Here is a 576,716-nt window from a genome sequence, read left to right as displayed (position 1 = left end):
GCCATAAAAAAGAATGAAATCTTGCCATTTACAACAACATGGATGGACCTAGAAGGTATTATGTCAAGTGAAATAATTCAGACAGAAAAAGACAGATATGACAAATACTGTATGACATTACTTCTATGTCGAATCAAAAAATAAAACAAAATAGTATAATATCACAAAAAGGAAACAGACGCACAGATATAGAGAACAAACTAATGGTTACCAGTGGAAAGAGGGAAGAGGGAAGGGGCAAGATAGGGGTAGAGGATTAAGAGGTACAAACTATTTTGTATAAAATAAATAAGCTACAAGGGTATATTGTACAACACAGGGAATATGGCCAACATTTCATAATACCTATAAATGGAGTATAACCTTTAAAAATTGTGAATCAGTATATTGAAAGCCTATATCTTACATAATTTTGTACATCAACTATATCTCAATAAAAATTGATGTGTGTATATAATTAATGGGTGAGGAGAATTTTATGATCTATAAAGTACTAACACAAGTTATACCATGCAACCATCTCTCCCTATTTATATCCCAGTGAGCTGCATATTATAACTCTGAATTTCAGGGAAGGCACTGAATCTCAGTGAGGTCAAACAATTTGACCCATGTCATACATCTAGGAGATGGAGGTGTTGTGGTTGGAGCCCTGGTCTTTGACACCAAACTGTGTACAATTTCCAACACATCTTGTAGCCACACGAATGCTAGTCACATGAACGACCCCAAAGGTGGGTATTTGAGAACACAAACTATCTGTGTGACTGGTGGCAACTTATTTACATTATCTGTGTTTGGTCTTCATGCCTATAAAATAATAGTAGCATCTACTTCACAAGTAGATCTTGAGGACTAGAGGAAACAATGTGTATAAAGAGCTAGAAAAATACTTGGCAGGGGCACGTAATAATTTCACAAAAGTTAGTTCTTGTAACTGTAGCAATATTTGTGATTTGAGTCTATAAGTCATTTGCATTAAAATATGCTTGATATAATACCATTTGCCGTAACAATGATGGACCTGGAGATTGTCATTCTAAGTGAAATAAGACAGAAACAGAAAGAAAAATACCATATGATATCACTCATATGTGGAATCTAAAAAAAAAAAAAAAAAGACGAACTTATTTACAAAACAGAAACAGACTCACAGACATAGAAAACAAACTTATGGTTAACAGGAGGGAAAGGGGTGGGAAGGGATAAATTGGGAGTTTGAGATTTGCAGATACTAATATATATAAAATAGATAAACAACAAGTTCATACTGTATAGCACAGGGAACTATATTCAATATCTTGTAGTAACTTATGGTGAAAAAGAATATGAAAATGAATATATGTACTTCCTATGTGACTGAAGTATTGTGCTGTATACCAGAAATTGACACAACATTACTTCAATAAAAATATATATAAAAAGTTAAAAAAACAGAAATATGCTTGATGAATGAACGATTTTTAGCTTTGTGTGGTTAGTGGGATGGTAGTTGTCCATGAACAAAATTTAGAAACCTTTAGAGCCATCTTACATTGCTCCAATATCCAAGGACATCAGCAGTGAACTCATTTTATTTTGATAGCATTTTACAAAAGGATCAGTCTGTGACGACTTGGGGAAGGAGGTTTCTTCCCCATGGATAGTTTGAGGAGCTGTGGTGCAGGGAAGCACATGCTCTCATCTCGGGAACCCCAAAGACTGAGGCCACCAAAGTCAAGAGGGAAGGGAGAAGTAGCAGTGGTGAGCCACGAGCCACATGACAGGCACTGGAGAGGCACGGGGGTCTGGTTTAAAGCAGGGGCACAAACTGAAACTGATGTCAGTCAAGGGGCCTGGGTCTAAAAAAAGTCCGTTTCATTTTGATATGAAAACTGCAGGGACATTTTTCTTGTTGTTCTCAAACTATATGGCCTTTCATTGTCTCAACTTTTGATAGAAATGTGTCATAGAGATGTTTCAATTTCCTTTCCATTCTGAAAGAATAGAATTTCTGGAGAAAGCTGGATTTTTGTATGAAATATGAAATTTGTATTCAAATATGAATATAGGCGAAACTTCATACACTCGCGCGCACACACGCACACACACACTTCTGGCCAGGAAAATCACGTTCAGCCCCTCAATCTGTAGAATGCCTGTTTGCTACACATGGCCTTAAATTTCTCAGTTGCCTTAAATTTCTCATTAGCACTGGAATGTTCCCTTAGAGTTAAAATGTCGATTTTCTTTTCTAGATCATTAATTGCCAAATCAATGTCAAGATCTGACTTTGAGAAAAGCTTCATTATCACTGGCTTTTGGTGTCTATTGACAGCTCTCTTGGCTTAGAGGTGCGTTTTCATCTCCTTTAGTTAAATATTAATGGAGGAAAGATGTCTCAGAGAAACCAACCCTTTTCTCCGTCATTCTTTAGTCTCAAGAATTTTTACCTGAATTGGAATATGTGGGTGTGTAGAATTCAGTAATGCCTCTACTGGATCCACCGTCCTTTAAGGTTAAGCTGAAAAAGGACTGAAGTTCTTTCTGTTGTTTTAGAATCTTTGTGAGGCTGACATTTGTTATTAAAGTAGCTTTGCAGTTTTCTTTATTACCGTGTAATATCATTATTTGTTATTACATGCTGCCACCTAGTGAAATAGGAGAAGGGCTGTGCTGGGGATTTCAGATTTTGTGCTTTTTGTATCTGAATTTTAGTAAGTATTGTGATTCCCAAATTATGTAACACTTTAGAGTGGAAGCATTGGTATAGACTAGACGTCCTAGAAAATGGGGTCCATATAGCATGTATGTTCCTAGTCTTTTTTTTTTTTTAACAGATAGACAGTTATTTGTTAGATTCTTGGAGGATTAAAATGAATTTCAAAAGCGTGTTCACGTGTTTTATCCTTATATATAGCTTGCTTTGTTTTGAAAATTGGCATGTTTCTTTTTTTAGAGAATTGGAAGTTCACAGAAGAGGAGAATTTCTGGGAAAACAAGTCATCGTTAGTTTGAGTGTTTGTTTAAAGAAAATTGTTCCTGCTCTGCCAGGCTCCACCCTAGTAAATATTTTTTTCATATGAATGCCTCTCCCATCACTCCCCTTCATGGTACCGTCTTGTTTCCGGTTCTGGGGATTTGTTTGCTTAATTTCTCAGCAAAGCATTTAACATTTGAAATTTCCAATACATTAAAATAGGTCACCTATTGCAGTAAGACTCAGATTCATAGCATTCCCTTTGCTAGAAATGACTTCAGACTTTAAAAAATGTACCTCCTGCTATTTATAGAAAAAACATACACCCAGCTGGGCCATGTGGTTTTTCTCTGATCTCAGAGCTTCTTCCTGGCAGAGCTGACAAGAGGCTCAAGTGTCTTGATGGCCATCGAGTGTCCTAGACACTCAGAAGTGCTCCTTGTCCTGGTAGAAGAGCTCGATAGGGCTGAGCTGGGATGGAGAGGAGGGGCCATTCAGTAGCCGGACAGGAGGATCTGGTCAGAAGAGGGAACCTCAGCTCTGGAGTGCATGGCATGGTCTGCAGCCAGGGAAGACGTGTTTATCAACAAACTGTCATTCACCCAGCCTGTGGGGCCTCACTCATCCCTGTCCAGGTCACACAGGGCAAGGAGAGATGAGACTGACGTTACTGGGAGTGTGTCTACCCTCCCTCAGAGGGATGCTCAGCTCCCGAGCTGGCAGCTTGCCTGAATGGAGGTGAGCCCACACGCCCCTCTGTGACTCCCTAAAGACACTTTTCTATCTGAGGAAGAAGGGAAAAAAGCTATTATAATAATATTATTATAGTATTGCTAGTTATTAACTACTACTAATTAATTATTAATTAGTCTAATTATTATTATTAATTATTAATATTAGCTTAATTTTATATTAAGAATTAGTACTATCTTTTTCAAAGGAGTAACATCAATGTTAGAGGTAAAGGAGGTCAGCACATAATCCACCAGGAAACTAGACCAGTTCTGAGCTCATCTGCAACTAACAGCACTGTTTTCAAAATATTTGAATAAACTTTGAAAGCATTTTAAGGAAGTATGGGTGTATTTCTACTAATGGTAAGAAAGCTTAACCATATCTTTCTCAGAATCTGCTAAATAAGGTAGGAAGTATTTTTTTAAAAAAAGATTAAGAAAATTTAAACCATACAACAAAATGGGCATTCTAGAACCACTTTGTTCTCATCAATTAAAGAATAAATTATATAAAGAGCCACAAAAAAGACTCAGCAAACACCTGGAAACAAATATACTATAGATCATGTTGCCCTATTAAACTACAATCAAACTAGCAATACTACAAAACAATCCCCATAGTTTTAAAAATTAAAAAAAAAACATAGTGGTCAATAAACAAAATATATCTTAAAAAGAAATTATGATAAAAGTTACAAAATACTTAGAACTGAATAACAATAGAAACACTACAAATAAAGATAATGGGGTTTAGTGATTGCAATACTTTAAATTTATGGAGTTAATACATTATTAGAGGAAAGAAAATGTAAAATTACAAAAAATTTATTGAATTCAAGAAGTTAGAAAAAGAATGAAAAAGTAAACTCAAAGCAAGAGAAACAGGCAGTACCAAAGAGCAGAAATAAATTAAATAGGAAGCAAGAAATGATAGACAGCAAACATTAAAATGAGTTCTTTGAAAAGACAAACAGAAAAACTTTCGGCAATGGTGATTGATATTAATATCTAAAGTAAATAATATTTATTATTAGGAATGAAAAAAAGAATCATAGTGACAGATTCAGAAGAGATTACAAATATTTAGAAGAGAATATTGTGAACAATTTTATGCCAGTAAATTTGGAAATAGTTGATTAAGCTTGTAGAAAAATGAAGAGTACCGAAAATGACTGAAGAAGACACAGAAAATCTGAAAAGTCCTCTGAATGTTGAAGAAATTTAATCACTGTTCAAAAATATATACACCCACTCACACTCTCCATCACTCACCTGGATCAGTTTTCAAGACTGTCAATCAGATCACGAAGGAGGTCTCTCCACTAGCTTATGCAAGCTGTTCCAGTGATTGAGGAAGACAGAAAGCTCCTAAGTTCCTTTTATGAAGCTGGTATTCCCTCAAAACAAAACACAGACAATAGGAGAAATAAAAATATAGGCCAACTTTCTTTAAGAATATATATTTTCGGAGGAAGGTATAACTCAAGTGATAGAGCACATGCTTAGCATGCGCAAGATCCTGGGTTCAAGCCCCAGTATCTCTAAAAATAAATAAGCCTAGTTACCTCCCCCCCAAAATAAAAAATAATTAAGTAATATAATAAAGAAATAAAAGATTAAAAAAAGAATATACATTTTCAAAACTTGAAATAAAGCATTAATGCATGTAATTCAGTATTGTATACATGCCAACAAATTTAGTAGTTAAGGAAGGAGAAAGTATAAAATGCTGGGAAATAAAAACCACTAATTTATACCAGCCTAAATTTAGCAACATTGCTGAAGATATGATCACTGAGACAGATTTCTTGTTACTATCTTCTCCTCCTTCTCCTCCTCTTAGGAAGCTTTTTATTCCTAAAGTTTATTAATCTTGAATTTGTCCTGTTCATCTTTTTACTGTCATAGGGGATGGATCTCCCGTTCATTCATTCATTCAGTCTTTCATTCAACAAAGTTTTCTCCTAAGTTCTAGGCAATGTGCTGGCTCTGAATAGCTTCCCGCATCCTCTCCAACAAGTGGAACCTCCCCGTTTTTTATGATTCAACTCAAATGTCAAATTTTACCAATACGAAGGAGATTAAAAGTGGGTAAGAGGCATTATTTTCCATCCATGAACTTCCCAGTAATGGGAGAGCAGCGAGGGACAAGTCAAATTTTAAAAATATTACAGTAAAAAAGGAAAGTAAAGGAGTCCTAATAAGAGAAATACACAATCCTTCAAGGCTGAGAGAATGTCGAAGATTTACTTTGAACATTTTTGCATTTTTTTTTGTATTATTTTAAAAACTCAAAAGGTACAGATTTTATGTACAAACCAAAAATAGACTCATGAACACAGAAAACAAACTGTGGTTACCAGGGGGGAAAGTGGTGGGGTACAGATTAGGAGTTTGGGATTAATGGATACACATTACTATATATAAAATAGATAAAGAGTCTACTGTGCAGCACAGGGAACTATATTCAATTTCTTGTAATGAGCTATAATGGAAAAGAATCCGAAAAAAAAATATATGTTATGTACAACTGAATCACTTTGCTGTACACCTGAAACTAACATTGTAAATTGACTACACTTCAATAAAAAATAAGAATTATTTAAGAAAACTCCTCAAACCCCAAAAGCAGAGAGCAAAAACCAAAACAACCAAACCAAACAGTGCCATGGGGATTTGGTGATTCAGAGAGGGGACAGATATGAGGCCTTTTTGGGCAGGATGCGATGGGAATGGGCAAGACCACCGCGGAAGCGTAGTCTGCTTACCTCTGAACATGGCGAGGTTTCTTTTCCACGGAGCTCCCTAAACATCTAATCATGTTCAATTTTGTGTGGCTAGTGTTTTAACTATGCATTTTATATCTGTGAATAGATTTAAAAAATTATGGGAGAAAAATAAGGGAGAAAGGGATCATGATTGTCACTTTGTTTCAACTTAGAAGCTGACTGAGTATAGCAGGACAGGCGGAAAATATCTGTGTCTCCTAGTCTCCCCCTGAAGACTTACAGATTTTTTATGGGACTCTACCTGAACTAATATTTATCCAGCTCCTGTTGGGTGAGAGGCAGTGTCCTGGGTGCCAGAGTAAAACAGCGAACTGGACCCATCGTCCCTGTCTTCAGAAGAAGAGAGGCCAGGCTGGAACCTTATGATACCTAAATTTCCTCCCATTCAAGCCCTGTGTTAACCTCCGCCCTGCCCCTAACCTGTTTTTATATCAGCATGTGGCCGAGGTGGTGGTTTCCCTCTGTTGAAATGGCCCTGCTCAGTAAGCATTTTAAGGAGAAAGGTCATTACGCCCACATCTGGCGGTGCTCAGAACTCGGACTGTCAGCTACCTGGCACCTTTGCAGGCAGGGGGTGAGGAGCTCGGTGCCAGAACTGTGGAGGAAGAAAGACCCACACCCACCGCCCCCCGCTGAAACCCACAGGGCGCAGCCTAGTAAGTGCTGCGGAAGTCTCCCTGGAGCCTTCCAACCCTGACGCCTCTTGCGAGTGGGCCTCCTCCACGACTGTCTGCCTCTGTTTCAGGGCCCGCTTCCCCTGCACCAGCGGAGATTTCCCTGCTGGGAGCTCATCACGAGACACCCTCCACGGCAGCCCTGTTTCTGAGCAGCCCTGCTTTGGCTGCGGGGCATCACCATCCCCTGTTCCCAAGCCTCTTCTCGCTCAGTGAGCTGCACTTGGAGCCCACGGCCCCTGCTGGTGTCAGAGACGACCTCTCTCTGAGGTTGTAGGGAACCAAATGAGCTTTCATCTAGTTGGGCTCAGGGTCTTTTCAGGGACTGCATCACTGGTGAGCCAGCAGCCCATGACCTAAGAGGATGGAACCACTTGTGTCCACTACTGGGCTTGGTGAGGAAGGGCAAGGTCAGCTTCTCCTCTCTGATTCAGACCTATTTTGAAATACACCTGTGCCTTGATGATATCCACCACCATCACAGCTCAACCAAGACATCTCTAGGCACCAGGAAGTCCTGAGTGCAAAGCACAGTGTGTGATGGAGTCTGGGACTGAGATTCATAGACTTTTTGATTGCCTGCTCTCCTCGGCAGCTGGGAGCTCAAGTATCTCACTCAAGAGTATGAATTGTCCCACTATCTTCAAATCCAGAGCTGTGTAGAGGGTTAAACTTTAAGAGTCTGCTGATGGACTCTCAAACACCCAGTGGATCCAGCTCCTGGGAACTGGTTCAAGTTAACGCGCATCAGAGAGGCTGCCTTTGGAGAACCTCTCAGAATGCTTTGGGCAGGGCCTGGGAGGCATCCCACCCCAGCCCTGGGGAAGGGCCAGGAGGCGGAGCAGCAGCAGAAGCGGGTACTGACCAAGGTTTTCTAGGAGAAGTGGGATGAGGCATGAGGCAGGAACCTCTCCTCAGACTGAGACTTCCTTGGAAGCCATCTAAGAGCCCAGCAGGGACCAGGGGGAGACTTGCGGTCCTGCACTGGGGAGTCTGCCATCAGACAAGCACTTACGTGTTCTGCAGGACTAGTTTCCCCGAGCCAGGAGGCCTGAGAGAGCAAAGATTCATGCAGTTTAATTTTTCGGCAGGGTGTGAGTGACCGCTGGGAGGAATGGTCAGGCATAGTCTGTACACGCTCATAGTTACTGACACACTCATAGTATCTGCAGCAAAGGCAATCAAACCTATCTATGCTTGGCAGGCTCTAAGTAAAGCTCTAAAGGAGGAATACTGGGGAAAAAAAAAACAAACCCAAACTGAATAAAGGCAATATCACGGGAGTATCTGTCGCCCCAGGGGGACTCCTTTGGATGCTATATAACTCCTTGTACACAGATGCCAAGTAAGTGTATTGAGTCATTATTTAAAAAAATCTCATTTGCCTACCCACATAAGCTGTTTTTCAGAAGTCTTAGTAATCACATTTTCCGTGCTTACAATGCTTGCTGGTGTCAGGCTCGGCTCTGTGCATTCCGCACGTATAACTCACTCATCCTCCCAGTCTTCCTGGAAGGAGTGTATTCCTGCTGTCTTCGTTTCACTTGTAAGCAGTTTGCCCAAGGTCATGCCGCCCTGAAGGGAGGAAGTGAGGTTCCAGCCCACGCACGTGATCTGGGTTTGGAGCTTGGCTCTTAACCGCTACCTCCGCTGCGGCTGGTGATGGCATCCACTCACAGGATATTTTCAAATTGAAACTGACCACAAACAATCTGAAGAAACAGCTCCAATTTACCAGATAACCATTACCTTCTCCCCACCCTCCCCCACAGTGAATGCCGTGCAGATCTGGCTTAGAATTCTTAGAGATGTGTATCCAACTAGGGGTCTTTTTTGGCTAGGATCATGTAAAGGAGAATTTGTTCAAGGGATGTTGTGTTGATCGGGGAAATAAAGGGAAGCTGGAGAATCTGACCTAAAAACAGGATGGGAGGAGCCACAAACACAAATCCTGTCCGCTGTGGGCGTATAAGCAGCAGGAATGCCTCAAAATTTTGGGAACTGCTGCTGGAATAATGGACTCCATTTACATGAGTCTTGGGGAAAGCAATCTGATTGTCCAAGCTCAGGTCACATGCCCTTCCAGTGGTTGCACAGACTGGAGAGAAAGGTTTTGATGGAAGGAGACTTTGGGTACTTCTGCCCTGAGCTAGAAAGTGCAGGACTTCAGTTGTGGGAAGAAGGGGCCTCTGTTTCCCCATAGCATGGCCTGGGCACGGGGGTGTGAAGGGGGCAGTGGACAGAGAGAGAAGGAGGCAAATTTGAAAGCGATTCTAATAGAACACGTGGGTGGTAAAGTAAGACTGAAACTTGGGTGATAGAAGAGAGATGGGTGAGAACAAAAAAGTATTTAAGAGGAAGACTTACCAGCAGTTTGCTTCCTCTTTGTCTTCCTTTATTCTTCAGGTTCTGAGCCATTGGCTCCTGCCCCAGGTATATTTGGGCAACTCTGAGAATGAAAGATTGTCTATTTCCATGTCTATCTTCTGGCCTGAAGACCCTCAAACATGGACCATTTTTCTCAAGTTCTAAATCTCATCTTAGTATGATTTTGTTCCCCAGTATTTTCAATCCCAAGTCATTTTACTTCTGATAGGGACTGCAGCAAGTACAGTTTATCTTTTTAGCAGAAATGTAATTTCAGACACAGACCATGCCCCTTGATTACAAGCAAAATCAAACCTAATATTAGCTTGGATTTATTTTACTGTTAATATTATTTACTTTCTGAAAACAGACTAACCCCAATTAGCATCGTGAATTGTCTGCCCTGTAATGACCGGCTATTCCATTCTATTACATTACTGAAATCATTTGCATAGTAATTATGGTTTAGCTATATTGGTAAGTGGAATTGTTTCCCTTCTAGTAATGTGGTGCGATGGTCTCTCATTAATCACATGGAAAACCTTGCCAGATGGCAGAATTAAGGAAGTACAGTAATACACTCCCACTGAACTCACGGTCATTTGAGGCTCGAAGCCAGTGTTTCAGTTTGCTCCATCATCTTCCCTCTAATGTGTTTTAGTTTCTCAACCACTCATGCAACGGATAAACAACCTGAGTTGCAAATGTGATTGGTCTCGGGAAATTTTATTTAAAAATTCAGTAATGCAAATTACCCATCTCGTCCTCTCCTCTCTGCATCTCTCCCTCCTCCAATATGATCAGTGAAGCCTGGGAGCAAATATCGCAGGCTATCAAGGCAATTGAGGCATATTTATCTGTGTGTGTGTGTGTGTGTGTGTGTGTGTGTGTGTGTGTGTGTGTGTGTGTGTGTGTGTATCATCTCCTCTAAGTAACCTAAATGCAGTGTAGGGAAATCTGAGCTTGCATAACAAAACAAAGCAAAACTGGGACTTCGCCCTCACCTTACAGAAAGATTCTTTTAAAAATGTCTGAATCCCAAGAGCCCAAGGTGCAATTAAAATATTGCTTAATCTCTAGAGTTTTAATTTTTTCGAAACATTAATTCAACAAAACAATCTACATTCATGTACACACACCACATGCATGCACACACAGACACAGATGCTCACGGATGCGTATACATCACCCGAACGTTACCCGAGGTGGGAAGGCGTAATGGAAAGAAAGCAGACACGGAGCCAGGAAGGGGTGGTCCGTCCTTGGCTATGATTTTGTGGAAGTCATTCTATCTATCTGACCACTAGTTTCCTCATCTGTGAAACAGCAATAATAACCTATCAGTATTAGTTGGGATAATACTCTGTCCTCATGTGGTCTTGCTTCTTGGAGAGAGAAATATCTTTGGTGTCTCCTCCTCTTCTTACAGAAAGTCAGTCTGTTGGATTAGGGCCCCATCCTTATGACTGCAAGTCCCTGTCTTTGAACAGAGTCCGATTGTGGGTTAGGGATTCAGCATACGAATTTGCCTATGTGTGTGTGTGTGTGTGTGTGTGTGTGTTGCAGAGCTGTGGGACACATTTCAGTCCATAACAAAAGGCCTAACTGGACTTCCAGGCATACTTCTTTCTTGTTCAAGCCAGTCGGAGTTACAGTCTACAGTTACTTGCAGCCAAAACCCTCCTAAGTGATAAAATTATCACATTAAAACACCTTTACCTGAAGAGTTCAAATTGGATGCAGATTTTTGTGTTTATGTATATTTTCAGAACTACCATCAGGTTATAAATGGACCTCTGATCTTGAAAAGAGTAAAAGTCACTGATGGACTGTCACAATCTGGGTGAACAGCCACTTAATCATCTATTTCTCTTTGATCCGTCCACATCGGGGCCTGTAATCTCCCTTCAGATCCAAGGAATGTAAACGAGTGAAGGTGGCAAATGTAAAGCAAAGGACAGTGATGATACTATTTGGGACCTGGAGAGCTCATGCTCCCTCTGCTTCCAAGGACAGAACCACGTCTCAAATCCGTTCAGTTGTCCCTCATGGAAGGCAAGAATCTGGATTATCATGCAAAATTCTCCAATTATTTTAAAATATTGTTTGGGCAAACAAAATGGTCATCATGTTAAACATAACCCTTGGGCTTCCACATTTCAACCACTGGTTTAAAATAGAGGAACTTTCAGACCAGGTAACAATAACTCCTTGAATAAAAGTCACAGAATGCGGCCTTATTAATGAATCATTGTAAAATCTCCTGTCTCAATTTCTTGTGCTCCAGCATCCAGCACAGTGTTTGACTTAGAGTGTATCCTCAAAAATATTTTCTTTTCTTTTCTTTTTATCTTTTTAGTCTTTTGAGGAATCTCCATACTGTTTCCCACAGTGGCTGCACCAAACCACATTCTCATCAACAGTGTAGGAGGGTTCCCTTTTCTCCACACCGTCTCCAGCATTTATTGTTTGTGGGCTTTTTAATGGTGGCCATTCTGATGGGAGTGAGGTGATACCTCATTGTAGTTTTTTTTCTTTTTTTAAAATTGAAGTATAATCAGTTTACAACATTGTGTCAATTTCTGGTGTACAGCGTAATGTGCCAGTCATACATATACATACATATATTTCTTTTCATATTCTTTTTCATTATAGGTTACTACAAGATATTGAATATAGTTCCCTGTGCTATACAGTAGAAACTTTTTGTTTATTTTATATATAATAGTTAGCATCTGCAAATCTCAGGCTCCCTCCCCCAAATATTTTCTAATGAGTGAATAAATTAGTGACTACCTTAAGTACTCAAGAGTCAAAGCATTGCTTGTATCCTTTGTCCCCTATGCTGTTTCTTATTTCTTTGCTTTTTAGGGAGCTCACAAAATAACAAAATAACAGTAACAGTATAACCCCTCATCTCTGTGGTACTTTACAGTTTACAGAGCACTTTTGGGTAGAGCGTTTCAGTCAGGAGAGGTCACTGCAAGAAAGACTGGCAGCATCTTGTAAGCACAAAGGGAAGAAGCATTAGGAAGAAGACTTTGCTGAGACCTGTGGGGTGGAGACGTGGCGAGATCCATTGTCCTTAATGACATCACTGAGCCACTGAGGGTACCGTTGCCCGCATCGTTGCCTGTCCGTGGACTCCCATGTATATATCCTTCTTATTTGAAGCAGTTGAGTTTGGGTCCTCCACTAATTACAGCTAAACACCTCTTAAGTGATACAACTATTGTGTCACGGAGATCTTACCTGGGGGGATCTTTACCTGGGTGATTTACTAGAGGTAAGGAATAGATGTTAAGCAAGGGAAAAGCTAGACTATCTCTTGGACAAAGTTAGCAAGAGGTAGAAACGTGACTGAAATTGTTTCTGACTCCAGCCTGAAGTTCTCTACACTACTAGAAGAGTGGACAAACATTATGTAAAGTTCAAAACAGTAAATATTTTAGGTTTCCAGGCCTTAGGTTTCCGCCACAGCTGCTCAACTCTGCAGCTGTAGTGACAGCATCAATGAACGACACACAAATGAACGCTGGGCTGTGATCCCGCGTGTATTGCAGGTGAAATGAGGATTCCAGTCCCAAGTCCCCTTGTTTCCTTGGCCTATTATTCAACAATAACTTTGAAAATGATATTTATTTACTGGGAAAACCATTAGCCTGGAAGGTAGGAATCTTAGCTTCTTTTCTTGGATTTCTGACAATCTGCCTGGTGATCTTGGACACGTCTTTTTGCCTCTCGAGACCTCAGTTTATTTACACACAAACTGAAGGAGTTGCAGAAGGAGACTGTAGAGGTCCTTTCTAATTCCCAATCCCTGTTTATTTATTTCTCTTCTTCACTAGAGAGTGAATTCATGGAGGGTGGATACCACACCTGCCTTGTTCATCATTTTATCCCAACACTGAGCAGCAGTGTTCAGTAGACCAGTGGGCACCCAATTAAATCTTACAGAACACGTAAATGAACTTCAATTCCAAGTCAGTTTGCTTCAGTGGCCATTTTTTCCTCCATCAAGTGGTCTCTAAATTCCTTTCATTCTTTGGTTCTGTGAGGCAGCTACAGAATAATAATGAAGTGAGTCCTAGAATTGGTGTCAGTATTGACTCTTTTCTGCTTGCAACTTGGATAATGACTCTGAGCCTCAGTTCCCTTATCTCCAAATTAATAAAATAATTTCCACTTCATAGATTTGTAATATTGAGTAAGTTTGACAATTTATGTGAAAATGCTTTTGTAAGCTCAAAAATATGATATGAGCTATGATTAGAATGATATTGAACATTGTAAAGTTCTTGGCATAAGCAGTGAGTTCTAGGTTTAATTTAATTTTATATCTATTAATAATAGGCATCTTGAATTATTACTGAGAGGTAATGATGGCAACAATCTTCCTTAGATAAAAAGTGGTTGCTTCTTCAGGCAAAATGTGAACACTTAAGACTATAAATAAATTATATCTTTTTATCCTCATAAAATATTAAGGAGAATCACTAATATTATTTTTAATTTAGAACAACTGAAAGACAATGAAAAATTCTATGCTGGGTTCTGGAAAATTAAAGAAAAAGAAAAATCATTTATGTTGGAACAAAAGAAGTAATAGTAGAAAATTAAACATTATGAAAGAGTATATTTTAAAAGCTGTCAGTGGGACAGGGTATAGTTCAAGCAGTAGAGTGCATGCATGAGGTCCTGGGTTCAATCCCCAGTACTACCATTAAAAATAAATAAACCTAATTACCTCCCCTAGCCGAATTAAAAAAAAAAAAAGCTGTTGGCCATAATTCAATTCAGTTGATTAGCAATGGCATTGGTGAGAGGTCACACTCTGCATAGCATGTCCTACTAAATTTTAAAAATCTACTAGAAGGGTCTGAGAAAAGATATGTAGGTATTATTAACAAATGAAAAGACAGAAGGAAAAATAGTGAATCTAAAAAATCTTTTAGAGAAGATTGTGAATTTCACAAAAGCAGAGAATAATGTCATTAAAGGGTAAAAAGAAGTTTTTGAATATAAGTGTATTACAAAGATATTTCTTTAAGTCAAAGGAGGTAGAAAATGTAAGTTGACTTACCAAGATGACTTTCAACACTGAGATGTCTTTATTACAAGGAAGAAATGACATATGCAAATTTTATTTACATGCCATTTCCAAATAGAGGGGGGCATCAAGGTTGGAAATACCCAGATTAATGAATAGCCTAGGTTATCTCTGAAAGGTCCATAAAATGAAATTTCTTATCTTGAATCTCATTTTCAGTGCTTTCCATTATATAACTGGAGACTCATGTTGACTAAAGGCCAATAATTCACACAACGGATACGTAAATTTGTTTCCCACAGTTTGCAGGGAACAGTTCTAGATGTGAGGCTACAGCAGCAAGCCGAATGGACGGGCCTTGCTTTCCCACAGCACCTCGTCTCAGGTGTTCATTCATTGGCCGATTCCCTGGGGAGCTTACTCTTTCCCAGGACTTGAAGTTCAAAGGAGGAAAAGTCGGCCACAGTCCCAGCCTTCTTCGTCCATACAGATGAGTGAGGATAGCGCAGCCATCGACTCTAGTCACTGCTTACGGGGCCAGGCAGCGTGCTCAACAGCTACGTTCTATACCAATTCTCACAGCACTCCGATGTTGATGTTAATATACGAATGAGGAAACTAAGGCTTAGAAATGGTAAAGCAAACTGCCCAAGGCCATATAGCTCACAAGTGGCAGTCCTGGGGTTCAAACCCAAGTCTCATTGATTCAAAGGCAACACTCTTACCTACTCTGCTGTTCCACTTCCTGTTGCTGGAACTATTTCTGGGAAACAAGATTGGAGAGCCATGGTGGCTGATGTAATTTTTTGGCTATGCTACCATTCACTAAATTGACAGGGAAGAAGAGAGAGGAAAGGCAAAGAATTTATCTTTGGGGTCTAACATTTACTGAACATCTGTTAGCTTCAAAGTGATTTACATACAGGATCTCATTTAATTCTTTCAATACCCTTATGAATCAGGCAATCTCGTTTTATAAGTATGGAATTCATTGTTTTGGATAGAATAAAAAATTTTTTTGCTTGTTTTTTTTTTCTTTTTTTAAGGGGGGGAAGTAATTAGGTTTATTTATTTTAATAGAGGTACTGGGGATTGACCCCAGGACCTTGTGCCATGCTAGCATGGGCTCTACTGCTGAGCTATACCTTGCCCCCTAGAAATGCTTTTAACTAAAAAATTCTGAAAAACTGCCTATGGTACATGAAACCAGTAGGGGTATGTTTTTCTCACATAAGTTTGGTATTGACTCAGGAGTTCAACAATGTCAGGGTTGGCATCTGTGCAATTCTCTTGGCCTTCTCCTCATGACTGCAAGATGGCTGCCACAGTTTCAGCCATCATAGCTGCACTCAAGGCAGGAGGAAGGAGAGAGAGGTATGCTAGGTTTGTTGTTGTTGCTGTTGTTGTTGCTGTTGTTTTTTAATTAGAAGAGTGGACTATTCCCTGGAGGCACCCTCCAACCCCAGAAGACTTTCATTTACATGCCAGAACATTCTCATGTGGCTATATCAAGCTGCAAGGGAAGTTAGAAAAGTGAACATTTAGCTTTCCATTCATGGCAATGGAAGATGGAAAAAGAGACAAGAGACGAAAATAAATACTGGATTGGCTAAAAAGAGTATCTGCCAGAGTGTACCAGAGAGGCTGAGTAACTTATACAATGTCACAGAGCCATTCAAACTCATACCTGCTGACTTCCAAAGGGTATGCTTTCACTAAGTCACTGATCCTGATTGGACTCTCCTAACAATCCATGGCAATGGCTTTACAGGGAAATTAATAGACAAGATGAATCCAATAGCCATTTGTCTCACAGCCGTGGAGTTGCAGTTATGAAGTTCTCCATGAGGGGCCACATGAGCAGGTGTAGGAACTGGCTTAGACACAAGAAGTCCCTGGAGTGGAGGTGTTCACCTCCCCAGGTGTTAACCCCTCATGAAGTTCTCCCTGTTTCGTAACTGGTTTTCCAAGCCAACATGAAGATTGTTAGAACTAGATAAGAGAGAAAGCTCATGTAGAAATTAATAGCTAACATTTATGGAGCTCTTAGGGTCACACGCTGTTATAAGACTTTTATATTTTGTCTTATTTAAACCTTGTAACAACCCTAAGGGATAGAAACTATTATTATTTCATTTTTATTTTTTTTTCTAGAAACGGAAAAAGAGACACAGACTGCCCTGAGTCAGACAGCTGTACGCGGTGGAGCTGAAATTCCAACCTACCATCTTAGCCATATGATTTAATTGCTCGGTGCTGCCCCCATGGCAGAGTGCCAGCGGGTCTGAGAAGCTGCACCTGTCATGGAGAATACCTCCTCCAGTTTCTCACCAGGCCCCAAACCTCCCTCAACAGCAGACAAATGCTGCCATGTCCCAGTAATAAGAATTAATTAAATGGATGTAGTTCTCAAAGCAACCCCTAGAAGTAGCTTTGGTTGGAGTATGATCATCTGAGTAAAATCAAGTCAGTTTTACAGGAGAACTCAGGTAGTAAGCACTGGAGGTGGAACTAAAACCCAGGCCACTTGATTCTGGCCTGAAGGACCCAGGGAGGGAGGCTGGAGATGCCAAAGGTAGACTTTGCCAGTTTCTAACTTGGGCTAGAAAGAGTATCAACAATCGCCTGGATGGGGTGTCCCACCCATTTCCCCCTTGCCCGGGCATGGCAGGCATTATTAATCGATGTGCTGGGACTCCAGCACTGTCACTGACACAGCGCTCCAGGCAACCACTACCATTTAAATGCTGTTCTGTGAAATCACACCTCGTTGCCATCCCTACTTTGAAAAGTCAAAAACATCACTGCAGGTTCTTGGTCAAGAAAAGAAGCATAATGAGAGAAATACAAGAATATCCTTAGAGTACTTGGGCATTTTACTAAACTAGCTAAGCTCAGTTTCCTTATTTATAAAACGAGAATAATAGTGCTTGCTCCAGAAGGCTGCTGAAGGATTTAAAGCCATGACCCCCGCCTAATATTTGGCGGGTGCCTGTTTCCTATCTTTATTGTCAGTTCTAGTTGCCTCCTCGCAAAATCTGTAAGTACCAATGTAAGGAAAAGACAGATCTGGTCTCTAATTTGGTTCCCAACAGAGAACCAAATACACTCATTCATTCATCATTCGTTATTGAGCGGCTCCAATGTCCAGGCACCCTGTTGGACGTGGGAAATACAATGCTGAACAGACAGTGGGGTTTGACGTCACCCTCTTGGGCTGATACCACCGTGTACCAGGGGACTGATAAGGGTTTTTCTTTACCCTCTGCTGCCAGTGACTAGGACCCAAGCTGAAGACAAAGAAGTACAGAGTATGCCCTGTTGTAAAGAGAGATCCAACCCTGGGATCTGATGGCTCCTGCCAGGAATTACGTAGAGGTGGACAAAGCCGGCTTTACCACTGTTAGTCATGCTTTACCCCTTCAGCTCGGTGCAGGGCTGTTGGTCTTGCAGGGAGGAGAAGGACCCTTGCGTCCCCCAGAACCCCATGCCGTGGATGCTTTTAGAAACTCACGTAGGGATCAGAGATGTCTGATTACCATCTTGCTCCCCCATCGGTCGCTTGCTGAAGGGCAGCAGAAACCCGGTGCTGCCGTAAGGGCGGAGTGGACTGTGGTGATGTGTCATGTGGACAGTGGTGACATGTCACGTCTCCTAGAGGCACACATGATCAAAGATCCCGTGAACTGCTTTTGCTTCTACATTCTTGAAGGCAAGAGGCTTGCTGGAGCCTTGTGTACCAGCAAGACAGGTACCTGGGAGGAAAAGAAGGAGACAAGCCCTTGCCCCCGTTTCCTCAGAGGGTGACCCGGAGGATGGAGAAGTGGTACTCATAGCCCTTCCGGCTCACTTGAGGGAAACAGAAGTTAGAGGGTGAGGCAGGTGCAGAGGGGCTCAGTGAGAGGACACCCACTCAGAAAGGGGGCTGGGCACCTCCCAGACACCACTGCCTCCAAAAGTATCTCTTCTCCTTGCTTCCCACTAACCCAGGGAGAGCAAGCCCAAAGAGAGGGAGAGAAAAGGGTTTTATGTTTCAGGACTGACCACCTTCAGGGCTCTGAGAAAAGAGTGGACCACGCCCCAGCCTTCCCTCCTCATCCCTACACCTCAGTTGGGTAGTGGTGAAGAGGATGTAGAGAGAAGACTGGTTTTAAATTGGGTTTAAGTCTGAAGTTTGAAACTGGTTTGGGATTTTAATAACAGAATGTGCTTAGAAAATTATGGAATCTGTCCAAGATTCCTTGGACATGTCTGTTCCTAAAAGAGTTCAAAAGACAATTTAATCAGTGTAACCGAAGGCAATGATTGTAGAAAAGTAGTTGCTTCAGGTTTCCTTGTTTCCTTCCCACCCAAAGGATGCTTCTGGTAACTGGTGTGTAATGAGTCATTGCAAAACCGAGTACCAGCTGTAGGTGGAGCTGTGCACCGTTTTCAGAACCGCATCATTTTGAGATGGGAGAAACCTGGAGCAGTTGATGCTGAATTTTTGCTTTTTTGGGATTATCTGCAACACTGTAAAAATATGGCTTCCAAGGCAACAGAATCTCGGCGAGTCCAATTCAGGAGGTCTGTGTGAGTTCCGGTGATGAAGATACAGCCGGTCTCAGGCTGTGTTTGAGAACTGCTGCCCTCAGGGGGCTTCCAGCTCACCTGACATGGCCATGGGGAGACCGGCCACCAATTCTGCCTGATGAGTTTACTTCCTATTCTCTTGCAGAAGCAGAATCTGTTAGTTACGTTTGTTCATGAGACCAAATGCCGTCCTCAAGAAGTTTATATGCTCCATTTTAAATGTCTATAAGTTGGGGCTGCCTCTTTTGATGACACCTTTGCTTTGGTGTTTGGAATAATCACAAAAGAAGACTCCAGGAGCTGAGGACAGCCAAGGAGTTTTGTTCTCCTTTTAGTTCTTTTTAAGTAAAACTTCAGAATCTGTACTTCTTCCTTTTCCTAGATGACTGCGTGGGGCAGTAGAGGAAATATCTTTATGTTTTCACATGGGTAGGGCTTTCTGAGCAAAGAAATCTAACACTTGGATGAAAGGACCAGTCTGGGAAGTTAAAGGATGATTGGAAAGCCCAGAGACCTCAGAAGGCTTCTTTCTCCATGTGTTTCATCTCAAAGGGGCATGATATCCTTGGTTATAAACTCCAGTTTGTCTTCTCTATCCCCTGGAGACACTTATTTAAATTCCAAAGGGTAAAAATCCAGGAGCTTTCCCCTTCTTTTGCCAAAGGGAATACATACACATTAAGGAGATGAGGCTTCCCTCCCTCTCTCTGGAGTGTTGGGGGAGATATGCTCATACGCTCCCTGATTCATATCGTCAAGGTTCCTTCCCTGTGGTTGAGCATCTCCCTTTGTATGTACTTGGGGTTGGGGGGGGGCTCTCACTGCCTCAGCACAGGAGGGAGAAGAATGAAGTGTGAGGAAGTGAATGCAGGTATTGCTGTAAGTAAATAATAATGATCACCTTGACCAGAAACTTTACATTTACATTCAGGATAATATAAAGAAATACAGGTATTAAAACCTTCTCAGCTGGGAGTCTGAAGAGTGAAATATTTTACTCACTGATAGGGGCAGACAGCAGATGGGTTGCCTAGACTTACAGCTGAGTCCCTTTGAACACAGTGGTGTCATGTCTGATGTAGGAATGAGGTGGCAGTGAGAAGACAACTTTTGACTCCGTTTTTTGTTTCCATCAGCAGAGCCCCTAATGATATCTAATCACTATCATCCTTTGCTTTTTGGGAGACATTTTGTGTTTACTTGGCACATACAGCATTCAGGGGTGTGCTGGTGAGTGTTTAAACACCAGCTCTCGGGTTGGGGGGAGTGTCTTAATTCCCCTCCGCTGATAACCATAAGTTTGTTCTCTATGTCTGTGAGTCTGTTTCTTTTTTACAGATAAGTTTATTTGTGTCTTTTCAGATTCCACATATAAGTGATATCCTGTGGTATTTTTCTTTCTCTTTCTGATTTACCTCACTTCGAGTGACAATCTCCAGGTCCATCCATGTTGCTGCAAATGGCATTATTTATTTATTTATTATGGCTGAGTAATATTCCAGTGTGTGTGTATATCTGTCTATCTATCTATCTATCTACATCTATATCTATATATATCTATCTCAAATCTTCTTTACACAGTCATCTGTTGATGCACATTTGGGTTGTTTTCATGTCTTGGCTATTGTAAATAGTGCTGTTGTGAACATTGGGGTGCATGTGTCTTTTTGAATTATATTTTCCAGATATTATATAAGTTACAGCTGTACAATACAGTGATTCATAATTTTAAGTCATACTCCATTTATAGTTATTATAAAATATTAGCTATAGTCCTTGTGTTATACAATATATCCTTATTGCTTATTTGATGCATAATAGTTTGTATTTCTAAATCCCCTATTTCTATCTTGCCCCTCCCCTGCTCCCCAGTGGTAACCACTAGTTTGTTCTCTTATCTCTCTGAGTCTGTAACCCCTTCATTTTTTGAAGTAAATTCCTTAAATCAAAAGAACACTTGCTTCTTCTTGTATTCTTTCAGATGTTTTCAGAATGTGTTCATTCTTTAAGTAGTCACTTAGACATTGAGGTCAAATCGTGTGCTTATAAAGCTTGTGTTACCATTAGATATATAAAACCACTTTGATTTCAAATCTTTTCATAGGTCATCTTGGTGAGCTACATAAATGTGAGAGAAAAATAAGAGCGAAATTTCTTGGAGATTTGGCTCCTTTAAGTTCTCAGAGAAACTAACAAAAACAGCATGCACCGTCATCTTCACTCCATGACAAGCAAACACTATTTCATGTCAGCTTTGGTGAGAACTTGGGCATTTCAACCCCTTGCTGGACAGAGAGGAAGACTGAGGCCCCGCGACCCACTCAAGGTGACTCAGTTAGCAGCAAAGGCAAGGCTCTGAGCATCGCGCCCCCGCCCCCGGGTGCCTGCATCCCGTGCAGCTGGTCACAGTGCATTAGAGCAGGAGGAGGAACCACAACAAAAAAGGAACCATCAACTGAAAAACGGCTGAAAAGCAAAACAAATGCATCTGTGGCCTTTTAGCAAGCATCCTTTTGTTTGCAACAATAATCGTGCCTGGAAAACCATCATTTATCAATGTCTTAACTTTTCCATGGCTGCTTAGTCTTTCTGGAGCAAAAATCTTTAAGATATGTTTTAAAACTTTGCTTTTAGCTTTAATTACCTAACCGTGTACCTCCATTGTTAGAACTGTGAAAGCTCTTTTTTTTTTTTTTTTTTTTTTTTTCCTTTTTAAAATCAGAAATAGCTGGTGAACTAATGGTTGGGCTGGGCTGTATATCGAAGTGTTTAGAGAACAACTCCAGGCAAAGGATGATTCTGACTAGATACCAAATTAACACGGACTGTGTCTCTCTCCCTTGAAAGCATCCTTTGAAGTGGGTGAAGCAATAGAGAAGGTCGGAGGGTGTGAATAAAACTGTGATCAAATCCTGGAGAAAAAACAGTGGCTGGGCCACAATGTGGAGGGAAAGAGACAGCTCGGAGTGGAGAGAGTAAGCCCCGGGGGTGGAGGACCCTCTCGTATTGGCTTCTCTCTTCTCTGTTTTCTGTCAGTGGAAACCAGGAACACGAGTTCAGCCCTGGCTGGGGACCACAGGGACTGTCACTCACAAGCAGTGGGGTGGGAAGCAAATGACTGCTGTGGACAAACCTCCTCTTCATTCCTCTCCAGATCAAGGCGGAGATGATTAGATTCTAAATTGTAGCACTCAGGACAGGGGTCCAGGAAGGTTCTTTGAAGGTTGAGGTGTGTCTCTTAAAATTCATATGTTGCAGTCCTAATCCTCAGTATCTCAAGATGGGACCTTATCTGGTCCCAAATGCAAATGCAATTAATTAAGATGAGGTGACACTGGAATAGAGTTCCAATCCATACTGGGCCCCTAACCAGTACGACTGGTGTCCTTATAAAGAGGGGATATTGGGCACAGGCAAACCCACACAGGGGGAGCACCATGCAAAAATTAAGGCAGAGATGGGTGGGAGGCTTCTACAAGCCAAGAAACATCAAATTGACCAGCACATCCCTAGAAGCCAGGGGAGAGGCATGGAACAGGTTCTTCCTCGTAGGTCTCAGAGGGAATCAACTTTGCCAACACTTGATCATGGACCTCTAGCCTCCAGAACTGTGAGACAATGAATTAATGTTGCTTAACCCACCAACTGTGGCCCTCTGTTAAGACAACCCTGGGAAATGAACACAGAGGCCAGCGTTGCCTGGTGTGGAGGCAAATGGGAGAGACTGAGAACAGCATTCGGAGGCACGGTCTCCTCTCCTCTTTAAACTCACTAGGAGGCAGCTAGTAGACTGGATTTTAGCTTCTCCTCCTGTACAGATTCCCTGGGGAGGATGATATGAGAATCCACATAGCAACTCAGAGTCACGAACTGTTAGAACTAATGGGAAAGTTCAGTAATGTCAGCAGAGACTATTCAGGTGATAATGTCCTTCTGCACCAGTGATCAAAACTAGAAAACATAATGGAAAAGCACATAACTTTCACAATAGCAATAAAGCTATACCATCTCTAAGAGTTTACTCAACAAAGAATGCACAAAAACTCTACAGAGAATAATTTAATTTTTTTAAAAAACACATACAAGCACTTGAAAATATGAGTGTACCATTATGTTCATGATTGGGATGCCTTAAACTTGAAATGGAGTCAAAACTCCTAAAATTAATTCAGAAATTAAATGCAATTTTAAAAATTTCAGCTTTATTTTTTGATAAGGTTGGCAGCCTCTCAGCTAATGTTATTTGCAGCTAATATTAAAAGCCCATGAGTAGCCAAGTCAATTTTTAAAAAAGGAGAGAAAATAAGGAGGAATTCCTTAGCAGGTATGAAGACCTACTACCTAACTGTAACAACAAAAACAGTGCTGGGGCAGGAATAGCCAGCTGCAGCAATGGAGCAAAACAACGCCTAGCAGCAGATGCACATGTATCTAGGAACGTGATGTATAACACAGATGAGACAAATCAGTGGTGAAAGGACAGGTTCTTAAGAAGCTGATATTAGGAAATGGATTAATATTATATAGAAAATAAAGTGGGATCCCTACCTCACACCATACACAAAGGGGGAACTTACAGATAATTTGAGACTTAAATGTGAAACATAAACTGGCAAGGTAGTGGAAAAATAGGAGAATTTTTGAATGGAATTAGTACCTCAGAAATACAAAGTGCTCGTGCAAATCAACAGGAAAAGGGCACAAATACCAACACGGTGGTCAAAGAGGAGGGGAATCAGATTGGGAAATTCAAGGGGCTTACAAGTATAGAAAAGAGTTCAGTCTCACTCATAATCATAGGAATGCCCAATTTAAATAGTAATGAAATATCACATTACACCTGTCAGGTGGATAAAAATCAGACTGTCAGAGAACATTAAGTCCAGCAAGGATGGCAAGGATGCGGGGGAACAGGAAGCTTCACCTTTCCACTGATGGGAGGGGATCAACTTTCTGAGAGTAATCTGACAAGTAATATGGCAGAACTCAGGAAGATACTTTTTAAGTTATAAAGCAAACAGATTTTTAATCAGAAATATAAACTTCTAAAAAGAATTTTTTTTTGCACAAAAATTATGCTGGAGGATAGCAACAGATTTCTATCAACAGTTGTGAGCACCTCAGTGAATGGCGGAGGTCCGGGTTTAATCTTCGCTGGCAATGTGTTTTGGAGTTAGACCCTCTACCTCCAATTTTCGTGTTCTTTTTACTGTACTATGGACAACTTGCAGGCACTGTTAAAATCATTAATATCGTGAGACTGAATCCAGCCACAGCAGATGACCCCTGCAAACTGTCAGCTCAGACTGAAAAGCTAGGCATACAGTGCTAAATAAAATATTGCTTTAAAAATTTCCTCTCATAAATATGATTAATATAATAATGACTTGTGAGGAAGGTATCTCAGTATTGATTGAGAAGATTCAAAGCTTGGATCTATTGGGGCAACATACTGATTCGTTTTTGTGTCTCTGGTACCCAGTTCCGTTTCTAAAATTAAGGGACTTTTTTTTTTTTTGTATTTTCTTTAAAAAATTATTTACTTATTTATTGGTAGGGGAGGTAATTAGGTTTATTTATTTATTTTTAGAGGCAGTACTGGGGATTGAACCCAGGACCTCCTCATGCTAAACATGTGCTCTACTGCTTGAACTATACTCTGTCCCCCATTTAGGGACTTCTTAATCAGTTTTATTGAAGGAAGGGACGAGCAACTTGTTTCCAAAAATCATAGGAAGACATTTTTAGGGGGAGACAGTGACTTCAACTCCTTTTTCTCATCTGAGGATCCTTTTAGTCAAGAAATGTATTTTGACCAACCATGTGTGGGAAAACGTACCAAGTGCATTACAGGCATCGCCTGGTTGAGTCCTCCCAAGGACGTGCAGAAGCTGTCAGATCCCTGTGGACAGAAGAACCCAGGCTTGGAAAGCTTAACTGCCTTGCTCATGGTCACACTGTAAGGTGTAGAGTAAGAAATTAAACCGAGTCTTCCAACTTCACAGATACTAGGGGAACAACTACAAATGAGCCCACCCTTCATCATTATGGAAGCTGTGAAGGTAAATGGGATGCGCTTTCTTTCCTCAAGAATTAACATCTACTCAGCCAGTTAAAAACTATGGAGAGTCTGACATATTTTAGGCAAAGAATAAATATTTTAGGTAAAGAATTTTAGGTAAAGAATATTTTAGGTAAAGAATTGGTGTACAAGGTCACAAAAGGGAAGGTTTAATTCTCTCTGATTAAGGGTTGGCTTCTCAGAGATGGGGGCAGAGGAGCCAGGCTTTGAAAGATGAACAGAATATGAACGTGCCCAGAGGCATTTTATGAGAGAGGATCAGCTTGTTGAAAGGCAGCTACAGAAAAGGGTGGGATGGAGGGGAGGGTATAGCTCGAGTGGTAGAGCGCATGCTTAGTATGCAAGAGGTCCTAAGTTCAATCTCCAGTATCTCCTGCAAAAATAAATAAATAAATAAACCTAATTACCTCCCCTCAAACCCCCTCCCCACCTTCCCCCTGCCTAAAATAAAAAAAGAAAAAAGGGTGGGGTATTTAAATCAAGAATAGTGGGGGTGGTTGGAAGTGAAGGACTGAATATAGAAAGGAATATGGGAAACGGAGAGGCATGTTCAGAGATGTGATAGTTAAATGTCTGAGATTCCATAACATCACTGAAGGAAATGCTTTGATACAAACATTCTAAACAAGGAGTCAAGGGCTTTGTGAACCCCCTGAAATTTTTGGCACAGTTGGGTAAGCACATGTGTGTGTATTTGTATGACAGAGAGTATGTGTATGAAGGGGAGGGTCATATGAGTGTCATTTTCTGGGAAGAAGGACCATAGTCCATGGCTGATCATTGGTTCTCTGTAGGTTACGTCATCTATGAAAAGGTGAAGAGCCACTGCACGTGTGGTGAGAAAGCAAAGACGAGACTTTAGGAGTTATGTGGATAAAGTGAAGACAGCTAGAAGGATATTGTCAGAGAGAAGGACTGTGGACATCTACTACTCCAGAGGGCCAAGAGGGAAAGCTTAAGGCATGGGATGACTGGTCAACCATGGCTGACACATTTGAGAGTCTACTGGGTGTGATCATCTGTGCTCTCCCGGGTTACTGGTGAGATCACTGCAGGCTCTAATGGATGCTTTAAGTGATTAGGAGTAGTCAAGCTAATGCAATCACAACTGGAAACTGAATCCTGTTTAAAAATGGCCCACAAGATGGCACTATGGGCCAATAAGAATATTCATCTGGCCTTCACAAGTGAAATATGTTTACCTTAGTCTCATTTGTCTTTATTCTTTGCTAATATACTGCAGCTTGATCCCCTGCATTATTTGCCCATTAAAAATACTGGCATTTGGAAATAATATCCCTAATTTTCACTATTCATGCTTACTCTTTATATAATCCTCAGTAGACTTTGGAAAACCTTCATTTGAATCTCAGTTCCAATACAGAAAGTTGGATCTAATCCCTAATTTACTAAAACCCCTCATAAGGCTGTGTGCAGTCACTGCTGGCATTTATCGGTCCTTGGGGAGCTGTGAGATTGGGAAAGATGGAGGGGAAATAAAAGTGAAAGGAGAGGAAAGGGCTCTAAGTTTGATCAGAAAAGCAAAGAACATAAGCTTCAGCCATGATGGATCTGGCTAGGGAATAAAGCAGCCAGGAAACCCACGGAGGGACAATGTTGCTTTCAAGGGAGAGAATCTCATTATCCTGGGGTCTATATTAGTTGGGACTTTCACGTGAAAATCTGCATTTTAAAAATTATCATTTTTGTGCAGAAAGAACAAATGGCTTGTATTAGGCACGAGGAAGAGGCATTAAAATATATCCTTTGGCCAAAGAAAACCGTAGTGCAACTTTACATTTATGCAGCACTTAACCCGCTGGCAAAGTGCTTTTATACCACCATCGTCTCGTTTGATTCTCAAAACCACCCAGGGGTGGGCCGTGTAACCAGCTCCACGTCTCACATCAGGATACTGAGATTCAGAGAGGGTCAGAGGCTTGCTCAAGGATGCACAGCCACTGACTAGAAGAGCTGGCATGAAAACCTAGGTCCTTGCTTTTTCAGTGTGTGCAATGGGGCTAATGACACCGACTGTTGCAGGGATCTGTTAAGCATAACCCAGTAATAAAGGTCCAGATGGAGAGTCAGTATGTGCTAGCTAGTTTCATTATTTAGAAAGAATAGGTTAAAATGCCTATTTCTAATGATATATATGCTAAGGGTCTTTGGTTGCAATGACAGAAACTAATTAACTATTAACCATCTGCTGAATTACCTCCCTTACCTCCCCCCACCCTACCACCCATTGTGCAAAAAGGGAACATACTGGGAGGACACAGAATAGATGCAGAATCAGAGGGAAAGCAGATGAGCCTGACTTTGGGAACTATGGGATGTAGGAACAATTGAGATTGACCCACCTTGGGCCACATATCTACTCTGGAGCTGGGGGAATGAGGGTCCTCGATTGACAGCCCCTGCCAGGGCAGGGTGAGTTATCTGAAGGGGAAATTGAGGTGCTGTTGCAGAAGAAGAAGAATTAAGTGTCCAGCAGAAAAAAACACTGGTTGTCACTGCACAGGGTATTTCTAGAATGAAGACCTGAAACATCACTTTATGTAAAGCTAAAGCTAATGACCTATATTTATTGAACGTCTATGTACCAAGTACTGTGATGTTTATTAACTCATTTAATTCTCTGACAACTCTATGAAGCAAATAATATTATTAGTCCCATTTTACAGGAAAAGACACTGAGGCACATTTGACCAGAGTGGCAGAGGTGAGTTTGAAACCCAGCTAGAGTTCATCACACCAGAAAACAACTGTCTTTAGCGGATTACTGTAAAAGTCAAAAGACTAAGTATTAGATGGAAACACGAAATTGGTGATATTTAATCATTTTTGGCCTAGAAGAATGACAGCTTCCTTTGACTCCACCTATTACACGTACCGCCTCCAGAACAGTGTCTGTAATATAGTCAGGGCCCTGGGGTATCTTTCATTATTATTAGATGATCCTGCCTGCAGGCAAGTGGGCTTTAAAAACTAAAATTGCACGAGGCCATTGTTATTTAAACTGGACTGGGTCGTGGTAAAAGCCCGGGAAGCTGTCCTTTGATTAGTGCTACGGTGAAGTTCCCCAAGGAGCAGGCTAGGCCTGGAGCTAGTGTTTTCCATTTATGATCTCTGTGTGTCCTTCCCGCTTGCTTCTCCTCTTTTTTCTCTGACTCAAGACTTGTGCGAATTCTTTGGGGATGAGAGGAGAGCAAGAAGTCTTTGTTTTATGGTAGCACAACAGCATGTGCAGAAGCCCTTGACTCATCCTTTGGGGCTCAAGCCCCTACCCGCCTTGCCCCATGCCCCCCGACTGCTTGCCCTCGCAGCTCTGCCTCTGGAACTACCCTGAAGAAATGGACCGCACCGACCCAGAGCTGGAAGGGTCTCTGGGAGCTGCTGAGCCCCACCTTTGAGCTTTTATCAACAAGGAGACGCAGGCAGCTAATCCAACAGTTGCAAAAAAGATGGGGGGGGTGGACCACCACTAGGGAGCATAGCTGCCCACCAGCCAAGAGCCCTGTGAGCCTCTGTTCAGATGGGACAGTTCTCTGCGGAGCCCAGAACACAGCTCCACAGTTCTCTGCGGAGCCCAGAACACAGCTCCACACACCACCTCTGGGAAAGAAAAGAAAAATAAGCCTGCAGCGCAATTCCATGCTGCTCCCTGAAACACAAGACTTGCTCCAATCTGCCTGAAGACGCAAGGCCACGCAAGACCCAAGGGTGACATTTTCTGGAAGGATATGCGAGGACCTCAGAAACTGATTTCCAAGAAGCATGTGGCTTCTGGACTGCTGACCCACTTCCGGGTTCAATCCTGGCTGCTGTGGCTCTGAGAATATCATCAGGGTACCTTTCCCGTTGCGCAGTCCCTGTTGGAACTTGCCTCGTCTTTAAAAGGCACAGATAGGCGCATTGCATAATGTAACCTGATGTTCTGACAACCCCACTTACACTCAGGCTAAATTTAAAGGTCACCATGGCAGGGAAATAGTGGCAAGGGAATGAAAGTGCCTTAAACATGAATTTCACAGGCATTTCCTCATTTGGAAAGTCTCACAGTATAAAGTAGAGGCAAAATTGCCTGAGAGTTTAACAAAATACCCAAGTGTAGAATCCATTTCTTGGGGACAAGGTAACTGTAACAAAAATTGTAAAATAGGTAGACACAAGCGTGAAGTGGCCAAAGAGTGTCTCAGATGCTCTCTGTAATATCAATAGTTCCCTCCCCGTCGACTTATCAAGTACCTACTGTGTGTCAGGAACCGGGCTGAGAATCAAATGGTACACAAGGCAACCCTAAACCCCACCTTCACAGAGCTCTCGGTGTGTCAGGGCAGAAAGACACAGAAACATGCAGTTACAATGACGGGAGATAAGGGTTAGGAAAGAGGACATACATTTGGGAAGGACACAGCAGGCGGGTCTGTAATAGCCTCTGAAGGCGTGGACGGAACCATCCTCCAATATCGTCATGCTTTACCTGAGACCTAAGTGATGAGCTGGAGAAAAGCACTTTAGGAGAAGGGACGGTGTAACACAGATGGAGGGAACAGCACATCTAGAAGCATGTCTAGAAGCTGTTGTGCTGTGATGGTTGGGTCGAGTCGTTGTGCAGAGAATGTATGGCAGATAGCCCATAGCAGGTACTTAATTATAAATGGTAACTGTTGTTACAATATTTGAATTCTTCTCCTTGTGTAGATGAGAACACTGATGTGAAATGGCTAAGGGAGAACAGAAAGTTCCTGTTTTCCGAGCGAGACAGGAGGGAAGGCGGCAGGGCACAGACATTAAAGGAATGACCCAGCAATTAGCACCAAGGTGGCAGAAGATTCAACTCCCAATAGACCCAAGATGGCAGGAGATTCAATTCTCAGCAGACCTTGAGCTCATTATACGCTTGTTATGATGTATTAGCATACAAAATGACACTCCCACAGGAGCCCGAACTTGAAAAATACAAGGGTAGACAAGAGAACATGAGAGTGGAGTAAGTACTTCTCAAGTTAGGGACACACAGCTCTGGTGTTAGCCGAGCTAATGGCATGAACTTGGCATTGAATAACATTACATGCCCTAACCTAAGGAGGAAGTCCTTTCCTTTTTTATCTTCAACTCTTTTACATTGCAATGAAGAAAACAGACTCTGGAGCCAGACTGTTCTATGATTGTATTAGTTATCTATTGCTGTGTAACAAATGAGTCCAAAACCTAGAGACTTAAGACACCAATGAGTTTAGTTTGTCTTAGGTCATGTGGGTCAGGACTTTGGGGTGGCGAAGCTAGGTGGTTCTAACTTGCAAAGGTGCATCTCATGAGATTACAGTTGAGAAGTCGGCCAAGGCTGTCGTCCTCTGAAGGCTTGACTGGGGTTGAAGGGTCCTCTTCCAAGATTGCTCACTCACACAGCTGGCAAGTTGGTGGGTTCAAATCCCAGCTCAATCATGTTTCTCACTTTGGGCATATCCAAAAAAGAAGCCATCATCACTGCAGAGACAAATAACTTGTAAAATCCAATCACTCTAAGCAAAGCTGAGACCTGGAGATATATATATTACATATAGAATAGAATTCAGAGACTGATGAATTTTTCAGAAATGGGAGTGTTTACACATGGGTTGATCTTTAGCTGCCAGTGCCTTTCACAACAGTGTGACACACTTCCCTGACTAGACAACTTTCAGCAGCATAGGTGCTGATGCAAAATAGTTATTTATTGATCAGAATGGGCTTAAAACCAGGTCTGGTGATTACCGATTGCTTTAGCCAAGTTCCCAGTGGTACAGGAAAATGCGGTGTGACAGGGTGGCCGTGTCTCAGGTCCCAGGCAAGTCCCTGGAATATGCACCACCAAGTCAGGGTCCTCGGCTTCATCCAGGAAAGAATTCAAGAGTGAGCCACAATAGAGTAAAGGCAGATTTATTCAGAGAGATGCACACTCCACAGACCGAGGGCCATGGCTGGCAAGTTGGTGCTGGCCATTGGCAAGAGGCGTCAGACCATTGCCATGTGAGATTCTCCATACAGCTGCTTGCCATGGAAGCTGGTTCTCCCACAGCAAGTGATTCAGGGGAGTCAGGCAGAAGCTACTGTATCTTTTATGATCTCACCTTGTATTTTGATGAGTTTGCGCTGCTATAACAAAATAGCATAAACTGGGTGAGTTTTTAAACAACAGAAATGTATTTTCATAGTCCTGGCATCTGAAAGTCCAAGATCAAAGTGCCAGCGTGGGTAGTGACTGGTAAGGACCCTCTTCCAAGTTGCAGTTGGCCATCTTCTAATTGTATCTCCCTATCACGGAAAGAGGGCAAGAGACGTCTCTGGACTGTCTTTTTTGAGAGCACTAATCTCATTCACTAATCTCATTCACTAATCTTATTCCACCTTCACGGAGACGCCCCAAGGCCCCATCTCCTAATGCCACCACAGTAGGGGAGAGAATTTCAACAATGAATTTTGGGGAAACACAAATATCGAGTCTGTTACACCGAAAGTCATTCACTACCACTTCTGCTGTATTCTTTGGTCATTCATATTAATGTTGATACAATAAGAAAGCTGACTACACAAAGGTGTGGATATGAGAGGCCAGGGTGATTGGGGGCCACTCTGGAGGCCACTGGAGTCTTCTGCTACTTATCAGCTGTGTAATGTTGGACATATTATCAAATTTCACTGTGTCTCAGTTTCCTCATTTGTAAAATGAGAATATTGATATTGCCTACCCCATACATACGTTTTTTTTGAGAATTAAATGAGTTAGTATTTACAAAGCCCATAGTACATTACTTAGAACACAGTACAGACTAAGAAATGTTCACGTAATACTTTTATACTTCTCTAATTCAGTATTACTCAAAAAGCCAGTCCACCATGAGATAAGGGGCCAACACAAGAATATAAATCAATTGCTTCCTTTATTGAGGGAATTGTGTTACTAAAAAAGGAAAAGTCATTTGTAGATTAACAAAAAAATTAATTAGAAAAAAGTCACTTAAACAAAATACTACATGTAGTGGTGTAGTTGAGTTGCCTTCAGGAACAATCTGTTAGGTGTAGACAGAAAAAGCAATTTGCAGACCAACAGCCAGTCACAAATCACTCTTTGAGTAGTGCTTTCTTAGCTCTTGGTAACATCCCCTTTTCACCACAAGATCGCAAGCAATGGCATTGTTTTTTTTCCCTTTCTTCTCTTTGCTTCTTAATTTCTTAAAATGTAGAGGGAGGTGGGTGAGAGTGGGGAATTTTTATAAAACTGACAATGTGGTAATGAAATGCAGAAGAATGGAGATGAAGAGGAGCATGTGTTTGACAGGTGAAGTCATGGAAAGTTACAAAAGGACACTTTCATCTGTTTAATGGCAAGTAGTTGTTTTCCTCCATTTACAGATGTGATACGGAATTTCTTTTAAAATAAATTTATGCCTTAGTTTGGGTTTCTTAAAAGCAGAGCTTGAGACAGACTTGCCTGTAGGTTATTCATCCGGAAAGTAATTCTAGGGAGCAGAAACTGGGGAGAAGATAGGGAGACAAATACAAGGATGAATTGTTGAACTGGCCACTGCTACAGGGGATCAGTGTTTTGCCTCACCAGGATCTTCTGAGAGCTTTTTGAAATTCTTCTCTCCCTGGGATGTAAAAGGGAAAAACATTTATCCATCAGCTTTCTTCCCCTATTAGTCAAAGATGGTCTCCAGGTCTTATTCTCTTTTACTTCTAAAGTTGCATATTGCAGGGAAGTGTTGTATGGGTTCCCCAAAGGAGTCAAGGACTGTGTCAGAAAAGCTCAAGGCTAGGAAACAAGAAGTATGTCAGGCAGATGTTGGCCAGGTGCTCTGTGATCAATCCCTTGGCAGAGCTAGTCAAAATCTGCTGCTTGGAGCTTTCACAGCAGTAGCGATAGCGAAATGCAGGCCCAGGAAGATTTCTGTGGATCACAAGAAATGTTCAGTAGAATGCATTAAAATAAAGAAACACATTTTGAAAATAAAATATATTAAGTAGGGACTTGAAGTTTCAGGCTCAAACCTGTAAAGAGCTTAGAAGTCATCACTCCCATCCTTATATGAAAAAGCTGGATAAACTGAAAGTCAGTGACCTTTCCCAGATCCATCAGAGAAGTAAGAATGGACACTCAGAGAAGGTTGGACTCAAAGAAGTGTGAAAGCAAAGAAGTGTGAATGCAGAGCAAATTGCCACCTCCAAGTGAACAGAGATGGAGATTTGCTTACCTTGAGAGAAGCTCATAGAGCCATGAACTAGTGGGAACATTCAAATGGTAATTTCAACAAACTGCCAGATATGGCACATGAACTAGTGTAAAGGTGAAAAACAACTGGGGCCCATCTGTCTCAGGCACCTCCCCCCCAAACTTCCATGAACTTTCCCTCCAGGAATCCCATCAGGTTCTCATGGTGGGCATCTGAGAAACCCCTCCTGTAGGTCTGGCAGCCACTGTGAAATAAGCCCAGAGCTATCTTCATGACAAAGTCCTATTCTCCTAGGATAGGACTTTGCTGAAGGAGGCTTGTTCCAGATGGAACAGGGGAATTCCTCCCACTCCAGCCTTTCGTCCCAGCTACAGGGAAAAATTCATTCTCATCAGGAAACAGGACTTAGAGATAATAGACTGGGAATGCTGTAGTCAGGGATGAGAGTAGGGAGCAGGGGGGAAACGGTTATTTCACTGAAGAAATGATGGGAAAGTCACAGTCCCAAGACCTAGGCTCACTAAAAGGCTGAGGTTTAATTGGAAGATATAATGCTCTTTCTCTCTCTCTGACATCTTATCACCATCCCAACAGGGCTCCAATATAACAATGGATTACAGGTTAATAAAATGGCAAATTTTCTCTGGAGAAGGGTACATAGGGAAGCCCAAAGTCAAAGAGGAGACAAAATGAATAACGCTAGAGGAGTTTGAAGCCTCAGGCATCTCCAGCTACAAGAGACATTAAATACAGCCCCAATGTTGGCCAGATTAACATATATCATTACAGTAATGCCTATTTACCTTAGTCCTTACTACCTGATATAATGTGTTCCACCTTCAAATAAGGTAAAAGTCATGCCAAAAACAAGAAAACACACTCTGAAGCCTTGAGAAACCCATCAGAACCAGATTCACATCAGATACTGGAATTAACCAAGAGGAACTTGAAAATAATTATTAGTAATATATTAAAGGAAAAAGTAGATAACACTGAAGAACAGATGGGTAATTTAAGCAAAGACATGGGATTTCTAAGAAAAAAGTCCAAAGGAGATGCTAGATAAAAACCCCACAGTAACAAAGAAGAGTGCCTTTGATGGGCTCATTAGTAGACTAGATGTGGCCCAGGAAAGAATCAATGAACTTGAAGGCAGGTCAATAAAAACTCCCAAAACTGAAATGCAAAAAGAGAAAAGAATGAAAAACCAAAATATATCAAAGAACAGTGGAACAATCTCAAGAGCATGACATCTGTGTAATGGAAAGACTAGAAAGAGAAGAAAGAGAACAGAGCAGGAGAAATATTTGAAGACATAGCAGACAAGAATTTTTCAAAATTAATGACAGACATCAAACTATAGATCCAGGAAGCTCAGAAAACACCAAGCAAGATAAATATCCAAAATCAACACCTAGGCATGTCATATTCAAATCACAGAAAACTACACAAAGAAAATATTGAAAGAAGTCAGAATAAACAGCTTACTTAGGGGAGGAATAAGGATAAGATTGCATCAGACTTCTTATCAGAAACTGTGCAAGAAAGAAGGAAGTGGAGAGAAATATTTAAAGTGTTGAAAGAAATACCCACCATCTGAGAATTTTATATACAGCAAAGTTATCTTCCAAAAGTGATAGAAAAATAAAAACTTTCTCAAACAAAAACCGAGGCATTCACATCAGCAGACTTGCAAGAAATGTTAAAAGATGTTCTTCAGGAAGGAGGGAAATTATAAAGATCAGAAACTTGGATCTATATAACGAAAGGAAGAGTGACAGAGAAGGAACAAATAAAGATAAAACAAAATCTTTAATTTTTCTTCTTCTTAATCAATCTAGAAGATAACTGTCTGCTTAATGCAGTAATAGGAACAATGTATTGGGGCAATGGTAGCATATGGATAAGGGAAATAAATGATAACAATGTCATAAGTGATGGGAAGGAGAAATTGTTAATATTTCACTAAGAGGCACTTACACTATCCATGAGGTGGTATAGTGCTGTGTGAAAGTGGACTTAGATTAATTGTAAATGTGTATCACAAACTCTGGCAATCACTGAGAGAACAGACAAAATGGAATCATACTCAAAATGGATCATAGACCTAAATGCCAAATGCAAAACTATAAAACTCCTAGAAGACAATATAGGAGGAAATCTAGGTGAACTTAGATTTGGCGATGACTTTTCAGATATAATACCAAAAGCAAATTCATGAAAAAAACTGATAACTTGGACTAGATTAAAATTTAAAACTTCCAAAAATAAATAAATAAATAAATAAAATTTAAAACTTTCTCTGTTAAAGACACTCTTAAGAGAATGAAAGGGTAAGTCATAGACTAGGTGAAAAATCTTTGCAAAACATATATCTAACAAGGAATTGGAAATCAAACTTTACAGAGAACTTTAAAAACTCAATAACCAACAATAAGAAAGCAAACAATTCAATTAAAACGACAGCAAAATTCCTGAAAGAAGATATACAAATAAGCATATGAAAAGATGCTCAACATCATATACCATTAGGGAATTACAAAGTAAAATGACAATGAGATATCACTGCATGCCTAGTAGAGTAGTTAAAAATGCAAAACACTGGCAACACCAAATGCTTGTAGAATGATGTCAGAGGCGAAACAGGAGCTCTTATTTGTTGCTGGTGGGGAAGGGCACAGCTACTTTGGAACAGTTTGCTAGTTTCTTTAAAAAACTAAACACATTCTTACCATATGACTCAGCAAATGTACTCCTTGGTGTTTACTTAAATGAGTTGAAAGGTTATATTCACACAAAAACTTGTACATGAGTTTTCTAGTGACTATATTCATAATTACCAAGACTTGAAAGCAATTAAGATGTACTTCAGTAGGTGAATGGATAAGTTACCTATGGTATATCCACACAATGAAATATTATACAGTGATTTTTTTATTGGGGTGTAGTCAGTTTACAATGTTGTGTCAATTTCTGATATAAAGCACAATTCTTCAGTCATACATGAATATACATATATTCATTTTCATATTCTTTTTCACTGTAAGCTATAAGATATTGAATATATTTCCCTGTGCTATATAGTATAAACTTGTTTATCCATGTTATACGTACCAGTCGGTATCTGCAAATCTCGAACTCCCAGTTTATCCCTTCCCACCTGCCTCCACCCTGGCAACCACAAGTCTGTATTCTATGTCAATATAGAGTGATTTTTAAATATCAGCTATCAAGCTACAAAAAGATATGGGGGAACCTTAAATACATGTTGCTAAGTGAAAGAGACTAATCTGAAAAGCTATGTATTATGTGATTCCAATATATGACATTCTGAAAAGAAGCAAAAACTATGGAAACAGCAAAAAAGACCAGTGGTTGCCAGGGGTTTGTTGGAGGAAGAGGGAAGGATGAAGAAGTGGTACACAAGTAATTTTTAAGGCAGTGAAACTATTCCGTGTGATACCACGATGTTGGATGCAAGTCATGGTATGTATGTTAAAACTCAGAAGGTACAACACAAAAAGTTAGCTGTAAGGTAAACTATGGACTATAGTCAATAATAATGTATCAATACTGGCTAATCAGTGTAACAAATATACCACAGTAACGCAAGATGCTGAGGGATGGAAGAAAGTATATGAGAACTCTGTAATTTTTGGCCAATCTTTCTGTGAAACCAAAACTATTCTAAAAATTAAAGTTTATTAATTAAAAATGTAATCACATGAAGTGCTCAATTAAAACTAAATAAGGCAAGAAAAAGAGAGAAAAGAAACCAAGAACAAATGCAATAAATAGAAAGCAGTAACAAACATGAGAGATACTCATCCAATCACACCAATAATCACTTTAAATGTGAATGGTCTCCATACATCAATTAAAGGATAGACATGGCATGATTGGCTATGTACCCTAAAGAAGCTACAAAAATCCCCAACAACTCTTGAACTAATAAACAAGTACAGCAAGGTCACGGGATGCAAGGTCAACATACAACAGTCAATGGCTTTCCTATATACTAACGATGAACAATTAAAATTTGAGAAGAAAATACTATTTGCAACTGCATAAGAATATAATCTTTAGATATAAATCTAACAAAATATATGCAGGATATGTATATGGAAAACTACAAAATACCGATAAGAGAAATAGAAGATCTGAATAAATGGAAAGATATTCTATGTTCCTAGTTTGAAAGACACAATATTGATTAGATGTCAGTTATTCCCAAGTTGATCTACAGATTCAATGCAATCCCACTCAAAATACCAGCAAGCTATTTTATAGATATCAACAACCTAACTCTATAAAACTTAGAATTTACATGGACAAGCAAAAGACCTAAAATAGCCAACACAATACTGAAGAACAAATTTGGAGGACACACAATACCAAATTCAAGACTTACATTAAAACTGATATAATCAGACTGCGTGGTATTGACAAAAGAATGGGCACATTAATCAATGAAACAGAATAGAGAACCCAGAAATAAATCCACAAAACATAGTCAACTAATTTTTGACAAAGGAGCAAAGACAATTAAACAGAGGACAGTTTTGTTTGATAAATGCTAATGGAACAATTAGACGTTCATATGCAAAAACATAAACCTAGACATAGATCTTACATATTACCAAAACTTAATTCAAGATATATCATTAACTTCAGTGTAAAATGCAAAACTATAAAGCTATAGAGGGAGATATAGGAAAAGTCCTTGTGACTTTGATTTGGCAATAAGTTTTTAGAGATAACGTCAAAAGCATGATTAATAAAAGAAAAAGTGGCAAAGATGGTCTTTATTAAAATCAATAAATTTTTCATTGAAAAAAACACTTTTAAAAGAATGAAAAGGTAATCCATATACTAGGAGGAAATATTTGCAAAACATAACTGATAAAGAACTTGTATCCAAAATGCATAAAGAACTCTTAAGCTCAACAATTAAAAAATAAACAACTCAATTGAAATATTGTCAGTATATCTGAGACACCTTACCAAAGAAGATAGGCAGAATGGAAAATAAGCATCCGAAGATACGTTCAGCATCATTGTGTGGTGGGCAGAAAGATGACTCTCCAGATACATCTGCGTTCTAATCTCCAGAACCTGTACGTTACCATTCATGGCAAAAGGGCTTACAGATATGATTAAGGTTAAGGACCTTGGGATGGTAGATTATCCTGACTTATTCTGGAGGATCCAATCTTATAAATCCTTAAAGCTTAGAAAGTTTCCTGCTGCACCCAAAATAGATGTGCTGACAGAAGAAGGCTCACAGTGATGCTTTTTGTTGGATTTGATAGTGGAAAAAGGGGGGCCATGAGCCAAGGAATATTGAGTATTCTCCAGATGCTGAAAGTTTAGGGAACAGATTATTCCCTAGAGCTGCTGACACCTTGATTCTAGCCCAGTAAGACCTGTGTTGAACTTCGAACCAATACTACAGAAATATAACAAATATGTGTTATTTAAATTCCCTAAGTTTGTGGTAATTTGAGATAGTAGCAATAGAAAACTAATACAATTTGTCATAAAGAGAAATGCAGATTGAAACTACAGTGAGGTACAGTTACACACCTACTGGAAGGACTAAAATCCAAAAAACTGTCAATGCCAATTGCTGGTTAGCATCTGAGCAGAAATTCTCTTCATGGATGGTTGGAATGCAAAATGGTGCAGCCACTTGGGAAGACAGTGGACACTTCTTACGAGGATGAAATATCTCACTATACGATCAGTGGTCACGTTCTGAGGTGTTTACCCAGCTGACTTGGAAATTGATGTCCACACAAAAACTTGTATATGAATGTTTATAGCAGCATTGTTCATAATTGCTAAAAACTGAAAGTTAACTGGTATTTCCTAAAATAGGTGAATAGATGAATTATCTAAAAGAAATTGTACATAAGTACTGTACGCTGGTTGATAACATTGTCTCCCACAGGGGTAAGTGCGAACAATTCTGATGCTGCTAACATGTATATCGGAAGTGAAGAATGAGGTAGGTGGATGGTGGATGGTGGGGGCCAGGCTTCTCGCTGTGGGAGTGGCAGGTTAGGGGCCGACTAGCTGGAAAGGCTAAGATGGTTCCTATGGTAATAAATTAGAATTGGAGACATCAGTATGAACTCATGTTTAGCTTAATATTGATATAGATGGTTATATATAGAAATGTTTATAGCTATCTGGGTATCTCAGGTTAGTATAGACATGTGACTATTTAGCCAGAGTCATGAAATTGACACTCAAATGGCTACAGTGGGGACTTCTTTTTACGAAGGTGTCTCTTTATCCCCAAGAAGCTCAAAATGGGGAGAAATAGAGGTGAGGGCAAAAAACTGTATTCAAGTAACAGGCACATGGGAATGCAGAGGTAGAGTGGAGATGGGCTAAGATCAGATCTAGTAGGTTGGGAAGTCATGGAGGAGCATGGAAGTGAATTTCAAAGAAAGGGAACAGCCTGAACAAAGATACAGAGGTGGACTTGTCATGGTTTACGACAAGAACATTGCTAACAGAAGTCTGGGAGCCACTTTGATTGGGTCCTTTCCTTTGCTGCCCACTTCCAATGCTGTTAATTGACCTTGAATTAGTCTTGCTTTCTGCTTCTCTTTGAAAATTGCTTTGATTTGGGCCATCATCCTCTCTCACTGGCAATACTAGTTGGGTTCCTGGTTCAGGTACTAAAACTGAAAGGGTCTTAAGTTCTTTGTGCCTTAGTTTCCTCATCTTTAAAATACAGATAATCCTACCTCACCTCATGGGGCTTTAGGGAGGATTAAATTAGTTAATATAAGAAAGAAGCTTAGGCTGGTGCCTGGCATGTGGCACTATATAAGTGTTAGCTAGTATATTATTCTTCCCTTTGTTTTCAATACTCAGCCAAGAATTAGTTATAGAGCAAAAAATTAAGTGTGGGGTCCACAGACATCTGGCAGGCGCCTGCTCCAAGTCCCCTCAGAAGCCCGGCTGCTGCCCTTTGATGATAACCAAGGACATTCCTTTCCTGATACATACCTGCCTTAGCTGGATAATGATCGTCTATATGGTGCCTGGAAGCCTGACCACAGGACCAGTCACGACCGCCTACCAGTGCACAACCCCCTTACCAAAATCCCTACCCCTACCTACCCCTTCACGACCGCCTTCTGTGCCCAGTGTCACATAAGCACAAGGAGTAAAAGGTTGCCCTCCCTTATAAATAAAGACCTCAGTAACCGACCCTCGGGCTCACACAGGCACCTCTCGTCCCTCGTGAGGCCCACTGATGTCAGAGGCCGCATATCTAATAAACTCCTTTCTATTTTCATCCTTTATCTTCGGTAAACTCTTTTACCACCCACGCACCGGCCCGCCAAATCCCACAACATTAAGATACAAAAGCAATATGCGTGCCTTGTCCTCGTTTCTTTCTGATTTGATAATACCCATGCAGTTCAACTGTGATGATGCCCATTTACACTGAGGCCAAATCGCTCATTCCCTGGGCTTTGAGTGCCCTGGCAGTGGATGCTGTGTGTGTATGTGGGACGTGTATGAAAGAAATAAAATGACTGAAAGGCCTATTATCAACCCCAAAGCGTTACCCTGGGGGTTTTCGTAGTCTGAGTAGGGAGCCGCAGGGCTATTGCAGTGACAAGACTGACATGAGGAGAGTCGTGACCCACCCCCTGGAGGAGCCCGGTCAGGAGAGCAGCCCAGCAGACGGCGGTGGCCACACGACCGGGCGTCAGTGAGCCTGCTCGGGTTATTCTGAGGCAGAGGGGTTTAGAGGTAGCAGAGTGGACTCAGGAATGCCAGTCGGATTCCCTCCTCTGTCACTTGCTTGTTTTGTGACTTTGGGCCGATTAAGCTCTGTGCCCCAGTTTCATCGTCTATAAAGTAGGGGTAGTTTAAGAGTACCTGCACTTTTAGGTCATTTAAATGTGTTAAGAGAATCGTCCTGGAACATGGGGAGGCCTTCCTAGGGTCAGAGAGGCCCCAGAAAGGTGAAAGTTCCTGTCCTGATCAACGTACGTAACCCTATTTCCATTCCCCATTCCTCACTGCTCCTGTGAGACCAGCCTGGGCCAGTGTCAGGGCTCGTCAGGGATGGCATCCCCACTGTGTCCCCAGTGATTAATCTCCTTGGGTATCTTTAGTGACACGCTGATCGTGGCCTTGGATCTGGCTCATTCCAGCGTTAGACCATCCAAATGATTAGAGAGGACCCTCCTATATGAATTGAAAGCTTTTTCCTGTTTCCTTCATCCACTATTGTTTTGCCCTCTGGTCAAAATGGACCTAATCCTCCCTATCTGACACTCCATCAAAGCACCTGGGATCAGGCCTTCGAGCCAGTCTGAGTCTTTCCTTTTCCAGCCTAACTCTGGAACAATAGTAGCCTATCAGGTCCCTGAGAGGCTGACTTAACATACCTGAAGTAAACCCAGTGTGGTTTCTCAAAGCCCGCACCTCAGAACCAGTGTGCCCCTGCAGTGCTCAGGGACCAGCCTGGCGAAGCAGGGATTGTGGGTGTTTGGGAAGAAGTTGACTTCAAAGGTGTTTCATTAGCAGGTTTGTTCGCCAAAGGGTCTGCATGGTCTGATTTCCTCCAAACCCCTCTGGAAGCCTCGTTTTCTGATGATCAGTGGTGAAATCCCCAGAACAGAATTGGTTGTGTGAAATTTCAGATTTTATGCAAGTTCACAGCTAGAATCAGTGCACAGTTACCGCTAAGAGTTTGATTTTGTCGCTATGAAAGCCCCGCGGATTAGGCCTTTCAGAAGAAAGGAAAAAGCCCCTTCTGAACTTTTAGCCTCCGTTGGATATTCCACGAGAGAACGGTCTTCATCCTGCCAGTGCATTTACAATGTAAACGTTTTCTTTTCAAGGTTAGGGTTTTTACAGCCCAAGGCCACTATTGAAACTGCGGGGGCAGAGCCGGAACAATTCTGCTGGCATTCTAAAAATAAGAAGCTTTATTTTCAAACTGCAGGATGTGGTTTAAAAGACAGAGTCTCAACAATTTGCTTTTTTGACGGCCACCCGTAGCCCTTTTCTGTCAAAGTGGCCTGGAGAAAGAGGCTGGTCCCACACAAAGGCCATACCGATTTCTGAGAGCTGCGTAAGATTAACTCTCTTGGACCCCGATAGGAATGTCTTCAACCCTCCCCTCCTCTTAGGGCCCAGGTGATGAACTGTTAGATTCATGGTGGCTGAATCCTAAGCAGGATCGGGCCTCCATCAGAGATACCAGCAGGGAGAAAATTCTGAAAGGAAATGGAAGCTGCAGTGATGACAGGATTGCAGCACTGGGGCCTTCGGGAAAAGCTTCTCTCTGCCGTTCTAGAGAGTGAGCCATGCACATGGGGCAGTCTGGGGTTCTTGGTCCTCTCCCTTCCTTCCTCCTTCCCAATTCTTAACCTCGGTGGGATGGAGAGAGTGTCTTTTAGCAGAAGAATGCATCCAAAGGATTCAATCAGAGGGCACAGTATTAGCACCCAGAAGACTCATCTGTCTTGAAGATGCTTTCTCAGAAGGCTCAGGAAGACCCTAGTAGGAGTCAGCCTGGCCCTCTCTGGATGGTGGTCTTCGCCTTGACCATACTGGACTCAGGCAGCGTGAAGCTAGGACTCTGAGGAATGAGTTTCTTAAAGAAGGGGAGAGAGAGGGAGATCAGAGAGCTGGAGAAGACAGTATCTGAGGCCTGAGTGTGGGTGGACGGAAACCTGCCCCAATGGGAATGGCAAGCACGTGCCGATCTCTCGGTTGGCTCACGGTCACTGATCAGGAAGACTGTGTACTTTTGGTTAATGGACCAGATCAGCAGACCTATCCAGACCTTGCTGGGCACAACAGCAATCTTTCACACACACACACACACACATATATATAATGAATAAATTGATTTATATCATTGTATGTTATTTATATATATTTACATATAATATTGTGGACATAAAACATCGCCTGCCATTTCAATAAACAAAGGATGTTGCAGCCATAAAGCCATCAGCCGCTGCAGCTGCCCAGCCATACATCCTGAGGGGACTCAGGATGGAGAAGAACAGGATAATTGTCCCAGATAGTTAAGATGCAGATCAAAGGAGTCGTTTCAGTCGGCACAGATTCTTGCATCCTCCCTTGCACAGAAAAGCACTGAAGTCACTAACTTGAGATGCCTGTTTTCGGGGATCAGCAGTCATCTTCCAATGTTTGACGACATGTTTTTTCCCAGCAAAAACTCCTGTTTACCCTGGCTCCTCCCTTACCTCTTTGGAACAGTCCCTCAGGGTGATCTGAGAGGCTGCCTTCCTGTGTTACGGTTCTCAGTAAGGCCACCAAGTAAAACATAGTTTCCAACTTTTAAGTTCTGCGTATTCAGTTGACAATATATTTTATATTATATGTTATACATTTATTTATATAGTTTATATATTTATATTTATTTATATATTTAAATATTATCTTACATTTAGATATTTACATTTTATATAAAATGTAACTGTATTATATTTATACATTTACATTTATTTATATGTTTAATATTTAGATATTTATATGTTTATATAAATTTATATATTTACATTTGTATGTTTAATATTTAGATAAGTTTGTATATTATATATATTTATATATTAAATTACATATTTATACATAATTTATAAGTATATAATATTTATATATTCATGTTTATATATTCATATAATATCATATATTCATATAATGAAACACATTTTTATAGGATGATTTTATTCCTAAGACCTCCCTTGAAATTCTTGATTTTGACAAGATTGAGGTAACCTAAATTTGCAGCCTTCCTAGCTGTCATTCTCTTTTCCATCAGTCTTTGGGATTTTTGAATGACAAAATTTTTTTTTTTAATTGAGTTATAGTAAGTTTACAATGTTGTGTCAATTTCCAGTGTAGAGCACAATTTTTCAGTTATACATGAACATACATATATTCATTGTTGCATTCTTTTTCGCTGTGAGCTACCACCAGATCCTGTATATATTTCCCTGTGCTATACAGTATAATCTTGTTTATCTATTCTACATATGCCTGTCAGTATCTACAAATTACGAACTCCCAGTCTGTCCCTTCCCACCTCCTTTCCCTCTGGCAACCACAAGTTTGTGTTCTATGTCTGAGTCTGTTTCTGTTTTGTATTTATATTCATGTTTTTTTTGGTATGATTTAGGATTTTTTTTTTAGTATGATTTAGGATTGCTTTTATGGTGCCTGAGAATTCTGACATCATGACATCCTGGTGTAAGAAGAGCTGGCTGGCCGGCACTCAGGAAGGTCACTTTACTCCCATGACCTAAGCTAGGTGGCCTTTAGAAAATGATTTTAATTTTCCTGAGCCTCCATTTTCATATCTGTATAATGGGAGGGTTGAGATGGCTCAATGGTAGTGACTATTTTTTTTTTTCAATATAAGATCTGAAACTCATTTTGTCTCTTCCCTTGAATCTCTTTCAGTTCAGGGATTCAACCTTGTAGGTGCCTACTCCTGTATGATTATTTCCCTAGCTCTTCCCACTTCTGGTACATTTTCATGCGGTAAATCTCCCAGCTCAAAAGTTACCTCTTCAGGGAGGACTTCTGGGAGAACTCGATCTAAGTCATCCGGTACCCTGAATTACCTTGTTTGTATATATAATGTTACTTTTTTTTTTTTTTTTCTGTTTCCCCATGAGGGCTGGGGTCTTGTGCGTCTTGTTCCCAGCTCCTAAGCCTGAAGAGCATCTGACACACAAGTGCTCAACACATATGTTCAAATAAATGGAGGGCTGTGGCAGAGGATGGCTTTGATATTTTCAGTTAGTCCTGAGACAATGTAGGTTTGAAATTGCTGTAATTTTTGTCTTTTAACATTAGCTTTAATTTCAGTAGAGGGTGGTATTTACAAGCTTGGACTTGAGTAAAATCTTGATTCTCATTCCAGTACTAATACTTACTGATATGTGTCATTAATTTGACCTCTTTGTTTCTCTTCCTGTCCAATCAGCCATCAACTATATTCAGTAGACATTACTAAAAGGCTTTGTGTGAAGACAGAATGAAATAATCCATTTGGACACAGGCAGATAGAAAGCACTAAGTATTTACCACCACCACCACCACCACCAGCACCACCATCACCACAACTGCATGAAGGCTGTTAGTATCACTGATAAAATGTTGCTACGTTAAAATTACGTATAACCAGAAGAGAGACAAGCCTAGCAGCCAAGGGCTTGAAGAAGAAAATACTTTAGAAGATTCTAAATTATTGTGGATATTTTTCTTTGAAAATATTCTGTATGATTCATGAATATGAAAGCAGCTTAGACAAGATAATCGACAAACAATTTCAATGGAATTAACATTCAGAGAAATAGTCCAATTCTACTTGTTATTGTCCTAAATTTATGTGAAAAGTGAGTATATATAGAAATTTGTAGCCATAGCCTGAAGTCTTTCCAGCAGTTCCTTTATATCTTTGAAATTAGATCAAAGTAAAAAAAAATAAATGAATAACTTGAACATTCATAAAATTAACCTCCTTCCGTGCATACCTCACTATGATAGATTTTAACATCTTTCTGTTCCAACTATAGAGATGAGAGATGTGAAGAGAGTGTGATGGCTTTTGTATTCTTGTCAATCTGGCACGAGGTCTCCTGGTTTCTGCCTGTGGGATCCCTGGAATCTGACATGGGAGCAAAGCTGTGTGACGTGTGAGCAGCGTATCCAGCTGCCTTCCAGCTGGAGTGGAGCCCTGGACACAGAGGACCCAGTGACCATCTCTGTTGGAGAAGTCATTGGAAGAGTCACTGCTGTGATTCCTTGTGTCAAATGATCAGTGATTCACGGTTCACCCCATCAGGGTTTGAGGGACAAGAAAGATGCTAGGATCACTCATGTACAAGTCTTATATTAATATATTGAAGACCAGGAGCAGCTATTTCCTTTGGTCTCTCAGAGAAAGTTCTGTGTTCTTAGAGACCTACTGTGCACAGCAAAGAACATAGCCAATCAGCAAATATTTCTTGCACACTTACTTGCCACGTGACATGCTATGATGACAAAAAAATCCCTTGTCATAACCTCTCTGAACTTAAAAGCACCCAGGAATGCCTTTCCTGGAGAGATTTTCCAATGATTAAATACGATTCTAAGCCAGGGCTTAGTGTAAGTGTTGGGTTTATCGAAACCATCTATCGTTCTTAAATGGTGTCACAAAGTTGTCACTTTTGACTTTTCATTTTTCAAATCAGCTCCCACAGGGGTTTGTTCACCTCTCAAAAAATTGGCTCCTGAAATGTAATCCCCTGGTGGCAGCTTTCTAGGGTCACATGGCTCAAGTATTACAGCAGAAATCACAGGCACGCTGCTCCGAGATAAGAGACTAGCATCTCGTGCTTTTTTTTTTTTAAATCCAAATGAGTTCTCTTTGGTGAAAGAGAAAAGCATGTGCAAATCGCAAGCAAACCTTACAAAGTTCGTATTTCAGAGCCAATCATTTCTTAAAGAAAATTTTTATTTTCCCAGGAAAAAGAAACCTGTAACATAAAAACGGTAACTTTTTCTTCTGCTACTTGGCGTGTATTATTAGTAGAAATTACAGTCTTTTTTTCTAGCAAGATCACGGGCTCTAAACAGCAATAACCCAGAGTTCTACAGCTTTGGCAATGGCTTATCCAACTTTGCGCCCTTCCTACAGAAAAGAAAAAAGGGCAAAAGCAGACGCTATACAACCTCAGAAGCACAGGACACTTTGGGAGAAACAGTTGCAATTCTTGCCCCAGACAAACAGCTGATTAAATGGTAGGAAAAAGACGCACTGTTTAGAACACCTTCACTTCTCCTGTGTGTCCCCTTAACTCTCACCCTGCTACCACACTCACAACACTTCCCACACCAGAAGTGTGGATTTTTTGTCTCCCACACCAAGCATTTCTGTGACACCAGCTGGGTGTCCTACAGTTTAACTCGATTCTGACGCCACCTAGAGACAGCGTCAGATGCCCCAGGTTAAGGGCTCAGTCCCAGAACACAGCCCAGATGCCAATCATCAGCCCAGGTTGTCACCTGTGCTTCTGACTATAAATCAAAACTCCTTGGGTTTGATTAATTTACTAGAGTGGCTCACAGGACTCAGGAAAACAGTTTGCCAGTTTACTATAAAAGGATATAAGGAAGGCTACAGATGAACACTCAGATGGAAGAGATGTGTAGGGCAAGGTACATGGGAAGAAGCACGAAGATTCATGCCCTCTCAGGCACATCACTCTCCCAGCACCTCCTCATGTTTGCCAACCCAGAAGCTCTCTGTGCCCCACACTACTGGGATTTTTATGGAGGCTTCTTCACGTAGGCATAATCAGTGATTGACTCCATTTCCAGGCCCTCTCTGAGGTCTCTGGAGACCAGGGGGCAGGGGTGGGGTGGGGCTGAAAATGACAAACTTCTTATCATGAAGTGGTCTTTCTGGTGACAGCTCGTATTCAGGAGCCGTCCAGGCGCCCACCCAGAGTTGCCTCATTAGAACAAAAGACATTCCAGTCATCCAAGAAATTCCAAGGGATTTAGTGATAAATTCCGAGAATTTATCCAATATTTATATGCCCATGCATGAGGAATGCTGTATATACAAGGTTATTCTTTGCATCATTGTAATTGCAGGAGATCAGAAGCAAGCTAAGTGTTTATCAGGAAGCAGAATTGAAAACCAGATGTTAAAACAAAGATGCTCCTGGTTCTCTTATCGCTTAGGAAATTGCAAAAGTTTTAGAAGGTCTGTGCCAGGAACCAGGGGCAGAGATCAATATATATATTTTCTACTATTTCACACCCACAATCTAAAGAAAAATGGGCAAAGGGTGTGGACAGATAGAAAAAAAGATAACAGTGGAAATAGAAAACATATGAAAAGTTTTTCCACTGACTCATAGAAACAGAAATGCAATGTAAAACCAGCCAGAATTGTCATTATTTACCTACTAAAATGGCAAAACCCCAAAATTTGGATATTATTGGAGTCACAGGAAAGGAGGTATTTTTATATGTACCTGACAGCAGTGCAAATTTGTACAACTCTACAGTGGGCGGTTTGGAAGCAGTTGTGAAACTTACAAATGCAAGCATCCTTTGACCTGGCACTTGTATGAATTTATCCAATATTTATACTCCTATGCATGAGGACTGCTGTACATACAAGTTTACTCTTTGCATCATTGTTTGTAATTGCAGGAGATCAGAAACAAGCTAAGTGTTCATCAGGATGGGACTGTTAAATAAACTTTTATTCATCTATGCAATGAAGAGGTCTTTCACATATGTTTCTAGGAAGATTGCTAAGATGTGTTAGATGAAAAAACAGAGTGTATAGTATGCTACCATTTGTGTAATAAAAGGGATAAAATGTATATGTTTGTATTGTATGTAGATAGATAGGTTTTTTTTTGTAAAAAATATGAATGAAATATCTATGGGATGAGGAACTTACTCCATAAGTAATGGGGAAGAAGGAGGAGAAATTATTCTGTTACCAGGCACAGTGTGGTATCATAGAAGGAAGTACAAGGGACCCAGAAGTAAGAATGTATCTTTCTAGGAGCTGGTAAAAGGAGGAGGTATATCTTGATCCATGAATGGCAGGTCTCCAGGGAATGACGCAAGAAAGGGGTCACTCCAGGTGGAAGAAATTTTCAAAGCCTTCAAAGAAGCTGATGTGACATTTGTTGCCCAATAAGAAAAGAATTTCAGGCCACAGTTTCAGGTGTCCTGGAAGGAAATGGCAAGAGATGGGTCAGATAAGGCTGATTCTAAGTCAAGGGAGCAAGATGGGTGAAGATGCTCGGGTGGGAAGGAGATAATGTGACTGACACCAGCTTCACCGTGACAGAACTTTTGCTGTGAACCATCAGAAATGCAATTGAAACAGCAAGAAAAAGATTTACACAAACCGAGTTAGCTTCACTACCCTCATCCTTTCTCAAAAGCCTGGATGAGAACAGCAGCTTGGTTCCCGGTCCTGCCGCACCCAGCACATCCTTCACCACGCTGATGGTGCAATTCCTAATGCCCAGATCAAGCTGTGTCCACCACTGGCTTGAAACCCTTTGAAGCTGCTCTCTGGCTCTCAGAATCAGGTTTGGACTCCTTATGTGGCCCATAAGACCTGTAATCAGTCCTGGCCTCATCTCTCCCCAGCCCTGTCTTCCTGAACTTGATCCTCCAACTTTCCTGTACCACTTGAGTCTGGCCCACAAGCCTGTGCAATTCCACGCCTCTCTGCTTTTCCTCTGCTGAGGACGCTCCGTCCTCCCTTCCTTCTAACCCGCCCAACATGTGAGACATAGCTCAGAGCTCATCTCTTTTGGGCAGCCTTTGGTCTTTTGCCTTCACCCGTTGCCACAGAGGGACCGCCTTGTATCATCTCTGCATCACCTGTGCTTAAAGGGGGAGGCTGTATCTCCTGTTAGGCACCTTGAGATATTCATTGAAATTAAGTAATTAACTATACAACATACAAAATATTTTATATTATATGTAACACCCAAACCTAGTCATAATATTGGCAGTGATGGCAACATACATTTGCAAGCTTTTCAGTGTTACAGAGAGCTTTGGCATATTTTTAAGCTCTATTCCTTACTTCATTCTTCATTATCAAAGAGCATCATTATTTACCGATGCTCCCACTTAAACAAAGAACTTGCTGCTTACTGGATTAGCTGAAATGTTCCACCCCTTTGATGAATTTGACCTATAATTTGATTATGTAAGAAAACATCTCAGCAGGGGCTCCCTGAAGAAACAGGAAAGAGCAGAGGAGATGAGAACAGAAACAGTTGATGGTAAGGAACTCAGCAGGGCTCAGGGAGGGGGCGGTGTTGTTAATAAAAAAAGAAGAAAGAAGATTTTCATCTAAAATGAGAAGAGAGAGGAGAAAAAAACAGCTGCATCTCAACAAGATACTATGATTTGCTTCCATTTATGGGCATAATGGGGAAAAAATCACTTGAACATTGGGGTTAAAATTGGGTTGAATTGAAAAGAAATCCAGCTGGATAAAAGTGGCAGATCTGAACTGAAATGTAAGGTATCCTTGAAATGACATTAGAAATGTGAGGAAAATGGCTGTACTTTCGGTTGGGTGATTGCTCTGTGACCCAGAGGAAACTGAGGTTTATAGTCATTGAAACTTCGCTGGTTTCCAGCCTATCAGAGTTCACAGAGACCTTGGTCTCACTCTGCACAAAGTAAGTGGAAGGCTGAGCTGGCACTCCGCGCCAATCTGTGGAAGTGGATGCCCGTGCTTCTGTGCTAGTATTTCTCAATCCCAGTTAGGCAGTGAATCGGTATAAGCTGAAGCCCCAATCTACCCGCACCACCACGCGGTCACTCAAAGTGTCTTTACTCGCTCAGCGAGTGGTACCACCATTCCTCATCCATCCAACACAGACACCTAGGCATCAGCCCTCGTCCCTCCTTTTCTCTCAACCTCCTTGTCCAGTCCATCAGCAAGTGCTGTCAATTTTACCTCCTAACTATGCCTCTAGTCTGATGCTTCTCTTGCTCTCCACTCCCAGACCACTAGTCCAAGCCTCCGACACATTTGTACATCCTAATTGGCCTCTCTGCTTCTCCTCATGTCTTTTCCATACCCAGTTTCCTAACAGCAGCCAGAAGGAGCTCTTAGAACGGAAGCTGGATCCTCAGTGGCAGGAGAACCAAGCCTCTTTCCTTGGCATAACCAGCCCTACATCATGAGGTTCATGCCTTCCACTCCAAACCCTCTCCTCTCTTCTCCCTCCCATCTAGTACCCAGTAGCCCCAGTGTTTGCTCAGGGTTCTCATCTGGCTGTGCAAGCTCTATCCCTCATTGGCCATTGGGGTCCCCAAGACTTCCTCACTGAACCTCACATGGGTTCCCAAAGCCCTGAGGTCCACTTACATACAATCCTGGGGTATCCAAACTTGACCTCCAATGTCCTGACCTCCCTAGACGCCCAGATGTGGTTATCTCTTCCTGAAACAGCTCTCTCTCCCCTTCCACCTTCTCTTTGCTGGACTGGTAAAGAGAGGCAAATCTAGAGGTCCCATTTCCTTCGTCCTTTCAGAGGTTTAGCAAGCAGCTGGCATAGGAGGTGTGTGTTCCTTTCTCTTCAACACCTGCTGTGGTGGTTCTGGTCCAGCTTTGCCTGTGGGATAATAATGCTGGGCGACTGTGTGCCCTGGGCAACTTCTCCATGTTTAAGCTTCACCCCCGGAAGCCCATGGCACATCTGACAAAGCATGGCACTCGTGTGTGCCTGATAACGGACCTCATCGCATTCTCATCACAAGAATATAAGCTCCATGAGGGCAGGGAGCCCGCGGGCACCTTCACCTCCATCTCCTCCCCACCTCCTCGCATGGCGGTCTGGAGCACCAGCTCTGGCACCCAGCAGCCTGTGCAGAATCTTAGCACTGAAACTGACCAGCTGTGTCAATCTGAGAAAGTTACTCAAATCTTTGTGTCCCCTTTCCTCCTCTGTAAAATTGGAAAAATAACAGGTTTGTGAGGAGTAAACAGGTTAATGCTCATCACTTAGGACAGTGCCAGGCACTTGGAAGTTCCCATGTAAGTCTGGATGGGCCTTTTTATGATAGATGTTCAATCAACATAGGTTAGAAGAATGAATGAGTGGACTATGTAGGTATCAGCTCAAACATCGCTTCTCCAGTGAGGCCTGCCCTGAAATCCCAGCTAAAGTGGGGTCTTCTCTATAAGGTCACGTTATCACAATTTGTTCTTTTCTCCTTGGTGTCTTACTCCCAGGGTCTCTCTCTCTGGCTGGACGTGAACACTCCAAAGGCCAGCCCCTCTTTGCTTCACTGGAGCCCCTTTCACGCAGGGCCCAGCACATTGTGTTGTCCAAGGTTAAGTGCTTAGTGAAAGAAATGCAGTGCAAAGTCCACTTGATTGTGTGTTTCAGAAATGCAGAATTTTGGAGGCCAAGGTTGGATACCCTGGCATTAGATGACACAGACCACAAGGCTTTGGCGAATCCAGGTACAGATGGATAAACGTTCTGGGGACTCACATACCGATGATTAATAGAACTGATACATTTGAATGTCCATGCATCCACTTTTCAAATCAGAACAGCATCATATGTGGCTAAGGTTATGGTTTTTGGAGTCAGAACTGGTTGCCAATCTTGGCTCTGCCACCTAGTGGCCATGTGAGCTAAGGCAAATGCCTCAGCACTTTGGAGCCTCAGCTTCTCTGTGTAATGGGAATGATGACTATTTATCTCACAGGGTTGTTGTAATAGTTAAATGAGAGAATGCATGTAACTTGTTTAGGATATATAGCATTGAATTCTTACTTCGACCTCAGCTTCCCTCTGGGTCTGCACTAAACTGAAGAGAAAGGAATAAAACAGAAAAAGAGACTGTAATAAACTATAATGGTAAAGAATCTGAAAAAGAACACGCACACACACACACACACACATAACTCAGTCACTTTGCTACAGACCTCTGAAACTAAGATAACATTGTAAATCAACTATATTTCAATTAAAAATGTGATTTTTCCTCATACATAACAAAAGATGCAAAAAAATGAAAAAAAAAAAAAAAAAAAGAGAGAGCGAGAGGAAGAAAGGCAGATGTGGGAGGGGAGGAAACAGTGTATGAGAACTAGCAGCAAGCTGCCAGAGTGCGTGGAGGGCAGATGACACACGGGGAAGAGGAAGCAGCACCCAGCTGCGCACAGAGCGGGATGAGGGTGCAGAGCAAAGCCTGCGTTTACTCCACGAACCCAGGAAAATCTAGGGACTTGGAAGCACCACGAACTGCTGAAGGCCAGAGGCGGGGACCGTGCCTGAACACACAGGAACTGAGTGAAAGTCTGACACTGAGCAGTAAGACCTTAGGCCTTCACCTTTTGTTCTTAGGAGACATCCCCACCCCTCTTCTCCAGGGGCCTGGAGGCTCAATCTCAGGCCGTGAGGATGCCCGTCAGAGAGGGGTGGAGTGGAGTGGAGGAGTGGGGCATTGGGTTGAAATAAGTGTCATTTAATGAAAATCTACAGACTGAATGTTGAGACACTGCAGCTTGCCTGCAGTCCCTTCTCCCTGACTTGCTTCCAGAACTTCAGCAGACAGGAATGTTCCAGTTTTCCCGCACTTCCACCAACACACACACATCACAAGATTCTTTGGAGAAACGGAATTGCTCAAGAGAAAACAGATATCTACACCGTGACCATGTAGTATCTCCCCAATGGAAAACTCAGTTTGCCTCTAATCTACTTGGGTGAGGCTCACCAGCACAGAGCTTCCACTGTGTCCCAGGGCCTCCTTCTCAAATATGAAGCATCTCTGGGTACTTGAAAAATTTGAGAAAGATGCCAGCATGAAAGACAGAGATAAAGGCAAAGGAACTCCAGAAGAATAACAGAGACAATGAAAGAACATTTAGACATTCTATTGTTGATATCTTTAGGGATATAAAGCAAGATACTGAATTCACAAAAAAGAATAGGATGACATAAAGGAGCAATGAGAAAAAAATAGCTCTTTGATTTTAAAAATGTAATAATTGCAATAAAAAATTAAATAGGAAGATTGGTAGAAATGCTAAGATAGTCTTTTAAAAACTGGAGCTAAAATCAAAGAATAGAAAGACACTATTGTTTAGACTGAGGGCCCCCCACCCCCACATCCACGTCACGGTGAATGAGGAGAGACCCACACAAGACACATTATTAAGAGATTTTTGACGACCAGTGAGAATGAGAAGAATCAAGGTTTTGAGATGAAAAACAAGTCAATACAAATAAATTAAGTTCAGAATGGCATTAGAAAATAGAATAGTGACGTAGTGTACAAGAGGACAGAGCAATGTCTTCAAAATTCTGAAAGAAAATTATTTTCAACATGTAATTCTCTATTAAGATATCTTCCAGTCATCCCTAGATGTAAACTAAAGCCATTCTCAGAAGGGAAGGGATTAAGAAATTTTATCTCCCATAGACGCATTCTTATGAAGGTATTGGAAGATGTATTTTAGCAAAAAGAGGAGTAAACCAAGAAATAGGCCAACGTGGGGTCCAGGGAACAGAGTCCAACAGAGAGTCAGGGACAGGAAGCTGCAGGTCACAGCAGTCCTGTCCTAGATGGTCATCTAGTCTGCCCTAAGTTTCCAGCCATGGCTCAGGGAGTAGGAAGCCAGGCAGGGTCCAGGAGACTCTAAGAGTTGAAGGAACAGAGCTGGGAGTCCTGGGAAGCCCAGGCAATCAAGGTTCTCTGGGTAGATTACCAAAGAGGAAAGCGCTGTGCACAGAGAGCTGTCGGGGAGTTACAGAGGGTCTCCCTTGAGTACCCAGTTGTGTAGCGACCAGTGCAGGCCTGTGAGGAAAGCCTTCCCGATCAGGGAGAGAACCACCCAAAACGGTCAGAGGCAATAGTGCCCAGAACTTACACGGAGGTGGGAATGGTGCCTGTTCCCAATAGCCAAAGCGGAAAACCTCATAATTCACAAGGCATTTGTGAATAACAGTTTTGCCACAATAGTGGGGAAAGCTAATCCTGTTTGTCACCCAATCAAAAACCTGTCAGGTATGCAAAGAAGCAAGAAAATGTGACCCACAATTAGGAGAGACGTCAATCAACTGAAACGGGTCCAGAAATAGCACAGCTGGTTGGATTAGTATATAAAACATTAAAAGTTATTACATCTGTATAGCATTTGTTTAAGAGGCCATAGAAAAGACTGAACCTGGTTAGGTACAGCCATAGAAGAGATTTTTAGAAAACCCAAATCAAAATTCTAGAGGTAAAAATTATAATGTCTGACATGAAAAACACCCCGGGTAGGACTGACAGTAGATTAGATATTGTATCAACTGTACTCAAGATTACCTTGATTATGTAATAGCAACAAGATAATTTTAAAATCCTGGAGGAAGCAGTTCTCCTATCTTCATTCTCATTTATAATCAACACTGGACTCTCCTATTGACAGTGCCTGTAAGTTAATTAAAAAATAACTTGGCATCGATGTTAAGAAACCTGGCACGTTCTTCATTAAAATAGACTCTTTTCAGGCCATAGGGATAAATGCTTCCTGTTTAATGATACTAAGTGGTTGGCTCATTAAATTGTCATGAATAAATCCCCCTTTCCAAACACAGGCACACCGTGTTTTTAACCTTTTGTGCTACAGACAAGAGAGTCCTAGTGGGAAGGACTCAGGATTTGGAGGCCTGATTTTCAATAACGTTCACCAAATACTTGTTGAGTGCATTCTGTGTTCCTGGCATGGTCTGAGGTTCTGGGGACCCACTGGTGAACAAGACATGGCACCCATCTCATGAAGGTCAAAATCTAATGGCAGGAGACAGACTGGAAAACTTGCTGTTCCGACACAGTGTGATAAGGATTTGATGGGACAGTAGAGGTGCTGCTGGGAGCACCCAGGAAGGCATCTGTTCAGGTTAGGAAGCCAGGGTCTCCTCTGGGATCCAAACAATGAACAGGGGTTGATCCAGTGAAGACGTAGAGGAAGATGATTCCTGGGAGAGGGGCCAAGCATAGGCTCACAGTCAAGAAAAGATAGGCATCTTTGGGAAACTACAAGAAATTCAGTGTGGTTAGAAAGTTTGAGGACTGGACTTGGTGAGAGATAAGCCTGGGGAGGTTCAGTTTACTTTCCTGGGGGACAAAAAAGGAATTGAGAATATAATCACATTTACTTTGTAAAATGCTGACTCAGGTTTAAGCGTCAGACTTGGAAGACAGGGCAAGGAGGAGGCTGCTGCCTGTGCGTAGATCACCTCCCTTCTCATCTCCTCAGGCATCTTGTTCTTTTTCTCCTTACGTTATCTCCTCCATCATCAGCCTCCCTTCTCTGTCTCCCTCTCATCAGCACCTAAATATTCCCCAGCCTCCGCCATCTTTCTGGCAGCCATCACTCCCTTTCCACTGCAATTTGCCTGAAGACCTGGCCACCTTCTCCCACACCACTTCTGACTTCCCCAGGGACTCTTCAGCCTTCTGAGGCCACCAGTGTCTTTCATGGGCTAAATCCAATGGATTTTTTTTTCCAAGTCTTTATATTACTTTCCATACTGCAGCAGCACTTAACATGGTTGAAACTTCTTGGCATATTCTTGAAATTCTTTCGTCCCTTTGCTGTTCCTTCTATTTCCTTTTGCCCACTCCTCTTCCTTTGCTAAAACATAAAAAAAAAAAATATTACTCAGGAGTTTGTGTTCAAGCCATTTTCTTCACTATTTAGAGGATTTAAAAAAATATTTGACTTTCTATTATTTACACAGTGAATGCATAAGTCTATCTCTTTAAAACCATCCATAATTTACAAATAGAGCCAAAGTGCCACTTAAATACTACCCTTGGTGCTTCTCTATCCTGCACAGGTGACTGGGGTTATTCCCTGATGAGATTCATTGCTAATTATCTTTTCTCAGCCTTTATACATACCCCTATGTACCCAACGAAAATTTCTATTTTGATATGTTTAGGTCATGCTAGTAAATATGGATTTATTTTATTATTTATGCTTTTTAAGACTGCAGATTAAACCAGACTCTTCTTCGATACCCGCCTGCCAGCCTGAGGCCCTTCCCTCACTCCGGAGGTCACCACTGTTTTGTCCTAGAAGAAATGGTTTTGGACCTTTACTTATAAATCCACAGTTTATAGTCTTGTTTTATGGAGTAAAAAAACTTAAGTAAACATATTTTTGCGACTTGTTTTTATAAATAAACAATGTGTCTTGAAACTCTTTCCTTGTTGGTACCGATGGGTCAGCCACACTCTCTTAACATACGAATTACCACAAACACAGTGGTTTAACACAACACACATGTGTTATCTTACAGTTCTAGACGTCAGACTCCAGAATGGGTTTCAACGGGCTAACATCAAGGTAACCGGCAGGGCTGCGTTCCGTCTGGAGATTACAGGTGAGAATCCGTCTCCTTCTCTTTTCCACCTTCTACCTGCTGAACTCCTTGGACTGTGGCCTCTTCCTCCACCTGCAAAGCCATCAGTGTAGTATCTTCAAACCTCTCACTGCCTCTAACCTGTCTGCTTTGCCCTTTCACATATAAGGACCCTTGTGTTTACATTGGGGCCACCTATACAATCCAGGATAATCTCCCATTTTGAGATCCTCAGTTGCATCACCTACAGAGTCCTTTTCCATGGCAGGTAGTATGTTCCCCGGTTGCAGGGACAAGGATACCGACATCCCTTGGGGTTAAGGAGGGGTGCGGGTGTCATTCTACTGCCTTCCCTTGTAGTCTGGGGCCCCTTCCTTCTTCCGTCTTTGTGCGCTCTCCCTGGTGACCTTCTTCACTCTTATGGTGACAGCACATTTCCACCTCCAATTCCAGCTGCAACTATCAGATAATTGGACATCTCTTTGATGTCCCACACGCTCTGGAAACCAAGTTGTTTCTCACCTTTAGATCTTTGCATGAGTTTTTCCTCTTGGCTTTAACACCCTTGTCTCCTGTCCTCAAGTAACACTATCTTCTTTGTCCTTCAAGACTCAAAGTGCGTGTACCCTTCTCCAGGAAGCTTTTTACATATTAGTGTTCATATATTCTAGAGCTACACCTCTTGCAATATCCATTCTGTATTGTAAATGCCTGGGTGTATGTGTCAACTTTCTGGGCTTAATTACTTATTGTAACCCCAGTGCTTGGACTGAGGCTGGTATACAGTAGACAGTCAAATGTTTGTTGAATAAATATCTAAGGTCAGCAAAAATAGCCAGCATCTACTTTTGAATCTGCCCTCAAAGATGCAGTTGCCTGTATGTTTCTAACACAAGAATGTCTAACATTTCGCCACTGGTATGTTTTGGGAAGAGGGTATTGCAAGTTTGACTTCATGCCAGCTCTCTGGGATGCAGGCTTGATTTTGCAACCCTCTCTTTCTGAAGTAAGTTAGGGAGAGGAAAATACAGGGACTTGCAGGACCTGTGCCTAGAGACAGCGAGGAGCAGCTCGTCTCTCATCCTGCAAGGGAAAGGAGGAGGGGAGGGTGCCAGGACCTTAGTGAGCGTAGCTGCGAGAAAGACATCTGGCAGGAGCTCAGGGCTCATACTATTCCTCATTGGTGTGTCTGTCCCTGCCTATCTCTTTGCAAATATTCTCTGTATTACCCTCCCCTTAACTTACCCAACTTGAATATGTTCTCTGTTTCCTGCCAATATGGACAGTGGTCACATCTGACCTGTAACCAGGTCCTCAGTATTTAGAATCATGCCTGCACCCCAGCTCTCAGTTCACATTTATAGGATGAATATTAAATATTCTGTGTTCTGTGATAAAATATTACAAAAGCTGTTCCCTTTTGTAATTCATGGAATGTTATAACTGGACCCGATTTTAGATGTTTTCAAGCCACGACCCATCATTTTATCTAAGAGGAATTTTAGTGTGGGTTGTGTCAATGCTGAGAGTGTGAAACAGTGGGTTGATGAAAGACTTTGGGGTCACACAGGCTTGGGTTTGGATCCTGGAGCCACCTTTTAGTGGCTTGGTGTCTTGGGCGCACTCAGTTTTGTCAACTGCAAAATGAAGACAATATTAACTATGCCACTGAGTTGTTGAGAAGATTAGATGAGTTGATGCATCTGAATTCCCTGGGATTGAATGTGGCACTTGGCACTGGTGGACAGTCATTATTACGAACCTGGTCCAGGGTGTGTGTTGTACTCCACCATTTGGCCAGCCAAACCGAGGAGAACAGGAGCTAGAAAGGCCTTGATGTGGCCCAGCTTCTGATGCGGACCTCCTTGCTGTTGGACTGTGCCGGGAGGTCAAGGAGCTCGTGCTGTTGGTTCTGAGTCTTGTTCTTTTCTAGACTCTGATTTGACATCTGTGGCTTTTCCTCTTTCATCTTGTCTTTACATTTGTCTTTGTAACTGTGAAACTCTTCAGTCAAACTCATCTCACAAAGGACAGAAAGGGAGGAAAGAAATGTGGTTCAAGGGAGCTTGATTTGTTCCCTGAACCTTTTAACCTAATTCCAGGTCTCTTGTGAGGGTTCTTCCCAGGGTTGTTCTCCATGAAACAAACGCCCTATTTAGTGAAGCCTGCAGCAAGCTCTCACGTTCAAGGATAGAGTTTGGGCCTGCAGTCCTTATCCAGCAAATCTCTTGATAAAGCAAACATTTCCTGAAGACCTATTTCCTTCCCAAGTATTTTGGAGCTTGCAAACTCAGATATAATGAATGGCACCATTAGAGTGAACAATCACTCAACAGCACAAGTTATTTTGATGGGCCTATCACTTGAAACTAAACTTCCACCATCTGTTCTACCCTTTAACTGCAAATGCAAAAAGAGCACCATTCCCAGTGGCGTCATAAAAAGTTAGATATAAGTGATTTAAATGCATGCTTTGGTTCTGTGTTCAGTGTAATACAGATCTGAAGGAAGGCTCATACTGGATTTATTTTTTTATGGCAAAATCAAAATTCAGAGTAGGAGAGTTTTTTTGTTCACAAAAAAGGTGGCTTTTTAGTTGGCATGGAAAATATTCCACCATGTTATTCATTCATTCATTCATTCATTCATTCGGTCTTTTTTTCCCACGAGTACTAAAGGGATGCCACCATGCGCCTGGCAGTGTGTTAGATGCTGGGGATACAGAGGTTAACAGTGACAATTGCAAGACCCCTGGCACCTCCAAAGGAAAATAAAACAGAGCTTTCTATATAAATAAACATAAAAGTAATGTAAAAACTCAAACATAAATTTTGTGTTCTGCTTCAGAATAGTAATGTGATGAAGGAGGAAGGAGTTTGAAGTTAGCCAGATCTTGGTTTTAAATTCCCAACTCCTCCACAATGTGACCTCTCACAGTCTATGTCCTTATTTGACATTTATTTCCTATCTGACTCTGTTTCCTCATCTGGAAAATGGGAACAATGTCTTCCTCATGAGTCTGCTGTGACAGAATGAGTTACGTATGCAAAACTGGTCTTCCAAGGAGTGGCTCATAGTGGGTGCTCTATGTTAATTCTCCTTCTAATTTCCACCCTGTGTTTTTTCTAGATTTTGGAAAATCACTTTTTAGACATAAAATGAGAGACTCATGGAACACTAGAATAGGAAAGGGTATAAGAAGTATTCTGCTTTGCATTCAATGTTCCTTATTTTATAGGCAACTTAACTCAGCCCTGGAGAGAACCAGTAACTAGCTCATAGGCACGCAGTTTGCAGTGATCTTAGAACATTCCATTGTGCATCTATTGATAAAAAATTGAGCACACACTCCCAGTATGCGTATATTTGAATTCATATACATGGACTATGATATTGACATATTATACACATTATGAGAAAATATATATAATAGAAATGAAGAATGAAGTAATGATGAGGTAAATAATATTTATCGGTTCACTAGTTGTGACAGCTTTACACTACACCTAAGGCGTGAATACTAGTCTCTCAGGGCACATTATCTACTTAGGTGAAGTTCATTATTACTATGAATTTTTAATTCCCCAGTTTAACACTTTAAAAAAAATTTTGAGGGCTTTTGACTAACTTCATTGTTTCTATCTTGTGATGGGGGAAGAATCAACTCTGTGATTTTCTAGTTTTTCTCTTCTACTCATACTATGCTCAATCTGCAATGTCTTTGCAGGAATATTTTTAGCCATTTCTCCATTTTATTATGATTGGTTTGGTTAAAACTCAACAATAAAATGCCCAAATCCACTTCCTCAGGTACATGTTAATATGCTGACAGGGAATGGGTGTGCCAGGAAGCTGCTGTTGTCTCCCGTCCATCACGAAACTTGTCCTTGAGGGTCTTCTCTGGACATTATGTGGCGTGTGGCCCTCTGACCTAAGAACCAAAGAAGGATGAGTGTTTCAATCTGTGTATCAAACACCAGTAAATGAACAATGAAATAATTGCCCTAATACCTTCTTCCTGTCCCCCAGTGGTAAATTTGCTCATTTCACTTTGGAAGTCATTAAATTCATAGAAGAGGAAGGATTAGATTCTGAGTCTACTGATTTCCTAATGATTTTCTTTTACAAAATACAAAGGAGCAAATAAAATTTTTATTATTATTATAGTGTAGCATATGTTCATCAAAGCGTACGTGCCGCAAGTGTGCACTTTGCTGAATTTTCCCACAGGGAATCCACATGACCAACGTGAAGATCAAGAACAAGACCTTCCCAGCACCCCAGGGTGCCCTAGGGCTTCCTCCTGTTCCCAAGTAACTCTTATTGTGCGTTCTAACTCCATGAATTAATTTTGTTTTAAATTTTAGCTATGGAGAATTATACAATATTAATTATTTTAAGACTGAATGTCTTCTGTTTGACATCATCTTTATGAGATTTATCTGTGTTGGTTGGTGTAACAGTAGTTTGTCCACCTTCTTTGCTATGCAGTCTTCACTGTATATATTATCATTTACTTATCATTCTGAAGTTGATGGATATTTGAGTTGTTTCCAGTGTATGCTTGGATGATGCTCCAGTGAGCACTCTTGTACATTTGGTGTGCATATGCCTGCATTTCTATTAGTTACACATTTAGAAGATGCATGAAGCAGTGGGATTGCTGAGTCACAGAGTAGACATATGCTGACCCTTAGTAGCTAGAGTATATATATACACACACTATTATTTCAATAATGCTATGTAATTAGCCTCATCAAAATGAACAACATACATCAATAAGCATTTATCACTCATACATCTGTGCATTGGCTGGGATGCTGCTGATCTAAGCTGGACTCAGTTGGACTTGACTTCAAGCTGGACACTGGGTTCAAATCTGCTCCATGTGTCTCCCATCCTTCTTGGACCAGATGGCTCCTTGAGGCACATTCTTCTTAAGGCTCAACCAACCTTCTTCTCAAGGTTGGAACCAAGATGGTATGCCTAACTGCAAAAGTACATTTCAAGTCTCTTCTTACATAATGTCCACTAGCATCCCATTGGATAATGCAAGTCACATGGCCAAACCCAAGGGATGGGGGAAATTCACTCCACCCATCATGAGGTCTTTGTTTGCATGTGGCTATATAATTTTATGATATAGAAATGAAGAATTTGAACCCATAATTCAATGGACTGTATAATCTTCCATAGGGTACCAATCCAACATACACTGCAAGCAATGATTTTTGAAAGTTCCCATTACTCCACATCCTCAACATTTGATACATTTTCAGTCTTTTTAATAGTAGTCATTCAATGTCATGGTTTCAATTTATATCTCCCTAATGGTTAATGAGGTTGAGTACCTTTTCATGTGTTTATTGGCTTTTTCTAAAGTGCTTGCTCAAGTCGTTTACCCATTAAAATGTTTAGATGGCCAGCCTTTTTCTTATTGATTCTTAAGATATACTTTGAAATGAGTCTTTTGTTGGTTATCTTTTTCTAGTCTGTATTTTATCTTTTCATTCTCTTAATTGGGTCTTTGTATGAACAAATACTTTTAATTTGAATACAGTCCAATTTATCAATCTTTCTCTTTATAGTTAATGCCTTGTATGTCCCACTTAAGAAACCTTTGCCTACCCTGAGTTCATGAAGACATTCTCCTGTGTTTTCTATTAAAAGCTTTATTGTTCTCCTTTTCATATTTAGAACTACAATCTATCTGAAATTGATTTTTATGTATTTTCTGATGTAACAGTTCAGATTCATTTGGATATCTAATTGACCCATACTATTTATTGAAAGACTGTCTTTTCCCTCTGCCTTGCCAGTCTCTTATTAAGTACCCATTATGCACTGTGCATTGCTGGATTCTATTCCATTCCATTGGCCTATTTGTCTACATAATGTCAATTCTCTGCTCTCTTAATTACTATAGCTTCTTAATATATCTTCATATCTGACATCATAAATCCTCCAGCTTTGTTCTTCTTCAAGATCGCTTTGACTTTTCTTGACCTTATTTTTCCATTAAAAATTTTTAAACCAGCTTGTCAATTTTTATAGCAATCCCCCTTGGATATTGATTAAAATGACAATGATTAACCTTTGGAGAATTAATCGTTACATTTTCTGATCTGTGAACATATTATATTCCTCCATTTTTTAGGTCTTTAAAATACTTTACCCAGTAGATATTTTGCAATCTGGATTAGCTGAATATTTCCCAAATTATCAAGTTCTGGTTCCTTTTTACTTAAAAGTTCTCCAAACTATCTCTTTCCTCTATTATTCCTTGTACTAGAGAAGCAAGAAGAAACTAGACCTTACTTCAACATTTTGGTTGAAATCTCCTCAGCTAAATATCCAAGTCCTTTGTTTATGAGTTTTTCTTTATATATAACTGCAGCATACAATTTAGCCACCCTTTCAACGACTATATAAAAAGGACCCCCTTTTTTCTGGTTTCCAGTAATTGATTCCTCATTTCTGCCTGTCCCTCAATGGCAGTACCTTTAACATCATATTTCTACCAATAGTCTGTTCATAATGATTTAGGTATTCTCTATTATTGTAACTGAGTCCAAATTCGTTCTGCTCGCTGCATGGTAGGGCAATAAATTGGGAGAAGAGGTGCTGGGGCAAGGAATAATGACTTTACTCAGAAAGCCAGCAGACTGAGAAGATGGCAAACTGATGTCCTGGAGAACTATCTTCCCCAAATCAGAATTCAGGCTCCTTTTGTACTAAAAAAGGGAGGGAGTGTAGTTAGTTGTTGCAAACTTCTTAGTGTGGGAATCCTTGGTTCTTGACACTGTCCACATAAGTCAGGTCATGACGTCCCTGTAGACCTCCAACAAATATTCTCTGTTCTGCAACTTTTTATGTCTATACGAATGGGAAGTGTTACACCCCTAAAGGTCAGAGCCTGGAGAATGCGCTATCCTGTATATTTCAGGTTCTAGGCAACATTCTTTTACAAAAGGTGCAGAACCAGCATGAATAAGCCCAGGAAATAGAGCACAGGGTAAAATCCAAAAGAACAGATCTAACAGATCTAAAAGAACAGATTTGTTCTTTTCTATTACATGATTTTGTACATTTTCTTTACCATGATCCTTACTGCCTCCTGAGTCTTCACTAGCAGAGTCATTAACATCAATATTTCTATTTTCAAGGCAACCCAGGCTTTTCCTATCATGCTCATCAAAAAGTTTCCAGCCTTTTCTCACCCAATTCTAAAGCCACTCTCACACTTTCAAATTTTGTTTCAATAGCACCATACTTCCAGATACCAAAATGTAAGTTAGTTTCCTATTGCTGCTGTAACAGCAACAATCTGCAACAAATTCAGTGGCTTAACACAATATAGATCTATTATTTTATAGTTACGGAGATTCCAAGTTTGAAATGGATCTCCTTGAGCTACCATCACAGCATTGGCAGGGCTCTGTTCCTTCTGAGTACTTGGAGGGAGAATCCATTTTCTTCCTTTCTTCCTTTCTTTTTTCTTCCTTCCTTCCTTCCTTCCTTCCTTCCTTCCTTCCTTCCTTCCTTCCTTCCTTCCTTCCTTCCTTTCCTTTTCTTTCTTTCTTTCTTTCTTTCTTTCTTTCTTTCTTTCTTTCTTTCTTTCTTTCTTTCTTTCTTTCTTTCTTTCTTTCTTTCTTTCTTTCCTTTCTCTCTTTCTCTCTTTCTCTCTCTCTTTCTTTCTTTCTTTTTTAACATTTTTTATTGATTTATAATCATTTTACAATGTTGTGTCAAATTCCAGTGTAGAGCACAATTTTTCAGTTATACATGAACATATATATATTCATCGTCACATTTTTTTCTCTGTGAGCTACCATAAGATCTTGTATATATTTCCCTGTGCTATACAGTATAATCTTGTTTATCTATTCTACAATTTTGAAATCCCAGTCTATCTCTTCCCACCCGCCACCCCCTTGGCAACCACAAATTTATATTCTATGTCTGTGAGTCTATTTCTGTTTTGTATTTATGCTTTGTTTTTGTTTTTGTTTTTATTTTTTAGATTCCACATATGAGCGATCTCATATGGTATTTTTCTTTCTCTTTCTGGCTTACTTCACTTAGAATGACATTCTCCAGGAGCATCCATGTTGCTGCAAATGGCATTATGTTGTCAGTTTTTATGGCTGAGTAATATTCCATTGTATAAATATACCATTTCTTTTTTATCCAGTCATCTGTTGATGGACATTTAGGCTATTTCCATGCCTTGGCTATTGTAAATAATGCTGCTATGAACATTGGGGTGCAGGTGTCATCCTGAAGTAGGATTCCTTCTGGATATATGCCCAGGGGCGGGATTCCTGGGTCATAAAGTAAGTCTATTCCTAGTCTTTTGAGGAATCTCCATATTGTTTTCCACAGTGGCTGCACCATACCAAACTGCATTCCCACCAGCAGTGTAGGAGGGTTCCCTTTTCTCCACAGCCTCTCCAGGTTTGTCATTTGTGGACTTTTGAATGATGGCCATTCTGACTGGTGTGAGGTGTTACCTCATTGTGGTTTTGATTTGCATTTCTCTGATAATTAGTGATATTGAGCATTTTTTCATGTGCCTATTCATCATTTGTATATCTTCCTTGGAGAATTGCTTGTTTAGGTCTTCTGCCCACTTTTGGATTGGGTTGTTTATTTTTTTCTTATTGAGTCATATGTGCTGCTTACATATTCTGGAGATCAAGGCTTTGTCGGTTTCATTTGAAAAATTTTTTCCCATTCCATAAGAATCCATTTTCTTGCCTTTTCCATTTTCTAGTGGTTCTCACATTGTTTGTTTCTTGGCTTCTTTCCTCCATCTTCAAAGCCCACAATGGCCAAGTCTTTCTCATATTACATCACTGTGACTCTTGCCTCCCTCTTCTAGATTTAAGGACCCTTATGATATAAACTAGGATAATCTCTTTAAGGACAACTGATTAGCAATCTTAATTTCCCCTTATCATGTACTATAACACATTCCAAGGATTAAGTTTCTGGGGATTGAGGCATGTACATCTTTGTAAGGGCCACTGTTCTGTCTACCCCATATTTGCTATAGGCTTCTTTGAATATCTTTTAACAAATAGATTTTTATGAATATTTTTAAATTAGGAAAGTATCTCTGAAATTTCATGGGACACAGTTGCATATCTATTTACTCGTTCATTTGTTTTGGGCACTCTGGTAAGAGTTATCAAAATAGAAACTCTCTGAGAGGAGTAGAGTCTTGTGGTTAAATTCACGGAGTCCAGAGCTTAACTGTCTGGGCTTGAATCCAGTACCTTGGCAGAAACACTATTTATGAGCACTCTGATTTGGGGATAATTATATATCCCTTCACTCCTCAGTTTCCTTATTTTAACAAGGGCTTATAATAGTTTCTGACATATATTAAATAACACATAAATGTTTGCTCGTATCATAATTTTTGTTTTCTGTCCTCAAGGAACTCATGGCTTGGTTGTGGATTCAGACAAGTAAACAAGCATGATTATTTCCATGATTGAGGCGAGTTTCAGATACAATGAGGCTTAATTAACTCTGGTTACAATGTAAATTCAATTTGTCTGGAAATAAACGAATCATTTTCTCCTCCTCTTCTCTAATCTGCCTTTCTCCTGTGATGCCTCCGGGACTGGTACCATGGTTCTCTATCTGTTCATGCTTCAAATCTAAGCGCAATCCTGCTCTTCTTCTTCCCTCATCCCTCGCATCGAATTGGTGATCCAGTCCTGTCAATTCTATCTCTTTAACATTTAACTTCCATCTTTACTTCTTACCATTTCTCTTTCTCTCTCCTCTTTCAGACTTTCATCACCATTAACTTTGACTTTTTTAACAGCCGACCTCTTGGGCTCCTCTTTCATCTCACTTATTTATTCTATTCTTCACAAAGCTTCTAGGGTGATATTTCTATAACACAAAATTGACCACCCCCCTTCTACCCTCTATTCAAAACATTTTTGTCCCCAGGATAAAATCTGAAAACTTGAGCATGACATATGCATCACTTAGCATGTTTTTGTCCACAGCAACATAAACTCTAACAAATATGTGAGTAATAAGTCCATAGTAAACATACAGAGGCTTACTTTTCTCTCATGATAAAAAATCTGCAAACAGGTGATACCTGGTATCAATTCAAAGGCTCAGTATTGCCATCAAGGACCCAGGGTCTTTCTATCTATCTACTCTGCCATCTTTAGCATTTTGGCTTTTAAGTCTCCTGCATGTCACTTCATGGTTATTAGATGCCTGCTGCAGCTCCAGGCATCACATCTATGTTCAAGACAGGAGGAAGGAGAAGGGACAAGAGACTCCTCTTTATATCTTATTGGCTAGAACTGGATTGCACGTCTACTTCTTGACCAATCACTGGAGAAAGGGAATGGTATTACCTGATTGGCTTAGAACAGTCATGATTTGTCCTCTGGGCTGAGAAGGGGAATGCCTTCCCTGAGATAAAGAACTCTTTGTATATTACCTGAATCAAAGTTCTATTAGCAGGAAAGAAGTGGCAACTGATGGTAAACAATGGGCAGTATCTGCTATAGCATCTACCCCTGATCTGGCCTGAGAGCCTGGTACAGAGTTGCTTTTTGACCATATTCAGCTGTCAGGGAAGTTTCACAGTGGACAGGATGCCTGAGCCAGGTCTTGAAGGATGAATCGGGTTGAGGAGAGAGGTCATGAAGAAGGCTATCACGCAAGAAGGAATAGCTTATATTTCTTAAATGGCCTTCCTTTAGGTGTTTCCTTAAAAGACTTTTCCTTATCTGATCCCCATGCCAACTTAGGTCACCCTGCTACATGACTACTTTCCTAATCACAACCTGTATCCCTTCTCCCCTCCCAGCATCCTCCCCACAATCCAATCTCAGCAAAGGGAACCCCCACTCATTCACGAGGTTGCTCAAGTTGAAAACAGTGCTCATTTAGACTTCCTTTCTGTCCCAAATGTCCTGTCCTGGCAGCACATCTTCTCAACTCCAGCTCCAAGGTACGTCCTCATTACCTCTTTCATATTGATTATGGTCTTGCTAGTCTGCTCTGATGGCATTTCTCTCTTGCACTTCTGTCATCACCTTCCAACTGGCCTCTCTTCTTCTCTTCCTTCTCTTCCTGCCCATTCCAGCTGCTATAACTAAAATGCCATAGACTGGGGGCCTGATACGCAACAGAAATTTATTTTTTCAGAGTTCTGGAAGCTGGAAAGTCCAAGATCCAGGTGCCAGTAGATTTGGCATCTGGTGAGGTCTCACTTTCTGGAAATAGATGATTTGCTTTTTCCTAGATCCTCACATGGCAGAAGGGGCAAGAGAACTCCTGGGGGTCTTTCATAAGGACACTCATCTTATCCATGGGCTCCACCTCCTAACACATCATGTTGGGGGTTAGGTCAACATGTGAATTTTGAGGGCACACATATAGCACTCCTCATTCTATTCTTCATCCAACTGCCAAAGTAACATTAAAAAAAAAAAATCAAACCTAAAACACCCACTTAAAATCTCCCATGATATTTAAAACAAAAACCCTTACCTTGGTTTCTAAACCCTTGTGCGTTCTGGCCCCTGTACACCTCTCAGAGCCTTTCTCCTATCCCTTGCTTGCAATACTCCGAATCTCTTTGCCTTCTTGTTATTCTATGCTGTATCCTCTGTCAGAAACACTGTGCAGTGTCTCACAGGACAGGGTCCTTCTGAAATATCACATCTTTTCTGTTGACCTAAAACAAATAGGCTGTCATATATTTGTTTTAGGTCAACAGAGCTCTCCAGCAATGATGGGTTTACTCAAGATCAGCAGAGAATTGCAGTTCAGGATCTGCATTGACAGTGGGCCACATGCAAGTCCCTGCAGGGCAAGGGAAGGAGGACTCTTTTATAAAGAGGAAAAAGAAGTGGGGAGGGCTAGAGTAAGCAAAGAGTCGTGGGTTTTCACTGGCTGAGTCCTAATAGGAAAGAAGTCTTTCCTTTTCCTGTTGGGCTCTATCCTCACAAACAGGGCGTGAGAGCTTCCTCTTCTAGTCTCCCAATGCAATTTAACTGTGATTTCTGTCTATTAATTTTTTTACACTCATTCAGATAATGTCACTGAATGAACTAATAAACAATGAAGGATTTGGAGTGAGACTTCTTGACTTAAAATCATCACTTATTAACAGAGGGAAGTTAGGCAAGTTACTTAACCTGCCTTTGCTTTAGTTTTCTTATTTATGAAGGGATGTGATAACAACAGGAGCTATCTTAATAACTTTAAACCTGTAAGTACTTAGGAGACAGCTGCATGTGTAATGATATGCAAACGTTAGTTATGATTATTGTCTTTTGTAGCTGAAACATCACCTCTTCAGAGAGACGTGCCTTCACCACTCATCTTAAAAATAGCCCCAAGTCACACTCCAGCATATCCGTCTGTTTTAATTCTGGGTAAACCCAGAGCATCATCTTGCTTGTTTGCTTCTACATTGTTTCCTCTTTCTAGAATGTGAACTTCCAGAGAGCAGAGGCTGTGTTCCTTCTGTTTCTGTAGCATTAGAATCAGACTCCAGTGCATAGCAGTCTTCAATGAATAAACGTGAATTTGTAATCATACATACACACACACACAGACACACACTCACACACAATTGCTGTTGGAATAAAATCCAGACTGCGTGCTTTCTCCTGTTAGGTGGACGTGATTCCTTTCTGTTCCTGTGGCCCCACCTCTAACCTTCCTCTTCTTGCCCCATGCAGCTCCTTCCTGTGATATTGTGATTTATAATACAAAATATGTATTTGGTCTTTGAACTATTTCTGGCACAGAGTTCCTAAAACCCTTGGTGAGGAGAGTGATAAAGGTACCTTTTGTTGTGTTAATGAGGTGACCTTCTGGAAAGTGCCTAAGAATGGGGGCTGGTTGCCAGTGGAGCCAGCCAAGTGATTAGACGGATGGAACATTCTGTCCCACCCCAATGGCCAGTGATTTGACCAATCATGTCTATGTAATGATGCTTCCATAAAACCTCAAAAGGACGGGGTTTGGAGAGTTTCTGGGTTGGTGAACCAGAACCCTTACATGTTTCACGGTGCCAGTCTCCAAACTTCACGAGGACAGAAACTCCTTTGTTTAGGACCTTGCCCTCTGCGTCTCTTCATCTAACTGTTGAATCACATCTTTTAATAGCCTTTGAAATAAACTTATACTCTTGTAAGTAAATGGGTTTCCTGAGGTCTGTGAGTCACTCTAGTAAAATAATGGAACCCAAGAAGGGGGTCATGGGAACCTCTGATTTATGGCCAGTTGGTCAGAAGCACAGGTGACAACCTGGACTTGCCATTGGCTTCTGAAGTTGGGAGGGGGACAGTCTTGTGAGACTGAGCCCTTAACCTGAGGGGTCCAGGTTGACAGGGTCAGGATTGAATTGAATTGTGGGACAGAGCTGGTGTTGCAGAATTGGTGGTGTGGGGAGAAACTCCCCTTACAGCTTGTAATTGGTGACCCGAATATTACTTCCTTGGAGTGAGTTTCTTCTCACAGAACTTTGAGCATCTTGCAGACGAGCCTCCTGAATGCCCCACCAATCCTCTTATTCCTGAACTTGCAGCCAGCATACAGTTTTGGTCTTTCTCTATGGCGCTCGCCCTTGTGTAGGGACACCTCCTTCCTGAATGCCCTTCTGTGCTTTCTGCCAGTTCACATGTCATATAGCTCCTGTCTCCTGCCCCTTGCCCTTCCCTCCCTTCTAGAACTTACTTCAAGGGGGTTTAGTGCCATGCAATTTGGTTACAAATTAAATATTAGGGGCATTGCAAATAATGTTAACATATTATTATGTTAACCACCCTCGCATTCTTGTCTCTTTTTGATCTTTATACACAAACTCTAGCTAACAAAGCACCGTTGACAGGATGCATGATTTCAATTCTTTTAAAATACAATTATTATTCTGTTTCTGGGCAAGACCTCCAACCTGGGAGGTAAATGACTAAATCACTGTGATTGAACATACCTATTGAGAGACAAAAATGACATAATACCATAATAAAGAATTATATTGGTTAATTGCAATTTTAATACAACTTATTGTTTGGGGGAAATACTTTATAAGTAGATGGAAATACAGAGAAAATGTGGCACCCTGAATAAATAAATATATCTCTTTGATGACACTCATGTGTAAATACAGATTTTTGTTTTTTTTTAAAAATAAAGTTCTGATTTTGAATATGCTTGGAATTTCATACCTGGTCCTAGATTAATAATGACATAGGAAATTTCTTTTGTATTTACCATATCACTGTGACACAGAGCTTTCTTATAATTTGGGGAATGTTTAGGGCCAAATTGGAACAGTATTAGCATTAACCCAGTTCTCTGGGGGGACAAAAAACTGGAATAAAATAATTAAGTACCTTTGCCTCCTAATGAACAGCATGCAACTGTATCCAGTTTCCCCTCTGCTTCCCTTTGATCTCTGTAAGCTTCCCCTTGGTCAAACCTCTTCTGTTTGAATTGCACTAATTTGTAACTCAGCATCTTCCATCTGGGGATACAGATTTGTGCAGGCCCCGTTCCACGCTGGGCTAAATTTGCCCAGCACCTGGCTGAACATATTGGTTTCGGCATATTTACCCAAATTGTTAGTAAAACATCAGAAACAGCCGGCTCCTGAGAATCAAATCGCAAGCAGCATCCCTGTCACTTACGCTAATACAGTTTAGACTTGAAATTCACAAGCAGAAGCACCCCACTTCCCTTCACATTAACGGCAGCCCCTGGAACCCCGGATTTGGCACTTGAAGCATCCACGGAGCGGGGAGAAATTAAGGAGGCAGTTCAGCTGGTTTCAGCCTCAGATTTGATACCTAGTCTGTGGATAATTTTTCGACTCTTCCTTTTTATCTCATTTTAACTTCTCCAAGTCCTTTGACTAGCGCTATGTGGAGACGCTATTGCCAGTCTCATTTCCTGTAGTCTTTTCATGTCCAGTCTTTTTAGCTCCCTCTGTTTGGTTGAGGGATTAGAGCTTCTTAGCCTTAGAGCCAGTTTTGGAATGCAGGTTGAGGGTCAACGGTCAGGACTGTTCCCCCCTTCCATTTTTGTCTTGAAGTATCCTTTTTGATTTACATGTCTGGAAACCGACAAAAGCCTTCTTATGGTTATTGTAGCTGGAAATGGCCTAGTTCCAGCCCAATTCTTTGCAGAAAAAAAAAAAAAAAAACCTTCCCTCTATTCCTGCCTTTTGCTGTAGAATTCATTATTGTAATGCCTTGTTTACTCACATTTCTATCCGGTGATAATGAGCTTTTCAGCCTCTAGGTTTTTAAGGTCCCTGGCCACAGAGGGAAGCCCAAGGAAAAGAGAAAAAAAGATGGGAGGGGTGGGAGATCTTGCCCTGGGACTAGCTTCTCTGCGTATATTCTGAACACTTATCATTAACCCTTTGTGTATTCCCCATCTTAAACAAAAATCAAAATTCAAGAATGAATGATTCTCCTGGCTCAGGGTCTGGCTGGTGTGTCAGAAGTACGGGTGACGTTAGTCATTTGTTGTCCCTTCTAAGGTGGCAAGTGGTCATGGGATGGGGAGAAGTTAGTGCTGCTCTGGAGGGAGATGTCCAGGCCGTCCTGCCTTCTAGGCAGAGACCCCACTCCCTATGGACCCAGCAGCCTTGGCAAATCAAACCTCATGTTCGAATACAGAAATGCTTTTCCAAGAAACTAAATGAAGTTGTGTCTGTGCCTGAGTCTGTGTATTTTATATATCATTGCTAGTCAGAGAGGTAATTTTTCATAGTATCCGATTTCATGCACCCACTTGCTCCTTATCATTTCTTCATGCATTTATTTATCAATCCTTGCGCCTAAGTGCCTACCGTTTTCCAGGCCCTGTGCTAGGTCCTGGCAACAGACCATCACAAAATGGTGACTGAGATCAATAAGAAAGCCAGAAAGAGGCTGGAGAGTGTCCTAGTACCAATCATAACCGGGAGATGTTTGCCACAATCCTGACTCGGGGAGAGAAAGGGGAGGGGGTAAAGAAGGTCACAGAATTCAGTAAAGTAATTAGGCAACAAAATATTTAGTTGAAAGAGGTAGTGGGCAGATTTTTGTTCAGTGAAAAGAGTTCAAAAAGGTGACCTTAAAAAAGAAATGAGTTATACACACTGTTATATATAAAACAGATGAACAGCAAGGACCTACTGTATAGCACAGGGAACTATATTCAATTTCTTGTAATAACCTATAATGGAAGATAATCTGAAAAAGAATATGTATCTATGTGTGTGTGTAAACTGAATCACTTTGCTGTACAGCTGAAACTAACACAACATTGTAAATCAACTATACTTCAATGAAAAAATAAAAAAAAAGAAAGGAATGGGCTCAGCCCGGGGTGGCAAAGTCGATCTCAGCACAAAGACTTGGTGTAGGAGGCCCCTGATTCCGCAGGCAGAACCTCAGAGGGGGGCTCTGGGTGTCATGGACGTGGATCCTTTTCCTTTTCTCTCCCCGTGGTATAAACCCACTTCCTGTGACGGGGGAGCCTGTCACTGGGACAGCTGATGACGGTGGGCAGAGCCTGCCTGCCGTTGCGGGAGCTGGAGGTCAGATGCTGGCTTTTCCTGGCTTCTCTCCCAGCTAGTGTTTTGGTTTGTGTCTTAGACTGAGGTAATCAAAAGCAAACACCTTCAACTTTGACTGGTGAGCGATTGATGTAAAGAACAGAGACCTGGAGAATCCATTCTGGCGGCCATCAGGACAGCTACTGACAGGCGCATCGGGCTTCGGAGGACCAGTGGCCACTGCACCCAGGGCTTCGTCAGGTGTCTGAGGAACAATGGTGACAATGTTGTTGTCCTTGGGAGGAAATATGATTTTAGGCATTTTTCTAGAACTGCAGCCTCAAAAGTCAGTTTCCCTCCGAAGTCAGTTTCCCAACCTTCCTTCAGCTCCAAAGAACCCAGTATCCTTTCAGTAGATGGTTTTTATTTAAACTTGGAGTGGTTTTCTGTTGCTTTGATCATCTATTGCTCAAATTTAATTCTCTTCAAAGACATGCCCAAATTCACATGAGCTTTTCCCAAGTCTTACTTTTAATCTTTTTATTTTTAATTTTCTTTCTTTTAAAATAAATGTTTTACGAATACATGTATGTATATACATGACTGGGACATTATGCTGTACACCAGAAATTGACACATTTTAACTGACAGTACTTCAATAAAAAATATTTTAGACAACCTTATTGTGGCATAATTTCTGTACAGTAATCCACATATTTTAGATGTATAGTTTGATGGATTTTTGACAGATGTACACACCTACGAAACCTTTTGTCTTGTAAAAACAACTACAGAAAACTTGCAAGACTATTGCTCTGAACACACTCTTCACCTTAGTTGCACCCACTGTTAACATTTTTGCCATGTTTTTGCTTTCTTTTTCTCTGCATGTTAATATGCACACGTTCTTATTCTTCTTTTTATGCTTCTTCTTATTTGTTAAATTGCTGAACCGATTGTGGTGATCTGACACCTCACCCCTGAATACTCCAGCATGACTCTCCTAAAAAGGGCGACATTCTCTTACAAAGTCACAGTGTAATGATCAAGCTCAGAAAACTTAAATTTAATACAAACTATTATCCAATATGTAGTCCAGATTCACATTTTGCTAATTGTCCCAGTGCTGCCTGAGGGCACTATTTTCCTCTCAAATCCAGGATTCAATCTGGAACCATGCATTACATTTAGATACCATGCCTGTTTGGTTTTCTTTCTTGTCTGTCTTTCTCTTTTTTTTTTAAACAACATTGACATTTTTGAAGGGCGCAGTCTGTTGTTTCGTAGAATGGTTCTTAATTTGTTTGTCTGATTGTTTCCTCATAATTTGATTCAGTTTATGTAATCCCAAATCTTTGACCACGCCCTTGAATTTGCAACTGTGGTCTCAGATCTCTGTAATTTCAGTAGCTATATTAGGTCTGAGACGATAATTCTATCACCTTTATTTGGATAACTGACTTTGCAGCCTTGGGAAGATATAAAATGTAAATGTATAGATGATGAAGAAATAAATTTAAGTTAAAAATTTATTAATTTTTAATAAATTTATTTAGATCTTTGTGTAATTTGTGATTATACAAGTGTATTAGGAAATTTTGTACCCATTATGCTGTTTGGATATACTTTGTAGGACGTCTGAAACATTTAACAGAATCTGACATTCTAAAGGATCTAGACTTGAAATTTAATTTAATTTTATCTAGTTATATTTGCTTAAGAGAATCTAAGTTACCATATTTATTCATTAGTTTTGGAGATATTAAAATGCTTAACCGTATCTGACTTACTCATTTTATAAATTCGTATGGATTAAAGTTAAGAGAGTTGTGAAGAGTTAGAAAGATTTTTGTTGTTAGGTTTATAAGCTTGTCTTGTTAGCTGTTTGAAGTGATTGGGAAAATAAAATATATTCAGTATATGATCATAGTTTGACATGTTTAAGGGAAATTAATTAATGAAATTTTAGACAGTATGGGAGATTTTAAGTTTATAAGTTCTTTTGTGACTTCCATTTGATATGTTTAAGAAAATTTGACAAACTTTAAAAATAATGTTCACAAAAAAAATGATGTTCACATGCTTAGGGAAAATTAATCAATGAAATTTATGAGTTAAATTAGTAGAAATCAAAGAACAAGCAAGAGTGTTCTTAATTTTCACATTAATTACTAAATTTATAGCAAATATGCTGTACTTGGAGATTGAATTTAAAGGCTAAAGGAAAGATATATTTGAAATGAAAAATGAAAAAAAAAAAGACTGTTGATTAAAACCCAAGCCATGGTAAGTATTTTTTTTCCTACATGCTAATTCTCCCTTAGATATTATAAAAAAAAATTGAAACATTAAAAAAAAATCAGAGATGGAAAAAAACCAATTGAATAATTAAACAAAAACAATTAAAACAATTAAAAAAACGGCCAGAAAATCATGGCACAAAATGCAAGGTACAATGGAAAATGCAGGCACAGAGGGCTAGAAAAGGCACCTCCTCTGGTCTCAGGGTAGAGTGGGGTCAGGGGACGCTCCACGGAAGGTGCTGTCAGAACTGAGTCTTACATGCGAACAAGAGATAGCCAGTCCAAGAGGAATGGGGTGGCCTTTCCAGCATGAGTGGAACACGGAGGGCTGATCATGCTGAGTTGCAGGGATGCAGCTGAGGTTGTGCAGGATCTAACCAGGGATTACACTGCACAAGACTCCAAGAGATGCCTTCAAATTATTCATTTAATATTCGCTTATTTATTGAGTGCCTACTGTGGCCACTGTCTGTTTCTCTTTGAGGTTAAAAAAAAAATCCAGCCCCCTCTGTGTTTTGGTGCTTATTACATTGCACACAAATGAGCAGGTTTATTGACATGTCTGCTTGATAAGACTGAGAGTGCCTTCAGGAATGGGCTATCAGTTTTTGTTTTTCTGCATCTACAGCATTTGGCATAGAGCCTAGAACATAGGAGGCACTGGATAAAGGCCTGTTAGATGAATGGCATAAATCACAAAGTAAATAAATAATAGCAAGTGAGCCAAGCATGAGAATTCAGTGTGATAAGGATTAAGCTCTTATTCAACACATATTATCTAAGTGCTCCTTGTGTGCTGTGCACTTTTTTCTAGAGACTTTAATACAACAGAGAACAAAACTGTCCAAAATCCCTGTGTCTTAGGCAAGATTCTCTTGAAGCAGAGCCTGAAATGGTTATTTTTGCTCAAGTGATTTATCTTGGAAGTGCTCACAGGGGAAAGGGAGTGAGGAAAGGAGGAGAGGGAGGGGAAAAAAGCCAAGCAAGAATGTGGTTTCAACTGAGACTAGTCTTAGATTGATCCTACAAAGAAACTCTAAAGCATGACTAATGTAACAGAGTTAGTCCCACCTTGGGACAAGGGGGGCTAGCCTTTTTTACCCCCAAGTTAATCAGTCATTGACTGAAGTCTGTCCCCAAGAAGGACATAGGAGAGTCCCATAGGACCAAGGTTATTGTACCTGCCCATTCATGGGACACGGTACTACCAAAGTGCCACTCTGGAGGATCACTTCCATGCCAAACTTAGTTTTCCCTAGTCTCATTGTGTTGCAGAAGTTTTATATCTTCATGAAGATGAGGGTGTAGTGCCCCTAGTGGTGTAGCAACTGTTTCCTGTGACTGCTGGTCTACTTCCGTGAGGATCCTCAAATGACCAAGTAGCACTCTTCTGGGTTTTTGGTGAATGCATCCCCTTCTCTGGAAACCAAGACTTTTATCCCTGTGGAGTCTGAAGTTACAGACAAAGGAAACACACATTTCCTAAGTGGCTCATCCTACTTTCATCCTTTAGTTCTCTCACCCATGCCTTCTACCTGTTGGCCACATATCACCATGTAACGGCCATTGGTTAAAGTGTATACCACATCATAAAGGATATCCCCCCATATTCTAAGGTGTCATCTTAAATCTGGCCCCTCAGCTGTCCTCAAAAGAGAGTTCCATCATTCTATCAGGCCAACAGCCTCTGGATTGTTTGCAATATGGTAGGACTAACAGATTCCTCAGTTACGTGCTCATTACCTTCTTGGAGATGTCCAGATGGTCAGGCTGCTTTTGGATGACATAATGACAGAAAATGGAAGTTAACATGGCCTTGCAGCAACACTGGGAATGTGTACTCTTATATGTCTCATGAGAATACAACCTACTTCTCATCTTCCTCTCTTATGAGTATGGAAAATCACACATTCATTAGATCAACAGCACATTCAATACATCTTAGATCATGCTAATCTCCTTCAGTAAAGACACGCCATCTGGGACAGCAGCCATGAATAAGACTATACTTGGTTAAGTTTGTGATAGTCCATGAATATCTATCATGAGCCATCTGGTTTTTGCACCAGTGAAGTTAATGGGATATGACAGTCTATTAAGGATTTGAGAGTGACACCAATATCTGCCATATATATTCTGGGATGAGATACTGTTTTTGATTTGCTATCTTGGAGGGAGAAATAACGTCACAGGCTTTTACTTGGCCTTTCTTACTATCATAGCTCTTATTCTCCAGGTCAGTTTGGGAGTTCTGCCAATTTGCTAAGGATGGCAATTTTGATTATACCTTCAGAAATCGGGGAAATAGCAATGGGTGAATCTCTGGATTCAACTAATCTGCTTTGAGATGGACCTGGGCCAGGAATTCATTTATTAGTGACCCCCACAGTCCCCACTATAACACGGGAAATAATGGCACTGTGGGTAGGGGTTCCTGGGTGTTACTATATATTCACACCCTGAATTCTACAACCCTTGAAAGATCTGGTTATTTGCCTGTCCTCAGTGTACAATTATCTGAGTAAATGGCCATAATCCTTTTGTTGCTGTTGTTTGCTCATTAAGGGGAAGGACTGGGAAAGCACCATCCTGTACACTTGCTGTGATGTTGCAGGTTTTCTTTTCTTTTCTTTTTTTTTTTTTTTTTTTTTTTTTTGTGGAGATCTGGTCTTTCCTTCAGTCAATGGGCTCTGGATCTGAGAACTCTTCGGTCTGTAAACTGGGCATACCTTTGGCTCCCATCCCAATCTCGATGTCTACTATGGCAAGTGGGTTCAGTTTGTTTCTGATTGTTAAGTGCTGCCACCTGGCCTCTTCAGTTTCGGGTTCTTATGATCCTCATTGCAATTAGGAAGTCCATTCTGAAGCAGTATCTGCCTTCATCTGTCCTGAACTACAGAGGAAAACTACCCGTTGGTTTTTCACCGCTTGTGACTATCTTACTATCTTATCTTACATTCTTTATCACCTTGGTAAACAGATCATCCTCTGAGCCAACCCAAGGAACATAATTGGTTGGTACATTTTCTGGTTTCATATAATAGACATATTCTAGCATCCTCACTTCTCTGAGGCTCATGAATCCTTCCCCCATGGTTTTCCATGCTTTATCTGGCATCCCTCCTTCATAGAAAGTGAGCCATGAATTTCCCCAAGCTCCTAAGAGTTGCTCCAGCTATGTGTAAGAACCATCACTTGGGGCCCTTGTCAGAATGGTAAATGTGATATTTCAGAGGAGTGTCCCATACTGACAAGCTCTCCATTATCCAGCTTTGTATCCTTCCACCTTGGTCTGGCATAATCTGGATCCACTCCCATCACTGGTCCTGGCAGTACATGTTAGCTTGATCCTGCAGCCCTTTTGGAATATGATCTCTTTATTCACTCTTTGTATCAGGTAATGTGCCTCTTTCCAGCTGTTCAGCAAAGGTAAGAGCCTTGGCCATTATAATGCTGGAATATGTCAGGAATGATCAACACCTAACACCAGTGCTGGGGTCCTTATCGCCATTCAGGCAACATGTGATCCAGTTTGGGAATCTCATCCTTCGACCACCTAGGACCACCCACGTTTGGTACCTACTGTCTTAGGCTTGGTTCCCTGGAAGCAGAGTGTTCTTTAGCAGAAGAGTACCCACCCAAACATGAGTATTCTCATACAAGTGATTTCTTGGGGAAAATACTTTCCAGAGAAGGAGAGGTAAGGGAAGCAGAATGGAGCAGGGAGAGAGCTGAGCAGAAACATGGGTAGTCTCAGCTGACAACTAGCTTCGGTCTGAGCTCACAGTGAAACTTTGGAAAACAGTTTACATCGCAAAGTAATCTGCACCTCAAGGCAGTGGGCTGGCTTTTTGGTACCTCATGTGAGTCAGTCACTGGCTGTCATCTACCTCTTGATAGAAAGGGCTGGTTTTTGTTGGCTGAGGAAAATCCTATGAAGGACATGGTACAGATGCCACAGGTAAGTAGGGAGCAGATGGAAGGGAGCAGAGTTAAAAGTTTTTTTTTTTTTTTTTTTGAAAATTAGGTGAACTACTGGCACATTTGTTGCTGGGAATGACCAAGCAGAGAGTGCAAATGGGAAGATAAGTGAGAGAGGAAAATTGCTGTAGCTGAGTGGTTAAGAGGTGGTAGGAGCCAGCTTAAAAATGAATGGATTAATCTAAGCTAGAAGCATGGCGTTTGATCCACAGTACCAACAGAGAGGGCGTATCTGCAGAGGCTACAGGAGGTGTGTCAGGCTCCCCAGGGATGCGTCCCAGGAGGTTACAAAGCAGACGCACGGACCCTGATAGGTACTTGTCAAAATGGGAAGAAGTCTTCTCGACAAAAGCTGCATTTGTCCTGCATCTTAAAGAGGAGTACAAGGCTTTGTTTAGACAGAGGAGAGATCAGAGTTTCTATTTTTGTGGTTCTCTCTTCTGAGGAATTTCTATTCCTTTCCAAATTAAAGCAGCTCCTCTGAAAAATATTCCACAAAAATCCTTCTGAATCCAGGGAAACAAAACAAATCAACATTTATTCAAGATCTACTGTGTGCCAATGTAGCAAGTCAAATCCACACCATTGGGTGCAGAATGCTGAGCTTCCCACTGGAATTCTCTCCTGGACATCACAGGAAACAAAAAGACACAGCTTTGCTTTATTACCTGAAGAGTTTTCACTAATCTGCCTACTCAGGAACAAAAGTTCCTTACAATTCTGTTAATTCAGTTATCAGGACCCCTTCCCAATACACACCCACAAAGTGCATTGGTCCCTGTGTACGCTATATGTTAACTGTGCATAGCTGCATTTTGTTCAGCTCATTGTATCTCCTTTACTGTGTCTTCCAGTGTCTGCCTTGGTGAGTGTGTGTGTCAAAGTCATGGCCAATATTCTGTAATGTCGGACTTTATGGCTTTACCCAGTCACCTGTGACATGCACATGATCAAAGTAACTGGGATGAAAACGTTGATGACGATGGTGGTGAGGTTGAGGGTCATCACGTGTGATCTCTGTGCCTGTAACGGTGGTTAGCACATAGGAGACCTTTAATTTGTTGGTTGGATGGATGGATAGAGGTGGAACACATGAATGAATGAGTAACATGAAACTAGATTCCTTAGATTCTATTACTCCTCACTTGGATATGTTCTAAATGTAGATGAACCAAAAACCTGTTATTCAGCTATTAACAAAGTTTATTGTCTTTCTTTACAGGTAATTATGCTGTCAAGGGCTGAGTTCATTGTTTCCTCTCAAGAGAGGGGTTGTGAGGCAGTGAAAAGAACGTGGCTTTAGAATTTGAAGCCTGGTGTTAAAATATAATTCGGTTACGTCCTAGCAGTGTTATCTTGGGCCAGTCACTTAACCTCCCTCAGGCTTTCTCTACATTTACAAAAAGTAGAATAATAACCCCTCGATTGTACAGGACTTGGGGAAGGATTACACTAGATGATGCATTAGAAGGCAGTTTGCGTGCCAGAAACAACACAGAAATTTGAGCTGCCATTCTTCTCTTTGATGCAGGCGATGCCAGCTCTTCTCTGTTTCTGAATTCATAGGAGCTTAGCTTTTCAGATATGTTATCTTTTTATTTCTGCCTAGAAAACGTGATGATCATGGGAATGCTGCTAATCCACAGGAAAATGAAGAGGATAATGAGAGCCCTTCACCTCTGCTGAACAGGACAGCTCACACGGTGTGTTCCCACACCCAATCTCATCCAGTCCTCACGGCAGGTCCAGGCAGTGGCTGTTCAAGTCCCCGTCATCACTGCTGGAACTGTGCCCCCAGCAGCAGTCTCCTTTGGTTGGAGGGAAGGAGCTGAGCAGATGCTGCAGCTAAATTCCCTGTGCAGGAAATGAAACAGAGGCTGGGATCCCAGCTGCTGGGGCTGGACGTCTGCTGCCTAACTCATTGCTGACTCTGACTGTGAAGGTGAATTTGATGCATCAACTTGCCTGGGTCGCAAGGTGCCCAGAGGTTTGGTCCATATCCTGGGCATGTCTGTGGAGGGATTTTTTAATTGATAGACTGAGTGAAGGAGATTGCCCTCCCTAGTGCGGGTGGGCCTCAACCAAGCCACTGAAGACCTGAGTAGAACAAAGAAATTGAGGAAGAGGGAAATCCACCCATGTCACTGCTTTGAGCTAGGACATTGACTCTTCTTGGGTCTGCAGCCTGTTGGCTTTGGACTGGAGCCTACTTCATCAACTCTCCTGGTTCTCAGGACTTCAGATTCAGATGGGAACTACACCATCAACGCTCCTGAATCTCCGATTTGCCAACTGCAGGTCTCAGGACTTCTCAGCCTCCATAATTGTGTGAGCCAGTTCCTTATAACAAATAATGCATACATGCATAGTATACGTGTGGAGATTCTATCTGTCTGTCTGTCTATCTATCTATCTATCTATCTCTCCATTCTGTTGATTCTGTTTCTCTGAAGAACCTTAGCAAATATGCCAATCAAGGGGCAAATCACATATGGGAAAAAAAGCTCTCGATAAAGAATGGAAGTACTTATGTAAATACGAAAGACTAGATATTAAGTAAAACTCCTCCCATGAGAGCACAGCTAAAAATGCTAGATAAAGTACTTTAAAGTATTTTATTAATAAATCTTACATTTTAGAACAGTTCTAGATTTACAAGAAAATTGCAAACCTGGTGTAGAGTTTCCACAGAACCTCACACCCAGTTTCTTTTATTATTATCATCATTTTACATTGGTAGAGTATATTTGTTATGATTAATTAAACAATATCGATACATTATTATTAATTAAAATCCATAAGTTTTTCAGATTTCCTTAATTTTTACTTAACGTCTTTTTTTTTCTGTTCCAAGTTTCCATACAGGATAGACATTACGTTCAAATGCCATGTTTTCTAGGGTTGTCTTGGCTGATTCTCAGACTGTCCTCATGTTTGATGTTGTCGATACTTCTGAAGATTACTGGCATATTCTGCAGAATGCCTCTCAGTTGGTATTTGTCTGTTGCTTTTCTCATGATTAGCCTAGAGTCAGAGGCTTTGGAAGAAAGAAGATAAAGGTAAATGGCATTTTTATCACATTATGTCAAGAGTATATACAACCAGAACGCCTTATCACTGCTGATGTCGGCCCTGATTACCTAGAAGGGGTGGTGTTTGTCAGAGTTTTCCACTGTGGAGTTACTTCCTTCACTCCCTCCTCTCCCCTTGCTCAGCTACTGTGCTGTGGCAGGAAGTCTTTACTTGTAATTCACATTTAAAAAGTGGGCAATTATGCTCCATCTCCTTAGGTCAGAGTATCTACATATACTATTTGGAATTTTTCTGCATAGAAGTTTTGCCTCTTCTCTCACACTTATTTATTTATATCAGTGAGGCTTATGATAATTTATTTTATGCCTTAGGTTATGATCCAGTATTACTTTATTCTGTTGCTCTTTTTTTCCCCCCCAGTTTGACCATCTGCGATTTTTTCACTTAGCTCTTATTTCCCTTTGACATGCCCCCATCATTGTCTGTGTCAGTACTTTCTTTCTTTCTGTCCTTGTAAGATGCTCCAGGCTCATCCAGTATATTCCCTGCTTCAGCACTAGAGTCAGCCATTTTTCCAAGAGACTCTGGTTCCTTTTGTTGAAGAATGGTATTAGAAACCAAGATCTGCACTAAGTGTGTTCATTACTACTGGAGGGTTGTTACTTTTAGGTCTCCACAGCTGACAAAACAGGGGAATATGTGTGCGTATATTAATTCATGCATATACAGATATCTATAAATATTTCTGTATGTTACCATCTGTATCTATATTCAGCCAAACGCGAGTTGATGCTGATGTCTTCAACTCTGATTCGTTATCACAGGAATCATTCTAGCCTTTTCCCTGGCTTGTCTGTAGTCTTCCACTTCAACAGTGAGAAAACTACCATTTTCCATCCATTTTACTTAATTGTTCATCTTTAGTATATAAGCATAGCAGTATCAGAATTGTTAATCAATACACTTGGGGTAAACAATTTTACCAACCAGTGTATGGTGCTGATTGTATGAGTATAATTTATTTTGCATTTAGTTTTACAGACTCTACTTATTTCTGGATTTGCTTAGGTAAGGACCTTTTCCTCCGACCCCTTCAAGTGAGGTTGTTTCATGCATTTCCAATGCATTTAGATTGTATTGTCACATTCTATATTCCATCTTGGGGTTCTACTGACCACTTAAGTAGTTATTTTTTTATTTGAATGCTTAAGATGCACTCTTTGCTCAGTAAAGTCCAATGGGTTTTGACAAATGCATAGTGTGATATATCCACAGTATCATACTATTTCAGACAGAATGGTTTTACCTCCCTGAAAAAATTCACCTGTTCACATCTCCATTCTCTCCTCTGAAGCTCTTGGCAACTACTGATTTTTTTTACTGTCTATAGTTTTGCCTTTTCTAGAGGATTATATAAATAGAATTATATAGTATGTAGTATTTGTATATTAGTTTCTTTCACTTAGTGATATACATTTAAGGTTAACCCATGTCTCTTCATGGCATTATTGCTCATTTTTATTGGTGAATAATATTCCCTTGTATAGCTGTACCACAGTTTCCTTAATCCTTTTATCTATTGAAGAATATCTTGATTGCTTCCAGTTTTTGGCAATTATGGATAAAGCTGCTATAAACATTTACATTCAGGTTTTGTGTGGACATAACTTTTCAAGTCTATTGTGTAAATATCTAGGAATGCAATTGCTAGATTTTGTTTATTTTGTAAAAAACCTGCCAAACTGTCTTCCAAGTGGCAGTATAATTTTACATCCCCACAAGCAAGGAAGGCAAATTGTTTGTTTTGAAACTTTTCCAGGAATTGGTATTGTCAGTATTTAAAAATTTAGTATTCTGGTAGGTGTGTGGTAGGATCTCATTGTTGTCTTAATTTGTAGTTCCCTTGTGACAAATTGTTTTAGTTCATTCAGGCTGCTATAACAAAAATACCATAGACTGGGTGGCTTAAAAAACAAACATTTGTTTCCCAGAGTTCTGTTGGCTGAGAAGTTTAAGATCAAGATGCTGTCAAATTCAGTGTCTGGTGAGGGTCTGCTTCCTGGTTCATAGGTCAATGTCTTCTCATTATGTCCTTAAATAGTGGAAGAGGCTAGGGAGCTCTCTGGGGTCTCTTTTACTCGGGCAGTAATCTCATTCATGTGGGCTCTATCTCCATGACCTAATCCCTTCCTGAAGGTCCCACTTTTAAATAGCATTGTCTTGGGGATTAGGTTTCAACATATGGATTTCAGGGGAAACAAGCATTCAGTTTACAACATACATGATTCAAGCAGCTTTTAATGTACTTATTTGTCATCTGTGTATCTTCTTTGATGAGTTGTCTGTTCAGATTTTTGCCCATTTTTCAGCTGAGCTTTTGCTTTGCTTATTGTTGAGTCTTAAAATACCTCTTTAAGTGCCAGATAAATTTGCAGGAAAGAAGGAAGTTCTTCAAAGTACTGACATGGCAAGAAAGTTTAAATTCATGTGTAAGCAAACACTGGAACCAGCATTTTTTTCCTGGAGATTTTTGCCAATGCCTGGAAGTCTAGAATTTGGTGTTAATGTGTAATGCAGTGGCAAATGGGAGAGAAGGGTGAGGGCCTAAACTGGGGGAGGTCAGAAGATTAGTATTGAACAGAAACTGCAAGGAATGAAAAAAAAATCCAACCAACTGAAAAATCAAAGCAGAAAACTTGCTCTGCAGAAGAAGTAGCAAAGAGATTGTTTTTCCAAGCCTATGGATATTTGGATGGATGATGAATGAATTGGTCGTCTGGGGGAGGTGGGTGGGTGGGGTGGAAATGAGCAGGGATAAAACAATGTGTACACTATCAATCTTAATTGTAACTCAGATTCACATGGGGATGGGTAAGAATTCACACCGTCTGGGTAGACATACTCATGAAAATCCCCAGTTAAAATACAATTTAATTCTCATTTATATTTCCTATCTTTTTATTTTCCTGTCTGCATTACCTGTAATTTCTTCATGTCTATCTTCCAGTTCACATATTCTCACTTTGGATTGGTAAGATCTTCATTAATCAAATGTCAAATACCAATTGTTTCTGGAAGAAAAGACTTTAAACTCAGACCTCAAATAATAATCAAACATAAAATTCCAGGGAGCATGAGTTCATACACACACACACACAGACACACACACACACACACCCAACAAAAGCACAAGGAAAAGAAGCTATCATGAACAAGTTAACAAATAGAAAAAAAAATGTGAGGTCAAATCCCAAACTGGAGTTTTCAGATATAGGATACTAAATGAACATATTCAAATGTTAAAAATCTAAAAGGATCAAAAATATGATAAAAGTACAAGAGACTACCACAACTGACCCATCACAATTGGAATAAAACATATGTGACATCAAGAAATTTAAAAAGTAAAAAAATAATATTAAAACTCAGTGGAAAGACTAATGTAGATTAGAGACATTAAAAGAGAGAATAAGTGATCTGGGAGATAGGTTTGAGGAAATTACATAGAATGCATCTCCACAGAGACAAGAGATGGGAAGTATGAATGAGAATAAAAGAACATGAATGAGTTAGGAAGTCAAACATAAGCCTAATGGAAGTTCCAGAAAGTTGACAGAGAAGAGGGAGAAGTCATATTAAAAAAATAATGTCTGAGCACATTTCTTACATTCTTACACTCATGATTCTTACAATCATTTTTTACATTCATGAGGCAGATAAATCCCAAACAAGATACATAAAGTGTAAGTCACATCTGGAAACACAGTGAATTGAACAGAAACTGCACGGAACGAAAAAAAAAGGTTAGTAAAGAAGTTTAGTAAAGAAGAATAGAAGAACTTAAACCATTAAGAGATAAAAGATTGAAATGTATGAAGAAACTAAAATTAGCCTGACAACTGATTTCTGAATAGTAACAAAGCTAGACTTATTATGGTAATCATTTCACAATATATGTAAGTCAAGTCATTATGTTATACACCTTAAACTTACACAGTGCTGCAGGTCAGTTTTATCTCAATAAAGCTGAAAAAAAAGAGTATCAAAGGAAGCTAGAAGACTGGGAAATTTTCTTCAGAACTGAGAGAAAATAACTCTCAAATAATAATTCTATATTAATATTATTAACATTATATATTAGGGGACTTGCGCTTCTGGATATGGAGACATTATAATAAAGCTGTAGTAATTAAGGTACTGTGACATTGATATGGAGATAGTTAGGCAGGTCAGCAGGATGAGCAGGGAGTCCAGCATCAGCTCTACACACATATATGGAAGCCTGTTAGATGACCTAGTTGGTCCTGAAGATCAGTGGAGAAAGGATGGAAAATTCTACAAATGGTGCAAAGACAATTCTTCATTTAAATGGAGATGGACAATTCTTTATTTAAATGAAAATGGATCTTCACTGTGTTTCAGACACAAAAAACAATTCTAGATGGATTGAGTACTTAATGTTAATGGCAAAATTTAAAATCTTTTCGAAGAATATATAGGCTAATGTCTTTATTATCTTGCAATAGGAAGAATTTTTTTTAAATTGAAGTATAGTCAGTTTGCAACATTGTGTCAATTTCTAACGTACAGTATGTTTCAGTCATACATGTATTCATTTTCATATTCTTTTTCATTAAAAGTTACTACGAGATGTTGAATAAAGTTCTCTGTGCTATACAGTTGAAACTTGTTGTTCATTTATTTTATGTATAGTGGTTAGTACCTGCAAATCTTGAACTCCCAATTTATCCCTTCCCAACCTCTTTCCTTCCAGTAACCATAAGTTTGTTTTTGTTTTGTCAAGTTCATTTGGGTTATTTGTTTATTTTTTTGGTTTCACATATAAGTGATATCATAGGGTATTTTTCTTTCTCTTTCTGGCTTACTTCACTTAGAATGACAATCTCCAGGTCCATTCATGTTGCTGCAAATGACATTATTTTATTCTTTTTTATGAGTAGTAGGGTGAATGTCTTAAGACACAAAAAGCATAAACCATAAAGGGAAATGTTGATAAATTCAACTAAGTTAAAATGGGCAACTTTTGTTGCTCAGAACACATTATACACAGAGTGAAAAGGTAATGCATAAACCTAGAGACCATATTTTTAACATATGTAATTGACAGAGTACTGTTGTGTACAATATGTTTAAAGAAAAACTCCTGAGAATCAACAAGAAAAAAGCTGAATGATTCCAGTGGATAAATGGAATAAAGACATGAGTAGGAATTTCACAAAAGGGTAAACGTAAATGGTCAATAAAGCAGGGAAAAGATACTCAATCTCCTTAGAAATGAAAGAAATGCTAATTAAAATAGGAAATAAAATTTTACAACTGTTAGATTGGCTAGCAAAAACCTTGAAAATGCCAATTGTTGGCAAGAATGTGGAGTAATGAGAACCCTTGTACCCTGCAGGTAGGAGCATACATCGGCATAAAACAGTTTGCGATGATCTAATAAAGTTGAAGATCCACACATCCTATGACCCTCAATTCTACTCCTGGATATTTGTTCTTTGGCACTGGTTCATGCTGTAGTGCAAATGTTTCCCAGGGCTTCATGAAGATTTTCCAGGGGGTCTGCAAACATAGTTTGTTTTAAGTGAATCAATTTTTAGACCTTCAATTTCTGTATTCATTCTTTTCTAAAATTTTGTCTGATAACACATTTTGGATAAGAACTTCTCGTTGGTTCTCCCTTTCCTAACTCCCCTTTCGCACTCATCCTTATTCTGTGGTTACAAAAGAAAATCTCTCACAGACCTTCTCTTCCTCTGTGCATCGCCCTGGAATATAAAAATCTTTGGGGAGCACCAAAAAGGCAATGCAAGATACGGTTTCCCTGAAGCTTCCTTCAGTCAAGATGCCTTTAACCTGTGGTAGGGCTTCGTGATTTTTGTGGTCTTGTGAATTTTTCTGTTAAGAGCAGATTATTGTGCTGGAAATGGAATCTTTTGGTTCAGCTCAGGATATTCTGAGTCCAGCAGGAGTGCTGACAATTTTCCTTACCTCTTGAAATCTCTGACTACCATCCAAATTGCATCACTGTTGTGAATATCGAAGGTGCCAGTCCCTTATTTCACCCAGGTAACACATCCAGAGCAAGGCTATATCTCTATCACCTGTCCAACCATCCATCCATCCATCCATCCATCCATCCATCCATCCATCCATTTATTATCTATGTTAGAGTCATAAGGCAAAAGTGAAATGTTTGTCAGGGCTTCATGGTAACACATTTATTTAATATGAGATAGGAAATCAGATCTTTATTTCTGATGCAAAGTCTGGCCTGGTTGATTGGTTAAAACTAAGGATTAGTTTTGCCTGTTCAGTTATATACTGGTTATTACCCATAAATTAAATTGGTTCTATCCTCATTTCTGAAGTTTAAATGAAAATATTTTAAAAGCACGTTAGGATAAAAACATTTTATCTAAAATATTACATCAGCAAAATTTGATGAGAATCAACAGTATTTCCTTTTCCTAACCCTGTCCAGGGTGTATAACCTGTATCAGGTTAAACAAAGGGATTATAAGTGAAAAAATTCCAGGTGTGATGAACAGTTATTTGATAAATCTTTTTGGACAAGACATAATGATAGAGCCTCTTTGTTATATTTCCCAGAAACTGAAAAAAATGAATACTTCAAATGACTGAAAAAAGTTTTTACAAGTCAAGTGGTCTGCAAGTCTTTACTTTCAACCAAATCAAAAAAGGTTCTAACCAAGTTGTCAGCTGAGGGATCATTAACAGTAATTTTTAAAGCTGTTAGATTACTAAGTGATTTTTTTGCATAAAATATAGAAAGAGTTCAAAGAATGGAATGACTTTTCTATAACATTCTTTCCATTTCCAGCTTTAATATCAATGGTGATATTTCTGCCTTGAAAATTTCTAGAATGTCCAGAGAAGCAGCAGCAACTCCAGGAATGTCTATAGGCTGAAGCCCGTTGTGTTAGCCTGGACGAGGGAGACTGGGCTGGGAGACAGCTGGAGACCCAGGCACTGCCTGCCATCTTCTGTGCCCACAGACAGGGTTGCCTGCTGTTTTCCATCCCCCTCCCCCCAGCCTCCTTCTCTCCTTGACGTCCTCTCTCTGTCCCACACCTGCAGAAGATAAAATCTCATTTGAGAATAGGAACTGGTGGAAGGAAGTGCCTGCCACTTATGGCTCTATGTTTGAATTTGCATTATCACAAGGTTTTACCATGTTTATAGCGTGACCAATATTCCAGTCTATGTAACGATTTAAGATGCTATTGAAAAATTTTAGATGTTTACTTAAAAATATTTGAGGGATTATTTAGCTTTTCAATAGTTTTTAGCAGATACTCAGGCCAAAAAACTTTATTATTTTTTTGAGGACTTTTGCCTTAGGAAAATTCTCGCATATACACAATAAGGCTCATATAGAAGCTTATTTTTTTTGTTCATAATAGCAAAATGCTAGAAACAATCAAATGCCCATTTACAGTAGAGTCAAAAAATAACATATGATGCATTTAAACAATGGAATACTATACAGCAATGAAATTTAACAAGTGAGAGTTATGTTTCTCAAAGCTGAGTGAAAAAAGCAAATACAAAATAATATATACAGTATGATTTCTTTTATCCAAAGTTCAAAACCAAGCAAAACTAAGCATTATATTGTTTGGGGTTTACCATGGCAAAATCATAAAGAAAAGCAAGTGACAGCATAAAATTTAGGATAAAGTTTCTCATGGTTAGCAGGGTAAGGCAATGCATTAGGCGTGCATGAGAACATCACAGATAGTATTCTATTTGTCAAACTCCAAGGTGGATACTGAGTTTTTATCCTGTTATTAAAATTATGAATATGTATTATATATATAAACTATCCTCTATTATGTAAATAATTAAATTATTACTAATAAAATATTATAAATAATTTTGTTAATTATAAACTTAATATTAAGATATTATATTCATACTATTATAAATTATAATATTTTAAAATGAAATGCAAGGGAAACACAGGTGTGTCTGAGGCTCAGATATTACTGTCAAGGGATAAAGGTGGAAGTTAAGATGAGCGAGAAGAAACTGGGAGCTCTTGTGGGTGGTGACCTATCCCTTTTCCTGTTGGGACTTTCTCTTGTCCATCCCCAACCCAGCCCACCTCCAGGAACCTCCAGGCAGCTGGGGAGTTGGCATCGGGAGGGTAGCAGTGTTCGTGTTCTGCATATCCTTTCTGTTTTGACACAAGACCCCCACTGGTAGCTGGGGCACAGAAGCGAAGTCATGGTTGGGGAGAGGGTCTGGAGGGAAGGAAGCAGCCCAGCAGCCTCCGGTCTCAGCGGGGACCTGAAGTGCTTATCAGGAGCTCAACTGGAAGTTCACAGGGGTGACTGGGTGTCAGTGGGTTTGCAGGGGCAAAAGGCCCACTCCAGACTTGTTGATTCCAGGACTATGAGAGCAAGAGCAATTCCAGACACCACTAGCCTGTGAGCCCAGGCTCCCCAGCACAACCTGCGACATTCAGAGTCTGCTCAGGACCTCGCCTTTCGAAGCAGGCTGACCCCTTCACTCTCTCTGTCCCCAGGTCCATTCTCAGAATACCTTGGACCCATTCCTTTTGCTTCCAAAATTCCTTTTGTTCTTGTCCCTTGCTCATCCTTAGTCGATATTTGGGCTTGGAACCGTGGGCTTTTTCTACTGTTATTGTTCCTTGAACTTGGTAAGTGATGTCTGAGTGAGACAGCTGGTTTAACCTTGGCTCTGCCTAAAGATGGGGCTCATTTACAGTCTCCCTCCGGGTCATTGGGAGCTCCACCTGGGAAATGAAGCTGGTACCAGCTCACTGTGGTGTCCTGAAGGGACCTTCCATGCTGGTTTGAAGGTCTTTGAGGAACTGGGATGGGCAATAAATGCCACAGTGTAGACTTCGTCTCCCGATGCCTTAAATATTTACTGTGAGGACAGCTGAAGGCTTTGATGGGACTAGAGCAAAGAACGTTGACAGGAGTTGTACTCAGTGAGAAGGGAGCGGGGCTGGAGGCCTTTATCCAGTCTTCTCCTGAGCGATTTTCATGAACATCATTCTTTCCAATAGGTCATGCAGATAGAGTACTAAACACTGACTATCCAGTCTTCCACTTGGAAAGTTACAATGCAGAGTGATTTTTTAAAGGCTCTGAGAAGTTGTGCAATAAAGATTTAATCCTGTGTTTGCCAAACATAAAGGATCATGAGAATTCATCATTCCTTGCTTCCCTCCCCCACTCCCTCCTTCCTTCCTTGATTTCTTCTAACATCCCAAAGGACTAGACTTGTCTAGAATGCAGCTTGGGAGACACAGCTCCGGCGATGGGGCTCAATCCACAATAGCAAGTGAAAACTGGGTCTCATGGCCACTGTGCACTGAGCAGCCAGCCGACCTTGACCGCCTGGTGCACTTGAGGAAGCACAAATCAACAAGTTCTGTGGCTTCACTGAAAAAAGCATGTTGGAAGGTCACCCGACAGATGTTTTGTATTATTAGTTGAGCTGGAAGAACTCATTACTACTAATGAGAATGAATTTATGTCATTTTATTGACATACATTTACCAGTAAAAATGTAGCTCTAAAGCATAGAGTGGTCCCGTTACACACGGTTCTAGAATCTTTCAATGCGTTTCCATGATAAATTATTTTACTTAATTGGCACCTTCTGTCATTCTAGTGACATTTTGCCTTCTGATTGTATAATCAGTTCTTCATTATTGATGGTCTACAACCGAATCATAAGACATTTCAAAACATTGTAAGGTGTTTAAATCATTTATATGTAATCTTCAAGCATATTCATTCCTTCTATAAACATCAGGAGCGTACTGAGATCACAGTTCCCTGCTAAGTCAGAGAATCAGACGATGGAACAGAATCAACTTCACTTTCTAAGGAAGTTTTAACAGTGTAAGCCTCCTTCATGCAAAGTGGTGCTATAGGGCCTTCCCACCCCTGGGGCATTTATTCAGTTATTATCGTCTCTTTTTTGCAAGTGAGGAATCTGAGACATAGCGACGTTAAACTCCCCTAGGGTCAGTTATGCTGTGAGATTCAACATGAGAGAAAAAAATCAAGATCTCAGGATAGACTGCACTTTAAGTAGGGAGGCTTTGCACTGGAATCAGCAAAGCTTAAAAGCACTGGTGACGCCCAAACAGGGGCTTAAACTAAACAAGGGCTGCCCAACCCTCCCTGCTGGCCAATTTCTGAGTCCGTGAGAACTCCCCCCTCAAGAGTGCTGTGGTTTCAGAATTTGATCATTCTGACCAAGTTCTTTTAGTAGCCAAATCTGATCTTTTGACAGGAAAGAGCAGTGGTTTTATATCTTTTTTTTTTTTAAGGCGGTACTTGAATGCTTTCTTCAGATGAAGTAGCATAGAGATGCCTAATACAGAAACAGCTCAGGGAGGGGGGTCCTCTGAGTTCCTCCTTTTCAGCCTCTCCTTGTCCTTGGTAGTGGTGGCTTCAGCATGTCTAGATAAAAGGAGATTAGGACCATTCATCTGATTGTAAAGGGGGGAGACCTCATCTTAATCTACAATTAAACAGCAAAGTTTTATTAGATATTTAGATTATTTATTAGATTAGCTTATTATTCTGATGAGCTGTTATAGGTTATATTATATTATATAAACAAAATTATATTTAATACATAAAATATTACAGGTTAGATTATTATTATAAACCTTCATTAGACATAGGTTGTGCAGGTTTGTTAGATGTAGCTTAGGTGTGGGATTTTATTAGACTGTAGGTTATTTGGGGACCCCTGTGTATGGGGTAGCTGGTTAGAACAGGAGTGATTAAGACTCCTTCCACCAAGCACCCACTGGGTGTCCCTTTGTCCTCGAGCCCCTTCAGACCCCTCCACCGCCTGCCAGGCAGTTCAGACAGTACTGGTTTGGGGTGATAGCCCAGCTCTTGGCACTTGAAGCTGAGCATCCTGTGACCTTGGCAAACCTCCCCCTCTCCCTGAACACGGACTCCCTGGGCCCAGGAGGATTCAGCATCTTGCCCCCAGTCTGTCCCCCAGGATTTTCTGGAGATGAATGAAATTGAATCCACAAAACCTTCTCTGTTCCTTGGGGAACAGGGAGATGTAAGGAGAAGAAGAGAAAAGATACCATTAAATTAAACTATCAGTAGCCTGGCCACACAGGGACAACATTCCTGGATCCAGCCTGTCCCGTTGGAGCTGTTGACTGACTTATTTACAAAAAGGCTCAGAGCCTTTCCCCGCGGCTCCCTATATCAAGAAAGAATTGGAAAGTGATTGACAGTTTTGTCTTCCTTCTGGCAGTCCTTGTGTTTTCCCCTACACTGCATACTCAGTGGAAATCTGTGGGACTGCATAAGAGGGCAGATGGCATGCAATCACGTGACCAGCAACTAAGCTCCCATCCTTGACACAGGCTTAGGCGGTGATCCAGCCTGAGACAAGGATTGCTGAGTTACTGTAAAGAGAAAGCCTCTTCCAAATGCTCAGACTCCCTGGCTCTCACCACAGGCGTAGGGGACTTGACTGTGAATACTTCTGGAATCCTCTCTGCCTTGTTCTTGATTAACCATTGAGATGGCGATGTACATTTCAGCAAAATGTGAACCTCATTCTGCTCCAAGCAGAGAGCAAACTGTAAGAACTAGGCGTTGTCCTAAAACATTGATAGATGGATTCACCCATTCATTTATTTTTGTATCAAGCATTGTGCAAAGTAATGAAGAGGCAGATTGAAAAAGAAAATCAGTACACTGGTTCCTCACCTGGGTGTTAGATACGTGTGGACCCCCGGATACTGTAGGCAAAAAGCAAGGGTATGCTTATGTCCATTTATCTTGAGAGAGGATGTGTAGCTTTGATCAGATTCCCCAAAGTTTAAGAGCAGCTCGTTCATGGGAAGGATCTGTTGCAAAGACTTTTGTGATAAAGTGTAGAATACATTAATTCAATCCAAGTCAGATGGAGTGGTGATGGAATGTGCAGGTGAAATATGAATTTCCAAAGGTGGAAACACAGATGGCCCAGGTGTTAGCAGCTGGACAAGAAAAGCAGTGAAGATTTCTCCTGGAGTGTGTTTACCTGATGCCTGATAATAGAAAGGTGAAAGCAACCCTTCTGGGAGATGAGAAGGAGGTTTTGCAGAACGCATGGAACCACGAGTAACTTCTGGGATCATTTTTCTTCGCTAGACCTTACTGATGGTTTTCAGATTCCGTATGTAAGTGAGGGGGCAGGTGGCGTGTGGCTGTATGGGGGTGACTCTGGGGAAGTGAATTGAGACCTGAGTTTGGGCAGCCTTTTTGGTCTGTAGAAGCAGTAACTTTCCCTAAGGACACAGGCAACCACTGGAGGATTTTAAGGGGTGTGGCATGATCTGATGGGTAAGGACAGCCCCCAGCGTCTGAAACTTAAGGACCAGTCCAGCTTTCTGATCTCAGACTCTGACCCCAGGTATCAGGCTCTGCTTTTTGTATGATGCTGGCTGGAGAGTTAAAAGGAAATCCTGTGTCCTTGGTGTGTCTCTTTCCCACCACGCATAGAGATTGTCAAGGGACAAGTGCTAGGGTAAAGACAGCTGCTAACTCACAGCCTTTTTCTTCAGACATTAACATGGCCAGCAGACTCCTGGAACTGCATTTTCTCACATGATTAGATAACAAATGTGTGATGCTTTGAGTCTTTATAAACACCTGCTTACAGACAACGAAGACATGGAAAACAGAGTTTCAAAATAAAGACCTGTTTTCAGAAATAATTTTGACATATTTTTGAGTTAGCCAGGTGTGATTTTCTGCAAAAATTTTCTGAGATCGTGGAACAAAACATTAAGGGACTCTTAGGAGTGGGGTGGGCGCCGTCCTGGAATGCATCAGACTTCAGAGGCCAAAGACAGTTGGGTTAACCCTCGGATTCCTGGGATTTATGATATTCTTAATCAGGAAGAAGGATCTGCAAGATTTCTTCCAATTCCAAATGAAGGCAAAATTTATGTGCGGTCGGGTGAATTGGCCATCTCTTTCTAGAAAAGGCCATTTCATTTTCAGCCTTCATTTAGAGTTGGGAGTGATTTATCCCCTCGGTTAAGTGCCACACAGTCGGTCTTGAACCAAGGTGCATGTGAGACGTTTATTGGGCTGTAGCATAAGCCAGATGGCATGCCTGCTCCCGGTGGGCCCCGCGGTCCTGTCTCCCCATCAAGCCACTGCCAGGCGGCACAGATTTGCACTCAAAGCAGTGCCAGTCCCACACCCAGAATAAGTGCAAAACAATGAAACCTCTACCAAAACCTCCGCAAGAATTCCAAAGAATCACAATCCCATTCTCAGGAAAACGTTTTGAAATCTAGAGTTTCCATCTTTGCCGTATAGATTTTGCTGGCATAGTCCACTCCAACCTCTGCTTCCCTCTGTGTTGCTCATAAAAGTCTTTCTAAATGGAGGCCCGGCAGATTCTCACTTTTTTGTCTCCTCCCCTTCAGGTCTTTATCATGTCAATCAAAATCATCCTCCTCCCTTCATTACCTGCATTGAGTCAGACCAAGAAAACCAGGAGTGAACTTCACCAAGTCTTCCTTCTTCAGCAACAGTATGTCGGGGTGGTCAGGAGGAGGTCTGAGTTCTCAGCCCAGGCTCGCTGCCTCTGTCCTGGTCACGAGAACAAGCTGAGAAGCCTGTGGGAGATGAGACTGTACGAAGCATCCTTGACCATCCAGGCCCCGGCTTACACAGCAGCTAACGACAGGCCATGAGCAAGTCCGGGGAAGATCTGCTGAGCCTGTTCCCAGTCAACAAAGCCATCCAGCTGTCCCACAGACCTGTGAGCTTCAATGCTAGTCTGTCATTTTAAGCCAGTGAGTTTTGTGGTGGATTTTTGTTACAAAGCAGTACTGAGGCGATAGCAGATGATGGCTGTCTACTGTCTTAAGTGCATTACAAATCAGGCTAAGTCTAACTTCAGTTTCATCCTCTTCCTAAGGCAATCTCTTTGCCCATGTCAGCCTACGTGATTTTCCTCTCAGCCGAATTTCTTCACCATAGAATTAGGGATCAGTCTCGGCGTTGTCCTGGGACTTCTCCTACTTTTCTCACGTACGTTAAGAGGCTCAGTATCGTAGACAGAACAATTTCCCCTCCTTCCCTCCTACGTTCTTTGGCTGGCCTGATAATAAAATTGACATAAGACAGATTAACAGGAGAAAAACAAATTTAATTTCATTCTTACAGGAGCCATATAAAACTATGTGACTCAAAAAAGTGACCAAAGCACTCTACCTTTTAGACAAAAAAACAGTAAATTCATAGAGAATTGACCAGACAAAGGGTTTTGGCCTTGAGGTAATAAATTAGTGAAGAAATAACAAGATTTGTTTGTTCAGCCTCCTCGGACCTAAATTCCCTATTTCTGCTGATAAGGATGCCTTCTGCCCTCCTGGTGCAGGAGAGTACCTTTCACAGGGGAGATTTATCTCCTGCTTTCAGAGGGACAAAGGAGGGTCAGCGTGTCCTTCTTGTACTGGCTGTTTCTCAGGTCACTTTAATTCAAAATAATCAATATTCCAAAGTGACACATTTTGGGGGGCATCTTCTGCTCCCTTTCCTCATGCTGCCTCGCCACCCTGCCCCCACCCAAATCGTGTCCCCTTGCAACGTCTCATGATGTAACACCATCATGACCCACAGGAGAAAAGAACTTTTTAACTGTCTCCATAATGTCAAGAATATCATTTGTTATACCTAACTCATGCGTTTTGCTCCGTGACAGCGTAAAGCTGTCAACATTTTTGTCCAGAGAGAAATAAAAAGCAAAGAAACCAGCTGAGTGCTATTCAAGTGGGTAGAAGCCCCCCAGGTTAGATGGTGCTAGTCTCTCCTGTCCCCAGCCTCTCGTCCCGTGTCTGGGAACTCTTCTTTAGGAGACGGCAAGCTTCCTGAGGTTAGCATCCTTTGTCTTCTTTTTGCATCTCTCTTAAGATCTCAGGGGGCACCAAGACGTAGGCCATTATAAATGATTGCTGACTGACTACTTGATGGATACCTTAAAAGGTGTAGCAATGTCCCCTCCTGCCCCCAGTGGATGGACATTTTTCAATTCTTGTTTGCTTTGTCCTCTTCCCCTCATTTCTCCTTGATTACTGCCAGGGAAGTTTCCTCCATCCCAACTCCAGGGAGCCTGTTTTATTTCTTAATTACTTTCCCTGCTGAGAACATTCCTGTCTTGCTGTATCTAACCCAAATTTCCCTTCTGTAGCTTCAGGCCATTGCTCCTTAGTCTAAATCCTCTGAAAGGAAGAATAATTCCCTTGATTAATTTATATTGTAATCTCGAAGCTGTTTATACATCACAATTTCTGCTTCCCCTGGAGTCTCTTTTTGCTAGATTAGAGGAATAAGATTTCTCTCTCTCCATTTCTTCTCCATACCTAAATTTTTGGTTTACAAACCTCTGAGGTCTTTCTAGGTGCTGTCTTGAGATATTTTTCTTTCCGGGCTGCTGTATAATAATTGCTCTCATTTATTGAATATTTACTCTAGGCGCGAGGCAGCAGGCTAAGTGTTTCCACACACATTATTTTGTTTGACTCTCACAGCAAGGCAAGGGCTGTTATTAACCTGAGTTAATCTATGAAGAACCTAAGCCGAGAGAGGCTCAGTCACGTCTGAAAGTTTACTCTCCTGGTTAACGGCAGAGCTGGGGCTTGAACTCCGGTCTTTTCACTCTGCGCGTGCTCTTAATCGCTGCTCTGTACTCTCTCCCGTACGGCCACAGCGCATGGTCTGTCTGGTGGTTCTCACCAGGCTGTCTGCGTGGCACGGTGGTCTCCTTTTCAGTTCCCTTGTTTTCACATGTTTTTTTAAAGAGTCCGTTGCGTGTGTTTGAAGATCAGTTTGAGCACATGTTGACTCTGTGAGCCTGAACAGGTTATTGTCTCATCTGTGAAACCGGAGAGTGATCGTGCTTACTCTGACGCTCAGAGGAGCTCATGTATGTGAAGGTTCAGCATAAACTCTAAGTTCCTATGCCCATCAGAGTAACTTGTCTGATCACTCTGAAGGGTTTCCTTCTATTACTGTTAAATGACTTATTTTTATTACTATTGTCATTAATTTTGAGAGTGAGAAACTGGAGCATTGGGAGCTTGATAAATCCAAAAGTATAAAAGTCGCTGAGGTTTTAGGGTACAGCATCCTAATCTGGACTCGGAATTCAGATCCGCCTTTGGCTTTCACCGCCGGCACGCGTATGAGCTTGAGCCAATCCCTGGTTGTCCCACGTCCACACGTTCACGTAGTGTTGCACCCCAATCTTCCCTTTTGGGGTAGGTTTCTCTGGTTCCCAAGGTTTCCCTACCCTTGAGGAGAGGTGAACTGGTCCTGAGCGAACCTCCAAGGTGAGGATTAGCCCTCGCTTGGAGGTGCCGTGTGCAGGGCTGCCTTCAGCCTCCCTCTTCCACTGGGAGGCTCCCTCTCTCCTGCCAGCCTTGGAGAATCGGATATTTTTGTTATTGATTTTTTTGTGTATTTTAAGAGAACCAGTGAGTTTCTTGAATGGCCTTCAGTTCTCTCATCTTCAAGGTAACAACAGTGTTACCCATTTCTCAGGCAGGATGCTGTGAAGTGGATGAGCATCGTTCTGGCTGTGAATCAGTAGCCAAGATACTTAACCCTCCTGAGCCTGTTTTCCTTCTCTGTAAAATAAGATCATTGGACCAGGTGAGAGATTAGAAGCAGAAATACCTGTGGCATCTGGACAAGTATTGTGACGATCGCAGCTGGCTGGGTGTGGGCTGAAGGCTTGGCAAGCTGGAGCTCACCTGGCCCAGGTAATGGAGAGCCGCCGCTCACCTCCCCGTTTGTGCTGTGCGGAAAGCACACACCAGGGCTGCCGGATTTCAGATTGTTCAAAAAAATAGTTAAGGATCTGATTTCTCGGTGACATTTCCTTTTATTTTTAAACGTGGGAAACAAATGACATTTTATAATAATTCTAAGCAAGGTGAAGCTTTGTAGACAAAACAAAAGACCTCGGAAGTTGAGCTGCCAGGTGAGTGGGCTACAGTGTCACTTTAGAAGGTGCCTGTGAATCGCCTGGGGATTTGCTGACAGTGTCTGATTCAGGATGTCTGGAACCTACAACCTAAGACTGGGGGTTGCTAACAAGCTTCCCGGTAATGGGATGCAGCTGGTCCAGAGCCACAGCTAAAGCAGCACGAAGGCTAGATGATCTCAGGAATAGGTTCCCTTCATCCTGAACAGTTAGTGATGCTGCTGAGATTCTTCATCCTCATTAGGCTCACCTCCACTGGACTCTCTCCCACCTTGACCGGCATCCCATTGCTCTGTCCCTCTGGGTTGGGCCCCTCCCACACAACATCCTGAATTCCCTTGGACTTTCAAATAATTATAGGCTCATTTGGTGATATAGGATGCTTGGTTTTGCTGGATATTGTAAAAGATACAACCTGATATAAGAGCATCCCAGATTTTTCGAGGATGCATGAATGGGAAGTATCGTAGGATGCTAAGAGCCCATGAAGGGAGCTGAGCTCACTAAATGGGAAACATGGAGATCTCTGTACAGAAAATGAGGGTCACAATTTCAAACGTAGGCTTTTGGTCTCTCCTGATAAAGTCCCCATAATAAGGGTTGTTCTGTTGATACAGGGTGGAAATGTATTCATTTAGCTGTTGGATAAATACTCTTTGTCTATGATATGCCAGGCAACAGTCTACATGCTGGGGCTGTATCAGTGAGCAGGACAAAAATTACTTGCTCTAATGGAGCTACCTTCCAATGAGAGAAACAGATAAGAAATCAGTGAACAAACAAATACATAATATGTCAGGCAGTCATAAGTGCTATGAAGCAAAGAATTAATCAGGGTTGGGGGGAAGAGTGGGAGTGATTTTAAACAGAGTGGTTGGAAAAAATGTCTCTGGGAAGTGATGTTTGAGCAGAGACGTGGATCATACGAAGGAGCAAGGCATGCAGAGTTCTAGGGGAGGAACATTCCATGCAGGGGGAACAGCTGGTGCTGGGGTCCTCACGTGGGAACAACCTAGGAGTGTCCAAGAAGCAGCAGAAGTCCAGTGCGGCCCGAGTGAAATTAGCAAGGGCAGAAGTGGCAGGAGGCGAAGTCAGCAAGGGAGGTGGGGCTGCCCGGAGCCTGGGAAGCTTCGGGAAGGCTGAGTTCTGTTCTAAGCATGATGGGAGATCACAAGATCACAGAAAGCTTATGAGCAGGGGGCTGATCTTTTGATTTGTGCTTTTGATGAGATTACAAAGTGCTGAGAATCTGCAAATCAGGTCATAGTCTGTTTTTATAAATAAAGTTTTATTGGAACACAACCATGCATTAAGTTACCTATCACCTCTGGCTGCTTTGGACTGCAAAGATAGAATTTAGTAGTTGCAACAGACTTGCTAGTCCATCCTCTACGTGGGCACCAGAGGGACCTGCCTATGAGGCAAATCTGACAACGCCAGGCTGGCCTCACTTGCAGCAGTGGTCCTCCATCACCCACAGGCCAAGTCCAAGCTCCTTCCCACGGTATCCAGGTCTTCCGTTCTCTGGCTCCAGCCGCACCTTCTTCTCTGTGCCTTATGATCGATGATCTAGGAATGCTGAACTTCATGCTGTTTTCCTTCTGTGTTTCTGTCTGACTCTTCCCTCTGTCTGAAATGCTCTCCTTCCCTGGCCCCTACCCTCATTAGTTTGTCTCCTCTTTATCCTTTAAGGCTGCGTGTGGGTGTCTCATCCTCAGAGAACATTCTCTGCCCTGTCCATGCAGCCCCTGCCCCCCGGGACATGCGGGGACCCCTCCTCAGGTTTCCTGGACTACTCTCTGTATATATTTACACTGCCTTCTGAGTTTCTGTTCATCTGTCTCCATCCATTAGCATGAAACCAACTCCAATTCACCTAAATAATGAGGAAATAGAACACAGACCCCTGCTGCTGGGAAGGCAGAGGCTGGCTAGGCTTCTGGGCTGGCCTGATCTGGAAGCTTCTGCTCAGTTTCTCTGTGCTTCTTTTGGCCCTGTAGTCCTCTAGGTGCTGGCTTCTTCTTTAAGTTGGACACGGGATGGTGGTAATGGTTTCAGTGCCTCCCATAGCTAGAAGGAGACAGCAAACTTTCCTTCTTAATTTCATTGATCTCTCTGGGGTCAGGTGTCTGCTTCTGAATCAGCCTTACTCACTGGGAGGGCCATGTGCAGATTGGCTCAGGCTACTCACTGGCAAGGCTAACGGGGTTCCTTAGAAGCCTTGTACCAAGTCCTCAAGCCAGGAATGAGGTCAGCCTGTTCTGGGGCCCAGGGGTGGCACAAGGCAGGTAACTGAACAATAGCAGGGATCTGTTAGGAAGGAGGAAGGGACTGGATGCTGAGCAGGCCATCTAGGATGCCCTGTGCTGTGTACCCACTGTTAGGTGAGTCTCCTTGGAGACAGTGATGCTGCCCTTTTTCATCTTTACGCCCCCAGTGCTGGGCCCAGTGCCTAACATAATGTAGACATCCAGGAAAAGTGTGATGAATGACTGAATTATGATGACATTAAATACAGTTTAATTAGAAAGAAGACAACTTCAGAGAAGAACCACACTTGGGCCAAATGCAGAAAATCAGTACTTATTTCATAACACCTTCTTTTCTACCTACAGAACCAGCCTTGCCCTTTGTTATTCCTGATCATTTGTGTTCTCTTAATTATAGAAATGTCATCATCAATGGTTAAAATTAAGTAAGGGCCTCTTGGACAAAGATTCAAACGATGACGAGAGTGCAGACTGACAGGCAGCGAAGGGAATGCATGAGGTGCCACGGTCCACGCCTTCTGCTGGGTCCTGCTGAGGGCCATCGCTCAGAGTAACTACTGAAGCCAGAAATTCACTGAGTTCAGATAATATCCAAGTGTTCTGAAGCTGTTGAGTGAATTATTCCTGGGAATCTTAATCAGAGTCCCTCAGGAGACAAAAACGTTTAGGCCAATATAAGTTTCAGCACTCAGCATCATGGCCTGGGCCAGCAGGAGGGTGGTGGAAGTCTCTCTCTGCTGGTCAGCAACCATCTGTGCAAGCAGTCCTTGGTCACAAGGGACGTGAAACCCACTGGAACCAGCCTAAGGTGCTCAAGCTGCTCTCAGGTCAAAGGAAGAGCTGAAATCCAGGCCTTGGGAAATAAGGCCAGATATGGGCACTTTGGGAATTAGACAAAAGGGTCTGAACTCCACCAAGATCCATGTCCTCTCCTCTTGCTCTTCGTCTCTCTGGTTTCGGGCACCATTCCCTCTCGTGGATGCCTGTACAAGACTGGCAGCGCTGTACCCACAGCTCTTCGCTTTGCTTCTTCTCTGGCTGACCTCCAGAGAGACAAAAACTCTCAGGTGATGCTCTGATTGGACCAAACTTGGGTAATATCCACACAGTCTGGACCTGTCAGTGGCCATGGGCTAAGGTCCAGTTGCTGGGCCAGCTTGGGCTGGAGACCTCCCCTCTGGCCAATTACTGTGTCCAGTGAGCTAAGTTTACGCACCTCCTTCTGCATCTGATGGCGGGGGTGGGGCGGGGGGGCTGGCATATGAGGAGGTGAGCACAGATCCTGGAGCTACTTTTTAGCTGAACAACCTTGGATAAGTTACCTCACCCCCGTGCCCAGATCTGTCACTTATGTGAAAATGGGGATGCTAGTAATAATACGGAGATTGTGATAAATAAATATATATATTTAATATATGTGTAAGGACTAAACACTGTGTGCATGCGTAATGTTAATTTTCACAATGTCACGATGTCAGTATTACTATTATTGGGGGTGATGGAGATAATTGGAGATAAAAATGGGGATAATAATGGTACGTATATCATGAGAACTAGATAGAGATGTATATAGAATAAGTGAAGTGAAAAATGCATGTGTCAGCACTAAACAATTTCTCTCTCCATGAGTATCCTTGTACATATATGTATATGTGTATAATATTCATCTGTTCTCCAGCATCCATGCTATTATCATCCTCATTGCTTAGAACCATGTCTGACATATACAAAATGTTACATTAGTGTGATGGTCTATTAGCCATGAACTGGAACTGGGGTAGGGCTGGGAGGAGCAGTTCTCCAAAAGAAGTCAGGGTCTTGGGTTAACCTTGCCTGTTTCTCCAAGAGGCAGTGTTCCAGATGGGTAGCCCTGCCCCTTGAGCTCAGTTGCCTGCTACTTGGGTTCCCTGGACACCACTGGATTTGAATGCAGGAGGACTCAATTCTGGGTCATCTGAATCACTCCCCTGGGGCACTTCAGTCCTTCTGACTAAGGCCAGGCTTGGCATGTGGGGCTGTACCTGTGCAGAAAGTCAAGAGTCCTGTCTCTTCTTCCCAGGTCATTGTCGTTGTCAGCCCAAGTATGAAACTCTAGGTTGAAAAGCAGCTCTTCATTTTCCAGAATCATGCATCAATGCATAATGTGACAAGCTTTCTTGCCTCCTGTCCTCTTGACCTTTCAGGCCAAGGTTAAGGACACCATAAAATATCTTGCTTTTTGTAGTTTGTTACACGTAGGAATCACTCTACTTGGGATAACTGTAGTTAGCATTAAGCCATAGTCATTCTTTACAAGCACTATGAACAGATTTGAAAGAACCAGTTTAACCAACAAGCACACAGTATAACACAATACCCTTGGTTGATAGAGGCATCGGACAGATCCCATCTCCGTTTTCCCAGAGTGAGTGGCCTTGCGAATGAGTTTCCTGGCTCCAAGGACTGAGTAATTGTCAAAAACATGTGGAACTGTGGCACCCAAAGTCTTCAGTGTTTTTCCCAACTCTTTGAATAAAATTTGCAGTCCTTATCAGAGCCTGTATGGTGACCTCTAGCCACATGTCGCTATTTAATTCAATTAGAATTAAAATTTTAAGCTGGGTTCCTCAGTGGCACTGGCCTCATTTAGATGCTGACTTGCCGCATCTGTATTGGACTGCGCAGATATAGAAGATTGCCGTCATCCCAGAAAGTTCCGTTGGATGGCCCCGATCTGCATGGCCTTGCCCTGACCACCTCACAGCATCACCTTGGGACACCTTCTTTCATTTCAGTCCATCTTTTCTCCAATGCACCTAACTCTTCCACGATCATTCATACTTCGCCCCTCTTTACCTCTGTAACTCATCAGGTGTCAAAGTACATACCACCTCTTTCAAGATTTCATCCACGAGCCCCACCTCCAATCTAAACTTGGTCCCTCTCAGTCCCTCTCATAGCAGCTTGTCTTTTCTTTCATAGCACTCAGATTTATGTAGGTTTTTAGGTGTTTTCATGGGTAATGCCTAACTTTCCCTTTAAGCTGTAGGCTCATGAGAGCAGCCATGTGTCAATACTTTAACCCCAGTGTCCAACACATAGGAGATGCTCAGTAAATGCTTGTTGAATGAATTCATGATGCAACGAGTTCGCGCATGCTATTTCCATGTGGCATCTTCTTCCTCTCCTTACCCTGTAGAGGGTCACCTTCGGATTCCTCTGGGGTTCGCTCTTCCAAGCCAGGCCACTGGGGCCTCGTGCTGTGCATGTCTGTGCCATACCCACCCCAGTGGGATGCATGGTTTCCCTGGGAAGCGGGAGCTCAATTGGCAGAGTGAACTAAACTTTCTCGTCCATGGTCTACTGCTTGTTTATTTCTCATAATAATAATTGGCAGGGTAAAATATTTTAATTCTCCTATAGCTACGTAATTAATATGTCTACATTAGAAATCAATTATCCTTGATAATTACCACGGGTGCTCCGGCTCGTAAGCTGAACACTAGTCTCGCTAACGAACTGAATGAGACATAATTTCTTGTTGTTCAAAGAGACGATCAACTCTAATCAGCAGTAAATTCAATCAAAACTTACTGACATCAATTGAGATCATATTAGAGTTTGTAAAAATAGGATCATTACGCTCATCTTGTAAGTTGCAGGCATTGTAACAACTCTGAAACGGGGGCCTATTTGAATGCACACTTATGTCGGCGGGCTCCGTGCTAGCAGATGTGGAAACATATAATCTGCATAAATAAATTAGGAGTCTTTTTTTCCCTTCATAGCTCTTTAGTTTTGTGGATTCAATTAATTTGATTTATTTTTTCAACTTTATTGAGCTCAGAATAGCAGGCCAATCAAGTGCGAGTAGTGGGGTACTGAGGCAGGACAGCCCAGGGGACATAGTTCTCGGTGTTACTTCTTTTTTTTAATCTCCCTTTATTCTTTAAAGGGAAATTTAATAGTGGTTAAGATGATGGATGCCACAGCTAGGCTGGCTGGGTCCCAGCTCCACATTCAGAGACTGTGTCTCGGCCACAGGTAGGGGTCGTGGGGGTGCTCTGTCCTCAGCCCCTTGAGTCCCTTCACAGGAGGTGCCCTGTGATGGCCCTGAGCCAATGACTGAGGGACACAGGCGTGCACAGGTCCGGCTCTCTTGTCTTGGGCTGGCACAAGTCTGAGATCGCTTGCACTCCAGGGTGTATGTGCAAGTTCAGGCAGATGCTGCTCCCCAGACTTCGCTGGATTTCTTAACTTTTGTTCGTCTTCCTCTCCTGCCCGTCCTATTTCCCCGCCCTGTCCCAGCTCTCTGAAAGGCCCCCTTCCGCAATCACTCGCACTGAATCCTCTCTGGCAACGTCTCTTGCTGGGGAGCCTGACTGAAGACAGTGAGTCCCTTCAGTGTCCGAGCTTCACTTTCCTCTCTGGTCTGGAGATGATAACAGGACTTTGCTCACGGGCTGGTGTGAGGTCATTTCATGGGAAGAACATAGGGCTGTGTCTGGCAGGCCCTACATGGAAGTTAGATATTAGCAGTATTCTGATGTTTCTGAAACAAAAATAGTGCCCTAAGACAATGTAGGATTTCCTGATGAGATCTGAGGGGACAGGCTCGTGTTTAAATTTTGATCTTGCTGTTGACTGTGAGTCCTTGAAAAGACTTCCCTTAACTTCTCTGGATCTCCATTTCCCGAGCCGCGACACCGTGGGCATACATGTGATATGTACACCTGATTCGGAAGTTGTGAGGATTTAAAGAGAGAACATTGGTTCTGTTAACTGTGGCGTGCCTGGCTGAGTAAGTGCTTAATAAATGGCAGTTTCCATGAATATACTCATTGTTGTCAACATGCCATGCAGACCAGCTCTCATGAGATTCAATTCAACTACCATTTATTAACAGCAATAATGGCTGGGAACCTTCACTGGCATCCTCATTGACTGTGATCCGCGTCGTGACCCTGTGAGTATTATCAGTGTGATGGGCATCACTGTGCCAATTTGGCAGATGGAGCAACCAGTACTCATTGTGAGTTAGTGATTCAGGAAAATTAAATGATTGATGTGAGGCAAAAATAGAACAAATGATCCACATTTCTGCTCTGTGTCCACTGTACTATGCCGTCCTGTGTTTGAAAGAACTGGGAGAGTTAATTGCAGAAGAGGGTGTGAGGACAGAGAAGCTGTTCCCAAATGTTTGATGGAGAGAGGTGATGTGGCTTAGTGCTGATGACTAGGCTGTGGGGCCAGGTGATCTGTGTTTGAATCCAGCTCCATCACTTACTGAGTGACAGGTCAGGTCTCTGTGTCCTCATCTGTAAAATGGGTTGTTGGGAGTATTAAATGGATGAACGTGTCTGAATTAGGGTCAACTTGGCCATTAGACATTATAGGCACCTGCCCGGGAGCCACAATGCTAAATTTTAGGGGCCCAGAAGAATATTTTTATTTCTTGTAAAACTAGAGGGGAAAAAATGAATTTTTAGGTGGAAGTAAGAATTTAATACATGATATTGATATATTCATGTTTATACTGATGCAGTCATAAAATGTAATTTTATATTATTATTACTATTATTATTTTTTATGAAGGAAGGGGCCTGTGAAGGCAAAGTATATAGTATTCTTGGGAGTTAGAATGCAGCCTCCTTAGGGAGTGTTTAGGCCAGAGCCTGGAATCATCCAGGGTCTGTATTAAGCATTTCCCACGTCTAGGGGGCTCTGCAGAGTCAACTCAGAGCCACTGGGATTACCGGAGGTTCAACACAGCCACACATTCTCCCCTCTTTTCCTCTTTCCACAAGAATCTTTCTGCTTTATACACAACAAGATACAGGATGTGTCATTGACCAGACCATCTCTTAGGAAGGATGTCAGGAAAGTTCATGGGTTAGAAAGGCAGTTCTCAAAGTGGGGCTGAACATGGGTGGGGCTGTTTTGGCTAAAATCATGAAGACCTCCACTGTGACTCAGGAGTCTGTGGGGAGGTGGGACAAAGAAATGGTAGAAAAAGCTGGTGGTTGGACCCAGTGGGATGGCAAATGCCGTGTTCTGTGGATGTGACCTCCGGCCACGACCACCCCGCCCAGGTCTTCAGTAAAACCACAGAACTTACCTTCTCCAGCTCCACCCCTGGGTGGGGCCACTCCGACACACTCAAGGCCAAAGGCACAACAGGGTCATGATGCGAAGGAGTGGAGCTTGGACCATAGAGATGACATTACAAATTCTTTAGTCCGTGGAATGCACTTGACTGTCTTGTTACTCAAAGTGGGTCTAGTGGCATCAGAGTTACTAGGACACCATCGCAGGTGCAGAATCTTGCACCTGTCACCCCCCCCCCCGGCCTGCTGCGCGTCAATGGGGCAGGTGCCCCGTATGAACAGTCTAGTTTGAGAAGCTCTGTTCTCTTTCATAGGCCTCTTGGCCCCAGATGTACAGTGACTTGGGACCACCCACTGGAGAGAGGTTTCTGCCCCCTCTCCTTCTGAGAGAAAGGAGCAGAAAAGGAAAAGAGGAAGGAGACCAACTTCTTGACTTGAACCCCCACTTTTGCTTTAAGTCAGTGTTTCAGCCTTGATCAAAATCATTTGAAGTCTAATTAAACCAGAAAGTCTAGGAGTGGGAATAGGGGCCAGTATGTTTTAATAAAGTTTATCCACGAGATTCTACCGTGAGGCCAGATTTGAAAACAACTAATCCAAGCCCTAAGCTAAAGGGGTCAAGGTCAAGGAATTTCAGTGTTCACTGCAGGTTCTTCAGCCCCCAGTGGAGACTCCCCTTACGGGGCGTTAGGACCAGATCTCTGGCTACAACGGAGGAATGATTTTGCCTGAAGTATCCTCTCTACATAGATAGTGGCCACCACAGTAGGTGGCTGGTGGAGGGGAGGGACCATGGCTGTGAGACAGGAGGGAAAGGGGCAGGGTGTAACCATTAAAAGAATGACACAGCAATTAACACCAAGATGGTGGAAGACTGAACTCCCAGTAGACCTTGAACTTCAATATACGCTCATCGTAATATAATAGCTTGCTAAATGGCGCTCCCACAGGTGCCATGACAGTTTCAAGGCTGACCATAAAAGGTCAAAATGTGTGTGATGACCCACTTCCTGGGAACCCCAGCCCCTTCCCCAACTGGTTGGAATAATTCTCCCACTTGTTAGCACATGAAGGTAAAGCCCATAAAAACTAACGACGCCACACCCAGTGGCTGATCTCATTTTCCTTGCCAGCCCCATACTCTGAGGCCGCTGCTCTCCCCTCTGAGTGAGGTGGCCCACGTTCTGTCTATGGAACGTGTACATCCTAGGCTGGTTCTTCTCTTGCCTTTTGAGATGGCCCACTGTCTATGGAGTGTGCACCTCTCTGTATAAACCTACCTTTGCTCAAGTGTGGCTCACCCTTGAATTCTTTCCTGTGCGAAGCCAGTGACCCTCACTTGGTGTGGTGTGTCCCAGGAACTTAACTGAGACCCGGGACACAGCCATCTTCTCGCATTCGATGTTCTTCCTGTATCAGCTGTTTTTCTGTCTTTGAGGACCACTTGCTCTGGGGCTGGTTCTGCTCTCATCTTTTATGGGATAAAAGCAGCAGGAAGAATGTGGAGCCAGTGGAGGGAAGACATCTGAGTGGGAAGTGTCGTGATGCTTTTAGTATCTGGGCAAAGTGAAGATTTCCTATGGAGGCCGGGAGGCAGGGCAGGACTAGATAGATGTCCGTGTCAGTGGCAAGTGAGCCTCTGTGAATATAATTCCTGGATCTGTTTCAATATCAAGCTTTCTGTTTTGTGGATGAAAAGAAAAAAAAAAATAAAACCAAGCTATGAGATGGGGTTTTAGGACCCATGCAACAAGTATCCGTTACTCTATAATTTTTGAAGCGGACAAAATGTCACACTTCTCAATTTGTGCAAACTGAATCAGCTCTGGCTCAGAGTCGCTGCACACCAAGGCCCGTGAGAAGCCGTGTAAGAGCCGCTGGACGGGGCTCGTGCTGGGTGTCGTGCGCACTGGAGCGCTGCGGGGCGGGAGGGCTTTAAGGCACCAGCCCGTCTGCTCACGCTCCTTCTGCTTCATGAGGCAGGGCTTGGGTAGGAAGCTGCTCCTTCCATGTCGTTTGGGGCATCTGTTCCCGGTGGACCTCCAGTACGCCTCAACTCGGACAACGCCATGCTTTGGGGACCCTCCTTTGGTCCCCTGGAGTCACTGTTCATGGTGTCTGGACTCCCCGTATGAGCCACCTCACGCCCCCAATCCTGCTGGTTCTGGAGTCATGTCTGAGCGTGGACCCCAGCCTCCACCCCTGGTGCATCCTCACACCCCATGTCCTCCCCTGTCCTGGGCACTCCAGGTCCCCAGTAATGAGACGCCGCTCCTCCCTTTCCCCTCAGAGCACAAAAGCCTTGGCCCAGAATGGTGGCCACCAGCCCCACGTGGCTGCTCTACTGGGCCCCTGAGATGCAGGCAGTCCAAACTGCGACGTGCAATCTCTAAGTGTAAGACAGACACCATATTTTGAAGGCTTGGTATCAAAGAACTGTAAACTATACCAATAATAATTTTAATGTTGGTCCCATGATGAAATAATATTTTAGATATATGGGGCTAAGTAAACAATTTTACCAGTTTCTTTTTACTCTTTAAAATGTTTATGAGAAAAGTTAAAATTCCTACATGGCCCACATTATTCCTAGTGGACGGTGCTGCTCCTTTCCCTTCTTCTTAGAACCAAAAGCCAGGCCTCAAGCACAAGTGGGCTGTTAACTCGGCCAGCCCACCCTTGTTCCTGCCCTGCCTTTCCCGGGAAGCCCAGTGCTTCATACACAGGCACCTGCTGCCCTGGCCTCCTGCGAGGGGTGGAGGAGGAGGATGGAGATCCTTTCATCTTTTTTTCTCCCATGTCAGGAAGGGAAAAGGGTTACTAACTCGTGAGCAAATGTCTTGGCCTCTTTGATTCTTAATCTTCTCTCTCATTTTACAGATGAGGCGGCTGCAGCCCAGAGAGGGCAAACGACCTACCTCAAGCCACACAGTATGTTACAGGAGGGCAGAAGCTCCAGGGCCCCTGTGCACACCAGTGTCTGTGGCCACCTCCCAAACGCAAGAGAAAGCAGCAGGCAGAGTTGGAGAGGAAACGGGGTGCCCCCTGGAAGGAGGGGGAACCACATGCCCTGACTTTTGAAGATGCTTCTGGAGTGACTGCGTTGATGGCCAGTGACGACCTTTCCCTTTCCCCATCTTGATTCTTCTGATTTACATTTTTGCTGGTCTCAACTTTCAATTCTTATTTCTATAGAAATGATTTTAGTCCTATTTTCTTATTTATTACTATTTTTGCTGCCGTTTGTTTTAAATCCCTTGTGAAATGAGGCAGGGTGCAAACAACCAAATAAAACACAAATCACAGTGATTCCTGTGTTGTCCTCTTTAGTGTTGCCTCATGGAGGGTCTCCCCGGGGAGAAGGCGGAGGCAGGGACTCCGTCGCTCACACAGCACCCAGCGGCGTATGGCCAGGGGGCTTGTGGGAGGATGGATGCATTTCACTTAACAAAATACAGACCAGCCTCCAGGTGAAAGGTCGTGAGAGAGCCCTTGGTAGATCTGGAGGGATGTTGAAAGACACAGGATCAGGTTCAAGTCCTGGCAAGATCCCGTTACAGCTTCGGTTTCCTCCCCACTTTCCCACTCCTCAGGGGCTCACTGTGCTTTTCTGCATGAGAAATTCTAGGAGAAAAGGATTGTATTTCTCGGTGGAGTTTCATGAAGACTTGGGTCTAACTTTACCCTTGTCCTTATCTGCAAGCAACAATAAAGGTTTTGCAGGCAGACCAGGATACCTTTTTAGACTGTAATAAAAATCCTTGAACATTCCAGCTTGCTTTGTGACGTCCTCAACATCACCACAGCACCGGAGCTGGAGGAAGAGTCCTGGAGCCCAGGACTTCATTGCTTACGGTTGCTGGAGGAGCGAAGCTGATACGCTTCTGATATGAAGAGTCTGATCACAGAGAGCTCATTTCCACTGTATCAGCGCTTCCTTTAAAGAGCACATCTTTAAACAGAATTTTTTAGGAAGAATGGATTAGATGGGTACTCCCTGGAAGGCAGATGAATTACTTTTATATGGGGACTCGGTTATTTCACCTTTTAGAAGGCCATAGCATCATGGTCACATGCGCCGTGTTTTCTGAGTGCCTGTTTTTTGTGCCGGGCACTGTGCTAGGCTATTGACATCCTTTATCTAATTGAGTCTTCATTGTACTCTGTGGATTCTGTGTTATTGTTCTCATTTTACAGATAAAGAAACTGAGGCTCAGGGAGGTGATGACTTCACTGTGGTCTCATGGCTAGAGGCGGGAGTGTAGGGTTCCAGACAAGGTCCGTCCATCTTCAAAGCCAGATTAGGACAAGGGAGTAGGGCCAGATACATGCTGATTCCTCTTCCAGTTCTGAAACCAGCACTGCTGATTCTAATATGATTTACAGAATCAAACCTGATGGACCACATTCCATTGACACACTCGCGCCTCAAAGTTCTCCATATTGTCATCAAATGGGCACACTTTTGCTAAAAACAGGCAGAGAGAACCAGAGAATGCATGAGAGACCAGAGAAGGCTGACTCCTGAGCTGCCTTCCCCAAGGGTGGAAAGTAGACAAATGTCCAGGGAAACACTAAGCTCCCCAAAGCCAATCACTAGTCCAGGTGGCCCTCATGGGACCGTGAGCCACCCTGCGGGATCTGTTGTCCCCAAACAGCTCCCCTCCCCCCAAATTACCTTTCAGTGCTGTAACCTGATCCCAAGGCTTTTTTACCTGGTAATCTCAGCCTTCAAGAACCAGCTCGGTCGTGCTTTCTTCTAGGATGTCTTTTTTGTCTCACTCTCTTTACCACCCTGGGAAGACTTCCTCATCCCAGTGCTGAGCTTCCGTAGCCTGCTCTTAATTTCTGGGCCCACCATGGACACACCCAGCAGAGCAATTTGCAGTTGTCAGGAAGCTCTTGCTCGAGGATTCAGAGCATCTATGGAAGGTCTGCATCTTCTGCCAAATGTGAGGGTCACTGGAAAAGCAGATAAACAAGCGACTTGCTTTCTTTCTCAATCCCCTTCTGCACGATGAGATGGGGCACTGTATTTCAAAATAACCAGTCTTATCTAAATTCAGAAAATGAAAGGTAAGTGTTACTTTGCTAATGATGTGAACCCGAGTTTAACAGCGTGGTGAATGGTATAGAGCGTGGGTGTCGGGCTAAGAGGAGAGGCCAAGGCTCTGAGACTGGGAGCTAAAGAGGGTGCAAGCAAAACCCCAAGTGACAGATAAGCGAGGTGCAAGGGAAACCCCAGTGGGGATCAGGCAACCACCCTACCACCCCACCCCCCCTTTTGGAAGAGTTCTTGCTGCCTTCTGAGTTGCTGGCATTTTGTGTGGTAGAGATGGAAAGCCAGCTAGAAAGAAAGATGTTTGAGAGGAGGGAGGGAATGAAGTGAAGAAAAGGGCTATGGAGGCTACAGAGAGCTGACCTTCAGGGTTTTAGACACAGATACAGGTGAAGTAGGGTAGGAGACACATGGAGAGGAGACAAAAGGGGGAAAAATACTGAAAGAAGCATGGGAAAAGACTGTGAACTTGATCATCTTTAAAGTTCTGTAAGAGCTGCACAGTTCCAAGTTAGCCTCGTTGCTTTTGCCGCCAGAAGGTGTTCACGTGTGACACCGAGACTAGGTGCACTGTGAGGGGTCACGGGTCTGTCTGTCACAGAAGGCGAAAGATGGTCCGTGAGTGTGAAGGAGGAGACGGCTGCCCTGGGGCTGAGGAGCGAGGCAGGATGAGGAAGCCCTAGGAACAGAGAAGCCAAGGGGTGGAGCCTGCCGCCGCCGCCAGCTTTTTGGGTTGGAGTGGGTCTTTTATGTACGGCTTGCTGGCTTGCTGAGATGAGATGTCAGCCAGCCGGGCCAGACCTCTCACCAGACTGGGAAGAGTGTAATATTTTGTGGGGCACTGGCCTTCAGGGAAGCAAGGATTGTGTCTGATATGATAGGTTTGGATGTGTAAGCCTTGCCTGGGGTCACTTTTGGAAGTCGGGGATGGAGAGGACAGGGTTGCCATACACAACAGTGCAAATCTAAGTGTGGGAAGGGGGAGGGTGAGAGGGGAAAAAAGCAGGAGAGAAGTCAGTGGGCCGCCTGGCAGGGGCGTGGAGAGCAGTGACAATTCTATGACGCTGAGACGGCCAAAGGATATTTACAAAAGAAAATTGTTCTAACGTTCACTTTAAAATTGTTTGTTTTTCCATGATGCAAACACATTCCCCAGCCCCCCCGGGCTCCCCTTCAGACACTCACTAAAATACACTACTCATGTGCACGCAGGTATCTTGTGTGAGCTTTCAGTCGTCAGCACTGTTGCAATGGAGCCCAGGTTTGAATCTCACTTCTGGATTAAGACGCAGAACACTGTTTCAGCAGAAGCAAGATCTTAGAAGCAGAGAAGCTCACAAGAATGGAATTGTCCCACACCACCCCATTTTTGGAAATAAGGGCAGAAATTTTGAGACTTTTATAGGCTATAAAAATAAACGTTCCAGTGTTATCAAGATTTCAAGGGTCTGGGAGACACCAGCAGACATTTCTGGTTACACGTTATCGGATAAGTCTTTCTTTGCTTCTTTTTTTCCTCCCTTTCTCCTTCCTTCCGTCTTTTCTTCACTCCCTCCCTCCTCTCTCCCTATCTCCCTTGTTACTTCTCTCATCTTAACACCCATAAACAAGAATCTACATGTAAAGCTATGGGTAGGCTGAGAAAAATTTTACAAAACCCCTTCCAGGGAGTTTTACCCACCAAGAGGAGGCGGAGTTTGGAAAAGCAGCAGCTAGGAAACTATTTATTGCTTTAATGAGACAAATCCGCCTGAATTTTCTGTTAATTTTGGGTAAGAAGCCACTATACAAGATACAATACCAGAGAAATTAGTATGTATATGAAATATACATAAATATTTTATCTTAATTTTGCAAAAACATTTCCCGTTGAGTAGCCTGTAGTCGGCAAAGCCTTTGAATGACACACCTTAGCTCACGATTACTCAGATAAATCTTCCAGCAAGCCTACCTGCCAGGAGTCATGCAGTGTCTTGTACTCTCATATAACCTGTCTTTATCCATCTCCCCCATCACATCCAGCTGTGTTAACCCCTGGGTGCCCATGGAGTGCTGCTGGTCTTGGAAATGCACCATTATCTTTATGGCCATGTTAGTATCTAATCTGGCTGTATATGTTTCAGGCTTTCCTCGCTGTACCTGAGTGATCTGGGCATCTACCAGAAGCTTCCCGATAAAATACTGCCTTCTCTGCGATAGTAGACTTCTAGTTTACTTTTTAACTAACTCACTTGAAATTTAATAGGAGGTTTTAAGGCCACATCTGATTGAAGCCTTGTAAGTTCTAGTTTTGCCAACACTCTGGGCCCATCACCGACCTTGGGGTTTTCTGGGGAGAGGACGCACCGACTTGCCAGCGTGCTGCGCCTTGTTGCTTTATTCACTCTATATATCAAAATGATACAAAACCAAAACCAGACTGGGGTAGCCAACTAATAAATTCATTGACACATCATAAGCTGAGAGTGTCTTAACCTGGAGGCAAATCTTGAGTTTGTAGGTAGAGTGTAGGAGCCGCGCTCCTAGCAGGGGAAAAGAAAGAAAACACAAACTCTTTCAGATATTAGCTTAATATAGTTTGGGATTTTTAAAAACTGGGGAAAAAGATCACTGGATCAAGCTCTTCAAACAGTGCAACCACCTTCCTAAACAGCATCTCACCTTGAGTAGGACGTAAAGAAGTCAAGTCAGACCAGCTCTCTGCTCAATCTTCTTTCCAGAACGGCGTTTGTTTTCTGAACGTTGTTGATTTCATAGCTCTGCCCTAAGGCCTCCTGGCTTCTGCTCAGATAATTCTTCCTGTTGTTCCCCTTCCGGATTCCACTTTGATTCCTTCCATGCTGGGAAGTCTTGCTTTTAAAGATACGAAGAAAACCTCTCTATTCTAATGCAGCCTTGACGTAAAAGAAGAGGAACAATTTGCAAGGGTCATGTAGTGAGTTGGGAGAGACAGATGCTCTCCTGCTGTGCTGGCGGGTATGTTCCCTGATGAAACTATTTTGCAAAGGAATTGTGGGAACCTTTGAACTTGGTTATTAATTGTATTTCCAGAAATCTATCTTAAAAATAATCATTTCAAAAGTAGAAGGAACTTTATGCATAAAGAGATTCACCATTGTGTTGTTTTCAGTGATGGTGAAAAAACGGGCACCAACCTAACTGTCCAACAGCTGGATAATGGTTATGTGAACATAACGCATCTACCAATAAGCATTGTGGAACTGTTAAAACTGACGTTTCTGCAAGTTTCAACTTTAATGTGACAAATCAGACACATGTATTGACATCATGTCTTCTCCAAATCTAACTCAAGTGACAATAAAGGGGTAAAAAAGCACAGAACCATGGAATCTAAGGTAAGAGAGACAACTAAAGCAGGCAGGAGATATCAATACATTTTTAAAAGCTGAAAAGATTTACTGTTGGTACCTGGGTTATGGACCTGCAGTGCCCGCGGGGGTGAAGTTAAGGAGAAAACAGATGCATGGTACAGAACCTGAAAAGGGGTTCTGGACACCAGGTAACACTGAAGGCAGGGTGTCTGAGAAGCTGAGAGTGGGATGTGTCATCGAAAAGTTTTCATGGAAGCAGTAAGAGCCTAGATCTTTTCTCTCCTGCCCTGCCTGGTAGAAAACAGGTTTACTTTTAGCAGAGGGTACTATGTGGGCTAAAAATGTGGATTGAATGGGAATCCATATATTTGACTCATCTATAGATGAATATTTTGAGAAGAAATTGAAGATGCTTCGAACACCCTTCCGCAAGATAGATTCATAAAAGTGAACTTTCAGGGTGTGCTCCTCTCTATGAATTAATCAGCCAAGGGGAAGCCAGGAATTCCAACAAATCAGCCCATGTTGCCAATGTCAGAGTTGGAAATAGTATTGCCCACTGTGGGCTCCAGAATCACAGACTTTGAGTCAGAAGAGCTCTTAGAGTCTCCTTCCTAGTCTGACCAATCTCAGGTGGGTTAGTTAGTAGCCCCATTTAGCACCAATCTGATTACTTTTTATGCACACAATATGTGTATATGTATACTCTGTCTGTATAAAACATTATTATACCATAAGTGTCTCCCACTGGAACTCTTTGGGGCAAGAATGGCCCCATCATCTGGAGAGTTAGCTCTAGTTGTCGAAGGACCTGTGGGTCTTTGGTAGCTTCACTCTGACATCCTCTTCTCTCATCTTCTCTAGACTTCAGGCATCTGGGTGTTTATGAAGACTCTTCTGGAGAATGGCTGTGATGAAGGGAAAGGCTTCTGTAATGGAGAGAAGGCTGAAGGTGAGCAAACCACAGCCTATGAAACAGACGGTCTAGATTCCCATCACGCTTCATGTGCACTGCCCTTTGTCACGTCCTGACCTGTCTTCTTAAAGGTTCCTGTTTAGCATCAGCCATGTGAGGGCATCAAGAAGAGGACTGAAGGGGGAGGGTACGGCTCAGTGGTAGAGTGTGTGCTTAGCAGGCATGAGGTCCTGGTTTCAATCCCCAGTGCCTCCATTAAAGTAAATAAATGAATGAATGAATGAATGAATAAATAAATAAATAAATAAGTAAACTTACTCCTCTATCCCCACCTCCAAAAGAAGAGAATTGAGTGAATTTAACCTAATACTTTGTTTACCAATGAGAAAAAGAAGGTATAAGATATAGAAAGATAATGTTCGTTCTCAGTCATTCAGCGCTGACAAGAGCAAAGTCTATTGTCTCTCTGCTCAATCCTCCAAATTGTGAAGCGTCTTATGATTTGAAATAAGTAGATCTTTACCAAGAAGCTCTGGTGCTTCTGAAACTAGAATCTGAGGACACTCTTTGACCCCAATTAATTCAATCATAGCTGATTTATTCAATCCAGTCTCACCATGGTTGGTACGATGGCCTATTTGACTGTACATGATTCACATCAAATACTAAGTCAGCCAGCAAAACCAGGGTATCAGTGTGGTAGTCTGTTCTCTTATGTACATGAATGTAAGTTTAATCTTGTGGACATAAACATGAGCAAAGACAATTTTCCTTTTGAAGTGGTGTTCTATCATCAGAGTTGCCCAGGACACCTCCAAGAAGTATCTGCTCTTAGAGCAGGGGTCAGGAGTCAGCAAACTATGACCCATGGGCCAAATTCAACCCATGGCCTATCTTTATAAATAAAGCTTTATTGGAGCACAAGCACTCTCATTCTTTTACCTGTGACTGCTTTCACAAATGGCAAAGTTGAGTAGTTGTGACAGAGACTAAAATATTTATCATCTGGCCCTTTGCAGAAGATGCTTACCATTCCTTGCATCAGAGCGTGCTTTTTTGTTTTAGGATCTGGGTGCACCTTGGATGCTGACTGATTTAAAAATCAGCTCTTCCTGAAGTCTTTTTTCAATTTTACCTCCCTGAATACAGAAACATTCCAGAGGCAAAAAATGTATCATGCACAGATGTTTCCAAATGGGATTGACTGGAATTACCTGGGGGACCTTTACAATAGAAATTTTCTAGGCCTATTCCCAGAGACTGTGAGCCAATAGATCTGGATAGGGCTTGGGAAACTTACTTTAATATAAGTGATTCTGGTGCACAGACAGGAGGAAGAAGCACATGGAAAACACCAGGAAAGCATGTGGAGGTTGGAGATGGAACGAGCAGGCTGTGAACAGTGACTTGGTCTTACTGTGTGACCTTGGGCAGATCACTCCATGAAACCTTGGTTATCTCATCTGTAAAATGGAAACAGCAATTCTTCCCGCACAGGGCTAGTTTGAGGACCAGATGAGATAATGGCTGTAAAATGCCTAGCACCATGCCTGCACATACTAGACACTGGGTTAATGTTCGCGTCCTTTCCTCCAGAGGAGAATCCAGTGTCTTGGAAAGCACACCAGGCAGATTTTCTTCATTTTGCCTTGAGCGTTACATTTCCATGTCTGTTTATGTTAATTTTGTTCTTGTCTAACTATTCCCCAATCCACAAGCCCTTCTCTGCATGTATTAAAGCTAGAGGTGACTTGTGCAAACTTGTTTCAGGGAGCACCCAGGGAGCTGAAAGGCCCTAAATGGCTTGTTAGCCACATGGCTGCCAATGATCTTGATTAAATGCTACTAAAACACAACTAAGCACAAGCTTTTCTACAACCTTTTTATTTTCACGAGAAACCTTGATATAAGATGATGGACCTTATGAATTCAGAAGACAAACCATTGGACAAACTGGGATGATGTCTAATTAGGCTCTCTTTCCTTAGAAATAGAAAGACTAGTTTTGCCTCCTGGCCTTGGCATCCAGGAACTGTCTTTGAGGAGCAGACACTGTTGATGTTTTGCCCACATGGCTTCTTGCCCCACCTGAGTAAACTGGCAGTCCTGGAAGACTTGCCACAGCACTGATACCTTCCTAGCTCAAGTAGCTGCATCTTTCATCTTCTCTACCTGATGATTTTCTCTGAATCTCAGGTGCTTGCTCCCAGAAGTCAGATACAACCTGGAGGTAAGGGACCAGTGAAGGTAAAGAGAGTGGATAATTAATTACCCAAGGGCTCTTACCGCCAGTGGGGCAATCTTGAGGGCTATTCTATATTGTTCTTCAGAGCTTCCCCACTGGGGTTTAGCCAGTTGCCCAAAGTGGTTATCTATATTCTAAAGCATCCCTGCTGGCTTTTTGCCCTTCCCTGTCGCAGTTTCCCCTCTTCCTCACTTGGGCTTCATGTGACTATCTCTCAGATAAACTGCCTATGCCTAAATCCTTGTCTCAGGTTCTACTTTCGTATGTAAAAGAGGCCTTCCTGTTCTCTCTAAAAGACAGTATATGAGAAATAGTGGTGGGCAATATTTGTTGAATGGTTACTATACATGCCATGAATTGTTGTTAAGTGCTTCATAAATACTAACTTATTTAATCCGCATAAGAAATTCCTAAAATAGGCACAATTAGAATCCTCATCTTGTAACAAAAGAAACTGAAGCATAAAAAGTCAAGTAATTTGCCTAAAATCACACAGGTTTGAACAGAAGGCAGAAATTTGAACTTGGCCAACTTAACAGCAAAGCCAGTGTCTTCACATTACTCCACAATGCTGCTCCACCAGTGCAGGTGGCAGTCCTTTGCATTGGTGGCCAGGATTTAACCATTGAATAATAGCTTGGCTTAAGGTATGGACTGTATTAAATGCTAATATCAGAAGGTCTAATGTATCATTCCAAAAGTGTTTATACTTTGTATAGAGAGATATGGCTATTGCTTCAGTTGCCTATGGGAGAGACCCCAAATGGAAGTTGGCTTAAAGAAACATCAAAGCTTAGTTCTCTCTCATGTAAAGTCCAAGGTGGTCAGGTAGCTCTGCTCTGCAAAGTTGTCAGGGTCCAGGCAGCTTCTCATTGTGCTGCCATCTGTAGGGCCCTGTCCTTCTCTTCATGGTCTCAGATGGCTCACCATGTATCCAGCTGCCAAGCATCATGAAGGAGGAGAGACTAAGGGGGAAGCATATGCATGCCTTTTAAGCACATGTCCCAGAAGATGCTTATATCACTTGCACTTACATCCACTGCCAGATATGAGTCACATTGCCACATCTAGCTACATAGAAGGCTGGGCATAGATGTCTTTATTGTAGTTGACTATGAGATCATCTAAAAATTCAATTACTGTGGAAGGAGAGATTAGTTTATCTTCATCACCTAACATGACACTTGTCAGAAATCTTCCTGATTCAAGCCCTCTACCCTTATGTTCCGTGGTGTGGTTTGAATATAAAGAGCACCCCTTGGGGTTTTCATCAAAAGTCAGTGTTACTGGGGCAATACTGGAACAGGGAAAAGGTCAGTTGTCTCTGTCTTAGGGTAAACACTAACTCTCTCTCTCATTCTTTGTTAATAATAGCCACCTGGGTTTTGAAACCCTAGGTTGTACTGTTTTTGTGATGTTGGACCAGTAACTGAATCTCTTTCAAACTACAGTTCTCGACTGGGGTAATTTTGCCCCTCAAGGAGACACTAGGCAATATCTGAGACATTCTTGGTTGACGCAACTTGGGGAGGGGGTACTACTGACATCTAGTGGGTAGAGGTCCGGGATCATGCTAAACATGCCACAATGCACAGGTTAGCACTGCGCTGTCAAGAATTATCTGGTCCAAAATGTCAGTAGTGCTGGGTTGATGAGCCCTGCTCTAAGCTTTAGGTTTTTCTTTTCTTTTCAGAAAACTGAGGAGACAGCAGTATCTGCTTCATGGAGCATGGATGAGGATTCAATGGATAGCTCTTGCAAAGGACTTAGCAGAATGCCTAGCCCACATTAGGTTCCAGACAACCTCGGTCCTCAGGGATTCTTAATCTTCTTCTCTGCCTGACTTCTCTAGACTTGTCTTCTTGCCACCTTTGATTCACAGTATGAATGTCTCTTGGGAAGGGAAATGAGGGAAATTACATTTTATCAAGGAACTATTAGCTGTCAAGATTTTAATATGTCACTTCATATAAAACTCTCCAAAACTGTGTGGGGTTGATATTCCTGTTCCTGATTTGCAAATGGGCCAATGCACTTAGGAATATCTCGCAACATCCTCATAGAAGCAGAGTTAATCAGTGAGAGGGTAGGGATTGTGCTTGAGTTCAAATTTGGCATCTCCCAGTCCTGTAAGTTGGAAAGAGAGAATCTGAGAGAGCTTGGAAGTAGAGAATTCTCAGAGGATATCTGAGGAGCTCAAATGGTCTGGAGAAAATCAGGAGAGACTGATGTAGGGAACAAGATGCAGACACAGGAGGACAGGGAGGCTCCAGTGCAGAGTCACATTCTCACCTCAGGCTGGACTTACAAAGGCAGCTATTACTTCAACTGTTCAGGAACCTCAGCCTTCTTGTCTTGTTCCCACAAAATGGTGGGCAGCCTCATCCTCTTTCTTCCTTGCTGGATCCTAGGGATTGGGGTCTGTTTTAGATTCCTAGGGCGATTGTAACAAATCACTACAAACTTGATGACTTAAAAGAAAAGAAATTTGTTCTGTCACAATTCTGGAGGCCAGGAGTCTGAAATCAAGGTGTCAGCCAGGCTGTGCTTCCTCAGTAGACTCTAGGAAGGAATCCTTCCTTGCCTCTTCTAGTTTTTGGTGGTGCCAGCAACACTTGACATCCCTTGGCTTGTGGCAGCATAACTCTGATCTGTGCTTCTGTCTTCACATGGCCTTCTTCCCCGTGTGTCTGGTCTCCCCATCTCGGTATCTCTGCATGGCCAGTCATTAGATTACAGCTCACCATAATCAAGTAGGATTGCATCTTAACTGAATTACTGCTGCAAAAACTCGATTTCCAAATAAGGTCACGTTCACAGATATTGGAGATTAGAACTCAAATATATCTTTGTTAGGGACACAATTCAACACACAACATGGTCTAAACAATATTTCCAATGGATGAACGCTAAGCCATTTTTTTCTTAAAATAAATTAAACCCTTTATAACTCAATGGCAACTTTGGATGTGCAAGAGAGCTCAAAGTCACTTCCAGTAACATGACAAATCTGGTCCTTTCTCAAGACAAGAGACCTCCACCATGCCACCCCACCAAATCTCCTTCCTGATATTACAGTGTTTCAGTACATGCGAAAACCACACAAAGACTCACCTTAGACTTTGAAAAGAATATTCGAGAGAAAATATAGTTTATTTATTCGTTTATTTTGCCTTTATTTATGCTCTATTTTTTAATTTAAAAAATTAAAATGAAAATACAGCTTAGGGTGAGAACTCTTTAATTTCTGGAGGTGATTTGAAAGTAGAAGCCCTATCTGGCTTCTGGTCTTTATACAGTGCATTTGAAAAGAAAGTCTTATTATACCAATCAAGGCGACATCCTTTTACAATGAACTCTGCATCATATTTCTCCTTCAAGACAAAGAAGAACATTTATGCAATTAAAATAGACTGATTGAAAAAAATCCGTGACAGGCATAAGCTTGGATTTCTACTCTGGGGTTGAAATGGCTGGGAGACACTAGAAAACTACAAAACTGAGCAAAAATTGTCTTGTTTTTTCCAGTGCATATCTTGAAGAAGAAAGAGGAGGTGGCTTTCCCAGCATTCAGCAGCCTGGCCCCCTCCTTTGCAGAGCCAGGGCTGCTCCCTCAGGCCCTAATCAACTCACTCAAACAGGCTGCAAAATAGATCTGACAGCCCATGAAAGGGAGTTTGGAGGCTGGGAGGGAAATACCAGGGAGGGCTAGGACTCCGGGAACATGGAATTCTGTATTTTCAAGAATATCACTGTGTTTGGACTGGGACGTGAGCAGGGCCCTCTGATATTTGCGCTACAAAGTAGCTGTGATAAAAACCCTACAGTGTGTGTGTGTATGTGTGCATGCGTGCGTGTGCGTATGCGTATGTAGGGGGGTGTCTTTTGAGTCCTGGGCTTGGAAACACTTAATCAAATCGGTGGGGAAGAAAGGTCTCTCCGGTTTAAGCCTAAATCCTATTGACGTGAAGAGCAAAGGCAATTAACATTTGTTGATGGGTAACTAAGTGTTGGACATGTTCTGTTTTTCTTTTAATCATTATCATAAGCCTTGTGGTTGGCATTGTTATCCCATTATATAGATTGGGACACAGAATTTTGAGAGCAAGAAGGATATTCAAAATATTTAAGAACAACCAGAAAAGGATGGGCAACGACCATTTAGAAGAGCCGGTCCCAGAAAGGGTTAGGATGGCTACAGCTGTGGTGGGGGTGCCCCCAGGAAGCTTGAGGCAGCTACTGTTTATAATAAATACAAAGTCTATCCATGACTACCAGAGCATACCAGGCAAGTTGGCTCTGTTGGGAAGGCATGTTGGCTTCCCCTAAGACATAAAGCTCATAGTGTATGACTTGGGATTTGAACCCAGCTCTCTTTACTCCAAAGATAACAGTCTTTCCAACGTGCCATACCCTGGTCTTCTCACTCCATCCTTTCTGAGGGGGAGGAGTCTGCAATCATGCCTGGGAGGAGGAATGCCAGCACACTCTCTTATAAGGGATAAGAGATGTCAAAGCCTTTCCTGTGAATATCTTTGTAAAGATGATAAAGAAGTTTTCCTACAACCTTGAGAGGTGGATATGAATCATGAAGGTTGGAGACAATATTTCAAAAAGGTGTCCAAAAGCACAGCTGGATCACTGCAAACAAATAATTCCAACGTTGATCACTTTCCCCAGAGCAAATGTCCCCTTGATGGTGTAGAAAATATCAAGACCTATGACCTAGGTGCTCTTTTGGGAAAAGGTCAGTGTCCTGATGCAATACTTTGAGAAAATACCATTTATAACTTTAATGGCTATGCTAAGCATATTTTGAAAACTTTAGTTAAAATGTGGGTTCCCCAACACAGAACATTGAGTTTGGAATTTTATAAATTACTAGTATCCTATGACTTTTTCTTTATGGGTTGATTCAGGTCACATTATACCTATATCACTTGTATACAATGAAACGCCATCAATTCCCTCAGTTGACAACCCAGTGAAACGGGTTGAATGAAAGAAAACATGTTGATGGAAATGACAGGAGAATAGCCTCTCCATTCAGTTGAAACAGAAGAGACACATAGAATCCTTTTATCTTCTTTTTTCAAGTGAGAGAAAAACCAATATTTCTCTTCAAATACAAACAGAAATTTACTCATTGGCTCAGGAAAAAATAAGCTAAGAGTGGACACATTTGCCTCTCCAGGGATCAGCTTAGTTCTTTAAAAATCTTCGAATTTAGGTTTCCTGCTGTTCCCTTACATGTTTTAATTGAACATATCTTGCTACCCTGTGCTTTCCTTATTGAGCTTGTACCACATCTCCCTTACTTCTTGCAGATTCAAACCTCTTCCATGATAATCAGAACTGTAGCATCGGAAGGCAATTCCCAAAGTGGTTCTGCACATCCTTGATGGTAAACCAGATAATCATAAGTGATAGTCCTGTGTTCATTTTAATGAGTATGGAAACCCAGAATTGGAGCACCAAGCTGTGATTACTTAGATATTATTGCTTAGGTCTAGGCTAAGCTTTAAGGTGCACATATTTCTGGTCAATTAAAATATGTCAAGAAAATGATGGTAAAGATAGGAAATGCATATAGCAAAAAGCATAAACTGTTTGGGAGCTAATTCTATCAAGGTCTGAAATGGCATTCCCTAACAGCGACTGTATTCTCAGCAGGTGGACATCCAGCTTCTGCTCATGAGGAAGAGAGGTACCCACGGGAGTGCAGTGTGTGTCAGTGGAGAGGCTGGGCATTAGAAGAGCGAGCATTGCTTTTCCTTATGTTTGATCAGCCTGATATGCTGTTCTCAAAGCAAGTTCAAGAGCCTGTTTCCCCTGCTTGTCCACGTAAAGCAAGACTCGGATCTGACCACTCAAATTTGTGGAAGAGCTGCTTGTACCCTGGAGAAGCAGAAGAACATACAAGGGCTCTAGAGCAAGCCTGGATGGGCCCGGGGTGTGTCCGAGTCTGGGGAGGAGGGTGTGGGGGCTGACCTTGGGGAGGCCAGTGCTTCCTGCACACAGGGGAAGAGGTAGCAAGGGGCACAGGAAGAAGAGAAGTGTTGAGCGAGCTGTCAATCAGCTTCCAGCTGCAGTACACAGTGTTCTGTTTATGAGTGTACTTGCCGTAGCTTTATCTAGACTGTGTCTTTGAAGAAAAGGAGAAGTATTTTTGTTAAAGAGTGAATTAACCTGAAATTTGGTATCCTCCCCATGTTGCTATTTGATACTAAATCATTTAGACTTTAAAAAATGTACAATGCAGATACACACTACTATGTATAAAATAGATAAAGAACAAAATTCTACTGTAGAGCACAGGGAACTCTATTTAATATCTTATAATAACCGATAATAAGAAAGAAGTTGAAAAAGAATATATGTATAACTAATGCAGCATCGTAAATCAACTATACTTCAATAAAAATAAATAAGCGAAAACAAAACAAAACAAAACATGCAGAGGACTGCTCTGCTTATTTTGGCTTGGCCGTGGAACTTGTCCTTAGTGCTCGAGAAATAACAGACAGGAGTGTGGAATGCATTTGTTCAAGCGGTCAGATCTGGGGCCCAGCAGATAGCTGATGCTAGAAGCTCTCCTCTCCCAAGGTTATGCGTTTGGGGGAAAAGAGTTGGATCAACGAACTCTTAAGCCTATCTCAATATTACCACCTCCACGACGTCTTTCCTAATGGCATCTTACCCTTCTCTCTGTTCTTTGCTCTCCTGCATCTCTCTATCTGGACAACTCTTCAGGTAAGCACACTGCTAACCGAGTTTTGGTCCAATCTACTTCATGCTTCTCATTGCACTCTGCACAAAGTCCGACTCATTGCTTTGGGAAGAATAGCAAATCAGAAAAAATGGAAATGGAATTGATGACAAGGGCAGAGATGGTACTCAACCAACAAGACAGGCCATGCGGTCACAGAAACTGGCCTGGAGATGAATATGTCCAGCTAGATCCCAGGTGACATTTAGGGAGCACTGGGTAGCCGATTACTGCTGGCTGAGTGTGTAGGGAAATCCCAAAGTGAATTTGGCTGTTCTAGATTTAAGGTTTGCCTGACTGCTGCAGGATCACGACTGAATGTGCTGATTATTCTGGGGCAAGTTAAAGGGGCTCCAAAGACACATCAAACTACCCCCTATGTTCAGATGTTGACATGCCCTTAATCATCTGAACTAGGATCATTGGTGACGACAGTTTTCACTCCTCTGTGGCTTTTGTAAAATCTAAAGGTTTTGTTTGCAAGATCGTAAATGTCTAAAGGAACCAGATGGAAGAGCAGGTGGTTACTTACACGTTGCTCGGACACTCAAGAAGCAGATGACAAGTTCCTTATCTGTTGTGGCCTGGGGGCATGGGGCAGGGGGACAATGCCTGGTGCCACGTTGAGTGCCACAGAGGAGTGGGAAAGCATGGTCGTTGCTGTCAACAGATGGGGTTTGAATCCTGCCTTTGTCATGTAATGTTTGTGTTACCTTGGGCAAGTTATTTAACCTTTCTAAGGTTCAGTGATTTTCCATTCAAAAATGGGTTTTATTTTATTTTTTTGTTTAAAAAAAATTTTTTTAAGTAACTATATATTCACAGCAATTGCAAAGATAGTATAAGGTCTCGTGTATTCTTACCTCGGTTCCCCCCAGTGGTTCTATCTTATGTAACTATAATACAGTATCAAACAAAGAAATTGACTTTGTACAGTGTGTGTGTATAAATCTGTGCCATTTTATCACATGTATAGATCTGTCGAAGCTACCACCACAATCAAGATACAGACCTATTCCATCACCACAAAGGTCTCTCTGGGGCTACCCCTTTGTAGTCACAACTCCCACGCTTACCCCCTTCATTCCTAACCTCTGGCTACTATTGATCCCTTGGAGAATGGATTTTAAAACCCCTGGCCCAATGCTTAACCAATAGCGACTGTTTTCATTATTATTTTCACTCTAGATCTCATTTAATCCTATGACAACTTTATGAGTGTGTTATCAATATCCCCATTTTATAGATGAGGAGACCAAGGCAATGGAGGCTTGGTGAGCATGAGTGAATTGCCTGTGGCCACAAAGAGGCTGAGATAGATTTTTGAATGCAGGTCTCCAGGCCAGTGACTGATTCCACTAATTCACACAGGTAACTATGACTATTACCAAATTATATCATACAATCGGCACAAACATGCTGGATGTGTTCATTTGAATGCTGTCAACTGCCATTTTCTTTCAAGAAGGTGGTGAGACTTGCAAATTGAGTTTAAGACGTAACTCTGCCCTCTTTAGTAGTGTGCTATACTGAGTCAAAATCCGATAAATACTTGGACATTTGCCTGGGAGCAGACATGTCACTTTTTCTCCCCAAGCTTCAATCTCTTGTCTGAAAAAGAAGACGGTGGGGAGGGTATAGCTCAAGTTGTGGGGAGGGTATAGCTCAAGTGGTAGAGCACATGGTAAGCTAAGCATGCTAGTGTTTAGCTTGCATGAGGTCATGGGTTCAATCCCCAGAACCTCCTCTAAAAAACTAGATAAACCTTATTACCCTCCCCTCCTCCTCCAAAATAAAATAATTAAATAATACAAAAAAAAAAAAAAAACAAAAAAACAACGGAATAGAAAAAAAAAAAAAGAAGATGGTTGAACTCTGAAGGGTGACCTCCTGGCTCCAACAGTCAATGGAACACAAAAGGCAGAGATGTTCCATTGGGGGAAATAAAAGCTGGTTTGGATCAGTAAAAATAAAGATGGGAAGAGGAGAACAACTGGAGTTTGACAGAAGAGGAGCCTTAAGTAGTCATGTGGGTGGGGAGGAAGAGGGGACCAGCATGGGCGGGGGAATCATGAGAGACCTGTGGTTGTCGAGGACTTTATCTAGAAGATTCTGCACAATTCTCGGAAAGCTTAAATGGTTTTTCAGTAAAGAGTGAAGTTATTTGACTCAGAAGTGTGGACAGGATACACACAAGTGTGTGTGTGTGTCTTTGTGAGAGTAGATGGGCAAAATTGATAAGAAGGAATGAGTCAGAAATTGAGCCTCTGGTCTCACTCCAACTGCTAGGAAACACATGAGTCCATTTTGGTTTGGGGATTCTAGAATATAAATGGAATTTGGATTGCCATCCGAGGGTGGGTGTGAGAACTTGTGAGGATTTAGTACATGATTTGCGTTTATGGGATCTGATCTGAGTAGTTTAAGCTGTAAAAGCAAGATATGAGTCAGTCTCATTTTCTGTGACTCTTCCAGCTGCCCCCAGAGGGAAGAAGCAAGGGCTGAGTACATCCATTCCAATAAATAAATAAATACACATTTTGCAATGGTTGCTTTCTGCCAAAATTTAATGTACCTCCCAAGTTGGGAAAATGACTTATATTCTTTCACCATCTTGCCTGCTCCATGCTTCCTCCCCAGCCCCTCTCCTCCTTCAAGGCTGAAGGCTTCCTAGTCAGCAGAGACACGCTTCCTGCATTATCAACATGTGTACTGCTCTCTAAATAACTCCCTATTCGCGATTGTGCTAAGTATCGCCTCCGAGGCTTCAGATAGAGACAATTTGTTTGTTTGTTTGTTTGTTTGTTTGTTTAAATGTTGATGGCCTCACAGATATTGTCGAATCCATGGGGTGCTGAGAAGGGAGGGTGAGGAAACTTCTCTGCCCGTCTGCAGAGAATTGGGGTTGGAGGCAGTGAGAAGCCCCGGAATTGCTAAAATCGTTCCACTGGAGTGGAAGAGGAGGGTGATCCTTTGTAAACCGTCCAAACACATTTCCATAAATGTTAAGTATTTGGATGAAAACAGGATCTTGGCTTCACTTTCTCTCCAAATGGCCAGGGAGAAGGGAACACTGGCTCATCGGATACAGAGGAGAGAAACCTGGCACGCAGCCTCCAATGAAGATTTTACGTGTTTGAGAAACGATGTTGGGAGGACATCCCGCAGGAAGCCGTCGATCAGTGAAACGCACATTTGCTCAAATAGCACTTTCCCAGCTGAGTCCTACCCTCTCCGTTCCAGACCTTCTCGGCTGGATCCTGCTCATTTGGCTGCTCCGTAGCCTTGTTGCGGACAGTTTCTAGAGGATTTCATTTTGAAGAGTTTCAAAGTAATTCTGCTAATGCAGGAGCGACTCCTCTTTTATGGAGCAGAAAACATTTGAAATCTGTCCTTTAGCATGGTTAAGAGCATCCGAGAAAAAACCGGCGTCTGTAATAGCTAAGTTAGTCTTTGCCAGACCCATTCTGAGAACTGGAAAAATGTTAACTCATTTAATCCTCACAACAAACAGTCCTTTGAGGATTGTGAATTTATTTTCTCCGTCTTTACAGATGACAAAATGATAAGCAATTTGCCCAAGGTCACATAACTGATACGTGATGGAGCCAGTGTTTCCTTCCAATCTGTCTGAACTCCAGAGCCCACACTTTTAAGCCCACTGCTATATGACGAATATTACCTACTCCTCAGGGTTCTTCTGAGGATGGAATGGAATGGCTGGTAAGGGTAAGCTATAACCATTTAATACAGCTATAGTCAATATCTTGTAGAAACCTATAATGGAGAAGAATCTGAAAAAAAAGTATGTATAACTGAATCAGTTTGCTGAATACCTGAAACTAACACAATATTGTAAATCAACAACACTTCAGTTACAAAAATCAAACATAGGAGAATTTCAAGTATTTGAGTGGGGCTTCTGTCAGTGCTTCTGATTAAAAAGTCACACTGCCAAAACTTGTGTTCTTTCCTTCCTTCCTTCCCCCCTTCCTTTCTTCCTTTTTCCCTTCTTTCCTTCCACATCGTAAAATGCTTCTCAGCGGGATCAAGTATGCAGTCACCTGTGGCAGCCCACGGAAGATGGCACATGGAAGGCAGGCAGGTGGGAGGATGGTGCTCTCTCCTTTCCTATTTCACTTCCTCTTCCCTCATTTCTACTCCCTGAGCTCACACTTCCAAATAAACTTCTCCCACATAAGCCATTGTCTCAGACTCTGCTTTCAGGAGAACCCAGGCTGAGATTCTCTTTCCCTCCCATCTTCCCTTCCTGATTCTTACCTTCTTTTCAGAGTGATACTGATTTATTTTCATGGATAAAGGAATATTTTCATTTTATTGGAGTCATCTAGTTGGAAGCCCAAGTTCGAATGCAGCAGATGTGGAGCGGGCACCCTGCTGGTGTTGCTTACTTTTGAATCCCAGAGCCCAATGGTCTGACACATGACTAGTGATCAATAAATGTTTATTTCCTTTTTTCAAAAGTGTGGGTTAACCCACATTGCCTAATCTTCCAGAAGGCTAAAGTGTAAAGTATATTTTTACATTAACAAAGTTCAAAAGTTATGTTTCCTTTTTTCTCTATTAATTTACATTTGCTGCTTTCCGGGTCTTACTTCACATGTGGAATTTCAATAGTTCAAGAAGACAGAAAATGGGGGAAGCATTTTATTATATATCAGTTTTGGCATGCCAGAACCTTTTTTTCCCCTTTCCTCTCAAATTACAATTTTGAGGATCACTGGTCCACTGATATTTCTGTCTCTTTAAATTCTTAATCCAGACCAGCAACTTAGAATGAACGTTTTTTGGGGAGAGACTGTTAGCTGGTGGACTAGCAGATGGTAAGTCATAAGCAGTTTGGCTGGCAAGGTTCTGACAAACATGTGCTGCAAAATAGAATCATCCCACGAGAAGATTAAGAGTGATAAATGAAAATAAAGGATGGAGATTTGAATAGGAAAAAAAAAGGCAACTCACTGGAGAATTAAAGACTAAAAATCTAGAATAAAAGGGTTTTGTGTTTCATATTATAGAAGTAGTTAGTAGTCTTATTTGTGAGTTGACTGATTTCTCATTTGTTGAGTACCTGCTACTTGATAGGTACTCCACCAAGGGCGCCTGTGAATATTACATCAGTTAATTTAATTGAGAGTTGTAGTCTTTGAAATTCTTAGGTGTACAAACATGTTGTCTTTCTTATTTCTAAAATAACCAAGCAGTGATTGTAAGGCATGTCCATCAACCTTTTAAACTGCCTTTTTATGTTTGAGGACTTTCCTACAGTATAGGTTCTCTTCTCCCCAAGATCAAGCCAAAAATTCACCTTCTCAGCTTTCCTTGCTGGAATGTGACTGAGGATCTGGATCAGATACAACTGTGTGAGATTCCAGTTCAGAAGCCAGCCAAGTGAAGATGCAGAGGCTGGGCAGGGTCTGTCCTGGTGAGACCAGTGACAGGAGTGTGCTGTGTGCAGAGGTGTCAGATGTAGCAGTTTTAATGGTGCCATCCAGCCCCAGAGATGTCATCACGGTATCTGAGCCCAGAAGTGGTGGCACTAGTGTCACCAGGACAGCAGCCCTTTGCTATAATGTGGAAGTTATTACTGGATAGGTAGTAGCCTCCAAGTGCTATTCTCTGGACCTTTTCCAAATTCCTAGAGCTTTTCTGATTAAACCAGTTAGAATAATACTATAACTGATTCAATATCATGCTCATATTTCTAATTTCATGATGGTGGTCTGAGAAAACCCTTCATGGACCAGAAGCTGTGGAAAATTTTTAGTAGAAGAGATAAGATGTGTCAGTCAGCTATTGCTGTATAACAAACCATCACAAAAACATCAATGACATACAGTAATAAACATTTACTTCTCACTCATGAGCCTGAGAGGAATCAGCTGGATAGTATTTTTTCAAGTGATGGGATGGGAGTTGGCTGGCATATAGCTGATCTAAGCTGGATTCAGTTTTTCTTGGCTGTGGGACACAGGTTTAATTTAGATCTTTCCTCCCATTTTCTCATTTTTCTGGGACCAGCAGGTATTCAGAGCATGTGTTTCTCATGGGGAAGGCAAAAATTTCAGCAAGCAAGATTAACCATGCAAGCAAGTCACTACTGGTATTAGGTTTGATGACATCTCATTGGCCAGGGAGAGTCACATGGCCAAGCCTAACATCAAAGGTTTGAGGGTGTGTATTCATACCATGGAGGCTGGGCATAAGGAAGTGAATTTTTGCTGAACAAGATGTAATACCAAAGGACATCATAGCTGTTAATGAAGGTTGATACCCAGCCCAGTTCACATAAGGGAGAGCTGAGTACTCAGTAAATATCTGAGCAGGGCCTAGATTATGAAGTAGACCACAAACCTGAAAATTGTAACAGTATTTAGATGAGGAAATAGAGTAAATCATCCAGAATAGGCAGAATAAAACTTTTAAAGCACATTCAATATTATTTGAAAGGTAAGGGAGAAGAATGCAATAATAAATCTAAAATGGATATCACATGGAAAGACCAAGCAGGTAACAGACATCACCAGAGATTTTAAAAATAAAAAAAATACATAACTGTTAGAATAGAAAACTCAATAAATGCACTCAACTGACGGACGGATACAGCAGAATAATGAATTGGTGAGTTTGAGTATAGTTTTTGCACAGAGTTAAGTTAATGTTGGATGAATGCATGCCTGAGGTGATCACAGGAGACCCTGATTAGATCATGTAGCCTAAAATTTCCAGGTGTTTGACATTTGTCAGAGTTCCAGTGTGACCAAATTTACTTAGTTATATATAAATATCTCAGATCTGTTCTACACCCTCACTTCTTAGTGCAAACCACCATTGTCTTTGACCAAGACTCCTACCATCACTTGTTTCCTGGTCTCCCCTCATCTACTCCTGCCCTGTCCTTATCTACGTAAAGCATACATCACTCTTTTTTTTAGAGTCCTTCAGTGGCTTCTTCTTGCACTCAGGATTAAGTCCCATATCAGGGACATTGTCTACAGGACTTTGTATGGACCCCCAGCCTCCTCTCTCACCACACTCCACATTGCTTGTTGCATGTCAATTACACTAGACTCTTCTTCCTTCCTCAGATCAATCAAAATTGTTCTAGACTTGGAAACTGCATAAGCTGCTCCTTCTGTTCAGTACACTCACGTCACTGCCATTCAATTTGCTTGGTAATTTCTTCCTTTCTCTCGAGGAATCAGTTTAACCTCATCTTAAATATGTTGGCTTAAACAGCATGCCCCAGCCTCCCCAGGCTAGACCAGCTTTCCTCCTTACATTCTCTTACGGTATCTGTTGCCTCTGCTTTGTGCTACTTAATCACAATCATAATTACATATTATGTGCTATGTTTTGTTAAATGTCTGTTTCTTTAATGTGACTACAGGATATTTAAAGGTTGGAATTGTGATATTTTTGTTCAGGGCTTTCACATGAACTCCCAACCCAGTATTGAGCAAGAAATATGAAGGAATGCAAGTTTAAGTAACAGGTATACAAGGGTTTACCCAACTGAATTGCGAACATATACCACTGGACTTTGTGAAATCAACTTTTGTGATCAATTGAGTAAATCCTACATAACCCTAAAAGGAAGAGCTGGTTCTAGTATTTGGCTTACCAAGAATAGGAAAATTAGGTTGTCTGTGACTTTAAGATTGGTTGTTAGTGATCAGTGTGTATCATATTAATGTTGATCTTTTCCAGTGACTTAAATGGACACTTCAGTGGTGTCACATACTCTCCAGGAAATACTCTTTCTTCACACTAATTATACCTTTATCATCCCTCTCTTCACAGCTTTCAACAAAATTTGGAGTATCACCAGGGATATGGTAGCAGATCTTTTTAGTTGCCTACTGAACATTCTATCCTCTTTCTTATTAATAGGATCCCAACTTTGTTCAGGTCTTTTAATTGCAGAATCAAAGACCTTATAAAAGGCAGCTCAAGCCCCAGTCCTAGGGTGTCTTGATTAGTCTTAACCAACTATGATAATTAATTATGGATGCATTTTTGCTAAAGAAAATTGAAAAATCTAGAAAAGTAGAAATCATGCTGATGTTTCACTGTGCAAATGCAAACACTCTGAATATTTTGTTGAAATTCCTTCCCCGTCTTTTTTCTGTGCATCAGTTGATTGTTTCCATTCATAGCATTCATAATTTTATATACTTTGTATCTTGTCTGTTTACTTATATTATAACCCTTTTTCTAAATAATTACATTGTTTTAATTTATTTTTAGTATCTGCATATTCCACTGAGAAGTAGTTTCTTAACTAACACAAAGGTGTAATGATTTGTATCAGTTCCTTAGGGTTGCAGTAACAAATTACCACAAACTGGGTGGCTTAAAACAAGAGAAATGCATGGTCTCACAGTTCTGGAGGCTCAAAGTCCAAAACCAAGGTGTCAGTTCTCTCTGAATGCTCTCAGGGAGAATCTGTTCCATGACTCTCTCCTGGCTTCTGGTTATGCCAGTGATACTTGGCATTCCTTGGCTTGTAGATGCGTTACTCCAATCTCTGCCTCTGTCTTCATGTGGGCTTCTGGTGTGTCTGTATCTCCTCTTCTCATAGGGATACGAGTCATATTGGATTAGGGCCCACTCTAATTCATTTTTAACTCTTCTTAACTTGATTGCATCTGCAAAGACCCTACTTTAAAACAGAGTACCATTCGCAGGTGTCAGAGGTACTCGAACATACTGTTTTGGGGAGATAGAATTCAGCCCCATTATACCATTCTTCTGAGGTCAAAGAGCTGTTACTACTTTTCACTATTATATATACAAAAGCATTTAAGATCTTCATTCATAGCGTGTTTTCCACATCCAGAATTATTTACTTAAGCTAGACGCTCAGAAGTGGAATTCCTCAGTCAAAGTATGCAAATGAACATTTAAAATTCTACAAATTGCTATGTTCCTTTTCCGAACTATCATTTAAATTGCCACACATAATTTATGAGGGTGTTTGTTTTAACCTCACTCTTGCCATTATATGGTTTTGAAAATAATTATTTTAAGGACGTATATAAAATGACTGATCAGCAAAAAATAGTATCTTATTATGTGCATTGAGGTTTGACATCTTCTTATATTTTATTTGCTATTTACCTTTCCCTTTTCGTGAATTTTCTCTTTCTTTCCTTCACTAACTTACCTATGGGAGTCTTCATGCTTTTCTTACCTGTTTTTCACATTTGTTGAATAATTTTTCGTAGTCATATCATCATATTTTTGGTTTTACCCCACAACATTTTTCATTGAAACATATTTGTCTACAAGAGTGATTTTCAAAATGTAAACACCAGGTATAATGCAAGCACAAATCCATCAGGTTGAATGCTGCCTGTGTACTGTACCAGGGTTTGTCTGTTCATCTTTCCTGTGGAATTATTTCATCACTCCTGAGAATAGAAAACTTTCTCCCTCCAAAACAAGGGAATTAAACTGAATCCTCTTTTAATTTGTATTTATATGTGTTATATTCTCTAATTACTCAGAAATATCTTTTGGTATGGGGAATGATGTAATAATTTACAGAGACTGTGTTCCAAAGTGTTAGCTGATTGGCTCCGATCTGTTTATTAAAAAATCCTAGCCTTTCTGGTAATTGACTTGTGATGAAGTACCTGTCATATAGTACAATATGATACATAATAGAATTACTTTTCTGAGTTTTTGTCCTTAATGCTGCTTTTACACCAGTGTCACATTATTTAAATTTTCATAGCTTTATAAAATACAGTGTACATCCCGTTTAAAAATTTCCTGACTATCCTGTTTATTTTTATAGGTTAACTTTAGAATCATTTTGTCAAAGTTGGGATTTTTATTAAAATTGTAGCAAGCCACTCAGCATCACCACGTGGACTGCCTCTCTCCTTATATGCGAGGTTTCTCTTACATCTCTCCTTCAAGTCTTGTAGCTTTCTTTATATAGGTCACACAGTTTCTATCAGAATTATTTATGATGTATCATTTTTGTTGCTACAGGAAATAGGATTTAAAAAATTATTTTATACATTATTTTTGGTAATCTTTATTAGCTTATTATGGATTCAAACTCCTAACTTTTATTAAATTTTGATAGTTTCTACCACATTCCTTTGGCTTTTCTAGATATATAAGTACATGAGCTGTAAAGAAAAATTTTTCTTTCTTTTCAATATTTATCTTTGTTTTAAATTTTTTCCTTTGGTCAGAATTTCTCAAATGTACAAATATAATGATAAGAAGCTTGCTTTTTTTGGTTCTTGATTTTGATATTTTACCTTTAAGTGACTATCAAGTATTACTGTGAAATATATATATATATTTTCATGGTAAGTAGCTTTTCTTTATATTACTACATGAATTTTTAAAATAGAAATTGGTCACAAATTTTATAAAATGCCTTTACACCATTTTTTTAAATGATAAACTTTGTTTCCTTTGACCTAATGCTGTTAACATACAGTAATAATAGCTTATTATTTACAAACTATTATTGAAATCCTATGTTATATCATGTACAGTCCTGGTGGACTTAAAAAAATAGAGTTGAATTATGCTTAATATTTCTTTTTATTAATTATTAACAGTGGGTCTGTTTATCATTAATTACTAATAGAACAGCAGCAACTGTTTATTTTTTGTCACATAGACCTTACCTTATATAAAAGAAAGAATTTTATGACTCAGTCTGGTAAAAAGAACTTGGGGGCTTCTCCAAGGTGAAGATGTTATTCTCTTACTTATTTATCAGTTTGGGCACTCATTTATCCATTTGTCGTAAATCTATAAATATTTTCTGAGCAGTTCCAGGGCTGGGCAGGAGTAGAATTTCCAAGCTCAGTCTCTGCTGCCAGGAAGACTCGAATTCACATCCTGGCTGTAATTTACTAGGATGTGAACTTGGGTAAGTTACCTAGCTCTGAGAAGCCTCAAGTTTCCTCATTTGCAAAACAGGCATAATAAATAGCACCTAGTTGAGGGTACTTATGAAAATAGTGCTTGTAAAGCTTTTAACAGTGTCTGCACATGCAATCCTCAGTACACGTTCTTAGGATGCTCTCATTACATCCTGGAGACAAAGATGAGGGGGTCTGGGCTCCAAGCTGGGCGGCAGAGGTTATGTGCTAACTGCTGATCACCTGGGCCTTCCCTGGCCTCCACTTTGCCAATTCGCATAATTAGAGTCTTTTTCGCTTCCTGTTCCTCAAATCTGTACATACACTCGCCATCGCCCACCCTTCTTATCCCCTATGTCAAGTTTGCTGGTTAAGAACTAGACCATTTTGAAGATTATCAGAGAAATCTAAGCCTGAGGGCCAGGTCACCTGCACCGTGATACCTGGTGATGTCTTGGTCCAGGTAGTTGACATGACTATACTTCCTTTCTGTTAAATGTAATGGCAGGGCAGTACCCTGAACACTTACTTCCAAGTGAAAGCTCTCACCTGGCTTTTTCAAGCATGTCAGTAGCCTCAGCTTCAGAAAAGACTCAGAATGCTCAGACGGCTGCACTTTCTCCAAAGCTGTCCTGATGTCCCCTTGCACAAGCTGAGTTTCAGGGGTCTTGGCCTTGACTGCCTTTAAACAAGTGCCCTCTGCATTGACCATGCTCCATCAGTACCGCCAAGGTTGGCTGGCTGTTATTTTCCTGGTGATTGAGATGATTTATCGCATTTTGCAAAAAGTGACTTATTGTTCTGACCTCCCCACCTTCGGAGAAGCTTAGCTAAGTTGTCTCATGTCCTTGCCCTCTGCTCCAACCTTTTATAATAAGTCCCATTTCAGAAAGGCCGCCCTCCCCCCTCCCCTCCCCGTGGGTGATCTGGATCTCTCAAGGCACTGAATGGTATCAGCCTGGGAAACAAGATGTTTGTTTCACGTATTGTGTCAGCTGGGATGTCACCAAGCAATGCATCTATTTATAATCTCTCAGTGCTCCTATTGGCAAATGGTGCTGAGAAGAAGCTGGGGGGATTTCAAAGGCTGGGGGGTGTTCCTCACCCCAGGTCTTCCTCCATCTCGCCCCCTCCTTCCCCTTTCTCCATGGGCTGTGCTGGGTGCCCCCAAGATTCCTAAGGCCAGTTAGCAGGTTAGAAACTGTCAAAGTAGATTGCCCTCACAATCACAGCATTTACTGTCACCATAACTTCTCATAATATGGAAGCTTTTACTGGCCCTCTCTGCGGCTTTGTTCAAAGCTTGCCGGCGACAAGGTCATTTATATATTGCAATCAGAATTCTTGAGCTGAATCATTTTTTAATTATGGCTTAGGTAGTGGGAGTTGTGCAGGTTGAGAAAGGAGGCCAGCTGGGACTTAGCATCTCTTTGATCACAAGGCTGAATGATTTGCTTTGATCACAGAGACAACAGTTCATAAAAGAGCCTGGTCTCTTCTTGATATTTGCAGGTAAACAGAAGGATCATTTGAAATGATTATACAATGAGCAATTCAGACCCCAGACAATGATCTCCTTTGAACCGGATTTAGGGGCTATTGATTAACATAGCACAGGGGACTGGGTGGATGAAAAAAGGTGGCTTTAGTCCCCAGGGAAGGTGCATCCAGAGGTCACTGGCTCAGTCCTCTGGGGTTAGACTTCCAGATCCTATGTGGACCCTTCTGTAAGGTAAATGGTGTTCAGACAAATAGGAATAGAAATAAAGAATGCTGGGAACCTGGAAAAAAGAAGAACTCCTCAAAAAGAAGGTGCTAATGGTAGAAAGCTTGCAGGCTTTGGAGTCAGGAGAGCCTGAGATAAAATTCTTGCCCCTCCATTTATTATATGAAGTTCTGGGGGCTAGTTGATTAAATCTTTCTACATCTAAGTATTTTCATCTGTACAAAGGGGACATAAATACTTCAATGGCTCTTTTCAGGGTTTAATTGTGTGGCTTTTGAGAAAGGAGACATGCTAGGTGCCAGACATTTGGGGAAAAAAGAAAATGCTTAGGTGTCCTAAGAAGGACTGGAAATCCTCCGGCTGTCCCCCTACACTACCCGGAGGGAGCTCTGTGATGTTTTCACAGCATGAAACTGTCACCATAATAGAATACTTGATTGTCCCGAAGAAATTGTTTTAAAGTGATATTTTGAATTGTATTCCGATAGGACTTGTTTGAACATTCATATGCAAGAATCCCATTGGTTTCAATTAAAGTGCTTGAGCCTTTGGTAGGTCCTAGGGGGTACTGCCACACAATGGAACCATCTAATTATTGATGGTCAGTTTTAGAAATATTGGCTGAGCAGGGATGATGCAGTGTTTGAAGTAGGGAGGAAAGGGGGTGGGAAGGGGTAAATTGAGAGTTTGAGATTTGCAGATACTAACTGTACAAAATAGATAAACAACAGGTTGCTACTGCAGAGCACAGGGAACCATATTCAATATCTTATAGTAACCTATAATGAAAAGGAATACATGTATGTATATATATGACTGAAACATGATGCCGTACACCAGAAACTGAAACAACACTGTACACTGACTACACTTCAATTAAAAAAACAAATAAATAACTTCTGTTGGTCGTGACTCTGGAGTGTGTGACTTGGTTAGTCCCCCTGGCATGACCTCTTATCCCTGACTGCAACATACGAGTAAGCCACAGAGGTCTGATGGTCATTGAGTCACAGAGGTCTGATAGTCATTGCAGAAAACATATTGGTCCTGAATAAATAAGCCAGTCACCCTGGACAACAAGGCAAAGGCCCAGTGTTCCCCTGCCTTGAGACGTCTCAGACACTTGGCTCCTGGGGACGAAACACCGTCTGAAGAGTGGTCCCTCAGACTGCCTTCCCCTCCCTCTCCTTGCAGCCCCTGCGGCTCTGTTTCCAGCTACCTGTGTTTCTGTGCCATGGCCAACTCTCTCTCATGGCCGGGTCACGGGAGCATGGGACAAGTGGTCACGTGTGGAGGGGAGACCTAAGAATTCCTGCTGCACCAGACCCAGAGGAGGCCAGGGGAGCGAGGTGTGGGACGGCCGAGTCTTTAAGGGTGCCAGGTCCGGCACACTGCTTCATGCCGCTCCAGCGGGCCATTCTGGACCCCCTGCTGCGGTAGCTGGGCTGCCATCACAAAGTACCACAGACGGGGGAGGGGCTCACACAGAGAGGTGCATTTGTTCACATTTCTGGAGGCTGGAAGCCTGAGATCCAGGGGGCTAGGGCTGGCTTCTTCTGAGTCTCTTTCCTCGACTTGCAGACGGCCGCCTTCTCGCCGTGCGCTTGCGGAGTCTTTCCTCTGCGTGTCTGCATAGCCGCGTTCAAATTTCCTCTTCTTACAAGGACACCAGTCATACAGGATTGGGCTCGCCTTAATGACTTCATTTTATCTTGGTCACCTCTTTAAAGGATCGGTCTTCAAATACAGCCACATTCTGAGGTGCTGACGGTTAGGACTTCAACATGTGAGTGTGAGGGGCCAGGTTCGGCCCCTCGTGCCTACTTTGTGTCAGGGGCTGTGTCAGCACCCAGGGTCTAATGTAGCGCAGACCCACTTACTGCCTCTGGGGCCTCGGTTTCAGCCAGCTGGTGAGAGAAGCTGCTGGAAGGCGGAGCGGAGTAATCTGACTTCTCCCCTCGGCTCCTTCTGGCCACGAGGACAATAGCTTTTGTCAAAACTACATCCTTGGCTTCTGAGACAAAGAACACCTTTAAATGCTGATGTTCCTATGGGTATATATTATCAACCCACTGCTTTTTTTCTCTGAATATCCTTCCTTGGGGTTTCAAGCACTGTACTACCCGGCTACTGAGAATGTGTCTGGAGACCAGCGGCACTGGCCCCACCCCCCCAGGTGACCTGCGTGCCCACGGAAGTACAGGAAGCGTGTTCTACGGCTGTCAGCCCCACTGCCTGCTGGCCACCCATTCCCCTCTTAGCTCCAGAGTCCAGCCTTACACCAGCTTCCCACTCGTGTGGGCAGCTGCCTGGGGACCATTTCCAAGATGTCCATGGGCTTGGCCAACTCAGTGCGCCCTACTTAACCCCTCATCCTCTCTCCCACTGCTGCCCACGTCCTGTGTGTCTCCTGTCCTGGATGGAGCCATGGTCCATCCATTGAATGCCCTGCAGACATTCGAATGCCTCTTGGTCTTATCCTTCTGTGTCTTATCAATCAAGTACTGCTGATTTTTTTTTTTCTTTTAGAATATTCCTTATCTCTGTCTCTCCTCTCCTTTTTTTTTTTTTTTTTTTACTGCACTTGCCCTGTTCTGGGCTTTCATCCCTCACACTCTGGATTAGTAAGAGGGACTTCCAGGAGATTTATCAGCATGTGGTTTTTTCTCCTTATACGTCTCTTGCTTCTGCCTGTAACCCCTCTCACCCCCTGGTTGCCTGGCAACGCTCACTTCTTCCTTAAGACTCAGCTCAGGAATCCTCTCTGGAACGCTTTCCTGACCTAGATACCCATCTCAGGGATCCTTTTTCCTGTTTCCTTAGTAACTCTGTGCCTCAGTATCCTCACTTGTGAAATGGATTGAATAGAAACGTTGTAAAGAATAAGTGAGTTAAGTTCATGGAGCAGTATCTGACACAGAAGTGTTTCTTAAGTGTTAACTGTTATTTTTGCAACCATTTCAACTTCCCGATGGGTGGTCTTGAAGTTCTCTTTCTCTTTATCTAGATAGGGTTTCTGAAAACATAGCCAGATGGTTCCCGGTGTCAGAGCCATCGATGGTGGGTGAATCTGAGGTGGTCACCGTGTGGGGACCCCAGCCCTGGACACGACACTCTGGGAGCAGGGGTTGTGTCTGAGGCATCTGTGCATCCCAGACTCGCCTCTGCTTGTGACCCTTAATAGCAGGTGCTCCTCAAACATTGGCCAGGCCAGGTGAGAGCTGGGAGTTTTGGGTGGAAGAGGAGGGAGACATCATTCTGTGCACAGTATTTGAAAAACACAATAGAAGCTACAAATGACCTTTTGGGTATTTCCTACGTGAGGAAGCTGAGGAGAGTGCTGTCAGCCTGGCCGATTTATGGTTTTGAATTTGTGCCCAGAAGCTGTTTGCAGAGAGATTATTTTTAGAAATGTGAAAATAAATATAATTAAATTAAAGAGAAGTGTCAAGCATTTTTCCCCCCATGTCTTTAGACTGTTCTCTGACCAATACAGCTTAGGTAATGACAACTCTTTGAAGAATGGTGCCGTATTTCTAATTAAACAATCAAGTCTCACCAATCATTACTTCAGCAAAGCTAAGGGTCAAAAGCCTAGAAGGTAAAAGAAAAGAGATCTTAAATAGACAGAAATGGCAATAAAATGGAAATATGTTCCCATGACTCTTTTCTGTGTCTTTTTAACTCTTCATGGTCTAAGTGTATGTCTAACCTCACATTAAACAACTTTTTAAAACTGAAGTATAATTGATTTCCAATGTTGTGTTAGTTTCTGCTGTACAGCTTAGTGATTCAGTTATACATACACACATATATATATTCTTTTTCATTATAGGTTATTATAAGATATTGAATGTAGCTCCCTGTGCTGTACAGTCAGGCCTTGTTGTTTATCTATTTTATATACAGTAGTATGTCTCTGTTGGTCCTAAACTCCTAATTTATCCCCCACCCCCCATCCCCTTTGGTGATCATAAATTTGTTTTCTATGTCTGTGGATCTCTTTCTGTTAAACAGTTTTTTGCCACTTGACATAAAGATCAGCCTGTGACACAGAAAAAAAGACACGCATGTTAGAATCAGGCAGAGCTGCCTGGGTTGGAATCCTGGCTTCTCAGCTGTGTGGCCTTAAGCCGATCTCTCAACCACTCAGTCTCAGTTTTCTCCTCTTTTGCACAGGGAGACTGAATCCCAAGTCCCTCGTTTGGCTTTGGAATTCCATTAGGTAATGGATATGTAATGAATGTGCTATTCTCCATCCTAATCAAGGTGTCAGGAATGTTTCTTGACATTTTTGTTTCTAAACCAAATCAAATCTGACTTAACCAGTATACACCAGAGTTGAATGAAAGAATATCTCACTTTGAAGTGAGAACACATGATGCTGAGCTCTGCTGAGTGTCCACTTCCTTAAACACACTGAGCTACAGAGCTGATTGCCTCGGCTCCCAAAGATCCGGGAATAAGGACAAGATCTCAAGCCAGCTTGAGGTTTGGCCACTCTTTGTTAGGACATGTGCATTGCACTTGAACATACATCAGCATGCAAATTGTGACTTCGTGTGTGCGTGTGCGTGTGCGTGTGCGTGTGTGTGTGTCATGTCTATCACTCACACGCTGCTTGCTTCCTAATCAGGAGGGCACATTCTGGTGGAGACAGACCGACACAAATGTCTGCCATCCATATCGGATCGATAACTTGGGCTTTGCTGAGTAACTCAGTGAATGTCTGAAATGGTTTTTTTTTAACTGGTGAAACTGATGAATTAACCCGAATGATGCGTATTAGAAATGGACTCGCAGTGGTGACATTAAAGACGTGTGGATTGGCCAGAACATCTTGGAGACAGTCTTTACCATTGTCTGAATCCTGCAAGGCCTCCAGCCTGGGCCCCTGGGCATGGTGCCCTCGGCTCTCACTCGCACACTCCCTTCCTGCACCACCTTCTTCGCATCTTCTTGCAGAGCTAGCCCGGAGCTTCCTCCTCAGGGAAGAATCCTGCTTGGGACTCTGCCGTGGTCCTGCACGTATGTGCATAGCTCACAACTGTGGAATCCTTACGACCTGCCCGCCTCAGTCGCGCAGCTCCCACCCTCACCTCCCACTGCTGGGCCAATGGATGCAGGGAGCTGCGGGCATCCTACCTTGAAAACCACACTGGGGTCCCCATGTGCTCTCCATGGGTCCCCTTAGCTGCTAATCAGTTTGGGGAATCTTTATCCTAATGGGGAGTCATGGAAGGACCAACTTCTGTGTTGGCCCAGACAATAGGGCTGAATTCTGCTTTGGCCTTGGGCCTGCCCATGTGCTCTGTCTGTGACCCCAGGACCCCTTTCTGACTCAGCCCCCCACGGCCCGTGACTATCCTTTCTTCCTCAGGGCCGAGTCCTTCCTCTTTCCTCACCCTACTCACTCGCTCACCTATTAACACAGTCCGAAGGAACTGCTTTAAAAATCAGTTTGCCTTAAGTTAGTTCAAAAAGGCCCAGTTAATACACTTGAAATAGATTTCAGTGGATAAATGTTTAACTCAGAAGCAGCTCCTTGTACCATTCATTCTGCCCACAGACTTTTTTTTTTAATGAAGGCTTATTAGGTAATAGATGCTGGGAATACAGCGGTGACTGAGATATCTCTTTTAGTCCTCAAAAAGCTGAGTGTGGTCGGGTGCACGGGTGAATAACCCATCAGCACCAGAACAACGTGCCAAGTGCAGGTGGAGGATGCTGTAGGGGGTGAGGAGGGGGCCCAGAGCCAGATGGGGCACCTCTAAATGGTACCACTAACAAGCTGCTTTGCAGAGATTCACTCAGGTAGGTTGCTCCCCCATAGGTTCTGTAAGCTGAAGGTGGGTCCCGATGTCCTGTTGCTTTATCTTCAAAACAAAGCGTAGTTCTGTGTGATGTCCTGAGTAAGTGGAACATGACATTGTTCCGGAAGCGCAGCCATGTCAGTTACATTCTGTGGGTAAGGAGAACATAATGTTATTTTTAACCCTAAAACTGAAATGAGTAGGAAGGACTATAAAATGAGACCACCTGGGAAGAATGAAGAACCATTACGAAGACATCCTGACAACTGAAAGCAAAAGCTTGAGGAGGCGTGTGGAAGCCAGTTTGGGGGGAGCTGCCAACACCGCCTAGAGCTTCAGAGAAGGGATGACTCAGAGGGACAGGCACCCGCAGGCACGTGCCTGCTGTCTTGGAGCAGGAGGAGGGCATCCAGGGGTTCCAGCCACACCTGGTGCCTTGCGTCCTGATGACGGTCTGCCACGGAGGTGCAGGCAGACATCCAAACATCGCAGGAGAGTGTTTTCTTTGAAGACAGGTTAGTCCCCCGCCTTCCCGAGGAAGGCTGTTTGCGCTCCAGAGTGCCTTTCCCTGGGCTGGGTGACTCACAGCTGCCAGGGATTTACACTGGTCTTTCTTCACATGCGAGAGTCTGATTTCCACATGTGCCTGTGGGAAGTTTCGTGTTTCAATTTGGAAGGCGTCATGGGCAGATCTTCAGAGGAGATGTCTGCTCCGGGTGAAGCTGCGTCTCGTTCACTTGGCAGGGGCGCTGCAGGGTGGGCTCGTAGTCACAGACAAACCGTACGTGGCTGGGAATCCCAATCTTTCTAGTTACCGGGTCCCCCCAACCTCACCCCTATAGTCAGGGGTGAGTCTGTAGGTGACAGACACAGGGCTGGCGGGAAGCACGTGAACTTCATGGACCTGGATATGATGCCGCTCTGTCCCTACCTGTCTATGTGGTTCTGGTCAAGTTCCTCAATCTCTCTGACCTTCTGTTTCTTTATCTATTATATACAAATAATTGTAACCTTCATAACATTCTGTGGTTCATAGTAAGGATTAAACATAAGACACGGAAGCCAAATGGTGCATGACAAGTACCAGAAAAATGTTAGTTTCCTTCCCTTCCTTCTTCCCCTGCTCCTACAAGGGTTCCCTGAAAGCACCAATGCAGTCAGACCAGAGTCTGCTTGTACGTGTATCAGGAATTTCACTGAATTGGAGAAAATAAATAGATTGAAGTTAACAAAATGGTTAAGAGCCATGAACTGGGGAGAATTTTTACTTTCCAGAGGATGGTTAGCGTATTGAGTGAACATCAATCTTCAAGGAAGGCTGGGGTCAGTGAGCTCTCCAGCAGACAGACACCACCATGCTCCCAGCCTGCCTTGCACCCTGCAGACGAGAGCGCCGCACCTGATCTTCATCACGCTTTTACACATTTCTCTCTCTATGTATATTTTCTATAAACCTCAAAGAAGCTTCCAGGATTAGATTGGGAGGAATTATTAGCTCCATTCTGCAGATGATGACACTGAGATGCAGCCTGTTTGGGTTCGAGAAGAGTGGCTGCAGAAAGTAGAATCCAGGTCCCAGTCAACTGCTGCCTCTGCAGTGGTCCCTACATGGTTGTGTGATGATGTGGTGTCCACGCTCTCTCCCTTGTCCTACTCCGCAATATGCAAGTGTTGTTCACGTATCCGTCTTCCTGTACCTGGCCTTGAGTTTAACAAGCTGGGTCCCACATCCCCACATCCAAAGCCATCATTGGGAAATTTGTGGGGCAAAGGGATGCTAAGCACAGCTGTGGAAGTAGAGGCTCTTGGAAGCACACAGGTGGGGTCCTTGGGGCTTCCTGCCACTAACAGTAGCCCTGACCAAGAGCCACGGGGTTGGCAAAAGATTTGTGTCTTGGTCTAGGGCAATGGTTCTTAAATTTGAATGTGTGTCAGGGTCACCTGTAAGGCTTATCAAAACAGATTTCTGGGCCTCCCATCCAGAATTTCTGATTTGATAAACCTGGGGTGGGACCTGAGGGTTTGCATTTCTAGGAAGTTCCTGGATGAGGCTGACACTGCCGGTCTGGGAACCACAGTGTGAAAACCGCTGGACTTCGGGAGTGGCTCTTCACGTTGGCTGCACGCTAGAGGAACTCAAACAGTTCCAAATCCCAGACTGCATCCTTGGCCAATGTAATCGGAATCTCTGGAGGTGGAACTGAGGTTCAGTAGTTTTAAAGCTCCCTAAGTGATTACAGAGTGCCGATAAATTTGAGAACTAACTCTAGGGAGGTTAGAAGGCCTGGGTTCAAGCTCCACGTGGGATTGAAGGGGGATGCTCAGTGGATCAAACCAGAGATTCTCCAAATGGAAGAGCGTGTTGTAACATGATATAAATGCTCATGAGCAGACATCAAACTTGCTGTCAACCTAGTCCCAAGGTTTACTCCCCTGTGAAATTTCAAAAATTCAATGTGCGTGTGGAATTTTTCTTTCGGTTCCAAGGAGGCAGGAATGATGATGTGTCACACAGCAGACTTGATGTTGCTCATTAGATGGGCCGGCTTTTGAGGTGACCCTTGGCTGGCACCTGGGGACCTGGCTTTGGAGTCTTCTCTCCATTAGTAACAGATAAGGCTGTTTTGGATGCCCAGGGTGCTGAAACCTGCTGTACCAACCTGCCTAGACTATTTGGGCAAACAATGTGGATGGTGAACACCTGCTTCCCTTCTGGGGGTGACCAGATGTCTAGGTGAACAGCCCACAATGACAGCCTTGGACGCTGAGTCTCACATGTGCCTCCTCAGCAGAAACGTGGTGCACGCGGTGCTGTATTTCACTGTTGTGGGAAGGAGCACTTGCTACATGACAGCCCCCCTGGGAGGGAGAACATATGAAGCCTGCATCTGGACTCCTGCAGATGCGCCCCTGATGAATGTGTCTCCCACCCTGACCTGGCTGCGTTTCCTCCCCTGTAAGAGCACAGACACAAGTACAACCACCTCTGAGGCTGGGAGTCCTTTTGGCCAGGTTACCAAACATATTTGTGGAATTTCCAAAAAGATGGTGAACACTTTCGTATGAAATTAGAGATGAATTTCTATGTGCAGCCTATACCAAGTAGGGAGTTTTATATGTAGCCCTGTATGTTACATTCTGTAATACAGAGAGATTCTGTGTCTGAAATAGAATGTAGACAATTAATAGAATCAGACAAAGGAAATTATATAATTTGGGATTCCTAAAGCCACAGCAAGAAGGACTAGGATGGAATCTGAAAGTACGTTGGGCTGATGACAGAGATTAACCTAATCTGTAGGAAGACTAGGTGATGGATAAATGGCCTTACTGAGCCCGTGAACTTGTACCTCCCACTGGGGGGCTGTGTCTACAGTGACTGAACCGAGAGCTCCTGAATCCTTCCAGCTGTCCTGTCCTGTTTCTCACAACACTTTCATCTGTGTGTGATGCAGAGGGTCTTCTGGGTCACCATCCACCACGACAGCTGGCCCTTGACTTTCTCTGCCAGCCTCTTAATGCCACCAACCAGGAACAACCCCCAGTCTGCACCCCACCCCAACCCAGTCCCTGTCAAGAGGGAGAAGGTCTGAAGAAGGGGTTGTGGCTAAAGGGACTTGAGAGGCCAAGGGTCGCTGGGCAAGACACTCTCTAAGGATCCTTATGACCCTAAAATTCTGAGCCCCTGGCATTCTGAGTCTTAGCCTCCTCATCTGTAAGATGGGCACAAAGCCTGCTGACTATCTTAAACGTCATGGACTCCAAACCAAGTCCAGATCTGCTTCCCGATCTTCTCTCGTGTATTCTTTCCTGCAGTGGTAATAAAATTGACAGCATTTCCTGACTGCTGTGTGCCAGACATCACACTAACCTCTTTGCTTGCAGCATCTCATTTAATCCTTGCAATAAGGCTAGGGCTGAATCCCGGTCTCATCATCTGATTTTATCCACTTTTAAAGCACCGAAGTCCCTGTTAAATCAGCACTGAGTATGTGGTAAAGTATTAAGTCTAACTGCCAGCCCTAGGACCGGAGGCCCAAGCCAAATGCTAGTGACTGAGATCATACCTCTGACATGGGGCAGCATTGAGGGCAGCAGTTTCTAATTGGACAGTCAAGCCTTTGCTGAGTGAAATCAGACTCTCCTCCAAATACTCTTGGAAATGATGGTTTCCATCTCCTTCCCAAAGTGCTGTGCCAACTGCAAAGTTTAAGAGTTTGATAGTCACATTGGCTTGGGCTTGAATCTTGTTGATTCCCCTGGAATTCAGGGAAATTATTTTGTTTCTCTGAGCCAATTTGCCCATTTAAACAATGGGGTATACACAATGGACATTTCTTGTTAAATATTTAAAATATTTACAACTGGTCCAACAAAGACATCAATCTATGGAGACAGATACCTTGCGGTACTGGGTAACTGGAGGAGGCAGTTCAGAGGGTCTGTGAACAAGCCTTTCTTCTCCATTTTTCAGTTTCCCCACAAATGGACTATGGCTGTGAATTTGGGTGGGGAGTGATTTGGAGGATGGAACAGGAAAAAGACGATGGACAGTTGGTGAGAGAAGCCCAGGAGACCCACGTGTTGAGAAGAGCTTTCCTTGAGTAACTAAGAGGGAGTTGCAGTTGAAATCAAAGAACCAGAGGGAGGTATGGAAACTAACTCTGCAGAGTGGCCACTCTGTGCCAGGCACTTGTTGGCAGGCACTGGTTAAACAGAGGGCAGTTCCTGGAGGTATGGCCTGAGAGTAAGCCAGGCTCCATCACTTACTAGCTATATGAGCTTGGGAAAATTGCTGAGCCTCTGTGTGCCTCACTTTCTCCATCTGTGAAATGGCAACAATAATAATATACACCCCATGTTGATGTTGTGAATAGTGCACACCATGTATCTGATGAAGTGAATTAATCTAGGTTAAGTGCTAGGAACCGTCTAGAAAAAAACTGAACACTCAATAAATGCTGGGTATTAAAACGATCATGAATATTATATTTGAACATTTTATTTCAAGTTATTAAACCATAAACTTTTATTATGGTTCTAATTTCATAAATTAGGAAATTGAGGTTCAGAGAGGTAAAGAAACCAGCCAAAGATAACACATATTAAAAGGTTTCATTCAAAGTCAGAATCTAAATGTTTTGGACTCTAAATTTAAATTTTTCCTAGTCCATACTTAGGGAAAGAGTGGTAGGCCACTACATGAATTGAGACAGGGAAAGACGAGGTTCTAATGATGTGTATGACAACCACTTCACGGACTTTAACCAAGTGTTATTAATTGGGGGAAACAAAACAAAACAAAACAACAAACCCAAGGCTCAGGGCAGCTTACTACCTCTTGCATAAGTGGGAGGAGGAGGAGGAGACAGGTAGAGGCATGCTAGAGGCAGCTTGTTAAACTTTCAGGAATTTTTCCAGCCAATTGGGCATCCCCATGGGAGCTTGAAATTGGCCATGTTAAGTATATTTACACCATAAAAACTGGCAAACATACTGAAAATATAAAAACTAATACAAAATGATTAGCTAGGATGAAGAGGAGAGGACGGAAGGGATAAGGGGTAAAAGCAAGACTTCTCTGGGTGGAACATTCTGGATAGTTTTGGCCTTCAAATCATGCAAATACACTGCTATTAAAATAAATCTCTTAAATTGAAAATAATAAACGAAAGAACCTAACCATATGTCAAGTCGGCAGCACAGGCACGAGAACAAATTTATTTCGTGGGCTTTAGAATACCATAATCCTTAATGGGAGCTATTCAAAGGATGAGAAGAGGTGAAAGAAATTTTAAACGTCCATAAATATTTTTATTGTTCATAGTAACTTCAGCCCTGATTCTCTGAAACTTTTTGTTTTATAATGTTGGTTAGAGCAAATGGATAATCATGTTAATGTTCTCAGAAGTTATCATTTTCAGTGTAAGACACAATTATAAAGTTAAAGAAAATGTTACTGGATTGAAATATCAATAAGAACACATGATTTTACACACACCACACACACACACACACACACACACACACACACACACACACACACACACTGTTTTCCCTAGTTCTATCCATACAAATGGCACCAAAGAGCACACTCTGGCATCCAGACTATGGCCTCTGATTCAATTATCCACTAAAAGAAACTGGAGATTCTCAGAAAAATCGGGAATTCTGGGTCTGGGGCTAAAATGAACTAGGAACATCTTGTGCCAAAAAGCAAAGAACCCTTCAAAGTTTAACAGCGTAACGTAAAAAAAGACACAAGAGTCAGCTTAAAATGTGTTATAAAATGTTATGAGAATTTGAACATAAAACAGTAATTATTCTAATAGATTAAAATATTTAATCAATAAAAATCCATGAGTCTGTAATGATAGTAAAGAAAAGATGAAGAAAAATCTCATTTGTTATCATTTGAGGCAGTTTTAAAAAATAACTGATTCCTCTGAAAATTGGTAATTATTGGACAGTATTAAACTCTCTACCTTTCCAATAGAACTTATGTTTTGGTGTTACCAAATAGCCCTGGTTGATGGCAGAAACCTCTATTTTATAAGAGAACATTATCTAACAAATAGGAAAGGAGTAATAAAATTAAAATATCTCATTTTACAAACCCTCTGGGAAACACTGATTGAAGGAAAGATTTTCTATTGGTAGTAAAATCGTTAGATGAATGTCTGATGGAGAACTGGGCATTTGATAGTGACAAAGAAATAGCTAACAGGTTACTTTCTGGATGTAAGTGAAAAATAACAACAGTACAATGAAATAGGTGGGAGTCAACCTTAGCCTCCCCAGTGATGAGTGTATTAGTTTGCCAGAGCTGCAACAACAAAGCATCGGAGACTAGATGGTTGACACATCAGTGATTTACTTTCTGGTGATTCTGGAGGCTCGAAGTACGATCAAGATATTAGGGGGATGAGTGTCTTCTGAGCCCTCTCTTCTCGTCTTCTCCCTATGTCTTCATGTGGTGTTCCCTCTGTCTGTGTCCTAATCTCCTTTTCTTTAAGGACATGAGTCATATGGGATTAGAGCTCACTCTAATGATCTCATTTTAACTCAATTACCTCTTTAAAGACCTCATCTCCAAATACAGTCATGTTGTGAGGAATTGGAGGTTAGAATTTCAACATATGGATTGGGAGTGGGAGGAGGAAGGACTATAACTCAGTCTGTAGCATATCTTGCAGATGGCTGCCTTCTCACTGGGTCCTCATATGGCAGAGAGCACAAGAAAGAGAGAGAGAGAGAGGGAGAGAGAGAGATAGCTAGCAAGAGAACTCTCTGGTGTTTGGTCCCCACCCTCATAACCTCATCTAAACCTAATTATCTCCCAAAGACCCCCGTTTCCAAATACCATCACATTGGGGCTAGGGATCCAGCTTATGAATTTAGGGTGGACACAATTCAGTCCGCAGCAATCTCTTTAAAGATAATTGATTATGGTGGTAGAAACATGAATCTACGCATTGAATAAAATTGTACAGAACTAAATACACACACACTTATGAGTACAAAGAAAACTGGGGAAATTTGAATAAGATTGGTTGTGTGTATAAATGTCTATATCCTGATTGTGATACTGTACTGTAGTTTTGCAGGATATCATCATTGGAGGAAACTGGACAAAGAATATATGGAATTTCTTTATTATTTCTTACAATATACAGTTATCTCAAAATAATGAGTTTAATTAAGAAAAGATAATTTACTGTTTAAACAAAAGTAGTAACAAAGTAATGTGTGATTCGTAACATTATGTAAAAGTAACACGTCTTAAAATAATGGCACCAAGGTAGAAGGGGAAACATAGCAGTGTATGACTGAGAATTTCTTATACAACACATGAAATTGTAAAATATCACTTGAGGGTAGACTGTGATAAGTTAAAGATATAAACCCTAAAGCAACCACTGTATTAACATAACAAAGAGGATTAATTTCTAAGCCAAAGAGGAGATACAATGGAATAGTAAAAATTCTTACTCCTAAAATGGATAAAAAGAAAGAGGAAAAATAGAGCAGACAAATAGAAAGAGAGGCACAGAGAAAACAGAACGGTCATAAATTTAGACCTGATCATATTAAGAATCATTTTAGCAGAGATGGTCAGATTGGATAAAAAAGTAAGAGCCATCAATATTCTTAGTACAATAAGCCCATTTAAATATAAAGCACAAATAGTTTGAAAGAAAAAAATGGGCAAATATCTAGAAAGGTAACATTATACAAGAGAAAGCTGCAATGTCTGTATCAACATCAGACGAAGCAGATTTTGGAGCAAAGAATATTCCTAGGGTTGAAGAAGCCATATGATAATGGTTAAGGCATAAATTCATCAGGAGAACATGACAATTTGAAATTTTTATGTCACTGATAACAAAACATCCAAATACACAAAGCATCAATGGATAGAGCTGCCAAAGATGAAGACAAGCAACAGTTACGGCTGGAGATTTAAACACTTCTCATTCAATGATTGATAGAACAAGCAGACAGAAAATCAATAAGGATATTGAAGATCTGAAGAACACACAGAGGTGGCAGAGGCAGGATTCAGCTCCAGAGCCCTTTCCCTTAGTCTACACCACGCTAGTCCATGATGTGGTGGCCATCAGGCTATTTCACTGTGTCACTGGTGGACTGGTTCCGTGGACCCATTCAGAATAGACACATGGATTCACCAAGCATTGAGAACAGTCTTGCCTGATTTTCAGAGATCATTCTTTCTTTCTTAGTAAGAAGGCTTGAGGGAGAGGCCTTTTATGCAGGAGCTTGAAGATCAGGTAAGATTTCCGATCTTACAGGAAAGTACTCCTGCAACAGGCACTGAAGTCAGTGTTCCCTAGGCTTGGTCAGACTCTGGATAAATTGTTCTCTTGGGTGAAACACCCTGATATCTAAAGAGTACCTGAGAAAGATTCACAAAGCAGGTTGGGCTGGTTTAAATGTGACCTAAGTAGCAATCTTCTTCCACCTTGCCTGCAGGTCAACATGCTTGGTGGAAGCCCTTCTGTTTCTGGTCCAACCTTTTGCTTCACTTTTTTGTGCTGTCAAGAATTTTCACCCTTAGATTTAAAAATGCAAATATCTCTCAGGTTGATATATTTGGGCTTCTGCCCACTTGACCTAATATAATGAATACTGCACTAGAAGTTCAAGTCTGCTGCTCGTTAATCGGTCCTTTTACTACCCCAGACCTCTGCTTCATTCCTTCTCACTTGGGTCCAAATGGTGGTTGTGAAAATTGAATGAGATGATGTGTTTTCTACTCAGCATCCACTCACCTGGCCCTTGCCAGGGTTAGCTTCCTACCTTCTTAATGAACAAAAGGAAAAATAGAATGAGACCCAAGACCAGGACAGACAGGAGAGAGAAGGAGCTGACAGTTGATGTGAAAGCCAATTTTCTTTATCTGGATGGTTTTTGGGAGGAAGAGTTCTGCACAGAGATCTATCAACTTAAAGTATACAGATTGTAAATGGCTTTGTCTCTCATTTTCTTTTCTCCTGCCCAAAGCTACCCCCATCAATAGAATCAGCCGAGAGAAGTTGTTTTAAGATGCAGCTACAAAGGCTGCCCTCAGTGACAATTTTCCAAAATAGTGCAGAATTCAGTCTAACTTTATTCTGGGTATTGGATGTTGGAGCAGAAAATTAGCGAAGTGGAACTTGGAAAATGTATCTCATCTCTGATAGCAGCTGAAGAGTTAATTCACTAAGTAAAGATTTAAAAATAACACTTGAGTTACTTCAGAGCCATTTTCCTAAAGAGGCTGGTGGAGCTACTGAAATAACCATTTTTAAAAGCTTTTCCAGTCCTTCAACCCCCCCAGAGATCATTTAAGGAGAAGAATAAAACTTTATGTGATGAAATGAGAATTGAGGAAAAGATGATAAGAAGAGTTAAATGACTGCTTCAAATCGAGTGTTTGCTAAATGTCTTCTAAATGTGTTGACAAAAGAGACGCCAGAAGACTGACTCCACAGAGCCATTCAGGAGCAGGGCTCCCGACGAGATCAGATTCCTGCAAAGTTTTGGAAACTGTGTTTTTAAATTAAAGGAGTGCAAGGGAAATCACTCTGCAGAGGAGCTGTTGCTGGTCATTTGATGACATGATAGTGACTCGTTCTTACCCTCTGGGTCCTGGTCTCTACAAGGGGAGCAGTAATAGTATTCATCTCAAAGGGTGATTATAAAGATTAAATGTGAAAATTGATTCACATGTCTTAGAACAGTGCCTGGTATACAGTAACTGCTCAATAAACTAGCTATTCTTAATTTATTAATGGCTTTTTCCCATTAAACCTGCTGCACCCACCATGTGCTGGACACAGTGGTAAGGTATAATGTTTATCAGTTAGGCTCATAGCTGCAAAAAACAAAAACAAATAACAAACAAAAAAACCCAACTGAGAATCTGTTCTAGCTAATTGAGGCAGAAAAGAAATTTGTCAAAGGATATTTGATAACTCCTAGAATCTTTTGGGAGGGCCAGCTATTGGCCAACATTGGCAGCCACAGCGCCTATTTTTTCCATAGGACTTCTCCAGCAGACCCTCTGCTGTGCTCATGTCAACTGGGAGAAGCTTCTTAGACTGCAACCAGTGCTGAAAGCCAAATGTCCATCTTGCTGAAATGCCTTCCACATGGCCCCACCTTCCTCAGAATACTGCATCTGAACTGAGATCTCCAGTGATTTCTGATTGGAGGAGACTTGGTCACATGCTTAGCTGCCCTTGCTGCAAGGGAATCTGGTAATATGAGTTTCTGTATTTTAACTTCTTCAAAAAGCTGTGACAAACATCCATTAGATCTAGTCTCTGACTTCCAAGAGCTCAGTCTTGTGTCTATGTCAGAGATATAAATACATTATTACAACATCAGGAGCACGGAAGGTTGTATTATTATCAAAAAATACTCCCTCACTCCCCAAGGTGATTAGTCTGCTTGATGTTAGACCTAGTCATTTGGGCTTACTTTTGTCTACGGAATTGTGGGAGGGAGTGATGGTTTGCCATATCTAAGCAGAGGTTTTAAGAAGTATTGTAAATTTTCTCTAACTTTTCTTTTGTGTTCTATTCCTTTACTGTGAGCACTTAATGGTCCTGATTGGGGTTAGCTCCTCAGCCTGGGTACTTAAATGAGAAAATACAAGGATCAGATCCGGACTCGATCACAACCTGGCAGAGCCACAGCATTTGACCCACTGCTGCTAAAATGCAACATGAGCAAGAAATAAATTTCTGTGTTTGCAAGCCTTTGAGATTTGGAGATTATTTGTTATGTAGCATTATTGTAGACAAAGCTGACTGATACAAGGAGATAAAGGAAGATAGAGGTACATACTAAGTGCTAGAGGAAACCCACAGCGGGGAATAAAAAACTGGAGACTCTAGGGAAAGCATAACAAAGGAGATGAAATTTGTGAAGAGTTTTGGAGGTATTTTGGATTTCTCCAGAAGAAAAGCTTAGGGAAGTTTATTTTTGGATGAAATATCTATCTATTGGCAAAGGTACAGAGAAGTGAAGTGATCAAGGCTATTTGGGGAAGTTGAATGGGTTCACTCCAACGTTTCCCAAATTGCAGTAATTTAAGTATCACCCACTATAGCTAGTGGCAACTGCTAGCACAATTTTATTTAGCATTTTTGTTTAAATCAATTTACTTTCTTTCTTTGCTACCTCCCTTAGTATCATTAAAAACAAAAATATGTATAAAATCTTAAGTTTGATTTACTAGTCATTTCTTCTAATTCATAGTAAAATAAATGCTTAACTATTAAAAGTTAAAAATATAGTTTTCCATATACTACCATTGATGTGTGCTATGTACTGTATCTGACACTGCTAGTAGCCTGTGAAATAGCCCTTCTCCCCTGCTTAATTACTAACGAACACCAATTTGTTTGAGGCAACACTGGGCCAACTAAAAATGCTCTTCTTTCCACAGTCCTTTGCAGACATTCCCTGGGTGCCCACATGACCAGTTTTGACCAATGAAATGTAAGTCCACTGGGTGGTAGTTTGGGGAAGCCTATTGTTTTCCTGATGAAAAAAGACAGATTAAGCCAGCAAGTGCCTTTTGCTTTCTATTACCCTTCTCCATTCCCCCTTCTTCTTTTTTTGGAGCATAAATTCAGTGCCTGGAACCATAGCAGCCACTGTGAGCCTATGAGGATGAGAGACATACGCTAAGGATTGCAGATCTGGAAGCTGGAAGGAGCCTGGTCTTCATTGCTTTTCTTTAGCAGCTAAGCTAAACCAGCTCTGTCTTCAATTAAGCTGTTATAGATGAGTGTTTGTCAGATGCAGCCAAACACAACCCAATTGATATATATGTTGTGGAAAACCTGGGCTAGAGCTGTTACAGGCTGAGAGGGCAGAGATGGTGGCAGACAAGGGCCACATCACTTAGCATCTTGCAAAGTGGGCAGACAAGTGGGTTTTATTCCACTGGTGGTAGAGTGGAACAGCCTGGAAGCCACAGCTTTTAGGGTTTGGTGCCCGCTTCCACTCCTCTGGGTTTCTAGTTTGACCACCGGGAATATGTTTAGCCCTTTTCTCACTGACATGGATCTCATACAAGAGCCAAATGATCTTATTTCTGGACCTGATTACATTAACCATGAGCTGAGAAAATCACAATAGTTCTGGACTTCATTTTGTTTCACTGTAAAATGCCACAGATGTCCATATAAATTCCTGAGGCTGCCGTATAAGAAAACAGCAAACTGAAGGGCTAAGGCAATGGAAATTCATTGTCTCACAGTCTGGAAGCTACAAGTCCGAGATCAAGGTATTGGCCAGGTTTCTTCCTTCCGAGAGCTGTGAGGGAGACATTGCTCCAGCCCTCTCTCCCAGCTTCTGGCAGCCCCAGGCCTTCCTTGGCTTGTAGGTGGTGTTCTCCCTGTGTCTTCACATCATCTTCCTTCTGTATGTGTCTGTCTCTGTGTCCAAATTTCCCCTTTTTGTAAGGACGCAGTCATATTGGATTGGAGTCCATCCTTGACCTCATCTTAACTGGATAATCTGCAAAAATGCTTTTTCCAAATGAAGTCACGTTTACAGGTACTAGGGTTCCGGTCTTCAACGTTCTTTTGGAGGACACAATTCAATCCATCAGAATGCCTTCTCTTAGAATTGTTCTATCACATGTCATGCATTGGTGTAGATTGGAAAACCAGGGGCTGTGGGAAGAATTGCAAGGCATGTGTGCTGGTACAAAAGTAGAAGGAAACACAACAGCTTAAAGAAGCAAAATAACAAAGGAGGAGCACTGGGCTATGAGCCAAGATGCTGTCACATACTAGCCTGTGTCTGGGTGAGCCACTTCCTTGCTTTCATCTCACTTTCCATGACCATATAATAAAATAAACAATCTCAACTGGTCCTTCTCTGCCTAGCTTTTTGATGTTGTTGGATGTTCTGAGCCCACCCTTGAAACTTGCATTGAAACATTTCCTGCCCCAGGGCTTTATGACCCTTAAGCCATGACCTTTCCCAGATGGGCTCTGTGTACCACATCTGAGTATTAAAGAGTGCAACGGTGGTAATGAAAGTAACAAGCTTATAACAATAATAAAGCCAATTAGACCACTCTTAGAAAGGTCTGAGATATTATTTATCTAGCTGATGAGAGGATTAGCTTGAGCTGAGTAGGTTTCTGTGGAGCACAGCAGTTGATTAACTTGGATGCTGGGGGATTTGGAGCAGCGTGAACTCTGTTGTGGGAAAAATTTTGAGTAAACAAGAGATGAAAACACAGGACAAGCAATTCCATCCATTATTCCCAGAAAGAGGCATCTTACTTCTTGTTCAGCTTCTTTAATTGCTTTATTAAAATTTTTTTCCCCAAAGTAAAATATTTTAAATATTGCCTGGATTTTAAATTGGTTAAGGAGGTCAGCACAGACTGACCCAGTGCAAATTTCCAAAGAGACAATCGCAAAGTATATTACACATAGACTCAACTGGCTGCACGGAACGGATTTTACTTCCAAGATGAGAGTTTCATTTTAGTCCATTTCACCCATGCTTGGAAAGGGAGAAGTTTTCCTATGAAATTAACTGAGCACCAGTTCTTATTCTGCCTTTGCTTTTCTAATTAAGGATTCAAGTTTGTGGCTGCCCTTTCAGCCAGGTTCACTCTGAACTGGCAGACTCGACTCTTTGGAAATAGAAGTTGGGATTTGGAGTTCAACGTCCTTGGTTCAAGTCCAGGTTCCACCACTTAGAAGTGTTTTGACTTTTGGTACTTCATCTCTGGGATTCAACTGTAAGATGTGGGCAATAAAATAAAATAGCAAGTTCAAGTTGACCTGTGGAGTAGGTGTCCAGTAAATTTTAGGTCCCCTTTCCTTTCCATTTATTGTGTCTTCCTCCCAGGATTCTGCTGCACCAGATACAACTTTGAACCTGCTACATCTATTTGGTCTCTCTCTCTCTCTCTCTATCTATCTATCTATCTACCTATCTATTATCTATCTATCTTTCTATCTATCTATCACCATCCATCTATCTGCTCATTCAGCCAGCCATCCTTCCATCCATGCATCCATCCATATTTTGACCATTTCTCCTTTCCTTATTCTACCACCCCAAAATTACTCTCTCTCTATTCTGTCCCCAAGGCCCCCTGGACATCTGAAATTTATCAGATAAACCTGTTCATGGAAAAGTTTATAGACTTAGACAATAAGACATTTTAAATCTGGAAAGATCTTGAGGATTTTAGTTCACATCTCTTAATTTACTTATGAAGAGGTGTTGAGTAACGTGGGTGATGCTTCATAGTTTAGTGGGAGCACCTCGTTAATTTGTATAGGTCCCCTTGTCCTTCAATATAGTGAAGCTAAACAGATAAAATATTTTCCCACACTTGTATTTTACCACGAGGGAAGATAATGATGATAATGATGGTGGTGGTAAAGATGATGCTAATAATATGCACTTTTTAGCTCTTATCTCATACTTAATACTATACATCATGTACTGTCTTCTCCACAAAACCCTTTGAGGCATAAATTGCAATTTTATAGATGAGGAAACTGAGACTTAGAGAGGCTAAGTAATTTGCCTAAGGCAACACAGCTGGTGAGTGGAGGAGCCAAGATTTGAGCACTGCTTCAATTCAAATTCATATTCTTAATCTCTACCTCCTGGTCAAATCAGGCCAGAAAGTGATGTTGCTGCTGCGAGTACCACTAATTGTTAATTGAGCATTGACTATATGCCAAGCACAGTGTCCTGTTGTGTGCATGCTCCAGCACATTTAATTCTCACACCACCCCAATGAGGTTGGCACCATTACTTTCCCCGATGTTTAGATGTGACTGCCAAGGCACAGAGAAGAAATTAAGGGACTCGTTCTACTGCTAGCAAGTGGTAGACCAGAACTCCAACCCAGGCACTCTGGTTTCAGAGTCTTCACTCGGAACTACTGCAGAGGGGTGACTTATTTTACAAAGGCCAGGAGTCTTGTAGGCTGGGCTGGGAGTGAGAAGCAAGGCTGTGGGGTAGTTCCCACAGGAAAGCGACATGCACCTGTCTGGCTAATGAGATAATGCGCGCACAGGTACTGTGTAAAGTCTAAAGCGTAACCATAGCTACCGTTCCTCATCTGCAGTCTCACTTATGGTGTGATCAGCCACCAGGCTGGTCATCAGTCAGGAAGTCCCTGGCTGTCCCTGGGATGCATAACCCAGCCTCTGAGAGCTCATTACCTGAACAGTCTGGAACTGGGACTGCAGGCCCAGATGCCCACCCAGAGGGCCCAGGGGAACAGTGTGACTGCATGAAGATGCTGGGGAAGGAACATAGCTATTAGTTCTTTCATTTGTTTTCCAACTTTTGGAAGAGAGAGTATTGGAAACATCGTTTTCTTCATAATTCTACCTATAGTGGAGTGATAAATAATACCCACTTGCAATTCAGCCTCAGAACTGGGGAGAGGTGGGACCTGGGGTGAAAGGACGAGTCCTGGACCCACCAGAAGGGCACCTGCTACTCAGCAATCATTGGTTCAAGTACCGGATTGGTCAGGATCTCTCAGGAAAATGGAAACACATCATCATTTTAATGTAGAGAATTATAAGAAAGGCTGAAACAGAGCCTAGGGGACTGAAAAAGCCAAAGGAGAACAATGCTGAGCTAGCAGCTGCAGGAGGCCTTCCCACTGTAGCCCTGGGACAGCGGGGTTCTTAGGGCCTCGGGCTGCAGCATCCAACATGATGGCCACTGGCTATAGTGGGCTGTTGAGCACTTGGAGTGTAGCCCACCTGAACTGTGAAATGCTCTACATGTGAAATACACACTGAATTTCAAAGACTTGGTACGTGGAAAAGGATATAAATCATCTCATTAACACTGCTTTTAATATTGATTATTGGGATAATACTTTGGATAAGCTGATATGAGGAAAACTGATGACTAACATTAATTTCTCCTGTTTCTTTTGATCATTTTAAAATTAGTGACTAGAAAAACTTTCAGTGACACGTGTGACTTGCATTTGTGGCTCTCATCATCCTTCGGTTGGGCAGCACACACCTGGAAGCTAGGAGCAGGGGCCCCATGGAGTTGGGACCCAGACCTCCAAGGGATACGGGCTGGCTGGTGCTTGAATCTCAGTGAGGGGTACAACTACCCTGGTTGTGGCGGGGTGGTGGGAAAAAACACAAGTTGGACCCATCTGCCCAGCCAGGGTTAAAAACTGTTGCTGAGGTGACAATGACAGGAAGAGGAAAGACCCAGGAAGGTATGTGTCCAGCCTTCTGGACTCTCTTTCTCTAACATCTGTTACTGGCAGAGCCTAACAGGGAACCAGCTGGCAAAAGACAAACGTTTGCAGAGTCCCAGTGCCAGCATCATGGACCAGACTGTGACAGGATGGGCTTGGAGTGGAGCGCTCTCGTTAATAACCAGCACACCTGGCATTGTAAGAACCTCTTATTTTTCAAGAGAAGCAAGAACTCTAGATTTATTTTAATGAAAAAATTTCCTAGTTCTAAATGCTGTTGACCAATGAAAGATTTTCCCAAACATAATGCATCCAAACAAAGTCTACCTCCAGGTCACATTGAGTTGGGCAATGATCTGGGGACCACGGTTTAGATGTCCTGAGACACTTGCCAGCTCTGACAGTCTGTGGTTCAGTGAGCATTTAACTGTGTGTAGTAAAAATAATCAAAGTTCCCTGGAGAGAGACCACTGTGGGTTGTGGTCCAGAAAGACTTCCTGGGGGAGTGGAGGGCTAGACTGAGGCCTTGGACAGCCTTTCTTGTGAAAAGCCCCTCCCACCATGTCCTTGGTTAATTATCTGTAGCTTTTTCATCTGCTTGTCCCTGTGGAACAGCAAACCCTGACCCCAGCATTGTTTGTACCAGAGGGTGAGATGTACCTGGCCCACGAGCTGAACTCTTGATCAGGGCCCAAACAAGAGGGTCCGCAGACAACTTTTCCCAGAATGCCTCAGAGCCTAGTAATGAGTTTCAGAAGGGGAAGCGGAGGCGGTGTTGGGGGGGCGGAGTGCATCTTGAAACGGCTTAGAAATTGTGGCTCTTCCCTATTGAGATTTTTGTGTTGTTCCTATCAATAAGGGTGAATCTCAAATATAGTAATGTTTCCATTTCCAACTGTTTGTTTACTGATAAGGGAGGAATAATAAATCTTTCAGAAATTAAAATGCTAATGCTCATCTTAAAAGTTTAATAAAGAAGACCCTCTAAGTGTGCTTCTGCAAATCTAATACAGAATGATAATTAGCATTTTAAAATTCTGAAAATTACAGCCTGGATGGCAGTGTTGTCCAGGCCAAGTCTTTCCCTAAGGGAAAACGATGCACAGGAGGGAATTGTTGCAGAGTTCCACTTTAGGATCCACTCACTCCTGGTTTGGGTTCCCGTATCTTGCAGGAGCCTAACTTTCCTGGTTGTTCAGTCCAGCCATCTCCCACTGAAGGCTCTGCAGCCCCTAAAGGCTTGGACCTTGTCACACTTCTGTGTGTGATTTAGTTTGTCTGCTTTGTCTGTCCAGCCAGCTGGCAGCTCCATTCGCGTCTGGTTGGGATAAGCTGATGGTAGACGCTGTAAAGATTCTGCATCCCCTTGACCATTCTCAGAAAAGTGCTTCTGAACATTTCTCTTTGGAATAAACTGCCAAGGCTCGTGATTTGGACGTGGAGGCCAGTCCATTGCCTGAGCTCCAACTACGGACAATGTGTGAACACATAAGCAAAAGGTGACTGACCCTACAGATTGGCTGTGGGCTCGCCAGCTGCCTCCTGGGTGACCTGGGGTGAACCCTAGCTAACAGGGTTCTCCATGCTGAATGGAGGCAATGTCAACCAGTGATTCCTAAGTTGGTAGAAATATAAATTCAAAATGAATAAGAGAAGGTACCTCATTCAAAATTTCTTTCTGAAGCAATGATGAGTTTCTTGTTTGGTTTCCTGTTGACTCTGTTGCAGACTCCAGTGTTAATCTTGCTAGAACTCAGTTGTATGGTTGACTCATTCTTTCATTCATGTGTTCATTAAAATGTCTAATGTGGACAATCACTTTGCTAGACCCTGAGCATGTGACCAACCATGAAATGGTCTTTACCACCACAGAGCACACACCCTACCAGACGGGGAGGGAGAGGTAGAGACAACTACAGAGGAGACTTACGTTCTGGGATGGAGGTGAGCGCTGAGTGATGTGGAAGCACAGAGAAAGGGCAACAAAACTGGTCTGGAGGTGTCAGGGAAGCTTCTGGACAAAGCGTGATGTAAACCAAGAACTAATCAATATATATTAGTTAGGGGTGTGAAGGCAGGACTCTATGATACTCCAAGTTTCTGGAAACCTCTATTTCCTAAGGTCTCTTGTGCATGATCTTGGGTCTCTAAGGAATTTTGCCCTTATGGACCAGTTCAGAGTTTGGAGCCTAGTGGCCTTAGGAAATAAATCCTTGACCTAGAGAAACCCTAGTTTTCCCACCCTACTTCCAGCCCATGTGTTAGATGTGAGCATCCCTGGGGAGTCACCTTGGAGAAGTCAGAGAAAGACAGTGGGTCACCTGGGCTCCTAACTGCCCTGTGTGCCTAAAAGTTCTGGGCAGGACCAGATCCTAGAGTAAAGAAAGGAAAGTGGCATGTCCCCAGAAGTTTAATGCTCTCTTTCCAAATTAACTTTGTCTTCACCAACAATGCACTTTGGTCCAAGATGAACCACAATCTCAATTCTATTCAATTCCTGCTCTTACATCAAGGCTTAATTCAAAACCCACATCTTCTCCAGGTAGAATAAATACCTCTTTCCTCTTGTATTTCCATAGCACACCTTCTCCATTCTCAAAAATCATAACCTTCACCTGCCTTCTGTTGAGGGGTAAGTGGGGGTGGCTTACAAATGCATCTGAAACCCTGAGAAGATAGAGCACTCCTGGAAGGCAAGACCTATTTTTTCCAAGGATTTTCACATAATAAGAATTTCAAAAATAATATTTGAAATGATGAGTTGGATTTGACTTAAAACACCGTCATCATCTTCTTGACAGATTATTTAGCTTAGGAGAGGTTTTCATGCCTCCTGGTATTTGGTTAGGAAGGGATCCACAGAGGAAGAAAATATTGGACATAATTTGAACTTTTAAGGGTTCAACACACTTTGTCCCCAAAACACCTGTTACAAAGAATCTAGATTTTGGAAAATTAAACTTTGTCCATTCTGGGACCTGTTTCCTGCTGTGATGCTATCACAAGGGCTACTTTCCTGTGTCGATGTCTTAGGAGACTTTCATAGGAAGAGAGCAAGGGCTCTTACAGTGGAGCCTGGAGAGGAGTCTGCACTCAGCAAATGGCAGTTTAGTTCTTACTCTTATCTCACAAATCTGAAGAACTGGAACCTCACAGGCGAACTCAAATGGCAGCTATGACATGGTTTTTGGATTCTCTCCTTTTCTATCCTTCCCCCAAAACATGACCTTCCAAACTTCACCATTAGTAGTTAATTCCTTTGTAACCGGTGCAGTCCTGTATTAAAAGACAGATTCCCACTTCTGTGGGGAGTAACCATCCAATCCTGTGAAGGAATCTCAAAATCATTTTGGTTGTTGTTATCAGCATGAGGGCATTGGTCTTGAAGGACATAGAAGGGGTGCACTGCTTTGAAAAGGCAGTTCAAGGGGGAGGGTATATCTTAGTGGTAGAGTGCATGCTTAGCATGCACTAGGTCCTGGGTTCAATCCCCAGTATCTCCATTAGTAAATAAACAAACTTTTGGTCAACAAATCTTCGACAAAGGAGGCAAGAATATACAATGGAATAAAGACAGTCTCTTCAGCAAATGCTCTTGGGAAAACTGGACAGCAGCATGCAAATCAATGAAGCTGAAACACTCCCTTACACCATACACAAAAATAAACTCAAAATGGATCAAAGACTTAAACATAAGACAAGATACAATAAACCTCCTAGAAGAAAATATAGGCAAAACATTATCTCACATACATCTCAAAAATGTTCTCCTAGGGCAGTCTACCGAAGCAATAGAAATAAAAGCAAGAATAAACAAATGGGACCTAATGAAATGTACAAGCTTCTGCACAGCAAAGGAAACCATAAGTAAAACAAATCGACAACCTACGGAATGGGAGAAAATTTTTACAAACAATGAAACCGACAAAGGCTTGATCTCCAGAATATATAAGCAGCTCATATGACTTCATAAGAAAAAAACAAACAACCCAATCCAAAAATGGGCAGAAGACCTAAACAAGCAATTCTCCAAGGAAGAAATACAAATGGTCAATAGGCACATGAAAAAATGCCCAATATCACTAATTATCAGAGAAATGCAAATCAAAACTATGATGAGGTATCACCTCACACCAGTCAGAATGGCCATCATTCAAAAGTCCACAAATGACAAACACTGGAGAGGCTGTGGAGAAAAGAGAACCCTCTTACACTGCTGATGGGAATGCAGTTTGGTTTGGTGCAGCCACTGTGGAAAACAGTATGGAGATTCCTCAAAAGACTAGGAATAGACTTACCATATGACCCAGGAATCCCACTCCTGGGCATATATCCAGAAGGAACCCTACTTCAAAAAGACAGCTGCACCCCAATGTTCATAGCAGCACTGTTTACAATAGCCAAGACATGGAAACAGCCTAAATGTCCATCAACAGATGACTGGATAAAGAAGTAGTGGTATATTTATACACTGGAATACTATTCAGCCATAAAAACCGACAACATAATGCCATTTGCAGCAACATAGATGTCCCTGGAGAATGTCATTCTAAGTGAAGTAAGCCAGAAAGAGAAAGAAAAATACCACATGAGATTGCTCATATGTGGAATCTAAAAACAAACAAACAAACAAACAAACAAAGCATAAATACAAAACAGAAATAGACTCACAGACATAGAATACAAACTTGTGGTTGCCAAGGGGGAGGGAGGTGGGAAGGGACAGACTGGGATTCAAAATTTGTGGATACTGACAGGCATATTCAGAATAGATAAACAAGATTATACTGTATAGCACAGGGAAATATATATAAGATCTTGTGGTAGCTCACAGTGAAAAAAAATGTGACAATGAATATATGTATGTTCATGTAAAACTGAAAAATTGTGCTCTACACTGGAAATTGACACAACATTGTAAAATGATTACAACTCTATAAAAAATGTTAAAAAAAAAAAAAGGTGAAACAGAAAAGAGAGACAGATACAAAAGGAAATCAATATTCAGCAATTAAGAAAACATTTGTCAGATAAAAATGACTTGGAATGATTATAATTAAAAGGATGGGAAATTATCAGTTACACATAAACAAAAGGGAATCAAGATACATTTTAATTTTTAGGCAAGTTAAAATGTGTGGTAAAGAATACTAAATTTTATATTGACAAAAGTACTTTGTGTTCCAAGAAACAAAGCATCAGAATACAAACAAAAGACTGTTAGAACTCAGGAATTTGACTAGAGCATAATGGTAATATATTACATTAGTTTTTCACAGATTAAATAAGAAGAAAATGAGAACATAGAAGAAAATTAAAAAATGTAATTAGAATGAAATAATGGCTACATATTTATTTTTAGACAAATTAATTAAGTATCACATTTTAATGTAATGTATACAAAAACATTCCAAATAACAGGTCCACAAAAAGGCATTCACCAAGGTAGTAATTGCACAGGTTGGATGCTTTGATCACAATATAATAATACAAAAATATTTAACAGAAATGTAGACAAATATTCCTTATCACTTAAAATTTTTGAAAATTCTCCTAAATAAGTATTAGGTCAAAGAAAAAATGTAATTATTATGTACATTCTATTTTGAAATAAGGAAATTGAAGCCATTGCTCATAAAACTAATGGATTTTTGTTTTCATCCTAGTCTCTTAATTTGACAACTTTGAATTTTCTCACTAATTCTAGTAGTTCTTCATTCCATTCTTTTGTGCTTTTTAAGGTACAGAATCAATTTTCTGGTAAATATTGATAAATTTTCTTTCCTCCTTTCTAATAGATGTATCTTTTGTTTTAATTACTTTGATTAATGCACTGGATAAAATTTAACCTATATTAAATAGTGACGGTGACAACAGGCATTTTTGTGTTACTCCTTGTTTCAGTGAACGTGTTTCTAGTGTGTTTCCTCATTTAATATGATGCAGTCAACTCTGTAATACATAAAGGAAACAGTCTTTTAAGATTTTCTGTTATTTTTTATTTAATCACTGATGGAAGTTAAATTTTAGCAAATGCCATTTTGTCAGCTAAAAAAATCATCAAGTGTACTTTTCTTTTTGTGCTGTTAGATATGTTTTGTTGATGTATTTCCTAACTTTGTTAGGTTACCCCTACTTGGTCATGCTATACTCTTGATATGCTGCTACATTGTATTTGTTATTATTTCATTTATGCTGAAGTTATCTGTGTTGAGTGGAACTGGGATACTGGTTTCCTTTTTTGTTCTGTTTTAGTCTTTTATGCTATCAGAATTATGCTACCTGTGTAGAATAAACTTGAAGGTGCCCTGTCCTTTCTGGGCTCAGTAATAGCTCATATAGTTTCAATGTAACCCTATGGCCCATGGTGCTTCTGAAAGCACTGCTATGATTTCTCTTCAGAATGTAGGTTTCTTTCAAGTTGATATAAAAATTAATTTCTGTTTGTGATTTTTAGTATTTTCTATCCTGTTTTTCTTATCTTTGTTTAACTGTGCTTTTGGGATTTATTAAATTGAAGCTTGACTTTTTAATTTTCACTCTTTGCAGTTACAATCTGAAACTAAGAATTTCTCTCTAGTTACAGTGTTTGAAGTTTCTTAAAATTTTTAAGAGGATTTACAAGAGGATTTACACTCTCACCATTATTCTTCCCGCCATTTTTAGCCAACATTTTAAAATTTGCATATATATTAAAATGAATATAATTGTTTGGAAATTAAATGAATCAATACAAGTAGAAGAAAATTCTTGGAAAGGCATCAGGCACATAATAAGAATACAACAAATTTAGCCATTATTAAAGTTTTGGCTAATCAAACAAGACAACACCTCAGTTCCAATGAAATTCAGCAGGATCCAACCCCAAAAGCTATTTTTAATGTGATTAGATCCAGTTATTTGTCAAAGCATATGTTTCCATGCGTGATAGACACTGTGCATATGGCCTATCATAGTGAAACAGAAAATAATACGTGTACTTAGTAGGAAAAATATAGAAGGATCATTTTTATACAACAGCTTTGCTGAGATATAATTCACATAGCATACAATACACCTATTTAAAGTATATGGGTTAATGGGTTTTAGTACATTCACGGACATTCACATAACTATGATCAGTTTTAGAACATTTTCATCACACTCCCCCAAAACCCCATGTCCGTCAGCAATCACTCTCCTTTTCCCCCAACCACCCTCCTACCAGCCACAGGCCATCACTAATCCACTTTCTATCTCTACAGACTTGCCCTTTCTAGACATTTCCTATAAATGATGGGGATTGCATTGAATCTATAGATCAACTTGGAAGGATTGCCCTGTTAACAATATTATCATTCTTTTGCTGGTGAAAATCCAGGACAATCAACTGCCAACATGTTTAACAGATCACTATAGGTACACTATAAATATAAAAATTAGCACCTTTCATATATGTAAAAAAAATAGAGAAATAGAATGAATAGAAGTGAAAATACATATAAATTACCTAGGAATAAACTTAATTTTTAAAGTACAAAATATTTATGGAAAAAACAATGAAACTCCTCTAAGACAGAGAAAAAGAACGCAGACCAATTGGAGGGAGTTCTTATATGCAAAGACTAGAGACAGAACTGAGTTTAAGTCCTGTATCTGCCTCTAATAAGCTATGTGATTTTTAGAAAGACATATAATTTCTCTGGGTCTCATTTCTCAAGTGAGTCCCATAATAGTACTTATCCCATAAGGCTATTTTGAAAATTAAGTGAGATAATACATATGTAAGACTTTTGGAACATAGATAGTATTCATTAAACCCCAAGTACTATTATGATTGTGTATCTACAAAGATGTAAGTTCATCTCAAATTAACATAACTATTCAATCAAAATCCCAAAATAACTTTTCGTGATAAACATCATTCTAAATTTCTTTAAGAAATACAATCAGGCACAATTGCTCAAAATTTTTTTGAGAAATAAGAGAAATTAGTGAGGAGAAATTTTTTCCTATTTAATTGCTTTATATTGCATCAATAATTCATAAAACATTATAATTATGACAATTGACAGATTGTTAAACCAGAATAGACAGCTTAGAAATAAGTTCTAGTATATTTAAGGATTTCATTAATGACATAAATGACATCACAAATCCATAGGCAGGGAAAAATTATTTGATGAATGATATTTACACCATTAGCTAACAATGGGAGAAGGACATAATTGTATATACTCAGCACTCCCAAGAGAAAAAAATTAAATTCCCAAATGGAACAAGAAGCCAAATGTGTAAAACAAAAGCATAAAATAAGAAGAAAATACAGCTGTATTGCCTGTCTAATCTGATACTATAGACTGACTTTCCAAGTATAAAAACAATAGAGAAAATTTTATGAAGACTATCATATGATTTTATATTCTAAAACTTTCAAACTTCTTCATAACATAAAAATCAAAAGGAAATCATAACTGGGAGAATTAAGTATCATAAATCTACTAGGCAAATAGTTACCATTGCTGTTGTAATAAAAGCATTTGAGACTTGGAGAGAGGATAAAACTCTAAGAGAAAAATAGGCAAAGAATATGATGAAGTTTATCAAACTATGAATCATTAATAAACATATGACAAATGTTCAACCTACTGGTAATCAAAGAAATATAAATTCTAACAACAGCCATCTATCTGTATCTTAGCTGTCAGGTGCAATCACCCCACTGGAATCAAACTCCCAGTTTTACAGCCTGAGGAACCCCAGTGGCCCCATCGCCACCACTTCCATGAGCCAAAACCCTCCCCATGTCACAGCACATTGCAGTCTTTCTGCATCTGTGTTGTTCTCTCTTACCCACACCTGCCTTGAGTTGTTTTCGGGTTTTGCAGTATGCATCCCCCTTTCTTCTAGTAAGGGTGGTCTATTTCTTTTACTTCATCTTAATTGGGTAAAATATTGGTAGGACTGCAAGTCAAGGTGTTCTGTTTGCTCACCGACAGCCAAGGATGTGGCTTGTGATCCAAGGAGATCATTCAGAATATTGCTCCCAGTGAATCGCATTGAGGGAGAAAGGAAATCTTCGACAGTGGTGGAGTCACGAAGAACACAAAACAAGAGAGTGGGCTATAACCTACCTTCGGCTGCCCCAGGTTGGGGGCCAAGGTCATGGTAGGACAGGCTTGGGGTGACCTCTAGCATAAACATGTGAATGACATCACAGTTCACTTGAAGTCCAACAGGACCCAATCCTAGGAGGTATTCAGTAAGTGACAAAGTCCAGTGCTCGTGAAAGTCGGTGCACCCTTAAATGATCAATGTATTATCTCTGGCCTTCCATGAGTTTTACATTCAAAGGCTCAAGAAAATCTTTCCTGGTGTGGCCTCTTCTTTTCCAACTCTATTCTGCACCTGGCTCATAATTTGTTGTAAGAATTCAGATTGTACCCACCACAATCTTTATTTCTGTTGTATTGTTCAGAGAGAAATGAATGATGGTCTATTTTGAGTATTAATCTTCAGTTGTTTCCATGGCTACCTGACTCTCTTGGAAATGAAGCAGAGGGGAATAAGGGATTCAGAAGCCAGAGAACCTATATTTGGTTCTTCATGGATGAAAGATCTGAGGCTCAGGGAGGTGAAGCTATGAACCCCACTAAGGTGGGCACGAATTGGTTAAACAGTAAAACTCCAGCTGCTGTGTTTGGGAAAGAGGGAAACGTGTTTAATCATTTTTACGGCCGATGGAATAGCACCTGCCTTTCTGCTTGAAGGAGGAATCCATGTTCAGATCACACTCCAATCCGAGGGTTGGAATCGAAACCCACTGCCAACCAGATGCCAAAGGAAGAAAGGCAGATGTAGACCCTCGCAGAAACAGGGATGGGCAGGGCCAGGTGAAACATAGGGCACCCCTTCCTGGGACAGTGCCCTTTCAGAAGTATTTTCCATTAAGTGCCTCTATACACTTTATTTTTGAACAACAGTATGCAGAATCCAAGATTTTGGCCTGCAAATCTCACATTATGTCAGGAATCAAGGGAAAGCACACACCCTGGCAACTGACCTAAGACAAAGTTGCAAGAGAGACAAACTGGTGAGAACCAGGAGAATCTGAGTAGAGAGAAACCGGAACCAGAACAAATAGAGACAACTTTTATTCACAACTGGCCTGATAATTTCACCAGTCCTTTACATTAAAAAAGTAGAAAAGTCATATCAAAATCTCTTTGCATTTAGTTTACATTTTGCTGTGTATTGTTACATTTAAGGTGGCCACCTTACCATTTTGGGTCTGAATAGCCTGATGGTTAAGGCCAAGAAAAACTTGGTGATTCTTGTATCTTGGAGTCTGAGGAGTCCCAGGCAGTAAAAGGAAGCGCTTTCCTGACCAAATTTTGAATCAGTTTAGAGTGGGATATGAGTTACATTATATGGACATCAACAGAATACCTTATTATGAACAATGCTGAGATGGAGAATGTGGCTTTTATCTGCAGGCAAGCAGCCTTCCTAGACTGAATCAGGGAGACATAGCCATACAGTCAGAGGTGGCCCTGCAGCCCTGAAGACCTCCTGGGAAGACCTGCTTCCCCACGTGACAGTAAGCTTAGCCGGGCCCCACGAGCCAGCAGAATGTGCACTTTCTCCACAAGAGCAAGAAGAGAGCGAAGAGCTGCATCTGGTTTTCATTCTTAAAGTCATCCTTCCAGTAAGATTCCTCACTGCCCAGGCGGGAGGGTTGAGGGAGTTGAAGGGCATCAAGCAAGTGGTTTTCCTTCCACAAGGAATGGGATGCATAAATCCATTACCCCCCCACTCCAAAGTTAGGATCCAAAGATTAATTATTTTTTAAACCCAGTATTTTTACAAAAGCCGATTTCCCTGGTCCTAAGACTTGCATTCTCAATACTGTAATCTGAACTGCCTTTTTTTTTAGTTCTTTTTTTTTTCTTTTTTAATATATAGTTTTTCTTTTTAATTTCTGGGGTTTTTTGGGGGGAGGTGGTAATTAGGTTTGTTTATTTTTTTTTCTTTTTTTTACATTTTTTTTTATTGAGTTATAGTCATTTTACATTGTTGTGTCAAATTCCAGTGTAGAGCACAATTTTTCAGTTATACGTGAACATACATATATTCATTGTCACATTTTTTTCACTATGAGCTACCACAAGATCTTATATATATTTCCCTGTGCTATACAGTATAATCTTGTTTATCTGTTCTGCATATGCTTGTCAGTATCCACAAATTTTGAAATCCCAGTCTGTCCCTTTCCACCCACCCTGCTCCCTTGGCAATCACGAGTTGTATTCTATGTCTATGAGTCTGTTTCTGTTTTGTATTTATGTTCTTTATTTTTTTCTTTTTTTTTTTTAAGATTCCACATATGAGCAATCTCATATGGTATTTTTCTTTCTCTTTCTGGCTTACTTCACTTAGAATGACATTCTCCAGGGACATCCATGTTGCTGCAAATGGCATTATGTTGTCGGTTTTTATGGCTGAATAGTATTCCAGTGTATAAATATACCACTACTTCTTTATCCAGTCATCTGTTGATGGACATTTAGGCTGTTTCCATGTCTTGGCTATTGTAAACAGTGCTGCTATGAACATTGGGGTGCAGCTGTCTTTCTGAAGTAGGGTTCCTTCTGGATATATGCCCAGGAGTGGGATTCCTGGGTCATATGGTAAGTCTATTCCTAGTCTTTTGAGGAATCTCCATACTGTTTTCCACAGTGGCTGCACCAAACCAAACTGCATTCCCATCAGCAGTGTAAGAGGTTCTCTTTTCTCCACAGCCTCTCCAGCGTTTGTCATTTGTGGACTTTTGAATGATGGCCATTCTGACTGGTGTGAGGTGATACCTCATCATAGTTTTGATTTGCATTTCTCTGATAATTAGTGATATTGAGCATTTTTTCATGTGCCTACTGATCATTTGTATTTTTTCCTTGGAGAATTGCTTGTTTAGGTCTTCTGCCCATTTTTGGGTGGGGTTGTTTGTTTTTTTCTTATGAAGTCATATGAGCTGCTTATATATTCTGGAGATCAAGCCTTTGTCGGTTTCATTGTTTGCAAAAATTTTCTCCCATTCCGTAGGTTGTCGATTTGTTTTACTTATGGTTTCCTTTGCTGTGCAGAAGCTTGTACATTTCATTAGGTCCCATTTGTTTATTCTTGCTTTTATTTCTATTGCTTCGGTAGACTGCCCTAGGAGAACATTTTTGAGATGTATGTGAGATAATGTTTTGCCTATATTTTCTTCTAGGAGGTTTATTGTATCTTGTCTTATGTTTAAGTCTTTGATCTATTTTGAGTTTATTTTTGTGTATGGTGTAAGGGAGTATTCTAGCTTCATTGATTTACATGCTGCTGTCCAGTTTTCCCAAGAGCATTTGCTGAAGAGACTGTCTTTATTCCATTGTATATTCTTGCCTCCTTTGTCAAAGATTAGTTGACCAAAAGTTTGTGGGTTCATTTCTGGGCTCTCTATTCTGTTCCATTGACCTATATGTCTGTTTTTGTACCAATACCATGCTGTCTTGATGACTGTAGCTCTATAGTATTGTCTGAAGTCTGGGAGAGTTATTCCTCCAGCCTCTTTCTTTCTCTTCAGTAATGCTTTGGCAATTCTAGGTCTTTTGTGGTTCCATATAAATTTTATTATGATTTGTTCTAGTTCTGTGAAATATGTCCTGGGTAATTGGATAGGGATTGCACTAAATCTGTAGATTACCTTGGGCAGTGTGACCATTTTTAACAATACTGATTCTTCCAATCAAGGAGCCTGGGATATCTTTCCATTTTTTAAAGTCTTCTTTAATTTCCTTCATCAATGGTTTATAGTTTCCCATGTATAAGTCTTTCACCTCCTTGGTTAGATTTATTCCTAGGTATTTTATTACTTTGGGTGCTATTTTAAAGGGGATTGTTTCTTTACTTTCTTTTTCTGTTGATTCATCATTAGTGTAAAGAAATGCAACTGATTTTTTGAATGTTAATCTTGTAACCTGCTACCTTGCTGAATTCTTTGATTAGTTCTGGTAGTTTTTGTGTGGACCTTTTAGGGTTTTCTATATATAGTATCATGTCATCTGCATATACTGACACTTTTACCTCTTCTTTTCCAATTTACATCCCTTTTATTTCTCTCTCTTGCCTGATTGCTGTGGCTAGGACTTCCAAGACTATGTTGAATAGGAGTGGTGAGAGTGGGCAGCCTTGTCTTGTCCCAGCTTTTGAGTTTTTCACCGTTGAGTACTATGCTGGCTGTAGGTTTGTCATATATAGCTTTTATCATGTTGAGATATGTTCCCTCTATACCCACTTTGGTAAGAGTTTTTAATCATAAATGGATGTTGAATTTTATCATATGCTTTTCTGCATCTATTGAGTCAGTCATGTGGTTTTGTCCTTTCTCTTGTTGATGTGATGTATTACATTGATTGATTTGAGTATGTTGAACCACCCTTGTGTCCCTGGGATGAACCCCACTTGATCATGATGTATATAATCTTTTTTATATGCTGTTGGATTCTATTTGCTAGTATTTTGGTGAGGATTTTTGCATCCTATGTTCATCAGTGATATTGGTCTGTAATTCTCTTTTTTGGTAGTGTCTTTGCCTAGTTTTGGTATCAGGGTGATGGTGGCTTCATAGAATGAGTTTGGAAGTATTCCCTCCTTTTCAATCTTCTGGAAGAGTTTGAGAACGACTGGTATGAGTTCTTCTTTGTATGTTTGGTATGTGTTTCACTTTTTAACAGGAGAGTTTAAACCAGTTAATCTTATTACTGTAGCTCTTATTTTGACCTTATTTCTATTATATTGTAGTTTCTAATTTTTATATGTTCTTGAGTCTTACTTTGTCTTTACTACAAAAAATATTAATACAAATTATTCTTAATGTTAATTGATGTCTTACCATGTGACAGATGTTTTACATATAATATTGACTTTAATTTCCAACACAACCTTTCAAGTAGGCACTATCTACATGTTCGTTTTACAGATAAGGCAACAGGAAATCAGAGGAGTTAAGGATCTTGCTAAGGTCACCCAACCAGTAGGTGTCAAAGTCAGAGTGTGTTCACCTGCATCTGACTCTCCAGAGTTCAGATGCTTCCCAAAAGTACATGTTCCATTCCAAATATGTCTACTAAAAAAATCATTTCAAGTTTTGGTGTTTAGAGAAGAGAGGTGGTTTTTCTAGCTCCCAATTTTAGTAATGTATTCTCTTTTCTTCTAGTGCTTTTGCTTTTTAGTTTAAGATCTTGAATTCTTCTGAAAATTTTATATGCAGGCTAAGGTAAAGATGTGAGACAATCATGTGAAAAATTATAGCCAATTGTTTAAATATTATTTAATTTCATCCTTTCCTCATGGATATACAATATCGTAAATGGGATATATGTTTCAGTGTGTTTCTGACACTTCCCCCTGGTTTGTCTGCCCCCGGGCCAGTGCCACACCATTTCACACTCTGCTTTGCTGTCTCTTGGGATCAGGTTCCACTCATGATTTTTCATTTCCAAAAAATGTCCTGGGCTGTGACTCCCAGGATTTGTTTTTTGATGGCAGTAACATCTGTTGTCCTGTTTTCAGGGCAGCAGCTAGAAGCTATTTTAAACTCGGAGTCATTTTAAATCAGAAGTTATCTTTGAACCTCTTTCCTAAGAATATGAAACAGTATTTCACCTGGATGTTTAAAATGGGGGGTCAACTTTATGCACATATTTGAAAGAAAGGAGAAAATGAAGGATTTCTGGACTCAGCGACTATCAAGATAAAACATGCTAATGTAGGCAATGTGCTCTCTTTTAGGAACTACTGTGTCCTGCCATGAAAAAATACAGTACAGCCTGGGGATTCTGTAACCTCCTTATCCAAGTTCTGCAGTGAGAGGTAAGCAACACTCTGATGCTCTTGGGTGCTAGTAGAAGGGCAGACCCTTAGATTGAGTTAAAGTGCCCACCCCAGAGATTCCTCTCCTCACTCCAGACAACAACTTTAATTATTTGTAAAGAATCTAACACGGTACCCTTGGCAAATACAAACTCCCAAAACCCTTCTGCAGAGGTAACTGGACAGAAGGACAAATTAGCCCCAGATGTTTTTCTTTCTTTCTTTCTTTTTTTAACTGAAGTATAGTCAGTTACAATGTGTCAATTTCTGGTGTACAGCATAATGTCCCAGTCAAACATGTATATACATATATTCGTTTTCATATTCTTTTTCATTAAAGTTTATTACAAGATATTGAATATAGTTCTCTGTAGTATACAGAAGAAATTTGTTTCTTTAATCTATTTTTATATGTAGTGGTTAATATTTGCACATCTCAAGTTCCTAATTGCCCTCTTGCCTTGAGCAAAACGAAGGGCGAGTCGTTAAGACAGGCTGGATTTACCTCCATTACACAGGGAGGCTTCCACTGGGCCAAATGAAATAATCCTTGTTCTGCCCACTGTTTGTTGCTGATGTCATTTGTCCTGAATACTTTCTAATTGGCCAAGTTCAATAGTGCTTGGTGGCTTTTTCAGGTGAGCCAGCAGCGTTCTCCTGTAACTGCAGGAGTGATGGTGTTGGAGGCAGGTGTGTAGCTGGCTTGCACAACCAGGACTCTGGTTCCTTGGGAATTTTGAGGGGCTTTCAAGGTCTCTGATGCTTGATTGTTTCTCTGAGTTAATTTTATATCTTGCACTTACCTTGGTCTTATTTAGCATAAAAGCTCAAAGCTATGGGAATAGCAAAAAAAAAAAAAAGCACAATCTGGGAGGTCAGTCACCCCTGGGACTGGATGTCAGCTCTCTCACTTATTAGCTGGAGGTCCTTGGGCATCTTCCTTAATGTTTCTTCACTTCAGTTTTCCTACCTGTAAAGTGATGACATTAGCACCTCCCTATGCCGAGTGGGTATGAGGATTGTAATCAACATGTGCAAAGTGCCTAGAAGGCAAATACGCACACTAAGTTGTAGCTGTACGATTATGAAGAAGTCTGTTTTGTTACATGGATGAATAGGTTGGCCTGGGCTCGAGGACTTTCCCAGGAAGAGGGATGTTCAGTGTGAAAACTGGGACAGATTCAGGAAAATGGGGTTAGTCACCCTGTAATAGGGAAACAATTGTGATGAATTCCATAGGATTCTGCCTTTGAAATGCTTGTGGTTTAGGGCGGAGATGGCCAGTCTGAGCCCCCTGCTCCTGCACAGTGGCAGGCATTGCTAACGGTTCACGCTCCTCTTCTCCCGGTGAGCTGCTCCTCACAAGCTTTCCCAGCACAAGGTCCCAGGTTGCCACAATCAACAAACTGTGTTTGATCCCTTAGATGGTGCCTAGGTTTTCCAAAATTCCCTCTTCCTACAAAATGTAAATTTCCTTTTTTTTTTTTTTTTTTGATCTCATTTTTGCTATAGCTAGGCCTCAGGAGTTAAATCCATTTCACACTCATTCGTGAATTTTTGCAGATTTCTCTAAGAGCATTAACACTTTCATTAAAACATGACAGAAGAATTTGCAAACCCCAGAAGACTGAATTTAACACTTTTAGCAATTAAGAATAAAAAGAGAGAGAATGACTTATTACTGGAAAAGGGCTCAAGACACAGATAGTCAGCTCTGGAAGAGATACAGACAAAAACTTCCTCCCAAACCTGTTTGCCTAACTCAGGAATAAATACAGTAATTTCTCCATATCCGCAGGTTCCACACCTGCAAATTCAACTAACGGTGTATCAAAAGCATTTGAAAAATAAATTCCAGAAAGTTCCAAAAGGCAAAACTTGAATTTGCCCACTGGCAACTATTATTTAGCATAGCATTTACATTGTATAAGACAGTATAAGGAATCTGGAAATGATTTAAAGTATAAAGGAGGATGTGCGAAGCTTATATGGAAATACTATGCCATTTAGTATAAGGGATGTGAGCATCCCAGGTGTGTGTATGGGAAGGTTGGAGGGTTGGGGGTGGGAGGGTAAAGGGGGGCACTGTCCTGGAACCAATCACCTGCTATGAGGGCTAACTGTGTTTTCTAGAGATTCGTTGAAGGTCATTAGAAAATAAAGAAACTTTTCTTTGTACACGATGGTAAAGTTCTGGAATGAAGAGGTATTGAAAATAAAACAGGGATGAGTGGGACCACAGCAACTGCTTCACCAGTTTTCTTAATTTATAGTTTTAATAACCTTCCAAGTGCCTTTTCTAGCTCAGTGGCTTCCAGTTTAAAAAACACCTTTATATAAACACCAGCAATGCTGATGCATTAGGTTTTGTTCAAAATGCAAACTCCTCAATGTCCTCAATGATCAGAGACACCATCTTGACACTAGTGATGGATCAAAGGAGGTGAAACCAGGGAGCCAATTCAGAGACCCAACCAGACACTCAGATGTGTGTACAAGCATCAGAGTGTCGTCCCCTCTGTTGTGAAGTCATTCCTGCCAACACGAAATCACAGCTTTTGCTGCCTCCCCAGGGATTTCCTGCAGCTCCCCACAGAGAGAACAGGCCTTGGAGTCATGTGCTGATTCAAACTTGACCTTGCTATTTTCTGTTTGTATCACCTGGGGCCACTTAGTCAACCTCTCTGAGCTTCAGATACAAAACTCCTGCATCTTTGGTTGTAGTGAAGGCCCAGTAAGATGCAGGGCACGACACAGTAGCACACAGTGAATGTGAGTTCCTTATCTATACGCTCCCAGAGCTTGTATTCCCAATGCTCTGTTGAGTATAGTCAGCCCCATAGGCTTGGGTAGCATTTTACGTACTTGTCTTCTATTTCAACTGTAAGCACCTTGAAGGTAGGACCAGATACAGGAATCCTCGTCAATGCTCAGCATGGTGCTGGGCACAGGGAAAATAGCCAACAGGTGAATTTCAATTTCATACACTCATCAGCTTTCAACCAGTTTATTCATGATTATGAAATTCTAACCGGATGTAAAAAGGGAGTTGACCAGCCATAAATAAATGGCTAAATGCATTATGGTATATTCCATTAGTGGGCCATTATATTGAAATTAAAATCATGTTTTTGAAGAATAGTTAATGAGGTAGCTCATGACACAACCTTATACAAAAAGGGCAGGTCCACAATTGTCTATTCTGTATATTATCAATATTGCAATGTATATGCTCCAAGAAGAAAGAAACTGGAAGGGTATGTATCAGAATATTAGCAATAGTTATATCAAAGTAGGGGACTTACTTTCTTTTCTTCTTGTTTCTGTTTGTTCAAATGATCTACAATGAGCATATATTGCCTAACAATCAGAAAAAAAAGCCTATTTTTTTTAATGGAAGATGGAGAGGGTAGCCTATGATAAAATGAATTTCCCAAGGATGCCGCCAATCCTGCTTTAGGGAAATTGACCTTGTTGGTCTTGCTCCCACTGTACTCCACCCCAAGTAGTTCCAGTATGGGTTGTGTTATCCTGTTGCATTAAATTCTCACCACAAGGTTAAAGAAAGAAGGAGAGAGAAGCAATTTCCAACACGGACTGGGCCACCTATTTATAAATCCCTTGTCAGATGCCCTTGAGATGGATTAAGCAGGTTAATTGACCATTAGTCTTCACATCTGTAAAATGGGCCCCTAATGCCAACTTCCAAACACAGCTTTAAGGAGTAGAGAGCATTGGTATAACTGATAAGAGTAGCCGACAGAAGCCCGGTTGGTAGCGCGAGTGAGCAAAATGGTTTGGGTATGGCAAGCTGGAGAGCATCCCAGCAGGGTGGCCATGACTTGGCGCCAGCCAACTGTTACCATCCAGGGATTCAGAAGTGTGATCCCATGGTTGTTAGATCAGATTTGCTAAGAGAAGCAAGCAACTTTAATTTTTATAGGAAGTGTATCAGTTTTTAAATGTTGGCAAATAATTAAAACTTTTCCAGACACCAGTTGACAGTGGCAGATTGGATTCCCAGTTGTTCATGCATGTCCGTGGCCATTGGAGCCTGCAGAGGTAGAGTGTGTCGCCCCACCCTACTGACGCCGGGGTGTCCTCATGACTTGCTTTGGCCAATGGATGCAACGTGAGCAGATGTTTGTGTGTGTGTGTGTGTGATCTGGCCTATCTCCTTTCACTTCCTCCAGAATCTTCCAAGAGAGGAGCATGCCTTGGGGATCCACTGTCCCAGAAAGGGACCTGTGGGGCAGACCTGAAATAAATAGAGTTGTCCTAGATGACTCACAGTCCCATGAGTGAGAACAATAAAATGCCTGTGGTCATAAGCTGCTGAGATTTGGAGATCATGACAAAGCAAAACCCAACTCATGCACCACCCTTGCGTTCCCAGTTTGAGATAACCCAGGTAAAGCCCCAGCAAGTGCCTGACACAGAGTGTGGACTTAATAAACTGTAGCCCTTAGGATTATTCTGGGCCTGACAAATCTCAAGAGGGTTCTGTAATAGAAGTTAGGCTTGAGCCAGGGTTTCATAAAATGTTTGTTTTGTGCTGATCTGACCTCTGAGAACCTTCACACACTCATCTCTGCTACCTCACACCCTCACATGTACCTACAGGGATAAACGTCACTTTACATTGTCCTGTAGAACTGCAGGCTGTTTGAAACTTCACAGAAAACTACGTGGTACGCAGTGATTTCATGATTTCTTGTTTAGGAGTTTTTAACTGTATCTATTCCACCAACATGTGTGATAGAGTTTAGATATTAAGGATCCAGACGGGAAACTAATCAGACCTCGAAGAGTCTAGTGGGACAGTGATGAGTATTTAACAATATTAACTTGTAAAGAACGCGCTAAGGTAGAAGCGAGAACCAAGTGCTCTTGGACCCCAGAGGGGACAGCAGACCCTGGCCAGAGATGGGGAGTCATCTCAGGGGAGGCGAGAATCAAACCGGCCCTTTAAGAATGAATAGCGTTGGCTACATAAGCAGGTGGGGGACAGCACTGTAAGAGGAAAAAGACACATGTGACATAAGCATTTGGTGTATTCAGAGGAGTCTCGGTAGATGGTGAATCAGGTACAGGCGGGAAGAGCTAAAGATACGAATGAGAGGTGAGCGACGACCAGGTTGTGAACCGCGTGGGATGTTGCGGATGTTTGTTTCCAAAGACGGTCACCATCAGTTCCTCCCCTCCTTGGAGGCACAGGCTACTTACCCATCAAGGGTGGAGTCTGTGCCTCCAGGCTTTGAATCTGGGCTGCCTTGATGGGTAGCATCGAGAAGTGCTGTGTTTCTGTTCTAGGCACTGGCAGTTATGTTTCTCCTCTCCTGGGATGCTGGCTCATGGAATCCAAGCATCATTTTGCGACAACCCCATAGAGGGGTGACGTGAAGACACTCCAGTCAACAGCTCTGCTTCAGCTCCTGCCTCATAGCCAGCCACGCGACTGCACCATCTTGAATGTCCAGCCCAGCCAAACCTCTGATGACTCCAGCCCCAGCCAGCATCTCTGCCCCTGAGTGCAGACCGCCTGGCAGAGACCAATGAGCTCTCAGCAGGGTGACAGATAATAATAAATTATCTCTTGAGCCTCTGAGTTTTGGGTTGATTTTCTATCCAGCAACAGAGAACTAGAACAGACGTCAAATACATTGTCCCAGGCATTGCCTGTAATGATTGCTATTCGTGTCTTTAAAGAATCAATGGAAGAAAACCTACAGTGGTGAGGGGGGTGGGGGATAAACGGGCAGTTCCCTTAGCAGTACACTCGTGGGGAAGCAACGAAGTAGCCGTTTTCCTGTATTTCCTTTGGCTTTGTTGCTATCACACTGCAACAAAGTTTCCTCAAAATGCCAATGTTCCAGGGATGCAATGTGATGCTCTGGAAAGAACTCAGGCTTTGTAGTCAAGGGAGGTGCAGAACCAAATCCCAGCTGTATCACCTGGGAGCTCTGAGATGGGGCAAGTCACTTAATGAGGCAGACTGTCTGGCCCTACTCGGACGCTCTTTCTGAGACTGGCACACCCCTGCCGAGATGCTGCCACTGTTGCCTCTTCTCTGCAGAACAGCTCTTGGCTGATGGGAGCCATGTTTCTTAAAGGTTACCAGCTCCCACACACCCTGGGGATGGCGCCAGGCAATGCCTGGCTGGGACAGGTGCACAGAAGTCTGGGAGCTTAGCTCAGCGGGGATAAGTCTACAGTAAGATCTGTGCTCTGAGCCTTCCCCTGCTCCATGAGCCAAGTTCAAGAAGCAGGCTACCTGAGTCCACAGCTTTTCTAGGTTTTCCCTCTTCCTTATCCTTACCCCTTTCACTCTGTTAAAGAATTTTTTTAAACTGAAGAACATTCCCTTAAAAAAATCTGTGCCCCCTGCCCCCGAATCCTGGTCTCAGTCTCCACTTCTGGAAATCTCAACCAAAGACATGTACCCTCACTTAGCTTCCCTTTTCAAGCCCCTCTTTTCCAGAACAGGCTGTGACGCTGTCTTACTATTGCCTGGAGCTTCATACACACGCAGTGAATACTAACAGATGGCCTCTCTCATCTTCCTCCCTGGTACAAAGTGGGAAAATATAATGAAAGTTTTTTAAACAGAAAGTCCTCAAGTGACTTTTCCATAATCTCTGTAGACAAATCTTTTAGAAAAATAGGTAAGCTGAGGCACTGATTTTTCTTTTTTTAATGGGGAGATTGATGCCTATTTGGTGGAGATGTGAGGATTGACTGAAATAATGTCTGTGGACCTTGAATAGAAATGTTTGGTGCAAAGGAAGCAGCCAGCGAGTGGAAGCCACTGCCTCTGCATTTGGCCAGCCCTGGGAACACAGGCCAGTCCTTCTTTTCCCATCCTCGTGTCCTTGGCCAGTGCAGGGCCCTCCCGGCGCAAAGAAGGCACTCCTGGGTCTGTGCAAGTAAACTGCGATGAGCAGAGGAAGAAGCCACACTTGTTAAAGATGGCACGATTGTCACAATTCCCCCCCATGTGGAGTCGGGGGCCTGGATCCCGGCTCCGGACTTTTCCTTGTGGGCAGATTTCTCCGCCAGCTCTCACAAGCATCCAGACTCACATGCTTTGGTTGTTAACACGGTTTATTATTGGCACACTTATCAGTGAAGCATACATAAAATACAGCTGCTTTATAACACACGGAGCCACTGTGTCTTTACATGTGTGGAGGAACATATTAATATGCAAATGGAAAAAATTAGTTCTTTCATAAAGTTTCACATAAATACACTGGAATTGCCCCCAAAGAAAAGTCCCATAAAAGAACCAGGTGAGGGCTTTACAAAATATTATACAGGAAATATACCATGAAAAGAAACAGTCAACTCAGATACAATAAAAAAAAACACACACACACAAAAGAGTTTCAGATTTATTAAACTGCCCACAAAAATAATGGATTACATGGCTTAGAAATAATTTGGATTAACAGCAATTTTACAAACTCATACATTCTCAAGGGGCCAAGTGTCTCTCTTTACATAAAAACCTGCCTTGGTGTTTCTGATAACAAAAAGACATTTCTTGTTTCAGCACTCGGGCTCGACTGAAACAATTCGGGCTCAAGGACCAATTGACATCAGCTCGGCCACAAATTACCCTGCTGGGCCCTCTTAGCTGTTACCCAATGAAAGAAAAGGTGAAGGAAAAAAACAAATAAAGGTACATTTAAATTACTTTCCAAAACGGATTTTTTTTCCTTTTCTTTTTTTACTGAAACAAGAAACTCTCAGATGCAAGTCAAAAAGCAGAAAATATTTTACAATATTAAAAAGTCATCGGTAGTTGGGTTCGGCATATAATGAGATCCTGAGCACTGAGGGTTTATGGACAATATGGCCTTCGTTGGATGCGGGAAAAGGAAATTAACAAACGTGGTTAAAATTGAGCCAGGAGAAGCGCTAGCGTTTGCTCTTGTTTTAATTACGATCAGTGCCAGTATCTGTGTTACCTGTGAAGGCCTCCAGGAAAGGGTCATGGAAGTTTATTTGGAATGATCCTCTCAGTTAAAAAAAAGAAAGGAAGAAAGAAAGAAGCTCAGATCATTGTGGTTTAGAAATCGGTATTTGCGTGGAAAAGTTTTAATTTCTCCTCCTTCCTCTCCTGTAAGTAAGGTTCTGAAATAGAGAGTGTAACCCACAGGGCTATTGACAGTGGATTCTGGTGCCGGTCAATCTTACTGGGAGGCCTGGGGCGGGGGGTTTTCTGATTTGGTCTCTTGAGTGGCGGGAGGTTTACTGTTCCATGGGCTGCTGTTCCCCAGGGCGGGTGAATTGGTGAAGTCTTCCTCGTCGTCCATGCCGTTGGCCGCATCATATTGCGTGTTTTCTAATCTAGTGATTAGCCTTTCGTCCTCGTCCCCAAACTCACCTCCCATCAGAGTTGGCTCTCCTACCACCATCACATCCTGTGAACAGCAGCTGACATTATTACAGGGAAACCTTGGGAGAGAGAAGCTCAGCTTAAAACACTAGTGGGAGGAGCTGGGGGCTCTAGGACAGACACGCTCGTGTACTGCACACCGGGGTCAAGTCTCAATGTCGGGGGGCCAAGACGCATATTTGCTTTCTACAGGAAATAAACATCGCCTCCTGACGTGTAACAACCACGCGAGTTTATGTCCTTAGTGCGCAGCCTGACACCGGAGAGCGAGCAATGCTAGCAATCTGCAGAAATAAAAAAATGGATTTTTCAAAATTAAAAAAATCCACGCTTTTAACTTGCTGACACTGGGGACTCTTGAGAGGGCTATGGAACCTTCTGCTGGGTGCTTTTCAATACCTCCAAAAATCCACCAGTTTTGTGTAGGGCCTCTAAGGGGCTTTGGAAACTAGCAGCCAACACAGGGATGATGCATTCCTGCAATAGTCACGCAACTTGTTCCAAATGGCATTTTCTCTGTCCCGAGGACGGTATGCATTTTAATTGAAGACAGATCTCTCTTTGCTCTACTCAGCCAGCCCCTTTTATGCAGCCAATATCCTTGACATTCTGCTACTTAATTATGGTAATTAATTTAGGTAAAGTTTTCGATAAAAACAATGTTCACACTGATTTGACAATTTGCATAGCTAATTAAGTCATTAGCAAAAACCTGCTGATTGCCAACAAGCCCTGAATTTACCATCTGTTATTCCATGGTTCCTGTCACCTATCCCCACACAGGCAACCCTGCCACCAATCTGGGCAGTAAAGAGAACCAGTCTGTCCAGCTGGTGCCATAAAGGGAAGATGAAGAGTGCTAATTATAATTATACTGATGAAGCGGGTAGTCATCGGAAACGGAAGCGTGCGAGAAGAACCCATCTAATCTCTCCTGTAAGTACAAACTGTCCTTCCGTGCGAACCAGGAGGCCACCTACTGTGGCCGGGGGCATCGTGGAGGCCACTGCTGGAGAGGCACCGGGACCAGGGAGAAGGACACGATGCTGGCCTCTCTGTTCAAAGTGGACCTTACGGGGTTGACGAGTGACCTAGCACGGGACAGGCCCCCTGTCAGGTGAATATTGATGGGTAGGCTCTGTGTAATCATCTGCTTGAGAGTGCCATGACCCAGGAGCCTACCCAGCTGCCGTCAGCCTCCGCCGAGGCTGGAAAGCCAGGCTGGACCAGACGCGTGTGGAGTTCTAAGTGTGCATTTCCCGAGAGGGTGGCTAATTTGATGAAACACCTAGACAACAGGGCAAGCATTCTTTTCACGGGCAAGAGAGGCTTTCTGGGGGCACTATGTTGGTGGTATATGCCTGTGGGCAAGCGAGGGTCCAGAGACCCCACCAGCTGAACAAATCCTTAATGACTACCTGGTTTGTTTTGGAATGGAACCTTGTTTGTTTGACTGATTGATTCCCCTTGAATTAGGGGAGAGAATCAATAGGTTTCACTCTGTGTTTTTGGACCAATCAGTCTAGGGAATCTGATGACAATGATTTTAAAGAGAAATGCCCCAGATGAAGTAAATGCCTAAAACATAACCTGGACAGACTCAGCAGTCTGGGTACTGGCAGGATATTCTGTTGTGTGCTTCCAAGAACGTACGTGTGACACAACAAAGAACCGGATGTGACACTGACCAGTGAGGAGACTTGGGAGGAGGACTCTTCAGGTGAGATGCAAACTGGACCCAGACTCTGAGTGGCGAGAATGCCAGTAGGATTTTATGTGGAACATGGCCTCTACCTGACCCGCTGGGGTGTTCAGGAGAGGAATGCACCATTTGTTAGAGGAAATTAGGAGACCGCGCTTATGATCAGGAACGAAGGCAAGTGGAAAGACCAGGGACCAGGTTAAGCTGGGCAGAGGACGACATGGGGGCTTATCTCATTCCACGACTTGTGTGTAGCCCTCTCTGAAGGGAGGGTAAAACACATGCATAAGGTGTCACAGGGCAGGAGAAGCACGTTAGGACCCACACATGGGTCTGCGTTAGTACTGTGAGCTCAGGATCATCGACAGAGGCTAGGAGAATGTGAGGAGGTAAGTATCACTGGGAAAAAGAAGCAGCCAACTTAAGCGTGATATTAGAGAAGTTCCCAACACTCCAGATGCCTTCACTGTATCAGAAAATAACAGTCATTCCAGAAAAGTACTAAGAAAATAGTGATTTGAATCACTTCAAATGGGGCTCATACAGGCTCATAGTATGTTTGCTGTATGTTTGTTCCAGGAACAGCTGGAAAAGATGTCCAGGCAGACATATCTTTGAGCATCCTAAATTCCAGGGAGATGCCACATTTGCCTTACTGATTATAAAAAATAGCCTTAGCTGAATACATTATCATGCACGTATGTGTGTGTACACAAGTGAGCACACGTGTGAGTGATTAATAGATGGTAGGTTATAAAAGAGACGTGTGCTACGGACTTCATACGCACATAGACACCTGAGGCCACTTACACAGTTGTGTACACGTCTCTACCTGGCTCTTCTAAACCTCTAGACTTGGGTAGGGGTTCTCCACTCAGGTGGGCTTGATTTGTTATCCTCACACAAAAGGAATGGAGAATAATACACATTCTGGGCTCCCTCTGACTAGGGAATGTTGGCACCATTTTCCCCCCACCCCCACATCTTTAAAATCCCCCCCAACATTCAACAGTGAGAGGTGCATTTCCTTCCCATCTGCTGTCTCGTGTGTCCCACAGGAGGCAATACTGGTCCATCTGAGAGTAACCCACATGGCCTCGACTCCCCACGAGGCAGACCTCTGCTCCTCGCCGGAGGCCGGGAGGCGCCACCAGCTCTTGCCCGTGTCACACCTTCTCACTAATCCCCCGTGCAAGGACCACCAACCTCTGAGGAGGACTGGAAGTGACTCCTTTCAGGGCCCCTCAATGCTTCTCCTTAAATTGGCCAGAAGGGGTCACTGCTGTTGAATGACACAGGTCTCCATCCCTCCCAGGGTTGAGGCTGCAGTTCGGGATGGCTCCTAGCCCCTGCTCATGGAGTGAGAAGCAGAATCCAAGGATTAAACCCTAGCCCTCACCAGACACACACGTTGCTGCCATGGCAGCTGGGCAGACCACAGCTGTGGTCGGGGTAGCACATCCAGTCTGTTTGTGCCTTTGAATGAGGCAGCTAAAGCCTGCAGACTGCAGTTTTATTTAAACTGGAAGGTGGTGTGGGTCATTCAGTAGATGGGGTTAAAAGATGTGGTCATTACAAGCCAGCCAGGCTTTATCATTTGACATCCATTTGGCCAGAGTGCACAGAGAAATTTACATATTTTCCTGGATGACTTCCCTGTTTCTCCCAGCCGTCTCTAAGTTTTACTTGATGAAAGCATCTTTAATTGCATGGTGCAGGGGCAGTGCTGAAATTCTACTCGCAGCTTTCTAATGGTGACTGATTCTCACCAAATCCAAAGGGTCTCAACTCATTAAAAACCCCCTTGACATAAGTATCTTCCACCAAAACGCAGTTGTTGGTTTGAAGAGCGTAATGAAGTAAGAAAAACTAGGTGCTCTTTAGAAAAATTGAAATGATTTTGACTAGGTATGTCAAAATACAGACAACTACGCTACTATTCTGCACCCATGGCAGACATCACCAATGGATGGCCCACCAAATCCAATCTAGGCCTCAGGATCCTTCTCAACACTGTGTCCTGTGAGCTGACACCAGGAGACTGAATGGGCAGGAGACAGGAACCTCTTATCATCCTTCTATTAGACAGTGAGCTCTTCAGTGACAGAGCCTGGGTCTTCTCTTGTTTGTTTTTCAGATGTTGGTATTACCAGTAGTGTGGAGCCCATAGTAGGAGCTCAGAAAACATTTGGTGAACTGATCCGAATTCTTGCAGCCACTGTGCCTTTAAGTAGCTATGTCAGAGTTCCAGAATTCTCTGGAATTTACTTTCATTTGTTAGTGAAAACTAACAAATGTTAGTTTCTAAAACTCCAGAATTAGATGAATAAAGAGGCTACTTGTGTGCACTTTCTGGGTTGATTTATTTACATCTGGCCATTCTTTCTATGCATTTTCTAATTTAGCCAGGAGTGGGTAAAATTTATTGGCAACTTAATTAAAAGGCTCTGCTTTTCTCCTTTGACTTTTTTCCCCCTGACTCTTCAGGGGTGACAGCCCAGTTCAAACAGCAGAGGCAACTCTGGTATTATTTAAGGACTACAATTCCTAGTGGTCTTAAAGCTAAAAGGGCGTCTCCCCTACAAGGTTGGCCATTGTCTCATGACCCTTTCTTTCTAATGCAATGGGAATGAAAATCATACCCTCTGTCTATGGAGGATGGGAGGAGAGGCCAGGTAATTCTCAGGTCCTGATGGGGTTGGTTTTAGTCAAAGAGAACTGACCAATGGAAACTGGGGGAGTGGTAGGGGACAGATTTGAAAGACACATTTAGAAGTCAGAGGAAAATCGCCCTGAAAGGAAGGTCCGCTCTCATGTGGAGTTGGAGCAAGATCAGAACCAGAAGGAGAGGGAGGAAGGGAGGCGAGGCGAAACTGCATTGGTTGAGGGAAGTCATAAGGAAGGGCGCACTTTTGAAGCCAGACTGTCTAGAGGGATCTATGAAACACCACAGAAATGTCAGGGCTGGAAGGACAAAGCCTGGGGAAGGGTGATGAGACAAGAGAAGCAGAGAAGGAGATCCCATAAGTCATGGTGGTGGAGAGAAGGGGTCAGAGATGCTTAAAGAAACATGAGAATTTAAAAGTGGAAAGTGGTCTAATACTGGGATGAGGAATTCGGAATCAGGAAAGAATTAGACAGAAGGAAGCAAACTGGGGAAGAAATCATAGGAGGGGAAGAAAATTCCTGCACAGTTTACACTCTGTGGGGATGCCCTCAGCTGTCAGCTTTGGAGTTCAAAGAAGCCCCCTTCTAAGTGGCCCATTTCGTTTGTTAAGACCCAGAAATGAATGAAAGAGGTCAAGAGGTCAAGAGAGTTGAGACCAAACCAGGAGCTCACCCTCCCCTTAAGCTAATGAAACAGGAAAGCAAAATCCACTGAGCTGCATTTTTAGTGGCCTTGAGTTAATTGCCTGAGTTTTAAACTAAAAGGGGACGCCCATTGGGGGAGAGGTGGGGGCAGTCAAATGACAGTCTGGAGCCTGAGTGCCGGGAGCTAGTTTCCAGTGGAGCACAGGGGCCCGTGATGGTGCCAAGAGCCCCTTTGATGCCACCAGGAACCCTGCTAAGTGATATTTTAATTAAGCCTTAAGTGACATATCTCCTGTCTGTGACTCTGACGGCTTTTTAATTCAGGTCCCACTGCAGCACAGAGTCTTTATATTCCTTTACAATTCCCAGTTTGCAGGGGAAGGTTTCCATGACAGAATTCTCCTTCTCCCTCCAAAGCCCGGCCCCCACTCTCCTCTCCCACCCTCGATCTGCCCGGAAGGTCTTTGTGGGCCTCTGGAACTGGGAGACAGGCAAAGGCGAGATTTCAGGCCTGAAAGGAAAGCGAGACTTACAGGTACCTGACTGGACAGACTCAGGTTGGCGGCCGGCGTCTTCTTCTTGCTGCCCGTGCTGTTGGCATTGGCCCCAGCGCTGCTGTTGGAAGTGCTGCTGGTGGAGTTTTTCCTTTTCCTCCGTTTAGTTGTCGGTTGCCTTGTGGGTTCTGCTGCAATATGGAAAATGGAAGGAGGATCAGTTCCAGGGCTACCATCGGAACACTGTCCCTCCAGTGACTCTGTTTTTGTAAATTAAAGAGCAGACTATTTACACTTTTCCTATTTCTTCTAACTTCCTGAAAAATAAAAGGAGAAGCCGATGATTTATTTTCAGCACAAAATGTGTGAAACTCTTTTCTTTAGTATCTTGATAAAATGATTTGTATTTCATTGCTCTTTCTGATTTCATCTATATGTCTGGAATCTATTAATATATCTTAGGGGTGAGTTACAACACTATCATAATTTGAATTTAAAATATTATTACCGGTATGAATTTGGGGAGGATTTTTTTTTCTCTGGTTTACTTTCTTTTTATAACAAAAGGAGGGCTCTGGGATCCCTTGGGAACCTCTAAGGAATGCAATAGTAACTTAGTTAAATTTGTGAACTAGCGAATAACTGTGACATCTGCTGGCTAAGTGTCACAGTGCAGCCCAGCTCTATTACGCCTTGAAATGCTGAGGTAAAAAGAAGAGGCATGTCCATTCTATCAGCCATCAATATGTAACTTAGGGATTCCTGAGCTCAGTAGAAATACCCATGGTTTGGACCCTGGTGTTTAAAGGATGCTATTAATTTCAAAATTCCTGGGGGAAAAATGTCTTTGTATGCTACAGCTAACATATTAATGAAAAGAAGCTAGATGTCTTCCAGAAAGGCCTGTTTAGAAATAAAGAAAAATATTTTGGACCTAAAGGATGGGGCAAAATCTTAATGGAAGCATAGGGACCCATGGAAATGTGTGGTAAGAAGAATTTTAATTAATTAATTAATTAATTAGCTTATTTATTTATTGTGTATTGGGAGCATTACTCAATGTTTTCATCTTAATGTTTTCTGTTATTTTATATTCATTGCAACTCTATTAATTAGGTACTATTATAATCTTTGTTTGGGGAAATGATAAATCTTCAGAAGCCTGTTAGAGGCAGTTACTAATTGAGTTGGAAATGGAATGTAAGAGCATCCTTTTCAGTAACCCTATTCTAGATCCAACTCTGACGGGGAGAAGGTAAGCCAGGGCCACACTGGAACTAAGTGAGGGGTCTTTGTAGCATTTTCTTAGCACACCAATGCTGCTTCTGATGCACAATGTGGAAGATCTCCTTTAAGGCGCATTTCAAAGATGACTTATTCCACCATGTCATTCCTGACTTTTAATGATGAATGAGATTATGTTTCTATTCATACCTTATTTTTTTCTTTCATAAATATTGTGTCTCTTATGTTTAAAGATTTTCACCAAAGGGCCTATCCAACAGGCTGGAGAAAAGTTGAGCTGTACATTCCAAAGTCAAGAAAACCCAGGTTTCCCCTGACAGGCATTGCCTTCCCTTGACTTGAATTGGAAATCTGCTGCTTTTAAAAAAAAGTATCTGTACTTTTTTCATGGAATTTGGGAAAAATATACTTAAATCATATGTTCTGGATGACTCCCACTGGCAGTAGGTAGCTGTGGTAATAAAGTCATGAACTGAAGACACAAAAACCTGCTGTAACATAGGCTTCCATTGATTAGCTTCAAGCTAACTTGGGCAAATTACTACTTTAAATCTCAGGCCTATTAAGAAAATGGGAATAACAAGAAATACCTCATGACATTATTGTGAGGATTCAATAAGAGAATTGAAGGTCCGTGAGGGCTGGGACTTGTGACTGTTTCATATGGAGTGGTGCCCATTGTGGCTAGAGGAGTGCCTGGCACCAAGTAGGGGTTCAATAAGTAATTGTTGAATAAATGAATGAATTAATCAATAGTATATGAATTCAATATGCATGTTTGGGAAATATAAGTGCTCAAAGCATTTAGTGGGTGGAATTGTTTTTCCCGTAGAGACGTATTGATATTGAAAGAAAAAATAAGGCCAATTTTAGCACATTTAATATATTTGAAAAATAATGTTCTAAATGTCTAAAATTCCCCTAAGGTGGGGATGCAAATATTCGGTGTAAAATAATGCTCATTTTTCTCAGCTTTCTAAATATGTACTTGGTTACATCTGCTCTTTTCATTGTATATAAAACCCCTGGCCAATTCCCAGAGGAAGGTGACCATTATGTTTTGTGATTCAGAAAGCTATGTGTCTCGTGTTAATAACTACTCTTTATAAAAATAATTTTTAGCGAATGGATACATTTTGCTTTTATGATCAGCAAGGCTCGACACATGCCTAGGAGTGAAAATGTATTAGCTAGAAAGACAATTAATGATGAATTGAAGCAGTAATTTTAGAATCCCAGCAGGAGACTATAGCATCTCAAACTGCATTCTAGGGAAGTGAGAAAAATGGAGTCTTTTATGTGTTCTTTTCATGATCAGCGTACCCTTTGATAATATATGTCTTAAAAAATAGAACGCTGTTTATTTTCCTTCCTTCTCTTTTCTCTGCTGCCTTCCTATTCTCCCCTTCTTTCTTCTTTCCTTCCTCCCTCCCTCTCTCCCTCCCTCCTTTTCTTTTCATGATTTCTATCATTCTTAAAAGAACACACAAAATCACAATTAGCCATGAGCAGCCACTGCTCTAGTCCAGTGGAATAACCACTAGCCTGGGAGACAGGAAACCTTGGTTCTGATTTTGGCTTTGCCAATATCTTCTTGGTAACACTAAATAAATCAATTTTCTTCTGTGGGTTTCAGGTCCTAATTTAGCAAGTGAGGAGACTGTGGAGGATGGTCACTACATTTAAGAAGGACACTCGCTATTCACAAATTCAATGTCTCTGGGTCCAACATCATGGTTAGAATATGACTCATAAACAGCCACTTTTCCTGCTACATTTATGATCACTTCCTTTTCACATAAGGTCATCCTCCGAAGAAGCCTCTGAAAAAGCACGTCGAACGAAAGTGAAGAGCGAGGTCGTACCTGGCGGTGCCACCATCCGCTGCCACTTCTGAAACAAGCAGGTCTTCAGGCAGTCTCGGGGACTGAGGTTGTAAGTTTTATGTCTGGACATCAGTTCCTGCATTGGCTCCAGGATTACACACAACTGCAAGGAGTTCAAAGACATTGGTGTTTCACTCCTTGATGATATTATTTGCAATAAATAATGTTAACAGTTGGAATCCATTAGGAAACTTAAAGGTAATTTTCTTCTCCCCTCCCACCCCCTGTTTTCATTTTCTCTATATATGTTTAGAGGAAAAGAAATATTACCAACACTTAATAATGTTCACTGAATTCACCATCATTTATAATATCATAGTCGAGTGTGATTTATACACACACATACATGCACACACATACATACCCACACATTCTGTACAGGCTGTCGGGTGGGTATATGTAGCTCTATCCTGAATTCAAACAATTCTCCCTGGTTAAAGGAGAAAAAGCTCTCTTCCATGGAGCACAGCATGCTCTGATTTCTACTCTGGTTTTTGCTGTTGTTCTGTTTGTATAACCACACACTGTGAGTTATAATGCTAGTTTATGTAGATTATGTGGCGTTGAAAGCCATCCTTTAAACTTTGGAGAACAAAGTGACAACTACAGGTACGTTTTTGATCCTAACTCTCATAAAGGGCCACGATGCATACTATTTTATTTTTATTCATGTTCTTGTTTGTATTTTACAGAAGATGAGGTTGTTGATAACATATGCTGAGTCTCATTCAGAGTGGGAGCCTGTACTGTGGTTCTGCACACGGCCGCCTTCTTCTCTCCTTTGGTTAGATCTTTCAGCTTTACTTTGGTCCAAGACATCTGACGACAAAGATTAATGAATGAAATAAGAAAGGATTCCTGTGGACTTTCCTGAATTCCTTCTTGGCTGGAAACCCATGAGAATACTGCTGCATTGAGGGGACTGTATCTAAGAGGGCAAGGACCGCAACTGGGAATGATGCATCCATCGCCCTTGCAATCACAGCAGTATGAAAGCTGGCAATTCCTTTCCCATTTGGAAAAACGTCATTTTATTATGAAAGGCAGGTGTGCAAGCCCCACCTTCATCAGCCCATCTTTTCTACTACCCCTTCCATTCTGTCATTTCTTACATGAGTCATTCCCTAGAGGTCACACTCCTTTTTTTTTTTTTTTTTCCAAATGCTGTGTTAGTTTCTGGTGTACAATCTAGTGATTCAGTTATACATACACATACATTCTTTTTTCATATTCTTTTTCATCATAGGTTATTACAAGATATCAAATATAGTTCCCTGTGCTATACAGTAAGACCTTGTTGTTTATCTATTTCACATGTAGTAGTTTGTACCTGCTGATCCCAGATTCCTAATTTATCCCTCCATCCTCCTTTCCCCTTTGGTAACCGTAAATTTGTTTTCTATGTCTGTTCATCTGTTTCTGTTTTGTACATAAGTTCATTTGTATCTTTTTTTAGATTCTGCATATAAGTGATAGTATATGACAATTGTCTTTCTCTGTCTGACTTAATTCATTTAGTATGATAATCTCCAGGTTCATCTATGTTGCTGCAAATGGCATTATGCCATTCTTTCTTATGGCTGAGTAGTAGTATTCCATAGTGTGTGTGTATATATATATATATGTATACACAGACACATACCACAGCTTCTGTATCCAGTCATCTGTCACACTCCTCTTTGTCCTCTGGGTTCCCTCTACTTGGAATTCTTCCCCCTACTCTTCCTGGCTAATGCACCACCTATTGATAATCTAAACTTTGCCAAAACCACTATCCCCATTTCAAGGCAAACTGTAATCTCCTTCCATCTGCAGCTTCTTTGGAAGAAGGGACAAAGATTTCAAAGCCTGAACAACACAAGCACAATGTGAGCCAAAGAGACAAAGCCACTCAACCCTGGTGCATAGAGCTGTCAAGTAATGAGACACGGGTTAGTTATGATGCATCTTCAGTCTTGTTTATCTCCTTGTTTACTTTGGAGTCATTTTTGAAACCTAAAATGTTAATAAGAAAAAACCTGTGAAAGAGGGAGGGTTACTAGGCAATTAAGTTCATATTCCAACCCTGCAAATGTGTATTCCTCTACTAAGAATTCCTCGCTGGAAATCAAAGTATGTGCCAACTACAGACAACCTCATCTTCCCCTGCCACTCACACCAAACAAAGTGAAGGATTCCACCAAACTCTCTACACATAGAGATAAGAATGGATTAACCATCAAAGAAGAACCACTGCTAGATTCAGCCAGGGTCAGAAGATGTTTGCATCTCTTATTAAGCTAGGACAGTAAGAAAAGCTTTCAGAGAAATTCTAAGGACTGGGAAAACTTTTTCTTTTAATTAAAAAACAATATCAAGGTTTGCAAACCATCTCCTTTTGGTCCATTCCCATTCTTGAGAAACTGACTTACAATGGATATAAAATACATGGATGGCATGGAACAAGCATGGATTCAGAAGCTGAGAGATCTACGTATAGATTTTAATTCTGTCACCATGAGCATATCCCCAAGTGAGCTGCTCAATCATGCTGGGTCTCGGTTTCATCTGTAGAACCATACCCATCTTGTATATTATTTGGAAAATTTGAGGTACTTTGTCTTGGCACATAAGTTCAACCAACAGTAGCTATCAGGATTATATATTAGCAACCACAGCACAGATCACAAAGCAAACCACATTTCTATTACTTTAAATCAGCGAGCATTTATTGAGTTTCCTCCTAAATGTCAAGCACTTTGCTTAGGTGTTGGGAACATAACTATGAGCGTAACACGGTCTCAGTCCTCAGCGAGTATTCAGCCCCTCTGACTTTAGCACATTAGGAAAACAACCTTGTGTTTACACTTCAAGCAGCTTAGAAAATCACATCTTACTGAAGCAAATATTTTCATTATATGACAAGTTAGATGGCAAGTATTTTTATTATATGACAAGTTAGACCTATTTGGACCTCGAAAGGGTTATCAGCACTGAACGTGCTAGGAAAATGGGAGAGTTGTGTTTATTGCAAGAATCCATGAGCTCATTATCTTTTTTTTTTTTCCCACCGCCTTTCCTCTCCGGGTTTTGGGCAACACTTTTTACCAGGTGCTAATCCTCAGGATTTATCCCTTCCCCCTGTAAAAATATCTTACCATCGCTATAACCCACCCCAAAGGAATTTGCATCTCTGAATACTAATCAGGTGTCCCCAAAGCCATTTCTCTTCCAGTGCAGGGGAACAGGGTGGAGAGGCAGCCCGCCCCTTATTCATATATGCAAATAAGCCTCCCTCTTGCTCTGCGACGTGGAGCAGAAGCCTTTGCCGGGCTGTGTGCTGTAGGTGGCAGAACTAACTCAGACAAGCGCCTGCCTTCTCGGGCAGCAAGCCAGTGCATCTTGGCAACAGCAAAGGCCTGGGGCCCTTATGAAATGAGATCAGGAAGACGGTTCGGGGAGTAGGTTCCCGCAGTCACTAGCCAAATCCTTCTGGAGCCAGGATTCCTGCTCTCCTTGAGGTCTCAGACCCCCTTGAGAATCTGGTGAAGGCTCTGCAGTTTGTCTTCCAAATTTTGTACAAGATATCTGGAGGGAGGTTTATGAACCCTCTTACAGGTGCATCCATTGACTCTAGGTAAAAGTCCCCTGTTGGTAATATACATGATCCAGGCAACAATATAGATGCCTTTGCCCCGACACTAGATACACACACATGCACGCGTGAACACACACGCATGCATACCCACACACACCCACACACCACTCCATCCTCAAGGGCATGTTAATGGCACTGAGCATAATAGCACAGGGCCCTGTGATTTTAAAGAATGATTTTATCTGCAAAGTTGTGACTGCTACAAAGTTCCCAGTGGACTAGTCCCTTTGCCAGAAAAGAAAGGCCACAGACAGTGATATCTGCAACCCCGCAGCAGCCTGTGTGCCAGGCTGCGAAGGAGTTTGGTCTCCACCCGCGCTGGTGCTGGAGATGGGAAAGAGTCTCAATCTAAAATGGAACCGGAGGACAAAGAAATGGAGACTCCTGCCCTGCCCTCAGAAGACGGGAACTTAAGAACCAAGAGACCGGATTCATGTAAGGACTTGATTCAGAGATGATGGAAGCTTACTTCCAGACCAATGAACGCCGCCAAGAATCCCTCCCCATCCTCAAGCCAATAAACTTGCTGCTGGGGCTCTGGCTGGACTTCTCCCTCTTTGCACTCCTTGTCCATAAATACAGCTCACCCCAAACCCTCAACAGACTTCTAGGAGCTGACTACAGCATTCGTTTCCCTAACTGCAGGCTCTCCACTATTCCTGAATAAACTCCATTTCTGGTCAATTGAGCTTACTTTGCCTTAGTTTACCTCTTTATTTAGGTTGCCTGAGGATACCAGGAGGAATCCCAGGGCACGGGCAGGGGGCAGGGGCCAGCAAGGCCTGAGACCTCTCTTTGAATACTCCCTAAATGTGTAGTCCCTGCCAGGTCCAGTTAGGATCCTGAAGAAAGTCCCTGCCTATCCCAGCAAGGCTCTCAGGATGCCTTTTATAGATTTCCTGAAAGTTTGAGACTGGAATTGCTTCTCTTAGGCTTCTGATTTCATTTTCTGCGATTCTGCTGCAGCACTGACCCTTTGGTGTGAAACCAAAACCTACAACCACCCCGTTAACTTGCTGTGTGAATGAAGGAGTAAGTGGAAGGATGGATGGATGAATGATTAACAGAGATCTTGGCCAGATTTATAGCAAGGAGTCATTTGCTAGTGGCAGACAGATTAGGCATTGTCCTCTGGGCTTAGAGGTGATGAATTTGTCCATTTGATAAATAACTGACTGCCTCCTCTGTGCAGAATGCTTTGCACACATGCACATGTATCTACCCAATTACTGCATGGCCTGGCTGGGCCAGGAGATCTTACCTCAGTCCCAGGACTCCTGCCTTTTCATAGCAACAAAGAGCCTAGCAAATCTAGATGGCATGCTGTTTGGCTTTGTTTTGTTTTCATCTGACACTTCTGGAGAAACTTGATTCTCCTTAGCTACACACTCACGCTGGTTCTTCTTGCTCACCTCCTGGCCTGAGCCTGGGGAGAGTGATGCCTGGCAGACTTGGCTCTGGCCTAAAAAGCTGATGCCTTGGGGCTGGCATCTGGCTAGCTCCCACAGCTGGGTCTTGACCACTGAGATTTTAATTCAGTCTTGTCCAGACGATGGATGACATCCTCTGAGCTTGAACCATCTATTCTTTGCATATAAGTTTGTCTAGGGTTCCTAGATCCATAGCAGATCAGGTTGCTCTTGCTTCAAAGACCTTCTCACGTATTGTCCAGAGTTGCTTCTTTGTTACAACGCTAGAGTTGAACAGCTATGACAGAGTCTATCTGACTCACAAACTCCCCAGATACTTACCATCTGGCCATTCACAGAAAGGTTGCTGACCTCGGTTCCAAACCAGTGCTGTTCAAAGAAGGTGGTCTTCACTGTTTGCTAAGTTTCCATGACAGGATAAGGAGCTTCAGGCAGAGAGAACTCAGTTCATTGCTTCCTTCCTTGAGAAAGTCTTGTGTCAAAAAATTAGTCAGATGAACTGAACAATGTGTTCAACAAGGTAGTTGATTTATATTCCTGAGCAAGCTCCTTATTTTGGTGTGGATCACTAAGAGTTTGCAGTCTGGCCCTGGTCTGCGAACCACGTTTGAGTCACACCGGGATGAGCCTTCAGGTCCTCCAAGGTCAGGCTCAGATCTCACATCCGTCTGTGAACATCCCCTCCCACAAGGAACTCTTGCGTCTCTAAGCGCTTACTCCCAACCTATGTACATCTCAGTGCTTCTGCTTGCATTGGGAATTTTCCTGCTTCAGCTCCTTACCTACAGCAAGCCCTGTTTTACTTTGCTCTGCCTTTTATTTAACATGGTATGAGGCATACTCAAATATTTGTTGAGTCAAAACTTAATAATCTCTGCAGAGCACCCAACCTATGTCTGTCCCTGGGGTGTGTACCTGACATATATTATATCATTAACCCGCACCGCCTCCTGTTACCTTTAACGGGTAAGAAAACTCAGACTCGAAGCCATTAAGTCACCCAGTGCTGATATCAAAAAGTGTGATTCTTATAATATACCCAAGGCTACATAGCCATTTGAAAGGCAGAGGAGAGGTTCACAGTCGGGTCTGCCTGGCTCCGGCCCTATGCTCTTCACTCCTCACTGCTCTGTTGTATACCTCTCTGAGTATGAATGACCTAAATCTCTGCTAAGAGACCAGGTTCAAAGGCTCTCACTATCTCTCATGTTGTTCCTTGCACATGGCATTGATCTACGCACAGACAGGTGCGTGATACAGAAAGGTGCAGACTTTAGAGCCAGATTCCTCTGGATTCAAACCCCCAAGTCTGCCGTTTACTAGCTGTGTGTTCTTGGCCAAGAATTTCAGCCTCTCTGAATCTTAATTTCCTCACCTTTAAAATGCAGATAATGATCCTTATCTCTGGAGGTTTGAAACAATATACATAACTCCTTAATGCAATGCCTGGACTGAGGTCAGTGCTCAAAAGATGGAAATTGGGATTATGATAAATACTGGTTGCACCAGTGGCCCATCTCCACTGAGCCAGCAGATCAGTGTGTGAAGTGACTGGTTGGCTCGTCTAGGAAGTAAATCACTCAGTCTCTCTGAGACTTAGGGAGCCACTAGGTATAATGTTTGAAGGATGGTAATCAGGTCAGTGGTACCTGGCCTTTTAGTAGCTAATGTCTCTGATAATAGTCCATTTGCAGAATTCAGTGATAAATACAAATCCACAAACCATAGTCCTTTTTCTTTTCTTTCCTCTCCGCTTTTTTTTCTTTTTCTTTTTACTCCTCTGGCTAAATCCAAGTTAGAAAGAGGATGGGGGATGATTCAGAAGCAAACTCTTATCTAAGGGGGAAGGGGTCTCTCCTAATTAAGAAACACATCATCAAAAGATTTTAATTTAAAACAATAGAAAAATATAACATACAGAATCTAAAAGGAAAACAAAACAAAACAAGCAGATAATCCCATGTAGAAACAGATAAGAATGAATAACAGGCATCCACATGAGTAAAACCCACTCTGCCTTAGAGGATGAAAAACAAGGGAGAGAGGAAACGCTTTCCCTTAGAAGCTATGCAATTCCAAAACATCAGATTATGACTTGAGTTTATTTCCTGATAGGATTAAAGGTAGACTGATTGTCAAATTCAAAACGTCCTCTCTTTTATCTGAAGATTCAACCAGGGGAGCCTTTGCCTTTTCTCAATTGTTTTGCAAATTGATTGCGTGGGGAAGTTATCACATCCGGCCCTGGAGACAGGCAGCTCGCTCCAAGTTCTGGGAGAGGAGAGTGTGCAGCAGCTGTCACTTGGGTCTTGGTGGGACCATCCTCTTCCAAAGCAAGAGTCACGCATGCGCATTTCAGCATCTATGACTTGCTTTCAATTTTAAGGCTGCCAGGAAGAGCGCGTGTGCAGGACCACTGAGGACGCTGGCTGCTCTTCTGACCTACCCTCAGGAGAGAAGCGCTGGGCTATCTTCCTGAGCTGCAGAGCAAGCTCACGGTTTCTGATGCACCAGTCAGGCCTCTGATGTTCATTCTCTTTCCTTCCCACCCACGGACTTGATTTCTCTGCGGTGCCGTTTGGTGCCAGTGCCCCTTCCACGTGCTCCTGTTAATTGTCTTCTTGCCCTTAGACCCCACCCTTCCTCCCAGCTCTGTGTTGCATGGGACAGACCCCTTGTGCACTATTTCCCAGTTATTTTGGCCAAGTGGCTATGGGTGAGGCTGGGCCAGTTGGAGGCACCAGGGGAGACTGGAGGAAGGTGGGTTATTTTGCTAGGGGTGCCATAGCAAAGTGCCACCAACTGGGTGGCAGAAAACAACAGAAACTTACTCTTGCTCAGCTCTGGAGACTAGAAATCTGAACTCAAGGTGTTGGCAGGGTCGCCCTCCTTCCGAACGCTCTAGGGAAGACTGCTTCCTTGCCTCTGCCAACTTCTGTTGGCTCTGGCTGTCTTTGCTGTTCTTTGGTTTGTGTCTGAATCACACGAACCTCTGCTTGCATTTTCACATGGTCTCTTCCTCTGGGTCTCTGAGTCCTCTCCTCTTCTTACAAGGACCTCAGTCATTGGATTTCCAAATAAGGTCACATCCTGAGGATCCAGGTGAACATGGATATGTGAGGGACATTATTCATCTTACTACAAGAGTAGAGAAAGAAGTAAGGGTATTTCTCATCCTCTCTGTGGTTCAGATGGCCTCTCCAACAGATGTCACCAAGGTCTACTCTAGTCCCAACATGGCCTCTCCAACAGCTGTCACCAAGGTCCACTATGGTCCCAGGTCCTGCCAGGTAGCCTAATAGTAACACCTCCTGCCATTCTCCCCCAGAGTGGCAGTTGCTAATCTTAGGGCTGCCTCATCTTCCCCCGGTGGCTTTTTTAGCTCCAACTCTTTTATAAATAATTTGCCATATTAAATTTCCTCTATTAAATTACCTGGTGTGAGTTTTGTTTTCCTGGATGGATTCTGATTGACATTCATGGTTTGTTAAAACATTAGGCAATATCTAAAAGGTGTGTGTGGGCATCGTATGTAGGCGTTAAGCATGCAAATTTGGCTTGGGTTCAAATTCCAGCTACTTCATAACTAGGTGACCTTGAGTGATTGATTACTCAAGCCCTTCATGTCTCAGTTTCTCCATCAGAAAAGTTAGGATAACAGTACCTAACTAATTAGGTTGTTAGGAGAAACAAGAAAATCCACTGAAACTATGTACTAGGTTTTAGTATGGGAAGTGCTCTATGCATGTTTATTATGATGAGCGTATAACCAAGAAGGGTAGGGGTGTGGGGCTTCGTGGAAGACATTCTGAAACTTGTCAGGACACACCTTTTAAAATTTTACAGATGGTGCCTGCCCAAGGTATATACACATATACATTCACACAGCTTAATAGTTAGATTTTGGTGATACAATGGATGTTTAAAATGTTTAGTCAACATTTATTTCCTGTAAATAAGTTGTCTTGACTACTGAGCCATTGCCACAAGTACCCTATTCATGTTTTCTACCAGCATCTCAAATTCTAGGGCATAGTAGCTGGAATGTTTCTAGAGGAGAAAGGAAACATCTGCCTGGAAATACCCCACAATCACTAATACTTAAGGACTGCTGTCTGTTACACAGAGGGTTACAAGCAAATTTCAGGTAATTAAAAAAAATTCTAAGTGACCACTTGCAGAGCTCACAGGTGAGTCACGCACTGAAAATGAAGGCCAGTGGCCCAGAATTACCCTAACTGGCCTCTGTCAGACACTGTCTGTTGTCTGCCACTGTATTAGTTAGGGTTCTCTAGACAATAGAACCAACAAGATGGATGGATGTAGGCGGGTAGGTATTTTAAGGAACTGGCTCTCATGATTAATGGTTAGCAAGTCTGAAATCCATAGTGTTTCTATAGGCTGGAAATGAGGCAGGAGTTAATGCTTCAGTCTTGAGCCAAAACTCCCTCTTCTCCAGGAAACCTCAGTTTTGTTCTTAAGACCTTCAACTGATTGGATGAGACTCACCCAACAGTCATCTATTTCACTTAAAGTCAACTTTGGGGTAGAGGATAACCACATCTCCAAAATACCTTCACAGCCAAACCTGGATCCGCCTTTGATTAAGTAGCTGGTACTATGGCTGCTGTGAACTGCAGTGTGGCCACTCCCTCCCCAATTCCTGTGGTGGATCCCTAACCCCCAGTGTGACTGTATTTGGAGACAGAGCTTCAGGAGGTAATTAAGGCTAAATGCAAGCATAACGGTGGGGTCCTAATCTGATAGACTGGTGGTCTTCTAAGAGGAGGAGGAGTCATCAGAGGCCTCTCTCTCTCTCTCTCCGTGTGCACGCACTCAGGAGAGGCCGTGTGAGAGCACAGCAAGGGGCCAGCCATCCGCAGGCAGGCAAGAGGCCCCACGCTGGACAGCAAGCCCTGCTGGACCTTGATCTCGGTCTTCCCGCCTGCAGAACTGTTAGGAAATAGACTTCTGTTGTTTAAACCGCCCAGTGCTCGGTGTTTTGTTAAGACAGCCTGGCCGACCAGGACAACGGCCTCCGTCGGTGGACGTAGAGAGCTACACAGCGCCCCCACCAGGCTGTGAAGACTGAGACCTGGGCTGGGTCGAATTGTTTTATTTTTTCAAAATATTCCCCAGTGCCAAGCAATGTGTCTAATATTTGTGGATTAAATGACTCCTTGAATCCGTGAATGTGATCGAATGAAAACCAAAAACCAACAGGTGATCAGACCTCAGAAAATGGGTCAGATCTGGACTCCTCAAGGCCTCAATTTTTGCCCCACAGAACAGCTGAGCGATGCCACTGATGTGGGCAAAGCATCCGTGTGAGCTGGGCCGTCCACAAGCACCGCTAGGCTGAACACGGGACGGCGGTGTGGTGAGCATGCTGGGGTTCCTTCAACCACGTTTCCCCAGCAGGAGGAAGAGAGCCTCATCGACATTTTGATGTGTTTTGTGACACAAACGTGCCAGATATCCCCCAAGGCAAACACGGGCTGCTCAGTGTCCAAGCAGTGGAGACGCCCCTGAGAGCCGACGAGAGCTGATCACAGAGCTGGGAGCGTTTACACTGGTCCCCGCTGTTTCTCACTGGAAACAGGTAGTTTTTGTAACATGTTGGTAATTTTTCCCTGGGAATTAAGAAATGGTGTAGTTGCCCGGAGGTAACATTTAAGCACTAGCATTTATGAATGGGGCCTTATAATCTCAGTATTGCGAGGAAGGGAATTTGGATGTGGTTCTTGGGAGCTGTCAGTGGCAGTTGCCAAGGAACATGGCTGTCTTGTTGGTGCAGTTAGAGTCCCTCCTGAACATTGCCTGCGTGCTGTCACCTTCCTCCTGCGCTGGTGTAAACACCCACAAGGCTATAAAAGACAGCATTTTGTTCTGGGGTTTGGGACAGCATCCCCCGGCCGCTCTCTGGGAGGATTTCTGGGCTACGGGGAGTGTGGGGATACAGACAGCTCCTTCTCAGTTCTGGGCACCCCGAGCGTGGCTGCCTTTGGAGTGCCTGCCTGCCTGCTGCCTGCCTGCCATCCTGGGAGCTTCTGCCAAGCGACAGCCCTGCCACTCCACTCGGGCACACAGGGAACAAGTGACTTCTCAGTAATGGAGAGCTCAGCTGCCTGCCTGCCCCCTGGACCCCTCCATCACCTGGGGAGCCTTACATCAGCAGCCACTTCCCCTCCCAGGAACAGAAGTGAGATTGGTGGAAAGAGGGACTCATGTTGACATGGCGATGCTGTATGAACACGGAATTGGTGGAAGCTGGAGTTCATTCATTCACTCACTCAGTCATTCAACACGTATTTATTGAATACACACTATGTGCCCTGTGTTTGTTCTAAGTGCTGGGGATGCTGTAAATAGAAATAAAGGAAGTCACTCCTCTTACAGAGCTACACTCTAGTGAAGGAGATAGATATATTTCAAAAGCACAAGATATATGTTAGTGATGACTACCAAGCGGAAAAAAGGGAGCAGGGAAAGGCTACGTGAAATGTTGGAGTTGGGGGGCGCTGAAAATTTGGGTGCTTTGGCTGCAGTCACTGTGTTGGAAGAATCATGGCTCTGCAGACATGTCCATGCCCTGATCCCTTGAATGTGTGAGTATGTCAGCTTACATGGCAAAGGGAATTAAAGTTGCTAATCAGCTGACCTTGAGATGGAGAGATTAGTCTGGATTATCCAGGCAGGTCCAATTGAATTACAAGGGTATTAAAAAGTGGAAGAGGGAGTCAGAAAGGAGAGTTAGAAAGATGGCAGCATGAGAGGAACTTGGCCTGGCTTTGAGAGCTTTGAAGATGGGAGGGGGTCCTGAGCCAGGGAACGTAGTGGCCGCCAAGAAGTTGGAAAAAGCAAGGAAACCCATTCTCCTCTAGAGCCCCTCTCTAGAAAGGAGCACAGTCCTGACAACACCTTGATTTCAGCACGGTGATAAACATATTAAGACTTCTGATCTACTGGAACTAATACATTTGTGGCATTTTAAGACACTAAATTGGTGGTAATTTGTTTTAGCAGCAATAGAAAACTAATACAGTCACCCAAAGCGATATCTAAGTAAAGCCCTCTGGTAAGGTTACCATATTTAACAAATAAAAATACAGGATGCCCAGGTACATTTGCATTTCAGAGAATAAATTATAATTTATTACAGTAATAAATAAATAACTCATCCATTAGTTATTTGGTATTTAAATTTAACTGTATTTTATCCAGCAATCCTAATCTCAGAAGAAGTTAGGAAGTGGGATATTTGGGGGGAAAACGTTCTGGGCAGAGGGAACAGCAAGGGCAAAGTCCTAGGGGCTTTGAGGAGCATGTAGGAGAGAAGCCTGGCTGGAGTGGAGACAATGAGGAGACCAGCGGGAAAGGATGAGTTCAGAGAGGTAGTGAGGGGCTGGATCATGCTGGCCTTTGGTTTGAGTGGGATGGGAAGACACTGGAGGGTGCAGGGTAGAGGAATAATGATTTTTGGGGTCTCCTGAGAATGAAGAGATGCTGATTTGTGCAACTTGGTGACAGGGTCTAATCTATTTTTTCACTGCCTGGACCTGGCGTGGAGGATTCAGGCACAAAGCGCTGGGAGGGCAGCAGGCCTGCTGGATAGAGCTCACTGCCGTGCATCCATCGTCAAAAACAGAAAGGTGCGGGGAGATGCGAGCTGGGAGATGAGAGGATTTTAAGAGAAAAAAGTTCATGAAGCAAAACCTGCAGGCTGCAAGGTGATCTATAAGTGACAGGGGAGAGGACAGATGCCTGGGGACCTCACAGCGGTAATGACATTATGTACAAAGCCAAATTTCATTTTGGAACTCAAGTGTCTGGGAACTCGGGGAAGAGCGTGTCCTGTCTACTGTCTCCTCCAGTTTATTCAGAGCAGCAGAGTCTTGACCAAGATCCAAGGATCCATCATATGTCAACTCTTCAAACACATTACAAAGTTTCCTCGAAAAGTTGCAGGAGGGAAGAAAACCATGATTATAAAACTCTATTAGCAGCCTGGTAATGAATCCCTCATCACTTCCAAATATGACAAGCATTCGGGGTTGCCTGGGCTCAGTGCCTTTTGTGGATTTTCTCACCCTCCCAGCACTGTTAACCATACAGGTACACAGAGGAGGAAAGGGAGACCAGAGAGAGTGCGTAACAGGTCCAAGGTCACACAGCTATGGGGGCCTCCTTAGCATCTCAGCCACCTTGAACTTAGCCCCCAGATCAGGTCTGCTACTCCCTTCTAATTTTTATGCCCATGCATGTGAACACAGCTTTGTCACCCTGCCTTATCATGAACTGAATGTACGTCTGCTTCCCTAGTGAAATCGGGGTCCTGTGTCAAGGAGAGTTGTCCACCTTTATATCATCAGAATTTGGCACGTAGTAGGCAAGAAGAAAAACAAGTTAATGTTGAACGAATAAATGAAATGCTGTCTCCGAGTCTCAAACGCAGACATTTCGGTGTAAAGAAACAGGTGAGGCCAGGCCACAGGGAGGGCAGGGCCCTGTTGCTCCTTTATCCTCAGCAAAATCAAGTTAGGCACTGAGGGTCCTGCCACTTTGCTGCTTTTTCTCTGGAGTTACAGGAAAATGTAAATATACATCGCTTCTAATTTCATTCTGCTTATTTTCCCACAGAGAGTATTAAAAGTCTCCAGAGAGATCACAGATTATGATTGTTTTCCGTGTGTTTTTCTTCATCTATCTACAGTTACTCACATTGGAAGCTTCCCTTCCTTATCTTCCTCCATGTATTTATCTCATGGTTTTCCTTTTGTTTTCTGTGCTTTGAGAGCATCGCTGGTCCTTGAGCCCTTGACAGAAGATCTGTATACAGTGATTGAAGACCTGCTCTTGTTCTAAGCCATGAAATTGATCCAATATACTGGGGCTTCAGCCTCCACCCTTTTTCGGTGTGTATGCGTGTGTATACAAGAGAGTTTAGGGTTGAGATTTGCCTGACCTTATCCTCTTCTGACACTGAATCACTAGATGTGAGGAAGAATGGGTTCCTGGGGCCCTCTGAGAAATGTGAGGAGCCTGGGAGGGGTGCATCTTCATTGGAGGTGGCAGATCCAAAAGGCAGAACTAGCCTGGGGGCCTTCTAGCAAAGATAGCCAAGAAAACACGACGGTAAGTTCACTCTAGGCAACTAAATTCAGGTGGAGTCTGAGATTCTCAAATTATTTATAAGTCACCAGACAGACTCCTAAAATCATAGAATTTTGAAATCTAAATTACTTTTGGACATCTTTACAGCAATGGGGCCTCAGGATGTAAGGGACTGCCTGGTCTCACACTGCTGAGCTGAGGTCTTCTCTCTCCTCACTCAGGGGCTGTTGTTTCTACCACATTGTGACACTTGGTAAGGTGTCCTCCTTCCCAAATGGGACATCTGCTCTCAGTTGGGTCTGGTCTTGGTCCTCTTAGCTGGCTCTCGGAAAATTTTCACAGCCTGTAACCCTCCCAGGGCATTCAGTACTTCCTGTTTTGTTGAGTGATGTGATGTAAGAAGGACTTGAAATGCATTGCTGGCTTTGAAGATAAAGAAAGGGGCCACAAAACATAAAATATAACCCTCCTCCAGAGGCTGGGAAAGGCAAGGACACTGATTCTCCCCTAGAACCTCCAGAAGCAATGGGCTCTGCTACACCTTGACCTTAGTCTGGTGAGACTGGTGTGGACTTCTGAGCCCCAGAATGACACATGCAAAGGGAAGAGCATGTGAGGACACAGGGGGAAAACAGACATCTCCGCATTGAGGAGACAGGCCTCCAATGGACCAACCCTGCTGATGCCTTGATCTTGAACTTCTAGCCTCCAGAAAGTCAATTTCTGTTGAGTAAGCTAAAAAAAAAAAAAATTGCAATCTATATGGGCAAATCTCAGTTCAGCCATTGATAGAAGGTAAGTTCCCAAGGGCACACTGCAGGTGGGGTCCAGCTCTCTGTCCCTCATGACCTGAGGTGGAACGTAGTGCCCCAAGTCCCAAAGAAGAGCCAGTTCATTCCTGGCTTCAAACACACAATTCCTTTGATATAAACATAGATGAAACGAGGGTCATCATACACCTCCATTCTTCTGGAATTTTTTGCATCATAAAAGCTTGTCTTGAAGGTCTAGAGAAACTTCCTAAAATTATAAGTTCCCACTTATACTCAAGGAGATGCTCTTGAAGTCTGTTCTTGAATTGTATTCGCTGGAGCCAACACAACAAATCCTAAAAATGCCACCTACTATTCTGGGGGGTTGGCACACAGCTAGCTGCTCTGTTGCCTTTTCTAAACTTCACAAGAGCCCAACAGGCCAACAGCCCTAGGACCTAAGTATCATGATGCTCATTTTACAGATGAGTGCGAGAGCTTCAAGTGACTCACCATCCGTAAGTCAACTCATTTTATCTTCACAAAGATGTTACAGATTAGGACTAGTAATTTTCATTTTCAGAGACGACCACCAGATTTTTAGAGACCTTTGGTGCCTTGCCCCTGTTCCACAGCTAGAAAGTCCTGGAACCAGGTTTGAGCAGAACTCCTTTTAAGCCTATACCCAGAGAGGATCTCAGCAAACAGCAGGTGCTCAGTAAACAGCTATTAAAGCAATGGATTCTTCCAAAGTTTACATTGTCCCCACTACCCTCTGCTATTGCAAAGCTCTCTCTTCCTTTGGCTCATAGTTTTGAAATCACGGCTGATGAAAAAGCATCCTGCCAAGTGCTCTTTCCCGGGGCCAGTGCTGGGCCTCCCGGTCCCTCTGTACCTCCCAACGGTATCTTTCGGAAGCAGCCGAGGAAATGACAACTTCCCAGCGCTCTGCCTGTCTTCGCTACCTTGTGTGAAGTTGCAGAACGACATTTCCTTCCTCTTAATATCTCCAAAAGGCAAACAACACATTATTCAGGAGTTCTGCGTCAAATCCTGACACCTGATGCGTCCGATAGGCAAGCCGTCCGCTTTTTCTATTTGTGCAGCTGAGAGAACTGATCGCTCCTACTGCTCTTGGTTCCCCTCATGAAACGCATCCCCTGTCGCTCTTCACCTGTGTCCCTGGCAGCTCCCTCAGGTTCACGTGGCTTCTCAAACACTATATGTCTTGTTCAAGTCCTTTGGGGTCCAAAATAAATCACCATGGTGTCACCCATTCTGCCGCAAGCCACGCTGGCACGGCGGAGTGGACAGACAGATATATTCAAACCAGGCATGTGGTTTAGGAAAACCTTATTACTGGCATTGTTTTCATTTAGGAAGCCTCTGTCCAAAAGCACCCCAAAGGGATGCAGTTTTACGTCATGGAGGAAATATGCCAACTGATTGTTTTTCCACGAACACTTTGCAGTTCCAACTGATGAAGGAAAGCAGAATCGGACCTAAGGTGAGCACGGCACAATTTTCATTTAGAAATCAAAGGTTCTAAAAAAAAAAAAAAGAAGGCTGTTTCTAAGATTTCATTTTAGCTTAGCACAATCCGCTTGTGCACTAAAAATAATAAACAATTTCCTCCCTTTTTATCCTCCTCTCCCCACTTTCCCTTTGAATTTTTTTCTTTTAATTTTCAGTATGCCCAAAATAAGGTTTTTCAGGAGCATAACAAATTACAGATTTCAGGCATCATAATATTTTTTCCAGGTACACACATACACACACACGCTTTCATATTTCTATACCATGGCTAAAGCACAAATGCAGTGTTTTTCACAGAACTGATGTTATTTTTAGACTAAATTGTGGGAACTCTGCAGCTTTAATAAATGGGCGAGAAGCACAGAACCACAGCACGTGGTAACACGCCAACGCAAAAGCTAGCTTGGCCTTTAGCCAATGCACTGTGCTTCGATGTTGCAGCAATGGAAGTAAGAACACCACTTACAAAAGAATGATTAATAAGCTGACAAACTTCCAGGCATTTATTTCCTATTCTTTAGTGCCAGCTGTATTAATACTAGCATATTTTCAACTTTATTAGCAATAAAGTCTCGCAGCCTGGGACGCTTTGGTGTGTTCATGGAGGGCTTCTTAAATCTGTGGCAAATTATTTGGAGAGGTGAATGTTTGATCATCATTGGTTTTTCTCTGTCACCCTGATAGACCATGTCTGTTTATTTGTCTCCACGACAGCTGGCATTGAATCACCATTACGTTTTCCCAAACTCAACACTGGGAGAAATCTTTCCTGACGGAGGGATTAGCATCTGGTGGTAACTGACCCATGCCAGTTAGTGTGACTTCCTGGGCCATGCTTGTTCAGGGAAGTTCTGTCCCTCCCCGGGGCATCTGCTCCTTCTGTGGGTCACTCTGATATTCTCCGAAGGTCAACCACTTCCTAGGGAGGGAGTTGGTCAGCTGTCTCCATTCCTGCCTCTGGGATAAAGTGATGATGTTAGTCATCTGGGAAGAGGGTGTAAAGTGAAGAATTATGGGATGGAACTACGGCGATCAACTTGTTTACCTGGGACAGCCCCAGATTTTAAAACCAGAAGCCCCACATCACAGGAAACTGCTCAGTTGGTTGCTCCTGATGGAAGAGACACCAAGTTGAGAGGTGGAAGCCAGGAAGGAGCCTGGGCTTCAGAGTCAGACCCAGGTTCAAAGCTCATCTGGGACCGATCAGCTACGTGACCATGGTGAGGCTTTAACCTCCTCAAGCCTCAGTGTTATCAAAACAGGGTGAAATGCCGAGTCTTAGGTCATTATGAGGTTTAAATAAGATAAGACATTTAAGTTGTAGAACACAGTCCCCTGCTCCATCCCCACCACCACACTCATTTCTGAAGTTACAAAATCGTCACGTGAGCAAAGATAAAAATAGTAAGAGTGACCTCACAAATCAGATGAGACAAGGCAAATTCTTGCAGGTGGAAGAATCTGCCCACACAGGAAATCATGGACTTTAAAGCCTGGGTCGGTGGGCTCCGAAGTGGTTTGCGATGGACTCTCAGAAGTGGGTTCTAAAGAAGTGTTGGCAAATGACACAAGCAAATCATATCCTTGATGGTTGTCCCTAAGGCTGCACATAGTCTTCCCAGGAAAGCAAGACTTCAACAGAGAAGTCCGTCTCCTTCACTGTCTCCTGGCTGGACAACGGTTCTTCTGTTAAAGACCGTGCCCTTCACTGAAATTCCATTTTGGGGTTACATAAAAACAACAATTACCGGGAAGTCAAAATTTTTAATTAAATGTATTCAAAGAGAGTACAGATTAATGCCTCTAAGCAAGAAAGTATTTAATGCTTACCGGCTGGCTCGTGCCTGCCGAAGCAAAAACCTCACTGCCAGCAAAGCTTTTAAGTATTGATATTTCCTGCATTAATAATAGTCTAAACCACATTCATAACAATATAATTAGCAACACAAGTCCTCTCCGACAGGACGGGAGGGCTCTGCATTATTAATTACACCAACAGAGCCTTCATGATGAGCACCGTGCTTTAATTTTAGCTTTCAAGGTAAATGATCTTAAACCCAGGGCAGCTTCGCAGAGAAGGATGCCCCACGTACAGCTCACGTTTCTCTGGTGATCACTAAGTAATAACGAACGCTCTGTCCACGGCGCCTTTGGGGATGACGTATGTTTCAAAGACCGAGCTTGAGTGAACTTGGCTGCACTCCCAAATTTTGTATGTGGCAAAATATGATTAATGTCTTAGTAGTGTTTATTCTGTCTCACTCTGCGTCTTTACACCCACGAGCCGTCGTGGGATGCTTGTATGTGGATGAGCCAGATGTCTTACTTAGGGTCTTAGAAATCACGCCTCACCCCAACGGGCTTGCCCCACAATCGACACTGACCTCCTTCAACATTCGTTCTCGCCTCTAGTCCTGGAAGCACTCAGACCAGGGAAATGCATGTTTTATCATCACTGGTTTGGCTAAAAGCCTGTGCTGGGCCCGAGGAAGGAAACAAAATATTGAAACAGAATTGTGCTGATTTATATTCCTCATGCAGCTTAAAAGCTCACTCATTTTTGTGCATTTTCACAAACACCAGGTCTTATCATTTAAAAAATAAGGTTGCCAATTGGAGGGATGCAAAATGATAGGAGATTTTGATTTTCATTTTTCAGCATGAAGAGCACCGCTCAGCTGAGATCCCAACAAGGAGCAGGATGTTAGACCCAGAACGGATAAGGACAGATTCAGATGATGCTTCTGGGGCCGGGGTGGGATTCCCCTTGCTCCCCACCTGTCCCAGCGCTGCCCCGTCTCCCTCATAGAGGCCTTCCCAATGCTGTCATTTACCTTGAGATCTCTCTGCTCAGAACACCCATAACCCACACTCCTCCACCACAATCTAGCAACTTACGGTTCTCTTATTCTTTATGTTAAATTAAAAAAAAAACAATCATTTTAAAAAGCCTGTTTTTCAAAGATCTATTTGATATTAGATGGACACTGGGCTAACTTTTGGAGATGCCGAAATAAATAAGACCTGCTCCCTAACCCAGAGGAGCTCTAAGCCCAGTGAGGAATACGGACAAGGGAAAATGAAATTATAATGCCGTGCAAAAAACAAAAACACAAATAAGATCTCTGTAGAAGTCATCAAGTGCTTATTCTATCCCCTCCACCCCTGCCTTACAACCTACGGGCATGTTGAGAAAACAGCAGCGCCCCTCCATTGTAACTTAATGATCTGATCCAGCATAAAGAGGAGCTTCTTGGCTGGGGTCTTACTAACTGCATGAAACCCCAGGGAGGCTTGACCCCCAGCGCTCTGGTCCTTCTTAACACTCAGGACGGGCGTGGCAGGGGTCTTTTGGCTCAGGGAAGGGAGTTGCTCTCTTTTTTGGTTGAGGGTCAGATAGGAGTCCCTGAAGAGGAGTGGGAGTAATGAACTTGCTTTTGAATGTGAAAAAGAATTTGCCAGGCAGAAAGGAGGGAAAGGCACATGCAGATGTATAGAAGCATCAGGCAGGGACGGTCTATTTGGGGAGTGTCTGATAACTACGGAGGGGCGGGGAGGATTGGCAGGAAATAAAGCTGGGAGCCCATAACATGTGTATTGTCAATATTTCCGATTGTACATTTTGCAGATATTAGTATTAGGTAAAAGAATAAAAAAATCCCAGGTGGAAGAAGTTTGGAGTAATATATTAAATGAATTAAAATTAAACAAATTTTCTTCTGGACTTCTCAAATGCCCAGGTGGCCTTCCATCCCTGCCCAGAGAAATTGGTACCTCTTTAAGATGCTTTTGCCTCGGGTGACACAAAAAAACCCTGCCACCTGGGCGAGAAGGAGCCAGCAGCATGAGGCATGGGATTCTGTGTTAACTCCAGATGGCTTATGTAATGCAGAGATGTGTTCTCACCTAACAGAAGTTATCCTGGAGATGTGTTCTCACTTAACAGGAAGTTATCCTAGGGTAGAGGGAATCCTGGTTACGCCATCCTCGGGAATCACGTGGTATGCACTGATGGCTCAGTCAGAGAATGGCTAGAGAAGGAGGCAGCTGATAACCTTCCTGAGGGTTTGAGGGGATGGGGAGTGAGGCCGAGAGGGGCGAGCACAGGTCAGAAGTCAGGCATGCCTAATTTTAATCCTACTCCCCATTTACATACTGTGTGGCATTAGGCCAGTTACTCAGACTCTCTGTGCTCAAAATAAAGCATTTTTCTCAGGGGTTGCTCTGAAAAGTAAACGAGCCCCAGGTCTGGTACTGAGCTGGCACTTAGCCAGGGCTCTGTCATCAATCACAATATTACTCACTTCAGGTTTTTTTTTTCCCCTGAAGTCATATTTATATTTTAGAAGTTTTTTAAAAAATTAATATATATTTTAAATATTTGTTTAGGTTTTTTAATTTTTTAAAGGTTATGCTCCATTTATAGTTATTATAAAATATTGGCTACAGTCCCCGTCTTGCACAATATATCCTTGTAGCTTCTTTTATACCTGACAGTTTGTACCTCTCACTCCCCTACCCCTGCATTGCCCCTCCCTCTAGTCTCTTCCCACTGATACCCACTAGTTGTATTTTTTAGATTCCACATGTAAGTGATATCTATACAGTATTTGTCTTTGTCTGACTTATTTCACTGTGCAGAATGCCCTCCAAGTCTATCCATGTTGCTGCAGATTTCATTCTTTCTTACGGCTGAGTAGTATTACATTGTATATATATACCATGTCTTCTTTATCCAGTCATCTGCTGATGGACACTGAGTTTGGTTCCATATCTTGGCCATTGTACATAATGGGGCTGTGAACATTGGGGTTTATGTATCTTTTTGAATTAGTGGTTTTTTTTTTTTTTTTTTTTTTTTTGATGTATATCCAGGAGTAGAATTGCTGGGTCATATGGTAGTTCTTTTTTTAGTTTTTTGAGAGAACTCTATACTGTTTTCCACAGTGGCTGCACCAATTAACATTCCTACCAACAGTGTATGAGGGTTTCCTTTTTTCCACATCCTCGCTAACATTTATTATTTATAATTTTAGAAAGTTTCTGTTTTTTTGATTGTCATATACATGTTTGCATGATTGTGTGTGTGTGTTTTGTTGATGTTGTTTGTTTGCTTGTTTGTGTGAGAGAGAGAGACTTTTTCCCTTTAGATTCTTAGAAACATCATCAGGTTGGTTTTTTTTTTTCCCCCTGAGTGACAATGCAAGAAAACTATGGGAGAATTTGACAGGGGAAATATGACTTACTTTTCATTAGGTAACAACCAGTTTCCCTTGATCTCCCTTCTTTTAGAAGGAAATGTGTAAATTACTTTAGTTTCTTCCTCCTGCATGAAGACCTAGGTATAGATATGCTGCCTCCTGGGAAGGGATAATTCAGGTCAAAACAATGATTGTGTGAAACATATTCCGAACAAAAACTCTTTAAATCCACAAGAGCCTGGTCTGTCTTCTCTTCTTTACTTCTTTACTGAGAGACCTTAGTCTGTGACTGACGGCGCTGGAGGTGTTGGGAATCGGGGTAACAGAGCGAGGTCAGTGCCGGCCCCTCCTACAGTTTTACGTGGTTACAGGTCACAGCAGTTTGCAAACGGCCCCTGTGGAGTATGGATTCTTGCTCCTAAAGTCCTCCTGACAATCCTGGGGAGGGGGAGGGTCAGCGAGGGCCCCCTCCTCCTACAGGCACTCAAACCAGGTGCCGATGTTGGGTGCAACGCCCAGAGCACAGCTGGTCAGGGCAGCAGTGGGATTAGCATCTGGGTCCTCTGCTGTCAGTCCCCAGCCGCTCCCAGTTTCTGAAGCCCCCGTTCCACTTAGTTGCCTGCGGTATAGGACCAGGAGGTCACTTATGACTTACAGGGGTCACCTCTAAGGATAAAGTGAGCCAAACTGTCAAGGGTAGAAACTCTCTTGAATTTATATCATGCCACTTGTTTCCTTTAAATGCCAGAGCTTGGGACAAGGGACTTGGGCACAAGTGATCTGGCATTTTGGTGACCGAGGAGCTGGGCTGTGAACACAGCTCAGAGGATTCCCACCCCCACCCCTGGACACGGCAGTGATGCTCAGGGTCTCTCTGTCCCTGCGAGTCACACCCAAACCTCGCACTCACTGGGCTCCTGTCCTGGGATTCCTTAGCTCCCTTCTTACTGCAGCAAAAGAGGAAAGCATGATCAGTCCCTGATAGGCCTGGACCACATTTCCAAACAGCAAACTCTCTTCTGCTTTCTCCTGGCATCAAGAAGGCATTAAGAATAAAGACTGACTTTGCGAGCCGGGCTGCTGAGTGTTGCATATGACCTGTGAAATGAAAAATTCCTGCTCTGGGCCCAGAGGCTTCCAATCCTGCTGCAAGGGTTGTTTATTTTTTCTATCCACTGTAAGGAAACCAGAAGAGTCCAGCAAGCAAAAACTATCACAATAGGAAAGACTCATCAGGGGACGAGGAGCGCTCTCCTGAAGCTTCATTCAACGTGCCCTTTCCCTTCCCACCACGCTCCCCTCATCCTGGTTCATCGATTCTGATGACTCTGGCATTTATCCCACTCACCTACAGCATCAAAAGAGGAGTTCCTAGAGCCAGCCAGAGCTCAAACCAGCTGTGGGACCTTAAGCATGAAATCTCCCTGAAGCCTCAGTTTTCTCATCTGAGAAATACCACCTTATGAGACTGAGCCCATCAGTCACCCACTCATTCACTTATTCCTTCACTCACCAAACATTTACTGAGCACCTGCCACGTGCCAGGCATTATTGTTAAGCCCTCTGTATGTATTTTTTATTTAATTATCATGACAACTCGGCGGAGGAAGTCTCTTTTGCTATCCTCACATTACAGACGAGAAAACAGAGGCAAAGATGGTTGAAGTAACTCATTCGGGGTCACACTAACAGTCAGCAGTTGAGCTGGGATTGGAATTCATGCTGTTTCAGTCCTGAGCCTGCCTTGGTGAATGACGCAGAAGCCTCCATCCCTGATCTGAAGGTGCCCACAGCCCAGTAGGGGAGACAGGCGTGACAATGACTAAGTGGTATGTGGGCATCATTTCACAAGAGAGCTGTGACAAAGAGAGGAACCCCAAGTTGTCTTAGGGTTGGGGGTCAAGGGAAGCTTTACAGATTGGGGGATTTCAAGCAAAGCCTTGAGGGACACACGGTATATTCTAAGTGAAGAAGGGGAGGGAAGGCAATGGGAGCCATTTCAAGCAGAAGGAGGAAGGGGTACCAAGGCGTAGGAAAGATCTGGCATGTTTGGGAGTTGGTCAGGAGTTTAGCAAGGTTGGAGAGCAGGAAACTTAGAAAAAAGAGGATAGAAACAAAGCTAGAAGGATAAGCAGAAGCTTCAATTCTCTCCGGTCACATACACACAGCAGGGCAGCCTCTGCCTGCCTCCATGTTGGTAACCATGGTGATGATAGTGGTGATGATGATAATAGATTAGATTTGCACAACACCTAGCAGTTTATGAAACACAATCACAGACATTACAGTATATCATTTGGTTCTGTGAAGAAGGCAAGGCTGGGAGTATTTTTATCCCCATGTTACACAAAAATAGTTTAACTTCCAATTGCTGACATGAATTTGTGCCAAAGTTACTCAGCCACCCCGAAAGGCAGTGGTCAAACCATGTTTTTGTTTTTGTTTTTTTTTCATTTGGAATCCAGGAGTCTATTGCTATTGCTCTTATCCAGTAAGAAATATAAGCAATCAGATTCACTAAAAGCTCACCTTTACTCTGGCAGAGTTAGTGTTCACCAAATAGCCATGTGTGCCCCTGAACCTCCCAGGATCCTGTGCAGTTGAGCCAAGGTCACGTGACCAGTTCTGCTCAATGGTCTGGGGCTGGAAGTACGGTGTCCCTTCAGGCTAAACTAGTTACTTGCTTTCTCTTAAATGCTTTCCCCCTGACTCAGCAACCTTGAACATCGTGTCTTCTAGATGGTGCAGTTTCAAGATGGAAGAGGGTGGTCAAGCTGGACTTTCAAAGTGAGAAATAAGTCTTTACTGGGTTAAGCCAACTGCAGTTTTGGGTTTTATCTTTACTCCAGGATGGCCTCTCCTCTCCTACCTACTATAGTTTTCAGAATGTCGGCCTTTATTCCTTCCCTTCTTTCAGTCTTTACCTCAGATCAACACATGCTTTCTGGAGAACAGAGACACATGTAAATATTCCAGAAAACACTGCAGAAAACATGCTATTGCTAATCCCATGTTAGGACTGGCTGAGATCATTTCTCTTTCTTGCTCAAAAGTCTTCAAAGATTTTCCACTGTTTCAACAGTTGTCTGAAATACTGAGCCTGGCAAGTAAGACATTTAGTGTATTTTATTTCCCACTAGTATTTCCTCCCCAATTTACTTTCCTGCCTCAGTGGACCACTTGGAGTCCCTGCACATGTCCTTCAAGAATTATTTACAGTCTCCTCCTCTCCTACTCGATTGTAAGTTCCTAGAAAGCTGTGGCAATCATTTGGAAAAAAGAAATTCTTCACAGGAAAAGCCTGGCATGAGAGAAATGTGCATGGGATGGAATGTCACTGAGAAATGGATCTGTGAGGAAGGACCGTTTTTCTTGCGAACTTTGAAACTCTCAAGGCAGGTTAACTGATTTTAGAAATGATACCATTTAATGTCAGATGATTCCCTGACTAGGTTTTTCAGTCTTGGACAATTTTTATATCTATTACAAGTAATTAAGACAATACAAAATCAAGAAAATACAAAAGTTTACAGAGAAGTGCCTTATCTTTGTTCGACAAGAGCTCTATGCTTTACCTGAGAGGCTGAGTAAGCTACAGAACAAAAAAATTAGTGCTGCCTCCCAAATCGGCAGCATGAGGATTGATTAAAAGTACGATGAACTGTTAAACATTAGAACTGTGCCCACTGCACAGGAGAACCTGAGTATTTGCACAGTTACGTGCAGGGCAGGGAGCTGGTGACCTCCAGGTGATCACCATGAGTGGGGTTCCTGAATCTCTGCTTCCTTTTCTGAGACAGACATGATAGATGACAGTCAAGTGTGTGTCACCCTGCCTGGGGCATCCCAGGTGAGGACGGGATGGCAAACAAGAAAGTCTCTGCCATATTTACAACACCTAGCATGACAGTTATCACTTCACCTCCAGCTCCAGAAGAAAGCTTATCCGAACCCTATGCAAGAGAAGGACGCTACATGGATGACCTTAAATCTCATCTGATCTGTAACATAAAAAGTAAACAACACTGAATTGGGGAATTTGGCTGCCACACGTGGTCCACTCACAACTGCCAGTGATGTGTAGGAGCTGAGAATTGCTGCTTCAGGAACTGTGTGGGAGTAATAATTGCTTCATTCCTTTGCTCCAAAGGAATGAAGAGTCACCTCATCAGGTTTTCTGTGGGTGTTTCCTTTCCAAACTATTTTATTCTTCAGTGTTTCTGCTCCCTGGAGTACTTTCTGGTAAAGACTCTGCAGTCTTCTGTTTCCCAGGTGCCCAGCTCACGGCCATGCATGTAGCAGCAAATCTGTAAATATTTGTCGTTTGTGATGACATCAGGGGAAGGCAAAAGAACACAAGGAAGGTCATCATCCTGATAGGCAGCCTTGTTTGCTCCTTCACTAAGCTCATAATGATACAACACCTATCGTGTACCCGCTGGAGATGTAGGCACTTGGCATAGAGCAGTGAGAGAGAGAGGGTGGAGAGAGAGAGGGAGGGAGGGAGAGAGAATCTCTGCCCAGTAAAGCTCACAATCTAAAAGGGGAAGACAGAAAAGTAAAGAAATGAACAAGACATTTTGGATACAAATAAATGCCATGAAGATAATACAACACAGTTACATGATAGAAAATGGAAAAGCAGGCTCAGTGAAGGTCTTTCAGAGAGTGACATTTGAGAAGGGCCCAATTATGTCATGGTTTGGGAGAAGATTCTTCCCAGGCTGGAGGAAGGAAAGGGTTTGGTTTATTTGATGAAGGCTGGAGTGACTGTGGCAGAATGAGAAAGGGGGAGAGGGGCAGGGACCGCATGAAAGTAACCTGATAATCCAGTCTAAGATGTTAGGGTCTCACTGTAAGTGAAAAGGGAAGCCAGTGGAGGGTAGCTTTTCGCCATTACAACCAAGGGTTGAAGTCTACAAAGAGTAGCTTTTCCCTTGGCTACCCTTGTTACCAAAGTTTAAGCAATTTGCAAGAAATATCTTGTTCTCTTTTTTTTTTCAATCATTCTCTCTCTTTCTCTCCTATTAATGACTCAGCAGCCAGTCTATACCAGATATGGTGCTAGACCTCAGAGACACAACAGCCCACAGAAATTAAATTTCTGCTCTCACGCGTCTTATAATCCAGTGGACAAAGATACACAATAAACAAACAAACATATATATAACAGCTTAGGAGACGTTAAGTTTTATGAAGGAAAAACAGAAGATCGTCAGGAGGTAGAGTTCCATGCAAACCTGTAGGGACATGCCAACTGTTTTGAAAAGGGATCAGGGAGGACTTCTTTAATGGGTTAATTGATGGAAAAGGAGAGAACCCTGTGAACACTGAGGGGAAAAGCAGTTGAGGAAGCGGGGGCTGCAAGTTCAAACACCAGTGTCAGGGAGCATCCGTGATGCTGAAGAGCAGGTGGCTGCAGGGATGAAGGGGACTGATGGGGAAGGATTGTGGGGATGGCTGGAGTCCAGACCATAGAGGACCTCATGGCCCAGTTAAGAACTTTGGATTTCATTCTGAGATTGTAAAACATTGGAGAGTTTTGAGCAGAGGTGGTGCAACATTATCCAATTCAACCTTAAAATGATAACCTGGCTGTTGGGGAGAGAACAGACTGGAAACAGGGAAAGTATTTGGATTGGTTTGGCCGCAGGAGAGGTCATCACATTTAAGACATAGTTTGAAGAGGAACCAGCAGGATTTCCCACCAGGATGTGCAGGGGCTGTGAGACGAAGAAGGGAGCAGGAGAACGAGTCAAGGAGCCTGGGCTGAGGGCATGTGGGAAAGACAAGCGTGGACAAGAGTTGAGGAATTAATTCAGTTGCGAATAAGAGGAACTGGGTGTATCTGGTAGACCTCCAAGTGGCAGTGTTGAGTAGGCAGTTGGATATTTGGAGCTGGAATTTAAAGGGTGGTGCGGATAGGAAATAGAGATGGAGGAGTTAGCTTAGAGATTGCATTGAAAGGTATGGGACTAAAGGAGATCTAGGAAAAAGTTGTAAAAAGAGACAAGAAGAAAACTATGCACTGAGTCTTGGGAAGGAGGTTAAGAAAGGGCAACAGTGTGGGAGGAAGAAAACCAAGAGAGCATAAATCAAGAGAAAAAAGGTTTCAAGAAGCAATATGAGCTGTCAAAGGAACGGATAACTGGATTTTATTTCTTTCTTTCTCCTCTCTCCCCTCTTTCCTCCCTCCCTCCCTCCCTTCCTTCCTTCCATCCTTCCATCCTTCCTTCCTTTCTCCCTTCCTCCATCCCTCCCTCCCCCTTTCCCTTCCTTCCTCCCTCCCTCCCTCTCTCCCCCAGTTAGACTGAGACCTAGCAGGCTGGGTATTCTCTGGTTCTCTTCCCAGAATCGAGGACTCTAGGTTTTCTCCTGATATCTCCCAAAGCATGCAAAGACAGAGTGGATAAAGATATCTCAGTACAAAATAGATAAAATCATATCTAAGTACAAAATGCATCTCTTGCACTCTGTTACAATAATAATAGCACAACTGATACTTTCCTTCCAACTTTTACCCCGGGGAGAATTGAAAAGGCACTCCAAGTGAAGGTTCAGAATCATCAAAATGTGTACACGGTCAGCATAAACGTCTCACTCTAGATGAATCCACTTCAATTATATATTTAATTCAGCTGAGAGCTCCCCAAAGAAGGGTTATTCTGTATTCACCAGCAAAAGTATTTCCGATAACCCTCACGGGGACCATGATTTGCCAAAATTCATGCAACCTTTTTTGTATTAATGCAGAAAAACCTGAAGGTTATTAAGTCCAGGCTTCTGACAGCCCCTGCCGTTACAAATAAAGCAGCTAATGAGAAGAAAAACTGCCCCTACCACCTTATTCCCAAATCCCCAGCCAACTTTACGCAAGAATGCTGTGACAAATGATACTTTTCACCTTTCTAACATGCCCCTTCTCCGATTATAGATTTAGATGGATAACATGACCACCAGAGTTAGGCCCTGAAGCAGATGATTGCCTCTGGCACCCACCGTATGGAATTTGTGTGAAATTTCCAAACGCCAAATGAAATCATTGTAACAGGGAAGTCTAAATCTGCAAATGAATTTATAAAAATTAAAAGGTCTGAGAGGTAATGCTCATGGACCCATCTGTCACATTTTTCCTCATTAAGATTTAATTGAAATGAACTCTGGTAACTGTAAGAAAAGTTACATTCTTATTTTAGACTAGCAGATAAAAGAAGGTAATTTTTTAAGCATCCAGACTCCACTGGGGGTCAGCCCTGTGCATCACTCTTTCACAACTGGCACCAGTGTAATCCTACTCGTGGAATTCAAAGCATAAGAAATGTCATTTATTGCTCTCAAAAACGCAGCCAAGTTTTGACATTTCAGGAGCGTGGGTATCTACATTTGAAGGCACAATTAAAACAGCTTCGGAAGAAATTCTAAAATGTGGATTGGCCCCCTACCATGTAAAACTGATTTAAAGGAAATGGAGAGTCCAAATATTATCATCTCAAATAATTACCTTATATAGACAAAGTCACCCATTTATGTGCACTTCACTATATTGTATCAGAGGGTGTTCATGTAAAACACAGTCTTGTGTATGCATAAGTGATGTGGGAGTGTTAGAATTTGAGAGGGTCCTCATTTGGGTTTTCCTAGGCTGTTAATGTGTAGCATGCCATTTAACAGCTTGCAAATGGTGTGACAGCACTGGCTACCAGGAATTCCAGCTCCAGGCTGCTCCCTTTCCCATCAGCACTGCCAAGCTGAAAAAAAAATATCCAAATCCAAAACACTGTCTTGTCAAGGTCACCAAAACCCTCTCTGCTAACCCATTGTATATGTTCCCCACTTCTCAGGTATTTGACACTGTTGCCCACGTCATCCTGTTTAATTATAATACACTCTCCCTAGGTTTCTAGATCTTTCTCCTGACTGTCTCCTTCAATCTCTGATGGCTTCTCCTGGGTCTCTTCTTGGGTTCTCTCCTCCAAATGTTGGTCGTCCCCCTACTCTTCTGTCTCAGGCCTGCTTGCATCCTTGCTCCAGACCTTCCCAGAATAAGCTCATCCACTGTGATGGTTTTACCAATGTCCACCAAAACGGTTAGATCTTAGTTCTGATCCATGCGACCTGCGTGAGCAAAATATTTGAAAACAGAGTCTTGGCAGATATAATTAAGTGAAGGAGACTCTATCATACGGCACTGAGGGTGGATCTTACATCTAATGGCAGATGTTCTTATGAGAGAAGGAGAGGACACAGAGACACACAAGGGGAGGATGGCCATGTAAAGATGGAGGCAGAGGCTGGAGTGATGCTGACGCAAGCTAGGGAACACCTGCGGCCATCAGCAGCTGGAAGAGACAAGGAAGGATGATTCCCTAGAAACTTCACAGGGAGCATGGCTCTGCCAACTCTTTGATTATCTCCTTTTCGCTTCCAGAATTTTGAGACAATACATTTCTGTTGGTTTAAGCCTTCAAGTCTGTGGTCGTTTGTTACAGCGGCCTTAGGAATGAATACATTCACCCCAATGAGACATTAAGGGGCACTTTAAGCTAATGACCCAATTCCACAGCTGCAGCCCAGACTCTCTGGACCTCAGCACCTGTCTGGGATGTCTTCCAGGCAGCTCCCTCTCAAGATACACACCCAGCCTCGGGGTCTGGCCGGCTCCTTGTTGATTCTGCTGCTGAAGCTTGGAATTCACATCATTAGTCAAGAACTATCTACACAACCAAACTGCACCCTAATTGGAGAGGCAGCAGCATGATGCAGGAGCTAAGAACAGGGACTCTAGAACCTGAAAGCTTGGGCTCGAAGCCTCGCTCGGGCACTTTGTTCTGATTGTTTCAACTTGGGTAAGTTTTCCACTTTATGACTTCAGTTTTCTCATCTGTAACACAGAATAACAATAATACTCACCCAGTGAGTATTATGAGGATTAAATTAACTGCTATTTGTAAAGGGCTTAGAAGACTTGCCAGCACATAGAAAGTGTTATTTGTTTATTTTTAAATAAATACAAATTTTACAAACAACTAACTTTTCCTGGTTCTTGACCCAAAGGTCAGCAGGGTCTCATCCTCACCCAGGGAAGAAAAGACGGGCATTGATGGCTTGGAAGAGTATCTCTGTGCCCATCTGTTCAGCACGCCAGGAACCCACCTTCCACGGTTGACCCTCAGACTATGATTAACCCCTCTTCTTCCAGATGGTTCCAAGGCTCTTTCCCTCACCCAAAATACTCTTCTTTTTCCCCTCTGTTCTTTCTATCCTCCCACCTTTCTCCTTGAGTCAGACTCAGCTTTGGTACAACCTCTCCCAGACACTCTCCACTGATCCCATGGGCTGAGGTGTAATGATCTGTTTACTAATCTGTCTCTTTTATTTGACTGTCAGCTCTTTGAAAGCAGGAGCACCCTATTCCTCACAAAGAGCACAGCAAAGTGGGCCAGGGGCAGAGATGTGATGCCCTGGAGATTAAGAGCAAGGACTAGGATTTTTAGAAGATTAAAGGCATAGAGTGAGACCCCAAAACTTGTGTCTGGAAGCAAATGAAGAAAATAGAAACATGGCATCCTATTTGATTAAGAGGTATTAGAGTGTCAAAACCTTTATGGGTTCTATAACCAATTTTATTCAGTTGTGCCCAAAACTGATCTAGGAGCTTGATGCCCACTGTTCTTCTGATTTGGAGCAGTGTCTAGATACCATGGAGCCAACAAGAAAACAATTCCTAAGAGTATCTTGCAGCCTTAGGGTCTTTGCAAACTTTTTTCTAGTTTCACCTAAATGCCCAGTCACCAGCTTTTCGGGGAGCTCAGGGGTTTAGTGTTGAAGACTAATTCATGATGGAGGCAAAGCAAGTGTCCTGCACAGGAGAGGACTTGTAAGTGTCTCAGGCATTGACTCTTAACAAGTCCACATCCACTTGTCCTTTGAGCAATTTTCTGACGCATGAGGAGGAAAACAAGAAGGGCTTCCCCTCTTTCTCTTAGAAGTCCCCATGCAGTCTGCAGTCCACCAGGGAGTCCTGCTGATGCAGCCCTTCAAATAAATCTGGAGATCATCTCCACTGTTATGGCTCTGGTCCAAGTCCTGTCATCTTTCATGTGGATTTTTGCAACAGCCTCCTGACTGGGCTCCTATTCCCACCTCATCAACCTCCCATCTGGTCTCAACACCACAGCCCATCTTCCGGCTCAGACTCAGTCAGACTGTGGCCCTTCCCTGCTGAAGTCCTGCAATGTCACCTAGAGTGGAAACCCCCATTGTCTCAGGGGTCTACCCTGTCCTCAAGCTGTGCCCTGGAAGCCCTGCCCCTGGAAAGGGTTAGAAAAATCACCTGCACGTGGCCTCAATGCCATTAAGCTCATAGCTAAAGTAGGAATATGGCAGACTCTGACTGACATGGTAGTTCCTTTCTAAAACAGTCACAAAATATTTTGCAGACAGGCAGCACACAGCACAAATGGCAGAAGGGCTGAAACCAGCTGAAAATTCAAATGATGCACAAGTCATACCAAACGTCCGGGCTAGTCACCTCGTCCGGGGGGTGTTCTCTTTGCTCTTTTCAGAGCTTATCCAACCTGTATCTGCAGGACTTTGGTACCAATGGAGACAACAAGGTTTCTTAAACAAGATGGTATCCTTTGGTGTGTACAAGCTTTAGAGCCAAAGATCTAAGTTCAATTTTTTCCTTCACTATTTACTTACCCAAGTAAGTTAGGATAAATTCCCTTGACCTCACTCTCCCCGAATGTGAGATGGGATAATAATGCTTACTTTGGAGGCTCATATTCACTCAATCCTATTTATCACTTTCTGCCAGAAGCCTGCTTAAGCTTCTAACAGAATCAATCTCCCTCTCTTCTGCAATCTCTTTCTCTACTCATAATAAATTACCAATGTGTTTATCATCCTTTCTTATTTGTTTTGCATGTCTGCCTTCTCAAGACCATGAGTTCCTGGGGAGCAAGGAGCATGTCTTATTCATCTCTGTATTCTCAAACTGGTAACGTTTATTGAATAAATGTGTGAATGAGCTCTCAGGCGGAATGGAGGGTATACTTCCTGTATGAAAATTAGTTATGATTTTGTATTTCCAAGAGACTTTCCTTGATTACCTTTGTAAATGGTATCAGTGTGCTAGAAGAAAAGGAACTGCTGTAGTTTCACAAGAGAAGGAAAATACTAATGAGAAACCATCTCCTATTAGTAAGATTGGAGAAAAATCCCAGTACGGACTGTTGACAAGGATGAACGTAGTGGGGACTCTCGTGCGCTCTTAGTGGGAGAGTAAACTGGTACAACCCTTTTGAAATATCAAGTTTTAGAGGCACACGGCATTTTACCAACAATTCTACTCCTGGGTATATGCCCTTGAAAAATTGCACGAAGCTATTCACAGTAGCACAGCATGGCAGTAAAATTGGAAACTCTCTAAATGTTCATCAATAGCAGAACAGACATATAAGTTGTGGCATATTTCTGCAAGGCAACTCCTGACAGCTGTTTAAATAAATAAGAACTACATGTATTCACATAAATAAGTCTCAAAATCAAAAGACTGAGGAAAAAAGTTGTAAAAGGATGTGTACTGTACAGAACTCCATTTATATGGTTTAATAATAGAAAATAAAGCCATATATTATTTCTGGACACAAACATATATAATAAAATATCAAATTATGCAAATAATGGTAAGTATCAAATTTTGGATGGTGGGGAATGGAAAGAGGGAAATGGAGTTGAAGAGAGGTCTTCAAATGCAATGGTAATGTGGTTATTTCCCAAATAAAAAGACTGCAAGAAAATATACCAGAACTCTAGGATTTTTTAAAAGTTGGGTTGTAGGTGTGTGATAATTATATTCATCTTAAAATATTTCATAACATTTTTTAAAAAGAGTTAAGAAAAAATTTAATCTTAACTGTGGAAATTGCATGTCAGCTAATTATTTTCAAGGTACTGTGGGAAACACTCTTCACAAGTTTATTGAGTATATAGATTCCATTGAACAAGTTCCAAAATGGACCCGCTCCATTCAATGGCCTGAATATCTTCGAAACCCATCCCCTCCTTTCTGTTCCCACTGGGTGTTGCCTTCTTTAGGATCTCAGCCTTCCCCACTATGGAAGCCTCCTAACCTCTTTCCTGGCCTCTAGTCTCTGCCAAGCAACCAGGGAGTCTCACTAAACCAATAGCTCTTAAGCTTGGCTATACATTGAAATTGCTTTGGAAGCTTAAATATTATACTGATGTCTGGATGTACCCCCAAAGGTTCTGAGTCAATTGATCTGGGACAGTCTAAGGATCTAGAGTTTTAACAGCACCCTCCCCAAGTGATTACTATAATATTCAGTGGAGTTTAGAGAAATGTTCTAAACTCACAAATACGAGTTTATAAGAAGTCCCTCACCTATTAAAAGATCTCAGTGACTATGGGATGGTCCAGATTCCTTAGTGTGGCAGATGGTGATGCTTTGCTAATGCCCCAACCTGAATTTTTAAATACATCATTTAAGACTTTCCACCCTGATCCCCCAGCACCTGGGTATGTGTGCATACACGGGTACACCGTGTACGCACACACACACTCACAAACACACACTGCCTCTACTCTAACCATAACTGTACCATTTCCTGCCTTCTGAATACACCATGTTCTTTCATGTTTCCAGATGTTTTAGTTCACCTGGGCTGCTGTAAACAAGACACCACAGATCGGGTGGCTTGTAAATGACAGACACTTATTTCTTAGTCTGGAGGTCGAGGTCCAGGCTCAGGGCACCTGCGTGGTCTGGTGAGGGTCCTCTTCTGGACTGCAGACTGCTGACTCTTCTTGCAGGGTCTCACGTGGCTGGAGGGGCTAGGGAATCTCTCTGAAGCCTCTTTTATGAGAGTATTAATCTCCTTCACGGGGATTAGTGGAACCCTCATGACTTAAACACCTCCAAAGTCCCCACCTCCTAATACCATGATCTCTGGGGGAGTCAACAAACAAATTTGTGGGGGACACATGTATTCAGACCATAGCTCCCCCCTGGGCACATTCTGTTCCCTCTGCCTGGAATGGCCAATCTCTCCTTTCCTGACTGCCAAGCTTCTGTTCATTTTCAAACACCTCCTTCAATGTCCCTCTACCAGGAAGCTTCCTCTGATCCTCCAACAGAATGGTTCTCCCCTCAGAGCTCACAGGACAGTGGGGGTATAGTTTCACTACAACACTCGTGATGTGTAAGTGTCGCTTAGATTTCTGTCTCCTCCTTCACCATCGAGCCTTTAGAGACATGGCCTACAGGCTCTCTGTCATAGGCCACCAACCACTTCCTGTCCCCCAGTCCCCCACATCCCCAGTGTGTAATCTCACATCACCCTCCCTCTCACTCCACTCACCAGCCATTGCCCTTCTTCCTCGTCCTGCCACGGAGTCTTAGGCAGGACTGGTCCCTGAGTTTCTAAAGCTCTTCCTCTGCTCCCCCCAGTTCAAATCAACTCATCCTTAAAACTCAGTCCAAGCATCACCTTCTCAGGAAAGCCTTCTGAGATCTCCCCTAGATGGGTGAGTTTACTTGATTATATTCACTTATAAAATTTTATTCCTTTCCAAGGTGGAATTTAGTTAATTAGAAATACACACACATTTGTGTGAGACTATTTAGTAAATGTCTCTCTTTCCCACAATAAGCTGTAAGAACATGAATGCAACTACCCCTGCTCGCCCCTGTAAATCCAGCACCACACCTGGCACCCAGCAGGTGACCTAAAACATTGGCTACAAGAGTCAGTGAATGCCCAGCACATAGTAAGTGCTCAGCGTATTTTGGTCATTTCTGCTAAGCCTGGTGAGAGCAGCAACATATCTTCATTTTCGTAATCCCAAGGCTTTGGAGCATTCAATAAGAGATTGTTTCGTGTATTATCAAAGCTAATGACTAGTCCTTTGGCTTCATCTAATAATCAGCATTTTAAGTATATCAAAGGTATTTTTCTCTATCATAAAACCATAGACAATAAAGACTTTGTTCACATAGTCATTGCCACAGCTAGAAATTGCCTAAAGCCACTGGGAAATTAATAAGGAAATGATGGTTTTCAGAGAGATGAAAGATCTCTAATGAGAGAAAACCTAAGTGAACATATGTAGTTAGAAGTTGAATCAACTACATGTAAATATAGTTGGAGAAAACATGGTTATAAATACTTTTTTTTAAATGAGGCAGTCTCCTTACCAATTTGTAGTTATACTTAATAAGGTCAGTCTAAAAATAAATATTTTTAAGAAAGGGGAAATAGCATAAGAACATTACTTAGACTCAAATGTGGGGGAAGGCAGATTCTAGAGTTTTCTAGAAAACTCTATGTCCAGAAAACCTAAGTTAAACTTCATTAATTAAATTTTTAAAAAGTAACTCTGTGTTAATATTATCATATCCAGAGATTATTCCAGAGAGTCATGTTAAAACTGTGTAAACAGTTCCTTTTCATAAAGAATTTACAGAATTTTCATAAGCAGACAAATCTCCCTCAGGATTCCGGCATTGGCTTCTATGTGTACCTCTGAACATGAGAACATTTTTTTGTATTAAAAACCTATATGCCATGTTTCAAGAGGCTCTTTGGGTGCATGTACCAAATTGCAAAGCACAGTGCTATTGAAAACATTTAAAATCATCTGCTCAGAGATTCTAAAACAGCACAACAGAAAGACTAGAAGGCAGTCATATTACTTTAGATTTGATTCTAGACACCAAATATTCCTGAAGGAGAAATACCCACGGATTCCCTGAAGGTCCCAAGTCAGGGATGTTGTTCTGGAGGCTCTCCATATGCTTCCTCTTAGAATTCAAAGTCCTGACAAGGAATTTCAATGGGTAACAAAATAGACCAAATGCTCAACTGATGGAATTGTCTAAGAATTAACACTCTTGCAGTGCTATGGCTGGGCCCCAGGCTCTCTCCTCTCCTTTTCTTCCTGGGCTTCATCCTCCACGATGATCCTCAAGGTTTTAATTACCAGGTAATCAAGTATTCATATTAATGATAATGAACTAAGAACAGAGGATGTAGGTGCAAGGTTATTAAGAAATGGAAAAAATATACATATCTATATTCATATCCAAAACACAGATACACATGCACATACAATATATACATGCAAAGAAAAATCTTAAAATATTACCAAAGGACACAAAAAGGACCTTAATATTGGAAAAGCTATCCAATGATTAGAAAGACCGAACATCATAATGCTAGCAATTCTCCTAATGATAATTAGTAAATTTAACAGGATTCCAGGAGAAAACCAGTAAATTTATTTTTAAATTAGGTAATCTAATTCTAAAGTTTAGATTAAAAAATAAAGATTTAAGAATTCCACATAAAAGCATAATGATGTGATATTAATTCTACTAGATACCAAAGGGTATTATAAAGCAACAGTAATGTTTAAAGTTTGGTATTGGATAAAAATTATAAAGATGAGTTAACAGAACAGAAATTGGGGTCCAGAAAAGGAATCAAATATTTAAGGCAAGGTAAAATATGCTAGATCAGTATTTCAAATCAGTGGGAATAATATGCATTAATCAACTACTGGTGTTTGGACAACTGCATAATTAAATAAATTCCTCACATTTTATACCCCCCAAATTCCATGTGGATCAATTAATTAAATACAAAAAAGTCCTTAATTTTAAAAGTGGCCTTAGAAAGCATAGAAGAATGTATTTTCAATATTATTAGCTCAAAGGGGGCTAATACTAAATAAGAAATGCAAACAGAAGACATACAGCAAGCACTGGTTCATTTAACACCCTCCCCCCAAATCAAGGATAAAACAACCTTGCAGAAAATTTAAGAAACCCCTACAAGCTTGTAATGTAATTTCAGTTATATCACAACAAAGTGTGTGCTTTCTTAAAATATAAGAAAAGAACAAGCCAAAAGAAAAATGGGTAAATTATATGAACAAATAATTCACAAGAAAGGAAATACAAATGACTCAAGTATATGAGAAGATAATAAATCTCTCTTGTAATAAGAGAATGCATATTGCAACGAAAATGAGATACCATTTTTCATATATAATATTGAAAAATATAAAAATTTGATAACCTTTAGTAGTTGAAAACTGTGGAAAACAGTCATTTCATGGGCTGCTGGGGAAACTGAAACTTGGTACAGCCTTTATGTTGAACAACTTGACAATATCTATCAAAATTACAATGTATGTGCTTTTGGACCTGACAATTTCTCTTCCAGGAATTTCTCCTACAAATTTAGTCTTTTAGTTGCTCCTGTGTAAAGTCAGAGAAGATATTTGCACATCATTGCTAATGATAGAAAAAGATTAGAAATAACTTAAATGTCCATGAATAAAGCACTTGTAAAGTAAATTATGCTATATCTCTAGAGTGACATATGTCTTTAGGATGTATCTCTGCTGATTTTACAAGGAATGTCACTGCTCAACACTTAGAATCGTATGCACAGTATATTACTATTTGCATGCACGTGTATGTGTGTGTGTGTGTATATGTGTGTGTTTAAAGCAATATATGCTTATAATATATGCATAGAATATCCCAGAAAGAAAATGCAGGAAACTGGCAATGTTGGTTACCTCCAGGGAGGGGAATTGAGAGGTTGAAGCTAGATGTGAAAAGTATGTATTTTTAAAGGTTTTTACATTTTTTGAATTTTGTAGTATATGGACAAGTTATCTATTCAAAATGTAAATAATTAAGTTTTTAATGAGATAATGAGTGTTAAGTAAGTGACTTGCAGTACATGGCACAGGATTGCCAGGCAATAAATGGCTGTTATATTTGCTATCATAATGTTAAATAGGAATTGGATGATGATGGTGGAAAATGGAAAAATCATGGAGTCAAATGGTTGTTTTTCTTGGATATGGGGGTCCCTGTCCCTCAATATAAAGATGAACCATATGAAATAGCCAATATTTAACAATGTTTGATCTGCAAAAAGAGAGATTTCATACAATTCAGCCCCAAATTACTTTCTTCTGTGTATATTAGACTGTAGGTGATAGTGACAATAACAGTGGCCATCAGTTCAATTATTCCTCGCCATCCAAACCCATCTGGTTTCCAAATTTGGTGAGTGAAAATTCAGAGAGTGAGTTGGAATAATGGGGATACTGAACTACTTGAACCAATTCGGTTCCCCAGTTTTAGATAGTGAGTAGCTTGAATTGGATAAGGAAGAGTTTATTTAAACATTTTCCCTGAATTCATTGATTCCTGAATTAGGATAACAAGAGTCTGAACACTGAGGGATGGGATAGTGAGTAAGAGGGTACCAGTTTTTGCAAAAAACCACAAAACACACACACAAAACCTTACAGCTTACAAAACATTTTCGTATAAGTGGCCTCATGTATTCTTTAATCTTTTAAGGTGTTATCCCTCCTCCCTCCCCATTTTACAAAAGGGAAACTGTTTCTGCTTTTAATTGCAAGCCAGTGCTAACCTACCCAACACAATTAGTGTTGAGGGAATTGACAAAGGACAAGACCCACAGCCAGGGCATGACCCCTGCCCAATGGTAAGACTAATTTCACTTTCTCTCCAAAGCAAACATTTGTCCTTCCTGCCTCCCATCTGTTAGTACAATACTCAGAGTCCTAAAGCTCAGAAGTTGTGTAAATGGCAAGGTTGCTACCATTTTGCATATGTTTGTAAATCCTGTTAATCAATATCAAGAAAACTTGCATTTTTCCACTTGAGTCTCCTCCTCATGGTAAAGTTATGCAAGAATATGGTAGATGACCACAAATGTCTTCTGTAGGTAAAGCAAAGGTAGAATCCAAGAGGGACATTAGAAAAGGAAGGAAGAAAAACAATTCCTTTGATCAATTCTTAAGGCTCCAGATTCTTTTTTCCTATAAAAGCCATATTGTGAAGTTCCTGGAGTTGAGTTCTGTTCTTATGCCAAAAGCTTCCATGATGATCTATGGCAACCTTGAACCAAAAAGGGGTCACTTCATCGCTACCTTATTTCACAAAGCTTGGGAAACAGACAAGAAGAGAAGCGGAATAAATTAGCTGACTTCTCAGGTAGACTGCCAGGCTCATGATATGAATGAACTAAGAAAAGTTTTATGGAAATCAGAAGCAACATGTATGAGCTTCTCATGAGCCTAGAAAAATTTAGTATTAAATAAGACAGTCTGCTGGCTAGAGACCAGAGCAGAATCTTGGCATACAGTACGGGCTCAGTAAACATTTGTGACTTGAATAGATATGAATGAATCTTGCAAATGAAGACCAAAACCAGAAACCATCTTATAATAACAGGAGGGTAGACGTGGGTCAGCCTCAAACCTCTTGAGTTTTGTTTCCTCATTTCTAGCATAGGATTAATTAATTGTTTTATTTGTGGTATTTGCTAGTATTTCTATTTTGTATTCCCTCTTTTTAGAATGTTTGAGTAGAAGTCCTTAGAAGTCATGCTTATCTCCCTTGTTTTATAGATGTGGAACATTTATCAAATAAAGTTAATGACATCCCTCACCTACTCTCACAGGCAAGATTGTTTATGAATTGCAAATAAGAACATTAAGTCCTCAGAGAAAAGTGCTACAGGTGTTCAGTCTCTGATGTCAAGGATGGTTAACAGCCTTCACATAAGTGTACTCAAGTATTCCAAGGCAACACTTGGATTTGGGATTTTATAAGTGGTTTGCTCTTTAAAACTTCCAGCTCATAAAGGAGCACATCTTAAGTTCGGCAGACTTAAAATTACTGGTTCTCTATTCAAGAAAGAAGAAACAAGAGTCCTGCTTTCAAAACACCTATACAAGGAAGAAGATTCACTTATAAACATATGTTTCCATTCAGGGAAGAGGATTCACTTATGATGCAAAAATTCTCAACAGAATACTAGCAGATCGACTAACGATACATTAAAAGGATCATACACCACGATCAAGTGGGATTTATCCCAGAGATGCAAGGATTTTTCCATATCCACAAATCAATCAGTCTGATACACCACATTAACGAATTGAAGAATAAAAACCATATGCTCCTCTCAATAGATGCAGAAAAAGCTTTTGATAAAAGTCAACATCCATTTATGTTAAAAACTTTCTCAAGTTGAGTAGACTTAAAATTATTGGCTCTCAATTCAGGGAAGAGGAGAGAAGATTCCCACTTTCAAAACACATTCCAATGACAGGCATAAGAGGCAGGGAAACAATAGAAGGGTAAAACTGATACTTCAAGGAAATTCAACTGATGAAAAATGCTATAAGGAAGATAAGCCAGGTAAGGAGGCGATAGAAAATAACTGGGGTGAGGACGCCATGCCAGACAGGCTGACCAGGAAGGACTTCTTGGAGTAGGTGATATGTCCTGAGGTCTGAATAAGAGGGAGCCAGCCATGCAAAAATCTGGCCAGAATATCCCAGGCAGTGGGAATTACAATGATGATGATGGTGATGATGATGGTGATGATAAAACAGCAAATATTTATTGAGGACTTACTATGTGCTAGGAGTTACTCTAAGCACCAGTACCATTTCATTTAACTCTCTCACTGAATCACTGATATAAGGGACTATCACTATCCTGATTATATTGATGAGGAAACTGAGGCACAGACAAGATAGAGACTGGCTAAGGTTCTATTGCTAGATAAATAGTTTGATACAGCAAGGACAGAGGCTTTGCCATGGGGAGGAACTCAATATACTGGAAAAGCAAAAATCAGGCCAGGGGACCGGTGCCTGCTATGAGATGAAGTTGGGGAGGTCGATCCCTTAAGGCCGTGCAGACCAAGCTAAAGATTCTGGATTTTCACCTGATGGTTTTAAGCAGACAGTTTTAAGGTGCACCTCAGAGGAATGACATGACTCGATCTATGTTTTTAAAATGTGTTCAGGCACGAGGGATAGTAGTCTGGGTGTAGTGACAGGCATGAAAGTTTGGGAGATGAGCAGTGACCCTGAGGCCTGGGATTTGGGAGAAGTCTGAGGATGGAAGAGGTCATGGGACAATTCCTGTTAGGGTTTTGTCCTCCCTGAGCTTACGTGTTCAGTGTTCTCCATTGTTGACAATTGTATGATGATAACCTGGCAAAACAGCCTGGTCATCTCAGTGGAAATGACTGGCCTCATTCAGGTCTTCAACCTGGCTCTTGTTAGGAGGTGACATTCCTGCAGCTGACAGTACGGACGGCACCAGGCCAGCATGGAATCGATCCCATCCCAGCCTGGTGGATTACCGGCTGAATGACCTTAGATGAGTTCCACCTTCTTCTGTAAAATGGGGCCACTAACACCTACTTCCCAACCTGGTTGTAAGGCTTAAATAAACCCAAGATTGTGTCTTGCCCACAGTAGATATTCAACAATACCAGTTCACTGCCCTCTCTTCTCCTTTGGAATGTGTGTGGTGGATATTTTAAACTTGATTTGTTTTCTCTTCTTTATGGTACACATTTACAGCCATGTCCAAGCTCGTTATGAAGATCAGGACTGGGGAGTTTACCCTTATCTGCCTTCTCCCCATTTACATATTTGTTTATTATCTACCTACTCTGAGCCTTGAACTCTGCTAGGGACAGATGATCAGGTCATATGGTCTGATTACAGTGGCTAACTCTGAAGGACGTGAGTTTTCTGTGGGCAGTAAGTGGTGTGAAGCAAGATCATCAGAGACCCGGCACAGGGCAAGGTCTCAAGCCTCAGAGCTAAGCAGTGAAACTTACTAGCCCCTTTGCACATTTCAGGCCACTTCCCTGCCTGTGCTCTTAAATTAAAATAAATTCAAACAGCTCTCCCTTTGCCCCATGTCCTGCATTTTCTTGACATACTTTTTAACCCATTCAACACAATTAGGAAGGCTATTTCTCAGAACGATGAACTCTGGGCTCCATCTTGCACTTAACTTTGCAAACTCAGTCTTTCCTCCGCAGGCTGCCAATTTCCCACCTAACCATCTCCCTTGATACTCAGTGTCTTGTTCAACAACAATTTCTTTCTCTTTCTCTACTGCCTGAGACTGGGAAATTACTTTTTTTAATCCCAGCCCTATTTGTACCTTTAAGGCCAAGAATTTTAGAAGCACATGTGGCTCTGAAATTGTTTTCAGTTACGATTGCTCTGTTAAAATACTATTTTTGTTTGTTTGTGTGCATGTATATATATATACATGGATTTATTTATTTATTTATTTATTTTTATTGAAGTATAGTTGATTTACAATGTTGTGTTAGTTTCTTCTTTTAATGTTCTGGTAGCCGTTCCCTTTGGCTTGACTTTAGAAATCACTGTTTTCTGGACACTGGGATGTCTCTATGTTATGGTTACTTTACTTCTTTAAGAGTCAACTGCTTTAATTCCCTTATTATGTGGTCCTGGTCATATGTACTACTTTTCCATCTCCAAACACAATTAAAAGTGCCCTTTGGGTGTTCCAGATTTTAATCATTCTGTGTGGGGAGTGTTCCCATGGCTCAGAAGGCCTCTCTCTGCCTCCTTTCAGATACAGCCCCTTCTCCGAGGAGGGGGAGGGGGAGGAGGAGGAGGCAGAAGAGGGGAGTGGGAAAGTCAGAATGAGGTATGACAGATGATAACTTTGTTTCAGGGACCAGATCCCTCACTCTTTTTTTTTTTTTTTAACATTACTGTATATAAAAGCGATAAACAACAAGGACCTACTGTACAGCACAGGGAACTATATTCAGTTTCTTGTAATGAGCCATAATGGGAAAGAAACTGAAAAAATATATATGTATGTATGTGTATGTATAACTGAATCACTTTGCTGCACACCTGAAACTAACATTGTAAGTCGACTATACTTCAATAAAAATAATAATAATAATAAAAAAACCCAAACAAATCCTTCACTCTTAATGCACCATTTTCTCTGTACAGATTTTTATCTGTAAAACAGGGATAATCATTCCTATCTCATCCTTTTACTGAGGACACATAGAAGTTCCCAGTGAGCTAATGGCATTATGATGATCATGGTGATTCTGGGTGGTCCCTAAATTAGATTCACGTCATGGTGCTCTAAGCCAGTGCTTTTCCAACTGCCAGTGACACGTGCTCCCAACCTTTGTCTAGTGGATACACACCATGTGAGTTGGATAGCATCTGACCTGCTCTGGATCCTGGTCAGTGGGCTGAGTCCACTGGATGAACTTGCATGTCCTGACAATGTCCAACTGCTATAGTAGTTTTAACTTCTCATTTTCTGGATTTCTCTCATCACAAACTGGTGACAAAGAGTTTACAAACTTGCAGTGACCCATGGACTGCACCGTGAATAGCATACTTTAGACTGTGAGGCTTTTGAGGGTTTATACTGTGCAGGCACATTGGGAAGCACAGGAGATCTTCTGGGTTGGTTCCTGCCCCTCCAGACTTCAGTGCTTAGGAAGAGTGTGATGCTGGTCTTTCTGCATGAATGGGGAAAGGTCTGCCCAGGGGCCAGCCCACTCTGACCAATAACTATGGTTCATCTCAACCTCTGAGCAAGGCTCCTGTTCTATCCTCAGGCTTGGCTTGGCATTTAGATGGGAAAGCGGGTTGGATTGTAATCCTTTCTCGTGTCATAAAACTAAGGAAAATATCCTGGTTGGCAGTCAAGCCTTAGAAAAAACCCAAAATCCAAAAAACAAACAAAAAACCTCAGCAGAATTCCAAATGCTGACTCCAGCCACAGTCACTCTCCCAGAGGCTACTCCGTGTCATTCTGTTGAGGGTCATTTTCCAAAGTTAATTGCCTAATTCTTCTACTCATTGGATGATACTCCTTCCCTATCAGTAGAAGCTACATGCAGGGACCAATGTTGTTCATAGTGTAACAATAATAGCAACAAAAATCTTCATTAACTTGGGAAATTAAAGGTACAGGATCAAAAAACATTGCTGCGAAACCTCAATGCTTTCACACCCAGTTGAAGACACCACTTATTTTTTTAAGTTCATTTGAATCATTTAAAAATTTTTATTTAAATTTGTTTTATTGATGTATAGTTGATTTACAATGTTGTGTTAGTTTCTGGTGTACAGCATAGTGATTCAGATATATATATATATTCCTTTTCAGATTCTTTTTCATTATGGGCTATTTCAAGGTATAGAATATAGTTCCCTGTGCTATACAGTAGGACCTTGCTGTTTATCTATTTTATATATAGTGATCCTGCTTATTTGAATGAATAGACTTATTTAATGATAACAACGAAAGGTGATAAAGAGCACTGAAAACACTCAATGACAATGATTATACATCTGAAATAACATTTGTATTGGAAACGGGGTTCCAAATATATAGTACATGCCTCAGAATCCCTCCTGCCACCCTTCTTGGCAGATGTCAATCATTAATTACTTTTCTTTTTTCCGATCTCTCATGTGGCTTTAGAATCTCAGTGTAGCATTCAAGGCAATGACCGATGTGTAGGAGATAATACATTGAGTGAGACTTCTTTGGCTTCCGGGTGGAGTAATTTCAAGTTACACATGATTTTCAACATGCGTTATCATTTTAACCCTCACCTGTGATGCAGTTACTGTGATTCACAAGGTACATGATCATCCACACATGAGAAAACCGGGGCTCTGAGAAATTGAGGCAGCTCATCAGTATCATATAAGAAGTAAGAGGCAAAAGTGGAATTTGAGCCCTGATCCGCTGCTCTCGACAGCGCAGGAGTATTGATTCTGCCGCTTCTGTGTGCCAGGCCCTTATAATTTGTAACTTATCTAATCTTATAAATGACAGTCTGTGCCAACCTGTGAGACATCATTCTTTCTGATTTTCAGACGAGGAAAGTGGGGTTCAGAGAATTTAAACAACCTGTTCAAGGCCATTATAGGCAATAAGGGGGTTAGGATCTCTCTGAATCTGAAGCACGTTTATTTTTCTTAACACGTGGTCTCCACAGCTCAGCCTCCACTTTCAGAGAACACCATCGGGAGCAGGACGTGGCAAAGGTATTCAGAGAGTGGTGTTAAGGACAGCAGCACCAGTGTTTGACATTTGGAGAAATGATTAAATTAGCCTCACACTGGAATATTTGCGGCTTCTATAAATGGTTAATAGGATGACTCTGTAGAAACATGAAAAAGTGTTTACCAAATAACATTAAGAGATTGTATGTATACTGATTACATTTATGCAGAAATTATGCAGGTAGATGGGTAAAGAGTAAGAGGAAACACAAAGAAAGTGTCTTTTGGCTGAGATACAGGATAAGAAGACATTTTAAAGTTTGCGTTAAACATAATACTTAAAAAAAGTTTATGTATCCAAGCATCAGGAAAAAACTGGCCAAAGGAAATAGACAAAAATAACCACTCATGAAGAAATATGTCCTCAAGATTTGAAAGATTACATTTCCAAAATAATGAGCAGGGCATAACAACACTTAGAGTAAAAATTAAATACTGATGCGGAGCAAGGAGAAGTAGTGGTATCAGAATAACAACCTGACATTGGGAACTTGGAGTATTTTAAGTGGAACTTTTGCACACTCGAGCAATCTGGAAGCTGCCTGCCATGTTTCTTTCACTTCCTCAATGCATTCAACTCTTCTCCTTTTTAGATTTCATGGCGATGTTCTAGGTAGTGACTTTGAAAATGAATCACACACTTTTTTCTAGCTGCTGTTGGGCAACTGAATTTATCTGAGTTCTATTACTTTGTGTGTGTGTGTGTGTGTGTGTCGTTCAAAATCTGGTCTTCTATTTACCAAACTTCCATCCACCAACCACCCATTCAAGAAACATTTACTGGGTGTTCATTGTGATCGAGACCTTGTGAGGCCTTAGAAATACAAGATAATCAATCTGTCTTCAGGTGGCTCTGAGTCTAGTGGAGTGACAATTCTTATGCAGCACCTACGAAGAGGGAGGCAGGGGGAACTGGAGGAGCAGCTGCCCCCGCTAAGAGTCAATGAGAGATTCTCAGAGGAGGTGGTGGACAATGAGTCCTGAAGGATGAGGAGTAGCCAGGCTGGAAAAATAGGATGGGAAGGGAGGGGCAGCAGCAGTGGTCCAGGCAGTGAGTCAGACTGCAAAGGTGTGGAGGCCACAGAGCAGGACCAGCTCAGGGAACTGCTGGTGGTTTGTGTGGCTGACATGACATGAGAGATGGGACAGGAGAATGGGCAGGCCTGGGAAGCAGCAGAGACCCACTCATGGAGGGCCTTGAATGCCAAAGTCAGAAGCAGAGCAACTGACTGGTGCACTAGAAACTGTAAACAAGTCCAACTTAAGTCATCTGCTGAGGCCGACAAGGATGGGGTATCCTCAGGATATTAGGAGAGGAGGAATATTCTGGGAGGACCCGAGGTCCCCAGCTGAGGGTGGATGATGTGAACTAGAAACAGATTTATTCACAACAGTATCTTCAACTTCCTGCAAAGGTGTAGGTGCTTTATCCATTCCTGGAAACACACCCCCACACCATCCCTTTTGTGGCTGGCACATGGTAGATGCCACCCAAAATGTCCCTTGGTTAGACAACTGACTTAAAATTTATAAACCAAACCAAACTACTCCAAATCTTCAAGAAGGTTTTCAACTGTATAAACCAGTGTTGTCCCTGCAGCACGGACAGTGAACAAGGACCGTCTGCTCTATCACTGATGAGAGACGAGTGAAACGGTACACTGCACTCCTGGCCATCATGGAAGCTTGTGTGGGTTTCCTTTAAAGGCTTATGGACATGGTTCCTGCATGACCAACCCACATTCTCTTTATGGGACAAGAAGTGACATAGACATCAATTACTTCTCCTTCAATTTTAAAGTCTTATTCTTTACAGCTATTTAATGGTTCCTCCACACAGTAAACATTCACACGTAAGAACTGCATATAAGAAATGTTGAAATGATGGCAATTTCAAACCCTGAGTTAGAGAGGGCTTTCACTCTGACGAAAGGCAAGGGGAGAATTAAGGAAGAATAATCAGACTCCTGGGGGTGCTGGCCCATGAGAGCTCTTCTCGTAAGCTCTGAATACAGGAGAATCCAATGAACAACTTGATTCTACCCAGGAGAAAGGACCAGACACCCTTATAAGAGCACACTTGGCAAAGAGAAGGGAGATCCTCGTGAATTTATCTCACTAGAATCCAGTGAGGCGGGTCTTATGCCCTATTTCCCAAAAAAGGAAACAGGCTGAGAGAGGTCAAGTAACTTGCCCAGGGTCACACAGCTAGCAAATAGCTGTCCTCAGACACATACTCCTGTCTTTCTGACTCTCAAGCCCAGGACTTGGTAGGCTGGGAGGCAACAGAGGGAAGACAAGCAATCTGACACTCAAATCAAATGCCAACAGCTGTTCTGTTGTCACTTCCAAAGCATCAGGCTGCCAGCGTCCCCCAAAGGGTGCTGCCAGGAGTGCAGCCGTCACCTGTGTTCGCACTGCACCCAAGCTGTGCTGTGGTGCTTCTCTGGCTCCTTCCTCCAACGAGGGGAGCTGCCTGGTCCCACTGACTTATTCCCTGATGGCAGGCCTCCCTGCGAATGCTGGGAATTGCATGGGAACAAATGAGCTTGTTTTGGAAAACCTGGGTGATTATAACTGCTTACCTTCTATATTGCTTAACTTTGTTTCATGAAGGACAAAGCTTATTGAAATTTCAGATGTCTGGGTTATTTAACATCTTTATCCCTCCTTTCCAAAGCAGGGTACACTGATTTGTAAAATTCTCCTCCTGATTTAGAAGGCCTTGGATAAATATTGGCCAACATAACCGTCTAAACTCTTTTTCTGATACTGGGCCTGATTATTGAAGTTCCTTGTTCACTAGATTTAAACAACACTTCACATGACCTGAGGCTTAAGGCAAAGGCCCAGCTCCAGGATGGGGAAGCTCCAGGTTTTAAAGTCGTTTCATAAATGTATTTTTGACTGCTCAGCTGTCTTACAAATATTAGGTGATGAGAATACTAGGCGAATCTTAGATTCTGGTTCTAAACTGAAGAAATAAACTTTGTTTCTCATTCTTAGCAGGTCTCATCACAGAAGCCTGTGTGCCCTGGTTTTGGGCCCTGAGTTTGAGATTCTGCTCAGTCATGACCAGCCCAGGGTCCCACAGCTGTTGATGGGAGGTTGGCTTCGATCTTGACCGCCTTCCCGAGGCCCATGGGTCCTTCCCTGGGTGCTCACAGGCCCTGTCCCTTCTTCCGTGTCAGCCCGCCTCACTGGAGCTGCCATAAACCTCACCCCGCCAGCCTTGCCCACCAGCCTGTGAGCAGCAACCCCAGAAGGAGGCCACATCTCCATAACGAGGGCCTGGCACAGTGCTAGGAAGGCAAGTGGGCTCAATATGTGTCCTGACCCAATCAACAGATGGGAAAAGGATTGAGGGAGGGGAGGCAGGAAAGGCGAGCGGCCGCTGAACCCAGATGCACGAGCCAGGAAGTCAAGGCGTGGTCAGTGGACGCAGAGTGGGAGCAGAGAGCCGCACGCCACGCTGCTCAAGTGGCTCCAGTCTGAAGGCCAATGATGGGCACATAGTAGGTGCTCAATAAACTATGAGAACAGACACTAAGTGGGCACTTCTGCCCCAGACCCTGGGCTAAGCCCTCTACATGGCCTGTCTCACTTAATACTCAGCAAATCCTACAAGAAGCTGATACTACTTTTGGCAAAGTAGATTAAGGCCTCAGTGAGAGGTGCTGCCTCCCCTGTCGAGGCAGGAAAGACACTGTGCAGCTCCTAACTGCATCACCATTCTATGCAGTAATGCCATTTGCAACAACATGGATGGACCTAGAGATTACCATACTAAGTGAAGTAAATCAGAGGAAGACAAGTAGCATATGATATCAATTATACATTCAATCTGAAAAAAAGATACACATGAACTTACTTCCAAAACAGAAACAGGCTTACAGACACAGAAAACAAACTTATGGTTACCAAAGGAAAAGGAGGGGGATAAATTAAAGTTTGGGACTAACAGATACACATTACTGTATATAAAATAGATAAACAGCAAGGTCCTACTGTATAGTACAGGGAACTATATTCAATATCTTGTAACAAACTATAAGGGAAAAGAATCTGAAAAAGAATATATATGTATAACTGAATCACTTTGTTGTACACCTGAAACTAACACAGCATTGTAAGTCGACTATATTTCAATTAAAAAATTGAAAGAAAAATCACCATTCTACATTCTTAACTAGAAAGGCAGCAGTTTTGCCATGAAGTAAATAGATTCTAGAGTTCAAGTCCTGGTTCTGCCCCTTGGGAGTGTAAAGCAGGGTGACAGACCTTGCTTACACCCTCTGTGCAGGGCTTTCTGATAGGGAAGGCACTGGTGCACATGGGCCATCGTGAATTCTAGCTACCCTGGGACATGCGCACCTGGCCCAGCATGCAGCCGGTACTGCCTGAAATGGTGGCCTCTGAGACGCTCTTCTGTGTTGTCCAAAACCATAAATGGTTTCCTGTGTCATTGTCAGCAGAGGGGTTGGTATTGTTCCCCCTCTGCAGGTATGATGTCCTCAGCCTTTCTGGGATGGAATCAGAGAACTGGGGGACCCTTGGGCTGTGTTGACTCCAGGGTGGAGGTCACCATGTTACTGATGACAGTGAGAGGAGCTAGGGGGTTGAGGGGGAGGGTGAGAGTGTGGTAGGGAAGAAGGAAATTTAGCATATATTAATCTGTGCTAAATGCAGCTAAAAGATGTCATCAAGAATCTGTCCAATACAATGGAGTAAAGACAGTCTCTTCAGCAAATGGTGTTGGGAAAACTGGACAGATCCATGTAAATTTAAAAAGTTAGAACACTCTCTCACACCATACACAAAGTAAACCATACACCATACCCAAAAATAAACTCAAAATGGCTTAAAGACTTAAACATAAGACAAGACACTATCAACTTCTTAGAAGAAAACATAGGCAAAACATTATCTGACATAAATCTTAGTAATGTTCTCCTGGGGCAGTCTACCCAGGCAATAGAAATAAAGGCAAAAATAAACAGATGAACCTAATTAAGCTTACAAGCTTTCGCACAGCAAAGGAAACCATAAGCAAAACAAAAAGACAACCTATGGAATGGGAGAAAATATTTGCAAAAGATGAGACTGACAGGGGCTTAATTTCTCAAATATATAAACAGTTCACACAACTTAATAAGGAAAAATAAGCAACCCAACCCAAAAAAGGGCAGAAGACCTAAACAAACAATTCTCCAATAAAAACATACAAATAGCCAACAGACACATGAAAAAATGCCCAATATCACTAATTATCAGAGAAATGCAAATCAAAACTACAATTAGGTATCACTTCACACCAGTCAGAATGGCCATCATTATGAAGTTCACAAATGATGAATGCTGGAGAGGGGGTGGAGAAAAGGGAAGCCTTCTACACTGTTGGTGGGAATGCAGTTTGGTACAGCCGTTATGGAAAGCAGTATGGAGATTCCTCAAAAGACGAAAAATAGACTTACCATTTGATCCAGCAATCCCACTCCTGGGCATATACCCAGAGGGGAATTTAATTTGGAAAGATAAATGCACCCTAATGTTCAAAGAAGCACTATTTACAATAGCCAAGACATGGAAACAACCTAAATGTCCATCGACAGATGACTGGATAAAGAAGTTGTGGTATATTTTTACAATGGAATACTACTCAGCCATAAACAATAATAAAATAGTGCCATTTGCAGCAACGTGGATGGACCTGGAGATTGTCACTCTAAGTGAAGTGAGCCAGAAAGAAACTACCATAGGGTATCACTTTTTTGTGGAATCTGAAAAGAAAAAGACTAGTGAACTTATTTACAAAACAGAAATAGACTCACAGACATAGAAAACAAACTTATGGTTATGGGCTGGGGTGGGGAAGGGCGTGGGAAGGGATAAATTGGGAGTTCGAGATTTGTAGATACTAGCTAATATATATATAAAATAGATAAACAAGTTCGTACTGTTTAGTGCAGGGAACTATATTCAGTATCTTGTAATAACTTATGGTGAAAAAGAATATGAAATTGAATACATGTATGTATGTGTATGACTGAAGCATTATACTGTACACCAGAAATTAACACAACATTGTAAACTGACTATACTTCAAATATATATATATATATATATACACACACACAAAAGAGAATCGGTCCAAGATCTCAGCAGAGAGTTAGCAACCAAGTCTAGGATAGATTCCAAAGTCCCATATTCCTACGTGGGGTCAGCTGAGGACACACGGTGTGGAACTTCTATCTGCCTAAGGAGAGGCATCTTCAGATGGTTAAACTAAACCTCTTCCGGTCTCTGACAGACGGAATGCCCAGCAGTGTGTGCAGCCTTCTGAATTTCCGTGGAAAGAACAGCCCTGCAGACCCCCACTTTCCCAGGCCTTGCTGCCCACCCCACTGTGCCAGCAGCCCTGCAGGGGGCCCGATTCCGGATACAGAGCCTGGAGGTTTAGGAGAATGGAGCCTCAGCCACCCTGGCTGGGAGCACTCCCCTGTCGACCTACCCTCCTGGGAAGACTCTGGATTTCCCCTGAGCAGGGACTGGGGGGCTATTTAGTGGAGAACCACCTGGCTCAGGGCCGCCAAAATAGTGAGCATGTTGGGGTCAGCTGGTGGCGAGCAAAGCTGATGCTGGCTCTTGCCACCCCTAGATTTGGATCTGGAGTATCTAAACTGGATGGAAAAAGACACTTCTCCCTCCACCCAGGAAGGGAACCCTGCTGTCTTCACGTTGAATCCTTTCCAAGGCTCCTAGCCCAGTAGCCTGGCCAGACAGTTGCTCTAAGACCTAGCTCCCAACCAACTCTCTCTCCCACTTCTCCTGGCTTCTCCCTTCATGTCCCTGCAATACCAGACTGCTTGGAATTCCATCCCCTAACCTGTGCTCCTTCTTCTCCCTCTGATGGAAGTGTCCTTTCCGCCCCCTTCTTTATTCATTCTTTCATACTCTACTCAGGCATCACCTCCTCCATGAAGCCTTCTTTGACTGATTCTTCTGTCTCGTACTCCCATAATTCCATCTGGAAATGTCTATCATGGTGTTTACCATTTTGTATATAATGTCCTCTCTTTGTGGGTCTGGCCCTCATAAGAGAGAGTTTCTTGATAACAGGTGTCATGAGTGCTGTCTGTGAATTTTCAGCGTTTAGAGCTGCGCCCGGCACATCGCAATGAAGCCGTGACTTGGAAACCTTTGTCCGAATCATTCTTCACTCACAGAAGAGAAAGTCTGGCCAAAGCATGTCAGCATTTCAACATATGCAAACTTGATTATACTCAGAGTATGGTGAATACAAAACAAATTCACAAATCTGCGCTTAAGGGTAAAGAAATGATAACATAAACAGTGATGGGGTGGAGCACTGGTGAAGGGAGCTGCTATATCATGACAGTGAAGGACACCAGCAACTCAGAGGCAAAGAGAAGGGGGACGTGGCCATTAGCTTTGTGTTGATCCCAGAGGACAATGGTTGCTTTGTGAAGGAAACCATATCCTTCACTTACGACATGATGACTGCAAATCCACACTAAGAACCGGTGTGATATCTGTTACCTTGTTAGACCAAAGACGGAGGCTATAAGTATCACATGGGCACAGAGTTTTGCCTAACACTTCATTTTTTTAAATAAAAATTGACTTTCTATCCAAACCAGAAAATCTGTTACATGTTACGCAGAGTCCCCAAGAAACCTTAGAAATAAAATGTCTGTGTTACAGCACGGAGGTGAATTTCTTCAGGGAACTCTCTCTGGAGGGCACACTGAGCCTCCTTGGGGGTGATCAGTGCCTTGATGGAGACGCAGAGGCCATGAACTCAACAGCAGCACATTAGAAACTTGAGACGGCCAGCACAGACACAGCGCAAAGCATTTTATGAGAGAAGTATTGCTAGCCTTCGAATAATTTCTTCCAAGAGTCATTCAAACACAGAGAAGAAGCTCAACCTTGACAAAGACTAGGTTTGATGCTTTGTTAATTAAACCCAATCATCCGTTGAACACACACACACACACACACACACACGTGGTACAGGACATATATATCATGCTCTATTTTCTCATTTTAATTCCTTGGCTGAAGATGCATATAAACCTCTAAAATACTTTTCAAACTCAGCAGGAAATATAATCAACCTGTTGGTCTTACCCTGAGGTAGTTGAGGGTGAAATTTGTTAGCCCCATCCTGGTGATGTTTTTGGAAAGCTGATCCAGGACCTGAGGATCTTGTGCCTAAACAGGAAAAAAAAAAAAAAAATCGTATATTTTATCCCTGCAAGATGGTACCAAGAGAGTCTTCAAGTGTGCTACAGCTGCAAAGACATGCAATCTTCACATTGTCGATTTTTCTCGGAGGGGTAGGTTGCTGGAGATAATTTACATTTCAGAGACACTTGCAATATAAAGGTCAAGGACATTTTTGGATCAATGGAGCAAGATTCGTTGCCAAGGAGAACCAAACTGCGTCAGATGCGCTTTCAGTGCTGGGGAGAAACGGCTTTACTTCCTTGATGAGAGGCCCTGTGTCTTCAGGAGGAGGGTCATTTAGCCCGGCCAGGACACCTCCAGGACCCCTGGCGTCCCCAAGGAAGGCGGGGCCTCTGGATTTGGCAGAACCCTGCTTTAGGCCTGGCTTTTGTTTCCTGTTGTGATGGTGTTGTCTTAACAGCTTGGAGTCGAGGGCTATATTTGAAAATGTTGCAATTGTCATGAAATATACATGCAGATGTTTATGAATTCTAACTCTCCTCCCTATAAGCTGAGGCTCAAAATAAATGTCCTCAACATTTCATCCTGCAGGACTATAAGGGTAAGCACCATATTTTCCAAAATATCAGCCACATTAAAAAAAAAAAAAAGATGTAATGTTCAATGTTTGGGCATCCCAAATATTCTGTTTGACCAGAAAAAGAAAGAAAATTCTTTCTGGGTTCCACTTTATGGTGATCTCTTGGTTGATGCTCTTTTTTCACTTGTCTTTCCTTCTTTCTTAATTGGTATAAAAAAATTACTGCTAAACAGAGGGAGTCTTCAGTAAACATCCCTTTGTCTCCATGTCTGCATCCACGAGACTATGTAGGTTACACCAACACTTTCATTTATTCTTTTTCTGTACATAATTTTCCTCACAGTGGTAAAACCAGTTAGCTTTGTGTATATACAGTTAAAAAAACACAAAATGTAGGAGAAAACAGAGCTTATCACTTTTTATGTCAATTTCTGGAAAGGGGGTCCTCTGGGGACATGGAGCTGGTGTTAACTGAGCCCTTTGCAGGTTCCAGGAAGAGCTGGTTCTATAGAGATGCAGTAGTAGTTGTGGCCGACCTCAAGGAGCTTACACTGTAGTCGGAAGACAGGATAATCAGAAGTGCACGGAAGGATGTTTTTGCTGCTGTTGCTGCCGCGGGGGCTGAGAGCCAGTCGCCAGTACTTGCAGAGGTCCTGCTATGTGCCAGGCACTATCCTAAGTGCTTACGTACATTAACTCTTAATCCTCAAACCAACCCTCTGAGGCAGGCTCTGTTACTGTCCTCATTTTATGGATGAGGGACTGATAGCACAAGATGTCATGTCAGTCGCCCAAGACCACACAGGAACAAGGATTCAAACTCATGCGGCCTCATTCCAGGGCCTAGGCTCCCGCCCACTATCCTCAGCTGCCTCTTGGTCTGTTTTGAGACTAATCAGAGTGGCTACCTGAGACTGCTTCACAGAGAGTGGAGGATGCGAACTGGGCTTTGAAAAGTGCGAAGGACTTGGGGCATGGATAGGCAGAAAGAATGGAGTGGGAGGGTGTGGGTGCCACAGCAGAAACACAAGGCCATTGGAGAGGGTAGGGATCATATTAACCAGTTGGGAGGAGGGTGTTGAGGACAAAAGCCTGGGAAGACAGCCTGGTGCTGGACAGTGGGGAGACAGACAGCTTCCCAGCCTGTGTTTTGGAGTCAGAACCAGTTGAACTGAAATCTTGATTTATCACTTTTGGGCTGAAAAACATTGGGCAACTTACTAAACCTCTCTGAGCCTCCGTTTCCTCACTTTTAAGATAGGAATCATAATAAGTCACCTCTTTGAGTTACTGTTGGTATTAACGATCACGTGCACAAAATGCGTAGCACGCGGCCTGGCGTTGCAAACACCCAGTAAACGCGTGCTGCTGGGACTGTGCTCTCTATGTGTCGCACAGGGTCTTAAAAATCAGGCTCATTAAGTCTGATTTTGCTCCAAAGTGTTTTTGTAGAAACTGTGGCATCGTGCATTCTGGAAGAGGGATTTATTTAAGTCGATACCTTTTAACTCCTTAAGGGACTGACCTGACGAGTTCCTATCAAGTCCTACCTTTAAAACATCTCTCTAGATTGGCATCAACTCCACCTTTGCACTCAGCTGGGGATCAATAAATTCGATGTGATTTATGGCCAAATGAAGCCAAGAGGACCCCAGATATTCCATTTGTTTCCAATGCAGTAGTTAGGAAAGGAATGGACAGAGATCTGAGGTCCATGTGCCCCACGTCTTGTCAGATGGTTCTAATCAAAACTGGAAACTGTTTTTCTTACTTCGTGTTTTATTTCTTTCCCCCACTTATACATAACAGCTTTATTAGCCCAGGCAGAGCAGTACTTGATAATGACTGAATGGAATTTAAGAAAAGTACAAACTGTTTATTGAGGTAACCTCAATTTGGAGTTTAAAATAATAAAGTATTAAAAAAAAAAGTCTCACAATGCACCAAACTCAGAAACAAAGGAGAAAAGAAAGGGCATGTGAATACAAACAATTGAGGGAAAAACTCAAAATTTAGAGTTAATTACCTAAAATGTAAAGACTACAGGAGTTCTTTCACAGCCAGGGAACAGGGTTTGTTCTTTTTGAGTAAAATGAGGGGCTAAAAGGAAAAAAAGTTAAATAGAAATTGTTACTTACATGCATGGCTAGAATGCTTCTTGGGACTAACTCTCTGTATTGTCTAATGGTAAAGTGCCAGGTTTTTATTCTCATGAGATCATCAAAGGTGAACTCCAAGATCAGCCTGCCTTCTGTACACACCTGGAAGTGACAAAAAACAGGCTCAGTTGTTACGGACTTTGTGATCACCACATTTTTATAACTCACATGTCAGCCACTCAGCGCGGTCTCCCTGACCACCCAGGGGTGGCGCTGGAGCTCGACAAAGGTGTGACACAAATGATGTATTCGCGGAGAACTGAGACAGGTATGAGCTCTGGATCTGGGTTGAGGGCAGGGCAAAAGACAGCACAGCTGCTCACCAGCCGTGAGCTGTTGTAACTTGACTAGTTACTACTGAAACTTCATGAGCCTGTTTCTTGTAAATATGAGACAAAACCTATCTCATAGCGATGCTGTGTCTAAGACTCCTGGCACAGAGTGTCCCCCACAAAACTGGTGCCCTTTCACCTCATTTTCCCTCCTCTTTCATCGCCCTTCTACCATCGGAGTTAGAGCTCTGTTCTAATCTTGCTGATCCTACTCTGGGCGAAGGTATCTAGTGAAAGTATTCCTGTTTAAGTATGCATTACTACAAGGTTGCACAATCAGAGGAAAATTTCATTTCCAAAGAGAAATGTCAGGGGGCAATGCTTAACCCAAGGGCACAAGTATCGGTTACTGACATGTGGAAGATAGAGGCAAGTGCAGAGTATATCCCTTGAATCCCATCTTATCAGCAATGACAAATCCTGCTTGCATAAAGAGTCAGGTCTTGGGGAACCCAAGTAATTCTTTCTAAGAAAAATATGTATTATTAATGAAACATAGCAGAGTTTCTGAGGCTCAGAAACTCCTTGATAGAGTGATGAGTGACAGGGTAGCATTTTAAAAATTATTTTAATTCAGGTATAGTCAGGTACAATGTGTCAACTTCTATGTACAGCACAATGTCCCAATCATGCGTACACATACATGTATTTGTTTTTATATTGTTTTCCATTAAAAGTTATTACAAGATATTGAATATATTTCCCTGTGCTATACAGAAGAAATTTTTTTAATATCTATTTTTATATATAGTAGCTAACATTTACAAACCTCAGACTCCCAAATTTATCCCTTCCCACCTAGTTTCCCCCAGTAACCATAAGATTGTTTACTAAGTCTGTGAGTCTGTTTCTGTTTTGCTGATGAGTTCATTAGTGTCCTCTTTTTTCTTTTTTTAGATTCCACATATGGGTGATATCATATGGTATTTTCTTTTCTCTTTCTGGCTTATTTCACTTAGAATGACAATATTTAGGCCCATCCATGTTGCTGCAAATGGCATTATTTTATTCTTTTTCATGGCTGGGTAGTATTCCTTTATATAAATAACGGGGTAGCATTTTTATCTCCTTTCAAAAGTCAGAGGAGTTTTGGCATGTAGTTCCTGTTTTATTTACCTTTGTTTTCACTGTTCATGACTTTGAAATGAAAGAAAATGCTGCACAATCTCACACTATTCATCCTATCTCAACTCTAAGATAGGAAGTGGTGGCAGCATATTGGTCCAGTTTAAATAATTAAAGTTCATTATTCAGTCCAGGTCTGCCTCAAAGAAGCAGTACAGAATAGTGGATGGGGGCTTTGGCATCAGAAGGTACTAGATTCGAATCCTGATTCTACTTTCCAATAATTTTGGATCTTTGGGAAAAATCAAATAAATTCCCTAAGTTTCAATTTCCATGTCTGTAAAATGAGGATAATAATATCCTTAGGTAGGGTTGTTGGGAAAGTATATTAAATGAAATTGTGAATGTAGATTGCCTAGTATCGTACCTGGCACATAGTGAAATGACAGTAAATGATGGCTCTAAAGATAAGAGACATGGAACCAGAGAAAAGAGATCTCCCAACCAGTGGTTGTCGTGATGGCCCAACAGAGACCTAGGATTTATGAACAGTGTCTCAGGGGCTCTGCTGGGAAGAAGAGCCTAGCCACCACCTGAATGCTGAGATTTCCACTCACTTTCTAGATTCAACTGGAACATCTTCAGTTTTATCTGTTTTAAATATTGGACTTCTGATCAAGCTTTTTTGGAGAAGGATTTCTTAGACTTAAAAAAAAAATGCAAAACTTTGGAAATGATGGAACTATACATTAAAAAAATAACAATCAACTGAATAGGGAATATTTCTAAAACTATAATTCATAAAGATAATTCACAATTTATATCAACCTTTTATGAAATATTACTAATCACTTCCCTCTTTGGAAATTTAATACAAAAAGTCCCCATTTATTGAATTCCAACTATGTACTAGGCTGTGGGTTAGGGACTTTCTATTCTCTCTAGTTTAAGGTAATATTTTCTTTAAATAAGTCCGTGCAGGAGAATTAGTAACATGTTGATAGTGCACTGCTTAAGAAAGATGCTAATAATGTCTACCATTTTCATTTTATCCAAAGTCTCAAAAACATTGTAAGATAATTATTGATAATCTGGGTGAAGACCTCTATCTAACTCAGATCCAATTAGCAGAACTGTGGGTAATTTCAGGCATTTGGGCTGCTTGCCCCGAAACTCTTCAGTTTAGTGGTCTTCAGGGCCTTGTTTCTGGCATCTTCGCCACGAGAGTTGAGTGTAATGAGATGGGGAAGACTTCAGTGTCCCCACGCCACTCCTCTAGAATCCCATCAGCATCAGCATCCCAATTAATTTACCAAGGTTTTCAAAAGAGTTGCATGGAGATTAAGCCACACAGTTCGCACTGGGGTGTTGACATGGCAGAAGCCACCTGCAGTGAAGGCTTACACAGAAGGGAGGTAACTACAGCCGGCCAGGGACAGAGAAATGTCTTGACAATACAGGACAGGGATATTTGGATGCTATAATCCTGTTCTTTTAAAGAGAGGGGATTATTGGCTGTTTAAACAAATACCAGCCCAGTTAAATGTCAGGCTTTTAAAAATTATCTAATCTATTTGTTTTGTGTTTATGAACCACAAACCCAAGGCAGATAGAGGTTCTGGTTTACTTTGATTGGAACAGAATTTCATAATGGGAAGGCATGGATGTAGTTCTTCTGATGAATTAGTCCACTGGAGCATCTCTAAGGTGAAGTCAAATTGTGTTCTTTGTTTACTGTGACATAGCAAACCCGCTGAAGTCTCTTCTTACAGTCAAACTGCTACAGGTCTACAAAAGGGAACATTGCAACAGCCTTGGGCTCCTCCTTTCTCAGTCCAAACCTAGGGATCAGCTTTATCCAGGGCGGATCATGTGTGAGAGAGGAATCCTGAGAATTGAATCTCATTTGGCTGTGTTGAGAGTTTTCTTTAAGGAAAACTAAATGACTGACTTTCTTGAATGAAAGGATGGAGGAGAATTTGGTCACCGCTGATCTTCCCCAAGTAATGATACCTACAGCCTGCTCACAAGCCCTACGAAGCCTCTCCATTCCCTGCCCCCATCATGGAGGTTAAAGGAAACTGAAAGCTTTGTGATTTAATTCATATGCAACAATCAGCAAGTGGAATAGAGGCACTTAAGAAAAAATATATACATTCCTTGTTTGGAAATGGTGGGAAAAAAAAAAACCAAAAACCGGTCATAGCTTATGAAGGGGAATTAATGTTTTCTCTTTTCAGAAAAATTCTGTGCATTCCTCTTAATCAATACAATTAATGTAGCTTTTATCTAAAGTTGGCCTTAAAAAAAAAAAAAAAACTGCCTTTCAGTTGAGATCCAAAATCAAAAGGGTCCCCAATTAAGAAAACATTTTCTGTTGTGCTGAATTCATGTTACCGTACTGTGAGCTCTGACATTTTGTTTCTGTGGTAACCAAAATCAGCTGATTAGTTGGCATGGCAACAGAAAAGATGTAATCCCAGCAGACACACTCTAATCAATGCCCCCAGCACAGATGGTCTCCGGAGGATCAACACGAAAGAGGCTGGCAGGCATTCAGCGGATCACGTGCCAGCTTGAGACTAGGCCAGGAGCAAGAGAACTAAAAAAGAACATTTCTCAAACTAACCGGTAGCTTTTTAACCCTTTTCTTTCTTTGACTAATTGGAAAGCAATATTGACCATGTCTGTCATTGTGTAATAAAATGATTCTCATGTAGCTTTTATGAAATAAAATGTGCTTTATAGGTGGGAGTGTTTATTTAATTTTTTTGGTCTGTGTGCTTGGAACAGCAGGCATGGACTAGTGCTTTTAGATGAACAGTTACATAAAGCTCATTGTATTTTACTTGGAGATGCTGCATGTATAAATGAATATGCAAATACATATATGTACATTTATTAGAGAATATAATCACTGGTATTATAATAATTTGGTTAGAGTCAAGATAAGAGCATAAACGTATAAATCCTGGAGTATAACGTGGTCTACAACCTCAGGTAAGAATGATGAACTGAGTGACAAAGGCATGAATGAGGATTCGTATTGGAAAACTGGTTGGCATTTCCTTGGTACTTCTCTGCAGTAGCAAATAATTCTCATTAAGTAATTGAGATCAAGAGAAAAAACATAAGCCTGTGCTTACAGGAGTGATAAGGGTGTCCAGTCAAGGCCATATTTATTGTCCTAGTTTGTGAGAAACCCCCAAATAACCCAACAGGTTCCCCAGAGAGGGGTCCTTTCAGTATCTGCCAGTATTCACACCCTCAAATACAATTCAAGGCTCTTTGATTCTGAAAACCTCAGTGATCGCTCCTTGATTATTGAGCCCTGTTTCCAATTTGAATCGAAATTAAATACAGAAAAGAAAGATTTCATAATGTATGTTTTCACACTCTAATTACATATTTATCCATAATCTATAAAGTTCCCAGAATCAGGAAATTGCAAAATGTTCGCTATGGTCCTGAGGAATATTAAGTATTACTGTCGATTAGGGCTGTGGCTGATTTTGGATTTACCAGTTGACCAGATTTTCTGAAAAGCAACCCAGAAACACTGGGTCAAATGCTATTTGGGGAATTAGAGTCTGTTGATATTCTAAATTAGAACAATGTGGTACTACCTACACATAATGCGCTAAGTAATGCCCTGTATTAACAGCACAATCCCCTTTAAAAATAAAGCATCAGCTTCCAAATTATTTTTCTTGGTGATACTGAAAGGTCATTAGCCCACTGGTTTGTACATAAAAGCCATTCTTTTTTATTACACAAAGATGAGTTATTCTTAATTAATATAAGAACAAAAGAAAAATTGGATTCTTTGGGTAGTATAATGATGGCCAAGGAGCAAAAAAAAAAAAAGAGGAATGCTTTGGAATTTTCTAAAAATAAATGTGCATAATTAGCATCTGGACTAAGTCCACATAGCTAAGCTACATTTCCCAGAAAGTGATATCTTTCTTTCATTACAGTATGGAATTATTCATGACAAGAGTTGGCAAACATGTCGCCATGAGTAGTCAGAGGCTTGAGTCCCAGAGAACTGAGTTCAGGGGGGTGACCAGATCTTTGTGGCAAGTGCCATCTTAATTTGAATTTTAAAAAGCACTTTTCAAATTCATCAGAAGAATGGGATTCTTTTTGATTTAAAACTAGTCCGGAACATACAATACTATATCTTCAGAGCAACTGATTATGCTTAGGTATGAAAAAGTTTTGGTCTGAGAAAAAGAGAAATTGGGGAAATATATGAAAAGGCTACCACTACTACGGGCATTTTCATTTTTAGTGGCTACAGGCTTTGGAAGTAGCTCCTTCATTATGGCAAAGTTTTATTTAATTATCATGGATTTCTTTTTTTCCCAATCTCAATAAGGAATTGGTGTGTTTTTCTTGAATTACCTAAGAGGAGCCCTAAGCCTACACAAACAATAATAAAGCAACAGAAAAAGGCTTTCTTTGTAATGCTTGGGCTTTGGAAGGCTAGAAATGACTGTCTACCCACAAGGTGATATAAATGTTTTGTATCTTCCATAACAAGTGAGCCAGCGGACAGAGTAAACTGTCATCCAGGTGATCATTCCTTTCTACAGAGCAAAGCTCTCTTCCCAGCACGGACTTCTGCAGGCAGTGGGGATCTTCCTGGTCCCTGATTGACAGCTTTCCTCTCTGCTCAACTGCTAAAAAGGAGGAAAGGAAAAAACCCATCTCCTGTTCCACGTTTAAAATGTCTATTGACAAAATCAAGATGCTATCAAATCAATGGCATTTGATGATTTGCTTTTGCATTTTATAACCATTTCCTTTCCCCCCCTCTTTTTTTTTTTAACACTGTCATGGGCACCCAAAGGATTAAACTGCACCAAGAAGATCAAAGAATACTTTAAATAATGAACATTTTATATTTGTTCTTTCAGCCAAATTGTGCATAAGTAACAAACCCATCTTCGGTTTTATAATTTGGGCCTTTGCAATTAACCCTGATAATTCAGCTTCTCTTAACTGTAAAGAGAGAGTTGTCATTTGTGTTTTCCACTAAAGAGATATACATTGATATTACAAATTAGTTTCACACTGAGTCTTAGTCAAAATGCAACGGACTAGTGTTCATTAAAATAAAGCTCCCTTTCCCAGATTCTTTGACTAAGTATTTGTTCTTACTAATTTTTCTTCTTGTGGGTAAATATAAAGGGATTATGTATAGTGTTCCCGAAAGGTCTTTGCCCAGGGGAAACACTCAGTGTGTCCATTTTTTGTGTGTCTGGGGAGGATGATAGAGGTAGAATGTATAGAAGATGAGGTCGCTCATCTGCTGAGTTCCTTGCTTAATACGCTGACCAAAATCACAGAACTTCTTAAAATCTGGGGAAACAACTTTTCACACTATGAATCCCCTAATTTCATTTATATTTTTACATTTTTTGTGTCCCTTAAAGATTATGGCTAGTTGAGTTGTAGTTAGTCAGTTTTTTCCCCTGCTTGAATTTAGCTTTAAAAATTGTTTAATTTTAGTAATGAAACACACATACTGACCACACAATAATAGGAGAATGTTCTTTTAAGTGGAGAAGACCCTTTGTGTAAAAACCACAATTCTATGTAACATACAGCATCATGGACTATAGTGAGCAATACTGTATTATATATTTGACAGATGCTAGCAGAGTAGATTTTAAAAGTCTTCATCACAAGAAAAAAAGTGTCACTATGTGTAGTGATGGATGTTAACTAAACTTACTGTGGTCATCATTTTACAATTTATACATAGAGCAAATCATTATGTTGTACACTTAAAACTAATACATTGTTATATGTCAATTATATCTCAGTTGAAAAAAGACAACAAAATTCTATTTAGCAGCCTAAGTCTTAATAGGCAGCCCAAACTCTCTTCTTGAGGGTCTATCACATTTGGCTTTGGCGTACTCTGTACCACGTGCACATGTTTACAACAGGATCCGCCCAGAGTCTTGCCATGTTACCAGCAAAAACATCATCTCACAGTGCTGAAAGTGTCTGAGATGTGAGAAATCAGCTCAAAGTTTCAGAAGAAAACAGTCCTGATTATCTTTCAACACACCCAGTTAGGAAGCCCTGTCGTTGAGCCCGCCCTGTACCTTGGTGAACATGGGCTTCCCGTGTTGGGTGACCATGGCGCACTGGTCGCAGTCCACCGTGATGGATGAGTTGTGGTAGGACTCTTTCGAGTGTTTGAGAATGTAATACAGGTCAGTCACCCCTCCTTCAAACACAGTGCTAAAGTAACGGGGGATGAGGGTCCTGCCGATGGCTGGGGGAGAAACAGAGAAACAAACTGTTAGCAGAAATATCCAGACAGTCCCATACACCCCACACCATTGCCAGATCTCCGACTGGATACAAATCAGACCAGAAGGCAAATTTCTCTTTCTCAACCGCCACGTCCCTTCTAGGTTACATTTAATACAATAAAATCCCTAAGTATTCAGGAGAAAGTCATCTTTCCAGACCTTGTGTTCACTGAAAGTCAATAGTGTGAGTGTTAGTATTTTAAACATAAGGGGGACAAATGTACTGACTACTTTGGACCTCTAAATGAACATATTTTCAAAAAATAAAGTATCCAATTGACCTGGATTTTTCAATGGATCGTTTACAGACCAGTTACTGAATCATGTTTTATTAGTAGTAGAAGCAGTAGTCCTAATAATATAAATTTTGATAATGTAATGCTTTGTGGAGTGTGAAGTATTTTGGAATTCACTCATTGGATTTTCAGAACAACCCCAAGAGAGCAGGGAACTGAGATCCCAGAAGGTTATTATGAAAGAAAAAGTTATTAGGAATGGTTTCAAAGTCACATGACTCATTAGTAAGATAATTGGGGTCTCTAACTTCAAATCTGCAAACAACCAAGACAAAAACACTTTCCAACACTGTCTCCAACTGATTTAATGAAAGGAAGTCTTTAAAACGTGATGCGTATCTGCATGTACAAAGAAACCCATGCCTACGTGAATGCTGATTATTCTATCTGCTTCTGGAGTTGAATAAAATATCTTTTTAGAATAAAAGGCCCATTTTAAGAGAACTTGATACCTTCCACTTGGTCTAAATCGGTCTCTTTCATTCCGTGTGTCCTGTCCTGCCCCATTTTAGTTTGAGATTGGTAAGTAGCTGGGTCTCTCTGATATATGACGCTTAGAAACAGCTAACAAGCCCTGGCTTTAGCAGAGACTTTAAATCCTCTTACACCGAAAATCCCAACTCATAATATCAGGAATTTTGCCTATGTGCAGATTTTGAGGCAAAGTACTAAAGCCCTCTCAAGTGATCCAAGGTTTTTTAATAAATCTCTTAACCTTCACTATATACAGCTTCCTCAAAGACAAAAATAGTATTTAAGATAAATAAATTACCAAAGAGAGCTTTAGTAGGAAAGATCATGCAATCTTCACTTGAATGTTTTAAAATGTTTAATTTCATTTTAAAAGAATTGGTATTAATCCATTTCATATGGATCTTTATCTCTTTTGTACATGGATTTGGAAAAAATAATAACTACAAAAAGACCCTGCCAAACTTCTTTCTGAAGTGATCTCTAAAGAAGCCCAATGTGGATGACTGGTCTCTGAATAATTTATACAGTTGTTATTGCTTCATATTTACTGCAGTGAAACCAATCAACAAGTGTGCGCTAAATATTCCAGGATCTTTGGCAATTTCATCCTAAACAATCCTTACACATACATTTCCTAAATACTGCCTAATCCCCAAATGTGCAGATTTATTTGCTAAATATTAAATTCAAAGAAGAGTAATTTGAGCTCACCAGATCCTAAAACATATGCATAGCTGATCTATTATGACGAAAACTTTGTTAATGCGAAAAACCTTATTGTACTTTGCTAAACAGCGAAAACTAATCAAATGCATTTCAAATCTTCTAACCTAAAACTAATTACCATATATCAACTCTAGTAATTTGACATTTTGGGATCTGTACTGTGGCAAATAAATACTAACTATAAAAAAAAAATAGATGTAGGGTGAAAATATTTCACTATAATATCCAAGGAATTGTCACATTAAAAAGGTTACTGCAAATAAACATCACTGGATTAGTCACGTTATCGTTTATTCATGAATCCTGCACAATTTAATTTCTTCATAGTAGGGTTTGCTATCTATTATCATTATTTTCATTCATAGTTTAAGGAAAGTCAAATGGGAAAAATATTTGAAATTTCTTAACTTTAAGTATCAATTGAAAACTCCAGGTAATGTACAGACTACACAAAAAATAGATTTAGAGGGAAATTCAGGTTTGCTTCCTTAAATACTTTCTAGCCCCGAAGGAAATGATTGGTGTAGATACCTGAGCTTTGTTTTCAGCCCTGTTTCCTTTGTGGGATGGCCTCTACCATTTTTTCTGTGGTCTTGCATGGACCATAACTCACAAAGCTCCATTATCCACGGTGGTAGGCTGTTAGCCTGACTGCCCCAATGAACCACAACAATGGAATTCCTGCCGTTGCCTTCTTCTCAAATCTAGGCTGGGCCCTGTCATCTGTTTTACTTAATAGAATGTGGCACAAGTGACCTGTGTCCCTTGGGGCCAAACCTAAAAAGGCCTAGAAGTTTCTACTTTGTGCTTGCAGGACAATCAGTTGCTGTGTAAAAAGTCCAGCTACCCTAAGGCTGCCATCCCATGGGAAGCCCAACCCAGCCATGGGGAACAGTCCCATGAAGGGGAACCGTGTCTTCCAGACGACAGCCAGCACCAGCTTGTGCGGGTGAGGCCATTTTGGAAGTGGATTCCCTGAGCCCTGGATGAGCTGCCTCAAGCTGGTTGCACAAGGACCAGAGATGAACTGCCTCTCATAGATTTTGTGCCCCAGATTGCAGAATCATGAATAAATAAAAGACATGTTTGTATTTTAAGCCAGTAAGTCTTGGGGCATTTTTAAGTGTAGCAATGGATAATCATAGCACTCTTTCAACCTCTTAGGTTACAAATACGGGCAGATGAGATTAGAATCCTCCACTGAAAGAAAGAGGGCAGTGTTGCCACTAAAAGCCTGTGACTCATAGAAGTCCTGAAGCTTGCATACAAGGAAAAGCAGACTAGAGAGACAGTCTTTGTAGACTGACGTGGGCCCTCAGCTTAGCTGGGAATGAACCAGCTCCGTCCCTTGGACTTCTCAATTACATGAGATGTACCCCCTCTTCTTCTGGCTTAAGTGAGTGTATGTTAGCTTTCTGTGATTTTACAAACAGGGGAATCCTGATTAATGCTGTCTTGTTCCAGCGTGGAATAGGGGCATGAACACGTGTAAAACAAAAAAAAGTGATGAGAAAAAGATGTTGTCAGAGACTGTATCAGTTTTTTATTGTTGCTGTAACAAATTACTACAAACTTAGTGGCTTAAAATCTATCTATCTATCTATCTATGTATCTATCTATGTATCTATCTATGTATCTATGTATCTATCTATGTATCTATGTATCTATCTATGTATCTATGTATGTATGTATGTATGCATCTATCTATCTATCTATGTATGTATCTATCTATCTACCTATCTATCTGTATTTATCTATCTATCTATCTATGTATCTATCTATGTATCTATCTATCTGTTTATTTATCTTATAGTTCTGACAATCTGTCATAGATCTTGCTGGGCCAAATGCAAGGTGTTAGCAGAGCTGCATACCTGTCTAGAGGCTCTAGGGGATGATTTGTTTTCTTGTTTTTCCCAGCATGTATAGGCTGCTCCTTGGCTGTGGCCTCTTTTTCCACCTTCAGGCAGCAATAGTGGATGGATTCCTAATGATCTCACTCTCACTTCCTCTTCTGCCTCCCTCTTCCACTTTTAAGGACCCTTGTGATTGCACTGGGCCCATCCAAATAATCCAAGATCACCTCTCATCTCAAGGTCCTTAATTTAATCAGGTCTACAACATTCCTTTTGCCAGGTAAGGTAACATATTCGTAGGTACCAGGGATTGGGACTGGACATCTCTGGGGAGTCATTATCCTATCCATCCCAAAGATTATCTTTATCAAAGAGCTTCTGTTCTGCAAGGGAGTATAGTCAAAAATATAACACACACACACACACACACACACACACGCATGGTGCAACATATAGGTAACTTGCAGCAAATGGGACAAATAACCAGAAAAAAAAATTGCATGTGCTTGAGGAAATCTCCCTATAACTCATTCACTGGTTTCTTCTGTAAACATTCACTGAACCCAGAGTAGACGTAAAGCTCCTTGGCAGGTGCTAGAAGCACAAAGATCGATTTTTGTCCCTGTCTTTCCACCTCATTTCTAATAACAAATATCTAAGTACAACACAATGTGAAAATGGTTAAAGTTAAAAAAAAACAGATTTGTGATTTTGAACTCTGCCCTTTTCTTCTGAATGCTGGATTCAGTGTACCATTATATTATTTTTAAAGCACTGAGAAGATTAAAATGTCCTTTTAATTTAATAAATCGTGCAACCACACTGCACAGCCTAATATAAATGACTTTAAATCAGTAGACATTTCAGATTTAGATTCAGTGGTTCCCTAACTTACCAGCCACATCAGTTCTAAATCTACTTAAGTTTTACACTGTCACACTGATAAGCTACACTTATGCTTTACATTTGTGCTTTAATCCTTGGAATTAAAACCAATTTAAATATTGATATGCATAAACTTACATTGTGCTTCCATGAAGAGGATTGTATCTTTCACATAGACTTGAAGAGAGATTAAGATTCTAGTAGATTACAAAAGAGATTCCAGTTTTCTAATACATTTAGGTCAAAGCTCCAAAAATTGAAAAGAGAAAGTACAGTAAGCAAGGGGCAGATTTTCTGTGATGTTAGCAGAGTGGAATACAGTATATATTATTTATCCATGTATTCATGAAACAGAAAGGAAAATCACAGATTAAATTATTCAGGAGCCTGAAATATGTATAAAGAACCTTTAAATAATGTTCTACCTTGTAGGTAAACATGATTAGTCTGGAAATAGCTAATAGTTTATCCATAGCTAATTTGGATGTTGAGCTCTGAACTCCAGTTCCTTGGAAAGTTTTCCATTGTTGTTCTGTTTTGTTCCCAAGCATTGGCCCTCACTCCACAGAAGTTCTTCCTATGGGCATTGGTAGGCTGATGGGGGTGTAGAGGTAGGGTCTAGCTTCTATCTCTTCTTGAGGCATTATTCAGAGATGTTAGGACATCTACAGTATACTTGTAGATATTAGCTGATTTTTTCCCCCATTGAGAAACCAAATGGTACAAGTTGGAAACTCTTAATCACTGAGAAGATACAAACTAACATGCATCTGCCTTTTGGAGCATTTCGTCTCTATTAATAATTCTCAAATGTTTTTCTCAAACTCAAGGATGTTTACAAGGGCATTCACATGAAAGAAATTGCAAGAAGTAAATAATCATATGGGAAAATGTTGAAACTAGTAATCAAAATAGTAATAAAAAGATTAAAACACAAACCTGATGAGGTTCTGGTGAAACAGGCATCCTCAAATACTTCTAGTGAAATCAGTGCAACAACTGTTCCTTATCTTAAGAATCTCTAATTCTCTGATAGTTTGTTACATGGGACTCTAAGCGCTTCATAAATAAAAACACTTGCCAAACTGCAGTTTTAATGTTCAGATCTTGAATGTGCTGAAGTACTCCAAGTCTTTTGAGAAGCCATTGTCCAATGTTAAGAACTTTTAATTTGGGGCCATTACTTATATTCTAAATGCCTGTAATTTCATTTTTCAAAGAAAATCCACTTCAAAAACAAGGAAAGAAGTTGAGGACCCCAATTAAAACACAGAACAAGAGGAATGTTTGTAACTAACAATATATTAATACCACTTAACCGTTCACAATTATTTAGCTAATGGTTTTCTACTTCATTGGAAAAAGAAAACCATATAACCACACCACACATTTGTGTTTTTAATTAGGTGAAGTTAATTATAATAAAACAATAGATAATTATGATTTTTAAACATTTTTTGTAAACATAATAATGGCTAAACTGTTGTCTAAATCTGAGTAGTTTGATACAGTTGTTTTAAATCAGTAGTACCTCGGAAATCCAAATAAAAATCCTACCACTGAGACACCACTACATAATAAACACAAAATTCTACTACATCGTAAACACAAAGATTCATTAAACTCTAGACTTACCTGGATGCAGAAAATAAGTAAATGCATTATGCTAACATGTAAATGGAGATACTCTTAGCAGGGAAATAAACAACATGGATGTTTTTATTTGTGGTAAATAACCATTATAAATAGCCAAAACAATGGGAATGAAACACTCAAACTTTGATGGGGTGATATGGGTTCAAGGCAGATTCCTTTGTCCTAATGAAGGGAAAGCAAGCCAGACTCACTCTATTTTCACAAACTGACATCATTTTCATTCTAACGTATCTTCTACTTCTTCCCTCAAACAAAGCAATCTGACTTACACATCTTTCTTGTGATGTCAAAGACTCTTTGATTTAATCTGTTTATTAAATACTTGCTCTGGGCCTGACATTGTTCTAGGTCCTGGGGATAAGTAGCAGACACGTGGGAAGACAGAGAATACAGCTGATGGTGGAAGAAGGCAGCTAGTTTAGACGGGTGGGTCTGGAAGGCTGTGGTGCAGAGGTGTTGATGGAGCTGAGTCCTGACTGAACAGGAGGAACTGGAAGTGGAGAGGTCCAAGCCCAGGGACCAGCGAGCGCAAAGGCCCTAAGACAGGAATGAGTTGGAACTGAATGAGCTTCGTGTGTCCCAGTATCAGAAAGAAGGCAGGAGCCCCAGAGAGGGGAGTGAGATGAGCTCAGAGAAAGAGTCAGGGCCAGATTATGTGAACCTTCTAGGCCATGGCCAAGGACTTGCACGTCATCCTTAGGGCAATGAAATAGTACTGGAAGGCGTTAGCCAATGATGTGATCAGATGGATCTACTCTGTTTTTAAATGTATTATGATCTGATGAAAAGTCCTGTTTTTAAATATATCCATCTGTCAACATGGTCCCCAAATTTTGGATCCTCCCAGAAACCTAATAGGCATTTTTCTTCCATTAAAAAAAAAAATGTCTTAACTAAGACTTCAGCCACACCACCTTGCATAGGTGCTGGAGAAACAATGGTGAATATGATCAACCCCTTCCTGCTCTTAGGGAGCTTCCAATCAACCAATTCTTAGAGCTATTAATTATTTAATTAAGGACAAACAGGGTGCTTGTCATGGGTCTCTCTTGTTCTCCACTGTTTATCCATTGCCTGGCACTCAATTGGGTCCCAATATGTACTTGCTGAATGAGTCGATGCAGTCAATGAATGGCTTTACAGGTTCCAAGTTGTAAGAACTTTCATGGAAGCCTTGCCTCATTTCTCATTTAATTCAACCAGTGCTTTGGTGTAATCGGATAATTTTGGATCCTGAATTTTCCAGTTATACCACAGGGTGTTTCTCTCACTTGTGTGCCTTTCATGATGGGTAAAATTTCTTTATCCCTTTGTCCAAAGTATTGATAATATGGTACAGGTGAGGTCCACAGCCATGGCTGGACCTCTTACCGTAACTGAATGCCCTTTAGAGTGGGAAATTGAAATCCTTGAATCCTTGACTCCAGAATAAGTCCATGGTCTAGTTACTGATATCTTGTGGTCACAATGCAGGGTCAGTGGGGAGAGAGTGAGATGTAGGGAAGACCTAAGCTGAAGGATGAATAGACATGAGTCAGGCACAGGGGACCAGGGGGAGTAGTCCTGGCTAAGGAAACAGCATGTGTTAAGGAGCAAGTGCACTACCCATGATTTGTGCTGCTGCCATCACCAAATCTTAGCTATTTGTACCTTGTCTGGATGAACTAACTACTCTTATATAATGTTCCCTCACTCTTTCCTTGTGACAGTATGATGTTCTTTTAGTTATCCAGACTTTATAAAGTTTACTTTATAATGTAAGGTAGATTCACTTCTGCCCTTTGTATTATTTTTATTTCAACATATTCATAATTACTCTGTTTATTCCTCAAGATGAACCTTAAGATAATTCTGTCAAGTCCCATCACACCCAAAGAAAAATTGGAAAGAGTTTGATTTAAAATTAAATTAAATTTGCTAAGAAAGAGTCAGCATATTTAAAATATCCAATCTTCCTGCACAAGCACCAGTAAAATCTTTGTCCATTTGTTTAAATCTTTATTTCTACCTCAAAATAATTCTGTAGTTTTCTAACTGTAGATAGCTAACAGTTCTTGTTAATATAATTCTCGAATATTTTAGTTACGCTGAATAGTTAGTTAATGTAATTTTTTCATGATAGTTCTATTTGGAACACAGACACTTACTTGAATGCTCTCACTGTTTTAATAGTTTTTTGAAAGGTTGTTTTGAGTTCTCTAGGTGAAGAAATCTATGTAGTCCCTTCCTTCTTTCCAATATGTTTATATCTATTTTATTACAATAGTTAGAATGGCTTTTCTAGAAAACAAAGTGTTAAATCATGAGGGAAATAGTAGGCTTTCTTCCTCCTCCCTAATTTTTTGGGGGAATTGCCTCAAGGATTAAGGGAAGTACTATATGTTGGTTTGAGATCAGATCAGGTTACCTATTATGGAAAGAAAAAAACATTCTTCTAATTCTTGGTTTTATGATTTTTTTTCCTTTTTAATCATTATGGATGTTTAATTTGATCATGTCTTCTCATTTACTATTGAATTGATTGTCTAATTTCCTTTAGAAAGCTATCTATTAATGAACTTTCAATTATTGAATTATTTTTGTACTCAGAATAAACCTTACTCTATCGTGCACATATATTTTTAATAAATTTTATTTATTAAAGAGGCAGAGAAGACCTCAAGTTTAGTCTGGTGATTCCCAGTGGCATTTTCTAATCCCAATGGAGTTCTGAAAATCTTAAAATATATCCCTGGCTAGTTCCATTTTTCAAAATGCCATTAAAAAAAGAATATGTTTAGCATGTTTCTCTGATTCGAGTAGGAATAAACTCAACTCATGGTGAAACTGATTAGCTCTTGATTAGTGATTATGAATAACACTTAACATATGTGGGAAACATATAATACAAAATACTAACAATTATTTAATAAATGTAATGAGGTTATCCATGATTATATTCCATGACCTAATTCTACAGCAGAAGAATCTGATGACCAAGAGAAGAAAACTGCATTGCTACTTTGAGCCAGGCTGAGATAGAGTAGAATGAGTAATAAATAAAATTTTTCTCATAAATTCTTTCATAAATAAAATTTATTAAAAATGTATGTGTTTTAATCAACCATCCTTCATTTATTTCTATGCCTGAATTGTTGTTAATTTTTTAACTATATAAGACATACACATGTGAAAAATTAATAAAGTACATTGCAGAGACTCACTAACTGTTCACCAGATCTGATTTCTTTTTCTAGGCACAGAGTAGTCCTCACTTCCTACACTACCTCTCGGTTTGGTGCCACATTGTGATCCAGTTGTAACCAACATCCAAGGGATGCTTCCATTGTTCTCATGTTTTCAACCAAGTAGACATCAAGAAGGAACATTCAGCTTTCAGACATGATGAGTAAAATCGTTCAATGTGTAACTGGCAAGCTCTTCCCCACCTTGGTGAGCCAGATGTTGAAGACTTGAGACGGGATTCCATGGTCCCCCACCCGCCGTGGATGAAGTAGCCAGGACATGGGAGGAGCCTGGATACCACCAGGAGATCTGTCACATATCCGGAAAACCTACTTGGACCTTGGAACAAAAAATATCTTTCTATTGTGTTCAAGCCACTGAAATATCATGGTTTATTTGTTTAAGTAGCTAGGGTTGAATAATGCAATTCCTAAGAAGTCTAAATTTCCTTGACCATCCTGTACCCACCAATGTCAGTGCCTTCACCTCTCCTTAAGTCACCTTTGTTATCAGTATGCTATGTGGCCTTCTAATTTTTTTAATTATACATTTATCTTCATGTATATGTCCCCAGAGAAAACACACATCATTTTGTGTGAGTGCTTTTTGTTTTGTTCTGTTTGTTTTACATAAAATTTACTACAATAAATGTATCTATAGGGAACTCTTTTTTTCACTTGTAGTACATTTTTGAGTTCTAAGGCTAATTCATTGACTTTAATCACTGTACTGTATTCCAGAGTCCAGCTGTTTCACACATTATTTAGACATTCCCTTGTTGAGGGACATAGACATTGTTTTTCAACTTTTTCCAAAAGGATTATCACTGAAAAGGGAAAAAAAATATTTTGTTTAACTAAGTACCAGTAATCATTCTAATTGTTGTGACCAATTTACTCCCCCACCAGCCCTGATAGTACATGTTTTACCCACAACATCACCAGCACTGAATATTGTTATTTTTTACTTTTTTTTTTGCCATTTAGCTCACAAATGTCCCTTACAAAGTGGCAGCCCTGGAGTACTCAAAGTTTTACCTACACCTAGATGATGAAATTAAGTGATTTATTCCAGACTTCCAGCTCATGGGGTTATTGCTCTATAATGAATCACCCACATCTGACATTTTCAGATGGTTTGCCATTTTTTGGAATTTTATTTTACTCCAAATCCCTTCACTTGACTAAAGAGAGGGAGTGGGGGGAAAACCAAAACTACTCCAGACTAGAGAAATGAAAAATTGATTGATTTTTCAAAGGTACCAAACACCAAGAATTCTTATGAAATTATTTTAATATGATTTACCAGGTCTTCTTGAACTCAAACCCATGGGGACACTACAAGTCATTCAACTTCGTGTTTTAATATCAGCACAGTTCAGCTGGGTTAGAGAAATGTTTCCAAAGAAACAGACATATGTGGGTGATTTCAAACTTAATCAAAACCAGAACTCAGCAAACTTCAGTAATGCCAAGGGTGGCGAAAGAGATGATTTGTCTCTGTCGAGAGAGGCAGACATGGGTAAAACTGGGCTCCCCCCAGGCTGGATATTATACAAGACGACCCCTCTGAGGTGTTTAGTGGTCACTGAAATAGAAGCTAATAAAACATGACCCTTTAAAGTGGGTTTTGAAGTCACAGGAAAGGTTTGTAGAATTAAAATAATAAACTGGCTGTCCACTCCCCATCCTTCTCCCAACTCCATTTTGACCTCACCCTCTCTCTTAGTGCTTCCATGCACAGCGCACCTCAAAACTCTTGCTAATGCCGCATCCTCTGCCTGGGGTGGTCCAGTTGCCCCTCTTCTGTTCCATCCCAAGTCTTAGGCAGCCTCAAATCTCAGCACCACGTCCAAACTACAGCACCATGTCCTCTGTAGTAAACGTCCCTCCTTTCCTTCGAGTTTTCCACTTTGCTCCTCTGTACCCTGAAAGCAATTTTAAACTTGGCTGCTGCAGTGAAAGTTCTGGATTCACTAACTCATTTTGTGCCTTTGAACAAATGGTTTTGCCCTTTACGCCCCAGCTTCTTCATCTGTCAAATGGGAATAGAATAGGCATTCATTCAGGGAGCAGTTACAAATATCACCGAGATCTTGCATGGAAAGAGCTTAGCACAGAGCCTGACTCTGCTAAGCATTTAATGCATGTCATTACTCCCATAACACTGTATGCACAGACTGTGTGCCTGACCCTGCAGGACTGGAATTGTCCATTTTATTGTCTTTCCTTCAGTGATTGTGGATCCCTGAAGGCAGGAAACATTTCTCCATCATCTCAGTATCATAGTACATTCATGATGGAAATGACTACTTAAGAGACGTTTGGCAAGTGGATGAGGGTGGACTTGGCATGTCTGTTTAGACAGGCTGCCAAACCCAGACTGGTTATGCATACATGCAGGTTTCTAACGCAGAGGTAAAGCCACTTTCAGAGCTCAGGGCTGGAAAACCAAAACCATAAGAAGAAGAAGAAGAAAATAAGGCTTTAGGGTCCCATATCTGGAATTTTCATATCTGAATAGTCTAGTCCAGATAATTAAGGATTGGAGACAAATCATTTTGAAAGATTCATCTCGGGATGAAAGTTAATTTTGAGTTTTACAAGTGAAAAAGTATCCCATGTGAGACTACTTAGTCTGAAGGGGCTTGTCCCATACTGTATCTGTGTGCATGGTTCTTAAATGTCCAAACTCTACAAACAAAGGCAAACTTCTTTGAAAAAAAGAAAAAGGAAAGGAAAGGAAAGGAAGGAAGGAAGAAAGAGAAAGAGAGAAAAAAAGAAACTGAGAAGGAAAGAAAGACGCCATTTGCAAGCCAAGTCAGCATTCCAGGGCATTTTACAGGGAAGTAAAAATGCTGGGAAATGAGAAGCAATAAAGGAGGGTCAGCCTCACATTCCACAGAAGCCCACTGGGGGCTATGCTTCTGACCCTTAGATTGCATCTACCAGGAAAGGAGCAGCAGTTCTGACAGTGAATTAAATGTTGCATAGGCTTTCTGGAAGCAGGACTTAACAGCCAGCTGCACCCACCCAAGTCTGGTAAAACCACGTGGGCACCAGCTGTTGGAGTCTGACATGCTGTGTGAGGATTTTCAGGAAAACTTGAGGACTTTAGCAAAAGAAGGCAGCTTTTGGGCATTCTGTGGGTTCTGTAAGGGGTCTGGTTTGCCTGAGCCTTGGTACCTGGTTCCCAGAATTTGCTAGGACCCCAGCTAACATCCCTCATCAGTTCAAGAACCCCCATCACTCTCCACCAGTATCCAACAGCCTCTTCCTTGAAGCTGCCTGTCTCCTTTCAGTGAGGGGACTGTGGCTCCATCCCTCACAATGAAATTACACTTCTGGCCTCTGTCTGCTGCTCTCCATTGCCTCCAGGGAGAGAGGGGCCACCTTGTTGGGAGATGAGGGTGCCAGACGTCCCCTGGACCCCAGGAACTGGAGCAGGGCCACTGCATCCTGACCAGCACGGCTCTGGACTCTCTCTCCAACTGCCCTCCTTCTCCTCTGCCCCTATTAAAAATTGACAAAAAGGCCCACGGACCCTCCCAGGCCCCAAGAGCCCTGACTTCTTCCCAGGAGTGGACCTGGGGCCACCCGGCCTGGACTTGAATCCCAGCTCTGCCGCTGTGTGACTCTGGGCAAGTTACTTAATCACTCTGACTTCAGGTGTCTCATCTGTCAAATGAGGGTGAGAACAAGGCCGGTCTCATGTGGGCGTTGTCCTGAGCACATAAAATCAACCACGGAATGCTCTCCCCTCTGGCTAGTAATTAGGCTATTAATTATTAATCAGACCCTAATTAATTGTTCTTCATAACGTCGATCACTATATTTGTATATTAGCGACTTCTTCACTAGAATACAAGCTCTAAGGTGGGAGGATCTGTGTCTGTTTGCTCCTGGCTGTACTGTCAGCACTGAGAGCAATGTGGAACGTAGGGTAGGCACTTAAGGACTATGTATTGAATGGCTGCACTTTGTGCACATTCAGACCTCAATAGCAGTTATTTTATTAATCATTATTATCAGTGGTAGCTTGCCACATGGATCAAATAACGTGGAACATACTTGAGTATTGGCTATGTGCTCAATACAGTGAATAAAAGCTAGAAAGGGAGAAAAAGAAGGAAGGAGGATGGAAGACGAATGGAAAGAAGGAGAGAAGAACAGACATGCTCCCAGACAGAGGCGCGGGAGGAGAATCAGCTTCTGTGTGGGAGGCAGCGAAGGGGAAGCGTCGTCACTGTGAGGAGTGTGGGGAGAAGGGACGGCGCCACCCAAATCCTTGGCCAAGCACCCCTGTGACTGCAGCTTGTGGGTCAGGGAGCCAAGACACCAGGAGAGTTCGCGTTTGGTGGGAGTTACTCAGGGCTGCACTGGGGCTGCGTGACGGCTGCATCTGGGATCTGGAAGCATCTCCTGAGCCAGAGGTTGTTGGCATCTTCTGCTATTTCCCAGGCTGGGAATCAGGGATGCAGCAAAAAGTTCCCGGCCCTTCCTGTAAAGTGAGCTGGTGCTGCTCTTGGTCCCCTCTCTCACTCACTAGGTGCTTAAAGAAGAATCAGCCTGGGAATACCCAAGAGACAGCGGCTGTGAATTCAGACAGCACAGGGCCAAACCCACACCTGCCCCTACAAGGAGCCATGGTTTAGGACAGTTAACGGGTATGAATCTACTTGTGCTTTTTCTCTGTAGATGTCCCCCGTCCTCCCCATGACAATGCACAGTTGTCATGTACCTAGGTGGCTGGTCATAAGCCAGTTACATGGGGAAAAATGCTACTTTCTTCCCAGATGACCTTGACGATGAACTGAAATAGAACAAGGACACTGTGTCTAGCCAAGCTCCCAGGATGCAACAGGGCTCAAGAGACCCCACCACCTACATCAAGTCCTCAATACCTGCTTCCCAAAGGTGAGAACAAAGGCTGAGTTACAGACACCACATCAAGGATCATACAGATCTTCCACCATTTGCATGAAAAACAAAATGATTCTAAGAGTTTTCCCAAAGGAACTTGCAAGATGACAGCTTTCGAGGAAGAGAGGGCTCAGTGGCTCTCCCCATGCTCTGCTTTCTCTCTTTCCAGCAAAAGTGGGGTTAATTTCCTCCCCTGGTCTGCTTCCCAAGTTGTCCAAGATTCCAGATTAAAAAGAGCAGGGCATGGTAATCTGGGTACATTTCTCTTGCCTGTCTGTCATTATTTTCTCAAACCTTTGGAAACTCTGGGTATTCTTTTTTTTTTTTTTTTAATTCTTTTTGTAGTTTACATTTGAATGATGGCTAATATGTAAATGGCTACTTTAATAACATCTCTACAAAACTGGTCCTTCCTCCATCTCTCTTTCCCTCCCTCCCTTCCTCCCTCTCTATTTTTTCTTTTCTCCCAAAGCTTTTGTTATCAGAATTCCCCACCCCCACAGAGGGAACATTTTAGCAGCATGGGTTTATGGCTACCGTAAAGCAGAAAGTTTGAAAGGCAAAGCCAGAGACGTGATCCCCAGTTTTATAACAAACTCCTGTCAAAACATAACAAACCACAGCCAGACATGAGCCACAGTGACAGAATGCAGGACCATAAAGATGATGGAGATCAGACAGGACAGGCACTTTATAGAAACAAACACCTTCCTTGCAAACAGATAGAGTGAGCCCAACACTGAAAAATCCTTCTTGGGGAAAAAAAATGGTCCGAAGAAATAAGGACAAAAACATAAAATTCAAATGACAGCCCAGCCCAAGGAGATAAACCCAGGGCAGTCAAAGAATCCAATTTTACTAAATCAAACTGACATCTCTTCCTGACTTTAATTGACCTCAGTAAGCTGGATCCTGAACAAACATAACATTAAGAAGTGGGTAGAAATGGACCATCCATAAGTGTAGGTGTTTGAAGTTTCACTTTCACAGGACTTTCTTGATTCTGTGTAGGAAACATGAAATCATTCAGTTCACTGGTGGTGGCCACAGAACCCGGCAGAGGTCAGGGATTCAGTGTTTCTGAGAGTACCACATGGAAAGTTCTAGATCTCAGGTCTGGCTCCTGCAATATGTCCAAACCCCAAGTCAGATTTCTTTCTCTCTTTCTTTTTCTTTCTTTTTTTTTTTGCATTTAATATCTTTTATTTAATTTTTTTTATTGAAGTATAGTCAATTTATAATGTTGTATTAATTTCTGGTGTGACCAAGTCAGGTTTCTATGGTGCTGTCACTGTTGGAAAGAAGAAATCACAGGAAGAGAATATGAAGCTAACGAATGCAGCTTATCAGGATGCCAAGCAAAGCCTATGTTCCATCATACTGGAACCATTACAAATGGAGGAAGCACCACACTGATCTCTACTCATGGGAGTCCCTCAGACACTAAGGGTGCTATGTTTCAGAACATCTCTTCATAGTCTCTGGCTTTCCTCTTGCTGACCCTTCCTCTTTCCTTCATTTTTTTTCTGGATAACTCTTCTTCTTTAGCTCCCAACATGGGAACCACTTTCTCTGGGGTGTCTTCTCTGATTTCCACAGGCAGGCTGGTTAGGTATATCTCCTGCAGATTCCTTTGACAACCAACACTTCTCTGTCACAGGGTTGATCACATCACAGTGGTTCTTAAACAGAACTACAACTTGGGAAGCATGCTGAGATAATGAGTTTCAACCTCACCCCCAAAAGCATCTCTTCCTGTGGGACAGAGATGAAGCCAGGGTCTGGCATTTTTAACAAGTCTCCCAGGTGCTTTGGGTACAGATAATCCCTAGATCATATTCAGAGACTCTTTGCTTTATTTGGATTGTCTCTGTGTTTTCTTAGTATGTAGGCGTCATGAGTACAGGAACCATATCTGCCTACTTTCACAGTTGTATTCATAGGACTGAGCCAAGCACTCAACACCCAGTAACAGTCACTGTCTATATATATGTATGTATGTAGGCATGTGGATGGCTGTGAATATATGTGTGTATATTATACATGTATATGTGCACATGTACACACACATGTAGTCATTGAGTGGAAGTGACATGGAGGTGTGTTTGGTAGGTTAGAGTCTGCCCTGCTCAACAGAAATGAGAACCATGGCATGGAGTACTGGGGTGCCGTATCTCATCACCCCTGGTTCTCATCACTGATTTCTTCTGTGAATGGACGGGGTTCCCAGAAAACAAAAACAAAAGCAAAAACTTCCACTTACTGACACCTAGGTAACATGCCCGCCACCTCTATCCTGCCAGAATCTCCACTGGGCTTACCCAGCTGATGACTCCAGGGTGCAGACCCTGATCAAGGGAACTCGGGACCACCAAGCAGGAGCCCCCCTTGTGACACTTCTGCTGAGAAGATAAATACTTCAATGTCAAACAACTGAGATTGTGGTGGGGCCACGTGTCTAGATAATTCTGGGAAACAGGTTTGAAAGGTGAACTCTCTTTTTGAACATTCCCACATTGTTATATTTCTGAGATTACCCACATTCTACTTAACATGTTAAAGTACAATTGAGTGCTGAGCTTTGCCCAAGGTTCATTATAGTAGGGACTTTGCATGATGAATTTGTTGGAGATGAGGGATTTGCAGTAATCCAAGAAGATAACTCCCAGAGCCAACAGGCCATTGTGAGCATGTATGAACTGATAACCAGAGTGATCATTCGTGCAATTTCAGGCTGTGGAGATACAAACAATATCTCGCTGGTGGGTAATATCAGTTGTTAAGCATATGTTTTATAACCCCCAGAACTCCCTCTTGTTTTTGCAAGCTGCTGGTGAATATCTTCGATTTTTTTTTCCTGGTTGCATAAGACTTTGGAAACGTTTTATTCTTTTTTTCCCCTTCTTTTACCGGAGAAGTTAATAATAGAGAAATTTTAAAAAGAAAAAAAAATGGTGAAGCTAGCAGATAAAACATTATGAACGACCATTTCATCAGCCCTTTAAACACCATTAAAAACATTTTAAATGCATATTTTAAGATCTTTAGCCAATGTGAGGAGGATCTTGCATACATCAAGTGCACTGCTTCCTCTGCCTAAAGATTTATCAGAGTTGGGATGTAATTATCTGCTACATCTCTCTAGCCCCTGAGTTTCTCAAAGTTCTATAAGGGAAAGGACCGTATCTATCTCAATCACCTTTACCTCTTGAATGTCTAAAACAGTGCCTGGCACAGTTGCTAAATAATTGATAAATTTATTCATCACATTGGATATCTAATAGATGGAAGATAGGAGCGGATCAAGACTGGGATTAGGAGCCAAACCAGGCAGGTATGACCCAGGAAAAAGGATAAGCCTACGTTGAAGGTGCAGGTGAGAGAAATCAAGCAAGAAGGAAGTAAGTTCTGAGTTGGAATCAAAAGACTCAGGTGAATTGCAAGGGGGAGCCAATGGCAGGCTAGGACAAATACAAAAAACACTGGCAGGGAATAGGTAAGGCGCATGTGCCAAAACAAAGGAGAATTGGTGTTGCCAGGGAATGTTCTAGACTGCTGAGGGTTCTTCCTGTGGAGGAATCCCCACTGAGGTGATACTCCTCACCACTCTCTGCCTCTTCGTTCACTCCACCTGGGGGAAGCAGGCAGTTGAGAAAACTTATGAGAATTGAAAGTTTAGAAAGAGAAATTGAGCATGTGTAGCTCAGTTCCTTCCTCTTCCTTTTCTTGGATACAAGCTCTACAGGGAGTGTGTGTTCTGCTCAGCTTCTCCAGGGGCAGACCAATGCAGTGCTGGTGACTGGTGGTTAAGTCTACTTGTTCTTGGATTGAATACCAGAAAAGCCATTTACTTGTGGCTATAAGCCATATTCTCCAAAGAGTGTTTATACCAGAATTATAAATAGTGTCTTTTTCATCTGCCATCCCCTCTGCCTTATTTCTCAACTGGTTTAGAACTTTAAGGGTTAAAAAATGTGTTGTTTATTGGAATCTCAATTCAATGACAAACAGTTGGCAGGTAAAAAAAATTTCAACCCAACTCAATTTCACAAATGCTTTTCGCACATCTACTATGTATACAGCCTCATGTTACATTTCAGAGTGATTACAGCACTAACCAAGACAAGATTTCAGGACAGGGGACTATGTAACATTCTAGACTCAAGATAGAGGAGCAGGTCTCTGATGACATGACACCTGATTTAATGACAAAAGCCATTGACTGGTGTCCAGGTTTAGATATCCAAACACTTTAGTTGACTTGGAATTCTGCAGCCTCAAATGCATCTTGTAACATGAACTTGCAAACAAGAACTCTGCCTTAGCCTTAGTCTTGGTTCCAGTGTCTAGAACACATCTTAGCATAGAGCATCTTAATGGGATGTTTGTCTAGATAGATGGGTGGGTGAGTCCTACTGGATATCCAAAGATGTGTGCTGAGAAGAAGGTACATGTCACTCCACTTCAAGTGATCACAGTGGCAGGTCAGAGAGAGTTTGAGCTTTCCTAACAATTACACTCCAAAATATCATGTAAATTTAGAAGACATTTTCAAAAATACTATAGTGGGGATTTTTTCCTAGATAAAGAACCATGTTTCACCAGTATAGATGAAGATGCTTTGAAATAAAGATGATGGCTGTTAGGTAGGTGGATAACAAATCTATTCAAAGAGCTCCTGCCTCTTCCTTCCATAAGTCTCTTCCTTGGGTCATGCAGTCAGGAAGTAATCAGTGGAACGGCGATACTTGCCTTTTGATAGGGACGGCTACTTGGATTTCCTAAATGACTGAGCCAGGTACCAGTTGGAGAACAAACTGCAAATGCTCATTTAAATTCAGAGAAACCACAGATTGGATTATATATTTCAAGGGGAACAAATAAAGAGAAAAACAAAAACTATAAATGTCTGACACAGAGGAGGCCTTCAATACCTATCGGTTGAATGACATAAATGAAGTAGACACATGCTTGAAACAAGAAAGCCCAGATGGGTACAAAGCACAAATCACTGTGATGAGGCAGTGCTTCAAGTTACAGGCAATAGCCTTGGTATAATTCTCCCTTCTCATCCAAAGTTCCTTGAGTCCTCAAGAGGCCTTGGGGATTGAAGACAAGATACCAAAAAGAACAGCTATTGGCTAACTTCCGATAGCAGTTTTGAATGAAAACTTCAGAGTTCAGATTTTACTCTACAGACAGAAGTTATTAAGGGTTTTGAGACTTGGAGCAGATCTGGATTTAAATATTTCCCAACTTTAAACTTCTATAACTGTTTTTGGTAACAGCCTAGTAGTGCTTAATTTTCTCGGTTAATATCCATATCAAATCACACAGGAATTATAAAGGAATTTTATGAATCTGGTGTAGAGTGAAAGCATGTGTCAGTTAATGGGGGAATCACTTAGATGTCATTTGTATAATTTTTTGAGACTCAATCAAAACCTCTACAAAAACAATGCCATAAAAAAATCTGTTGTCCTAGGTCTGTGATCCTGTGGGATGGTCTAAATTCTGGTGAACTAGTCATTATATTATTGTCCCACTTTACCATGTTTATTTTTCTGTACCTACCTCGAGACATTTAATGACCTCCCAGAGATTATCACTGTTCCATTTCAAAGCCAAACCTATGACCAGGATGTTAAGTTTTAAGAGAGAGGAACTTTGTCTTTTTGTTCATTCTTGTATCACCAGCACCCAGACTATTTCCTGGCACAGAGCAGGAACTCAATAAATATTTGCCAAAAAAATAAATAAACGATGACTGTTATGAATTTAGCAAAATAGCACTCATGAAGGGTAACTGGAGGAAAGCAAGGGGAAAAAAGAACATACCAAATAAATAAAAAGGACAAAATGTTCTGCAAAGAAATGCCATTTTATTGCTTTTAAAAATGCTTTTTAAAATCAATGACTATCAAATGCCACCAACTTAAGTGATACTTAGAAATACCTGAATAAATCAATATGGTGCATTTACATGGCATCTATGCCTAGAGAGTGGCTAAGTGTGTATAAAGTATATATATATATATATATATATACATATTTTTAAAGAGTTTAACATCCGCATCTCCTCTACCATCACCAGACTTTCCTTTGTACATTTGTAAAGCAAACTGGTTTTGATCCCATGGAGAAAAGAATTTCATACTAAATCAAATGACCATGATTCTGAATTTGAGGTGTTCAAATGTAAGAGATTATATGTAAAACTGGTAATGTCAGGGTAGTCACAGCCCTTCACTGGCGTAATCCAGACCCTTTCTGCCAGTTTTAGCTTCACAATGGTACTGACACTAACGATGCTCATAGCTAATTACATTTCAATGCTTATCATGCACCTGTTATTGGATTAAGTTTTTTATTCTTTACCTGTACCGTCTCCTCCAATACTCTCAGTGACTTTACACCATAGACACTACTGCTATCCCAGCATTATAGATGAAAGGACGGAGGCTCAGCTAGACGTACATAAAAGTTCCTGTATCTAGAACATCGGACTCCAAAATCAATCAATAATGTATCGTGTGCCACCTCTTTTATTGGGTAGGACAGTTATGTGTCCCCCCACATCTTTATTTAACTTTATGTACAAATGAATCTCCCACCACACCCAGTATGGTGTCGTCCACATAATAGATGAACAATGAAAGTTTTGCTGGATTGATGCCCTTGTGTGAATGAGGGTTACAAAAGTGCAACTGGCTAGTTTTTAAGTATTAAAAGAATGTATTTCTTTGGATAGTATCTCAAAGGGTATACAATTGTATCTTTTGGGGATGGTTTAAATATACAGGGACCTTAAAGATCACCTAATCTAACCATCTGCCAAAAGTATCTGGTCAAGTTCAATAAATGTCTTTGAAACCTTTCAGTGGCTCCCCTCATTGCCTTCAAGACGAAGCCCAGACTTTCGAGGATCTTTCATGACCCAGCCCTGCTTATCCCTCTGACCTCATTTCTACTACTTCCCTGCATCTCTGTTTCTCCTCATTCTCTCCTGCCTCTCTCTGTGTCCCCACCACCCTCCCCCAGTCACAGAGAGACACACAGCCTTGGATCTAACAGCACACAATTTTTTACAGCTCCTCTAAATCTGACAACTCTCCTTTGCTTCTGCATTTTAGTTCATGAGATTCTATTTGCTTGGAAGGCCATTACCTTCCTCTGGTTAATTTATTCTTTAAAAACCACCTCCAGGACATTTGGAGAAAGCATCTCTTAGGACTGCTTCTGCTGTTCCTTCTGCTCTCCAGTAATAGAGGACATCTTGCATTTGACTGAACAGCTTACTTGATCCCCATGAGATCATAAGCTCTCTGAAGGCAGGGGCTACACCTGTGTCATTATTGTATCCCTGTGGTACCAGGGACAAAGCAGACTGAATGTACGTTAATGAATGAATGAGTTAGGCCCAGCTGAGTGGACTTGTCCATGAATATATCAGCTCATCAACTGGGAAAAAGAAAAACAAAAGCAATAAAGCCTTTGTACAGTGCAGTCTTCTGAATGCTGAGAATAATTTTCACAAGGGAAAGTTTGAGCTGCCCTGAAAGCTCACAGAAGCTTAACCACAGTCCCAAAGCCTACTCGTTTCTGTGGCATCTCTTAGCAACAGGGAGCACGTCTTGACCTGGGTGTGCTGTCTGGCCCGGGATAGCATCCTCTGTTGTAAAGAATGTCTGAAAGCTTCTTAGGAAGGCAAGTCCCTCCCGCAGCGTCTACCTAGAAGCCTCATTCCCTTCTGCTCTGTCCCAGAATCACAGAACAGCCCAGCAGGAAGGGTCTGTGGACACGGCCTTGCCCAACACTCTCATTTTGTTGATATAGGACAGGGAACAGAAATCCTGAAAGGCTGCCAGGTAGGGGCAGCACCCTGCATATATGAACCAAGATTTTGTGCCCTATCCTAAATTACTGACAGCACAGCCTTATAGGGTGGGAGCTGTTATTAACTCATTTGTACAAATGATAAGGGGCTGGCCCAAAGTCCCACACCTAGTGCCCTCTCCCTGCCCACTACTCCAAACCACCACATTCCAATCAGAACACACATCGGTTACTGGACCACCTAGAGAACGTGAGATTTAACCTTCGCTACCAATCTAAGCCCCTGGGTTTCATTTGCCTGCATCTTATTCTTTCTCTCACTGTTTTGCAGCAGTACAATGTCAGATGTCACTGAGCTCACTCTCAATGTGCTGCCTTGGGAGACATGTCATCATAAAGCCTAAAGTATGAAATTGGTCAGGAGTGGCCAGCACATGTCGACAACTTTGAAAAGGTGTCATTCCCAAATCTTACTAGTTCTACACTCCAATCCAGTTCTTGAAACTGAGCCAGATTCTCAGGGAAAAATAAAGCACTGTATGTACCCTTTTCAGTGGCCAACTCTCTGGGCAAAACATCATTTTATTGCAAATCATCACAAACATCTTTTCCTGTACTAGCTGTGTGACCTTGGGCAAGCTGCTTTTCCTCACTGTGCCTCGGTTTCCTCATCTATAAAATGGGAATGGTAACTGTCCCTATCTCAAATGTAGTGAGTTTTAGATCCTCATCTATAAAATGGGAATGGTAATAGTCCCTGTCTCACATGTACTGAGTTTTAGATGTAATGTCCTCAGAAGAGTGACCCCTGGTGAAGGTCAGTTAACCATGCATTTGACACCCATGAGGCTGAGTAGAAGACCTCTCCTGTTGTCTGCTCTGAAAGGATGCCAACACCTGGATAAAAAATACTGCAGAAAACACATCTGTTGAGATGGCCATAAAAGGAGAGCTGGATTATAGACAAGATTCTCCAAGAACTGCAAGGAGGCTGATCACAGAGGGTTGTGTCTTCGCTGTATTAAAGGCTGCTTCTGCTATTTAAAGAAACTCTCCTGGGGATGCTATGCAAAAAATACCCACTCTCCTCAACGTCTCCCTCCGTGATGGCTGCATATTCATAGTCAGGGCTTCTTGGCAGTGAGACGAACTCCATGAGTCATGTTGGGAGGCCAGTGACTAAGGGATTATTCCCTTTGGGGCCATGCCCATCCCACCATAATTCCACTTTCCATTTGCTACTTTATGTTTTTAAAGCTTCTGGAAAATAAACACGCATAGAGAGTACCAGAAACGAACGCGGCAGTTACTGGTGTGGGTCATGTTACAGGGGTGGGGTGCTTCCACTCCCCCCCGCTTGGCAGAAAGTGGGTGGTGCATGCCAGAAGCGTTAGACTCACCCACCCAATCGACCCTTCCACACAGATGTCTACTCTGCTAGGTGCTCCCCGGGAGCTTCCTCTACCTTCTGGAAAGAAGGAAAGAGAAACTAACATTCATCATTATTATCATCAGTCATCACCATCACTGTTACCTTCATCATGATTATTTTTAGCTATTATTTATCCTATATCAAGTCCTTTTCATTAACTATCTCCATTTTATTGATGGAGAAATCAAGGCTCAGAAAGATGAGGCTGTGTGCTCAGGTCCACAAAGATACTAAATGACAAAGAGTCAGGATTCCTAGTGTGGAAGGCAGCCTGCAAGATGACCCCCAACTACCCTTGCCTCCTGGTATTTATACTTTTGCGTAATCCTCTTCCCTTGAGCGTGGGCTGGATTTAGGGACTTGTTTCTGGCGATAAAACAGAATGTGTCAGAGGTGATGGGATAGCACGTCTGAGATTAGGTTACACAAAGACTGTGGCCTCCGTTGTGGCTGCCCTGCATCCCTTGCTCACCTTGAGGGCAGCCAGTTGCCATGTGTAAGATGTACTATGGAAGGATGTTTCTGGTGTGCAGACAACAAGGACCTAAATCTGCTAACAGTCATGAGAGTGAGCTTGGGAGCTAATCTCCCGAGCTGAGTGTTGAGGGGAATGCATCCCAGCTGACGTCTTGGTTATAGCTTTGTGAAAGACGCTGATGCAGAGGTACCCAGCAAAGACACACTCGGATTCCTAAACCACAGAGACTGCGGGATAATAAATCTTTGGTCTTTAAACTGGTACGATTTGGGCTAGTGTGTTACATAGCAATATTTTACTAACACACCAGCTTAGTTTGGTTGACCCCGTAGCCTGGGCATTGGACTCTTTCTCCGTGCCACGGTGACCTTGGAACACTTGTCTTTGTCAGCCTACAAGTCAGTGATCTGAGGAACTCATCTCAACAATGACCCACAATGAAGCATAATGCAATATGGCTGGGGGCTGAGAAGGAGAGAAGAAAGAGTGGAAGGAAGTTGGTTAAGAAATTCCAATGAATGACCTTTTCACTCCCCACCACCGCAGGGCTCTAAGGCGGAGCCTAAGCGTGCACACGTCAAGAACTGAGATGTGACGAGTCTAATAAGTATTGTAGCAGCCCTCTGGGCCTAGATTGTACCCAGGGCATCATGTACAGTCGTAGGGTTTGGGCACTGCACAGAGGTACCGGGATGCGATGGGCAGAAGTGAACTGAAATTGGCTATACCCATCCAAAGGGGGCAACTTCTAACTCATGGACGTGGCTGTGGTCATTACCATGTCTTGTAAAAACAGAGGAGGACAGGCCTTGTGAAGCCTAGGAATAGCCCCAATTATAATAGCACCAGGAAGCTGCACCGTGTCACTCAACTGGGTTTCTCTTTGTTCATTTTCTCATTTGCACTTCCTTGTCGATAGGTAAAATTTTTGTGAAAATCCCAGGCAATGTCAAAGATGTTAATGACTTAACTAGAACCAAGACAGAGGTGACTTTTTGGTTGTTGTTGTTGGTGTTTTAAAATCTTTAATTGGCATACAGCATTAAAGGGTGAACTGAGCAGTGTTCTACTGGTAGCCTAATAACAGCCTTGGGTGGCAATCATGGGAGACACCCATTGAGAGAAGATGACAGACAGAAAGGGAGCCACTGGCTTTCAGAACCCCCTACACAATTTCTTTTCCGCACCTGGAGTTCCCTCTTCCAGTGCCAGAACCATGCCAACTCTGTATTCTTCTAAAATGGGGTGATGGCTTATTTCCCTCAGGGGCAGAGAGGATCCTGGGTGCGGGGAAATGTGGGAGACTGTTTCTGCGGTACACTGGCTTGGGATGTGGGGCCTGTTGTGTTGTGTGTGTGGGCAGCGTAAAGGGAAGTAGGTAGGCCAGTCCCAGGGCCTGAGGAATCTACAGGGGCAGTGGGTGGACCCAGGTAGATTGAAAAGTGTTGGGTATCTGGATGCCCCTATATCCTCCGCCCAACCTCTTCATTCTACATCCTGAATCTACATTCAAGTCTCACTTTAGCTCTGAGCCTTTGGGGGTCCTTCACATAATGGGCCTTACCAGCCACTTGGAAGTCAAGGGTCTTCATTTCGCTGCCCCAGGGTGGCACATGAAAGGTGCTGCCTGATCTGGCCAGAATTACCTGCCTAGTAATGCCACCAAGCATCGCACGCTTCCTTAGGCCTCAGCGTTTTTCATACGCTGCTCCTCCTACCAGGACTGCTCTCTCTCCCATCTCCCTTTTATCCTTCCCACAATTATCATCTTTCTAGTGAACACCTACACATACTTCTAAATCCAATTCACAGACCTTCTCTTGTGGGAAATCACTGCTGACGTCCAGTGACCTGACCCCACCCCAGTACCCAGGCTATGTCAGAGGAGCCACCTGTGTCCTCCCCTAGCAGCAAGTATCCCCTCTCACATAACGTGCATCACACTATATTATAATGTATCTATGTCTTTCTTTCCTATTAATTGAGAGTTATAGCCTATAGCATGCATTTCTGTATCTCAAATGCGCACTGTCGGGGTCAAAAATATTCTTGAAATGAATATGTAAACCTACATGGGGCAGAGCAACTCCATGTAAGGAGACCACACGCCTTGCCCCTGAAACGTGCCTGCACACTGAGGCGCGATGCTCTGGCCCTTTCAGTGAATTACTGCCTATTCTGTTGAGGGGTGGGAGAACTGACTTCTGAGGACGGGCCCGATCACCCAGACCCTGCAGACACTGGAGGCCCAAGCAACTGACACAAAGCGGCAACTTATGACTTGGATTCTGCCCCTTCTGTCTGTGCACACACCAGGAGAGAAACACATCCTGATCCTTGTGTGGGTCATAAAAGCCTGGAGGAGATTAGAAAGGTTCAGGAATAGGCCAGAAAGCCCTTGAGCTTTGGGTTAAACACAAGGAAAAGGAAAGTAGGCTCTGTTTCAAATGTTTGGGGTTTCGTAACATTGGACGATACCCCTTGCCCAGCACCTCTTCCTCTAACTTCTGAGCCCTTAAACTTGACGTGAACCAGAAACAGGCGGGTTGCATTCCTTTGACTCAGTTCATCAAAATGTTGTTTGTAAGGATTATGTGAATTCCAGGGACCCTTAAAAAATGGCATGCCTGTATCTCAGGCCCCAGAAGCTCCAAACCAGGTCCTCCCAACACGGGAGGATGTCATCCGCCTTAAAATGTCTCCGGGGCGGTTTGCCACGCCCTTAGCTACAATGGAAGCCCTGGACCAAAGTAATTGATTCCACTGCAGATTAACAGCCAGTGAGTTTGCCTCAGATCGATTTGCCATGCTTCATCTTCTTAGTAATTTTAAGACGAGAAAAATAACTTCAGGCAAAGGCCCTTCCCAACTTTCTCGCTTGACAAAATCCTACGCATCCTTCAATGAATCAAATCTTTTTTACCCTCTCCCCCAACATTACAGAAAACCTCTCTCAAATATGGCTACTGGTGTTCCTATCCTTTTAAATAGTCATCATTACACAGAGAGTGAAAATGAATGTCGGCTCCTGGATTAAGTTCGAAGGCTTGGTAGGTGGTGCCTGAGTAAGACTGAGGAAAGAGTCTGGAGTCAGTACAAGGATGTCTTGTACTAGCATCAGTTAAAGAGTGTCAAGATTGACTTAAAATTTTTTTAATTTAATTTATTAATTTTGAGGGGGAGGTAATGAAGTTTACTTATTTTTGGAGGAGGTACTAGGGATTGAACCCAGGATCTTGTGTATGCGAGGAATGTATGCTACCCTCCCACCAAGAGTGACTTTTGAGGTCTGCTTTGGGCACAGGAGAAGGGAGCCGTGGGAACCATATATATGCTGCCCTTGGTTAGTGCTGGGAATGCAGTTGTGTCCTTGAATGCTACTGACAGTGTGTGGGGATGTTTATATCTACATCAACCGTCATTGAGTCTGCGCTTTCCAATGTTTATGTTGGGTGAGAAGGAAGGGCAAGAAATGGATTCCACATCTCACCTTTGTTATGTCACCACCTGACTCCTCTCTGTTGGTTCACCCTTGGGAGCAGCCCCACTCTTTTATTTGTTCCTTTTAATTTCCCATCAGTTAGAAAACCAAGTAACCAAACCCTTCAGAAATGTGTCAGAAGAGTCAATATGATTCCAGGTCAAGCCTCATGGGCGCTGGTGTGAGTGAAATACAAGAGATTTGCTGTCTGGGATTTAGCGCCCCTACCTGGGGGTCTCTGGTCTTCATTTGTCATGTCCTAGTTTCTCAGATGTCTTCCAGAGAAGCAGACAAGCAGAAGCTCTCACTAAGAAGTGGTCCCTGGAGGGAGAGGATAGCTCAGGTGGTAGAGCACATGCTCAGAATGCATGAGGTCCTGGGTTCAATCCCCAGTACCTCCATAAATAAATAAATAAGTGGTCCCTAAAGAGTGGAAGAATGGTCACTCAGGTGGTCAGCTGTTCAGAATTTTTGCAGGGTTTAGAATTGCCTTACAGGAGGGCATATACAGCATAAAGCCCCATCACAAATGACTAAAAAGTCCCAACTGAGTTACACTGAGGGTCAATTCCTGAAAGTCATGGTTATGTTCTTCCAATTTCACAGATGAGGACACTGCGGCTCAGGAAGCTGGAGTGGCCTATTCAGGACCACACTACTACAGCAGAGACAGAGCTGAGATTCCAGTCCACCTGGGTCCCTGGGGAGTGCCATGGCAATGTGGAAAGTCCTGTATCTTTCCCTGCTGTCCCCACCAGCCTGTCCTTGCTCCTCTTCTCCCAAAGTCATCAGACCAAAGAAACTGGTGGTGGAGAGATGCAGAGATCACACTCAGCAGCAAAGAGGTCCCAGGTAGTGTACCTTGACGCCAGCCCACGGGAGCAGCCCCTGGGAGTGTTGTATTTGCGACGGGGCTCTGATTATCTAGGAGAGAAGCTGATCCCCAGACAATAAGACGCCGTAATTTACCTGAAGATCCTTCCAGCTGTATGAAAACTTCTATTTACGTATTTTGTTTTCAACTCTGCATATTTATTCTTTGAAATTAGTAAGAGGAATCATTTTATTGCGCTAAATCCTCTTACATTTGGACAAGGTGGGTGTGGGGGGAGCGGACAAGCGGGGCAGTTTGAATTGCTGAGAAATCTAGACCATGTAATGATTTTAGAGCGATGGCATGTTTTTTTAAATTCGTAAGTTATCTGCCAGCTAAAACAAGAACAGAAGCCTCTGAAGCAGCCTGGAGAATCACAGCTCACGTACGTCACAGCCGTTCACATAGGATCTGCACAAAGGAGAGCTGAGAAACCATCCGTCTAGGAGAAGAGGCAATATAATTGCCCTAAGACTTTAGGAAGCATTATCTGTGCTGCATTAAAGTTTACTCTGCAATTTGCACTCCCTGATAACCAAGAATTTCCAGATAGGAGTCCGGTTGGATCTGCTTTAATTGAAATCGGAAACCCCTAACTGATCACAAGCAATTTAGGTGCTGAGATGCCTCAAAACCATTTTGCTTGAGGATAAACAAAAGCTCCTCCTGTCTTGTTGCTGTAAATAACTGGCTTTGGAAACATGGTCGCAGCCCAGCCCTGCCCAACCTGGGGAAAATACTCACAAGGTTCTCCATTTGTGGAGTTAAATGAATGAGGTTTTAGTCACAAAACCTAGGTTGTTTTCTCAGCCTCTCCTAAAGAAGCCCAGTTGTCTGTGAGAAAGGTCTGAATGCCCTGTAGAAGTCCTGTCCTGGGTGGATATTTTTTCCAGCATCCCTCTAGGTTACAGAGAGGGTGGTTTTTTTGATAGAAATCAGGCTGCCACACCATGCCACTCTTCTAAGCAAAGATGAGGGCGCTTAAACGATACAATGTGACTACTCTACAAAGTTAACTATGCCTTATTCTTCAATCCCACAAGTATTTATGACTTGCCTCCTCTGAGTCGGGTGCAGGGCTGGTGACATGATCAACCAGGGGTCCCCATCTCTCCTCCTGGAGCTTAAAATCTACTCAACAATAAGCACATGATTGCATTCATGAATGGAGAGTAATTCATTGTGATAAAACTACCAAAGGAAGCCTGGCTGCTCAGTGAGGGAATAATGGGGCACCTTCATTAAGACAGGGGGTGTCGGGACAGGCCATGGAAGGAAGTCTGGGAATAAGACGGTGAGGCTGAGTCATTCTTCCACATTCTAACTGCGGAGCTTTCTTCTACTGAGAGCTGGCCAAGAGGTAGCAGCCACAGCAGATGCGTAAGGTAAAGACTGAACAAGACACACCCTCCGTCCAAGGTGAGGGAGCTGAGCATATTAAAGTCCAGAGTCAGGTCCCAGGGTTCGAATCCAGACCCTGCTGCTTCCCAGCTGAACAGCTTGGACAAGTGACTTCATCCATCTCTGCTTCATTTCCTCTTTTTAAAAGTTGTATGTTAACAGCCCTCACCTCATGGGTTATAGGGTTAGAAGGATTAAATTAATATATATAAAGTGCTTAGAAACAGTCTTTGGCACATAAGAAGGGCTTTGTGTTTGCAAACGTATATGGAGTTTGCAACCTGGGGTGGGCGTGGGGTGGGATGGGGATAGTTACATAAAACACTAACAGGGGAAAGTCTTCACAAATGAAGCATCATGTGGGTGCAAAGAAAGGAACAGTGAATTCTGCTAGAAAATGTACCTTAAAAAGGCTCAGTGTTGCCTGAAAGAAATACACTATACCATGCATGCAAAGAGTGCTCTGTTCTTTGATTTAGCATCTCTTCATTTTCCTCATCTGTGTAATGGGCATGACTTCCTTCCTCCTCGGTTGCTGTAGCTGATGCTCGTTACCAGAGGAGGGTTCCCTATGCAGCAACACAAGGTGGCCTGGAGGAAATACTCCCTAAATCTTTGTTGAAGGAAGACAGCCGGAGAGCTCAGGAAGTCACCCCTCCCAGCTCAGCCAAAGCCAGCTCCGGCTTCAGAGTGCAGAGAATCCCCGAGAAGGAGGAACTCATATTTTAAACAAAACTTAAAAGAACTTCCTAAATGAAAAGGAAATGCGCACAATTTTAATGATAGCCAATGTGTCAGCCTTTCCCTTGATTTTCAAATTAACTTTTAATGCTTTGGTGTTTTACCAATCCTGTCCACACTGCACTTTGAAAGTTTGCATCTTCCTTCATTTTATTCATTCATTCAGCAAACATTTATCCAGTCAATTACTTCTACCTGCCAAGCACCATGCATGGTATTAGGGCATAAAAGCAGGCACCTTACGTTTCCTGCACATGAGTTTGTCATCTGGCGCTCAACACAAACAAGGGAAGGTTATTACAAGACAAGAACGCATGTTATGTGAGAGAAGTCAGCACAATTTGGAATTTGTAAGATACTGTTTAAATGCCTTATATCCTGCTGGTGCAAAGGAGAACAGCAAACTCAGACTTGAATTCTTCAATTTGGAATAATATTTCAGAGAGGGGTTTGAGAGCTTTGAAAAAAATGATAAGGTTTACAGAGGAAGAAAATAAACGAAATAACTATAATCCTTACTTAGTTCCACATTTCTCCCCTTGAATAATTATAGGCAGAATTAGTTCTAAGCGAAGTGTCCCTACCCTGTCTAGCAAAACCAACCAAACAACAATAACAGCAGCAAACACCTCCCAAATTTCTGTCACCACATGAAATAATTTAAAGGGTAAAAAGCTAATTGTACTAAATCGGGTCTATAGAAATTTGGCACAGGCATGACTTGGCTTCAGAGAGAGCTATAAAACAAAACCCAAGGGTAGGTGAAGCATTCTAAATACGGCCCTCGCCAAAAAAAAAAAAAAAAAAATGAGAAAAAGATAGCCATTATGATGCAAGAAAATAAATATAGAAGAAGCTGGAACCAAAAAATTACTTTTCTTTTCAAATATTGAATGTAGCTCACATTTTACATTAAATTCATTCCTTCAATGACTATGTAACCAGAGACTTAGCTGTGCAGAACATCAGGAGACAAAGATATCTGAGAGCATCCATTATCCATCTGCCTCCAGAGGACTTCATGGCAGTCTCACTTTGTGGAGTTGGTTTTCATCTATCCATCCATCCACCCACCCATCCATCCATCCAACCATCCATCTATCCACTAATTATTTGTTAAACATCTACTCTGTGCCACTCTACCTTATATATTTTTGTAGCACCCCAAACTTCTCCTTTATAGAACTTATCTCAATTGGAATGTACTAATGTGAATGAAAAATATTGCCTGCCATATCAATAAACAAAGGACACTGTGGTCTGTGGTCATCAAGTCATCAGCCACTACCGCCCCTGATGGTGAGGAGGGAACTCAGGATGGAGACAAGCAGGCTGCCCCCTGCCAAGCCCTCAGCCGCTGCAGCCGCCCCCAGCGGGGCCCTCTGAGGAGACTCAGGATGGGAAACACAGGATACTGGCTCCAGAGAGCTAGGTGCACGTCAAAGGAATGACTGCAGTGAGCCCAGACTTTCGCATCTTCTCATACATAGAAAAGCACTGAATTCCTTATCTTGAGATGTCTGGTTTTCTTTAATTAACAGTCATTTTTTAATGTTCCAACTACTTGGTCTTTGTTGCAAAAACTCCTATGTATCCAAGATCCTCCCCTCTCTCTTCAAAGCAGTCTTTTAGAGCGATCAGAGAGACCGCCTCCCAGGCTTGAAGTCTTCAGAAAGTCCACTGAATAAAACATACCTCCCAACTTTTATGTTGTGCATTTTTTCAGTCGACACTACTTACTAGTAAAATCACCTGTTTAGTGTCTTATTATCCCTTTTTTTCTGTAAGGAATATGAGGGCAAGTAGTCTATCTTGTGGGTCTGCCAAAAAAAAAAAATGCAGAATAAACAAATAGATGAAATAATAGACTCATGAAGAAAGAGACAGATAAGAAGAGAACAGTAACGGGGCCAGGTAAGTGGAGTAACAGAGACTCTTCACATGGTTAACGGATTACAAAGAGTGGGGCCAGGAAGGGGGTGGAGTTGCCTAAATTTGAAATCTCTTTAACAAAGAAAAGTAAACAGCAGCAAAAAACCAATTACTAAGAGTAACTATACAGTGAAGGGCACGTGATGTAATGTCATGAAATTTAAGAACTGGCGGCCAGGGAAAGAAACACACCCTTCTGAAGTGGAACAGAGAGTTGAAACATAGCACGACCGCCAAGGCTGGGCTCAGCCCCAGACGTCAAATTGTCTCCGAAAAGAGGTTGCTTAGAAAAAAGAGAGTCTCAGATAGTCCAGGATAGAGCAAAGGGGTCATCCTTACCATATCAGGACACCTGGAAAGTCTGAGCCTCCTGACAAGATTAGTATGACAATGAACTACATGGTAACCATGGGGATATAATACAGGGAAAGAATATTTTAAAACGAAGAGAAGAAAAGGGAACATAGAAGATAAAAGACAGCACAAAAACCTACTTCTAAGAAAAAATAAACAAAAAAGAGAGACTGTCCCATCAAAGCTTTGTGATACAGAACAACTTGATAAGAACATGAATTCAGTAAACTGAAAGCTCAGAAACGAGGAAAAAATATAAGAAGAGGATAAATTAAAAATTAAAAAGAAAAGGAGAATTTAACAAAACACATTAAGGAATAAAGTAACATTTTCGCCAAACTAAGAATCGTCCATTGAGGCTTCTTTTCTGTGAACCCAGAATCAGGGGCCATTTTCGCCTCCATGCCAGTGGCTGCCCCACAGGTGGCCGTGACCAACCACTTGAAGGTGGTTCTTGCAAGGAAACCCAGGGACCTTTATTCCATATTGTAATCATAGGTTTAATTATTCCCCCACCTAGAATGTGAGCCCCTGGAAAGTGGCCATTCTCTCTTGCTACTCTTCACATGCCCTTGGATGAGTACAAACACTTAGTAGATGGTCAGTGAATAAATATTAGATAAACAGACAGCTAATTGGTATCAAGATCAGTGCAGTGTTTCATTAAGGATTAAGTTTGAATAAAATGGACAAATTGAAGGGGGGCGGGCAGGAGAACTTTCTCTCTCTCTCTCTCTCTTTTTTTTTTTTTCTCTAGAAAATAAGAAGGTTCTCCTGTCTGAATTGGAGAATCATTAAAGAGCCTGGCAGAGCCACCAGTAAGGGAGAACCTTTCACATCCTGCACATCATACATGTGTAGTGTATTCATTCCAACAATTTTCCGGTAGATGGCAGTAAGCTGTCTTGGTCTACACAATCAGTTTATTACAACAATTTTCTAACAGATGGAGATAAAAGTATCTTGAGAGGGAGGCACTTTTTCCTAATTCCCATGGAGACTCCATATGCGCTAACTGCAGTGCCCAGGCGTGGATTCAGACATACCTATGTTCAGACCCTAATTCCACTGATTACTCACTGTACGATCTTGGAAAAGTAATAAAACTGCTTCAAGGTTCAGACTCCTTACCTATAAAAAAGCTTAACTTCTTTTCTCATAGGGTAGTATCAAGGAGTCATTGAGACAATACAAGTAAAACATTTAGCATGGCTAATGGCACAAAATAAGACCTAGATGTTATTTTATATCATTATAGTAATCACAATATTATATAATTATTATCATTGTTAAATGCTGCTGAAACCCTGATTCTTTTGTCGTTTCCAATCCAAGAAGGCAAATCATTCTCAAAATAAGTAGCATACGCAGATTATGCTTAAAAATATATTAATTATTTCAAACTGATAAAATATATTTTATAGTTTGAGCACTTCAAAGTATTTTGTCTATTTCAAGTATTTGCATATAGATATCTTAAAATAACTTCCATATTTTGATCTTTGGTGGAATGCAATTAGTGATTTTTTTTAACAATCCTGCCCAGTAATTACGTGCATCTTAAAAATAAAATGTAAAGGATTCATTTATTGTATTATAGTATATTATTTTACTTACTGATGTTTTCCTTGCAGAAAGTGTCCTGAGATGCAACCTGAGAAATAATGTTTTAGCGCGTTGGCCAAAATAGCACCTTCCCTTGTTCTTTCTGTTTCTTTGGTATTTCCTAAACAACAAACAACCTTTCCGAGTGCTGCTTCTTGAGTAATTGTTTTTTGTCAATGTTTTGTCAACTTGTCAATTGCTCACACCCAGCGTATGAATGTTCTCATAGCACAGCTGTCTACGCTCTGACGGAGGAACTCATCCCTTTGGAATGCTGCAGAATATGGCAGCCCTGTTTGACTGAGTCCTGTTTATGGCTAAGACAGTAGAGAGTGCATACATGGGAGATTTATTACCGCCACTTGGGCAAATTCTGATTTTGACAGAATTTTTTGAATACAGAATGCCGACCAGTGTAGAGACACAAATGAGCAGAACCTGTCCTTCAATATTTCATCCTGAGCTCCAGGTGTTTCCTTAAGGAAGGGTTGCTCTAATGCCATTAGCTTCTACCTCCAGCAAGGTACCCATTTTTCACCATCAATCTCATCATTAGGTCTTGTGAGCCGGCTTTTGTCTTATGTTTTCTGATAAAGTTTCTCTCTTTCATAATTCCACATTTTAGAGCCCCACTGTCCTCTCTTGATAAACTCTGTCTTTTCCATTCACCTTCCATATCAGATATTCAGGCCAATTAACCTTCTGGACACCCTTGTTTTTCCCTTCTTCCATTCTCACTATACTCTATTACCATTCCGAGTACCTCTGATAATATTATTTGCTTCCAGTGGTCCACCTGATATGAAGACATGAACACTTAATTTGAGAAAAAAATCTGGTGATGAAATAAAAACAACTTTCTGCTCTGTGTATCTGCTGCGTTCAGTGTAGGCTGTGTGTGGCCAAAGGGAGAAGCATGGACAACTGAAGCCCACTGATAAAGGACCCCATCTTCTAGGCACTAGATTAAACCCCAATGATTCAGACCCCACTGATTCAGAACCTAAGCTAATTCATATGGAAGTCAAGCTTTCCTCTTATAATAGCTGTGATAAAAAAGAAAAGAGAAGCTAGCTAGATTCAAAGAATAAGCAAGGCTGCAAAGAGGAATGTTTTACCCACTTAAAAAAGATAAACTAGGAGGAATGGCTAAAAGAAGGCTGGTTCTGGTTAAGAGAGGTGGATTCATAATTAATGGAAGCAGGGATTTTCTGCCCAGAAACATCCAGGATTGTGGGTGGGCTTTGGAGTTGGAGGGCTCCGAGCTCCAATCTCAGACCCGACACTTGGTAGCTGTGACTCTGGCCTGGACCTTCCCAAGTCCCAGCCTCCTTGTTTGTGCAGTAGGGTGATGATAGCATCTCCTTCAAGGGCTGTCTTGAAAATCAGTAGAATATAAGTCATTATTATGAGAAGCACCCAGGGTGAATTGCATAGAACCAAGTGGCCTTGGGAAGGGGACACCACCCAGTCTGGAGCCAGGGCCTCAATCTTTCAACATTTTTCAGTGATTCTATGGATAGAATGAGATGTCTCTGAAGGCTGTTTCCATCCTTGAATTTCTTTATCCTGTGAAGTAACCAAGCATTCAAGGACTCTGTGCATTGAAATAGAATATGTAAAATCAATAGGTTAATTACAAAATACCTTCACCTTTTCTTTAAAGCAAATCTCCAAAGACTGGCTTCTAAATTACTATGACTTTCTCACATCTTCATTTTTTTTAAAAAATGTGCTATAATTTGGAAATCTCTCTACCCTTTCTCTCTTTCGGTCTATTTCCCTGCTGGCCATCTTGGTTTAGAGTGCTGTAAATTCCATATTGACCGTGTGATATTAGCTCCTTCCGTCCAACACCTCTACTCCATTTTTATAATAGGATCCTACAAACACACACTTTGCCATGTACCACTGCAGAACCTTCCTGAAAAATCAGTAGAACAAACTTTCCCACACCGCTGACTTTGGGGTGTAGCTGTGTGACTTGCTTTGGCTAAAAGAATATTAGGGGTTTGTCATGGCCTCGTATATATCTGTCACCCACCATAGGAAGAATATGGCCTGGGTACACTGGCCCCTGAATGAACCTGACCTACAGACTACAGGCAAACCCCACCTATCCCAGCAGAGCCAGCAGAGTTACAGCCAACTTGTAGACCTAAGAGCAAGAACTAAATATCTGTGATTCTAAGCCACTGAGATCTGGGGTTTGTATGCAGCATTATTATAATAATAGCTAACCCTTCCCTGGACTATTAAATGAAAACAGACTACATTAAGTTGTGTCTCCTTGCCCTGGTTCTCTTCCCCAGTTCACACTTTACAACAACAGACAATATATCAGGCATTAAGAGGAAAAAAAAAAAGGGAAAAATGGTGCAGTCGCTTTGGAAAAGAGTCTGCAAGTTCCCTCAAAAGGTTAAACATAGAGTTAGCATATGATTCCGCAAAACCACTACAAGGTATCTACACAAGAGAAAGGAAAGCATATGTCCTCACACAAACTTGTACATGAGTGCTCCTAGCAGCATTATTCATAACAGCCCCAGGGGGAAGACAGCCCAAATATCTATCCATTGAGGCCTGGATAAATCAAATGCGGTGGTCCACCCAAGGGGCATAATATTTGATCATAAAGAGGAGTGAATTACTGATACACACTGTAACATGGGTGAACCTCGAAGACATGCTAAGGGAAAGAAGTCAGTCACAAAAGATCACCTGCTGTAGGTTTCCATTTACAAAATGTCCAGAATCTATGGAGACAGAAAGTAGGTTAGTGGTTGCCAGGGGCTGGGGGAAGGCAGTAAGGAACATGATGGTGACTGGCTTTGGAGTTTTCTGTGGGAGTGAAGAAAATGTCCTAAAATTGATTGTGGTGATGGCTGCACAGCTCAATGAATATAGTATTAACCACTGAATTGTGTACTTTTTTAATTGAAGTAGAGTCAATTTACAGTGTTGTGTTAGTTTCTGGTGTATAGCACAGCGATTCAGTTATATATATATTCCTTTTCATATTCTTTTTCATTATAGGTTATTACAAGATATTGAATAGTTTCCCCTGCTATACAGTAGGACCTTGTTTATCTATTTTATATATTGCAGTTAGTATCTGCAAAGCTTGAACTCCCGATTTATCCCTCCTCCCCTATTTCCCCTGGTAACCATAAGTTTGTTTTCTATGTCTGTGAGTCTGTTTCTGTTTTATAAATAAGTTTACTTGTCTCATGAATTGTGTATTTTAAATAGGTGAATTGTCTGATATGTGGATTGGGTCTCAGTACGGCTGGTAGGTAAGATAAACGGAAAGAAAGGGGAAAAATCATTGCTGAATAGTGTGCACAGGAAGGAGATGAACAGTCGCCGGTAAGTGATCACTTTGGCGAAGCAGTGGGTCCCAGGCTCCGTGCTGGGATGGCCCCGGTGCCTGTATCACATCTGACCCTGCACCTCTCCTGCTCAGGATCCTCAGGATGGAGCTCAGCCTCCAGGAAAGGTAGTCAAGCTTCCCTCGATCAGACTCTGCTTTAGCCCTGCAACCCCAGTCACTGCATTCTGACTGCCCGTGTCTCTGCTGGTGCCATGCCATCTTTCTGACACCCAGCTGGGGACTTCCCTTTCGAGTACCAATAGTGTCCTCAGGTCCTCTCTGCATCTTCCCCTGAGAGGGGGGAAACTGCGTCCACTTTTTTGTGCATTTGCAATCAGAGTGAGTACACGTTACAGACTTTCTCAGCCTTCTCCTGCGCTAACCCGATAACTCTCCACTGATTTCTATTGTTCTATGTCTCACAGTGTACTCTGATTATTGCTCACTAGTCTGTCTTCCTTAGAGATAAAATCCTTGAGAGAAGTCTCTGTTTCTGGTATCCTTAGCCCTTCACACAGCATCATAGCATCCAACAGACATTCAATATAAGTCTGTAATTAAAGCAGCTGATCTCAACTGTGCAGACAAAGCAAACTCAGAAGGCAGACGTTCTTGCTTTATACATGAAGTTGTCTCCCAGCGGGTTAGGGAACTTGCTAGAGCCCCATAGCAAGTATTACAGCTGGGACTGAAACTCAGAGACGCAGCCTCAAATGCCAGCTCCTGCCCCTCCCTCACCAGCCGTGAAGACATTTCAACTAGATCAGATGAGAAACTCCACAGTAGATGAAAGCACTTTCCAGCTATTTATGCCTGAGACTTATCTGGGAGGAAAACGGCTTCGAAGTTGTGCACCCTTAGGAGAGCAGGCACTGTTGATCCATCTTTGTCACTTGCTGTCTCATCCATCTCAGTCCCCCAGCTTGGTGAGCCCTCTTGCCAACTGGTACCCGGGAAAAACTATATAACCCCTCATGTGATCACCCTTCGAGGTGATTAATGTCCGCAGTTTCCTCTCATGAGTCTGCAGGTCAAGTGAGAAAGATACTCCGGAGTCTGGTAAACACTATTCAATTCCTTTCACCTTGACAGTAGAGCTTATAAGCTGATTTGCAGAACCTCAGGAATAAAGTACATCTACCACACAAGCCCAACATTTTAATGTAAAAAACTGTAATATACTTAATCACTCCTCTCAACTTGACTCCTCTTTTTCTCCCTTAAAATTTCTCTCTTTTTTTTTTTAAACTGAAAACTCCAAAATTGCTTTAGTTTTTTTTTGAACCCTGCCATGGCTGGAGCAATTTCATTTATATTTATAGCTAAATTCCAACTGCATATATGCCATACATGATTAATTCACAGATGAAGGGCTCTGAAGTTTTGAATGTTCTCAGTAAGTACAAAGCAGGGCAGAGTTTAAAAATGGTAGCTGAAGCCAAAAATTTGAATTTATTAAAAAATATCAGAAATCACACAGTCTCTGGTTTAAAAATTTATGATCCCTTAGAAAACTACTATTTTATGTAGAGAAGGAAAATATTAATCCTATGTTAACTAGACAGTGGCAAGAAGCCAAATCTCAGCTTCAAAGTTTCTTTCTTTGTATCTTCCTTTGGCATAGTGGGAATGTTACCCAGAATCCTCTGCTGTCAAGAGATGACTGTGGGACTTGGCCTCAGGGTGAGCTGGGGTAAGAACTGCAGGTTCAGCTGGGTTTATAGTGGGAATGAAATGCTTCCATCCCTCATGATGAAGTATAAGTTCACCCAAAATGTTCCTTGGAAAATATACGACCAAAGACTAATTGCTCTAACGTGTTATAAACTTCTCACTTTCCGTGGGTTTCTGAACACACAGACAGGCTGGCATAGATTTTAAAAAGTGTTTAACAGGTTTGTCTTAGACAAAGAGCAGCAAAACCATAACATACCTTCTACTTTTGGCAGAGAAAGCCAGTCTAAAGGGCGCATCTTTCTTCACGATGTGTGCGTTAAGACCCACCAGCAATCATGGGAGCAGCCGTAGACCCCGACTGCCTGGGTCTCAGCTCTACCACTCACCAGTTCTTAACCCCTGAGCCTCGGTTTCCTCATCTGTAAAATGGGGATAACAATGATTGTGCCTACTGCACAAGTCTGTGCAAAGGACTTTGAACAGGGCTTAGCATAGAGAAAACATTGAATCATTATTAACTCTTCTTTTTCTTATCATTATTACCAGAACTTAGAGACTGGCATAAAATACTGAAAATTAAACTAATAACAAATGCCATGGTAGCAAAGTGCCTTGGACGTAAGAGCTCTTAGGGACAGTATTTTAAGGAATTTATAAAGCTGGTGGCTGTAACAGAGAAAATATATGTTTTAAAGAATATTTATCTTTTCCCTTTACCCTGTGGATGGCTGGTTGGGGGTGTCGGTTCACTTTGCCCCCAGTTCTGCCCCCAAGGGTGGCCCGTGTCCTGGTTCTTTCTGAGATTGCTTGTTGACAGAGGAGAAAGTATGCTTCCCTCCAGAGGAGGTTTTTTCTGCTATTTAATCAGGTGAAGGAGTGTTTTAGAAGCACAATCTCTAGAACCAACATGCCTCATTTCTAATCCTGGTACCACCACTAACAAGCTGTGTGACCCCGAGCAAGTTTGTTGACCTCTCTATGCCAGGTTTCCCCATCTGTAAAATGGGGATAATGGTAGAATGTACCTGATGGAGCTTTGTGAGAGCTTAATGAGTTAATACACACCAAATATTCGGAACTGGGCCTGCAGTCTAGTAGATTCTCAATAGCATATTTGCTGTTATTATTATGTATCTTCTCCACGTCTTGTCAGTTTGCTTAGTGGAATTCTTGCATTCATCCAGTAAACATTCACCAAGGGCTAACTATATGTTGGGGTTCATGCTGTATGTTGGGGTTGCAAAGAATCTAAATTCAGAACAATTTCTCTAAGATTATGTTCAGAAGGTGAAAATTTTTTCCTATTCTTTTGAGTAGTCATTTATACAATTTAAAAACAATATTTTCTAGAACTATACTTGTAACATTTAGTAATTGTGAACAAATTTATGTTTATCTTTTAAAATACCAAACCTGCAGTGTCTAGCAACTGTTGGTATCTTCCTGACAGCATTGGGTTGTGCTATCTTTTTGTAAGTGGATACATTGAAAGACAGCCCCAAGGTTATCAGAGACATCTCAGATGCAGCTCCCTAGAATACTCCAATTCAAAAAGATATGCACACCCCAATGTTCATATCAATGCTATTTACAATAATCAAGACATGGAAGCAACCTAAATGTCCATCGACAGATGACTGGATAAAGAAGATGTGGTATATATACACAATGGAATATTACTCAGCGATAAAAAAGAATGAAATAATGCCATCTGCAGCAACATGGATGGACCTAGAGACTATCACACTAAGTGAAGTAAGTCAGACAGAGAAAGGCAAATATCACATGATGTCACTTACATGTGAAATCTAAAAAAATGAGACAAATGAACTTATTTACAAAACAGAAACAGACTCACAGACATAGAAAACAAACTTATGGTTAGTAAAGGGAAAAGAGGGGTAGAGGGATGAATTAGGAGTTTGGGATTTGCAGATACACACTACTGTATATAAAATAGATAAACAGCAAGGTGCTACTGTAGAGCACAGGGAACTATACTCAATAGCATGTAATAACCTATAATGGAAAAGAATATGAAAAAGATATACATATTATATATACATATATATTTATATATATATATACACATACACACACACACACATACACATACACACACATGGCTATGTACACCAGACTATACCGTACACCAGAAACTAACACAATGTTGTGAATCAACTATACTTCAATTAAAAAAAGAAAAAAAATGTGGCTCCTCCTGATATTTTAATTCATATGTTCCTGTAATATTGTCATGTAAATGTTCACTCTCTCCTAGAAGACAGGACATCCCTCTCCATTCAAAGTTCTGCTCCCCAAACTGAAATTAAAAACCTTTCTGGAAATTCTCGTTTCTCTGTTCCTAGCATTTATGGTTCACCACATTCATGGGCAACCCAGTTTTTATCAACTTCCCTCCCACTTTTTTCCTATGTCCCATATCTTCTAAGGGATGTAAATTCATTTTGTCAACTCGATTGAAATAAACTCACATTTTATCTGGAGACTTTGGGAGGATTTTTATATCTGTGTTGTCACAGAGGGACTCTGTTATCTAGATCTGAGAAGGAGACACACTTCCCTTTTAATTCCCCACCAGGAGCCAGCCGTTCATTCACTCACAGGACTCTAATGTCCACTACGGGCCAGGTGCTTGCTTATGGCGGTCGAGATGGGTAAGGTAAGATTATGTTAGATGCAACAGCTCCTAAGACGGTCGCCAGCCTCACTAGGACTTTGTTGCGACTCCAGTGTGGGCGTTAATCAGGTGTGTATTTTAAACACAATTCTTTGCTTTTACTTAAGTCATTAGCTCCCATGAATAAATTAAAGTGTTTTAGGCTTCCCATAACTCCCTTCACAAGCCCCTCCGGGAAACAAACTCCATCAGTGTTCCGTCCCTGTGAATGACAGTCCGGGGAAGAGCTGCAGCTGTTCCCAGGGTTAAAACTGGGCACCCAGGTGGAGCTGCCTCGCCCCCTCGGTTGGTCCTTTGGAGCCTGGGTTGCTGTCATCCTCCTTTATTTTTGAAACGTCCAGGCCTATCATAAAATACAAAAGCTGGAGCTATTTCCCCCAATAATGGGATTTATGCAGTCTCTCCTTGGCTTTCCCACGACCAGATCTAACCATGGCCTGTTTTCTCCTCTTGGCCGCAGGATCCACGTCAAAAGCCCCATGGACCTGGTCACTCAATCCTGGCCAAAGAACATCAGCAAAATACATGGTTTTACTTCACGAGGTGATGGCATGCCATAGGCAAAAATGTGTCACTAAGACGCCTTTCCCTCCAGAAACCTCATCAGCCCCTGTATCCAAAGAATGCTAGGAAGGCTCTACTTCCTTTTTTCAAGTAAAAAGAGTAATTTATTCTTCACATTAGCAATGCACACCCAAAGCATTTGAAACTAATGAACCTTGAAGAAACAAAATACCCTCTTTAGAACTTAAAAGCCCTAAACAGACTGGTTTATTCCAGGACCAGAAACTAGAACATCAAGTTTGAGCCCAAAGAGTATCCTTTGTTACTGAGTGAGAAGCTGTGAACAATCCTAAATATACAATAGCCAGGCTGGTAGCTTTGTACCCGCAGCCCCCACCCCTGTCGTCACGGAGACTGCTACTTGTCCAGGGGCTGAGGGTGGGGCTGAGCTGACAGACAAACACCTGGAGGAGATGCTGAGGTCACCCCAGCCAGACCCAGGTGCCACTCGGGAGCATCCCCAAAGCTCTGCTGTCAGTGGGCTTTGGGAACAAAGAAACAGTTTTAATGAAGCCGTATCCCAAATTCACCAGGTGTGGAGCAGGAAGTCTCAGGAACGCCCACTTTTCAAGGGAACGGGCTACTGTGTTGGCACTGGATTATACGCAGGCGTTCCCACAGCTCCCCCGAGGACATGGTTTTTATTTTTAGAGGAGCCTCCATTTGCTGACTGTCGTGAAGGGAACACTCAGGAGGCGCTATTAGCAGCCACTTGTTTCAGTAAACATTGAATGTAACATATGCCTCTCAAGTAATGTGTATCCAAACATACAATTTACAAATAATTAACATCATGTTAATTAGTCACATTAATTTATGCCACTTTGTGGAATTATTTCCTCAGAGTGTTTAGGAACGCTGCCAGGAGCTTGAGCCAAACAGTGTGAAAATGTGCTCGAAGTTAACCGATGTGAGCGGCGGTGAAGCCCAGCTCCAGCTGCCGGTTACCGGGGCCCTGCAGCAGTATGGAAAACGCCCCTCTCGAAAGGCTGCTCTGCTTCTTGAAAACCACACCCTGCAGCTGCCCTATCACCCTTCCTGCCCCACACCTTCTTTTTCCTTCTTAGGTTTCTGCTGATCATTGTGGAGGACCCCCTCTCACCACCCCCCAAACTGAGCAAAAGCCACCAGGTACACCCAGGTGGGTTGCCGCAGCCACCCTGGTGAGTCTTACCTGTGGTGATATTGACTGACAGCCGGTGTTTGGTGATGGAAAAATCAAACCAAACCTAACCGGGGAGTTATGACCTGTGAACAAAGCTTTGAAGATGTGAAATGGCCAAAGTAAAGTGTTAATGATCCGAGTAAAGGGGGATCCATGTGGAGTCATCACCCGACTTTGAAACACAGCCACCCTCACTAAGACCACACCCCATTCTTCTCAAAGTGCTTAAAATCTGGAGAAAAGGATGGGACATCCAGGTGAGCAGCTGAGGAATAAAAAAGGAAGAGACAGAGAGAAAAGAGACTGTGTAGACTTTGCAAACACAGTACAATTAGGCAGGAAACACAAACACACTCAGCAAGAAAATTAAGTCAGGGTGGCAGTGCCAATGGACATCCGGGCACCTGGGCTCATTGTCATGGCTTAGTCTTGGTGGAAGGGAGCAAGACAGCTCTGTAATCTAGCTGGCCCACCATGATTTAGGAGTCTGAAATACACCGTGACTCCTCCTTCTCAGACCTGGTCTCTGTTCTCAGTGAGCCCAGAGGCGATTGCTTGTAAGATTTCTCTTACTGGAGTAACTAAATTGATAAGAAGAGATGAACTTCAGAGCTCTTCTCTGAACTTCACAGTATAAATTCTGGGAAGCCTCAGACAAGCCGTGCAATGCCATTCACGCTTCTGTTTGGGGTGACGGTATTCCGCCTGTGTTGATGATTCTAAATGAATTATAGATAAAAAGACGAAAAGTCTACAATCAAGTTATACTCCCAAGGTCCAAATATCAGTACTTGAATGAAAATTTAATGCAGACAAGCATTTCTGTGTGAGAACATTGACCAGTATATGAACATTACAGACATTAGAAGGAATGGGAACCTAGAAATCTCTCTTGAGACTGTACGTCAGTGAAAAAGAGATTGAGTTGACTCACAACCTGATTCCTACCCTCCAAATCCCTGCTTTATCTACTTATTTGCAGAATAGTCCATTTTAAGTTGCCCTACCCCACCCAAATTACAAGAAATTGAGAGTAAGTCAAGGGACAAAATGGTGAAGAGTCTATGGGGACAATGATGGGGGTGGGGGTGGGGCAGTGAGATATTAACACCCAGCATCATGCTGGTTCTCATGGAGATTAATGATTTAGTAGGAGAGGCAGGTGTGTTCATAAAAATATATAGATATATTTAAAGTATGATATAAATGTATTGTGGGACCCAAAGGAAGCCATGATCCATTCAGAAAGTTAGAGAACTTTAGCACAGAGAAAGTTCCTTTCCAGGTATCTATTCCTTGCTATCTAAAGAGAGAAATTCTGAGCTTTATTTCCATGTGGACACATTGGTATGTAAAAGTAGATGGTATTTTTTCCACATAAGAAACCCTTGATTCATTGGTATGAGAATCACATTTAGCCTATAACTTCCCCAAAAGTCTTGGTTAATAACAATATATTTTAAGTGTTGCTTTTTAAATTTTATTTAGGGCCTATTTGATTCACTTTAACTTTGATTCAATTTGGTTCTCTTTAATGTTTATCCAATAATGTTTCAGAATCCCAAAGAAGTGAATACATGAAAGCTATCCCCTAATGTCCAGGAGACCATTGAGAATATAAAAGCAGCAAAAAAATCATCCTAGGGTGTAAGGACGTTCTGAAACTTCAAAGAAATTCGAATGAAATCTGCACCTATTTTGCCCAATCTGAAATTACACTCTGCGGGAGAAGCACTTCTCCCCATGCAGAAATCGGAAAATGCATTTGAAAAATAGATCCATATTTTAATTAAAAGGGGCCATTCTGAGCCCAGCAGGGAGAAGTGTGGCATTAATATTTGTGACACTAGCCACAGGGGCCAGGGGGACAAAGCGGGTCTGGCATCAGCCGCAGGAAGTCAAAGTTGATCCTTCTTGAAATCCAGATTCTCACAGATATTAAGGGATTTGTTCTTGCTTCAAAGTACTACCCAAAGACAAGGCACACTGATGGCAGGTCTAGAGACCCGTTAGGGGGGCTTAGGTGGGATCAAAGTTTAAGCAGGATAGTGCTTCTCGAGAACAAAAATGCTCAGGGATGTAGATGAGTGCAAGTCTGTGTGTGTGTGTGCACACGTGTGTGTGACAGGCAGCAATGACTCCGCCTAGCACACAAATACATGAATAAGTGTCAATCCGCAGCTACACAAATTTTAAAATGAGTATAATTTGCTCAACAGACATCAGAAACGTTACAGTCTACTGAATACCGATGGCATTTATTGGCATGATTTGTTTGATGGAGAATGACAGCCTTCGAACAGCCCCATATTTGGCATTTCACAAAAATGCACATATTCAGCCAGCTTGCAGCAGCGACGCCTCAAAGCTGTGATGCGGACATCAGCCACAGTGGCTGGTAGCCAGTCCCGGTGTAGACAGGGCTGCCGGGTTTATGAACATGTATATTTAAAATGTAACAGGTGAAAAAAAAATCATGTTTGTGTGCAGAAGTCAATTTTTCTGTATCAAATGGATCATTTCCTTCTCTTACAGAAAATGTTTATTGTTCTGTGAGTAAAACATCTTTGAAAAATGGAATCTGGTTCTTAAGGGCTTGACATCATATGGGCTTGACTTGTTGGTTAACTGAATACCCTACGCAAGCCTTAATATTTCTGTGTTGAGCATCACAGGATGGAAAAGCAGAGAGCATGGCATTTTGAGCTCCTGTCACCTACCCTCTTCCCTGCTCAGACAGGGACAGGCCAGGAGAGGTGAGGGCAAGGCTACTTAGCTTAGAATTTCACTGGAGCTGCACTGTCCAATATGGCCACCAGTTGCTGGCGGCCATTGAGCACCTGAGATGTGGCCATTGAGACTGGGGAACTGGAAATTTTATTTAATTTTAATTGATGTAAAGTTAAATTTAAAAATAAAAGCAGTCCAAAATCCTTGTCCATCAAATACAGTTATGATGTTGGTAGGAGTACATTTCCATGTAACTATTGCATCTCATAAGATAATATCATCATTTTGCAGTGAGAGTGTCGGGTATATCTGTTGTTTCTGCTATTATACATAAACACATCGTGCAAGGTGTGTTGGTTCCTGTCAACAGATTGATTCAGCTTGAATGATTTTTTTCTTTGCACCAGATAGCACTGTAATATGTTTACTTCAATATCTTATGCAGACAGCACAAGTTACAGGGAAATGTAGGCAAATTTTAATTGGGAATTCAATTAAAATAATTGTACTAAGTATAAATTATAACATTAGTTTCTAGTTAAAACAAATAAGTACAGATAGGTTTTAAAATGTAAACTAATAGTACTGATGCAAAATCTAGGGGGAAATGACAAACCAGTTCTACAACCAGACAGGTTAAAAAGAAAATAAGAGAGAGATCAGAAAAAGGAATATCACAACTTCCAGGAGGAATGCTGACCGACCGCAAGTTACTGCAGCAGAACAGTACAAAGCTGTCTTTTGTGCAAAAGAAAAGTTAAAGCTAATAAAGTAGGCAATATAAAGAGACATTTTCATCAAATACCAGTAGATTTGAAAAGAGTTTATCCCCTCAATACTCCAAAAGCATTGCTACTAGAAAAGTTGATTCCTAGAAAAATTAAAATTACACTTAGAGTTGGCATGATTATCAGTCATGGTGCCAGTAGGTGCTCAGTCTTCAATCTGTCCTGAATCTCCTCCCATCACCACTGTCACCCCATAGGTGTCACCTATCGCTGCTCACTTGCTCTAAGGAGGTCCCTACCTAGCTGGTCTTCTGGCTTCACGCTTGCCTCCTTGCAGCCCATTGTCTGCTTAGTGACCAATGAAATCTTTTAAATCAGATTTCTCATTCCCACCACACTTAGAAAACACACCAGACCTGCAACAAGGCTGACAGGACCTGTATAAACAGCTCATGTCGGTTCTAACTGCTTTTCTCCCCACTTCCCCCACCACCCCAGCCTTCCTTCTGCCTCTTGGAAGGTATCCAGCTTGTTCCCATCTCAAGGCCTTTGGATCCACTGTCCCCTTTGTCTGAAGCATTCGTTCCCCAGCTCTGCATGTATCGTGGATTAAACAAATAAGTGGAGGTGGGGGAGGAGTGAATCGGATTAGGCAGAATTGCATTCATCCATTCAGTGTCATAGACACTCATCCGTTTATTCCAACGAACAAACATAACTTAGTTCCTGCAATTTGCCAGGTACTAGTTAGGAGTTGGGAAGCCAGATTTTTTTTTTTTTTTTAAAAACCTTCTCTCTATAGGAAATAGAAGGGAAAATGGCTTCTGTTGCTGTTTTCTGCTTTCCCAAATTTTAGGAAGACTAAATTTATCTATAGCTAAGTCATTGCCATGATTTTATGTTATCAGTATATTGGAAACAAACAAACAAACAAAACAAACTAAAAACGAAACAAAAACTAGGGCTCCTAAGCAGAATATAAAAAGTTAATGATGTTAGGAGTCTCAGCCTGGGTTGGAAACAGAAAACAGAAACTCCAGTCCAATCAACGGGATGCAAGAGATCAGCGGAACAGGTTCCTCCTGGGCAGGGGCCATATCTTATTAAGTTTTGTATCCTCAGTGCCAGCTCTGTGGTAGGAATTCAGCAAATTCCTGCTAAATTGAAATCATCACTTACAATAAGTCCTTAATAGGACTGTGAATTCCTTGAAGGCAGGGTCCCTGATGGTAAGTCTCTGCATCCTTGAGGCCTCCTATGTACCCAGAGTCTCCATAATTGTTTCTGTGCATTGTGCCTAAAAGCTCAAGTCTTAAACGTATCAGGCACATGACATAATGTGTGAAGCAAGCCAGATGTGAGACATCAGTGATGGAGATTGGGAGACTGGGGACATGGGGCCCCATCTATTGGGGCCTAGCGTTGCCAGATCTTCTGATCTTTTTGTTTCTTTCAAAAGATCCAATTTAGATTTTTACAGGAATATTGGCAATTATTTCAGAAGTGTTTGAAAGCACTTTGCAAACGAACACATGGGCAGGCCACTTTGGGCTCAATGGGTGGTCAGATTGTGATTTTGGTGTTAAGCAAAGGGGAAAGGAGTCCACCCTTGTTAAGCATCTATCCATGTAGCAAGTGTTGCACTAGGACCTTGCTGTACGTATCTCCTGGTGCCTCCCGGCCTCCCTGAGGAATGCATATCGTTAGCTCCATTCACAGCAGAGAACATAGGGCACAGAAGGGTTAAGTGATGTGCTCAAGGTCACTTAAGCAGTAAGTTGGCTTGGCAGGGGCTGAAAATCAAAGCTACTGATCTTTCCAATATATTGGGCTACCTTCTAATTATGGACACCAGGCTAATTCTTAAACAGAAACAGAGAAAAAAAAATCTCTTTCTAAGAGGCCCAGCAAATGGGCCTGAATTTTAGGATGGGGTCATATTTTAAACTTGAACAGAAGCACCGCTTGGGCAATGGTGGCCAAAGAAGAACTTGTTCTTACATATGTCAAGGTTTTGTTGTACTTTCTTCAAGAGGGTAAAGACCAAAACTGCTTTTCAGTGCGAAAGTTGTATGTATGAAAAAGGTCTGAGATGCATTTGGCAGTTGGCTCTTTCTCTCTCTGGTTTGCAAAGTTCATTTTGCAGACATGTGCTTTTGCTTAGAAATGCGCAGAGCTGGATAAATCACTGCATTGGCGTCCCCAGAGCCAGCTCCATTAATTTTCTTGGCATGATCTCACCACTTAAGTCAACATGACTTAAGAGTTTATATAACATTTTATTAGGCTTTAATTCCATATTTTTCCTGAATTTCAATGTTCATCTGTTGGGTAGAAAATAAATGCTACTCGAGCCTAAAAGATGAATGTTTTTGAACCCTAATTTATTATTAATTAATTCATTTAGCTAATTCTAATTTTAAGTAGGCAGGAGAGAGAGTTATGAACACTTCTGGAGGAAAAAAATCATATGTATATTATATGTAATATAAATATACAGAGACACATACATGTATATAGCAAACTACAATACAATCAGCCTTCTGAGAAAAGTAAGCAGACAGAAGTTTAATGTTTAATATAGAAAAATAGAATCATTTTACTGTGACTCTGAGTCATGTGACTCTGGTGATGATATTCAACTACTTTGTCTCCTAAGTCCTGACCTCTTGCTTTGTAATCCTTACCAGACTTTAACTAACCATGTAGCCCATTTAAAGAAAAAAAAAAAAAAAGGAACTAATATTATCAGAGCTCAACTAATTGGAAATCTACTGTATGGACAAAATCGTTAGACCAGTGGATCTCGGCAAACAATGATTTTGCTCCCCAGGGGACAATTAGCAGTGTCTGAAGGCATCTTTGGTTGTCATGATTTGGGGAAGTTGCTACTGGCATCTAGTAGGTAGATGCAAACTACAAAACAGAAAAGTGTGACAGGAGAGTTCGCCCTGAAGATAAAGAGATTATGCAGCCATTTTTCATCTCAGAGGGAAAAGAAGGTACATATTTTCCCAGTTTCTCTGGTGCAGAAATTTTATCTGGCAGCTGGATATTGGCGATGCTCCCACCATTGTAGAGAAGGCATGAAATTCAGGAAGGCTGAGCACAAGACCCAGATTTTGCACAGACCACTGAGTGGTCTTAGGCAAGGCCTTTAAGCTCAACGTCTTGACTTATAAATGGGGCTGAGGATAACGATACCTGCCCATTGATCTCACAAGACATTGAGAAAATTAAATGAGATCATGCCTGTCAGGCCTTATCAGATGTCGCTACCACTACCATCGTTATCATCGTCATTCAGGAGAATCACAAATGTCCATGTTAAAGTAACACAGTATCCTTTCTCATTCATTCTTTTTTTTTCTTTCATTAATTTATTCAGCAAGCATTTACTGTGCGTCCTGCTAGGTTTAGGGGTTACAAATATGAGCAAGACATCGATACCTTATTCCCTTCGTGTGTCAATTCCTACTTTCCATTGTTTTCTTTTTTGGGGGGAGATAATTAGGTTTATTTATTTATATTTAGTGGAGGTACTGGGGATTGAACCCAGGACCCGGTGCTTGCTAAGCATGCGCTCTACCATTGGAGCTATACCCTGCCCCCCACCACTGTCTTCTCATAATTGCTGTGCCGAATAAGAAAAACGAATATGGGTGTGGACGATGTAGACAAGTCCTGGATTCCTCATCCCGTAGTCCCTTTCATAACCAGTGACCCTCAGAGAAGGACACAGGTGAGACTAGGAATGGCTGGACGTGTATTGGGCTGAGTTAGGAAACAGGCTGCATAAATTATTTGCAGATCCACTCACAGGCTCACTCTTTTTTCCAGAAGCACCAGGAAGACAGCCATTGTCCTACACAGGATTGTGGAGAATACTTCCACGTGAGAGCAGAGCTTCCGGCCACACTCATTTAATCCTTGTGAGGATCTGTGGCTTGACTTCTGAATTTAAAGACTGTTTACCCACATCCTTTCCAACCTTCCTTCCAACACCCAGGAAGAATGACTCTGCTCGACCTCCGACACTCACGGTCCCCGTGACAGTGCTTTGACCATGACTCCTCATGCTGTACATGGTGCAGACTTGTGCATGTACAGTTGCATATTGAATGTATCTGTCCCCACTGCTACACAGTGAACCAAGGAACAGAAGAAAAGAAGTAGACAGTTCTGGACAAACAGCCTCCTTGTGCCAAGTACATCACCATGTCGATGGTTTTCAACTTCAGAAATGCATCAGAACCTTTTTGAAAGCTTTACAGAAATTTGGAGGCTGCAAAGCACAGTGGTCAGGATATGGACTGGAGTCAAATGCCAGCTTCCGCTTACCTGTCCATAGGGTTGTTGTGAATATTAAACGAGGTAATTTATGCAAACTAGAACAGTGTGTGTGGCCCAGTAAGTGTTTGCTGTGGCCACTATTACTAGCGCTGCCACTATTTTTATTGTTAGCATCATCATCATTACCATCACAAGAGGCCCTGGGCCCCAGCCCAGTAGCATTCCATCTGTTTCAAGGAATGAGGGCCCAAGCATCAGTGTTTATTTCAAAAGCTCTGCAAGTTTGAAAATCATTGACTTAGCACGCAGTTGGCTCTCCAGTAACAGAAGAATAAATGAAGGATTGAATGAAATGAAGACCACATGTCACAGATAGAAACTGAGTCAAGAAAGAATGAGACAGGGAGATCCCTTGGCAGTAAGAAGGCTGACCCTGAAGGACATTGGCAGAAGGGCTCACGGAAGCTTCTTCTCTGGGACCTTTAATTAATGGGGCAGGTAACGTTCATTCTTGGAAAGTTTCCACGCGGATTCTAGCCTGGAGCCAAAGGAAGCCTTTGATGAACTCTTGGTCCCCTTCCAGCCTTTCAATTATTTATTTCTCCTTTCTAGAAGACAGAGGTAGAAGAGAAGGTAACTGACTGTGAGAAAACTCTGGATTCATTCTAGGCACATTCTCTTTGTAAATATCTTTCTGTTTCCATGTCACCCAGGAAGAGTTTGGTTGACACCCCACTCAGGCCATGCCTCACCGCTGTGCCCATCCATTCAGTAAGCACATTGACTCTGAACATTCATCACATCCCACCTCGTCCTGGGAGTTAGATTCTTATTGATCTTTGCCCCAATTCCAGCGCAGAAAATGCTCAACAATCGTTTATCAAACGATGAAAATAACCCAAACAACACTCAATGTGGATGGCAGCTCAGTAGTAAGCACTGGCCATAAACTGCTGACCTCCCTGCCCTCCCATTCCTGATGTTTATGAGCCCACCTCCATCTTCCCGCACACAGTGCCTCGCATCAATTAACATGTGGTGAAAGTACCGCATCCAATCATAACAAGCAGTGAGGGATAGTTCAAAAGTATACTTCATGTTACAGAGTTTTATTTTCCTTGAATAAAAGGATGATTTGGAACATTATAATAACAAACAGAAAAGAGGGCCCCTCCTACCAAGATCCGCTACTGACTTGCTGGACCCTGGAAGAGAAACTGAACTACTCTGAGCATTTGTTTCCTAGAGTCAAAGGATAAAGAAAAGGAAGATTTTCTTCCAGGGAGCCTAAAGCACTTCCTTTTGTATGCTTTCCTTGGTTCTCACAGTTTCCCTTAAAAGCCTGAGTGATTCTTGCCAAGGAACAGGCATGCTAAATGGTTTGCTGTAAAGTGAATTCCAAGTCAAAATGAAAGTCAGAGGGAGAAGCACTCTCCTGACTTTGCTGATTGGCTGGTAAATGTTGAACAGTCACCTCTCTGGAAACAAGCAAGCCCTGATTTGCAGTGCTCACCAATTCCTGGGGTGTAAACACTCCCACTGTGGCAGGTTTCAAGGTACGAGCCAGATGTACCTCAGAACAGAGTTGGGAAGAGAGGCTTACAGAGGACTGTGGTGGACTGTTGACGACTGGCCCCAGCATAAGCCAGCACCTCATCATCCTCATAGACGTCAGAGGGCGGAGGCTCCCACCTCTTCCATACCACCTTCAGGACATGCACAAGTCCAGTTCTTGAAGCTGTTATATTTCAAAGCACAGTGCATCTTCCATGAAGCTCCCTGAAGGCAACATGGCAGCCTCGTGTCTCCGGCTGGCACAGTGGAGCATCAATAACCAGCGGCTTCCAAGGAATATACAGATAAATTTGTAACTTGAGATGCTTTAAAATGACACTTGTCATGCCAGAAAAAATATGTTCTCACTATCATGCCTGCTCAGATAAGTTTGGAGGTACCTGATTTTGTCTAGATATACGATCTAAACCTCCCAGACTGTCGGGCTGGCAAGAGTCAATTCTCAGGCAGTTCCAAGGAGTAAATCTTTCCTTAAGGTCTACACAATTTCCCTGAGTGGCAGAGTGGCAGTTATCCCCCTGGGAAAGCCGGTCTAAGCAGTGACCACCATATTAACACAGATCAATATGAGTTATTAACAATTTCTTCCCCGCTTCCTGGGAAGACATGTTGGGGTTGGAGGGGCAAAGTGGGTTTAAGTTTAGATAAAGCAAGAAAAAAAATGAGAATTGGAAAAGATGTGGAACATAACATTGGGGCAAGGGCAGGACAGCGGTGGGGCATTTGGGACATTTGAAGGAGTCAGGAACATGCAAATGAAGGGCCGGCTGGGAACAAAGACCTGGCTGATCTGAACTAGAAACGAGTTCGTAAGTTCTTGAGTTTCCATTTCATCTGTTACCAATGAGTTTTTTTTTTTTTAATCAAGAAAGACCACCCAATATCTCATCACCTTCAGATAAGAGATTTTTAAAAATCCCTGTTACTCACATTTGCATTCCCGTGGTGAAAGTCCTGTCTGCGAGGCATAAAACAGTGGCCCATATTCAAATCTCTCATACCCTTTCCCCACCCTGCCAGGGCCTGCGTAATAATCGATGTCGCCCAGAGGCACACGTGTACTCTCTGCATGATTCCAGAGACTCCAGACTGGCTTCTCCGCAGAGATTCCCCATCCACTGCGCTAGGCACCCCGCCTTGTTTTCAGTAGTGAAAGTTCAAACAGTGGGAACGCCTTCGCGAAAAGAACGCGCTAAGATAATCCACATAACTGGACTAGGCGCTTCCTTTCCTGCCGTGACGACAGGCAAGGCACACACAGCCGTGTGCCTGGGAGAGGCAGGAGGCTGCGGTGTGCAGACGGACGGAGCGAGCAGAATGAGATCACAAAGTGACCAGGAGTGTGGGCGCAGAGCGCTGGTGAAGGGATTTCTGGGGGAGCTCCATCCTTGCCCCAGCATGTGGGCCACTTCCACCTCCGACACCTGGCCAGTGGGTGCTTCAGGGATGTGGAGATTTTTGAAGTCTATTTCTGGCAGATGGAAGGTGTAGAGGTCTGGAGGCTGGCCCGGATTCAGAAAGTTGGAGAGGATGGGGTATCTGAGTGTGAGCTCTGAGAAGGGGCTGAGGGGGCTGAATGCCTGCTGGGGGGCCAGCTGGGAGAGGACTGCTCGGCTGGCCTGAGCCTGCACCCTAGAGGCCGTGAGGACAAGTGCCATGTGCATGTCCTAGGAGCCAGATAAGCCAAGGGAGAGGGAGGGCAGGCCCAATAAAGTTGTTCAGCAGGTGTTGGCTGAAAGCCAGGGCTTAGGACCAGACGCATCAACCTGGGCCAGGGAACTGCAGGAGGGAGGGGACCATGAGGGAACACATCTCCTTTCCTATTGGTTGGCCTCAGCCTATCCAGGGTCTCCCTTTTGAATATTTGCCATGCCTGGAACATGAAACCCTCCCTCCAGCCAAATGTGAACCATCCTAGCACAACCCTTCACCCACCTTAGACCCTGAAAGACAGTAAACCAGAGGCTGCAGGTGAGGGAAGGACGAAGGTGAGAAGAAAAGCAAGAAGAAGAGAAATGCTTTCCTTTCCCCCTGCATCTTTCAGTTTGAACCAAGTCTGAGCTGCACAGGAGAGAAGACCTATCAGAGCCCAAGTTTTGGCTGAGACTCAGCGTTTGATATGCCAGTAGCTAAATTGAGACCATGTTTGAAGCTCAAAGTAGCTGGATTGTACCTAAGAAGGAGCAGAAAAGATGTGGCTAGCATCCCCCAGGGATGGAGGGAGAAAATCCCCTGTAGTGGGTTGAATAGTAGTCCCCCCAAAAGATATGTCCACCTGGAATCTAGAAAAGTGAACTTTTATGGACAAAGGGGTGGGAGGGTTGTAGCGGCACTCAAGGTAAGGACATGAGATCATTGTGGAGTAGAGTGGGTCGTAAAGCCAATAAGTCCTTTAAAGAGATGAGAAGGGAAAACAGACACAGAGACACAGGGAAGGGGTCCAGGTGAAGACAGAGGCAGAAATAGGAGGGCTGTGTCTACAAACCCAGGATTGCTGGAAGTCACTGGAGCTGGGAGAGAGGCAGGGAACAGAGCCTTAGCCCTGCAGACACCTGAATTTTGACTCCTGGCCTCCCTCCAGAATTGTGAGAGAGTAAATTTCCATTGTTTTAAGCAACCGGGTTGGCAACACCTCGGTGTAGCATCCACAAGAAACACACACAACTCAAAGTAAGTTTGAAGAGATGATGAGGAAACAAAATAAGGTGGTGTGTTTTCATAATCCACACGGCAAGCTCGAGCCAGGGGTCTTTACTTCCCTCCTCTGGCTCACCTGAGGCCATAATTAAAAGAGAAAGCCCCACCGCCCAGTTGTGGCACCAGAATGCTGCCCAAGGCGGGATCAGAAGACCCGGGGCATCGCTGAGAAGGAAAGAAGGCCTCACATGCCTGGAGATGTCTCCCCAACCCCGCCCCGGCTGGCTGCAGCCTCAGGAGGGCTCCCCTCCTCCCTCACGCTCGAGGAGAAACCACGCCTCAGCGGCTGCAGCTCAAACCCACACAGATGAAGGCGGCTTCCTGCCCTCAGAGCGAGTCACTTCTCCGCTGCTTCTCTGGGTGGGTCCTGCTTCACTGCTATCTGCTACCGTGGAAATGTCTGCCCATGCTTGGGTTTCTGCTCGCTGGGGCTTTACCCCAGTTCCCTATCGTTAGGGGGCAGTTTTATGGAGACAGATTCTCGGAGAGAAAATCCACAGTATTTTGCAAAAGCTAAGACATGGAAAGACCCAGGGAGGGAGGGGTTTCAAAGAGCAGCAAATTGTACACGTGCTGGTCCAAAAGACACTCTGCCATCCCGCCCCCTTGACTCTGCTTTGACAGGACAGGTTGCAGCTGTTTTTTCACAGAGCCTCACTGTGTTTTTAAAAATGGCAGGGAAAGGCAAAGAAAAGGACCTTGTTCCATCCACATGGGTTGGCTTGGGGTTTTCCCTTTGATGGGGGAGGGGGTCTGGAGGGGTGGACATGCGCACCAGCTGGTTAGTGAGAGCCCTGACTGCTGGGTTTACCTTTAGATTAAGAGCATTACTCCAGGGTATCTGGGAATGTCAGAGATGACTCAGTCCCATTTTAATTTTGTTTGTAGAGGAGTAAAGTGAAGCACAGAGTGGGTGAGTGATTTGCCAAATGACACACAGAGACAGGGAGTGACAGGACTTGTGTCACAGCCCAGAACTCTTCCATCTCTAGGCCTGGTCCTAATGTTCTCAGGGTGACTTCGTCTAGTATCTGACAGAGCTAAGAAGGCATTTCTGTCCCATCAGGGTGGCTCCCCACTGTTGCTGACCAGCGGGAGGGAAGTGTTTCCCGAGCCCTTGCAGTGCGTGAGCCCAGGGCTGCAAGCTTTACCTGGATGTTTCTGCTCTGTGCTTTTTTTTTGTCTGCTCTGTGCTCTTGAAAAACCCACAAGGCAACATGCAGGCATCATTCTCATTTTAGGACTGAGGGCCCTGGGGTCTGGAGAGGAGGAACAGTTTGGCTTGGGATCTCCCAATTCCCCATTTGGTGTCCTTTCTGTGGCACCTGACACTTCTGCCCCATGATGAGGAGGAGGGGGCAGTGGCAGAGTTCTTGTCAATACTGGTGTAATAACTCTGCCTCTGTGTCCTGATCTGAGGTCAGTAAACTTTGGCCTGAGGTCCGTCTCATTATAATGGCCCTTCACTTGTTCTTATAAATAAAGTTTTATTGGAACATAGCCATGCACATTCATTTGAGTGTCTTCTGTACTTGCTTATTTGTTACCATGCCAGACTTGAGTGGGTGTGACAGAGACCTAATGGTCTGCAAAGCCTAAAATATTTTCTGTGTGATTCTTTACAGAAAATTTATGCCACCCTTTGCTCTACATCATAGATGAAGAAGCTGAATGGAACCTAGCCCACGATCTGCTCTGCGGCCACCACTGGAAACCTTTGCCAAGTGGTCCGTGATCACCACTCCTTATAGTCAGTGCTTGTCCAGAGCCAGGATGCAAAGAATTACTGATATAAACCAGTCCGAGCCAAATGGCAGCACTGTTAGTCCGTTCAGTAGTTCATTCTCCACTAACATAAGCCAAATGACCCTGAACGGCATTTCCAAATGTCTATCACCTCCTTTACTTTGGAAGACATCTCTTTACTTATTTCTGCAAATCTCTTATTTCAGAGGCTGACTGCCACACGTCTTCACCCAACAAGTAGGAAGCCCCCTCTGCTGTGCTCTCTGCTGGGCACCCTCCAGGGTAGTTAAGGTGAGGTCACAGCGCAGTGGCCTCACTGGGATCTGGGAAGCAGCCACAATCACTTGCTAATAACAGTAGTTCACATCCTGAAGCTTAGGGCTAACTGACTATTAAATAAAAAACCAGACCCAATTCCTGTTTTCAGTAAACCGTGGAAACCTGCCCTGGGGCGTGGAAACAGTTAAAGATGGCAGACCCTGATTGAATCAAGACTGCCTCGGTTTAAATCCCAGTTTCACGGCTTTTTACCTGCAAAGTTTGGGGCAAATCACCCTGAGCCACGATGTCCTCATCTGTAAAATGGGGGTACTAATAGTACTTATCTGGAAAAAAGATTTTTTGTGGAGCTTAAATTCTTTAAAAAATGTGTCACTCAGTAGGAGGATGCTTGACAGGTAGACTATGTGCAGACTAGCTATTGTCACTTACTGAGCGTCTAAAATATGCAGGAGTCTTCTAAGAGCTTTGCCTGGGTCATCTTGAACCTGTAACCCTGAAGCTGTCACCTGATTTATGGTAGCCTCCTTTCGAGAAAGGAGGAATTAGTCACATCTGGTGTTTGGGAAAGGGTGGAGAACCCAAAGCTTGTGTTATCTGTGATATTCAGAAATAGATCTTTGACTGGATGATATCATTGCTCAAGTGGTGGGAAAGCAACTTTTTAAAGTAGCACACGTAGAAATAAGAGCTTAGAATTTGAACTCCATTTTCTTAATTTCTTCTGAAACATTTAGAGGAGGGCTTATTAAAATCATAGATCTATCCTTGAACGTAGGTCAACTGGACGAGCATCATCTGTCAAGTGTACCTTGGAAGAAAAAAGTCTGGCAAATCTCTATTCTTACGTAGAATCACATTTCCCTTTCAGTCTGTCATGAGTTTCCTCCTCTGTACAGAGCCAGGCTCCCAGGTTCGTTGTGAGAGAGAAACGAGCTACTTCGCGGAAAACCTGCTACACGCAGCAGGATGGACCCACTGTCACCACCAGAACCCTCAGCTCACCTGCCACTGTCCCATCAAGTCTGGGCTCCCTCGGCAGCCAGAACCCAAGCACCCGCTGGTGCAGGCCTCAGCCAGTGCCCCAGAGAAGGAAACAAACCTACAATTAGAACCTTGGGCTGAAGGTGTGCAAACGGATGAGCATTCCATGCCGACACTGTCTGGGAGCTCGAATGGCTAGAATCCCATACTCTTCATCGTCAGAAGGGCCTGGTGGGTGAATCACGGAGCCACGCCCCTCCCCAGTGGCATGTGGGGTCCACGCCACTGGGAACTGTGCGAGAGCTCAGGGGACACAGCGCACACAAAGATGCTACCATGTCCCATAAGCCGTCCGCATGAAGCTCCTTCACAAGCAGTTGGGTGACTGGGATGCCATTAGGGTGCACAGGCCAGGTTCAAGCAGTAATAGTCGCTTTCCGCACAGGATGAAAGCGGTCGGCGGCCGGCTTGCTGCTGTTTTAATGAGTCAACATTCTCATCATTTCAGCAGGAAAATGCTGCCTGGTGTGCAGTGGGATGCCATTTCCAGAGCTGCCTCCTGCTCCTTGGCCGGGTACATGGAGGAGAACAAGACTCCAGTGACAGTGACAACAGCAGCAGTCATGACCATTTACTGAGCACTTTTACCAGGTGCCTTAAAGGTGTTCTTCATTCGTGATTAGAGCAGCCCCCTGCAAGGAGGGTACCATTACCATGCCATTTTCACAGCTGAGAAAACCAAGGCTCAGAGATGTTAACCAACTGACTTGCAATCACACAGCCTGTGAGTGACAAACCCCAATTAGAAGCCAATTCCATTTGAGTTCAGAACCTGCAATCCTAACTGCTAAGTCTAGTGGATAAAGGTATCCCCCATCCCAACACTGTCTTGGGGCCACGTCAGAGCAGGAGAAGAACAAAATGGGAAGGAAGCCTGGGGGGCGCTGCTGAGAGTTCAGTGATGTCTGAGCGTTGGTGAGGCCCTGGGACTGCCCCCAGGCTCACTACCGGAGAGGCAAGAGTTAACAGGATGGAAACTGTGCCCTTGTTTACGTGTGTTCTAGTTTCTTTTTTCAACTATACAGCTGGGAAGGGCTACAAGACTTTCCCACTCCTTATTAAAAACCGAAAATCTGTTTAGGCAGCAGCTACGGCACAAAGACAGATAGATCTATTATGGGCGAAAACGAGCCAAACTACAGGCCGGCCAGCATCAGCGGAGGCGGGGCTTGGCATCAGCCTGTCAACAGGGTGTTTAATTAGAGATTAAACACCCTGCCTCTCGCAGGGTCAGGAAAATAAGACACAATGGCGATTCTCATTCCCGACAGTAGCAAGGAGAGACTGTGTCCTTCAAGGGAAGAAAAGAACCAACCTTCTTTCCTTCTTTCCTTCCTTCCTCCCTTCCTTCCTTCCTTCCTTCCTTCCTTCCTTCCTTCCTTCCTTCCTTCCTTCCTTCCATCCTTCCCCCTTTCTCCCCCCACCCCCTTTTCTCAAGTCATCACTGAAAATTCTGGTTTGTGACTAAGGGGGTTGTGATTCTGAAGAAAGGTGGTAATTACCACAATTTTCCTTTTCAGGGAAAAAGGCATGAATCTGTTTCACAGTTGCTATCTTGGCTTAAAATCTATAAAGACCAAGTTTTTATCTGACGTGCTCTGCCTAATAGCACCAGTCCGACTTCTTACCTTTAGGGGTTTCTAGCTCCCCCAAGCATCGGCATGCATGTATTCTACTAAGAGACTGTGTTGAGGACACTTGTGGATACTGAATAAATAATTGCTGGGTGACTAGATGAATGTCAGAAGTAGGAGGACTTTAGAGTTCAGGTTATTCCTGCAGCCCCCATGTTGGATCTTGGAGCTGGGGTTGTGCGTTACTCTTAAAATAGGCAGCAAGAAGAAAAACTTGGGTCTTTCCGGAACATGCCCTCTCATCACACATGCCCTCTGTTTAAAAATAAATGTTAGCTAGCTCTGAAATGTGTTCCAATAGCTTTTTTGGAAGCATCAGGTGTTTGCAGGGAGGTTGGGGTTCCTTATGCTGCTGAATGTGCTATTTCTCTTTGCTGTTATTGTAATAAGTCAGTCCTGGCTTGGGTCACTTACTATATGGGAACATCTGGCCATGTCTGGACACACTTTGGGTTGCCATTAAGTGATGGGGTGTGAGTGGCATCTAGCGGGTAGAGGCCAAGGATGCCGCCAAACATCCTGCAGTGCATGGGACCACCCCCTCCCTTCACCCTGCAGCACAGAACTGTCCAACCCAGAATGCCAACAGTGCCCAGATGAGAAACTGGGTTACACAACAAGAGGTTCTGGTTGAGAAGGGGTAGAACCACGAATATCAAAATGAGAACATTTCTTCCTCTTACGCATTTCTTCCCTACTTTGACAAGGCCCATTAAATTCCATTGAGTCTCTGTGCCCGGAGCGCAGAGAGAGCACATAGGAAAATTAGAGCAAAGATCAATAACAGTAATAACAATAATGACTCACATTTGTATATTGTTTTACTGTTTACCAAGTGCGCTCCCATACATTAACTCAACCGTGGCTGTGCTGGGGAAGGAAGTTGGAAAGATTTCCCTAAGAATATTTCCCAATTTATGCATTTCCAGATTTAACGGTTTAAAACAAATTAGAAATAGATTAAACGAAGTACCTTTGGTCAAACAGAAAAGCAATTACGTGATAGGAAATTGTAATAATCCATCACAGGCACCTGCTTCTGAATCCCAGTGCTGGTTGTAGTTTCTGCTGGCATCTGCCTCGGATGCATGACACAAAGATCGCCCTTCATCTTTGAAACACCAAAGATAAGAGCCATTGCTGTGGAGGAGGTGATGGGAGAGGAGACCCAGGTGTCCCCAGTGATATTTAGAAGCACCTCGCTTTTGGTTGAGTTCCCGTCTATTGAGTTGGACTGGGACTTGGGAACATTCTCATATTATTTCTGGGGCATATTTTTGCAAGGTAGGGATTGTCACTCACTCTTATCTGATGGATAAGGAAACTGAGAAGTTGTACAACTGTCTCACACAGGTAAGCAACACAGGCACACAAGTAAGAACAACTGGTGAGCCAGGATTTGAACCCTGGTCTGTCCGCCCCCCACCCCCTCCTTTTCTGTAACAGATGATGACATCATTTGGGATCTGTAAATGCTTGGTCCCTGCTACACAGCAGATACTGAATCAGCATTTGTTATTGTCATTGAAAGCAGCTCTTTTGCCCCTTTCCTGTTTGTCCGTTTCTGTCCCCCTTTAACCTTAAGGGAAACCAATTATAGGAATGAAATCACTAAGCAATTGAAACTAGCTCCTGACTTATGCTCTCCTGAATGCACACCATGCCTTGTCTAGCCTGTTGATTCTTTTCCTAGATAAACAGAAGGAAGAAGGAAGAATGAAACAGCTAAAGAATGATTAGCCCGCTACCCCAGCAGCCCCCCAGCAAGCCTACAGGCAGACCATGGGGCAAGATAACATCTGAAGGGGCAGCCAGTCTGCCTGCAACAGAGAATGAGGCAAAACCCAACCTTCTGCTTCAGTGATTCACTCAGATTCTTCCCCCCATTTTTCCTTTAAAATCTGTCATGACTGAGAAGAATCTTTGGAGTTGGTCTCTGGACATGAGTCCACCTTCTCCCCAGATTGCTGGCTTGTCTAATTAAAGCACCTTTCCTTTCTATTGACACTTGCCTTTCAATGACTGGCTTTTGAGCAGTGAGCAGCCAAGCCTGAGTTTGGTAACATCTTTTTCCTGGAGAAAATTAATGAAGAAATAAAAATCTCATCTATTGACAGCACACATGCACACACGCACGTGTGTGCACACACACACACTCACCTTCTTGCTCTTTGTCAGCGGTAAAGGAGTCATATATGGCTTTTATTCTTATTCAGCACTATGATAGCAAAATATCTGAGTTATTAACTAGCAATCCAAAAATGAAGTCCTCATTTACTTTCATGCTTATGTATATGGAAGCTCCACAAACAATAGCATACTCAAATTACTAACTTGTGTCCACATTCTAAATTTTGTCACTTTTCTTCTTTGGATGTACTCATTAAAATTTTTTTAATTTTGAAATAATTGTAAGTTCACACGCTGTTGTAGGAAATGATACAGAGAAACCTTGAATACTCTTCCCTTGGCATTCCCCAGTGGTACCATCTGGCAGAGCTCAAGCACAGTAACTATGACAACCAGGGACATGGTGTTGGTGTTGATATGCAGCCCCACCTTATCCAGAGTTCGCCACCCGGACACACATGCATATGTGTATGTCTAGCTTCATGCAGTTTTACCACGTGCACTTTTTTATTCTGTGGTATGATAAGCACTCTGTGTAACTTCAGCAAAAGTCTAGGGTCCAAAACAGTGACGAGGCACATTTCTAATGCAGATAGAGTAGCTGAAGTGTTTCACTGAAGACCTTCTCTGTACCAGGCACTTCTAGAACATAAAATATATTAGACAGGAAGGGAAAAAAAGCATGGCTCCTGCCATCCTGGCACCTGTGGTCTCGTGGGAAAGGCAGGAGTCTAGATAATTAAAGGACTCAGTGAGTGCAGAATGAAAGAAGCCTTTCAATCACAGTTGACCCTTGAACAACACAGGGGTTAGGGATGCTGGCCCCCCAGTGCAGTCGAAAATCAGCCTGTAACTTGACAGATCGCCCTCTGTATATGCAATTCTGCATTGGTGGATTCAACCAATCTTGGATCGTGTAGTACTGTAGTATGTGTTTATTGAAAAAAAAAATCTGCCTTTAAGTGAACCCATGCAGTTCAATCTCGTGTTGTTCAAGGGTCAACTGTAGTTGCAAAAATAATCAAGATGAATAAAATGATATATTTTGGCAGTTACTCTATTGGCTTTGATCCCAAAGTCACTTAAACCCTTAACACCATATCTATCTTAACATATTAGTAATGCTCATGCAACAGATGTTTAACATTTAAAAATATTAGCTCTAATGATCTATCAAGATGGTGTCTGTGTATCTTTTCCCATTGCCACGATTTAATTCAATATGTTAAAACATAAAAATAAATCAATGCCAGACTTAATTTATTCATGCATTGATTTCCCCATTTCTTTATTATAAGATTATTTAGAATTCCATAAAATACATATATCTGCCTGTGCTTGATTAAAGAAAGATGCTTGTCAGATGAGAAGGGACTATTTGGCATATTGACAGGTGCTCGTTAAGCTTTTAGAAATAAGAAGAACACTATTTCATACCCACATGAGCGCCTCAGTTGAGAGAAGCCAGAGGAACGGTGCTTCATAACTGAGTAGCACCACATCCACATACAAGACACACTCAGTCTCCCACTGAGGGGAAGGGTGTGCTTAACCGGGTGTATGTTTGTGTGTTAAATAGCCCTATCTACAAATGAATCTAAAGGCATTTTTCCCATTGTTGCTAAATCTAGCCCACTCTTTCCTGGAGTGTGTCCCTTACTCAGCCTCTGAGAACCATGTGAAAATCCTGGCAGGGGGATAAGACAGGACTGTGGAGTATTTTGTCTTTTCTTGACTCCATACCCGTATTGCTAGAGCATGGGGAGCGAATTCAGTTGTGTTTCCCCTGGGAAGGTATTGAAGTGCAGGAAGGCAAAGCCTCTAGCCCAGGGGCACGGTGCCCAATGGGGACCTAGCCCAGATCAGAGCCGGCGCCGCCGCGTCCCTGTGGTGTACAAGGCACCGTCGCAGGTGCTGTGGGGGACTTCACAGAAGAGGAAACTCTATCAACCAGTGAGCGTTCTTCATCACCTGCAACCTACAGGGCACAGTGCTAAGTTCCAGAGGTACAAACAGCTCCAAGAAATCATCTCTACCTTTGAGAAGTATGCAGTCTAAATAAGAAGCCAGGAATTAGAAGCATTTCAAGAGTGATGTAAGAATGATGTAATGCCTGATTTTATAACAGCATAAGATCTAAGCTGTAAACACTGCAAGGAAAAGACAAAGAGAGGAAGGGCCTGAGAGCCAAGTTAAGAAGGGGTTCCTGGATATGGTGGAGTGTGCATTTAGTGTTGAAGGTGGCAGGGGAGCCAGGTGTCAGATGGAGAGGCCAGAACAGGAATCTGCCTTTGGTCTTCGAATCAGATCAGCTATAATTTGTTTCTTGGCCACTCACTTATTAGCAGTGAGCGAGAAAGTTTCTTAACGTCTGGGAGACTCAGTTTCATCTGGGAACGGGGACAGGTTATTCCGCATGTGATGGGATTGTGCTGAGGTCTGCACATGTTAATACCTGTGACACACTCACGTCTTCAGTAAGCTCTGGAGGAAGGCGACTGCTGGGACGTGGGGGCTGAGGAAGAGGAGAGGAACAGGACGCATGAGTAACAGAAGGATGGGCAGTGGTCAGGGGGGACCGGAAGTGGGGCTATGGAATTGAACTTCTTTCCCACGCTGCGAAGGGTCTCCTGAGCTCAGTCAACCAAATCGAAACAAGTAAGTGCATGTTCACAAAACATGGCAGCAAATTAAAAATGATTCACAGCAAACAAAACAGAATGGAGAAAAGGACTAACGTGTAGGGGTAAGAACTGCAAAGGTTAAGTGGAAGGAGGGATGCCTGGATGGGGCAGGAAAGGTGACCAAAGCTGAGTGGTACTCGCTGGGGAGAGAACAGGATTGCAATTCACATCCCCAAATTCAGAGCATCCACTTAGCAGCCTGGCATGCTGGTCCCTAGTAGACAAGACCTTCCCTGGGAGAAGGTCTGAGTTTACTAATCTGAGGTTCTGGTTGACTCCATGTAGCTCCAGCACATGTTTTGGTTTTAGATCAAAGATCCCGTTCCGTGTAATTAGAGTGCACACATAGTTTATTCTCCAGACTTGACAGGCTTTTGTTCTAATGCTCAACCATACGGGATGCCAGGAAAATGGAGAGAAACTGGAACTGTCCAGCCAAACCAGAACATGTGCTCGGATTTCATACAACCTGTGTAAATAATTTAATAAATCATATTAAATTTCACTTTATTATTCTATTAGAGAAACACTGGGAAATGGCTGGATATATTTTCACCAGGTTTGGTTGGTATATTTGGGACTGTGTGAATAAGAATATGGGTCTCTGCAACATTTACAGAGAGGGGACTGAGAAATGCCTCAGAGGTAAAGCCAGGCATTCCCCACAGCATCTGAAACAATTATGAGGGGTCCTGGGAACTTCCACACGGGAGAGATGGGCCATTGTATTCGGACCAGCAGTGGACAGAGAAAGCAAACAGCGATTTCAGAGCTCAGCCCCAAATCAGAAGTCCCAGGCAGGATGGTCAAGCTGGCCAAACAATGACACAGGAAGTCGGGGGAGCCCTTCCCGAGTCTAGAGATTCTATAGCTCAGTGGGGTGTACTTAAAGATGAACCGCTGTGCCATTTGGCTCCTCCACAGGAACACAGTAAAGGTCAGCTCAGGAGTTAACATTTGTTGAGCAATTATTTTGTGCCAGGCCTGCTGGCAAATTCTTTTCTTTTGTAACAGCTGTACTGAAATAGAGTTGACAAACAACAAACTGAACATATTATTGATTTGAGGGTATTCTTATTCCCATTTGGTCATCAGGTGTCCAATTTATAGGTGTCTCAAATATATGGTGTGTGTGGAGTGTCATTTGGGCACTGGTGGGGTCTCAGGGGCCTGGGGGGCACCCTGCCCTGGGTAGCAGGTTTCCAAGTGGAGGAAATTTCACTAGAGTAACACCCTGGGTCCCTCTTGGACCCCCTTCTCACTCTGACTCAGGAAATGTGGAATGAGCCTTTCGGTAAATTCTGGAGGAGATGCAGAGAAAATCCTGCTTGGCCTCAACCTCTCTTCTGTGGAGTAGGACTGCAGAAAGGGCCCATTCTCAGCTCCCCGGCGCAGTACACATTTTGGGGCAGGAAGGGAGACGGATGCGAGGATTAGGGAATGTTGGTGCTGCCCACGTGGGATGGTGAGCATGTCTTCTCTGGGGTCCCACAAAGGAAAGCCCATGTGATTCACGGGCCTCAAGTCCCATTTTCTAATCTAGCCTTTATCTTTGTAAAGGTGATTTTTGATTTCCACCTGCTTGAGTTCGCTTTTTATTTTCAAACAAGTGTGGGGAGTAAGTGTGTTGTTTATTAGGCTTTCCCAAATCTCAGTGGTAGGAAATCTAAGGGACAGAAATACAAAACAGTCTCTAGCTTCATCAGCAGGTTGTGGAGGTAAAACACACACACACACACACACTCACACACACACACATACACACATGCATGTATACACACAACACATACACCATATACACATATATACACACATATACACACAACACACGCACATGCATATATACACACAACATATACACACACCTTTACACACATACTATACACATATGCATATATACCCACAACACATAAACACACACATATATACACACACATATACACATACACACATATGTACACACACATACTCATACATGCAAATTAAGAAAATTGAAAAGATATGAAATAAAACTTTTCACCTTTTCAATGCCTTGTAGTAATGTAAAAGGTACTAAGGTAATTTTTTTTTTAACCTCCAATTTTCTCCTCTTTCATTCATATGGTCAAGAACTTTAAAACAAAGTGAAAAGTGAAATAATTTTAGTGGAGTGACTGTGGATGAATGATCCTTTTAACTGTTGACATTATGACATTGTGTAGTAAAGAAAGGGAATAACACAGAGAGGGAGGGAAGGAAGGAAGGAAGGAGGAGGGAGGGGAACTTCTAGATTGAGAGACAATTGCTAACGTCCAGCATTGGCTCTGGCCGGGCCCTCATCTTCTGCCTTTATTAACGCATTTAGTCCTTACAGCACTACACGGTCCATACTACTGCTTTTCACATCCATTTCAACAGTGAGGCAAGGTGAACAGAAGTTGTGACTGGTTTGTGATCACAGGACCTGCCAGGAGCAGGATGTGAACATCCCTGGGCTGCCTCCAGCCATGTGGTCCTAACCTCTCCACTCTGCGGCAGCTGAGAGTGGGTGGTCAGGGAAGGAAATGGGAGATGGAGGAGGGGCATGAGAATGTTCCAGAAGGAGGAGCTGACGCAAGTGAAGGGCCAGAGGTGGGGCAGCCATAGAACCTTCCCTGGGACGCCCGCCAACCAGCCTGCCCAGAGTGGAAGTTCTGTGCAGGGACAGAGGATACAGACCATCCCTTTTCTACTTGGAATGTCTTTTTCTTTCTTGTCCCTTTTCCTCAATCAAAGCTAATTTTAACTTTCATCTTCCTCTAGGCTTGGTGAAAGGGAAGCAGGGAAACATGCTCCTGGCTTCTTTTTTTTGACCAACTGCACTTAAAAGTCATCTCTGGGAGTGAATACTATTACTTGCCTTCTTAAAACGTTACTGTGTAAGCAATTAAAATAATCATGATTTACAGGATCCGTACAACATTCAGGGAATTGCACCCAGGATGTATCTCATGTGCTGCATACAAAGATCACCTGGGGAAGCACCGTCTCTAGTTTAAAGGTAGGAAACAAGGCTCAGAAAGGCTACGTAGCATGCCCCGTGCCACACAGCAAGTAAGCTTAGAAGCGTGGATTTGAATCCTGGTCTCTCCTTCTCCAAAGCCATGCTGTTGAACACTTAACCTTTCTCCACTTTTTCAACAAGTGGCAGAAGATACAGAATTGCACATGAAAACAAACACAAGACAAAACAAGTGAAAACAAAAACAAAGACCCTCATATAATCCAACAGGTCTGCAATCTCCTGTCTTACTCGTCAATGGTCCCTGACTATTACACAACCAACAAAGAGCAGAAACATCCTCACACAATTCAACTAAATGGTAAACTTGGGAACTTACCATTAAGATGAAAAGTCACAAGAACACAGAACTCGGGTGAGCAGAATTCTCAGATGCTGGCCCCTGGTTATTCGATATAATCCTAATCTAGGTGCTGCTGCAAAGAAATTTTGCAGATAAAAGGATGAAGTTTCCAATTAATCAGCCTAAGATATGGAGAATGTCCAGGTGGGCTTGACCCAATCACATGAGCCCTTTAGAAGCAGAAAATCTTCTCTGGCTGCTCATGGGAGAGGGAGAAGCTGAGAGCTGTTCTTGGCCAGCAGTGAGCAAGAAAACGGAGATCTTAGTCCTCAAACTACAAGAAACCGAATTCTTCTAACAACGTGAAAGAGCTTGGAGCCCAACCCAGCTGATACCTTGACTCAGGCCTCGTGCAACCCTAAGCTGAGCCCATCTGGATGTCTGACTCATGAAACCAAGACACGATCTGTGAGTGTTATATTAACCCGTTGTTTGTTGTAATTTGTTACACAGCAACAAAAACAAATATTAAAAATTTCACTGTAATAATGTGAATTATTGAAATGGACTCTACTCTTCATCTTAATAAAAGGCATACATCCCAGATCTGCAGACTTGAGAACTGGGGAAATTTATTCTACTTTTAGTGGAAATAAGGTTCATGATCCAGAGACAGTAGACAGATGCCTATTTATAAATGAAGATTTACAGTCATATGCAGACTGACTGGTTTTCCAAGCCAGCATGTTATCTTTTAAAAAAAGTTTCAATGTCATTTTGAACATTGCTCATCAACATGTTTATTTTATAGAGAAGGAGAGAAGACAAATGTGTAAGATAGTTGATGGGATTTTAGTCTAAAATAGGTAAAAATTGTATGTTCTCACATTGTAATGTTTTTAATCTCTCAGGGAAAAGGAAAAGCCTTAGAAATAAATCAAAAAGTTAACTAGACAAATGAAAAATCCCAGTTGAGATTCTGCCAGCCCTGAAAAGCAGGCTATTTCATCTCTCTGAGGATGGGAATAAGAGATGGGGAACTGAGTACAACAATGTCTGCAGAAATAAGAGGGGAAGGACGGAGCTCTGCTAGCTGGCTCCTTCTTCACTGACCAATCGAAGCTCTGCCTCCTCACTGACCACTGAGCCTCATCCCAAGATGGCAGGTGCTCAGGACAACCCGTGTCATTTTGTAAATCACTTAGAATAATGATGACTATTAGTAGTTATTCAATAAGTGTGCATTCTTTCCCCTCCAAACTACCCACCAGTGAACCAACTGGAGGTGCTACTTCCCCACTCCTGATGTTTCTTTCCTGCCACAGCAACTCAATGAAACCCTTGGGCATGCTCAGTTTACCTCCTCCCTTCCTCCTTCAAGATGTCAGCTGCCCACTCAGCTTCTGTAGGAGGAGGCTTGCGGAAATCTGGCTTTGCTGCACCCAGCTCTGGGGCTCAGAATGAGGAGCTTGCTGGGAAAACATAACTGCATGCTAAGTTCTCCAATCTGTTGTCTCAACTGGAAAGGTGATATTTCATCCTAATCCTAAATGCTCTATTTTATTTCTCCACTTGTTTGGAACCAAGATGGGAAATGGGGTACTTGTTACTGGGATTTCTATTCTGAACTCCCAAAACATCTCCCCAACATTATAACTCATCTCTGTTTTATTTTGAGGTACATGACTGAGCGACTAAATGCAGACCCTGTGATTCTAGGCCATATCCTTTAGTGGATGCCCCTTCTTATTTACAAATCTCTCTAATAAATTACATTAAGCAGTTTTTTTTTTTTCCTGCCTGACAAGCTCACCCAACCTGGAAGCTCTCAATCCCAGAGATGAATGAGAAGGAAACTTAAATAAATGTTTACAGGGTTCAGAAGATAATAATATGTCACTTTAAATAATCCATTACAAAACCAACAACATATTTATCTCCAAATATATTTCTGCTTTGGAAAATTCCACTTGGAGATAACTGTACAGCTGGAAGATGTCACATAGGCCTACTTCCTGCCTTAATACTAATATTATGTTTTCCCCATCCCCAAGAGCTAATACAGTTTCAAGTATAAACTAACATGGACTAAAATGGTATACCATGGTGATGTTAAAAACAAACAGACAAACAAAAAAACTCAAGCTGAATTTGTTGGGAACTGTGACACGAGCACTAGACCTGGTTCTGCTACTGATGAGCAGTGGGACCCTAAATGAATGGCTTGATGTCGTTACAAACTTCAGTTAATTAATCTGCAAAAGGAGTTGTTTGGACTATAATCTCCAAAATTCCTTCCAGCTCTAAAATCGTGTCCTTCTAAGGGCCCGTTAACAAAGAACACAGGGGTAGAATTAATCAGAAAGGTGAGAAGTATCCCTCCCGAAGAAGGGGAGAATCACTACTATCAGAAATTGTTCACGTTGGGGATGTGCCGTGGTAGAAAAGAGTCGGGTTATGGATGAGCGTATTAGTCCATGTTAGCTGCTGTAATAGATAAAACCCCCAAATTTCAGTGGTCTAGCTCAACAGAAATTTGTTTCTTGTTCACTGACTTTCTGATGGGCAGGTTCAGCAGGGACTTGAGGACCCCAGCTCCAGTCCTGTGGCCCCATCACCCTCAGGGCCACTAGTCCTTCACTTACACCCCATACCAAAAGAGTGAAGAAAGCACACTAGCTTCTTAACCACTCAACTCGACATCTCTCACATTCTATCGGCAGTAATGGGTCATCATAAGACCTTGCCTAGATATGAAAGAACAAGGAAGCTGTGAGTTCTTGGAGGGGCATCCTCTTAGCAGCAATAACATTCTTCTATGGGAAATGAGAATCAATCTTTGGAGAACAATTGCCCCACCTTTCACAGTTAATGTGATGTGCTCTTCACAGACATAAATCTTGTATTTTCTATGGCAACCTCCCCATTAGCAAATGATTTTTGCTTTATCTGGCTTTAATTATGTGACACAAGTGTGCCAAATAAAACAGCACTATTCAGGACTAAAATCAAGCTAACCTCAGCTGAAATTTAGTGATGAAATTGCTCTGTGTACCTTTTTGTTTTCAATGCATGCAAGCAGAAATCCAAGCCAGATGACTAAGAAGAGAAAACATGACTGTAGTTATTTCTGTGCAACTGTAATAAGAATGACACATGAAGAATGGCTGGATCCAGGTAGAATTCAACTCATCAAGAATGTTCTACAAAATATGTATATATTCCTTGATTGCCCATTCATCATATTTTGGCTTATTGAGCTGCTGACAGCGTTATATTTCTTATTTTATGGGGAAAAAAACAGCACTTTGAAAAACTGTCATGTTATTATCTGAGGTAGCTGAACCTTGTTTTAAATTTGCTTTCTAAGGCAAAGAAAAGTGTAAACTGAGTAAATGCAGGCTTGCACTCAGGAGAAACATTTGGACCTTTGGGTTTTGGATTTGGTAACATCTCCACCACACATTATCATCTATCATAGGAAAAAAACTTATTAAAAATATAATTTCTGACCTGTAGGCCAACAATGTGTATTAACTCTAGCAAAGGTTGGGAAACTTTTTCTATAAAGGACCAAGCAGTAAATATTTTAGGTTTTATGGGCCATGTAGTTTCTGTCCCAACTCCTCAACTTTGCCTTTATAGCAGGAAAGCAGAAACCAGCCATAGTTATATAAATAAATGGACACAACTGTGTTCCAATAAAACTTTATTTACAAAAACTGGATGGCAAACTGGATCTGACCTCCAGGCTATAGTTTACTGATCCCTAAACTAGACACAAGATGGCAGAAAACATAAAATGGAAAACTTCCTTGCCCGAAGTTAGGATAGGGCCTCAGTTTTCCTCTTCCATTTTGGAGTTAGATCTTCCAGGTTTGTTTGGAACTTCCTGTATAAAATAGATGCTTGTCCAACAACAGATGAATGGATAAAGATATGATTTTACACACACACACACACACACACACACACACACACACACACACAGGAATATTACTCAGTTATGAAAAAGAATGAAAATTTGCCATTTGCAGCAACATGGATGAACTTGGAAGACATTATGCTAAGTGAAATGAGTGAAACAGAGAAAGACAAATACTGTATGATAACACTTATATGTGGAACCTAAAAAATACAACAAACCAGTGATTATAACACAAAAGAAGTAGACTCACAGATATAGAAAACAAACTAGTGGTTACCAGTGGGAAGAGGGGAGGGGGGAGGGGCAACATAGGATAGAAGAGTAAGAGATATAAGCTTTTATGTATAAAATAAAATGTACAAAAAGGGAATATAGTGAATATTTTATAATAACTATAAACAGAGTATAACCTTTAAAAATTGTGAATCACTATATTGTATATATGTAACATATAATATTGTACAGCAACTATACGTTAATTAAAAAATAAAATAGTAGATAATGTTTCTATAGTAAAAAGGTGATGAAGGGGAATGATATTTACCAGCTGCTAATGAACAAAGTTTGAGACCCAGGAGATCAAGTTCTAATTTGGTTCTGTCAGTACGGAGGGTGTGATCTCTCTCGCCTCATTTAACTTCAACAGGCCTTTGTTTCTGCTTGCCTGAAATGAGGGAGTTGGGTGAGATTACCTCAAATATCCTTTACATCCCTCAAGTTCTTTTGAGTCTAGAAAGCTAACTGTGCTGGAGAAAACTTTAGACTTGGATCCAGAGGGAACATGCTAAGTATGCCATTTTGAATGAGTTAAACTCTCTAAGCATCAATTTCCTTAACTGTTCAATGAACCTACCACGCCCTACCTGGCGGGATTAAGTGAAATAATGCTTGTGAAAGTAAGTGGCAGGGGCCACAAGCAGATCTGATGTTCTCCTGTGAGTCAAATCCAATTGTGGATTCCATGACTAACTTAAGGAATCTTTCTTCACTTCAGTTAATACCACTACCATCAGAGTTGCCCCTATCATCTCAGAATCAGGAAGCAGTCTCTAGCAAGTGATCATCAAAGCCAAGTAAAAGTAAATCAAAAAACATAAATGTGGCAGATCAAGGCTAATCACAAGGTCTCAAGGATGTAGTTCCCAGGAGCAGAAAGTTCTATCCAAGGAGTGACCATGAATGGGGATTCCCCCTACCCCTTCACTGATGCTCATAGTCCAACTCTTCCCTTCCTGGTGGCTGTTCCTTTATCGCAGCCTAAGCTAATAACCCACATTCTAAGAGAGGGCTGCAGAAGTCACAATGAGGATGGAAGGTTATCACCTCCAACATTCCAGCTATCGTGCTGGCATCTGAGGACATTTCCTCTTGCGGTAACTTTACAGCCTTGCTCTGCAGTTAGCATTGCAATTCTCCTCCTCACGGATGTGGAGGCTGAGGCGCCACGGGCTTAAATAACTTACCAAAAACAAAACATGCAGGGAGGACTGTTTAATTCCACGGGTGGTGCTCTCACGCTTGAGCATGAATCTCAAGAGAAGATAAGAATCTTTGGGGGGATGTGACAAGCTGAGGCAGGGAATCGGAAATCAAACTTCCTGGTGAACCTGAAAATCAGAGACTGCTCCCCCAAACCACAGGGTTCTCAGATGGGGAGACCGTCAGAATCTAAGTCAGGAGTACCGGATTGTTCTTGACATTGGAATAGAGCCTTGCACGTTGCAGGCGAACTCAACATGTTTTTGAATGAATGAATGAATCAGTGAAGGATTGGTTTATATTTAGGTTGCCAGTACCCTACTGAGGCATGGATACAATTATTAGTCTTCTGACTTTTTTGTTTTTGTTTTTAGTGCATGTCCTAGCTCTTGCTACAAATCACATTTTTTTTTGTCTTTGTTCATCCAACTCTCACCCTCTGGAAGCCTGATCTCCTATTTTCTTTGGCCTCAAACTCCTCTTCCCTTGTTCTGCCTCCTGCTCTCCATCTTCATTCCAAATGCTTTCAGAACAAATTACTTTTTCTCCTTTTTTTCACCAGTAGAATATGGGGTGAGAGGGAGGACTTTTTGTTTTTATATACATTGAGATCATATGACTTGACTCTATAAACTAAAAAAAAAAAGCACTCATTTGAGTTCATTCATGTTAACACCACATGCTTCTTGTTAAGCATCCTATTTTCAATCATGGGAATAATAATAATCAGGAAGAGGGTGATTTAAGAAATCCATAAACTAAGCCTGGATTTCTTTAGAAACCAAACAATACCAGACCCTACTGGGAAATATATCTACCCATACCAGCTAACGTGCATTTATTCATCCAAGGAATTTTTTCCCCAGTATTTCTTCTATGCAGGGTGCTGTGCTAGACCTGGATTAAAAGGGAGCCGAGGGAAAAAGTCAGTGTGAGAATATGTGACTCAGGAGTTTTTCAGAATCGGGAAGCTGAGCATGGAATTGATTTTGTTCATTGTAAACAAAAATGTGGGGATAACTGGTTGACAGGGGCCCTTCTCCAATTCAACACGCGTTGCTGGGAAATAGTACCATGCTTGTGCAGCATCTAGTAAGTGTCAGGCGTTGGGCTAGAGTTTTTTATGTTAAATTTTAGCCTCAGATCTACTTTCTGAGTCAGGTTTTTAAAAATGAGTCATAAAGACTTAAGTGAACTATTCCAAGTTACAAGGTGTGGAAATGCAAGAACAGGGATTTGAACTCCAGTCTGTTGGACCCTGAAGCCCCCTGGCTTCTGCAACCACACTGCATACATGCGTGGCCACCACCCAGCAGGAAAAGAGCAGTTTGCCAGTAGCTGGATGCGGGAACTCGGTAAGAGGACAAAGGAAATGGCCATCATACAAATGTCTTGTGAATAAAGTGGGTGTTGGCTTAGAGATCCCTCATCCCACCAGGTTGGGGCACCCCACCTCTGCACCACAGCTGCCTGAGTCTTCCTGCGACACTGAGAAGTCCTGCATCACTGCGGTGCTCGCGGGATCCTGGCGCAGCGAGGAATCACGCAACTGGCCCAAGGGTTAGCACACCGCCTGCCATCCCTGCATATTAGTAGCAGCAGCTCCCACTTACTAAGTGTTTACCACGGACCAGTCTTGGTGAGCTTTGCTAAGCACTTTGCATCCTTGGTTTCATTTCACCTGCCTAACCCTTGGGAGGAGGTGCTACTATTCTCATTTTTGAATTTATTGTTAATCATGAGGAAACGGTTGCTTACGAGTTTGCTTTTCAAGGCCCACAATCTAGTTGATAGCAGAACTAGGATTCGAACCTGGCTTTGCCTCCTACCAAAATCTGTGCTCTGAATCTTTAATCTCTCCATTCATCAAATAGTTATGTATACTGAAACCTGTTAACTCCATGCAATTCACACATCAGCCCAGATGCTTGCAAGTGATATGTGAGAGTTCAAGGAGAAGGACTTGCTGTGGGAAGTGAGCTGGGATAGGGTGCAGAACAGAACCCACAGAGAACAGAAAAGGCAGGTGCCACAGATGGTCCAGACAGAACCAGAAGAGGTACCACCAGAATTTGTAGGAAAGGATTAGAGTTAATGCACAGGCTACTTTTGTGGAATATTATTGTGACTTTCTCTATATACTGCTCACACACACACACACGCACTGCACTGAGATATAGATACGATCCCTCTTTTCCAGTCTTTTTGTGTCTATAAAGTTCTAAGGTGGAAGAACCCATTCAGACGTTGATAAGGAGATGGACGTGATGCGTGAGTTGGGGCGGACCAGCCAGCAGGTGCGGGCATGTTTACCACGGCCAGGAAAAGCAAGCATGAACAGCCCACTGGCTTGTTTGATGGGGGCACAATTGAGTCCACGTGGGGCCTTTTCCAAACTGCACAGGTCACTCACTATCGACTTCATCGACCGGAGTCTGGATTATCCTGATGTGTGGGTGTTTTTTTTTTGGTAAGAGGAGAAGAGGCAGACAGAGGATGGAGGCAATGTAAGGATGACAGGTTAGGAGCTTCTGAGGAAGTTAGGAAGAAAGGAGAAACCCTGTCTTCAGGTCCAAAAGAAGAAATCAAGGAAATTCTCCTCCCTTCTGAGCAGGGGTGAAGAGGTGCCTCCCCGTCACCAGCAGGGAGGCTGGGAAGGAGTCATAACATGGGTGCCAGTGAGGAGACCCTGCTCAGACTGAAAGGGACACATGAGAGTTTAAGGCTTAAACCCAGAGAGTGACAGAGGCCCCAGGAGCTGCCGCCACTGCCCACACACTGGACGGATATGAAATTACAGGTTCTTGCTTTTCCTTTTATTCCATTTTCTTAAAAAAGCACAGAACAGCACTTTGCTCTGCGGCTATAATTACTGTTACAGCATTCGATTATAATATGGGATCTGATAATAATTTTTAAAAATTATAACGTAGCTTCCCTTCTCTCAGCATCTTGAATGATTTGTCCAGGAGACGTAGTTCGGGGCTTTTTCAATTCAGTTGCGTTCAAAACAGAGAATGGGCTGCATTTCAATGAGGTAGTCGCACTACGTAGATTTTCCCACTCCCAGTCCGCAGGCTCAGCGTTAGAACAAAGAGCATCTCAGAGCCTAAATTCCGTCTCTGCCTTCTGTTCTTGCCCCTGGAAATCCTCCTCTCTTAATATATATGTTCAGGTCTTGATATGTTATTTTCAATATGGTTTTTAAAAATATAGAACAATATATCAGATTTCTAGTTTTGGATTCTACGTAAGATAAGGTTCAGTCGAAGAAGCAAAAACCACTTTAGATATTACAAGCAGAGGGACTGTAACACAGGGCATTGTTTTCACAGAGGGTAGGAGCTGCAACCACAAACTGGGGACAGTGAGCGATCTAGAAACGACCCACAGCAGGAAGCGCCCATGAGCCGGACAGCCGGCGCTGGAGACAGGAGTTTAGGATCCAAGACCACTTGGTGAGAGCTGGAACCACTCAGGAGCTGGGATGTGGAGGGAAGGGCTGTCCCAGAAGAGCTGGATCATGGAGGACATTCAGCCTCTGCTGGAGACAGCCTCCACATTGGCCAGACATGGGTTCATACATAGAACAGCCTGTGAGCGCCCCAAAGGACAGCGCCAGCGAGGAGTCTTGGTGGTTTCCCAGGCCTTAGATGTAACAGATACAAGTCTGATCGACCTGGGTTCAAATCCTGGTTCTCCCACTTACAAGACTTCTGACTCTCGTTCTGGAAGATGAAATGAAAAATTGAAACATGACCTAAGCCCGCCTGAGCTCAGGAAATGAGTAGCTTCCTATTGTCCTGCCGTCTTGCCTGGGTTGCCAATGAGTTACGATGCAGTTGGAGAGCTAATGGCTTCTATTTGTTCATCTCTCTAAATCACTTACTGTATACAGTGCGACCTAATGGAATTGACTGTATCTGGTTGGAAAGTTCTAAGAACAGTGAGGCCTTGCAGTTGTAAATATGAGCATCTCTTTGCAGAGCTCCACCTTCCTTAGCGCCATCTCTAAGGAGAAAATCACAATGAAAGCAGCTTCAGAAGGAGGCTGCACAAAGGGTCAGCCCAAATTGGGTGAATCCCACGTGCACTTTATCAACCTCAGCTATCCGATCAAATAAACAAAGATGTTGGGCTAATCTCCACTGGCCAAGTGCTCTTAAAAAGAGAACACACTGTCCCCACTCTCTAACTCATGGGGAAATTTATCACAAGGATGTGTGCTATAAACAACACCACACCAGCTACTGCCAAGACGTCCTGGTCAAGTACCAACTCGTACTTGGAAGATCTATGGTTTTTAACACCTGCTATGATATCCTCTTGGGAGCTGGGATCGGTCCTTTTAAGTGAGGGACTGCTGCTAGGCTCTGGGGAAAGAAGGCAAACAATTATAAATACTGTCAACTAAGTCTGATTCGAAACTTGAACTTGAGAGTTGACACAGGAGAAACTTACAAGGGAGAGAGAGAGAGTTAGACTTCAGTAACTTAAGTTATATTGGAGTAAACTTCCTAAAGCTTTAAATAATAGGATTCTAGAAATGTTTTAAATATAGTTTAAAACCACTGTGTAATTGATCAGAAAGGAGCAAGTTGGAGATGGACAGTTTCGCCCAGGTTGCAAAGAAGCCATCTCAGATTTCCTCCCATGCCCCTGAAAAATAAGCCTCTCCACCACTGTTTATTAATCATCTGTTATATACCAGGCAAATCATTTCCACTGAGGATTTCTAAGTCTCGCTGCACGCCTGCAAGGCATGCATCATTAGGTTTACCTAAATCTTAGAGATGAGAAAACCAAGATGAGAGAAGTCAGGTGGGGCACCCTAGGTCAAGGGAACAGAAGTGTGATTCCAATCCAGGGCTGCTCGCCTCTAAGGCTGTAAGGTCTTTCTTCTTTCCGCTAGACCACTCTGTCTCTTCTGTGAGAAACTATTACTCATTCATTTATTCATTAAAAAAATAGTCAATGAAGGCTAACTGTGTACCTGGAACTGTACTAGCCTCAGAAACTGCAAGAATAAGCACGATACCGAGCAGCTTTGCAAACGCAGAATATTCACAGTAACTCGAAGTTTCTCCGTCCTGAAAGGAAACAGGCTATTCTGTAAACAAGGACTGCATGTGCCATTACAGGCATTTATGTGATGCTACCCATTAGGTAGCAGAGGAGACTTATTAACCACAGGATAGAATGAAGGAGATGGAATTGAGACAGGAAGGAAGGAGGCAGGGCACAGACATTAAAGGAATAACACAGCAATTAGCACCAAGACAGTGGAAAAGTCAACTCCCAGTAGACCTTGAGGCCCTAGATGGCAGGAGATTTGGCTTCCAACGGACCTTGAGCTTCATTATATGCTCATTGTAATATATTAGCATGATAAATGGCACTCCCCCAGGTGCCATGACGGTTCTGAGGCTGACCTTGAAAGGTCAAAAAAAAGGTTGGTAGCCCAATTCCTGGGAATCCCAGCCCCTTGGAATAATCCTCCCACTTGTTAGCATATGAAGCTACCGAACCCATAAAACCAACAACCCCCAAGACCTTGTGGTCACTCTCCCCTCTGAGTGAGATAGATCACACTCTGCCTATGGAATGTGTATCTGCTTCTACTGTAAACTAAACACCCACCCCAACACCTCATGGCCTCTCCGGCCTTCTGAGACGGCCTACACTTGGTTGTCTATGGAGAGTGCACCTCTGAATAAATCTACTTTTACTCAGTTATGGCTCACTCTCGAATTCTTTTCCGCACAAAGCCAAGGACCCTCACTTCAAGGGGCGAGTCCCAGGGACTCGTCCAAGACCCAGGATACGGCCGTCTTCTTGTGCCCCTTTTGCCTGTATCAGAATCAGAAGTATAAGAACGAACACCGTGGTTCTCACATCGGAGCTCAGTCTTAGCTTGGCCAGTCAGTTGTCAGCTTTTGTTTCAGGCTTTCTTTGGGAAACAGACAGTTCACATCTTCTATACTCTTATTCTCCCATTCTCATTCTAGAATAAAAGGGAGAAATTAGCCCACTTTCTTCCTGGGGTGATGATCATCAGAAAGAGTTTGGGTGTCTGAAAAATTCAGGTTTCCATTCCTTCTGTTAGGGACCCCCGCTCTGCTTACATGAACGATCCTTTGAGAAGCTTCTTCTGGTCCTGAACTTGATTTACATCCTTTCTCTACCTGCTAATTGCCAACACTGCTTATGGTTACAGAGTTGAGTTCCTGACCTTTCCTTTTTGATATTCCAACAACTTCTTTGTGGCCTTGGAGACATCCTGAAAAGCACAGGATTGAAGTAGTATAAATATTGTGTGACCACGGTGCCTCTGGCTTCATCATGAGAGGCAAAAATGTGTATCTGGAGGGAGAAATCCTACAGGAAAAGCAGCATCCTAGGAGTATCAAAACATCAAAATATGTAGCCGCATATAAACTTGTGTGGTTACACATCCTAATTTGATCAACTGGAAGTTAAATGTAAATATATGACTCATGCCTGGAGGATATAGAGCAGAAAACAATCTTCCATTAATTGCGGAGACCTTCAAATTAAGCACAGTTGATGTCTTCCTATCAAGTCTCTCGCTGATATACAAACAAATAAAAAGTTAGGTGCAATCTCGTCCTTAGGGAAATATCAAGTCTAAAATCCAACAGCAGCAGGAAGGAGGTTACTTCCAACCGAGACTCGGAACGTGGATATATATGGGCCCTGGTGCCCTGAGCATGTAATATTTATCACAGTCATACAACTTTAATTTTTTCTTCTTTGCTGGGGAAAGAAAGACTACTTCTTTTTTTTTTTTTTTTTTTCCTCTGCTTTTGATAAAGCTCAGCACTGCAGAGGGAAAGAAAAAAAGAGAACCTCTTCCATTTGGAATTTTCCACTGCCTCCATCAGTCTAGTTGGGCAAACATAGCGGGAGACACAGAGCCAGAAAGGAATGCAGGAAAGATGATTTGTCCTGGTGAATTTCAGAAATGCTTCAGGGTCCTCAAGGCTGATGGTTAACCTGTGTTAAGTGGGTGATTATGCCTGATTCACTTCTGCATTCTCTCTGGATACGCAGAGTGGCTCCTATGCAGACACAGAAAGCGTGAGATGGCTGTCTGCTCTGGAAACCCAAGGCGGTTTGCCCCTTGCTGTGAACATTTGCTTTAATTCCTGTCTCCCTTGGGGGTAGAAATGAGTATAAAAGTATTGCTCCCCAAATTTCCTCCCCCCACCTCCAAGCCCCACTTATTTTTAGACTTGAGAATTAGGTAATTCTCTGGGCCAGGACCCCTGTAATTCTAGAAGAAAGAGAGCAAATAAAACAAGTTTTGGGGGCCTTGGCTGGGCTTAGTGGAGGAGACAGGTAGTGAGGACACCACATCACAGGGCAGGCAGGGAGTGAGTCCCAGAGAAAGAGAATCAAACATCTGTCTATTTATGATTCCAGATTTAACTTGAGTCTCACCCATTTGGGGACCTAAGAGACTTTAGAGAGAACAGGCACCTGTCTGGCCCAAGAAACTTCTGGCATGATTGCGCCCTGGCACAACGGGGCACTTACTCCCCCCGGGGATGACTTTTACACTTTCTGTAGCCTGCATCCGTTTGACACTGTGACAAAAGTCTATAGTCCCTGTTGCTGGAAGAATTCACAGACATACAAATATTCAAACATTTGTATTATGTTTTCAGGGCACTGACAGGCCCGGAAGCCCGCTCTTGGGGCCCCTTGGACCCTGAGTTATGGATCCATGCTAGAGGAACCTACGAAATAATCAAAGTGCACTACTAGCCACAACTTGTAAAATAATAATAATAACAGTAGTAATAATAATAATAGTAATAATAATAACAATAATAAGGAGTTGGGAAAAGGAAGATGACTAGAAAGAAAGGGAAGTACAGAGATTCCTGAACAAGGAGTTTTTGTTCCCCTATCCAAAGTGGTACCAAAAAGCCATTAACTTCTTGCACTGATAAAAAATAAGAGTTATGATCATAACTCTCTGGAGTTTGTTAAATGATGATCACTTGCCTGCCATTGTCCTAAGCGTTAGCTGTATCGGGACTTTAAATCTGCACAGCTCTGGAAGGTAGGTACTTTGTGCACATGAACGGATGAGCACACCGTGGGCCAGAGGGAATAAAGCTATGAATCTCAGCCATATGATGCTAGAGCCTCCAGGATGAATAAGGCGCAACTGGTGTTCATGCCAGATTTTGTCCTCACACCAGAGCCTGCAACACACATCCCAACTCAAGTTTCAATCCGGGTATGCCCTGCAAAGATTTAGGAAGGCTAGAGGGGGAAACGCCTTGCGGGAGGTGGTGTATAAGCCAACGTGGTAGATCAAACCCAGATGTGAACAGCTCGAATGCCTAATGGAGTGTTTTGCTTCTTGCACAGAAACACCCTTCATTAAAATGACCAATGAACTATGATGATACTCCTCTTGTATGCAGTGAGGATTCTGTCAGTCACATACCAGCTGTGATGGATCAGTGTTCTTAAAACAGAGAGGAAGGAAGGGTGGAAAGAAGGGGGCGAAGGCTGTAGAGAAAGCCTCTTCGGCATTTCTTCTGAAAATTGGAGGAAAGTGTGAATGCACAAGTATATATGGTGACATGTTTGTAAAATGCCAATTCACAAGCAACTACCGGGGTCAGGAATCAATTAAAATCTTTCCGGTAACTGTTCCCAAACGTGCAGACCAAATCCTGGCCAAAGAAGCTTCCTCACAGTGTGCGCATTTAGCTAAGCTCCGCAGCTTTGGGTCGAACAAAATAAAACCCATCACAGGTTGGACTGGCAGCCCTGGAAGTGGTCCATGGAGCTGTGGTTTTCGGCTTTAGCTCTGACTCAGTGGCATGATGTGACCAGCCACGAGGCAACTTACACTATTCAAAGTCCGAATGATTCATCCTGTGCAAGTACTGAAGTGGGCTGCAGGTTATCCCCACAGATTTGCATCCCAGGCTGCCCCTTGGGAAGAAGATCTGAAAAGACTGGTGTATCAGGCCGCTAACCAGGTACCTTGCCCTGGTTCGTGTCAGTGCGGGCACGTGCACCTCAGCAGAAAGCAAGCCAGTACGTGTGCGTGGGAAGTGCTGCATTCACACTCCACGGGGACGTGCGCCCAGACAGTGGCCCTCAGCCTCAGCATCGCCAGTGTCCATCCCCAGCCTCTCTATGCTGATGCGGGATCATCATAGAACCAGAGACACATCACAAAAGGCGACAGCTTTAGCAAGAAAAAGTTAATGAAGCTTTTAAAAGAATGGAAAGCCTTATAAAATGTTGCAAAAAGAAATTATAGGAAAAATCATAATGCTTTAAAATACAGCTGGATAGCTGAAGCCTGTGCACCACCTAATCAGAATCAGCTAAACCAGAGGCTGGCAAATGTTTCCTATCAAGGGCCAAGCAGAAGCATCTCAGGCGTGGCGGCCCGGGAGGTCTCTCCAGTCCGCCCTAGCGGCGGGAAAGCAGCCAGAGATGGCGTGCACAGGCCTGGGCCCGGCTGTGGGCCAGTAGGACTCCATGTATGGACGCTGAAGTTCCCGTTTCATGTAACTTTCATGTGCTGTCAAATCGTATTCTTCTTTTAATTTTTCCCCCCAAGCATCTAAAAATGTAAAAACCATTCTTAGCTTGACAGCCATTCACAAAGACAGGGTGGGTCTGAAGGGCCCAGGGCTGTAGTTGGTCCTCCCTGGATTGGGTCACTAATATGGTGACATCTGAGCAATGGGACCCCTGACGTGACTCTCAGGCAGTTATAGGGTGACTCTGGGAAACAAAGCCCTTGGGGAGAGAAGGGATGGAAAGGACAGCAGGCCCAGCCATAGGACAGACGGCCTTCTCAGCCCTTCTGCGTGGCTGAGGGCACTTGACGGTGTTTGTGAACCTTCACAGGCCCCGAGGCAGAAAGCAAACATTTTTTGCCGCACACGGTGGGATGTTGTGGAGCCTAGAAGCTGGTTTCTCCGCTGTCCTTTTCACTGGGGCAGCTCAAACCCTGCAAGAGGCTGACATTTCAGTAATGAACTAATGTTACTCTGACAAAATGAAACAAAAACAATCCAAGTCACCATTTACGTTAAGACATTTTTCTTTGAAGGCATTACTATAGATGAAAAAATAAAGTCTGCTCCAAGAATCAGGTTGGGTTGTCTCTCCACAGCCTGGTTTTGGCCCTGTAGGAACCAGGGCTATGATTCCAGGGTGAGGCAGAGCTGATGAAGGGGGAGTGGCCGAAGGCACTGGAATCCCCCAGCATGACCACAGACCCATTCGTCAAAGGCCTTTATCTATTGTAGCTTGGTCGTGGAAGCGGTCCATTACCTGTGTCAGCCAATCAGGGTGTCATTTTGTGCCATCTCTGGTTGTGAAAAAGTCCTTTTAAGAGAAGCTGTCAAGCCCCTTCCAGGATGGGTCTACATGACCTTGGCCACTATGCTGCCATCAGGTGCTCCCCTCGGCCCAGACAACTGTATTAGACTCACATGCAGAGCTTTAAAAAAAAAATACAGATTCTTAAGGTCCACCCAGACTGTTTCTGATTCAGTCAATGGATGTGTATTTGGAAAAAAAAAAAAAAGTCACCCAGGTCATTCTAATATTAGTCGGGTTTGAGCTCACTTCTCTAGTTAACCAGCCAGGCCAGTCTTCACAGCAGTGAAGGAGTGTGGAAACGGTCGCTGACAGTCTCCACAGAAATCGCTGTGGCCAAGCTCGGTGTGAGCCTCGGGGACTGCCAAGCATTCTATTTCCATCCTGAGTAACATAGAATTACAAGTTTTTACACAATTTCGGCTTTACACCACACCCTGTGTCTGCCCCAGTAGAACTATACCCTCCCCCAATACATTCAGTTATTCACTTTTTTTTTCCCCAAATACATCACTTTCAATTCAACCATCAGAAAACATTTGTTGAGCACAGACTATACGCACAACTGACAGCTACCTGTGGCCTCTGCCTGCAGCAGGTGCTTTTCTCCACATGCGTAATCTCACGCTGCCAAGCCAAAGCTCCTTATTACATCGCCGGGATGCTTTTCGCCTCAAGGCTAGAGACATGCAGCTCCGTCTGCTTGGATTGATTACCTCTTCCTCCACCTGCAAATAACTAACCACTATCTCTCTCTCCAAATCAGCCAAACTACTGCGTGCTATGGGAGGCTCTCCCTGGCCTGCCAGAGTTTCTCCCCTGGACCACAGCAGTCACCCCTGACTGCTCTCTTTGCTGCCCCTCTGGCCCCCTTTTGCATCCTTCACACAGCAGTGGAAGGACTTTTGAAAAATATAAATCAAATCAAGTCACTCCTCCACTTAAAACTTTCCTATGACTCCCTATGAAACTTGAAAGGTGTAGCCAACTCCCCACCATGGCCTCTGAGACTCCCCCGATGGGACCTGGCCTCTGGTCACCTGTCTGACGCCACCTGTGTCTCCTTCCCTTCTCCTCCTCCACCCTCACTGGCCTCCTTGCTCTTCTCAAATCTACCAGCCGTGCTCCTGCCTTAGGGGTTTTGTGCTTGCCTCCCTCCGCCTGAACCCTCATTTCCCTGAGCACACGGTGGGCACTGTTTCCATTCCTGTCCCCACCCCTACCTCCCTCCACAGGGAGGCTTCCTTGAGCCCTCAGCACAGTGTTGGGGATAGACTGGCGGGCAAGATAAAGTCCCTGCTCTCAATTTGACATTCTATTAGGAGCAGACAGAAAGCCAGATCTACATTAATAAGGTTGATTCAAGCAGTGGTAAGTAATGTAAAGAAAATAAAACAAAATGATGTGATAGAAATTTGTTCCCCATCACAGTGCTGGCACCTACAACAGCACTTGGAATGCTGTTGGCATTGAGTAAATAGTAGTTAAAAAATGAGTTCCCTTTTGCGTATGCACATTCTTTTTTCATATTAAAACAAAATGGATCATAATTTATGTACTGTCCTATGTTCTACATTTTTCTGTTAATATATCTTGGATAGTTTTTCACATAAGCACATGCAGACCTACCCTGTTATTTATTGTTTTCATCCAATTGAATTGCACAGAGTTTACTTTTATTTACCCAGTTTCCTGGTGACAGATCATTTTTATTTTGTTTTTCTTTATTTTTCAGTAATTCGAAACATCACTATACCGAACATCATAAATATGTATCTTGATACACTGGGCACCATATTAGTGAAGAAAATTCCTGGGGATGAAGTGATTGGATTAAAATAATACAAGCAGAGATAGTCTCCAAGATGGCGGAGTAGAAGGACGCTCACAGGTCACCCTTTCCCACAAATACACCAAGACCCCCATCTACAGACCCACTCAGCCAACCAGAGCACCTGTGGAACTCCGACAGAACATCGCCCTCTTCAAAAGATAAAGACGCCAAAAATCTGGTAGGAGAAAAGGAGAAAAGAAGGAACAAAAGGCAAAGCAGCGCGGGACGGGTCCTGCGGGGAGGGAGCGGCAAAGGAGGACTGGCGCTCGCTGGGTCTCCCCTCTCCAACTGAGAGGCCAGCGGGACGGAGGGGGAGCCTCCGAGGCTCGGATCTGTACAGAGCAGCCCTTGACTAACAGAACTAAGTTAAACGGGCACAGAGCGTCCCCCGACACCCAGCCTGAGACGCGGGCCGGCAGCCGCGGGCAGGGCCAGGCTGCACAAGCCGGGCGGAGGATGGAAGTGGCTGCACAGAGGCAGCCCTGGGGGAACGTAAGGGGCTGCGCGCCGTGGCTGTGGGTGCACAGGGCAGAACAACCTGGGCCCTCCATAAAACAGCAAGGTTGATGTGCTCTCGGGGGAAGGGTGCACACCCCCATCTCTGAAAACCCGCGGAAAGTTTTCGGGGGAAGAGAGGCGGGGCTCAGGCACAGCCGCCATATCCTCCGCGCTGAGCACTCAGGCGGGGGCGGGGGCGAAACCTGCATCCGCACCGAAGGGCTTAGCAGCCTCAAAGGCCAGACTGAGACTGGCCTGCAGCCCGGGGCAGACAGGATCCTTCCATCCTGGTCCCTCAGAGAACTTGCTCCACAAAGACAAACAAGGAGCTGGGTTTTGGCTCAGAGCAGGGACAGGGCTGTCCCTCGGTCTTCCCTGAGCCCACCCGCTGAGCGCCGACCAGGGCGGAGCGCGCAGCCGCACAGAGAGCGGAACTACCGGCGGCGCAGGTAGAGCGAGAGCGGCCCCCCGCCTTTCGGGCAGGAACACAGCCCCTGACCCAGGTGCTGGGAGGGGGCATGACCCGCCCTCCTACCCAGCCAGTCTGCAACATCTGACAGGCATCCGGAGGGGCAGCGACCCGCCCGCCCACAGCAGAGGAGAGCTGCACCTGACCCAGTGTTGGGAGGAGGTGCGATCTGCTTGCCAACAGGTGCTGGGAGCAGCACAGAAGAGGGCGCCAACCGAGGGCCTCTGAAAACAGCAAGCTGAGCTTCCAAAACAGGACGAAGACAGAAAGACTTCACATTAAAAGCACACAGACTCCAGGAGAACACCGACAACCCCCCCCTTTTTTTTTTTAAATCTGTTTTTACCTGTTCTATTTTCTATTACTCTCTTAATCTTTACTTCTTAATTCATTTCTATTTCTCTTGGGTTTTGATGTCCTGCTATTGATTAGACACAGGTTTCAAATACATCTATTCATCTCCCCCCTTTTTTTGTAAAGGTTTTAAAAGGACGTCTCAACCCGATTAATACTCTGCTTCAACTCACTCTTCTATTATTCATTATACACTGTTTTCAAACCCTCTTTCTCCCTTCTTTTAAAATTCTTTCTCTCTCTCTCTTATTTTTTTTTTTTTTCCTAAGTTCTATTCCTAAATAGGCATCAGATAGATAAAATCCTTAAGGACCAAAATAAACAACTGATACTCCATAAACCACAATGCCAAAGAGGTATGAGCAAGATGAAGAAGCAGAAAAACCTTTCCCAATTAAAAGAACAAGAGAAATCCCCTGAAAGAAAGATCAACGAAATAGACATCGATAGCCTACTAGATCAAGATTTCAAAAAAGGAGTGATCAAATTGCTGAAGGAATTAAAAGAGATAGTGTTTAGAGATATAAAATATGTCAAAAATGAAATTGAAGCTATAAAGAAGAGCCAAGTAGACTGGGTAAACTCATTGACAGAGATGAGGAATGATCTAATAACTGTGCAAAGCCGACTAGATAATGCAGAGGAACGAATTAGTGATCTAGAAGACAGGGCAATAGAAAGCACCCATTCAGAAGAACTACAAGAGAAGCAAATAAAAAAATAATGAAAATAGCATAAGGGACCTATGGGATAATATAAAGCGTCCCAATCTTCGCATAATAGGGGTCCCAGAAGGAGAAGAAAGATCAAAGGGGATTGAAAAGGTTTTTGAAGAAATCATGACTGAAAACTTCCCAAACTTAAAGAAGGAATCAGATATCCAAGTACAGGAAGCTCAGAGGGTCCCAAACAGGAAGAACCCAAATAGACCCACACCAAGACATATCATAATCAAGATGGCCAGAGTCAAGGATAAAGAAATGATTCTAAAGGCAGCAAGAGAAAAGCAAAGAGTAAGTTACAAGGGAACCCCCATAAGGCTCTCAGCTGATTTCTCTACACAAACACTACAGGCCAGAAGGGAGTGGCAAGATATATTCAAAGCCCTGAATGAAAAAAAGATGCAGCCTAGGATCCTTTATCCAGCAAGGCTATCCTTGAGGATAGAAGGAGAAATAAAGAGTTTCACAGACAAAAAAAGCTGCAGGAGTTTAGCAACACTAAACCCATGCTAAAAGAAATATTGAAAGGGCTATTCTAAATAGAAAAGCAGCAGGATGCTACAGAAATGAGAAACACACAACTGGAAAGGTGATAACTCATGAATTACAAATAAAGTAAACATGAAATTATAAAAGAAGACATACAAATCACTGAGAGTGGGAGAGGGAGGCAGGGAAATATAGAATATTTTTTTCTTTCTTTTTTAAATTTTTTTAACAGTAGGATGGGTTTGAGATCATGTTACTATCAGTTTAATAAAAACAGTTATAGTAATGGGTTGATAGATTTACAAAAAAGGGTAACCACAAGCCAAAAATTTACAAAGGAGTCACAAAAATTAAATAAAATCCATGATAATACAAAGGAAAATTACCAAACCACAAAAGGAAGAAGAAAGGAACAAAGAGGAAATACCAAATCAACTGCAAAGATAAGTTCAAAATGGCAATAAACACACATCTATCATTAATTACTGTAAATGTTAATGGACTAAATACTCCAGTCAAAAGACACAGAGTGGCAGACTGGATAATAAAGCAAGAACCTTCAATATGCTGCATACAAAAGACCCACTTTAGGGAGAAGGACACATATAGATTGAGAGTGAAAGGATGGAAAAGGATATTCCATGCAAATGGAAAAGCCAAAAAAGCAGGTGTTGCAGTACTGATTTCAGACAAAATAGACTTTAAAACAAAGGCCATAAAGAAAGATAAAGAAGGACATTTTATAATGATTAAAGGAGTGATAAAAGATGAGGATATTACACTCGTTAATATATATGCACCCAATATAGGAGCACCTAAGTACATACAAGAATTACTAACAGAGATAAAGAGGGATATTGGTGGGACTACAATCATAGTTGGAGATTTTAACACTGCATTAACATCACTAGACAGATCTTCCAGACAGAAAATAAACAAGGCAACAGAGAAATTAAATACTACAATAGAAAAACTAGATTTGGTGGATATTTTCAGAGCATTACACCCCCCAAAAATAGGATATACATTCTTTTCAAGTGCACATGGAACATTTTCCAGGATCGATCATGTACTTGGGCACAAAAGAAACCTCAACAATTTTAAGAAGATAGAAATTATCTCAAGCATCTTTACTGACCACAATGCCATGAAACTGGAAATCAACAACAGAGAAACAAAGGAGAAAAAAAGGAAAGCATGGAGATTAAACAATATGTTATTGAAAAAACAATGGATCAATGAGGAAATCAAAGCTGAAATTAAAAATACCTTGAGACAAATGATAATGAAAGCACAACCACTCAAAACCTATGGAACACAGCAAAGGCAGTGCTAAGAGGGAAGTTTATAGCGATACAGGCCTTCCTTAAAAAAGAAGAACAATCTCAAATAAACAATTTAACCCACCACCTGAATGAATTAGAAAAAGAAGAACAAAAAGCCCCAAAAAGCAGCAGAAGGAAGGAAATAATAAAGATCAGAGAAGAATTAAATACAATAGAGATTAACAAGACCATAGAAAAAATCAACCAAACCAAAAGCTGGTTTTTTGAAAAAGTAAATAAAATCAACAAACCTCTGGCCAAACTCACAAAGAAGAAAAAAGAGAGAGCACAAATTAGCAAAATAAGAAAGGAAAATGGAGAAATTACAACAAACAAAATAGAAATACAGAATATCATATGAGAATATTATGAAAAACTATATGGAACCAAACTGGATAACCTAGAGGAGATGGACAAGTTTCTGGAAACATACTGTCCACCAAAACTGAATCAAGAAGAATCTGAACACTTGAACAGTCCGATCACTAGAAAGGAAATAGAAATAGCAATTAAAAACCTCCCTACAAATAAAAGTCCAGGACCGGATGGCTTCACCGGGGAATTCTACCAAACATACAAAGAAGAACTCATACCAGTCCTTCTCAAACTCTTCCAGACGATTGAAAAGGAGGGAATACTCCCAAACTCATTCTATGAAGCCACCATCACCCTGATACCAAAACCAGGCAAAGACACTACAAAAAAAGAGAATTATAGGCCAATATCACTGATGAACATAGACGCCAAAATCCTCACCAAAATTTTAGCAAATAGAATCCAACAACACATAAAAAAGATTATACATCATGACCAAGTGGGGTTCATCCCAGGGACACAAGGCTGGTTCAACATACGCAAATCAATCACTGTAATACATCACATCAACAAGAGAAAGGACAAAAACCACATGATCATCTCAATCGATGCAGAAAAAGCATTTGATAAAATTCAACACCCATTTATGATAAAAACTCTTGCCAAAGTGGGTATAGAGGGAACATATCTCAACATAGTAAAAGCTATATATGACAAACCTACAGCCAGCATAGTACTCAACGGTGAAAAACTCAAAAGCTTCCCACTAAAATCTGGGACAAGACAAGGATGCCCACTATCACCACTCCTATTCAACATAGTCCTGGAAGTCCTAGCCACAGCAGTCAGGCAAGAGAAAGAAATAAAAGGGATCCAAATTGGAAAAGAAGAGGTAAAAGTGTCACTACATGCGGATGACATGTTACTATATATAGAAAACCCTAAAAGGTCCACACAAAAGCTACTAGAGCTGATTGAAGAATTCAGCAAGGTAGCAGGTTACAAAATTAATGTTCAAAAATCAGTTACATTTCTTTACACTAACGATAAATCAACAGAAGAAGAAAGTAAAGAAACAATCCCCTTTAAAATAGCACCCAAAGTAATAAAATATCTGGGAATAAATCTAACCAAGGAGGTGAAAGAATTATACGCAGAAAACTATAAACCATTGATGAAGGAAATTAAAGAAGACTTTAAAAAATGGAAAGATATTCCATGCTCTTGGATTGGAAGAATCAATATTGTTAAAATGGTCACACTGCCCAAGGCAATCTACAGATTTAATGCAATCCCTATCCAATTACCCAGGACATATTTCACAGAACTAGAAAAAATCATAATAAAATTCATATGGAACCATCAAAGACCTAGAATTGCCAAAGCATTACTGAAGAGAAAGAAAGAGGCTGGAGGAATAACTCTCCCAGACTTCAGACAATACTATAGAGCTACAGTCATCAAGACAGCATGGTATTAGTACCAAAACAGACATATAGACCAATGGAACAGAATAGAGAGCCCAGAAATGAACCCACAAACTTTTGGTCAACTCATCTTCGACAAAGGAGGCAAGAATATATATTGGAATAAAGACAGTCTCTTCAGCAAATGGTGTTGGGAAAACTGGACAGCAGCATGTAAAACAATGAAGCTAGAACACTCCCTTACACCATATACAAAAATCAACTCAAAATGGATTAAAGACTTAAACATAAGACAAGATACAATAAACCTTCTAGAGGAAAACATAGGCAAAACATTATCTGACATACATGTCAAAAATTTTCTCCTAGAAGAAATAAAAGCAAGAATAAACAAATGGGACCTAATGAAACTTACAAGCTTCTGCACAGCAAAGGAAACCAGAAATAAAACAAGAAGAAAACCTACAGAATGGGAGAAAATTTTTGCAAGTGAAACCGACAAAGGCTCGATCTCCAGAATATATAAGCAGCTCATACGACTCAATAAGAAAAAAATAAACAACCCAATCCAAAAATGGGCAGAAGACCTAAACAAGCAATTCTCCAAGGAAGACATACAAATGATCAAAAAGCACATGAAAAAATGCTCAATATCACTAATTATCAGAGAAATGCAAATCAAAACTACAATGAGGTATCACCTCACACCAGTCAGAATGGCCGTCATTCAAAAATCCACAAATGACAAATGCTGGAGAGGCTGTGGAGAAAGGGGAACCCTCCTACACTGCTGGTGGGAATGCAGTTTGGTGCAGCCACTATGGAAAACAGTGTGGAGATTCCTCAAAAGACTAGGAATAGACTTACCATATGACCCAGGAATCCCACTCCTGCGCTTGTATCCAGAAGGAAATCTACTTCAGGATGACACCTGCACCCCAATGTTCATAGCAGCACTATTTACAATAGCCAAAACATGGAAACAGCCTAAATGTCCATCAACAGGTGACTGGATAAAGAAGAGGTGGTATATTTATACAATGGAATACTACTTAGCCATAAAAACCGACAACATAATGCCATTTGCAGCAACATGGATGCTCCTGGAGAATGTCATTCTAAGTGAAGTAAGCCAGAAAGAGAAAGAAAAATACCATATGAGATCGCTCATATGTGGAATCTAAAAAACAAAAACAAAAACAAACAAACAAACAAAAACAAAGTGTAAATAAAGGACAGAAATAGACTCACAGACAGAGAATACAGACTTGTGGTTACCGGGGGGTGGAGGGTGGGAAGGGATAGACTGGGATTTCAAAATTGTAGAATAGACTACACTGTATAGCACAGGGAAATATACACAAAATGTTATGATAACTCACAGAGAAAAAAATGTGACAATGAGTGTGTATATGCCCATGAATAACTGAAAAATTGTGCTGAACACTGGAATTTGACACAACATTGTAAAATGATTATAAATCAATAAAAATGTTAAAAAAATAAAATAAAATAATACAAGCAATATAATTTTGATAGATGTTGCCAAATTATCCTCAAAAACGATGCTGCCATTTGAACTCCTTTATGCTCCCAGTGGGTAATAATAATAATGCTTTTTCCATATACCTCATAGGTCCCCTGTATTACCAGACTTTTAGTTTGTCAATCTGATAGATTTCTCCTTGTTCTGTTTGATTTGCATTTCTTTAACTATGAATGATGTGGAGCATCTTTTCTTATGTTTATTGGCTATTTGCATTCCTTTCTGAACTGTCTTTTCACATCCTTTGCCCTTTATTCTCTTGAGTTATTCATCTTTTTTCTTATTCTTCTCCATGGGTTCTTTGTAAATTAAGGAAATTTGCTTTATGATTCACATTGCAAATATTTCTTCCTGGTTTGTCATTTTTTTTCACTTATTTATTTTACATTTATTTATTAGTGTATTTTTATCTGCTATACAGAGGTTTTTGAGTTGTATAAATGCAAATGTATTATTTTCTTTTTGTGGTTCCTAGGCAATGATTTATTTTTCATATAATAAACATCTTAGTGTTCTCATCATGAACAAAGTTATTGCCTTAGTCCATTTGGACTGCTAAAACAAAATGCCACAGACTGGGTGGCTTTAAACAGAGATTTATTTCTGCCAGTTCTGGAAGCTGGGAAGTCCAAGATCAAGGCACCAGCAGATTCAGTGTCTGGTGAGGGCCCTCTTCCTAATTCACAGACAGAAGCTTTCTGTGTCCTCACTTGGTGGAAGGGGTAAGGGAGCTCTCTTTTATCCCCTTTATAAAGGCACTAATCCAATTCAGGAGGGCTCCACCCTCATGACCTAATCACATCCCACAGGCTTCCCACCTCCTAATACCATGGCACTGGGAATTAGCTTTTCACATGTGAATTTGGAGGGGCCTAAACATTCAGTCTATAGTAGTCAAGTGAAAGTCAAAATTCCTAGAATCTTGGCATTAAGAGGGCCCTTATAGAAAGTCAAGGAAAACTTTCCAGTGAATGACAGAATCTCTTCATTGATATCTCTGACAGAAGATCAGCCAGATTCTCCCTCAGCCTCCACAGGAGTTGAGGTTCCTATTTGAAGAGGCAATCTTTTATATTGCTAAACAACTTTTTATTCATCTGTTCAAAAGGAACTGTGGGTACAGCATGCACAGGGGTCAAGGGCCAGAAATGATGGCGCCTTCCAGGTCTGCACACTCTTCATCTTTAGTGTGAGTTAGTTCCTCCTAATACAGAGCCAAACACTGTCTCCTGGTGTTTCCTCGTGACTTGATAATAAAGTGAGCACATTTGAAATAAGAGATTCTGCCAATCTTTTTGATCCAAAATCAAACCAACACTTCATGATAAGGATCATCACTAACTAATTGTATAGTAAATTCTGGCACAGATTTTATTCTCTGGTGATGTTATCAAGTAATAAGTATTTCCTTCCAGTTCATAGGATGTACTTCTGTGAGTTTGCCTGTAAGACAAGTTCTGTATATCAATGCAATTTCCCACTGACTTTTATTATGTAATTAGGTATATGATGGTCTTGTACCAACATCCGTTATGCAAATAGAGCTATGTTCCCATGGAAGGTGTTGGAGATGGAGTGGTTTATAGAACACCTAGAAACAGAAAGGCACTGCACTAAGAACCGTGTGAGAAATAAGGCAATAATTCCAACCTTCAGAAATAAAAACTACAGAGAAGAGGAGCAAGGGAGGAAAAGGCCAGAGAGAGATTTATAGCTTAAAATGATCATTACTCCAAAGAAAAACTGCAGAATTTTATTGCTCACTTCTCTCTTCTCTGGGGGGAAAATCAAGAGAAGTACCTGGGAGACTAGAATTCCCATGATGCTCTCTGTTCCCAAGATGGCTGATGCTGCCTCCACTGAGGACACATGAATGGTAGGGTTGCCAGATTTCACAAAAAGAAGAAAAAATGCAGAACACTCAGCTAAATTAGAATTTCAGGTAAACAATGATTAATTTTAGTGTAAATATGTCTCAAATATTGCATCGGTGCCTTGATTTCTGTCTGGCAACACTAATGAATGGTCAACTTCTTATTGTCCCTCTGGAAATGTTAAATTCCATGAAGATGACACTTGGGGTAACCCCAAACGTACGAGCTCCTTCTACTATGTGTTAAAAACTCTTGGTTGCCATGTCAGAAGCCATCCTCATCCTGAGATGTTCCTAACATCTTAGGGAAAAACCCAACCACATATCTCATCTGCCCCTAAACATACTCTGACCTGAGGAACAACTACTACATGCTTTCCCACTGGAAACTCCCAGCGAGTTAAAAAAGATCATGGTGTTTGTTCCATTTCAAATGGCAGTTCATATTCGATCACGTCATACCTGCAAAGATGGTCTTGAACTCGAAGGAGACACGCTCTCTTCCCAGGGTCTTGTATAAATACACAAAGTGGGAGGACTTGAGGGGAAAACAATATCTCATTGGCTCATAAGTGAAAGTAATCACTTCTGACATCTTCTGGACCGGTCTGAATACAAAAACAGTCTAGGTAATGCCTTCATAAAGAAAGTTAAAGCCCCCTGCTGAATAGATAAGAATAAATGTCCTCATCAGCTTCCACAAGTAAAGGGACAAATGAGAGAGCAAATCTCAGCCAATATCGAGCACGACGAATATAAACAGCTCTCATTTTGCGTTAAGTGTGTTTTATATATATTAACTCATTTGTTACTCAGAACAGTCCTGTGAGGGAGGAACTCTTATTAGTTCCATTTTACTGCTGAGAAGCCTGACTCGCAGGGGAGCTAATGAATGACCCAAGGTTACACCACTAGGAAGTCGCCAAGATGGAATTTGAACCAAGGCAAGGAGTACAATGTTTCCTTTCCACAATGCCACTTTTTCCTCAGATTAGCTGGTAAGCAAAAAGCAAAATAAAATCTTCTCAATAACCATGTGGAGCAAATTGAATGGCCTCTCCAGAGGGTTTATACTGATTCTACCAGAATCCACACTGGGCAGCCACAGCCTCCACAACACATACCTAAATACCCAGCAGACCCCCTTTCCACTGACAAGCATCACAACTGTCTATGGACAGCCCCGTCACCCATTCTGCTCCCAGAAGTGAAGCAAAGTGGGTGACGAAACAGTAGAGTGGACTGAATGCCTGAGACCTGCCTGGCAGCCCCGGGACTTTGGACCAGTCATGGGCTCACCCCTGTCGTGGTTTCCTCATCAGAACAGAAAACGATAAGGTGGTCGTGGCAGCCAGCCTAGAGTGAGTCCCTCCTCCAAGTGTACGGCACCTAGAAGGCTGGGCTCCTAACTCCCATGGCTGCCCCCACTTTGTAGATGAGGTGATTGCATCACAGAGGAACAAAGTCACCTTCCAGAAGTCACACATCCAACAAGGGGCAGAGCCAGGAGTTCCTCATGCCTGCCTCACTTCCCGGAAGCAGCTATAGCCTGTGGGCTGCACGGTTGTGGTGCTCATGCCGCCAGGGAGCTGGTCCTGGTCTTACACTTATTTCTGGCTGTGTGATACGTTATTTAACATTTCTGTGTCTTGTTTACTTCATCTATAAGCCAGGGGAAATTGCAGACTTTCAGTGACAACTACAGAAGATAATATATGTAAATTGCCTAGAATATAGTCATCAACACAACCTGGCTATTACTGCTGCAATTACTGTTACTATTACCATTACTACTACCATTGCCATTACTATTGCTGTTATTAATGCTGTTGTTATTGCTATTTCTGTTACTGTTACCATTGCGATTACTAGTACTATTATTATTACCATCGCTATTACTATTGTTCTCACCACTGCTATTTGTGCCTCTCCTATTTCAGCATCCTGTCTCTGTCTTATAAAAGGAAGAATTGACAGCTCAGAAGGTCTGTAATTCTTGAAATTCTAGAAATCTGGAAGTGAGAAGGGAAAAAAGAAAACAAAGACCAAAGTTTCTTCAAGAGAAAGAAGTCTTTATGGAGGGCTGCTGGGAAAAGATCAAAAGGAGAAAAGATCTGAAATATCCAACCCTTTGAGTTTCAAATATTTTATTCCCATTTGGTTTGCGATATTCAAGTCCCAAACTTGGCGTGAACTTGGAAAGTTCTCTCCTTGGTTATCAATGTATTTCTTAAGAAGGATCCACGCAATAAAGGAATCCAAACTGAAAATGCCCTGAATGCTCCCATCCCCTGCCGTCCCCTCAACTCTGCTCGCCCTCCGCCTCAATCACCTGAACGTGCCCACGGGCAGTGTTTCAAAAGGCAACACTAAAGTTTCCACCTGCCCCTCTTATTCAATGTCTTCTCTCTCCCAGGGTAGTTTTAAGAGGTAAATAAGGACAAAATGAAGATGAAAGAAGCTTCTATTGTGTTCTAGGCTTTGCTGGACTTTATTCTCCTGGTCAAGTGCCTCTCCCCCCGCACAGCCTGTGGGTGGGTTAGCATCCTACTCCTCGTGTCTACTTCATTCATCAGGAGAGGAAATGATGGCTGCTGAGGTCAGGTGCCTTCTTGGACTGTGTGGGGACTGATGGAGGCCACGTGCTGGCAGAGTTTGCACGGACACACGTCCACACACGGACACTGGTAACTTGGCCAGCGCCTCGCTCCTTACTGTGACTTAAGAGGCTACTAATGACTGCTCTTGACCTGTCGCGCCCTGTCACTCCCACTCTCCCATGTTGAATTGCTCCGAGTCCTTGAATGCCCACTGTGCTCTCTCTCCCTTCATTCATGTCTGATGCAAACAGTTCTTCTGTATGGAAAACTCCCTTCCCCACCTCCTTCCTTCTACTCATTCTGAATGGTGAGGTGTAAACGTGGCATCTTCCAGGCAGTCATTCCAGATCACAGAGCCTGGGCTCCTTGTCCTGCCTATGTGTCCCTCTATTCCGAGTGTCAGCTAACCCGCATTTATTCAGCATCTTCTTATGTGCTGAGCCCTGCTCTAAGCAATGGAGGAAGGGTCATTTTAGGGAGGAATGAGGGCAGCATCAGCTACAGGAGGATGCTGTGGTCAAGAGTAAGTGCAGGAGGCTGCATGAAATTGGGAAACCGGAGATGAGCCTTCTAAAGGGGGAGCTAATATTTAAGCAGAATCTTGGAGGCTGAGAAATCAACCATAGAAGGATCTGGAATAGAATATTCCAGGGGGAAGGAGCTATGTACACATGCTGGGGCCGGAATGGGTGTGGTGTGTGGGAGGGACAGGGAGCTCCCTGGGGGGCAGTACTAGTGGTCTGTTGGTGTGTCAGTAAAACCATTGTCACGGCCAGTTTACATTCACTGTCATTTGATGGACATTGAGCACTTGGACATATGAGAAGAGGTTTAGAACAAGATAGTCATCGCTACCACTTACTGGCTGTGCAGCCTTGGGCAAGTTACTCAACTCCTCTGATCCTCAGCTTCCTCAGCACATGATTAAAAGTAGACCTTAGAGTTTGTCAGACTGCTGCTATTTTGAGAGTGGGGTAGCAAAATGTTTAACTCATCTGACACTCCTTTGTCTTCTATGCCAAGTTTGTCACCCACATAAGCCTGACATTCAGGATACAGTCAATATATTGTGCACATTATCCTTGCTGCTGTCACTCATTTGTGTGGAAGGAATAATACCAGCAATTCGCAGATCTTTTGAAAAAGAAATACAAATTACGTACAGCACCCAAAACATAGTAGGAATTTACCGTGTTAGTGTAGTGGACAGTCCTTAGTTTGTGTTTTCCCAGCAAACGTTTCTCCATCTACTAGAATCATTATTTCCTTGAGGGGGGGACTTCTTCCAGTTGGATGTATTTGGTGGGACTGTTAATTGGGTGCCCTTTATCTCCCCAGCCAAGTGCCCCACACAAAGCCAAGCAGATACCTCTTCCCTGAAATCTGAATCATAAGCATAGTCAACAAGACGGAAAAACATGGCATTCGTTCATTCCAGCAATGGCGCGTAAGCAAGTCTTCCTGTGTGAGAGCATCGCTGTGACTTCTGCTTCCTCCAGTCTCCGGTAAGGTCTGTTCTTTTTCTATCAATTCCAGAGTTTCCTTATAGTCTTCTGATACATTGCCGTTTGTTTAAATTAAGCAGGGCTATTTTCTTTTGCTTGCAACTCCAAATTATCATCCATCTCTATAGCCGTATGATGATGATGATGACGATTGTTGTTATTGTGATTGTTAGAAAAGGGGGTTTAACTAACATTATTATTGTTTATGATTATTTTTGATGAACTAAGCTACCCACAAATGCCCTGCCTAACTGGGGAGTAGATAATAAAATCAAAAGCACGCTGCACACGTCTCTGCTTGTCTTCACCCCTATGTCCCCACCTGCTCTTTATACACATCTGTTCACATAGCTTGTATGATTTGTAGTTAAAGGCTAAATCTTGGCTGAAGTTCAAAGTAAAGGAAAGTTTTCAAATGATGGATTGGGCCTCTGGTTTAATGTCTAGTCTCAAGGTCAGAGATGCAGTCCCATAAAGAATACCTTTGATCAAATATGAGTAGAAAATGATGCCTGCAAGGCTGGGCACTTTGTGGGGAGGACAAGGACGTAGATTCAAATCTCCCCTACACGGGGAAGCCACAGACAACCCTCTTAACAATGACTCTAATGAAACACTAAGACAGGCAGATGGAAGATAAAGATGAAGAGGTAACATTCCAGAGGACCTAGAGGGGTCTCATGTGTTCCTCTAGGTCTGGGACGCTGTGATTCTACCTACGATTTTATTGACTTTTATTTGTGTATGTGTGTGTGCATAAGGATCATTGGTTTAAGAGGAAATTTTACCTACCTACATGATAATCTTTAACTTACTCAAGTTTCCCACCTATATAATAAAAGTATCATGAATGCTGTTGCTAGTTGTGAAATAATTGCATAAGCTCCTTTCACAGTTTATTTAAACACCATCAGGTATAATTTACAAAGTTGTAAAGACTAGAGCCAGTCTGGAGCCTTCCCTGCCCCGCCCCCACCAACCCCGCCACGGTAGATTGAATCTGTGTCCACACTTGTTCATGCCCTCCCTGTATTAGAATCACACGTTCAGCCGTGTGGGATCTGACTCTGTCAGATCTGATGGAGTGGGTGGGGTGTATTTTTTCCACACTTGGAGGTTGGGCATGACCATGTGACATCCTTGACCAAAGGAAAGTGGGCTGAAGTCTCAGGAGGCAGAGCGCATCTCCTCTCTCTCCTTCTCCTCTGGCAATTGAGAAAAATGAGAACAAGACGATGAAAGTGGCTCTTCTAAGGAGAATGAAGCTCATTGAACCCACTCATGGCCTGAGCCAAGCCTGGCCAACCTGAGCCTGACACCGAGCTGCCCAAGCCTAGCATAGACCCATGAAGCAAAAATAAATGGTTGCTGTTTTAAGACACTCGGTTTGGTGCTATGCAACAATATTGTGATGATAGCTGAGCAATGTGTTAGCCCTCACCATACACTATATGGTTCCTTGAACGATTGTAAATTCTGCAAAGTCAGTGTCAGTGTCGATCTGGCCCATTGCTGTTTCCCTGACTCTGTAGGACAGTTTGTAACACATAATAGTTAATGGTCTATAAGTCTGTTGCATGAGCTTCTTTGATTAGTTTAGTCCCCTCTCGCCAATCAGATGTGAGTTAAAGAGAAATCAGCAATCCTACTTTAAAAATGACAGTCATAAAAGACATATGGGATTATCTTTCACTTATTCTACTAACTGCAAAATCAATTTGCTTTTTAAATGAACAAAATAAACAGGCATATCTTGTGGACAACAGCTCAGATGTCACTTTAAAAACTGTTGGAGAAAATATTCACTGGTTTTTTCTTGAATGGTAGCGGCTCCAACAATGCCAGTAAAAATCATTCTGAATTTGTGGATTCCTTTATTCATGCAACAAGCCTTTTGATGGAGAACTTACTCTGTATTAAGCCCCGTATTAGATCTTTAAGGTAGAAAGAACAAGCTTGTGGTTCTTGGCCTTAAGTCACTTAAGCTGTAGTGGGAGACGCAATTCCATGGACATCAGAAGTTTATGTTTGAATAGATAGAAGGAGGGGTCTTCTATAGGAGCTTAAAAGAAGTACCTAACTCAGACGTGGGAAAAATCAGGGGAGACCTCTTTAAGCAGGTAGATCTGGCTGTATTTAAAATGATGAGGAGATAGTTAGGTGAATAATTCAATTGAAAAAAATAAAATAAAATCTACAGCAACTCTTCTCAGAGACATCGTGGCTGATGGGGTAACAAGGATCGCTCCATTAGGAAGCAGCTTGTTCCTGGAAAGTTCACTGCTGGGGCTCAGTGTTTGTTCCGCCTGCCTTTACTGGTCACGATTCTGTCTTTTCCATATCCCCCAGTCCTCTGGGGAAATGATTATTTTTTTTTACTTTGGCAAATAATCCAGGATGAAGCAAAGTCTGCAATACTTTTAGATAAAATATTCACAATTGCCATTTATTTGACCTCCATAATAAAATTAATAATAATCCTTTTGTACCTAATATAGGGGACAGTAGCTGCAAATGGAAGTCTAGGAGCTAATTTGACGAGATAAAATCTGATAATTCAAATTATCTCACAACTCAAAGGACAATGTTTTGGGTCACTTTATGTCACTGAGAATTTCACCTTAACATTTGTGACATATAACACGACTGCTATCTTTCTATTACATATATTTTGCTAAGTAACTGAACATAATAATAAAATAAAATTCTAATTTTGTGCACTAACCATTTAGAGAAAGGAAAAACCCCTATAATTAAAATATTATACAAAATGACCAGTGGACACGGGGTAATGTAAAATAAATCTCGGAATTTAATAAGCTTTTTAATCATCACTAGTTAAGACAATTGGTTGGGCTTGTTATTTTCAGTAGCAAGATCAAATCATTTCACGTGATAATTTCGAGGGTTAATTGTCTCAGTTTATTCAATGCAATCTTCTCCACCAGCTTTATTTTTATCTGCCAGTACACCAATATGCCGTAATTAGCATAAATTAAACTAAATGAATTCTGTGGGTTACTGAATTATTTTACACCAGTCTTTTTTCATTTTCCTCTCCAAACATTTAAAGGTTAGGGATGGGTGAATGGTTGGATGGCAAATTCCAACATCTAGCTGCTCAGCTTCAGCTCAAAAAAAAAGCTTAAAAACTGAGTGATTGATTTTCAGAAATCTTGGGTAGAAAAACACATCGTGAAAAATGTCATCATGCAAGATGTTGTATCATTATACACTGACCTTCACCAAGGCCCACATGACTCACGGCTGGAAAGCAAGGAACTCGACATGCGAACTTAGCCAATGCAGAATGAGAAAGATTCAAGTGTGCGCCTCAAATGAGCGATTTCCCGTGGTCAGACTGACACACAGTGACCTTGGACAGCTGCGAGGACATTTGTGCTTACCAAAGTGAGTTTTATCTAATTTAGAAACTCAGTTCCTTTAACCTTGCATCATTGGTGGTAACATCTTTCACTGAGAAACTCAGCACAGGACCCCTGGACTTACACTCTGCTTTAAAGTCTCAGGATGGTCAGCCCACCCCAAGACCTACTTCCTACCAACCTTATGGCCTTCCAGGACCACACTACTCAGCCCCCTCTCCACTTACATCACCCCGCCCACGCTTCCTATCACAGACCCACCTGCTCTTCTTCCTCACTATCTCCCTCTTGTGGGAATTCACCTACCGTTAACTACCTACCATTTTTTTTTCTCTGTAAATGTGACCCTAGAGAAACTCTCTCTTTTCTCAGTCAGCAGCACTTATTGTGTACCTATTATGTGCCTGACTTTGGGCCTGGTGCTGGGGATGGATGGATCCATTCTTGGACCAGGTAGAAATGATCTTTGCCTCACAAAGATTAGAGTCAACAGAAAAGACAGTAATTACAACAAAGCCATAGACTTCCTACATCTGCGAGAGTACAGGGACCTGTAAGAATAGGGGAGGACCTCTTCTCCATCCTCAAGTTTCCTGTGTTCTCTCTGGAAGCTACCTCTGTTTGCCACACCTGCTTTTCTCCTGTACGGGAGGGCGAGACAGGCATTATCTTGGTCTCCATGGGAAGGCAAAAAGCAACACCAACAATGTGCTGCTCACTTTCCAGATCCTCACTCTGCAAGCCACCTCCTCCTGCCCTGGTGCCTGGAACACCTTGGAGGTAAGAGCTGACCAATTCCTTCTTCGCTCCTAAGCTATGGGTTTGGATTCAACTGCAGCTCTTTCTGGTCCCGTACCCTTAGGGTCCAGGCCCTGGTATGAAAGGCTTTCCATGATAATTAAGCTATCTATTCAATCCATCACTGAATTCTCATTTATTTTCCCAGTGCCTCATTCATAATAGATGCCCAGTAAATATTTCTTGAATAAGTTCAATGAATAAACATGTGTTCAATTAATAAACTCTTCCTAAAATTATGATATATTCCAATATGGTGGATAATGTTTGAGTAGAAAGTTGTGGCCACACAAAATTATTTTGCAGTGTATAACAACATAAAGAAGTTCAAAATTATCATCAGTCTGTTTCAAGGCCTCAGTCTATCAGTTGTGAATCAACTAACCATCACAAAGGAGCCTCAAATTCCAAACACCTGAGTTAAAAAGCCAGTTCCCTGAGCATATGGGGGTCTATCCTATCCAATACTGAGTCTCTATTACTTAGCACACAGTTTAGCACAAAAAAGGTGCTCATAATATTTGTTGAACACATTAAATAAATAAGCTAAAATAAACTTTTGACTCCTAAGACATTTTCATGTTAAAGTTAGTGGTCTGCAGAAGTGTTTTGTTTGATCTGCACTTTTGTTTTTCTAAATTTTGAATTGTTTACCAACATAAAGAATTTTAATGTGAAAACATTTGACATTTTAAATTTGACCTTCATATTTTTTGGAAATAGTTGAGGATCTAGAAATAATGTAAATGGGAATAAGGCCAGCAGGAATTCATTTAGAGCTTTGGTGGGCTCTCTTGTTTGGATGGGGTGTCAACTCTTCATCTCAGCACAGTCCCCACCTGGCTGGTTTCATGCACCCATACACCCCAGTGTATTTGGTTTTGTGACCCTGATCTAATCAAGCATGTTAAGGGAGAAGCAAGAGAGATTATATGAGATTTGAGGGCCCTAAGGCTCTCTTAAATTCTTAATAATTTGTAGTTTAAATCTTTTGCCTATTTTTTAAACAGGGTATTTTAAGTGAAGAGTGGTGGGATGGGAAGAAAAACCACTTTAAAAAATATTTCTGCCTTTACAAATAAAACCCAAAATACACCCAAACCAGCCAAATGAGCTGAAAACAACAGGGTGGGGTTGTTTAACTTGCTCTCCACATGCTCTCTGTTGGCCTGGGAGAGAGAAAGGGATGACCACAGCCCCACACAGCCTAGAAAACGCTAGAAGAGTGCCTTGTTTGACAGTAAGATCAACTGACACCTTTAAAAAGTGCAGTGGTTTCACTCAAAGTCTGGCGTCTGACAGTCAAATCATCCTTCCTCGGGTCAGCCTTGTCAGTAACATAATGAAGTGAAAATTATTGAGAGTCTATGGAGAATCTAGGCTTCCTGAGATGTCTCGAGTCATTTACGTATGGGTAGAACCCTAGAAGGTGACATGGAAGATAAATAACAGCTATCCAGATGGAATAAAATAGACACCAAAAGGAGAAATCAAGCTTAGAAAGCTATTCCCTGGTAGCTGACAGGAGGGTTTTCCTGAGGACTCTATTTAAGAAAATATGGGGAAAAACGTGTCTCCAAGGATATATATTGGATTTGTACTGGGACGTAAGACTCAGCAACCTATCCTTAAGCAATATTCAAACTGAACTTTATCATTATGCCACAAATTGTTCTTGTTTAATGTTTTCCCTCTTCTCATTTCTCATCCACTGTTTATTGGCCCAGAGCCATCTCAAAATATTATGTTGAGTCAACAAGGAAAGATGCAATGTTGAGGGTGGAGAGTGATGGGCTCAAGAAAGGGCCAAAGGCTTCTGGCTCTGCCCGTATTGCCTAAGGCTGGAAAACAATTTCACTGCAAACTTTCCAGACTCCAGGACTCTTATGACGTATCCTTGGCTAAGTAGGCTTTTTCTGAAAAGCTTTAAAAAGAATAAAACTTCAGTATATACGTTTACCCATGCATTCCTTCGACAGTGTTATTTGGTATCAGGCACCATAAAGACCAATACTGAAGATCTGACAGTCTAGAAGGAGGTATATACATGGAAGTCAATAATTACAGAGTAATATGATAAAGGTTATGGTAGAAGTACTTCTAGGGCACCTAAAGTACATGGCAACAGGGGAAGATCTGGTCAGGGAAAAACTCCTGGTAATAGTTAATGAGTTAAATAAGAAAGGCAAAATGGTGCCCAGGCAATGACCACCAGTATTCCTGCTTGTTCGTTTCATATAATGGGTATCTATTTTGCCAGGCACTGTGCTCGCCAGTGTGCTGGCCTCCGGTGCTTGAAGGTGTTAAAAACAAATGGTTTCCCTGGGTAATTTAAAGAGCCCAGTCATGCTGAAATGAAGAAGTGTGCGTGAGGGTGGGAGGAGACGAAGATGAACAGAGGCAGGGGGAACATTGCCTTAATAAATAACTTTTTATTAAGGGTGGGGCAAATGAAATACTATACACAGAGATGTCAAGCCAGATCTGGCTTTTAGAAAGAACTCTCTGAGTGTTGTACAGAGAATAGACTGCAAAAGGCAAAGAGTGGGGGTAGGAGACCAATCAAGAGAATAGCCTAGTATTCAGGTAAGAACAGAAAAGGACCTGATTTCAAAAATTAATACAAAGCTACAGTAACAAAAACAGTATGGTTTCAGGGGAGGATGTAGCTCAATGGTGGAGCACATGCTTAGCATGCACGAGGTCCTGGGTTCAGTCCCCAGTACCTCCTTTAAAATAAAACAAACAAATAAATAAAATAAACCTAATGACCTCCCCCACCAAAAAAACAAACAAAAACTTTTTTTAAAAGACAGTATGGTTTCAACATAAGCATAGACATATAGATCAATGGACTAAAATTGAAATGTCTTTACATTTACTGTCAATAGATTTTAAATGAAGATTTCAAGACAATTCAATAGGAAAAGAAAGTCTTTTCAACAAATGGTGCTGGGGAAACTGGATATCCACACACACAATAATGAATTTGAACACTTATATCAGACCAAACACAACAATGAACTCAAAATGAATCATAGACCTAAATATAAAGGCTAAAATAATGAAACTTTTAGAAGGTAACACAGACTGTGGGTTAAGTAAAGATTTCTTAGATATGACAGTCCATAAAAGAAAAAGTTATCAATAATTTACAGCTCATCAAGATTAAAAATTTGGGGGCTTCAAAAGACAGCATTGAAAATGTGAAAAGGCAACCCACAGACACAAAGAAAATGTTTTAAAATCATATGTCCAATAAAGGACGTGTAGTCCGAATATATAAATAACTCTTACAACTCAACAATAAAAAGAGTAATAACACAATTTGAAAATAGTCACAAGTATGGGTACACACTTCTCCAAAGAAGATATGTGACTAGCCAATAAGCACATGAAAAATAATGCTCAACATCATTAGTCACCAGGGAAATACAAATCATACCCACCAGGGTGACAGTAGTCAAAAAGAAACAAATGTTGAAAAGAATATGGAGAAATGCGAACCCTTACATTTTGCTAGTGGAAATAAAAAATGGTGCAGTCACTTTGGATAACAGTTGGGCAGTTTCCCAAAATGTTAAATATGAAATTACCATATGACCCAGCAATTCTACTCTTAAGCAGCTTATTAAAGAAAAATATTTTTACATAAAGACTTATACACAAATTGTCAGAACAGCATTAGTTATAATAGTCAAAAAGCAGAAATGATCCAAATGTCCGTAACTGGTAAATGAATAAACAAATGATGGTATAGCCAAACAATAGACTCATACCAGGGAACAGAAAGGAGTGAAGTACTGACAGAATCTACAAGGTGAATGAACCTCAAAAAATATTATGCTAAGAAGCCAGACACAAAAGACCACATATTGTATGATTCCATTCATGGGAAATGTCCAGAAAAAAATAAATCCATAAAGACAGAAAGTAGATTAGTGGTTGCCTGGGGCTCGAGACAGCAAAGCGGAGCGTACCAATGGGCATTAGCGGTCTTACCTGGGGTGATGAAAATGTTCTAACACTGGATTGTGATGCTCGCTACACAACTCTGTAAGCGTAATTTTTAAAATATTGAATTGTATACTTACGATAGGTGAATTTTATGGTACACATAAAATAAATAGTAAAGCCACTTAAAAAACACAGATAAGGTGTGGAAGGATGTACTGCGAACCAACAATAAAAAATAATAGCATCAGCAGAACTTGAACTTGGGAACCAAAAGGATATGAGAGTGGGTGGCAAAAAAATTTCTAGGATTAAAAACAAGGATGATACCAATGGCTAATTTTAACTAAACAACTATTATGTGCCAGACACTGTTATGTGTCTAATGTGAATCACTGTAAGGTTTTCAGAGAAACCTTACTAGGTTGGGATTTTATCATCCATGTTTTATATATGAGAAAACCCTGCCAAGGAACAGAGAGGCTAAGAAATTTTCTGCAGGCCACACAGTTAGTAAGTGGTGATCTGGAGAAGCTATTTGTGGAACTAACAGGACAAGAGGAGGGGTCAGTTTCACGGGCTGCCCTGGGAATTCATTATAATGTTCGATGGTCCTCTGCTTCCTGACATCCACACAGTGATCTTGAGCCACGTGGCAGAGAACAGCCACATCTCTTCTTCTCTAGCTGTAGATTCTGGTCACAGCCAGCTGATCCCAGCTTTGCCATTGCCTTCTGTAGGGATGTCTATTTATAGACTGATGACTTCTGTCTGAGATCATCAGAAATGCCCAACGGTAGGTCAAGGGCAATAGCCAGAGAGAAATTAAGAGCAGTTAGGGCTCACTCACTAGTGAGAAGATATTTAGCAGGCAATTAACAGCTTCCTTCTGACAAGCAGTGAGAAATAACCACAGAAAAGTCACAGGGTGGAAAACTGCTTCCTGTGGGCAGGAATCAGAAAGCCGTCTAATATCTGTTTCATGCGAAGAAGTTTCGTCTTGAGAAACTGGTTTCTTTGATCACTATTCAAACTTGGGTCCTGTGCTGTTGGAAGATGACATTGGAAAGGAATAAACACGTGTTTCTTCAGCAGGAATTTTCCTTGTTCAAGGGACAAATAAGTGAGCGCTGCACCCCTGCTCACCACAGGCAGGTGTGAGACAGGCCCGCAGCCGGGCTCTGCTATGCTGACCGGGCGCACCTCTCCCAGCGAGAGCGGCGTGCTGTGGGCAGCACCCAGAAGAGACCAGCTGACTCCCCAGAGGCCTTCTATCCCCTTTGGGCCCTTCTACTGCCGGGTCATCTTGCTGTGTGCCTTTGGGCGAGCCCTACCACCTCCCCGGGCAGAACATGAGAAGACTGGAGTGGATGGGCAGCAAGGTCTCTCCCAGCTTGAAAGCTCTTTCCCTATTTTAGTCCGTGAAACCATCCAGCCTATTAACTGGGGAGTCTACTACGTGCTGTAGAGAAGGCAAAAATTAACGTAAATTTAAAAATTAATAAAATTTCCCCTTATCATTAGAATAGCGTATTGGTTTCTGTGGATGCTGTAACATACTACCACCAACTGGGTGATTTGAAACAAAATGAATTTATTCACTCACAGTTGTAGAGGCCAGAAATCCAAAACCATGACTTTGTCAGTGTTGGTTCCTTCTGGAGACTCCGGGAGCAAATCCATTCCATGCCTTTCTCCTAGCTTCTGGAGGCTGCTGGCAATCCTTGGTGCTCCTTGGCTTATAAACACATCACTTGAACCTCTACCTCTGTCTTCACGTGGTTTTCCCATAGTCTTCCACTCTGCCTCAAATTTCCTTCTCCTTTCTCTTAGAGGAACATCAGTCATTGGATTTAGGACCCATCCTAAATCCAGAAGGAGTCCTTCTTGAGATCTTTAATTTAATGACATCAGCAAAGACCTTGTTTCCAAATAAAATCACATGTAGAGTTCTAGGGGTTAGGACTTGGGTATATCTTTTGGGGGGACAGAATCCACCTGCTAACATTTAGTGAGATTTAATATCTACGTTGTGTGTCTCTAAGAGCTTCAGATGTATTATCATATTTAACTCATGCAACAAAACTATGTGGTAAAAACTCGTACACATCTTATGAGGAAAACCAATAGATTGACTAATGGGCCCATGTTACTCAGTGAGGGGGAGCAGAATACACCACCCCAAAATGTGCCACTTCGGCATGTGGACTGTTTTGACCTAGAGGGAATTAACACCTCACAGACTCAGGAAAAAAAATTTTTTTTTTAACTGCTGCCTTAACTGCCTAAAAGAATTAAGACAGAGGGCCTGTACCAGGAAGAGAGCTAATACCAAAGATAAATTTTTATATCAGAAAGATTTATCTGCATGACATGGAAACCACTGGTTAAGCAAACACCTCTTCTCATCTTCCTGTGATTTCTCTTCCCTAGTCTCCTGAGTCCCCAGACTCCTACCCGCCTCTCCTTAGCTCAGTATGATATATAAGCCTCAATCTCCTAACTGCTGGGAGCTGCTCATGTCTTTGTGGGACTCCTGTACGTAACAAATTAAATTAATTTTTCTCCTGTTAAATTGCCTTAAGTCAATTGAGTTATTAGACCAGCCAAAGAACCTAGAAGGATAGAAAGAAAAAGTTTTCCTCATCTACATCAGCTAGGAAGCCAGGCAGGCAGAATGTTTCTAGAGAGCACGTTTGTACAAGGACACCATAGTGCCTCCCATATAGGCAATACCAGTCAAAGTGCCAACTTCATGCAGATTATAGGTGACAACAGGTTTCACTCATTCATTCATTCCTTCACTCACAAATGACACAGTAGGCACTCAAAACAAAGTTACTGATTAAATAAATGCCTGCAATTCCACAGGCTTTGTAATGGACCCTGGGGTACAGATATCAACAAGATTGTAATAAGACCTGGCCAAAACCAGTTCTCCAGCCGTAAAAAAAGAATGAAATCTTGCCATTTGCAGCAACATGGATGGATGTGTAGTGCATTATGCTAAATTTGAAATACGTCAGATAAAGACAAATACTGTATGATAGATATACTTGTATGTGGAATCTAAAAAATACAACAAACTAGTTAGTATAACAAAAAAGAAGCAAACTCACAGAGATAGAAAACAAACTGTGGTCACCAGTGGGGAGAGGGAAGGGGACAGAAGCAATATAGGGGTAGAGGAGTAGGAGGCATAAATATTTAGGTATAAAATAAGCTACAGGGATGTATTGCACAACAAGAGGAATACAGCCAATATTTTATAATAACCATAAATGGAGTATTACCTTTAAAAATTGTGACTCTCTATATTGTACACCTGTAACATATAATATTGTACAGCAATTAAACTTCAATAAAAATTAAATTAAAAAAGAGAAAAAAAAAAGTAATGGCTCTTTCCTATCTAGGCCTAATTTGGAGTTGGATTAAAACTAGCAATAAGGCAAAAATTCAAGATTTTAAGAGCCAGAGATGTGTGGCCAGACAGAGGGTGTTCTCCTGCCCATTCTTCCTTCTCTTAATAAAATGAAGTCAGTATCAAAAAACATCATCTGACTGTTGCTTCTTAACCCACAGGTTTGTGAAGTCTCTCTCTCTTTCTTTTATTCACAGTCTTTTGCTTTCTTTCTCTCTCATATTAGGAGGATGTCCTCAACTTTATTTTCTTTGTGGGATGGCAGCAATGACCAAGTTTCACAAGCAGGAGTCTCCACAAAGAACATAGGGGCATGGCAATGGGGTGGGGGTTGTTTTAGACCTGTTGGCAACTTCTTGTGGGTATTAAGACAGGAGGGAAGGGGACAGGGCACAGCCATTATAGGAATGACACAGCAATTAGCACCAAGATGGTGGAAGTCAATTCCCAGTAGATCCTGAGGCCCAAGATGGTAGGAGATTTGACTTCCAGTAGATCTTGAGCTTCATTATACGTTCATTGTAATATATTAGCATGCCAAATGGCACTCCCACAGGCACCATGACAGTTCTGAGGCTGACCTTGAAAGGTCAAAAAGTGAGCAGTGGCCCAGTTCCTAGGAATCCCAGCCTCTTCCCAATCCTCTTCCCAATACTTGTTAGCATATGAAGTTGCCAAGCCCATAAAAACTAGTAACAAAGCACCTTGCAGCCTCCTGCTCCCTTGCCTTTGGAGATGGACCGCACCCTGTCTTTGCAATGTGTATCTACTTTTACGGTAAGCTAAACACCCACTCCCGCGCCTCATGGCCTTTCCGGCCTTCTGAGATGGCCTACACTTGGTCTATGGAGCATGCATCTCTCTGAATAAATCTGCCTTTGCTCAGCTATGGCTTGTTCATGAATTCTTACCTATGGACCCTCACTTGGGGTGCATCACCGGGACTCGTCTGGGACCTGGGACATGGCTATCCTCTCTCACCCCATTTTTCCTGTATCAGTATGACATCTAGTTATAACTCCCTTGATTCATGGAAGACAGAGTTAATGGCTGGGTCCTTTTAATTCCTTAGAAGTTACATTTGAAGGGTAATAGAATATGCCACCCCAAAATCTGCCACTTACACATAAGGACTATTTCAAGCTGAAGGCAAGTGAGAAGAAGCAGACCTAAGCACAGTTCTCTGCCCTTCCCCATGTGCCTAAAACTATATACTAAATGTTTCTTAATTATTCAAATTATTCAAAATAATGGATGGTTAGCTAAGTGTGGAGAAATGAAAGGCTAAAGATAAGACCAAAGCAGAGTTAATAACTTTAGTTTCTTCATTTTTTGACAAAGCTGGTGGTAAACAATAGTGAGGACAATAGTGACAATGATTAAATGCACTGCTCTCCCTGTCCCAGTCCCTTTCTGCTGGGACCAGGATTAGGGGAGCCGGCAATGACTCAGCACGAGAAACAAGAGCTCTGGTTATTCTACAAGCCAGAAAATGCATGCCTGGCTAATTGGGTGTTGCTGGAGAAAACTGGATTGTTATCTTGAATACAAAGCAAACTCTGACCCCCCTGTGCACATTAGATGCATTCTGGAGCTGTTGTGGGTAATGCAAATAGCTGCATATTGAGTCATTATTCATTGACTTGCTTACTCTGGCAGAGAAGTTTTCCCAGGGGAAGAAAAATGATCCCAAACTATGATTAAAACTCATACTTTAAGAATCTTAATAATCATATCAAAAAGCCTTCTGTATTTCTCAATGCCTGGGCGTTTAGCTACTCCATAGCCCTGCAAGTGAACTGTGAATCCATATGATCATCTTACATTCATTCACTATGATGTTTCTATTATATCCAAACGTCTTATTTGATAAACACTCCACCCCACCACCCGTTAATGAATGATTATGTTACTTAGTATTTTGCCCAAATTATCACGTCAGTGATGCCCCATGTACATTTGTCCCCTTTAAGTATTCCTGAAAGTGGTAATGGGGGCCTCCCAAGGCTCAAAGCATATAAAACACATATTTTCCCTCAAAATATGGCTGCCAAGATTAACTAAAATATCAAGTTTCTTTGCTTTAAGCAGGAATTTAGAAACTCTGTATGATAACAGTGCTTATCTCCTATAATCAGAAGCTCTATCTTTCAACAGCAAACAAAGGGAAAACAAGTTCATTGTCATGTCATAAATGCAGTTTGTAGACAAAAATCTTCTAAAATGTGAAAACCTAGGGTAGGGAATTAATAAAGATACCCATGTAAGCTTAAAAATGAGAATAAATAAGATGCATTTTCCCTCTGAAAAAAACTGATAAAGGTGGGTTTTATTGAGGGGGGAGGGTTGATACTGGTAACTATTCATATACCCACTGGAGAATCATTTATTCAGCTTCTTTTGGGTGCTGAGAGTTATATCAGCTACCAGGAAAATTAGAAGAAATGGAGGAACATAGACATGGATCCTGTCTTCAAGGAGTTGCCAGTCTAGAAGGGAAAAGTGTTTCAATAAGTAATTATTTATGTAACAGGTATGAATTCACATATATGCATGTCGGTGTGGATATTCGTCAATTGATTTCATAAGCTGAGTCTAATGCAATGAAAAGGAAAAATGAAGAGTGTTTAAAAGAATTTTCAAGATAAAATTGAGTCTACGAGTTTTAAATGGCTTGAAACCAAATGCTATTCTGACAATTTTACTCTCACTGCTATCTTTAGATGTAAGACACATGGGCAAAACTCGAGATCTGCATATTCCAGGCAGCCAATCGGGATGCATGTCGTCACTGATCTAATGGCTGCTCTATCATTTCTCCGAAAATATCCTGCAGATAATCATCCCTGGAGGGGGAAAAAAAAAAAAAGAGGGGGGAAGGGGCCGTGATCAACTTAACTGAATACCTTCTCTCCATCTTAGAGATTCATGACACACCTTCTCGTATGAAAAGCTAGCTGAGGTATTGCATCAAAGAACCTAGTATAGTATGAAAACCAGTCTTTCCCAAACTTACTTGATCATGGATAGAATTTTTTTTTGCGTAGCACCTATTTATTGGCACCCTTTGGAATCAGTGTTCCCTACAACATTCTCCTGGAAATACTGCAGTAATAGACAACAAATATATATGTACCGCTTTTAAAAGAATATCCATAGACCACTTGTGCTGTTGACCCGAGTGACACTTTACAGGGATTAAACTGCTATACCCTGCTGGGCACATTTCCAGAACCTGATGTTTACATAGTGAAGAAAACTGTGCAAATTGAAATTCAAAATAAGTAGGTATGTAAGACGGAACAACCTGTGAGATGAAAGGTTATGAGTAAAATGTAAGAGAAAAAAAAACGATTTTATACAGAGCAGCCAATCCTGTTGTTAAATACCCTTTAGGAACTGCTTGGTTTTTCTTTTTTTTTTTTTTTCTTCTTGACATACACATGATTCAATTGTTTTAGCCAATTCTTACATGATCACTTTGTTAGCTTCAAGTTGGGGATTACTCCTTCAGAGAAAGCAGAAGACATGGTCATGTTTTCAGTGACAGAGAAAATGCCTACAGAGAGCCATGGGGAGGTCCTCAGCTTGACAGAGTATATTCATAAGATCAGTAAGGTGAGTCAAAATAATTTTATTTCCAGTGTGTTAGTTCTGCAGAGGATGGGTATCCCTTTCGCCCTTTGTTCTTTTGCAGCATAAAAAAATCACTTAAAAATAACCCTCCTTCTCAGGGGGTACTAGGTTTCAGCCATTCAACATAAGAAAGTCCTAGAGATCTACTGTACTGCACAGGGCCTGCAGTTACTGGTAACAAATGGTACACTTACAAGTTTGCTAGGAAGGTAGATCTTATGTTAAGTGCTCTTAGCCCCTGAAATGAATAACAATAATAAAAAATAAAGAGGGCGGGAGGAAACTTTTGGAGACAGCAGGTATGTTTATGGCCTAGATTGCGGTGATGGTTTCATGGATGTATCCTTTTCTCCAAACTCATCAAGTCATATACAGCAATTGTGTACAGCTTTTTGTATGTTAACTGTTCTTCAATGAAGTGGTTTGAAAAAGGAAATAGATTGATGCAAAAAAAGTATACTTTAAATATATATACATATATATAAATATAATAAATAAACTCTCTGTGTCCAGACACAGAGTTCAGCTCTGAACGGCTAGCATCATGGTAACCATCAAAACTCAACTCACTGAGGTTAAATAGGTCTTGCCTTTATCGGATCCCCATGGACTTAGTCAAGCAGCTTTAACCATATCCACCAGGAATAAACAATACAAATGTTCTTTAATTTATGTAACACTACCTTTCATGTACTAGCTGTAAGACAAAAATAGTCATGCTAATAGTAACAAGCATTTACTAAGGAATTACCACATTCCAGCAAAGGAACAACATCTTTGAATTAATAACCTTATCCAATGGGCATAAATTATAAAGAGGCAGGATTCTTCTCAATACAGGGAAGAATTTCTTAAGCATAAAAGCAATCTAAAGGTCACCCGGGCTGATTCAAGAGATGGGAAGCACTCCCTCTGTCAGGGCCTGGCAGCCCAAATTCAAGGCATTTTGCAGGGAAGTTAGGGGCAGGGGGTACTTTGGCAGTGAATGGTGGTTAAAGATGACAAACTCTAAGCTCCCTTATTCCAAAACTCTGTATTCTGGCCGTTTACATACTTAGTCTGCATAATATCATTTTTAAACTGCTGATAAAACTGTCCTCAAATGACTGAGTACATGCAGGCTTGGACTTTTTGCAAAATTAGAAGTAAATCAATGAGCCTTTTCTTTTGTGGCCTCCTTCCTCAAGGGTGACTACAAAGATCCATAAACAGGCTCATAAAAAATGCAAGTTAAATCGGAGTCAGTTCTCAATTACCCACACTGATAGCTGGAGCAAATGGACAGATCATCCAAAACAGCAGGTAAGGGCCAAAAATGTTCACATGTGGCCGTTAAATCTTGTGCTCCGCTTGCTCCATGATTAAGAGGTGACTTTTGCTGAAAAAAATATCCACTTCCTTGACAGAATTCTGGTTCTCCTATTTAAAAAAAAATCTCTATATTAAATTAATTAGAATCGATTAAACTATTAATAGGAATTAGCATCAATATATATTTTTAATTTTCCTCTGGACTCGCTGAAGTTCAGACCATCTAAATGAAAATCTGAGGCAGAAAAGGGCAAAATTATTGCACACAAAAGCTGCCATAGTATATGGGTTAGCAAACCTAAATTGTGAAGCTCATTACCTTTTCATAGACAAGAGTGCTTTGCGTCATAAAGACAGCTCGCATCACACCTCCCGACACGGGGAGGCTCCTTGCCGTATCTCATTCCTGAAGCTCTGCATTTGCTCTCTTGATAGGGTTGGGCTGCAGGACAGATTCTAGATGGTATAAGCCAAAAGGCTAGAGAGGGAAGGGACAGTGCCCTTTGGAGGTAGCTTCAAAGAATTTTAGGGAACTGGAGATAAAGTATGAATTTCTTAAATCATGAACCAGGGCTCAGCAGAGTAAGAAAAAGCTTAACTTCATTTCTATTTTGTTTAAATAAAAAATTAAAACAACAAAACTAATTCAAGACAGAACAAAATGCCATGTCTGGGAGAGACCTCTGGACTAGAAAAGTACAAGACTTGGGTTCTAATCCGAGTCTGTCAACAATTACCTATGAGGCGGTAGGCAAATTATTTAACATCTCTGTTTCTCAGTTTCCGTATCCTAGCAACAGCTACTACTCGTTGAAAGCTTTCTTACTATGTCTTGGTTACTTCTCTTCAAGCACTTTTGCAATTTATCTCACAGGATCCTCTCAACAACCTAATAAACTAGGTATAATTAGCAACTCCATTTTACAGATGACAAAAGTAAGGCATTGAAAGCAATGTGCCAAAGCAGGGTCTAGAGTGGAGGCAAATAAGATTCCAACTCACACTCTCAGTCATCACACTATACTGACTCACTGCTAGGAAGTGTGAGGGTTGAATGATACGTTCTCTCAGCATCCTTTAGTGCTTATTCTGCGATTCTACAATATCGCAAAATATCTGTTAAATAAACAATTTTAAAGCCTCAGAAGGGATGCCCATTTCAAGAAGTATTTATCCTTCAAGACCCAGATCAAATGTTGTCCCCTCTATACCCTGTATAATGTATATGAATGTATATGTATATACATATGCATATATGCCCTGTGTCTGTATATATGCAGGTGAGCCTGTGTCTCCTGCGTGAGATGGGCAGTGTTTTCAGTCCTGGCTTTGGCCCTCATCACAACATATGGTACTGTCATTCACTTGCCTTCTTTACCTACTTGGTGGCTAACTCTTCTAGGTTTAGACCATGACTTACTTGTTCATTTTTGTGTGACCTGAGAAGCTGTAACATAATAGGTGCTCAATAAATACTGTATTTATCCATAGGTACTTATTTAATAGCATATAAGCTGTACAAGTGTTGACACTTCCTGATGGTGACAAAATTTGGGGCAGAAAGGATATTTGAGAATAAGGCATTATAGGAACCTGGCCCCGTTTCCCCGCCACCCATGAAGTCACCTCCTCCTACACCATCAGACTGACTTCTTTGGCCCTAACCTCAGGACCTTGAATTTCCTGTTCTCTTGCTTGAAAGAGCCTTTACTCAGGTCCTCATGACTCACTGTCTATCTCTGCTAAGATGTCAGTGAGAGTCCTTCACGGACCACCTCCAGCCGGGAGCAATGCCGTCACTCCCAGCGCCCTCCCCGCTGGCTACCTCTTCCTGTGCATGGCATTTTCTCTGACCTGAAAGGCGCACAGCATATTCTGAGGTAGCCTGCTTTTCCTCCACTCAGATGAAGGAGCCACAAAGTTAGAACCTGTCATGTATCCTCAGTGCCTACAGTGGTGCCTCGCGCATTGTAGTCAAAGACTGTAGGTAAATAAATGGACGGATACAATACTTCTCATCATACAAATATTAAACATCTTTTTTAAGGGGCTTGTTATAATAGCGATAAATTTATGTGCAACTGTAGGTTGATAATCCAAAGTCCACCTCTGGTCGGTTTTCTGGCCTATGGCTTGTTCTAAACATGAATGTTCTTTAAATGTGAAGAAAACTACCAATAGGATGTGAAGTTTTTTGTTTTTTTTTTTTTGCCATGACATTTGGTACCTATGCTCCAACACTAAGAAGAAGTGGTCTGAGCAATAGGGGTTCATTGGATGCAGGGGAAATTGTGGGCACACGGGTGGAAGGGAAATTCCCCTCGTGCTGGCAGCTGGGTAGTTGTGTGATTGAAGGCTTGCCTCTCGGGGTTTCTCTCAAAGTCATGAATCCTGTCTCATTCACCTGAGCCTGCAGTGATGGGGCCAGACAGGCTGAAGGAGCACTTTGTCTGCTTGCTGAGTGAATGAAGCCAGCACTACATTCAGAAGCTTCTTTCTAGTCCCATTTCAAGTTTCTTCTGCCTGCGATGCTCCCTCACCTGGGCCACAGCAAAGTAAGAAATCCAAGTCAGCCCCCCGGGAGACGCCCCTCCCAGAACTGCATTTACAATCTGTACCTTCTGAGCCATGTCAAGACTTTTTAGATACTCCCAGCCCAGCATAAAGCAAACCCAAATTACAGGGAGGGAGAGACTGTATACAAATCTGAGTCCATTTCCTCCTCAGATTTGGCCTTTGAGACTCAAAAATGTTGCATAATGAATAATTAAAGAATTCATAGAGAATCTTTCCCAAGAGGTGGGTGAGCACTTAGGAGGTACTGACCAATGTCTGTATGTATTGTTCTTGTCACCTAGTTCACTGAGAGGTATTCAAATCTTTATTTTAGAGACATAGGAAGGGAAATCCAGAGATATAAAATGATTTGCAGATAGTGACACCACCCATCATTGGTGGAATCATAGTCTGAGGTCTGTTTACTCGGCCAGAGAAATAAAAAAGTTCGATTTTAATAAGGAGTTGTCTGGTTCTGTCTTTTGCTACTGCATGTCCACAGGAGAAGCAGAACAGCTTCTTGGAGAATTCAAGGCTACCGACACCTATTCACAGGCATACACTTGAGTTACTAGTAATGGCAAGAAATTGCTACATAAAATATTTAAATGTCTATCTATCTGGATGGAAGGTAGGCAGAGAAGCGGGGAGGGAAAGACAGAGGGAGGGAGAGAAAAAATATACAAAAAGACAATGGCCAGACTACATATAAAAATAGAACTTTGACCCACAGCCTGCCCCAACCTGCCCAGGGACCCAACACTTACCTACAACAAATGGCCCAGGAAGCCAGCCTGCTGGAACCAGACTTGCAGGAAGCCTGATCACTCTCTCTAGCGACAACCCAAAAAGCTAGACAACAGCTTCTGTAACAATCAGTTTAATTGGCCAGAACTTGATTAATAACTGATTACTTGATTATTCCTTAGGTTTTGTCCCCAATTCCAACTTAAGGCCAACCAGAGAAAGCCAAATTTGCACCCCTAATCCGTTACATGGGATGCCCCACATCTAGTTAGCCCTCCTCCCGCTTCCCCGTGGCAAGAGCCTCTAATCAGGGCACATCTGAAACCTTCCTGGTTCCCACTAAAAGCTTTCCCAGTCCTGCCAAAACGAAGTGATGGTGGCTGACTTTCTCACTGGAGTAGGCTCTGAATAAACAACCTTTACTTTCCTTATTTGGTTGGTGTTGGTATATATATTTATAGATATATATATCCAATATCTGTATACACATATATTTTATATATATGGTTGTATATCCCACTTAACCAATGAATTATTGTTCATTTAATATTTTCTTTAAATATATTCTTTAGAAAATTTTTAAAATTTTATTTAAAAATAAATTTTCACACTTCTATCTTAAAGAGTGATACACTAGTCATTTTCTAATATACATTAAACTAAATATCTGTTAAATTCAATCTATACATTCAGTTACCACATGAAAACATGTCACATACTATCAGTATTTGTGTGGGTGGCTTAGTGAAGCAAAGACTGAACTTAGGAATAAAAAAACTTGGGTTCGAACTCAGTTTTACCACTCACTCAGTGTCCCAGGACAAGTGATCTAACTTCTGAGTCTTGGGTCCTCACTTGATGAATACCTGTAATTCCAAACTAGGAGAGTTATGGTGAAGATGACACTCACTGGTACCTACGAATGTACCAGGTACAGGCAGGTGCTCAACGAATACATTTATATTTTGACAAATGCAAAATAACAGGAGGCAGGAAGGATGGTGAAAAACTGCAGCACCAGAATGAAGTTCCTTGAGTTTGTTCAAATCCAAATTAGTATCTAGAGTCTATCATTGGTCAACTGCACAACAGGCAGGAAATGTTCATTTGAATTAAGTAAAGTGCTGACAGTGAAAAGCTATTTACACCACCTTAGCGGAATCACAAGATCTTATCTACAAGGAAGGCTTTAAGGGGAAGGAAGACCAGCCTGCAGTTGTTTACAACCTGACAGTCTTTACCAATAATGTGTGTCCAATGGCTGTTTAGGGTGTCTTTGGATGATGGTCAGAATTAAAGCAAAGAAAGAGAAAAATCTTCAGCAGATGACAAAACCATCCCGAATCCATCTTTGCACATTTTCCAGAAAAGACTGGATCTCTTTCAAAAGCTTTAAATAGCCCCTAACAGTAAGAAATCTGGAACACGGAAATTGTATATGTACATTCTAGGTGTATGCGTATAATTATTTTTTAACAATGTTCACAATAATGTGGGTCAGGTTGCTTTAGAAAATTGGCATAATTATGGTGGTTTGATGGCAGGTTATTTCATAAGTAACCATATAGACTGATACATCCACTGAAACACGCTGAAATGATGGGCAAAGGTGCTGTTTCCTCTTGGTGTAACATAGAAGCAGAACCAGTAAGTCAGGTAGATGCTCCCAGAGGAACAGATTCCTAATTCCCTGACTCTAAGAGGATGCAGAATGCAGCCAAAAGAAACTGGAACGAAAAGGGCAATGTTACCCAGATGATGCCCCCAGGGGAGGCACAGTGGAGTTTCTGCACAGAGAAAGAAACCACCTTGGCAATTTCCAAATGAAAAAGTTGGTGTATTGGGGTGATGAAAAGCCAGGCCAGATGTCTCTGTCCATGGAGCCTGCCTGCAGGTCGAGGTACAATTTACATCACTCTTTGTGAACTGGGAAGACCAGGGTGTGGGAAAAGCAGTGGAAATGTGGCTCAGAATCCCTTTGTCCAAGGCACTCCTCACTGAGCTTTACCCTTCTTGCATCCTGAATTATTCTTCAAACACAACAGACAACATTTTGCTTTTAAAGAGAGAGACCTTTCAGCATCTATGAAATACTTATTTTGCCCTACTAATTCCCAGAGTCTCTTTCCTTATATCTCCCTCAAGCTAATTTTAATCTAATAGCTCACTCTTCCTACCCTAACATTAAACACCCTAATTTCCCAAGTTTGGGTAAGTCTTCGCTTTTCATTTCTTTGTTTTGCTTTTCAAAGTGGAGGCAGATCCTCTTTAGTAAAATAGATGGACATGTAATAATAGAACGTTAATGTGACAAGGAGCCCCAGATATTATCCAGCCCAAGTTTTACAGGTAAATGGAAACTCAGGAAGGTTTACTTATAAATATTCCCAAGGCCATAAGATCGGCCACTGATGGACTGTCCTCCTCTTAACTACGTCTGCTGGAGAGCAAGCAAAGATTTTCCCCGGGGATCCAGTGCTCTCCAGATTTCTGCAAGTTGTGTTTGTTGCTTAATTTTGCACATGAGGATGAAAGGGCTTAATTAAAAGAATAAGGAAATGGGATGGGTGTTGGGGAGAGGAAAAGAAGCATAATATGGGCATAATGTGGAGGGGAAAGGAATGAACAATGAAAACTGAATAGAAAAGCACGGGAAAACTTGGCAGCTGAGGCAGGGCAAATTCTTCGTGCAGGAAGACATGTGAGAAATAGAGTCTTCCCTCAAGAGGCTTAAAGAAATCAGCTCACCCAGAAACTTGCCTTTTAGTATACAAAAAGAGAGAGAATTAAACAATTCAGTACAGTATTAGGCAAAGCGTAATATCAACACGAAATATGTTTAACCACTCAAAAACTAAAATCAATGAAGTTAGAATACTCCCTCACACCATACACAAAAATAAACTCAAAATGGTTTAAAGACTTAAATATAAAACAAGACACTATAAATGTCTTAGAAGAAAACATAGGCAAAACGTTATCCAACATAAATCTCAGCAATGTTCACCTACAGCACTCTACCCAAGCAATAGAAATAGAAGCAAAACTAAACAAATGGGGCCTAATTAAATTTATAAACTTTTGCACAGTCAGGGAAACCATAAGCAAAACAAAAAGACATCCTGCAGAATGGGAGAAAATATTTGTAAAAGGTGAGACTGACAAGGGCTTGATTTCCAGAATATACAAACAGCTCATAAAACTTAATAAGAAAAAAAGCAAACAAGCCAATCCAAAAAATGGGCAGAAGACCTAAACAAGCAATTCTCCAGTGAAGAAATACAAATGGCAAATGGGCACATGCAAAAATATTCAATATTGCTAATTATCAGAGAAATGCAAATCAAAATTACAATGAGGTATCACCTCACACCAGTCAGAATGGCCATCATTCAGAGGTCCATAAACAATAAATGATGGAGAGGCTGTGGAGAAAAGGGAACCCTCCAACACTCTTGGTGGGGATGTAGTTTGGTGCAGCCATTATGGAAAACAGTATGGAGATTCCTCAAAATACTAAAAATAGACTTACCATATGATCCAGCAATCCCATTCCTGGGCATATATCCAGAGGGAACTTTAATTCAGAAAGATACATGCATTCCAATGTTCATAGCAGCACTATTTACAATGGCCAAGACATGGAAACAGCCTAAATGTCCATTGACAGATGACTGGATAAAGAAGTTGTGGTATATTTATGCAATGGAATACTACTCAGCCATAAAAAAGAATAAAATAATGCCATTTGCAGCAACATAGTTGGACCTGGATTTTCCATCTAAGTGAAGTAAGCCAGAAAGAGAATGAAAAATACCATATGATACCACTTATATATGGAATCCAAAAAAAAAAAAAAAAAAAGACAAATGAACCTATTTACAAAACAGAAACAGACTCACAGACATAGAAAACAAACTTATGGTTACTGGTGGGGAAGAGGGTGGGAAAGGATAAATTGGGAATTAGAGATCTGCAGATACTAATATATATAAAATAGATAACAAGTTTACACTGTATAGCACAGGAAACTATATTCAACATCTTATAGTAACTTACGGTGAAAAAGAATATGAAAACGAATATATGTATGTTCCTGTATGTATGTTCCTGTACACCAGAAATTGATGCAATATTGTAAACTGACTATGCTTCAACAAAAAAAAAAAGGAAAGCGTTCAAAAACCTGCAAGTCAAAAAGGGAAAAAGTATAATTTTTTTTTGTTTAAATGGATACCTCATGACTGTCAATTATATATATATATATATATAGTCTATACACAGACTATATATCCATTGACTATATGATTAATAGTCAATGATGTATTTACAATGCAAATGTCATGATCACACAGCACAATAACCAATATAATACGTCTGTCCTTCATACTGATGTAATTTTTGGCTGATGCAATGTAAAAATATCCCGGTCTGTCAGTCTCCGAAGGTTACCACTAGAATGGTTTCCTTTTGAGGACAGGGTCGCATCACATGATCATATGCATCCCTGTGTCCCTTAACAGGTACAGCCAAGGCTTTGTGCAAGATGAGAGCACAACAAATATTTGTTAAATGAGAGACAGTGACGATCGATGACAAGTAAAGGAGGGGATAAGCATCCTCAAGGCTCCTCAAGACTTTTTGCCCCAGCAGACTGCTTGCAAATAAAGTGCTAAACCCCATCAAGAAATTAAAGCCACATTTAAAAATCAAATGAGATTTTTTTTTATTGGGAGGACTTGGATATCGATCTATGGTCTGCTAATATGTGAAAACTGGTCCAGTCATCATTAACCAGATCCTAAAAATACAGAAAAGCCCTGGAATTAACACGGAAAAAGCCAGAGTCTTTGCCTCCCAGAAAATTCAAGTGCTTCTCCTTTCTTATTGTATTTCAAATGATTTCAGATTTCAAAGCAAGCATCATCTTTCACGTTAAAAACACAAACACAAACCTGCTAGCCCTCTCTTCTCGTGCTGCGAATTCTGTTTCTCGTAATAAAAGAGGCCTTGTAAGTTCAGCCTTGATGTGTCTTATTATTTATCATAAGGCAACACTGTTGAAAGGTAACATATATTTGTTTACAGAGGATCGGTCAAGGTAACGGTGCTGGATTACATGAAATTCAGCCCCAAATTCAAGTTTAAAACTTATCATTTTCTCTTTGAATGGCAACTGAAAGAAAAAATACAAAACCACTAGCTCAGCCAGAGAGCAGGAGGAGGAGGAGGGGAATTCGCAAGTCTCTGAAAAATAAAGCTGCATAATCTGCTATATTTCGGGCCACCTTTATCCTCCAAATCCCCCATCTTTGTTTAAGCTACAAACGGACTTCATAAAAATCAGCTCACTGGCCTCCCCTATTATACACCTCCCTGCACAAATCAAATGAAGCTTTGGCTGAAAAGCTGATAAAAAAAAAATACACTACTACCAACACATGAGCAAGCTGATGTATTTAAAAAGTGGTTATCATTTCTAATTCTTTCCTTTCTCTGCGGGGAATAGATCATCTTTCTTAGGAGCACACACGACTCTGGCACTGAGCACACTTCGACCCTGCATTTGTTTTCAATAGGGATATTCTAAAATCACTACGGCACAAAGTGTTTCATCATTAGCATCGATTTTTAACACCTTGGGAGGGAAGCTAACAGTGGTAACGCAACTGTTTAATATCAGGGCATCACCAAGACCACCTCCTAATATTTGCACTCATGACGGAGTTTTTTCCTGAAGAAACACATTCTTCTTGGGCTGAAAACAATGCTGGCAAGTGATCAACCAGGTACTTGAAGTCTATGCTGTCTCATTTTGTTCTACTTTTTGTTTTGTTGATAATGAATTCTAGATTCTGGCCGGCAACCTCAGAAAGAGACAGTTCCTTCTTGGGTTTTTTTTTTTGGCCCTAGCTTTCCCCTGATTACTGGCATTATAGGGAGGATCCTAAGATGTCCAGAGTCCATGTCTTTTGTAACTCTGCTTTAATTCTGGGGCCTCCCACCCAAATCTCAAGGCCCCCTCTACACAGCCCCAGAGTGCCAGAAATCTCTGCTTCAGCCGTTATCACAGTGACAAGTGTACATTGTCTAATCTTTGATTAATGCCTGTCTCCTCTGTGACACTGGATTCCAGGAGAGCAGAGACTGTTATTCATCTCTGAATATTTTACGCCCAGCCTAGTGAACTGGGCGTGATGAAAACACAATAACTGTACCACTTACCACATTATAGGTTTTTTTTCCTAATAATAGTATTAGCTAATATTTACAGAGTAGGTACTCCAAACCAAGCACTTCACCTACATTAATCTCATTTATTCCTCCCTCAAACTCTATAAGGTGGCTATGAATATCAGCTTATTTTTCAGATGAGAAATGGAGGCTTAGAGGGGCTAAGTCATTTGCCCAGATATGAAAGCATGGGATAGAATTGGCATTTAAATTCACACAGGCTGACTTCAGAGCACCAGGGCTGACCCAGTACACTCATCTTCTCTCATCGCTGCTACCCATGCGGGGCCAAGAAATCCCCAGGATAAGACGGTCATGTCTCATTCATCATTGCAATGCCTGACACCAGGTACTAAGCTCCTCATTCTGAGACATTCCTAATACATACTACAACCCTGTTCTGTTGAGTATTATCATTGTTTCTGTCCCCACTGATTGTCAGGAACACGGCAACTTGGAGTTCAAGTGACTTCTTGGAAGCCTTATGGAATGTAAGAAGCAGAGTTTAGTTTAAATTCCTGTTTGCTGGACAAAGCTTTCCCAGTGCTTCCCCAAAGGAGTTGGAATTGGAGAGACAGAGGGAAGGAAGGGAGAAAACAAATAAGCACATTGCTCTTGGTCACCGAAAGGAATCAGTAGGAAGGGAAAGGACAGAAGAAAAAGGAAAAAAGAGAGAGTCAAATAAAACAGTGTTCTGGGCTCATAGGTGGGCTTCAGGGAGGCCTTTGTTGAAGTAGAGTGCAGAGGAATGGAACAGAGTGGATGGGAGTGGAATAGGATGGGTTGAAATAGAATGAAATGGAACAGACTGGGTTGAAACAGAATTAAAACACGTGGCCAGCTTTGCATTTGGCACAGACTTATTGCAACCACTGGCATCTAGGTTTACTCATTGCTATGAACTTAATTGTGTCCCCGACCTCCCCAAATTCATATGCTGAACTCCTCACCAGGGCTGCATCATCATCAGTGTGACGATATTTGAGGCTGGGACCTTTGGGAGGTACTTAGGATTAGAAGAGGTTATGAGGATGAGGTCCTTATAATGGGATTAGTGCCTTTATAAGAAGAGGTGCTGGAAGGCTCTGCCCCTCCTACTGTGTGCTCACAAAGAAGGGGTCATGTGAGCACCCAGCAAGACAGCAGCCAGGAAGAGAGCTCTCACCAGGAATCAAATCAGCCAGAACCTTGATCTTGAACTTTTCAGCCTCCAGAAGCATGAGAAAATTAATTCCTGCTACCCAAGGCACCCAGTCCAGAGTATTTAGTTAGGGCAGCCCAAGTTGCCTAATGTACTCAGACTTTCCTTAAAGTCTTTGGGGGCCTCCTCTGCCTGCTTCAAATTCCAAACCCCTTGTTCTGGCTGAGGCTGTCTTCAGCTTGTAACATTCTTGGAGAATTTTTCTTTTGGCCATCTGGGTCTGCCCGCCTCCATTCTAAAGCAGTCACTTTAGGAAAGCAAACCGATACAAATCCAAAGCTATCTGAGGCAAATCCAGACTCCTTTTTTAAAACTCACCCAGTTGGCCTTTCAGACTGTGGGGAAGATTTTGAGAATGTCCCAACAGGAATTCAGAGGCCTTGCCTTGAACGGCAGATCTGTTTCTTCAAGGCAATTTAGTATAAACAATTTAGCCTATCAATCTGGAGCTGCTCAGATTCTAATCTGTCTCATTATAGATTCGAACCTGCTGCACAGAGAAAAAAAGTCTCCTTCCTCAAAGAATGCTGTTTCAAGACACCCGGATTTATGATTTTCACCTCCCAGTCTTGCCTTTTCAAAGACGCCTGGGACTTGGTCGGAGCTTTCTCATATAAATGCAAATACAATTATTACTTATGCATTTCAATACATCCTAAAATGGTAAAGGACAATACTATGGCACTCACAATAACAATGCCTTTCTTTTTACCCCCCGCCGAGCTCCAAATGTTACTTCATTAGCGCGATTTGATCACAATGCTCTTTGCCACCATCGCGTCTATTCTAGAACCCAAGGAGGCTGCAAATGCTACATAATGTATGATTATTAACCGACATCAAGCAAATCACAGTGGCTCAGTATACTGTTTTTCTACTAATTCAGGCCCTCATTAATAACCTTAATTATTGTGCATGGACAGAATGGGATTTATACAGTACAGAAGCCTGAAACTGCTTTGGCAAACTCATTAGCATCTCCAGCTACAGTTCTATACAGAAGTCAAATTGGAAAATGTGAGACACTGCCTAATACAGAAAGGCATATTTTGATAGGAGAAAGCTGGGATGGTTTCTCATCTGTCTGTATAAACAAATACATACATCTGAAGTATCAGCTGTTAGAGACCAGGACGGGGGCGGGGGAAAGTGGGATGCATTATTCCCTGCAAAGGAGTTTGGCAACAAAGCAAAACCAATGCAAGTTGGACATGAACACTCTGCACTTAGGAAACTGAATTATGCAAATCCATCCCTTTCTACCTGGTTTCTCTGCAATGGCAGACTTTTTCAGGTTGGGGGGAAAGGCAGCGGGGATGTTCGTAATGCTCTGGGTTAGCTGCTGAGGTTACACAAATCATAGTCAGGGAAAGTAGCCTTGACTGGAACCGGACACACATTTTTAAAATCCACCAGAACAAAAAGAATGACACTGTGAATCAGGACAGGCATCAAACTCAGGCCCTTTCTTAGATGGAGCGTTCAGATGAAATGTAACAGCACAACAAGAGATGGTCCAAAATTCAATGAGGCCACTTGTTACCTTGAGACATCACATTTCCCTACATTTAATAATAACACAAGGTAGGAAGAAAAGGGGGTCTAATCTAGTCACTCCTGCTTATAGGATGCATTGGAGTGGGGATTTAGTTTAAACTTAAACCTGGAGAAGATGCTGTGAGCAGCCTAATTCAGATGAACTTTAACAAATACCTGATTATTGTACAGGAATACTTGGCACCTGATTCCTGAGCACTCTGGAAGCCTGTGACAAATACAGGGTGCCCATATGCCAGCTGGGAATTGTTCTTGGAATCAGGAATCTGTCTGTGACGGATCTGGCAAAGAATCTGAGCTATAAAACCAAACATTGACAACTCGAGGTTTAATATATCTGCCTCGAAGGGAAGCGATGGGCTATAATGATCTAACGGAAAAGAAAGCCCCGTGGAAAGAGCAGCGCTGGGTAAAAGTTATTTGTGTGGCTCCAGTGAATCCAGGATTTGCTCATTTTCCAATGATCTGCTAACAGGACGAACGTTGCCTCGTGGTTTGAGAGGCACATACAAGCACTGCCTTCTGATACGACGCGTTCCGCTGTCTAACTGTTGTACACAAACCACCCTCGTCATCAAGGCAATAATTAACTCCATTTTGATGTTGCCTAATTACCATGTTTACTTTTCACACTCTTGTCACATATTGGCAATATTTTAAAAAATATTGTTATTCATGGTAACAGATAAAACAAATAAAACCTTGATGCTTGGGAGAGACAAAGAGGTAGAAGACAATAGATTATGTTAGGGAGGCAGCCTGGCATGGAGAAGAGAGAACAGGATTTGGATTCAGGAGAAACAAACGAACATACAATCTGAGTTAAAATTTGGATTTGGCCTTTGTTTTCTCACCTGATAAATGATGCTGCTGACCTGTTTAGACTCATTGGATGGATTGGAGAGATGAGATGTTTTATGAGATTCTTAACCTAGTTCATGGCCCATGGGTTCTCTTTAAGTGGCTGTAATGATGAGGATGATGATGGCTAATAAAAATGCCTAGTTCAGTCAGGTCTTTGGAGTAAGATGTTTGAAAACTCATGCACTGAGATGACTCATCCAGCAATGATAGAGTTAATCAGGTTGATTAAGTAAATGAGTGAACGAGAGAATGGATGAATGAATGCAAGAAAGAAGATGCTTTAAGGAACATACCAAGATTACTAATCACTAACAATTTCAGAAGTTGAAACTCCAGTCCCTAAATCAGGGTCTAGTGCTCAGAATTTGTGGTAGGGAATGAAACAACTTATTTTAAGACATTCCCAGGTGAACATTTTTGCACTGATGGGCACCACGTCCTGGGCTTTTGCCCTCACCTCATCCTGCATGGAAATGTTCATCCACGTCCAGCCCTCCCCTGACCACCCCCTTCCCTCCCTCTGCCACCACATCTCCCCCCTCCACTCCATGCCTCCCTTCCAGCTGTTGCCCACATGTGGGATGCCCCGACTTCTCATTTTGCATCGAAGACGAGGGAGAACTGGTCCCCATCTTCTATGGACTCAGCTATGAAGTGAAAGTCTGTAAACTGGGTACAAAACAAAGAGAAAAGTCATCATCCCTCAAATTTGGGTTGATCGTGTGCCTAGACGGGATGTCAAACTATGATGCCTCTTCACATCTAAGCCTCCTGCATTTGCATTCCAGGTCACCCTCGTCTCCCCTGACATGGCGGGAGATGGGGAGCGGGAGGTCTCAGGGGTCCTGGAGGATCTGCAAGAAGATAATCTCAAACCGACTCACCAGGGGAAGTGGCTGCCCTTCCCTCCCCTGTATCTATCTATCTTCACTCTAAGAGAAGAGCAATTGTCCACGGAGCTGACGGGTAGGCGGGTGCAGGCACAGTTCCAGAGCCTCTGGGCAGCAGCCAGTATGGCCAGCAACAGCGGCCTGTGCAGTGGGAGGCCAGCCCCCCCCTCCCGTGTCCCCCTCCCACTCTGCTCCCTGAGCCTCGGCTCTGAGCAGGAGTGATCCCCTCCACCCGCCTGCCCCCTTGGCTCTCAGGCACACACATTTCACAGACGCCAACTCACAGCCTCATTCACCTGCACACATTGTTCTCCAATCTTCCGTCCCTCTCAGAGGACTATGAAAAACAAAGGTGATGGAATAAAATTCTTCCAAATAGAAAAATTAGTTCTCCCCATACAGTATTCCTAAGTGCATCTAATCTTTACACTGTCTATTTGCCTACATTTTTTAAAGGCTCTCTCTACCCTCAGCTTTGATTTACTCTTTTATCTACATCTCATCTCATGTAATATTTCTGTAGCACTGAATCAAAAAAAAAAATAGGGCACTGAACAGGAGAGGAGGTTAATACTTTAGCAGAAAACAAACAAACAAAAGAAATGTATTGAAGTAAGTATAGGGGAGCCTAGACAAGACCCAGAATCTTCCTGGAGGCAAGGTATCCAGCTGAAGGTTTAGGAACTTAATCTATATCATACCCTCCAATTCTGAAGTGTTGACAATCTGTTCTTCAGTTTACTGAAAAAAAAGAAGTCTAGAATTTGTAGCCTTTTCTCTTTAGGAAGTAACATAAAATGTGGCAAAACTCGTATCAGCAGAGACATTTACACAAAAAGATTTGTTGTCAGATATTTAAATTTTTTAAAACCTAAACCAAAAACACAAAAATTGTGGGGTGTTTCTTTGGGGTCTTAATTTCAATTTAATCCCCTAAAACCAGAATAATGAAAAATATTTATGTTAACCAATTTATGCTTGGATTTAGTTTTAAATATAAATATTGGTAATATAGGTATTTTTATATATGTAAAGAAAGTGAGTGAAAATAGAAATTTAAAATGTGTTTTTTGTAATAATGACCAGTGCTGCTAGGAGTACAGGGAAATGGACTTCTTCTTTATCTTTTGCTAATAGGAGTTTAAATTGGTACAAATTTTAAGTATCAAAATTTGGCCATATCTATTAAAAGACTCTAAATAGAAATATATTTATAAAGTCTAGATCACTTCTATCCAGCAGTTTTCTTTTGTGAATTTATTCTAAGGAATAAACTAGGTTTATTCACAAAGATTTAGTGATGAGATTGTACATTATGACACAATGAACAACAAAGATTAAAAGAACAATTTTAATTAAAAAATTGAAACGCACTAAATATTCGGTGGCAGGAGATCAGTTAATTATATGAATCTCATTTATAAAATAGAATATTACACAGGCATTAAAAAGGATATCATAGAAGACAACTTTATGTGAAGAAGATGCTGATTATATATTGAGTGAAGGAAAGAACAACTTAGGAAAAGTGCAGATTATATAGCTCTAATTTTGTAAAGAAAGAACATTTAAACATAGAAAACAAAGATTGGAAATACATAAACTAATACTAAGTGATTTGTCTCTGAACTATAGATAATTTCTATTTTTACTTTTTCTTCTTTTTTCTTTTCTGTACTTAAAAAATTGTCTTCAATGAGCATTTATTGCTTGTGATTTTTTTAAACAATTTATACTACTCAAGGAAGAGGTTTTAGACTAAGAATATACCTTTTATGGTGAGTCCATAGCACTTATAGATAGCTAGTTCCTGTAGTCATTTAAATGAGTTTGTTTTAACCCCAGATCACACTCAATTCAGTTTAATAGTTAAGGTAGTTGAGTTTAATAGTCAAGGTGAGAGATATGAAGTCAAAAGCATAGGATTCAGGGGCTCCCTTTAGAATCCCCAATGGGGGGTAGCAATACCCAATGCAGTGAACTGTTTGGGAGGGGTCTATAGACGAGACCTGTCACTCAAAGCATCAGGAAAACAAAGTTTAGGGATTTCACAAGCTCTGTCGTTGGATACACCACTGCCCCTAACCTGTCTTCCCACCATCAAGAAGGAATGTACAACTTTCCTCATCCTGAGACCAAAATAGTGGCAATTATTATGATTTTTATAATGAAGAAGAGGGAGAAAGAAGAGGAATAAGAGGAGGAGAAAGAGGAGGAAGGAGAGGTGAGGGGGTAGCACTTAAGAATAAGACACATGAGGAGCTGTGAACACTGGAAATCTTTTTTTTTCGGCCTTCATATGCTACATTGCCCAAGACCAGAAGCTCTCATCCAGCCTTTATGACCTTTGATGTTTATTTCTACAGGACATGAAATTAACTTGTATTTTGCTATACAAAATCCACATTGACTCATGTCAAACGGAAAGATACACTCCGTTTTCACACTGTCTATGGAGACTTTTAAGGAGGTGTCAGAGGAAAGTGAAAATCTGGTTTGTGTGTATTAAGTATAAGGAGACACAGAACATTTGGCAAATTAATGAACAAATGTTAGGAGTGTTAAGTGTAGAATGAATGAATATGCGAATAGATGAAATAACATTTGCGGTCCCATATTGAATACATTCTTACCATGGATTGTTTACCCATAGAATATGCAAATCTTCTCAGTGCATGCTGGGATAGTTCTAGTAATTTGGGGTTCTTTGATGAAGGGGGCAGTTAAATATTCTGGACTGGATTTTTATAAATTAGAAAATCTCTATCATTTTGGAATATCTGTCCCAAAATTTTGTGTTAGAAGAAATTAAATTTAATTTTAAAAAAGAGAGCGAGATAGAACAAGATAGAAATAGAGAGGAGAGCGAGATAGAACAAGATAGAAATAGAGAGAGATTGAAAGAAAGGGGGCCTTCCAGTTTTTCAAATGGGGAAACTTTCAAATGGGGTCTCTTTAATGAAATTAATCTAAGGCACCACCAAAATAATCTTCCTTCAGAATATTGGATCTTGACCCCTCTATCAGTTTCTGAAACTCCTTTGATGGTATAAATATTTTAAATTTTCTTTTGCAGACAATTATTTGAAGAAGGCATGAAGAACAAGTACACAGCAGAAATGAAAGAAGGGTTAAGTTGTTATCGTTTTAAAACACACAATAGCCAAGATATGCAAGCCACCTAAGTGTCTATTAGTGGATGAACAAATAAGCAAAATGTAGTGTACACACACACACACACACACACACACAGAGGAATATTATTCAGCCACAAAAAATGGCACATTTCCATCTTGCCAATTGTGGCAACATGGGTGCACATAGAGGGTATTATGCTAGGTGAAATAACTCAGACAGAGAACGACAAATACTGTATGATATCACTTATGTGTGGCTTCTAAAAACCAAAACAAATGACCCAACAAAACCGAAACAGACTCCTGGTTACAGAGAACAAGCTGGTGGTCGCCAGCAGAGAGGGAAATAGGTGGTTGGGTGAAATAGGTGAAGGGGATTAAGAAGCACCAACTTCCAGTTATAAAATAAATAAGTCTTGGGGATGTAATATACAGCACAAAGAATATGGTTAATAATCTTGTTATAACTTTGTATGATGGCAGATGGTTACTATACTTACTGTGGTGATCAACTGGTAAAGTATGTAAATGTCAAGTCACTAAGTTGTACACCTGAAACTAACATAATAGTGTATGCCAACTATTCTTCAATAAAAACAAACAAACAGAAGCAACTTATTTTTTTAATGAGGTAGATTGCATTTTACATCTGAATTCAAATTTTCATATTTTTAAAAATTGAAATTAAAAGGCACTATAATAGGATGTGTTCATTTGTTGGGTTAAATGAGGGAGGCTCCTTGAACATGAAATAAAGGAGTCATGGGATAACGTGGTTTAACACGTATGAACAGGAGAAACAAAAAATGAAAAGTTTTAAATTTGGACTCGGAGATGGGAAAGAGCTACTAGAGATGTCATGGCGAGACCTCAGTAAATATTTCTTGGTTTTGTTGTATGAGCACTAAACTAGACCATCTCCCATTTGAAAGAAATCAGCTTTGTTTTTGAGTCTCTGAAAGAGAGTTTTCATCATTTCTTCTCCTGGCAGACACCCAACTGTTTAAATTCTTCTTTCATCTTGTTGCGTTTGGTTCTATTCCCACTCACATGGCCCTACGCAGGCCACTTGTGAGCCTTGGAGGATTGTAGGTGTCTCTCCCGATGCCATCAGTTGCTTAGCTACATTGCGAGTCTTTTGTTCTTTGCCTGTGGATCAGTCCCACCAGGCCTTCAATCGTGTGAGCTGTTCTTTTGATTGTCCTTCCATATCGCTTGCCCTTCCTGCTGCTAAAATCAGCATGCCAGGTTCTAACTCATGAACTTTTGCATCAGTTTGATTTTTGCCTCATGCTAATGTGGTACTTGTCTAATGTAACTCACGGCCTTCTGGGGCGTACCCACTCCCGAGGCTTGCCTCTGCCATTGGAAAACTGCATTCTGGCGGACTTGTGAGCAAATGCACATTTTTCTCCTATGCAGATTACTCTGTCTGTCCGTCCTAAGGCACATTTTTATTCATAGTTCAGCAGGCTTTTCAGTCCTAATGACTACTTGGAATATCTCTTTAATGTAATCTATGTACCTTATTTATACTTGAAAAACAATCTTAGCCTCCATATCATAAGTATAGCATTTCAGTAACGAGTCTAAAATGCACAGCACATCTCAGAAATACACGGCTTGGAAAGACTCTCTCAATCAGAAACACTACTTGTGGACCTAAATCAAGCCCTTTAAAAAATGCATTAACTTCCTCAAGTAATCAGGATCAAAAACATAATTTGATAATTGATAGTAGTTATAATCAAGTTTTCAAATTCTATTTTAGGTCTGATTCAAAGCCACAGAATTATGGGGCTTTTGAAGCCTCCAGTGACGGTGAGCTCTGCGTCTCATTCTGAGGCAGACCCTTTCACTTTGGAGAACTGATTTTTTGAAAGCTCTTCCTTTTGAAGCATGGCACGCTACCAACACGTTACTTTCATTGCGTCCAACTAGTTCTGGTTTATACCTATGCCAACTGTGGCGCAAGGTGAAGTATTTGGTATCGGAGACGAAAAGATGAAGAGGCTAGAATCAGTGACTGAGGACATCTGCAGTGAGGTTCCAGCTGAGCATCATGTAAACAGACAACCGTGAACTATAAGAACCACAGCATTGTGGTACGTGTCACGGGCACATGGAGAAGGGCACCATCCAACCTCCTGAGAGAACTAGGGAGAGAGGTGAGCTATGAAGAATGAGTACCAGGTAGAAAAGACAAAAAAAGCATCCACGATGATTCACCCTATCCCAAATCTAAAACGTCTTTACCCTGTTTGCCCGACAGATACATGACAACTCTGTGTTCACTTTAATTTGTCTTTTCTCCCAGGTACATTTATTTTCCGAGATGTTTTTACCCTTTATAACTTCCTCAGAGAGGTTGAGCTTGACTCCCCCACCCCTGCCACCTCCACAGCACTGCTGTAGAGATTGGTTAAGTCTGGGATTGCTCTTCTGGCATCCCATGTGTTTTGTGCATCAAACTTATTACAACTGAAATTAATTCACAATGAGTGTGTCTTTATTAGCTCTCTATCCCTCAAGAATCTAAAGCCTAAATTAGCTAGAATCACCCAGCGTCTAGAGTCCATTCTGAACCTCATGAGGACAAGAGCCAAGGCTGTCTCATTACTGCATCCCCAGAGCAAAAGCAGAGTAAAGGGCACACGTTTGTTGAACAAACACATGAGTGAACAAAGGCATTACACCTCATGGTTTTGGGTCCTTTTAGCTACAAAGAGCTCCAGCTGGTTTAACCTATAGCTTACAGGATTGAACCCATGTTTCCAGACTAGTCCACTCTACTTCTAGATGTAGGGGAAAGGAAGGCCAGGAAAAGCATTTTATAAACCACAGAAGCCCCTAGACTTGGATTTCCTGGTCAGAAAGGGTGATGGAAAAACCACTTTTCTAAGGTCCTGAAGGGTCACCAGAGAGGGAGGATTCAGAGCCCCGCAAATAAAGGACATGTGGCCAGACCCAGATCTTTCCTTCTAGGCTAGTCAGTACATTAAGAAGCAAAGGACACTCATGGAATCAGACAGCCCTCATCATGTGCCTGAAAACCCAATAATGTCTTAAAAACCACAGAGCAGTTCCTTAAAGCCAAGCTCCAGCCACCAAACAATTAATCGTTTTCCCTAAATAACTTCTTTTCCTCCCTTGGGATGTGCTTCTTCCACTCTATTCCTTTCTCACTGTCCCCACTCACTTGACGTCTGCCTACCTGAACTCCATTCATCGTCCCTGCCATCTCTCTCAAGCCCCCCAGCAGAAAATCACCTCCCCTTCTTGGGCTTCATGGGGCATTTAACCCTCACTCGATGACATCTGCCAGGAAGTCCTGCATCATAATATACTTGTCTCGTGTCCCTAGTAAGCAGAATTCTAGAATGTCCACCAAGATTCTCACCCTCCCCCCGGGTTTATGCAGCCTGCACTATCCCCTCCCCTTGTGTGTGAGTACTTGTGACTGTGATGGGCTATTACTGCATGATGATGTCACGTAAGAGGGCAGAGGGATTGTGCAGATGTAAATGCAGTCCTTAAACAGATCAAGTTCGTCAAGAGCGAGATTATCCTGGGTGGGTCTGACCTAATCAGGTGAGTCCTTAATGTCAGAGAGACATTAAGGGAGAGATTCTCCTGCTGATCTAGAAAGATCAAGCTTCCATGTTGTGCAGAGGACCACATGCCAGGAAACAGCAGGAGGCCTCTGAGTCCTGCAAACAGTCTAGTTAATTGTAAGCAAGAAAGTGGAAACTTCAGTCCTACATCTGCAAGAAACGGAATTCTGCCAACAGCTCCGAGTCTCAGATGGGGTCACAGTCCTCAATGAATGTCAATTTCAGCCCTGTGAGACCCCAGGCAGAAGTCAGGTTAGCCATTGCCTCGATTCCTGACCCACAAAAAATGTGAAATAGTAAATGTGTGTTGTTTTAAGCTACTAAGTGTGGTAATTTGATATGCTGCAACAGAAAACTAAAACACCTACTAAATAGATCATCTCCAATTTTTTGCACAACACTGAATTCAAAGAATTTAGTGACATTTCCTATTGCTCCTGGCTCTAAAGGATTTTGAAGATGATCCAAAGAACAAAACTAATATATGGTCCCTTTAAACCATGTTACTTCTAGACTCTATCCCATAAAAAAGGAGTATAGAACTGTTAGCTGGTTCCTAAGTGGAATCCTGTGTTTTATAAAGAGTCGAGAGACATGAATTCGATCCTGGCTCTATCACGAACTTGCTGATGGCCTTGAACAAGTCAATGTCAAGGCAATTTCTTGGTATGTTATCTACAAGTTCATTACTAAAATAGCTAGTACTTGTTGATAAACTCTCATGTATCAGAGACTGCATATATATTACCTACAAATACCCTTCTCCCACAGCCAGACAGACATCATGCTCATTTTACAGATGATAATAGTGAGGCTTAGAGAGATAGAGTATAATAACCAAGGTCATGCAGTGACTGCAGGACGAGGTCATAGTTTGAAGGTTGTCTGTCTCGTGGGCCTGCGCTGTTAAAGTGAGGGGTTACTGCAGGGTCCTCTCTAATTGGATCACCCCAGAGACACAGACGGAGTGTGTGATTTCCGCAGCACAAGGCCAGGGGAAGACTCCTCCCCGCACCTCCGAAGTGAGTCACATCTGAGTTCCTGGCGGTACAAATGGATCCAGGTTTAGACGACGACGGAGACCCACAGCCCAGGCACGGAGCTGCACAGATTTAAGAACTTGTTTACTTGGAACAGCGGAAAGGAAGTCAGGCGTGAACTTTCTGAGCTTCAGAGATATTCTCAGGGCCCGTTTGGGAATAAGCATAAATCTTCACATTTATCCAAAGTTTAGCAAATTCACAATGACAAATGTAACAGTTCCTCTAAATTGAAGTTCATCTCTTGGCAGTTTGGAAGGCTTGGAGAAAATGCCAGCAACAAGGACTTGGAAGGAAATAAATCTTTAGATTCCCTGAAAACATAGATAGTTATTGTGGAAGACATTTGGAGGATCCCATACTGCACTGAAAAAGAAAATTTATAAATGTCAGCTTTGTAGCTGCAACGTTGGAATGATTTAAAGCAATCCACACTTAACTCCAATGAGAAAAAGATGCCGGGGGTTCACATTTGCCATTAAGAACTAATTATTCTTAACCTGTGCTGTTTCCTGGAGGAGTCGATGAGGAGAGGAGGGGAGAAGTCTCCAGAGTTCAGAGCAAGAGAGTAGAGTTATTTTTTTAAACCAAACAGGTAAGATTCAAAGATTCTCTACTGTTTGAAAAAGATGCCGGAAACTGGGATGGTGAATGGTTGGACCACAAAAGGGGCATCTACCGCGGAAGAGTTGGGCTCTGAGTCTCTGCGGGCCTCTCTTCCTTCATCTCTACTTACAAATGGTCGATATATCTAGTTCTGGGCTTGCGGCAAAAATGAAATGAGATACTGCCATCCAATCCCACCTAGCGAATGTGAGCCACAGGTCTCCTAGCTGTCCCTTCCAGCACAGGCACCAAGGCTCCAGAAAAGAATAAGGCACAATCCTCTCCCTCCATGAGTTTCCAGATGGTTCTGATTTATGAAAGGATTTTATCAACTGCAAAGCATTGTCAGAATGCTTGTCATTTTAACTCATTCACCAATCCAGGAGGTTACTGTTGGACACATTTGAAAAATACCAAGACAAGAATCCAATGAGTATCTGACTATTTTTTTTTTCTCGCAAATTAGAATATCATAGCAAGGATGACTTCTTTTGGTCTAAAAATTGGAATCTGTAACTGTGTCTCTTTTTAGGCAAAACCACTGCTAATATTGGAGGGCCTTGAATTTTTTTTTTTTTTTCCTTTCCAAAGGGAAAGAAGTAATAGGTAAAACTGGGACTCAGAACCAGGGAAAATGGGAAGAAAAATTATCTCATATACATTTTTCCTTCCCTTAGGGATTGGTCATCTACAATTTGCTTCCTGAAGGCTCTGAATGGAGATGGTGCCAATTAAACAATGCCCTGGTTGGCTACAAAGCCCAGAGCTGAGAATGGGAAGAACACACTAGAAACACCACCTGCCAAGAGATGCAATGGGACCTCAGGAAAGATATTACGAACATCTAATGAGAAATACACAAGTTCTTAGAACTTCTGTAGCTAATGTCAATGAGGCAATGTGCCGAAGAGAAACCTGGATTGAATCAGTCTTTTAATATTTCCACAGCTGGGCCTGCTTGCATGAAGCTGGTGGATCATTTTCTTAAATAAGGCATGGCGCTGGTCTGACATTAGTTTAATATAGTAATTATCAAGTGAAAAATAGCTACCGCACTGCCGTGAACCTGAATAATAATGCTCATAATTGCTGATTTTGGGCCCATCTTTAAAAAAAAAATAGACCTTTAAGTACTAAAGCATTTCATAGGAAATACGTTCAGGTACCATGTCTAGAAGTGCGGAGAACTACTAAGGATACAATTAGCAGTTTATTTACGTAATCAGTCAAACACTGTTTATCATTTCTGTTATGGTCCTATTGAAAAGAAACAAATCAGCATGGGAACATCAAGTTATTTTATGCAGGCAACCCTGAAAAAGTTATCATTAATTTTTTTTTTAATATTGAAAGTTGAATTGTACTAAATGCCTCTGTTGAAATCTGAATAAAGCGTAGTTGACTTAATCAAATGCTAGCACTGCTTCATATATTTGACATGACACACATATCCAGGGGAGATTTTACCTGGACAAATACCTCCCTTGGGTAACTAACTTCAATTTTTGGAATATATTCAAAGCTTGCACTGATTCTGAAACAACACACAAATAGTCAGCCTTCTACTGAGAGCCATCCCAAGTGGTTGATTTTTACCTGGAATATGAGAGTAATACGGAGACACCATGAGTGTCTGTGAGGAAATGCCCTCCAAGCATTACTGATGATGCTTACCTCATAATTAGATTATGGGAGAACTTTTGTTTTTTCATTGTTCTCAGTGTGACTAGCCCATTCTGGCAGAGCAAATGAGGTATTTTTCAAAGTGAAAAACAAACAAATAAATAATCAAACGGCAAATCAGATTATTCAAAGGCAGGACTAAGTAAGACACATGTATTTTTAGAAAAGCCTGTAAAGATAATGTAATGCTCTGTTTGCTCCAGACAATATGGAGAATTTGTCTTGTACAAAGGGAGTGGCTTTATTACTATGCTCCCAGGTGACCTTACTTCCTCCTTCTACAGATCTTCAAAATGATTATTAGTGTCAATTGTTGTCAATTTCAAGTCCTCCTGACTTATTGAAAAGCCAAAGATAATGTTGCATCAGGGAAGTTCTCATCAAAGAATATATTAAAGGTAGCACCACTTGGGAAAGGACCAACTTCATAAAAATAAATAAGCGTATTATAATGGCTGTATGAAGCTGATTCTCCTGGAATGAATAATAAAAGCCAAATACATGAAAGCACCAAGTTCTGTAAGCTCTGGAATTCAAATACTCCAACACGACTACCTTGATTAAACAGTAAATAATGAAACACACCCTAATGGGTGATTTTGTCACAGAGCCTCTATATTCTTAATGAAATCCACATGAACCTTGTTTAATATAGTTGTAGAAGAATGTTAACTTAACCTGACTTCAACAAATGCTTTATTTTATCCCATTTGCATAAATAAGGTGCATTCACAGCCAAAAAACATGACACAAAGTGAAGATTAAACTATACAGGGGCTTTTGGGGAGGTTGCTTCAAATCAGTTCACAGCACTAAACAAGAACTTCACAAACCAGTATTATGCAAAGGGAATATTGCCTATATCTCAGCTTAACACTGATTTTTCAAAATGTTTTATGTTAAAAAATGATATTAATGTTACATTTGGATATATTGTCTAAAAATGTGGTGAGCATTATTAAGAACAGGTTTATAAACAGAGCATCAATAAAAGATCTGGCTACAACCTGCTAATAGTCAAGTCCTAGAAACAAGAGCTCACTAGACCTTTAGCTCCTCAAAGGCAAGAGATTTTGCTCATTCATCTTCTTATCACCAGGGCACAGAAAGATGACATGGAACATCCTTGAGGAAGGTTACATAAATAAATAGGCATTTCAACTGAAATTATGCCCAATAAGATCTGTTCAATAAGAAGATGTGTGTATGGTTGTTGAGGACTACTTATTCTATGACATTTGATGACACAATTGGACTAACCAGGAAGGTTAGCAGACTATGTAGTGAAATACTCTACTAACCTGTGGCTCAAAGCATTAAAGAAAAAAAAAATCAGTTCTAGTATTTTAGGTTGGGTAGATGTGGTTTTAATTTGGTCTTTAAAAATCTAAGTCTCAAGTCTTGGATCTATTTGTGGACTAATTTCTAAATTGCTCTGTGACGTTTCTGTTACTTTCTAACACAAAATAAGCTGCTACAACTGGAGACTGTGATGATGGAAACTTATTAAAATGTGGGAAAAACCATGTGTGTAATAATGTGCCTGTGAGCTAAATAGTCAGTCCCCTTGGGTCATATTTATACTATTTACCAGTGCTACATCATTCGTTCAGTTCACAAATATTTATTGAAAACCTTGTATTTACAAGGTATCGTGGTAGAGCCTTTTCTGTCATGGCTTTAGGAACCAAAGGGTTTTAGACGATTAGAAAAGTCTTTGCCAGCCTGAGCCTTTTCCCACTGGAAGCGGATTTGATCACCTGCTTCTGAGTGCTCTACAGTGCTTGGTTTGCCCTGCTCTTCCACTGTGGATGCTACTGCGTTCGAGTTAATTATGTCTATCTCCCTTGTGAAACTGTATGCTCCTTTAAGGCAGGTGATATTACACACTCATGAGTGCTCAGCACCTGCCCAAATGCAGCATAGTCAACTGGAGGGCCTGCAATATGGACTTTGGATTTAAATTCAGGCAGGTTTTAGCCTCCATCCCAACTCCCACTCTCTGGTGATGTGTTTTATTCCTTAGTGGGGGAGTCATGAGTACAGTTGTCGAACATAAGCAGAGGCAAGACTCCTGCGCAAAACGGGACCAGGTGAATCTCTTATAATTTTTTCCATATAATGTATCATGTTCACACTCCATCGTAACTGCTCTGGAATTGCCAAGATTTCATAACTGAGCATAACTGGGGTCCTTCAAGTAGAACTGCCAGCTTTAAGAAAGAAAAACCAGCACGTCCTGTTAACTTTGAATTTTAGATAAAGGACAAATAATTTTGTAGTATAAGTATGTCCCCAGTATTGCATTTGTATACTTACATTTTATCTAAGAACCCTACCTTCAAGATGATGAGTAAATTGGATGCAAAGAGGACCAGGTAAGCTGTTTCTCAATAATTTTTTTGTTGAGCAGAACATTTACCTTCTCCAGCCCCCAGACAATAAATGCCAGTAGCACCACCCATCATTATGATAATGAGAAGCTGGCCACATTTATCCTGTTACCCACCATGAGGTGGTGCCATCTTGGTTTGAGAACCATAGGGAGGCTAATACGAGTAGGAATATACTCCACAAAGCCAAGAGTCAGGAAATGCACATGCCGGGACCCCATGGATATCATAGTCACAGAGTCTCAAAAATGAAGCATAATGTCCATTTCCTGACCAGCACCTCATTCAGACCTCCTAGCCAAGCTCTTGGGAGCAGTCATATGTCTGACTTGCTCAAGCCTGTATCTTTGCAATGAATTTTACCCCCGTGAGAAAAGAGCCAAGAATCCTCCCAGATTTCTTAACAGCTTGACTTTTAAATGCAAAATAAAAAGTCACCAAATCTTAAAGCTCAATTATAAATATGATGATAATTATACCTTCAACCTGTATAGCACTTTAAATTTATTCAAAGCACTCTTCTGTCCATTTTCTCTTGGGATCATCGGTGTGGTATTTATCAGCAGATGAGAGAATGGGATGTCTGCTCAATCTCTTGTTATGACCAATTTACAATTCTTGATATCATCAATTTGAAACCACAAATGGGAAGAGGTTCAGTCTCCTCTTTCCCTTCAGAAGTCTGTTAGTTCATCTATCAGTCAGAGGCTTTCTCTCCAGTCTCTCTTATAACTAGTCCCAGATTTTGCATGACTATTACAAGACTATTTTCTTTTTGAGCTACTGAGTTGATTATGTAAATTGAAGGTAAGAGTTTTTAATACACTGAAGTCAAAAGTAAATGAAGAAATTTGTGATGAACTGCCACTTCTCAAGATCTGTCTACCCCACAACAACAATGTCTGGCAAAAAGCAAGAATTCAGGGCATTCTGAATGAATGAATCAATGAATGAGTGAAGGGACAAATGAATTTCAGATGAACATCTGCTTTAGTCCGAACTTAATTTACTCCAAATCTTACCAGCCTAATGAAAACTTCTGTTGAAAAAGACCACTCACTAAAATTACAATTTCAAGGACTAGAGCTTTCCAGAAACCATTTAGTGCAGCTCTAAGCAAAGGAAAGCATTTTCCAGAGTCATCTGAGACAAAGACACCTCAGTCATCATGTAACAAAAACGCCACAATCATCCAGTGACTCACCATCAAGGGCTACTCTGAAGGGCTACTCGTTTCTCTTAGATTAATTTTTGAATGCAGTCACAGTTCATTTCCCTTTATCTGGTCCTCAGTAAACAAGTCATAGAGCCTGAAGGAGCCTAGCACAGGGGCTGGCACTCAGTAAGTGTCCAACAGCTCCTAGTTCTCTGGGCAAAATAGAAGATGGAAACTTTGCCCTCTGTTGGACAGGTGTCATAGTTGTAGTAGTTTGGGACTTGTTTATTTAAGTCACCATCTTCCTTTAATATTAGCTTTTCTCCCAGTAGGTCATTAAATTCTTAAGGTTCTCATATAGAAAGAAGACAAGTCTGATCTGGCTTTGCCCAGAGCCAGAGATTTTCCGGCTCTGTACTAAATGACAGAATGAATAAAGGGAACTATCCTCTCGTTTAATTCCAAGTGACTGGCATATCAAAGGCTTAATTCATTCTCTTACTCATTTATTCATCCATTCATTTATTCCTGTAATAAGTATTTATTGTATATTTTTCAAGGGCAGCACTAAGCTAAGGTTTCATATTACTTCATCTTATTTAATCTTCACAAGTATCTTATGATGTTGGCATTATTGTCACCTGATATGACGTATGAAGATCATGAAGAAACTGAAGTCAAGATCATTCAGGCAGTGGGCCCAGCGTCCCGTCACCTGCCCAACATCACCCAACTATGGTGCGGCCAAGACTCAAAATAATCCAGAGTCCATGCTTTTGATCTCTATCTCCATAAATTAAAAAAGAAAGAAAAGAATGAAGAATTTTCAGAGGAACAAAGTTACTTTTCAGAGGAAGAGCGCCTGGACTGCTTGGCACGTGTCTCTTGAGGAAGCTAAGGATCTTTAGGCACTGGCCGCATGAACCTGTACTTTTCCAGAACTCAGGTGGACTCTTTAGAGGTGTTATTTATAGAAAAGATCCAGGCACAGATTCTGGTCTTGTAAATCCCTCCTCCCTGTGTGCTGCATGCACGCTCTTCATGTGTAACTTCTTAAAATACCCACATTCATGCCCCTGTAGTTATTAAACGTGGTGCCAGAACACCTAGGTGCATATTCAAGGGATGATTTTTCCCAGAAATATATTTTTTAATCATGGAATATGATATTAGAGAGAAAGAGAAAGTGGGGGGAAATGCTTGCAGAATTCTTATACAGCAAGTGCAATAAAAACCCAGCTGGACAAGGTGGACCAATAAAAAACAGGGGGTAAAATGTAACCAGAGATAGCCAAGCTACTTGGGCTTTGTAGAATTTCTCTGCCTTAGGAGGACACATCCAAATTCACAGATACCAGAAGACAAAGTGGAAGAACTTCATCAACACTGCAGTACTGTCAGAGCTTTCAGGGAAAAGGGAGGTAGGGAAGAAAATGTAAAAGAGAAGCAGCGTGTGCCGAAATGACTCCACAGAGGGGCCGACGTGCAGGTGTCTCATGGGAACTGATGACTGAGGAAAACAGAAGAGAAAGGCATGGAGAACGATGACATGTCCCCAAAATAACTCTCTGCTTTTGGAGAGTGAAATGAACCCCCGGCAGCTACAGAGTCAACAGGAATTGTCTTTGGCTCGGGTGACTAGGAAGGTGTGCAGTCCTGCCAGAAATCCTCCCTCCAGAACAAATGTGGAAGTCAAGATGAAATAACAGTGCAGGACAGAAAATTGCTGGGACCCATCAACCCTCAAGCTACAATGTCCTGGATCTCAGTCTAGATGTTGAAGTGTGCTCACTGGAATTCAGTGCAGTAAGAACAGCTCTTTATGGAGCATCTTCCAGGCACTGGAAACTCCGCTGAGAAATTTACATGTGTCATCTCATCAACCTTCACTTTGGCGATGCATCCCCTGATGCTTAGAAAGTGACCTCTGCCAAGTCACAAAGGTAGTGGGAGACAAAGCTGGGCTTGAACCCAGGTGTCAGACCCGGAACCCCTGCCTGAACCACACACCTTTCCCTAAAACGCAAGCCAACAGGAAGCGCTCCAAAACAAGATGGCGTGTTAGTATTTGTAGCATCCCTGCTCCCCTAACCTCCAAAGCAGGGCCAACCTAGACATAGTTTAGTGTTTGGAGTCTTTAGCTCTCAAAGCGCAGAGCCGGCAAGTACTCAGTCACACTCCTCTTCCTCCCACACATCACTTACCGGCGATGACCAGTGGGCTTCTCAGCCAAAACCCCAGGAGGAGGTAATGTCTTCAATGCCGCATTTCAGCAGGAGCTGCCCTTCAGAGGGGTCTGTAGGCTCCCTGCTGCCCAGCAAGCCTGTGCAGAAAGCTGTGCATACCTCATAAGCACCTGCCAATATCAAGGGTGTCCAACGCACACAAGCTACGGAGATGCCAAGGTGTGCATCGGTGTCCACAATACTGGTCAGTGCTGACTGCCGTAGTCTGTAAGTCCTCTGAGGTGCCTTGATTATATTATCTCATTAAATTTTCACTGCAAGCCGGCGATGGTCGTATTGTGCCCACTTAACAGATAAGGAAATGGAGGCTCTGTTTACCAACCCAATCACAGAGCAAGACCCAAGAGTGTTCACCTTGAACACTTGTGCCCTTTCTACCACACCACGCAGCCTCCCAGCCTCTCCAATGACATGGGACTCAGGAGAATTTTCTCTATGCATCTCTTCCAGCAGAGAAATGTTTCCTGAACGAATTGGGGACCAGATACTTCCTAGAGATGAAGACAAATGACCAGTGTGGCCCTGGACACGGCCTAGGTCTCCTAGGGGGTTACCGGGATCTTTACCCCAGGGTGTCTGTGCTGGTCCATGCTCAAAAAGGGGGTAGAGGAAAATCAGTTCTTGCTCAAAGTTAGCAGTGAGCAAGCGACCTATGACAGTTGCTTCTGTCCAAGATGAAAATCATATACCTCGCTGAACTTGTAAAATAAGTGCACAGAGGGCTCTGAGAACCCCATTCCTCTGCTTGCCTGGTCTTCTCTGTCAAATAAGACGCCGTAATTATTTGTGACTTTTGTTCCTGGAAATGTGTGAACTGACAACTCCGCTGCTTTCCCCTTGGCTATGGGAGGTGTCGGGATAGGATGGGAGGGAGGGAGGTGAACGCCCTGACTCTGACTTTGGGGTTGGCTGACTTGAGGCCTAATGACTTCCCAGCTGGGGCTCTGGGGGCCAAGGGTCTATTTTTCAGAAAAGACACTTTTCAGCTCTAAAGGTCTTTAGCCACGGACCTGCTGAGGAAGAGGGAGTCTCTTGCCCCTGCCCCTCTTCCTCACTTGAGGTTGCAGCTCACCCCCAGAGAAACCGCCTCCCTGGAGCTGCCCGGCTCTCCAGCTGCTGGGGAAACACCTTCCTGATGCTCCGTAAGGCAAGGGCAGGCATGTGGCCTCACAGACGCACAGTCCAGCTGCTAACACGGTCCAGTGACCTTGTCCGTTGGGCCCCTCTGCACATCAACCCCACCCCTGTCGTCTAGAGAGACATCAGTGTCTCCATCCGGCCGTCCAGATCATACCTCACCTGGGGATGGGGTCCCACTCCCATCAGGAGAGTAGGGACTGGGTGGGTGGGACAACAGGACCAATACAGAGCTGCTTTCCGAAAGGAAGAATGTCTCCCCAAACATAACTATTTCCTGAATTATTATACTGCTGGGTGCCCCCCTCCAACTTAAAATAAATACAACCGTATCCTAGAGCTTATTGGAAAACACCAGCAAATCATGGTGGATTAAGTTCTTCCTGTTTAAAAAAGTCCAAAGATCTCAGTAAAGGGATTGTTTTGCCCACATTCTGTTTCGGGCTATAAATTTTTCACCAAATGTCCATTCATCCATTCAATCATTCATTCAATCAATATTTACTGAGCACCTATCATGTGCAAATTTCTGTCTTAATCTGAGAATTTCAGCAATAAATAAAACAAAGCCCCTGTGCACACGAAGGAGCTATTCTAATAGAGGATGACAGACAGCAAATAAACAAGGAAACACATATTTAGGGATTGATAGTAGCTTAGAGATAAGATACCTGAGAGCCAGAGGGACCCTCTGAAAACTTGGGGGAAGGAAGAAGGAAAAGTTTTTTCTGGTAAGGGCTAAATAAACCTGGAATGTTTCATTGTACCTAGAATGAAAGGAATTGGGGGAAATGTTTTACATATATAAATGTAATAGCCAAGTCCTGCTTTCTTCCTTGGAAATACAAAGCTCTCAGCCACCTGTGAGGTCTCAAGGAAGAGCTGCAGCCCCCAGCCCAGGGCCAGTTGGGTGTTTTCTCTGCCCGGCACAGTGTGCCCAGACCGCGAATGGGTTAAGGTGGCCAAGCCGAAGCTCGCAGCGTTGCATAAACAGCGCGTCAGGCGTTCTAAGCATCCTTCATCTTCCCTATCTCCCGGCCCTAGGCTGTCAATCAGCTGTCACTTGCCTGCACATCAGCAGTGTGTGCACATCACCAGGCTGTCAGCAAGGCAGCTGATGAGTCTCGGCTCCAGGCTGTCAATCATCTTTGTTTCTCTTCTACGCTCGGGAAATATTTTGGCTCAGAGAAACAAAGAAACCTGGGCAACAATGGCTCGTAGTCAGGCATTTACTCCTGTACGTGAATGTAAGATCTTAAACAAGCACTGATCACGCCTCACCTCCAAATGATGTCGGGGTCTGGGGTGGACAGAGGGGAGATGGAGAATCTGTTTTCATAGTACAGGCTTTCAAACTGTACTTCTGGTTCCCTGAGCAGACCCTGCTGGATTCACAACCCCTCTTTCCTCACCCCCCCACCAAAAAAAAAGCACGGGAACATAAAACAACGATAACGTGAAGTTATCTGAGCTTATGCCTCAGAAAAAAAATCAGAAGGCTGGGAGGATGGGAGGATGGATGACTGCTCGGTTCGAAATTATTCACCATTGATCAGGCTGGCTTTTGGGGACAGAGTAATTGTTGGATTGCCGAGTTCATTTATCTCACAGGGAATTCTGAAACGGTAGCTTCTGCGCCCGACTCTCCCACTCTCTAGGGTGTGAGGCTGCCTGGGGGCGCCCACAGACAGAAAAGCGAGCGGACTCATCAGGATCTGGATGAGGGGGGCTGGCCGATGCTTGCAACAGGCGTCATTTCACTGAATGTAAAGATCTCCTAGAACAGCCCCTGGCCTGGCATGCTGGCTGCCCCTCTCAACCCAAATATTTATTGAAAATGCCCCAGCCTCCAAAAGCCCACAATATACAAATCTAAAGAGAGACTCCTTGCAATGAGTTTCAATCCGGCAGCAAATCCAAGTGGTCCTGCTCTCCCCAGTTTGCCACTTTTGCAAAATTACCATGTATGTATTAGCATAATTAATCAACTCATCATGCAATAGATCCAAATATACTAAGTAGTCTAAAGTCCTGTAAAATTAAGGGGAAAAAAAAGCCCAAACACTTGTTATACTCTAGGGGCTTTGAAATACATTCAGCAACAATCAGATCTTTTAATTGTGTTTATCAAGGCCCGATTACCTATCATTTACCCAATGCTCTGGACCAACCTGTTCATACATACTGTGGCTGGTTCCATCATCAGCTCCGTGCTTGTGACATTTGGGCTGTTTTACAATAGACAGATCCTTTCCTACGCACAAGGCTGATTTCTGAAAACGCATCTCTCTCTGATCTAACTGGACATTAATTGCTTTTGTGCTGATGTATCTATGCCTCTTGGTCTTACAGCACAACTAGCAAATCTGATCTCTGACAAGTTGGCTGAACCTAATCAGGACAGATCAGCTGTTACCCAAGGTGCCACAGGCTGTAATTTGACGATCTTTACAGAGTTATCACTCGCCAGAAAGACAAGGAACTATAAATTCTGTCAACACTAATCCAAAACTGTGTGTTCCAAGCAGCTGTGGGCTCCCCCACCCCCAAGAAAAGATAGCACTTGTCAAATAAATACCTGAGATAATTGATAAGAGGGAATTAGAAGGATGCAGCTGATACAGTGACTGGGAGGATTATTTTTTTTAAGGGAACTTCAGAAGCAGAACATTGGGTGAGAAGTGTGAGTTGTCAAGGATAAAGAAGGATCTCAGGGAAGAAATGGATAGCAAGTCTGTACAACTCAGCTCCCGCTTATCGCTGGGTGACTTGGTTCATATTTGCCTCGCTCACTAACCAGGCAAGTGCCCAAACATTCTCAGCCTCGAAGGAAATCTCCCACAGCCGAGTCAGGCTGCCACCCGGTGACAGTGGCTTGATTGGAGGCAAGAGCACAGGGATTATTGTCAGCCTGTCAGCACTGAGCTATTCTCTGAAGACTCTGTGGTTTTCTTACAGGCGCAAAAAAAAAAAAAAAAAAAAAAAAGAGAGAGAGAGAGAGACTATTAGAGAAAATAAACTTCTTTCTTACTGTATCGCTTTGGTCCATCTTCCAAACAAAACGAAAGGGTTAATGTGGCATCATCTTCAAAAAACTCAGTGGCAAATGCGTCCCACCAGAGGTTGTCGCTGTCCTGCAAAGAGACAGATCATTCATTTAACAGGCAAGCACAGAAAATATCCCAAAGTGGAAAAGAAAAAGAAAAAAGGCAGAAAAACCCAAGTCACTGCTGGCTGGGTACTTAGCATATGTGCGTGGGTGTTCTAGAAAGGGTGTAGGCAGGCATGTGGCCACTCTTCAAATTAATTGCCTCAAATGGGGACCGAATTCCAATTCAATAAATGAGTTAATGCAAAGCGAATGAAAATTAATTCTCGAGGACATATTTGGGGAGATTTAATAAACATATTCTGGAACACAATGTGACTTTTTTTAAGAAAAGGGTTTACATTTAATGTAAAATGCATTCAGCTTTTTTTCTCTCTCTTTCTCTTTGCTCTTTGAAGAGTCCGATTGTACAAACAGAAACCACAATATTACCACCAGGTTAAGGAGAGTACATTTTTTTAAGATAATTTATTCAAAAAAATAAGTTATGTGGCTTGTAATTACTCTATGCAAATATCCCCTTGAAAGATACAAGTATCGCTGTGTGGATACACGTAGATGGATGAGTTTGTGTACACCCAACCATCACACGCACGTTGCTTGTTCTTGAGAACTGGTTTTAGATTACAGGCAATCACCAGCTTGTTATTAAAACAGATATTAAAAAATAGAGCAGTTCGGTGGAATGCAAACCATCCCAGGAACTCTGTTTGTTTGTTTCAGGTTGAATGTTTCCCCTGCTCATCCAGAAAACACTTTGAAACTGGCCCAGTTGAGGGCAGTTCAAATCATCGCTAACCTTGAAGGGAAGGGAAGGGTCTCTGCTAACAATGCACGAGGAAGGTTATGCAAAGGGTTATATTTAAAAGGGGAATCATCCCAGGCCTCATTCTCTGTGTTATGCTCAATTTATCCCCAAAATCTTAAGCATAATCTTTCTCCAGGTTTCAGGACGAGGTGGTTCACAGATGCCTGTTGGATGGAAGTGGGGAGGCAGACAGAAGAGGCCCGCTGCTCCCTACTCAACTGCCCCCACCCTGGGGCCCTGGCCAAGATCTCACCAGCCTCTCTTCTTCCCATTAAATTGTTCTGCTTATGACAACATTAAATTGTCCTCACTGGCAGGCCTCAGGAGCAAGCGTTCAGTTCTGGCAGGAATAATTTGGGGGCCACTGAACATGGACACTGTTCCTCTTTTCAGATAAGAAGCTCAGACGAATGAATATTTTTGTCTCTTTTCCGCTGGCCTCTTCCCAAACACCACAACAAAAGCCAGCTCGTTTCTTAGTAAAACACAGTAAATACAAAATCATGCAGGGGTATTTCGTGGCTCTGTATACAAACTACTCCCGCCCTCACCTCCTTTCACAAACAAATATTTATCGAGCACCTGTTATGTGCAGGACCTGGGAATACAAGGAAGGGTACAAGATTGGTCCGCAACGTCCCAGGGCTCAAAACCACTGGCAAGAGACAGTCAAGTGTCACCTAACAGGCAGCCTTGCTCCACACCTGAGACCGTGGCACAAGGCCTGGCTGCTGTGGAAACTGTCAGAGCTTCTAGAAAAATCTGTGGGTTTAGGAGTGGAGACGTAGCTGGAGCAAGAAACCCTGTTTGGGAGCTTGGATACATGGGTTTATTGTATTTCAAATCACTATTCAGATGGAAAAAGAATAATAGTTAACATTCACCGAGCGCTTACCACACGCCACGCACTGTTCCAAGTACTTTCTGGACACTCTCTCACTCCTCACTACCACCCTGATTCTTGGCTTTCTTCCCTCTTCAGTGCAGTATAAGTTTCTTGTAAGTAGGGGCTCTATTTTGCCTGCTGCTCCCTCTCCCAGTCCCTAGAATGGCACTGGGCCCATGGTACAATCCAACCAAAGCCATTTGGTGAGTGGATCACACTGCTCACATCAGTATCCCAGCTTTACAACTGCAGAATCAGATCAGATGGTGAAAGTAACTTGCCCCAGTACACGCAGCCATTAAATAGGGTGGCTGGGGTTTCAACCTGGATCATCAGACATCTAAGACCTGCCCCAGCCTCTGTTCAACTCACCTCTCTGGCGTCTTTGGGAAGGCAAGGACTGGGATTCAGAGAGAAGGAAGGGAGAGGGAAAAGGGCATATTGAGTCTCAGGTTGGGTTTGCCTGCCAATTACTTGCTCTATGCACTGCCTGGTTGCCAGGACTCATGCCCAGAAGGACACCGGCACCGTGTAGTATGGCAGGTCATCTTACATTGCTGGTGGAACTTGTCCTGTGGGCAGTCCTCAGAGCCCACTCATCCTGACCCTAACACTAGCTCTTTCCAGCTCTGTGCACTTGGACAAATTATTTTACCTCCCTGAGCCTGTTTTCTGTCTTGGAAATGAAGGATAAAGATAATGATAATAACAACAGTAATAAATATCTTGTGCAGTAGATGCAACAATAGTAATATTAATAACTATCCTGCAAGGTAGCTGTGACAATTCAGTAAGTTAGTGGGCAGAGCGGTGCCCAGCAGAGTGCCTGGAACACAGTGGAGACCAAGCCAATGCCCTTTTCCTGCCTTTACCCACCATCTTTAGTATCATTTCTAAGGGATGAAACATTCCATGTTCTAAGGAATGCTACATCAAAAATGTTCATAAATCACGCATGTTTCCAAATCACTTCAGCTGTTTGTAACCTGTGTACTTGGCAGTGACACACCTGTCTATCACACCGGTACAACTCTGGATGGAAATGTATCAACTCTCTTTTGCCCTGCTAATCATTCAGAGGCCCAGTGACTAGATCAGTTCCTCTACCTCCATTTTCCTGTAATTAACTCGTGGTTTTTAGCACTTCTGCTAGAAAATGGACCAGTGGAAGATAAAAGTCCCGCAAGAACCCACGCTGATCTGGTCACTAGGAGAAGAGAAAGGATTCAGGCTACCAAAGAGGTGAAAGAATTGTCCATGAGTAGCCAGATGGTTCCATGGGGCCAGACAAATGAGTGTTGGCAGAAGTCAGGGGAGGAGTAATGATCCAAGAAGAGGAATATCATTTGATTCAAACTAACTTAATGGAACATGAGATGAGTCAGCATCTCAGGAAATGTCAGGACAGGTGTGATAGGAGAAGGTCACATTAGGTAACTATGCACATACACATAAAATCAATTGGCTTTGGCCACAAATCTTAGGACATTCCAAAAATAAAAATCGACTATGTGCTTTCACTGTGTCAGACGCATCATAGGTACATAAAATAGTTATCTCTGTGTTTTGTCTGATAGAATGAATGAATGAAAGAATGAATGAATGAGAGAAATTCCTTTTTGTTCCATCAAAAACCCAACTCAAGAAAATCACTGCACAAAGTTTTTGTGAGACCTAGATGGTTGACCCCACTTTGTCTGTTGGCCAATATTTTTAAACTGACATAAAAATTGGGGGGATATATTTTCAAGCTATCATTGTCAACTGACCCCTAAACACATATATAAAGCCTTTGAATTAGTCTTTAATGATGAGAGAAAAATGATGATGGCAAAAGGGAATTAAAAAGGAGTTCGAGATTTGCAGATACTAATATATATAAAATAAACAACAAGTTTCTACTGTACAGCACAGGGAACTATATTCAGTATCTTGTAGTAACCTATAATGAAAAAGATTCTGAAAATGAATGTATGTATGTGTATGGATGACTGAGACACTATTTTGTACACCAGAATTTACACAATATTGTAAACTGACACTTCAACAACCACCAAAAAAAAGTAGTGTTTTAAGAAAAAAAAATGACTAAATGCCAAGTACAGGCCAGTCTCAATTGGCTTTTTTCTGAAGGAAGCAGATCATGGAAAAAACACATGTTTCGGGGCCTGGGTTAATAGCAGTACCTATAACTCAGTATTTTTTAAGTTTTTCCCATGAATTGAACCATCTGATATACACAACTGCCCTCATTGCTGCCGAGGGGCAAAGCAGGCTGCCTCAGAGAGAATTTATACCCTTCATCTCTGTGTTACACCAACTTCAACACCTGAGTTCTGCCTCTTGTATGCTGGACGACCTTGGTCAAGCCCTCTAACTTTACATCGATTTGCTCATTGGCAAAGTGAAAACAATCATTTCAGTAGATGGTGAGGACCAAGGATTAACTGCGCAGCGCATAGTAGCTGCTCAATAAAGGGCAGCTGTTAATTATTTATTATGGTCTCCTTTGCCCCAAGATTATAAATGGAGACTCCGAATTTCAATAAAACTAAACGCCTCAGTAAAGCTCAGACAGCTAGAAAGTGGAGAAGCTAAAATTCACATAGAAGTCTGCCTAGTTCCAGTCCATTTTCAAAAATAGATTTAATTTTTTTAGAGCAGTTTTAGGTTCATGACAAAATTGAAAGGCAAGTACAGAAGGTTCCCACACACCCCCGGCCACACACGTGCGTTGCCTCCCCCGTGATCGGTATCCCTCACCTCAGCAGGAGGTTTGTTACAGTTGATGAACTAACTGACCAGCCCATGTTTTTACCAAATAATCCTGCTTGAAAAATGATTTTTCACCTCGGGGTGAAAACGATTCACAAAAGCAGCGGATCTCCTCCTCCAGTTCCTCCAGATTTTGCCCCCTTTCCCCACTTACATGTGGTTTTTCTGAAAATAAAGCTCCTCTTTGAACACCTCTTCTTTCCACTTTGCAGTGGAAAAAAAAACTAGATCACAGTCTGATCTAGTTCCTGGGATCAGTTAGGCCATTTTAGGGGAGAAATTTGTGAAATAACGAGGCCAGGCGTCCAGGCAGTGGCGGCAGCGCAGCTAAAAATACCTGGGCCGAACCAGATACGGAACCCACGGCAGAAGGTCTAACGAGGGGACTGGGAGGAGCTCGGTTCTCAGCCACACAGCCAAGCTAACAACCTCACGCATTGTGGACAACGATGAAACTCAGTGCCTCCATCATTCATCTTCTAGATGTCGGTCACCTGGAATGGTCTGAGCGTTGCAGACAAAGGCACGTGCGCTGTGCGTGGTAACATGTGAGGAAGAGAAAGAGCCCAAGGAAATAGAACAGAAAATGACTGGTCACAGTTGTGCAGTCCTGTCTACAGGCTAGCTCTTCTGCTTTCTGATTGCAAGCTTGGTGTTTCCCTCACTGGAAAAATGGAAGAACCAGGAGATTCCCTGGGGAGTGGGCTGCACGGTCAAGGCCGGCAAACTGACCATTAGGAGGCAGCATGGGCAAAGTTTCCAAGGCTGTTTTGCAGCAAAGATTCCAAAGAGAAGCTAAGTCTGATTTCCCCTAAGGTGTGAGGGGTGAGTAGGATGCTGCTGACCACTCTCCATGCAGACAACACCCTCAGGTCGAAGCAACAAGGATATGAACCAGGAAGGGCCTTGAGACCGACCTGTAGGTCAAGATCGACCTTTCAGGACTCCGAGGTAAAGGTTACAATAAATGCCCTTAACAAAAAACCAAGAGCCTGAGGCCTCATTCCCAGGTGTGTGGGGTGGCTGTGCACACCGGCTACTGCCAGACATAACAGACACAGCATTCGGTGTATACATGGTGAAAGACATTCCATCCAGGGAAAAGCCATCCTTACCACACTGAGGACCAGCATAGTCAGGAGTTTGTCTGTGTGGAGCCAAAGGATCCAACAATGTACCACGGGTCCCTGGTTAACCATTTCCTGCCTCCTGGTCTTTGCATACATTGTTCTGCTGGCCTGGCACTCCCAGCAAATACCAAGTCCCATTGTTTGGATTTCTTCTTTCCCTGTCACCTGTGCTAGGAAAGCTTGACAACTCTACCCTGGTTAGAGTGTGGGTCAAATTACAATTGAAACACTGCATTTATCTAAACCTCTGACTGCTGTAGTAGACTGTGAGAGGCTCAAGGATGGGACTGGGTGGCAGGCATCTCTCTGTCCTCAACAGATCTCCCACCTAGCAGCTACCCAACAAGGAGTAGACCAGATGGAGAGGTTGTACTCGTACAGTAAGAGTCTTCCTCAAAGGTTACTGGAATCGCAAGTCTAAACCCAGTGGTTAAGGGGTCAGGACAGTGAACAAGCAAGTCTTCTCTCTGTCACATCACTGGTGCCTCACTTTCCATCAGTGGCTGCACAAGCCACCCATGTGGCACGTTCATATTGATGCAGAAACTACTTCCCACCTACCTTGCCATCAGTTGAACCACCGTGGGGTACTTTCTTGTTCTTTACAGTGAAATGTTGGTTAAGTGACTATACTTCACTGACTGTAACTGAAATTAGGGAGGTTTTCCTTTATTAATTTTTAAAAATAGAGAATAAAAGATAATATGATGTAGACCCGTGGGCCCATTATCCAGAATCGACAATTATTAAAATATCTCATTTTTCCTTTTTAAAAGGAATTAAAAATTATAAATAAAAATAAGTGTCCTGGGTCTCCCTATCCGGCTCTGTTTTTCTCTCCCTCCCTCCAGGCTCCCAGAAACAACCGTCTCATGGGAATCGCATGGCTCTTCCTAACCCATCTTTTATATTTATTACATACATGACTCTACTCATATGCAGTTCTGGTTTAAGTTTTTACTATTTTATTAAAGTGATTTACACTATGTTCCCTTCTTTAAATTTGCTTTTTTTTAATTATTATTATTCAACATTGTGTTTTGGAGCCGTTTTATATACTAGGTCTTCTTCTTTCCTTATACCTGCCACCTGGTAGTACGCTGAATGAATGTAATATATTTTATGTAAGCATTTTGCTACTAATGATCGCTAAACAGTTTCTGATTTTTTGTCATTATCACAATGCTGCAGTAAGTATCTTTGCGGTGTCCCTCTGTGCGAACATGTAAGAATTTCTTTGGGGCATCTATCTGAAGGAGGCACGCCTAGGCATCGAGCGTGTGCTTGTCTGTATTTTTGGTTCTTCCATTAGAGGGTCGCTGTGCTTCCAGACTGAAGACTTCTGGTCTGAACATGCACGGGTAGAGGTGAAACAGAAGGCATTTGTAAGTGATATATTTCCAAGTGAGTTCTAATGACAGAGTCTACATAATTACAAAGCAGAGTCCAGCTCTGCCAGAGAAGGATGATCATGGGAAAGTCCAGAGAAGATGAAATGACAGAAGACCACTACTTATAAAGTTTGTCTATCATTCTCTTAAAGGCAGAGTATATCTTAGGGGCTTCATTTACCAAAAGGAGGATTCTTTCTTGAGACTGACAAAAGAAAGAAAGCAGAGGTGATTCCTGGTCCTCCAGAATGGCTCACGGGACAGAATGGTGGGTTACAAAACGGCCCAGTGTGTGGGCGCAGAGGAGGGGAGGCGGGGGCATCCAACTCCGTATCCCCTGCCACCAGTCTCCTTGGGGAGGTCATGCCTGCTTTTTCCTTTCAATCCTTCCTGTTGTTTAGTATCTGAACAGTGCCTATTTAGTGTTTAGTGAATATTAATAAGTCAAAAGTGGATTCTTTTCCCAAAGCTGCAAAGTAACAACAGCAGAGAGCCACCTCCAGGTAAATAAAGATGAAATTAACTCAGCCTGAACACAGGCGGTGGGGGGAGCGGTGAGGACAATTCCTGTATATTTTAATTAACTAAAAATACCATGAAAGCTTCTCCACTCTAAATAAGCCCCTCTATGCATTTCTGCAACGAAAACCCTTGGTCCTTTTGTCCCATCTCACAGGTGAGCCCAAGTTGCCCTGGCAGCCAAATCAGATATTGGGATGAGAGATGCACTCGGTCAAATAGCAGCAGAAAGTCTTAATTATATTTAAACATCCACAGAAGCATTTTGCTTCCATCCCAGATTCTCTTCTGTCCCCATCTCTGTCCCTCTCCACCAAAAACGGGATCCTGGTGCCAGGGCTGCCCCCCGGCATCTTTAACTTAAGCATTGACAGGTTATGTGGGATTTTTGCCAGAGTAATTATTTTTCAATTCAACAATAATGAGAAATTACCATGGCAACCACTTGTCACGTGGCCCACATACACCCCCTCCAAAGAATGAACCATACATAAAGCATCTATTCCTTGAAAAATGTGGTTTTTTAATGAAAATAAACTCAAACAGGTCAAAGTGGGGTATATGAAGGGACGTGGAAACAGGATGATGAGAAGGGCATTGACTTTCTTCAGCACCTTGAGGTTCTGGAAAATGATGACATCGCGTCCTACAACCCCACCTTCCTGTACACCCGCCCACGTGGATAGCACTCTGTTCGCCTGTGTCTTTGCATTTCGGTCACTCCCATTTCACATATGTCAGCCAACCTCTCTCAGAAGACACTGAAGACGGAATAGAAGTGTCCCCACGACTGAGGCCGACGCACACTTGGCCATACTTGCTTTCCCTAAATTTCTTTGCCTGTCATATCCACAGGTTAAGACGGAAGCAGTAAAACCCCCAAATCTCATACTTGTCCCTTCATAGAAGCCCCCTCGCACTCAAGGCGATACAGACCCCTTATTTTCCCTAACTACAAAAGTCTTTTCGCTTCCTTCATTTCTCCAAACCTGGGAGTCTCGTATCATACCATGTCTAGTCCAAATTAGCCGCATTTAATAATAATAGTCAACAGTTACCTGGCACTTACTATGTGTTGGCCACCAATCTGAACTCGCTGAATAATATAAACCCCTGGAAACCTCACAATGACCCTAGGGAATAAGTTCTATGATTGTTATTGTTTTTAAATGCCAATGTTGTTCTAGTTCTTTTTATTTCTTTTTTTAAATTTTTTTTAATGTTACTGAAGTATAATCGGTGTACAATGTTGTGTCAATTTCTGGTGTACAGCACAATGCTTCAGTTGTACGTGCACATACATATATTCCTTTTCATTGTAAGTTACTACGAGATATTGAATATAGAAGTTCCATGATTTATGCCATTTTATAGGTGAGAAAACTGAGGCACAGAGAAGTTAAATATGTACTTAAGATTACAAAGCTAACAAGTAGCAGAGAGAATTTAAACACAGGGACTCTGGCTCTTGAGTCTGGGGTCATATCTGTTACTTTGTCCAGAACAACGTTCTTCGAAACACCTACGGTCTTCTTAGTTGTTTCAACATCCAATTAATGCCAAGTGCACTGAATGGTTGGGGCTCCCTCTCCTGAACAGACAGCCCACAGCAAGGCTTTCCACCACGTCTACGGAAGGTATTCTACTTCGAGACACAGAAATAAAAGTCATTAGGTTGGATCATCCGCTGTCACCAGCTGGTAATTGCACGAGCTTGTAAGGACACAGGGAGAGAATTTTACATGCCCCCTTTTTCTTGAATGTTATGCCATTTAAAAAAAAAATCACGTCCTAGGGGTTGTAGTTTTTTTTTTTCTTTTCTCTCATGGCGTTTATCCTCAACTAAGGTGCGTTTCATTTAACAGTAAACGTTAGTTAACTTTCTAACAGGGAAATCTCAAACGGCATGTTACTAGGAGAGTAAATTATGTGTCTTGATAGAACATCTCAGGGTTGCACTCACAGTTCAAGGCTTCCCTTTTAGAAAGTGCCTCCTACATTTCACTCCCTTGTGCTGCTGCCTTGGGACAGACACGTATTAAAAGAGGCAGAAAGCAGGACGTGGCATCTTCCAGTTACAGCTCTGCAGCCATGGATACATCAGGGCCTTTTCCCCCAAACACCTGGGCCATCTGTGTATTTCAGTCTCCATTCTTGCCTTTTGAAATCATCTCTTAATTGTGAGGATTCCAAAGAGAAATGCTACCAACGATCATCTGAAAACAACGACTAAAATGGATACAGGTTGAGGTGCCCAAAACTGAGCATTTCACCACTGGACTTAGCACAACTGTCCTAAAATGACAGTTGTCTAAAAGTTTAAATCTCTATCAGCTTTATGAAGGCGGAATCTCTGCCGGTGCCTGCCCGCTCTCTCAGCCGAAACCAAACACCTGGCAGGTTCGCAACAAGTAAGTCCTCGATTACTTGATTATTTAAATTACTGAATTGAGCAAATAAATACTTGTTTAATTAAAACAAGCATAGGGACAAACCCCTGAAGAAAAACAACCGTTTTGTTTTCATGATGGTTGGACACTTCTGCTCTCTTTCCTGTCCACCTGTCTGCTAGGCTGGGGTGTTAAATACTTCCTGAACGACTGGAGAGAAAGCACGTAAGAGTTTCACAGTGAATCGCTTTCTAGTCCTCACAGCATTCCTATCATGCTGGTGCCTTTATTATCCCAATTTAAATGGGGAAACTGAGGCCCCAGGAGGTCAAGATTAGACCCAAGGTCACAGACCAAATACGAGGCAACAGGGGGATTTGACTCCTGAAGATTCTGGTTTCTGAACGTCTGTTTCTACAACGTGTCACTGCCTGTTCTCGTCTAGATTATTCTGATGTGAAAGAGGAGTAGTAGTTTCTTCATAATTAAATGTTCGCTTTTCTACTCCATCCTGGAGACATGCACTCTGACGTATCAAGAATAATAGAGTAGGGATCCTGCGCAGACCCACTTTGAAAATGACGTGGCAGGACATTACTCTGGCAGCACTGGGCTCGCGGGTGACAGTTCTGGGCGGCGAGCGCCATACCTCATGTTACATCACAGCCTCTGAGTGGGAGAGGTCCTGAGAGGCGGGCTAATGTGATGAGGGTAGCAACTCGTATATCTTGAGAGGAGCTCACCATCAAATCAGGCACAAATTTTCTGTTGCAACATAAACACCTCAGACGAGACAACATTTCTGGAAAAGCTCGCAAGATGCAAAAGCTCGGGTTTGTGACCTGCCTAACTGCATCTGCATCAAATGACAGGAGTAATTCTTAGAGTCACCACTAAAACTCGGGAAGACGGTAGCAGGGCTGAATTTTCCCTTCTTTTTACTTGGGAAAAGGGAAAAGATTTTTGTTCACAAAAGATAAACATAAGAAACCCAGCATATGCTCAAAACTCAGAAGGAAAATAGTAGGTTTCTGTTGACGGTGGTTGAAGGACTCCATGCTCTTCTCATTTTACACAACTGTTCACTGGGGACTTAAGATTCTAAGATGCCAGTGGCACCGAGGCCTCTGTGACAGTTCCCAGCTTCTCTTCGGGAGCTCCTGCTGCCTCACCGACTTCCCCACCTGTGAACCGAAGAGGCCTCGCAGACAGCACACGGCCAAAGCCAGACCCACCCCTATTTTCACCACACCCTGAGCCTATTCTCAGGACTCTTTTCTATTTTTTCAAATAAATTGTAGTTAATTTACAACGTAGTGTTAGTTTCTAGTGTACAGCATAGTGATTCAGTTACACACATAGATATACTCTTTTTCATATTCTTTTTCACTATGGGTTATTACAAGGTATTGAATATAGTTCCCTTTGCTATATAGTAGGACCTTGTTGTTTATCTGTTTTATATATAGCAGTTTGTATCTGCTAATTTCAAACTCCTAATTTATCCCTCCCCACCCCCTTTCCTCCCACAGGTTTGTTTTTTATGTCTGTGAGTCTCTTTCTGTTTTATAAATAAGTTCACCTGTATCACTTTTTTAATATTCCACGTAGAAGTGATACCATATGATATTTTGTCTTACTCTGTTTTATTTACTTCACTTAGTATGATAATCTCTAAATCCATCCATGTTGCTGCAAATGGCATTATTTATTCTTTTTTTATGGCTGAGTAATATTCCATTGTACATATAAACCACAACTTCTTTATCCAGTCATCTGTCAGTGGACATTTAGGTTGTTTTCATGTCTTGGCTATTGTAAATGGTGCTGTTATGAATATCGGGGTGCATGTGTCTTTTTAAATTAGTTTTCTCTGGGCAAATGGCCAGGAGATCTCTCCACTCTTTTCCATCTCAATAATGTAATTCCAGGTTCTCAGTCTCTTAGCCCAAACTTTCAGGACATATTCCTGATTTCCCTCTTTTCCTAAGCCCACACCTCCCATCTATCAGCCATGGCCCGGCATCTACTTCCCACCTATAATGGAGCCCACCAATGTTTCTCTCCCGCTGCCACCCTCTTTGTCTGGGCCTCCAGTAATTCCACCCTGGACAACACTGGCTGCTTCCTAATCCTTCTCTCTGCCCGCAACCCATTCTCCTGCACTTGTGCTCTGCAGAAAAGCCCACCTGATCTTTTAACAGCGCCCACTGGACTGCATCACTCCCTGTTGAAACCCTCCCATGGATCCCCCTCGGTGCTCATCGCCATGGAGCCCACTGCCCTACATGGCTGGGACTTGGTCCTTCTTCTTGGTTCACCTCAGTTCACCTCGCTCAGTGTAGCTCGCGGGCCTGGGCTCTTGCTACAAACACCTTCTTTCTGCCCAGGGCCACTCTGCTCCACGACAAGTCCTTCACACATGCTGTCCCATCCGTGAGCAGATGCCTTTCCTCTACTTGGCAGGGCTCTCTCTTCCTTGTCATTCAGACCTCAAATTCTGTGTCACTGGTCACCACTCAATCTACAGGAGCCAAGTTTTCTACCAAATCAGTCAATGTTTTTCCTTTGGGATGCACTTAGCACCTGATTTTGTCTATGTGATGTGTTTCCTGTCTTCTGACCTACCAGAAAACAGAAGCTTGCTACGAGCACAGGAGCCTGCTGCCTGCTTTGCTGTGGAAACTGGTACACAGTAGGTGCTTAATAAGTGACTGCTTAAATAAATGAGTGTACCAAAACTGTATCAAACAAGAGAAAAAGAAGAGAAATCTATTCAGGAGACCAGCTTAATCTCTCTCTTGAACTTCCACAGGGCAGCATTCCCCAGACCCAGGCTTGTCACAGCCTGATTGGCCACAACTACATAATAAAGTACCAGGAACTTATCGAATCTTTATTCCCTTTAATTTTTAAAATAAATATATGCCATGAATTAAAAGCATTAAAAATATTCATGCCCTTTGACTCAGTAATTCTATTTCTGGGAATCCATCCAAAGGACATAATCCAAAAATATGTAAATGCTTTATATGCAAAATATCCACCACAGGAGAGTTCATAATAGCAAAAAAAAAAAAAAAAAAAAAAAAAAAAAACCCTAGGAACAATATGCTGCCCTACAAGGGAGGAAAAATTCCAGAAACTATGATCTGTCCACTAGAAAAAAAATAGGAATCTTTAAACATGATGTTTACCCGTAGTCTACAATAACCAAAGCAAGCTTAAGTTATAGTGTAAAATGAAGAAAGTGAGGTGGCAAACAGAGCAGCAGCCCAGATGGGGGGGCTGAGAAACAGACAGGAGCATGCACGGGACCTGAGTCTATGAAAGAGGTGGCCTTGCTGGGGAGTGGGGAGAAGGTGGACTACTGGACAAGTAGTGCTGGGACCACTGGCTTTTCACGTGGGAAAAATAACATTTGATTCTGCCTCACATAACCAAAGATAAATTCCAGATGGATTAACTAGATACATGAAGAAAAGCAAAATTTTCAAACTATTAGAAGAAAATATAGAATATTTTAGATGACCTCAGAACAGGGGAAACATTTGTAAACAAACACTACAAGGACAAATTGTATGAGAAATAAGTGATCTGTTTGAATCCATCAAGAGGTAAATATTTCTTATGACAAAAGACATTATAAACATGTTACAATATAAGTGACAAGCTGGGAGAGGATTAGTAACTAGAATGTATAACAAACTGTTACAAATCAAAAATCAATAAAAGTATTAAAGAGCGAAAAATGTGAAAGTATCATTCCCAGAAAGTGGTCAATAAAGCAATGAAAAGATGTTCTATTTCAGTTGTAGTCAAGAAAAGGTAAATTAAATCTAAGCCCTTGAACATCCATGTGAAAAATCAAAAAAATTGAATGATACCACGTGCTGTGGAGAGCTGAGGAAATGGGAGCTCACGTACATCATGGTGACTTCTCCTCATAGTCTGAAAGCCCCGGAGCCCAGAGTGGGCGGATGCCAGCCCACCCTCCCACTCAGCGCCGACCACTGTCCTGGACGTCATCGCAGCCTGATGGACTTTCCCTCTATCCTCTCCACCCCTTCATTTGCAATATTCTTCTTTTTTTAATTTTTAATTTTTTAAACACTTTTATTGTTTATTATTATAAACACAGATGGTATGGTTCTTGTACTGTAAACTAAACATATTTCAGATGTACAATTTGATGAATTTTGGTAGATGTGTACACCTATGAAACCACCACCACAATTAAGACAGCTAACATTTCCATCACCCCTCAAGAGGTGCAAGTTTTGAATTCCCACTTTATCCCTTCCCACCTCCTTTACCCCCTGGTAACCATAAGTTTGTTCTCTATGCCTGTGAGTCTCTTTCTGTTTTGTAGATAAGTTCATTTGTACCCTTTTTAGATTCCACATATAAGTGATAAAATGGTATTTTTCTTTCTCTTTCTGATTTACTTCATGTAGACTGACAATCTCCAGGTCCGTCCATGTTGCTGCAAATGGCATTATTTTATTCTTTTTATGGCTGAGTAGTATTCCACTGTATATATACACTACAACTTCTTTATCTAGTCATCTGTCAGTGGACATTTATGTTGTTTCCATGTCTTGGCTATTGTAAATAGTGCTGCTATGAACATTGGGGGTGGTGTGTGTGTCTTTTTTGAATTATATTTTTCTCCGGATATATGCCCAGGAGTGAGACTGCTAGATCATATGATACATCTATTTTTAGTTTTTTAAGGAATCTCCATACTTCCCTCCATAGTGGCTGCACCAATTTGCATTCCCACCAACAGTGTAGGAGGGTTCCTTCTTCTCCATACCCTCTCCAGCATTTATTGTTTGTAGACTTTTTAATGATGGGGATTCTGACTGGTGTGAGGGGATACTTCACTGTAGTTTTGATTTGCATTTCTCTAATAATTATTCACTTGCAATATTCTCCCCCCCCCCCAGTCTTCCACTGTTTCCCAAATATCGTTTGCTTATTCAAGACCTCCACCCAAGTCTTGCCTCCATCCCGAAGCCTCCCAGGACTTCCAAACTACAGAAAAGCCTCCATTATCTAGACTGAGAAACCTTTAAAAAATTTTTTCAATTACTATGAGCCTCATGCTGACGACTCCTGTAGTACTATATTTAATTTAATTTAATTTTACATTGTGTCTCGTTATTACATTTTCATGTCTCAACAACTCTAAACCCCATGGGTCAAGACACCATATTCTTTGGGCTGGTCTTTGCTTCCCATGGCTTACCTGGCACACATTTACTGTGTTTACTTATGAACCAGACACTGTGCATTTTCTATTTCAGCCTTTTGAGCATTATTGTTATTATCCTCATTTTACAAATGAAGAAAAAACCCAAACCACAGAAAGGTTGCTTAATTTTTCCAGTCACACAGCTGGTACCTGCTGGAATCAGTGTTCAAGGCCATGTCCTGGCTCCAGAACTCATCCCTTTTAATTGACATGAGAGAGAAAACATTGGTAATAAGAGGTCACATATAAGACTGGTGTGTTCGTAGAAGACTTGCTTCATTATTCACAATAGGCAAGAAATGGAAATAATCCAAATGTCCATCAACTGATGAGCGGATACACAAAGTGGTACCTCCATATAATGGAATACAGTTAGCAATGGAAGGGGCGAAATACTGACAAACGCTTTCACATGTTCCTCAAAAACATGGCGCTAAGCGAAAGAAGCCGTACACAAAATGCCACATATTGTTTGACTCCATTTATATGAAATAGCCTGATCCTGGCTTGACCACTTTACTAGCTGTGTGATCTCAGGCAAATTACATAAGCTCTCTGTGCCTCTGTTTCATCAAGTGCAAAATCTTCACCTTTCATTGTGAAGATGACACTACGTAATACATGGACCAGAGACTGGGACAGAGTGAATACCCAGTAAAAGGCATGATTATTAAGTGGTGGAGAAAGTCCGAAGGCCAGAGTTGCCATGGATATTAAATAATACATATCAGTAATGCCTCTTATAGGACAGCCCCCACACTTTACAACCCGATGGCCTGGGGCTGGATGCCCGTGAATCACTTCTTTGCTCTGTGATTCTGGGCAAGTTATTCCATCTGAGTTGCCTTTGCTGGGAAAATGGGAGCCACGAGGGTAGCTCGTAGGACTGTTGCGAGGATTAAATGAACAGATACATTAAAGTGCTTAGCACAATGCCTGGCACACAAGAAGCCCTTGTTAATTTCTACCCATCATTATTGATCCGGGTATCAGTGTTAGGTGGCATTAAAGACAAGACAGAGATCTCTATCCTTAGAAGACATATAATCCAATTAGCCTGTTTTCCCAGTGTTGCCACTGACAGTGGGTACGAACAAGGATGCCCTCCTTGCTCCGTCTCCCTTTGGAGACTGCAAACTCCCTAAGGGCGGGATCAGGGTTCTGTTTTTCACTGTCTCCCCTGTGCCTTGCATAGTGCCTGCCCTGGAAAGAACGAGGGTACTCCATCCATCGAAGTGAGTTTTCAATGCAGCCTGAAAGAAGCCAGGCCTCTGTTTTGCACGCCAGCCTCAAATCCACAGTTGCATGTGGTTTGGGCTAATTTGCATCTCAGCATCTCAGAAAGCTCTGCATTCAGCTAGTCAGTTTGCTTCCTTGTCAGCTAGATATCACATCTTGCACGGCAAAGAGCGCTCTTGAGAATTGTGGCTTGCCTGCCAGCACCCATATTTGGTCCTGCAGGATTTTTCACTTCCTCCTTCCTTCTCCATGGAAGGCAGAAAACTGGGTTCCAATTCTGATCCTGGTCATTCTTTGCAGGGCGACCGTAAGCAATACATATCAAAGAATCCAAAGTGTTCAAAATGTTCTTAGAGGATGTGCTTGGGCCTCAGTTTCTTCGTTTGTCAAGTAGAAGGACGATTCTAAGGGTCCTTCCAAAGGCATCCTGCCAGAACACTTGCTTCTTCAGGAATTTATTGTTCCTAAAGGAACCTGCCCCCCTTCCCTATTCTTGCGTTCAGGGAAAATGTTTTTGGGGGATCCTGGTCAGGGCTAAAGTAAGGCAACATCACCATAAAAGGATGTAAAAAGGAAGATTTCCATCACCTTCCAGAGTCCAAGAACAGGATCATAGAGAAGGTAAATGGATTTGAACCCAAGTGGCCTCTCTGACAAACTGGTAATTTAACTAGGACTCTGAATTCATTCATGCACCAAATATTTATTGAGCACTTACTATGTGCTGGACAATATTCTTGGCATGAAGGATAAAGCAGTGAACAAAAAGGACACAGGTTGTCCTTGTAGAGCATATACAATAGTGGATGACAAAAATAAACAGAATAAGTGAGTGAAATATATCATTCATTAGAGAGTGACTGGTGTACAGGAGAAAAACAATAAAGCAGGAAATGGGGACATAAAGTATCGGGGGTGAGGAAGGAGAAGGGAGGTTTTAGACAGGGTGACCATGGGCCACGGCCTTGCTGGAAGGTCTCTTTAGAGCAGGTTTCTCAACCTCAGCGTCACTGACATTGGGGCTGGATCACTCTTTGTTGTGGGAGGAGGCTGTCCTGTGCAGGGTAGGATGTTTGAAAGCATCCCTGGCCTCTACTCAAAACTTGTGAGTAGCACTTCCCCCCATTGTGACAACCAAAAATGTCTCTAGACATTGCTAGATGTCCTGCAGGTTAAACACCACTGGTTTAGAGTAACAAACTGAAGAGAGAGGAGGAGCCACCCAGAGATGCAGAAGGATCTTGGGCAGACACTGGCAGTAGAGGGGTGAATGAGGTTGGCCCCAATCTCCTGACTCTCCCCGTCACAGCCAACTTACATCAAATAAACATTTTCTCAAGTATATTCATTCTTTGGAGGGTTTTGGGGGGATGGAGGAGAGGTAATTAGGTTTTATTTATTTGTTTATGTATGTTAAAAAAAAAAACACAGAGGTACTGGGGATTGAACCCAGGACCTTGTGCATGCTAAGCACACGCTCTACCGCTGAGCTCTACCCTCCCCACTCAGTACATTTGTCTTTAAGAGACGGCTTGGTCAGCAGAGGTGAGGAAACAGATGGCGCCCCAGCGTGGAGGTCAAGAGATCACTATGCATTTAAGGAGTGGGGAGGGCGTTGGAGCCAAGTATTGGGAGCCAGGAGCGAGGTGCAGATGAGCCGGATTGGGACACGGGATCTCCTCCTCCAATCAATGGGACCTCCTAGAAGGGTTTTAAGCAGGGAAGTGCTGGGATCAATTTAGGTTCCAAGGACCTTCTATGACAAGACCACCTCTACCCCTGAATAGCTGTGTGGCCCTGGCCGAATTCCTTCACTACACCAGGCCTCGGTTTTCTCTTGCTTTGTGGGTTTGTTATGAGGCGTTATCAAATGTGCGAAGCATTCAGAACTGTGTTGGAACCCAGAGCGCACTCAGCTGTGACTCTCAGGCTTGATGAATCGCACTCTGCTTAAACTCATGTCCATCTTCTTTGCTTCCCTGTCCCTTGGAAGCTCACCAATGCCCAGGGGAAGGTATCGCAGGTTTCACCTTTATATCCGCCCTCCTCGTCCTGCCCTGGCCGGGCACCCATCGCGCCCCTAGTCCAGCTCGTGCCCCTGCTCCCGGGGCCCTGCTCTTCTGCGTCTGTTACACCACCTGCTTGTCAGCTTCTCTGCACACCTGACTGTATGTTTTCTATCCATAGTCCTCACTGCAGGCAAATATGTCCACTTGAAAGTGAATGTCGAAGAGGCTCCTTCTTTCTTAAACACTGTGAGCCCCCGTGTTTGTATAGCTCCCAGTCCTGTCCTGAGAATTGGTTCTGAAACAATCAACTGTCACCTTGAAGAGTCATTAACCACCCCCCCACCTAGTGACAATATACTACTTTCTTATAAGCCACATAATGCCTACATGATTCTTCTACCTGTAAAGCCTTTTCTCTCCAACTCATGGTCCAGAGAATTTCTGCCAGTCAACACCTGCAGGAGCTGCCCTTCCCAGCCCTTGCTGCCGCACCTGACCCCTTCCCCCACCTTCTTTAGGAGTAATTCCATCCCGCTTAACTTGGGATGCCAGCCCCTGGGCAGGGCCTGACGCTAAGCAGCGCCCCGTCTCCACCCCAGTCAGGGTCCTGTGGGGGATGGATGCATGCTTGGGGACGTCACATACTGCGTCTGATATGATCCTTATACCAAGAGCTTGAGATTAGCAGCACAAGTGTTTTGTATATGAGCAAGCCAAGGGTCAGAGAGGCTGGACAGTTTGCTCACGGTTTCCCAGGAAGCAAATACTGAAGTCAGAAGCTACCTACGAATCTTCTAACTTCTAGTGGTTAAATTTCTATGTAGAAAATTGCCATTTGCCAAAACCTAAAAAAAAAAAAGAGTTTAGATTCAAAATATGCAACCTAAATATGCACACAATGGCTTTGCCTGTCTGTCCCCGGAATTGGTATCAACCATAAAGCATACCAGTGTCAAGATAAATAACTCACAATTATTGCATATTTTCTGGGGGCCAGGCCCCCTGCTAAGCGCTTTACAAAACTCTCTCACTAAATTCCTGCCACATTCCTATGAGATAGATAGTTACTGTTTCCAATTTACAAATGAAGAAAGTAAGCCTTTTGACCAAGGTCACTTAACTAGCAAATGACAAAAGCAAAATTCGAATCCAGGCAGTTGTGATGGTTAATTTTCTGTGTCAGTTTGGCTGGGACACCAGGTTCCCAGATGTTTAGGCCAACTTTATTCAGGGTGTTTCTGGAGGAGACTGAGGACAGCAGACTGCCCTCCCCATGGGTGGGTCCCCTCCAATCAGTTGAAGACCTGAGCAGAACAGAAAGGCTAAGAGCAATCCCCACCCGCCTGAGCCAGACCATCAGTCCTCTCCTGCCCTTGGGTTCGGATTTAAATTGCCGGGTCTCTTGACTCGCAGCTGCCCTGTGTCTTCAGCTCACCAACTCACCACTCGGGTCTTGGGGCTTGTCAGCCTCCCTAACCACATGAGCCAATTCTTTGTAATAAATCTCTTTATACACACACACACACATATATACACACACACACACATCCTCGTGGTTCTGTTCCCCTGGAGAACCCTAACACAGTGGTACCCGCCCTAGTGTGCTTCCATTCTCTGTATTAAGTAAAAATAGAATTCCTCTTATTCCAGGTGGAGAAGAAGCATTAATTATCAATAGTATGCAGCAAGTATGCAACAAAACATTTCACTAGATGTAATTTGTTTTGTTCCAACATCTCAGGAGCAGCTTTTTTCCCCCGCTCGCTTGTATTTTAGGGAATCGTTCCCTAGAAGGGATCTGAGAGATGGCTTTGGACTTGCAGGAGCCTGGCTGGCATTATAGCTCTCATACAGTCTGCAAGGGTGACCTTGGACAAGTCATAGTACCTCTCTGAGGAGGTACAGTGTGGATGACTTACACCTGTGTCCCCTTGGGTGCCGCGAGGCTTAAATGAGGTCAGGTATTGATTATTTCTAATTTCATTGTTTCCAAAACCACAAGAAAGTTTGCCAGCAAGGGGGACTGCCGGCTTCAGGAGCAATGCACCATGAAAAATAGATACTAATTCCATTTAATCTGATTCTTGTCCAGTCATCTTAACTGAAGGCTAAAAATGATTCTGCAGTAATAAAGGGAATTATAATACTCTGCTGTAGACGCTTGGAGAGCAATTCCAGCACAGAAGCAAGCGATTAGACATTGAAACAAATTAAAAACTCAAAGAAAAACGGGGGGAGGGAGAGGAAGGAAACCAAAGACCACTCAAATCCCTCAAGAAACACTATTTAATAAAGCAAACTCTATTTTCCATAGAATTCCAATCAAGGAGCATTTTGGCCACATGGAAGCAATTAAAGACATCTATGGTTTAATGAAAATGCAAAAACCAAGGACAAACAAAACAACTTTGTAACAAGAGGCCACTTCTCAAATCCCTGCCACCAAACTGCAGGACACAGAACAGCTGAAAAGCTTGTACCATTGATACACGGCTCACATCAGCCAGAGGCATGATCCCCAAAGTCCAGCCTGCCTTGCCTTTTGCTGGAACACAAAGAAAACAGCGCTTTAAACAAAACAAAGACCAGGCTTCACCGCTCCAGGCCTCCCCGGGTGGCCGATCAGACCAGTGATCTCAGGAGAAGAAAATGCATACGAGGTCTGGCTTGTCCTCTCTTTGGCCCTGGTGAAAACCTAACCCCATTCCTTAGGCAGATTCCATCATCCCTGGAGCTCCCCTTGGCCAGCCACAAACATCCCAAGGGAGTTTGATTTTAAGCAACATTCCTCACCATAGAAACATACGTAAGTCACTCTCCTGTGAATCGGAAATTTTCTGGATTCAGATGATGAAAATGGAGACAAATTTGTCTTACTGACATCATCCCCTACCCCGGGACCCCTGGACCTGGCTCGCCAGCTCTTCCTCTGTGTTCCGCACACTGCAGGCCGACTTCCGCTTCCAGGTCTTGGCACTTGCTGTTCCTCTGCCTGTAGCGCTTGTCCTCCAGATCTTCAAAGGCTTGATTCCTCCTTATGATATAGATCTCAGCTCAAATGCCAGAGAGAGACCTTCCGTGGCACTGCTGAACTGAGGAAACTCCAGTCACTCTATCCGTTATCACTTTTGATTTTTCTTTTTTCTTTTTTGAGCACTTATCACCGTCCAAAACTACCTGCATTGTTAATACATCTGTGTATTTGCTGGTTTAACCTGCCCCCTCGCCCATCCTCTCCTAATAATAAGCCATGAGAAAGCTTTTATTTGTTTTCCACCCTGTACCCCACTCCGAGCAAAGTTCCTGGCACACGATAGGCACTTAATAACATCAAGAGAATGAACACAAAACATGGTGAGCTGCTTGATGTTTCTGAATTTTTGGAAAGACTGCTTTGGCCAAGAAGTATCTATATTATTTGTTCATTCTTTCAAAACCTGTTGAGTACCAAGGATGTTCCAGGAGCTGGGGAGACAGCTAGGAGTTAAATCTGGGTCTTTGCTTACAAGGAGTTTGAAATGGGGATGGAGAGAAAGAAGAGGAGCTATAGAGGTCCTTATTGTTAAGTCAGTGGGTGTATTAATTTCTTGTCACTGCTGTAATGGCCACATGTGGGTGACTTAAAACCATAGAAATGCATGCTTTCACAGTTCTGGAGTCTAGAAGTCTTAAATCAAGGTGCCAGAAGACTTGGTTCCTTCTGAGGGCTAGCAGGAAGAATCTGTTTCATGCTTCTCTCCTCGATTCTGGGAGTGGCTGGAGGTCCTTGGCATCCCTTGGCTTGTGGCTGCATCCCTCAGCCTCTGCCTCCATCTTCATATGTTCTTCTCTCTACCGTGTCTGTCTCTGTGTCTGTCTCTGTGTCTGTGTCTTTCATAAGGACACTGCACATTGGATTTGAACCCACCCTAATCCAGTATGACTTTATGTTAAGTAGGTGCACCTTCAGAGACCCTATTTCCAAATAAGGCCACATTCTGAGATTCCAGGATCTGGGTGGGGAGGGAGTTTGCGAGGGGGATATACTCTCCAACCCAGTACAGTTGGTCATGCCATTGTCTTTGATTCTGGAAAACAGATTTACTTTCACGAGCACCAGTTGTCTGATGGATTCAGCATGACAGAATTTTATTCTCTACTGAACACATGGGTATGCCAAAGTGACCCACACACCTCTTCTCCCCCTGATGTATTCCGGCTACCAGAGGGGAAGAGGAGCGAAGTAGGTCAGGGCTGCCGGCGACTCCTCACTGCCCTGCCTTTTTCCTTCCCGCCAAACTCAGCTGGGGGCTCCATCTCCTCTGCTTCTGCCTTACCTCCAACTCCACAGTCTGGTCTGTGTTCAACCAACGGGGGGGCACAAGCCCAGTGATGAGCTCCATCTTGAAGACGCTCTAGGAAGATTCCTTCTGCAGTGCTCAGGGAAGACAAGACAGGGCCACAAATCCACAAATCATAGCTCCTCTGTGTAGCCCGTGAAATCCCAGCCTTGCCTCTCCGCTGTCCGTTCTGGTTCTAAATTTAGCCTGGCTCCTGAGCTGTAGCTTCCTTCTTCCTGTTCCATTTGCCTTCCGAGTCATAATCTTAGCTCTACTCCATGATGGAAATTGAGGTCCTTGACACCCAAAGAGAGGGCCGGAGTATGGAGACAGCTAACTGGTTCCCCTCCCCAGAGAGGATCTCAGCCCCTCCAGCCCACCTAGACCCCAGATATGCCCAGAAACACCCCCAAAGTGGGGATCAGTGGAGAGGTGGCAAACATGGGAGTCAAACAGCCCAGAGCCCACATCTAAGCTCTGATCTTTATTAGGCATCTCTGTGTGGATCAATAGCTCAACCCTCTCAGCCACCATGGCCTCACAGATGTCAATTCCCACCATCTAGGGTGAAACATACATTAATTGTCAAAAATAATAACACATACGGCGCAGTTCAAGACACACGGGATACACTTAGTAACTGGTTTTGGAATTGCACTAAGAAAATTGAAATACCTGACACAGAGCTAACAAAGTTACAAGAGAAAGAGAAAATGCACTGAATTGAGGCCTGGAAAGAAATACCTATATTTTCATTGATGTGCAAATACAGTTTTTCCTCCATAGCTTGTACCTCCTGGTTCTTCAGGTAACCTCAATGTCACCTCCTTCGGGAGGCCTTGTCAAACCAGCTTGATCTAAAAGGGAACATTTCTCCTTATTTAGTCTCAGTCCATTTTCTTCATAACTCTTACACAAATAATGATATTTTTGTTTGTTTTATGTTCATGTGTTGATTGTCTGCCTCTCGCTCTCTGGGCTGCGTGAGGGTACTGATTTTATCTAAGTTTATCCTTCTCTAATCCCAGGGCCTGGCATAGGGCAATGTCTTCAGTAAAACTTGTCAAAAGAATGACGAGTGAAAAATAAGCTCTGTACCCCAAATGGAGATGCTGCCATATTTTCATCATTTTTTTAAAATGGAAGGGGATTGCACAATTGGAAGAAGTAAGTGAAAGAAGTTAAAATAATTTCACATTTAATTTCTACTAGCTGGATCATTATAGCAAGTTAGGAATGGTAGGAACTTTGTATATAATCTAGAATAAGCAGCCAATTGATGCCTGAAATTCTTGGACATTGCTGTCTGTTATGTCCAGTCCACTGAACTGAAGGAAAGACAGGGGCTGAAGGGGAAATCAGTTTACCCCATTCACCCGTTTTCCTTGGCTATTCAGCATTCGGGCTGGTTCACCACCTAAAGGCCCTCAATATTAATCTCTCTTTTTTTAAATGGCCTTCAAACATTTGAGGACACAGCCATGGCCCCCACGGCCCTCCGCCTTCTTCAGGCGAATCATCCCTGGATCTTTTAACTCTTTCTCAAAGGACAAGTTTTCATGTCCTCTCATCATCCAAGGTGGCGAGGGGAAAGTCAAAGAGATATTTAACTTGCCCCCCAGTCACCTTTCTGTGCGGGTAACAGTGCGAGTGAAAAAGACAGGCAGATAAACCCGGGCCATCCTTGCTTAGAAAGTGCATTTAGATTTCCATAAAGCCATAAAAGGTTTGAGATGACACATTTGCTTCAAAAAAGACAGATTCTTAAATGAGAGCGATTTCAAGAAGACCAGGCATCCCGTGGTGCACTTTGGGAGGGAAAGCAAATTGCATAACCGTGGCTCATCTGAGCAGCGGTGAGAAGTCCTGCCAGCAGGGGCGCAAGTTCAAATCCCTGGGCCACCTAAGCCAAGTTCTGTAAAGAGACTCCTCTCCAGCTCACAACCCCCTACAGCTAGATGGCCGGGCTAACTCATTTGTCCTGTTGCATTTCCCTGAAAGGGGGAGCACAAAGAAAGATATAAAATGAGCTTTGCGAAAACCACGCATTAGTCCTAAAACTTCCCTCCTCTGAGTTATAGGGAGACAATGAGACTGGGATGAAAACGTATTAGCCTGGGAATCAGGTTCTTTATGTCTAATTTTAGAACTGGAAGGACCCTCAGACACAAGCTAATTCAAGTCTCTAATTTTCTATCCAAGGTCATTGAAATTTAGGCCACCTTCATTATGTATTTATTGATGTGATCTCGAATGAGTTGCCAAGACTCGCTGGCCTCAGTTTCCCAATCTGTGAAATGGAGATGAGGAGAATATTATCCATCCGTAAATAGCTGTCATGATTAGATTACACAGGAAAAATGTACGTAGCGTGCCCCGTGGGGAGAAAGCACTCCGTAATAGCTGGCTATGATTATTTTTCATTCAAATAGCAATTGGCCTCTGCTACATGTCAGACACTGCTCCAAGCAATGAGGGTGTGGCAAGAGATGAGACAAACACTGATCTTACCCTCCTGAAGCCTTCTGGGAAGACAGACATTAAAACACAAATTCACAGACACTCTTGATTACAGCTGGCTAAGCGCTGGTACTTAAGATCCCACATTTCGTTGCTTGTAGATCTGATACGAAAATTCAAGTCAACCAGCTCAGAGATTCTTCATTTTCACAAGTGCTACATCCCCATCCCGCCTTCCTCGCCTGTACCACAAGGGCGCTTGGTGAGACAGAATGGCAGTTGCCGTAAGAGAAATCCCCTCGCCGCCTCGGTGTTGATGAGCGTGCAATGGGACACTTCCTCAGGTCCGGGGGCCTCTGCTTAAATGAGACGTAGACCGTTTGGAACTACGTCTGTGGGTCAGGATGGCATAGCAGATAAGAAACCCTTCGGAGGTGAGAGAGAAAAAGAGCACTGACTTCAGAGCCAAACAGACCTTGTTTTAATCCAAACTTGATGAGACCACTTACAAGCTACAGGACCTTGACCAGTTACTGAAATTCTAAGCCTCAGTTTCCACATCTGTAGATTGGGTCTGGTAATTCCAACCTTGCAAATTTGGCATAAGATTTAAATAATTAAGTGCACATAAAGCCCTTAGCATAATAATGCATGCAGTAAACAGTCAATAAATGCCAGAGATTATTAAGAGGAAGAGAGGGAAGTTAAAATATAGGGGCTCAAAACACAGGTCATGTCTTGTCTCTGATGAAACACCCCCTACAGTTTCCCAATCAACGCAGAAGAAAGGGCAGTATTTAGAACAGCTCCCAGGCCAGCAGCAATCAGCTGGCTGCCTTCACGTCTATGTCCTCACCTCCTTCTGCTCCCTCCTGCTCTCTGCTCCAGCCAGACCTCATTATGTCTTGAACACATGAATTACAGGCCATCTCAGTACCTCTGAACTGGCAGCCTTCCTGTAAAAGGCAGCATCGCATGACGATTAGGAACATGGGCTCTGGGGTCCAACCTCCGGGTCTGAATCCCGGCTCTGCTGCTTACTTAGTGTGTGAAATTGGCAAGCGACTTAACGTCTGTGTTTTAACTTCCTCCTCTGTAGACTGGAGGTAATGACATCACCAAACTCACAGAACTTAAGCCCCCCACGTAGACAAGAAAGAAAGAAAACAAATGCAATGTCTTGAATAGTTATGAGCTGCCAGTCTGCCGAGCTGATAACAGGTCCCGGCACTCTGCGCAGCTCACATCCAGTCCTCGCCAAGTTTCAAGATGAAGGATCAGTTGTCCCGTTTTCCAGATAAGGGAACTGAGGTGGAGAACATTAAAGCGCATCTGGGACTCAGATCAGACCTGGCTGGATGCAGAAGTCTTCCCGCTCCCCACGTCCCCCTGAATCTATTCGCAAGGTTAACAGCACGGATTCAGATTCCAAAGCCCCTAAACCATGAGGTCTCCAGGGACACACGTTTGTATAGTGGCTCTCTGGGCCTGAGTTTCATAAAGGGACCCTGTGTCTTCTCCTTGTCCATCAGGCACATGTCCTTTCCTGCACCCAGAGGCCAAGTGGGCAGGCCTGGCCAGAGAGGAAGGAGCCCAGCCCTGGGGGACCCGCAGTGCTGTCCCATAAACACGTGGCGTGGAGACCTGAAGGCCCTTCCTGCAAGGCTTAAACCCACCCCCTACCCCCAACCCGTATCGAGAACCCAGCCTCACGGTGAATGAGTGAACGTCTGTAAAGGACAGGGCACATCACTGACTGTGTTGGATCTCATTTCTCTTTCCTCCCCTGGCCCAGTGTCTGCCCCTTCCGTCCCCTCTGATCCAGGCAGGACGTGAGGGAGAGCCTTGCACCTGGGCTATTGTGTGTAAATCACAGACCCAGAAGGGCTCATGGGGAGGGCCAGGTTCCTGGAAATACAGGGCCCCGGGGCCTGGCTTACAGGTAACTGCTGCACGGGAAGCGTTCTCACCCCAGTGATGACCAGCTAGGAGGACAGGGGAAGTTACTGATCTGCTCAGAGTCAGAGCAGGACATGAAGCCTCTAAATACACCCACGTCCCAATTCCACTTGAGACACGGCCACAGGCAAAGAGCGTCCTAGGTGTCTCTACCTGGATGAAAGAAATCAATACGTTAAATCCAGTACAAGACCAAAGAGGTCGGGGTGGGAACAAATACTCCATCAGAACCCAATCCCGGAATGTCCATGGTCCTCACTCTCATCGGTAAGAAACTGAATTATTTTTTAAAAATGTGTCTTCATTGTGATTAAAAATGTTACATTAGGCAAGTGGTCAGCAGGCAAGGAGATATTCTTAAGCCCCTGTTCCTGGGCCAGTGCTCATGGCAGTGATGATTTCAGATCTGCCTTTTACTGGCCACTGGACATTCATTTTCATCTATGCCGCTGATACTCTACCACCTCCACCCCAGGAATAATAACACTGAGGGGGAGGAGGACAGGGATTGTAGTTACTGTTGCTGTTTGCCGTGCTGAGCACCAGTCCTAAATATTTTATGTGCTTTGGGTCATTTAACCCCATCTGCAACATTGTGTGGTTCATAGTCTATTGTCCCATTTTACAGATGAAGACACTGAGGATTGAAGAGACAAGCAACTAGCTCACCCACAGAGATGTGCTCTGACGACCATTGCCATGTCTCTCTAATTTGCTCCACTCCCTGGATCTCAGGGTTTGGACCTGCCGAATCTGGGGTTATGCACTAGCTGAAGTGATCTCCAAAGGAGCACATGATGACGGCATTCCAGACCTCCAGGCCGGTGCCTGGTCTCCAGGGAAAGATAAGATGCACATCTCTTTCTAGGGTGTCAGATGCTGGTCCCAAGCCTTCAGGTCTCCAGCCACAACCTCAGATCCTTTCCTTCTTCCTTTCTGTCATGAGGAGAGGCTCAGGACCCGGCAACCACCACAGAGGCAGAGGTGGCCACAGGCTGTGTGCAACAGGAACGCTATGTACCTCCTGAAGCCCACACCTGGTCCTTCTCTCCACTGGTCAAAGCCTTGAACAAAATGCCCTACTCAGAAAATAAAGTTTCAGTTCCTCAGTACACCGTTTGAGGATCTCCGAGGTCTCGTCCCAACCTGCCATGGTAACTCATCTACCTCTTCCTTCTGATTTCTCCCATCCACTCCATCCTCAGCCTGTCATATACCCCGTGTGCTTCTGCACTTGTTTTTAGTCTCCCTAAAGTAGTGACGGAAACATCCATTTTTTTTTCTTCACTACAAGACTTTGTTTACTTCATTACTGGAGGAGTGTGGAAGCCTTGGTACCCTGGGTGTAGATGGCCACACCCCTTGGCTCTGCCTCCCTTCAGTGCCTTCCAATCCCCCACCCTGTCTAATTTCCTCCAATAAATGGGTTTGAATGTTTGTGCCCTCAAATTCATATGTTAAAACTTATGCCCAGTGTGATGGAATTAGATGATGGGGCCTTTGGGAGGTGCCTAGGGCATGAGGGTGGAGCCCTCATATACCAGATTAATGCCCTTTTACAAGAGGACCCACAGAGCTCCCTAGCCGCTTCCTTCCTTCTGCTACGTGGGGTTAGAATGAGAAGATAGCTCTCTGAAACTGGACAAGAACCCTCACCAGGACCTGACCACACTGGCACCCTGATCGTGGACGTCCAGCCTCCAGAACAGTGAAAAGTACATTTCCATTGTTTTTAAGCAACTCAGCTTATGGTATTTTGTTCCAGCTGCCCAAGTGGACTAAGGCAATGGGTGTTGTTTATAATTGAGGAAAAGAGTTATTTTCCAATTGCTACTATCACAGGAAGAGCATACATCAATACTGAATGAAGTAAGCACTATGCAAAGCTATACATATACATGTAGATGTATATTTCATAACCTCAATTTTGCACAAATATATTTATTTTTTAAAAGCCTGGAAGAAATTCTCTGGGTGGTTCAATTAAAGGGGACATGAAGAAAATGTTGGCATGAAAACATGGCCCCATCCAAGAGTCCCGATGACCCCAGGCCAGGCCACAGTTACCCGGGTCCTCAGAAACAGCCGGGACCAAAGAAAGTTCAAACCAGTTCCAACCATCACCTAGTCTTTTCCTGGGTCTTAGTTCCAGTACAGAAGAGGACAGGGCCAGCTCACAGGAGAATCCCTTGTGCTTGGCTAAGACACAGAAGGGCTCTGTGCTGAGGACGGATGTGTCACGCACAGTGGCAGGTACCCATTTCTAGCTCAACAAACAGCCCAAAATGCAACATGCAAGCATCGCTTATTGTGGCTTCTATGGCAGGACAGCTGCTGCACCAGGCAAAAGGCAAAAGCAGAGAAAACAATGTTCTGGAATGTTCCTGGGATGAGAATAATTTCTAGCCAAGTAAGCAAAGTGGCTCCTGAGAAATGCATGATGGATAAACAAGGCAGCATGGAGAGTGCCTTGCTCGCTGGCTTTCTGCAGGCTGACACTCCCTCCACCTTGCTCTCCGCACTCACCCCAGACAAGAGAGAATGACCTGGCTCCTCTGTCATTTCTCCACATTTCAGGGTCTGTTCCTGGAATCACATGCAGTGTTTTTGCTTATCCTGAAAGGTTAAAAACCCTTATGACCCCCAAACCAGCTTCATTTTTCTCCTCAACTTTTGAAAGCAAAACTCAAGGGACTTCCCCCAAAATGAATTATGCAGAAGATATGATAAGATGCGAGTCCACCTGCTGCTAAGGGACTCGCCTTCGAAAAATGTAATCAGATATTCATTTCCTGATATTAACAACTGCTAAAACGGAGCTCTGATTTCTGGAACAAATACCTTGAGAAGAAAGTTTAAACATATACATTTTAATTGAATTTCTTCCTGGCCAGAACATAATTGATGGAATCCTGCATCCATCATGAGCCACAGGCTCCTTAACTCATAAGCCAGCCAATCTGCTAGTAGGACTTTTCTAGGTTCTTAGTACCCTTATCAACCACTCAGGTTTCCAGGGAGACTCATTAGCGGAGCTGGCGAACGCTGCGGCCGGCATCATTAGCCACCACAAAAGTTTTGAGCATCTGCTCTCCTGTATGTTTATTTGTTTATTGCCTGTCTTACCCCAATGAGAATGTGAGCTCAGTAAAGCAGAGAGTTTTGTCCACTGTGCGCCCTGCTGCAGCCCTGAGCTGCTGGCACTTGTGGGTGCCCAGTGCACATCAGCTGACTACTGGGGACCAGAATACGCCACCTCAAAATTCACCACTTTGGCATAAGGATTATTTAGCACTGAAGGCAACTGAGAGAAAGCAGATACAAGGAAGACCTCTGCCTTCCCCTGTATTTGCTTAAAAGCTGGACATGAATTTGTCAAGATACCCACCCCCCCATCTCTACCAGGGACAGACGTTAACCACCAGAGACAACTCTAGACCCTTTTTAACACCAGAGGAACCTACATAACAAACTTTATCAACTAGCCCTTGTCTTCTGTGACTTCCCCACATCGTTGCCTTCTCACAGTAACTCAAAGTCCTTTTCCTTTGTCTTGTCACTTCTCTACAGATGTATCGGTCTTACGTTGAGAAGCTATGTAAGCCCAAGTTCTAACCGCCTCGGTGAGTCACTCATCACGGAATGCTCCCACTCGTATGTGTGTGCTAATAAACTCCTGTTTGTGTTTCTCATGTAAATCTCTTGTGAATCAGTCTAATTTGCAGGGCCCCAGCCAGACAACCTAAGAGAGTGGGAGAGGAAAATGACTGATGCCTCGCCTACACTGTGACTCTCTCATGTGCAGAGAAGCTGAGCCTGGAGATGCAAACAGGTCTTACCGCCACGAGTGCATTTTTAGTCTCCCTGCTGGCTGGCGACACACGCACAAGAGCATCCTGGCAAACAGAGAAATCAAGGAGCATGTTCTAAGGTCCATGGCGGGGACATGGCGGGGACGTTAAGGGCTAAGACAAGGCAAAGAGCCGCACGATCAGGATCTACGTTCTCCAGCTGCCCCCTCCCCTCCCTCTCCGTATTGATACAAGACTTAGAACAACTGGGAGCTCCCCAAATGGCCGAGCCTTCCCGTCCTTGGAAAAGACTCCTGCCTCTCCTCCCCACACCAACCTGCACCCCGAGTCCTGCAGGATCTCCTCCCGCATCCCTGGCACCAGCAGAGTGATGACCCAGCCCACCCTCCTTCTCTCATCTGTCTTGCCCCAGAAGCACAGTTGTCTCACAGGCCCTGAAGGGGAGGGGCCCATTGTTGATATTTAAATAAAGCAAATCAGAAAACAAAAGGGAACATCTTCTCTGCAAGAAAGCTCCAATTTTTTTTTAAGGCTGCTATGGAGGACAGAATAAGTACCAGGTGCTGAAGAGGCATTTATTCATTTGTTTCCTTTTAGTCCATAAATATGTACCAAAGAGCTACGCCACATCAGGGATTGTGCTCAGGGCTGGGGACGTAGAGGGAATCTAAAAACGCAGCCCAAGCAGACGGCCAAACAGAAAGATCGCCCAATAATCAACAGGTAATAAAGACAGGGTGGGACACAATTTCTTACAAGGAAAGTATAGGATACCGCAGAAGCAACAGAAGGGCAAACCTTCATCAAAACCCTATTTCTACCACTTAGCAGGCACGTGGCACTGGCAGGTCACCTCTTGTGGGTTGAGCCTGGATTTTGTTACTCAAAGAGGGACTCCTTTTACCGCCTTGCAGGACTGCCGTAGCGTCAGCACATCTCCGTGGGCACTGCCGGCACTCCCTGCTCTGTGAGTATTGTCTGGAAAAGGACTGAATTCAGATTGACATTCAGACCACTTAGGTTTGAATGTCACTAAGTTCGGCTATGTTCCATCACCCCCTTTCCTGGCTGCAGGGGGCTTCCCTCCTCTGCTGCTGATGGCGTTCGCCGTACAGTATTGAAGTTTAGGCACTGGGATAGGAGTCAGGCATCAAGACCCAGGCAGATGTGTGATATCTGGCTTCAAGAGGGTCCCAAGAGCTTTTTCCATAGCCTTTTCTCTATGGCAAGAGCGCCCAAGGAGCTGGGTATCTATTAACACGAGACTATGATCTCCGTGGGGACGAGATGCCAAAGGATGGCTGATGAGGGACTTCAGGGGTGGTTATGGGAAGGGGGTGCTCTGTGTAATCTACACCAGATTCCCCCACCTCCAGCAACCTGAGTGAATGTAAAACTAAAGTCAGAGGAAAGTGCTTGCCGTGCCAGCTCTTCACAGGCTGAGCCTTCCTGTCCTGGGACGGGCTGTATCCGAGTGTCTCATCAGAAACAGGAGAACCCAGGGGGCACCTTAGATCCTAAACTAGTCCTCCCCAAATTGCAGAACCCCCAAGTCATCTCACACCCACACTTCTGCTCTCTGCGGTAATTCAAACACCCTGCACAGTGCCTGGCACGCCAGCAGAGCTGGGCAAGCATTGGTAGATGGATGAACGAGTGAATAAATGAATGAAAGAATGAACAAAGAAACTAAGGAGCAAATGGACAAAGGAAAGAAGCAGGATCTGGCGTCAAATGGCATTAGCAGGGAAGCTTTATGCACTAGCACATGTGTTGGGCGGACTTTCTCTTGACGCCGCTGACAGTAAAGGGGCGCCCCTGTGCAATTAACTCTTCCCCTCCCAGGCTGGGGAGGCAGGGGGCAGCCCGCACAGGCACAGCCATTACACCAACAGCAGGGGGTCCAGAAAGCCACTGGACCAGATTTCATTTTGGAATGCGGTCTATGACTTTTTTTTTTTTTTTTTTTTTTTGCTGCTGCTCCAGCGGCAGCAGCCACAGCAGTAGCAGAGATTTACTCTCCTAATTATGTTTGGCTTTGGTTAAATTAGTTTGCATTCCCTGAGCACACACTGGTTGGGGGTGGGGCAGCAGGCAGGGGAAGGAGGTGGCCGGAGAAGATGCCAAGAGGTGGAGAGGATCTTCTCAGCGGAGGATGCACAAAGCAGAACAGTCAGTCAGGCATCAGGCAGACAGAGTCACTGCACAGCAGCTCAGGGCTCCCAAAGGGATGGAGAAGTGAAGTGGTGCTCTGCCTGCAGCTTCTGCACATTCCTTCCTTCATTCATTCACACTACAGATATTTATTGAGTGCCCACAATGAATCAGACATTGACCTAGGAGGTGGAGGACACTGCAGTGAACCCGGAAGATAAAGCCTCCCTGACCTCATAAACTTACATTCCAGAAGGGGAGTGAGACAAGAAGCAAGCAAAGAGTTAAGCAAAACGTTCTGATGCTGTGAAATCAATGTGACAGGGTAAAGTGATAAGGAAGTTTATTATTTCGTTCTTATCTGTAGTAGTGGCCTCAAACAGCAATAACAAAGTTAACACAACCACCATTAATTCATGTACTTAGGACATGGATTCTAGAGACTCACCAAACATTTCATTTAATTTCCACAAAACTCAATGAGATGGATATAGTTATCCATTCTACAGATGAGGAAACCAAGGCTCAGAGAGTTTTAGTTATCTGCTCAAGGACACACAGCAGGTGACCTCAAATGCAACGCTGTCGCCTTATGTCCTTTTCAAAGGTCTACGGTCAATAACAGAAATGAGTAAAGCAGACACACAATCCTTGCCACACGTCTTTCGTGTCAGCACTTACTGGTCACATTCTCCAAACTGAGACTCGGAGAGTGGGATTAGCTTAACCCTTGTGCTGGCTAGGAAGCAAGCAGATGCTAGGAAGGGGTGAAGGCAGGATTCAGACTCAGGTCTGGGTGACCCTGCAATTTTAGGGCTGCCCCAGCACATAATACAAAGCAATCTGATGGAACAGAAATTGTTTTCCTTGATAACCAGGAGGGAAGTTTCAGATGTGAGAACGGCCTGGAGTCACCGTCCACAGGCTCCCTGGGAGAGGAATGCGGGAAATGTTGGGCCTCTGAGCTGTCTAGTTGTCCCAGCTCACCCGGAGCGAAGCTCAGCACTCTGGCACAGTTACTTCGGTGAATGAACCAGAAGCAGAAACATGCCTAGAACCCAAAGAAACGTGGCAGCTATGAAAGGACCTCTCGTTAAATTGTGGCGTCTTCAGCGGAGACATAAACAGGCAACCCAGGACCCAGCACCACGTGTAGGTGAGCGCTGGGTACACCTTCACATCAGCCTTTTCGTAGCCTCCTTTCCGCTCAGTGGGCTTCTAGCCTTTACAGAAGCCCAGCTGCCTGGCTCCTGAAATCTATTTGCATAACCACCTGTCACTGTCAGCGGCTGGGTTAGCCTCCTCTGACGGATACTCAAGCTGGTATCTCACACCACGGCAACAGTTAAGGGCATTTTAGAATTTCCGTGATAAATCCTGTTCTTTGTGCTTTCACATCTTGCCTGTTTTTCACTTTTGTAGTGAACTCAAACCTGGAAGAAGGATTGTCAAATCAAGATTCTTTTTTTTTTAACAAAATGCCATTACAAATAGAAGCATCTGCTTTTGATTTATAAACACTGTAATCTTCCCCAGGCCTTAGTTTTTTTTTGTTTTTTTTTTTTGACAGCATCCAGATCAGAACCAATTTAATTTTGAAAGATAGCTAATCAAGTAATTTGCTGTAGCACCTCTCTCGTTCTTGCTGTTGCGAAGGGGGCTGGGAGCTGCGTACAAATGTGCCGAGACTTTATTGAAGATCACAAGCGGACCCTTCAGGTATCGGGACGTGCTTACCTGTAATAACTTCTATGCATCCATTTCACCTACCAACCTGAGCATTTCAGGGAGACACGTGGAATGGCACACACTGGCCTGGTTAAAACTTGAAGCGCCAAACATTTTTCACGTGCAATAATTCTCTCTGAAACTTACTAATTTTTTAAGAAACCGTTGTAGAGGAATTCCCAATTTTGGAGAAGAGGATTTGAATAATCTCTGTCTTGATTTTGCAATTACTTACACTCCCATATGCACACTTAATGAGAAACACATACACTCTCAGTGAGAAACAAGATGGGCGTGAATTTGAGAATGTCATATACTTTGAGGTCACTATAGTCACCTTGTGTTTTTCATCCACTAAACTTTTTTTGAGCGTTTACACTATGACGGGGACATGTGCTACCCTTGGAACTCATGTCCCAGTAAGGACAACAGGGCAATTCACTGGCTTTTACTTAGCAAGTACTTATATGCCTACCATGTGCCGGGCTGTGGTCTAAGTGCTTTATAAATGTTTAATCCTCATAATAGCCCTATGAGATAGGTACTGATATGCCCCCTTATTTTTTTTTTCTTTAGATCAGACCTGACTTGAGTCCCTGCCATGAGATTCTATTTCTCTCTATCCTGTAGGAAAGAAATATTCACTGCCTCCCACAGGATGAATTTTTCAGACATATTTCACATTCTGAAGCAGATGAAAAGCGTCATGGAGTTGAAAACTGCTCCTGATCCAGCAAGTCCCCTTCCTGGGAACCAATTATCTAATTACTCTTTCTGAGCAACTTCTCATTTCCTTTCAAAAGATGCATCATGATTACGGTGAAAGCACCGAGCCCCCAGACATCGCCCTGCCAGTCTGGGCAGAGAAATAGGGAAACCTGGCATCTCTCCTTGTTCTCCTGTCCCTCTTCCCTTCCCTTTACTCTTGTCGTCTCTGCAATGAAACAGCTCTAGGACTTGTGGGCAAGATTTATGAAAATTCTTGCTAGAAGCTTTAATAGGAGGAAAGAGAGAAAGTTATGGCATATTCTATGACTGCATTTTGAAAGTATTTTCCACATACCATGGTAGAAATAAACAGGGCTTTGGGGGCTTAAATCTCAGCTCTGCCTCATACTTGCTGTGTGACTTGGAGCAAGTTACTTAACTCCTCTGAGCTGTCGCCTTACCTATAGAAAATCGACTTTATAGATTTTTATGAAAATGAGGTAAAGTTAAATTATATGATACAATATAAGTATGATGGTCCACTACAGTCACTTCATAAATATCGGGTCGTCCCCACTTCCTCCTCCTTCCATGTATATCAACCTATTTTGTCTTTCTGGGGCAACCTGTTGCAGTAAATGCCACATAATAAATAACAGGAGAATGTTTAAAAAGAAGAAAGACCCTCCCTACCCCCAAGTCCTAGGAGGGATATACAGTTATTATTTTACAGATTTGCCAGGCTGGGCTGATTTTCCTAACCAGGACACCCATTCTGTCCCATTTTGCTGCCTCTGAAGGGTGCTAACATTTTTTTTTTTTTCATATCTGCAAGGGAGGAAAATATTTCCCACAAGTGCAGGAGGGAAGCACCAGTCCGAGAGGTCTTGGATGACAAACCTTGCTCACCCCAAAGGGAAGGAGATGGGCCCCAAAGGAACAGCGTCCCCTTGGTTGAAGTCCATTGTAACAGGAGTTCAGGTTATCTAAGTAGAGGGTGGAGGTGGCTTTTTTCTTTGCACAGGTCAAGCATTTGATTTTCCAAACCAGGAAACTTCATTTTTAATGTGCTCGATAGAATGTGTAAGTTTCCTTCAGCTGAAAAACGGAAGCAGCTGGAAATTGACATACATGTTGCCTTTAACTCAAGCTTTTGTGCCCCTTTTCCTGGTCCTCACAGTTCAGGAGATGACATGCAGCTCCTGCCCCCAGGAGCAAAAACAGCTATCAGAGTGCCCTCTACCCAGGGCAGCAGAGAGCCTGGTGACTTCAGAGCTTCAACTCTGAGTCTTTGGGCTTCTGTGGGTTTACATCAAATCCTCAATGTTCTTTCAGGTCGTGTTTTGCTCTTAATTATACTTAAAGTTTCGGTTGGTGGAATTCTATTTCAAGCCCAAGCCATCAAGCCATCAGCTTGTCATTGCAAGCTTCTTATTTCTAATCACTTGGGTCTTTACCCAAGATGTGTTTTTACGCAAGTTAAAGGGATTTTTGTCTTGTAAGCAGTCATTCATATACACAAAAAGCAGAGTTTTGTTCACGGAAATAAAAACACCTAAATAAATCTAAATCCTTCATGTAAATAATTCACCGATTATTACAAAGGGATTTGTGATGGTTCCTAGTTGTAGCCTCTCTTTGCTGTCCCAGTCACTCTGCTGAGGCAGACAGGATGCACCATGTGTTCGGAGCCAGGCTGTGTGGAGTACAGATCTGAACCAGTGTGGTGAGCATCGTCCTGTGGACTGGGGATTCCGAGGAGCCGAAACTCAGTGGAGCAGGCAGACCATGTTCCCATTTTACAGACGTGGAAGCTCACTGAGGCCTTTGAAAGCTACATAGGATCATTAGAGCAATGAAAGCACTTGTCTGGGACCTAAGTCTCCTTTCCTTACTCTCACTAAATAAAATTAACAAAGTCTTAGATGGAACAGCCAAAGACCATGAACACAGCTGCCTCTATTAAATCTGACCATACCCAGAATCTGTTGGCAAATGTCCAGGGGAAGGGCCATAGCAAAAGGGACAAGCCCTTCTCTCTCTTGCCAGAAAAAGGGCCCTTTTGGAACCCACTGAAAACCTTAAAGCCCTTGGCAAGCCACACAGGTATGTGGTGTCCAGTGGGTTAGGCGGGGGGAGCTGACACCCTGGGCAGAGCTGACATGGTTTAGCTTTAAACCCCTTGAAATGCCAGGCTGGAGTCTGTACTGCCGAAGGCACCTGGGTTGGCAGAAAGAGGGGGCCAGGACGTGCCCTGGTTAAAGGAAGAGGTGAAAAGAAACTGCTAATTTCTGGATGACCATCTCAGGGTAGCTGTAGCTCCTCCTAAGCTGACACTTTATCTTCAATCTACCCAACAGATTTCCTATTTTATGGGAAGTGCACATCCCATCTTATACCCTCTGTATGCCCCTCCACATGCCTCACCCTCTTTGCTTTCAAGATATTTGCTAAGCATTCAGGGTCCTGCCACAGACATCCTGGGAGAGCCCTAGATTTCCTACTGGGCTGTGTGACCTTGGGTCTGCTACTTAACTTCTCAGTTGCTTCTTTGGTCAAATGTAAATAATAGGAGTATTTGCCTAATAGGGTTAACAACATCAATAATGGGTCAATACATGCAAAGAGCTTAAAACACATACTAAATGTTCAACAGTGTTAGCTATGATTAGGTTGACCCTTCTGAGTATTCAACCATTTCTGACTTTTGGAGAAATTATAATTGCATATGGTTGAACCTATTACTAAATATTTAACTTAACTATCAAGATTCTTAGCCTTACCGAAAACTCATCTTTTCTTCTCTCAATTTAACTCAAGCATCACCTGCTCCTAGAAGCCTTCCAGGACGCCTCATACATTCATGTATTCACTTACTCATCTGCAGAATACTGAGCACCATGGACAAGGGCCAGGCAATGAGACTGAACAGCGAGCGAGGCTGATATGGTCCATTTCCAACCTTACTCATCCTAAGATTGGAGTTTCCATCCTTCAGCCAACTGCACAATTAGGAAAAAAAGAAAATGCACCACTATCCAATGGGAATGATAAAATCCTCTAAAATCTGGAAGACCAGAAATGTGTCTCCCCAACTCACTTGTGTTCTGTGCCTCCCCAAACACTCGACACTGTGCCTGACGCACCTGCTAGTCTCGTGCAGACACGTTGTAACTAAGGTCCCGAGGTGAGCTGGGTGCTAATTAGGGATGGAGTTCTTCTCTAAGGCCAGCCGAGAGCCACCCTTGTGACGTGACTCGCGTGCCCAGTTTCCTGTCCCATGACAAATACCTGTCAGAACCCGAAGGATGGGAGGGAGAGAATGGAAGGGAAACATCCTCTCCACTGGCTGCTTCCTCCTCTCTTTCCTTCACAAATGCAAGTTCCTGCCAGCCTGTAGCCGATACCCCAGTTTGGTACTGAATGTGATCTCTCTGCTTACATCTACCAAGGATGCGTGATTAAACAAGACAAGACAAACGAAAAAACAAAAGAAAATTAATAACTTAGGAAATGGAGTCTCAGACTTTCCAAGTCTTTTTGAATTGACCATCTTCTCTTGTGGAAGATTACAATCTGCACCCTTAAACACTACACTTTTAAATCTACACTTTTAAGTCTACATCCTTTAAGACTACAGTCTACACCCTTCGCTTCATGCTCAACATATCCATAGGACTATCAGATAAAACACGGGATGCTGAGGTAAACTGGAATTTCAGGCAAAAAGACTATTTTTTTAGTATAAGTATATCCCATGCAATGCTTGAGACATGCATTTACTAAAAAGTCTTTGATGTTTATGTGAAATTCAATTTTAACGGGGCATCCTGTGTTTTTATTTGTGAAATCTGGCAACCCCGCATATAGTACAAATTATTATTTCAGTAGTTTGCTTTGTTCGGGTGGTATCATACACAGATGCTTAGTATATGAAGCAATTAAAATGGGGAGACTGAGGTCCAGAAGGGGAAAGAGCTGGGCTCTTCAGGGTTCAAACTGGAATGACAGAGCTCAGAAATAAATGCAGGCTTCCAGAACCCAAGACATATGTTTGTGGAGTTTAGTGTCAGGAAAAATTACGAAAAACTTTGAAATGGGCTAAAAAGATTCATGAGTTGCCTGTCCAGTTGGGTTATCTCCACCTTTGAGCTATCTACAGCTCTGTAAGTCATGGAGAACTGATAAGCATGTAAAGTATTTTTACCCATAAATGTGTGTTAGTTGTGTGAGGTTCATTATCCTGCTATGGACAGACCTGTTTCTGCAGCTATTTATAAACTTATTTCAGCATTCCTTTAGGGCATATAAACATATGGTTCTTTGAATTCTCCTTTGAACTGGTTGCAACGTCTTACTGGTTCCCTCATTAACTAATGAGTTAAATTAATCTTTGACATTAATACTGGACGTAAGTATTTCATATTTATAAGATTCATCATTTTACCTTTTATAAAAAATTATCCTTTGGCCATGTGTCATTTTTCTCTGGACAGCGAGCCTGGAAGGAAGTCTGAAAGGAGGCTGGGACTAAGCGACGGCAGGGCTACTAGACGGTTGTGAGATGCAATGGACTAGATAAAAAGGAACAGAGGAGGACATGTGTCTAAACTGTAAATCCGATCGTGGTATTCCCCATGGAAAACCCTCTCCTGACTTCGGAGACGCGACCCTGAGGATGAAGTCAAAACTCCCCACCTTGGGGGCGGTGTTCCGGTCCCCCCCTCCCCTCAGGCTTTGCGCGTTGCAGGACACCCTCCCACCCCACTTCATGGGGCTCCCTCCAGCTGCCCTGCCCACTCTCAGTCTAGTTTAGATGCATGCCCATCCTGTGAGCCCCCAGGAGCCCCTCGGGCTTCACGGCCATTGCGCTTTTCTCATCGCGTAGCAATTACTGCTTAATTGTCTGTGGCCTGCATTAGATTGCACCCTGTGAGGGCAGGAACCAGAACCACTTTGGTTTGTTTACGTGTGCATTCCCAGTTGCAAGCGGAGGGGCTGGCTCACAGTGAGACTCAAAAAAAAAGTTGAATGAATAACTGGACCTGGATGCATACTGGGATCACTTACACACATGGGAGAGGGAAGCTAAGGGAAAGGGAAATGCAGGAGGGAGACAAGCAGCCTCACGCTGGCCAGATTTTTCTTAGAAAAACACTTTGGGGGACAAGGCACTCAGTCACCTGCCTCCCCCAGGCACTGATTCATCCTCATGCAATGATTTCCTTCCATCTAATGACACAGAACTAATTATTACATTATTCAAGATCGCAGCATAATAAGTTTTATGACTCTTCATAAGAAATTGAATTATAAAATTGGACAGGTCCACCTAAAATCTCAGTGTTTTACAGTCTTTCTTAAAAAAAGGAAAAAAAAGAAGTTCCCTATTTAAGAGGAAGAAAGAAAAAAAATATCTTTTCGCATCTCAACCAGCCACGATCTGGAAAAAAGCCAATCCATTTAGAAAAGGTGCTTCCAGGAAGAGTGCAAATTCCCAAATCCTTTCTAATGTGTGGTCCCATCTCTACCTTCAATTACCAGCTAGAAGCTCCCACAGAACTTCAGGATCCTGTAACGCCTCGCAATTCCTCAGAGACAACCTGATTGCCAGCCCTCTCTTTCCAAAGTACACCCACTCTGGGAGCTGTGGTTTCCATTTGTGAAAATCCTTCCCTTTATGGCCTCACACAGGTGAATTAGCTCAATGGTGTTCACTGCAGAGATCTGAGTCTCAGCAAGCATTAAGGGTGGGGCTTCCCTGCCTCTCACTGGCCCCCAACGCCAACCGTTCTGTCTTCACCGCGGGTACAAGCTGATTCCCTCCTCTGGAGCAACTGAGCTGAGACCTGACTCCATCCTGCCTCCATCCTGCCTGTATTTCTCCTTTGACAAGTCCTAGCCAACCTCAGAGGGACAGCAGCCACTACTGAATGCCTATTCGTTAGTCATTCAATAGCTACTACTTCCGGCTCCTCATGGAAACGAACAAATCCTCTTGGCAAAAGAAATCCCCCCAAAATAGGCAACTGCCAGGCAGGAGTCAGGCTGTGGGTTTGGCCCTTCTTGAGGGAGACGTCTGGATGGTGCCCTGCTGCGGACAGCCTGAGGCAGAGGGTGTGTGCCGAGGATGGGGCTGGGTGCGTGTGCCCGCTGATGCTTCTCCCCAGAGAGCTGCATCCCATTGTGACTCTAATGTCCACCCTTTAGAAAAAAATTGAGATCTGTCTGAGAGACACACAGGTATAAAAAGAATTCTAGAAATGAACAAGAGCTAAAATATACTGAGGGTCTGCCGCATGCCAAGCACCACACTAAGTGCATCCTCTTATCTCTTCCTCGCCAGGCTTATGTGGCAGTAACTATTTCTATTCTTATTTGAAAAATGAAGAAAATGACTCGAAGAGGTTTTGAAGCCTCCCCGAGGTCTTATAACAAGATGGTGGCAGCAACAGTATTCAATCAAATCAAATGACAGACCCAAACGCCTAACAATGGGATGTGCTATTTGGACATACGGTGCTAGGGTTTTTATTTCTGCCGTCTCATTTATCTCCCCATATACTCTGACATATATGATTCCCTCGCAAAGCCAAAGGGATGTAAGGAACTTGTCCCAGGCCACAGGCTTAGAATATGATGGGGCAGCTTTGAAGAGGGATTTGCTCTTGGCCAGCTGCCAATGGGAGTGCAGTGGGCATGGCCGGGGACGAGGGGACAGGAACTCCAAATTCACACAAGAGGCTCAGCGTGCTGACATTAGCTCCTGAGCACCAGGAGCATTTATCTCAGGCCAGGGTTTTAAGGGAAAAATCCTTTGAGCTGAAGGAACCTGAAATAGAACTGATCATTGTACGCTTTCCTGAGATTGGAGCTGAGTCATAGGACATTCAGGGGGAAGTCATTGGATTCAGAGGTCCCCTCCACCACTGGCTCTGGAAACAAATACATTTTGCATTTTGTTGCTTAAAGGAAAGACTGGACAGAGCTGGCTTCCTAGGGAGATGGTTTGAAGCAGCTCTGTCCCACTATAAGGACCCTCCCTGTTGGGACACACCAGGGAGTACAAAAGTTTCTGTGCACTGAGACGTATCACCTAGTCTTAATTCAAAAACCACTGACCCCAGTCTGTGGGTCCCTTTCACTCATTACTCATCTCCGATCCCCTTTTCAGTTTAAAAGTCCCCAGATCCACATCAAGTCATTGACTCAAATCACTAAATTTATCAATTTCTTGGGAATCAGAGAGAAAAAACATCACTGTTCTTAATAACTTAGAAGAATACTGACTTCCCAAGAAAAGCGTATTTGTTTGGGAGTGAGAGCAACTGTAAATTTGTATCATTTAAGAAAAAGTGTTTCAGAGTTCAAATTACAAAGGACGGTTTGACCTCAGGGCAAAGTTCCTTCTTATTTTAAAATTAAATGAAAGCAGCACACACTTTGTTAGATGTGTGAACCTACCAAATTGTAATGGTTATGAAGCTCTCACATATAACCAATAATTTTTCAACCACATAATCATGTGCAATTGGGCAAAAATGGAAGAATTAGGCTGAAGTAAGAAAATCTGGGTTACGCCTTTATGCTTATGTCTCACTGTTGCTTAATATGGCTGCATTGTGACTCCCTCATCTGTAAAACGGAAATAATCCTGCTTATTTTCGGTTTGTCCACGTACTAAATGAGATGAAGAGGGCAGTTAATTTAGCACAGGGCTGAGCACAGGGTAATCACTTAAGTACATTTAGTTGTTAAGTAACAACATTTGCTGTTGGTTTGATTTTTCTTATTAAGATGGGTCTGCAAGTTTCCAAATTAGTCAGGTGTTGGGAATAAAGAATCGACAGTCTTCTACCTTTAAGAATCGTTGAGGATACCGCGGGACTGGAACAGATTCCCAAAGACTGAATTGATCTCATCACTTGATTCAGTACATTTAGAATATAATATAAATTGCATTTTGGAGAAAATTGACAATGTTTTAACTGATCCATATAAATATGTAAATTGAGAAGATACATGGATGCATATTTTTACCCAATTAGATTTTATGTATGTTACATATTGTATAATATACCTACATCAATACATACATGTAGATATGTATGTGTATGTAAACAAAGACACACAGAAGGAGAGGGTGAATCAAAGGGAAAGAGACAGAGATGAACAGACATTTGGAAAGGCCCACCCAGGGGTGAACAGGATGCAAAATAACAAGTACAGAAGAACTGAGTTCCCCAAGTTGCCCTCTGCACCTCCCTGCTGACATGGATTGATTGAGGTTGATTACGGATACACACATGCTACCTGATTGTCCCCTTTATGCAATAAAAGCAGTGGTTGGTCTTCAATGAGGTGTGTTCCCAGCAAAGAAAGGGTGATTCTAAAGCAGGACTAGAAAGCTCAAATGACGACACTTGTTTTGCAGGTACGTACAGGCGCAGCCCACCAAGGACAGCAGAGGGAGGTACGAGGAGTTACAGAGGACCGGGGCAGACTGGAGGTCGCAGTGGGAGGAGGGCAGCTCCCAGTCAGCTCCAGGCCATTGTTGCCATGTGGGAGAAGAGCCAGATCTTCGCTGAGTCTTTTTGTTGGTTTTATTTTGTTTTGTTTATTTGTTGTTTACATAGTTTATTCTTTTTTCCCTTTGTGGAGAAGCTATAAAACTGGATGTATCAGACAGCTCAGGCTACTGTATCAAAAATACCCTAGATGGAGTAGCTTAAGAGAAATTAATTTTGTCATAATTCTGGAGGCTGGAAGCCCCAGATCACGGTGCCAGCACGGTCCAGTTCTGGTGAGGGTTCTCCTCCTGGCTTGTAGGTGGCTGCCTGCTCACAGTGCCTTCACATGGTGGAGAGAGGAGGTGAGTCCCCTGGTGTCCCTTCTGTAAGAACACTAATCCCATAATGCAGGACCCATCTTCTTGGCCCCATCCCTGAATACCACTACTCTGGGGTTAAGGCTTCAACATACCAATCTGGGGAAGGGGGAGACACATTTAGTTCATAACATTGTATTTAAATATTTTAAAATGCTGGGTAGGCCAACAAAATTCACTCGACATCAGCAAGTGCTTATCTGGCTCAAAGCCACTGGTTTATGACCAGGTAAATTCTACTGATCAAGCTTCCCCGTGTTTTATCACTTTAGAATCACAACACACACACACACACACACACACACACACACACACTTACTTTAGAAATTCTGTCAATTGGATGTGCAGGGAGTCCGCCCTCTCCTGGGGAGGGTGGGATGGAAAATGACTCATGACCAGCCGGCTTCCTTGATTGGAGCGGAGAGAAAATCCAGGATGAGGCAAGAGATGAGACGAGGGATGGTGTGAGGGAGGGCTGGAAGCCTGTGATCGCTTTGATTTAAGCTGATTCAAGAGGCAATGGGGAACCACAGCCTAGTTCTCAGGAGGGAAACTGCTCTGCTAGCAATTACAGCAACGGACGATGATTCCCCCGACTACGTATAGAATCAGCTAGGACAGGAAAGCCTGCGGAGAGAAGAGGCAGGTAGAGCCTTGTGCCCGGCAGTCCCCTTAGGACTGGACTATGGGGAGAAATCATTCTGTGGCTTCGCACACGCTGATTTCTGGCGTGGGAACTGTAACCCAGGACGGAGGCGGGATTCTCATCTTGATGTCAGGATAAGAAACTGAGTCACAGCATAGAAACATGTTCCTAACATTTCCCAGGTACAAATGGACTTAGCCATGACTTGAACCCAGAGCTTTCTGACTTCAGTCCCTGAGCAGCAAGTTAATCCCTACTGCCTTGACCCCTATTTTTTTAGCCCAAATTGGTCCCTCCCCTCTCTGGCTCAAGGAGAAACTTGCTCCTACCTCTGCTGTAACACTTACTGCAAATGATAATTACCTGATTCCACATCTCTCTCTCCCCTTGAGATTGTGATCTCCTTGGGGACCAGGACCAGGGCTTCTCCGTCTTCGTGCCCGCGGTGGGCAATCAGTACACGGCAGATAAAGGTATGAATAACGCCCATCAGGCTGGTCTGAGTTCTGTGCACCAAGGAAGACAACAAGACACTGGCAATCTGTCCTTAAAGGGAGGGGACTGTATCAGAGGAACTACTTTATGGGCAATTTTGTTTCCAATTATACGAAACCTCTTTCTGCAGGTGTACATTAGGAGAATGATAAGTCTTGAATCTGAACTCTTGATCCTCAAAGACATCAGATGCCTTCAAGAATCTTGCAAACATGTTGAAACTTACAGCTGTTTGGTATTGAGAAGAGGTGTTGCATGGAAGTTAAGAACACGGGGTCTGCAGACAAACATCCTGGCTTAGATTCCCAACTCCTACCCCTGCCAGTTGTGTCTAAGGATAATCTGTGTCACTCCCTCCTTGTCCTCAGTTTCTCATCTATAAAACAGTGCTAATAACAGAACCTATCCCATAGCATTGCCTTGAAGATGAAAAGAGTTAATATACAAAAAGCAATTAACAAAACGCTCTATACATCTTAGCTATTATTAGTATGTTTCTATTTCAAACCTCATTGATAGAATGAACCCCGGATTGGGAGCTGAGAAAACTGTTTTTCTCAGTCCCATCTGAAAAAAACTGAATCAGTCCCATCTTGGAACTACACTGATGAGTTCCTCTTACATGTGGCTGTAGCCTTGTTTTAAATTTTCACCCCTGAAATATAAGCCTAAAATATATGTGTCATCTCATCATCCCATCAGTAGAACAGGGGGAAATTCCCACCTGTCTATCTCACAAATTTAAAATGTTATTATGACCATGCCTTGAAAACTGTAAACAGTTATGGTCTTATTATGTTCACAGGTAGAATATTTCAAGAGCCATATGGTCTTAATTAACCATGGATAATATCCAAAGTTATCCTGCTAACCAGGAATAATGCTGGATGCTAAAAATAACCTCTAAACTGAGATGAAATACAGTGAAAAATCTCTCAGGATGTCAGAAACAAAACGGTGTCTTCTGCAAAGACGAGACGCCTGCTTTCAGTCATTCTTTCCTTGTCTTCCCCGTCCCTTTCTCCTTGCTTTCTTACTATTCCTGCCTTGCCTAGCATAAATTTCCCTGAGGGATAGTAGTGATGGGTGAATCACGGAAAATCATTGGCTGCTTACAGCTAACGAGCTATTTCATTTGCTACACTGCAGAAAACCCACCAGATCTTTCATTCTGATTCTCATGGACGACTGAGCTATAGAGAAACACAACCCTCTCCAACTGCTGTACTCTCTAAATGTTGTATTTAGAGAAGCTACGATGGCTAAAAAATAAGACACCAAGATTAGCTCTCTCTTCCCCCACATCCAATCTTGGTTTACCTGTGCCTTTCCCAATATTCATATACCTGTCACCCCAGCACACAGGAAATTGCCAACGACTTCAAGACAGAGAAAAAAACTAAAGACTACTTAGGAAGCATATGCCTTAGCAATGGAGAATTTTCCTCCAGAATTTAAAATATTTAAGTTAATCTACAAAAAAGGAAGGTAAGTTTTCTCCAAAGCATTTGTTCTTCTCCCAATTCCATATGTCAAAGGAGCATCGTATGCTTTAAAAACATTGTGAGAGAGCAAATAACTTTAAAGGCTCAATGTAGTTTGTAATCATTTAAAAAGGCAAATTAAGAGGAATAAGAGGAGGAGCTGAGGAAAATGAAAAGGAGGAGGAAGAGGGGGAAAGAAAAGAAAAAAGGGAAAAAAGAAAAGGAAAACTCAAAATCCTGAAGTCTTTGCTCAGATACACCCCTCTGGAAAATTCCAAGATCTTTACTTACAGCAAAGTGCAAGCAGAAACTTCTCTTTGTCTTTGGGTCTCCGGTGTAACTCTGGATAGGGCTCCCCAAGAGTGATGGATATAATTTTGTTAGTTTCAGCAAGACAGAGACGTGGCCATTCAGCATAGACTTTTATAAGAGGCGGAGAGAAGGTAGATAGCAGTAAAGCCCTGAGAAAAATAGAACTGGGGGCAGATTTTATTAACGATCAGTGGAACGTGGGAGCCTGAAAGTTTAGTGCAGTTGCCTCTTTTGAGATTATATTCCAGAGAGAGAGGGAAGGGGAGAAAGAGAGGAGCGGGGAGCAGGTAGGGAAAGAGAGAGAGAGAGAGGACTTGAGATGATTATGAACTCTTTATCTTTCCGTACCTTTTAAAACTGCTTAACTGCTGTTGCTAACAGAACTTTTCAGACTTTAGAGACAGTTTTGATGGAACAAATTTTATACCAAAAGCAGAGGTCCATGGAAGCCCAGAGAAATACAGGTTATCAGCATTGAGAGGGTTTGATCATGGAGATTAGTAAGGATGGAAGGAAACTTTTCAAAAATTTCTGCTAGCTTAGGGCAGAGAGACCATCTGCCCCATTTGCTAGTAAACTTTGCTAAGTGTCTGAATAGAGCCTTTCCTGTATCTGTGGCCAAGGAACATTATGGCACCGCACATAGCAGGTCCCAGTATACATTTCTGATGAGCTCTCCCCGGAAAATCTTTGCAGAAAGGGATTGTCACTGTGGGAGGTGGGTTTAGGACTAAATTGAAAACTCCCTTTTTGCACTATGTGGCCCCGTTTTAAGTTCTTTACCAATGGGATATAAGCCCAAGAAACCTGGCTTTTCCAGATCAGGATTTTTTTTCAAGGGGTTGGTTTCTCTTTCTCTCTTCTGGTTCTGCTTCCTTGGGATAAAAGTCTAGGATCACTCAGATACCAGAGGACAGCAGAGCCACAGAGGAAAGGAGCTCGGGTCCCTGAATCACTATGTGGAGGAAAATCACCCACTGCCCAGAAACAGCTACATTGAACCATGTGGTATAAGGCAAATATTGACATTCTGAGGTTTGTTACAGCAGCTACCCTTACCCTAACTAATTGCATGTGAACTTGAATTGTGAGGATTTTTGTTTAGCAAGAGGCTTAATTCAGCTCATATAATAAAAAATGCAAAGCAAACCTATTGAACAAGCTCAGATACTGAGCTTCAGTGCCAAAGGCTGTCCAAGAATAAGGGTGAGGAAGTGCTGGGGAGGTCTCAGGATTTCTGCGCAACAGAGAGGAGCTGCAGATTGATCAGGCACGGATTACTCTGCACTGAGACCTCTAACTCCCTACTTCTGAAAGTGGCTGTCACCACCCTCAGTGAGCGGATCTTTTTCCCTCATAGGGGATTTACAAAGATTCTTTGAGCAAGGACGGTAATCAAGGTCAGTGCCTGCACGCACAGTGACAACAAACCTTGTACCTAAACCAGGTCAGTTCCCCAGCTTTGGGAAATGCTCTTAAAACCTCTGCTGGCCTGTCAGAAAAAAAAAAAAAAAAAAAAGAAAAGAAAACCACTACATGGGAATCGCTGATAAACCGGTATTGATTTTCACAGATCACCCTTGTCAAAAGGATTTATTGATGTGTCAGCGTGTATTGTCGAGATGATCATAGCAGGATGGCTTTGAAGGATTTATAAGAAATCTACAGGCTTTAATACACTCGGCGGTAAATAACTAACAAGTATTGCACACATTGATTCTTGTCATGTGGTCAATGCAATCTTTAGCCCGCTAATTGTCAGTATTGACAAACAGTTCATGATCTAAATGAGCAGCTGGACATCCGCTCTGAGTGGAACATTTCCAAATGGCGTTTTCCTTGCTATTCTCAACCTAATGTTCGTGGAGCAGCCTTGCAGGTAATCGGCTCTAGGCAGAGGGAAACGTGTGGTACTTAATTCTGCCTTGCTGTCAAGTGTCCCTCTAAAGGGAGAGAGGAGGGAGGGTGAGTCTGGTCATAGCGCACAAGGCTGGAACCCAGTTACACGACACGTGCACCTCAGTATCCTCCAAAGCCCACCTCAAATGCCTTTTCCTGGGAGAAACCTTCCCCAATCACACCCCCATGGGGCTGCTACCGCTTCAACCCTATGGCATTCCCAGGCAATTAATCACACAATTAATTATCTATGTTGAAATTTATTTAACTATGTATGTTGAATTTTTCTATTGTGTTATGACTAAATCTTTGTTTTTCAATTGTATATGAGCTTTTAAATTTGGGAGGAAGATACAGGATCTCATTGAGAAGGTGGTGAAAGGTACTAACGGTCTCTTTGAAAAAGCTTGCAGTCCAATTTGAAAAAGGTTTTCAGGGAATTCATAGAAGGTCCATGAACCTCCCAAACAGATGCAATTAAACCCCAGTTCAGATTCCAGCTCTATTACCATCCAGATGTCTGGCCTCAAAGAGTTTCTCAACCTGTCATTCTTAATACAAGAATAATCAGTTACAGGGCGGGTTTGTTGTAGGGATTAAGGGATATGCTTTGCACATGGTATTGACTCCAAAAAACCCTCGGTATTGTTCAAGGTTTCTGAGTTTGTTTCTTCCTTCATGCTGCAAACATTAACTGAACAGCAGTCAGGAGCCAGGTGTGGCCCCACGACTACATCCCATGGCTGAGCCATCCAAACCAAGCAGAGTCCCTTGCTTACAATAGTTGCTCAATTAATGTTTTAATAGGTTCATAAGGATCCTTACCACTGGACAGAACAAACTTCAGCTCATTCTATTATATTATTTTTTAATCAAGCATTCAAATATTGTTATTGACTAAACTGGACTCTATTATAAGCCTCTATTACACAGTCATTCAACTTGAAAAAGTCTTTTAGAGTAAGGGCATTTATCAGACCATAGTTGTTACAATCATCTTCCAATCTGCTGTTTCTATAAAGTTGTATCATATTTTAAATATAGTTAATCTGTCCCTAAATGTACACTTGTCCCCCCTTTAACATGTAAGTCAAATTTAACAGAGTAAACATTTCATTTATATTACAATACAGACCTGTGTATCAACTTGTGTCTATGCTGTAAAACATTTTGTTCTCCACTGGGGAAGAACGCTATAAAAATGCAAATAGTGAGAGCAGGTGAAAAAGAGTAAAGCTTGTATATGCACGTGTATATTTGATCTGTAAAGGTGCTTTTTTTAAACTTGGAAGACTAACTAATGAACACAAAGAATATTATATTTTTCTAGTTAACAAAATTATAGGAACTCATTCATAGGCTTATGGAAATTTTTCCATTTATTTTTATCAATTATTTCTCTTCTAGGCCCCTGACCCTGTGCCAGCAGCATGCCTTTTTCTTTATTTTGCTAATGGGGAAATTGGGATTATCACAAATGGTCTTAAACTTTATCACCTGGATGAAGTCTCCTGTCCCATCTTTTATAATTTCTCACCTATCTTCTGATAATTGAGGTTTAGCACATTGACATTAGCAAGGCATAGAGCCCTGTGTGTGGAGACAATGACTGACACTCCACTGTCAGAGATGTGGCTTCTTAAGGACGTGATATCCTGTTTGATCTTACAAATGTCTCCCATGTCCAATTATCACCAACCATCTGGGTGAGTGACAAGATATCAGGGGAAATTTTTTCCAGATCACATTCTCTCCCTCTCTCCTTTCTCTTTTCTCATAACGCAGGAAGGGCTCATTATGATCGAAGAAGCATGGGCACTAACTCTACAGAAGCAGTTAAAGTTTTAACATAGGATTGCTTGTCGTGTCTCTCCAAATCCAAATCTGTGTGTGTGTGTGTTTTAATGGGGGGGAGTAATTAGGTTTATTTGTTTATTTATTTAATGGAAGTACTGGGAATTGAACCCAGGACCTTATGCATGCTAGGCATGCACTCTACCACTGAGCTACACCCTCCCCTTCCAAATCCAGATCTGTTCCGTCTGTCCACTGGAGGAGCTACAAAGCTTTTTTGACCCATGGTTTAATCCCTTGTAGCCCTACAGCTGTGACACTCAAGGAAAAACTGTTCTGACCCTCAAGGGAAAAACAAGAGCAAAAATGATAAACAACCTGAGACTGAGACCAGTGAATTTTGTGTGTGTGTGTGTGTGTATGTATAAAAACCAGGGGAAAAAAAAACTTAAGAAAGGGTAACTATTCGGAAGTCTTTGGCTTTGGAAGCTACGTTGATGGTAAGCTAGAATTGGAAAGATTGATTGAAGAGAAGAGGAGCATAAAAATACTACAATATTTCATATTTCATTATTATGAAAATGCACAACAATAATTGCCTTCACCAGAAGCTTTCTTCCAAGGAACACAAAATGTTATGCCAACATTTCCTCATTAATCTTCTTTATAATCTTGCAAGATGGTTAAGAAGCAAAAATTAGTATTCAAACTTTATCCAAGGAGACATAGAGCATGGAGGGGGATGTCAGCGTGATACTTGTGACGCTTTGATGTGCCTCAGTTTCCTCATTTGTAAGATAAGAATATTCATAGTATTTAACACACAGAGATATTGTAAGGATTAAATGAGTTAGGACACAGAAAGGAGCTTAGATGAGATCCCAACATACAGTGAACACTCAGTAAATGTGATATTCTTATTACTATAAGAATGCATGATGCAAGTAAGAGAAAGTCACCTTCACAATTCCTCTGGAGCCGTCACACTGAAGAAGGGGATAAACCTCTCAATTCTGTTCAGCAAGCACCCTCTGAATAACAGTGCTGCAGAATACACCAAAACCCTATAAAAAGAGTATTCTGCATTTATATAGCACTTTTCATTTGCAAAGCATTTTTAGATATGTTATCTTCTGTGACCCTTACAACCACCCAGGGAGCTAGAGAAGTCAAGGTTATTACATTTAGTAAGTGAGAAAGAAAAGGCTCAGAGAGGATAAATGACACACCCAAGGTCACCAGCCGGTTAGGAGTCAAGACACATTCAAAACCTATTTCATTACTGGAGAGTTCTTTCAACCTGCAATAGATATCTCTGTGGGCTTTTTGTTTTTATTTTTTTTCCTACCCATACTGATCTTCCTAACAGCACTTTGATTTTCTTCCAGAAAATGAGCTTTCGCTCGGTGTGCATAGACCTGTTTGGATGGTAAACCACCCCACCTATGGAAGCAGAGAGAATCCTGCAGGCTGTTCTTCCAAGTCTTTTCTCTTCCTGACCCAGTGCCACCATATGTCAGTAGGGAAACCTAGATTCAGACAGTTGGATGCTCTCTCCTATGACTTTGAATCTTAAACCACAAGATGCAAAGATGGAAGAAAGGATGATTTCAACCCAGTGATCGCAACCAGCAATGACCGTGAAGTTATTTCTGCTGCCAATATGCTGCGGTGTCTACCGGTTCCCAACTCTCCCAAGCCTGGTTTCTTAGCCTCCTTGCCCATCCTCTGAGCAACCCCTCTAATACTCCAATACATTGTCTTTTTACTTAAATTAACAAGAGTCACATTCATTTTTCTGCAGCTTAAGAGCCTGAACTAATGCAACACTACCATCCTTTTCTTTCTCTCATCCAGCCCATCAACAGACACATTGAGAATTCATTAAATGCCAGCTGCCATGAAAGGAATTATGGTTTGGAATATAATCAGGATGAAAAAAACTGGCAATCACCTAAGAGTTATAGACATAAAAAAATAAGATAGGATGCAGTGTCACAATCAGGACTACAAAGTGATGGGCATCAGAAAATATGCAGATCAAGCTACATAGAGAGAGAATAAAGGCTTCCTGTAGAAAACGGGGCTTCATCTGTGTCCTGAAAAATAAGCAAGATTGGCAACCCATTCAAATATGCAGAGTTTCTAATGCTAAGAAGTAAAAAACATTGGTGCTCCTTTCGAAACCAAATTCATTTTCTTTCTAAGAAGTAATGACTGATTTATGGGAAAGCAGAGCATTTGGAGAAATATGATTCTATATATTCAGCTCATTCAAATGTGTTATTTGGCATTTGTTCAGATCAAGCCTGAAAATTATCACGGAGAAGGAAAACATGAACTTTAATAAACATTTTTAATTGTAAGTCTGGAGCAAAGTATTGTGTTTTTCGTTGAATTCATCATATTTATCACTGGATGACAGTATAAAACCCTGCTGGATTTAGAACCAGATTTCCAACTGAAAGGGATAGTAATTGATGATATTGGTCAGTATCCTAAGTGGAATGAATACTTCAGATTAGAAAATCACATCGAAACTATCCCTGACACTAGCGACATTATTCGGGGTGAAGAGGCATAGGATAGCCTCCTTTAGACGTTTCTCCTTGATTAAAGGGGTTTATATTATCCAAAATATTTCCTTCAGGTCTTAAGTAGCCCTGAATTTTTGTTGAGGTTAAATTTTTAAAATCCAAAGCATTCCTATCTAAGGTCATATGGTATTTATTGAAACCTAGTATCCCTTTCAGAAAATCCTCTATTTTTCCCAAAGCCTGTTTTATAAGATGATCTTGCCACAGGGCCTTTGCACAGGCTGTAGTTCCTGTCTAAATTGCCCTCACCCTCCCTTTGTCTTCCTACTTATGTAACCCATTCTTCAAGACTCAAGTCAAGCATCATCCTTTTAAAGAACCCCTTTAGGCAGCCCCTCAATATTGGACCCCAGTTGCCCCTCTCACAACCCTTGTAAGGTGACAAAGTTATGATTGTATACTGCCATAATTATTTCATTAATGAGTCTCCCCAGATGGAATGTAGGTTTTGGAGGAGCAGTGACTATGTGCTGTTTTCACTGTGTCAGCTTTGCTGAATGAATGGATTAATCAACACAGAGTTCTAATATATTTGTCTTGAAATCCTATCACTTCCAAAGACGATGCAGATGTTCTACATGTGGATATTAATGAAGTCAGTTTCCCTTTACTCAATGATTTTTCCCAAGTTCAAAAATGTCTTTTTAAAAGATCACTTTTCTTCAATAATTTCTTGATTTTTAACTCTCATTCTCTCTGATGATAGCTTGTAACCATCCTGTTTTCTTTTTATGTCCTTCACAGAAATAAGGGCACAGCCAAAGCTGATTCTCAAGTTTAGAAACTCTGGTAGGTTCCTATTTTCTTTCTCTTTATATACATAGTCTCTATTTCCTATTTCTATATCTAGTTTGTAAATCTTTTATTTCCATGTCCATTGTTGTACACATCATCCCAAGTAGAAAAAGACACCTCCTCATCTGTATGATACTTGCACCCTGTACATCCATTTTTTTCTGGCACCCATCATTGTGTATTATTTTTATGGGTTTCCATCTGCATTGCCTACAACACTGCTGTGAGCTCCTTACAGGGAGGGACAGGCCTTATCAACCTAGGAATTTCCATTTTTGGGCACAGCACCTGGCACACGGTCTGTAAATACTTGTTCAACTGAAATGCTTCATATCGTTTTGGGAGGGAAAGGACTGGCATATCAACAGATTCCATTCAAAATCTTGAACTTGACAGCATTTAATCTTACTGTTTCATTTTCTCCCGGCTCACCTTCCTGCTCTCTCCTGATGCAGTGATGTAATCCCTGTTTTCTCAGGTCTTCTACATGATTTGATGTCACAGATGCGATTAATGTGCTGTTCACCCTCTTGCTCACATTGCTAATAACAACAGTGGGCCTGTTGCCAAATGCCACTCCAGCAAATGTCATGTCTCTCTGCCCCTTGTTTACAATTCTTCATCTCCTTTAGGGCCCACGGGGATATTCATTGCTAAACCCAATTTGAATTATTTTTGCGGGTCAGATGTCAAGAGACCTAAAGACCCAGAACAAAGACTTGTTCACAGTCTAAAAGGAGTAAAGACTGATCCTCTGAGTTCTTATCCAAATCAATGTTGAAAAGTATATGTTCTTATTCTAGAATACTAACACATATTTACATAGCACTTTCTGTGTGCAAGGCCCTGTTCTGAGAACTTCATATATACAGTACTAAATTTTTTTAATCTTTAAAATAATTGTATGAGGGTGTAGAATTATTATCTCCATTTTACAGATGAGGAAACTGAGGCACATAGAAATTCAATGGAGGCAGTCTTGCTCCAGAATTTGTACCATGCTCTGTTGTCTCTAGGAAACTACTCACTTTATTTGTAGCAACGCAGGTGTTCTGGTTATCCATTGTTGCATTACAAAATTACCCCAGAAGGGAGGGCATAGCTCAGTGGTAGAGCACATGCTTAGCATGCATAAGGTCCTGAGTTCAGTCCCGAGTATCTCCATTAAAATAAATAAACCTAATTACAAAATTACCCCCAAACTTTGGTGGCTTAAAACAACAACTATTTTACTAAATCTCATGATTTTATAGGTCAGTGGCTAAGTTGGGTGATTCTGTGCTCCACGTAGGATCAAATGCGTCAAACAGGGTGATATTTAGCTGGGGAGCAGGCTGTTCCAGAGGGTCCTTGAAACTTCATCACCTCCCTGGCCCCTAGATGGGACAACTGGAAGGCTGGTCTCTGCTGAGCCCCTGTTTTTCTCCTGTAGGTCCAGGGCATCTCCACAGGGTCCCTTAGCAGGGTAGTCACTCTTCCCACAGGCTCAGCGCTCAGGGACCGCGGCGAAAACTCTCCATCACTGAACCCACCTCTGCAGCCCTACCTGATTTCAAGGAGAGGGGAAATAGACTGTGTCTCTCTCTGTTTTTTTTCCTCCTTTTCAGTTTTATTAGGTAGAAAGACTGTCTCTTGATAGGAGGACCGTCAGCAAGTGTGTGGCCATCTTAGGCCGCACAACCAGTATTTTAGAGAAGGTTGACTTTAAGGCAGTTGAACCAAAATACATTATTGTGTATTTTGCTGTTTGGGTTTTTTTTTTTTTTTTTTGCTTTTTTCTTTAAAAATTAGTATTATTTTGCGGGAGCAGGGGAAGTAAGGTAGAAGAACAGGACCTAGGAACTGTAGCAGGCATTTTCATCCATGTCGTCTTGATAACCATCCAACAGAGCTACGTTGGCTCGTTACTTTGAGCGTTTAAGTCCCCGTGTAAGAGACGAGCACACCAAGGCTCAGAGAGGTTAGGAAGCTTGCCACTGAGGCCTTGGGCTTAAACCCAAGAAATGTGTGATTTCTTTCTTTTTAACTCAACTGTAGCTTCTTCTTATGGTTTTATAGGCTCATTGATTGGAATGAGAGAGAAGACACAATATGTCAAGACACACAGCATAGCAACAGGGCTACTTGAATCTGGTGTGAACTCGGGAAGGCAGCTTCCCACGTCTGCATCTCTGTCTTCCCACTTGTAAAGTGAAGGATTTGGGCCAGATTAGGGTCCTCCACACTAATGTGTTCTTCAAATCAATTTATAAAGGCACAACCAACATTTTTTTAAATGAAGTGGTATAAAATAGAAAAACAGGGGGTATCTTATGCAGGGAGGGGGAGCACTGTTTATGAATCTTTTATTTCAGTTGTGGTTGCCTATTTGCGTGTGTGTGTGTGTGTGTGTGTTTGTGTGTGTGTGTGTGTGCTGGAGCCCACAAAATGTATTTCTTACTGTAGATAATAGAAAAGTCTGAAAGCCACTGGGCTAGGTGACCTTTTTTGATTCCTTCCAGATCAAAAAGATAGAATTCTGGGAATGATCATTTCAACCATAATTTTGTATAAAACAGAGGCTGTACCTAATTTACTTTGAACAAGACCCTGAATGAAATGACTATTTGTTCTAATATACTTGACATATTTATCAGGTCATATCTTATTATTCAAACTCAAAAAATATACTCTACTTTAGGTCAAATTTTGGTAAAAGAAAAGAAAAAAAAAAAAAAAACACTATTCCTGCACCCTATCTTCCTGCATCCAGGACAAAAGTCTCTGGACAGCAAATGTTCCCAAGCCTCAGCTCATACAACCTGTATTCATCTCAAACAATATTTTTAATCAAATTTTACTATCTCAAAAGCTTTAGGACCACCCTCCCAATTTGGGACATAGCATGGACAATTCAATTTCTATTAAATGTAATGATGTCTAGAAATTAAACCTCAAGAGAATATTTTAAAACACACATGTGAGCAGTATCATATCAATGCTAAATTAATTTAGAGGATACAATCTGCAAAATTAAACATGTGATTTAGCGATACAAGTGTCGAATTTAGGGACTGGGTTAAGTGAATGAGCTGTAAGTTTCCTTTTATGCTGAAATTGTACGATTGAACTGTTCCGCAGATGTTGACAGGTACTGCGTCCACATGAATTGTTCATGACCTTGTTTCTCCGATCTGTTGGATTCTGTTGGCTGGAATACGGGACTTTGTCATTTTTCTTCTCTCAAATATAAACCAGTGCAGACTCCTCCCTGTATACTCAGCCAACAAGCAAGATATATTTTTACTCTAAATGCAAAGTCACTTTATTATTGTTGGAAATGAATTCCAATATTATATTCCTAAACATCTAGAAATTGGCATTCAGGTAAGTAGTGCATGAGGAGTAAAGTTAAAACAGGCTTTAAAGTAAAATATAGGATATGGTTGGCTCCAAAAACTTAGAAATGACATTATAAATATTTTGGATTAAAAAATATTTTCTGATTTCAGTTTTCACGTAATAATATATTTATGGGGCACTTTACTTTTTTTAAAAGGCACTTATTTTCTTTCGCTTACTAAAAAAAAATTTATTGGATGCCTGCTTTGTGCCAGACATTGCTCTAGGCAGTGGCAAACCAGACGAGGTCCCCTGGAGTTTACAGCTTAGGGGAGAGGGTTGACAAGAAAACAAATAAAGGAACCAGATCATTGCAGATAGTGATAAGTGTGATGAGGGGAAAAAAAAAAAAAAACAGCCTGTGAAGATCAGTGATGACTTCACACGTACAGGTCAAGGGAACCTCTCAGGAAGTGACATTTGAGCTGAGAGCTGAATGGCAGGAAGAAGTCAGCCCCCTGCAAACCTGAGGGCAGAGTTTTCCTGGCAGTGAACTTGCTGGGACAAAGCTCCTCTGGAGGAAATGGGCCCAGTGTGTTCTCCAGGAGAAACGGGGAGGCAGAGATCTCACATATCCAGCACTTTCTTCCCACGTGGCTATTCTGTATTTAAAGATCTCTTTTTGAATCCTTCTAACTCCAACCCCTATTTGTCGCATATTTTGGCAGGGGAGGGAGGGAAAGAGAGAATTGAGGGAAAACATAGTAAAATTTTTCTGCACAATACCTACTCAAAACAGCCTGATAGTTTCAAATCTGATTTTTAAAGTCACTTAAGGACAATGATCAGACTGATAATGTTCAACTGGATAAGGGAGTTTTTTTCTTTCCCTTGAGCCTGATTTCTCTAAATGCCAAGTTTCCATTAGCAATGGTCTTGTCATGTTCTAAATATTTACAGTTTTTTACTTCTTAATCATTATTTGATCATTTAAAAATGGGTTGACTAATCACCAAATGCGTCACAGCTGCAGAAGAAAAAAAAAATACTAGTTTTGTCAACAGAGTGTGTGCAAAGCTGGAGTTGATTTTCTCCAAAATATCTTACCCATTTGGCACCTCCCACCTTCTTTTCCTTTGTCACCATGTCACCACTCCCACTCACCAGGGACAGCAAAGGATTGGAAGCAGCTGGAGAGGGGCTCCCGGGACCCGTCTTTAAGAAGGCAATGATTTAGTTGTCCTGAGGGCTTTCGTGCAGTGTTTCAATATCAAGAGCACTGCTTTGATTTTGCTTTTCAAAAATGCTGAAAATAGACCAGTCTTTAAAACCACTGCCCTTTCATATGGAATATTTGAAAGAATTTTATTTTTGGCACCTGAGAATGATAAAAACAAACAAATAAAAGCAAACAAACAAGCAAGCATGATAAAGGTATTATGTGTAAAAATCACTGGGCAAATCCCCTGAGTTCTCCAAGACTCGTTTTCTACAAGGCTGCCGTTATTAAAGAATACGATATCAGAACTGGAAGAAAGGAATCCTAGAACGAACTCAGCTCTGCTCTGAGGCTTTGGACATGCTGTTCCCTCTCCCTGGAAGGCTCTGGGTCACTTTTTTCACCTGACAAACCTCTAAAGACCTTTTAGACGAGGTGGCTTTGGCCTCAAAGAGATCTAGACTCAAAAAACAGCTCTCCTACTTACCATGTTAGGGGCTCATTTGTCAAATGAGCATAAAAAGAAGACTTATTAAGATTGCAAAAAAAAAAAAGGTTAAATGAGATCACCTGGGTATACCTGTCCATGCACACCTGAGCTGTACCTGTCCGTGCACACCTGAGCTGTCATTTGTGCCCAGGACCTGCCCCCTGGATAGGAACAATTATTTTTATACTAGATGCTCTTTTCAAAAAAGAATTCTATTTCTATATTGAGGTATAGTGAATGTACAATATTGCAGAAGTCTCAGGTATACAACATAGTGATTCTCCACTTTTAAATGTTATACTTCATTTAAAGTTGTTATAAAATACTAGCTATATTCCCTGGCATTAGGAGCTCTTTTATCTGGTAGAAGAAGACCTGGGAGTTGGTAGGTTAACGGAACGTTGGTTAAAGCCAAGGCAGCATGGCCAGCTGGCCACGAGCTTTGGTCTTCAACAATACGTTTTACAGAGGGGAGGATGTCAGCTAACCTCGGGAGCTTGTTAAGTGGGAGATGCCTTAAGATCTTCCCCTGGATTTTTTTATCAGGTCTCAATTTACTATTTCCTCTCAGAGGTCTGGCCTTCCCATACCCTCTACTTAATTGTGCTTTGCTCTGTTCTATGTCCCTTTATTAACAACTAGACTTTTGGGGCACATACTATACGTCAGGCGATATTCTACATATTTCTTGACAGTCCAGTGCATTAGGTGTTGGTGTTTTCTTCAAGACCATGCAGCTAGTGATCTCAGTGATGGTTATGACACTGGCCGGTCTAGCTCCAGGCCCCGGGTAGGTCCTGCTAACCCACAGTGCCCCACACTCTCCCTATCGGGACCCTTCTCGCACTGATCTTCACCCAGTTTGTCTGTCTTCCTGGGCAGCTGAGCCCCACGGGGTGAGACTCACCCCCGAGTCTGATGCATAACTGGCACTCAATCCATTTGGGGATGATTTCCAAACTCCCATTTTTACGGATCACAGAATAAGGTCAAGGGAGGGTTAGTGACCTGCCCAGTGGGCACAGCTGGCATTAGAATGCGGGTCTCTCACTCCGCGGCCACTTCCGTCATCGAGCTGCTACTTGTGCTGATTCCCCTGCTCAACATCTTCCTACTTATTTGGCAACATTTTGCCTCTGAAGTCGTTCCCAATCCCATCCCCAGCCAGGTCTTAAATTCAGTGTCCCTGAATCTGATTTAAATCTAGGATGCAATGAGAATTTTAAGAGAAAAAAAAAATTGTAAAGAGGCATTAGATACTAAAACATCCAGATAGAAAATCAAACACAGAGACCTCGACCCAGCTGAGCCGCTCTCTGTGCCAACAATGATGCCTGCACCCCTAGTACCGGGCTGCATAATTACTTCCCTGGCTGAGGTTCTGCAAAGCCACACCTTTGAACTAAGAAAGAAAAACAAATAAATAAATAACTAGCCCTGCTGATTAGCAAGGTACTGCAGCTGCTGGAAACATCTCCCCCATCTAACTTACCGTCGTATCATCAGCCCTGATGCTTGCTTCTTCCTCCAGCCGAGATGAAGAGCAAACTGAATTGTGCTTCTAGTGTACAATCTTACCTAATTATGCCAGCTGATCGCTTAAAAGTAATGTTTGCACACAGATCGGGAAGACGCTTACAAGAACCAGCTGGTTGATAAAGGCTATAAGTGAGGATTTGATTCCTTTTCAAAGGAGTGTTAACTATTTACATCTATATTTAAACACCGCATCACAACACCAGTCACTGTGTGGCTCTGCAAAGTGAGACTGCACTTGAGTTCCACAGGGGCAGGCCAACTTAGAAATGAAAGTATTGCCCATCATGTAAAAGTATGACGTTGTCATTTGCTGCCGTAGGATATCCATTTGAAAGACTGACCACTATCTTTTGGGTTTTAGACATAAATGAAAGATTAATGGGAATTAATCTCGTGAGCACACGTGCTTTCTGACGAAGCAGAATGGCACCCGTTAATCACCACTCGACTGTGGACATTGAAGACGAGTTAGAACGTTGATGGCGCCACAAGCCGCTCACATGTCATGACCAAGTCACCTCACGGGTGGCTGGGATGAGTGCCTGTTCTAAAAACTGTCTTAGCTAACCCATACAGTATCGTTTTATTGAGCCCACTTTATGTGCAAAGTATGGTCATCATCTTTTTTTTTAAACTTGAGGAATGCTAAGCGCTTCTCTGTCCAAGAGGCTACATGGAATGTGAAGTTAAACCTGTGCGATCTCAACTTTGCCTGAACCCCAAAGTCTAACTCCCTCCTTTGACTCTTCCCACAACCTCACAGGCGAAAGTTTTGGCATCTTTAATCCATCCAATTTCGGAAGCATTCCAGAGCATCTTTCAAGGCCGAGGCAGATTTCCTTAACTCAACACATAGTTGTTGAATGCGCACCATGTCCCAGTATAAGCCTGGGTGCTGGGGATATAAAAGTGAATAAAACAGTGGGCATCTCAGCCTTAGAGCCACGTGAGGGAGACAGGAAAGAAAGTGTTTCACTTCAGAGTAGTATAGGCTAGTGGAGACTCAATGGTAACTGACATGGTAGGTGCTGAGTAAATACATGTGAGTTGACAGAGAAGTGTTTTCAATGCATTAGGAGCTATGTCTAGGAAGTTCAGAGAAGGCAGGCTTCCTGGAGGAGGTGGCTACAGAGAAAGCCCTTGAAGGATGATTAGTTTGCTAGGCAGATGATGTAAGAAAGACATGCCAGGCAAAAAGACAAGACCTGTTTCGATGGCATAATGAGACTTAAGGACTTGGAGTACACAGCTCCAGTAATTTTTTTGAAATATGAATCCAAGATGTGGCCATTAATTGAGTGAAGAGATAAGCCAGAAAAAGAAAAAAAAAGTAGTGAAAATGATACCTCTGATACAGGATCTAGGGTTCTCCAGATTAGTGACGCAAAGTGTGAGGAGAGCTCGAAGATTCTGATCTTTCCTGAGACTTACAATCCCCAAGGCAAATATGGTACCTTAGACAACTATTGGTTGTGTCCAGTCTGTGATCCATGTAGGTCTCTGGGTGACCACATGATATCCAAAACAAGACCAGTGCAAGACCTTGAGGGTAATGCAACGTTATCCAACGCAAGTCCTTGAGATAAAGAAGAAAAGTGTTCCTTCCTAAAGGAGATGAGGATGGCACATGATTTAGCTCTAATTCTATTCCAGTGGTGAGATGGAGGCACCACAACTCATCACTGTAAGTGGGCTGGCCCCTCCTCATCCCCACGGCAGACTTCCCTGCCTGATCCGTTGTTGTCCCCTGGAATGTAAGTTCTTAGGGGCAGGGAACTTGTCTGTTTCTTCACTGGTGTTTGCCCAGCTCCTAGAACATTAAGCACATAGTAGGTAAATGAATTGATCAGTATTCTTTTTTTTTTCCAATTGAGCCCAGGGTTAAGATGTTTCCAGCAGCCAAACTGCGGGCTTACTGAGATGAAGCTGATTGGCCTCTAGTGAAATAGAAGAACGCCCTGAACCCAGCTCCACAGTTCTGGGCAATGGACGTCACCTTCTGCGATTTGGTTTTTCTCACATCCGCATCAGGGAGTTGTTATGAGAATTAAACAATATGTGGGATGATATATAGTCAAATTCTTTCCCACAGAGATTAATCCGTAGCAATTTTCTTTTCATTTTCTCTAGAAAGCCTTAATATAATTAAAACACCCCAAATTTAGTTTATTTCTTAATAACCCATGAAACTAATTTTAGGTATGTATGTGTACAAAGCACATATATATATTCACTATCTGTAATTATTATGTGTATATAAACCAGTAACATCTATAAGACTGGTTCAGCTCTAATGCTCTACTTAATCAATTTGTGGATTATGGATTAATTGAGAAATATGTAGATAGAAGACAGACAGATAAGTAGATAGGAGGAGCTAGCTAAACATTAAGACAAAAACAATAATCAGATCATAATTGAGCAGACTGATTTCAAACCGCATTTATCACAAAACGAGAGTTACCGGAGCACATCTATTACCAATAGCTCAGTATTTGTAACCTTCTGGGATTAGTTTCAGTGTAAACAAAAGCAAAAGGATAGAAATGAACCTCAGTTTCGGGGATCCTGGCCATTTAAAACAAAGAGGTAAATATTACATTTATCCGAAGCTGATCTACATTTCCTACTTCCACAAATTTGTAAATGCTGAAATTCTGCCCCTAGAATATGACTATGCACCAGCAAATGGATGGATGAAATTGTTATGCAAAAGACAGTGCCTCTCCAGTGCATAGCAAGTCCCTTTGCCTCCCTCTGGTGAGCAGGGCTCCTCCTGCAGAGGGTTCCACAGACAGACAGAGCTCTTCAACGAGCGTTTTCAACAACTGCTTAACCTGCACGCCGTGGAAGGGGGGAAATCCTCCTTCTAAACCCATGTATGATTTATTAGCTTGTTCATTTGACAGCAAATACTTGAGAAAATCTGCTGTTTTCAACAAGCGTAAACATTTTGGAAAGAGTAATGACAATAAGAAAAAAAAGAGGAAAAGGGGAAAAAAGAATAGAAAAGGTATGTAAAATGCAAATGGAAAGAGCTTCAGGAGACTGACATTTGAACGGCAACAACTTGGCGGGTAATTCGAGATTGATTAAATACTGAACAAGGCTTGATTGGTGTAGTGGTTCAATCATGATCGTGATTCGGAGATGGGACCTAGAGGAAGATTCCCAGGAGAGCCCAAGAGAGCACAACCCAGTTTCACAGAAAAGGCATTTGGAGAATTCTCATGTGATATTCATCTTTATATCCTGCCATACTTAAAAGAAGCGCTCATAAAATAAAAACAGAGCCCCCACCGCCACCAGGAGACAGGAATCCAGATCAGGAGTGTGCTTTCTGGAATCTCCTGGTGAGCACAGAAGGCAGCTCCGCCCAGGGCAGCGCTACCCAGACAGCTGGCGGCCAGCCTGGGAACGAGGGACAATGTGCAGTGGCTGGGGGCGGGCTGGTGTTCTCAAAGGGAATTTGGAATTATGAAAACTGTAAGAAAATAAGTACCAAGATGCATCTAAAAGATGCCTTCATTCTTTCCTCTTCAACATATTCAGAATTTTCTGACCCTACTTGGAAAGGAAAACAAAAACAAAAAACAAATGGGATGAGCACATTGAGTAAGAAAAGTCTACAGTCCTCCTACGCTTGGCAATAGGTATGTAAGGCTTTGAATTTAGTTCCTAAGATTTACTAAGCAGATTAATGTGGAAGAGTCTTCATTTTTGAAAATGGAAAAAAAAAAAAAGTAATCTGGAATGTGAATAGATTGTGAAAGTTCTCATGTCTGCATACAGTTCAATGTTCATGTTTTGCCGGAACCACAAAATCAACATTATCTTGTTTTTCTTTTTCTAAGATGTTGCACATATGTCCACACTTTGGTAACTGGAGGGGGAGGGAGCAGGAATCTGAGCAAAAATCACAAAGACTCACAGAAAAGCTCAAGGTTGTTGGCACCTAGGACGTCACCCTGCCCACGTGGCATGCCCTGGTTAGTCCAAACCTGAAGACTCTTTAGCGATTTTCTGTCCTCTTGGGTCCTAACAGACACATTCCTCCCATCATGGCAGACAGGCATACTTGGTTTTCTCTCCTTTCCTCTAACTTTCAGTCTCTTCCTGGAATCTTTCTCTTGCTCATCCCCTACTTCTGCCAAACCATTTCCTTTTCTTCCCTTCCCAATGTGTAATTTTCTCCTCTGTTTCTAAATGTTTCCATCTCTCTCTCTGCTCCCAATACGTCCCTTCGAGGAAACCTCCCCTCAGTTCTTACAGACACTCTATACCATCTGCTTGTAGGATGTCAGGGACAAGCCATCATCTTCAGACAAAATCATACTCAAACTTCTAATCAAACATTTAAGACCTGCCTCCACCTGGCATCTGTCAGGATCCGTGCATCAATACTTCCTTCCCTGGATTCCTTTCCTGAAGCCAAGCTGATGGACTCACTGTTTTTTCTCTGCCCCTGAACTTGTCTGCCTTTAGGATTTGGCTCATAGTTTTCCTTTAGTCTCAGATACACATATCTCCATCTTGTTGAGTGAACCTTTCTGGATCCCTCTGGGTAGGCAAAGTCTAGACTTCCAGCCCTTAATCTGTAAACTCCCTCTTGGATGTGCACTCGTGTGCTGGTGTTAGAGGTGCATGATCTATGGGCATGAGTTCATCAGGGGAGGATTACCACGTTTAAGGGCAGAACCCCTCGAAAGTTTTCTTGCATCTCTCAGAGTTTGGATGGATATCAAGATATTGATAGATATCGAGAGACGGCATAATGATAGTAGAAAGAAACTTCCATTTTAAAATTGTGGCAGGGCCACATGCATTCTTTAAAACTGCCATCTGGAAGACAGAGAAGGAATAGAAAATGTGTGACTTCAGGGGTCAAAGGAAATGGAAGAGGTGAAATGGATGCAATGATTCGATACATTTTTGGAAGACGGAAGTTGAATAGAGATGCAGGAATATCTTCACTGAAGGGAGACACCTAGAAGATGGCAGCCTGCAAAGAGGGGTACCTAAGAGGAGCGAGCCAGTTCATCCTACAGAACCCAGAAAGGCTCAGAGGTCGGACGTGTGCCTGGAGAAGGTGAGTGAAACACACAGTTGTAAGTGCAGGTTCTGTTTTCCTGAGCATTTACAGGATCAGGCCCCCTGCCCCACCCTCCTCCCTCCCCAGACCTGCTAACTGCCTCCTAACAGCAGCAGGTCTCACATACCCTAGCAGGGAATTGGAAAGTTCTTGCCTGGAGAAATATAAAGGGTCCAGAAAACAAACTCCAGAAACTCATATGGGTCACTCCAGTGAAAACGCCAGCTGGTACCCAGTCCCCCAGTAGTGAGACCCACCAGGCACAAAGCTGTACCTGTGCTCAGAGCTTGTAATTAGCTTTTCTGCAGCACATGACTAATATCAGAAGGTAGCCAAGGATTTCACAGATTTAAGCAAAGTTTCCAACACAGAATGGAAAAATGAGCCCCCACAAAAATGAGGGAAAAACCCAAAGGAAAGAGACAAAGCCGGAAGCAGAAGAAAACTTTTTTGAAAGTACCATTTAATTTTAAATCCATGAGTCTATGGGCCACTTTAATAAAATATACGTCAAGATAAAAGTAGAGCACATTCTTGAGAGTATAACAGATTTGGGTCTGAGATGTGATGCCCATGTTTAAAATCTGTTTGGTATTAAAAAGGAACTGAGTCTCTCTGACCTGAGTTTTTGCATCTTTGAAATTACTGTGGTATTTTACAGTAATTAAATTACACTAACTCATGGGGTAGTTTTGAGGATTAAAAGGAGCAATATAACGTAGTGTGTATACTCCATGCTAAATAAATGATAGGCATCTAGAGAAGTTTTTATTTCCAGTACTTCTCATCGTTTTTGGAGTGGTAAACCCCTCAGAGAACTTGATAAAAGCTCTGTATCCTCTCAGTAGAAAAACAAATACATGTATCTACACAGACAAGAGTCTACATATAATTTCAAAGGAATCTCAGACTTTATAAAGCCTCAAAAAACTGCCCTCATGCCCAGGTTAAATAACAGATCTAAATGAAGAAGTCCTTAAGGGCAAGGATGTTCCTTTTCATTTCTTTTAAATCAACTTCGATGCTCTGCAAAGGAGGCAACTCAGTGAATGGGGTAAGAACTGTACTAATTTTGCCTACGCCAAATGGAAATGATTCTGCATGAAGAACAGAAGAGTCCACTGACCCGAGGAGGCATATTCCCATTTGGTCCATGAGAGGAAGATGGCTGATCCGGTTAGCCTGTGCTGACCTCCGGCCTGGTGATGCTCGATGCTTACCATTTTTAGCTCCTAGACTAGGGGCTCCTAATATTTCTGGCAGAGATAGATCCTAAAAGACCTTGTTTTCTCCTGCAAAAGGACCTGTGGCTCTCCACCATGCTGAGCAGTCTTTTCTCAGTGGACTGACGGCCTCCAAGGAATCTATTACTGAGCAGTCAAGCAGTCGTTAAGCATTTATGCAATGGAGTTGAATCAAAAGACGCAGAACTTGTAGGCAGACTGACCTGGTTTTGGATCCTGGCTCCATTACTTCTAAGCTGCATGACTTTGGGCAGCTTAGCCTCTCTGAGCCTGTTTTTCTATTTTGAGCGCACAAACCATAAGGAAAGACTGCACCTTCCTTTGGTGTAGAAAGAGCAGGGAGGAGGCTGGTGTGGCTGGCATACAGTGAGAGGGAGGGAAATAGAGTCAGAGAAAGAGGGGCGCCAGGTCATACAGACCTCAGAGCACAGTGAAGATTTGTGATTTTTCTTCTCAGTACTATAAGAAGCCACTGGAAGTTACTGAAGAGAAAAGAGACATGATCTGACCTACATTTTCAAAAAACTCACTCTGGCTATTGTGTGGGGAAATTAGTGGAAGCAGAAGCAGAAGCCCCACTGGTGGCTGCTCCAAGAATCCTGGGACAGTGATGGTGATGGTGATAAAGTCAGATTCAGGACGGTGCATTCCTGAGGTTCTAAGATGAAAGAAACAACTGAGGAATCCAAGTAGCTGAGGACAACTTTACGAAAGAATGTGGTTTATGCTATAAAGAATGTGACAGAGCAAAGGTGCTAATTGTCGCTTCTTTCTTAGTAACTGGACCCTTGATTTTCAGTAAACACATGACTGCCTGGAGAAAAAAATTATTCTATATGTTCTAGTCTCATCTGCAACTTAGTGTGACCATGTAGCCAATGGGATGTCAGTTAAGTTACCATGTGCACTACTAGGAGATGGCATTGGAGGAAGAGGGCATGCCTTCCCTTTCGCCTTCCTTTCTGCAAGCTCCTACAGGCAGGACCAGAGCTGCCATCTTGGATGGAGTGGGCCCACGTGTTGAGGCTGCCAGCACTCGGGAAGAAGCCTTTGTCCTCACTGGTCCTGCTGCATCTAAACCAGCCCTGGATTGCCTCCATTCATGTGAACAATAACTAAACTTCCAACTTGTTTAAAGCACTATGATTTGGGGTATTATTCTGTCACTCACAGTTGACCTAATCCTAACTGATCAAAGGAGAATAAAGATAATGACAGCTATTAATACTTTATTAAATGCTTGGTGTGTTCCAGGTAAGGTGGAAATTCTTCATGACCCCAAGACAGAGGTATCACTATTACCACCATTTTACAGAAAGAAAGCTAGTACAGTGAGAGGTTGAATAACTTGTGTGAGATCACTTATAATTAGGAGAGCCAGGGTAGCTGGAATTTGACTAATAGGGGAAAAGGGGGAGGGTAATACTTATGAAATTATAGGGAAAAAGAATATCTTAGTTATTCTTATCCGACAGCATTGCATTCTGACATCTTATATTGATGCTGAAATGTAAAGGAACTCAGGTTGCATTCCTTTAACTAGATTGAAAGCTAGTTTTTAAGCTATAACTTTCTTTAAAGAAAATGTTTATGATTTGGGGTTTTTGCTAAGCATATTGGCACTAACCCTACTTTTACTGTGTAACCTCAAAACTCATAGTGAAACAAGAGCATGTACCCTATATCTTGAAATTGATTAAAATAGAAATAAGTAGCTGGTTTTTAATTTTTGAGCAGTATTTTTAACAATCTACCTATCATGCTGTCAGAAAAGTTATTGCCCAGATTGAGGTTTTTTTTTTTTTTTTTCAGTAAACCAGAGTATTTATTTTTTCAAAATTACTTTAAAAAGGTTGTTTATAGAGATGTGAATTTACATAACTTGGTGATAATATTTTTTAAGTGTACAGGCTATTTCATATTATTGCACTTACTCTTCAATACTATACAAGACATTTTATTTTACGTTAAGTAATGGATAATGTGTAATATCATACAACAGGTGTGGTGCCAAATAAGTTGTGTGTGGGAGGACAGAAATGAAACCCAGCCTACTTCAATCTTCATGATATATCCATGAGGGACCTCTGTAAGTGCCACCAGCACTACTGACAAAAAGGGACATAAATGACATAGGAGTTGGGTGGGAGTGAAGTTGAGAACCGCTCACATCCCAAGAAAACAAAATTGCAAGACCATTGAAGGAATTCAGAAAAATCCTGTAAGTTGAGGGGGTGAGGAAAACTTATCTACTGAGCAACTGCACAACTTGATTTGAATATTCCTGTTTTCCTGATAAGAAAACTGAAAAGGTGATAAAAGACCAGATCAGATAAACCCCAATTGGTTTATAAATCCCACATTGGGACTTATAAATAAATCTTGCTTGAATGAGTAAACTTTGCAAGAGGTCACCAACCTAAGTGTTTAGCCTGTAATGTATTCTGGGAAAAAGTTAATGAAATGGCAAACTTTCACAACCAAGATTTCCAGATTCTCTTGAAAAATCAGAGTTGGCACAACTGGGCCATCAAGCCGACATGACATGGTTTAATCAGAGAAGAGCAGGGGTTGCTCCCTTTACACAGGGCATATGTTCTGCAGTTGGTGACAGAATTCCATCAGCTCACTGTTGTCTTAACCCCTACAGGCACCAGCTTTAGATGGTAGGATCCCTGAGGGAAGGAAAGGTCTGTCTTGTCTACTAGCCTATTCCCAACATCTACATGGTGAGTGGCACTTGGGATCATTGATTGAAGGAATAAACGAATATACCCTCCCTGTATTTCAGAAAAGGAAGCTGAAATTCAGAGAGGCTAAGTAACTCCCAAAACCACAGAGATGGTACACAGGGAAGATGGAATTTAAACCTTCACTCCGGTGGCTTGGTTCCCATACCACCAAAGCAATGAAGGAAGAGTTCATTTCAGGCATCGCCTACATTCAAGAACATGGGCCCTGATTTTTCACAATCAAGCTCACATTTATATACCATGAAATATGTAGATCTCAAGTTTACAATCTGAGATTTAAAAATTATTGATACCTATGTAACCACCATCCTTATCAAAATGTGGACCCTTATATCGCCCTAGAAAATTTCCTTAGACTCCTTATTAGCCAATCCTACTCCCACCCCAAAAGTAGCCAGTGTTCTGGTCAATTTCCATAGATAGGCTCCTGTATTCTTGAAGTTCATATAAATGGGATTATCACTATATACAGTTTTGTTCTAGCTTCTTTCACATAACATAACATTTTAAGATCCTTTAATGCTGTTACACATATCATGGTTCCCTCTTTTTTATTGCTGAGTAGTGTTCCATTATATGGACAAACCCAAATTGTTCAACCCTCTTCCTGCCATGCTTTCTGGCCATTATTTTTTTCTAAAGCTGCTATAAACATCTGTGTACAAGTCCTTCTGTGGATATAAGTTTTTATTTCTCTTGGGTAAATACCTAAGAATCAAATTGCCAGATCACAGGGGTTGGTGTAAGTTTCACTTTATAAGGAGCTGCCAAAGAGTTTTCCAAAGTGGTTGTACCATTTTATACTCCCATCATCAATATATGAAAGTTCTAATTAGTCTACATTCTCAACAACATTTGATTCTGTCAGTCTCCGTCATTTCAGCTGTCTGTGTAAGTTTGTTCCTAGGTGACTCAAAGATACACCCATTTTTCAGAGGTAGGATTCTCCTCACAGCTACAGGTATCGGTCCTCCTCAACTTCATGCTTAAATTAGCTGTGCATAGTGATGTGGGGGTAACATTTAACAACCAGAACTTTGGGATGGTGGAGTAGAGGGCCCTGACTTGTAGTATTTGCCAATTTCTGTGGTGTAAATATTCCCACTAAGGATGATTTGAACTAACAACACTGAACACAGAAAAGGAAGAAATGTGTACAGTAGGCTCTTGTGAGTCTGTTCCAATGCATCACAGTGAGATCCAGTCAATAGAAAAGAACCTGTGTTTTGCAATGACAGTGACTATATGAATCATTGTGCCCATGGTGGGAACCAAGGTCATTAACAAAGAGAGCAATGGATTCTCTTTCTGCTATTGGTCTTGCTCTCAACATCTGAAGAAATTCAAATTATTGTGTTTATGGGACTCAAATCAAAAACTCATCTGAACTTATTAAAAAGCTTGCCTGGGAGGATGAACTTGTACAGGAGGGGGCCCTCCAACTCTGAGCATGGCTGAGTTTGAAATCACATGCATGCCTTAGTTACTCCCAGGTCTCCAGGCTATCCACAGGTCCCTGTTTCCCAACTTGGCAAATTTACCTCCTCTGCCCGGACATGAAGACCCCCCCAAACTTGAGCTCTGTCTTACCTACCTACTGTTACTTTCTGTTGCTCACTTCTAGAAACGGGCAGTTCTCATCACTCACACAGAGGCCAAAGTCATCCCTGCCATCAGAGCTCCTCCCCCTCCCAGCATGGCTCTCCTTGCCTACAATACCCTCTCCTTTCTTCTCTGCCATTTCCCACTCAAACCATCCATGCCTCCCATTTACTGTGTTCCATCTAGGTACCAATCCTGTGCTCAGAATTTTACATAAATGGGCTCATTTAATCCTTAGAACAGAATTTTGTGAAAAAGATGACCAAGGCTCCTAAAATTTAAATAATCACATACTAGACATGGGATTATCAGATTCTGAACTTAGCTCATCACCAAAGTTTGATGCTTTCTATTTTCTAGGAAGGTCCCAATTAAAATCTCTAGAACTCACTGTAGACATTCCTGAATTATTAGCTCTTACGGTTGATTAACCTTTTACACACATTAAGCTGCTAAACAACCATTACCTGCCTGACACATACCATCTTTTGTTTCTGAAATCATTGCTAGTCCAAGCCTGTGTCAATCCTAGTTCTGTGGAATTATTCAATTCAGTGTTAAAATCTGGCCACTTAAATTCTGCATGAATTTAGGTAATGTAACTAACCTCAGAAAATTTGGAATCATAATATCTACATCCAAGAAATATCATACAGGTTTGATAAATAGCATATGTGAAGCATCAAGCCCTATACTGAGCACACAGGTCAGGGCCTGTGGTTTGTTGGTAAGTGATGGCCCCCAATGAATAACGCTTCCTGGATCCATGTCTTGCATAGTCTCCTCCCATGTTGAACCCAGGCTTGACTCCATGGCATGCTTTGGTCCATAGAACATTAGTAAACAGGATGAGAGTACAGACTGGACAATCAATTGGACACTGAGATTGCTTTCTTGGAATGCCGCCTCCCTATGAAAAAGCACGGGTTAGCCAGCTGAAAGCATGTGGCCCTGCCAACACACAATACCAACTGCCAGATGTGTACATGAGGCCACCTGTGACCATCTAGCCCCAGAGGAGTTGCCAGAAGACTGCAGTCACATCAGTGATCCCAGGAGAGAACAGCAAAAGGACCACCCAGCTCTGTGCAATCCAAGTCATCAAGGCACAGGATTCTGAACAAATAAAATGGCAGTTGTTTCAAGCCACTAAGCTTTGGAATGGTGTGTTAGGCAGGAATGAGTCCTTCACATTCAAACCTCCCAGCACATAGCAATCTAGCTCATACATGGAAGGCATGTGATGCACATTCAGTGAATTCTATAAAGCAGAAGACTTGTGCAGGGGACTGAGCAATCTCTCAAGGCAGAGATGAGACTTTATGCTTGGACACAGAGAAGATACAAAATAAGACTTTGTGCAGTAAAGGAAGCTTGAGTCTATTTGCATTTAAGGAAAATCAAAGCCTTGTTTATAGAAATAGTTCAGGTTTCTAGGCACCTTCTTGAGTCTCTCACACAACATGGACTTTTTCTGACATAAAATATAGGAATTAAACTTTTCATTGAAAGGCACATTCCAGCTCCTGTGCTGGAAAAGGGTGACCTCCTCCCTAACAAGGGGGAATTAGGAATGGAAATCAGCAAGCAACAGAGAATCAGATTAAGCTGCCTTTCCTTCATCCAAGCCCCTGCCTTGAATCCCTTGGCCTGTGACCACAGCCTTGAATCCCTTGGCCTGTGACCACAGCTGTATTGACATTTCTGTGGCTCCCCATCTGGAAAAGCAACTTCTAAACTTGATTTCACAAGCACTTCTGTGGTTCCCTTTTGGCCTATAAAGACACAAGAGACCCGTCTGTGAAACCTACAGCTCTGAGCTCTGAGCTCTGCACCATGATTTAGGAAGTACTGTTGGGATGTTAGCGCGCTTCTGGGCAAGGATTTATAGGACACCCAGAGCGGACTGTCACCCTCTAGAGAACACACTGAGGTCACCAACTCGCCTCAACCCTTCCCCTGCCTGGCAAAGCTAGTGACTTCCAGTGTTGAGGACAGTCATCTGTTTGCTATTAATGCCAAGAAATGATTCAGTCGTCCATGCACTGAGTGAAGAGGAAAAAGCAAAAATGTAGTTCGTGCATTTTGGAAGAACTTACCCTAACTGTCTGACAGGCATGGCCATATCGGTGACTTAGTCCCAGAAGGCTCCATTTGCCTTTGTGTTTTGAGCCTCCTTCCCTGGGATCAGTGAGGAGTTGGAATTGCACTGTGTCAGTGAGAAAGACCCACAAGACCATAGAGGAGCTTTCCCAAGTGCGTCCTGCAGGCAGGGCTCAAAAACACTGGACTAACAAGGGGTGTGGAAGGACGGAGAGGAGAACCACAAGTTTTCCTGAGCTTCTTCTGTTCCAGACACTTGATAGACACGCTTACATGGAACCTAACTATACCTTCACATGTTGGGAATGATCTCCATCACATATGAAAAGAAAGTAAGGCTGAGAAGATTAAGTGATTTTCCCTTTGAAATGAATCCAGCCTGCGTTCTTTATAAGAAACTTTGAACTGAAAAATATACTATTTTTGATAGTTAACTATGCTCCAGACTCTGTGCTGTGAATTTTACATCCACTTTCTTAAACTATGAAGAAAATAACCACCCTTGATTTGTAGATGAGGAAAACTCTCTGTCTGAATCCAGCTCTATATGAACAGGTCCATTAATAGTAGATGCACACACACACATACACACACTTTTGAAAGTGGCCAACCTTTGCATGGAGCTCACTAACTCTTTGGGTTGAAAGGGACCTCAATGGTCTTCCAAATCCTGGTGTATTAAATACTTTCTGTTTCTTTCTTTTTTTTTTTTAATTGAAGTATAGTCAATGTACAATGTTGTGTCAATTTCTGATGTACAGCATAATGTTTCAGTCATACATATATTCGTTTTCATATTCTTTTTCATTATAGGTTACTACAAGATATTGAATATAGTTTCCTGTGCTATATAGTAGGACCTTGTTGTTTATTTTATATACAGTAGTAGTGTATTTGCAATATATCTTCTGTTTCTATAGCCTCTTCAGTTTATAAAGCACTTGCAAAATCATCATCTCTTTTTATCCTTCCAACAATCCTATCAGAAAAGAAATATTATAATCACTTCACAGTTGAGGAGTTAAGGATTTAAAAAGCTGAGTACTTGCTCCAAGCTCATCACTCATCAGCCAATAATGGTGAAGTCAGTCAAGTACCATACCCATTAGGTCCAATGACTTTCAGTGACAAAATGTAGCCTAAGTTCATATATGTACTATGATCACAGCTATGTAAATATATATACACCTCACACTCTTTTATGAAGGAGCCTGATTACAAATTGATGCAAAAATGTACTTTCTATTTCATCTTTCCCAGCCACTGAATATTCATCTAGGAAACTATAAGAGAGGAAAACTCACAGAGGGAAGGCCCCCAACTGTCCTGGGACTTTAGTAGCACACCTACAGCATGGAGGTGGTTTGGGATTATGTTAGTGAGAGGACAGAACGGTGGTTAGAACATGAACTCTGACCTCGGTCTCAGGCAAAGATGCCCAGCTCACAAAGACTATCAAATGTGCTATAGCACTTGATACAGACAGAACACACACAGAAGAAAATAAGAGCTTTTAATATGTCCATTCTTCTTGTCTGAGAATGGATCAAGAGGTCTTCTTCTCTTCTACCAGAAGCAAGTGGGGGATGCCCCAGTTTCAGCTCTCGGCTCCCTAACCTGACCCCTAGAAGACCTGACAAGGAAGGACTCACTGCCAGTAATACAGCCTCAGTGAAGAGTACTCAGGGGTATTTGCTTGGGCTCAGCAGTGTCCCCCATGTCTGCATGCACACTCCAACCCAGGTTCCATGAGATAGATGGCAAGTCATGCAAACTCATAACCTGTGAAACTGTGTCTTGATTGGATACACTACATATGCTTGGTCTTATCTACCTAAGTCCCTAAGGAAAATTACAGAATACCACTTTTTTTTCTTAGCCCCCAGAGAAAAAGATTCCGTTATTACATTTTTAAAATTCAGGGCAGGCATAACCATAGCTGGTCTTGACATTTCTGAACAGCCCTGCATTTCCAGGGAAAGCACATCTAACACAACCAGCCTACTGAGGTCTATTTTAGAACGTCGGAAATGTGAGTGGATTCACAATATCCCAGAAAAATCAGTATTTTTCCTGAAATATGAGGCAGGTAAACCAAATATTTAAATTAGATGATGACATGATTTACTCACATTCTCCCACCTGGTAAAATGACTATTTCAATGGCATTTTGCATCCTGTGTGCACCTACTTAACAGGTGTTTGATAATCCTTTAGAAGACATTGCCTGTGAGTAAGATTCTAATTCTCAAGGAGTTACCTTTGAGCAAGAATGTTACTTTCCATTCTGACTGCAAACAGCACCTAGAAAAATACCAGCCAGTTTGTGTATCATGTATTCTCCCCTAGATTGAATGAGGGCTTTTTTTTTTCTCCCTTTACGCTTCCTGAAGACAAGTTGGAGTGTGTGAAAAATGTAGTGCTGACTATGAAGCCCTACACAAATATCTGTTGTTATGTTGGAAAAATCAGCTTTACATTGATCTCAGAATCAAACAACCTCAAAAACTTCAGAGGTGGGAGGTCACAGAGTCCAACCTCCTGTTTTCAAGTGGGCCCCGACAAATGAAAACCAGATGACATTTCCAACGGACCACTTTCAAATTAAATGTCAGCTGCATATGACGGTGCAACCTAAAACACCATCAACTCTTAGCACAAAGCTCTTCCCCCATTTTCTCCAAGAGGCCATCAAGACCCAATGGAATTCATCTATTCATTCCAGAAGCCTATAAAGGGGGTGTTGGTGTGTACTTCTTGGGGAACTCATCTATTTTCATGACTTTGGTGCACACATTTTAAGGTTATAATCCTTCCACACACTTTTTAAGAGTCACCTTTGTAATTCTACTCCATGTATTATTTTTAACTCATAGTCAACAGATATAAAGCATAATAAAGCCATCTAAGCCCAGAATCCCAATTGCTGGTTGGGAATTTAAACCTTTGGCTGCCAAATACCTCCAAAGTGCAAATTATAGTGGTTTCTTGACCTTGGAGGGACTTGTTCATTGAAGGGAAAAAGTCAAGAAAATCACACAGTGGGTGAAAGCAAGAAAATCAGAGAGAGAACGAGAGAAAGAGCAAAGAGGAGCTCAACCCAGCAGAAGAAACTTATTTTCAAAATAGACCTTATCCAGTACAATTTTTCATCAGTTAAAAAAAAATGTTCTAATGTTATTTAAAATATATAAACTAGCTGACTTACATTGGTATCCCTCAACAAAAGCATGCTTAAAATTATTTAATACACACACTGAATAAGGCACCCAAAATATTTTGAACATGCACCATAACAGACTTTGGAATGGAAATTAAATTATTTTTTAAATGTTCACAAACATCATCGTGTTTGATACTTTCCACAGCAGCCTTTGGACAGCAGATATTGTTAAGATCTCCATCTTATCAATGTAGATGTAGACAGAGCTTGAGCTCCGGAGACCACTGCTTGGATTCCTATTTTTAAAGCCCGACCAGTTTCTCTTTCTGAAAGAACAGCTGGGCATAGAGTTAAGAGGTCAGGGTCTGCAACTGGAGTTCCCGGGTTGGAATATAAGTTCTCAACTCTCAGAGCCCCAGTTCCCTCACCAGTAATGTAGCTATTGTGAGGATTAAATGAGTGAGTGTATAGAAAGCTTATGAAGACCTAGCAGAGTAGGCTTATTGCAAAGGGAAACTGTTAATCATCATACTTCAACAGAAAGGAAATATTGCAAATCGAAAAAGAAAGTCCACTATCATCTCATCACACAACCATTATTATTTTTTTCCCTTGCTGTGCTTTTCCCTTTCCTCATTGTTAGCATATTGGCAACTGTTCAGTATATACAAATCTGTACTCTGCAGAGTTCACTTAATATAGCATAAACACTTTTCTCACAAACACCATGTTCAATATCTACAGCCAGTAAATTTATTATAAGTAATCATTTCCTTAGTTTTTAAACAGCAACGTTATTTGCAATTTTAGCACTAAAAATAATGCTGTAATAGAAAGAGACTCACAGGCATAGAAAACAAACTTATGGTTACCGGGGGAAAAAGGGACAGGGAGGGATAAATTGGGAGACTGGGATTTGCAGATACTAACTACTATATATAAAATAGATAAACAAGGTCCTACTGTATAGCACAAGGAACTATATTCAATACCTTGTAATGGCCTGTGATGAAAAAGAATATGAAAAGTAATATATATTCTATGTATATTTGAATCACTATGCCGTACACGAGAAACTAACACAACATTGCAAATTGACTACACTTAAATTTAGAAATTAACTCAATTAAAAATCAATTTAAAAAAAAAAAGCTGTAATAAGTATCTTCCTGAATTTAGCATTTTCCACACACTGGATTATTCCCTAAGAATGAATTTTTTATATGTATGCTTCTTAAGGGCAGGAAGCATGTCTTCCTTCTTTGTTGTTGAGTCCTCAGAGACTAGCAGAGAGTCTGGTTCACGAAACAGTTGACAAATGAGTCAATGAATGAATGGATCCCTTCAACAGATTCTCATATGTTAAACATATATATATCACTAGTTAAAAAGTGAATGCCAAGTACTAAAAACTATAGGACACTCTCATCCTATACATTATAGAAGGCATTATCAAATAGCATAAACTTTCCTACCAAAAATTAAAAAAAAACTTTTTTTATTTCTTCAAAACCCAAAGTGTTTGCCTCCCCTATTAGGAGCAATTCATTGTGGGTCAGCTAGCAACAGGAGTAGAGTTTAAAACTAAATCCCTCACTCCTCCATTTCCCTGGGTGCCTCATTTCCAATTCTTTGGCCAACGACATTCTTTCACCAAAAGGACATTCTTTTACTCAAGCTTTATTTCTATTTCTGCAGTTCCACATTTGGGAAAGAGACTTAAAAGTTTACTTCACAAAACTCTTGTGGCTCCCACATGGCTCTTTCTACAGTAAAGATATTAAGAATTTCTCTTTTACTTTTCTCATAAGTATTTTCTTTCTAGTTCTGCTTTTTTATGGTGTAATTGGGATATGTCCTCGAGGCACAGAAGTTTTTCATTTTTAAGAAATCAAACAGATCGACTCCTTGCATTCAAGAAAATATTCCTCCTGCCTTTCCTCACCTTGAATCTTTTTGGCAATGACTTCTTAAGACAGTGGTTCAAAGTGCTCCTTCCCTGATCTGAGTTTCTTCACGACGTTAGCATACTCTTCAGAACCCCTGAAAACATCTCCTTTACCTGACCTGTGAGCCTAATGTTTTCTCCACCTGTATTCCTTTAACTTCAGACTTGATGTTGTGTTAAATGTTCAAAGCAAATGGAATGTGGTCTGTGGTTTAAAGGTCCAAGGGAGAAAACTGCATCATGTCACGTTACTGTTAATGGTAGGTTAGGAGTAAACATCCCTAAGCAGATGCAGGGGAATCTATTGACCACTGGAGGCAAGTCCACACTGGCTCTTTAAGATACGTACACCCCAATGTTCACAGCGGCACTATTTACAATTGCTAAGATATGGAAGCAACCTAAATGTTCATCGACAGGTGACTGGATAAAGAAGTTGTGGTGTATATGTACAATGGAATACTACTCAGCCATAAAAAAGAATAAAATAATGCCATTTGCAGCAACATGGATGTACCTGGAGATTGTCATACTAAGTGAAGTAAGCCAGAAAAATAAAGAAAAATACCATATGATACCACTTCTTTGTGGAATCTTTAAAAAAAAAAAAAGACACAAATGAACTTATTTACAGAATACAGACAAACTCACAGACATAGAAAACAAACATATGGTTACCAGGGGGAAAAGGGGATGAGGAGGGATAAATTGGGAGCTTGGAATTTGTAGATACTAACTACTAGACATAGACTAGATAAACAGCAAGGTCCTGCTGTTCAGCACAGAGAACTATATTCAATACCTTGTAATAGCCTATAATGAAAAAGAATATGAAAAGGAATATATATACGTATAAATGAATCACTACGCTGCACACCAAAAATTAACACATTGTAAATCGACTATACTTCAATTAAAAAAAAAAAAAAAAGACTGTACAGAGTAGACATATTGAGTGAATGTTTTAGCCCAGCCCCATCTTAAAGGTGACGTGCTCAGATTTGCGGGGGGGGGGGGTCTCAATTTCACCACGCTAACACTGAGGGGTTGCGGTCGTACCAGGTCAGTGGCCTCGGTTGTGTGGTTCCTGAAGCTCTCAAATTGGTGCGCTGAGCCTCCACACTGAAGAGCAGCGCTGGTGACCACAGCGACAACATACAGGGGGCCCCTGAGCTCTCTTCTAACTCCATCACGGGAAGATTCTATGGCCACACCTGCTTCCTTTGAGCATCGATGCTGTGTAACCTTCTCAGCAGCAGCTTTCCCTATCAGGGGAACCCAGCCAACAGGGAGTAGGGGGTCACTCTTCTCTCTGACCTGCTTTTAATGGGCACAAGGACATGGCATGTGTTAGGCGCTCAAGAGATGTTTGTTATGGTTGTGAATACTAGATATCACACAGGCTATTTGCAAAATACAAGCTTAACTATGATCCCACATTCTCTGTTTCTTCTTCCAGCGACACCTGATGACAGCGACAGTCAGGGGTAATAATAAGCTTGCCAGTACTAACAGCATAAGGACTTACGGACCCCGACTACTGCCAGGTGTTCAGCCAGGTGGCTTGCACATACGATCTCTTTCAGTCCTCGACTTCCCGGCCAGGTAATTATTATTAATTCTAGTCTATGAGATCACTTAGGAGGAAACTGAGGACCAGAGAAGTCAAATAGTTTGCCCAAGAAAAGATGAACTAGTACTAAGTAGCAAGGCTAGATTTTAAGGCCAAGTCTTTCCTGACATCAACTCTCATACTTTTTCTACACACTATACTGTCTCTTAAGACTTTGGTCCATCCCTCACATTCTTCCGCCGCCTAAGACACTCGGTTTGCCAGGCAGTTGTTAGTGAGATGAGAAACCCTACCTGCAACATGTGAACCCATCAAGATGGCTAATCAGTTGTAATTATTTCAAATAACTAACAGCCCAGCGGTTGCAGGTTTTATATATAGAAGGCCTCCTTGTGCTACTGATAAGCAAAAGATCAAACTCAGTAACAGAACTGGTTTAACTTATTGGAAGTGGGGCTAAAGATTCTATCGATCTATTTTTGATGACCTACATGCATAGGAATCAGACATTTGAAAGATGTTTTGTTACCTTCGGTGGTAGTTTGAGAGAGTATTTCTAGAGCTGTAAAAGCACTGAATATGTAAATTTAAGAAACACTTATAAGTTAAAAATACTGAAGCGCAACCATGTGTAAGCTTTGCTCCACGCAGGTAAAAGGCGACCCTCCTTTTGCAGTGGGGAGACTCCCCAGAGCGCTTTGTTAATTTCTTCATGTCATTTCCATGAAAATGGAGCCCTCCTTTGTGTGAAGATGCTAAAGCCACATCACATGGACAATGCAAATGAGTCAGCAAAGAGCACTTTGTCATAAAAATATAGCATTTATTTCAGCAGTTCCTGTGGATTTTTGATATCAAAGTCTCTTTATGACACTGACAGTCATCAAGCGGATGTTTGTCGAAGTACATTTCCCAGATGTCTAAATAAAACAGTTTTTGCTTTGATGAGTTTTTACTCTGAGAGCTGGAGAAAGACTGCTCTATTTGAATTTCTCTGCTTGTGGAGTATGTGTCATATCTCTCCTTTTTTTTTTCAATTTGCCTGTCACCCCAAATTTGAATAGTTAATGTTCTAGTTAGTTGGACTCCAGTTCATGAAAAATCTCTTATAGATGTTTTTCTAACAAGATAAGGGACAGAATAATGATATGAAGGGCAGGGAAGTGTCTCCAAAATAACAGAAATTTAACTGATAAGTGGGCAAAAGCAAAAACAGAAAATTTGGAAGCAAGAAAATTTAATGACTAGTAAACATATAGAAAAATATTCACCCTCACCAGTAAGTCACAGAATGCAAACAAGACTATCAACACCAAACAAGTTTTATCTATCAAATCAGCAAATGCTCCTTCTAATGATACTCAGCAGAGGTCCGGGTGTGGTCAAATAGCCAAGCACATCTATACTGATAGGATATTGATTGCATCTCCCTATTGGAAACACGCTGTTGTCACAGTGTATGAAGAGTCTCAGAAGAGTCCCCACTCCCTGACTCTGCAACCCTCTTAAGGCTGTCATCCAAATTACGGAAAAATCCTTTTAACCAAAGCTGCTCACCGTAATGGCATTAAAACAACAGCAATTATTAAAACTCTAGCAATAAATTAAATCATCTTACTGACTGAAACAAATACTCGGCAAGTGTGAGATATTATTCTTTGAGAAATCGCCTAAAAGTTATAGTTTAAGCATTTATTATCCGGCAAATGAACAAAAGCAAAATATAAATCTATAGTACCAACACCATCCCTAGTGAAAAAAGTGAAAGAAAAATATTGGAAAAAAAAAAAAAAACAGATACTCAACTATGAAGTTCTCTGAGTGGTGAGATGCTTGCTGATATTTCTCTTTTAAATCTATGTATGTGTCTTTATTTTTCTGATACTCTACAATAAGACACGACATTAACACCAGCTACAAAGTGCATTATAAAAAGTAGGGGAAAAAAACAAAAAAGAATTATGTAAAGGGTCTTAGTGACAAGTCATCACTAAAGGCTTAGCACTTCATTCAAAACTAAGGCTACAGAACAGAGTTCTAAACGGAGATTACACAGTCATTTTGGAGAAGCCCATGTTACACACTACGAATGAATTAATGGCTTTTTCACCCAGCTAATTTGAAATTTTAATATGTTAAAACAATGTCAAAAATCTTGGTATTCAAATATTTGGCAAAACTTTCTGAGAAGAGAGCAGATGTGTTCCATGTGTTTCCAGAGAGACAAAAATGTACATATGGATGGAAGTTGCAAGAAGGCAGAGTCCAGATTAGCCTGTGAAAGAATTTTTCATCTTTAAAGTCATCCCACAAAGGAGTGGGCAGCCAACCCTCCTCAGCTAGGACAGGATTTCAGCAGAGACTGCAGGACCATGTGCTCAAATGTAGGAGAAATCATTTCCTTCCTAAACTTTCTCCCTCCTCCATTTAAGCAATCTCCATCCCAGTAAATAGCACCAATGTCCACAGAGCTGCTGAAGATAAATATTCTTCTCTTTCCTTTACCAATCACATCCAGTCCGTCAGCAAAATACACTCAAATCCATCCACTTCTCCCCAACTCCACTGCTGCCATTCCAATCCAAGCCAGCACCTTGTTTCCAGCAGAGCGCTGAAGGGGTCCACGCTCTTTCCACTGAAATTCACTCTCTGTGCTGCTGCCAGAATGCTGTATCTACAGCATAAAGCAGGTTATACCACTTCCCTACTTGCAGCCTTCCAGAGACTTCCTTCCCAAAGCTCTCCCTTCCCTGGTCTACAAGGACCAATAAAGTCTGACCCCTAGCAATCTCTTCAACCTAATCTCAGGCCATTTGCTGCAGCCATATTGGCTGGCTCACTCTCTCTCTTCCCCTCTCCTTCTGTATTTGCCATTGGCTCCCATCTAGAATATTCCCCTCTAGGTGTTCACAGGGCTGGCTTACTCTTGCATGCACATCTTTCTTACAAGATCAGCTCCTCAGGGAGGATTTCCCTGACTACCTCATCTAAAGTAGCCCCAAATATATTCTCTCCCATCACCTTCTTTTCTTTCTTCTTAGTCCTTAGAGCACTACTTGCTTTCTTATTTTTCTTCCATTGATTTCAGTCAATACAAGCTCTGTGAGAGAAGGACCTTATCAATCTCATTCACTGCTTCATTCGAATGGTTGGTATAAGCAGGTATTTAATTAATAAAGACAGAATGAATGTCAGATATGCTTTATCATGACCAAATCCCACACCAGAGAACACAGAGACACGATCTAAGGGGTCTGGTGGCTCACTGAGAAACCTTGTCAGAGAGTGGTGTGACTTCCTTCAGATCCCTCTGGTCCAATGGCTGCATTAACTCTTTGGGAGCCATTTAACAACACAGTCACTAACGGAGTCTTAAGTGACACTTGATGACATGGCTGTTTCCTGATTCTCAAAAGTAACACATTCTTTGAAGTGTACCTATTGAAACATAGCTATCAAGAATGCAGGGGACACTGGCCCCTACTTTCCTTCCTGTTACTCTCTGACCATTGCATGGGTAGAGGTCCTGTCTCCTACTGGAGCATCAGCACCGTGAAGGCAGGAGCCAGCTCTTAGCCTCACATCTGGTCCCTGTTACATTTTTTTCTTTTTAATTTTTTGTGGTCTTTTTTTTTTTCTTTACATTTAAAAAAACTTATTTAAAAAATTATTTTCCCCTTAACAGAGGCACTGAGGATTGAATACAGGACCTTATGCACACCAAGCATGGGCTCTATCACTAAGCTATACCCCCCCACCCCTCTGGTCCCTGTTACATTTGACCCCGCCTAATGCACAAGCTAGTCACACAGTGGGCATCTGCATACTGGGGAGTGACAAAAAATAGTGTGAAAACCATGCTTTCAACTATGCTCTCCAAGAAAGTGAGGACTTTTCAGCCTAAATACTCCAAAAAATATTAAAGAACTTTGCATCCATCCTTCCAAGTGCCAGGCAGCATAGGTCCTTGGGAGGGCAGGCAAAGATTCTGGATGAGGGACAACATGAAGGCAGCACTAGAAAGAATGAGGGTCTTGGGAGCTCTGCACGGGGTGAGGGTAAGAGGTCTTTCCAGCTGCCAGTGACCAGTTCTCTGCCCAGAAAGACACCCACCAAGAGGCACTGCATGGGGTAATGGAAAGATATCAAACTTTGAAGTCCAATTGGCCCACCCAAATCAAGGCTCTACCACCTACTAGCAGAGCTCTGTGGACAAGCTATTTATTTTAGCTGAGCTTCAGTTCTCCTCTGGGCAAAACTATTACGGTAATATCTACATCATAGAAATATTGAGAAGATTAAGTGAATGTATATATGGAAAAGCTTCTAAAAGTCTTGGCATCATGTAGATACTTAATTTACATGAGCTTGTTCCTCCCCTTTCCGGAGCACACAGAAGGATGCTGCTTCCACCACAGAAATTTCAGACATCAAATTTCCCACACTGCAGAAAGTGGAGCAGTCTAGGAATCAAAATGAAAACCACATCACCATCCAAAATCACCATTTCCCTCATGTGAACACCTGAAGAACGAGGTCCTGGAATGAGAATCCCTTTTAGCAATGTCTTCTTGGGCTCCGTGTGACTGAAGAGAGGAGATAAAGGTCACACCAAATTTCTGGAATAAGCAGAAGAAAGATGGTGGAGCCGTTAACTGAAGTAAGGGATTCAGGAAAAGAGCAAGATGGTGAGTTCAGACTGGGACTTGGTGAACTCAGGGTGTCTGTTCAACACTCATGAGCATGTTTTTAGGAAGCAGTTGGAGATACAGCCTCAGACTCTGGAGGGAGTCTGCAGGTTTGCAGATAGGTGCTTAGATGTAATGGTACAGGTGAGAGTTAAAACCATGTGTGTCTGTGCGCACACATGCATATGTGCACAGAGAGGGAGATATCATCCAGAAAGAATGTGTCAGGTGAGGAGAAAACTTGTTCAGAATGGCTACCCTAAGAAGTCCCCACATTTCTGTGGGAGTAGAAGAAGTGGGGGTGCTGGTGAGTGTTGAATGCTCTTGGGGTTCAAGGAAAGCTGATTTTTAACATTTGCCAGTTTCCATGGTGTAAATACTCTACCATAGTCAATTTCAAGCTACGCATATGACACCAACAGGCTCACAAAGTTCCTGAAAAATTAACGATTGGCTTTCACAAGCAAGTCTGAGCCACACCTGGCAGATGTGGGAGGAGAAAAAGGACTGAACAATAAAATGATCAGGGAAGTAGAAACACAAACTGAGACAACAGATCCATGAAAGTCAAGGGTCTTGTGTTTCTTAGTAGGGACTGTGGCAATCAGAACAGAAAGGTCCAGTAAATTAACACAAGAGATATCACTCAGGAGCAGTCCTGATTCTATCATATTCTCGATTTGTGATCTCAGGCAAGGCTCATTTCCACAGCTGCAGGATGGAGATAATCTCACCTCACTGGGTTTTTACGAAGATGCAATTATCTAAAACTCATAAAGGACCAATCAAAGTGCCTGGAATAGGACAGACCCTGGGTACGATTTAGTGTCTTTACTTCATCCCTTACAAGGGCATTAGGGCATTTAAACTAAAATTACAAAGCTATCCTGTGCTCTACCCATGATTGAGGAGGAAGGAAGCGTTCCTTCTGCTGGGGTAAATCATGCAGCTCCCAGAGCATGAGGGGATAAACAGGATGGACCTTTCCTGCCCGTCACACGCATCTACAGTACAAGGAAGTGGCAAGCTTTTATACACATGGGCTGGGCTAGGTACTGCCCATGGAGGGAAATCCATTTATAAAGCACGTTGGAGGATCATCTGGACCAAAGATGTTACATGACTATCTGTGGTCATCACCAACTACATGTTTTATCAGTCTGAGTCATGGGAAGCTATGGAGTATGTAAAGCTTCAGAAGATAATACCTAGGAAGTTAAGTTGCTCCAGCTTTTCTTAATTTGACATTAGCTATTTTTAGGATTTCATGATCTCATTTCTTATATGAACTCAATACAAGAGTAATATTTGTTTTAAATCCCTTAAATGGTCCCTTTGGGGCCGAGAACTTAACTTTATTTATTTCCATATGGTAAATGTAAGAAATTTAGGCAGTTACCAAAGTGTAAAAGTCGGTCACTAATATTTAAAACAAACAAACAAACTGATCTAAGTATTTTAAGGAACAGTGGTTATTGTACCCTGGATTTCATATACATATGGAATGTCTTATTTATATTAGTTGGTCAGAATTTGGAAAATGGAGAAAGAAAAGGTCACTTTAAGTTTAGTGAAAACTTTGGCCCGCATATCCGTAACACAGATAGGTAGGAATCACTTCTCAGTAGGGAGCAACCAAAAGAAAGTGCCTTAGCTTCCAGAAAACTCTCTCATTTTCCAGCTATGTGTGCACTGTTTTTCTTCCTGTTGCGTATAGAATAAAAATGTTTCCTCGTGTGCTATCATGCTGTAAGGTTTAAGAAGCCATATTTCTACAATTTTTTAAAAATTATCACTTTGTCAATAAATTCATAACTATATTCTCCTTGGAAAAAATTTAAAGGCCAAATACATCAAAGGTCACAACTGAAATGAATTTCTGTTGTGAGTCTTCTGCCTTCCTCTAAAATGATTATTGTCATTTTATGATATAATTTGGGTATTTAGCATTCAAGATATTGTTTGTTTTCTTGCACATTGAAATACATACATCTACACATATGTTTTATATCCATAACAGTTGTGTATATAAATATGTATATAGCTGTTATACAATTATATGTATATGTTTCTATAAAATACCATCTTGGGTAGGAGAAAGTAATTTATAAGTAATATACTCTGCATTTTCTGAAACTTGCCATTTTCCACAGTAAACAATATCTTTTAGGACATTTCTGTCAGGACATTCTATATTATTCTATGTAATATTGTGTTTTACTATGTACAGAGGCACATAGTTACTTAGGCTTTGCCCTATTGCCGAAGATATATTTGCAATATATTTATAAAAGATCACTGTTCCTAATATATACATATGACTTCTAAAAGTCAATAAGAAAAAGACAACTTAATAGACAAATTGGCAAAGGAAATGGATAGCCAGTTTGCAGAGGTCAGTATTATCTAGTGTGGCAGTCCTGAAAGGGTCCCCAAGATCATTTCAGGGGACACGTGAGATCAAAACTATTTTCATCATAGTTTGTCTTATTTGCTTTTTTCTTTGTGTTGACATTTTCAATGATTGTGCACAGCAATGGTGGAGGGAGCTGGGAGCCTTAGCACAAAATCAAAGCAGTGGTACTAAACTATACAGGAGTAATTGTATTCTTCACCACTACGTACTTGGAGCTAAAAAAGTATTTCCTGACAAAGGAGTAAAAACTACAGATTGTATTATATCTCTACCATTGAGCACTTGCCTTTTTATTATTCTGTGTGACAAAATGAGACGTGTGAATACTATCTTTAGAAAAAACACTTGTGTGATTGTTGTAAGCTCAACTAGTGGCTTATTTCATTCAATACCATTTTAGTTGAAAGAACAACTGAAAACTCTAGTTATTCAGAGGTAAATTTGGCAAACATTTTCTCAAAACTTAACAAAATGGGCCGATGACTTCAAAGAAAACAACTGACGGTTTCTGTCACCAATGACAAACTTGGAACTTTTGAGCAAAAATTAAATTATGGTAAACTTATATCTGCCTCTGTGAGCTTGACAGCTTCCGAATACTTTAAGACTTTTCTGATGAGATTGATGGTGATATTAACAAATGGGATTTTTTTTTTTGCTCTTGCATAATGAAAAGTGTCAAATTTGGAAGATTTGCAAAATTCAGTGAACCAATATTTTCCAAAAGACCAATGCACGATATTACAAATTCATGAACGGCTAAAGATCCATTCACAATGCAAGATAATCAATTTTAATATTACAGCATGAGAAGTTCAATGATACGGTTTCAGATCCCACATTGAAACCTACCTTTGAGAAACTACCACTTGCAAAGTTTTGCTCTAGGAACAAAGAATTATTTCAAAAGGCTATTAGGAGATTTCTCCTTTTTCCAACCACAGTTTTATGTGATGCTGATTTTTTTCATATTTCCTTCAACTAAAACAACGTATCAACGATTGAACGCAGAAGCTGATGTGAGAATCCATCTCTCTTCTGTTAAGCAAACATTTAAAAGATTTGCAAACATGCAAAGCAATGCCTATCTTCTCACTTAACTTCTAATTTGCTTGAGAAAACATAATTTTTCTATTCAAAACAGTGTCATCTGTACTAACGTAATAAGTTCACTATTGCCATTTTTAAATGAATAATAATAATTTTTTAAATTTCTCAGCTTTAATTTCTAACATGGTAAATCTTGATAGCTGTTACCCACAGAAACAGGAAGTTCCTAGGGGGTTTCAAAAAAAATTAAGAGTGTCAGGAGGTCCTGAGAACAAAAATTTTGAGAAACTCTGGTCAAGAAAATGAAGGTCAAATTTTGATACCACTTTTGATTCATCAGCTTAGCTAAAATTGTCAAAATTAATAATACTAAGCCTCAGTAAGAGTACAGGAAGTGGGTATTCTCATATTCTGATTGCTTAAGGGGTCATAAATTGATACAGTTATTTTGAAAGACAGACTGTGTCAATTACAGATGTTGGCAAACTTTCTATGAAGACCAGAAGAAGGGGCAGAAAGCCTTATTTAGGTTTAAAGGATTATTTATATTTAAAATGTATATACTCTGTGTTTCAGTAACTCTGCCCTTAAGTACCTATACTGAAGAAATACACCAATGTGCTGGACACCACTCCAATCACTTTCCATATATTAACTCGTTTAACTCTCACAATAGTTCTATGCAGTGAATACTGTTAGTCTCTCCATTTTATAGATGAGGAAACTGAGACCCAGCATGGTTAAGCAACACCTAAGGCCACACAGCTAAGACATGGATGTTTATTGCACTATTATTCTGCCTAGAAATAACCTAAATATTTAGAGACTTTAAACATTGTTTGTTCTGGCTGGTGTCTTCCCTTTTATGGATCTCTCAAAATTAAGTAGTTTTCTGCCTTCATTTCTTGGCCTATTCAAATTTTTTGAGGGACATTTGAAGTCCCATGTTCTCCTTCAGCCCATGATAATCCCTGTTCTTAATTTCCATAAAACATTACCCCTGGAGTGTATGGAGCTTAACATTTCTTGAACAGAGTGTCTATGCCCTGGTAGACCAGCAGTTCTGGAGGGATTAAGAATGAGTGGCTCTTAGGCTCCCTTTTATTTCTTACAATCCATCACTATCTCCATCAAATCTACCGCTACCATTCCTGTCCAAGCCACCATCCTGGCTTGTCTAAACCGAAAAAGTCTCCATATTGATGTACCCTCTCCCATCTTACCTATATGCAATCCCTTCCCTCCACAGGATCCAGGGTGAGCTTTATACAAAGTTTAAATTCGATCAAAACTTCTGCCCAGAAGCTCTCAGGGGCTTGTCACTGGATAGAATGGCAAATCTTAACTATGGTCTTCAAAGCCTGACTTACTTCACTTCTCCTGACCTCATCTCCTACTGAGGTCCTGGCTCACTCTGCTCAGGGCACCCAGGGGTCCTCGCCATCCACCAGACAGACTGAGGAACTCCTGCCACAGAGCCTTTGCACAGGCTGTTCCCTCTGCCTGAATGCTCCTCCCCCAGATGGCTGCAAGGCTCTTTCCCCCATCCATGGAGGTCTCCTCTAAAGTGTCCCCTCATCAGAGACTATCCCTGACAGTCCTTCCTCAACAAGGAGTCCACCTCCACCAGCTCCCTTATCCTCTCCTCCCATCCTCTGCTTTGCCTTTTACACATCACGTAAACAGAACCCAGTATATCTTATATTAATATATTTACTTACTTACAACCTCTCTCACCCAAGCCGAACCTAAAATCGTGTGTGGGACGTGGTTCCTACCCAGAAGGAATGAGTGTCAGTTTTCTCACTTCTAAAATGGAGATAATACTGTGCCTTTCAGAATTGTTAGTAATAATATTACTATTTTTCTCACTTTTAAAATGTAGCAAGTGATGCCAAGCACGCAGCCCAACACCCTGCCTGCATTATCTCACGTAATCCCAACAGCAACCCAAGGATATTGATAGGATCGTCATCTCCCGCTTTGCAGAGGAGGAAACTGAGGCTCAGAGGGCATGAGTCGTTTCCCCGGCTCACAGGTCTGCATAAATCATGGAGGGAATAGTCAAAGCCTGGAGTTGCCTCCGGAGCTAAACGCAGTAAGGGATGGGCAAGCACGCTGAAAGCACAGGGCTTCTTTAATGCGAGAAATGACTATGTACATCACCGCTTGCAACGAGGGCTCCCTGCAGGATGCGATAACAGCCCGGAGACGGAGGTGCCCCTACGCCGGGTGAGCCGAGTCTCAGTGCGTCACCGTGACTCAGAGGAACTACTCAGGTGAAAAAAGGACTTTTCCCCCCCTGCAAGGGACTTTCTTAAACACAGCTTGAGAAGGGTATTTGCCAAGTCCGTTTTCTGATCAGATAACAATTTGACACTAATTCTTCCACTCTCAGCTGACACAAACCCTGTCCGAGACTTTATCGCCCTTGGGTTATCTGCGTGGCCTGGAAGGAACTCCGGGTAAGGTACAGGAAAAAGGTGGGGGTATTGTCGGGGCTTCCTGCTGGCCGGCACACTGGCCTATTGTTGGGTTTATTTTTTTAGACTATCGCATCACAATGATTTCGGCAACATCCTTTTTCCATCCTGGACTGGATACAATATTTATTGAACTATACAAACTGCGTCAATACACAATTCTTTCTGTATCATTGCCCATGTTTCTTAAGGGTATCGTTTAAAAAAAAAAATCCATTAAAAGATCTTGCTAATTGCCCTGGGATCAACCAACCCTTCAAACTTGAAATCACAATTTTTTTAAACAAAAAGAGGCCTCAGATAGAGCCTTACAAAACCACTAAACTACTACTTTAAAAAAAAAAAATAACAACAAAATAGCATTTCTGGAGATTCCAATATGTCAGGCATCATCCTGTGCATCATCTTAGGAAAGTACTATCTCACCCCAGGGCTGTGAATTGTCCCCATTTTACAGATGAGGAAACTGAGCTACGAAAAGTGGTGTGAAGGGATCTCTGTGCTATAGGTAAGAGAAATGACTTGTCCTTGAAACATTCTGCCACTTTAACTTGAGATCATCGGAGTTCCAGGAGGACTGACTACAAAGAGCAATTGCCGTCAAGACTGATACGGGTGTGGGTGATTCACCCCGGTACCACTTAGTAAGAGTCACTTAACTGGATGCCGAACTGCATTTTGAAAGCCGTAAGCTCTGTGGCAACACTGAAGCGACAACAGTGCCTCATTTCTCTTTTCCCTCTTGATTACTTCTATTTCATTACGAGTGAGCCTTCACAACCAAATCTGCATGGTGGGAAATACTCTTTGCATCCTCAGCCCCTTCACAGCCCTCTTCCTTACTGCCATCACTTTGGAATCTTGAGCTGTGGTGTGACCAGAATCGCAGGTAGAGAGGCTCATTGTGGAGAACGTGCAAAGCTGCGAGGGGCTGTCTTCATTTCATGCAAAATAGGAGGCTGAGGCCCAGGGAGGAGGGGGCCTTTTTTGGGGCCACACAGTCACTTAATGGCAGAAGAGTTACTCGAAAAGAAAAAGAGAAGTAATCTTTGTTGAAAACCTGCTATGTGCCAGACACATTTTATAATGAAATAACGTAGTAATAGCAATACTACAAATAATAGTAATAGCTCATATATATCGAGCTGTTAAAATTTGTCAGGCGCTGTGCAGAAGGCTTAACGAAAAATTTTTTAAACAAGTTAATCCTCTCCAATTTAGAGACAAGGACGATAACTATCTCCATTTGACAGATGAAAAAACCTCTCAGAGAGGTCAGTCCATCACAGAGATGAGATTCAAAGACTCAGGCCTGTCTGGCAACATTGCCCTGGCTTTCCTGTAAACATGGGGGAAATAAACACAGCATGACACTCTCCAAAGCCTTAACTTAGCCAGAAAGGATCTTCCTAACTACTGCGGAGACAAACACTGCGAAAGACAGAGGGGGTTTGGGTGTCTGAAAAGAAGCATTTTCCGCCAGCCCCATGGGCACTTTCCTTTACCTGAACTTTCCTATACCATTTAAATCCTTATGGGACTTATTTAAAGAGGGTCATAAAAGCCTTTCCAGCCCATTTTAAAGTGTTGATCCTTTAAGTACAAGGAGACCCCTGGCACAAAGAAAACAAAGCATTCCTCTCACATGAGCAGATATGCAATTTTCCCAGTTCAATGAGTACCACTCTATTAGACAGAGACCCCAAACTCTCAGTCTCACTGATCCACCCTTGTTCAAACTGGAAGAAAATGACACCTGCTCATCTATGAATACAGAATCCCAGCATGGCGTGAGTGGTTTTTAAATGACTATGCCCTTATAAACAGGGCCTCAAGGCTGCCACCCCCTCAGCTGTGTGACCTCAGGAAATCACTCAACATCTCTGGTCCCTAGTTTGTAAGAGTACAGGTAGACCGAACAAAATCAGTGCTCCCTTCCATCCAAATGCTTGATGTTTCCTTGACAGAGTATCTGAAAACCATCTCATTCAGAGAGCACTACTTTCATGACCAGCCTATTCAATAAGAGACTCTATAATGCTGAAGCCATATTGGCCGTGATCCACATTTGTGGGCTGAGTTGGTGAACTTATTTCATATCGAGCAGTATACTGACCTTGGCAAGACCATTGTTCTTTACCACATGGATCTGCATCTGCCCAGTGAAAAAACTGGATACCCCAGGGGCATAACGACAGCTACAAAAAAAAATCAATCTAAAAGAATTTGCCAAAAGGGCAGGTACCAGTCCTGAAACAAGAATGTTGTAGCTTAAATGTAATAGACAAGTTAACTGAAAAGAACAGCCCCTAGCAAAACAGTACTCCATTAGGGTAAGGAGGGTTTCTTCCTTGCTTGACTACAAAGAACACATATATTCAAACTAATCATGGCACAGTTCATAAAATTATTTGTCCTACAACTGGATTCTTTCTATTATCATATGTCTACTTTGCAGATAAGAAAGTTCAAGCACAGACTCACTAAGTTGGATCAAAAGAAGTGAGAAAAAAATGTGGGGATTGTGAGTTTCAGTCAACACTCAGCCAGTTTTACCCCAAATCACTGTTGGTCAGGGTTTCTCAACCTTGGCACCACTGATACCCGGGGCTCGGTAATTCCATTGTGGGGGACAGGCTGGTGCCTCGTCTGATGTTTAGCAGCATCATTAGATGTCAGTAGCTCTCCCGTCTAGTTGTGACAGCTGAAAAATGTCTCTAGACATTGACAAATGTTCTCTGTGGGGCAAACCTGCCCCCGAGTGAAAGCCAGCGCTACAGTTGTTCAAAGCATACCGGGTGGGTGATGGCTCCTCAGCTTCTCTGAGGGCTGAGGTTGAGCTGAGCCCAGATGACTCCATTCACATCTGACTTTCTTTCCAATACCAGCCCTCCTTCTGACCACGGGTATTAACATGCTGAACCCTGCTTTAAAACTCTTAAGTCTTCTTATTGGCTACAGAATTGCAGATGGCCTTGTGTGGCCTCCAGACATGATTTCAGCTTCAGCCCTGATACACCAGCCACATGGTAGCAGCAGACCTCTCCCAGACACACTATGCACTGGCACTCCTCCTTTGCACATAATGTTCCCTCTGCCTGCAAAGCTGTTCCTGTCCTCCCAGACAGAGACTGCATGATCTCATCCTCCCAAACCCATACACCTGCTGTGAGCACACCACAGGAGCTGAAGAACTGTTAGTGTTGAGTTCAATTGAATTGAATCGCCTCCTTGCTCAGTTGCCCCAGGACCTGACTCCATTAAACTACTCAATCACCTGACACCTGTTTTCTCATCTGTAAGATGGGCCCATTGATACCTTCCTCACATGGATGTTACAAGAAAAAGGACACCAAGTGGCTCTCACGTAACAAAAATCTCAATGAAAAGTTCTTTTATTCTGCTGTTCTTACCAATTTATGAAAATTGTTTTACAAGAATGTGCTCACTGTCTGGGCTCTCTGATTTTCACACGTTTAATATACTGAAATAGACCTCAAAACCTTCATCTCTTTCTTTTGAGGAATATTCCATTTCCCCTTTTTTGGCTATTAGATTCTTCCCTTAAATATTTAGAGCCCGGAATACAAGTTTGATACCAGTGTAACTATAGAAACAGCCCTATCTTGGGTGAATCAAAGAGCCCTCCAGCTCTGGCTCTGGGTGAGTTTTCTCCAAACAGTGCTATCTGCAACCCACACTGTTCGCCACCAACAGTATTTTTTTTTTAAAGGCTTCCCGTTTCCCACGGGAATATAAGGAAATTGGAATTATTAACGCAAACGATAACAAGAGAAGCAGGAACAATGCCACAGTCCCCCACCCCTGAAGTGCAGCAAACTTGAAGTTCTTTAAGTCTAACACTCATAAGGATGCCAAGCCCCGCAGAGGCTGGTCACCAGGAAAAGGAAGAGGATGAGGAAAGGGAAGAGGATACCGAGGGTCACAGGCAGCTACGCAGAGAGCCATCCATCACCAGCCCTGCCCAGGCAGCCTGCAAGCTTCCAGTCACAGAGGGCACCAGCTCCAGCCGGCCAAGGACAGAGGGAAAAAACAACCTTGGTTTTGCTCTATTTGTTAACTGAACAGACTCCTTAAGAGTACTGAGGTACTTACCAAAGATCCTGACATCCAGCGTGCTGCGAGCTTACATGTTTAAAGGGCAAGAGTCACAAATCAACAAGTTATTAATTTAATTCCTCTTTGAAAGGGTGCCAGAGGTAGAGAAAGCAGGACAAGAGGAGCATTTATCACGTTTACTTCCATATAACTTCAGCCCCTACTTTCCTAGCTCAGAATCTTAAACATCAGGGTGTTGAAAACCTAGGCTGGGTGGCATATTCAAATGCAGATCCTTGGACCCCATATTGAGCTATTCTTCCTCGTGAGGTCGTGGTTTGGACCAGAGAAGGTTTATTTTTACTCATCACCTGCCACACCCAGTGACAGTGTTGCAGGTTGGCAGAAAACCACTCAGAGAAACACCGTGTGCCTGAGTTGCGTCCTCTTCCTTGACAACTGCTCCTGGACCACATCTCCCATTGCGTTTGTGTGGACCTGGAACCACATGACCGAGTTCTGTCCAGTGGGGATCAAAGCACCACTTCCAGGCCTGGCTCTCAGACCATCCTCACACTCTGTGATCATCAGCTGTTTGGACGCAAAGGACCCAAGGGAAGCCCTGGGCAAGGGAGGCAGCATGACTGTTACTCCAGAAGATCCTGTAGTGATTAAGTGGGGCAGCATCCCACACTGGAGAGAGGGGAAAGACCAACGTTATTTTATGAAGGCATTGAAATTCTGAAGTTTTTCTGACAGTAGCTAGTCTAACCCGATGAATAGGCATTATTCTTTTCTATCCTATAATTTTATTAGATCTTCGTTCTAAAGATCCAAGGCAAGTGTTTTACGGGAAAAACTGGTAAATAAACCCAGAAGAAAGCCAAAGAGTGATTCACTGCATCAAAATCCAATCCTACACTCAGATAGGAGAACGGAAACTCCTAAAAAGGTAAGAGGCCTCTTGGACTTTCTTTCCACATCCAAGATTATGCCTGAGATCTCTACTCACGTTGGTACCAAATTAATACAGTCAATGTTAGCAAAATAAAAAGAGCAAAGGTTAGGGTAGGTAATTATCCATAGAATGTTAAAGGGCCCTCTCAGGGCACACAAAGAATACAAAGAAAACAAAGAAATCTGTCACAAAGACAGAAACTGGGGAACCATAAGCCTCTCTTTAAAAATGGCCCACGCCGAGGATTCACTTGGCCATCCTGGGAACCCCTCCGGCCCACGGACCGGTACTCAGAATCTGCTGCCCTCGGCCCTGTGGCAGGAAGTCTGCATTTTGCACAGGAAGGAGCTCTCTGCGACTCGGCGGGTGTTTGTGACGCCCAGGGACTCGGGACTGGCCCGGCTGCAGGCCCGCCGGAGAAGCACCCAAGGGGTCTCCAGAGCCAGCCCCAGGGATGGCGGAGAGGCCGCAGCCTCCAAGGGAAGGGCCATTTTCCATCTGGAAAATGTGTCCCCGCCCGTGAAGCCAACCCTTCAGAGGGAGGGGAAACATCTCCAACTCCCCTCTTTGTCTTCCAGACGAATCAGCCTCACACCAAAAGAGCAGGTGACCGAGAATATAAGACTCAGCATTCCACCACGTGGCTGTCTGCAGTCATGCCGGGAATGATCCAACTGGACTTTGGAAACGGGAAGGGCAGGGGCGTTCATCGAGAGAGCTCCCGGATGGGATCTTCTGCGCATGAGTCCAGCCACACTGGCCGTCCCACTGCTGTCCCAGGAAATTTCCAAACGCATGCGCACCTTTGTGCTTGTGGCTCTGTTTGCGTGCAAGCAAACTTCCCCCAACCCTTCACCTGGTGAGCGTCTCCGCTTTCGCGGGGTGGTGCCCGCTCCACTGTTCCCTGGGAGAGACTTCCCTTTACCCCTCTCTCTAAGTGCCCACCCCCATCCCAGCCACCCTCCAACCTCTCGTCCCATTTTATTTTCACTCAAAGGCCTTATCATCACATGGAAGTATAATTGTTGTTCTAGCCCAACAGGATATCTCCAGGGGACTGGGTGATAAGAGCTGGAGGAAAGGAACGGTGATTGTGCAGAATTTTTTTTTCCTAAGTGCCATTTAAAAACAATCAATACACAAAAAGGCATCAATATGGAAAATACACTTGATACAAGGTTAATGAAAACGTAGGTTCCAAACAGCACACTTGACAATGACACAGGAAAGGATTAGGATAAAACAAACAAATAAGAAATTTAGGTGATACAATAATAAGGAATAGTTTTCCTTTGCTTTTCAAAATTCTGTACACTACTTTATATCACTTTATGAATCTTTAGAACACATTTAATAAATAAAATAAATACATAAGTATATAAATCAACTAGATCTAATAAATAAAAGATAATGGTAAATTTACAGGTACCGAAAACAAACCATGGTTATCAGGGGAAAGGGTAGGGAGAGAGAAATTAAGTTTGAGATTTGCAGATAATAATTAATATATATATATAATAGATAAGCAACAAGTTTATACTGTATAGCACAGGGAACTATATTCAATATCTTGTAGTAACTTATGGTGAAAAAGAATATGAAAATGAATATATGTATGTTCTTATATGACTGAATTATTGTGCTGTACACCAGAAATTGATACAAGATTGTAAACTGACTATACTTCAATTAAAAAAAAAAAAACTAAAATGGGAAAGAATCTGAAAAGAAATATATCAAATGGAGGTGGTGTTATCAACCGACCCTGTTCCAAGAGAGAGGCTGCTATGGACTTCATGTTTGTGTCCCCCCAAAACTCATCCATTGAAATCTTAATCTCACAATGTGATGGTACTTGGAGATGGAGCCTCTGGGAAGGTGACAAGTTCAAGAGGGTGGAGCCCCCGTGATGGGATTAGTGTTCTCACCAGAAGAAAGACACTAAACTAGAGGCTGCTCTCTCACCTATGTGAAGGTAAATGAGAAGGCAGCTCTCTACAAGCCAGGAAGTGTGTCTCCTCAGGCCCCAGGTCTGCCAGTGCCTTGATCTTGGACTTCCCAGCCTCCAGAACCAAGAGAAATGAATATTTGTTGTTTAAGCCACCTTCTCTTTTATATTTTTGTGATAGAAACCCAAACTGACTAAGACAGGGGCGGTTCTAAAGAGAAAGTGAACTCATAGGTATGATGGGGCTTCTAAAACACAGTAATGTTGTATGAACACTACATAACAGTATTAACTCATCTAAGTCTAATAACATCCTGGTAAGGTAGTTACTATCACAATCACCCTGCATTTCAAAGTGAGGGCATGGACTCATAATCAGTTGGATAACTTGGCCAAGGAATGGTTGGCCTGGAGTTTAAATGCAGACAGTCTGCTCCTAGGGCTTGAAATTGTAACAACTACACTGTGAGTGTTTCTAAAACTTATTATTATTGAGCAGGAAGTTCCTAAGTCACAAGGGAACAGTTCAGCTTCTTCATCCCTTGAGTTTGGAGCTGGTAATAACTGACCCATAGATGTTCACTCTCCCCAGGATACCTTCCATCATCCTCCATCTTAATAATCTAAGGAATGCCCAGCTTTTTGGTTCCAAACCTGGAAGTGGTCTCAGTGGTTAATGTGGAGACTCAAGAGCAGTTCTCGGGCCGTCCCTTGAGTCTGTTTCCCCCTGCAAACTTTTCTCAACCAGGCATCTCAGTCTTTGAGGACTTGTTTATTCAGAGTGACAGTGACATGAGGTGATATGAGCCAGTGTTCAAGATGGACTGCCAGCCAGTAACAAACCTGGAAATGAAGGGGGCTGCTCCTTACTATCCCCAAATGCTTAACTGGAAAAAGCAAGTCACTGGGTTTTTTACAAGACGGCTACAGGACCCTAAATTCAGAAGCAAGTAGGAGGTGCAGAAGATGCCGTGGGTTCACAGGGTTTGGAAAACTAACCACATACATATCAATATGGCGGACATGCTGAAAAAGCCTGGGAGTCCCCAGACAGATGGTCAATAGGCAACAAGACCTGCCACAATCACTGTAAGAAAAAGATGTGAAGTCTCATCCAGATTCAGAGATGGTTAGAATTGGAAGGAAGCCTGAGTATCACATTAGTCCAACTGCCTAATCTTAGATGAGAAAAGAGACAGCCGGGGACAAGTGGCCCCTCCAAAGTCGTGTAGCTGATTGGGGTGGGCATCTTTGTTGGGGGTGGTGTGTGCGGTCGAGGGTGGCCTCACTGGAGGGCATAGTTCTCTGTAGTCACTCCCCCTCCCCTTAAAAATGACCCGTCTACCAGGCACAAAGACCCTTTCTGATCTGGCCTCAATGTCTCCGCTGCCCACCTCCCTCCTCATGTCCACTCCCGACCCACAACCCTGTACCCCAGGCTTTCCCGCCTGACGGTCCTCCTCACACCCTCTGGCTCTGCCGTCCTTCAGTGTCCACACGTCTCACTCTGCAGGGCGCTGGAGCCAGCCCCGATCAGCTCACCTAGTGCTACATTTTCAGGAATTTTGTGAGACAGTTGTTCATTTACAGTTAAATACATTATATTAAAAACAAAGGCAGTAAATGCTCAAAACTTCCAAATTATTTTGCTCCACTTCACTGTTACCTGAGTTCTTGAGGTTACTTATCCTATGGTACCTCCATGGTGGAACCATCCATGCCGTGGGCATCTCTTCCCAGATGCCGCGTTCAGTGACTTCTCGTTAACAGCTTGAAGGTGGCCACAGGGGGAGTATTCACACCCGATAAACTGGAAAATGCTACAAATCAGGGCTTGATGTTTTGTTTTGATGACTGTCTGGGCTCACAAAAGTGATGGACAAAAACACGGATAAGGCAGATTAAGCATAAAAGTGTGTCTTGTCGGTAACCATTACACTGTGAATGGCACATTGGTGGAAATATTCTTCCAATATTTAAAAACCACTATCTTATTCAGAAGAGAAGTAACTCATGCCATTGGTGAATGAGAAAAATTCAGATATTCATCTCTGCTGTTTCACTTTCTTTTTACTCATTAATGTGAAAGAAAGCATCAGCCAGCTTTCATAGCAGAACTCCTCCTATCAATTAAAATTACAGTTCGTCTAGGGATACAAGAGTTCAGCACAAATCAACGAAAGCATTTTGGGAGAATGAATTGGCTCCGTGGAATTTATAACAAACAGCATTGTATATTTAATTCTTATTCATAAACTGTGAACTATAAATCTTTCTATCAGTTAAATTTATCACAAACATACGTATATACATGGTTCCTGATTTATTTGTTTTTATTTTATTTTTAGAGAGCCAGTTGTTAAATAGCTACCCACACCCCAGTGGTGTCACCCCGACACTTTGTCTGGGTCTTTGCTCAAATTCTATCTCCTTGGAGAAGTCTTCACAAGTCACATTAGTGGGGTTCACTGCAGCTCTCCCTCCCTTGACTCCACTTTGTCGTCATAGTATTTTCTCACGATCTATCACTGTATCATATATGTGTCTGTTTATCTGTCATCTGGCTCCTGTACTGAACTGTGAGTTCTAAAATGGCAAACAAAACAGAACACACTTTATCTGGGGGGCATGGCTCCTTTTCCCCTGCGCTGAGAATAGATGCCTGGTATACAGCGAGCACTGAAATATTTTTGAAAAAATGAATGAGTGCAAAAGGTCTTCTCAGATTCTTAGGTAAATTCATGGCATCTTTTGTTGTAAATAAATGCAGGCAGCACTCCAAACCCCTCTCCTAGTGTTACAATCAAGAGGAACATTTGCAAGTAGTCTAGAAATCAGTACAAGGGAAAGAAAAGAAAAAAGATCTTATAGCTTCTGATCACTGTTGTGTAACTAGCTTCTTACTATTATTTCACTTTCAATATTGTTCAGCAAAAGATGACAAGATCTACAATGATGTTTCTTATGACTTCTATAAAAAGGGAGGGAAGGCAAAAGACCCATTGAATTTGAACCAAGACTGCCCAGATCACTTGTGGGGTAACTTTCCTGTTTCAAAGGCCACATTCTAAGAGTTCCGTTGACAGCCCAGTGGCCAGGGAAGGCAGTCAGGCCAGGGAGATGCTTGCTGTCCAACGGGGAGCCAGATAAGCCAAGAGGTCAGTTGGTAAAAATGTCATGAAGGAGACTGACACGTGTGTTTCTGGGGCACTTGAACAGCTGAGCCCCTCGGGTATATTTAGCCCAACAATGGGAAGACCTAGAGGCGTGCATTAATTATCTCCCAATATTTGGAGAGTGGAGGGCAAGCTGACAAAAGATAGAATGAACTTGGTCTGTACAAGCTTGGAAAATGACTTCTGATTGAAAGCGACTAAAAGAATTAAGTTTAATCTTTCATATTCCTTTTAACAATTCGAACCTCAGACAATAGGATGGATTGCATCAAAAGGATGCCCAAGTGTTGAAGACACTAGAACAGAGGGAGGGTGAGGGAGGGTGAGGGAGGACCGAAAAGAGAATCTGACATCCAGCCTGTGGTTAACCTTGGCTGTGGTAATGGTTTCTATTCAACTGGAGATTTTATGACAAAACAAGGTCTTTGTCTTTATGCTTTCAACACTCGGCTTTATTCCTTAAAAAAACTAAACAAACAAAAATTTCTTGAATTCTAAAAATGTTTTCTAAAAAATAATAGTTTAATATTATTTTATATCATATTGTTTAGCCTGTTTAGTCTTAAAACTTGATATTCTGGGAAAACAGCAGTGGTGGTTGAACAAGTTTTTTTAAATGATTTGATTCAGGTATAATCTACAAGCCATAAAAAGCACATGTTTTCATTTTTAGTACATTTACCAAGTTGTACAGTCATCGCCACAACCCTTTTCAGCTCATTTCCCTTCTGACTATTGGAGGGTAGGGACCCCTGTTCCTACCTCATCCCACCCACATAGTCATATAATACATAGCCTTTGTAGCAGATTTCCTTCATTTAGCATATTTTTGAAGTTCATCCTTGCTGTAGCATGTATTATCTTTTTTTTTATGGCTTCGAAGTATTGCATTGCATAGGTATGCCACATTTTGTTTATCCATTCACCAGTTAATGGACATTTGAGTTATTTCTGTTTGAGTTATTTTTTCTGACTGTTACAAACAATGACAGCAACATTTTTAAATACCTCCAACTCCCCACATAAGCCAGACAGAGTTGCACAATACCAAAAACCCATGGAAAACATTTACAACAAAGTTAGGTAGCAAGACCAAAAACACTTTCATTATTGATATATATATATAAGCATGGATTGGAAAACAGCAAAGTCCAGTTTTATATCGTATTTAATGAAAAAATATTTAGAACATATTTTTAAAGTTAGAAAGCAGGTTACAAAATAATAAGTGCAGTGAAATCCCAAATATTTATATCTATACATGATTACATAATTCTAAGGTGCACATCTTTTCCAGTATCAGTGGCTGGGAAGTCTCAATGCATGCTTTACAAGAGGACTTTAATTCACTGTCTTTGTCAGGCCATCACTGTCACTGCACATGCGCCAATGTTAAAAACAGAAGCATCATAATTTACAGATTAGGTGTGAATGACTTGGAAGAAAATGAAAAACAAATGGATCACTCTCTCACCTCTCGGAATCGGATGGTTCAAGGTAAGAGTCAAGGAGACTGTGCATCCAACGAGATTAGCTACATTCCTGAAACCCGAATTTAAACTTCGGCAAGCTCTATGTAATGCAAAGTCTGTTCAGAGCTCAGCACCGATGGTTTTTTTTTTTTTAATAATCTTTATGTCTCCATTTATTTTTATTTAGTGGTTTTTTTAGGTGGGGGTGACTAGGTTTATTTATTTATTTTTAGAGGAGGTACTGGGGGTTGAACCCAGGACCTTGTGCATGCTAAGCATGTGCTCTGCCACTTGAGGTATACCCTCCCCTACGATGGTTTTTATTTTTATTTTTATTTAATTTGTACTCCTGTTGATATATGCACAAGAGTGAGATTGGATTTAAAAAGGCAAAGTCTGAAAGAACTTTTTCAATAAGTATATAATAAAAATCCTATGTGATAAGAAAAAGTGACATGAACTTCAAGACACAGGCAGGCAGGATAGGCCATCGAGAGCCACAAGATACACGTTAATAGGGTCCATCCAGGAAGCAACGGAAGGAAGCTATGGGCTATCTGACGGCCCCAAAAATACGTGAACCAAAAATAACCAATAGGTTTTTGCTGGAAAGTGAGGCAGGCCAGTTTGAAAATAGCAGCTGAAACTGGTAGGGAAAATGCCAGAAAGTTATTAACCATAAAGTCCATTAATAACTATCCATGGAAGGGAGTTGTGACTAGGACAGGGTTTCTGGGCTGGTGGCAAAATTCTGATCTCTGTTGTAGCCAAAATATCTCATTCTACCACCTTCAGCTATATAAAATTAACTGATTTCAAAAGAAATTCTGAGAGATTACCATGGTTACTTGATAAAAAGCAGCCCTATGCCCTCCTCCAGACCCTCCGTATCAAAGAGTCGGAGATCAAAGCCAAGGAATACTAAAGATCGTTCAAGTTTATGGGGGAAAAACTTATGATTAATTTCACCAAAAGTTATTTTTCAAAATCAACTGCATTTTAGAATGAATCATACATTTAGTCAGTACCAACATCTCTTCCAATTTTATAAAAGAAAATTTTGTTCAATAAAAGAGTCTCTATCTAGAGCCATCTCCTGATCTATACCGATACGGAGGAGGCCTCCCTGTTTCTCGGTGATGACTCAGAGCTCTCCACCAGAAGGGCTGGGAAGGGCTCAGAGCAAGGAGACATCCTGTTATGTAAGCCCACAGCCAAAGACAGGCCGTCTCCAGGGAAGACAGCCGAAGTGGAGTCTAATTTGGGGAGGGGGGGTGCTTCCTTATGAAAGCAACTCATCTATAGCAATCCATATAAAGAGCTTTAGCATCCATGAAGAACCCCACATCCTCCTCCTCCCACTCCAATTTGAGACATCAAAAACCCTTAGTAGCAGGTAAGGGATGCATCATAGGAGGACAATGAAGTTCAAGGAGGGAGGCCAGGTGCATAGAAGTAGTGGGCTGGGGCTCTGACCCACATCTTTACCTCCAGTCCCACCACCCTCCTAATGGGCCTTTCCACAACCAATTCAAAACCACAAAATCACCTTGTTTTAGAGGCACTGCAGGTTTGGATAAACTGACTATGGAGACAGAAATTCTTAAGTATCCTTCATGCAACAAGTTCGTAAACATTTAGTATTCTGAATCTATTTCTTTCTCTGAAACACCTATCAAGTTGATTGATAATTTATGCAAGGATGATGTTCTGTAACATTTAAATCTAGGGGTGCATACCTCTGCCCTAACATCACCTCTGATTTTTCCTACCTCATTTTCCTTAAAGGAGTCAAAACTTGGTATATACAAAAGAGTTACAGCACCTAAAGCTGAAGTTTAAAAGAGAAAGAGCTGTGAGGGTCACTGAACGGATCTGTATTGCACCTGCTCTATATAGGATTTTTCTCTACTAATAGACGATTAAATGTAAATCCTGATGTACATTCCGTTTTACATGCAATATGGGTTAGTTACTGTTGCTATGGAAACCTTCACTTTCGCATTTACTGATTTTAATTCTGTGACATTTGCTGACTTTAGTACAATGTAAAGTTTATAAATATAACATACAGGTTTGCAGAGGGTTTTTTTAAGTGTTCAATTTGCATAGATCATTCCATCACACGTCTCAAGGGAAAAGGCGTTAAACTGATGCCAACTAAGAGTAATCATTAAACAACAAGCTATTTCCAGAAATAAATATTTCCATCGATCCTCAAAAATCTCCTTTCACTAACCAAACACCCCATCCATTGTATAAGTCTTCTCACCACTGATTCAGTGATAATTTCCCAGTGTGAAATTTGTAAAGTCATTTTATTTATTCAAAACATTTCCCCATATTATCTCATTTTACCTTTAACATTAACCTGAGGAGAGACAGGCCAGATGTGGTTTAAAGAAAGAAATGACCTCACTTTAGGGACCGTTTCCAATCCAGGGCAAACAACCCTTTGACTTTCAACTGGATCTTCAAGGGGATCATTGCGACAAACCATCTTATTTTCCTTTTTATTCCCAGTCTTAGTCATCTTTGCATCTTTGGAATCTCTCATGGTTTCCATACGTGGAATAAATGCATGCTCTCTAAATGTCCCTACATTTTTTTTTTTTATTCCCTGAGTATTGCCACTTGACAAATATAGAAACTGAGACCTGTAATCACAATGCAAAAACATCCAAAGTCACCCAGCAACTAATTCAAAAAGTAAGTGCACCCATAGGAATTGAATGAACTGACGTTCATGTATGATGAGCACCCAATACTTTTGAGGTATTCCCACCGGCATGGGTGAAAATCTACCTCCCTGTCACAGAGTCACTGCAAAATAAATTATTCTGTGAGTGTCCCCAGGGAGAGCCTGGATTCAGGTAGCCGTACCCATATGTATATAAATATAAAAGAGAGCATGTAGGCAAAGCACTTTAAGTGGTTCCACCAAAGTCTGCACATTCAACAAAGGGAACAAATTTAACCAACATTTATTGAGCTTCTATGTTGAGTCGGACACTGCTCAGCAAAATTAGAGTGGTGAAGGGTATAGAGTTGTGCTGGAGAAGGGAAGAAGGGATGAAAGCAAGCTGTAATGCCATGCTTCAGGCTTACCGGGAGGAGGAAGACAGGCCAGCAAAATGGCAAATGGGCTTAAGAGAATCACAAGAGCTTTTCAAAGACAAGAGGCACTTGAGAGAAAACCGACCACTAATAACCAAGAAGAAACAGGGAAATAATGAGACTCAAAAACGGGGAAAGAGAATAAACTCTTAATCAATCTTTGCTTTAAAAAAATAAAAAGAATGTTGAACAAACTGGTGAGCGCTGAAGATGCTGTGAAAGTAGAAGCTAATCAAAAGTAGGCAGAGGGAAGGGGCTTGGGAAATGCACAGCTCAGAACGCACAGCTTGGCGGAGGCAGAGAGGGCTATGAAGGAATTTAATGGAACTGATGGACCGGAAGGATGCTGTTACAGCTGTTTCAAGTGGATTCTGGGAAGCAGGTAGAGTGAACATCATTAAACTGAACACTGATTTTGGGCTTGAGGACACAAGTACATGCTGTTGGCAGGAATGGGTAGAGGGGAAATCTGGGTAGAGCGTCCCTACTGTTATTCCGGTAACCCTAGAGTTAGGCTGGAGACCTCTCTTACCCAAGGCCCTCCATCGCCAATCCATCATCAAGTACTGCTCCATGCACACTCATCTGTGCCCCCTCCCAGTATGGACATTGATCCAATTCATTATGACTTTTTACCTGGAAAACTGTAATATCCTTCTCTAACTTGTCTTTTTGCTGCTGCTATTAAAGCCTTCCAAATCATTCTCCATTCAGCAGCCTGAGTGATGTTTTCAAAATACCATTAAAATGATTATATTCTGTGGACAGGGGACCCAAGCATGGAAAGCAGTGCAGGTAGAATACCGCCTCCTTCAGGAAATATGCAGCTGTCTTCAGACCTGTAGAGACTTCCCCGAGCAGAGGTCAGCCAACCCCATCTTATTCCTGCCCCGGATCAGCCTCTCGACCCTTTGTTCCCTCCTACTGGGATGCCCTTTTTCTGTTTCAACAAATCCTAATAATAATCCCTAATGGGACCAATCCAATTCCAACCTTCTCCATACCACATGGCAGAAACATTCTACTGTATTCATTGTATTCTAAGGACAATTTAGCCCTGCCTTTAAATTCTTCATGTGTTCAGTTGATATATCGTGAGTATCAATCAGATTCTAGGTCCTATGTTAAACCCTGGGTGACTAAATTAAACAAAAATCGTCCTATTTGTACAGTTGGGCGGTTTCTGCTCTGCAAAAAGGCTGTTGGCCGAGGAAATAAGGAGGAGAGAGCTGAAACCCAAAACACTTTGCCAAGCCCTTTGGGGCTAGGGTCCGCCAGGAAGACCAGAAAGCTTTCTCTTTGCACAAAAAGGCTGTAGGCCCACCCAGAGGGCACACCTTTTACTAATTCACAGAAGCATGTCCTATAGGCCGCTGTGCCTAGAAAGACAGACAGACACTGTGCTTGTCTGTGTATTTAAACCCCGGGGCCTGCTTCTTTTCTCATACCCTATTCAGCCAAGAAAGGTCTGGAGCATCTCTTTTGCAGTGAGCCCTGGGAATTGTGTTGCTGGATACAAAGATGAGCCAGCCATGGTCCCTGACCCCAGAAGGCCATGGTGACGTGAACTCACAGTGGATGCTCTGTGTACACATACTGGGTCCCACCTAGGAACCAAAGTCATCACCAATGACAGGGCTTCAGTTGTGCCTCATGTTATGATCCAAGGGCTGCTTGAACTTTCCTGGGCCTCAGTTTCTCCATCTGTAAAGTGGGGCACTGTCTGGAGAATGTGTAGAATTGAGGGGTGAAAATCAGCTCTGGACTTGGGTGCACCCAGGATGAAGCCATCATGGGACTCTTCACTGCTGTGAAACTCAGGGCTAATGACTAAGCGTCTCTCAGCCTCAGTTTCCTCATCTGAAAAATGGACATAATAATCCTACTTCCTGTACTGCTCTGCAGCCTTATGGAGACAGTAAAATAAAGCATTCAACTGTGAGACTGACATGCGGCTAACACCCACTAAGTGGACAGTGTGATTCTCATCTTTCCTTATCTTGAATTTTTGAGATACTACTTTCTTTTTTTCATCCAGTCCCCTGCCCTCAGTTTTATGGGTCCCTAACTACTCAAGGCTTTGCATGATCTGTTTTCTTCCTAAACTCCTCTCAATACTTTCTAGCTATATACCATAGTTGGAGGAGGGTTTTTTTTTTTTTAAAGATTCATCAAGTGAAAACTTGGAAGTTTCATAAAAATTACTATGATTAACTCTTTGGAAGGGGAGGGTATAGTTCAGTGGTGGAGCACATGCCTAGCATGCAGTGAGGTCCTGGGTTCAATGCCCAGTACTTCCATTGAATGAATGAATGAATGAATGAATGAATGAATGAATGAATGAATAAATAAATAAATAAATAAATAAATAAATAATGTAATTAAGTAATCACTCCCATCCCATCCCCACCCCCACCCCCCCCAAAAAGAGGGGGAGGGTATAACTCAGTGGTATTGTGCACGAGGTCCTGGGTTCAATCCCTGGTATCTTCATTAAAATAAATAAATTAAAAAACTGAATCCCCCACCCCCTGCAAGAAAAAACAAAAAAAAAAAAATCCTCTTTGGTAAGGATGAAATTTTCTACCCTATACACAGATAATTTCTCATGGTCTTGGGGAGAAAAAAAGGATTATTTTTGCCCTATCTCGGCTTTTTAAGTAGGCTTAGAGGAGTTCCCCTTTTCTTCCTTCCTCACCCAAGGTTTAGATTACAATAAATTTGGGGACCTGGTTGTAGCCATCATGAAGGCATTAATGCTGCATGGCTTTATCTCTCTGTTTTGGGATGTTTAAGCAGCTTAATTCCTCTAAAGATCACTGGATATGCAGTGTCATCAAAAAGTTAGCAGTGCCCTAGATTAAAAATATGAATATTTGGGTCACATTTTACCACATGATGGAAACAACTTAGAGCGTGAGCAGGTGCATGTGTGCGTGTGTCCCAATACCCTAGTCCCTGCTGGGATAACCTCCATCCTCACTGCTCTCAACAGCTCAGTCTTGCCCATAATGAATAGATGTTAGCTATCCATCTTCCCCGCCAGGCTCTGAGCATCCTGAGGGCAGGGCTCTCTGGTAGTTCTCCATCACTGGGCACATAATAAAAAAAACGCAACAGGTTATTGAGGGATGAATGAAGGCAATCCCATCCCAGACACCGCAGGGTGCCACCATGAATGTTACTTTTTAAATGGTTTTAAAATCAAAGCCATAATAAAGTAACAGCAGAGTTCTTTCTTCTCTCTTTTTCCTCTGCCTCCATTTAGAAAAAAATCACAGGAAATACAGAATTAGGACTGGAAACCATTCCGCGTCCATTCTCTCCCCACCTCCCCCAATCTCACCTTATACCAAGAGTATCTGGTATCTCTTCAAGGAGGCCTCCAGAGACCCGGTAATATTATATATGGTTGGGCTCCTTGGAAATACAATGGAGTGAATGAAGGCAGAGTTTTCAGTTTCTAACTATAAATGTCTTGACATCTTTTCCTTTCAGACAAACAGCTGGAAACATAAGAACTATATTTTAATGTTTATTTGTTTCAAATACAGTATTTTTTTTTCAACAAATGAGAAGTTTTGAGCCTGGGAAAAAAATAGGTTTAAATCACCATCCTAGCAAGCAGTTTTTAAAATAGTACACACAAGTAATCATTTCAAAGCAGTTTAATGCACTCAGCCAACAGGCATTAACAGTCTTTTTGGAATAACCTAACACCTTAAGCTTATTTTCGAGTCTTGGTTCAGATGATTTTTAACCTTTCTAAAAAAAAAAAAAAACTAACTCACGGTACAGGGCGCTTACTGAACTCTGTAATTTTAGTACATCCTGCATTTGCATTTTGAGGTTCTTTTATAAAGACCGGAAAAAACAAACCCCAGGCCTTCTCTTTCATGTGCAGGTTTTAAGACAATGGTGCCCGAGTGTGAGGAGGCGGAGGGGCGCTGCAGCTCCAGCCTGTGTGCAGAAAAGCAAGAAAAATCTTGCTGTGACTCAGCAAGGGAGGTGGGGGGAAAAGGGCGGGAGGCTCAGCGGAGAGCGTCAAGAACACGTTATTTACCTTGATTTGATTTTTAATGTGGGAGATTCAAAACAGAAGCACGCCGTCCACCTAACGGGAATCAGACCCGGGGACCTGTCTTGTCGGGTCCAGAGCTGTCAGAAGAGGAAACAGGCTAAGGAAAGGGAAAGCTTTATCTAAGGCTGCAGGCTCCAGGTTAGGAAGGAGAGAAGCTATGAGAAGAGTTCAGGAAACTCTCTTGAAATGAACAAGGATCTTTGGCCTTCAACATGACCTGAAGCACCAGGTAGGGAGGGGCAGAGCCACGCCCCGACACCCCCCGGGCTGAGCAACGTCCCTCCGGGTCTCACTGAGTGGCCAAGGTGTTCCTGTGATCTCCTGTCCTGCCCATCCTGCCACCAGAGAAGCTGCGGTTCAGAGCCTCATGCAACCTGTCCTGGGTGGGGTAGGATTTCAAGCCTCACTGTCTTCTCTCCTCCCTTTCCACACCCAGCCTCTTCACCTGACGCACTGCCACCTCGCTCCAGGGTCTTGGTGCCAGGCTGGCTGCCAAAGGAGGGCATCTTCCCAGAAGCCACAGCACATCACTTCCGGGTTCCCAATGCTGTGCAGGCAGGAGGGAAAGCCTGGGTGGGTGATCCTGCAGACCCACCCTCTAAAAGGGCTGCTAACAGTTCTGCAGCCCACACCGTGGCCTCACTGGTGGACAAATAAAGTGTCCCTAGACAAGTGACATAACCTTGGCTTACGGTAATTTTGCATCTTAAACAAAATGCCATGAAAATCCTTCCTTTGCTTCAGACATACTAGGCTAAAAATAGCACAGTCAGCCAGTAAGTGTGTGTAATTTTTCCTTTGTGCATCACCCCATCCACTGATTCCTTCCTCTCAGCAGACAAATATGCTCTGAGAAAGACCGCCAGTCCACCCTCCGTAAAGTAACCAGAGGGATCTTGCTCAAAGGCACCTCAAGTGGTTTCACTTGTCAGGCAAAAAAACACACAAAACTTAATCAGTTCTCTTTGCCTGATAGAAGAAGCCAGTGTTGATGGAATCCTTACTACTGCATGCAAGGACCAGCTGGTCTACAGGCTTATAGGCCTTATCTCACCAAATTCCCTAAAGCAAAACCTATGAGCTGAGGGCTTCTCTTGTGTCTTTTTCCAGATGAGGCAACCAAGGCACTGAGAAATTAAATAATCATGTCAGGGCCCTGTTCATACCATGCTAACGGCCAATAGATAGCCTCTCAAGGATAGAGACCACAGCCTCACTGGACATAAAGCCTTCGCAATCAACCCCCATGTCCTCTCCTGATTTACCTCCAACCACCCTCACCAATCTACCCCACACATGTATATACTTGCTCTGATGTACACCCTGGTTCCTAAGCCCCAGCCATGCCAAGATCCTCACCCTTCCTTAAACAGAGCATCACTTTTCAAGATTCAGTTTCTTTGCCTGTGCCTTTCCTTCTGCCAAAAACATCCTTTCCAGCCCCATTCTCAAATTGGCAAATTCCTGTTCATCCCTCAAGGTCCTCCTTCCCTGCAAATCCTTACTCTCCCTGAGCCCTTTCAAGTCAGGCATGTTGCCCTCTGCATCTCCAGGCCAGTAATACAATGAAGCATGATCACGGCCATTCCCACTTAGAGGGTGGAGGCCCCATGCTCATCACTGTACAGGAATTATCTCACTGATGCTCATAAAAATCCAAAGACATAGATTCTATCACCATCCCCACATTCCCCATGAGCACAGAGGGATAAATTAACTCACTGAAGGTCACATAGTTTGGTGCAACCATTATGGAAAACAGTATGGAGATTCCTCAAAAACTAAAAATAGACTTACCATATGATCCAGCAAGCCCAGTCCTGGGCATATATCTGGAGGAAACTTTAATTCAAAAAGATACATGCACCCCAGTGTTCATAGCAGCACTGTTTACAATAGCCAAGACATGGAAACACCTTAAATGTCCATCAACAGATGACTGGATTAAAGTTGTGGTATATTTATATAATGGAATACTACTCAACCATAAAAAAGAATAAAATAATGTCATTTGCAGCAACATGAATGGACCTGGAAATCATCATTCTAAGTGAAGTAAGCCAGAAACAGAAAGAAAAATACTGTATGATATCACTCATATGTGGAATCTAAAAAAAAGAAAAAAGAAGGCACTAATGAACTCATCTACAAAACAGAAATAGACTCGCAGACGTAGTAAACAATCTTATGGTTACCGAGGGGAAAGGGGGTGGGAAGGGATGAACTGGGAATTTGAGATTTGCAGATATTAACTACTATATATGAAAACAGATAAAAACCAAATTTTTTCTGTATAGCACAGGGAACTATATTCAAATCTTACAATAACCTTTAATGAAAAAGAAAATAAACATGAATATATGTATGTATATGTATGACTGGACATTATGCTGTACACCAGAGATTGACACATTGTAACTGACTATACTTCAATCAAAAAAAAAAAAAGTCACACAAATAGTAGAGGAACAAGTCTGCAGAAATTAATCATTTCATGCTCACACTACAGTAGGAAACAGTCTTATTGAATACCGTGACTGCTCTGCCTACAGTATGTGTGCGTGGATCTGTGTATCTGATCTATAAGATGCACATTACCCACACGAAAACAGTGATAACTTAGAATCTAGTCACAAAATGGCTGCCTCTGCGAAATGTGGCTTTTAAAAAAGACTGCTGTTGGCCACCGAGAATGTCGATTGTCATGATGGATAAAACATGAATAAGATAGAACCTGACCTCAAGGATCTCTTCGATCCAGTGAAGAAAATGAGATAACATTGCATACAGCTCATGACATAGCCCGCTTTTTACCAAATACCACTTTTCTCCTTGACTTGAAGATATGTCCTTCAAGTGGCCTCATAAATTAACTGGCTGTGTCCCGACCTACTGGTTCTAGATCAACACTAACTCTTAACGTTGATTCAATCTCCCTCTTTCCAGTAGGAATTGTGCAAAAATCTTTTGATTTACCGACATTTCACAAGGTTGTGGGCTGGCTGCCTCTTGAGTCCGAAATAATACAAGAGAAATAAAAACAGGGGGAGAAAGGATCTGCCCTCAAGTGGGAGGGAAAAAGCTTTCTTAAAAGGAGACAGAGAGTCCTGGGTGCATGATTTCTGACTAGTATTAAATGCTCATGGTAATAATCACAGTAGTCACCATAGCTGACCCTTTATATCAGCAGCTCTCTGCCTCACTTGGGAAAAGACTGATTACTTAGAATGCTATTCCCTTGAGTTCAAATCATGATACAAAGGAGCCAGATAATTTTTTAAATACCTACATCACGCTAATTTGAAAAACTTAAACACTAGTGTAAATAATCCAGACAACTCAAAATTATATTTTAAGGAGATCTAAGAATACAGTGAAATACTCATCACTTTAGGTTAAAAAACTGGATTCAAAAGGGTTCACAGAATGTTCTTACGCACATAAAGGCAGATGCGTATGTCTGTGTGCATTAGATTGATATGCTAAAATGTTAACAGCAATTTTTTGCACAGTAGAACTAAAAATCATTTGCATTTACCTCTTTGTACTTTGTTGCATTTTACAACTATTTTATTATTGATACTGCACCAAGTTTTTAAAATAAAAAAAAGGAGACATATATTTTGAAACATACGCAACTTTATTTTAAATAGATTGGCAAGGAAAACAGTCATAAATTCTAAAGCAATAAAGCTTAGTGATGTGTTTTTCAACATCAATAGCATGATGCTAAAGATCGATACCATTTTAAGGCAAACTGGAGAATTGGAGAAGGAGAAACGGTGTAAAACGGAAAAGTTTTTGTAGGGTTAAGGATGAAATGAGTGATCGGGAAGAGTGATTTGGCCACTTCCGGGTCGTTACCCAGGCAACTATTGTTGTGATTTAGAAAACCTGAGGCCCCTTCTGCATCTGCAGCATGTAGTCCAGGGGAGTGCCACTCGTGTCTGGTTTCTGCACTTTCAAAATCAAGAAGTTTAGGCCAGATGATCACTTGTGCTATTCCAGCCCTGAAATTCTGGGATTCAGCTAACTGGGGAGTCACAGACTCCATCAAATGTTCTGTATCAGAACCTTTCAAAGGCAGGTGAGATGCAGCAACTACTTAATTTCAACTTCAAGGAAGAAATTTCAGCCAACTGCAGGGTAGTCACGGCTAACATTAAGGCATAAGAAGACTTTTTTTGTGTGTATGGCCAAATGGTTAGCCTTGTTTATTAGTGCAACTTTTGCTTGCCCACACAGATTTTCAATTTCAAGATCAAATCCTCAGAAGTCCTAAGAAATGACTCATACTGGGAAGTAAAATTTAGCAAGCACTACCCTCTCAAAAAAATGTGTGTGTGGTGTGTGTGTGTGTGTGTGTGTGTGTGTATGGAAACAATTTAACGTTTGGGCTATGCAAACTATTTCTCTAGAAAGGTTGATTAAAAATTATTACTAATGTGGAACTCTAAATAAAAATCACAGGTGACCTTGTCAGTGAAATGAAGTGTAGGAAGGTATGGGTAAGTCAAAAATTCAATATGAAAAATCAGGGAGGCTCTACACTGAACCTGGTGGGACAGATCAGTACGTCGTAACGCCCAGCTGCATCCATAAGGACCGCAGAGGCAGGTAGCTTTATTACCCATCAACCTGTTCCCTCGGGCCAGAAAGATACCGCACGGTGCCGGCCAGCACATCATCCACCCGTGCACTTGTTCAGTGTGTTAAGGAGAAAGACGCAAGGTGTCACAGTGGATCAGTTTGGCAGGGCTCTTATCAGTCCGGACACACGGGGGTGCTATATGCCTCCACCTGCTGCTGACACAGCTCCCTTGGAGAAGTCTGTGCCAGGCTGCATGTTGAGAAGTGTGATTCTTTAAGGAAAATGGCCAGTCAAGGCCAGCCGGTGCGTTCTCCAGCCTGCCCCAGGCCCCTGTTTAGGTGGCCCTACAATGGCAATGGTGAAGGGGAACACGTCAACGTGCTGTTGTCTCCACTGAGTTTGGGGAGATCATGGCCCAGAAGGAGTAGGAGTAATATGTCATCACTACTCTATGATGGTGGAACACCTTTTTATATACACAAAGTTTATTAAAAATAGGTTGCAAATGAAAAAGAATAGAAATGCAAAGTGACAGCAGTTTGGGTGTTTTCTCCGTGGTAAGGCACAGTTACGAAAAGCACCATCACATATTATGAGAACCCCAAACCCACAAGTCCTACAACGTGTCACTGCAAGTTCCCTTCATTACGCTGAAATATGTTATTGCAAGCCATGTAAGACGTATTTTTAAAAATACTTTCATGGTTACCAAAGGGCAGGGAGGGATAAATTAGGAGTATGGGCTTAACAGACACACACTACTATGTATAAAATAGATAAGCAACGAATGTTAATGTATAGCACATGGAACTATATTCAATATCTTGTAATAACTTATAATGGAAAAGAATCTGAAAAAGAGTATATATATATATATATATGTATATATGTATAATTGAATAAATTTGCTGTACATCTGAAACTACCACATTGTAAATCAACTATACTTCAATAAAAAATAAATACATACATAAAGACACTTTTAGGAAATCAAGCAAAGTTTTGCATGACTTACATGGCAAATTGCAGAGAGGACAGAGAATAAGGGCATCACCACCATCACCATCATCACCATCATCATCACCACCATCATCACCACCATCATCATCATCATCACTATCACCACCACCATCATCATCACTATCACCACCACCATCATCATCACCATCATCACCACCATCATCATCATCATAGTTCCCATTTATTAAGCACTTACTATATACCAGACATTTTACATGCATTAGCCATTCACCTGCCAACCTAAAACTCAGGTTAAGAAAACAAATGTTTAGAAAAGTTAAGTGACTTCCCTAAGATGACACAGCAAGCAAGAGGCAGAGGCAGGGTTTGGGTCCACAACTGACTCGTTATAAGTCATATTTCAGTTCAGATCATTCCAGGTATGCCACTCTTTTCTCTCCCAAGCGAAAAACACTGGCAGAAAAAAACTATGTGTGTTTTCATAACCAGAAGTTTCACACATACACAAACACAATCTGATTGGAGAGAGCATATCTCTCTCATTTGTCTCTCTGTCTCTTTTATACACATGCACACATCATACAATTTGCAAAAAAGCTATTATAAACCACAGCATTATATACTAATAAAAATTCCCTTATCTTCTATGTGTGCAAAATCACTTTGAAATAGCTAATTAATGGTCCTGAAAGCCCTTTCCCAAGACACAAAGTACTCTAGGAACTGCAAGGTATCATCATGATTCATGTCATAATTCAGGGCTCTGGGCCCTCAGGTAGATCCAAAGAGAGAGGTGGTGAGAATATCAAATGAGAAAAAAGCACTGGGACAAGTATAAATATTTTTAATCAGAAGTCAGGAGATTCCCAACAGATTCCCACCACCCAGAGGGCGAAGTTCTCAGCTCAACACGTCCATCACAGAACAAATTCTCCTTTTCAACATTCCTTTTCCTGCAGGCCTGCTGAACATTCTCTCTGTGAACGCTCACGGGGCTGTTAGGCTCACAGATTCTTTTCCAACTGTAACTGTAGGTGATTATTGGGACGATTCAAGGCAAATTCCAGTGTCAGTCTGGATTTGTGTTGGTACAACTTAATTTCCTTTATTCAACAGATATATGTTGCTTATCAACTGTATGCCATGGGGCCTTGGACAGAAAGCCGGGAACTCGACAACTGGGCCCTTGTCCTCACACGGCTCATATTCTATTGAGGACAGGGAGACACTTAAGAAATAAACTAGAAGCAAGAAAATATCCACCCTCGATAATTCCTCTAAAGAAACTGATCAGGGCATGTGACAGAAAGTGAGTGGGGCTGGTGGGGGTGGGTGGTCATTTTAATTGAGGTGATCAAGGAAGGCCTTTCTGTGAAGGGGGCATGTGGTTGATCAGTAGACGTACTAAGTGCTGGGGCTCTTATCCTTCAAGGTCGTTATTTTCTTTGAGAAATTTAATCAATTACCTGCAAATAAAGCCAACACCATGCCAAATTCTAATTCAAATTAGATCTCCCAGTACTTATATGGGTTATTCTGAAGAAATCCATATATCCATTCTATCACTGAAGACAAGAGTGTTGAGATACGAACAAGCTTGGTAAGTGAATGGGTCCAACAGAGTCCCTTGTGGCTGGAGTTTTTTGAACATGGGGTAAGCCTGGACCATCAGGAAGCAATAGATCAACAGAACCTTAAAGCCAGAGTAAGGAGCTTGGAATTTGTTCTACATGTGAGGGGAGGCTGGAGAGTGATACGATCTGATTTCTGCTTCAGAAATATCCCCTTGGCTGCTTGTGGGAAAACAGATTATAAGGTGCAAAGAGGGAGCAGGAAGTACATTTAGGGGGAAAGAAAAGCTGGGGGCTTGTGATGTCCTCAGAACAGGACTGGTTCCTCTTCTTTAGAGGGTTCCTCCGAATCTTTAATGCTAAGCCTTCTGTTTTTAATTGGAAGACTTGAATTTCAAAGTTGGCTAGTTAAAAGTGGTATAAAGTGAGGGCAAAGTGCAGCCGTCAGGGTTGCCAGCCCGGAGTGGCTGGTCTTGGCCAGCACGTTCGGGAGAGAACATGGAAGGAGGGAGTTAGAAGAGCCAGCTCCTGGGGACCATTGATCATGTAGGACCCCCACTGGTCATGCATGCCCATTCTCCCCGTCAAAACTTGCCTGGCCGATGTTCTGCTTACCTATGCCAAACTGATAAACACATTCTAACAGGGTATCGCTCCAGATCTTATTTTTCTTAGATGAATGTATTTTTGGTCTTGGTCTTTTTGGACTTGGTCTTCACCTCTCTGAGCCTCAGTTTCCTTATCTGTTAATGGAAAACCAGAACACATGCATCTTGGGCTTGGGAGTGGATCACATGAAAAGATCTATCTTATCTCTGAGAATTGGCAGGCATTTACCATAAAGACCATGGCTTCACAGGTAGCTAAAGTTGGCTGCCAAGGTAGGAAGGAAATATCATCTTCCACAAGGAAATGCAGAAACACACAATGTGGAGAGATTGGCTCTTAAGAGAGGATCAAACTAGAAGAATCAGAAGCCAAAACATGAGGGGAGGTCTTTTCCCTCCCTGTCTTTATTGTCTCTAAGATTCCTAATTGATTACCTGCAAAGGAAGCTAATCTCATACCAAATTCTAATTCTGCTTTACTCTCTTAATCTTACATTTGGAGGAGGCGGGTGGCACCACCAAAAATGGGATAGCTTTTATGCTCCCCCCATTACTGTTTAAAATAACTAAAACACCATCTTCCACAGAGCATGGCTAAGAAGAATCAAGCACTGAATGGAAATCTAAATATTTTTCAGTTAAAAAGTTAAACTCTTAGATAAGTATGCATAGTATTCCACAACAATTCCAGTGGCTCTTCAGATAAGGCCACTTCAGTGAATACTGGAAATATTCATCCTTCAATAGGGAGTGTGATTTCAGTTCTTTTCAAAAACTAGATATATTTTTCATCTCTAACTCCATCCTTCGGAATTTCACGTGGTCCCTTTATAAATCAGTCAGGCATTTCAGAGGCAAATAATCCAACCAGTTTGGGTGGATGGGGTCAACTTTCCAGCCACTGCCAAAGTCAACGTACCCAAGGAAAAAGTGAATGTATTCACCTAATAAATTTGCACAGGTGAAACCAGACTCCTAGCTATATTTCTTATCTCAGAGAAGTGCAACAGCAAAGCAGTCAACAGCATAACCTCTAAAACTACCATCTGTGTGACCTTAGACAATTTACTTAACCCTTTATTTCCTCATCAGTAAGACAGTAGATATTAGTGGTACCTATCTCAGGAGGTGATTATGAGGGTTACATGAGTTGACCTACAGAAAACACTTAGCACCTTGGCCCTACAGACAGTGAACACTGCATAGATGCTCATTGCTGTCATCATGACTACCTTTCAGAAAGGTGTACATCTTTCAATACACAAATGCACGGTGTAATAACCTAACACGGCACCACACTGTAAGAGTTGGTTTGTATGTCTCCCTTTGTTACCAAATTGTAAGCTTCTAAACAGACCATATCTTCCATCGTCTCTGTATTTCCAGACTCTGATATTATCATTGCCTAAAGTACAGAAATTCTTGAAAGAATGGCTGAAGTTTGCCTCAACTATTAATAGTTGCTTATGTTCAGATGCAAGCAGCCAGCATTTAAACATATACAAAAAAATCTAAGCTTCTAAGCTTAAGTTCAGAGAAAGAAAGAGAGAAAGAAAGAAAGAAAGAAAGAAAGAAAGAAAGAAAGAAGGAAAGGGAGGGAGGAAGGAAGGAAGGAAGGAAGGAAGGAAGGAAGGAAGGAAGGAAGAAAGAAAGAAAGAAAGAAAGAAAGAAAGAAAGAAAGAAAGAAAGAAAGAAAGAAAGAAAGAAAAGAAAGAAAAGAAAAGAAAAGAAAAGAAAAGAAAAGAAAAGAAAAGAAAAGAAAAGAAAAGAAAAGAAAAAAGAAAAGGAAGAGAAAGTAAGAAAGAAAAAGAGAGAAAGGAAGAGAGAGAGAAAGGAAGAAAAAGAAAAAAGAAAGGAAAAAAGAGTGGAAGAAAATATCTTGGTCAGAAAATGACAAAGGTACATGTAAATATCTACATCAGCTGAACACGTTTTCAAAGCTCTGATTTCTGCTACTTTCAAAAAGAGATTGTTTTCCCAGATCACTTATATTCCGAGACCCACCGACCAAATCCAAATAAGTAACTTTATGAATCTTGCTCTTGACAATCTTGGGGGTTGTTTTTTGTGTTCTTTGCTTGCTCAGAAAGGGGGTGTTCTGTGTTCCTCATGAAAATGAGTTAATGTGGACAAAAGTAATAAAAGGAGATTTATAGCCCTGTCTCCATACAATTTAAATTAATTTCTTTCCGAAATCCAAACAAAAAGCTAAATGCTTAAAAAATGCATACTGTTTGAATCCTATATCATAATTTACACACCAAAAGGGGAGAGGTTTAAATGTGCATTGATTTCAGGCTGATAAGAATCTGTGTTGAATGTGAGTTGAGAGATTTTTTTTCCCCTTCTTGGCCTCTAACGAATTGTTAGTTTGCAGCAATTTTTAATTAAAAACAGTTCCCATAGTAAGAAAATGGGGAGGGGAAGACCTTAGGAAAATAAAATCAGTAGAGTCCTGCAGTGTGTTTTCTGAAGCCACGTAGAGATCTTGAAAAATAAGAGAGTTTGGAAGTTCTCATTTTTAAAACTTCACTTTTGGTTTCATTTAACATTTTCAAAATAGCTTTCCATACCACTACTAATTCCCCCCTCCCCCCATCCTCCCCCACCCACTTCGAGCAACTCGGAGAGTTCTGTGTTTAACACCGAAAATCATTCATATGCCTCAGAGTAACAGCACCATTTTTCTTTCTAAATTTCTAGGAAAAAAAAAAAAAATCCGAGTTCTCACCAAGCAGTTTTCATTTTTTTCCACCTATCCAAAATACCTAATCTCATTTTAACTAGACTCCATCTGAACATCAGAGATACTAAGCTATCCCATGAATAAACATGATGTTTCAACATGAAACCCTGTGACTGAAGTATATAAAAATGTAGCTGAAAGAAAAGACCAAGAGCCCTCCGCCCGCTCCCACCCCCTCCCACCCCCTCCCCGGGGAGTCGGAGAGTTGAGCTGAGGCGGGGTGAAAGCAGCAGATTTCAATTTCAAGGTCTTTAAATATTTTCAACGTTCATATTAAATCCAGTAAAACTAAAACCCGTAATTCTAATAAAATCCTCGTGTGCGTGGCTTCCAATTGTAATCACAGTTTTCTCTTTGGGAGTGGGATGTGTAATATTGATAAAAGGAAAAAAAAACCCGCAAAACAGAGGCAATACATCCTGGAACCCACACTTTCCTGGTATTTGTTATATTGTATTAAAATTAGCATACTGCCAACATGAAAAAAAATCTATATACTTAAAAACATCTTCATTGGAGTGGAGACGTTTTTGAATAAGGAAACCAGGTATAGAAAAGTTATCTACAGTAACGGACATGTGTATGACTTGATAAACTTTCTTAAATTCTATAATAATACAACATTATTGAAATCCTTCACTAAAAATGAAGGTCACTGCGATGATCTCATATCTTACCTATACATATTTTTAATCTCATAGCACAGACCTCAGGAAATGAAAAAAAATTACTGTTTTTGTTATTCTGGAAGCTTCTTGCAGAACAAATTCTGAAATCTTTAGAACATATTTTTGTGTTCCTATCTGACTGTACTGTGTGGAGGGTTAAACTATATAATTGTGCAGTTGCCTTCTTCCAAAATACATTTGGAGCAGCAAGACCATTCACACAGTAAATGAATTTGGACAGACATTGGGTCAATTCATAGCAGCATACACAACGGAAAATGTAGCCCTCTTCCTACTGCCTGGAATGACAGTGGCCAACAGTGACGCACAGCTCCAAGAGTTTCTCTTAATTTCAATTAAAAAGAGGGGGAGACACTCATACATTTCTTTGTGGAATTCCACTGAGATTCTGATGTTGCAAAGGAATATTATTTCCCTGAATAGCCAACAGCATTTAAAACAGATTTTTGTTGTTTCTGTTTGCTTTGTAATGCCGTCCGATTCCTTTAAAAGGAGATGAGGTCCTATAACCTCTTAGACACTTGCTTTCCTTTGCCACAAAGATTAGGGGTCTAAATTTCCTCGTGGTGAAATAAATGTAGAGAATGGGGGGACAGCACTCTTAGGGGAATGGGAAGCAGATCCTCAACGCAGCATCAGGAGGTGCCAGGCCCACCAAAGGCATTAGAATAGGTTTCTCAGGAAAGGTGCCAATTTCAACGACAGAGTTGTCAAACTCCTCCTTCAGCCACTGACTCATGGATGCGCTAGTTCGCAAATGTTTACTGAGTACCTACTTTGTCCCAGGAACTGCTTGCTCCCAGCACCGGCATTAAACAGGGCTGGCAGGGTCTCTCCTTTCAATATTTCCTGTACTATTAATTACCTTCTTACTTCAGTACCATTTGTGATTTTAAACTAAATACAGGGAGCAAAGAAATAACGTCTGGGCTCTTTAGTTCCCAACGCTTTCTCATACTAAACAGAAAACCAAAGCCCAGACTTTTGTAGCATCTGAATTTTTAAATTTAATTTATTGCAGGGAATTTGCTGATGAGGAACCCAGATCCATGCCAACTAGTTAGTAAGTGACAGAAACAAGTTCGAAACAGGATTAACTCCCCATGCAGTGTTCTTTCAACTAAAACTACCCACCTTCTGAAGGGCTATGGTTGGATTTAATAGGAAGAAAGCCATCAATACGCAGGGGAGAAGGTTCTGGGGGTCAGCTATGGAAGGGGGCCGGGGAATCACCATGCTCGTTACGTCTTACTTTCCTTGCCATAAAGAAGGAGGTTCTTCAACTTGAATGCAGTTTATTCATTATAAACTGATTTCCTACCATTTCTTTCCAGGCAAGGACAAGTCTATGTTCAAAAAGGAATGGAGAGTCAAGAGTATTACCCAGGCACGTGTGTGTGTGTGTGATATTAGGAGTCGATGAAATAATACCGTGACGTATAGGAGTAAGAACCAGAAGAGAGAGAGAAGAAAGAGGACCTCTCTTGTCCAAAACAGTTGGATATGTTGGCTAAATTCTAAAAGTAATCACTTAACAATCTATTTGATTTTGTACGTAAATACTGATCATTTCTGCTGGGTACTGAACTTCATTCCACCCAGTCCCTCTCTAGGGCTCAGAACAACTGTGTCATAAATCATCATCATCATCACTGGTAAAGGCACAATATAACTTTTTCACCAAGCTATTTTTTTTCTAAGTATTTTTTCAATGACCCACTTTGATCAAAATTTAATATTTAATGCTAATATTTATATATCTTATGAACAATGATTGGGTTCTCTTCTTTATTTCATATGAAATGAAAACAAATTTATGGCCTTGGGTTTATGACATCATTTACTGCTTGGCAAAGAAAAAGGAAGTGTCAGGACAATTATTTGGATAATTATTAAAAAGATCTAATTAAGGGAAGAAATGTTCGGATTGGCCCAGAACATACCAGAAAACAGTTCTCGGCACTTTTTGGTCAGTCAGAGAGGTTTAAAAGGACCTTTAAGATTTGTCATAGCAAGCTTTCTTCTCCAGTTTCTTGAGCTATGAAGCAGTTCTTTTCCCTACTTAAAAGTAGTACCCTACAATCCAAAAGTTAGGAATTCCTGAGCTTAGCTCTCACAAAAGATAATGTGCCATTTTTAAGAAACATACTATGATGGGGGACTTTCGAAGGTTTTCTCACAAATGTGAAACAAATGTGGGGACCTTACTGCATCCTGCTGATTTTTATGAGGACCAGGGTAGAGAAGTCTCCCAGAGAAGTGTCCTAGCCCAGAACTGACCGAGTGATTAACTTAGGGGCACTGGAGGACTCAGACCTCAGAGAAATCTGCCTGCTCTCCTAACCAGGAAGGATGGGAGAAAAACCTCCTTCTTCAACTCCTCAAAAACTTTCTAAAATGTAAGATGGACACTGCTCATTTTTACACCCTGCTGCTGTTCAAGAATTGATCCATAAAGACCCACAGTCTCTTTTTTAAAACTAATCCTATTTAAGACTTTTTTTTTTACCTCAAATCTGTGTGGCAATTAATGTGTGCCTGAACTATAAGACACTTTCTGTCTTCCTAATTCTGAAAGCAGGCTGCAACTACCAAGTTTGTGCAAGAATGTAAGATGCCAGCACACAGTTGCAAAGAGCTGAATGAAATATACAAACTGTAACACACACAACACCACACAAATATCATTTCCTGCCAACAAGTCACCATCCTGAGCAAAACAGAGTTTACACTTGTGTAAAAACTACTGGCTTCTGGGGAGAGCCATGGCATCAGCAGGTATATTTAACATCTATGATGCATTAACATATAAAGATAATAGCAGTAATAAAGACAGCTCAGTTTTTTTTTTTTAATCAGCCCTTGTCCAGCAGTTAGCCAATCAGAAAGCAGGTCACATTTTGTTAGCTATACTCAATACATTAAACGTCATGAATTTCTCCATGGCTCTGTTGACAATTCAAGCAAACATGTTTTATTCTGTCTTTAACTGAGTCCCTTTCCAGAACTGAGAGTCAATCTTCTAACTGAAATTTCATCAAAGCTATTCCCTCAAAGCTCTTTGCCATCAACCCTCCAGATACTTGTACTTTGCAGAGACTACAGAATTCCCAGTGATTTCTACTTCCTAAAGTAACTTTGGTGTACCTGTAACAAACTCCTTCTCAGAACACCTCAACACAAAGCCCCAACTTACAGGCAATGGGACAGCCCAGCAGCAGGTCCTGCCAGCTGAGCCAGCACAGAGGAAAAGTCAACTGGCATTAAATATTTAAATTGCAGGAGGCGGTCTGGAGTTTTGCATTTACAAAGTTCTGAAAGTCCTGTCTCTTCTCTGCTCCCAGAGTTGCAGGAGAGGAGGAGGTGAGGCTCCTCTCTCCCGCACAAGATCACAAATATGCAAAAACTCAAGATGACTTGAATCCTCGGCCAGCTCCTGTGGAAGGGAGAGCTCTGAGGAAGCCGAGACACTCCCGTCCTCGATGGGAGAAAGTCAAGAACCCCTCGCCCCAACTGGGTTCTGACTTTAACATGGAAATAGAGAAACATGCGTCCCTCCAGGGCTAGTTCTGAAAAGTCCGCGGGGTGACTCTTCTGTCCCCTTCACCTCTATTTTGATGACTTTGACAAGCAAATGCAGGTCAAAGCAGACTTCCTCTGGGATTTGTTTTTTTAAAAAAATTATTTTGCTGGATGCAAAAGATCACCAAATCCCTTGGAATTATATCTCAAGAAACACTAACGGGACTGACTCAGAGCCTGCAAACGCCAGAGTTTTGAGAGAGCAGCATTTCTGGAGAGCCGGCAGGCGGATCAAGTGATGGGTTGTCTATTTCAAGATTCCAGCAGAAACTGTCCCCAGCTCCAAGAGTTGCTGTGCCTAGAAACCCAGCGTTCAAACTCGTGGATCCATTCTGGTGCTCATTTCCACGGACGTGGTAGTATTTGGTGGGACACTTCCCCCGGAATTCAGCCAGCCACCCAGGAAAAGCTCATGCACAGTTTGCAAAAAAAAAAAAAAAAAAAAAAAAAAAAAGCCACCAACACACACCCCAGGTTGAAGTACTTACCTCTGTGCGCGACTGCAGTCTCTTGTTCATCTCATAGATTCGGTACTCTGGTTGTACCATGTAGGGTGTATGTCTCCTATAAAATGGACCGAAAGGAGAAGAATAGAAGGGGTCATGTGGTGTGCTGGACATCTTGCCTGCTTGTCGAAAATCAAGCTAAACAGAGTATCAGGAACGTCCATGCAGAGCACATGGGCTGTGTTCTTCGCGGTACAAAGTAGACGCACGCACACGCTCACACACACGCGCGCACACACACACACACAGAGGCAGGCAGGCAGGCTGAACACACTGGCTGGGAACTGCTGTTGGAGCCCTCTATAGCTAGAGAGGAGAGGGAGAGCGAGCTGGAGGGAGGGAGGGAGGGAGGAGGGGGGAGTGGGAGGGAGGGAGAGCTCCGGAGAGGAGGGAGGGGGGGAGCTTCAGAGAGGGCGGGAGGCTGGTAGGGAGGAAGGGAGGGAAGGAGGGAGGGAGGGAGGGAGGGAGAGAGGCGCTGGATAGCTTTAGGCACCAACGCTTGTTTTTAAAGAAGCAGTTTGTGGAGAGGTCACTTCCTGTCCACACTGTAGACTAGTTCAAAAATATAATTCTCCTCACAGTCTGACAGAGGTCTAAGGTTTGGTTTTCTTTCTTTCTTTTTTTTTTTCCCCTCTCCAGCCAGGACCCTTCACAACCTGATTGCTAAGCTTGTTAGCATATAGGTGGTTTAACTGCTGCCTGAGCCACTCACCCCTGACAGCCACACCGGTGTAATGGATCAGAAATGTGATGACTACAAAATACAGAGACATGGGGCATCGTGTCCCTCCCCGCAAGCCTCACGTGCAAAGATTTCCCTCTGCACTCCTCCCCCTCTACTTAAGGTTGTTCCAAGAGCTTGTTCTAGTCTTTGCATGTCAACCCCTCCTCACTCCCTGCCCTCCCCCAGTCACCCTTCTTCCCAGCCGCCTCCCTCCCAAAGCTCATTCAAGATGGTTTAAGAGGGCCTGGATTCAGGTCACTGAAGCATTTTCAGGTAAAAAACAATCATTTGCAATATGGAATGCCTAAGATACACCCATGATGCAATGATCTTCTTTCCCAAGTAGAGAAAAAAGCAAAAACAACTCCCAAAGCAGATCTCCAAGTGAGACAGGAAAAGCAAGAAAGAGAAAACTCTTGCAAAAATGACCATGGAAAATTCAGTTGAGTGGGAAATTGCAAATAATTGAATGGCTCCTCCCCAAATAACATGTCCAACTCTAATGGAGACATGGTCTTTATTTTCCAAGATTGGCCAAGTACAGGAATTTTTCCCCAAACGTGGTATATGATAATTAGAAGAAACCCTGAACAGTCCATGGGAGGGGAAAGTTTGTCTATAGCAATTAAATGATCTATGTGACAATCAAATTCTGCTGGAACCAATGATAACCAGACATCTACCCCTTAAACAAAGCCCAGATGCAGAAAATGTAAATGTTTTGAGCTAACGTGTGTAGCTAGGTCACTGGTGTTAAGACAGCAAAGACCACCAAAAAGCATGATGCGTGCAAGACTTGAATGTAAATGGATGCAAATGAGACATTTCTTCTTTTTTAATAAGCAGATTAATTAACTTTCTGCCCCAATCATGGCTTGGGGTATCTCCAAGTCACTAGCCAACAGGGGATAACGTACTGCTAATTCTGCAATTTACACTCTTAAGAATACTCAGGCATAGAAATGCCCTCGAATTGCTGTCTTGATCAGTCCTTTTCCATAACTGCATGAAATGTTTGCAGCCTACCCCAAACTTCCAGTGCAGCCCAACACACTGAGGTCTCTTGCCAGGATGAGATTAGAGGAAGCATTACACTAAGGCTGCTTGGAACTCTTTCCTTGAGAGGACCCCAAGGCCAGCCAGCATGCTTGGTTTCAGGTTTCATTACAAATCCAAAAGCTGGACCAAATTTGCTGCAAGGTTTGTCAAAACACACAACCTTCTAAAGACAGAATTTCAAACAAATTTGGCGTGATTTATGTTTTGAAATGACGGCCACTGCAAAATCTAAACGTTCTTTGTGTTTAAATTCCCAAACTAAAGACGTTCCAGGAGTCTAGTGCCGGCCTGAGTTTGTGTTTACCTGGCCGTTTCAGCGCAAGAATCAAAGTAATACTTAGCAGGGGGCATGCAGCTCCGTATTGATCAAAACAGGAAAAGCTCAAAAATCCATTTAGGGAACCCCTTTCTGAATAAGGTTAAATTTGGCTCTCATTAATTCCTGTGGACTATTCCAAACTAGAATTGGAAATATTTCTTCCTGTTAATATCTAAAGATTCCAAATTCAGAAATATCTGAAACTGCTCACAGATCCACAGTTCTAAGCTTTTTTTTTTTATTTATTGAAGTATAGTCAATTTATAATGTTGTGTCAGTTTCTGGTGTACAGCATAGTGTTTCAGTCATACATGTACATGCACATATTCCTTTTCATAAGGAATTTCTTCATTCCTTTTCTTCTAACTGTGATTCATCCTTATTATAATCAAAATGTTGATTATAGAAAAGGAACTGATCACGTCCCATGTTTTCTCTTTAGTGCCCTCCCTGCTACCAGTAGGAAAAGTCCAAGCTCATTAAGACCTGTTCTCTCTATTTCTTTCTATCTCTGTCTCTATCAAACACACACACACACACACATTTGTTTATTTGCTATACTTGAGCTTCCTGAAGTTATCACCTCATTTCATGCATGCACACCTTTGTACTTCTGTCCCCTATTTACCTGCAAACTCCTACTCATCCTCCTAGCCAATTAAATTGCCCCCTCCACTGTGAAACTTTTTCCATTACAGATTCATTAATACATCAATTCCACAGATACTCCATTCACGGTGGATGTGGGCACCGGCTCTAACAGCAACCAGAGCACATTTCAGTCCTGAACTTGAGCAAGTGACTTGATGTCTGTGTGCCTCAGTCACCTCAGTTTTAAACTGGGAGAATACGAGTAACAATCCTCAAGATGGCTGCAATGGATTAGATGAGAGTATGAACTAGAATGTATTAGAACCTACACATCGAATGCCCAAAAAGTGTTATTATTACTAGGTACCTAACATATGCTTAGGCGCTAGGGAACATTGGGAGGCCAGGGTGAACATAGCAGACGGACTCTGCCTTCCTGCCCCTTGCAGTGGGGGTGGGGGTGAGGGAAGTTGCAGATAGCATAGAACTAATAAGCCTTTTGGAACATAATTTCAAATTGTAGTGTGTGCTATGAAGGGAAGAGATAAAAGGAAGACATAGAAAATAATTTCCTCCTTTGGGTCAATATTCTTCTTATTGTATCTTCTATATTCTTCTACTGGAGAATTTATATGTAAATATGATCACTACTATTGTTTATTAAGTCCTTACTAAGTGACAGGCATGGTGCTGAGTGGCTTACACAAGTATTCTTTGTTAATCTCACAATAACTATGTGTCATTGATGGAACTACTCTCCCCATTCCACAGATATGGAGACTAGGACTTTGAGATGCTAAGAAATTTGTTCAAGGTCAAACAGCTAATTAACAATAGGAACAAGATTCACAGCAGTCTGCTTGGGTCTTAAGCATTTTGCTGTTTGATACTCAAGCCAATCCTCATCTTTAGGGCATCTCTGTTCTTTGTTCCCAGTGGCCAGCGTGGTGCTGAGTCCACAGTAGGTACCCAAGCCATATGCACATAATTAAATGGAAGAAAAGACAAGAGGATGAAGTGCTTCTTGTCACCTGCATTTTACTCTTTGTCTTGCTCAATTTCAGACATCCATTGTCACCCTGACCCCACTTCTACCCATTCTCCCTGAAGCCCACCAAACTACTCCCATTCTTCTCATTGTCTAAAATCTTGCAGCCCGTACTCCCAAAGCTGCACTGGTAGATGTCTAATCCTTTGCGCCATCAGGTTACCTTGTTGGTTTTGCCACTTCCCTGCTTCTTGAGGAACCAGCTATGACTCATATTCTGGCCCAGGGCTGAGCCTGAGAAGTGGAGGAAATGAAGTGCTCATTTTAAGCTTGCAAATCAGCTCCTTTGGGAAACCATAAGGAAATTCGATAAGCAAAGCTTCTATACTGTAAAGGAGTGAACAAGCCTAACCCCGATGCAACAGTTCTATTACCCCAAAGGGCAAGCCATGCTAGTTTACATATAATTTTGCCTGGTAAGTATTGAATAAGCCCCAAAGAAATCTCACAAACACTCAAAATGCCCTAAAACCTGGCCTGACCTTTAAGCTTGGGACCTCATCTTGCTATATTCACCCTAGATTTAACCCACAGAGTGTTTATTTTTCCTTTAATTTGAAATACTTGCCAACAGTTTAAAAAAATAAAGAATTTCACATAAAATTTAGATATTCATCCTCTCTTGAAAAATCCTAAGCTCTGGCAACCCTCGGCCCCATCCCTGCCTGCGGCCCCATCCCTGCCTGCATGGCATTGTACAGTGAGACCTGTTAGTTCTTGTCCATCCACCAGGGTTTCCAGCACGCCATGGCCTTCACCAGCCAGTGTCTCTGATATTCCATTTACCCGCTGGGTCCATCTAGGTGTTAGTTAAGTCATTGTTGCTTTTCTTAATCTATCCAATTGCAGCATCTCCAATCCCTTCCACCAAGCTTTGTTTGCTTCGGATAACTAGTTTTCTTACCACTCTGCTTGCCCTTCTCTGCCCCTTCCTTGCCTATTTCTGTATCTTATATTTTTTCTTTATGACTCTTTATTCAATAAGCATTTAGCTAACATACGTGTGCAAGATACAGCCGAGATGAGGCAGGAGGATAAAGATAAACAAAGAAATATAGGGCATGCTCTCTGTTTTCGTGATTGACAGATATGCAAAAATATGCTTACTCCATTCATGAGAATATATTGAGCCTTTACTGTGTCGTAAGCACTGTGCCAGGTGCTGGCGGTGTAGCCCCAGGAACGGAAATAATCCCCGACTGCCAGGTCTTCACAGTACAGAGGCAATCTGGGATAAACCTTTAGAGGATGAGCTTTGGCACTTCACTGATTTGGCTTGAATCCCGCATTTAGCTGTGTGACCCTGGGCACGTAACTTCTCCCTGCCTCAGTTTTCTAATCTATAAAATGGGGCTAATAGCAATCCTATGGTTTATCTGAGAATTAAATAAGTGAATGCACGGAAATTGACTAGAACGGTGCTTGGCATTTGGTAGGTGTTCATAGTTGTTACTGTTATTATTAGAAAAAGTAGCAAGGCCTACCCAGTCTCAGAAATAAATGTAAAATGATGTTGCGAAGTGTGGAGGTCAGGCTAGGATGGAAAGTAGGCATTACTAGTAGAGCTAGGGCAGAAAAAATCTCAGGCGTAATATGGAAAGCATCTTCAAACTTTTAAATGAAATGCTAATTTACAAAGAGCCTTCAAGGAAGTAGCAATTTATTCAAACTAGTTAAATCAAGGAAGGCTTCACAGAGGCGTTGACTGCTGTGTAATCCTCAAAGGATCTGTCAGAGAGACAAAGATGAGACTCTGAGGAAGGTCTTGCCAAGCAGAGGGGACACTGCAGAAATGAACACACTTGATGTCAAGCAAAGTCAAGAAACTTTGCAAAAGTAGAAGCTGTAAAACCATGTTGAAGCCCAACTCTCGAAGGCCTTAAGTAACATTTTAAGGAATTTGTAGTTTATTGCATGGGCCCTGGGGAGCCAGTAAATGACAAGGTAAGTGCTTTGTTTGAGCAAGAGGACTTCCAGATACAAGGAGGGTGGATTGGACTCAGACAGACCCAAGAAGTGAACAATGCTTTGGGAAGTTGAATTCAGTCCAAGGAGTCGCTAACATTCAATTGCTCAGTAACTTCTCTCTGAAACACACAGAACAAGACTCAGAACAGAGGCTGGAAAAGTTCTCTTGTTGCTCATGGCTATCACCTGGAATTAAAATGATTGATGACTTTGTGGATTTCCTAAAGGCCATCTTCTCATCAGTACGAGTGGTCGTGGTTCTGGCATTTAAATTTTACAAACAGAGTTAGTTCGCGGCTGAGGAAGGCACTGCTGCCTGTCCAGAGAGTGTGGCAGCCCGTCTTCCCCCTGCGATTTTAGAGGCATCTCGGATTTCATTGTTTGTGGTGTTTACTGTCATTGTCTAATGTCCTCTTAACTAAACCAAATCTAATAATTAATTGTAATGACTGAGAAGGCCACAGCCACCAACAAGACCTCATTTCTTGAGTAACAACAGCAAAATCCAGCCCCACAACATGGACCATCCAATATTCACTTAATCATTCCACAAGTGTTCATGGAGCGCCCTCCATGCACAGGACCCTCCTCCCTCGGACTCTGAGTGAGCTGGCTCCCTTCTACCCACTCCAACCACATCTGCACCTCTTTCCTCCCAGGACACTCCTCCCGCTTCATTCCCTGGACACGCCAGACTCTTCCCTCTAGATTCTAGAACCCTCCTCGATTTGCCCCTGGCCTGGCTAGCTCCTCCTGAACTTTCAGTCTCAGCTCACGATGGTACCTCTTCAGAGCGGCCATCCATAACTACACATCTAAATACCCCACCCAGGCTCCATCACTTTCTGTCACTGAGTTCTGTTTGGTAGGTCTCTGGTCGTTATTTGTAATCGTACCTGTATCTGTCACTTACTCGTATATTGCTTGAATGCATTCTGAGATTTGTAAATTCCACGAGTGCTGGTGATGCATTGGTTTTATCCACCCGCGTACACTCAGAATTTAACATGCTGCCTGGCACATTTGGGTGCTGGGCATACTTCTGTAAAATAAATGGATAAAAACTTAACAGAATAAATTCCAGGCACTCTCCTAGCAATTTACATCCCCCAATTCTAGATCAGTCTATCCATAATATATAGATAAAAAGCTATTAGATAGGGCTGTGTAAAAGCTATTATTCAGGCATTCATTTACTCACTCTTAAAGTATTTATTGGGTACTTACTATGAGTCAGGCACTAGGCTAGGTCTTGCCCAAACAAAAATGGGCAAATCTGATAACTCGAGAAAGTCCATTTCCAGGAGCCATTACCCAGTAAGGCCCTTTGTCATCATGGATTGTTCAATATCCAAAAGCTGTCAGAGCTGCTGTTCAGACTTCTGTAAGCCACCTCTGACTCATGCCAGACCGTGTGGCCACGTATCAGAGATACTGCACTCTGGATTCAGTTTTGTTGCTTCCTCACTGTGTGAACTAGATTTCACACAATTATTGAAGCACTGAAGTTAGCTTTAGTGCCTTCATGTGTAAAGTGGAAATAAGAGTGTTATGGGAATTTAGGAAGAATATTTCCTACTTAATAACTAACCTTTACGCAGCTGTTACGAAGCATCAGGCCTGGTTTCACGTACTTTATAAATATTAACTCATTTAATCCTTGCAACAATCTCATAAGATACAGGCTATTATTACTCCTATTTTATTGATGAGGAATCACAGGCACAGAGAGGCGGAGTAACCTGTCCAGGGTTACCCAGGTGATTGGTGGGGTGGGAGCTGAACCCAGGCTTTGGGGTCTTCTCTGTTGATACTCTCAACCAGTATCGTTGACAGCCTTTGTCCATCTGCACACTAGGTTGTGAGCTGCTTGAAAACAGAGAATAAACCTTTTCCAGAATATGGTGGCATAGACATGTAACACACTTCATCATGAAAGAAGAAAAACATAAATATGAAGATGAATACAATGTATCATTTGGGACCCTTTTTTGCAAGTGAAAAAAAAAACTCCAAATGTCAGAATCAAAAAAGAAAAGAAGTGGATATATTGGTTTATGTCATTGGAAACATCAGGAGTATCTCAATTCAGGTACAGTAGGATCCAGGGGCCTAAATTACGTCATCAGGACCTGGACCCTGTCGCTGCTTCTTGTAGGCTTGCCTCATTCACAGACAAGCTTGTCCATGGGTGACCACAGTCAGAAGCTGGGCTTATATCTGCCCAACTTAGTCCAGCAGCAAGAGAGATTTCCTCTGCAGAAGTTCCAAAAAAGAAAAATGCTGGCATTGAATCTCACTGCCTGGTTTGGACATAAATGTCCACATCCAAACCAATCAATATGGCCAACAGGGTAGCCAGTCTTGGGTCACAGGTTCACTTGAAATCGCAGGGTCCTATTACCAGAAGGTGGATGTGGTGGCTTGAACTAGGTCCCCCCAAAATATATGTTCAAGTCCTAACTCTGAGTAGCAGTGAATATGACCTTATTTGTAGATAGATGGATGTAGTCAAGTTAAAATGAGGTCTTACTGAATTAGAGTGAGCCTAAATCCAATGCCTGGTGTACTTCGAAGGAGAGACACACACACACACACGCATACACACAGAAACCGAAGTGGTGCTGTTACATACCAGGAACACTGAGGATGCAGAAAATGCCAGAAGCTGGAAAGGGCCAAGAAAGGATTCTTTGCTGAAGCCTTCAGAGGGAACATGGCTCTGCTGATACCTTGATCTCAGACTTGGAGCTTCTAGAACTGCAGGAAAACACATTTCTGTAGTTTAAACAACCCAGTTTGTGGCACTTGGTTACAGCAGCCCTCAGGACCTAACAGAGAAGGGCGGCCAGCCCCCCACATCCAACCACAAAGAGGCTAGCTTAGCTAAACACGATGAATTGGGAGGGGAGGAAAGGACATCCTGCGTGGGTCTTCTTGTTTTAATAAGGGTCGTAATAACCACAATAGCATCATTTACCAATTGCCTAATAACTGCCAGGCAATGTAAAGCCGGGTGCTTTACATAACATGATAGCTTTCACACCACCTGCTGAGGGAGGTACCTTTATCTCCAGGCATGAAGGAGGCACTGTACACAGAATATGGTCCTCCTCCTTAAATGATGGATAAGATCCATCCACCCACCATTTAAGAAGGCAGGTTTTATGTTTTACTTGACACCCTCCTCCCAAGTCTCACATACATACACACACATACATACACACACATACACACACACACACACACACGCATGCACGCACTCCGTGCCACACCTCTTAACTGCGCTTGCACAAATAAATTGGGTGGCGAATATTTCACAAATGCACTAATGAGTCTGCACTAGCGAAATCTCTGTTACACAAACTCTTTTCTAACACACTAAGAATTGCTATCCATGATCTCAAGTTTGTCCTCTATTTTCCCAGACCTTGCTTTTAGTGCTGCCTCCCTGCCCCCCACTGCATGCCTCCATCCCCGCCCCAGTCCTCCAGAACTCCCTTTACTCCTCCAGGTCTCAGCCATGGACCCCCTGCCTCCCTTTCCCTCTCTCGGGCTTCAGAGAGGGACTTGCAAGTTGGCTGCCGACACCAGGACTCCGACAGACACCCTGAAGTCTGAAGGAAAGACAGCTGCCCCGTCCCCCAAAGCCTGCCAAGGACAAACTTCTACCTGCAAACTTGGGCCTAGAGAATCATTCTCGAACAAAGGCACCCCTGATGGCTGAATTTGCTCAGAATTGACTCCTGAGTTCCTCTATTATTGGGACTGACATCTGAAGCGTGAGTGTGCTTTTCTTTCACAAAGGCCCTACCCTAATCCAAGATCAAACAATTTATTTCGGAAAATAACTGTACATAATGGTACATTTTCCAGAACCGGCCAGGTCTCCCCCTGTCATTTGCCATCGCCTTTGAAGTAGTTAATAGCTGAGGTAGCTCGGGGAGGCTACCCTGCTCCTGAAAATGGCACTTAGTGTCTCTTCTGCTTGCCAGGGACTTACCATTTACCTCTGCTTTTATCAGCCCACTTCTTGCTTTTATCTGCTTTGTTTCCCAAGTGAATGGTCATTACCTAGTTCCCCACATATCGTTTTTAAGGGCCATGGAGGATTTCCTTACATGAATGGTCCTTAAATGATCTCACTGGCTCCCTAGAGTTGGTATTAGCATTATTTCTCATTTTTCTCTAATGCAACAATCTTTCCATGAATATTCTCCCCCCCACCCCAGCTTTATTGAGGTGTAATTGACCAAGAAAACTAGTACCTCTCAAAGGTGTACAATGTGAGGACTTGATATGTGTATACCTTGTGAAAAGACTCCCACATCAAGTTAATTAACACATTTATCACTGTTTTGTGGGTGTGGTGATCTCAGAGGTTCTTCTACACCCACACTTATTTACAACAAAATTCTAAAAATAAAATCGTTTTAAGGCAAAGGGTGTATACTGTATAAACCTTTAGTTGCATGTTACTAAATTGCTGCATAAATGAGTTAGGTGGAGGCAGTCCCACCAGCAGTTTCTACTTCTTAGTTTTTATGTTGGTAAACATGATATATCCTTGTGAAGGAAATTCACAGAGTACTTCAAAGTATGAAGAAAAATGTGAAATGCACTTGATTTTCTCCATTGTGTACACTCTGTAGAAGGACCAAGCAGGTCATGCCCATGTCAGCCCCCTAGCTGCCATGCCCCAACTGGATGCTGGTAGAGGACCATCCACTGCCTGGATGTACAGGTAGGTGGCTGACAAATCCCTGACTCTCTTCTAATTTTTCACGTTTATGAAAAAACAGAACAATGGTTATCCGGCAAGCATCCTTCAGGTCTGGATGTAAATATCATTCCCTGAGAGGACCTTCCTCAACTCCCCAATCTTTATTTCAACTTTTTCTTTGACTCATTAACTGGACTAAGAGGCCCTGAGCCCTCTGCATAGAAACTACCACCCACATGGTATCTCGTACTTAGCACTTAATGACAAACTAGGTCCAGATGCAATGATTGATGCCTGATGACTGACTGATATGTAGTAAATTTTTCAAAACATGCAACATGTTGTGAGATGTGTTATCAGTTGCAGCCTAATTTCAAAATGAGTCGAAATTTTATATCCACAATGACCTGAATGCTCAGCTCAACTGAACAAATATTTTTTTGGCATCACAGTTCTTTAAGTACTAGTCAAGCATTAGGGATCAGGGTGGTTAACTTCACATGTCAACTTAGCTGGGCCAGGGAGTGCCTAGATATTTGGTCAAACATCATTCTGGGTGTGTCTGTAAGGCTATTTCTGGATGAGATGAACATTTGAATTGGTAGAGTGAGAAAAGCAGATTGCCCTCCTCAACATAGGTGGGCCTCATCTAATCAGTTGAAAGCCTAACATCAATAAGTTCAGCCTGATCTAACTTTCTGATCTTTCCATTATTATCCAACATCCTTCTATCCATACCCATCCTTATCCCACAGGTAAGTTAAAAGACTCGAGTAGTTCTTTTGCAGTTTAATGCACCTCCTTGTGGGTCACACTTTGTGCCTCACCTTTAGGGGCCTGCTGGGCCTTGAGTCTAGATCCAGGGCTACAAACAGAGAGTGGTGGGTGGGGTGATGGGTGCTCACTAAGCAGAGATTCTACACTTAGCACTGCAGCTCAGGGAGTTACTTAGGAAGGACTCCAAGAGTTTGGTTGGTTGGTTGCAACATGAGCATGAAAATTAGAAATGCTGCACCTTTCTTGGTGTAATGTAGCTGAAGGGATTCAAAGGCTTAGGGAGATTAGCACATTAGAGTAGATTTGTCATTTCAAGCCTTACTCATTCACATGGGGAGGGTGCAAGAGAGACATTTTTCACAATTACTGTGAGAAGTAAATTTGTAAGGGGATCCTACCACCCTTAAAGAGCTCTGTGATCACTCTTCTATGTAGGCCAAGATCTCACAATGGGAACTGTGGTCACTGAGTTGGGAAACCTAAGTGCAGTGGGAGTAACTGGACCCCAGTTAAGGGCCAAACAGAAGCATTCAAATGCCAAAGGCGAGGTGGGTCTCGGTACCATAATGGCAGAGGAGTCAAAGCAGCAATCAGAATATAGTTTAACTCACATAGACTTACAGCATTGGCATTCCTGGAAGTGAAATAGAAAGGAAACCTACTAAGTTCGTACTTGACCTGAATAAACAGAAGTGTTCTAAGTTAAGTGAACAAAAGTCTAACTTGAATCATAAAAACAGAGTGTCATGGCCCCTTTATCAGTTCCAAGACTTGAGCAGTTTACAAACTCAGGCCCCTGGAATGAAGAGGAGGCTGGGTCTCTTTAAGGAAGGATCCCACGACTCTGCTAAAATTGATATTGTTGATCTTTCTCCCAGCCTTCCCCAAAAAGATCTTTTCTTTTCGTGGTGACTCTGCACTGAGGAACAGGAAATAATCAGAGCTTTCAGGGATTACTGATTTCAAGGAACTCAAAACATCACTTGGGTTCACCTGTTGAGTAGAGTCTTATCGCAGTCAAATGACCAATGAAATTTTCGCTCAGGTCCATCTCATAGTGGAGCCAGTGGGTCGCTGGACCCATACTGTGGTTATTTCCTCAGTTCTGGAATGCATAATTGGAATAGACTTAGGTACCAGCAAAATTCCCACATTGTTTCCCTGACCTGTGATCAGAGGGCTATTGTGATGGGAAAGACCAAGTGGAAGTCACTAAAATAGTCTTTACCTAGGAAACTAGTAAAAACAAAGGAAATACTGGGTTCTTGGAGGGATGGCAGAGATTAGTGCCACCATCAAGGTCTAGAAAGATGCAGGGATGGTGATTCCCACCACATTACCATTTGACTTGCTTGTTGGCCTGTGCAGAAGAGAGATGGATCTTGGAGAATAGTAGTGGGTTATTGTAAAATTAATCGGGTGGTGACTCCAATTGCAGCTGCTGTACCAGCTATAGTTTCATCACTTGAGCAAATGAACACATCCCCTAGTACCTGGTTTGCACTATTGATCTGGCAAATGCTTTTTTCTCTGTACCAGTCAATAAAGACCACCAGAATCAGTTTGCTTCCAGCTGGCAAGGTCAGCAATGCACCTTCACTGTCCTAACTTAGGAGATATCAACTCTCCAACCCTGTGTCGTAATTCAGTTCACAGGGCGATCCATCATCTTTCCCTACTCTGAGGTATTACACTGGTCCATTACACTGGTGACATTATGATGACTGATTCCAGTGAACAAGGTGTAGCAACTACTCTGGACTTATTGTTAAGATATCTGCATGTAAGATGATGAGATATAAACACAACTTACATTTAGGGGTCTTCTATCTCAGTGAGATTTCTAGGAGATCCCTTCTGAAGAGAAGACTAAATTGTTGCATCTGCTATGATCAAAAAGAGACAGTGCCTGGTGGGGTCTTGAATTTTAGAGGCAGCGTATTCCTCATTTGGGGTGTGTTATTCTGGTCCATGTACCAAGGGACTCAAAAAACTGCTAGTCTTGAGTGAGACCGAGAACAAAAGAAGGCTCTACAATGGATCCAACAAGCTGCTCTTCCCCTTGGACCATATAATTCAGCAGATCCAATGGTGCTGGAAGCATCAGTTCCAGAGAGTGATGTTGTTTGGAGTCTTTGACGAGCTTTACAGGGGAACTGCAGCACTAGACCTTAGGATTAGGGAGCAAAATCCTGCCATTCTCGGTGGGTAACGACTCTCCTGAGGAACAGCTCTTGGCCTGCTCCTGGGCCACAGTAGGGACTGAATCCAAGTTACCATGTGATCAGGGCTGCCAATTGTCAACTGGATGTTAATCTAACTCACCAAGCCATGAAGCTGGGCGTGCACAGCAGTGTTCTGTCATCAAATGAAAGTTGAAAATTGCATAAGTAAGACTCAAGCCTGAGAGAATGGCACGCACAAAGCCATAGAAGAAAAAAATCAGCATTTTGCAGTTAGAAACTTCAAATGCCTGAAGAATTATCTAAGTGAAAAAACACAAAAAATCCAACCAAACAGCAACAACAAAAAACAAATAACAAAACACCAAAACCAAAACAAAATAAAACAAAAAACCCAGAGGAGGCAGAGGAGACAAGATTATTCACATATAGTTGCTGGCATAAAATAATAGAAATGGTATGAAAATAATATTTTACATTCTATGCAATTTTTTGGTCCCATTGATTGAAAAAAAGAAAAACATTTAGGCTGCCTTTGTTGGTGATAGATGAGTCAGTTCAATGGTCTGGGCTGTAGGTGAATGCCCGCGATGGTTAGAGTGGAGCAGTAAGTATCGAGAGGGACACAAAATGAATGCCGTCAAGGAGCTTACAAGAGTCTGTGAGCCTGTAACGGGAATCACAGTGCGAACTGCTGAATGAGGGCGTTGGGAGTACAGAGTAACTCCGTCTCATCCCTGGATGTCTTCGCGTGCAGTGAGCATGACTGTCTGGGTCACGTCCTGCTGGGGCTGTCGTACCACACTCCTAGTGACTCGTTTCTTCTACTGAAACGCCAGGTCCCTTTCCTTGAGACCTGCACCAGCACTAGTCAAGACTTGCAAACAAGGAATCCAGTGACAGATCAGCTGAAAATGTAGACAGAAATCTCAAAGACAGATCTTGCATTCTATTATATTTAATTAAGGCTGAAGGATCAATCTTTTTTTTTAAGTTGTATAGTAGTTTTTCAATTATAATTATAATAAAGATTATTATAGAACTTTTTTAAAGGTTATATATTCTTTTCTGTGTTATACTGTTTATTTTTATTTTTTTAATGGGGGGAGGTAATTAGGTTTATTTATTTATTAGCGGTACTAGAAATTGAACCCAGGACCTCATGCATGCTAGGCATGGGCTTTACCACAGAGCTATACCCTCCTCTTCTATTACACTGTTTGTTTTTTTTAAATTGAAGTATAGTTGATTTACAATGTTGTGGTAGTTTCAGGGGTACAATATAGTGATTCAGTTATATATTACATATACATATATATACTTTTCCAGATTCTTTTCCATTGCAGGGTGTTACAAGATACTGAATATTGTTCCCTGTGCTATACAGTAAATCTTTGTTGTTTATCTATTTTAAATATCAAGAAAATTAAAAGATAATAAAGAGGAAATTGAAAACTAGTAATTCTATCACCCAGAGATATAATCATTAGCATTTTGACATATTTTTCCCTAGGGATTGTTTATGCATACAATATACATACAATTTTATATCTTTTCACTTTTTGTATGTGTTATCATTTTCTTATATCATTAATCTTAAAACAACTTTATTTTTTACATTTAATTTTTTTTAATTTATTGAAGTATAGTCAGTTACAATGTGTCAGTTTCTGATGTACAGCATCATGTTTCAGTCATATATATACATACATATATCAGTTTTCATATTCTTTTTCATTATAGGCTACTATGAGATACTGAATATAGTTCCAAAACATAATTTTAAATAACTGTATTACTCCAGTTTATGGGGGTATCATTGTTGATTGAAACATTTCCTTATTATTGGATTTTTTAGGAAATTTCTAATTTTTTGCTCTTTTTGAATAATACTGATCATTGTAAATCTTTCGCCTTATTTCTTATTGTTTCCCTCAGGCCAGGTCCTCTGTGATGCAGGCACAAGACAGGATTAGAAATGCAGGAGATTTATTAGGGGAAGTGCCTGAGGGAAAATGAGGGAGCTGGGGGAGGCTGGGAAGAGCTGCGCCATAAAGATGCAGGTGTAACCCCTGCAGGGGAGTGAGGAAGGGAGGAAGTTTGAGTGGAAGAGTCTTAGTCTGAAGTGCAGTTCCAAGAAAATTCCAGAAGTTCAATGGTGCTTCCTCAAGCCAAAGTTGCCCGTCAGGAGGAGTCCTGCATCTCTTTGCGTGAATATCCTGCCTCAGTATCTCTGCTGCATCAGCCATTGGCTGGAGCAGCTCAGGGCAGGGGTGGCCTCAGCTGGGCAGCAGTGGTGGATTTCAGAGGGTGGCAGCTGGGGCTGTCAATCACTTCTGCTCCCGGGGGTCAGAGGCCTGAGAGGAGCATATTCATGACCACCATGGGGGACAGTCCCACGACTAGGATTCCACTTTCTAAAGGCAGACCCAACTTTAAGCCTTTTGCATAGTATTAAAAATTCCTTTCCTAGTTGATAAAAATTCTGACAATTATGATTACAAAAAAAAATGTGAATAAAAAAGATCTCTACGGTCACTCTAATTTTAGGACCATTTTTTCCTTCTCAGAGACTCCCTTGATGGTTGGGTTCTTGGTGCCTCTTAGCAAAACCTTTGCCTTCATCTTCTGCTGTTCTAGGACTTCCATTTAATAATCTTTTCCATACTCCACCGCCAGAATGATTTTACTAAGGCTCAGTTCTGACTCACCACATCTCTGCTCAGAAGTATTCCAGGGATGAAAATACAAACTCAGTACAGAATTTTCACAATCTAGTACTAACCCAGATTCCCCAAAACATTGCTAATTATTGGATTTGAATGCATTGGTTTCCTAGGGATGTGTAGCGTGTGGATGTGTGGATATATATACAGACACACACACACACACACACATATATATGATTTATGTATATTTATTAGCTAAGATATATAATAATTAATTACGTATATGAATTATTTATATATGTGTATTTTATATTGTGATATTTTGATATTAAGAAACCTTTCTGGCTGGGGAAAGACTGCCCCTCCCTGGGCTAACCAGTTTTTAGAGAGAGCAAAGGACTCAGCCTGGAGCACGACTTTGATATGGGAACTAACCAGCGTAGAGTCCTGCCTCCTCGCTCTGGCCAGTACAACCCAGGAAAAAGTATTCCTCTGCCTGAACCACCCCAGGGCCGGGTTGCGTACCAGGTAACTGGAGACCATCCCTACAGCTCAGAGCCCCCCAAGAATTACTCGAATCGGCCAGTCCTACATTGCTTACCCTGCCCTGCCTTGTCTTTCCCTCAATAATCCCTCAAAAGGCTCTGACCTAAGCTCTAAGCTCTCACCCCTCCTGTCGTCGGCCTCCGGACCACCTTGGTGTCTTTCCGTGGCGTGCCCCACCTCCTGGCTTTAGGACCTGGGAGTTTACAATGAACTTTGCTTCCTGAGCCTGTCCTCTGTCTCCTCTTGTGGCCCCACCTGACTGCCTGTCTCATAAAAGAATAGAAAACAGGTTGTCATAACAAAGTGCCACAAACTAGGTGGGTGAAAACAACAGACATTGATTTTCTCACAGTTCTGGAGACTAGAAGTCTAAAATCGAGCTGTTGGCAGGGCTGGCTCCTTCCGAGGGCTCTGAGGAAGTCTTTGTTCCCTGCCTTTCTCTAGTCCCTGGTGGCCCCAGGTGTCCCTGGCTTACAGATGCCTCATTCCTATCTGTGTCTTCTCACGACCAGCTCCCTCTGTGCCGCTGGCTCCTTGTTACAAGGACGTGGTCACATTGGATTAGGGCCCCCCCCTTACTTCAGTAAAACCTCATCTAAATTTAGCTAATTACATCTGCAATAATATATTTCCAAGTTCACATTCTGAGGTACTGGGGTTCAGGATTTCAGTTTGGGGGGCAGGGGCGGGAGGGATGACACAGTTCAACATAGCATTGGGATACTGTGGAGAGTTCCCTCAATGAACAGCAAGATAAGAAAGATAATCACGTCGGTTTTAAGTACAGCTAAATGTATTCCATTTAAAGTATTGCACCTTATTCTAAGATTACATCTTTCTATCCTTTTAGTATGGAACAACATTCTTCGTTTTAGTAAATGAGAGGGAGAGTAGATGATACAGGGTTTTTTGGTTTTGTTTTTTTTTTTTAAGGAAGAAAGAAAAGCTGGCAACTCTTGGAAACATTTTTGAAATTCTACTTATTCAAAAAAAATGAACTCCAAAATCTTTTGCTTATATGTCCTTATTAGGAAAACAAATTGAGTAGGTGCCTACAAAAATTATTTTATGAGTTTAATTTATACTTAACATTAACTATTCCCAAAATAGGAGTTTGAAAGTATTAAAGATAAACCAAATAATATTATTTTATTTATTTCTTAATAACTTTGGAGAAATCTTTCTAAAATTATTATAGATAAACGTTTAGTATTAATAAGGAGTTTGATCATTCTTTACTATTTTAGTGAATCCCAGTTTAACAGAGATACAGGACTTGAAAACCAGGTTCCAAGTTCAATTTATTTCAATATTTGATTATCATAGTTGTCAAGACTGAAAAATTACTTTGGGAAAGCCCACATCAGCAATATGTACTTGGGAAGATGTTTATGGTTATTGATAATGGATATACAAATTCATATTTTAAATAGTATTCTTGATAACGTCAAATTTGGAGTTGGCCAAGTGAGTAGTTTTATTATTTTAAAACTCTATATATTTACCTTGATTTATCCAATGGAGGCAACAGTGTAAATCCAATTAAATATTACCTAACTTAAGCTTCTTTTCTACTTGGGGGTAAAATTAGAAAGTCACCACTAGGCAGAGACCACAGCAAATATGTTGCAGGAAAGGGCCAGTGGTAGAATATATATTTAGTGGCAAATGTAGAATCAGAACAGGCTATACACATAGTTTCAAATTCTCTCTCCATCATAAACTTTTTAATTACTGAAGAAAAATTGTTAAGTTTATAGTGGACCTGGCAGGTGCCGTCTTAGCCAGGTGATCAAAGTTAGCATTGACAGTAATTAGGACAACAGCATCATGGGCCAGCTGCTGCGATGCACTGGGGAGGGCTCATCACTTCTGCCAAGTTCTTGCCAAAAAACATATGATCTCAGTCAGACCTTGAGAAAACATCAGACAAACTCAAGCGGAGGGGCATTCTACAAAGTAAGTGACCACTAAGTCTTCAAAGAAAAACAAAGCCTGGGGAACATTACAGATTGGAGGAGACTCAGGAAACATAACTAAATTAACGTGGGATCCTAAGTTGGATCCAGAACCAGAAAAATATATACATTAGTGGGGAAACTGGCAAAATTTGAACTAGACCCATAGATTAGACGATGGTATTATATCAGTGTTAATTTCCTGGTTTAGATCACTGCAATATGATTATGTAAGACGTTAACCTTTGGGGAAGCTGGGTGAAGGGTATATGAGAACTCTCTGTACTACTTTTGCAACTTTTCTGTAAGTCTTAATTTTTTTTTCAAAATTAAAAAGAAAAAAATACATTAAAAGAATTTGAACCATTACCTTCCGATGCCTGGTGGATCTTTTTGTTAGAGACACTGCTCTGTGGAGCCCTCAAACGTCTGCTCCAAACTGTTGCTTCCCTGTTCCTACGCTTTTGCATAAGTAATTCTCACCATCAGAAATTCACTCCAGGTTATCTGAGGGCCTCCTGTGTGTAAAGGTAACTGATGTCTGCAATGGTTGAACTGAATGCTATCGTTACCAACCTACCTCTCATTATAGGTGGCTGAACATCCTTCTAAAATGCTCTCTCAGATGTATCATGAGCCCTAACTGATCTTGCCAAACACCCATAGATGAAGAACAGATCCTAGATTCTTACATTTCTTTTACAGTTGAAGAAATAAATTCCAAGAAGTCAAATAACTTGCATGCTTTCGAGTGAATGGACTCAGGCTTGCCTACTGCAGAATAAAGGAACATTGGCTCTTGCTCTTCTCTTCAGCCACTTCCCTAAATTTAGGAGATACAGAGCATTTTTCTTTGATGAATTCATCATGGTGCCCAAGCCATCTCGGCACCAGTGCTGAAGTCTGTGGAGAAGATGTGGCTGACTCTGTTCTTACCCAAGGATGCTCTCTACAAGGAGGTTGTTGTGATGGTTAATTTTATGTCTCAACTTGCCTAGACTTTAAGTTCTCAGTGTTTTTGTGTGTTTTTGGATGAGATTAACATTTAAATTTGTGGACTTTGGGTAAAGCAGATTGCCCTCCGTCATGTGAGTGGGCCCCCTCCAATCAGCTGAAGGCCTCAAAAGAACAAAAGATTGACCTCCCCCAGGGAAGAGAGGATTCTCCAGCAGACTGCTGTCTTTGGACCACATCTGCAACATCATCTCTTCCTGCCTGAGCATGATCTATTTCTACATCTACATCTGTATCTCCCCCTGGTTCTCTGGAGGACCCTGACTAATACCGTCACTCTGTGTGCTCTAGACATAAGCGGGGTCTCTCACAATTTGTCTTTTGTTCACCACAGTCACTTGGGGGAGAGGCCAAAGGGCAGCGTAGGTGGGGTATTTGCAAGTCGAATTATAATTACCTCACAATTCTAGTACACATTCTACTGGTTAACTTTGAAGCTTCTACTTGAAAATGCAAAATAGATTTCAACATGCAGTGAAATGGCTGGAATATTGACTGAAGCGCTTTAAATACAAACCCCGCTTGGTCCACTAGACATGTAGAGGTGTACACCCACTTGTGGCTAGCAGTGTTTCACAGAAATACACTCATGCCTTTGCTTTACTTAGAAGGAAAATGTGAGTCGTCCCTCACTTTCCCACTTCCGGGTTGGGTATAGGGTTCCATCCTCTCTCCCAGTCACCGAGTAACTTTAATTTTGCCTTTGGTGTATTTATTACAGCAGTGTTATTTCCTAAGACAATCTAAAAATTTCGACATCCCTTTTAGCCTCCATGTCAATGGATTGTTGTCTTAGAATTCCCCATAGCATCAAGCTTCAGCAGTCAACGTTGATCAGTGACCCAGATCTTAGCTCACATTCCCTTGAGAGGAATGTATTCTTCAGAGCCTAAAATCTTGGAGACATTTCTCTTTTGCCATTAAGGTCTTCAAACCAGCTTCTTTGTTTCAGCTTCTGCTACATTACAATCTAAGAAATAATCCCAATTATTTTGCTCTAGGAGAATTCTGATGCATCAGTTTCACTAGTTTTAAAAATAAGCTTGTCCTCTACTGGAATGTAATTTGATTGCACCTTTTCCTTGCCAGCGTGGTGCTTCTAAGGGGATTGGAGCCATACATTTTTGCTCTCTATAGGATTCTGCTTAAGGTAATGGTGAAGTTGAATAACTACCCATGATCAAAGTTGTGGGGTTTGGAAAGGTGGTGGTGGTAGTGGCATGGGGGGTCCTCCCTTTGGGAACTAATGACTCAAGGGGGGCGGGGGAGGAGATAATGGCTTTGTAGGTTGGTGTGTAGTAAACAAAAAGTGATCCACCCGCCCCCATATCTGGAACATCATGGTCCATTTAGAATCACATGATGAAAAGAAACAAACACAATCCAACAGATCCTTCGAGCCTATATAAGGAAAGACTGTCGATCAAGAACGGACATTAACCGCAGGATGAAAGCTCCCATCTGACAGTGTTCGCCATGTCCCGGCGCTGTGTCAGTCACTGCCTGTGTCACCTCTAGTCCTACAACAGTCTTAGGAAGTGGGCATGGTCACCCCATCAGCCCCTTTTAGAGACGAGAGATGTAAGACTCAATCAGGTTGAGTCACTTGCCCAAGATCACAGAGTTAGTGGGTGATTGAGCGGCAGGTGGAGCTCACCTGCTCTCTTAAGCAGCATGCTAAGTGCTACCTGAAGTCAAGAGAGTCACTGAGGCAAACTCTGGTTGTGCTCTTTCAAGACCTGTCAGCAGGGACGGGGCCCCTAAATTCACTGACCTGGCAGATATCTCAGCCATGAACACCAGAGCCTGACACCTGAAACATTTTCTATATTCTTCACTCACCTCCCTTTGACCTACGTGCTGCTCACCAAGCATGTGGCTGGCAAAGACCTGACTTCCAGTTGTGTTTTGTTAGGAGAAGGATGCGCCAGGGCGAGCCTGCGTGGCAGGTGGGATTCTGACTGTAATCTGGTCTCTCTATCCTGGCATTAGGTGCTGGTCTCTCCTGAGTGGCTGAAGCAGTCTGCCTCTCTCACCGCATCGCCTTGGGAGCACTGACAAAGCACCAAGAGCCCGGACTTGCTGGGCTACGAGCCAGGCTCTTGAAGAAGTCATCAGAGTCCCTGCCTGCAAAGTCCCTGCCACCTTGTGAGGTTTGCAGGGCCACCCAGTCCTGTGGACACAACTTTCTTCAGTTGCTACTGGAAACAATCTCAGAAAGTTATCTATGAAAAATCCTTTTAAGACCTACCTTTTTAAAATTAGGCAACATGTCTGGCTCTTTCTTTAATCAGACACAGTCTGTTCCCTTTCTGGACATTAGCCCCTCTGTAAGCAGATTATGTCCTAAATGGAGGTGATTTTTCATGGGAAAGGTTGTGAACAGGGCAGCTTGTGGTGTGACTGCCCCAGCTCTGTCTGCCTCCCTCTAGTGGCAGCTTCAGGAATGGCAGGAGCACAAATGTAAATTGTAATTCGTAACACAAGACTTGTTTAAAATCTTTGTCTCCCCATCACTTAGAATAAAATACAGCTATTTACCAGGCTCTACAAGACCAAAGCTCTGTCTGGACCGCATTGAGCACCCTCAATGACCACTTCCATCTCTTTCTTCCTCTCAACACTTCCGCCTTCATCCTGACTTCAAATATTCCAAACTAGTACCACCCTTAGAATCTTTGTACTAGTTGCTTTTTTCTCTCTGGGGTTCTTTCACCCAGACTCTTTAAGCTTAGCTTCTGCTCATCACTCAGGTCTCAGCTTAGACACAACCTCTTCAGTCAGAGGAGTCTTCCCTAACCAGTGACCCAATCTGCAGACACCCTCTTTCTTCATCACGTGGCCATATTTATTAAGCTCTCCAGGGTACTTACTCATCGCTGCTTGAGATTTTCTTTTTCATCTTTGTGTTTACTTCTTTTGCAACTTAAATGGAAGCTTCATACAAGAACAGTGTTTTTTTCAGCTCTGCATTCCCAGCACTTATAGGAGTGCCTGGCACAGAGTAGAGAGGGGCTCAGTATGCATTTATTAACCCTGCCACTCTCCCGTCCAACATCCACAGCAGAGGGTTAATCAACTGTAGTATTCTTTCCAATGCATATTGCAGCATCGAGACGACAATTTACTAGAGAGCCTGAGATCACTCCACTTGCAAAAGTAAATCCAGATAAAGAGCTACATGTAAAGAACTATACAGATGATATTTAAAAGTGAATGTTCTTATAACCTTGCAATGGGAAAAAAAATTCCAGTGAAAAAGCTATTCCAAAATCAAGCACAAGACTCAGAAGCCAATAGAGAAAGGACTGACAAATCTGGCAATAAAAATTTTACATATTTGTATGACAGTAAACCAAGGTGAAACATTTGATGAAGAATTAATAACCTTAATTTAAAAAAAAATCCACAAATCAATACGACAAAGAAACCAATGATATAGAAAATAGACATTAGTCACAAATAATTCACATGGTACAGAGGGCCAATGACAATGAAAAAAGGCACTGAACATTACTTATACTCAAGAAAATGAAAATCACCATAGAATTTTTTTTTCCTGTTAAATTAATGAGACAAAAAAGATCCAAAGCTGGATGTGGAGAAATGGCCACTGTTTTCATGGGAAAGAGTATAAACGTGCACTGTCCTTTGAAAGGTAATTTGTCAGTACCTACGAAAATGTACACTGCATTTATACAATAATTTCATACTCACATGCTTATAATAATTGACATTACATTGAATACAACTGAGATTAGATACTTTTCATGTTAGTTGCTCACCTATATTTTTGTATTCTGAACTTGCCAGCTTATGGCCGTTGCCTGCCTCTCTACCATTAGATTGTTTGAATAACATTTACAGATGCAGAGAAACACAGAAAGGGCACAAAAATTTACTTCTCCACACAAAGACTATTGAACTCCTTTATCTTTTCACTCTCAGTAGTGGAGCCAGCTGTACTGAAACAATAATATAATTACAATTGTTTCTTAGCAGTGACCCCATCCCAGGGACTTGCATCCCTCATAACTTGCTAAGAGGACAGAATGATCGCTTCCACATTTGAAAGAATGTAATTCATCATGCATTTTTTAATTCAGTTAGAAAACACATATCGACTACCTACATTTGCCAGGTACTGCTGTAGCCATCAGTCCTCTACCCTTTTGCTCTTACTTATAAAATATGTACAACTCCTTGAGGAGCAATGGAAGAAGGATCGAGGCCAGCCAGCAAGGTCCACAGGAAAGGTGCCCAAGTTTGCACACAGTCACATCTGAGCCAGGAGGAAAATTCTGTTATTAAAATTTTAAAAGCAGAATCTCAAAGACTTAAAAATTCTCCATGAATTAAATTAGAAAAATAAAAGTTAACAAATGCTATGTGTGTAATGTTCCCACTTTTGTTAAAATTATATATACACACTTTTCTACATACTTATGAATATTTATATATGCATATTTATATGAATGAATTTGCACAGGAAAAGATCTGGAAGGATATACCCAAAATTAATTTTCTTAAATGGTGGCATTTCAGGTTGCTTTCATTTCTTTTTTTTAAATTGAAGTATAGTCGATTTACAATATTATATTAGTTTCAGGTGTACAGCATGGTGATTCACTATTTTTGCAGATCATATTCTTTTGCAGGTTATTACGAGATAATGGTTACAATTCCTGGTGCTACACTGTACATCCTTCTTGTTTATCTATTTCATACATGGTATTCATGTATTTCATACATGACATAGATTGTATATGTTAATACTGTACCCCATTCATTTACTTTTTCTTCTTTTTGTTTTCCAAGTTTTCTGCTATTAATATAAAATGCCCCAATAATCTCAGAAATGAAAAGAAATCCCATATGTAATTGTTGAAAGTGGGCTCTATCACCAGGCATTCAGTTTTCTTTCAATTCTTTCTCTATCACTTCCTAGATTTATGAATTATGAAGTTTTTTTAAAAGTCACTTAGCTACTCTAAGCCTTAGCTTCTTCACCTGAAAATAGTGATAGTAAATAATAATTACCCCAAAGGTTCTTGGTTAGAATTCAACAATATCAAATAAGTAAAGCCCTTAACACAGAGCTTCACGCTTAGTAAATACTCTCAGTGTTAGTCCATTTATTTCTTTTCTTCTCTCCTTATACGGAAAATGTTATAGTCAATTAAACATTAGAGTCTCTAAAAGCCATAGCGGTCCACCCAGGAGTTCCCAGGATGTCCCCAGTTTCAAATACTTCATCTGGACTGCGTGTACTAATTTTGATTTGAGATTCATGATTTTCATTAGGCTCTTGTTCCTTTGGTCATCTTACCACAACACCTAACAGTTTTGAGCACTTACTTTGTGCTCTCCAATCTTCCTTTTTTTTTTTTTTTTTTTTTTTCCCTTAATAGAGGCACTGAGAATTGAACCCAGGACTTCGTGCATGCCAAGCACGCGCTCTGCCACTGAGCTTTACCCTGACCCGTATCCAATCTTCTGAAATGAGAAAGCGTAGCTATGAGAGTCTGACATGTAGCTGTCTGAAGCTTTAAGCTTCATTCATAGCCAAAGCCTCTTACGCAGTTAACTGGGATGTTTCTGCTTTCCTTAATGGATAGGCAAACTCAGCTAACTAAAATGTTTAAATATACAAAAATGAGGAAAAGTCCCAAATACATTTTATAAAGTGAGTATGACATTGATCCTGAAAGTTGGTGAAAATTGCACCAAAAAAAAAAAAAAAAAAGAGAACACTAGAAACAATTCACACTAAAAATATTCAATAAAATATTAGCGGACAGCCTACTAAAAAATATTCATTAAAAGCATATGTTCATTTTTTAAAGAATGTAGAAGTGGTTTGATATTAAGAGTTGTATTTATATGTCACCAAATTAACACACTTAAAGGGAAAAGATCATGATTACTTTCAGAGATGCAGAAAGACCATTGCCAAAATCCATTTATGAGTTTTACATACTTCTGTAAGAAAGAAAGAAAGAGAGAAAGAAAGAGAGGAAGGAAGGAAGGAAGAAAGAACTGTTTAATATTTCCTTGTCATTTATAAAAATGACACATATACCCTTAGTAACAAAGCCAGAGACTTTTCACTAAAATTAGTTGTAGGAAGAGTGATGTCCATCATTTTCAAAGATGCTCATGAAACCCATGGCTCTGTAACATTCACAATGACCAGCACTTCCAACATAATGTTACATAGCCATAGACTTCACTCTGTTTATCCCTGATTTTAGCGAAAAAGTCTCTGACTTTGTTGCTAAAGTTGTATATGCAATTTTTATATTGATTGCATAATAAAATATTCATCAATTATCCCAATGTTACTTATCAAAAAGCTGGTCTTCACTGATTTGAGAAGACATCTCATGATGCCATATGAAAAGGATTAAAATGTATATATTTCTTACAACACAGCAGGATAGATTCCAAATGAATAAGAGATTTATGTGTGAAAAAATTAAAACACAAGCACTAGATAAAAGCGTGAGTGATTCCACTAGAATTTAGCGTTAGAAGAAAATCCCCACAAAATCCAAAAAAACTATAAAGATAAATTAAACTATTAAAAGGAAAAAAAACTTTTGCATGAAGAAAAGATACTAAATCAAAGAGGGAAAAGTCAAACTGGGAAAACTTAGCTCCTTATATAACAATAAATAAATATTTGTAAATATTGCTAACATCTACAGAGTTTCAATATTTTTAAAAGCTTACAATTTTATAGAAAATGAACTAGGGAATAGATAAATGATTCACTGAAAAATAAATTTAAATGACTAAATCAATAAATGCTTGCTAGATTTCACTCATAATAAAAGAAATCTGCTTCAGATAAATTGAGATGTCATTTCTTAAATATTAGGCAGCAAATCCAAACTTTCTTCTGAGTTTGGTAAAAATCCTATAGCCAAAGCTTTTTAGGCAAATAGGCACTTTCATATGTTGCTTATGAATAGACAAAGTGGTACAATTCTTACAGAAGGAAATTTGGCAATATCTTACAAAATTATATGGGTATTTAAACTTTGACTTAACAATCACACCCCTAGGAATGTATACCAAAAACACTGGATACAAAATAGAGGAAGGAAGGTCAAGACCTTATAATTTCAATGTTATTTATTGCAGAATTAATTACAGCAAAATGACCCAATTACAGGAAAAATGATCCAAATGTCCATCAATAGGGAATTGGTCGAATAAATTCTGATATATTCATACAATGCAGTACCATGCAACTTTATAGACTAATAAAGAATAGCTCTATCTATATACCATTATAGAGTGAGACCCAAGATATATTACATGAAAAAAAAAAAGTAAGCAAAGTGTGAATAGTGTGCTATTTTTAAGTACAGGGAGAGATGTATATAGCTCTTTTTATTAATAAAAAGTAAATGATGGAAGGAGAAACCATAAAACATTTTTAAAAGGGTACCTATGAGGGGTTGGTTTTGTGAACTTGACTTTCAAAGCATGCAAATAATTTATACAATTTAAAACAAAACTTAACTTCTAAAAATTTATAATTAACAACAGAAAGTAAAATGAAACAGATGAACTTCACTGTGTATTTAGTCTGCATCAAATCCGCAAGAGAAAAAGAATTCCAAGTGATTGTAAGACATAGTAATTTGACTTTCTATCCCTAGTGGAATAAACTTTAAGGGAAAAAAAAACAGCCCACCACCCCAAATATGTGTAAACTTTTAAAAGTAATAATATTGACTATGGCAATGTTATTTTTGATGCTGTTGTATTTGCTTTGAGAAATAACACAGTTGAGTAATCATGTGAATTATAAATTTTATCATAAATGTGATGAAAGGACTATGAAACAAATGACCCATTTTCTTCAAAATAAATAATAGGAAAAAGAAAAAGAGAAAAACAATCTATAGATTAAAATAAACTTAAAATACTTATCAAATTATCACAATATATGGACCTTATTAAATTCTGATTCAGACAAACAAAATGTTTTTTAAAAGATGACATTTATGAGACAGTTGGAAATTCGAATGACAGGATACTTAATATTGATAATTTATTGCTATTGTGTTTCTGCATAGCAATGAAATGGGGTTATGTTTTTAAAAGAGTTTTTATCTGTTTTTGAGATTTAGAATGGTTTATTATAGAGCAATAGGAACTGAAACATTAACAAAACTTAGGAAGAACTTTAAAATCAATACAAATATTAATAACAATATATAAATAAGAGACATAAACTAACTGTGAATGTAAAGGATACCTACCAGTGGATAAACATATGAAAATATGCCTAAATTTTTGACTAATTAGAGATTAAAAATGAAAACAATGTATGATTTCTTATCCATAATGTCTACAATATTTAATACATTTCAAATTCTAAGTGCTTTTAAGTTTTTACCTGTTTAACATATATATTGCTATATTTATGGAGAAAATGCTATGACAATGGGGATTGACTCACAGCAGGAAGAGAGGAGGAACTGGGTGAAAGTATAGATGAAATAAATTGGCCATTAGTTGATAATCATTGAAACTGAGTAATGAGTACCTGTGAATTTGTTATTTTATCTATTCAATTTTTGTGTATATTTAAAATTTTCCAAAAAAGAAAAAATTCAACAATACTTTATAGAAATAAATGCAATAATTGCTAAAATTTGCTAGATTTATAGCATAAATTTATCAGATGAAACTAAAAGCCTAAAAAAGAACTAAGTTTTGTGAATCCATAACTTTAATAAATTGGATTTCAAAATGTAGAAGAGATAAAGAAGATTATACAGTATAGCACAGGGAAATATATACAAAATCTTGTGTGAATACAATTATTTAAGGCAAAATACAACTCCTGAGTAGTGTTTTATATGCACAAAAGCCCATCTCATGGACAAGAAAATACACAGACAAGCTATGCCCTGCAAGGAGACAGCTTGGACTTAAATTCCTTCTCACCACAAGTTTGAATTATAAAACACAAAGTATTTAGAATAGTTCCTGGCACACAGACAACACTCAGAAGACTTCAGGAATCATGGCTATCATCAGCCTGGGAAGCGGGAAGAGAATGGATCCAGTTCAAACCTGGACTTTTACATCTATGAACTGGGGACAAGTTATTTGGTTCCATTTAGCAAATATATGTATATATTTGCTAAGTTATATATGTATATAAATTTGCAAATTTATATATGTATACAAATATAAACGAAAGCACCTTCTGTATGCCAGCCCTGAAAAACTGGGTCACTGCTCTCGGGGAGGTAACAATCTAGAATCTAAAGGAACACTGTTTCTTCACTTCTAAAAGTGCTATTCCAATCATCACAGATCATAATACATTCACTGAGTTAGTTTGCAAATGAAGTGAAGCAGGTTCCAATGATCCAAACAGAGAAGTCCCCAAAGTGGGAAAAAATTTTGTTTGCAGCACCCAGTTAGATGAAAACAGCTTTAAAGAACACTGGAGCTCTCTGCGCTCTTCCTAGCCCACCGTGCTGACGGCTTACGCGGATCTGCCCTCTGAACGGACCTGCGTCAACAAACTTCTGCTGCTTCCTAATAATCCGGAAGAGGCTGTATTAATTCATAAAATGCAACTTGGATTTGTAAATCAGGCCCTTGCATCACATTTTGTTAATGTGACCGGATTCCCAGGAACCAAGTACCCACTAACTTTTCATTGATGAATTTCATTTAATAAGTAGTTCCGAGTGCCTACTGCGTGCAAGGCACTGAGCCAAGTCTTGGGACAATCACAAAACACAGACACAAAGGAGCTTACATTGTAGCAAGAGCAGACAGACACTAAACAAGATGCTTAATAAACGAATGAATTATATTAGATGGTGAAAGGTGCCCTGGGAAAAAATTAAAGAGCAGAGAAATATAAACAAAGTGTTTAGTAATATTTGCTGATTGATTTTTTTTATTTTTACTGGCCTCTGTAAATAGTTGTCTACGCCTCCTGAGGCTTCCCAAATGATTGTTTCTGCTCACACCCACTCAGTTTATCAATAAGCAAAGAAGCATGGACCCCAATGTATGCTAGGAGTTTTAGAAAAAGAGATTGGGGTGTTGATGGGGGTTTGGAGCAAAAGAAACCAAACTCCTATTATGGTAAGAGCTTCACTTCGAGTCCCTTCTCTAGAGCCCTGAGTGATTAAGAGTCGGTAAGAGTTTATGTTGTAGGGAAAACCACCCAGAGTTGGAGTTCATAATACTAACACGTGGTGTCCTCGGTCTTTTGGCAAAGCGACACCCCTGTTGTTTCAATGGAGTCCAACAGAACCCTGTAGGCCCATATTACACTTGGTACATTTTTTCTCACAGGGCGCCCTAAACTCCTGGTGGGTTGCAGCTCAGGTTGTTTTGTTATTTAATGAGTTGCTTTCATCCAGAGCACACATTCTCTGTTGCCTTCCAAACGTTCCAAACAAGCTCAACGTACGGCCAGATCTCTCCACTAAGGAGCACCAGGACTGTTGATGCCGGGGGCTCAGAGCGGTGGATTCCATGCCGCCCCTCTGCTGCTAGGTGCTGGCGGGAGCTCAGTGTGCTGTGCCTGAAGCAGCCTATTGACCAATGCCTAGCGAAACCGTGAAGTCTGTCGGACTCTCTCCCAGCAGCCCTTGCTTTGGAGGAACTCTTTGTTCTCATAACAGGTGTATCTCTGTAACCCACTTAGGGGACTCCTCTCCCAACTCTTCTCAGGCTGCTGAGAAGTTTAGTGCTTGATCTTACGTTTAGCCTGTCCCCTCCCTCCATGGCTGTCTAAGTTGACTTTCCTCTGCTCAGTTGCTTGTGAAAGCGATCAGAATATGCTGTTCTAGAACATGCCACTTTGGCATTGGGATTATCTTGAGCTGAAGGTCAATTAGAAACAGGGAACACAGGAGGAGTTCTCTGGCCTTTCTGCCTAAAAGTAGGGCATAGAATTCCCTTTTGTGAAGAAAATTTACACTTGTAAAAGTTTCCTCTCTTGTCCTGAAAGAGGAAATAGTCTCAAGAGACAACTTATCACCAGAGAGACTTGAGTCCACATAACGAGCCTTACCAAACAACTCATTTAGCCTAGTCCTCTCCCCACAACTCACCATCTCTCCAGAAGATCCAAATTCCCCTTTTCTTTGTCTAGTCTCCTCTTCACTCTTTATCACTTTTTGTTAAAATGGTATATAGGCCCCTGGGTCCAACCATCTCTTTGGGGTTTTCACTTCTTTTCTTTGAAGCCTCAAAAAAAAAAAAAAAAAATCCACCACTGTTCTTTGTCAGTTTAATTCACAGACCTCAGATACTGAACCTAATATGGTAGAGGAAAGTTTGTTTGTTTGTTTGTTTTTCCCTCTCCTATATTTGCAAACTCAGTTGCATTAGGGTCACCTGGGAATTTTGAAAAGTTAGTGCCTAAGTCCCACTTTGATGGAAATGTGCATGGGTAGGGGCTGGAAAGCTGTATCTTGTAAAGGTCTTGCCCCTGGCCTCTGACTTCTATGTGCAGCCAAGAAGAGTGAAGCAGCATATGACTGCCTGTCTCTGCTCCAGCATTGTCAATCAGTTTCTCTCTTTGAGTCACCTTCACAGTTTTCCTGAGCTGGGGGGGCCTGCCATTTGTGTATCGGTTCCTCTGAGCTTGTGGCACGATTACTCCTGCGATCATTAATGAGCAAAAAGAGCCTGAAGGATAGGCAGCTGGGTCTGTGGGGTTGTCTGCTGCCACTACAACTTGATTAGCATCGCTGAGCAGTCCGGGAAAAGGAAGACACTATTATCTACATAGTCCACAGAACAATAGATCTCTGTTCTTTATATTGTGCTGGATCGAGAGCCTAAACTGTTGCCATGGTTACGAAGGCCCCTTAATGGGGCAAAGGGCAGAGTAAACATGGCATCGGAACATCTAAAATGCCAAATGTCAAGCTTTTGTCTGGGACCACATGCTGAGGAGTCAAAACAGGACTTATGGAGTCCACTTTAGGCTGGGAGGGCAACTTCTGGAACATCTTTTCACACTAAGATACTAAGAACTACACACAAGGCTGAAAATCACTCTCGATTAAAGTCCTTCCCAGACTTGCCAATGCTCAAAAGATAAAGTCCAAATTCCTTGATTTGGCATCTGAGGTCCTGCACAACCTGCTCCAGTGAATCCCTGTGTCTCCTCCTTTAGAGTTGCGGGTCCCAAGCTCAGCGTGCCCCGCCCCACTCTCTCTCCTTTGGTGGGTAGACCCTGCTCTTGCCTCCAGAGCCAGCTCATTTCTCACGTCCTCGTGGAGCCTTGGTGCCCCATCAGAATTTATATCCCCACCCAAATCCTCCGTGGCCCTTATACTGTTTCATTGATTGGTTCACATGCCTTTGTCTCCTATGAGGCTGTAAGATCGTTAATGGCAGGACCATGACATATGGTATTTACCTTTGTGGTTCCCAGAACTGAAAATATGTAGACACTAAAAAAATAAATTAAATAAATAAAAAAATTTTTAAAAGCTTTTCAAAATAAATGACACCACCTATGAAGTGTTCTTGCTTTAAAAAATGTTGAGCACGAACTCTAGTCTTTTAGATTGAACTTCTTGTTTAAAGAAAAGACAGAGCTAGAGAAGCAAGCAAAATGATATCAATGATATTGTTGGTTCTTTGGGCAACTGACCTGGTTTCTTTAGTAAGTCAGTGACATGGGAAAGAAGGGAGAGGGTAGGACAAAAGAGACTTAAAAATATATTACAACCAAATGCAGTGTGTAAACCTGTTACAAAGTTATTTTTGAGATGATTAGGGAAATCTGAGTTTGGAGAGCGTATTAGATAACATTATGTTATTACTGTTCTTAGGGATGAAAATAGTATTTTGGTTGTGTATGAAATGTCCTTAATTGAGGGTAGAATAATGTGATGTAAAAAGATTTTCTTTAAAATACTACAACAAAATAAACATACAAACAAGGCATAGTTGGGTTTTGTGGTATAAGAAGAAGTATGTATTTGGTCTTTGTCCCCTGTTCCTGGTACAGAGCTCCTAAAACTCTTGGAATTTCCTAAGTGATGGGACTGTTTCTTGTTTTCATAAAAAGCCTCTCTTGACCACATCTGAGTTTACGTTAATGAGGTGATTCATGGTGGTGCCCCTAGATGGCTTCCGGATGGAGGCTAGTCACTCGAGGAATCAACCCTGTCATTAGAGTGTTAGAACTTTCAGCCCCATCCTCAATCTTTGGGGATGGGAAAGGATTAGAAATTGAGTTCAATTACCAATGGCCAGTGATTTGGTCAATCATGTTCAAATAAGGAAATCCCATGTAAAAACCCCAAACATCAGGTTTCAGAAAGTTTCCAGCTTGGTCAACACACTGATGTGCTGCGAGGATGGCACGCCTGGGCAGGGGTGGAGCTCTGTGCCATCTCTCCCACACACTTTATCCTATGTCTCTCTCCATTTACCTGTTACTGGGTTGTATTCATTATAATAAAACGGCAATTGTAAGTAAGGCACTTTCCTGAGTTCTATTTGGCATTTCAGTGGACTGTCAAACCTAAACAGGGCAAGCATGGGAACCCCTGAATCTGCAGTCAGCTAGGCAGAAGTTCAAGTAAACTGGGGATCCATCTGAAGTGGGGCCGTCCCATGGGACCGAGCCCCAGACTTGTGAGGTCTGTGCTAATTCCCAGTAGTTAGTGTCAGAACTGAATTAAATTGTAGGACACCCAGTTGGTGTTGAAGAATAGGTTGTTGTTGAAAAACAACACAGGGTAATTATGGTAAAATGCTGATAATGGTTGTATTTGTGGGATGGGTACATGGGAGTTCATTACACTTTTCTTTCTACTTTTTTGTATTTCAAAACTTTCCTAACAAGAACATTAAAAAAATGTTTTTAAAACACTCTTTCCAGATTCATTTGCCTGCTCAAAGAGAATATTCGTAAAATACAGACATTCTAGTAAGATGTAGTGGTATCTCACAGTGATTTTAATTTGCATCTGTTTTATATGATTAATGATGTTGAACATCTTTATATGTGCTTACTGGGCATTTGCATATATTCTTTTGTAAAGTGACGCTCTAAAGCATTTTCCCAAAGGAAATGGAAGCAACTGTTCACGAAAGGACTTGTGCAAGAAGATTCAAGGCAGCTTCATTCACAACAGTAAAAAATAAATAAAATAAAATAAAATAAAATAAAATAAAATAAAATAAAATAAAATAAAATAAAATAAAATAAAATAAAATAAATAAAATAAGATAAACAATTCAATGTCCACCAACAGGAAAACAGATAAAGAAATGGTGGCATGTTATGTAGTAGAATATTACTCAGCATTAAAAAAGAACAAGCCACTGTGATATGCAACAACATAAATGAATCTTAAAAACACTGTGTTGAATGAAAGAAGCCCTACACAAAAGAATGTATATTGTATGATTCTGTTAAATATTTCAAGATCAGGCAAAATTAACCTGTAGGTACAGAGTGAAAACAATGGTTGTCAGGGGAAGATGAAGGGAAGAGGGTAGGAGGGAAATTTCTAGGGTGACAGAATCGTTTTATTAATTTGAGTGGGCTATTGGTTACACAGGTGTGTATACATCTGTCAAAACTCATCAAATTCTACACTTACAATCTACATGTTTTACCCTATATAACTATACTTCAATGTAAAGAAAGAGAGGGAAAACATTACCTACCACTAAGGAATGTGTTGCTAGTAGCAGAATTTCAGACATTAGCAAGAGAAGTATTTCACGGTGGAAGGACACACTTTTGGGGTCTTTCTGCCAGGAGTGCACCTGTGGTGGAGGACTCTGTGATCCCCAGGGGAAATCTGAGTTCCCCTTTGCTTAGGCATCGGTGCAGAGCAGCTGGCCACCCCTGATATCTGAACTCCTCCTGCCGCAGTCACAATCCAGAATTCCTAGGGTGACACCATGGAAACAGAGCTAGCTTTCTCTACAGGGCACACAAGTGACCCTGCCTCTGGCATCCTCCTTGGATGAAGAAAAGAAATATTATTAGCTGTAAGTGGGCTGTATTTGACTGCAAGGAATACAGTGGGTAGGCATATGTTACTTCTCAATTCTAAGAGCTTATCCCATAAGTTCAAGATTCTCACTTCACATTTCGTACCTGTGGGACTTCTCTGGGGCTAGGAATGAAAGCTTAGTGACAAGAAGGGCAAGATGAAAAGTGAGAGTGTTTCTTAAAATTTTGAGGTGGCTCTTTATTTTGATGTTTATGCACTAGAAATATAGTACATTAGTAATATTTGTTTAGAGCACAGTAAAGTGTGTGAATCCTCCCCAGATACATTAGTTTGCTAGGGCTGCCATAACAAGGTGCCACAATCTGGGGGCTTAAACAACAGAAATTTATTTTCTCACAATTCTGGTGGCTGGAATTTCAAAATCAAGGTGTTAGCAGGTTTGATTTCTTCCAAGGCCTTTCTGCTTGGCTTGTAGATGGCTGTCTTCTCCATGGGTGTTCATGTGGTCTCCCCTCTGTGTGTATTTTTACCCTAATCTCCTCCTCTGATAAGGACACCATGTATCTTGGATTGAAGCCCACCCATATTACCTAATTTTGACTTGTTTAGCTCTTTAAACCTTATCTCTACATACAGTCACATTTTGAGGCACTGATGGGTAGGAATTCAACACATGAATTGGGGCAGGGTGGACAAAATTCAGCCTATAAAACCAGGTAAAGTAGGCATTTGTTCTATTCTGCTCATAAGAAAAATAAGCCTCAAAAAATTAAGCTCGTAAGTGGTGTGGTGGACCCTGCCCCTTGGGCCTTACCGTTTGAATACAGGCTGGCTGACTTCAAACTGCCCGTATCTGATCCTCATCCACAGGGGGCTTTCTCTGAAGCCTGGAAGGCCACTTTGCCTGCCTCTCAGCAAGAGTTTCCCCATTAGCAACCCCAAGGAGCAGCCCTCAAACAACTACTGATGGGAATAGGTGTATAAATACCCCAGCCCCCTCATCCTTCTCATTTGCTCAGTGAAGGTAAGCCTTTGTTGCCCTCTGTAGGGGCTGGCTTGATAATGTACCCTTTAGTGGCTGCCTTCCCTTCTCTGTGTCACCTCCCCAGCTAGCGTGTCCTTTACCTGCTCAGGAAACTCCTTGACCTTGAGTCCCAGTATCAGAATCTGGTTCTAGGGAACTCAGACTAAGACACTGAGCTTCAAACCTAAATATTTTACTTCAAAATCAGTTCTACCACACTATAAACTGCAGATCAAACTATCTGAAATTGTGATATTTGACCACTTTTGACCTTTTATATAAAAATGGCACTATCATACAGTTCAGCTGAATAATATTAGAAGTGTCTGTGTAGCCTGTACATATAAATAACCCACATGAAAATGCATACACACAAAAAATAGACATACATATGTGTAATATAAACACAATACACTTTTTATCATGCCAGCAGGCCATCCATGTGATCTGTTTAAAGCAAAAGTCTTTGTGTCTCTCTTCTTCATTAAATCCTTCAGTAACTGTATCACCGCCATGGCAAAATTCAAGTTTCGTAGAATGATACAGATACCCCATTATTTTCTGGCTCCAGGTTTTTCCTCCATCTGTTCTCTGCCCTCTTTGTTTTGTTTTGATATTACTAAACTGCTTAGAATTAAATAACAAAAGAAAGAGAAAACACTGTATTATTTCACAAATCCTTGCCCTTCCCTACTGGTAAACGCTTTTATCTTTCACAACTCAACAGCCAGAAGCTTTTTTCCTGTCTCCCTTTTCCCAGATTGAATGAGTCCAGTCCTCCCAGAAACCACCTCTTCACGTTGGAGATGAATCCATGGTTGTATTAATCACTTTGAATTACAGCATTTTTATTGGCTTGGCTGTCTTCTCAGAATGCAAGCTCTGGAGGTCAGCGCCTGGTTTTGATCATCTCTGTATGGCCAGCATCTATTGCAGCACGTGGCACATACGCAGTAGGTACTCATTAAGTGACATTGAATGAAGAGAGGTCAGAACTTGAACTTTGCTATCTAGGCTTCAGTGAAGTATTGTGCAGACGGTATATGAATAACGCCCATTTCTTTACACCGCATAGTGACTATCTACTCAGGAAACAAAATTAAAGGCATGACCTTCTGATAACCTGGTCCAAAACCAGATCTGAATGTTTAACCCAAAGTATCCTGGGAAAATGGAGTTATGCTCAAACTGTGAAGTCTGAAGTCAGACTCCCTGGGTTCAAAACTCCTGCTCCACCGCTAACCAGTGGTGTCACCTTAGGCAAATCTCTTGAAAGCTCCTGTGCTTTAGTTCTTCCATCCTCAAAGGCAGATAATAAAAAGAACCCGTCTCAGAGTTGTGAAGATATGCCATTAAATACGTTGAGGCTATGAATGGCTATGATGTTAGCAATCCCACAGCATTTCATCTGGGATTTCATGCAAACACTGAGCCTCAGTCTCCACATCTCTACTCAGGGGATAATGCATTAATTAACATAACAAGCGTTTCCATGTCTGGGTGCCAAGCACAGTGCTGTGCCTAGGGAAACAGCAGTGATGAAGATTGGCCCAGGGCTTCTCTTCATGCTGTTTCTTGTCTAGTGAAGAAAAACAAACTGGCAATTCCAATATCGTGTAGAATGTGTGGCCGGTAAACAGTGTTCTGGAAGTCCACAAGGATGATAACTGCCCTCAACTAGAAGATTGGGAATGTGCTGAGAACAGAGGGTGAGCTGAGTTGGAGGAAAGAGGCAGAGAGCCGAGAAGCTATGTTAAAAAGTGTGGAGGCTTTATCTTAAGAGCAACGAGTTTTAGTCTGAGAAAGACCATGATCTATGTGTATCCTCGTTAGATTATTCAGGTGGCAATGTGCAAAGTGGAAGTTGCTGGAAAGCAGAGAGGCAAGGCAGGAGCAGGTAGATCTCGGAGGCGGCGTTTACAGCTGGCCATCCAGGCAAGAGGTGTTGGAAGCCTGAACTAGGAGAACAGCAGGGGACAAGTATGTTGGTTCCCTAGCCTGCCGTAACAAAGCATCACAAACTGGCTAGCTTAAAACAACAGGAATGTATTCTCTCACAGTCCTGGAGGCTAGGAGTACAAAATCAAGAGATTGGCAGAGCCATTCTCCCCTTGAATGTTCTAGGGGAGAATCTTTATCTCTTCCTAGCTTCTGGTGGATGGCCACCGTCCTTGGGGTTCCTTGGCTTATAGACTCTGATCTCTGGCTCCATAGTGACATGACATTCTTCCTGCATGTCTCTGTTTCTGGGTCCAAATTTCTCTCTTTTTATAAGGACACCAGTCATTGGATTATGGCCCACCTTAATCCCATATGACCTCATTTTAATTTGATTACATCTGCAGAGGCCCTATTTCTATATAAGGTCACATCCACAGGTACTGGGGTTTAGGACCTAAATGCATATGTATGGGAGACAAGATTCAATCCACAAAAGCATGGAACCAAAAAATTGAACTTGGGCGACATGGCCAGGTATTGATTCATTGGGGATGGCAAGGAGTACAAAGGAATCAAAGCTGTGGTTCAGAATGCTGACGAGGGCAAACAGTGGGTGACGAGTGAATACCTGGTGAGCAGTGGTGCAAGTCAAGTAAAAAGGAACTTGGGACAAGAGTAAATTTCAAGGGACAGATGATGTGCTCAGTTTTAGGCTGCCGGAGATACCACCTGTAGTCTCAAAACCCTTAAGGGCCAACTCTCAGAGTAGAATTTGAGATTTGGGGAAGACTGGATTTCTAGAAGGTACAGCTTCAGCAGTAAACACTAAGCGACAAAGTTTGAGATGACAAAGAAGTGAAATGTTTTGGCAGATTTGAAAAAGCATGAAATTTGGAATGATAAGCTTTGTATTCCAAGTGCTTAGAAATTATACACATGAAAGAAGATCACCTTATATGCATTTAGGATCGCCAACTTTCTAGAGTAATATAATGGGGACTCAATGTTTGGGTAATACTGTAGTTTGTAGAATATGACCATATATATGCCATTTTTCCTCAGCTCCAGGATCACCCTCCTTAGAAAGCAGAAGCCTATGAGAATTTGTGAATTTATGTCTTCTGTCTTTAGCATTGTTTAATAGTATTTTTCCAGAGAAAGGGAACAATATATATTCAAAAATATCTTGACATTGTTAGATTATAAAGTCCTATATGAAAGCAAAAAAGTAATGGCAGAAGAGACTAAACAAAATTTTGAACCTAAAAATGAAATTCCAAATATTGTTTTTAAAATATTGACTAGATAGAAATCAAGTAAAGTAACAGATTTATCTCCAAATATTTAAAGAGGAGGGGGTGTGAATTTACATTTATAGTACCTAAACGTTATCATAACAATAAAGAGGACTTTGGAATTACTTAATTCATTTCCCTTTTTTCTTGATCAGCTATATTTAATTCAGTACTTCACAAAGTTTACTCTGTATGTGTAAATAAATATTATATTTTTAGATAAGAGGAGGTGATGGTAGGAATTGTAAATGAAGTTAAATAGATTTACTTACGCAGAACTTCTCAGGGCCTTTGATACATTAACATATATACTGAATCTCTAAGAGGAACTATGGCTGAATGAATATCCACAAATTTATTTGATCATAAAATCCTTTCATCACATAAGATCCTGAAGACATGCATATTGTAAAACATATTTTGGGAAACAATCATTTTGTTCACAAACAGAAATTTGTGAACATTCACCTAATTTTGAGAATCGATAGTCTTGGAGATTCCTGAGTTTCCTTCAATATCTCATTTCTATATTTCTAATTCTCATTTCTCATATCTATAACTTTAATAGCATCCACATTTTTTTTTTAAATGTGACAAATTTCAGCTCCTACAATGTAAACTATCAGTCAATAAGTATTTATTGATAACTTTGTGCTGGGCACTGGTCTGCTTACCAGGCTTCTGAAGATGCATATATCAGCATGTGTCCAAAAGAAATGTGTCCTTTCTAACACTGATGTCTTATGTTCACTCATCCTTCTGAATTCCACATTCAAGAATTGCAATTTTTTTTAATATAATTTGAACCCTTTTCCCAATGCACTTTCCACTGGGCAGAGATCTAAGAGTTTGTCAGTTCAGTGTCCTCACTGTAAAAGAGAAGAGTGAGACACAGAAGGGGAAATACCAGATCCAAAATGACAGAGCAGTTAAAGACGGAGGTGAGATCAAACTCAAGTCCAATCAACCACCTTATTTTCACCACATCAGCCTGGCCTTCCTTTTGCTCAATTCTGAGCCCTCAATGAGCTACTCAAATCCTTAGGTTGTAGAGTCCACATCCTTAGAACAATAGCTTGACTGATTCTTGATACAATGCAAAGAACTGCTTGCAGTCCCAACACCCAAAACCTGAATCCATGGAAAGTGGCTGGGATGAAGACAACTATAGATTTAAATCCCATCTCTGCCACTAATTTAGCAATGAGAATTGGGACAAGTTTCTTAAACTCTGGGCCTCAGTTTACTTGTCTCTTGAAATGGGGGCAACGCTAATGACAACTACTGCAATAATAATGAGGCTACAGAAATGAAATACCTGGTTCGATAAATATTATTGAAATTGAACATTGAATTGATTATATTAATGAGTTCACTATGTTGAATCTCATCTCCTAGAACCCATACGATCTAAGGCGAGGTTGGCCAGCAGGTTACTTCCCTCTCCTCCACAGAACCCTTCCCTGGGAGGAAGGGGAAAATAGAGTGAAAACAAGATACAAATTAACATCTCAACAAGCTGTCCCATTATATTCAGCGGATCACACATTGTTTCGCTTTATAGCTGTATACATGTCTTATTTTTAAGCCCTTTGAGAACAGGGAATATGTTTTGTTCCCTTTTGTATCATCCAAGCACATTATATAAAGCTGCTCTTAACACAGAGCCTCCCATATGCTACGCACCTATTGTCTACAAGCTAGAAGAAGGAATAAATAAATGAACACACGAGTCCTATGGCATTTCCACTCCTATGGCCCTGCTCCATGTCTCTTGTGTCTTCCTGTGGTCTCTTCTGAACCAGACCTCCCTTCTGCTTTTCCATAACCATCTGCTTCCATCTTTTATCAGGCAGTTTTGTTTTTCTCCCTGTATCAAACCACCAGCATTGAATCAAGACTTGCTACAAAACAATCCAGCCAAGCCTCGGCTTGGGCAAAGAATTATCCCCAGCATTTTAGCAGATCCCAGCTAAATAAAGCATATCATACTTTTGACAAAAAAGCAACATTGTGTCTCTATCTCAAGTGAGAGTGAAAAGCAGAGCTTTGAGATATGAAGATGAGGAGAAATACTACTTACACGCTGCAGACCATTAGGCCAGAAGCTAGGAAACGAGAGTGATCCATTCATGTGGGATGTGACACCCCAGAAGTGCCTGCTGTCAATGAAACATCCATCTTCAGATCAGCCTGGCAGTGTATGAGGCGGGCTGCCAACCCCTGCCATCTGAGTCTCATCACTGACACCTGGGTGCTGCTTTTCCTACTTTATAGTTTATGACAAAGTCTCCAATAAAAAGCCTCCGGGACTTGGGCTCTGAAGACACATGTCTGTAATTTCTCTTGTCATCTCACGGGAAGTGAAGATGAGGTGTGGTCACTGTCAGTTACATTGAAGCAGGGCAGTCCTTTTCCAGAGATGCTTCAAGGACAGACATCACTGTTTATAGGCTGGCTGGCAGCACAGAACCTTGCCTACCTAACTCCACTCTACAGCAATTGTTCACCCACCATGTTTGCTTGCTAGTCTGTACCAGACTATCATATACTTGGGTAATTTTCTCATTGTTCTGTTGTTAGGACCCAGCAAGACCCACCTCTGCCACCTAGACTTTTGCATAGCTGCCTGAAGCAGCAGCCTGGGAGACCTCTGAATTGCCCTGTAGATGTAGGATTTCAGACTATGGAGAACTTGAATTCCAAGTGCAGGTCCAACACTAACCATGTGATCCTGGATAAGATGTGGAAACTCACTGAGCATCCCTTTCTTTACCTGTAGGGGGCAATAATCATGGGCAGATAAAATAATTTGTGATATAATGGAATGATTGGAAAAAAGCCAGCTGTCCCACAAAGGCTGGTTATATGAATTATGGCCCATTCGTACCTGGGAGCTTCTTCCCTATTCCTGATGTCTCCTCTGATGCAGACAGAGCTCTACTAGAATAATCTCCACCCCTTCTGACCCCCTTTGCACCCTTCTATAGGAAAGGAGGGGTGACCTCTCTAACTAGTGAGTTTGGGAAGAATAAATTGGGCAGGCTTAGCTAGTACCCCTCTCCTCTCTCTTAGGAATGAGATGCCCACAGGAGTCCATCCCCATCGGTGTAGGACCTGCCTGTCCAGCACTGCTTGGGGTTGGCTAGAAGATGCTGGATTATTCTAGGGTTCAATATTAGGAAGTCTCCCCATCTTCAGCTGCTGGCTGCCCTGTCCAATATCAGCCTCGTTAGGAATAAAGGTGATACTTATGGCTTGAATAGCTCACGACTCAGGTAGGAAAGATGGTGGCTCTTCTGCAGGTGTTCTCAAAGCTCCAACATCATACCATGGAGTATCATTCTACAAATTTAAAATAATTTAACAGATACATGTTTATTGACATAGAATGATAGAATGATGTTTGTTATATGCTATTAGGAGAAAAAAGATTATGAAATATTATGTATGCTGAGATTCTGGTTTCGTTTAAAATATACACAGTTACTTGTAGGTGACATATAACAATAGAACAAAAGTCTGAAATGGCAGCATGAACATTTAATAGCAGTTATCTTGGAGTGGTAGAATGATGGGTGTTTTTTTCCAATATTCTTTTAAACAGCATGTACTTTTAAAAAATCTAAAATAAAAATGTATTTCTATGGTATTGACAAAAATGCCAGTTATTTATTTGCTACAAAAAAAAAGTCATTTTCAAAATTATCCAAACACAAATGTCTCACAGTTACCTTTTCATGAGTTCACTGCCTGGTTTGTTAGCTCAAGTCAGAAGTAATTATATATTTGGTTGGGGGACCATCTGGTGTCACTGACTTTAAATGGGCAAGTTTCCACAGGCTGTAAACCCCTTTGAGTTTCAGAATAGTAAGGAGACAAAAAAAAAAAAAAAAGCTACTTCAAAATTTGAATAATGCTCTATGCTCAGTATGTGTCAAATACAAGGGAAGGGAAAGAGAGATTAATAAACAGATCACATGAAAATGTAGACCTGTCTAGCCAGAAAGAAACTGAGGGTTGCTCTAGCCCACTGGAGGGAAACCATGGCTGTTCCTGCTCTCTGAGTTCCTGTAACAGAAGTCAGTAATGGATGTTCGAAGATGAGGAAGCTGAAATACCAGGTAGGTAAGTGACTTGTGAAGAGTCACACAGCGAACGACAGAACTGACACCAAATCTTTAGTTCACCCAATGAAAATGCTTTCATTAAGCCC

At 41.9% G+C, this 576,716-nt stretch overlaps 1 protein-coding gene, 2 long non-coding RNA genes and 1 other non-coding gene across 13 annotated transcripts; 1 reads left to right on the top strand and 3 right to left on the bottom strand.

Moving 5' to 3' along the window:
- Positions 1 to 184,478: 184,478 nt before the first annotated feature.
- On the bottom strand, positions 184,479 to 533,994 carry LDB2 (LIM domain binding 2). 10 transcript variants are annotated; one of them, XM_074349980.1, is made up of 9 exons: positions 533,648 to 533,994; positions 408,363 to 408,465; positions 258,276 to 258,448; positions 250,736 to 250,858; positions 247,958 to 248,041; positions 194,121 to 194,244; positions 191,050 to 191,198; positions 188,411 to 188,553; positions 185,386 to 185,786 (listed from the first exon to the last, which is right to left on the bottom strand). In XM_074349980.1, exons 1-8 carry the CDS (start codon positions 533,777 to 533,779, stop codon positions 188,449 to 188,451), a joined length of 993 nt encoding a protein of 330 aa, XP_074206081.1. In that variant the 5' UTR covers positions 533,780 to 533,994; the 3' UTR covers positions 185,386 to 185,786; positions 188,411 to 188,448. The 10 variants fall into 10 exon arrangements, with proteins under 10 accessions (XP_074206078.1, XP_074206075.1, XP_074206073.1 ...); XM_074349978.1 differs by having other exon boundaries at positions 191,050 to 191,201; positions 533,648 to 533,993; XM_074349981.1 differs by having other exon boundaries at positions 191,056 to 191,201; positions 533,648 to 533,993.
- Positions 286,083 to 286,156, top strand: TRNAS-AGA (transfer RNA serine (anticodon AGA)). The gene has a single exon. It is a non-coding gene; the product is annotated as a tRNA-Ser (tRNA).
- LOC141574438 (uncharacterized) lies at positions 360,551 to 387,909 on the bottom strand. The gene is made up of 2 exons (XR_012501485.1): positions 367,506 to 387,909; positions 360,551 to 366,945 (listed from the first exon to the last, which is right to left on the bottom strand). It is a non-coding gene; the product is annotated as an uncharacterized LOC141574438 (long non-coding RNA).
- Positions 510,872 to 533,641, bottom strand: LOC141574448 (uncharacterized). Its single transcript, XR_012501486.1, has 2 exons — positions 518,374 to 533,641; positions 510,872 to 518,270 (listed from the first exon to the last, which is right to left on the bottom strand). It is a non-coding gene; the product is annotated as an uncharacterized LOC141574448 (long non-coding RNA).
- Positions 533,995 to 576,716: the final 42,722 nt, after the last annotated feature.

This window comes from Camelus bactrianus, chromosome 2 (genome assembly GCF_048773025.1).
Source record: "Camelus bactrianus isolate YW-2024 breed Bactrian camel chromosome 2, ASM4877302v1, whole genome shotgun sequence".
NCBI lineage: Eukaryota > Metazoa > Chordata > Mammalia > Artiodactyla > Camelidae > Camelus > Camelus bactrianus.
The sequence above is the reverse complement of the archived record's forward strand: the minus strand, read 5'-3'. Positions and strand labels throughout refer to the sequence as shown.

Bases quoted from the DNA above. Each gene is read 5' to 3' on its own strand.
- LDB2 (XM_074349969.1), bottom strand. From the start codon at position 533,779: ATGTCCAGCACACCACATGACCCCTTCTATTCTTCTCCTTTCGGTCCA. The intron at 248,042-250,735 runs GTAAGTAACAAT...TTTCCTGTTTAG, and splicing joins GAAGCATTCTAGCCATGCAT to GCACAAGATCCTCAGGTCCT. The intron at 191,202-194,120 runs GTACGACCTCGC...TCCATATTGCAG, and splicing joins GCGGATGGTGGCACCGCCAG to CAGAACCCACAAGGCAACCG.